Source organism: Schistocerca nitens, chromosome 4 (assembly GCF_023898315.1).
Source record: "Schistocerca nitens isolate TAMUIC-IGC-003100 chromosome 4, iqSchNite1.1, whole genome shotgun sequence".
NCBI lineage: Eukaryota > Metazoa > Arthropoda > Insecta > Orthoptera > Acrididae > Schistocerca > Schistocerca nitens.
Genome location: NC_064617.1, coordinates 903,264,199 through 903,777,687, shown reverse-complemented (window position 1 = coordinate 903,777,687; position 513,489 = coordinate 903,264,199). Strand labels below are relative to the sequence as shown.

General features: G+C 41.4%; 1 protein-coding gene across 1 annotated transcript; it reads right to left on the bottom strand.

Annotated features, from left to right (window-relative positions):
* Positions 1 to 167,209: 167,209 nt before the first annotated feature.
* Positions 167,210 to 513,258, bottom strand: LOC126253461 (protein ELYS). The gene is made up of 34 exons (XM_049954815.1): positions 513,104 to 513,258; positions 500,398 to 500,517; positions 499,142 to 499,461; positions 498,867 to 499,044; positions 484,382 to 484,565; positions 479,769 to 479,988; positions 477,422 to 477,572; positions 469,903 to 470,187; positions 459,448 to 459,641; positions 450,217 to 450,397; positions 443,428 to 443,568; positions 433,744 to 433,945; positions 400,111 to 400,341; positions 382,466 to 382,577; positions 381,590 to 381,753; positions 377,324 to 377,436; positions 365,372 to 365,516; positions 336,956 to 337,137; positions 309,379 to 309,574; positions 298,188 to 298,322; positions 295,105 to 295,252; positions 290,428 to 290,554; positions 266,078 to 266,150; positions 260,028 to 263,197; positions 247,774 to 248,646; positions 246,624 to 246,985; positions 245,259 to 245,371; positions 225,351 to 225,426; positions 217,055 to 217,115; positions 198,851 to 199,006; positions 194,062 to 194,168; positions 191,516 to 191,603; positions 175,163 to 175,316; positions 167,210 to 168,146 (listed from the first exon to the last, which is right to left on the bottom strand). The coding sequence occupies exons 2-34, from the start codon at positions 500,507 to 500,509 to the stop codon at positions 168,044 to 168,046; spliced, it is 9,057 nt and encodes a 3,018-aa protein (XP_049810772.1). The 5' UTR covers positions 500,510 to 500,517; positions 513,104 to 513,258; the 3' UTR covers positions 167,210 to 168,043.
* Between the last annotated feature and the right edge of the window lie 231 nt (positions 513,259 to 513,489).

Sequence of the window (513,489 nt, the reverse complement as noted above, 5' to 3'; positions counted from 1 at the left end):
TCCTCTCTACTTCGACCATCGTCAGTTATTTTTCTCCCCAAATAGCAAAACTCCTTTACTACTTAAAGTGTCTCATTTCCTAATCTAATTCCCTCAGCATCACCCGACTTATATCGACTACATTCCATTATCCTCGTTTTGCTTTTGTTGATGTTCATCTTATATCCTCCTTTCAAGACACTATCCATTCCGTTCAACTGCTCTTCCAAGTCCTTTGCTGTCTCTGATAGAATTACAATGTCATCGGCGAACCTCAAAGTTTTTATTTCTTCTCCATGGATTTTAATACCTACTCCGAATTTTTCTTTTGTTTCCTTTACTGCTTGTTCAATATACAGATTGAATAACATCGGGGAGAGGCTACAACCCTGTGTCACCCCCTTCCCAACCACTGCTTCCCTTTCATGCCCCTCGACTCTTATAACTGCCATCTGCTTTCTGTACAAATTGTAAATAGCCTTTCGCTCCCTGTATTTTACCCCTGCCACCTTTAGAACTTGAATGAGAGTATTCCAGTCAACATTGTCAAAAGCTTTCTATAAGTCTACAAATGCTAGAAACGTAGGTTTGCCTTTCCTTAATCTTTCTTCTAAGATAAGTCGTAAGGTCAGTATTGCCTCACGTGTTCCATTATTTCTACGGAATCCAAACTGATCTTCCCCGAGGTCGGCTTCTACCAGTTTTTCTATTCGTCTGTAAAGAATTCGTGTTAGTATTTTGCAGCTGTGACTTATTAAACTGATTGTTCGGTAATTTTCACATCTGTCAACACCTGCTTTCTTTGGGATTGGAATTATTATATTCTTCTTGAAGTCTGAGGGTATTTCACTTGTCTCATACATCTTGCTCGCCAGATGGTAGAGTTTTGTCAGGACTGGCTCTCCCAAGGTCGTCAGTAGTTCTAATGGAATGTTGTCTACTCCCGGGGCCTTGTTTCGACTCAGGTCTTTCAGTGCTCTGTCAAACTCTTCACGCAGTATCGTATCTTCCATTTCATACTATCACCACTGTGATAGAAATATTTCATCTGCAACAGTTAGCTACAGCGTCCAGCCACTGCTCTACATAGCCACCACTCCGACTTAGACATTTGTCGTAGCGTTGTACCAACCTTCCCATACCCTCGTCATAGAAGGCAGCCGCCCGTGCTCCCCGCCAATTCTCTACGCTATAGTTCGTTGTCTGTGCGAAAATGTTGTCTTCATATCCAGTAGTTAATGTGAGCAGAGATGAAACACAGAAGGAGCCAATTATGGGCTGTAGTCGGGTGATCAAACACTTCCCATCGAAAACGCTGCAGGAGCATTTTCACTGCCCCTGCAGATTGCGACCGAGAATTGTCACGAAGTAGGAACCGTAGGATAGTTCTGTAAAGTGTGCTGCATAACATCAGGCGAAATCTCTCACCAGGACCTCATACGTGACGGGAGACACTATTTTCCACGCATTTTCACGTTCTCACCATGTGCTCACAACTGAAAAGAGCGAAGTGATGCAGCAGACAGGCATACTGGGGACACTGTCGAACACATGTGTGCAAGGTTTTATTAAATTATCACAGTGGTTTTCATTTCTTGACCGATCGGAACTTACTTTCCGAATATCCCTCGTAATGCAAAGAAAGCGAAGGTAATGGCACATGGAGGAAATAACAAAGGATAAAAATTATGCTCAATAGAGACGTCTTAGAACAGCTCCAAATTTTTAAATACGTTAGAAACATGATAAAAACGGAGTGAAAGAGCAGCACAGAAATTAAAACCAGAATAGCGCCGGCCGGTGTGGCCAAGCGGTTCAAGGCGCTTCAGTCTGGAACCGCGCAACCGCTACGATCGAAGGTTCGAATCCTGCCTCGGGCATGGATATGTGTGATGTTCTTAGGTTAGTTCGGTTTAAGTAGTTCTAAGTTGTAGGGGACTCATGACCTCAGATGTTAAGTCCCATAGTGCTCAGAGCCATTTCAACCATTTTTGAACCAGAATAGCAATCGGGAAAGATGCATTTTATAGGAAAAGGAGAATTTTCTGCAGTAACATAAATTTAAGGAAATGGCTAATAAAATGTTTTTCATGGAGTGTCCCATTCATGGTGTGGAAAGTGGACACTGAAGAAGAAAAGATGAAATGTGGACATGGTCGGGGATGGAAAGAATAAGTTGGATTCATAGGGTGAAAATTGAAGAGGTACTGAGAAGAGTGACGGAGCAAAGACAATTATTGGATTAAAAAGAAGGAAACAGTACTGGACTGGACATGCATTAATTATGGAGGAGGTGTTCTAAGAACAGTCTTAGAACAGTGTACGCAAGGAGGTGAGGGAGGAAGAGATTTCAGATCATGGAGGATGTGATAGACGGCAGCACATACACCGGCAATAAGAAGGTAGCAACGGACCACATGAAATGGAAACTTTTAAGACCTGCTAATGTAGCAGGAAACTGATGACCATGAGATGACTAGATGTTTACTTTGCATTGATTTGTTACTTATCTGTCTCAGTCTTGTATTACATAAGAAAATGAATGAGGCTTGTCTATGGTGTAAAAAATTGGCCAAGCGCAAGCAGGACTCCCACACTGAGGGTTCCATATAAACTTAATTATGTATACGGACAGTTGATCCATCGTGGAAATTGAGAACTTTGACCTTTTTGCCCATTATTGATATCGATACTGGCGCGATATAGATCCTGGGAATTCCAAGACTGTATTTGAATATCTGTGGTAGTTTCTGAGACTACCTGGATACACAAAAAGACGCAAGCTGGGGACTTCTCTTAACTGTATATGGAATGAAGATATAATAAAACATTTTCTATTTACTTTATTTCTTTATTTATTGCTTGTTTAGCCTTACTGGTTCAAATGGCTCTGAGCACTATGGGACTTAACTTCTGAGGTCATCAGTCCCCTAGAACTTAGAACTATTAACCTAAGGACATCACACACATCCATGCCCGAGGCTGGATTCGAACCTGGGATCGTAGCGGTCGCGGGGTTCCAGACTGCAGCGCCTAGAACCGCTCGGCCACTCCGGCCGGCAAGCCTTACTGGATTAGGGCCTTAAGACCCTATCTTATATTTGACCAGGAATAACAGTCACAATAATAATAATTGGCATCATTAAGAAAGACAGCAACCGGCAATAATAATAATATTAACTCTATACTGATGACAAAATAATGGGGGGCACATAAGAAAATCAGTAATAATAATTTGCATTATTAATCATTTACAAAAATAATAATAGTAACACTAATAACAATGATAAAATAATAGAGGCTTTAAGAATGAAATTGATTAGTTTATAATTTTTCAAGCCTTGTTTGGTATTAGAAGAATTGGGGGAAGTGATAATGACAGAGGAAAAGACTGAAATTTAAAGTGACAATGCCTGCTGGGGAGAATTTGAATAGAGAACTCTGTTTGACAAGGAGCAGGAAAAATGGTGGGGGGCGGGTGGCTGACGAGAGTGGCCTGCAAGAGTAAGCAGCTATTGTGGTAGAAACAAGACCATTAGCTGTCTGTGGAAGTTTGAAAGACTTTTAATTTCTCTAATTTTTTGAGGAAAATTGGAAAGTCGGGCTCCTAATACAGAAAATGACTTAGAGAACATGTTAGTGTTGTGTAGTATTACAGAGAGGATTTTACTTTGGTGAGAACGAGTATTTCTGCAGTGTTCTTCTGGCGGTAGTGTAACGCTGAAGATAAACAGGAAGGAGTGCAATGATTGAGAAGACGATACAGCAAGTGCAAGGTACGATAATCTCTACGTTTATCGGCGCCTAACTACGCTAATTGTTCGTCGGCAGGAGTGATATAGTCGAAGTAGCGTACATCACCCACAAGCATTCAACGACAATTACAGCCGACATGATTTCTCATGCGGAAGTCCTTGGAGAATAGGATTACCAAAAACAAAGATGGGAATTATTAGTGACTCAACGAGTTTCTTTCTAGGCTCAATCGGCAACATATTTTTAGACTTCAGTAGTGAATGAAGTGATGCTGACACCTTCTTACAGACTCCAGTTGTGTGTTCAGTCCAGTATAGGTGATGATCCGGAATTATCCTTATATTCTTTGCAGAAGAAGAAAAGGTGATTTCTCTACTGTTTAGGGTGTAAGGTGTAAGAAATTATCTGAACTGAAGAGTAATGCACTGAGATGACAAATTGTATTGGATACCTCCTTTTCTTCTTCCGTATCCGGATGCACCAATTATATCTTCCCATCCCAGTAATTAGCAACGTAGGTTGCTTTGTCATTGACTTTCAAAATATCGTCTTTAGTGCATGTTATCGACATATCTGGGCAAATCAATAGGTGGTCCAAGTCCTGTACTGCTCCGCATTCACACCTATCGCTATCGCTGTAGCCCCATTTAAATAGGTTTGATTTGCACCCAGTTACTCCAGTGCGCAGCCGGTTTAATGACCTCCAAGTTGTAAAAGGTAGTTGAAGTCCTGCAGATCCCTCCTCAAGTAGTTCCATTATGGAGTGCGGCACCATTTCTTCCCAAAGAGATAGCCGCCTTGCGACGGTCTTGGTGGCGAGCTCTTCAGTAGTTTCAATGAAACTCCTGCGGGATTTCAGCCGGACACGTTGTTTTCGGTGCATATGCATCGGGTGTCGAGGATCATTCTTTTGTTTTATCTTTCCGTCTCGGCGGCTACTTGTCTGCGGATAGTGGGTGGTGCTATACCTATGATGGGATAAATTTTATCTTTGGGAGTTGGTTTGAGGCATCCTGTGGCAATACGTACAGTTTCGTTTACGGCGACGTCAATTTGCTTAGTGTGAGCAGAGTTCCTCCAAACTGGCGCCGCGTATTACGCTGCTGAGATACTCAGCGCCAGACCCGTGATGCGCAAAACGCGTGGTTGAGCTCTCCACGATGAACCTGTTAGCTTCCGCAGTATGTTGTTCGTGGCACAGACCTTTTTCTTGGTGCTGTGACAGTGCTGCTTAAAAGTACGCGCTCTGTCCAATGTTACTCCCAGGTATTTTGGGCTGTTTGTATGCTTCAGCTCTTCCCCTTGCCACATGACTCGGAGTTTGCGTTTGGCTTGTTTGTTCCTGAGATGGAAGGCGGATACCTGAGATTTACTAGGGTTTGGTTTGAGATTATTATAGATAGCAAGTTCTGTTAAGGCTCCTGTGAGATTCTCCTCCACTTGTTCAAAGGTTTTATCCTGTGTGGCCACTGCTGCATCATCGGCATAAATGAACATTCGTGTCTGATGGCTGATGGGAAGGTCATTCGTATAGATGTTAAATAGTATTGGAGCCAAGACACTACCCTGTGCAAGTCCATTTTTCTGTGCCCTCCATCGGCTGTTTTTAGATTGTAAGGTTACATAATAGCGCCGGCCGCGGTGGTCTCGCGGTTCTAGGCGCGCAGTCCGGAACCGTGCCACTGCTACTGTCGCAGGTTCGAATCCTGCCTCGGTCATGGATGTGTGTGATGTCCTTAGGTTAGTTAGGTTTAAGTAGTTCTAAGTTCTAGGGGACTGATAACTACAGCAGTTGAGTCCCATAGTGCTCAGAGCCATTTTTTACATAATAGCGTCTGTTCTGTAGCATGCATTGCACGAACATAGAAAGGGTGTAGTCCTTAGTGACATTATACACTTTCTGGGTAAGCAACTTATGGTTAACTGTGTCATATGCGGCACTGAGATCCAGGAATGCGACACCAGTTACTTCTCCAGGATACCTCCTAATATCGTGTTAAGCCTCCATTTGCCCATAGTAGTGCAGCAACTCGACGTGGCATGGACTCAACAAGTCATTGGAAGTCCTCTGCAGAAATACTGGGCCATGCTGCCTCTATAGCCGTCCATGATTGCGAAAATATTGTTGGTGCATGATTTCGTGCACTAAACTGACCTCTAGATTATGTCACATAAATGTTCCACATGAGTCATGTCGGGCGATCACGGTGGCCAAATCAATCGCTCGAATTATCCATAATGTCCTTCAAACCAATCGCGATCAGTCGTGGCCTGGTGACATGGCGCACTGTCATCCATACAAATTCCACGAATGGCTGCAAATGGTCTCCAAGTAGCAGAACACAAATATTTCCAGTCACTGACAGGTTAATTTGGACCAGACAACCCACATCATTATGGCATCACCACCAGCTTGCACAGTGCCTTACTGCCGGTCGCTGTGGCCGAGCGGTTCTAAGCGCGTCAGTCCGGAACCGCGCTGCCGCTACGGTCGCAGGTTCGAATCCTGCCTCGAAATCGATGTGTGTGATGTCCTTAGGTTAGTTTAAGTAGGTCTAAGTCTAGGTGACTGGTGACCTCAGATGTTAAGTCCCATAGTGCTTAGAGCCATTTGGACAGTGCCTTATTGACAACTTGGGTCCATGGCTTCGTGGGGTCTTACCAACTGAAATCGTGGCTCATCTGAACAGGTCACGGCTTTCCGTTCGTCTAGAGTCCAACGGATATGTCACGAGCTCAGGAGAGGCGCTGCAAGTGATGTCGTGCTGTTAGCAAAGGCACTCGCGTCATCCGTCTGCTGCCATAACCCATTAACGCGAAATTTCACCACACTGTCCTAACGGATACGTACGTCCTGCGTCCCACATTGATTTCTGCGGTTCACTCACGTAGTGTTGCTTGTCTGTCAGAACCGACAATCTACGCAAATGCCGCTTCTATCCGTCATTAAGTGAAGGCCGTCGGCCACTTAGTTGTCCGTGACGAGAAGTAGTGCCTGATATTCGGTATTCTCAGCACACTCTTCACACTGTGGATCTCGGGATGTTGAATTCCCTAGCGATTTCCGAAATGGAATGTCCTATGCATCTAGCTCCAATTGCCATCCCGTTTTCAAAGTCTGTTGATCGCGACGGAGACCTTTTCATATGAATCACCTGACAAGGGAACCTCCCCATCGCACCCCCCTCAGATTTAGTTATAAGTTGGCACCGTGGATAGGCCTTGAAAAACTGAACACAGATCAATCGAGAAAACAGGAAGAAGTTGCGTGGTACTATGAAAAAAAATAGTAGAATATACAAACTGAGTAGTCCATGCGCAAGATAGGCAACATCAAGGAGACTGGGAGTCAAGGAGCGCCGTTTTCCCGTGGTTAGCGAGAGCAGCTACGTAACTAGAGGTCCTAGGTTCAAGTCTTCCCTCGAGTGAAAAGTTTAATTTTTTATTTTCAGTTTATGTGACAAATTCTTATGTTTTCATCACTTTTTTGGGAGTGATTATCACATCCACAAGAAAACCTAAATCGGGCAAAGTAGAAGAATCTTTTTACCCATTCGCCAAGTGCACAAGTTAGATGGGTCGACAACATATTCCTGTCATGTGTCGGACATGCCGTCCCTGTGTCGTATAGAAAAAACAGACTTGTTTTCCTGTGGAGGAATCGGTTGACCTATGACCTTGCGATCAAATGTTTTCGGTTTTCATTGGAGAGGCACGTCCTTTCGTCTACTAATCGCACGGTTTTGCGGTGCGGTCGCAAAACACAGACACTAAACTTATTACAGTGAACAGAGACGTCAATGAACGAACGGACAGATCATAACTCTGCGAAAATAAAGAAAGTAAAATTTTCAGTCGAGGGAAAACTTGAACCAAGGACCTCTCATTCCGCAGATACTCACGCTAACCACGGGACCACGGCGCTCCTTAGCTCACGTTCTCCTGGGTGTTGCCTATCTTCGCATGGAATACTCAGTTTGTATATTTTACTAATTTTTTTCATAGTTCCAAACAACTTCTTTCTGTTTTCTCGATTGATCTGTATTCAGTTTTTCAAGGCCTATCCACTGTGCCAACTTACAACTAAATCTGAGGGGGGTGCGATGGGGAGGTTCCCTTGTGAGTACAGTCCGCCCCGATAGCTGAGTTGCTGTCCTACAGGGCCGGGTTCGATTCCCGCCTGGGTCGGACATTTTCTCCGCTCAGGGACTGGGTGCTGTGCTGTCTTCATCATCATTTCATCCCCATCCGGCGCACTGGTCGCCCACTGTGGCGTCGAATGTAATAAGACCTGCAACAAGGTGGCCGAACCTGCCACGCAAGGGGCCTCCTGGCCAATGACGTCAAGCGCTTATTTCCATTTTACCTGAGTACAAATGACAGTTCCACCGATGCAGGGTCCTTTTATACGTAGTGTAAACGACAGTACCGCCAACTGTATATGTGCACATCGCTATCCCGTAACTTTTGTCACCTCAGTGCAAATCTTTTGTGAACGAATAATGTTGCTTGCGTTTTAGATGGGTTATGTTTCAGTACCATGTTCTGGACCCTTTCTGGCAAAGCAAGTAAATCAGCATTTACGTTCTGCATGGCTGCACCCAGATTTGTTGGCCTTGCACTTACGTATAACTGAAGTTCGTCAGCGTATAAATGCTAGTTTCAAAGGGAGATAATAGTCGACACATCATTAACATACAATCAGAAAAGTAACGCACCCAATACTAACACTTGTTTGACCCCTGCTTACACTTATCCATTGTGACGTCTTTGTTCCGTTGACGGTATGAGTGGAACCATTGTACAACACTTGAAGAAAAGTTTTGACTTTTGAATTTAGCAAGTAGAATATCAAAGTCGACAATGCCGCCACTTGTTTGTCCAGAAATTGTTCCAGTTCGTCAGCAGCTTTAATAAGAGCAGTCGTCGCACTGCGATTTTTCCGGAAACCAGATTGGTATTCATCCAGGAGGGTGTTTGACGTTAACCAATTGGTAAACTGGTCCTTAACTCTGTATTCTAAAGTCTTAGATGTTGCTGGAGGAATGCAAATCTGCCTGTAGTCAGAGAGTTCTTTCAGAGATTCCTTTGTCGGTAGATATTTTATGAATCCCTTTTTCCTGCTCGCTGGAAGGTGCTGGAGGCTAACGAAAGGTTAAAAGTATCCGTGATTATGAACAATAATGGATCGACGAGAAAATTACTACTTACTGAAACGTAACTACAACTTATACCTTATGCTTGCATGCAGTAATACTTTACTATTATGCTTTTGACGGATGAAACAATATAAGTTCTAATGGCAAACAGATACTTTTCTGTTATTATTAGATCAGCAATTTTCGGGTTTTTTCCTTTACTTCGACTGTTAAGCCTTGCTTCTTGCCAAATTTCATGATTCTAGATCACGGGACGTATCCTTTAAGTTTTAATGAATGAGTTAACGAGGGTCCAAACATGTGACATAAATGGTCGTATCTTTTGACAACATTGACTTAAAAGCTTAAATTTTTCACATCGCCAAGGGACCGTAGACCTTAGCATGTAACATAAATTTGAACTCGGGGTTTTTGTCAGTCGGACAGACACACAGATATCGAAGCGATCCTATAAGGCTTCCATTTTTATGGACTGAGGTATAGAACCCAATAAAGAACTTGACTTATCCACACGTTTTTAAAATTATATGTACAGCACTCAGTCATCAACTAGTGACCCCGAAAAATGTGCATCTGACAGTAAAGTCAGTTCGTTTCGATTATTTTTGCACTTGACTCTGTTCTGCCAGTACCCTCATTCTGAATGGTGAAATAATGTGAACTGCCACCAGTCAGTCTGGCAATGTCCAAAACCGTGGATTTGACTCCACAGTTTCCTACTACTTTTTGTACGTGACACATTGTTTCCACATCCCACTCTAGCTTTGCTTAGGTGTCGTACCCAGTAATGTGTGTACCAAGTGTGATTGAAATTTCTGCCTGCGTTCCAGGGCTTCGCCTACATGTTTAAAACCCTCCCTCCCCCACCCACACCCCCGTATATAGAAGTGCTACGTATTTCTTGATATGACAGTATTTTTGTGTCAGATGGTAGTTACTACGTGCTCCAAATTGGGTTGAAATTATTCCAAGAGTTCCAGAATGGTGCTCTACATGCCTGTCATTCATAACGCCACCCTCACAGTTAGAGGTCAAATACCATTAAGGTTGAAACTTCCTAGCAGATTAAAGCTGTGTGCTGGGCATGGACTTCCACGAGTACTTGTCTCGCAATGTATGCAGGAGAAGATGGGAGATAAAGTACTGATGGAAGGGAAACTATGAGGGCGGTCGTGAATTGTGCTTTGATGGCTCAATCAGTGTCTGCCTTTGGCGGCAGAGCTGTGTGGGTGGAGTTGTTTGCATTCTTGCCGCGGCGCTTTCGAGGTGTTTACTTGCTTCAGAGGCTTTCGCGTGAGTAAGTGTCTTTCAAAGTAAGTGCCCAACTCCTATCAGAAATCGACTTGGAAAGTCAACTTCTCGAATAAATGCGCACGTCCCAAGGAGCTGGAAGTAAAAAGATTTCTTCGAGGCGATGTGAAGATCCCCTGTACTGATCTTCTTCGAATCCACCTCTCATTAGTGAGCAGCGCGGTTCGCAGTTTATGTTAAACCGGTAAGTGATGCTGCATGCAACGCGATTTTAGAGGAGACAAGTGACGGGCCCAAGTTCCGACATTCGGTCGGAAATGTTGGTCCAGTGACTGTAAATCATGTGGATCTAGGTCTTACGACGATCCTCATATTCTACCTCCTATCCGAAGAGCTTGTAGACGATGTGGTGTCTGTGCTCAAGCCCTACAAAACGATTCGTAACCACATCATGGGGAAGCGGCCACAATTCACCACCTACCGTGTATAGAATGGAATGCCAGAGGTAAACATTAACCTCAGTAAGAATGTTCCGTCCTATATATGACGGACAGCCAAAGAACTCCTGGGGCTGCAGAAAACAGAGCCACGTTCGATCAGAGTGTCTACAGTGCCGGATTACCCAGCGACGGCCTACGAATCTGATGCCTTCCATCTGCTTGACATCTTCACATCTCGCACATTTAGTGGTGCTCCAGACGGATCTCACAGGATTTTTCTCAAGTGATGATGTCAGGACGAGGAGGGGCGACCAACGTCTAACATGGTCCGCCCTCCCACTCTGCCAGCAATAGAAGGAAGTCAAGAGGCACCCCCTGGTGGGATGCAAGTTTATGCAATGGTTGTGCCCACGACCGGTATCAAACTTCAACTGCTGCGCAATATGCTCAGGGTGGCGGATGTGGATGTTGCACCACAGCAAGAAGTTCGGCTGGAGACCTTATCAGCCTTCCATAGGACCACTGTCACCGACTATATCAAGAGGCGTGCCACAATGATGCAGCCTTAGTAAGAGTCCCTCAGATTCTCACTGGCACACTTGATGATATGGTGTTGGCATCCTTTTTGGAGGAAATCACAAGATATGACGTTGCAGACGACTTTGCCAAGCGGCAGTTAATAAATCACCAGATCCAGATGGTTTCCTTTTGAATTCTATCAGACTTTTAAGAATCTCATGGCCCCACGCGTGAAGGAGATGTACCAAGAGATGCTGGAATCTTCAGGCGGAAGAGGCCGTAATATCCAGATGGTCCTTGGCGACTATCTAGATGTTATCTCCCTTGCATCCACCTAGTGACTGCTCAGTGCCCTGCTCTCCAAGTGGATCTTGATTGTGCATGAATTACACGGATAAAGGCGTCGGGGAAGACCGTATGATCCATCATGGCAGCCAGGATGGATCATATGGTTTTCCCTGGCGCCTTTCAAATGGTTCAAATGGCTCTGAGCACTATGGGACTTAACATTGGAGGTCATCAGTCCCATAGAACTTAGAACTACTTAAACCGAACTAAGCTAAGGACATCACACACATCCATGCCCGAGGCAGGATTCGAACCTGCGATCGTAGTGGTCGTGCGGTTCCAGACTGAAGCGCCTAGAACCGCTCGGCCTCAACGGCCGGCCCGACGCCTTTACCCGTGTAATTGTATTCATTCTCCATGGTGCCTCGTCGAGAGTGATGAATAATGGTAAGGTTTAAAGACACATCCCAGTGTTAAGTTTGGTCTGACAAGGTTCTCCCTTGTCAATGATCCTCTATGCAATAATGACAAAGTCACTTGTATGTGGACTGAAACGACATCTTTTGGAGATCATTCTGAGGGGACAGAATTTCCAGGAACTTGCTTCTGTGGATGATCTAACTTTTTGTGCATTCCGAAGAGGAGATTCTGGTGGCCCTAAGTGGATCGAATGGTATGGGAAAATGGCGGACAGCAACACGAACATCGCCAAGTCACGACTCATGGTAGAGGACTCCGACTGTAGAAAACAAATATATTTCGGTGTTTGAGCATCGTACGTCTGCCATATAACGGTGCTGAACTATAAACGCATTTCACAAGCTCCCCGCATGGGTATCCGAGACCACCTCCTCTGAGCATTAGATGTGGTCAAAGAGTCACCTTCATTAGCACTCACATGGCGTCCCAAATAGCACATTTGGCGACCGCTACGGTCGCACGTTCGAATCCTGCCTCGGGCATGGATGTGTGTGATGTCCTTAGGTTAGTTAGGTTTAAGTAGTTCTAAGTTCTAGGGGACTGATGACCTCAGAAGTTAACTCCCATAGTGCTCAGAGCCATTTGAACCATTTATTAATACCCAAGATGACTGCATAAACGATTTACAAGGTGCGTATGGTACCTCGGCGTGTGTTCAAGAACGTTGTGAGTGTTTAGCAGGAACCACCAGAAATCAAACTCCACTTTCTCCCCTTCGCCGAAAATGTAGTCGACTCTCATTCCCTTGAACCATGTAAGCGTACGACATTTGGTAAGCGGAAAGTAATAGTATCCAGACATAGAAGGGTCTGAGATTTAGTCAGGTCAGGTGTGACACAGAGGTAACAAGCTAGGACCTTCTGTGTCAGTCGCCAAACGCCAGACGACGACACGCACATGAAGCAATGTTCATCAATGTCCAGGAGGAGACAGTTGGGGCAAAATGGAGAGTCCGTTAATCCGATAACGTGGAGCTGATGTCTCATCGCATACTTTTATTGGTGACTTGATATCACTTCACGCGTATGGTGGTTGGTAGAAATGGTGGTGTATCGTTTTCCACACTCGTGTTCAATTGACAGCTGGAGACCTTGTTTCTGCCATGTTACGCAGAAATGCTCGCAGAAGGGTGGTATAAAAATCTTTCGCCCTCGGCGAGCGCGTTGTGGCGAGATCCGAGGCCACATAGCAGTATTCCAGAATGAATGTCGATACATGGGAGAGTGCGACGCGCGCCACCGACATTGGCGGGAAGTGAGAGATCAGCATCAGACCCTCCCACAGACGAGTCGTGAGGGAGGCCTGTTGACTGGTCCCTCGTTTCCACATATTGCTCATATAAAGGGCAGCTGCCGTGCATGGACGTTAAGGGGGGTAGGACGTCAAACAGGCCGACTTCGTGCAGGAGAGGCACCACAGGACATTTTAATTTGCACTACCTGTACTTGATAGAAGGTTGTATACATGGAAGAACCCTAGAGATACTAAAAGGTATCAGATAGATTATATAATGGTAAGACAGAGATTTAGGAACCAGGTTTTAAATTGTAGGACATTTCCAGGGGCAGATGTGGACTCTGACCACAATCTATTGGTTATGACCTGTAGATTAAAACTGAAGAAACTGCAAAAAGGTGGGAATTTAAGGAGATGGGACCTGGATAAACTGAAAGAACCAGAGGTTGTACAGAGTTTCAGGGAGAGCATAAGGGAACAATTGACAGGAATGGGGGAAAGAAATACAGTAGAAGAAGAATGGGTAGCTTTGAGGGATGAAGTAGTGAAGGCAGCAGAGGATCAAGTAGGTAAAAAGACGAGGGCTAGTAGAAATCCTTGGGTAACAAAAGAAATATTGAATTTAATTGATGAAAGGAGAAAATATAAAAATGCTGTAAATGAAGCAGGCAAAAAGGAATACAAACGTCTCAAAAATGAGATCGACAGGAAGTGCAAAATGGCTAAGCAGGGATGGCTAGAGGACAAATGTAAGGATGTAGAAGCTTATCTTACTAGGGGTAAGATAGATACTGCCTACAGGAAAATTAAAGAGACATTTGGAGATAAGAGAACCACTTGTATGAACATCAAGAGCTCAGATGGCAACCTAGTTCTAAGCAAAGAAGGGAAAGCAGAAAGGTGGAAGGAGTATATAGAGGGTCTATACAAGGGCGATGCACTTGAGGACAATATTATGGAAATGGAAGAGGATGTAGATGAAGATGAAATGGGAGATACGATACTGCGTGAAGAGTTTGACAGAGCACTGAAAGACCTAAGTCGAAACAAGGCCCCCGGAGTAGACAACATTCCATTGGAACTACTGACGGCCTTGGGAGAGCCAGTCATGACAAAACTCTACCATCTGGTGAGCAAGATGTATGAAACAGGCGAAATACCCTCAGACTTCAAGAAGAATATAATAATTCCAATCCCAAAGAAAGCAGGTGTTGACAGATGTAAAAATTACCGAACAATCAGTTTAATAAGCCACAGCTGCAAAATACTAACACGAATTCTTTACAGACGAATGGAAAAACTAGTAGAAGCCGACCTCGGGGAAGATCAGTTTGGATTCCGTAGAAATACTGACCTTACGACTTATCTTAGAGGAAAGATTAAGGAAAGGCAAACCTACGTTTCTAGCATTTGTAGACTTAGAGAAAGCGTTTGACAATGTTGACTGGAATACTCTCTTTCAAATTCTAAAGGTGGCAGGAGTAAAATACAGGGAGTGAAAGGCTATTTACAATTTGTACAGAAACCAGATGGCAGTTATAAGAGTCGAGGGACATGAAAGGGAAGCAGTGGTTGGGAAGGGAGTAAGACAGGGTTGTAGCCTCTCCCCGATGTTATTCAATCTGTATATTGAGCAAGCAGTGAAGGAAACAAAAGAAAAATTCGGAGTAGGCATTAAAATCCATGGAGGAGAAATAAAAACTTTGAGGTTCGCCGATGACATTTTAATTCTGTCACAGACAGCAAAGGACTTGGAAGAGTAGTTGAACGGAATGGATAGTGTCTTGAAAGGAGGATATAAGATGAACATCAACAAAAGCAAAACGAGGATGATGGAATGTAGTCGATATTAATCGGGTGATGCTGAGGGAATTAGATTAGGAAATGAGACACTTAAAGTAGTAAAGGAGGTTTACTATTTGGGGAGCAACTGATGATGGTCGAAGTAGAGAGGATATAAAATGTAGACAGGCAATGGCAAGGAAAGCGTTTCTGAAGAAGAGAAATTTGTTAACATCGAGTATAGATTTAAGTGTCAGGAAGTCATTTCTGAAAGTATTTGTATGGAGTGTAGCCATGTATGGAAGTGAAACATGGACGGTAAATAGTTTGGACAAGAAGAGAATAGAATCTTTCGAAATGTGGTGCTACAGAAGAATGCTGAAGATTAGATGGGTAGATCACATAACTAATGAGGAAGTATTGAATAGGATTGGGGAGAAGAGAAGTTTGTGGCACAACTTGACCAGAAGAAGGGATCGGTTGGTAGGACATGTTCTGAGGCATCAAGGGATCACCAATTTAGTATTGGAGGGCAGCGTGGAGGGTAAAAATCGTAGGGGGAGACCAAGAGATGAATACACTAAGCAGATTCAGAAGGATGTAGGTTGCAGTAGGTACTGGGAGATGAAGAAGCTTGCAGAGGATAGAGTAGCATGGAGAGCTGCATCAAACTAGTCTCAGGACTCAAGACCACAACAACAACAACAACACCTGTACTTTTACAAATAAATTCATAAAACTTTGCCAACATGACCAGGAAGGATTCAGGATTCACACTCATAGCAGTGGAAGTTCAAGAATATGACAAAATAATTTTGTTTCCATGTGAAATTTCATGATTTTTTTCACTTACTGTTGGCTGCATTTGTTGCTATAGGTACACTTTTCTTCATAAGTAAGAGAGATTCTTCGATGAATTTTGTGCAGCTTACAAACCACACTTACAGGTGTATGAAACTCTAGAATTTATTCAATCTATGAAAAAATGAATGGGCTGTTACATTTTAAACTTCGTGTTTAGAGAAAACTCGAATTTTATAGTTAATTATCTCAATTTTTACCACACTTTCAACAGATTTGGGAAATTTTAGAGTTTCATACACCTGCAAGTATGGTTTGTATGCTGTGCAAAATTCATCGAAGAATATCTCTTACTTATGAAGAAAAGTGTACCTACAGCAACAAATGCAGCCAATACCAAGTGAAAAAATGATGAAATTACACATGTAAAAAATTTGTTTTGTTAGGTTTTTGAACTTCCACTGCTATGAGTGTGAATCCTGAATCCTTCCTGGTCATGGTAACAAAGTTTTATGAATTTATTTGTAAAAGTATAGACAGTGCAAATTAAAATGTCCTGTGGTGCCTCTCCTGCTCCAAGTCGGCACGTTTCACGTCCTACCCTCCTTAACAAGTCCCAGCTCTCCATTGCGTAGGGGAAGGCCGAGAGTGTCGTAACTGTGGTATCCCGGTCCGTAGACAACAGCCGCTAGGCGGCGCCCCTGTAATTGCGAGCGCTGCTGTCGCCGCCACAGCACTGTGTGTGGGCCACGCCTGCCGCGACAGCCCATCGGCACTCATGGGATGCTACAAAGTAGGCGGTGCAGGGACTCAGAAGTCAGTCGTGCTCCGACTGCGCTCTTATGTTGCTCTTTGTTTGCATCGTTGTCAGTTCCTGATCTCGCTACGTCTAGGCTCTCGATCTGGTTTACTCTTCTGACGTGTATACTGCCGTATCCGTTTGTTCATGTTGTTATTGCCTTTGTTGATGTCCAAGCTGTCTTTCTGTAGGTTTTGGCGACTCATCGTCGAAGCCCTCGGCCGGTCGCCCTGCTTCTCCCCATCGTATCGGTTTCTGGTTACTAGAAATGGCGACGAGGTAAAAGGTTAACGCTGCATCACGGACGCGAAACCTGTACAGCTCATGGAACAGCAATATCAACATATACTCCTTCAGCAGCAAATGCAACAGCAGTTCCGTCAGCAAGTCCAGCAGTAAACGAACCTTTGCATCAGGAAATTCAGCTGCTGTCAGACCGATTACAGGTGCGAGGTTCACAAGCTACACCGACTGTGGTCACATTCCAGACATATTTCTGCCCACCCGGATTTCCGCCATTTAAGAATACCAACAAAATTTGGGACATGTATTTGCAGCGACTGAAACGGAAATTCACCGCTTTTTGGGTCTCTGATGACTCTCTCCAATGGTCGCTCTTCCTTTTTTGGGCCTCCCCAGACATACTTTCCTTACTTGAGAAGATGGATTCCCTCTCAAACCCGGCTGCGCTCACTTTCGAGGAAATGTGTTCCCAACGATTCCATGTGATCGCATCGTACCTCGAGTTCCGTAGGTACCACAAGCAAGCGGGCCAATCTTATCGACCGCGGGTGACGGATTTGCAAGGTCTCAGAAATCGTTGCGATTTTACCTATGCCAACCCGTCTTGCAAAACCTCATATGCCGATCCCTTGACCCGTGATGTAGTGGTCGAATTGGTTCCCGATCCAGAAGGTTGCACTGAGCCCTCAAGCTCGTAAATTCTTCCTTGGACGACATACTGAAATCGCGCACCCTTTTGAGATCGTGCAGGCAGCAAATGTCCCGGCCCCAGATCATTGCGGTCCAACCACCACCGCAGGGACGGAATTCTCGCCAGCCTTCTTCTCGACAACGGCGTCGTGATTCGTCACTTTCGGATGTGTCAGTGGCCTCTGAGCAGCCAGTCTATCCGCGTTGGTGCAGCCAGTGGGATCTGCCTTCTTGTCCTGACTGTTTTGTGAGGCACCGACTCCCCTGATCATTGGGTGCACTGCACCCGTTGTGGCAAGGATGGACACATCTAAACCGTCTACCGTCTGCCATCGGCCGTCGGGTCTATCTAACCTCTCTCCCAACTTGCGTCACAGGATGGAGTATCAGCTTCAGGTCATCGTTCCTCAGGCGATCCTTGCACCCCCAAGTTGTTTACTGACCTCACGATTGCTCGTCAGGACATTCATTTCCAAGTCGACGTGGGAGCGATGGTCATCCTGGTCAATCTCCCGACATACGCTCGTCTGGCTTACCCAGCGTTGGCCCCACTCTCTCGCAAGTTGGTTGCATATGGTGACACCTCTGTTCCCCTCAGAGGCCAATTCACCACTATGAACACATACAAAATAGTTACATGGCCACTAACGCTGTATGTTGTCAACAGTTCCACTGGCAAATTTTCGGCCTGGATACGCTATCGCTGTTTTGGTTCTCCATCACGGACGAAGTTCAGATCCCATCAGACATGGTACCGTTTCCTTCTTTCGAGTCTCTGAGCCTGGCTTGGGTTGCACCATCGATTTTGAGGCACAGATTTCCTTACATCCAGATGCAGTTCCCCTTTTCTGTCATGCATGTCGTCTTCGTCTCTCATTATAGACGGCCGTTAAGCTCGAACTCGATGGCCTTCACGACGCTGGACTCATAGGGCCGGTCAAAACTAATGCTTGGGCCACATTCCCAGTCATAGTCCAGAAGCCAAATCGTTCCCTCCAGCTTTGTGAAGACTTTAAGTCGACGATCAATTCCCAACCTCTGATGAAAGCCTACCTCATACCACATCAAGAGGACCTCCTCCCAAAGCTTGATGGAGGTGAATGTCTTTCGAAAATAGATGTTGCTGATGCTTACTTGCAGATTCCATTAGATGAGGAGTCGCAAAACGTTCTTCTCATCAATATGCCTTTTGGCTAATACAGATACAAGCGTTTGCCTTTTGGGATCTCTTCTGCTCCAGTGATCTTCCACAGATACCTGGAACAGCTAACCATGTCATCGCAGCTTGTACCAATTACCTGGATGACTTAATTGTTATGGATACTACGCGCCAAGACCACCTGCATAACCTATGTACTCTCCTTATTATGTTGCATGATGCATTGCTCAAGTGCCGTCTGCACAAATGCCAGTTTTTCCAGAAACAAATGGACTACTTGGGCCACTTTCTCACCAAAGACGGGATTCAGCGCACCAACCGTAATGTTTCTGCTGTTCACTCTGTCGATGTCCCCAAAACCTTCTGGAGATGTAGGCTTTTTTTTTAGCAAAGTCAATCATTATTCTAAGTTCCTTCTGCAGGCAACGCACATTATTTATCCCCTCAGCCAGTTGTGGAAGAAAGGCATTCCATTTCAGTGTGTCAGCGGCCTGTGATGAGGCCTTCACACAGCTGAAGTGCATGTTACGTTCTACACACTGCTATACCCCCTTTTCCCTGTCACGTCCCCTTGTTTTTGCTGTTGAAGCTTCTCCCTATGGCAATGGTTAAATGCTAGCAAACTGTAATGATGATGGTATGGACCAACCCATCACCTACGAATCCAAAGCACTGACGCCTGCCCAAAGCAATTACTCCCAGATCAAGAAAGAGGTGTTGCGATCATCTTTGCAATGAAGAAATTCCATGTGTACCTATTTGGATCCAGGTTCACTCTCACTACAAATCATGAACCACTCATAGCTCTCTTTGGGCCAAACTCTCAGCTTCCAGAGCAGACAGCCTAAAGGCTCCAGCATTGGGCTCTTTTCCTTAGCTCCTATAATTACACCATCAAGTACAAGCCTACTGCACAACATGTAAATGCAGATATCCTCTCACGTTTATCCTCAGGGCCAGACCCAACATTTTATCACCTGGAGCTCCTCTGTTTTCACATCGATATGGAATGAAACACACCTTGGATGGGTTTCCATTTACCACTACTCAGGTGGGAGCAGACATGCATCGTGACCCTTTCTTACAGCATGTCAAACACTATGTTCTCAATGGATGGCCCACTTATTTTTCGAAGTCAGCTGCTCCCAAACTCTGGCCCTAGGCTCGCCTATCTCATCGTTTGTCCGTTGTCTTCAACGTGCTCCTGTTGGTTGTGGAGGTGGGTACGCACTGTTGTCATCCCAACTACCTTAACACAATCGCATTTTTTAACTCATCCATCGTGGGCACTAGGGTATGTCTCAGATGAAAGCCATTCCCAGGAGACATGTCTACTGGCCAGAACTGACTACGGACATGCAGGCTATGATGCACCACTGTTCTGCCTATGGTCAGCATCAGGCTGCTCCAACTCAGTCTTTTGCTCCCTGTCCTGCTCCCCATCGCCCTTGGGATTGCATTCACATAGACTTTGCTGGTCTCTTCCTCAGCTGGATATGACTTATTGTTGTGGGCGCTTATTCAGTCTACCCCTACGTGACCAGCATGGCGTGCACCACCACAGTCGTCACACTCAATGCACTTCTGCAGATTCTCAGATTCTCGGCACTGAAAGACTTCCCCACACCATCATCACTGACAGGGGACCCCTATTCCATTCTACAACCTTCGAAAAGTGCTGCGCCGATAATGGCATCAAACACTTGTGTAGCCCTCCGTTTCACCCCTCCTCCAAAGGCGAAGTGGAGTGGATGGTGCCCACATTTAAGCAACAAATATTGAAAAGCCATGGGTGCATCCACCACAACAGCAATACTCATGATGGTTCAAATGGTTCTGAGCACTATGGGACTTCTGTGGTCATCAGTCCCCTAGAACTTAGAACTACTTAAACCTAACTAACCTAAGGACATCACACACATCCATGCGCAAGGCAGGATTCAAACCTGCGACCCTAGCAGTCGCGCGGTTCCGGACTGAGCGCCTTAACCGCGAGACCACTGCGGCCGGCACTCATGATGTTCCTGAGCACATACAGGTTCATCCCTGGTCGTGATCATAGCCCAGCAGAACTCCCTCATGGGTGGCAATCATGTACCATGCACCATCTTCTGGCACCCTAACCCAAGGAACCCCAGATCCAACATACTGGATGATACCCTCCTAATTCAGCTGTTTGGGTGCATTCCTTTTGGGCAAAATCCTCTTGGATGCCAGCTACAGTGATTGCCACTTATGAGCAGTGCCTTACGATGGTTCATACCCCAAGAGATTTGGAGTATCGGTACATGAACCAACTCCATCCTCATCTCCAGCTTACCCCTCCAGCAGTGGATCACTCTGAGTTGGAATTCCTGCCCTCATACGTTCCTCCACCCACGAATACTATTTGCACTCCATGACACTGTCAGCTGCTCCCATAGGCACAGGTATGGAGGTCACTGCCCCCATCTGCTCTGCACTGATCCACCACACTGCAGTTCCCCAGTGCAGTGCGCGACGTCCCCCACTCCTTCTCCCTGCTGGCAGCTTCCAATAATGGAACACCACCTCTTCATCTCCCAAGACATCAGCCAGGGCGCTTAGGCCCTAAGCGCCCATTTTGGGGGAGAGGGGACTGGTCTCCTGCTCCAACAATTTGGACAGCTTGCCAGAAGGCATGAATGTAGACGCCAGCCGCTAGGCAGTGCCCCTGTGGTCTCGCGGTTCTAGGCGCGCAGTCCGGAACCGTGCAACTGCTACGGTCGCAGGTTCGAATCCTGCCTCGGGCATGGATGTGTGTGATGTCCTTAGGTTAGTTAGGTTTAAGTAGTTCTAAGTTCTAGGGGACTGATGACCACAGCAGTTGAGTCCCATAGTGCTCAGAGCCATTTTTGAGCAGTGCCCCTATAACCTGTGAACCTGTGAGCATTGCTGTCACTGACACAGCACTATGCACAGACCACACCCGTCACGCCAGCCTGTCGGCACTGACGGGGTCCCCATAAAGCCGGCAGCACAGGAGCTCAGAAGTCAGTCATGTTCAGATTGTGCTCTTATGTTGTTCTTCGTATGCGTCGTTGTCAGTTCCTGATCTCACTACGTCTAGGCTCTCAATCTGGTTCAAATGGCTCTGAGCACTATGGGACTTAACATCTATGGTCATCAGTCCCCTAGAACTTAGAACTACTTAAACCTAATTAACCTAAGGACATCACACAACACCCAGTCATCACGAGGCAGAGAAAGCTCTCAATCTGGTTTACTCTAAGATTTGTTTACTGCTGTATCTGTTCGTGGCTGTTGTTGTTGTCTTTGTTGTTGTCCATAGCTGTCTGTCTATGAGTTTCGGCGAATAAAATAACGTTAAATATATTTCCTGTCGATAAAAAATAACCGAAGGCCGCCTGAAGTCTGCAACCCATCGCCACTGGTAGGGGGAGGACCTGTGCGATGTGACTGAATTTTGAAGCCATGTAGAGGTTCAGGTATCCCACACGTTCCAGGCAGTTTAGGTCCCGAAGCAGGTTCTGGTGCACCATCATGCGTTCAGTCTGTAGTAACCATCGATAGGTTGCCGCCGCCATTCTGGGCACATCCCTTCGTAAACGCGACTCCCAAATATCTCGGTTCAGTAACTGGTCGGGAGGGGAGTGACAGCATCCAGCCCGAGACCGCACCCGATGTCCAGCGCTGCCGACTTGTTGATGTACAGAAGACTACCTGCAGCCTGTCCATCTCGCTCGATCTAGTTTCCTACACTGCGGACTTCATCTGCGGAACAAACCAGCAGTAGCAGGTCGATGACATACACCATATAGCGAAAGATGATATCTAACAGGGTGATGCCAGATAGCCTGTGTTCGAAGCCCCGAAAGAGTAGCTCGAGCGCGATTGCATAAAGGTAGGTATAAATGGGGCAACCTTGTCGTAGAGACTTCTTGATGCGCATTGAGACTACCGTTCATCTGTCGAACTGGACATGAGAGGTGGCCGCTGCCAGAAGCTGCCACAGGGTGTCGATGAGCCTGGAGGAAAATCGCATACAGTCCATCACTTGTAGGAGCCAGTTATAGTGCTCTCTATCGAAGTCCCGATAGAAATCGATGGAGACGATCGCTGCTCGCAGGCGACACGCAGAGGCGATCGCTATTAAGTCCTTATAGTCGCCAGTTGCCATTTGTAAACTGGCTTCCCCCCCTTTGGTTACTGTTCTGGTGCGAGAATCACTGGCAAAGTCTTCTTAATATGGCCTGCCAAAAGCCTAGAGAAGATCTTTTAATCGGCTTTCAACACTGTAAGTGGTCGATAGTCATTGACCGATTGTGCTTCTGCTGGCTAGTGTACTGTTATGAGAAGTCTTTCAATGAAGGAAGGGTGTACTGTGCAGTCTGGGGACATGGGTTGTCAGGACGTTGTAACGCACCGGGGCATTGTTATGTCACGAAGGGACCGATAAAACTCGACTGGTAATCCATAGGGCCCTGGAAACTTTGTCCAAGGCGTTCTCCAACTCCTCAGCCGAGACTTCTTCCATTAATGCTGTCGCTGCGCCGTGTCGATAGTGTGTGTCACCTGTTGTAACGCTTCCGCAATGGCGTCGTCGTCTATGACTTTTTCCTCGTGAAATAAAAAATGAAATGATATTATGGCATTGTTGGCCGGGATGTCCCAGTCGGGTTCGGCCGCCAGGTGCAAGTCGTATTTCAGTCGGCGCCACATTGATAAAGATGACGGAAATGATCCTTCATGGTTTTGACTGTTGTTGCGACATGAGTGACTTCTTGCGTCGTAAGGCGTGTGATTAACTATCGGCGGTGTCGGCACATGTCCGCCACAATGTGGTTCATAGTGGGGTCCTCTGCAGCTGTTCAGTATTGTCATCGCGAGCTGAATACAGCGCCTTCTAAGCGGTGCTTCGTCAACGATAATATGTGAGCCTTGATTCGGTGTCGTTCACACCGTCTGTCCGGCGATGGGGGTAGAACGTCGAGTTCCCTGAGCTCTGCATAGTACAAGACTAGGGTCTGCCAGTGCCACGCAGCCGTGTCCTTGTCAAACTGCGTAAGTGTTGCGCGGATTGCCAGTTTGGGGCAGAGGAGTCACCACGCCAAGGTCGAGTGGTATCGGGAGTGACATCATTCTTAGTTGGCCCACGCTGCGGCTACTTGACGACCGCAGTCCGTGTCCTGAAGGTGTGTTACACTCATCTTCCAAAGGCTGTTAATATGTCAGACTTGTTTAGGGTTGCCTCTGATCAGAAAAGGCCAGAGACCAACTTTCAGGGGTTACTATGGAAGGCCTTGTGACACATATATACGATCCAGTCAGCTCGCCAAACGATTGGTGAAATACTTGTGTCCAGAGCTGTCGCCGTGTATCTTTTCCCACGTGTCACTCAAGTGGAGATCGTGAATCACCATACCCAGTTCCGGACAAGGCACGTAGTGCAGGATTTGGTCCTTGGGATGAAGGATGCAGTTAAAATCGCCAGCGAAGAAGCTGTGTTGGTAGCATCCTAGGAAAAGCGAGGCAATGTCAACGGAGTGGAACCTGGACCAGTGGTGCGCAACGGTGCTTAAACATTAATGAATCGGGTGTCAAGTGCGGTAACCGCTAATTCTCGAGTGGAGGGGAAATAAAATATGGGTGACTTTGATACCGTTACGCACTAAAATCGTCACTCTGATGTCTGTTGGACCACCAGACGTCAGGCACGTAAAAATTCGGAATGCAAAGTCGACTCCTGTGTTTCGTATTGCTTTTCTCAGAAGTTGGAGCTTGGCAGGAGAGCTGATATTCTACGTGGCCAGGTGGTAAGCCTGGCGATGTGGTAGTCGTGCGGGGTTATCCATGATGGAGGTGAGGAGAAGCAGATGTCACGAGTGACGTCATAGCCCTCCGACCGCGGCCATCCCGTTGTTGTTCAGATCTCAAAGGGTCCCGGATCGGGGTCCAGCTCTGTTTCGATGTCCTCGGCCCACGATGTGGGCGCGGAAGCCTGTTCATGTTCCGTAAGATCGTGGTGGTTGATAGGGATGGACCGAGCGGTTTTTCAGTCTGCATTTGATTCTTCCTGTCGATCACTGTTCGCCCCTGAGGACTGGCAGAAGGACTCCGCCCGTCCCATCTCCTTTCTGCAGAGGTGGAGCCAGTGGCAATGGAGTCCCTCATGTTCGGAGTCCTGTTGGATCACTTCTTCTTTCTCTTGTAAGTGGGAGCTGCCGTGTTCCGATGTACTCCTGTGGCGTCGCCTCTCGCGTTTCGGAGAACGCTGGTTTACGTTTGTGACCATTCATGTCGGACGACGACACTGACTCACGCCTCGCCAGCACAAAGGTATCGATTGCCATCCTGCTGCCGGTGGTGCGTGCAGTGTCAGGTGGTATCGATGGCGTTGGACGGAGTTCTGCTACTGGCCAGTCTGGCTAATTGGCCAGGCGTCGGTCTGAGGAGGATTGTTCTGACATCTTCTTTCGCTATAGGGTATACCAGCGACCTGCTACTGCTGGTTCGTTCCGCTGATGAAGTCCGCAGCGTACGAAACTAGATCGAGCGATATGGACAGGCTGCGGGTAGTCTTCTGAACATCAACAAGTCGGCGTCGTCTTCAGGCCCCAAAGTATGAATCACAATGAGAAAGACAAACAGAGTCACCAGATGGAAACAGTAAAACTTATTAAGCATGTTACACCAGCATGTCCGAGCTACGTCAGTTATCTAACAGGGGAAATGGGATCTACAGGTTAACGTGATATCCGAACAAGGCATTTCCGGAAACTCCTCACATCGATGAGACGTGAAGACTAGGTCAAAACGAAGAGTGGAAAATCCGTTACCCGACCAAGATGCGATCCCACTACCTCGCTGTTCCCAATCACGCGCTTTACCGATTTTTCTCTTGTTTCTAATCTCATTTTGTTCGTTATTGTTCTTTGCACTTGGTTGAGGCGGACGTCACATGTCACGCGTTCAAGTTCATCGTTGATCCATTCACTCCGTCTTGATTATAGAGGGCAGCCAGGCCTCTGACCGAACACGATGAGGTACCGTGTAAGCAACGCTAGACCACCAAGACCGACGGGTATAGAGACAGCTCGTGCACAGTTTTAGTGCACGAGTTTGTAAGTATCAAAATATGTGACATAAATGGCCGTTTCTTTTGAGTTCATTGACTTAGAAACTTAAACTTTTCACCCTGCCAAGAGACCGTGGGCTGTAGTATATGACATAAATTTCAACTTGACGTCTATACCCGTTCCCGTAAAAAAAGGGTCTTAACAGCAGCACATACAGACAGACACACTCACAAGGAAGTGATTCTATAAGAGTTCCGATTTTACTGATTGAGGTACGGAATCCTAAAAATAATACAGCCATTGTACTTGTCATTATTTCAGCGTTGTTTCTCTAGATTTTCATTATTGTTTTTGGGAGTATGGAAAACAGTCAAGTGAACTTTTACGGGAGTGGTTTAATTCATAACGTCACGAGGTGGAGCATGGGCAATTAGTTGATGCCAAAGACCAGTGCACAAATGAGAAAACATAATGGATGTTGTGCCAGTGATAGGATTGAACTGCACCAGGTGTCTGACGCAATGACTCTGAATAAAACGCGAAACGAAATCATGAGAGATCTGCCTGCAGAAAAGTACCGGACATGATGTCTTGCACCAAAGTATCCCGAGCAAGAGTATCACTCTCTCTTCTCTATCCCTGACACTTAACAAAATCCGCACAGAGCATATCCTTTTATTTGGCCATCTTCGACAATATAACTGAATTAATGTCAGAAAACTAGTTATTCTTGCATAATGCCCCCGTTTACTACACTAAAAGAAATACATTCTAAAAGTGTTCCACCATAAGACTTAGTTTGGAGAGTCAGAACCTGCAGACACCATGATTTGTTTAGTCGCAAATCTCGCAGGGACCCTTCGACTGGGTACTCCATTGTGCATTATCGTTGTGGACACGGGGGCGAACCCAGAGAAGATCCGTTTCACACATACAGTGGCTTGGGAAAACTCGCTTACAGTGTCGTCATATAGCAACATACTCTCCATTGATTTCTGGCCTATCTGATGCAGACACACTGCAACTGGTGCGGCCCTTTTGGCAGAGCATATCCCCCGTCATTATAGCAACAACAGAAACATGGTTCAAATGGCTCTGAGCACTATGGGACTTAACTTCTGAGGTCATCAGTCCCCTAGAACTTAGAACTACTTAAACCTAACTAACCTAAGGACATCACATACATCCATGTCCGAGGCAGGATTTGAACCTGCGACCGTGGCGGTCGCGCGGTTCCAGACTGTAGCGCCTAGAACCGCTCGGCCACTCCGGCCGGCTAGCAACAACATCCGAATGGTTCTTGTGGTATTGTGGATGGGTCCTATATTATTCATTTTTCCATAAACAGACGCAGAAGGCTTAAAACAATTTTAGAATATGTGTCCCATACCATCATGCTCAAAGTTGGTCTGTATGTCGCTGTCGGATATGCTCTGGTACTGATGCTTTCTTGGTCGATATGACAAAGTCGAACGACAACCATAGACGTCAAGGCAGAATGTGTTCGTATCAGTAAACATATCTAGCACAATTCATCCATATAGTCTTCATGGATATTAATAGGTGATTTCTAGTGATAAGTTTCGAAAAGATACAAAATACACCGTTCGAAACTTATAAGAGTTTTCTTCCAAATATAGGTCTAAAATACGACGACAGTCAAGTAGAAGATGGTGACACTGTTACTTTTCTTGGTTATAGCTTGATAATGAAATCAGCTGGGAGGAGCATAGCACAGAACTTCTGACATGAATAACAAAAGTTTATTTATGTAAAAGCTGGCATATTTCGCTTAGCTTCATTTCATAATGCCATCTGGGAATCCATTTAGGGGTAATTCATGAAAGCAAGCTGAAGTTTTGTGAGTCTGAAAGTGTGTTATACGACTTACTTGTAGAGTGAATTTGAAAACATCCTCTAGAGACCTGAAGAAGTGCAGATACTAACTATTGCTTACCAATATAATTATTCCTTAATGAAATTTTTCATTAAGAGTTAGTTACTTACTTATTCCATAGATCAAATTCACAATGAACGTCGTGATGTGGAACGTGTCAACGCGAAAAACAGAGAATACATACACACAACTAAATAAAAAATATATTTATCTGGCTGCATGCCAGCCACATGTAGGGTTTTTTAATGACTAGTTATATCTACTCAATAATTACCTGTAGTGTAGAACGAGTTGTTAAAGAGAAAGCTCTTTAAGCTACATTTGAAGAGACTTGTGCTATCGGCCAGACATTTTATTTCCACGGGTAGATTGTCAAACAGTTTTATAGCTATTTCACCCTTCTCTTTTTCAAACCCACATATCACTTCATGGAATCACTAGAGATAAGAAGAATCTACAATTCACTTTATCCAAAAAGGCGTCCTTTGTTCCAGACCACACATTTTCAATAATTTGCCAGCAGTGATAAAATGCTTAACTACGAATGAATATCAGTGTAAACTAAACCTATAGGACTTCTTGGTGGTCAACTTCTCATAATCCATGGACGAATTTCGTAGTATAAACGATTGATGTATAATTTGCTAATAATATATAATGTGAGTGTTAAAGTAAAATCTGACTTGTCATATCTCTTCAGTTCTGCAACGTAAATGTGTAAATTGGTATTTTACATTACTTTCCGTGTAGTGTTGCATGTCAACAACAATCTAAGAATAATGTTGTTCACTTCAGTATAACTGAATACATTTAGATGTTTATGACAAGTTTGGTATAAAAAAGCTATTTTTAAAAACAAGTTTTAGATTTTTTATTTATTCCACTTCCTTGAGGGCCATTTCCTTTGGAGTTACTAAGAACAAAGTAAAAATATATTTTATATAATTTGTTTTTACAACATGTTCTACACCCTCAGAAAACATCACTGTTGGCCTGTAGAACGAAAAGTATTTCTATATACACGCCAATCAGCCAAAACATTAAGACATCTGCCCATCCTGTGACTGAATGTTGCCCGGTGGCATTTAGGCACATGACCCAGTAAGAGAAATATACAAGCAGAGCGGAGACGAATGAGGAATCTCTCTAGAGTCGATGTGATCCACAAATGGGGAAATCCCCCAACAGCAGTGACTATGACAAAAGTCGGACTGTTATTGCTCGGCATCTCGGAAAGTGTGCAGCTGGACAGGTGTTCACGTGCTACTCTGTGTTGGAGTGTTGTGGTTCTTAGTTCATAGGAATGGCATGTTGGAAGTTGAAATCAACTGGTAGCGAGCCTAACCCTCAGTAAATCTCGCCACACAGGCCCACAGCCATACAGGGCAGACAGAGCAGCCCATAGTCGAGACAGGTCTCCAACAGGACAATGCCACTATACCTGCATTGGCGCCAGCCGATGGCTGGGCTGGGGCCGATGGACTGAAGGAATGCATCTACACAGTGAAGTCAAAAAACAGGAACTGTGAGTAAAGCCACGCATAATAAAAATTCACATGTTTTCGTGTTCACCGATACTGCAAATAGGCCTGTGACTCAATTCCGCCAGCCGCCTCGGTTGTGTAAGAAACTCTGGTGTCTGGGAAACGTTTAGAGACAGACTCTTTATTACAACTCATAGCTAGAACTAACTTGCTCCAAGGCACAGGCGATCTAGATAAAGATCTTTAAGATTGCATCTGTTCGCTTGTTGCCGCAGGAAGCGATGCGACTTTGGAGAAAAACATCTCCCTCCGCGAAAACTTAAAACAGCTGGTAATTGGCGGTTTCTTTTTTTTTCAGAGACGCAGGTTTCTTAATGCTTGCGCTGGTTCGACATGAGTTTGTGCTGTCGTGTAAGAGGGGAGATTTAACGCCTCTAAAGCCTTGTGATTGGCTCAAGATGGGGCGAAGGCGGTGTCGCTTGTGCACTTCGCGGAAAAACGGATTTTTTTTATCTGGAGAGGTGCAAGGCAGTTGGGTTCTGGACTTAGGTCTGGAAGCATTTTCTGGTCGAAACTCTAGCATGTGTGGTTGGTGCTCAGGACCTGTCCTGAGACTGACTTCACTTGCACGTAGTTAGACTGGAGATTGTGGTGAAGTTCTTACTGTACCGACAGTTGATTTTGGCGCCGCTGCACGCTGTTTTCTTGGTCGCACATGTTGGTGTAACATGCTTAATAAGTTGTACTGTTTCTATCTGGAGACTCCGTTGGTCTTTCTCATTGTGATTCATACTTTGATGGCATATTACGCTTGGGGCCTAAAGACGACGCTTTTTCGCGTCGAAACTAGTAGCATGTTTCGAATAAAAACGTTTGAATTATTATACAGCTGTTGGTTTCAACTTTCATTGTTCGAGTACTTCGTGTCCGGCTGCTGGCCCACTGTCCTCGATGGATTATCAGGGACTTATTAGTTTCATAGTTGCTATGTGAAGCGAAAAAGTTTCTGAGGATTTTTATCAAATAATAAAGAAAATGTACTGGACGTGACATTCCCATGCACTTTCAGAATTCAAGAGATCGTAGATGGTAATACGCAGAATAAGAACAGATCCAATGCTAGAAAGGAACGGACTTTGAATTTGAACCAAGCAAAGGGAAAACCTGGCTTGAGGAGTGGACACGGCTCAACGAACTGCAAAATGGAGCAGTGTGTATGAATTACGAACACACACAGGGTTCTTAGATTTCCAGACCTATTGGTCGAGTTTCAACAAAATCATTACTGCCAGTCAATGAGAAATATGTGTTTCTTTCATCCTACATGACCAAGTGTCACATGTAATTCGACCATGTCACAAACTATTCGTGAAGGTTTCAGAGGGAGTGTTCTGGTTCTGAAAACGGAAATAAATTATTACATCTGAAATATCTTCGTTTTACTGATGAGCCTTTACTGCTTGCCTCTAGTGCAGATAAACTTCAGCAACAAATGGAATAATTTAATAGATCAAGCTTGAAAGTAAGCACGAAAATCAGTTATATAAAAACTAAAATAACGTGTATTCAGTATTTTGAAAAGAAAACAGCACAAATTAACACTAATGTCTTAGAGCCAATTATTAATTTGCTGTATGTAGGGCAGCTGAAGACGACCACATACGCACTTAAAGAAATACACAGAGATATAAAAGTGACCTGGAGTACCTTTAGCAATCAGAATATCGTTTTAACAACTAAACATGCAACGTGTCTCAAACGCTAACCGATTTCACACTTCTTGGCAGAATAAAATTGTATGTCGCATTGGGACTCGACCTGGAATCTTGAGTTTTTCTGGCAGTGCTCTTGCCCATTAAGCCACGTGCCAAATCAAAAATCTAATGTGGAAACTTGCGTTTGTTTGGCAGTGCTCTTATCGACTGAGCTATCGAGGCACTGGGCCACAGCCGAGCTACAATCGAACCTGGAAACTTGCCTTTCTCCGGCAGTACTCTTACTGGCTGAGCTGCTGAAGCACTGGGCTACAGCCAAGTCAGAATCGAACCTGAAAACTTGCCTTTCCTGGTAGTGCTCTTACCGAGTGAGCAATTCAGGCACTGGTCCAATGCCAACTCAAAAACGAACATGGAATCTTGCGTTTCTCTGGTAGTGCTCTCGCCGACTGAAATATTCATGAACTGGGCCACAAGCCAAGTAAAAATCGAATCTGCAAACTTATATTTCTCTGACAGTGCCCTTAACAACTGTGCTCTCCTGCCGGCCGTGGTGGCCGTGCGGTTCTGGCGCTGCAGTCCGGAACCGCGGGACTGCTACGGTCGCAGGTTCGAATCCTGCCTCGGGCATGGGTGTGTGTGATATCCTTAGGTTAGTTAGGTTTAAGTAGTTCTACGTTCTAGGGGACTTATGACCTAAGATGTTGAGTCCCATAGTGCTCAGAGCCATTTGAACCATTTTTTGAACTGTGCTCTCCAGATACTGGGTCACATACCAAGTCAAAATTGAACCTAGAAACTTGCCGACTCAGCAGTTCAGGCCCTATGGCACACGCAAGTCAAAATCGAACCTCGAAACTGGGCTTTGGCCAGCAGTGCTCTCACCGGCTGAACTATCAAACAGTGGGACACATGTCAAGTCAAAATCGCACCTGGAATCTTGCGTTTTTCTGGCAGTGCTCTTATAGATTGAACTATTCAGGCATTAGGCTACATGCCAGGTCAAAATCGAACCCAGAAACTTGTCTGTCTCTGGTTATGCTCTCAACGACTGAGCTATTCATGAACTGGACCACACGCCACTTCAAAACACAACATGTAAACTTGCCTTTGTCTGGAAGCATTCTTACCGACTGACCTATCCAGGAACTGGGCCACATGCCATGTCAAATTCGAACCTGGAAACTTGCCTTTCTCTGTCCGTGCTCCTCCCGACTGAGCACCCAGACCCTGGGCCACATACCGTGTCAAAATCGAGCCTGGAAATTCGCCCTTCTGTGTGAATGCCCTTGCTGACTAAGCTAGCTGGGCACTGTATAAGTTAGTCAGTAAGACTACTGTTTGCGAAACGCAAGTCTCCAGGCACGCAGTTTTAGTCTGCCAGGAAGTTTCAAAACGGCATGCACTCCACTGCAGAATGGAAGGCTCATTCTGAAGTAATCGGCTTGTTAACAGTTTTGACATACGGCAGTGAGATAGGGACTCTTAATGCCAATTTTCAATTAAAACATGATGATCCCTATTAGGGACAATTAGGAGAGACAATAAAACACACAAGCAGATCGGAGAACAGACTGGCGCTGAAGACATCATTTTGATTGCACTGGTAATGAAGTGGTACTGGGTGCCACATGTAGCCAGAAGAACGGACAGTACATGGAGGAACGACGTTCTTTGCTGGATTCCAAGACATAAGAAAAGACAGAGACGACGATTTAATAGTAAGTGCATAGTGGACATTTTTGAACATGCCGGAGCAATACGAATGCTTATGGTCGAAGACTAATGCATTATGAAGTCTGCAGGAGATGTTATTTCGGCTCTTGATGTCAAATGTCTAATGATGGCTGAATTTGATGATGATGATGTCAAGCAATAAATGACAAGAAATCGTATAAACTATAAGTGTTTAACCGCAGACTTTTTCGTCAGAAACTGTGTTTAATGTAGGTTAATTCTTACAAAGAAGAAAACAGCAACCAGCCACTATTAATAGTGCTATTTATTTAGGTAAATAGCGCCGTTGCCGGTTTCGAACTGGCAAGTTTATCATCAGACGGCTGTTCACTTGATTTTCAAGATACACTGTACATAATCGTCCGTTTTCGATTTTTATTATTCCACTGTGGCGAAGTATTTTTGGTGTGTTGTTGCCCTACGGTAGAAAAACAGTGTTAGAAGCGCCGTATGTGATAATAACTAACCTCCAAACGATCAAATACAGCGTAAATAAATATGTGAGGTTAAGTGGTTATGGTACTTACCTCGCATATTCATTTACGCTGTATTTCATCGTTTGGAGGTTAGTTATTTTCACATAGAGCGCTTCTGTTTTTCTACCGTAGGGGAACAACACACCAAAAATGCTTCGCCACAGTGGGATAGTAAAAATCGAGAACGGACGATAATGTAAAGCGTATCTTGAAAATCATGTGAACAGCCGTCTGATGATAAACTTGCCAGTTCGAAACCGGTAACGGCGCTATTTACCTAAATAAATAGCACTATTAATAGTGGCTGGTTGCTGTTTTCTTCTTTGTAAGAATTAACCTACATTAATTGTACACAGCCACGGTCTAACCATGTCAGTTTTAGACAAAATGGCATATAAGTATTTAACCGCAGACTTTTGCATCTAAGTCAATTGCCGATTTTGATCACTGCAATCATCATCATGTTGCTCTACAAAGGACTGGAAGCGCATATTTATGGCTGAGAGCAGCATGTTAAGTTACAACGATATAAGTAGTGGCGTTGAGTCACATGACATGAGAAAGTTAAAGTTCTGCGGTCTGGCCCCAACCAACTGCAGTGGCATCCCCTGCCAATGGCGACACTGGATGCAGTATGGAGGGGCGTTTGCTTACCACACCGCACTCTCTGTCGCTGTCGGTTTTCTTGACAGTGGAGCCGCTAGTAGGCGGCCGAGTGGCTCCTTACCTGGCCTCACAAGAGGGCGTGCGCGTCCTCCGACCAAGGGAAAAACTCTGGCAGTACCGGGAATCGAACCTGACTCCCCTGCACGGAAGTCAGCCGCGCTCACAACACGTCTCCGGAGACGAACAGTAAAAAAAGTACAAATAAAATTTTTTGCCGTGACTGGCATCATCACAAGACGTTGGGTCATCTTTAGCATGCCGCGATTACAGCTGCAATGCAAATAGCTGAGTGGGCTCGGCCACTTGGTTTCGTCGACTGTAGCCACGGTTTACAATGGCGTGTTACAAAGCCAGAGATGGGATTATAAGAATCTATAAAAGCTGAAACAGGATGTGTTAAAAAGCTATTAAAATAAACCTGGAGCATAAAACTGAGTCCTCAGCTGCTTTTATTGCAGGTACATCACGGACCATGAATGTTCATCACAGTGTTATAATGTTTTCATAACTTGTGATGGTGTCAAACGTAGCTAACAATTTTATTTGCTTTTTTTTTCAAGTTTAAGGAGACAGGTATGTTATTTGACAGATGTTTCTCAAGTCAAGTGACTCAATGCTGCTACCTCTACCGTTGTAAACTTATCATAATGTTCTTACTCATAAATAATCATGTCCTTTCCTTTTTAGAGAATCTGTTGACTATCGTAATGATCTAAATGGGAAACTGAATTAAATAAGGAAATTTGCGGTCAAAGACTGTTTCAGTGTCAACCAATCTTAAACACTAGACCGCTGCAACCTTCAGGGTGATTATGACACCCGTCAGCAATAAATAACAGTAAAAAATTACCATGTTCATGAACAGACACTGAAGGCAAGCGTTGGAAGCGAATGCTGTTCTTTATAGTACTCATAAAGATCATATTATCAATTATTTGTGGCGATCAAGGAAAATGTATGTTGAGCGTACCATAACAGTCACCGACCGTATAAATAGGTGCACTATAGTCTAGAAAATGGGAGAATCGCATAGAATGAGTGCAGGAAGATCAAATTTGTCATGAGTTGTTCACCAGAGTTTCTATGCAGTGCTTGGAAGTGACCCGAATACCACGATAATGGATCAGGCGAAATGACGCGGCTACCCACGTTCGAGTGCATTCCCGGCGGGTCTTCAGCTTTCTCGCACATAAACATTATTTAATGGTGCCTCATGTATGATTTCGGGGACCGGACGACAGTTTTACTTTGATGGGCGCGCCTCAATCCTTCACACCTCATTCTCCGCCTCAAAACACTCGTGCGGCTCGCCTGCGGCTTGGCGACCACTGTTCGTCGCTCCTCGCGCCTTCTGAAACAGTTAAGTTTAGCCCTGCTGTCGCTTTTTTTCAATTTCTTGGCTACTCTCCACCTCGGCGTGCCACTAGCCCACTGTCTCAGTTCGGACTTTGGACTCCACACGCGTTTTGTGACGTTGCTGCTCCACATTCAAGTTACTGCTTCACATTCACGGTGTCACGATATGGGGAACGGTACTTCTGCATGTAGCCTCCGAAAGCCACCATAGATATGTGGCGGAGGGGCACAATGCGTCAGTATCACCCCTTGCCGCTCCCTCTCCCCATCCTATTCCATTCGCCGATGGTACAAGGAAACAAAGGTCGTCGGTACCTCTAAGAAGGCCCGAATTTCTCAATTTTGGCGCTGAAGTCATTACGAGAGGTACATGTTGCAAGAAGTATGTTTCTTCACTCTTCCTGAAACATGGGCTATTGGAATTTTATAAGTAAGGCGCTTCGTGATGCACAACGTGTTCCACGGTGAATTTCGAGGCGGTCAGACGTATTCGTATTAGGATGGTGTGTAAGTACGTAGCGTTCTTGCTTTGAATGTTGGTATTCCAGTTTCTATGGGTTTGCTTATAGATTGCCATTTTCATTTGCAGTACGCTCCTCCTCTTTCAGTTTATATGTTGTTATTTGGAGATAGTGAGCTCCTTTCAGAGTATGCAGACACAATAGCACCTTTCTTAGCAATCATATACAACGCTCACTTGACGAAAGGTCTGTTCCTAAAGACTGGAAAGTAGCACAGGTCACACCAATATTCAAGAAAGGAAATAGGAGTAACCCATTGAATTACAGACCCATATCACTGACCTCAATTTGCAGTAGGATTTTGGAGCATATACTGTACTCGAACATTGTGAATCACCTTGAAGAAAATGATTTATTGATACATAAACAACACGGATCCAGAAAATATCGTTCTTGTGCAACACAGCTAGCTCTTTATTCCCATGAAGTAATGAGCGCTGTCGACAAGGGATCTCAGATCGATTCCATATTCCTAGATTTCCAGAAGGCTTTTGATACCGTACCTCACAAGCGACTATTAATCTAATTGCTTTCATATGGAGTATTGTCTCAGTTGCGTGACTGGATTCGTGATTTCCTCTCAGATGCCACAGTTCGTAGCGATAGACGGTAAATCATCGAGTAGAACAGAAGTGATATCTGGCTTTCCGCGAGGTTGTGTCATAGGCCCTCTGCTGTTCCTGATTTACATAAATCTAGGTGATAATCTGAGCAGCCCCCTTCGATTGTTTGCAGATGACGCTGTAATTTACCGTCTAGTAAAATCATCAGACGATTAATTCCAATTACAAAATGATCTAGAGAGAATTTCTGTATTGTGCAAAAAGTGGCAATTAGCGCTAAACAAAGAAAAGTGCGAGGTCATCCACATGGGTACTAAAAGAAATCCGATAAATTTTGGGTATGCGATAAATGGAACAAATCTAAGGGCTGTCAATTCGACTAAATACTTAGGAATTACAATTACGAGCTATTTAAATTGGAAAGACCACATAGATAACATTGTGGGGAAGGCGAAACAAAGACTGCGCTTTGTTGGTAGAACACTTAGAAGATGCGACAAACTCACTAGAGAGACAGCCTACATTACACTTGTCCGTCCTCTGCTGGAATACCTTACCAGGTAGGATTGACGGAGGACATCGAAAAACTGCAAAGAAGGGCAGCTCGTTTCGTGTTATCGCGCAACAGGGGTGAGAGTGTCACTGATATGATACGCGAGTTAGGGTGGCAGTCACTAAAACAAAGGTGGGTTTTCTTTGCGGCGAGATCTATTTACGATATTACAATCACCAACTTTCTCTTCCGAAAGAGAAAATATTCTGTTGCCACACACCTACGTGGGGAGAAATAATCGTCATAATAAAATAAGAGAAATCAGAGCTCGAACGGAAAGATCTAGGTGTTCCTTTTTCCCACGCGCCATTCGAGAGAGGACTGGTAGAGAAGTACACTCCTGGAAATTGAAATAAGAACACCGTGAATTCATTGTCCCAGGAAGGGGAAACTTTATTGACACATTCCTGGGGTCAGATACATCACATGATCACACTGACAGAACCACAGGCACATAGACACAGGCAACAGAGCATGCACAATGTCGGCACTAGTACAGTGTATATCCACCTTTCGCAGCAATGCAGGCTGCTATTCTCCCATGGAGACGATCGTAGAGATGCTGGATGTAGTCCTGTGGAACGTCTTGCCATGCCATTTCCACCAGGCGCCTCAGTTGGACCAGCGTTCGTGCTGGACGTGCAGACCGCGTGAGACGACGCTTCATCCAGTCCCAAACATGCTCAATGGGGGACAGATCCGGAGATCATGCTGGCCAGGGTAGTTGACTTACACCTTCTAGAGCACGTTGGGTGGCACGGGATACATGCGGACGTGCATTGTCCTGTTGGAACAGCAAGTTCCCTTGCCGGTCTAGGAATGGTAGAACGATGGGTTCGATGACGGTTTGGATGTACCGTGCACTATTCAGTGTCCCCTCGACGATCACCAGTGGTGTACGGCCAGTGTAGGAGATCGCTCCCCACACCATGATGCCGGGTGTTGGCCCTGTGTGCCTCGGTCGTATGCAGTCCTGATTGTGGCGCTCACCTGCACGGCGCCAAACACGCATACGACCATCATTGGCACCAAGGCAGAAGCGACTCTCATCTCTGAAGACGACACGTCTCCATTCGTCCCTCCATTCACGCCTGTCGCGACACCACTGGAGGCGGGCTGCACGATGTTGGGGCGTGAGCGGAAGACGGCCTAACGGTGTGCGGGACCGTAGCCCAGCTTCATGGAGACGGTTGCGAATGGTCCTCGCCGATACCCCAGGAGCAACAGTGTCCCTAATTTGCTGGGAAGTGGCGGTGCGGTCCCCTACGGCACTGCGTAGGATCCTACGGTCTTGGCGTGCATCCGTGCGTCGCTGCGGTCCGGTCCCAGGTCGACGGGCACGTGCACCTTCCGCCGACCACTGGCGACAACATCGATGTACTGTGGAGACCTCACGCCCCACGTGTTGAGCAATTCGGCGGTACGTCCACCCGGCCTCCCGCATGCCCACTATACGCCCTCGCTCAAAGTCCGTCAACTGCACGTACGGTTCACGTCCACGCTGTCGCGGCATGCTACCAGTGTTAAAGACTGCGATGGAGCTCCGTATGCCACGGCAAACTGGCTGACACTGACGGCGGCGGTGCACAAATGCTGCGCAGCTAGCGCCATTCGACGGCCAACACCGCGGTTCCTGGTGTGTCCGCTGTGCCGTGCGTGTGATCATTGCTTGTACAGCCCTCTCGCAGTGTCCGGAGCAAGTATGGTGGGTCTGACACACCGGTGTCAATGTGTTCTTTTTTCCATTTCCAGGAGTGTAGTATGAAAATGGTTCGACGAACACTCTGCCAGGCACTCAAGTGTGAATTGCAGTGTAACCATATAGATGTAGATGTAGAAACATTTTTGCCATGTATCAGGATAATGCCATTGGACAGCGCAGGGCAAGAAAAGGTTTTCTCATTTTAAGGAGAATCGCTTGGACATTAGTGATTCACGTTCAGGAAGACATACTTGGAGTTTGATGAAGATCGTTTAAACCCACGTCAGTGTACTCGAGAACAAACAGATGTAATGAATTGTGGTCATTCTACTTTCGTGCGACTTTTGCATGCCACGTGGAACGTTATAAAATCGGGTGTATGGGTACCGGTTGCTCTAAACCAAAATCACAAAAATTAGCGGGCCATCATATGTGCATCTCTGCTTGTTCGTTATCAATTGGCTCTTTAACAACACCGACCAAGCCTGTCCCGTATCGTAACTGGTGACGAGAAATGGTGTCTAACGTAAGGATAAGAAAGGAATGGCTGAGCCTATAAAAGCAGCAATTCCTCGTACAGAGAACTATGTGCATGCACAAAAGATAATGTTATGCACCTGGCGGAATAACGATGATGTGGTTGTACTACGAACTGAGTCTCCGAGGTGTTTCATCCCAGCTGACATTTATTGTCAAAACTGAAATGTCTTCCAGGCGCAACCTTAGAATAACGACCAGAAGGACTGCGTGAAGTGATTCTACTCCACGATAACACCCGCCTGCATTCTGCTAGACTCACAGGAAACATTGTACAGGGCTGGGTTGGGAAGTAATTCTGCGCCCACGTTGTTCAACTGATTTAGCGCCCACAGATTATCACCTTTTCCGCTCTCTATCGAGTAATCGTCAAGGAACTTCCTTTTCTGACAAAAATGCGCTCCGACCATGGCTCGATGAGTTTTTCGCCTCAAACTACGTGATTTCTGTGGTCGTGGAATGGAAAAGTTACCCCAGCGTTGGCAAACCGTTGTAAATAGTGAAGGATAATATATTATTGGTGACTTAAGTCTCTGTTATGTGTATCTGGTGTTTATCAAACATGTGGGCAAATGCTACGAGCTTATGCACCAACCCAATACTTTGCACAATATTTGGACGACCGATGTCGAGTTCCTCAACTGCAGCGAGCTATGCTGTAGATTCGGCTTCTGGACTCCAACCAAGCTGAAGTACATGAATCGATCGGTTGTTGCAATATTGTGGGAAAATAGAAATATAAACTGGGCTGACCATCTGGATATGCGCCATTGACTAATGACCCCACGGATACGTTCGCTGGCTACGAAGCTTGTTCATCCTCACTCAGCACATTAGAAGACGCTATGGCTTGTAAAACAGACAATGAACACCAACATAACACAGTGTCCTCTGATACTGGAGTAATAGCTCGCGAAGTGCCACTGAAAGAAACTCGTCAAATCGAAGAAAACAATGAAGTCTATATACTAAAGTAGAAAATCATGTAGTCGCAGCAGTTTATGGACCAAAATAGTTTTCAAACTGCATATTGTACAAAGGGCGTTCAAAAAGTTTTGCACACTCGTCTCTAATTTTTTTTCATTTTTTGTGGACATACTTGGAACATAGTTGGTATACGAAAGTATTTTCTTTTATTTGCAGGTGAGCCATAATGGACCGTGAAGTAGATGTCAGGTTTCGACAACGGTCGGTGAAGGAGTTTCCCTTCAAGACCGGAGATGACTCTGCCACATCGATTCACAGGAAGTTGCTCCCTGTTTATGGGGAGGACACAGTGGATCGCAGCAGTATTCGGCGGTGGTTGCAGAGGTTTTAAGAAGGTGATTTCTCTCTACTGGACAATCCACGGTGCGGTAGACCATCAGTGTAGTGTCATTTTCATTGACTTTTTGGAACCTGGCTCCACAATTAACCGAGACCGTTACTGTTTGTCACTGGAGAAGCTGCGACGTGCCATCAAGACCCAACAGACGACAGCTTCAGGGTCAGCTCATCAGACTACAACACGACAATGCCAAACCCCATACAGCCATTATGACGCAGTAGGAAATCAGGAAAACTGCTTGGAAAATTGTTCCTCATCCTCCCTACAGTCCGTACTTGGATCCGTCTGATTTTTGCCTCTTTGGTCGTCTGAAGGCCCACCTGCGCGACAAAACATTTGAAGTGAGAAGGGCCTTATTTCCTGTGTTAACCGATGGTGTAAAAGTCAATCCCCAGAATTTTACCAAAGTACATTTGCATCATTGAAAGAACGTTGGGCTAGATGCACCACAGCTGATGGAGGCTACATTGAGTAGGCTCAGTGTATAGATAAATGTTCCAAGTATGTTCACAAAAAATTTCATTCTCCTCCTGAAACAACAAAAAAAAATTAGAGACGACTGTGCAAAACTTTTTGAACGCCCTTTGCAGTTTTTCTGTTGGAGGTGGCGAAGTGCCACAGAGACTAGGCGGGAGAAAGAAGTCCACCAGACAACGATGCCACGCGCGGGTCACCACAAACCACTAGCTGTAAGGTAGGGACCTATCGCATGTTTTGCTGCAGGATCAGCAATAACGCACAGTAGACAAGCCAGAGCAGAATAATATTTGTAACTCAGTAGGACTTGGAGTTTGCAGACGGCACAAAACGAAGCAGTATTCTGGGAAATTTTTAGATAGTAATGTTGTTGCGAACTGGGTGTTCATTTCAGTCTGGAAAAAAAGGGCGGTACACAACAATAACAAAAATTCCCAACAGAAAAATTCGATAGGCATGTCGAAAATTCCGAGTTCACCAATTACGTATACGGAAACGCCTAGGGCGAATCTTGCAGAACGCTAGGTTGGAGGGGAGAGATAGAGAGGGTCTCCTACAGGAATACTTAGTTGCCCGACATGATATGCGGCACTTGGATGTCTCCTTGGACAACGCGCAGTGCTTCGGTTATGAGTGAAAACAATGACTGTGAATGAGAGTCATTACTGGTAAATGCCTGGCCCTCTTCAATTCGGCTGCAACCATAACAATCGCTGCCGAAAAGTCCTCCCTATTCACACACGGAGACACTCGACACCAGCGTGTTGGTCAAATACTACAGCACTTCTTTAGAATTCCACCTGCCAATACGCCCGTTGCCTCAAAGTAATACCTTCTATCTAGGAAAGAGATACAGAAATAATTCAAATGGTTCAAATGGCTCTGAGCACTATGGGACTCAACTGCTGAGGTCATTAGTCCCCTAGAACTTAGAACTAGTTAAACCTAACTAACCTAAGGACATCACAAACATCCATGCCCGAGGCAGGATTCGAACCTGCGACCGTAGCGGTCTTGCGGTTCCAGACTGCAGCGCCTTTAACCGCACGGCCACTTCGGCCGGCTCAGAAATAATTATACAGGTAAATTCAGTGGAAACATTGCTGTTTCATTTTTAATATTAGTACACCATGAAAAAAAATTAATTGTTTCTAGATAAGTTTTGTATAGGTTAACTCTAATCATTTCAGTCATGGTCCCCGACATGATTAATTTTTTGTAAATGAAAGTAATTGTAATGCACTTTAATTACAGTTCTATAGCTGGCACGCCTAGCCCTCTTATTTGATATTGATTATGGATACTGCATATATGCGATCAACAACGTACATTAGCTTCTCAAGCTTGGTGGTGCAATAAAAACCATCAATACATAAGAATCTGTCCTACGCTATTAAATCACTATGACGTTTTTCTTTTTTTTCTGTGATCTTGTTGCCTCCTGTGCGTCAGGTATTTTATGCTAATCCAAACTACATAAATTTCTCAAAATGGTAAAGAACATCAGTCAGTCGTCGTTTCCGTTCTAGCTTTATTAGAGCAGATCCAGATTTCTTTCAGTAACTAACTCCAACAAAGCTAGAACGGAAATGACAACTGATTGCTGCTCGTTACCATTTTGAAATTCATATCTTAGTCGTGGAGCGCACTCCACTCTCCTAATGGAAGATAATTTGATGATGTAAATTTCTGACATGCTTATTTGCTACCAATAATATACGAAAGAAGTGACAGCTGTTACAAAAAATTACTGCAATCTCTCTGCAATTAGGAACAATTTACAGAAATGGGGACACATTCCTGTGCTTTGTGAAATGCTTTTACGTTGTAGTTTTATGTTTCCACTTACCAGCATAACCAACATAAAAGATATTTTTCAGCATACAGAATACAGGCCCAACTGTTGCTTTCATTTGCCAGACCATAACTGAAGATCACGTCTGTCGTTTCCTGTCGGAATAATAGACTTACACCATGCTGGTAAGTGCAGAGATAAAACTACAATGTAAAAGCATTTTACAGATTTGTCAGAACATAGACTGGTTACATCAGAACTAACCTGTGTGCTGCTCTTACCCACAACTGTGCGCACGGTTTACAGTAACAACACTAACAATTACAGAGTAATGTGTCATTTGTTTACTGCATTCTAAATTCATGGAAATAAAAACGAATGGAGGGTTATCAGTATTCCATTCCAACGTCATACAAGGATTTAAAAAATCTCACAAATATTAACTTCACAGATGGCGACTTTAATCTGCTTACCAAACCCTGAAATATAATTTAGAACCCAAATTACTCAACAATTCCATAAATCATGTAATAGCACTACGAAAGAAGCAACTGACATGGTAAGACTGTCAATCACAAAGCAAAATGAACTACAGCAAATATATATAGCAAATATAGCAAAAATTGTGGAAAAGGAATTATATAAAGTGAAAACATATAAAAACAAAAGACAGAACACATTGCCCTCAATGCCATAAATAAAAAATTACAAGCAAACAATGCAATTGCAGTAAAATCGCATAAAGGAAATTGTACCGTTATAAACAACCGCAATGACAAAGTAATTATGACATTTTTCGAAACTAACATTACAGAGCTACATCAAACCAGTCTCAGGACTGAAGACCACAACAACAACAACAACATTACAGAATAACCACATAACCAAACAAACAAATAAGCAGCACAACGAAAGAAAAATATTAAAAATTGCGATGCAATACTAATGGAACTTGTAAAGAAATCATTTATTATAATGTACCCACATACGCCAACATTACGTGCTCAACCAGAGATACATAAAATATCGACTCCGATCCGTCCAGTTGTGAATTGTGTCAATAGCGTTACATACTTGATAAGCAAAAATTTGAACAAACTACTAACAGAGCTGTATACATACTACAAGAAATATACCTCATGAAATTCAGGAACTTTATCAAAAGCATTAAGAGACATACAGATTACATCTAATGGCAAATTTGTCTATTTTGACATTAAAAACCTAGATACCAACATTTCAGTACAGGAAAAAATAAAAATTATAAAACGAAATCTTTTACAACACAGGAAAACTTATATAACAGGAACTTATGAAGTCATAGAGCCCCTTAAAACTACTTTATCACAAAATTATATTGAATTCAAATAAAAATCTTTGCACCCAAGCAGCTAGAGTAGCTATGAGAAACTGTGTAGTTGGCACAACTGCAGACATATTTCACAACACATTAGAATATAAATTTTTCAGTTCACATTGGCCATTACTTAATAAAATTATCTGCCTTACACGGTCATTTGTAACAAGTTAAGCCTTCTAATCCTCATACATCAGCTTATTTTGCTTTTGGTTTTGCCCAGTTTCTTTCTCTTTTTTCTTTTAGCTGTCCAGTATTCTTAGCCCTAAAGAGCCACGGTATTTAAGATGGTTCAGAATGGCTCCAAGCACTATGGAACATAACATCTGAGGTCATCAATCCCCTAGACTTAGAACTACTTAAACCCAACTAACCTAAGGACATCACACACATCTATGCCCGAGGCAGGATTCGAACCTGCGACCGTAGCAGCAGACGGTTCCGGACTGAAGCGCCTAGAACCGCTCGGCCACAGCGGACGGCTGTTTACGATGTGTGTTTTCATCTTCTTTCTTGCATGTTTGTGAAATCTAAAGGAATTTGCGCTGCTCAGCATAGGTGAATGTTACTATTATTGATGGTAGTTTCAGTTTCGAGGCTTCAGCTTCAAATTCCTTGATGCATGAATCAGTCGATATCCTGAAAATCTGTGCTGTGTTATACAAACCAGGGATACGATGGCCAGTCACAAGTATTTAATTATCACCTCGAAAATAATTATTTTTTTGTTTGAAGGCACATTTCAGCATTCCTGGGACACTTTGAACCCCCTTGCCCCAATATTGCAGCACTAGTGTTGCTGTTCTGGCCTTCGGTCCGAAGAATGGTTTGATGAACCTCTTCACACTGTCCTGTATAAGCCTCTTCAGCTCCGAGTAGCTACATCCATTTGAACCTAATTATTTTATTTATCGCTTAGTCTTCCACAATTTTCCCCGTCTCCCCTCCTCACACACACACAGACACACACACACTGATACATACACTATTTGCTCAAATACCAGACTGTCAATTCCATGCTGCCTCAGAATGTGTCCTATCCATCAATCTCTTCCTTTAGTCAAGTTGTGCATAAACTTCCTATCTTCCCGTTTAGATTCAGCAGCTCTTCATTAGATATGGGACGCACACATCTATCGTGCGCAACACTAGAGGAGCGGCACAACGAAATGGTAAAGAGGGGTAACTCATGCGATAATTCGTCTTTAGCCATCTGGATAACACAACACTTAACTTCACGAATACGTTGCGCCAGTTAGTTCTGACTCCTGCCGAGGGAGGTGGCGCAGTGGGTAGCACACTCGACGCGCATTCGGGAAGACGGTTCAAATCCGCGTCCTACCATCCTGATTTAGGTTTCCCTCCATTTCTCTAAATCGCTTCAGATAAATGCCAGGACGGTTCCTTTGAAAGGGCACAGCCGACTTCCTTCCCCATCCTTCCCTAATCTGATGGAACCGGTGACCTCACTGTTTGGTCCTCTCCCCCAGACCAACGAACCAATCACCTCGAATGAGAGTGTCCACACGTTCCAACAATGCATCTATCCTTGGGGACCATGCCCATTCTTACATCAATCTTGTTTTTCCTCAGCACTACTGAGCGAGGTGGCGCTGTGGCTAGCACACTGGACTCGCATTCGGGAGGACGACAAGTCAATCCCGCATCCAGTCATCCTGATTTAGGTTTTCCGTGATTTCTCTAAATCGCTTCAGATAAATACCGGGATGTTCCTTTGAAAGGGCACAGCCGACTTCCTTCCCCATCCTTTCCTAATCTGATGGAACCAGTGACCTCACTGTTTGGTCCTCTCCCCCAGACCAACCAACCAATCACCTCGAATGAGAGTGTCCACACGTTCCAACAATGCATCTATCCTTGGGGACCATGCCCATTCTTACATCCATCTTGTTTTTCCTCTGCACTACTGAGCGAGGTGGCGCTGTGGCTAGCACACTGGACTCGCATTCGGGAGGACGACAAGTCAATCCCGCATCCAGTCATCCTGATTTAGGTTTTCCGTGATTTCGCTAAATCGCTTCAGGCAAATGCAGGGACGGTTCCTTTGAAAGGGCACAGCCGACTTCCTTCCCCATCCTTCCCTAATCTGATGGAACAGGTGACCTCACTGTTTGGTCCTCTCCCCCAGACCAACCAACTAATCACCTCGAATGAGAGTGTCCACAGGTTCCAACAATGCATCTATCCTTGTGGACCATGCTCATTCTTGCATCCATCTTGTTTTTCCTCGGTAATATCGAGCGAGGTGGCGCTGTGGCTAGCACACTGGACTCGCATTCGGGAGGACGACGGTTCAATCCCACGTCCGACCATCCTGATTTAGGTTTTCCGTCATTTCCCTTGATCGCTTCAGGCAAATGCAGGGATGGTTCCTTTGAAAGGGCACGACCAACTTTGTTCCCCATCCTCCCCTAATCCGGTGGGACCAAAGACCTTGCTGTTTGCTCCACTTTCCCGAAATCAACCAACCAGTCTGACTCCCTCAGCGGCGGGCTACGGTTCTTCGGCACGGGGATTTCAGTGTGTACTAGGACAGCAGACATGTACATGTGAACAATTGAAAAATTAATCAGAAAAGTTTATTTTTCTATGTGATGATTAAAACCTTGTGGCCACTCCTCGTACCCTCCCGAGGTATGTACCAGCTTTACCTGAAGAACGATTTATCTACAAAAGTACTGGACGAGTCTCACTCTCAGACAGATGGCATGGCGATGCGACAGAAGGATTGAAACTTCGTGATGTACGTCTGAGATGGCAAGGACAAGTATAGAGTTAGCGAAGTCTAGGCGTATACAGTCCAAGCAGACGCTACATGACATTAAAACATCAGGCATCTACATAATAAAAGATTAATTTTCAGACCTGATGGCCTCAGAGCCCCAGTAAAATCGTATTGAAACATAGTTTGGATATTATAGTCTTCATGCAGCCGTTTTCTACACTTTTTATTCCTAATTAGCAAGGCAGACTATTTGATATATCAACCTATTGCACTACAGAACTGCACAGTCGTATCAGCAAGATGCAGCGCTGCAGGGAGTCACTGTAAAAATTATGGAGGTGGACATCAGTTCCACATAAATTTTGGTCAATAATCAGCGCAGCTCGAGCGCATGGATAAAATCGACGGGAATTGATTACTTGTTGCTTCAATACGGTGATAATATTAATTTTTCATTATCAGAGTAACGACAGAGGCTCCTAAAAAGGCTACAGTTGTGAAATAATAATTGCCTCTTTACTTTGTGGACTTACAACAACGTATCAGCACAACGGCTGTTAAAAAACGTTACTAAACTGTTAATACAAGAAGTCTTTAAGTATTTTGTGTGTAAATATAGAGTACTTAAAGGTGAAAAAGTTGTGCATGTACTCGCGGTACATCTAATATATATATTACCTTGCAGTTAGCACAGCATCTATGGAGCCTAGTTCATAATACCGTTTCCCCAGTCTCGAGATTTTGATAAGGTTAGTATACTCGTTATTAGAAAATGATAATGCGCCAAGGAATGACAGATTTTTGGTGTAATGTTGTCGTTTTGTAGGATGAATCATCACGCATTACACACATGTTCAAAATTTTCCTATGCGAGTATACTGAAGAATATATACGTCAGTGCTACACTTCCGTTAGACACAAGCGGTGTAATGACAAATTTAAAATCGAAAGAAGATTGAGACAAAAATATTCCATATCACCAAAAGCATTCGCATGAATCCTAAAGGAAGCTTTCAGGTCCTCGAGCTGACTTACGAAGGAGGAAAATGTGTTACACTTCAGCAATTAATGGACGAACTTAATCGAGCAATTTTGAATGGAGGGCTGAAAATAAATTGCAGTGAGACTAGAATAATGTATAACCAACCAATGGAAAAGAAAGTAGCAGAAATTTGGTGAACTGACAGAACCTGCGGATGAATTTTATACGTGGTGATTCAGCTGACTCTACCTAAGGATCTTACGCAACGGCAGCGCCTTCAAAAATCACGCGCGAGATTTTCATATTCTTTTGCTCGCCACGCACAGGCTATTAGCCCTAAAGAAAAAAATCGTGGGAATTTTGATGATCTTAATTTTGTACGGGGATATATTTACGCTGGAGGCTACGGTTTTCGAGTTATTCAAGAAAAACCCGTTTGATGGTCACTTTTGTATATTTTGTCTTGAATAATTGGAAAACTACGGACTCTACTGAAAAGTATCTCAGTACAAAATTTAACTACATTAAATTTCCTGCAAAAAAAAAAAATCATTTCTTCTGTGAGACTAGTAGTTTGCGCGTAGTGAGCGAGAGCATATGAAAATTTGCGCGTGATACGAGGCGTGTTTTTTAAATAAGTACCGTTTTGAAATTAAAAAAATACGTGCTAAGATATCTCAATAATTTTATTTTTACATGAAAGCCTGTACCATAATCTACGCACTGACGCTATTAGAGTCTGATTCTTCCTTGTTTACGTTGTGTACTGAGTGTTTTTAAGATGCCTCCGATAATCGTGAGTCCTACCGACTGTGAAGTACGGGCTGTTATAAGATTTCTTAGTGCTAAAGGCCTGAAAGCTATCGATAGTCATCGTGAGATCTGTGCAGTTTACGGAGAAAACATTATGAGTGATGGAATGGTAAGAAAGTGGGTGAGAGCATTTAAAGATGGCCGCACAAATGTGCATGATGAACAACGGAGTGGGCGTCCTTCGGTCGTTAATGAAGGTTTGGTGCAGGAAGTGGACAATAAGGTGAGAGAAAACAGACGCTTTACGATTTCCTCCTTGCGGGATGTCTTTCCTAACGTTTCTCGTAGTATTTTGTATGGCATTGTGACCGAGCACTTGAATTACCGAAAATTGTGCGCACGTTGGGTACCGAAAATGTTGACGGATGTGCACAAAACCAAACGTTAGACAGTGCACTGACTTTCCTTGAGCGGTACCACAATGACAGTGATGATTTCTTAAGCCAAATTGTTACGGGCGATGAAACATGGGTGGCCTACGTCACACCAGAATCAAAGCAACAGTCCATGGAAGTTGAGCAAGGACATCGTTTTGCTGCAAGACAATGCCCGTCCGCATGTGGCTAATCATCTTTTCGATGGGAAACTCTAGATCATCCTCCGTACAGCCCCGATCTTGCGCGCAGTGACTACCATCTGTTCCTGCACTTGAAGAAACACCTTGGCGGTCGGCGTCTTCAAGACGATTACGAAGTCAAAACAGTGGTGATGCAGTGGTTAACAAGTCAGGCGGCAGACTTCTATGAGGAGGGTATTCAAAAACTGGTACAACGTTATGACAAGTGCCTCAATATTGACGGACATTATGTAGAAAAGAAGATTAAGGTACAGGCTTCCATATAAAAATAAAATTATTGAGATATCTTAGCACGTCTTTTTTTAATTTCAAAACGGTACTTACTTATAAAACACGCCTCGTATTTGAAGACGTTGCGGGTTGCACAAAACTAATAGCTGAATAACCCTGTATTTAGGGACTTTGTGTTAGTTACCAGTTTCGACGTATGAAGTGACTCGTGAACTTTACGAGTAAATGTGAAAGCCAATTCAAAATTGAGATCAGTGGAGGGATTTATGCTGGGAATTACTAGGAGAGACCGGAAAAACAAAGAAATGCGTAGGGACTTGATAAAGAAAGCTGCACATGTCGTCCCAGGCTAAGATCATTGCCCAACAAGAATGGTGCACTTCCAGAAGAGAGTAAATGCTCCGGATTCTGATGCCGTAAGTGTAAAAGGTAAAATGGTGCGGCAACTGGAAACGAACTCCCAACTTGAAGCAAGTGGCACAGTACCATTCTTGTGGGCAAAATGTCTAAATTGCACACAGATTCACCGCGAATTTCTGGCAGTATATGAACCAAAGGCAGTGTAGCGTCCAGTCATAATGAAGTAGTTGCAACAGTTTGACAAAGGTGGCAATGATACAGGTGGTGTCGATCGGAAAGCCGAGACCCTGCACCAGGCGATTTCCACAGTTTCGGCAATGTGAAAGAACATCTAGTGGGGAAAGAGAATTTCGAAGATTGAGGACGTTCACACAGATGTTCTCGAGCGACTCCAGAACTAAAGAGCGGATTTCTGTCGCCGAGGTATTAAAAGACTGGTAGGGCGTTCCAGCCGTTGTCTGCAGATACTTGGTATCTGTGTTGACAAATATTGTCCTGTATCGGCGTCACTTTGAAGTGTAACGGAGTATTCAGTAGAAGTTACTTGACCGACCATAATAATGTGTAACTTAATTTTTGAAATCCCTTCGTAGATCAAGTGCACCCACGAGTGGAAGACGTAATTATGACTGTAACGAAAATGAAATGATGGTGCATGGGACATCTAGCCAGGTGAACAGATGACAGATAGTGAAAGACGTTCTATGCTGGACTCCACCTAATGGAAGCTGACATTCGAGATCATGCAAGGGCGAAAAGGAGGCGTATAGCCATAGAGCACGTAAAGGTCAAGAGGAGGCCGTCTTTGGCAGTGGATGTCAAATTCAGACTTCAAGAAGAATATAATAATTCCAATCCCTAAGAAAGCAGGTGCTGACAGATCTGAAAATTACCGAACTATCAGTTTAATAAGTCACGGATGCAGAATACTAACGCAAAATCTTTACAGACGAATGGAAAAACTGGTAGAAGCCGACCTCGGGGAAGATCAGTTTGAATTCCGTAGAAATATCGGAACACGTGAGGCAATACTGGCCCTACGACTTATCTTAGAAGCTAGATTAAGGAAAGGCAAACCTACTTTTCTAGCATTTGTAGACTTAGAGAAAGCTTTTGACAATGTTGACTGGAATACTCTCTTTCAAATTCTAAAAGTTGCAGGGGTAAAAGACAGGGAGCGAAAGGCTATTCACAAATTGTACAGAAACCAGATGGCAGTTATAAGAGTCGAGGGACATGAAAGGGAAGCAGTGGTTGGGAAGGGAGTGAGACACGGCTGTAGCCTCTCCCCGATGTTATTCAATCTGTATATATAGCGCCGGCCGAAGTGGCCGTGCGGTTAAAGGCGCTGCAGTCTGGAACCGCAAGACCGCTACGGTCGCAGGTTCGAATCCTGACACGGGCATGGATGTTTGTGATGTCCTTAGGTTAGTTAGGTTTAACTAGTTCTAAGTTCTAGGGGACTAATGACCTCAGAAGTTGAGTCCCATAGTGCTCAGAGCCATTTTTTTGTATATTGAGCAAGCAGTGAAGGAAACAAAAGAATAATTCGGAGTAGGCATTAAAATCCATGGAGGAGAAATAAAAACTTTGAGGTTCGCCGATGACATTTTAATTCTGTCACAGACAGCAAAGGACTTGGAAGAGTAGTTGAACGGAATGGATAGTGTCTTGAAAGGAGGATATAAGATGAACATCAACAAAAGCAAAACGAGGATGATGATATTAATCGGGTGATGCTGAGGGAATTAGATTAGGAAATGAGACACTTAAAGTAGTAAAGGAGTTTTGCTATTTGGGGAGCAACTGATGATGGTCGAAGTAGAGAGGATATAAAATGTAGACTGGCAATGGCAAGGAAAGCGTTTCTGAAGAAGAGAAATTTGTTAACATCGAGTATAGATTTAAGTGTCAGGAAGTCGTTTCTGAAAGTATTTGTATGGAGCGTAGTCATGTATGTAAGTGAAACATGGATGATAACTAGTTTGGACAAGAAGAGAATAGAAGCTTTCGAAATGTGGTGCTACAGAAGAATGCTGAAGATAAGGTGGGTAGATCACGTAACTAATGAGGAGGTATTGAATAGGATTGGGGAGAAGAGAAGTTGACTAGAAGAAGGGATCGGTTGGTAGGACATGTTCTGAGGCATCAAGGGATCACCAATTTAGTGTTGGAGGGATAGGATTGGGGAGAAGAGAAGTTGACTAGAAGAAGGGATCGGTTGGTAGGACATGAACTGAGGCATCAAGGGATCACCAATTTAGTGTTGGAGGGAAGCGTGGAGTGTAAAAATCGTAGAGGGAGACCAAGAGATGAATACACTAAACAGATTCAGAAGGATGTAGGTTCGAAAGCTGCATCAAACCAGTCTCAGGACTGAGTGCCACAACAACAACAATGACGTTGATGATGATTATGGTTATGATTACGATTATGACGATGACAGTGACGATACCATTTATTTTTACATCAGGACACCATCTGAGTACCGAAGACAGGTTTAGAACAAGAACCATAGTCACGTGAAACTAGTTGGTTAGGCATTCCTTCCACCGGTACCATGTGCTACGGCGCAGACGGATCGTGCTGAGCTGGAGACCATGTGGGAATCGGCGTGGACGGCCTTGGCTCTGGCTGTGTTGCAAGGCCGCGAAACGGGCATCGGGACACGCCACGCCCACCTCAGCCAGACAGCCAGCACTCGCAGAACCGGCTGGGTGACTTGGACTCAGCGTAACCATGCTGTTTACATCCGGTGAACCTGTCTCAGCTGCAGTTGTGCTCTATAAACAAAACAGCGCGTGGGCTGCGCGAGATCGGCCTTTAACGGTAACCGCAAACTCTAGTAACTGGTTAGCCACTACACACCAGAACATGTGGAAAAGAGGATTAGCCTAAATAGTTTTATTCAACTATCTTTTAAACACAAAATGCTCACCAAAATTCGCACATTACCATGTGGGTTCAGAGTTTTAAAACGCATACGATAAGGAACGCACAGAAGTAAATTCTTCGTGGTACCATACGAGGTGTGGCTGTAACATAACAGGATTATTGCTGTAAAACATTTTCTTTTGAAAATGTACACATGCAGTTATTGTTATTCTCTAAATACCGGGTGATCAAAAAGTCAGTATAAATTTGAAAACTGAATAAATCGAGGAATAATGTAGATAGAGAGGTACAAATTGACACACATGCTTGGAATGACATGGGGTTTTATTAGAACAAAAAAAAACGACAAAGGTTCAAAAATGTCCGACAGGTGGCGCTTCATCTGATCAGAATAGCAATAATTAGCATAACAAAGTAAGACAAAGCAAAGATGATGTTCTTTACAGCAAATGCTCAATATGTCCACCATCATTCCTCAACAATAGCTGTAGTCGAGGAATAATGTTGTAAACAGCACTGTAAAGCACGTCCGGAGTTATGGTGAGGCATTGCCGTCGGATGTTGTCTTTCAGCATCCCTAGGGATGTCGGTCGATCACGATACACTTGCGACGTCAGGTAACCCCAAAACCAATAATCGCACGGACTGAGGTCTGGGGACCTGGGAGGCCAAGCATGACGAAAGTGGCGGCCGAGCACACGATCATCGCCAAACGACGCGCGCAAGAGATCTTTCACGCGTCTAGCAATATGTGGTGTTTTTTTTTTCTTTTTTTTTTTTTTGTTCTAATAAAACCCCATGTCATTCCGAGCATGTGTGTCAATTTTTACCTCTCTATCTGCATTATTCCGTGGTTTATTAAGTTTTCAAATTTATACTGACTTTTTGATCACCCGGTACTTCCCTCCTCTGTGCCTACAACGCTCCAATCAATTTTCCGCCGATGGAAACAGTGCTGGAAGTTTTCGTCTGTGAACCCCTTGGTGACGCATGTCGCCTTTTCGCTGGCCACTGGGGCCGAGCGTTTCTAGGCGCTTCAGTCTGGAACCACGCTGCTGCTACGGTTGCAGGTTCGATTCCTGCCTCGGGCATGGATGTGTATGATGTCCTTAGGTTAGTTAGGTTTAAGTAGTTCTAAGTTCTAGGGGACTGGTGACCTCAGCTGTTAAGTCTCAGGGTGCTTAGAGCCATTTTTGTCGCCTTCTCTTTCACTGCTTGAACAAACTGCAATCTTGTTCTTTTTAATGCAGATTTGACCTTTGGGAATAGACAAAACTCACGTGGTGTTAGGTCAGGCGAATAAGGTGGGTTGTCTAACACTGGGACGCTGTATTTTGCTAGAAGCTTCTTAAAAGACAATGCGATATGAGCCGTTGTGTTGTCTCGAAGCAGAATCCACGATTTGTTCTTCCACAAGACGGGTATTTTCTATTCTTTATTTTCTCACGGAATTGAATAATAACCGCAACATAATAATGTTGAATAATAGTTTGATCTTCAAGAACCCAACGAAAGAACACAATTCCATGTATATAAAAAAAAATCGCCATCACTTTGAATCTTGATTTTCTGTATCGTGCTTTTTTCGATCTCGGTGAAGGTGTGCCCTTTTACTGCACGCATTGGCGCTTAGTTCCTGGGGCATTAAATGGTTCAAATGCCTCTGAGCACTATGCGACTTAACGTTAGGGCGATAGCTGATTAATCGGCTTCGGTCAGAACTCGACCATCGGTCAGACACTACTTAGAAATAGATATCCTCGGAGTAGTTAAGCAACTTAAATGACTTACTAAAAGCAAGTTTTCGGGTCCAGACTCTATATTAATTACATTCCTTTCAGACTATGCTGATGTAATAGCTCCATACTTAACAATCATATACAACCACTCGCTCGACGAAAGATCCGTACCAAAAGACCAGAAAGTTGCACAGGTCACACAAATATATCCAGGAAAGTCAGTAGCAGTAATCCACTAAATTACAGTCCCATATCATTAACGTCAATATGCAGCAGGATTTCGGAACATACAGTGTGATTCAAAAAGAATACCATAATTTTAAAAATGTGTATTTAATGAAAGAAACATAATATAACCTTCTGTTATACATCATTACAAAGAGTATTTAAAAAGGTTTTTTTTCACTCAAAAACAAGTTCAGAGATGTTCAATATGGCCCCCTCCAGACACACGAGCAATATCAACCCGATACTCCAACTCGTTCCACACTCTCTGTAGCATATCAGGCGTAACAGTTTGGATAGCTGCTGTTATTTCTCGTTTCAAATCATCAGTGGTGGCTGGGAGAGGTGGCCGAAACACCATATCCTTAACATACCCACATAAGAAAAAATCGCAGGGGGTAAGATCAGGGCTTCTTGGAGGCCAGTGATGAAGTGCTCTGTCACAGGCTGCCTGGCGGCCGATCCATCGCCTCGGGTAGTTGACGTAAACTGTTTATACCAACGTTTAATACACCACCTATCAGGAGGTTTAACACCATACTTCGTTCGAAATGCACGCTGAACAACTGTCGTCGATTCACTTCTGCCGTACTCAATAACACAAAAAGCTTTCTGTTGAGCGGTCGCCATCTTAGCATCAACTGACGCTGACGCCTAGTCAACAGCGCCTCAAGCGAACAAATGTACAACTAAATGAAACTTTATAGCTCCCTTAATTCGCCGACAGATAGTGCTTAGCTCTGCCTTTTGTCGTTGCAGAGTTTTAAATTCCTAAAGTTGTGGTATTCTTTTTGAATCACCCTGTATATGTATAGTGTTCGAACATTGTGAATTACCTCGAAGAGAACGGTCTATTGACACACATTCAAACACGGATTTAGAAAACATCTTCTCGTGAAACACAACTAGCTCTTTACTCACACGAACTTCTGAGTGCTATTGAAAAGGGATTTCAAATTGATTCCGTATTTTAGATTTCCAGAAGGCTTTTCACACTGTACCTCACAAGCGGCTTATAATGAAACTGCGTCCTTACCAAATATTGTCTCAGTTATGTGACTGAATTCGTGAATCCCTAGCAGAGAAGTCAGTGTCATAGTAATTGACGGGAAGTCGTCAAGCAAAACAGAAGTGATTTCTGGCGTTCCGCAAGGTAGTGTTATATATGCTGTTCTTTATCTATATAAAATATTTAGGAGACAGTCTGAGCAGCCGTCTTAGGTTGTTTGCAAATGATGCTGTCGTTCATCGTCTAGTAACGTCATCTGAAGATCAAAACAAATTACAAAACGATTTAGAAAAGATATCTGAATAGTGAGAAAAGTAGCAGTTGATCCTAAATAATGAAAAGTGTGTGGTCATCCGCATGAGTGCTGAAAGGAATTAGTTAAACTTCGGTTACACCATAAGTCAGTCAAATCTAAAGGCCGTAAATTCAATTAAATACCTAGGAATTATAATTACGAACAACTAAAATTGGAAATAACTCACAGAAAATGTTTTGGGGAAGACGAACCAATGACTGCCTTTTATTGGCAGAACACTTTAGAAGTTGCAACAGAACTACTAAGAGACTGCCTACGCTACGCTTGTTCGTTCTCGTTTAGAGTACTGCTGCGCGGTGTGGGGTCCGCTCCAGATAGGATTAGCGGAGTACGTCGAGAAAGTTCAATGACAGGCAGCACATTTTGTATTATCGAGAATTAGAGAAATAGGAGAGAGAGTATTACTGACAGTAGAATTTGGGGTGGAAGTCATTAAAAAAAGGCGTTTATCGTAGCGGCGGAATCTTCTTACGAAATTTCAATCACCAATTTTCTCGTCCGAATGCGAAAATATTTTGTTGACGCCTTCCTCCATAGGGAGAAACGATCCCGATAATGAAATAAGGAAAATCAGTCCTCGCACGGAAAGATACAGGTGTTCGTTTTTTCCTCGTGCTGTTCGAGATTGGAATAATAGAGAATTATTGTGAAGGTGGTTTGATGAACCCTGTGCCAGGCGCTTAAGTGTGATTTGCAGTGTATCCCTGTAGATGTAGATAAGTTTGCTCCTACGAAACCATAGTGTTAAGATGTTATATCGGTTACATGTTTAACGAAGTTCAGGAGTAAATACCACTTTGTGGATAAATGCCCTGTAAACATCAATTTAGTTCGTTAAGATGTTTCCCAATGTGCATACCAGCACGCTTTTCTTCTTCCTGTGATTATTAATCGCCGGGCGTTGTGGTCGAGCGTTTCTAGGCGCTTCAGTCTGGAACCGCGCTGCTGCTACTGTTGCAGGTTCGAATCCTGCCTCGGGCATGGATGTGTGTGATGTCCTCAGATTAGTTAGGTTTAAGTATTTCTAAGTTCTAGGGGACTGATGACCTCAGATGTTAAGTCCCATAGTGCTCAGAACCATTTGAACCAGACTGCAAGCTTGTTCTTTTTAATGCAGATTTGACCTTTGGGAATAGACAAAACTCACGTGGTGTTAGGTCAGGCGAATAAGGTGGGTTGTCTAACACTGGGACGCTGTATTTTGCTAGAAGCTTCTTAAAAGACAAAGCGATATGAGGCGTTGTGTTGTCTCGAAGCAGAATCCACGATTTGTTCTTCCACAAGTCGGGTCTTTTCTATTCTTTATTTTCTCACGGAGTTGAATAATAACCGCAACATAATAATGTTGAATAATAGTTTGATCTTCAGAACCCAACGAAAGAACACAATTCCATGTATATAAAAAAAATCGCCATCGCTTTGAATCTCCATTTTCTCACTCGTGCTTTTTTCGTTCTCGGTGAAGGTGTGCCCTTTTACTGCACGCATTGGCGCTTAGTCCCTGGGGCATTAAATGGTTCAAATGGCTCTGAGCACTATGCGACTTAACTTCTGAGGTCATCAGTCGCCTAGAACTCAGAACTAATTAAACCTAACTAACCTAAGGACATCACACACATCCATGCCCGAGGCAGGATTCGAACCTGCGACCGTAGCGGTCGCACGGCTCCAGACTGTAGCGCCTAGAACCGCACGGCCACTTCGACCAGCCCTGGGGCCACACCTCGTATGGTACCATGGTACTTCTGTGCGTTCCTTATCGTATGCCCTGGGGAATAACCTAGCTTCGCTACATATTATCACTCTTTCCAAAAAAAATTAGGTTCGTTTTCAGTGGTATCCAAAGTGTCACGACGAATATTTATATAAGCTGCCTTTTCTTTGATCGTGAGAGTTTTCGGCACTAGTTTCACACACACTTTTCTGGTGTTAAATTTCTTACTTTGTCAATTCCTAAAATTTCTTACTTTGTCAATTCCTACAGTTTCAACAATCGATCGAAAACTCAACCGACGGTCAGGTCGAATGAGGTTACCTACTTTTCCATCCGCTTTTGATGTTGAAGGGGCGTCCCGGTCGTAATTCATCTTCAGCGTGTTCCTGGCCGCCTTGGAAATGCTTGAACTTCTCAAAAACTCATGTACGTGATAAACAATCCTCACCACACACTTCCCTAGCAAAAGATAGGTTTCAATAGCAATTTTCACCAACTTCCACGTGGAACTTCAGGACAATTAGTTTCTCTATTAATATACATATCATTTTTCCAGCAATACGAAATAAAGGCTCTTGGACTGAAGAAGGCCACGGCCACACTGATTTGTCTGCAGACATCAGAGATGCCACTTTCGACTGAGAACACTTTACGCTTTAGAGCTTTTGCTCGTTCATCTCCGCTGCATGCTTACTTACTCTGCTACAGCATCAGTCTCGTTATTTTACAGCCACGCCTCGTATTATCGTACTAAGCAGTACCTGAGAAAATGATTTCGGCATAATCCGTGATGAGCATCTAACTGCCGGCCGGAGTGGCCGAGCGGCTCTAGGCGCTACAGTCTGGAACCGCGCGACCGCTACGGTCGCAGGTTCGAATCCTGCCTCGGGCATGGATGTGTGTGATGTTCTTAGGCTAGTTAGGTTTAAGTAGCTCTAAGCTCTAGGGGACTGATTACCTCAGAAGTTAAGTCCCATAGTGCTCAGAGCCACTTGAACCATTTTTGAGCATCTAACTGAGCAAAACTACACTTTTCAAAAAATTTAGTGCCTTGTATGCAGCCAAATTAAAATAACAACATGACCTGAATTCCATTCGCTCAAACGAAATGGAGTTAGCAGAGATGCAGCCAATAAAGAGGCAGTGACACATGCAGTTGGAGACCCTCTGGTAGTAGCGACACATTGTACCATAGGCTCTCGCACTCCTTTATCACCCTCGTTCGACTGAGACTTGAGTATTGATCCTCAGTAGGGGCCCTGGGATCCCTGACAGAAGAAATAAGGAAAATGCAAAGAAGAGCAGCGCCTTTCGTCACGGGTTGGTTTAGTAATCGTGAAAGGGTCACGGAGATTCTGCGTCAAGTCTATCGGCAGACGCTGCAAGAGAGGCATATTGTGTCACAGAACAAGTTTACTGTCGAAATAGCCAGAGCAGACGTTCCTAGTACAGTCAGCCAATATATTGCATCCTCCTACATAAATCTCGTAAATAGACTGTGAAGGTCAATTCAGAGATTCGTCCCCACATGTAGGCTTACCAACTATAGTTCTTGCCGCGCATCACTCGCGACTGTAACAGGAAAGTGGAAAGTAAATGTTGTACACATCGGCCACACAATGGAAGAGGGCTTGCGGTGCAAAAATGCGTATGTCGATGGAGGAACGTATTTACGAGGGTGAGTCAAATGAAAACCTTAAATATTTTTGTAAATATTATTTACTGTGAAGAAGTGGTACAAAGTTGTATCACTTTTCAACATAATCTCCCCCACGCTCAATGCAAGTCTTCCCGCGCTTACAAAGTGCATAAATTACTTTAGAAAGAAATTCTTTTGGTAGTCCGCGCAACCACTCATGCACCGCGTGGCGTATCTCTTCATCAAAATGGAACTTCTTTCCTCCCATTGCGTCTTTGAGTGGTCCAAACATATGGAAATCACTTGTGGCAGGGTCTGGTGCGTATGGTGGATGAGGAAGACACTCAAAATGTTGCAACTGTTCTAAGGGCAGTGTGGGGCCTTGCATTGTCATGTTGCAAAAGGACACCTGCTGACAGCAATCCACGTCGCTTTGATTTGATTGCAGGCCGCACATGATCTTTTCGGAGATCTGTGTATGATGCACCGGTGACAGTGGTCCCTCTAGGCATGTCATGCTCCAAAATTACACCTTTTTCGTCCCAGAAGAGAGTCAGCATAACCTTCCCTGCTGGTGGTTTTGTTCGAAACTTCTTTGGTTTTGGTGATGAGGAATGGCGCCATTCCTTGCTCGCTCTCTTCGTTTCCGGTTGGTAGAAGTGAACTCGTCCCCAGTAACGATTCTTGCCAGGAAGCCATCACCTTCTCGTTCAAAGCGCCGATGAAGCTCTTCACAAGCATCAACACGTCGTTCTCTCATTTCAGGAGTCAGCTGCCCCGGCACCCATCTTGCAGACACTTTGTGAAACTGGAGCACATCATGTACAATGTGGTGTGCTGACCCATGACTAATCTGTAAACGTGCTGCAGTGTCATTCAGTGTCACTCGGCGGTTTCCATTCACTATGTATTCAACTGCTGCAATGTTCTGTGGAGTCACGACTCGTTGTGTCTGACCTGGACGAGGAGCATCTTCCACTGAAGGCACACCATCTGCGAACTTCCTACTCCATTCCATCTTTATACTGATACTGCGACGGTATGTGTGCATCTGCACCATGCTGCCACCTACAGGCCATTCTGCACGCTGTTTAGCACGATTACCAACTTACAGGATAACGGCGCGAAATTTCGATTTGTTATTACGAATTTAAGGTTTTCATTTGACTCACCCTCGCACTTCGAAAGTGTCGATGTATCGATAGACAAGTAACACCACACTATTCTTGCAGCTCACATTTGAACAATGTTCAAATGTATGTGAATTCTTAAGGGACCAAACTACTGAGATAGTCGGTCCCTAGATTTATACATTACTTAAACTAACTTATGCTAAGAAGAACACACACACTCTTGCACGAGGGAGGAGTCGAACCTCCGGCGAGAGAGGCCGCGCAGTCCGTGACATGGGGCCTCGAACCACGCGGCCACTCCGCGCGGTTCACGTTTGAAGAGAGCGTTTATCTGCTGGTAACAAATGTGAACAATAATGGCTCTAATGTTCTCGTTCATCTCTCCAACCATTCGTGGTAACGTATTGAATTTACCCGTCGAAAAATATTTCCGAGTTCGCTACATACACTAACTAATCAAAAGTATCGTGACAGTCCAGGTAATGTGGAACTGCCAAGTAGAAAACGCAAGAAGCGGACCCGCCTCTACAAAGTCAATGGTCTGTGGACAATAACAGTTCTGAAATGGACTGTCCTGCCCAGAGTCTCGATCTGAACCCAAAGGAACACCTCCGTGATGAGTAATAACACCGACTTCACGCTATACACCAGAGCCCAATATCAGTATCTTCACTGGGTTCGGCTCTTGAGGAAGAATGAGATACCATTCCTTATTGAAATCTCTCCATCAGAACTCAAGCCACCATAAAGGCGAAGGATGGACACAGCTTACATTAATGTCCACTGATAGGTGTTCGGACGTTCAAGTAGTATATTTTAATAGATACTCTGTACACTTGTGCTGTAGGTTCATGTTGACATTTTCATGAAGCGTCGTCTGCCTTACAGAAGTCTTAGAGCATGGAATGGACCCGTTTTACTGTCATCGCTGAGAGCACGGTTTCACTTAGCAAATATCTCCAAATCCTTTGCTGGTACCCGGGGAAAAGCTTTTATAGCTTTTGATATGTCATCATATTAAAGCTTTGGATATGTCTAGAACTGCTGCAGTCAGAAATTAACCCTTTAATCCACTCACTATTTAGACTGACGGTATTAACTTCGTGGGGTAGTTTTCAACCCAAAACAAAACCCACTCGAAACTTATTTACCTCAATATTTCTCTAAACTGTTGTTGAAAAATCAGTAAAAGAAAGGCTACTCTTTATGAAAAATCAATATGTATCAAAAAAGAAAACATGATTAAATGTCTTACATTAACATTGGTCTCTTAAACAGAGTCTTTGGAATTAACTAAAAAATAAAGAAAATCTACTTCAACAATGCTCAGACATATGTTCTGAGATCAAATAATTATCAGTTAAGCAAATTATAAAGAAAAAAAATGTCTTTTAAGTAAACAAAATAACAGTAGGTATATGATCCAATGAACTAAGCACTTATTTTCGTTCATCACAAGCAATATACTTCTTCCTGACAATGAAATGCATTTTCACGTGTGTTTTTGACATTTAGAACATGTTTTTAGTGTCTATAAGGTCTGGACATATTGTGGCACCATGACACCTTGCACTTTTTTGGGTGACTCGGCCCCGCTTGGACTTGCACTGCAGATTCGTCGACCTTGCTACCATTTTCAAAATTTTTGCAAAGCACTGTCCATTGCAGTCTGCGAGTCCCTAGAAAAATTTGCGGAATTCATGTTCCTCCCTTTGATCTTTTATTTGATCATTGTCACGCCGAGTTGTTCTATAAAACAGCGATGCAACATATTGTTTCTCTTATTCATAGCGTTTTTTCCATAAAAACAGCCAGATTGTGTTCCTACTTCTCGGTTCTCTTCGCAAACGTCCTCTTCTTCTTCCTCTTTAGCGTCCTCCATTTCACTGTCACTTTTATGATACAATATTTCTGTTTCAATATCGCTAAACTCGGTTGTATCTTTTAAAAAATCTGTTTTATCCAACGGTTCAGCGGTCTCCACTAATTTGATCATCCTTCAAGCGTCGCTCCATTCTGTCTAAAATAATTAAAAACAATTTGTGACGAGAAACAATAACATTAACGTTTATAACTTCGTGGGGCAGATTTCGACCACAAACAGTACATACCTATCGAAATAATGATCTCTCGTTAGCACCCGCCTATACAGCGCAAAAGTACAGTCAGTAATAAGATTACATAGAAGCGGAGTGGTAAGGTTACTGTGGGAACGAAATTGTAAACAAATGAGTGACGCGTGGTTTAATAAATTACCCCACGTATGCAGGTGAGGGTTCATGAGAGTAGTCTATAATTTAACCCATATATTCATTTATCTTTTTACTCCCTTTGTCAATATCTTTGGATTTTTCGCCGAATGCAAGATCAGCTATAAATGTGAGCAAAGAAGCGGAATAATTCCGAAGCGACTCAGTGTAAATCTCGACGGAAATTCCCTGCGGCCTAGGTACATGGTCTGAACAGTTTCAATTGCCCTTTTATAACGAGAGTGGTTATTTCAGTGTTATCCGTTTGACAGATGTTGCGGCTATCGTAGTACGATCTTGCGGGAAAAAAAAAATTGTGAACGCAGAATGTAAGATTTCGGCTTACAGTTTGTCCTTCTGTATTTTTGTGTTCGACGTCGATTACGAGGTGACGTGGAGCGCAAGCTCTGATTGCTCAAGAATAGGGAAGGAAATCAGCCGTGGTATTTTCCACTGGAGTAATTCAGAAGAATGCGGAGGAAAACCTGCATGAAGATGGTCATATGAGACCCATTTTTTCAACATTTGTGATAAATCATTGTTTAAGTGGCACAGGCAGTGTCAGCCAAGGCTTGAATGGGCTGTGATCTACTCATGTAAGACACAACCACGAAAAACTGAAGAAGTACAGACTAATGGCACATTACCGTATCTGCAGCATAAGATACAAATGAAGATGTGTACATAGATTAGAAATTAAGTCACTGAAAAATTTTATTGAAGCTGAGAATCAATGAATAACGAGCAACAAAAAAATGGTTCAAATGGCTCTGAGCACTATGGGACTCAATTGCTATGGTCATTAGTCCCCTAGAACTTAGAACTACTTAAACCTAACTAACCTAAGGACATCACACACACCCATGCCCGAAGCAGGATTCGAACCTGCGACCGTAGCAGTCGCACGGTTCCGGACTGCGCGCCTAGAACCGCGAAACCACCGCGGCCGGCAACGAGCAACAATTACAGATTCTTGAATGGAGAAGAAATTATGATTCGAAGGAAATATAAATGACTGAAGATGCAGATATACTTTAGTATCATATAAGTTAGTATGCATACGGAATTATACCAATAACTTACATTTTGGAAATCTTTTTGAACTGATGGTGCACCATTCTATTAAAACAAATAATTCACTCATGACAGAGATCGCTCACAAACACTTCGTTCCACCAATTTTTGAGTATCTCGAACCCTTCTTTAGTTGGATTAATGGAAGATGAAGAGAAAATTCAAAGAATAACTGCGCGCTTTGTCACGGATTTTGTTTAGACAGTGCGAGAGCATGGCAAAAGTAATCAACAAGCTGTAGCACGTGACGCTTCAAGAACGATACTGTGCATCGCACAGAAAATTGCATTCAGAATTCCGAGAGCCAACGGTCCAATGCAAATCAAGAAATACAAAACTTTCTCCAGCTTACCACTTGTGTGATGACCGAGAGAGTAAAATTATATAAATCCTAGAAAATAATGAGAGGTACCATAATTTTTTTCCCTCGCACTTTTCGCAAAGAAACAGAAAAGCCGGTTAGTGATACTAGCTCTGCAAGTACCCTCCATGACATACTATATACTGACAAGGGAACCTCCCCATCGCACCCCCCTCACAGTTAGTTATAAGTTGGCACAGTGGATAGGCCTTGATAAACTGAACACAGATCAATTGAGAAAACAGGAAGAAGTTGTGTGGAACTGTGAAAAAATAAGCAAAATGTACAAACCGAGTAGTCCATGGGCCACATAGGTAACATCATGGACAATGTGAGTTCTAGAGCGCTGTGGTCCCGTGGTAGCGTGAGGAGCTGCAGAACGAGAGGTCTTTGGTTCAAGTCTTCCCTCGAGTGAAAGTTTTACTTTCTTTATTTTTGCATAGTTATTATCTGTCCGTTCGTTCATTGACGTCTCTGTTCACTGTAATAAGTTTAGTGTCTGTGTTTGCGACTGCATCGCAAAACCGTGCGATTAGTAGACGAAAGGACGTGCCTCTCCAATGGGAACCGAAAACATTTGATCGCAAGGTCATAGGTCAACCGATTCCTCCACAGGAAAACACATCTGATATATTCTATACGACACTGGTGACGGCATGTGCGTCACATGACAGGAATATGTTGTCGACCCACCTAACTTGTACACTTGGCGAATGGGTAAAAAGATTCTTCTACCTTGCCCGATTTAGGTTTTCTTGTGGATGTGATAATCACTCCCAAAAAAGTGATGAAAACATAAGAGTTTGTCACATAAACTGAAAATAAAAACATTAAATTTTGCACTATATGGAAGATTTGAACCAAGGACCTTTCGTTCCGCAGCTGCTCACGTTACCACGAGACCACGGCGCTCCTATGTTCCCAGTCTCCTTGATGTTGCCTATCTTCCCGTGAACTACTCAGTTTGTATATTTTGCTTATTTTTTTCACAGTTCCACACAACTTCTTCCTGTTTTCTCAATTGATCTGTGTTCAGTTTTTCAAGGCCTATCCACTGTGCCAACTTATAACTAAATCTGAGGGGGGTGCGATGGGGAGGTTCCCTTGTGAGGCAGGAGAAATATATGGAGATTACTTCCAAAAGGTACCAATTCCAACTGGGCAAATTCAAGAGTAGAGCAGAAAAATTCCTTGTAGTCACAGTAATTCTCGTACACAAACTTTAGTTGATATACAGTTTGCTTGGGACTCAGTGATAAGTCTTTTAGAAAAATGTAAGGTATTCCTCGTTATTTTTCTACAATTATTAGAAATTTAGTTTTGGAGTTGGTACTTTTTGTCATAAAAATTATTTTAAAAGTGTACAAATTGTATTTCATTAATGAATAACACTAGCAAAATAAATTCCACGTCCTATGCGTAGTTTATTCTGGAGGCAAGTATTTTCTTAATAGCATCTTTTCTTCTTCATCGGTGCTGTTCTCTGCATTTAAAACTTGTTATGTTAGCGATAATTTCAACGTACAGTTTCTTTGTATCATCACGCAGCCTTGCACCACCTCATGCTTCAAAAACTGCTGCCCCACTACTCAAAATGGCTCTGAGCACTATGGGACTTAACATCTATGGTCATCTGTCACCTATAACTTAGAACTACTTAAACCTAACTAAGCTAATGACAGCACACAACACCCAGTCATCACGAGGCAGAGAAAATCCCTGACCCCGCCGGGAATCGAACCCGGGCGCCTCACTACTCATTTTCTTATCTGCGTGCTCAACCTTCCTTCTCCCAACATTCAAAATACTTAGAAATGTAGATCTACAATAGGGACCTTTACCTGAAGAGTAGTTTATATCCTGTGGCTTATAGTTTTCTTTATACTTGAACATTCTTCCTTACTTTGATAAGGCCTTCTTCTTTTAGGGCAGTTCACATCAATATACCCCATTAATAAAGTTTCTCTGACTCACAACATCTGTAGCGTTCTAATATCTGTCATTTTCATCTATCATATCATCTTCTGATTCTCATAATGCTTTGCGGAAGTTATATTGTCTATTTGTGATTTGAGGTTGCAGAAGCTCCTTGTTTTTTGTGTTTCAAAACAGTCCCTTTCCACGTATTTACAGCTCTTTTACAGTTCCTTGGCTTTTCTGTAAATTCAGACACGTCGGCATATTCATGGGACATACCAGAATTCATTTTAAATGCTCACCATAAACAAATACAACAGAAAGAAGAAGAATATTACATTAAATAAACTAAAGTTGGTTGACTGCGTTTCTGACATCACAGCACTCGGCCAGCTCAGTGCAAGAGGATTTAATACGTCTTGCTATGAAAGTTCAAAGGGATTTGGTATGTTTTGGCGTAAAAAGCTGGATTTCACTACCTATATATAAGAGATTTTATATTTTCCAAGAAAATATTTACTTCTTAGTTCTAGCAAGTTATTCTTTTTCTGTGCTCTCATAAGAGATTACTTCTTGCAGCAAGTATCAAGAGGCTCAGTGCACCTACCTGTATTTAAATCAAGGCGCATCCTGTATTCACCACAGCCATGGATCATGGACCAGAATTCGCTTCTCTGTCTCGGTCCCCTACTCCCGCTCCCAAATACAGGGTTATTCTAAATGATGGGCCCATTTTCAAAATTTTATTCAAGTACAAATACAAAATGAAAAGCTGTATACCAATGAAAAGGGGAAGTTTCAAAGTTTTTTCATTGTGTTTGACATAAATTTAATTAGTTTAATAATTTGTACATAATTAGTTTTTAATAATTATTTAATAATTAGAAAAGTGATAAATGTATAAATGTTCAATGTGGCCACCGTTGGTAAACATCGACGCGGTAGCCCAACTCGTCCTGGACATGCGAAAGCATGTCTGCAGTTAATTGAGTGCAAGGCGGCAGTGATCCGGTTCCACAGATCGTTCAGAGTGGTTGCCGCATGTCCAGGTACATGATTCCCATTACAGTTCTATCCACAAAGAAAATTGGTCCATAAACGTTCGTATGGTATATAGCACAGAATACGTTGATCATTCAGTGAGTCTCTTTCGTGTTGCGATGGTGAATGTGGATTTTCCAAACCACATAAGCGAACGTTGTGTCGATTGATTTTCCCACTAAGATGGAACATCGCTTCGTCGCTAAAAATTACACGCTGCAGAAATATGTCATCCTCCATCTTTGCTAGCACATAACCACTTAATACGAAACGCTTCTCTTTGTCATTGGGGCTGAGAGCCTGCACTGCACAAATTGTATTCAGTAAGGCTTGTGTAGCAAACGCCATCCCAGAACTTTCCATACAGTTGGTTGGGGTATTCCAAGTTCTTGACTGGCTCTATTGGTAGATTCACTGGAACTGTGCACAAACCTTTCTTGAATGCGTCGGACATTATCCTCTGACACACACAATCGGCCTGTACTATTTCCTATTTCCTTCGCACACATTCCCAGTCTGTTTAAATTGCTTAATCCAACGTCTCATGCTTTTGCGAGTTGGTGTCTGAATACCGACTTTGGTACGAAATGCCCGCTACACTGCAATTTGCGACTCACTTTTGGCGAACTCAAGTACTCAGAAAACCTTGTGCTCCACATTCGCCATCTCACTCACGACTGACAGTGACACGGAATGACGGCACTATTGCTGCGCGAACTCTACCGGACGCTTCTGAAACCACAGTAGGCCCGCCGCCGCCCTCCAAAAACTTTGAAACTTCCTCTCTTCATAAGGCTTGTTCATTTTTGATTTGTACTTGAATACATAGGAAATTTTGAAAATGGGTCCATCATTTAGAATAACCCTGTACAACTTGCCGTCACCTCCACTTTTAACCTGCCACAGAATTGTACGATTTTAATAACAATAAAGTTTGTAAATTTTTAACTGTCACAATAATAATCTGTTTAGTTATCATAAAATATATATAATATTTTAACGTAATAATAATAATAGTAATAATAATTCGTTTACATTAGTGAACAGTTTACTGGTGTTGTATAACGGCCAAAAAATTGCAATTCAGAAAAACATAATCTTTGAATAGCATACGTCCGAAAATTTGAAAAGTACATGTACCACAGAATTAAGTTAAGAATTTATGCAGCAAAATGCTTCAGAACTTTGATAACGTCATAATTTACAAAATATGAAATAGAGGTCTGCACTCACAGTAATCAGTATTCAATTAGCACTACAACTGTAAACACTGTCCTGCGAACTAAGGCCGGTATTACACTATCAAATTTCTTTGTCAAATATCTTTGTCCAATATCTTTGTCAAAGATATTTGATGGTGTAATAGGGAACTTTGTCAAATGTCGACCAATATTTGATCAAATGTAGGGCCTCGCTGTAGATTTGATCAAAGAAGTCGCTTGTCTTCTGTTCACTGTAATGTGACATGTTACCACATGGAGCGCTAGCATCGCTGCATTCTGTTGTCTGTAGTGTTTTTATAAACATTGCCGGTAAATACAATTGGTGTGTGCCGACAACTACAAAATTAATAGAGATGTATGATGCTGATGAGGCGTTTTACAACGTGAGGCACTCTCAATACAAAAATAGATAACGAAGGTTGGAGACCTGACCTGACCTAACCTAACCTAACCTAACCTAACCCTCTCCTGTAGCAAGGAATCGGGAGTGTTACAGTGAGCCTGTCTTCTGCAGATGTAGCAGTTCTTAAGTGAATATTGTGCTTTGTGATATGAGGATACACTTCATTGAGCACATACAGAAACGTATGCTCATCCATTCTTAAGTAATTGATGTACGACTTGACGTCCTCCACTATAAGCTCACGTAACAAGTTTTGTTGAATGTTTTTATCATGTCGTCGTAAAACCCACGGCTTTACCCAGGTTTGTTTCCTTTTTTTTCCGCCGCTTCTCTTCCGCATATTCACACAGTGCAACTGTGGTACATGCAACTGCTGCGGTTAATAACAAGTTGTTGTTGTCAGCCATCTTGAACTTTGACGAAAAATTGGATGACAGTGTAATACCCCTTCTAGCGCTACGTCAAAGATCTTTGTCAAATATATTTCACGGAGTATTTGATCACATCTTTGATCAAATCTTTGACAAAGAAATTTGATAGTGTAATACCGGCCTAAGATATGAGAACGTGTAAATGAAACAGTGCTTGTCTTGTTGGCAACTTGCACGGTTCAAGTCTGTGAATGGGCTGTTTTTTGTGTCTGGAATGTTTTGTGTAGCTGGTAGGGCTGCAAGCCCAATCACACGGCCGAGCAACTGAAGGCTACGGTGTACCAGGCACAGCTTGTTAGTTCTTAAATGTCTAGCCACTTTCGAGATACTTAGGTTTCATGCTACATTAGTCTTCAAGACTTAGCTGGTAGTTGGGAAATTGATATGTAGTAAGTAAGTAAGATATGCACTCTGGCTGACAGAACAATCGGTCCCAACCAACCGCCGTGTCATCCTCTGACAATGGCGTCGTCGGATGCTGTATGGAGGGGCATGTGGTCAGGGCACTGTTCTCTCGGTCGTTGACGGGTTTCTTGACCTTGGAACCGCCACTAATCGGTCGAGTAGTTCCTCAGTTACTTGCATCAGACTGAGTGCACACCCCATACTAGACCTCTCGTGAAGGAGGTACCGGGAATCGAAACCAGGCCCTCGTATGGCAGTCAGCCGCGCGGATCCTTTCAGCTACGGAAGCGGACAAACTGATATATGTAAAAAGATAAACGCTTATACTAATATTTTTTGGGGGTGCGTGAATAGTACCACGACACCCCCCCCCCTCTCCCCTCCCCTTTGGTTCCGCATCTGATTTATCACTACCCTAAAAGCGGACTAACAAAAGCGTCTGAAAGTAAGTAATAGGTTTCTTGAAACGAGAAGTTTACAGACAACGACGACTGCAGTCACCAAACAAAGGAAAAAGTATGACGTCGTAAACAGGAAGACACATTCGACGCGCTACGCTGGATGAGTTGCCCTCCGATGCACAAGCATCTTCAGTGCGTGAATTTTGTTCTCTGCTGCGAAAACTTCTGTCTTTACGAAGAGACGCTACGTCAGAGCTTGCAGTCAGCAGTAACTAGAAGTGGGAGAGGGGGATCACGTTTGCAGTTCAGGGTTCCAGGTTCGAGTAACAGTTCTCAACAGGGAGTTAATGTGTGCCCAAGATACGAGGAGATACGAGGTGGAATGTCTTAGATTAGATTAGATTAATACTAGTTCCATGGATCATGAGTACGACACTTCGTAATGATGTGGAACGTGTCGGTTAATAAAAGATGTCTGTACAAGATATTACATTACACAAAATATTGCATGACACTAATGTTTAAAGTTTTTTTTTTTTTGCCCCCTTAATTGATATCTAAAAATTCAGAAACAATATACCAAGAAAACAATACATTACTCGCGTGTTCTGAATACAGTGTTTCAAACGCAAGTGAACTGAAAGTTCCCAACCAGCAGACAACCAGCTCTTACCTGAGTTCTAGATTTGTTTGTGTATGAGACTGTGAAGAGTTTTTAGTGTCTCCCCAACTAAAAGTGCGTCACTTGAATACTTTTCGTGTAGTTAAAATTGTGTGTAAAAATTGTGTCTGCAGTTGTTTCGTGGACAATATCTAAGACTGTATTCTCGTTTACTGTCGATAGACAGCCTATCACGCCATAATTTTCTTTCTGCACTTGTATAATTGTATGACCTAGAGGAAAGGTACACTAGGCTTAAGATAGCTTTGTCGACTGAGCGTTACATCCTAGTCCCCCTTCCTTCAGGCCTTTCTTTGAAAACGTATAAAATTAGGACAGATAAGCAACCAGCAATTTGAAACTGAGAAAAAAATAAAAATAATGAGTGTTCTAGACAGGGGGAAAATGTAGATAAAAATTATGCTTATCCATTACGGATATTTTAGAACCGTGACTATATTAATGTAAATAAATTATACACAACTGCAACCAGTCACTTTTTTCATTAATAATGCTTTATTACATTATCGACTTTAACACATGTAAAGAACAACAAATTTCATCTCTGTACAAAGTAGGCTTATGCCATATCTCTCTGTCAAGATCTTTGTTATAAGCAACAGTTGTAAAGCGCATGCAGGATGCTGGTGAAGTGTCACTGTTAAAGTGTGAACTAATATAGTTTGTGTGAAAGTGTTCTGGACTTCAAAATGGATGCAGACAGATACGAAAAAAGCCGCCTATACTGTCGCAGTAAGTAAAAACTAAATTCACACCCATATCGACAGATAATCTATAGTCATGGCGATACATTAAAGTGTGACCCATCTTTCTGCCATAGAACCAGCACCCAGCATTATGCTACTACCAATAATGATGTAGCTTCCCGGATTCTCCCGAAATCATCTGAAGATGAACCTGAAAGGGTTCGAAAACCGGTTAATGTAATAAAGCATTATTAATGAAAAAAGTGACTGGTTGCAGTTGTGTATAATTTATTTACATACGTAGATAAAAATATTTGAATGGGAAATATGTTTGAACAGATGGCCATCTTTCTTAGCAGATGATATAACTCTCAGTATTTTACTTTTCCCATCTTGAAAATACTGTAGACTGAAAAAAATTTCTCGCCCAGTGTGCCGCTTTTATCGGCAAACAAACCATAGTGGTTATACTACAAACGTATCAAACTGTGTTTACTTTTGATCTTTCGATTACTATAGTCTTAAAAACAGCATTGCGTAAGAATTACATTGTGTTAAGCGATATTTGAAGCGTTTATTGTTTCACTTGTTAGGACGTCAAATACTGTTTCTTCACCGTCAGAGACTGAAATACAACGTACCACTTACTGCACATTTACTGGTTAGTCCATCTCAGCTTTTACAAGTACAGAAACGTTTGGTACACTCTAATAGTTTCCGTGCGTATCGTGGTGAATTAACGCATCATGTTCTACGTGGTCAGTTTCCCATTACACCTCACTTTCAATAATAGCGCCATCTCCGAGAGTTTCGTTGAGGTCACCTAAACTAAACCACTGCTGCTAGTGGGAGCCTGAGCCAGTGCATTTCTGCAAACCGAGAATTTTATACTGAGGTCTGATACGCAGCCAACCCTAGCGGCATCAACTACCCACACCCCCTCTTTCCACCCGATGTTAATTAAGAATAAAAGCTGAAGTTTGTTCCACAGTTATCCGAGATATGCAGTAAGCGTCTTGCCATCAAACACTACTCGACAAAAGCAGACAGCAATGTGTTTCTCAAGTGTTGCGGAACGCGGTAAAAGACGCCCAGTGTTTCTTGGCTAATCAAAACGACTAAATAATGGTCGCTGATGTTTTGGTGAGACGACGTTTTGTCCGATAACAGGAACATTCCGCAGCCACGAGTTTGCTGTTGAATAAAAACATTACTTCACACTCCCTGCCTTGCCCTTAGCACTAAGTCGTCTGAAGTCATACAAACATTAACTGGATTTTGTACTGTGTCCCATCACCAATAAAATGGACAATACAAATTTAACCACCAGACTTCAAGTCGACCGAATAGGGACTGAACTCTAAAATAGCTTGCTAGTATCTGTTTCTTACAGGCTGCACGAGATTAGTAATCAAATGGTTCAAATGGCTCTGAGCACTAAGGGACTTAGCTACTGAGGTCATCAGTCCCCTAGAACTTAGAACTACTTAAACCTAACTAACCTAAGGACATCACACACATCCATGCCCGAGGCAGGATTCGAACCTGCGACCGTAGCAGCCGCGTGGTACCGGATTGAAGCACCTAGACCCGCTCGACCACAACGGCCGGTGATTAGTAATCACAGGAAGAAGAAAAGCATGCTGGTATGCACATTGGGAAACAGCTTAACGAACTAAATTGATGCCGGTTGGGGTGGCCGAGCGCTTCTAGGCGCTACAGTCTGGAACCGCGCGACCGCTACGGTCACAGGTTCGAATCCTGCCTCGAGCATGGATGTGTGTGATGTCCTTAGGTAAGTTAGGTTTAAGTAGTTCTACGTTCTAGGGGACTGATGACCTTGGAAGTTAAGTCCCACAGTGCTCAGAGCCATTTGAACCATTTGAACTAAATTGATGTTTACAGGGCATTTATCCACAAAGTGGTATTTACTCCTGAACTTCGTTAAACATGTAACCCATATAACATCTTAACACTATGGTTCTCTACATCTACATCTACATCCATACTCCGCAAGCCACCTGACGGTGTGTGGCGGAGGGTACCCTGAGTACCTCTATCGGTTCTCCCTTCTATTCCAGTCTCGTTCCGTAGGAGCAAACTTATCTACATCTACAGGGATACTCTGCAAATCACACTTAAGCGCTTGGCACAGGGTTCATCAAACCACCTTCACAATAATTCTCTATTATTCCAATCTCGAACAGCACGAGGAAATAACGAACACCTGTATCTTTCCGTGCGAGGACTGGTTTCCCTTATTTCATTATCGGGATCATTTCTCCCTATGTCGGAATGCGTCAACAAAATATTTTCGCATTCGGACGAGAAAATTGGTGATTGAAATTTCGTAAGAAGATTCCGCCGCTACGATAAACGCCTTTTTTTAATGACTTCCACCCCAAATTCTACTGTCAGTAACACTCTCTCCCCTATTTCTCTAATTCTCGATAATGCAAAATGTACTGCCTGTCATTGAACTTTCTCGACGTACTCCGTTAATCCTATCTGGAGCGGACCCCACACCGCGCAGCAGTACTCTAAACGAGAACGAACAAGCGTGGCGTAGGCAGTCTCTTAGTAGTTCTGTTGCAACTTCTAAAGTGTTCTGCCAACAAAAGGCAGTCATTGGTTCGTCTTCCCCAAAACATTTTCTGTGAGTTATTTCCAATTTTAGTTGTTCGTAATTATAATTCCTAGGTATTTAGTTGAATTTACGGCCTTTAGATTTGACTGACTTATGGTGTAACCGAAGTTTAACTAATTCCTTTCAGCACTCATGCGGATGACCTCACACTTTTCATTGTTTAGAATCAACTGCCACTTTTCTCACTATTCAGATATCTTTTCTAAATCGTTTTGTAATTTGTTTTGATCTTCTGATGACGTTACTAGACGATGAACGACAGCATCATCTGCAAACAACCCAAGACGGCTGCTCAGACTGTCTCCTAAATATTTTATATAGATAAAGAACAGCATATATAACACTACCTTGCGGAACGCCAGAAATCACTTCTGTTTTGCTTGACGACTTCCCGTCAATTACTATGACACTGACTTCTCTGCTAGGGATTCACGAATTCAGTCACATAACTGAGACAATATTTGGTAAGGACGCAGTTTCATTATAAGCCGCTTGTGAGGTACAGTGTGAAAAGCCTTCTGGAAATCTAAAATACGGAATCAATTTGAAATCCCTTTTCAATAGCACTCAGAAGTTCGTGTGAGTAAAGAGCTAGTTGTGTTTCACGAGAAGATGTTTTCTAAATCCGTGTTTGAATGTGTGTCAATAGACCGTTCTCTTCGAGGTAATTCACAATGATCGAAAACTATACATATATGTTCCGAAACCCTGCTGCATTTTGACGTTAATGATATGGGAGTGTAATTTAGTGGATTACTGCTACTGATTTTCCTGGATATATTTGTGTGACCTGTGCAACTTTCTGGTCTTTTGGTACGGATCTTTCGTCGAGCGAGAGGTTGTATATGATTGTTAAGTATGGAGCTATTACATCAGCATAGCCTGAAAGGAATGTAATTAATATAGAGTCTGGATCCGAAAACTTGCTTTTATTAAGTCATTTAAGTTGCTTAACTACTCCGAGCATATCTATTTCTAAGTAGTGTCTGACCGATGGTCGAGTTCTGACCGAAGCCGATTAATCGGCTATCGCCCTAACCTTCGGCCGACGCCGAAGGTTTAATAGGCACAAGAAATTCCGTGCAAGATTGGCAAATTGTGAATAAAATAATGAGTTTTTAAATGTATTATAAATAGTTAAGGAGATGATTAAAATTATCTTGCAACCTGTCAGAAATAACAACACTTTGAGATAAAAGCAATTGTAATATTTATTTACTTAATTGAACAATTACAATTGGAAAACACGTAGACTAACAATAGCCAAATGAATCTTAAATTTCCATCTGCGTTTTGATATCTATCAATGAAAAAGAATTAACAATGAAAGTTAAACAGTCTTATGTTGTAAGCTAAAAATAATAATTTGTCCACATTTTCCCAATCAGGTTAGATCGACTGTCCCCATATATGTGTCCCGCTGCGCTGAACAATTGTTCACTAGGAACACTAGTAGGAGGAGCAGATAACTATTTAAGTGCAGTTGGGCGTAGATAAGTAAATGGACTAGAAGCCCAATATTCATAATTGTTAGCATTCCTAAGAAACAAATGTTCTTTTTAAAATCATGTTAGATTTTCTTCAAAAGGAGGATAGTGCAAGTTTATCATGTGAATCCCATCAACCATCATTATTTTTTGAGGATACATTTTCGATATCTGCATCTGACGTTGCACATGAAGGGCCTCATCAACACCTGCGTCCATACGAGCTATTTGCCTTGACCGACACTCGTTCTGTCATAGAAACGATAATATTTTAGTCTTTGTGTTTTCCGTTTCATCGCGTGCCAAATACTTCTTTTTGAAACGGGGATCTGTTAGAGCTGCAATCAATAAATGCAGAGTGTTTCTTGCGTACGAAAATTTCCTGTTAGGAGACTCGCAGAATTGGGTCATAAGAAATTTTGCATTTTCAGGATCTTCATCTTTTGTGGTCAGTTTTGAGTTAAGCAAGATGATCAATGGTATTATTAAAGATACTGATGAAGAGTCGCCCGAAATGTCAAGTGTTGCTTGATGGAAGCCCTTAAACGCTGTTATACATTACCTTATTTCTACCCATTCATCTGCAGTTGGGACTGTTAACCCATCGCGTTCTGCCATGTATAAATTGATAGCAGTTTCTTGTTCAACGAGTCGTTTCAAAGTTATATAAATGCTGTTCTAGCGAGTTTCGACTGGATAAGTCGTATGTTTCTTGAAACTTGTTTAAATATCGGGGAGTTTTTTCACTTCTTTTAAACTGTCATACAATTTTGCGACATTTTTTATTATATTCATTAGAGCAGCATCTTAGATTATAACATCATGAATAATTAGCTCCAGCTTATGAGTTACAAGTGAATTTTCCGTAACGCATGGCTGCTAGCGTGTTAAAAGCATTGACGCTGATAGCCAGGTCGATTTTATTTGGTAAATTAAATTCGGTAGTAATTTGGTTGAGGTTCTCTGAAATATGCTGCCCTGTGTGATCTTATTGCAAGACAGTGGCTGCAAGTATAACTTTTTCCCGTTTGGGGCCTTTAATGAAGTGGACTTGTTCAACTCAGCAATGAGCACGTCTTTGGTAGATTACTCCGTATGTCATTGGTAAAGCAGCCCTTTCGAAAAGAAGTGCAACTTCTCCTTTTCCTTTTTCGTACCTCGCTGGCATTAAAGTCGTTCTAAAGTATTTCTCTGACTTTTTCCTGTGCCTGGATGGAGTGTCAGGGTCAGTCAAATTGAGGCTACGATGGCAACATGTCGACGATAGTGAGATCCATAATACACTACTGGCCATTAAAATTGCTAACCAAGAAGAAATGCAGATGCTAAACGGGTATTCATTGGACAAATATATTATACTAGAACTGACATGTGATTACATTTTCACGCAGTTTGGATGCGTAGATCCTGAGAAATCAGAACCCAGAACAACCACCTCTGGCCGTAATAACGGTCTTGATACGCCTGGGCATTGAGTCAAACAGAGCTTGGATGGCGTGTACAGGTACAGCTGCCCATGCAGCTTCAACACGATACCACAATTCATCAAGAGTAGTGACTGGCGTATTGTGACGAGCCAGTTGCTCGGCCACCATTCACCAGACGTTTTGAATTGGTGAGAGATCTGGAGAATGTGCTGTGCAGGGCAGCAGTCGAACATTTTCTGTATCCAGAAAGGCCCGTACAGGACCTGCAACATGCAGTCGTGCATTATCCTGCTGAAATGTATGGTTTCGCAGGGATCGAATGAAGGGTAGAGCCACGGGTCGTAACATATCTGAAATGTAACGTCCACTGTTCAAACGGCCGTCAATGCGGACAAGTGGTGACCGAGACGTGCAACCAATGGCACCCCATACCATCACGCCGGGTGATACGCCAGTATGGCGATGACGAATACACGCTTCCAATGTGCGTTCACCGCAATGTCGCCAAACACGGATGCGACCATCATGATGCTGTAAACAGAATCTGGATTCATCCGAAAAAATGACGTTTTGCCATTCGCGCACCCAGGTTCGTCGTTGAGTACACCATCGCAGGCGCTCCTGTCTGTGATACAGCGTCACGGGTAACCCCAGCCATGGTCTCCGATCTGATAGCTCATGCTGCTGCAAACGTCGTCGACCTGCTCGTGCTGACGGTTGTTGTCTTGCAAACGTCCAAATCCGTTGACCCAGGGATCGAGATGTGGCTGCACGATCTGTTACAGCCATGCGGATAAGATGCCTGTCATCTCGACTGCTAGTGATACGAGGCAGTTGGGATCCAGCATGGCATTCCGTATTACCCTCCTGAACCCACCGATTCCACATTCTGCTAACAGTCATTGGATCTCGACCAACGCGAGCAGCTATGCCGCGATACGATAAACCGCAATCGCGATAGGCTACAATCCGACCTTTATCAAAGTCGGAAACGTGATGGTACTCATTTCTCCTCCTTACACGAGGCAACAACGTTTCACCAGGCAACGCCGGTCAACTGCTGTTTGTGCATGAGAAATCGGTTGGAAACTTTCCTCATGTCAGTACGTTGTAGGTGTCGCCACCGCCGCCAACCTTGTGTGAATGCTCTGAAAAGCTAATCATTTGCATATCACAGCATCTTCTTTCTGTCGGTTAAATTTCGCGTCTGTAGCACGTCATCTTCGTGGTGTAGCAATTTTAATGGCCAGTAATGTACTTTTATCGATTCGCAACAATATCTGATGATTATAACACCTGCCGGCCGAAGTGGCAGTGCGGTTCTAGGTGCTGCAGTCTGGAACCGCGAGACCGCTACGGTCGCAGGTTAGAATCCTGCCTCGGGGATGGATGTGTGTGATGTCCTTAGGTTAGTTAGGTTTAACTAGTTCTAAGTTCTCGGGGACTAATGACCTGAGAAGTTGAGTCCCATAGTGCTCAGAGCCATTTGAACCATTTTGATTATAACACCACGACGGAGCTATGCTTTTCTCAATTATATTCGGTAAAGTAGGTTGTTGACTACCTTTTTGTCTTGCGAAGAATTGCACAATGGTGTTTTTCATTTGTCTTACAATAAGCTGTCCATTCATTTTTATGAAGTTTTGACTACCAAAAGACAGTGATTTACTACATACTCTACAAGTTGCTTTATGCCTGTTTTTCCAAAAATATTCCCAGATGGGATTTAGTATCACAGAAGCCATTATGTACCTGAATGAAAAGATAATAAACAAATAAATCTTTCAACAATCACACCGAACGTCTCTAGCCCCAAACTAAGCCATAGCTTGTACTATGGCGACTAGACAGCGTAATAAACACACTTAAATATATAGAAAAATCCATGCTATTGATATAAATGCTCGTGCTCATCACACCGACATTCATTCACGGGTTTTGAACCCGCAACCCCTCGGCTTAGTACTTCGGAACGCGAACCCCTAAACCATAGATGCTGCGAATATGAACTTCTAATTAATTTATAAAACTCTAGGCACGTATAAGGGTCGGTCACAGTGCAACCGACATTGATCTTCAGATATTTTCGACAGACGTCGACCGATATCGTCGGCCGATTGGGTGGTCACAGTGCCGCCGACCGCGTTGGTCGATTTCACGGGTTTCCGTACGCTCGCTTCGCATCAGTGACCGTGATCTACGAAACGAATATTCCACAACTTTTTTTAGCAAGTTTTACCCTGAAACACAGATTAATAAAGGCAAGGCAATTCGCAACGGCGAAGTTACTGTTAACTAGAACAAAAAGCAGAAAATCTTGTGCGCTGTTTCAAATTCTCCAAAATTCCAAATTTATTGGGGATTTGAAAAGTTAAGTTATTATTATTACTAATATCATTTTTTATTATTATTACTTTTCCGGACTGCCCGTTATGCCAGGAGGTGCCTTCATGTCTTGCGAATTTATTGTTCGTCCCAAAATTCTCACAAACAGCAGCCAACGATGTTGAATCAAAATACACATATTTTTTCTAATATGCGAGGCGAACACATACGCCATTTCACGTACTGCTCAAACGATCTGACTGAATAAAAGGGTGTAACATCCTAGCATCTACCGTCTTCACATATAAGTACGTAACAATGAAGAAAAACAGAACTTCATTTTTGGTTCTGCAAGTATACTGAGCAGTTGAATACGTAACACGACATGTATTTCTGAGATACAAGCCCTCTTCTAGCCAAATAAATGCTCTTCGGTTTAAAATTAACAGTTTCTTTCGTTAGTTTGCAGACGACATGTATTAGGACTTAAAAAAAATGGTTCAAATGGCTCTGAGCACTATGGGACTTAACATCTATGGTCATCAGTCCCCTAGAACTTAGAACTACTTAAACCTAACTAACCTAAGGACATCACACAACACCCAGTCATCACGAGGCAGAGAAAATCCCTGACCCCACCGGGAATCGAACCCGAGAACCCGGGCCCGGGAAGCGAGAACGCTACTGCACGACCACGAGCTGCGGACTAGGACTTAAAACTCTTCATTCCTAAAGATAACAATGATGTAAGACCCTATCCTTCCAATATGTAAATGAAAAGGGATAAAAGAAGCATATTTTGAGCAGCCTGTACATAGAAATGCATTTATTTTCAGAAATTAAATAGAACATAGTGCCTATGGCGATTGCAGAACAGTGATGAGCGTTTGTCGGAATATATCGAAAACTATGGTTCCAAAAATCGGTGAAAATCTTTATTTCTTGAGTTTCAGGGCCAACAGCAAGACGCAAATTTCTTTGACGTTAAATTGAAAGACAACTAACGAAAGAAGTGTAAATAAAAATGAGTAAGTGTGGGATTCTTGTGCGTCAGTACGTGCCCCTCTGCGTGCATATACGTATATCTCGAAGATCTGTGAATATCGATGGCGAACAACGACCACCGGCCACGCTGGAAGTCGTATCTTAGTATACTGATCTGTATACCTTCTGGTAGAGATTAGGCAGCGTCCTTTTTGAGATTAGTTCCATTAAAATTAAAAAAAAAGATGTCGCGCAAAATACTTGCATAATCTAACCTTACCGGCGCGAGGAACAAGCGGCAGCCATGTGAAAAAACGGAATAGTTTTACTAATATGTATTTCTTTCTCGTAAAGGTTAAACAGGTTGCTTTTTGAGATTTGTTTTCAAATAATCCCAAAAAGAAGACGCACACAGTCTTTCAAATATTGTTCCTTCTTTGGCATTGTTCTAGGTTAGAAGCGAATATTATGCGAGTTGAAGCAATCGAAATGCACAAGTCAAACTTCGAGATACATCGCACGCATATAAACGTAACAAATATACCTTGTAAAGTTTTCCTAGTTCCCTGAGCTGAGGAGGACACGCGGCTAAGGGTAGCGAAACTAAAAATTGCTTCATAACAAGAGAATGGCTTCCTCGCTGTATTACCAAAATGCCCGCCGTTTGCGTTCGACGTCCTCTCGTGCCGGCCGTGTAAACAACACGAAGTATTAAAACACACACACTCGCGCGCGCGCGCGGGCGCGCGCCCAGCTTTCGTGAAAGCGTTAACCATGTGGTTCATATTTATATCAATGAATATGAAATTTAGAAAAAAATAAATCCTGCTGAGACACAATTATTCGATAAGTGAGACACTGAAAATACTCAGAACGGGTATAATCGTTAACAAGTCAATCGCAATCAGTACATGTGCACTGTGCACTGATTGTCTGTTCATTACAGTGTTGCACACTGCAACAAATCGCGTTCGTTGGCTGAGCTGCGGAACGTTCCGGCTTATGCTAACGAGCTCCGAGTAGAACTGAGGGTGCTCACGGAACCAGAAAAACTTTACAAGGTATGGTGACACTTAACTCTAAAACAATACCATTAAGAACAGATATTAAAAAATAAATGAAGCTTGAAGTACTATTGAGAAGTAAATAACTTAATAAATATTGTAAAAGCAATACTTACGGTTTTGATTTTTTATGTGCTTTTCACAAACTCAATCTTCCCTTCTTCTCGGTCAGATTAAAAATTGACGCAGTCGTATGATCAAACACCAAAGCAGATATTCGAATTCGCGTACGAACTTGTATTTAATGGCGGTGGCGGCCGACAGACGCACTACAGTGTACTAGTCTGCGCCAAGTTTGTGAAAGCTAGGCGACTTTTGCAGTTTAATTTGTCGGGTGGCCACTGCGCATGCGCAGTTCTGACAGTTCAATTTTGGCGTTTGCTAGAAACCTTCTGCTTCGGCCAAAACTTCGGCATGTTTTGGCCGAAGCCAAAGGTTTAGTCGAAGGTGGCATTTTTGGCCGAAGGTGGCCGAAGCCGAATGTTCGGTCGGACACTACTTATAAGTTAATCATGTTGGCAGCTATTCCTGATTATAATTCTGGAATATACTGTATTAATCATCACAGTTCAGTGGGGATTAAGATGGCTCAGGGACCCAACATGGACGCATATATGCTCACACACAAAAACTCAAACATTCATATCATAACCTAAAATAATATTCACCAGTTTCTAGTGAAAGTTGAGTCGTCAGATCTAGGTTGTGCCTCACAGTGAAAAGAAAGGCGAAAAGCAGTCGGAAACACGAGGCAAGCAGCGAATTGTGACCGAGTAAGTAGCAGGCACTACCCTTTTATAAGTCTTCTAACAAATGACTTCAGATTACAGAAAGTTCCTAACTCGAAAAACCTGAGCTAACTCCTATCCAAAATCGGCGTCTAACTGTGCACAGAAGCGGCACATCACACCCACTCCATACCAGCTCAGCGGCTTGTCTAGGATTGATTAACCCTGTACAAAGTACAACCAGCCTCTCCTCCACGCACATAGACCGAAAAACTCGGCAGGATCGAACTGCCCAATCAAAATGTTCCATCAGTTCAATGTCCAAAATTTGACCAAATACATCCCTTCACGTGCATGAGCCTGAAAGAAAAACCCCACAGATCACATTCGGCTGAGTGGCGCCTCCAACCAAGTTTGAAAGTTCAGCTCAGCTACTATTCTCAGTCCTCTGCTGCAAAGCTGAAGCAAGAATGTCCACCTGAATTCACCTAGTTGCACGTGTCTGCAATTATATCCACATTTATTCAATCCAGCGATCGTACATGCTAATATAATATGATTACAAGTACATGGTCAGCTGAATACCAAATGTAATGAAAATTAAAATAAAACACTCAGTTTAGGTTCCCAGTGTGATTTTCGTCATTGGCATGAAAAAAATATGAGAAGGCACAGGGAGAGAGACGACACACTGCAGAACTTGATGAAACCACGAAATTATTTTAAAGGTGGACTGACTGACTCCTTTCATTACTTTCAACTAACTTAGAAAAATCATGCTGGCCCTATTAATACAATGTGATGAAATGGCCAAGTGATCTATTTTTTTCATATTTGTCGTCTTCCTAACGCCATCTAATTCTTAGTGCTGAGGCCACAGCGGGGAACCCTAAATTCTTGTGAACAGCATGAACATTTCCTTAATTACCCTCTACGCTGTGCAAATGCTATCAAAACTTGTAAATTTTCCCAAGTAATAATACAATTTTTCAACATTATTTACAAAAACACGAGAGATTCTAAAAAAAAAATATCAAGACCGGGCCTCATTCAGGCCACTCACGCAAATCACAGTTCACACATGACATTCTCCAATTTTTCTGAAGCACAAACTCAAGTGAGATGCTAAAATACCACAGACAAATGGAAATTAGGTATGCACACACATAGAGTAACTACAAAAATAAATCATATTACAAAATGGTTCAAATGGCTCTGAGCACAGGTCATCAGTCCCTAGAACTTAGAACTACTTAAACCTAACTAACCTAAGGACATCACACACATCCATGCCCGAGGCAGGATTCGAACCTGCGACCGTAGCGGTCGCGCGGTTCCAGACTGAAGCGCCTAGAACCGCTCGGCCACCAGCGGCCGGCAATCATTTCAAAAGATATCACAAAACGGTGTAACTTAACGAAGATGAAACACAGTAACGCTAATAACTAGATACATCAAATATCTACAAAAATAAATCCTGTTAAAATGTAGAAATGTTTTTGTTTTACAAGAATGGTGCGTGTCGCAAAATGGTGTCACTGGACAAAGATGCAAGATCACTAATAACTAGGTACATAAAACATGGTCCTTATTCATAAGACATGTGATATAAATAAATGTTCTTTCCTTGAAATACAAAATATATTACAAAATATGTTCTTCATTTGGACGATTAAATAGAACTATTTGCAAGTGTAATCATCATGTCCTGCGAAGAAAAGATAACAGGAAGAAACATTACGCATTGACACATGAGGTACTACACAATGTCCAGTCTAAATATTCGCTTCATTCTTTCAGAACACGCAAACACAGACTTGGATGGGGAGTGATAACAAGGTTTGACCAGGCCTGAGTGTTTCTCTCTGTGGAATCGGACTTTGACCAAGGACACGATGATAGGAGTAATGATGGGAGAGCGTCTCAAAGTTGTGTCCCTTACACAATCAACAAGAACCTCACGCCAAGGCCACCCGAAGCTTTAGCCACGCAATGTCAATAAATCCTTTGTTGTTTATTGTTCACAGGCCCTTCGATTCTGCAGCCCGCACGTGGGCCATTCCCTAACTTTTCTAAGAAATTTCTTTGGTGAGGAGAAGGAGCTCCTAACCGCTGATAATTTTTACATCATGTCCATGATTTCTACTAGCAAAATTATGCGTTAATTAGACTATTATCAATTAGCATTGCCCATAAAGTAAAAGTCATTAATGTCCAGTTCTGCTGAATCATTTTCCCCCTTCTTTACTGAATGGAGAGCGGGTGGCGAAAATGCCAACAGTAAATTAATTCCTGTCTCGCATTACAATCTTTGAATTACTCAATGGGCACAACAGAATCTCATTACAGTGAGTAATCTCTGGCGCACTCACAGTATACCCCGTATCAGCGCACAGGATAGTATGAATGGTTAGGTTTTCGGAAGTCCTAGTACAATTCATTCAGTCTTGAAACTTCATGGCAGATTAAAACTGTGTGCCGGACCGAGACTCGAACTCAGGACCATTGGCCTTCCGCAGGCAAGTGCTCTAGCAACTGAGCTACCCAAGCACGACTCACGCCCCATCCTCACAGCTTTACTTCTGCCAGTACCTCGTCTCCTACCTTCCAAACTTTACAGAAGCTGTCCTGCGAACCTTGCAGAACTAGCATTCCTGAAACAAAGGATATTGCGGAGGCATAACTTAGCCACAGCCTGCGGGATGTTTCCAGAATGAGAAGGTAGGAGACGAGTTACTGGCAGAAGTAAAGCAGGACGGGGCGTGAGTCGTGCTTGGGTAGCTCAGTTGGTAGGGCACTTGCCCGCGGAAGGCAAAGGTCCCGAGTTCGAGTCTCGGTCCGGCACATAGTTTTAATCTGCCAGGAAGTTTCATATCAGCGCACACTCCGCTGCGGAGTGAAAATCTCATTCCCATTCAGTCTTCAATCTTCACGTGGGTTACTGTTGTCGAGCTGGCTGCTTCGGCAGACGACACCCAGGGCATAACGGCGCCCTGGTGAGCAGTAAGTTTGGCGTCCGCTTCGTGGGGAGAACCAATTCACGTATAGTTGCCCCAGCTGATGGGAGCAGAGAAGGCGGCTGGCGCTGCCACACCTCTATCCGTTTATCTTGGCGTGTGGACCTCATGTAGCAACAAAATTCATTGTTCAGAAAACATCCACGTTTGTTCACACGTCACAGCTCATGATTCACAACAAACGGAAAAAAGCCATCCTGTATTACCTGACTACACTGACGTGATAAAAGGCATGGGTTGCCTGTTAATATCCTGTTGGACCTCCTTTTGCTCGGAGTAGTGCAGCAGCTCCACGTGGGATGGGCTCAACAAGTCGTTGGAAGTCTCCAGCAGAAATATTGAACCATGCTACCCCTATAGCTGTCCATAATTGCGGAAGTGTTCCTAGTGCAGGATTTTGTGCACGAACTAACCTCTCGAATACGTCCCGTAAATGTTCAACGGGAGTAATATTTGGCAATTTGGGTGGCCAGATCATTCACTCGAATTGTCCAGAATGTTCTCCAGACCAATCGCGAACAATTGTGGCCCGGAGACGTGGCGCTTTGTCACTCATAAAAATTCCATCTTGCTTAGGAAGCCAGCCGATGTGGCCGAGCGGTTCTAGGCGCTTCAGTCTGGAACCGCGCGACCGCTACGGTCGCAGGTTCGAATCCTGCCTCGGGCGTGGATGTGTGTGATGTCCTTAGGTTAGTTAGGTTTAAGTAGTTCTAAGTTCTAAGGGCTGATGACCTGAGACGTTAAGTCCCATAGTGCTCAGAGCCATTTGAACCATTTGCTTAGGAACATAAAGTCCATGAACGGCTACAAATTGTCTCCAAGTAGCTGAACATAACCATTTCCAGTGAATGATCTGTTCAGTTGAACCAGACTACCCAGTTCATTCCATGTAAACATAGCGTACACCATTATGGAGCCTCCATCAGCTTGCACACTGCCTTGTTGATAACTTGGTTCATGACTCCGTGGGGTCTACGCCGCAATCTAACCCTGCTATCAGCGCTCACCAACTGAAATCGGGACTCATCTGACCAGGCCATGGGTTTTCAAGTAGTCTAGAGTCCAACCGATATGGTTACGAGCCCAGGAGAGGCGTTGCAGGCGATGTCGTGCTGTCAGCAAAGGAACTCGCATCGGTCGTCTGCTGCCATAGCCCATTAATCCCAAATTTCGCCTCACTGTCCTCATGGATGCGTTTGTCGTACGACCCACATTGATTTCTGAGGTTATTTCACGCAGTGTTGCTTGTCTGTTAGCAGTGACAACTCTAGAAAAACGCCTTTGCTCTCGGTCGTTAAATGAAGGCCGTCGGCCACTGCGCTACTCGTGGTGAGAGGTGACGCCTGAAATTTGGCACACTCTTGGCACTGTGGATCTCCGAATATTGAATTCCCTAACGATTTCCGAAACTGAATGTGCCATGCGTCTAGCTCCAACTACCATTCCGCGTTCAAAGTCTGGTAATTCCCGTCGTGCGTCGATAATCACGTCGCAAGCATTTTCACAAGGTGATTACCTTGGTAGAAATGACAACTCCGCCAATGCACCGCCCTCTTATACCTTGTGTACGCGATACTGGCACCATCTGTATATGTGCAGATCGCTATACAATGACTTCTGTCACCTCAGTGTGTATCATACAACATCCTAATATACCCCTTAACAATACATTAAAATATTCATCGCAAGCACATAAGGAAGCAATTTTGGCGATCAACAACACATAGTTATTAAAAAAATAATTCATTTGCAGAAGAAACTGGATAATACATGTAGGGAAAAAATTTATCTCATCCTTAAACAATCTTCGACAGTGGAAAATCACTGTACACTCTGCTAATCAATATTAGTCTCCAAGAATACCAACTCCCTTTTCACATACCGCCACTTGTCTGGCAAAACTACATGGAAGCCTGTTTGCTGCCTCAGTATGTCTCATGAAATCTTAACACACAGAAAATGTGTCAGTTCCCACATTCGGGAAATCTATCTGAACACCTGACGTCTGCCTCATTAATATATACAAGAAATTATGAAACATGGAAAATCTGTTCAAAAAAGGCACATGAACTACCTGGCACATAAGAAACACACTGAAGCTGCCTAATTATCCAAAAATACTCAATTATCATATATTCACAGGATCATTACATAATCTACAGCGAATACACACGACATCAGAAAGAATGACACCTCCACATTTATTGACAGTGAAGCTTGTACTGGACGTGTCCGCAGCTCATGGTCTAGTGACGCCGGCACAGTGGCTCAGCGTATTCGGTCACAGGGATACCTGCCCTCTGTAATAAAGAAAAAAAAAAAAAAAAAACAGTCAGCTACAGTAATAATCTATTCAACTTCTACACAGCTCTCGTCTTCACGTCATTGGTTATTCGTTTCAGATTCCCTACAAAATTACCCCCTTCTTCACTTAATTTCCTCAATATCGGCTTTCAGTTTGGCATTATTTCCTTCAATCTTTTCGGTTAACTTAGTACTCTGTGCTTGCATTCCCATGCTGGACCGGTTATTATCTTACTTAACTCGGCGGTTTATGCTTGCAATTCACTTCTCAACTCAGTGCTCACATCATAATTTAGCGTGTTTCAATCATTGCTTTGCGCGTCGGATATCTGTTACGGAGCTTGAAATTGTTGCAGGATGAGATTTTGGAGCGCAACAAGATTAAAATCGGACAAAGGCTGTGTGTCTGCTAGCGGCACAGTTGTCATGCGTGTGTGTTCAGCAGTCTCCTCGCAAGGGTAGATCATAAACCGCATTAATACTGTCTGCTTCCGGGGAGTCCCTTATGGCCCCCGAAGTCGGCGCCTCCGATAAGCTCGGAAACAATGTTTCTGATCCCGTATCGGTTGAAACAATGTTTCTGATCCCGTATCTCTTGAGTACAGAACACTCGTTTTCCCTGGAACGTTTTCTGCTCACCTTCCGTGCCCATTATTTGGCGTGCTAACACTCTGTTTGCAAGTGAGTTCAAATAGCCTTTGAGTCTGCACTCTAATACATCTACGCATATCACCCTCCTCAGAGTAGAAACTGACAAATCTCATATGGATTTTAACGTCTTATACCCCTTGGTAAATGATCATAGATATCTGCTATTTCACTTGTATACACATATTAATCACGGATAAAATTACTACTCCTCCATAAAAGATGAAAATTTTGGAAAGAAAACGCTGTAGTTTATGATCTGTGATCTTATGTAACACAGAAGTTGCATTATTCCTGTAAGAATTCCTATCATCTAATGCTTCCCAAAAGATCCTGGCAGGTATCACAGATTAAAGACTCCCACTATTTCTTCGCTAATCAAAACGATAAATACCGGGTGGCTATAATTAAACTTTCCCTATTCAATACGTTATAACATGGAAACTAATTACCGTACGAGTACCAAACTTGGTAGCACTAATGTCAAGGACATGGGGAAGAGAAATAACGCAGAATCAGTACAGTTGAACCACTTTTGATGTGCTGTTACGGTACGTCGTACCATTACATACCGGTACCATTACTACTATGAAAGGGGCTCCATATGGTGCCCATCAGTGTTCAGAAGAGTCAGAAGGCGCAGGATTGCATTCTGCACAGCAGAACGAAGCATGTCCGTAGGTAATCTGGCTACCTCTCTTGATATGCTGCACTTCAGATCAGCACATGTGTGAATGTTCACCTGGTAAACCCTATCCTTCAGGTAGCCCCACTACCAGAAATCACAGGGAATGAGATCAGGTGATCGTGCCGGCCAAGCATTGGGATCGAATTATCAGCCGATAGTTTCCAAATGTGTTCCGGAGAAGCATGTGAACTTCATGACGAGCGATGTACGAAAGGGGGGGGGGGGCATCTTGCATGAAAACTGTTGAGTTCAATGCGTCTCTGCCCTGTAGGATAGGTGTGACATGCTGGCGAAGTATATCGCAGTAACGCTGGCTAGTCACACTGCACGTCTTTGGTCCTTGAGCACCAAACTGCTCAGAAAAGAATGGGCCAATGATGAATGTAGCAGTGAAACCACACCATACGATGACACGTTCGCCATACCGAGGAACTTCATGCACAGTGACTGGAGGTGAAGATCCCCACACTCGGCAATTCTGCGTGTTAGCCTCAACCTTCAGAGAAAAATGAGTTTCGTCTGTCGATAGGATGGTCCTAAAAATGGTTGAAATGGCTCTGAGCACTATGGGCCTCAACATCTGAGGTCATCAGTCCCCTAGAACTTAGAACTACTTAAACTTAACTAACATAAGGACATCACGCACATCCATGCCCGAGGCAGGATTCGAACATGCGACCGTAGCAGCAGCGCGGTTCCAGACTGAAGTGCCTAGTACCGCTCCGTCACAACGGCCGGCTAGGATGGTCATGGGCCAGCCCTCGTCAACTTCAGTCCTTGCGAGAAAGTGGAGAGCGAAGTCAACCAGTCGTTGTGCGTACTGTGGTGCAAGCTGTTGTGCGATATGGATCTTGTACGTGTACCGTCTGATAAAGGTGCGAAACACCTTCCGTATAGTGGACCAGGGGATGTTCAACTGTCGTGACGCAGCACGTGCATTGCCTGACGATCGAGAATTGGACGCAGCGTTGTTTGCCATAGCAACAGCGATTTCATCAACCACCTGTGGTGCAACCGGTCGTCGGCCTCTTCCGGGAGCGACGCCCAGTTCTCCAGTTGATTCGAACTTCTTCCTCATGCTTCGCACAGCCGGTGGAGAAAGAAAACCCTTCCGTCATCCTTTCAGCCGGCGATATTCTCGAAGTGCAGCTCCAGCATTACTGTTGTTTTGATAACAGAGCTTCACCAATAATACCCTGTCCCTTGCCGGCCGGAGTGGCCGAGCGGGTCTAGGCGCTACAGTCTGGAACCGCGCAACCGCTACGGTCGCAGGTTCGAATCCTGCCTCGGGCATGGATGTGTGTGATGTCCTTAGGTTAGTTAGGTTTAAGTAGTTCTAAGTTCTAGGGGACTGATGACCACAGCAGTTGAGCCCCATAGAGCTCAGAGCCATTTGAACCCTGTCCCTTTTGTCCAAGGTCATGTTGACACATCAACAAGTGGACTGCAACTCGTCAAGTGTGTGAGACTGTGAATCACGATGACTGATCACGGCACCTGGCGGTCATAGTTGGAACTAGACGGTGGCGCTGTGACTCATGGGAATCATGCACCCCATACTCTGGACATTTGTGCTACCAAATTTTGTACTCGTACGGTAATTAGTTTCCTTGTTATAACGTGTTAGAAAGAGAAAGTTTAATTATATCCACCCGCTATTGGTAGTTGATATTTTCGTAAGACGATCTTTTGACCTATAACAGGGACTAATCGCATCCACGAGTTTGCTGTTGCATAAATACATTGCTTAACATTTTCTGCCTTCCCATGAGTGCCAAATCGTCTGAAGTCCCAGAAATACACTCCTGGAAATGGAAAAAAGAACACATTGACACCAGTGTGTCAGACCCACCATACTTGCTCCGGACACTGCGAGAGGGCTGTACAAGCAATGATCACACGCACGGCACAGCGAACACACCAGGAACCGCGGTGTTGGCCGTCGAATGGCGCTAGCTGCGCAGCATTTGTGCACCGCCGCCGTCAGTGTCAGCCAGTTTGTCGTGGCATACGGAGCTCCATCGCAGTCTTTAACACTGGTAGCATGCCGCGACAGCGTGGACGTGAACCGTATGTGCAGTTGACGGACTTTGAGCGAGGGCGTATAGTGGGCATGCGGGAGGCCTGGTGGACGTACCGCCGAATTGCTCAATACGTGGGGCGTGAGGTCTCCACAATACATCGATGTTGTCGCCAGTGGTCGGCGGAAGGTGCACGTGCCCGTCGACCTGGGACCGGACCGCAGCGACGCACGGATGCACGCCAAGACCGTAGGATCCTACGCAGTGCCGTAGGGGACCGCACCGCCACTTCCCAGCAAATTAGGGACACTGTTGCTCCTGGGGTATCGGCGAGGACCATTCGCAACCGTCTCCATGAAGCTGGGCTACGGTCCCGCACACCGTTAGGCCGTCTTCCGCTCACGCCCCAACATCGTGCAGCCCGCCTCCAGTGGTGTCGCGACAGGCGTGAATGGAGGGACGAATGGAGACGTGTCGTCTTCAGCGATGAGAGTCGCTTCTGCCTTGGTGCCAATGATGGTCGTATGCGTGTTTGGCGCCGTGCAGGTGAGCGCCACAATCAGGACTGCATACGACCGAGGCACACAGGGCCAACACCCGGCATCATGGTGTGGGGAGCGATCTCCTACACTGGCCGTACACCACTGGTGATCGTCGAGGGGACACTGAATAGTGCACGGTACATCCAAACCGTCATCGAACCCATCGTTCTACCATTCCTAGACCGGCAAGGGAACTTGCTGTTCCAACAGGACAATGCACGTCCGCATGTATCCCGTGCCACCCAACGTGCTCTAGAAGGTGTAAGTCAACTACCCTGGCCAGCAAGATCTCCGGATCTGTCCCCCATTGAGCATGTTTGGGACTGGATGAAGTGTCGTCTCACGCGGTCTGCACGTCCAGCACGAACGCTGGTCCAACTGAGGCGCCAGGTGGAAATGGCATGGCAAGCCGTTCCACATGACTACATCCAGCATCTCTACGATCGTCTCCATGGGAGAATAGCAGCCTGCATTGCTGCGAAAGGTGGATATACACTGTACTAGTGCCGACATTGTGCATGCTCTGTTGCCTGTGTCTATGTGCCTGTGGTTCTGTCAGTGTGATCATGTGATGTATCTGACCCCAGGAATGTGTCAATAAAGTTTCCCCTTCCTGGGACAATGAATTCACGGTGTTCTTATTTCAATTTCCAGGAGTGTATTAACTGGATTTAACGCTGGGTCCTATTACCTAGTCTGCAGCTCGTGGTCGTGCGATAGCGTTCTCGCCTCCCGCGCCCGGGTTCCCGGGTTCGATTCCCGGCGGAGTCAGGGATTTTCTCTGCCTCGTGATGACTGGGTGTTGTGTGATGTCCTTAGGTTGGTTAGGTTTAAGTAGTTCTAAGTTGTAGGGGACTGATGACCATAGATGTTAAGTCCCATAGCGCTCAGAGCCATTTTATTACCAATAAAACACGCAAAAGAAATCTAAACACCGGAATTCAGATCGACTGATCAGTGTTTTAACTCTAATAAAAGCTTTCTAGTGTATGTCTCTTATAAGATGCATGAGGCTAATAATCACAGAAGGAAGGATAGCATGCTGGTATGCACACTGGGAAAAACTATAACGAACTAATTGATGTTTACGGGACATTTATTCACCAAATGGAGCATACTTCTGAGCTTCATCAAAGATGTAACTCATGTAACTTCTTAACTCTATGGTTCAACGAGGACGCATTCATGCTTACACGCAAATACTCAAATTTTCAGGAAATAGCTGAAAATAATATTCACTATTTTCTAGCCAAAGTTGAATTGTGCCTAGCAGCGGAAAAAATACGAATCTCAGTCGGAAACACGAGGCATGCAGTGAACTTTGACCGAGTAAGGAGTAAGTACTGCCCCATCGAATTCATAACCTTCTAACAAATGACCTTAAGATTACAGAAGGTTCCTAACTCGAAGAATCTGAGCTAACTCCCATACAAAGTCGTCGCCTGGCAAGGAGATTACCCAGAAATCGAATTTTTGTAATTTTTTTTATATTTATAGTATGTGAAGTTTAGAACCCAAATATCACTCTCCCAAATCCCCAAGAAAATCGACTGCGAAGTTTTCCGAAGAACTTCAGGATTTCATTGAACCCTCTGCCAGGCACTTTATTGTGAATAGCAGAGTAATCACGTAGATGTAGATGTAGAACTTTAATACTGTAAAATGAAGACAAGTTTCGCGATAGCCATCTTGGCACACTCGGTACCGTTGAAGAATGGCACTCACCTAGTCAAAGGATCACTGATTCGGATCTCGCTGAGCCTCATTTTCCCTCATTTTATTTATTTTGTTCAGTTCGAGTACCTACATCATTTGAAAATAAAATTCATCAAATATATGCTAAGGAACGCATATATAACTATTATTTTTTATAAAAAAAGTGGACGTCTTCTTGTTTGTAATTACATATCCCATCCAAAATTGCAGTTTTCATTGCAAAAATAAATTCTTAATTATCGATATTATATAAAAAATTATTACTAAAGATTGTTTAAGATAAAACGCAATATATATTTATTAACAATCTGTTATAAGACACCGATAACTAAGAAGTTATATTTGCAATACAAGTTGGAATCTTGAGTGTAGTATGTAATCTTAAACGAGCAGAGCATTTTTGATATAATATATGTTTTAATTAGCATATATTTGACGAATTGTTTATTCAAATGATGTAGCTATACGAAATGGACGAAAGAAGACAATAATGAGATTCGAACCAGCGATCTTTTGAGACACTGATTACCATTCTGCAACACTACCGTGTGAACCATGTTACCCGCCATGTAAACGGCCATCATTTTACAGAATTAAAGTTCATAAAGTTATTCTGAAAACGTCAAAGTCGATAGTTGCGTAATTTTTTGAGAGTTGCATAGAGCTGCTTTGGAGTATTGACAATTGAGTTTTTTACTTCACATACTATAAATACGAAAAATTACAAAAATCCGATTGCTGAGTGGTCTACTTGTGAGTGCGGGCAGGAGCAACACATCATACTTACCACAGGCTATCTCAGCGACTCTTCTACGACTGATTAACCCAGTACCAAATTCAACCAGCCTCGCAAAAACACGAATTTTCTGTGGTGCCAGGCGGCTCCTCCATTTGGGAGACAGGAGAGACAACGTCTGTTTCCTCGTACTCAAAATTTCCCTTCAGTGCTATATCTAAAATTTGAACAAATGTGCCCCTCGCGCCTTAGTTTGAAAGAGCCAGTAGCGAGGGCACCCGTGAAGAATACTCCGCGCAGATAACGTTCCACCGAAACGATGCCTCAATTCAGCTTTGAAAGTAAAAATTAGTTGCAAAGTTGAAGCAAGAAAGTACACTTGCATTCAATAAGTTGCATGCGTTTGCAATTACATCCATATTCATTCAATCCAGCGATCATTTATGCTTAGGATAGTTGGTTCCAGGTATATGGTGTGCTGAATATCATACGTAATGAAAAGGAAAATAAAACATACTTTCGGTTTCCAGCGTGATCTTCCTCCCTGGCATGAAAAAAAAATATATGAAGGCACAGGCAGAGAAAAGTCACAACATACTTCGCAGAAATTAATAGAACCACTAAATTACATAAAAGATGTATTGACTGACGCCTTTCTGTGTTAAGGAGTATTTTCTGAAATGTTTATTAGGAGTATAGGTGTATATGTACGTGAAACGTTGACGATAAGCTATACTACACTGTCGAGGGTTTACTCAGAGATTTACCACAGGCGCATTCTTCGCCTTCTGGAAGCCAAACACCTCTTCTCTGAGGAGCAGTTTGACTTCAAATGAAGACTTGCCACTACAACTTCACTCGTCAAGGAAGCAATGAAGTTTTGTGAACAACGGTAATACTTACAGGCGGTTCTTGACGTATCTCGTGCATTCGACTCACGAGGATCTCTTGTACAAACTAGTTGCACAAGCGCTGCAGATGTTTCTACTCAAAATCCTGCCTGGGAGGCAGGGCCCTCCATGTCCTCGGACCGCCCGATTAGCTACTCCGTCCCCTACTCTACTCACTCTGTACACTGACGACACGGTGTTACACACGCGCAGCGGAGACTGCAGGCCGCCTGCAACGATCTGGTGTTGTGGACTGAGAAATGGAAGTTGGCCTTCAATACTTTTTTTTTTTTTGGTCATCAGTCTTCTGTCTGGTTTGATGCTGTCCACCACAAATTCCTCTCTTGCACGAACATCTTCATCTCAAGTTGCACTTGCAACCTACGTCCTCACTTATTTGCTGGATGTAGTCCAATCTCTGTCTTCCTCTACAGTTTTCTCCCTCTACAGCTCCCTCTAGTACCATGAAGTCATGTCTTAACAGATGTCCTATCATCCTGTCCCTTCTCCTTGTCAGTGTTTTCCACATATTCCTTTCCTCTCCGATTCTGCGGAGAACGCCCTCATTCCTTACCTTATCAGTCCACCTAATTTTCAACATTCGTCTGTAGCACCACGTCGCTAATGCTTCGATTCTCTTCTGTTCCGGTTTCCCCGAAGTCCGTGTTTCACTACCATACAATGCTCTACTCCAGACGTACACTTGCTTCGTCCGTCATTGGTTATTTTACTTACTTGGTAGCAGAATTCCGTAACTTCATCTACTTCGTGACCATAAATCCTGATGTTAAGTTTCTCGCTGCTCTCATTTCTACTACTTCTCATTACCTTCGTCTTTCTTCGATTTACTCTCAAACCATCATCTGTCCTCATTAGACTGTTCATTCCGTTCAGCAGATCATGTCATTCTTCTTCACTTTCACTCAGGATAGCAATTTCATCAGCGAATCGTATCATTGATATCCTTTCAGTTTGAATTTTAATTCCATTCCTGAACCTTTCTTTTATTTCCATCATTGCTTCCTCGATGTACAGATTGAACAGTAGGGGCGAAAGGCCACACCCTTTTTACTACGAGCACTTCGTTCTTGGTCGTCCACTTTAAGCAACTTGGATGCATGAGCTGTTAAGCTGATTGCACGATAATTCTCGCACTTGTTAGCTTTTGCCGTCTTCGGAATTGTGTGGATGATACTTTTCCGAAAGTCAGATGGTATGTCGCCAGACTCATACACTCTACACACCAACAAGAATAGTCGTTTTGTTGCCACTTCTCCCAACGATTTTAGAAATTCTGATGGAATGTTATCTATCCCTTCTGCCTTATTTGATATTAAGTCCTCCAAAGCTCTTTTAAATTCTGATTCTAATACTGGATCCCCTATCTCTTCTAAATCGACTCCTTTTTCTTCTTCTATCACATCAGACAAATCTTCCCCCTCATAGAGGCTTTCAATATATTCTTTCTACCTATACGTTCTCTCCTCTGCATTTCACAGTGGAATTCCCTTGCACGCTTAATGTTATCACCTTTGCTTTTAATATCACCGAAGGATGTTTTGACTTTCCTGTGTGCTGAGTCTGTCCTTCCGACAATAACTTCTTTTTCGATGTCTTCACATTTTTCTTGCAGCCATTTCGTCTTAGCTTTCCCGCACTTCCTATTTATTTGATTCCTGAGCGACTTGTATTTCTGTATTCCTGAGTTTCCCGGAACATTTTTATACTTCTTGCTTCAATGCTACAAAGGACCAAGCACTCTTAGCGAGACGCCCAGTCCTCGTGAACTTTAGGTAGGGTGGAGCTGTTCAGTGGGAAAGCCAGGCAAAGAATGTGGGTGTGGCTCTCGACAAGCGCTTTTCGCAGTGCCAATAATTCGAAAAACTAAAGGGGAGAACGGGGTGAAGGGTGCACCAGCTCTACCCACTATTAAACATAACATTGCCCTTGCGCAGGCCTTGGAATTGTTCTATACTTGCAGCTACTGCGACCAGTTTTGGAGCTCGGTGTTTTCCGGGGAACGCTCCCTATACTTATATCGAACGCTTACAGGAGGTGTAAAATCGAACTCTCAGACTCGCTTTGCAACTACCTTGGATTTTTCCGTCAGGTCGCCAAAATATTTTATCTCCAAGAGAAGTTTAGGCGATAGGCATGTGAGTTCTGCTAAGAACGTAGGACGTGACAGAACCGATACATTCGCAACATGGGCACCAGTTGGCGACACCTTCTGGCAGAACAACATGTTCTTGGTAATATACTAATGTAACATTTCTGGTGTGTTTTGAATAGATACCAGAAAGGAAAGACGAAAAAGAAAAGAAAAGAAAACAGAAATGGACAACGAACGACTGCAGGAGCAACCCACAGAGTTTAAGCTTACACTGAAGATCGGGAGAAGAGTAGTTCCCGTAACGAAGATGGGACATCGAGTAACTAATGAAGAGGAATTGCATTGGAACGATGATATCCTTTACGCAGCGTCCTGGCCGCAGCACACCTTGTCAGAACCTGTATCTGTCCACGTTCCTACCAAAAACATATATCCTCATCGCCCCACTCTCCCCACACAGCCCTACTTCTCCTTCACGAATCCCGTCGCACATACCGCTCCTTCTTATGGACATGTGACCAGGGTGGACTCACACGCAGTTGACAATTTTTTGCTTGTGATTAAATTTCGGGCATGGTGTGAATAGGTAAATCAGAAATGTCACCTTTAAAAAACTTCCTGGCAGATTAAAAGTGTATGCTGGACCAAACCTCGAAGTCGAGACCTTTCCCTTTCGAGTGCAAGTGATGTACTAGCTGAGCTACCCAAACACAACTCAGGACATGTCCTCAACACTTTCCTGTTGCCAGTACCTCAGCCCATACCTTCCAAATTTCACACAAGTTCTCGGCGAAACTTGCACGACTAGCACTCCTGGAAGAGGAGATACTACGGAGACATGGCTTAGTCACAGCCCTGGGGAAATTGCCAGAATGAAATTTTCGCTCTGCGGCGGAATGTGCGCTGATATAAAACTTCCTGGCAGATTAAAACTGTGTGCCACACCGAGACTGTAACTCGGGACCTCTTCCCGAGTTCGAGTCTTGGTCCGGCACACAGTTTTAACCTGCCAGGAAGTTTCACATCAGTACACACCCGCTACAGAGTGGAAATTTCATCATGTCTACTTTACTTCTAACATGTTAGAGCTCATTTTATTACTTCTCTTCAAATCACATTAATCATGGAATGGAAACACACAGCAACAGAACGTACCAGCGTGACTTCAACACTTTGTTACAGGAAATATTCAAACTGTCCTCCGTTAGCGAGGATACATGCATCCACCCTCCGTCGCGCGCTGATGCAGCCCTGGAGAATGGCGTATTGTATCACAGCCGTCCACAATACGAACACGAAGAGTCTCTACATTTGGTACCGGGGTTGCGTAGACAAGAGCTTTCCAATGCCCCAATAAATGAAAGTCAAGAGTGTTGAGGTCAGGAGAACGTGGAGGCCATGGAATTGGTCCGCCTCTACCAATCCATCGGTCACCGAATCTGTTGTTGAGAAGCGTACGAAAACTTCGACTAAAATGTGCAGGAGCTCCATCGTGCATGAACCACATGTTGTGTCGTACTTGTAAAGACACATGTTCTAGCAGCACAGGTAGAGTATCCCGTATGAAATCATGATAACGTGCTCCATTGAGCGTAGGTGGAAGAACAAACTAAAATGAGCTCTAACATGGAAATTAAGCGTTTCCGGACACATGTCCACATAACATCTTTTCTTTATTTGTGTGTGAGGAATGTTTCCTGAAAGTTTGGCCGTACCTTTTTGTAACACCCTGTATATATTCTCTTCAAGCGATTAAGTATACAAAATAACCACGTGTTTTGGATGGGTAAATACAGTACAAACTGTGCTGACCAAGAATCATGTTAATGGAAGAAAGAGTGAGGGGGGAAGTGAAATGGTTGAAGAAGATAAAGGCTTGAATCTTATCTATAGCAACACTTATGGAGGTTTATGTAGTCATGCTGAGAAGATGAGACTTGCACAAGATAGAGAAGTGTTGATAGCTAAATCAGCCCAGTTTTCGGACTGAAAACAACAACAATAACAAAGAGACTAAACTTTATCAGGTGTTAATTGAGTAAACAAAATCTGAAGAACATTCCACGTTAACTGGTCACGACATTGCTAAAAAGATCGATGTAGGACATTACTTTCTTATAGCATCGAATTGGATGCCTGAGTATGGCGTGGTCAAAAACGATTCATCGTAGGTGTTTTGAGTAGCAGTGGTCTGCAGCACGAGGTGTAGTGTTATCAGTGTTAAGTGTTCCGCATATTGAACAAATCAAAGCTTCAGCGGCAGAGTGCTAAGTCGTTGGATGAAACAGTCGCCAGAGTTTTGCCTAACCTCGTCGGCAGCTGCAGTCAATAGGAACCCATCTTCATCAGACCGAGACGGGACCTGACTGCTAGATGAGTCTATAACAGCATTACGCTACGAGCAGAGATTTCTCAAGCTGTGCAACTGTGTCGCAAATAGTGACAGTCACTCGGTGGCACAAACGTTTCTAACACCATGTTTTGTTCATGTCATAAACTATTTAAAGGCGGGATAGCTACACCTTTTTCGTTAGGAAGCCGGCACTGCCTGGATATTACAACATTATCAGTGGAGCTGTGGCCTCAATGTAACAACACGTCCCCAATTCTCTCATCAGTCACTTCGTATGTACTATCTAAAATACGGAAAACATAGATCCGCATCTTCTCAACTCGCAAGGTCAGGGATGTACTGTTTCTCATGTACGGTGTCCATTATTAAAGTAAACAAAGCCTCGTTGACCGATGTTAGTTATTATTAAGAAACAAAAACAGAATATATGATTATCACGTACTACTAAATTTCCACAGAATCTCTTTGCGCTGTGAGGTATCTGTCAAATGGTTCAAATGGCTCTAAGCACTAACATCTGAGATCATCAGTCGCCTAGACTTAGAACTACGTAAACCTTACTAATCTAAGGACATCACACACATCCACGCCCGAGGCAGGATTCGAACCTGCGACCGTAGCAGCAGCGCGATTCCGGACTGAAGCGCCTAGAACCGCTCAGCCACAGCGGGCGGCAGGCATCTGTCCTACGTCAGCATCACTTTATGGAATCTCCATACCACTGCCATGTGATTCAAGCAGTATGTGATAGTGTCCTACCCGTCTTTTTCATTCATGTACCGTTTACTAGCACCTTGTTACATCATCTTCAGAATCGAATAATTCTCCACAAACACTAGACCTAAACTGTGTGGACGATGTGATGCCTATCTGTGTAATTCCAAGTTCTGGGGAGGTATCTGCCTGTATTGCCATTCGATGATCCTGTCTCTCCCTCTCATATTATTACTCCCTTCCACTACTGTTTCTTACTGTTATTTGTTATCGCAGTAGACGCTTTATTAGCCAAACTTCTTTTTACTTGTCATTATCTGCTTCCAAAGCATTGGCAGTCAGCTAAGACCTGGATGATATCCGGACTTCGATTCATTACACGATTAGAGCTTAAATCGACATTTCCTTAATATTTCAATTAAAGTTCATTGAGAAGGATTAAAGAAAATAATAAATAGAAGTCACTATTTCAGAGAAGTGCTCATCGCTATGTTACATGAACGGTACGAACGATCTTATAAAAATAGCTGCCTCCTGTACGGAGCACTTCAGCAAAACGTCCGAACTGTACCAAAAATGGAGCGCTAGAGAGTGAGTTATGAATGCAAGAGGCAGCTGAAAGGGAACAGCACCGTCAATTTCACTGCCCAGAGAGAATCAACTTACACGTTTTATCGCGGATTCTAAATGATCTGAATGAAATAAATACACTACTGGCCATTAAAGTTGCTACACCAAGAAGAAATGCATATGATAAACGGGTATTCATTGGACAAATATATTATACTAGAACTGACGTGTGATTACATTTTCACGCAATTTGGGTGCATAGATCCTGAGAAATTAGTACCTAGAACAACCACCTCTGGCTGCAATAAAGGCCTTGATACGCCTGGCCATTGAGTCACAGAGCTTGGATGGCGTGTACAGGTACAGCTGCCCATGCAGCTTCAACACCATACCACAGTTCATCAAGAGTAGTGACTGGCGTATTGTGACGAGCCAGTTGCTCGGCCACCACTGACCAGACGTTTTCAATTGGTGAGAGATCTGGGGAATATGCTGGCCAGAGCAGCAGTCGAACATTTTCTGTATCCAGAAAGGCCCGTACAGGACCTACAACATGCGGTCGTGCATTATCCTGCTGAAATGTATGGTTTCGCAGGGATCGAATGAAGGGTAGAGCCACGGGTCGTAACACATCTGAAATGTAACGTCCACTGTTCAAAGTGCCGTCAATGCGAACAAGAGGTGACCGAGACGTGTAACCAATGGCACCCCATACCATCACGCCGGGTGATACGCCGGTATGGCGATGACGAATACACGCTTCCAATGTGCGTTCATGGCGATGTCGCCAAACTCGGATGCGACGATCATGACGCTGTAAACAGAACCTGGATTCATCTTAAAAAATGACGTTTTGCCATTTTTGCACCCAGGTTCATCGTTGAGTACACCATCGCAGGCGCTCCTGTCTGTGATGCAGCGTCAAGGGTAACCGCAGCGATGGTCTCCGAGCTGATAGTCCACGCTGCTGCAAACGTCGTCGAACTGTTCGTGCAGATGGTTGTTGTCTTGCAAACGTCCCCATCTGTTGACTCAAGGATCGAGACGTGCTGCACGATTCGTTACAGCCATGCGGATAAGATGCCTGTCATCTCGACTGTTAGTGATACGAGGCCGTTGGGATCCAGCACGGCGTTCCGTATTACCCTCCTGAACCCACCCATTCCATATTCTGCTAACAGTCATTGGATCTCGATGAATGCGAGCAGCAATGTCGCGATACGATAAACAGCAATCGCGATACGCTAAAATCCGACCTTCATCAAAGTCGGAAACGTGATGGTACTCATTTCTCCTCCTTACACGAGGCATCACAACAACATTTCACCAGGCAACGCTGGTCAACTGCTGTATGAGAAATCGGCTGGAAACTTTCCTCATGTCAGCACGTTGTAGGTGTCGCCACCGGCGCCAACCTTGTGTGAATGCTCTGAAAAGCTAATCATTTGCATATCACAGCATCTTCTTCCTTTCGGTTATATTTCGAGTCTGTAGCACGTCATCTTCGTGGTGTAGCAATTTTAATGGCCAATAGTGTAATTAATAATAGAAATTACGTAGCCAAATGGAATGATTTCTATTCCTGAAGATGCAAGCCGTGCTAGATACAACACGTGTTTATTGTTGCGATCCACATTTTCTTAGCCAGCAGCTGTAGCCTAGCGGTTCTAGGAGCTTCAGTCCGGAACCGCGCTGCTGCTACGGTCGCAGGTTCGAATCCTGCCTCGGGCGTGGATGTGTGTGATGTCCTTAGGTTAGTTAGGTTTAAGTAGTTCTAGGTCTAGGGGACTGATCACCTCAGATGTTAAGTCCCATAGTGCTTAGAGCCATTTGAACCACATTTTCTTTCGGCGTCTTTTTCAGGAGTAAGGTTTGGACGACCTCTCAAAGTTATTAACAACCGTTCACTTAAACAGTAAAACCATTCCTCGACAGTGGTCCCATTTGGTTTACATTTTCATCCTTGACCTGAAACCTCCGTCTTCCACGTCAGACCATCAATATGCAACTTAGGTCTGTTTTAACATTTCAAAAAGACTACGAATAATCCTTCCAGAACCAGTTGTGGATACTTTTTTATAATTTTACTCACACAATCAATTCCACGGTATTCGGTCTCATTATCAAATGCTACGTGGATAATTATGTCGGAGGGCAAAAAATTAGACAATATGATACACTGCAGCTGAACGTGGTTTTTACGTACGTATTTTCCAGCGTGCTTCACTTCCGGAAAGAAGCCCTAAACACACCCAGCTGCCAAACTGCCGACTCACCAACCGCTGTAGTATTGCTACGTACGATAATTCTATCGTCTCCACCCACATCTTGGTGCCATCTAGTGAGGACAGAGAGGGTAAAATTTTGATTAGGAACTTGGGTCTGGAAGCATAATATTTTCGTACTACACACACGCAAACGATCTCTACTCATTAATATGGTCAAGTTTTTGTACGTCTTATTGACGAAATATAAAGGAAGAGCGATAGATTCGAGTGGGAAATGAGTCAAAGCTCGTGCGCTTTAGTTTCACATACGAAGTAAAAGACGTCCAGCTGTGGTTGAAAATATTCCAACTAGTGGAAAAAGTCGGCACAGGGTGACGCGGTACCTGGGGTATGTGATGTGATGGCTCTGTGCATATCTCTTGGACACGCACTGCCCACTGGGTTTTGAACAAAATCAAGTGGGGGAACACTTTCTGGCCACACAGAAATTGAGTCGTTTTGGTTCGTGATACACTGAACCCTCTGCTGAGTCACCGTGAATGCACAGCCTTCCCCAGCTTGGTCAGGTCGGTCCAATGCAGCACACCTTGTCCCATAGAGGAGTTTAAAGTCTTTTTAATTCGTTTCTTCTGTATTTAGGTATTACTTATATTTTCAAAGTAAATGACTAAGCAAATTACAAATTGGTTTCCCTTCCGAGAATCACGTGTCCAGTCACATGTCGCTCAGTCGACTGACTAGCTTAATTCGGTATCAGTTGTTGATCTATGAGTCTCTTGAGACCAATAGGGGCATTTTTCTCATAACTAAACGAAGCGACCACTTGCCCTAGCCTTTTAACGACTCTTAAGTAAACAAACCATGCATTTTATGATCCTAATGTAAAGAAACTGACCACTTGTACTTTTTGTTTTGTTTATTTAGGACTGAATTAACGACCAAATGCTTTTAGCTTAACGACCCTAATGTAAGCAAACCACTCACTGGCTGTGACTTCACATAGGAACAAAATGGGTGCCAGATTCCTTTAGCCAAATGTAAATAAACTGCTCACTTGTACTGTTTTGTCTAGCCAAATGTTACTTAAAGGCCAAATGCTCTTAGCCTAATCTTAATTACCAGAATTTCTGACGAAAAATGGCGGCCTCTCTGCTCCTACTCTGTTGTGCGATCTTATTGGTCCTCTATACCATCAGCACCCCCCACCCCCCGTCACTGCCTCCACGACCAACACTCTTTGGGTACTGAGCACCATGAGATGGACCTAACTCCCGTCTCTTTGGGGTCGATCAACAGCAGCAGTAGCAGCATATTCAGGTGACACTGGCGATTTCCCGCAAAGTATTGTGCGCAACAATATTTTCTGCAAGTATGCCAACGTTTCGGGGCTATGCGTTACAGTTCTGCCGATTTTCTCCAATTGTCCAAGAAGAGACACATAAATAGAGGACCTTAAAAATTTAACAATTACCACCACCATGTATGCCCCGGAACCCCTCCAATGTTTTAGTTTTGGAACAATTCGTTACAATTTGGCCGATATTCTCTCTCCTTTGCAGGAAGATACATGTAAATACGAGACTTTAACAGTTACCATCATTGTGTAACAGCTAAACAAATTACACTGACACCCCAATAGTTTAATGTTTAATAACAAGCACAGTGCAACAAATACACTGCTGCTACATGTTTTCACTGTTAAGGAACTTATCCCTGCATTATTAGTGTATGACGTCACTGTCAGGTCGCGAATGAGGAGTAAAATACTATAAGATTACTGCGGAATAGAGCCGGCCGCGGTGGCCGTGCGGTTCTAGGCGCTTCAGTCCGGAACCGCGAGACTGCTACGGTCGCAGGTTCGAATCCTGCCTCGGGCATGGATGTGTGTGATGTCCTTAGGTTAGTTAGGTTTAAGTAGTTCTAAGTTCTAGGGGACTGATGACCTCAGATGTTAAGCACTCACAATAACCGTCAATCGTTAATCGTGTATCACCCTCTCTTCTCCTTGCTTCCTGCCACAACTGTTTCTTGCTGTCACTTGTTATTGTAGTCGCTGCTTTATATGTCAAACATCTTTTTACTTGTCGTTAGTGGCTTCGAAAGCATTGGCAGTCGGCTAAGATCTGGATGAGACTTCAACTTTGATTCAGGACCTCCCCCGCAATGTATTCAAAGTGCGCCTTCCTACATTGTGCCAAACACAACAGTCCCCATTAGCTGCCACCATCGACTAGCCACTACAAAACATGTCGAAGTCTGGCGTTGGCACCACACATGGAGAAACATATTAAAAGCATAGGCCCTGGACTGTCAGAGCTATTTACCTCACCCCTCTCCCACACAACTCACAGTCGCAACAAAAACACATTTTATTACAAAAACTTATTCCAGCTGAGCGCATGTGCGACTTTGGTTTCCTCTTACTTGTTAAGTAGTACGATCTGCATACGTCATCCAACCAAAAATAAAAGTAAAAACTGGTCAGCTACACTGAGTTGCGCCACCTATAACTGAGACCCCACCGTCGCATACCTGTCCGTTACAGTGTTAATGTTGCTAGACGTGTTGAGCACATTTCTAAAAAATTAGAATCTCATATGTACCAGCACCTTCTATCGTGTGAATATTTTTAGCTTTGATTTGATGAAAGCACTGATACCACCGATACTGGAGAGCTGTATTTATTTCGTTAGTACGGTATTTCCCTATTTTATGGTTAAGGAGGAATTTTTAAGGTTCTCTCGCTTCAAGAACAAACGAGTACTAGGGGAAAAGACAAAAATTCTTTCTTATTAGTGTACTAGCTTAGCGCCCATTCGCGTAGACTATATGACCTGCAGAGATGTTTTTTGTTTTTATTTATTCGCATTTTTTATGTTGTTCATAAGCATGGTCTTCTCCGAAGTACTTTTGACCAAAAAGCCATTCTGGTAGCTGGAGTCCAAAGTTTTTGTTAGTCATTCCTTTTTGGTTCTTGTGGAGATATTTCCATAGCAACATTGGTCCCCTATTAAATATTTCTTTATATTTAACCGATAAGTGAAATACCAATTTTCATAAATTTAGCTTTATTTTTTTCAATGATACCAAATATTTTCTTAAAAGTTTTCAACCCATATTTTACTCCCTAAGTGGTTGAATTTCCAGAAACACTAAAACACGATTTTTTTAATTTCTAACCTAGAAGTCAAATACCAATTGTCATACATGTGGTCTTAAAAATCCTTTAGTAGTTCATTAGGAATTTTTTATTTTCAAAAACTTTCACTCACTATTTTACCCCCTCAGTGGTTGAATTTCCAAAAATACTGAAACACGATTTTTTTTAATTTTCTGATTGAGAGACCAAATACCAGTTTTCGTAGTTCTAGCTTCAAAATTCCCTTAATAGCGAAATATTTTCAAAAAGCCTTTCAACCCGTATTTCACTCCCTTAGGGGTGGAATTTCGTACAGTCCCTTGTGACACGATGCCTACAGTATAAGATCCGCACTCTCTCCAAACTTTAAGTTTGTATCCTTAGCGGCTGGGGCTGGGTGATGTCCACAGCTCGTGGTCGTGCGGTAGCGTTCTCGCTTCCCGCGCCCGGGTTCCTGGGTTCGATTCCCGGCGGGGTCAGGGATTTTCTCTGCCTCGTGATGACTGGGTGTTAGGTTTAAGTAGTTCTAAGTTCTAGGGGACTGATGACCATAGATGTTAAGTCCCATAGTGCTCAGAGCCATTTGAACCATTTTGGCTGGGCGATGATAAGTCAGTGCACGAGTCCGACGCTATTTCATCCCCTTTGTGGATGAATTTTCAAAAACAGCCTATCACGTATTTTTTCATCTCTAATCTAGAAGCCAAACACCAATTTTCGAAGACTTAGCTTTAAAAATACTTTCGCAATGAAAAATTTTCATAAAATGTTTTACCCCCTAGTTCACCCCCTTAGGGCTTGACTTACCAAAAACAGTGACAGAAGTGTGTTTTATTTCTAACAGAGAAGTCAAATACAAATTTTCATAGATTTAGCTTCAAAAGTGCTTGCACAAAGAAATATTTCCATAAAAACTTTCATCCCGCATTTCACAGCCTTGGGGGTTGATTTTCCAAAAATAGTGAAACACGTATTTTTTTATTTCTAACTGGGAAGCCAAATTTAAATTTTCATAGATTTAGCTTTAAAAATGCTTTCATAATAAATTATTTTCATAAAAAAAAGCCCATCTCCTATTTCACCCTGTTAGGGATTCAATTTCCAGAATAATGAAACACGTATTTTTTTTATTTGTAATCGAGGAGTCAAATACTAGTGTTCATAGATGTAGCTTTAAAAATACCTTAGTAGTTCTTTAATAATGATATATTTTCAAAAAAAGCTTTCACCCACTATTTCGTCCCCATAGGGTTAAATTTCCAAAAATGCTGAAATGATTCCTTATTTTTGACCGAGAAATCAAATATCAGTTCTCGTCGGTCTAGCCTTAAACTGGCCTTAATAGCGACATTTTTCATAAAAGCACTTAATCCCCTATTTCACTCCCGTAGAGTTGGAATTTCCAGAAATCCTTTTTTAAACGACGCCCACAGTATAAGATCCATACCTGCTCCAAATTTCAAGTTTCTATCCTTCACGGTTTGGGCTGGCGATGATTAGTCAGTCAGTCAACCAGTCAGGACATTGCCTTTTACATATAGCGATCATCCACCAGCAAGCTCAATGTACAAAGCTTTTGAAGTTTGACCATGTCATGAAAGTTGTAAGTCGTATAGAAAATTCCACATATTCATCTTCTACATGTCACCAGTTGTTCATAAATCTTTTGAATATATCCGATTCTGAGCATGGTGACGTAATTCTTCATGCAGGTGTAATGTGGCTCTGTAGCGGGAAAAATATGGTCCATTTCTGACGTCTGCTGGATGAGATGAAAGATTTTCTGAAGTCATCTACTGGGCAATATTGTCAAGAACTTGAAGATCTACCAAGGTTCCTAGATTCAGGTTTCTTGGCCGCTATCACCTCAAAATCAAACGAGCTAGATCTCCAAATCCAAGGAAAAAATCGCAACGCTTCAGCCATGATATGTACAGTAAATGCTTTTAAGAGGAAACTAAAATTGTGGTTTTCTGGTTTAAAAAGAAATTCTCTATCAAACTTTCCAGTGTTGAATACAGTTATAGAAGCCGAAAATGTCGGCGAATGTGACTATCTATCCTTTGCCAAGCACCTTGAAATACTAGTCACAAATTTTAATAACCGGTTTAACCAGTTTTCAGCACTAGACCCACTGATTATGTTTATCAGTACTCTATTCCAATCAAATGACATTTCTGAACGTGGAGGTGGGATATGTGAAATCTTCGGAAACTGTAATGTTGCAGAATTAGAAATGTGAATTTTAATTGTGAACAAGATATATCTTTGAAATCATGTTTTGCAAATGCAAGCAATTTATGGACTCTGGTCGACAGGAATAAATATACCATGATCGTTAGTGTTGCTCTGAAAACATATTCTTGTTTTGGCTCTACACATCTTTGCAAGATCACATTTTCACTATCCAGCTTGTCAGACTCAGATCCAGAAGACGCATTAAGAACAACTTGTTCCCGCTACACACCAAAATTTCTAAACTTAAGTAAACACACAGTGCCAATCTCCACATTCGCTATGCAAGCTGTAAATCCAAGCAGCTTTAACTATAACTTCGAAATAGTTTTACAACATTACAAGTTTATAATATTAGTAGTAACACTAAAAAAGTGATTGTGTTGGTGCTGGCGACCGCACCACCTTAGGCATAGGTTAAAAGTGCGTTAGCACGTGTGAAAGATGGACAGCACTGTTCTGGAAGAATGTTTCTAACGTTATTGTTGGCAGAGATCAGAAACAGAAGCTGCATTTACATGGGAACAGACGAACACTGAAGAGCCAAAGAAACTGATACAACTGCCTAATATCGTGTAGGACCCCGGCGAGCACTCAGAAGTGCCGCAGCACGACGTGGCAAGGATACGACTAGTGTCAGAAGTAGTGCTGGAGCGAATTGACACCATGAATCCTGCTGGGATGTGCACAAATCCGTAAGAGTACGAGCGGTTGGAGATCTCTTCCGGGTAGCACGTTGCAAGGCACCCCAGATATGGGGTTGGGTTGGGTTGCTTTGGGGAAGGAGACCAGACGGTGAGGTCATCGGTCTCATCGGATTAGGGAAAGAAGTCGGCCGTGCCCTTTCAAAGGAACCATCCCGGCATTTGCCTGGAGTGATTTAGGGAAATCACGGAAAACCTAAATTAGCATGGCCGGACGCGGGATTGAACCGTCGTCCTCCCGAATGCGAGTCCACATCCCAGATATGCTCAATAATGTTCATGCATGGGGAGTTTGGTAGCCAGCGGAAATGTTTAAACTCAGAAGAGTGTTCCTGGAGCCACTCTGTAGCAATTCTGGATGTATGGGGTGTCGCATTGTCCTGCCGGAATCGCCCAACCCCCTCGGAATACACAGTGGACACGTATGGATGCAGGTGGCCAAACAGGATGCTCACGTACGTGTCACCTGTCAGAGTCGTATCTATACGTATCAGGACTCCCACATCACTCCATCTGCACACGACCCATACCATTACAGGGCCGCCATCAGCTTGAACACTCTCTTGCTGAGATGCGCGGTCCACGGATTCATGAAGTTGTCTCCATAACCGTACACGTCCATCCGCTCGATACAATTTGAAATGAGACTCGTCCGACCAGTCAACATCTTTCCAATCATCAACAGTCCAACGGGCCCAGGCAAGGCGTAAAGCTTTATGTCGTACAGTCATCAAAGGTACGTGAGTGTGCTTTCAGCTCCGAAAGCCCATATCGATGATGTTTCGTTGAATGGTTCGCACGCTGACATTAGTTGATAGCCCAGTATTAAAATCTGCAGCAACATGCGGAAGAGTTGCACTTCCGACACGTTGAACGATTCTCTTCAGTCGTCGTTGGTCCCGTTCTTGCAGGATTTTTTTCCGGCCGCAGTGATGTCGGAGATTTAATGTTTTACCGAATTGCTGATATTTACGGTACACTCGCGAAATGGACGTACGGGAAAATCCCCACTTTATCGCTACCTCTGAGATGCTGTGTCCCATCGCTCGTGTGCCAACGATAACACCACGTTCAAACTCACTTAAACCTTGATAACCTGCCATTGTAGCAGCAGTAGCCGATCTAAAAATTGCACCAGACACTGGCTGTGTTATATAGGCGTGGCCGACCGCAGCGCCATATGCTGCCTGCTTACACATCTCTGTATTTGAATACGCATGCCTATGTCAGTTTCTTTGGAGCTTCAGTGTATTTGAAACATTAGTAGCATATGACACTTGGTTAGTTACTCCAATGAAAGTTTTTAGATTCCTTAATTACACACCAACCACATTATTTTTGTCTTATTTCTCATGCCGGGGAAACTGGAGGGCTCTTGTCCTGACATATCCACCTTCTCCTCTTTAGGGTATACTCTTGATTCACCCCTAACGACCGCAAACAAGTGGCTGATAGCATCCATCGGATTCTCCAACGTAGTTCCTGGAGAAGCTTGGAACTGTATCCTCATGTAGCCCCTAGACAGTCGATTGTGTCGATGTTAACGAACACTGCCGTCGAAATCGCCACTCCCTTCCCCATTTGCCTCACCATAAATAGTGAGGTTTGTCTCGATCGAGCGGAAATTCCAATGACACAGTTTCTTATAACCGTACTAAAAAAAAAACACAGTAATCATGCACTAAAAGGAAAACTATTAAATAACGTCGCACTCGGAAATACTGTCAAATATATTATATTTAAGGTTCAAATGGCTCTGAGCATTATAGGACTTAACTTCTAAGGTCATCAGTCCCCTAGAACTTAGAACTACTTAAACCTAACCAATCTAAGGACATCACACACATCCATGCCCGAGGCAGGATTCGAACCTGCGACCGTAGCGGTCGCGCGGTTCTAGACTGTAGCGCCTAGAACCGCTCGGCCACCCCGGCCGGCTATATTTAAGGAAAACATTTCGCAGCGCTCGTCTAGCTGTTACTAATGTCGTTGCAAACCAGAAATCATCTTCATCCCTGGTTTTCATGTGAGTCGGAGATGCATCGACAGTTGTTACTGGAGGAACAATACAAACAAGTTGTCAACAAACCATATCTGACACTTGTACATGGCCGACATGTCAAGCAAACAAACAGGCCCTGGAAATGTCCGTAAATGCCTTTCTTCGAAGAGAGCTTGCACATCCCTCCCAAAATGTCGCCATGCATTGTACCTCTGAAGTATGGTATGAGGAGGTGTCTCAAGAAGGGGTAGTACCTTGAACTCCTTAACATCCCAAGCGTAGCGGGTGCTATTCGGACTGCCCTAAGTACTTTTGGTGCCCCAAAACGTCGGGCATACAGTTTCCCAGTATCACAGTACAGGCTACTCCACTATGGCAAACAAGACAGAGTGCAATGCGCATGCAGAAATCACTATAGGATCCTTACCTTACTCTAAACAAGTACTGCGAATCATTCTGCCACCTGACTAATAGTAATCTGGCAGCACATCTACTGCGTAATAACCAGCTATTATCTGAGAAGCATAATAAATTCAACCTCTTCGACTCATACCTTAAAGATATCCTAATTATTTTGAATTATCCAAAATGCGACCGCTCCATGAACCCCTATATTCAGCAGCTCACCTTCCAACCACTGCTGCCATCTTTCAATACCAACACGAAATATTAAAAAAAACTAATTAAATAAGCCAATAAGCCAATTGCCCCCAGAAAAAAACACAGCGCCTGGTCTTGATTATTTCCTGCAGCCACCAGAAACTCCCTCCAAGCTTCTCAACAGTCCCTCCAGATTCACCTCAATAACTTCTCTTCGTGGCGTAGCCTCTGGTGCCCTGAAATCAGTGGTGTCAAAATCATAGGACACAATTCCAACGCTCCCTTCTCTCTGACTGCCACCTCAACATTCACGATCATTCCATCTGTCAAATTGACTCACTAAAATATCTTGGAGTAACCCTCGACAACCAACTAACCTCCTCTCCCCATCCCCATTCTGCTAAACATTGGGGAAAAGCCCGAAATAGACTAAAATTGCTAAAACCGCTCGGAGGCCATACATCAGGATGAAATCCTTTCGCGATCCTTTATATTTATAAAAGCCTTATCTGGATCTTTGTCAAAACAGCTTAAATGACCGCACCACCAAAATAATACCACTCTTTAGAGTACTGGAACGCCAGGTCTGTCGCCTCAACTTTCAATCCGTCGTCCCTCTCTCACATGCATGTCCTACTTGTTGATAAACCTCCTTCACTCCTCAAATAATTCTAACATCTTTGCAAGTATTTCACATCTCATAAAGTCAAAGAAATCGTCTCTCCAGTTCTTTCCAATTCCAGGTTGCTGGTTGCTGCTGATCGTATACCAACCCTCAGTATCGCATCACAACAGATATTGTTCTTGACATCTACCTATAATACGATCTGTAGCCCCATGCGACACATCATTCAATTAGCGGGGTTGGGGTTGTTGTGGGAAGAGAACAAACTGCGAGGTCATCGGTCTCATCGGATTAGGGAAAGACGGGGAAGGAAGCTGGCCGTGCCCTTTCAAAGGAACCATCCCGGCATTTGCCTGGAGCGATTTAGGGAAATCACGGAAAACCTAAATAGGATGGCCGGATGCGGGATTGAACCGTCGTCCTCCCGAATGCGAGTCCAGTGTGTTAACCACTGCGCCAGCTCGCTCGGTATTCAATTAGACCGAGGCTCCAATTCGCCTCACAGTCTTGTCAGTCCATCCTTCCCCAGCCCACATTCGTCCATCATATAGCCCATCCAAATTCATGTCACTTCCAGACATCAACTCCCCAGCTGCGAGATCTTGCGATCCCTCCATATGATCTTCCCGTCATCCCGCTATCCTCTTTACTGCTCTCACAGGACTTACTGAAAGCTGGCCCTAAAGGATTCTCCAGATAGCGGCATCCTCATCCACGTCTTAGCACCAAGCATCCTGGAAAAAATGCTGCAGAAAGAAGGCGGAAAGCTTAGATCAGAAGATTCTAGGAGAATAACGCGATATCAGTACTCAAGAACTTTTAACAGTATAAGAAAGCAGCGTTGCGTACGAGGCTCACTCCAAAAGAAATGCACACTATTTTTTTTTAATCGATCTTTTATTCTACATATTTGAAAGTTTTACAGTGTATAGATACATCCTTTAGGAACAGTACTTTCATTTCTCCACATAATTTCAATCCCTCTCAACTGCCTTACACCATCTTGGAACCAGCGCCTGTATACCCGCATGGTAAAATTCTGGACCAACCTGTTGGAGCCACTGTTTGGCAGCGTGGACAGGGGAGTCAAAAAATGGCTCTGAGCACTATGGGACTTAACATCTACGGTCATCAGTCCCCTAGAACTTAGAACTACTTAAACCTAACTAACCTAAGGACATCACCCAACACCCAGTCATCACGAGGCAGAGAAAATCCCTGACCCCGCCGGGAGTCGAACCCAGGAACACGGGCGCGGGAAGCAAGAACGCTACCGCACGGCCACGAGCTGCGGACTGGGGAGTCATCATCTTCAAACCTTGTTCCACGAAGAGTGTCTTTCAGTTTCCCAGAGAAATGATAGTCACATGGAGCCAGGTCAGGACTGTAAGGCAGGTGTTTCAGTGTTGTCCATCCGAGCTTTGTGATCGCTTCCATGGTTTTTTGACTGACATGTGGCCGTGCGTTGTGATGCAACAGCAAAACACCTGGCACAAACCTTTTTTAACGCCAACACTTTCAGTATTCTGCAAACACTTCATTCCCCTATCCCAACGTAGCGTGACAATTCGTTCACTGTGATGCGTCTGTCAGCAGTCACCAATTCGTTAACTCTCTGCACATTGTCTGGAGTGTGTGCAGTATGAGGCCTGCCGCTGCGAGGACATTCCTCAATATTGCCGGGCCCACTGTAACCTCCCCAAAGATAATTATATAATAACCTCCCAACAGTAAAATATATATATATATATATATATATATATATATATATATATATATATATATATATATATATATAATTCAGTGTAGCTGCCCAATAGATAAATTCCGTAACCTACCAATAATAAAAATGTGACTAACCTCCTAATTAAAATTGTGGCTCACTTATAACCTTTAAATAATTGATTGTGACTTTAAACTGGTAAATTTTGGACGTCAGCAGTGCTGCGTCATGGCCCTGAAAGATCATTCTCAATAAGGTCGCCGGATAACGCGTATATATCTGCCCCTATAAGAAATTTTTCTGGCACAGCTCAGTGTAACGCTGACCGATAGATTTGTCATGTATAAAGAGAACTGATTTTTTTTTTTGCTGTAATCGGGATGACCATGGATTGGAGAAATTAGTAAATTCTTTAAATTGATATGAATAATTGTCAAAAGTTAATTTTTTATAAGGAAGATTATTATTAAGAGATTTCTTTTTAAAACACTTACATGGGACTTAATATAACAATATTACTATGCACGAGGCTGCTTTTACCTTATACTACAACTCTCAGGCACCGCCATCGCTCCACCCGACCGGCCCAGCCAACTCGATGCACACGACTGCTAGCTATTACTACTACAACTGCTACACAGTTCCTACTGCATACAACACTGCTGTCTGGTCTGAGATTCTCTTATAGCTTACATATCACAGGCAGCGCGTGAGCAATCCATCGAAATTACATCTGCTCGACTGCGCTAGCAACAAATTCCTTAATCATGGACCTCTTTCACCGCTTTCATCACGTAACCTGCTTGCCGACCGACTAACTGTACTGCGACCGACAGCAGCATCTCCATACACCTTTTTCAACCTCTTGTGGATGTTTCCCACCGTCTCGTTTTCACAGCACAGGAATTCTATGACAGCACGTCGCTTCTGACGAACGTCGAGTGTAGCAGCCATCTTGAAGACATGCTGTGACGGCGCCACTCACGGGAACAGGTTGAACTAAGTTTGAAAACAAGCGGGAAGGATGTATCTACACACTGTAAAACTTTCACACATGCAGAATGAAAACTGTATTTTTACAAAAATAGTGTGCATTTCTTTTGGAGTGACCCACGTAAATTTCTCTGTTTTCACATCGCGCTTTACTACCAGGAGAGGTAGTGATCGTGGTCTCCCACTGTTTGGGCCGCGTGCGTGGTGCCCGGCCGGGAGACGTGAGGCGGCGGGGCCCTTCCCACGGCGCGGCACCGCCGGCTGTTGTGATAGGCCATTTCCGCGGCCTCCCTGTGTGCAGCCAGCCGCGCCGCCGGGAAGGTAATTGCTACTGGCTACTGGCCGCTGCCGCTGCCGCCGGCCGCTGATGGGATAATGACTGCGCCGTGCAAAGCGCCGCGAGTCGCACCCGCGGGACCTTCTGGAAGCTCCCGCCGGTGCGGCCGCACCCGCCGAGGGGCAGGGTGCCAGTCGCGCCAGCGGTACTTCGCAGAACTACTGCAGCCGTCTGTTTTCAGTGCAACAGAAAGCTTCCCATGGGCGTACCCAGCGAGGGGCAGAGCGGGGGGGGGGGGGGGGGGGGGGCACGTTACTGTCGGCAAATCCCAGAAGATTATTACTGAATTAAAAAGTAGTATTTTTAAACAAGTGCATTCTTATATTTAAAATGTTTATTGAAAGCAGGTTTTCACTAGTTTACTGTTTTATTTAATAAGAAGTGCTGTATGTTGTCTCAAGTCCTTGTTTCCTGAGACTAGTATGACCTGCCCCCCCCCCCCCCCCCCTAGTTCAGATCCTGGGTACGCCCTTGAATCTTCCCACCATTATGATCGCTGCGTGGTTGCGGATCAAATTGGAGGACTTCGTCCTGATATTCTAGGTGTACACCGTCTCATTAAAATTTTCTGCACACCACTTTGTAACGCGGAATCGAACGCCAGATGTCATCAAAGGTATACTGTGAGGCGAGGAATATTGTGTCGTCAGTAGAGGAACAGTGGCAGCTGGATGAGTTGGTCAAAAAAATATTCAAATGTGTGTGAAATCTTATGGGACTTAACTGCTAAGATCATCAGTCCCTAAGCTTACACACCACTTAACCTAAATTATCCTAAGGACAAACACACACACCCATGCCCGAGGGAGGACTCGAACCTACTCCGGGACCAGCCGCACTGATTGGTCAGTAGAGCTCAGTGACTTCGAACGCGGACTAGCCGTTGTACGTCACCTGAGTAATAAGTCCACCGGGGGTATTTAAACCCTTCTGAAGCTGCCCGAGTCGACTCTTGGTGACGTGGGTATGAAGTGGAAACGCTAAGTCCACAGCTAAGTCAAGACCACGCAGACGTTGTGTAGTGACGGACAGGGACCGAAGTACTGGGGAGGGTGGTTGTATAACATCACACGAAATCAGCGAAAGGAATCCCTTTTGAGCTCCAAAATGTTGTCAGCAACACAATGACTGAAACTTCCCGGCAGATTAAAACTGTGTGCCGGACCTAGACTCGAACTAGGGATCTTTGCCTTTCGTGGGCAAGTGCTCTACCGACTGAGCTACCGAAGTATGACTCACGACCCATCCTCACAGCCGACCGAGACCCGAACTCGGGACCTTTACCTTTCGCGGGCAAGTGCTCTACCGATTGAGCTACCCAAGTACGACTCACGGCTTCAGTTCCGCCTGTACCTCGACTCCTACCTTCCACACTTCACACAAGCTCTTCTGCGAACCTTGCAGAATTAGCACTCTCGGAAGAAAGGATATTGCGGAGACACGGCTTAGCCACAGCCTGGGGGATGTTTCCAGAATGAGAGTTTCACTCTGCGGCGGAGTGTGCGCTGATATGAAACTCTCTGGCAGATTAAAACTGTGTGCCGGACCGAGACTCGAACTCGGGAACTTTGCCTTTCGCGGGCAAGTGCTCTACCGACTGAGTTACCCAAGTATCACTCACGACCCATCCTCACAGCCTACCGAGACCCGAACTCGGGACCTTTACCTTTCGCGGGCAAGTGCTCTACCGATTGAGCTACCCAAGTACGACTCACGGCTTCAGTTCCGCCTGTACCTCGACTCCTACCTTCCACACTTCACACAAGCTCTTCTGCGAACCTTGCTGAATTAGCACTTCTGGAAGAAAGTATATTGCGGAGACATGGCTTAGCCAAAGCCTGGGGGATGTTTCCAGAATGAAAGTTTCACTCTGCGGCGGAGTGTGCGCTGATATGAAACTCTCTGGCAGATTAAAACTGTGTGCCGGACCGAGACTCGAACTCGGGAACTTTGCCTTTCGTGGGCAAGTGCTCTACCGACTGAGTTACCCAAGTATCACTCACGACCCATCCTCACAGCCTACCGAGACCCGAACTCGGGACCTTTACCTTTCGCGGGCAAGTGCTCTACCGATTGAGCTACCCAAGCACGACTCACGGCTTCAATTCCGCCTGTATCTCGACTCCTACCTTCCACACTTCACACAAGCTCTTCTGCGAACCTTGCAGAATTAGCACTCTCGGAAGAAAGGATATTGCGGAGACACGGCTTAGCCACAGCCTGGGGGATGTTTCCAGAATGAGAGTTTCACTCTGCAGCGGAGTGTGCACTGATATGAAACTCTCTGGCAGATTAAAACTGTGTGCCGGACCGAGACTCGAACTCGGGATCTTTGCCTTTCGCGGGCAAGTGCTCTACCGACTGAGCTACCCAAGTATGACTCACGACCCGTCCTCACAGGTTCTATTCTGCCAGTACCTCGTCTCCTACCTTCCAAACTTCATAGAAGCTCTTCTGCGAACCTGCCAGGAAGTTTCTTATCAGTGCACACACTGCTGCAGAGTGAAAATCTCATTCTGGAAACACAATGACTGTGAGTTGGGTGTTAAAAAGAACTAGGTAAAATGATCGAGCAGTTCCTCATAAGCCAAACATTTCCGCAACTGCTGCTAAGCAACGCTTGAGATGGTGTATAGAGCGACGCAGTTGGACTGTGGATGACTGGAAACGAATAATCTGTTCTGATGGATTTCGCTTTTTTTCTTTTTTTGAATCATCAGTCTTCTTTCTGACAGATTTTATCCGGCCCACTACGAATTTCTCTCCTGTGCCAACCTCTTTATCTCAGTACTTATATAGATATGATGTCTGTTCTTTCGGAAATGTGCGAAAGAACAGACACCATATCTATATAAGTACATAGTTCTGGCAATACCAGCCATGACCTTCTTCTGTGCGGATGCATACATATTTCCCAAACTCTTACAGGACTTGGTAAGAATGTCTTCCGCGAGTAATGAATGTGTTGGCTAGTGTGATAAACCTTTTGCGTTTCTTTTATGTTTTCGTCTTCTTTAAAGGCAGAGAGAAAAGATGAAGCGGTAGCCCATCATAGAGCCTATGCCTACCATCAGGTTGATTTTCAGTTGTTAAAAAAAAAACAGAGTAGTTTTTCTTGTACGGTACCAGTAGGAGGAAGGAAGGATTCGCGTTCAGCTAGTGAACGAGTGAGAAGCACGCCATTTTTAGTGAGTAATTGTAGACCGCCATTTTGGAGTCGCTATAAATAAGTGAGGAGTGTGTATTTCATATATTACATACAGTAATGTTTTATTAACAGAAAGGTCGTGTGAGTTGTTATTTTCAACATTTTACCATCATTTATTCCTTTATTTTATTATATTATAAAGTGGCGACCATGACAGGACGTTGTTCAGCCCCCCTACTGTGAACTGTCGGAAATAAGTCTCTTTATTTAGGGAGACAGTATAGTAGGGACACTGTGAATGTAGTGTGTGGACATATAAGGTGAGAATGTGGGTCTCGCGGGAGGCATGTGTGAGACAGTCCCTGCAGTCGCACTATCCTCTGCACCCTCGGTGACTCAGTTGCCGGCATGGTGACTAAGAGTGTTTGGTTAGAGGGTTTAGCTACCCTCTGTAATAAAAAACTGAGTGAACGAATCAACGAACAACCTGAACGAGTGTCATCGGACGTCCACCACGAACAAATTCAGCGAACAATATAGAACAAAATGAGATAAAAAAAAGATGGACAGAGCATCTGCCATGCAAGTAGGAGATCCCGGGTTCGAGTCCCAGTCGGGGCACACATTTTCACTTGTCCCCGTTGATATATATCCACGCCCATCAGTAGCTGAAGGTATTAATACACTCCTGGTAATTGAAATAATAACACCGTGAATTCATTGTCCCAGGAAGGGGAAACTTTATTGACACATTCCTGGGGTCAGATACATCACATGATCACACTGACAGAACCACAGGCACATAGACACAGGCAACAGAGCATGCACAATGTCGGCACTAGTACAGTGTATATCCACCTTTCGCAGCAATGCAGGCTGCTATTCTCCCATGGAGACGATCGTAGAGATGCTGGATGTAGTCCTGTGGAACGGCTTGCCATGCCATTTCCACCTGGCGCCTCAGTTGGACCAGCGTTCGTGCTGGACGTGCAGACCGCGTGAGACGACGCTTCATCCAGTCCCAAACGTGCTCAATGGGGGACAGATCCGGAGATCTTGCTGGCCAGGGTAGTTGACTTACACCTTCTAGAGCACGTTGGGTGGCACGGGATACATGCGGACGTGCATTGTCCTGTTGGAACAGCAAGTTCCCTTGCCGGTCTAGGAATGGTAGAACGATGGGTTCGATGACGGTTTGGATGTACCGTGCACTATTCAGTGTCCCCTCGACGATCACCAGTGGTGTACGGCCAGTGTAGGAGATCGCTCCCCACACCATGATACCGGGTGTTGGCCCTGTGTGCCTCGGTCGTATGCAGTCCTGATTGTGGCGCTCACCTGCACGGCGCCAAACACGCATACGACCATCATTGGCACCAAGGCAGAAGCGACTCTCATCGCTGAAGACGACACGTCTCCATTCGTCCCTCCATTCACGCCTGTCGCGACACCACTGGAGGCGGGCTGCACGATGTTGGGGCGTGAGCGGAAGACGGCCTAACGGTGTGCGGGACCGTAGCCCAGCTTCATGGAGACGGTTGCGAATGGTCCTCGCCGATACCCCAGGAGCAACAGTGTCCCTAATTTGCGGTGCGGTCCCCAACGGCACTGCGTAGGATCCTACGGTCTTGGCGTGCATCCGTGCGTCGCTGCGGTCCGGTCCCAGGTCGACGGGCACGTGCACCTTCCGCCGACCACTGGCGACAACATCGATGTACTGTGGAGACCTCACGCCCCACGTGTTGAGCAATTCGGCGGTACGTCCACCCGGCCTCCCGCATGCTCACTATACGCCCTCGCTCAAAGTCCGTCAACTGCACATACGGTTCACGTCCACGCTGTCGCGGCATGCTACCAGTGTTAAAGACTGCGATGGAGCTCCGTATGCCACGGCAAACTGGCTGACACTGACGGCGGCGGTGCACAAATGCTGCGCAGCTAGCGCCATTCGACGGCCAACACCGCGGTTCCTGGTGTGTCCGCTGTGCCGTGCGTGTGATCATTGCTTGTACAGCCCTCTCGCAGTGTCCGGAGCAAGTATGGTGGGTCTGACACACCGGTGTCAATGTGTTCTTTTTTCCATTTCCAGGAGTGTATATAATTCTAATTTCTTTGTCTCAGAGTGACATTTGCAGCCTAAGTCTTCAATTACTAGCAGAATATATTCCAGTCTCTTTCTTCCTCTACAGCATTTACCTTCTACAGCTCCCTCTAGTACCATGGAGGTTGTTCCGTCCCTGTCCCTTCTTCTTTTCAGTGTTTCCCATATAATGCTTTCCTCGCCGATTCTCCAGAGAACCTCCTCATTCTTTACCTTACCAGTCTAACTAATTTTCAACATTCTTCAGCAGCACAACATCTCAATTGCTTTGATTCTCTTTTCTAGTTTTTCCACAGTCCAAGTTTCACGACCATAAAATGCTGTGCTGCAGACGTACATTCTCTGAAATTTAGTCCTCAAATTAAGGGAGGAGGCAGAAAGGCAAGGGAAGGGACTATTGATATGGCTGCATCGAGGCTTTGTGTACCATCAGCAGCGACGAATGAAAATGTGTGGCAGACCGGGATTCTACATCTATACTCCGCGAGCCACCTTACGGTGTGTGGCGGAGGGTACTTATTGTACCACTATCTGATCCCCCCTTCCCTGTTCCATTCACGAATTGTGCGTGGGAAGAACGACTGCTTGTAAGTCTCCGTATTTGCTCTAATTTCTCGGATCTTTTCGTTGTGATCATTACGCGAGATATATGTGGGCGGTAGTAATATGTTGCCCATCTCTTCCCGGAATGTGCTCTCTCGTAATTTCGATAATAAACCTCTCCGTATTGCGTAACGCCTTTCTTGAAGTGTCCGCCACTGGAGCTTGTTCAGCATCTCCGTAACGCTCTCGCGCTGACTAAATGTCCCCATGACGAATCGCGCTGCTTTTCGCTGGATCATGTCTATCTCTTCTATTAATCCAACCTGGTAAGGGTCCCATACTGATGAGCAATACTCAAGAATCGGACGAACAAGCGTTTTGTAAGCTACTTCTTTCGTCGATGAGTCACATTTTCTTAGAATTCTTCCTATGAATCTCAACCTGGCGCCTGCTTTTCCCACTATTTGTTTTATGTGATCATTCCACTTCAGATCGCTCCGGATAGTAACTCCTAAGTATTTTACGGTCGTTACCGCTTCCAATGATTTACCACCTATGGCATAATCGTACTGGAATGGATTTCTGCCCCTATGTATGCGCATTATATTACATTTATCTACGTTTAGGGAAAGCTGCCAGCTGTCGCACCATTCATTAATCCTCTGCAGGTCTTCCTGGAGTACGTACGAGTCTTCTGATGTTGCTACTTTCTTGTAGACAACCGTGTCATCTGCAAATAGCCTCACGGAGCTACCGATGTTGTCAACTAAGTCATTTATGTATATTGTAAACAATAAAGGTCCTATCACGCTTCCTTGCGGTACTCCCGAAATTACCTCTACATCTGCAGATTTTGAACCGTTAAGAATGACATGTTGTGTTCTTTCTTCTAGGAAATCCTGAATCCAATCACAAACCTGGTCCGATATTCCGTAAGCTCGTATTTTTTTCACTAAACGTAAGTGCGGAACCGTATCAAATGCCTTCCTGAAGTCCAGGAATACGGCATCAATCTGCTCGCCAGTGTCTACGGCACTGTGAATTTCTTGGACAAATAGGGCGAGCTGAGTTTCACATGATCTCTGTTTGCGGAATCCATGTTGGTTATGATGAAGGAGATTTGTATTATCTAAGAACGTCATAATACGAGAACATAAAACATGTTCCATTATTCTACAACAGATTGACGTAAGCGAAATAGGCCTATAATTATTCGCATCTGATTTATGACCCTTCTTGAAAATGGGAACGACCTGCGAACATGGGATCTCCTGCTTAGTAGGCAGTTGCGTTAACCACTGTGACACAGCATTTATCGCTACTGCGCTGACTATCTCTGCGCGCATCCCTGCTGACCCGCATTCCCACCTAGTGCCACCAGTCCATAGTCCCTGTCCGCGTCCTCCACGCTTGCTACTTGAGATTCCCGCAGGAGGTCAGAGTGAGTGTGTATCAGCACTGAATGTGGTGGATTCATTGGCCATCGAGGCGAATCAGATACATCAATGCGTGGTGTCTGTTCTTTTTTACATGTCTGAAATGGTTCACAAATACTGCTGGATATCAATAACTATGAATGATTTGACGAAAATTATCTTGAATAAAGCGAAGCTGGCGACATCAGTAAATAAACTCATGAATCCTTTAAGCAAAATATATCTAATCCTGTCATAGAACTGATTTATGATTACAGAAAATATGCCATTGCGACCCAGTAAAGAAGGCTGGAGAAGGGGGTGTAGCAATGTGAACAGGACTGCCTTCATCTTGGAAACAGATGAGCACAAGACGTAGGAACAACGGCCACAGTTGTAATAAACATTTTCACAGCACATAAGTGGAAGGGCGCAAGATGTGTTAGGAGAAACAATCCCAAAACATCACAGAACTTGTTCGGTTCTCAAACTCACACCCCACACACTGTGGGTCAAATGGCCCACTGGACCTTCGGGGCACTCGTCACCTAACATCATTTTTAAAAGGACAAATCGAGACTCTTCTGTGAACACGCTACAGGTCTCACCTACGAACCAGTTTCTGTGTTCCTTTACCTATTAAATATACACCTGTGAGCAATGGTCTTCCACAGGCAACTCGATTCCAAACGACCAATGCATGCAGGTTCTTCCACACTGCTGCTGATTACAAGTTTAAGGAGAGTAAGGCCGGCCGCTGTGGCCGAGCGGTTCTAGGTTCTTCAGTCCGAAACCGTGCTGCTGCTACAGTCGAAGGTTCGAATCCTGCCTCGGGCATGGATGTGTGTGATGTCCTCAGGTTAGTTAGGTTTAAGTAGTTCTAAGTCTAGGGGACTGATGACCTCAGATGTGAAGTCCCATTGTGGTTGGAGCCATTTTTTTAAGGAGAGTAAACGTCTAAAGTTGCCGGTCTCCTTTCCAACCCTCCTCCCCCCCCCCCCCCCAGGATGGAATAAATGTGCCCCATCTGTCTAAGTCTAGGGCAATTTTTTTGTGCAACTCTGACAAACTTTTCTAAATGTTTACGTTGCGAGTCTGAGCTGGGACGTGGGTATCAGCCTGGGATTCACTTATTGGGATGTTGAAAACCGCCTAAAAACACCTCCAGGTTGGCAGCCACACCGGCTCTCGTCGTTAACCTGTCGGGTGAATTCGCACTGGGGCCAGTGCACTGCCCCCATCACACCCTTCCCCTTACACACGACTCCTCTGTGGAAGGGGTGTCTCCCTACACAATGTTCCTTACACAGTGTTCCCTCAGAAACTGGTTGAGATGCAATGACTTTAACTGACAGTAGCAAATGCAGCCAGGTTTGAGATCAATTGTCATTGATAGAATGTGACAATCGCCTACATCACATTACATTTATCGCTTTCCATGGATCCCTTGGAGAGGAGTCTCTGGGATGTGAAAAGAATTTTTTTACGAGCACTGTTCTTACGCCATACTGCATGGCTGTGAGTGGTACACCATTCCTTTTAAACACAGTGGGCAACCAGTGTTGATACACCATGAAACTGGGCAACTTAATTCATGATTCATGGCGTGGCAATTGGTGCATCCAGCGACTCAGAGTGCGGGACTATCATCTGCTCCCACAGCCGGCAGCGCCACATACTCGCAGCAAGCAGCGAGCGCACAGCAACAGGCAGGAGACACGCCCTTCTCTACCGCGTCGCGTCGTGCGATCCGACGGCCTCCAGTGCAGGATAAAGCTGTTCACACAGTGATCTCAAGGCATCGTCGTATTCAGCCTACATCCTTACAACACATGCGCCAGCTACCCACTTGTTGACGACTTATGTTGTGAGTTCGGACTATATTCGGCGTTTGACTCTAGCTGGATTTCTCACAGCAATACAAAGACTCCTGCTTTAATGCCGAACTTTCAGTAATTCACAGAGTTCATTCTTTCTTTAGCCTCAGATAACTAGAAGTTTCCCTTCTGTGTTTAACTCTCAACATTTTATCGAATTTATAAAGAGTATTTTTGTTTAAGTAAACGAAATGGATTTGGATTGTTTGGGGGAAGAGACCAGACAGCGAGGTCATCGGTCTCATCGGGTTAGGGAGGGACGGGGAAGGGAGTCGGCCGTGCCCTTTCAAAGGAACCATCCCGGCATTTGCCTGGAGCGATTTAGGGTAATTACGGAAAACCTAAATCAGGATGGCCGGACGCGGGATTGAACCGTCGTCCTCCCGAATGCGAGTCCAGTGTGCTAGCCACTGCGCCACCTCGCTCGGTACGAAATGGAAGCACTGTTCTAAAAGTAATACGCAAAATATTTCCTTAACATAATGGATACTCGCCACCAGCCTTTCGGCAAAATGTTGTCAATTCTCTTTCATCAGAACTTATTTTCAGTCTGTGGTCGCCACAGAATCCAAGAAACTGCAGTTACAACCCTGGCTTTTACATGACGATTTTTCAATTCAGGAAAATATTTCACAACCGAGTTTACTTATTATGACAAGTGCCGACTACTACGTTCGATGGACAACAAAAGAAATAGACACAAGAGCCGGTCGGGGTGGCCGTGCGGTTCTAAGCGCGTCAGTTTGGAACCGCGTGACCGCTACGGTCGCAGGTTCGAATCCTGCCTCGGGCATGGATGTGTGTGATGTCCTTAGGTTAGTTAGGTTTAAGTAGTTCTAAGTTCTAGGGGACTGATGACCTCAGAAGTTAAGTCCCATAGTGCTCAGAGCCATTTGAGCCAAATAGAGACAACACTAAAACTCCAGTTTTTGTGGCAAACTGAATAAAGTCTTCAGATCTAAGCTTCCAGTACAACTTAAGCTGGAAAGTCATAATCAGTATGATTTCTCAGTTTTGACTTACTGCATTGAGAGGAGGACTTTTTATGTGGAAACCTGAGGGCTGCTAGACTAACAACGGAGAGATGCATGTTGCTAATTACTAACCACTTTCAGTGATATAGAAGATGGGCGAACATGTAATGAGCCAAATGGGTGACGACGACCGATTAAAATTTCTTTACTTGAACAGATAAGAAAAGGCCGAGACGACATCTTAATGAAAGCTAACCAGAAGAGATCAGAAATCATGAAGAAGTAACGTGGATCACTGAAGATTGCAATGCAAGAAAACTCTAAAAACCTGTATCCAGTTGACGACGTCAAATGGCTGATGATTATGATCTAACAAGGGAACCTCCCCATCGCACCCCCCTCAGATTTAGTTATAAGTTGGCACAGTGGATAGGGCTTGAAAAACTGAACACAGATCAATCGAGAAAACAGGAAGAAGTTGTGTGGAACTATGAAAAAAATTAGTAAAATATACAAACTGAGTAGTCCATGCGCTAGATATGCCACATCAAGGTGACCGTGGATTCAGGAGCGCCGTGGTCCCGTGGTTAGCGTGAGTAGCTGGAGAGCGAGAGGTCCTAGGTTCAAGTCTTCCCTCGACTGAAAATTTTACTTTATTTTCGCAAAGTTATGATCTGTCCGTTTGTTCGTTGACGTCTCTGTTCACTGTAATAAGTTTAGTGTCTCTGTTTTGCGACCGCACCGCAAAACCGTGCGATTAGTAGACGAAAGGACGTGCCTCTCCAATGGGAACCGAAAACATTTGATCACAAGGTCATAGGTCAACCGATTCCTCCACAGGAAAACACGTCTGATATATTCTATACAACACTGGTGACGGCATGTGTGTCACATGACACGAATATGTTGTCGACCCACCTAACTTGTACACTTAGCGAATGGGTAAAAAGATTCTTCTACCTTGCCCGATTTAGGTTTTCTTGTGGATGTGATAATCACTCCCAAAAAAGTGATGAAAACATAAGAGTTTGTCACATAAACTGAAAATAAAAAATTAAAATTTTCTCTCGAGGGAAGACTTGAACCTAGGACCTCTCGTTCCGTAGCTGCTCTCGCTAACCAGGAGAACACGGCGCTCCTAGGCTCCCACTGTCCTTGCTGTTGCCTATCTTCGCATAAACTACTCCGTTTGTATATTTTATTAATTTTTTTCATAGTTTCACACAACTTCTTCCTGTTTTCTCGATTGATCTGTGTTCAGTTTTTCAAGGCCTATCCACTGTGCCAACTTATAACTAAATCTGAGGGGGGTGCGATGGGGAGGTTCCCTTGTAAGAAATATTAGATTCCTACGAAACAGAGGTGACACAGATTTTATTTTTTACGTAAGATATTGACCCAGGAATAAACTTGTTAGGGCACACTTTTTATTTTTATCCCTCACAAAATTTCATTTTTACCCCTGATGTGCTAATTACAGCAATCTTGGGAGCCACTGTTTCAGTTTATCTGGGTACTGATCAGCAATTCCTGGGTTAGACTACCTCGGATTTTACTGGGCTGGAAAGCCTTAGACGGTGTTCATTAAGTCTTATGATACCAAATACCTTGCAGTGTCCACAATACATAATCGACTCAGATCTTTGAAACTTGAATAAAGACAGTATGATTGGGACAGCGCAGATATGGGATTCCGAGTATGTAGTTCCTGGAAATCAAAGAGAGACTACAAATGATAATGCCATCCTAGTAGACGTATAGTTCTTTTTATGACAGGATACGGGTTATACCTCCAATAATAATTCCGTGTGGCTCAGTGGCCAAGTACAACTCTTTCAATTGGATGCCACTCTGACGACTTGCGTGTTCCTAATCTACCCAATTATTTAGCTAGACAAATGGTTCAAATGGCTCGGAGCACTATGGGACTTAACATCTATGGTCATCAGTCCCCTAGAACTTAGATCTACTTAAACCTAACTAACCTAAGGACATCACACAACACCCAGTCATCACGAGGCAGAGAAAATCCCTGACTCCGCCGGGAATCGAACCCGGAAACCCAGTCAGCTAGACAAAGGGGACCTATAGTGTAACGTGAAATCTTAGTGGCTTGCCTCATTGCTGAGAGCTGAAGGCTATATTAAAGGCAGACTAAGCATTTACGTGGCCCGACCAGGATTTGCTCCCACGACCTTTCGGTTTCCAGGCACGTGGTTCATCGCTTGACCGCCAGACACCCCAGAGCACCCAACATACACCCGATACCCGTATACTTACACAGAACAGGAAAGAGAATTCGAATCGAGAACAACTCCCAACACGAGTAAGGTAGAAGTAAATATCCTCGGAGTAGTGAAGCAACTTAAATCACTTAACAAAAGCAAGTCTTCTGGTCCAGACTGTATACCAGTTAGGTTCCTTTCGGAGTATGCTGATGCATTAGCTCCATACTTAACAATCATATACAACCGTTCGCTCGACGAAAGATCTGTACCCAAAGACTGGAAAGTTGCACGGGTCATACCAATATTCAAGAAAGGTAGTATGAGTAATCCACTAAATTACAGGCCCATATCGTTAACGTCGATTGTGTTCAAACATTATGCATTACCTCGAAGAAAACTGTCTATTGATGCACAGTCAACATGGGTTTAGAAAACATCGTTCCTGTGAAACACAGCGCCGGCCGCTGGTGGCCGAGCGTTTCTAGGCGCTGCAGTCTGGAACCGCGCGACCGCTACGGTCGCAGGTTCGAATCCTGCTTCGGGCATGGATGTGTGTGTTGTCCTTAGGTTAGTTAGGTTTAAGTAGTTCTAAGTTCTAGGGGACTTATGACCTCAGCAGTTGAGTCCCATAGTGCTCAGAGCCATTTGAACCATTTTTGTGAAACACAACTAGCTCTTTATTCACATGAAGTGCTGAGTGCTATTGAAAAGGGATTTCAGATCGATTTCGTATTTCTGGATTTCCGGAAGGCTTTTGACACTGTACCACACAAGCGGCACGTAGTGAAATTGACCGTGCTTATGGAATATCATCTCAATTATGTGACTGTATTTGTGATTTCCTGTCAGAGAGGTCACAGTTCGTAGTAATCGACGGAAAGTTAGAGAGTAAAACAGAAGTGATTTCTGACGTTTCCCAAGGTAGCGTTATAGGCCCTTTGCTGTTGCTTATCTACATGAACGATTTGGGAGACAATCTGAACAGCCGTCTTAGGTTGTTTGCAGATGACGCTGTCGTTTATCGACTAATAAAGTCATCAGAAGATCAAAACAAATTGGAAAACGATTTAGAAAAGATATCTGAATGGTGCGAAAATTGGCAGTTGATCCTAAATAATGAAAAGTGTGAGGTCATCCACATGAGTGCTAAAAGGAATTCGTTAAACTTCGGTTACACGATAAATCAGACTAATCTAAAAGCCGTAAATTCAACTAAATACCTAGGTATTACAATTACGAACTACTTAAATTGAATGGAACACATAGAAAATTTTGTGGGGAAGGCTAAACAAAGACTGCGTTTTATTGGCAGGACACTTAGAACAGATCTACTAAGGAGACTGCCTACACTACGCTAGTCCGCCCTCTTTTAGAATACTGCTGCGCGGTGTGGGATCCTTACCATATTGGACTGACAGAGCACATCGAAAAAGTTGAAAGAAGGGCAGCACGTTCTGTATTATCGCGAAATATGGGAGACAGTGTCTTAGAAATGATACAGGATTTGGGCCGGACATCATTAAAAGAAAGGCGTTTTTCGTTGCGACGGATTTTCTCACGAAATTCCGATCACCAACTTTCTGCTCCGAATGCGAAAATATTTTGTTGACACCGAACTACATAGGGAGAAACGATCACCACGATAAAATAAGGGAAATAAGAGCTTGTACGGAAAGATATAGGTGTTCGTTCTTTCCGCGTGCTATACGAGATTGAAATAATAGAGAATTGTAAAGGTAGTTCGATGAACGCTCTGCCAGGCACTTAAATGTGATTTGCAGAGTATCCATGTAGATGTAGATGTAGAGGTAATCATTGTAGTGTGAATGTAATAGCCTATGAACCCTAGAGAATGAAAGAGATACAGATCTGAGAGACGATGATGGAATAGAGTAGGTGAGTGATAACGTACATTATCTGATAAAAGTATCTGGACACATATTAATGGACATTAATATGGGGTGTGTCCACCCCACCTTTATGACGGCTTCAACTCTGCTGGGAAACTTTCAGGGAGTTGTCTGAAGGTTTATGGAGGAATGGAAGCTCATTCTTTCTGAAGAGTCGAAACAAGGGAAGGCAGTGGATGCTGGGGTATGGAGCGAAGCCAACGTTCTGTCTCATCCCAAACGTATTCCATTGGGTTCACGTCGGAACTCTCGTCAGGTCACTCCCTTTCAAGAATGTTGTTGTCCATAAAACATTGTCTCACAGATGCTGCTTTGTTACAGGGTGCATTGTCCTGTTGATAAATCAGTAGTCGTCTCCCAAACGTTCCTCTGCCGTACGCAGTACACAATACCGTAAAATGTGTTCATATCCTTCGGAATTTACCTTTTTCTGAAGCACAATAAGGGGACTGCACACTAACCACCAACAACACCCCCAAACCACAACACCAACTTCTCTGTACTTCACTGTCGGCACTACATCATGGCAGGCAGCATTCTCCAGGCATTCGCCAACCCAAATCCTTCCTTCGGGCTGATACAGTGAATAGCTTCATTCATCACCCAAAACACTCGTTTCCAATCATTGACTTTTCAGTGGTTTAGCTCGTTCAAGCGTCACCTGTCACTGAAAACAGAAATGTGTTGTTTATGAGGAGCTGCTTGATCATTAAACCCTATTCTTTTTAACTTCCTACTCACAGTCATTACGCTAGCAACACTGCTGTTAGCACTTTGGAACTCACGGTGAATCCTTCCGCTGATTTCATGCGGTTTTTAACAACCACCCAGCGTAATGCTCGACTATCCCTGTCCATGAGGTCTGCTGCTCTTGGTTCAGCTGGGGTCGTTCCTTCGCGTTACCACTTCACAGTCGCATCACCAACAGCCGACATGGGCAGCTTCAGACGGGTTGCAACGTCACTGATGGCTTTGTTGCACAGCTGGCATCCAATGGCTAGCCCGGGTTCGAAATCACCAAGCTCTTCTCACCGACCCACTCTGCTGTCGCTTGTTCTCTGCTGCCAATACAAAACCCATACCTCCTTTTAGTGGTCAGTTACGCATTACGTAGGGGTGACCGGATACTTTTGATCAGTTGGTGTAGGTGACAATAACGAGCAAGATGTGAGTAGACGGCATTAGTGCCTGTGATGATGGAGAATGTGTCATATGTGATATGCTAGTGACACTGATTACGAGTACTTGCATGAGTACAAGAAATAACACAAACACTGTGAGATCAGTAAAAAGTTGTGTGTGTTGTACGAACCACTCCATAGAGAAGCATACATGATTGTAATTTAGTTATAATAAATATATTACGAACTATTAATAAGGCAGGTTTCCAAATGAAGCTTCCACTCTGCAGCAGTGTGTGTGCTGAGTTGAAACCTCCTGGCGGGTTAAAATTGTGTTCTGGACCGGTAGTCGAATACAGAAACCCCGAGCGAGGTGGTGCATTGCTTAGCACACGGGACTCACATTTAGGCTTTTTATATTTTTTTAAAGAGAATCAACTGCCGGTACATGAAGTAAATTTCACTGATCGGACTACTGAAAAAATCTCAAATTATTTTAGGTGTCTGTCTCCGGGGTCAAAAAACTGTTTTGCTGGAACCCCAAAGCTTAAGAATTTCCTCAGGTGCGGGCATTAATGACAGGCATTTGTTTTTGAGTGAGGTGGAAGAGTTTGATGATTGACATTAACATAAAAGCAGAACTCTTCCAGCTTCTCTGTCCTTACCATGTATAATGAAAAATAATTATATATTTTCATGACGATTATTTCAACGTCGAGAGTTCAAACTCCAGCAGCGCTTGATATGGTATTGTGGAGAATATGGGCAAGGCATCCAATTCCTTGTACATTTCTTCCTAGAGCTTCTTTAATTTGTTGAATCAAGTTCCACTGGCCGCGCCGATGAAGCCCTGAGAAATTGGTATTGGTAAAAAAAGTTGCGGTTTTCGCTGTTGCAATCTATATGAGATTCTCGTCCATTTAGACTACAGTTTTAATAATTTTCGGTAATTTTAGGCGTTCGGGTGTCTCACAAATGTCGCGTATGTTCGAAACAGTATACGTAATGTAATGCAGCCTTCCCGAACGCATTTCGACGTAAAATTTCATTACCTTTCCAGTGACACAAACCGCAAGTTCGTATCTGCAGTAGTTTTCGATATAGACGCGTTTGAACAATGGGCTGCATTTTGAAAGTGCGTCCGGTATCCATAACTTGTGTAGTCACTTAAATGTCCATAACTACGAAACTATTAGACATAAAAAGTTGCGGTTTTCGATATTGCAATCTATATGAGATTCTCGTCCATTATTATTTTTAATAATTTTCGGTAATTTTTAGGCGTTCGGGTGTCTCACAAATGTCGCGTATCGCCAATTGGGGGGGGGGGGGGTGTTCTCGTAAATTTTATCGAAATTCGTTGTTTTCCTAGAATTGCGTTTCGTTGCATGCATTTTATAGTTCCCATCATGTAGATATTGGCCAGAGCTAAAAAAGGTCCATCTGCCAAATCCTACTATTTTTACTCTATTTTTGAAGTCGAAGCTTTATGCGCTTTTGCGTGTTCAAACGGGCATAGAAAGAGTCCAAATTGCCGCAGAGAGCTGCGGTTTGCAGGAAACATTCTGCTATTAGTATTTTTTCCATAAAAAGCTATCAGTTTATCTACTGGAATTTACAGTTCTCTTAAAGATTCTTGACAAAACTTCGCAGTTGTCTCCGATGTTTCGTTATTTAGCGAATAGAACTTCAACAGCTTCCGATAGATTCCGTCAGTTTCAGTAAAGTATTGAACAACTAAAGGAAAAATTTTTTCAGTCTTGTGGTTCGATGCGTCGGTACCTACGTCGTAAAATGAAACTTCTTGCAATTGTTTTATGCGTTCTGACACGGAGCGTGGTGCGAGAATATTTTTAACAATCGCTGTAAATTTGGTCCTAGCTGTAGACTGCTTTGAGGTGACTTTGGAATCAGGATTCATTGCGGCATTCAGTTATACGATACATTCACAAGAACTGAAGGATTGATGATGCTTGATAACTTTATAAGCTGTTGTTAGTTCTGCAACAGTAACGAGCAATTCTTCCTTGGTATCTTCTTTAACGATCAATGTAGAGTTAGGCTATGATGTCGATGCTACCCCGAATCTATTTGTATGATTCTTCGTAGAGATGTGATTTCTCACACCTGCCTTGCCTCCGTGAGTTACTGAGATGAAACAGCTGCAAATCTCACACAACGCTTCCTGATCCGTAAGTTCTTTCTAGATAAAAGGCCACTTTTTTGTGCAATCATCCGAGAAACGACACTTTCTCTTTCCATACTTTCGTAAGCTGTGATAAGTTTATTAGGTGGCAAACAGTCGACAATAACATTTTAGTCATCGAAGTACACGTCATTACACATTTTACGCCCTATATACCAGTAGTAAACACTTCAGACATTAGCTAACTTTCACTCTTGGTTCGTATTACGTTATTGTCTTGTCAGATTGCTATTCAAATGGGAACTACCCGATTCTTCCGCGTGACGCTGATTAAATAGTTCCAGTCCTGTACAACCGTACATCCTGTACATCATTCGAGAAAATAACAGTCTTCTCGACTGTTATTTTCTCGAATGATGGTGCTAGATATACATAGAAGGTACTAACATCGTCGATACAGAATACGCAACATGCAACGCCATCTGAGACGATGGTGTCAAAGTAAATTTTTTGACGTAAATAAAAGTACCTGAAGCTCAGCTGCTTGTTACGCTAAACAGATAGCGTTACTTTAGCACTTGAGCCGAGCTCGTAACAGTATTTTGCAAAATCGGGTCTTTTCGGGATGTCAGGACAAGAAAGTCCATAACGATGATGGACCCGACATATCGGGACGGAAGGCAATCCTAATTACACCGAAGAAATGAAACGAAAAGATTTACTGCGGTACAGAAGACAAAACGATAGCACAAGTATAAAGTAAAGATTATTTGTTAAATATAGCTAACAGTAATAAAAAATATATTACAAAAATAATTAAGATAAATAAATAACACTTTATTTTGATACAGTATACTTTTCCTTCTTACGTTTAACAACGAATATACTTTATTTGATAAAAATATGGTGGCAACACTAGCTGTATTGCAGAATGGCACCATCCCTAGTGTGGAAGTTTTTACGAAGTGTGGTAGCAATGAAGTACAATGCCCAGTTTGTTTCAAAAGATTAAAAACGGGAGCACGCACAACAAACTTGCATCATATAAGGAGAAAATATCCAAATGTTCCTTGGAAGAGAAGGTAAATTTGATTGCTGTATCTACAATTTTACTGACGTACTATGAACTTGTAATGATAACTGAACCGTTAATTTTCTGGTTGCTGGAGGATGAAAAAATTGAGACTGTCCAAAAATTACGACTCATCAATTTACGATCTTTCGCTCTCGCTGTCTCTGCTCCCGTCTCCTCCAGATTCACCAGCTTTGCTGGAGACAATGAGACCGATTTCAGCGACAGACTCATCCATATATAAATCGAGATCTCCCACTCCTTCAGCTTCATCAGAAGAACTCAATCTTTGTTCGAACTCTACGTTTATTACTAAAAACTATAGCAATACAAAAAAACAGGAAATCGGTTACTCTGAGCATTTTAACGGTCAAGTTAAACTGGAAACGAAAACAACCTGTATAACCGAAAACCGGTTGTTTCAGCGATAACATCCCTTCTATGGAGCTAGGTCTGCATCAGGGAATATGCCAATATTCCTTCGTGTCTGCGCCAGGGAAAATATAAGTGTTCCTTTGCACGATGCCATCCATATGGCTAAACCTGTCTCAATATTCCCAGATAAACCATGTAGTGGCCCATGTGCGATTGAGAGAGTGTCACCCCCAAATGAAAATGCTCCAGCCTCCACATCAGCCCTTTCCCGCCGCTTTCCTGCGGTTGCATCGTGTCCATAGGCTGCTAAGAGAGCAAGGTAACTGAATCTTACCCTTACTCATCGCTGGTCAAGGTAGATTTTCTCGGCGCTGTGAGCTGCGTTTCAGTTAAGAGGGCATTGTCGTGCTGGTTAACGTTAGGGCCCAAGTGCTGCATTAGGTAGTGCGCTGTTTCGGAAGGAGCCACGAGTTATTAGCGAAGAAGGAGGAAGATAAGAGTTTAACGTCCCGTCGACGACGAGGTCATTACAGACAGAACACAAGCTAGGACTGGAAAAGGATGAGGAAGAAAATCGGCTCTTTTCTTCCATAACAAGCAACCCAGCATTTGTCCTAAGTGAATAAGGCAAATTACGGAAAACCTAAATGCGGATTGTCAGACTCTGTGTGTTAGCAGTAGTCGAGTGAAGCAGCATAGCAGGAAGGATGAGCCACTATGCACCGTGAGTTTATCGTACTGTAAAGCAGTAACATAGGAAAGCCTGGTGTTACCAAGTGGAACAGCAGTGCATCGTGGTAATGCGCAGAAATATATACAAGAGGGGCGAGATTCTAACATTCCCGTTTCTGATGTAACTGATTTGGTGAGCTGAAGATGTGTCATGCCCCAAGAACTACATTTTATAGAAAGTTCACAAAACTTATCGTATCTCAAAGACGATACAACTGGATGTTTATTCAAAATTTTTCGAATTAGTTTTTTTGATACCTAAATGGTATGCATATTTTATTAGGGTAAGAAATACGCATCTTTTCACACTACTGACCATTAAAATTGCTACACCAAGAAAATGACGTGCTACAGACGCAAAATTTAACCGACAGGAAGAAGATGCTGTGATATGCAAATGATTAGCTTTTCAGAGCATTCACGCAAGGCTGGCGCCGGTGCAGACACCTACAACGTGCTGACATGAGGAAAGTTTCCAACCGATTTCTCATACACGAACAGCAGTTCACCGGCGTTGCCTGGTGAAACGTTGTTGTGATGCCTCGTGTAAGGAGGAGAAATGCGTACCATCAGGTTTCCGACTTTGATAAAGGTCGGATAGTAGCCTATCGCGATTGCGGTTTATCGTATCGCGACATTGCTGCTCGCGTTGGTCGAGATCCAATGACTGTTAGCAGAATATCGAATCGGTGGGTTCAGGAGGGTAATACGGAACGCCGTTCTGGATCCCAACGGCCTCGTATCACTAGCAGTCGAGATGACAGGCATCTTATCCGCATGGCTGTAGCGGATCGTGCAGCCACGTCTCGATCCCTGAGTCAACAGATGGGGACGTTTGCAAGACAACAACCATCTGCACGACGTTTGCAGCAGCATGGACTATTAGCTCGGAGACCATAGCTGCGGTTACCCTTGACGCTGCATCACAGACAGGAGCGCCTGCGATGGTGTACTCAACGACGAACCTGGGTGCACGAATGGCAAAACGTCATTTTTTTGAATGAATCCAGGTTCTATTTACAGCACCATGATGGTCGCATCCGTGTTTGGCGACATTGCGGTGAGCGCACATTGGAAGCGTGTATTCGTCATCTCCATACTGGCGTATCACCCGGCGTGATGATGTGGGGTGCCACTGGTTACACGTCTCAGTCACCTCTGGTTGCATTGACGGCACTTTGAACAGTGGACTTTACATTTCAGATGTGTGACGACCCGTGGCTCTATCCTTCATTCGATCCCTGCGAAACCCTACATTTCAGCAGGATAATGCACGACCGCATGTTGCAGGTCCTGTACGTGCCTTTCTGAATACAGAAAATGTTCGACTGCTGCCCTGGCCAGCACATTCTCCAGATCTCTCACCAATTGAAAACGTCTGGTCAATGGCGGCCGAGCAACTGGCTCGTCACAATACGCCAGTCACTACTCTTGATGAACTGTGGTATCGTGTTGAAGCTGCATGGGCAGCTGTACCTGTACACGCCATCCAAGCTCTGTTTCACTCAAAGCCCAGGCGTATCAAGGCCGTTATTACGGCCAGAGGTGGTTGTTCTGGGTAGTGATTTCTCAGGATCTATGCACCCAAATTGCGTGAAAATGTCAGTTCTAGTATAATATATTTGTCCAATGAATACCCGTTCATCATCTGCATTTCTTCTTGGTGTAGCAATTTTAATGGCCAGTAGTGTATTATTAGCATTAATGTGACCACGGCCTATGTTCGACGTTAACGACTAACAGACGGCAGATGGCAGCACTAGAAGTGGAGGGTATAATAAGCTTGTCCAGAGGATGCAGAAAACCGTGCAGCCGTTGTCGTCATGCGGAAACGGAGCGAATTATCGGACGTTCAAAAGAGCATGAACATTGGCTTTCGGTGAAAAGGCGGATGCATATCCGAAACGGCTAAGTTCGTAAACTGTTCGCGAGCTGCGGTCGTTAAAGTACACCACGCATGGAAAAATGGCACTATCCAAAACCAGCGCCGAGGCAAATGTAGTGCAGCATGGGCCACAGATGACGGAGGTGAACGACGGCTGCAGGGATGGTGCGGGTGAACTGTTGAGCAAATGACGGCCCAGATGAACCAAGGGGCTACCAACAGTGTCTCCTCAACGACCGTTCCGAAAACGTTGCTGCGGCCGGCCGGAGTGGCCGAGCGGTTAAAGGCGCTACAGTCTGGAACCGCACGACCGCTACCGTCGCAGGTTCGAATCCTGCCTCGGGCATGGATGTGTGTGATGTTCTTAGGTTAGTTAGGTTTAAGTAGTTCTAAGTTCTAGGGGACTTATGACCACAGCAGTTGAGTCCCATAGTGCTCAGAGCCATTTGAACCATTTTTGAAACGTTGCTGCGTATGGACCTCCACAGGTGGCACCTGGTTCATTCACCTTCGCTGACTCCTGGTCATCAGTAACGAACGCTGAGTGCCGGCAGATGGCCTTTTCAGATGAATCACGTTTTATGCTTCACCGACGTGAAACATCTGTGAGCAAACACGCTGCAGCAGTTGTCGGAAGGGTCCAGGCCAGAGTAGCGGGCGTTATGATCTAGATGTCCTCGTCATTCTGAAAGGCACAATTGATCAACCAAATATGCATCTACCCTTGGAGATCATGCTCATTTCCACCCCTGCATGCAGTTTGCTTTTTCTTGGCACGATGGCATCTACCATCAGGACAATGCAACGTGTCACACAGCTCGCAGTGTACGTGTGTGGTTCTAAGAGCACAAGCATGAGTTTACCGCACTGTCCTGGCCACCAAACCCCTCGGATTTAAACCCAGTCGAGAATGTGTGGGACTACCTCGACCGGGCTATTTGCGTCATGGATCCTCAACCGAGAAACCTACCGCAGCTGGTCAGGGCACTGTAGTTGGCATGGCCCCATATCCCATGACCCCATATCCCTGTCGGTACCTTCCAGAATCCCATTGTGTCTCTTCCGCACCTCTGGCAGTGGTCCGCACTACAAAAGGTTTGGACAAGTTGTCAGATTAATGTGTCTGGACAGTTCATTAACGTGAGAGTGGGTCTCATTTCTTGAGTTAAATTAACTGTATAACACCATTGCTCCACTCTTGTGCTATATTTTTTCTTCTTACAAAGATTCACATTTAATCGTCTTAATTCCTTGCTTTATTTTGATGGCCTCTGTTTTCTAATGTCATCTGCCATAATTAAAGCTCAACCAAAGGTGTTTTACAAGTTATATCTTTGAGTAGTTCGCGTAAAATTCATTCCAGGCCCAATAGGCGACTAAATGAATGCGGGACACCTCCAAAAACTACCACAAAGTTGATCCCATAAAAGCGATTCTTAACAGCCTGGGACTGGACTGAGACCGTATTTATTTCCTCGTCTCGATACCAGTTGATGCCGCTAAGCCGTCTATGATTGGTGTGGCGCTGTGTTGAACCCCAAAGAGATGGATATTTTTGAACTGCTGGAGAAGACACCTTTTCAACCTTGCAATTTCATAGCATTCTATATTTTCTAGTGAGAAAAACTACATTTTCTCTGTCTAGCTGTTGCATTTGGGTCCACAGATTAAGCATAGATGAGTACACCTACAGAATAAGACGCATGATCTGACCCTTAAGACCTTCAGAAGGCCGCAATACAGTGTGTGGCGTGGTGTGAACGGATGAGAGAAGAAAGACTCTTTGAGAGGTTGGTGCGAGCACGTCATCCGCTCGTTGCGTCGGTTGAACGGGGCGGCACTCAAGTAATTTAGAGGCTCGGACTGAGGCGGCAGTCATTCGCCGAGGGGGCAGGCCAGCTGCACGGACAGCCGAATCATCCGTGTCAGCAAACATTTGACTCAGGGTCACCCCACCGCTTCCAGGGAAGGTCACAGTGGGCGCGGTCTGCAAGAGGCAGGGCCCGCTCATGCGGTACTACATGTGACCATGGGGTGAGCCACTCCTCATCCCTGCTTCTCAGTCGGGCAGTAGCTGGACTGCTGGCGATAGAGCAGACAACACAAAACGTCCCACATATATTCAGGAGGTGACAACTGAGGGGTACTGAATGCAACGCATTGGTAGCCTCTGAAATACAGCATCCGTTATCAACGTTTGCGTTATTGTACGGAATATGTGCAATAGAAATGGTACAGAGTAAAGAAATAACCTTGGTGTGCAGAGATTCCTCCAGATACCACGTGGATTCTCCTTGATTGCATGAAAAAAATATTACAAAATACACTGCTGGGCGTTAACAATAAATATATAATAACGAAATTTTGTTTAGTTGGCCTTTAAACGTGACCAAAAGAGCCACATTAAGAAGGAATTATTCGGATGCGACGGAAATCAGCAGATATGATACACATCTGCAGACGAACAAATTATTACAATTTCAAAAAAATTGGATGATTTATTCAAGAGAAAGAGCTTCACAAATAGAGCAAGTCGTTAACGCATTGGTCCACCTCTAGCTCTTATGCAAGCAATTATTCGGCTTGACATTGATTGATAGAGTTGTTGGATGTCCTCTTGAGGGTTATCGTGCCAAATTCTCTCCAATTGGCGAGTTAGAACGTCAGAATCTCGAGGTTGTTGGAGGGCTCCGCCCATAATGCTGCAAACCTTCTCAAATGGGAAGAGAGCTGGTGACATTGCTGGCCTAGATAGGGTTTGGCAAGCATGAAGACCAGCAATAGAAATTCTCATTGTATGCGTCAGGCGTTATCTTGCTGAAATGCAAGAACAGGAAACCTTGCCATGAAGGGCAAAAAAAAAAAAAAAATAACAGGACGTACAGTATCGTCGACGTACCGCTGTGCTGTAAGGGTGTCGCAGATGATAACTAAAGGGCTCCTGCTATGAAATGAAATGACGCCCTAAACCATCACACCATATGGCGGGCGACAGTCAAGCTGGTATCCCACCGCTGTCCGAGAGGTCTCCAAACACGTCTTCGGCCTGGAATCTCATTGAATGGAGTAGAATTGTCTTCTGTGATGAGTCCCTCTTCGACTGAGCCCCAATGGCCTACGAAGGCAGTTCTGGGATACCAACCTGACTGTCGCCCGCTATGAGTATTGATCATTTGGTGACTCTACAAGGCGGTAGGAGACTGCATCGTCTGCAAACAATCTAAGAGCGCTGCTCAGACTGTCTCCTCTGTCGTTATGTAGATCAGGAACAACAGAGGGCCTATAACCCTTCCTTGGGGAACTCCACGCATTACTTCTGTTTCACTCGATGACGTTTCGTCAGTTACTACGAACTGTGACCGTTCTGATAGGAATTCACGATTGCAGTCACACAACTGAGGCGATATTCAATAGGCACACAATTTGATCAGTAGTCGCTTGTGCCGAAAGCCTTCTGAAAATCTAAAAATATGGAATCAATTAGACATCTCCTGTCGATAATACTCATTGTTTTATGAGAATAAAGAGCTAGTGTGTTTCACAAGAGAGGCATTTTCTGAATCCGTTCTCATTATTTGTCAATAAATCATTTTCTTCAAGGTGATTCATAATGTTCGAACAAAGTATATGTTCCAAAATCCTACTGCAAATCGACGTTAAAAAGTGACACGAACCAGTAATTCAGTGGATTACCCCTATTTTCTTTCTTGGCTATTGATGTGACTTGTGCAACTTACCAATCTTCAGTTACGGAGCTCTCGAAGAGCGAGCGGTTGTATATGATTGCTAAGTGTGGAGCTATTGTATCAGTATACTCTGAAAGAAAGTTGACTAGTGTACAAAAAAAATTGTTCAAATGGCTCTGAGCACTATGGGACTTAACATCTGAGGTCATCATTCCCCTATTAAAACCTAACTAATCTAAGGACATCACACACATCCATGCCAGAGGCAGGATTAGAACCTGCGACCGTAGCAGCAGCGCGGTTCCAGACTGAAGCGCCTAGAATCGCTCGGCCACAACGGCCGGCGACTGGTGTACAAACTGGACTAGAGGCTTGCCTTTATTAGGTGATTGAAGCTGCTTCGTTACACCGAGGATATCTGCTTCTAAGTTACTCATGTTGGCAGTTTTTCTAGATTCGAATTCTGATGTATTTTCTTCGTCGTCTTAGGTGAAAGAGTTTCGGAAAACCGTGTTCAGTAACTCTGCTTTAGTGGCACTGTCATCAGTCACATCACCCTTGTTATCGCGCATTGAAGGTATTGGCATGTGTATTTTACATGTGACCAGAATTTATTTGGGTCTCCTGCCAGATTTCGAGAATGAGTTTCGTTGTGGAAACTATTAAAAGCATCTCGCATTGAATTTCGTGCTATATTTCGAGATTCAGTAAAATCTTGAGGATTTTGTGTTCTTCTAAATTTGACATGCATTTTTCGTTGTTTTTGCTGAACCTTTTTATGTGTCACGAGAGATCAGTACTATCTCTTATTAATTTATGTGTCATAGATCTTTCAATTGCCATCTATGCTATTTCTTTGAATTCAAACCAAAGCTAATCTACGTTTACACAGTCAGATTGGGAGCAGCGCAAACTGTCTCTTACAAAGCAGTCAAGCGAATTTTTCTCTGCTTTTTTAAAAATTGATTTACTTTGCGTTTATTTTTGATAGCTTTCGACATTACAGTATTCAGTCTCGTCACAACTATCTTGTTGTCACTAATCCCTGTATCCATCATGATTATATGTACTTGATTGCATGTCACGATGGTTTGCAGCGGCGCCACCAGAACCAAATTCGTGCTCGTCCTTCGTCTCGTGATTCTGCTGCTTTTCTTCCCCAGATTCACAGCCTCACAGGATCGCGCAGCCTTCGCTGCCACCTGCTGGTTCCACCAGGGCACCCCAGGAGGAGCGGATGAACGATGCGCCCTCGTCCCCGCCATCCCCACTTGCTGGCCCGATGGAGCTGGAGCCGCCATCGCCGTCGCTGCCGCTGTCATCGCCTGGACGTGTGCCCTGGCAGCAGTTTTCCGGAAGATGTTCCTGTTGCCTCACAAGCCAGATGGCAAGGAACGGTCGGGAGTACGCCATCTCCACAGCTCCCGGCTCATCTCTAAGTCCAGTGTCCTGTCTCCCTCCCCATAGTCGTTTGCATCCCCCTATACAACAACGGTGCAGCATATGGGGGGGGGGGAGGAATGTGCTGGCATAAGCTGTCGCCATCACACCGGTCGGCAAAAATGTTGCAAGAAGATCGATAGCAGGCGCTGGATTAAGCGCACCTATCAGGAGAGAGGCCAAAGACAGACTTGCAAGCTACGCGCCGCCAACGCGGCGCAATTATTTATATCGCCGCCGCTGACTGGAGGGCTCAGTCTGTCTCAGTCTCACTCACTAGTGCAGCTGCTCAGTCACTAGCTCAGTCTCTGACACACCAATTCACACTCCAGTTGGCATCGTCATTCATCGCATAGAGGTACTTGTACTTCACCAGCAGTGAGGCTAACGTGTACTTTTACAGAAGAGCTTGCACCACAACATTTGGACTCTGCTAAATATAAAATTTTCTTAAAAAGCCGTAAGTACAATTTTGGATGAAGCTTTATGCCTACTACCTGTTATAAACATGTATTTTTTCCAACATATTGAGGCCAGATTGAAGTCAGCACCAACTATAGTTGTATGAGTGGGGTACCTATTTGAAACAACACAAGTTTTCTTTGAATTTTTCATCGACTGTATCAACTGAGTCAGGGGTTCAGTAAAACGAATCAATTATTAATTTATTCTAGTTGTCAAGTGTAGCCACTACCCATACTAACTCACCGGAACCACCTATTTCAATTTCACTACAACAGTTAGTCCCCTTACACTGCAGCACCAATCGCCCATTTGCATCGTCGCCCATCTGTCGATCATGCATTGTGGCCTCTCGCCGTATTGCATTGGAGCTGTGTTGTCGGTCACAAGCTTGGTCTAGGGCTATCACGGTGTTTCGAAGAGGATGTCAGAGACGCATCTTAGAGGAAACTCCATAATCTAGCGGCAAATTAACACGAGAAGACTTACGGAAGCAATGCCTTTTGTTTTGGTACCGACATATTTAATTTGTTCATTTCCCATATCATCTAAATCTGTTGCTGTACCATTTTTCGATTTCCTAACGACTTTTCAGGTTTTTCAAGTTATGTCTCCATGTTTATTTGTCATTCTGGTTTTGCTCTATTTGTGCGACCCCAAAATTATTCATTTGAATAAGAGCCAGTGAGCAATAGTAGCTGGACAAACATGAATACATGTCACAGAGCTATCTGGTGACTTATTGACTGGTTTGGGACATTTGGAACACTTCAAGGGTTTCCACCTAACCATTTCGTTTACGTAGCAGTGGTAAGCCTTTTCAAAATCTCTCTTCACCAATAGGGTTTAACTGAAATGGAGAATTGTATACAAATGACAGAATACTGCATTACGAGTAGGCTAATAATATTTGAGAAATTACAGCTTTTTTGGAGGGAAGACGGGGTTCAGATGGGATGTAAGGCGGTCTGATACTCTGTTATTCTTGTTTATCATCTTCGCAATAAGGTCAGCGTTTGCTGTGGAAAAAATTACCGTGTCCGTTGGAAGGTGTAACGTAGGGCACAATCCTGAGAATAACTAGGACATCATTTGTCTATGTTGTGTGTCGAGTAAATAAACGTAGATTCTCACACTGTTGGACCATTCTCTAAATGGTAGAAAGTAAGTGTGGGTTATAATCTGGCTTACAAGACCGCTGTTATAGAATGATGGTAGTCTGGCATAATCATTTAATATTACCTGGATATTTGCCATGCACTCCACCACCGACTCCAATCTGAATCCTACCATTCATCTTCCTTAACACAGCTGTGTGACGCTGGACGTAAATACCACTCTAAGCTACGACCTTTTCCTGTTGTTAATTTAAAGATACGGTATCAAAGATCCCTTCAGAGCGTCTCATTATTTTACTAATTACTTAATGCGGCACTCAGTTCTAGTAGTTACTACTCGGTGATGCTCAAATACACTGCCCTCCATAAGTTTGGGAACACCATGCTACGTATTACAACGGAGCAAGATGAAAGTGATCTATGTGAGTTATTGGTTGGAATGTGGAATAGCAAGCTCAAATGACTGTTAATAATGACAATTACAGTATTGTACACGTAATTATTGTACATATACATACATATTGAAACATCATAGTATTACTCCGTTTGTTGTAAATCGACGTTACCTGTCCAAGCAGTTCTACTAAACACGCCAGGTGGCGCGAGTAGACCGCATGGCTATGTAGAGGTACGATGTTTACATTTCTGTTCACTTGTAGTTGCATTTGCATAAAGGTATAACATGCCGCGAAAGTAATTGAAAATGGCCCCAAAGTTCCAGATTCCTTAGGAATCAGGGGTAATGATAATCACTTTGCACCAAGAAGGCAATAGTGTCCGACAAATAGCAAAGAAACTGATGATTTCCATCAGCGGAGTTGTCAAAACCCTACACCGGCATCGAGAAACAGGCTCCTATGGAGATCGTCTTCGCTCAGGAGAACCCAGGAAAATTTCAGAACTCCATGAAAAGTATTTGGTAGTGACCAGTAAACGTAACAGATTATAAACTATCCGTGAATTGCCTGCTGAACTAAACGCAACCAGGGATACACCGGCGAGTGAGTCAACGGTGAGATGACGCCTGGCAGACAACAACCTCCGAGGTTATGTAGCAACAAGGAAACCACTGTTGTGCCCTGTTAACAAGAAGAAAAGACTTCAGTGGGCTGAGACACACCAACATTGGACAGCGGGGGATTGGGAGAGAATCTTACTCACTGACGAATCCAAGTTAGAAATATTTGAAAGTAAACGCCGTCAATTTGTACGCCGTTTACCCCATGAACGCTTGAATCCTCAGTGCGTAATTCTAACTGTAAAGCATGGAGGGGGTTCTATGATGGTATGGGGATCCTTTGGAGGGAATAAAGTCAGAGATTTGGTGAAAATAGATGGAAAACTGGACCAAAAGGATTATCATGCCATTCTTTAGCGACATGCTAAGACATTTGGTTTGCGTCTGATTGGGAAAGGGTTTGTCTTGCAGCAAGACAATGACCCAAAACATACGTCTCGCTTGTGTCAGAACTATGTGAGGTCTCTAGAGGTTCGTAAAATATTGAAAAACATGGAATGGCCGCCCCAATCCCCTGATTGTAAGCCAATCGAGTTGCTAAGGGATGAATTGGACAGGAAGACTTGAAAACGGGAAATCATGAGTGGGTCACAATTGTGGGAGGTCCTGCAGCAAGAATGGAGATTAATTCCAACTGAAACCTCGGCAAAACTGACGCAGCGCATGCCGAGAGTGAGCAAGGCAATGGTGAAAGCAAAGGGTGGCTATTTTGAGGAATCTAAAATTTAATTGTTCCATCTTCCTGTGTATTATTTGAGCTTAATAAACATTTGGAGCCGTCCGGTGCGGCCGAGCGGTTCTAGGGGCGCTTCAGTCTGGAACCGCGCTATCGATACGGTCGCAGGTTCGAATCCTGCCTCGGGCATGGATGTGTGTGATGTCCTTAGGTTAGTTAGGTTTAAGTAGTTCTAAGTTCTAGGGGACTTATGGCCTAAGATGTTGAGTCCCATAGTGCTCAGAGCCATTTGAACCATTTGTCCTTAGGTTAGTTAGGTTTAAGTAGTTCTAAGTTCTAGGGGACTGATGACCTAAGATGTTAAGTCCCATAGTGCTCAGAGCCATTTGAACCATTTTTTGTAATGAATGAGCTTTTCAGTTTGCGGTACCCTTAAGACAGAAAAGCAATAACAGTTGTAACAGCTTTTGATTTATGATTTTCAGCTTGCATTCGTTGTATCTGAAACTTATTAGTATCTACACTTAAGCCACTAAATCAAGTTACAGAATAGAGAGTAAAAGTCAATGGCCTAAATTTTTGATATTTTGGTCCTGGGTCGTCTCGGCAGTGCATCTTTGAGATTTGATCAACGCTCCTCACTCCAAAACCCCTCATGTTAACCATCGGCTGTGCAAACGTGTTATTCCTGTGTCTAGTACAATTGGCAACATCCTGTCAAATGTTTGGCAACTCCGTGATCGTAAAGTTACTTGTTGGTGTAACACAGAATTATCCTGCTAAATTCACTTGAAATTATCTTTCATTTTCGTTACGTAATTTGAGTAATTTTCGCGTAAGGTTGAGTTATCAAATTTATGATTTTGAGTCAAGGAGGTCGTTCCAAGAAGAAAATGCAACTAATCTCGTCTGTTACGTCCCACAATAATCTGCATTAGCGATCACTGTGCCAATGACAGGGCAGTGAATACAACAGTGACTCCCCACGCCCGTGGTAATGTCACCGCTGTCTGTGGCGATGGCTGCGTCAGCTGTGGATTCCAAGTCGGGTGTAGGCATACCGTATTGCATCTGCGTTTTTCTTCCTCTTTAAACTTCCAGGCCAAAACTGGGCAAGGAAATGTTAAGGAAACCTCTGCACCGTAAGTCTTCTCAGTTCTTTGCTTTAACCAACGAAATACGCGTCGAAGACGTTTTCTCACTTTTGCAAATCTGGTCACGATGACGAACGTCAACGCAGTCCAGGTGCGTGAGGTGTGCAATGACTGCACGAGGCTGTTGATTCATTTTGGGAAAAATTTATCCGTGGATGCGGATCAGCTCCTAACACTTGAGTATTACCGTAATAGTTTAGTCATTAACCTCGCCTTTCCCACGTGACGAGGATAGAAACGCTATCAGCTCTGTTGCAACCTGACTATATTATGTCAAGTTCCAGATTCCTACCACTGAACTGGAAACATTCATTGGTACTGGTTTCCAGTTAACTGTCTCCACTTAACTTCCAGCTACAACACTGAAATGTCTCAAAAAATCTGAGAAAAGAAAAGTTCTCTAGACCTATGTTTGAAGCAAGAAAAATCCAGCAGTCACAGAACGTGAAGCTCATCATTTCAAACAAAAGTAATACAGTTAATTCTCCTTTTAAGAAGCCCCCAACTGCTAGATATTTGCGCTCTGTTGTGCCTCCGATTAACAACACCAGCTTGTTCTACACCTCCAGTTTCCAAGTCTACAAAATTTACGACTAGCCATCACTATTGGGAGCCGCCGCAATGTATAGCACCTCTGCAATGAAACACAACACTCCTTAAAGAAGGCGGAACTGCTGATGAATGTCTGCGCCCGCTTACGGGGACATTACTTACAGTGCTTTCAGTCCTTCCCTACTCGAAACATAGGTTGTTCAATCTCCATAGGTTCCAAATACCCATCTGGAGAGACCGATATGCTGCTCAGTACTGCGACACTCTAGATGCTAACACCTCTGAGCGTGCGTGAGTCTTTGTGTGTGTGTGTGAGAGAGAGAGAGAGAGAGAGAGAGAGACAGTTGCTAAGTGTCGGTGTAGTGTCTCTGTGTGTATGAGACAGAGGGGGGGGGGGGGAGGGAAGGGAGGGAGGAAAGAAGGGGAGGAGTAGGGAAGAGGGTAGACGTGCAAAACAAAAAAACTAAAAAGTAAGAAAATTTGGCCTTGTAGAAAAGTATGTCACAGCTCGTTTTATCGTAGGGGAGAGAGGAAAGGGATAAGATAAGAATATTTTCAGGAAGAAGAATGCGTAATAGAACAGGGGAGTTGAAGAAAATGTGTTTCATAGTTTTTGAGAGGAATGATGAGAAGGAAAACAAAAAAGGAGTGAAGCAGAGGGCTACATTAAAAGAAAAAGTAGAATTTTAACAACGCTGGTTGATTTGTTTATTAGTTTCGGGAGGACAGAGTAAACGGCAAGTAAGCAAGAGTATAAGAGAGATAGGTGGGACGGAAATAAATATTAAAAGAAACCTTTTACCCATTTTTGGGACTATACAGAGGACAACAATAGAGAGGAAGAGAGAGATGAAGCTGCAATAACAAAAAAAAACCTTAAAAACATCCCTCTTAATTTATTACTTTTTATGTATGTAGGCAGAGAGAAAAAGAAAGAGAAAAGTAATATTCAAAAATATATTTAAAAGATACTTATTTTAGTTAAAAATGTAACTTAAAGGGAAACTAACTCATATTTTATTATCTCGGATTCGATTGTTTTGTGTCGCCAGTGACCTTCCATTGTCTCTCACTGACAGAAAATTAAGCGCAAGAACAAGTAAAGAAAATAAAATGCTTTCAGTTCACTATCATCTTGTTCAGAAGCCTGAGTTATTTCTTACTTTAATCATGTGTCTCGGTACGGAATCTGTGAGGCATCGGATGTAATTACCAAAGGAGGCAACTTCCTTCCAGACTGCAGGAATGCACTCCCAAAGGGCTCGAGCTGTAGCCAGTTGGTTTCGTGGGCGGTTATCTGACAGTGTCCGTGCTACCTCAGTCCATGTGTTCTACACAGGATTCATATCAGCAGCTCGTGTTGGCCAGTCCATGTGTAGATGCCTGTTTCATACATTTCTCGCTGAACCAATGTGGACTTTAGCACAGGTGAATGATCTTTCTGTAACGTGAATTCTCCTTCACTGTATGACATTCACACTGAAGGTAGCATCACATTCTTCAATATTTAAGCTTAGTGCCTGCTATCAAGGTTCCCTATTTCTGTGAAGTACTCCAGGTTATCTCCCAGAAATCCAACGCCAGCAGGAAACCAATAGTTGCCCGCTTCTTCTTGTCATCGCTTTGTATCCTTCGCGATGTCTTGCGTCCCTCGCAGCCTGTAAACCACTCTTGGGACCGTCGTTGCCTGCAGAAAACACATTCTCATGAGTGAAAATTTTAGATGGAATTCCACCAGTGCCGCCCACTACAAGACATTTTTTTCGCTCAGTTCCTATTTCACAGCAAATGTTCATTTGTGCAGTCTTTTATGTTCATAGATTTGGTCACTAGTCTGTACTCCAGGTAGGTGACTGATGATTCTGCAGTTAGTTTGACAATGAAATTTGTTGTAGCCTCATCACAAAAAGTAAAGTTCTACAAAAGAAGAATAGTAACAGAAACTATCGTCCTTAATCATACGAAAACAAAATTGAAGTCCAAAGAAACCAGTGATGATCACTGCCGCACAACTACAGCATAGCGCCGGGTACCAGGAAGAGTGTTCATAGCAGCTGGGCAGCGTAGCGGAATGTGTCGCATGGTGCGGAGCCAGATGAAGCTCCAACAGTTGGGATGGGTTAGGCGAACCGCAAGAGTGGCCTCATGCAGAGCTGTGACTGCACCTGGCTACTGGTGGCTTAACTACCCCACACCGAAGGGATATCTGTGTGCTCCCGATGACCATGTGACTGACACATGCAAGCTAATCCCTGATATCAGGACCGCCATCGTCACTGTGTGCGCTCCTTGTGAATGATGGTAGTGGTCCATGGTGGCGTTTACTATCTGACCAAATCCAAACACAGAACGTGCTGGCGAGATATGTAAATTGCCTCCAAAGGAGGAGCGACTGTGGACAAGGGGCAGCAACATGCATGGCACAGATGTAGCGCCAGAAACGGAAGTGGCTGAGGATGAAAGGGCCCACCCCAGCATATACTAAACTCTCCCCCCACTCCCCAACCCTCGTGGGTTGCACAGCCTTCATACATACAGTGTCCTGCCAGGATGGAGGCAGACAGCGCAATAGTGGCTGCGGCAGAAGAAGAGATGACGGGTCGTTATCATGGAAGGGCAGATGTACCATCGAAGGCGGCTGGAGAGTCACGGATGAGACTTGCAATAGGACTTCCGCGAGGGCAGCGCTGGAAGCGCCAAAAGAAGCTGATGGTGCCCAATAGGAGGCAGCTGAGAACGCTGGTTGGGCTACAGTAGTGCAGGGCGAGCACCTGTGGGATATGCAGTGCATGCCAGAGGACTGCCTGTAGAACGAGAAAAGCTAAACATTACAGTGCAGATACCAGGGAACACAATGAAGACAGCGAGATCCCCAGCAGCACGTGTGCATGGGATGCAGTGATGGAGAGTGCAGAGTTGTGGGCCAGTGCATATGAGTGCGCACGTTTGTGCATGTAGGTCCTTGGAGACCAGTCACAGAGCCAGCAGCAGCGGTTGCGGAAAATAGCTGCTGTAGGAACAGCGCTGGCAGTGACAGCGCCAACATAACTGGGCTACAGATGCTATGTTGGTGGTTACAAGGCAGGTGGCAACCAGACTGACGTGGACAGAAGAACAGGCTGCAACAGAGGGCCATACTGGTGGAGCAGGTGGCGGCTGGTTCTGTGGAAGGAGCAAAAGGAGAACAAGATGAGGCATAGTTCAGAGGCAGGGGACTCAAAATGGTGGGTGTGCTTAAGAGAATGACAACAAGGCAGCACGGAAAGATGTTGAAAATGGAAGGTGCGAGGAGCACGCAGAGGAGACCAACTGCAGGCACACTTGGCCATGATGGGACTCAAAGGTGCATCAAAGCACATGTTAGAGTATGTGGGAGTGCAGAGGTACGTGGGAGAATCAGGCACAGAGGGTAATGAGGGGAGAGGGGAGCAATAAGTGGAAAACAATGACAGAAAAGAAGGAGAAATGGAAGCCAGTAGATGAAAAGCAGGAAAGTGAGGGCTGGCGGAACTAGGGAGGCAGGTGCCGCAGCGGTGGTGGCAGCCAGACCAGATGTAATGGGGCCAGTGATCACTGAAGAGAGGGTCGTACCAGTATCGTGAGGGCCAGAACGAGATAGGCTAATGTCGTGTGAGCCAGTGGCTGACAGCCTGCAGTGCTGGGGTAGTAGTGGAGGCTGCACTTCTTTTGACAGGAGAGAGTGACGCATTGGCATCATGAGGGCCAGCACTGGGTGGGCTCACCAAGAAGCTAGAGCCAGTGGCGTGAGAGCCAGTGGCAAGCCTTGGACCAAGGACGACTGCATGTGTATCACAGGAGCTTCTGCAGACTGAAGCGCAGGAGCTGGTGGTAATTAGGGAGCAGGAGCCGATGGAGACTGAGGTGTAGGAGCCAGCAGAGATAATGGAGTAAGAGTCAGCGGAGACCATAGTGCAGAAGCAGGGGGTGCCAGTTCCAGAAGAGGAACCTGCAACAAAGGTGCTTTGGGTGCCCAAGGAAGTAACGGTCCAGAGAGAAAGGACAAGTAGGCACATCCAGCTGGAAGCCCAGAGATGACAGAGAAGAAAACCTGGGAGAGAGAGTGTGTACATGAGCACAAGATCCGTTGTGGGCAGCGTGATGAGCAGTGAGCTAGTTCCACAAGTGAACATAGAAGAGGGGAAAAGTTAACCTCAGGATTGAGGGACACATGAAGCCAATAGGCTGAAGCACTCGATTGGCTGAGATGAAGAGCTCGTTTGCGAGAGTCTTCAGTGACGGAGAAAGCAACAAAAGACTGTTCCAGTCAGTCAAGGAAAGTCGACCATGGCTCCTCGGTGTTGTCGCAAAACCGGGAGCGTTATGTGCTGTAGCGTTGATGTTGGAGAAGGGGCCACAGCCAATCAATTGAGGTGTTTCAGGGAAAGAATGGCAATGGTCCGTAGCGTTGGCTTCTGTGATGCGGCCACGGCTGCTGGGTGTGCAGAGCGCAGAAAAAGTGTGGTATTATGGTGCATGGCCTCAGTGTTATGATGCACGGTTTGGAGCAGGGACGATGCCGCTGAGACAACGAAGGGCAGCTGTAGCATGACTGCAACAGTTCAAAGAACGCACGAAAACGGATGCGACACCCAGAAGCACTAAGGCAGCGCTGTGGAAAACAACGCAAAACTAATAACGTTCATCGTCACTTCTGTGCTCTTACATTTGGTCTCTAGGCTCCACTTCGCGCAGATGACTGATGACTCCACAGTTAGCTTGACAATGAACATTTATTGTAGCCTCATCACAAAAAGCAAAGTTTCACAAAAAAATAGTAACCGAAATGATAGTCCTTGATCATAGGAAGGTACAGAATCAAAGTCCAAAGAAACATCAATAATTATCAGTGCTGCACAACTTCACCATAGCACTGCATCCCAAGAAGAATGCTGACAGCTGCTGCTGGTTGGCGTAGCGGAGCGATGTGGTGTGGTGTTGAGTCAGCTGAAGCTCCAACAGATGGGACACCAGAGGTAGCTTCGGCCAAGCGGCCTGGTGTAGAGCTGCGATTGTAACTGGCTGCTAGTGGTTGTACCATGGCTTAAGTATACCAAAGCAGAAGGATACCTGCGGCTTCTTGAAGACCACATGATCCTCAGACGCAGGCTAACCCCCAATCACAGCGCCACCATTGTTACTGCGTGCTCTCCCTGTAAATTGTGGTAGCGATCCCTGGTGACGCCAGCTAGCATTAAGTCTGTAAACAGAATGCTGAGAATCAGCACGAAATGCAAACACACAATGTACTGGCGAGGCCCATAAACTGTCTCCAAAGGAGGAGCGCCTGTAGGCAAGGGCCAGCAGGAATCTGGGAACTTGGTCTCTCATCATACATCATTCTCACGTAGGAAAAGAAGCTGTTGGCTCTTACTCCCAAGCTCAATGTTGTTCTGGTATGCGTTCAGTCTCTTCCTACCTGAGCCAGGAATCCGCTGTTAGTTCCTCTTCCTACATAATTCTTCCACCATCTCATTGCAGTAGTAGCTGGCATGCCATACCTCCTACCAGCAACTCCAATTGGAAACTTGCCTTCTTCAATCAGAGCAATGACTGTGACTTACTAAACGCTATTAGTGAGCCATTCAAATTGACAGCCCGTGGTGTCATTTCTTCTTGTTGCTCTTTTCTGACGCCTGAGGAGGAAGTAAATGTAATACCGTCAAAAGGAGCAGTAATGGTGGCAAACTGTAGGAAGACAAAAAATGGTTCAAATGGCTCTGAGCACTATGGGACTTAACATCTGTGGTCATCAGTCCCCTAGAACTTAGAACTACTTAAACCTAACTAACCTAAGGACATCACACAACACCCAGTCATCACGAGGCAAAGAAAATCCCTGACCCCGCCGGGAATCGAACCCGGGAACCCGGGCGCGGGAAGCGAGAACGCTACCGCACGACCACGAGCTGCGGACCTGTAGGAAGACATATTCGTAACTTCCTGCCACTTTGTCTGCCTGTAAGCCACCGTGGCTTCAACCTGCGAAGGTAGTATGGCCCAAGACACTAAGATGCTTTTTGTAAATTGTGAATTGGAATCCTTACCCTGACAAGGACGATTTTGTCTTGAGTCTGTTTCCATCTCAGCAAGATTGTGTGTGTCCCTGAATAAATACACTCCTGGAAATGGAAAAAAGAACACATTGACACCGGTGTGTCAGACCCACCATACTTGCTCCGGACACTGCGAGAGGGCTGTACAAGCAATGATCACACGCACGGCACAGCGGACACACCAGGACCCGCGGTGTTGGCCGTCGAATGGCGCTAGCTGCGCAGCATTTGTGCACCGCCGCCGTCAGTGTCAGCCAGTTTGCCGTGGCATACGGAGCTCCATCGCAGTCTTTAACACTGGTAGCATGCCGCGACAGCGTGGACGTGAACCGTATGTGCAGTTGACGGACTTTGAGCGAGGGCGTATAGTGGGCATGCGGGAGGCCGGGTGGACGTACCGCCGAATTGCTCAACACGTGGGGCGTGAGGTCTCCACAGTACATCGATGTTGTCGCCAGTGGTCGGCGGAAGGTGCACATGCCCGTCGACCTGGGACCGGACCGCAGCGCCCCACGGATGCACGCCAAGACCGTAGGATCCTACGCAGTGCCGTAGGGGACCGCACCGCCACTTCCCAGCTAATTAGGGACACTGTTGCTCCTGGGGTATCGGCGAGGACCATTCGCAACCGTCTCCATGAAGCTGGGCTACGGTCCCGCACACCGTTGGGCCGTCTTCCGCTCACGCCCCAACATCGTGCAGCCCACCTCCAGTGGTGTCGCGACAGGCGTGAATGGAGGGACGAATGGAGACGTGTCGTCTTCAGCGATGAGAGTCGCTTCTGCCTTGGTGCCAATGATGGTCGTATGCGTGTTTGGCGCCGTGCAGGTGAGTGCCACAATCAGGACTGCATACGACCGAGGCACACAGGGCCAACACCCGGCATCATGGTGTGGGGAGCGATCTCCTACACTGGCCGTACACCACTGGTGATCGTCGAGGGGACACTGAATAGTGCACGGTACATCCAAACCGTCATCGAACCCATCGTTCTACCATTCCTAGACCGGCAAGGGAACTTGCTGTTCCAACAGGACAATGCACGTCCGCATGTATCCCGTGCCACCCAACGTGCTCTAGAAGGTGTAAGTCAACTACCCTGGCCAGCAAGATCTCCGGATCTGTCCCCCATTGAGCATGTTTGGGACTGGATGAAGCGTCGTCTCACGCGGTCTGCACGTCCAGCGCGAACGCTGGTCCAACTGAGGCGCCAGGTGGAAATGGCATGGCAAGCCATTCCACAGGACTACATCCAGCATCTCTACGATCGTCTCCATGGGAGAATAGCAGCCTGCATTGCTGCGAAAGGTGTATATACACTGTACTAGTGCCGACATTGTGCATGCTCTGTTGCCTGTGTCTATGTGCCTGTGGTTCTGTCAGTGTGATCATGTGATGTATCTGACCCCAGGAATGTGTCAATAAAGTTTCCCCTTCCTGGGACAATGAATTCACGGTGTTCTTATTTCAATTTCCAGGAGTGTATTTGTGAACTAGTTCTTAAGAAACTTTCTTGAATTTGAACAAACAATTGATATTTATGCTGTAAAGTTTCTAAGTGCCAATAGTTTGCATCTACAGCCGGGCTGTGCCCAGTGCTGGTTTCTTAAAAGCATATAAATCTAAATAAAGAGAAAAGGTCTGTCTGGCCGACTTCCTGTTGCAGATGGAGCTAAGACGGTAAGACGGAAGTCGCCAGTTATATTTGGTCCACGGTACAGTGATCTTTGTGTACTTAGTGAGTAATAATGAAAACGATAAAACAACGTGAATGGTTGTTTGGCCTAATTGTCGAATGCCAATTTCAGGAACACGAACCATTGTATTTCTCCAGTGTCGAATTCTTAAACAATAGGAAAAAGAATCGTGTTCTGGAAATAGCTACGACGACATATATTTAATGTATGTCAGGCTGTTGTTCATTTGTCCTGAATACCATACACGCATTGAGTCCTTAGCTCGATTCTAGGAATAGACCCTTGACATTCCGAACTTCCACCCATCACACAGAGGCATATTTAATCTAAAGTTCCCAAAACACAGGCAACTTCCATTTCTGCAGTAATTCTTGGGGTGAATTTGTATAGGTTTGACAACAAATGTTACTGCCTCTTAATAGTTGTCATGTGGATACAGGATACCTAAAAACTCATAAATATACCATATATATGTCATGCGTGGAAGACAAGTCACTTTATCTCCATCCTGCTGTGTTTGTTGATGCAGCTAGGCGAGGCGAACGTTGGAGAACAGGCCATCTGCCCATAGTTGCAGAAAATTGCTTTAAATGTCTTCTACATGATCAGCTTGACAAGAGAGAAAAATCTACATCAGATCAATACGCTATGTCTGTCATACGTCGTAAACGTCTTAGACAACACCACAGTTGCAGTCATGCACCCTCAAGCAACATCACGAGCAAATTGCTGTTAACCGGATGTCAACAATGAGTAATGACATCGAATGGTGTTTTAGCTTGTTTTCCTGTGTTTATTTATTATTTTTGTTAGTAGCAATTAGTGCGCCACTATTGTTCAAAGGCCACTCCCGACTTCTTCCACTGCTCTGTTTACCGTGTTGTTGTTGCCATGATCGTCCACCACATGGCTGCAGTTCATCTCGCCATCTTCTTCCTCGTTTCCCGCTTCTCAGTTCTCCCTTTGGGAGCTGTTAGTCTGTTGTTAACTTGTTTGTAAATAATGGCAGACGCAGCCACATGATACACAGTGTTCCAGAATTCGCGTCCAACACGTTAACTGTGTATGATTAAAACTTTAATTATACCTGAACTGATTCTATCTTTTAAGAATAGTTCACCAAAAATTGCTTTTGTGGATGAATATTTTCTCTTGTGTAATACACCATATCTTTTGTGACTTTAGCGACTTGAATTAAAATATCTGATTTACAGCGAAGCCAATATGAATAAGGCCAGCTATTCTGTTACTATAATCTTGATCATATTGAGTACCGTTGCTAGCACTAATGTCAGTAATTAATAAAAACACCCTCAACTGTATTATTACACATTTATTGTGTTATGGCCGATTTCATTCATTGAACATCTTTAGGTTTCCGAATTGTGCTAAAGTAATGACACAGATGATCTGGTTATTGTACATAATGATAAAGATCAAATCCAAAAACACTGATCATAAACATTCTACTGACCTACTGGCGGAATTATGGTGAGAAGACACAGCATGATGCGTACAGTAAACTGTGCATAGTCGTAACACAATAATACTGTGGTGGTTTTCAGTAATCATTGTTTTGTTACTCTCACACTCGACTTCAAATCTGGGTAAACATTGTCCAAAATTTCGCAGCTTCTTCTTTCCAGTGGATTCGTTGGTTGAAGCAATTAAAAATCGAAGAAGGTAGATTTAAACTCTGCACCTTCAGGTTATCACTCAACACTTTTAATCACTGCACCATGAGACACATACGTTAGTGCAGTCTCCGTGAACACATAAGGTCTCATGTTTTCATGGAAAGCAATTTTGTGATTTTAATTTTCCTTTCAAAAGGAATAAAGTTTTAATCCCACGTTAAAAAAGGACTAAAGTCAGCGATTTTACAAAAAAAACCTTGTAGAAAATTTCATTCTTAGTTATCGCACTAGTTACCTGCATGGTAGGTACAGAGCATTCAGTCACATTCATAATGTGTCACAGCCACCAAAGATCTGGAGTGACCTCTGCCAGCCAGTCAAATAAGCGATCCTTAGCGTATGAAGCGTAGGTGAATACAGAGTGAATGTTGGATATCTAGCAATTCCATTTCCTAAGTCAATGACCCACTTCCTCTGTCTGGTGTCACACCGTGGCCCAGTTTTTCTCTTGAGAGCAAAGTGTGGAAGTGGTGGGGAGGGTAGAGAATGGCAGGGGAAAGGAAGGGGGTGACCCGGAGTGTAACAGGGGCAATTACCTCAGGTGTGACTTGATACTCAAGGTCAAGGCCATCTTGTATACCCCTGCAGGCCCGCCCAGTTGGCCGTGCGGTCTAACGCAGGAAGAAGCGCCGGTTCACGGCACGATTCCACCCGGCGGATTTGTGTTGAGGTCCAGTGATCCAGTCACTCTATGGATGGTTTTTAGGCGGTTTTCCATCTGCCTCGGCGAATGTGGGCTGGTTCCCCTTATTCCGCCTCAGCTACACTATGTTGGCGATTGCTGCGCAAAAAAGTTCTCCGTGTACGCGTACACCACCATTACTCTACCACGCAAACAAAGGGGTTACACTCGTCTGGTGTGAGACGTTCACTCGGGGGTCCACTGGAGGCCAAACCGCACAATAACCCTGGGTTCAGTGTGGGGCAGCAGAGGGATGAAGTGGACTGCGGTAGTCATCATGGGGTTGCGGACCACTGCGGCTGCGGCAGGGACAGAGCCTCTCCATCGTTTCTAGGTCCCCGGTTAACATAACATAACATACCCCTGCTACCTTGCTTGGACAAGCCAGTGTTATCACTACAGTTGAAGAAAATATAAGAAGAATTAATCAGCTGAGGAGCCAATATTAAATTCATCAGCCCCATTTACGATGAAGAAGAATATTTAAAAGTCTATGAGTCTGAAGACAGTCATCAGCAGCCTCTGAGGGTTACAACACTAATGGCAGTACTTTGATGTCATCCTGAGGGTGGGAGGTTGGTGACAACTGTTCTGTCTCTGTCTCTGGCTCATCCCATCCAGCATTGGACGCTGCATCTATCCATTCACCTCCATCGATGCAGTTGCCTATCATACCCACATTGCTACTTGTTGACATCAAGATACAGAGATACGCTACCAGTTCAGTGAGCTATGTCTATACCAGTCTTTGTAAGAGATTGTTGTGTCATGTGTTTGTGGTGGTGTCATTTCAAAGGAAAATAATCAGAGTTGTTGACATTTGCAAATAGTGTTTTGTGTGCTGTGATAGTTGCTGATGTAGGCTAATTATAAGTTATTTTCTTTGCCACTGTCAGCCAGTCTGACAAGAGACACAGAGGCGAATATACCACAGTAGTTTAAAAGTTGTAGTGCGCAATTCAGGGTAATTTAAAGATCAATTTCAGTGCAGAATTAAGTATTAAAATAGATACAATAAATGCTGATTTAAGTACTGAGCTGGGCACTAATACTGCAAAGGCTGATTGAAGTACTAAGATGGGTACAAAATTAGATACTTCAGTCACAGAATTAAGTACTAAAGTACTCACAACAAATATCGACTTGGAGCAAATATATTTAAAAATCCTGTCTGAGAAACACAGAGACAATTCATAATTTGTCAGACGTGGAGAGAAGCTACATCCTGATGTGCTGTAACTAATCTGACTGACTCTAGTGCTCGTCTATTAACTAAAGAATTTGTTGAATTAAGTACCGAGTTAAATTAAACCTCAGACTCTGATACCAGTTTAAATATTTGGAAAAAAAGGTAGGATAAAGTGAGGTTAACTGGTCATGAAGGTTAACTGAACCACTCCATTAAAAATTAACAAGGAGGGAAATTTTAAACTAAGGAAAATTTTGTTATCTAAAGTTGGCAGCCCTCCATCACTTCATGTGATGTTTTGGCGCCTAAAACTGGTTACTGCAGTGTTATTAACCATAGTTGTGTTTTCAAGATTCAAGGTAAATATTTTGCTATTTGTGTTTTTCTTCTGCTTGCAGTCATTGAGTATCAAATAAGCTGGTGATGCTTTCATTTAAAAGTATGTTTTTAAAGGCTTCGTTACATATCTTATTTCCAATTGTTCTTTTGGTTGAGGTTATGCTGTTGCACAATATATTTCATGAGTGCATGTGGGGTTAAGTGCCCACACATTTTGGGATTGACTGGTCAGTGGTCCAGTTAACCCCACTGAAAACTTGCCTTATAATTAATTACCCTTATACTTACTACCGTATATAGGCAGAAGCATTATTAAGCATAATAATTACACATTCTGTGAATTTCAGCGTTCATAATGCCAAGAATTGGGCAGCGAACTACCAATCACAGAGATTATCCACCAGAACTACTGAAAGACGCATTCAATCAACATATCCATGAACAAGCGAAAATCAGGAAGAAGTCTGGGTATTCCTAGATCAACCCGTAAATGATTCATAGAAAAGGATGTTCATTTAGAAGTTGACAATATATATTTCAGGCAACCAAATTAACGTCTACGAATTTTCACAGAAGAGGAGGAAAAAACACTTGCCGACTATATTACTACTGCATGCAATATCCATTATGGCCTAAGCACAAAAACTGCAAGGATTCTGGCTTATGAATATGCTAAGAGGAATAGAAAATCTGTACCACAAACTGGAAAAGAGAGAAAATGGCAGGATTTGAATGGCTCAGGGCATTTATGAAACGAAACAGACTTTCATTACGAATGCCAGAACAGACAAGTATATCATGGGCCACTGGCTTCACAGAGGCAAATGTGAAAGTGTTCTTTGACAATCTGATTTGCCTTAAAGCAAAATACAGGTTTGAGCCACAAGACATATACAATCTGGATGAGACTGCTGCAACCACTGTGCAGAAACCACCTAAAGTATTGGCACAGACTGGGTGCACAACAGTTGGACAAAGCTACATCTGCTGAAAAAGGATCACTTGTTACAATGGTTGCAATAATCAGTGCTTCTGGAACAGCTGTACCACCATTCCTTGTGTTTGCTAGAGTGCATTTTAAAGATCACATGCTGCATAGTGCCCCACCAGGTTCTGAGGGTGGAGCCACTGTCTCATGCTGGATGAACAGTGAACTATTTTTACCAGTCCTGCAGCATGTTGTAAATCATGAAAGGCCTACAAAGAACATCCTAATCTCATGATTCTTGACAATCATGAAAGCCACACAAGCACAGCAACAATATCATATGCAAAAGATAATGGAATTATTTTGCTTACTTTGCCTCCTCGCACAAGCCATAAGATACAACCTCTGGATGTGGGAGTTTTTGCATCTTTCAAGAAGTTCTATAATACAGCATGTTGTGATCTTATGGCAGATACAGGAAGATTATCACAATCTATGATGTTGCTGAACTGGTTGGCAGACCTTTTCCCCTTGCATTCACTAGCCAAAATATATGCAGTGGTTTTATGGCATGTGGTATTTGACCACTAAACAGAGACATTTTTCGACCTGAAGACCATCTCCCAACTTATTTAACTAATCAGCCTTTGCCCGCTGAATTTAACCAGAGAAATGATATGCCATCTACTTCCACTGTTACTGTTTCTGACTAGACAGATTTAAATATTCCTCAGCCTTGTAAAGAAGTCAAGATGAATGGCAAAAGAACTGAACTAATCTCTCCAGAAGACATTCTGCCTCATCCCAAAGCCCCTCTTCCAAGAAGTAAACAAACCAAGAACTCAAAATCAATTATTCTGACAGACACGTCCATATTCTTGAAGATAAAGCTAGATTAACAGAAGAAAAATGGTCCTGGCTGTGCCTGTCACCACTGCGCCACAAAAACAAGACGGTGCAGTGCTTCAGGTACCAGGGCCTAAATCATATTGCCACACACTGCACCATGGCGGTAAGATGCAGAAAGTGCGCCGAGGCCCACGACATGAGGTCCTGTACACTAAAACACACAGACCCATGAATAAGGTTCGCCCTGTGTGGCAAAAACCACACAGTGGGGTTACCAAGGTTGTGAGGTCCACAAAAGACACTCACAGCAGGCAAAGGGCGCAAAGGCCGCCCCCCACACATGCAAACAAAACACCACCAACCCATCCGGTCACACAAAGAAACAAAACACTACAACACACACGGACAAGGCCTGGGTAAAACCAACACCAGACACACCAAGGGCAATATACGCATATGTGGTTTCTCCTTCGAGAAGCCATGAAAACATAGCCTCATCACCACAACACCGAACACAGCCACAAGAACAGCACCAGGAAACACACAACAATAATGACCAGGTCCACCAAGACAGAGGAAGCTCTAGGGAGCCCCACACTCAGTCCACACCCTCAGATCAGTTGTTAGGCATTATGGTGCAGACCATGAACCTCGTCGTAGAAATGATGAAGGAATTCAGGGAGGCCCAGAAGCAGAACACACAGATCCTGATTGCCCCTCAGGCAGCAGACCAGCAGTTGCTCTCCTCTGCAACTTCCTCAGTAGTTTCGAAATTCGAAACCCCATCATGGATAGACAACCAAATATCCAAGGCCTGACAATGTGCATCTTTAACGCAGATGGCATTGCTAATGAAGAGGTCGAGTTCAGAGAACTCGTGAAGGAGTTCTCCATCGACACATGCATGATGGGGGAAACCCACCTAAAACTGGGAATAAAAGAGACAGTTTCGAACTACGTTAGCCACTGTAAATACAGGCCAACCCAAGGCGAAGGAGTGGCCACATACATAAAAAGAGGGATCCCCCCACCACCAGGTATTCAAACCAGCTACCAATAAAATCGAAGCAGTGGCGGTAGAAGTAACCACTACCACGGAATCCCTAACAATTGTTGCAATTTACCGACCCCCACAAGACCAGATAGATGAGGGAGGCATAGCTGCTCTAGGGCAAATTGAAGGCAAACTCATAATAGGGGGCAACTTCAATGCCAAACACCCTGATTGGAATTCTAGAGTAACCTCCAGAGCAAACATCAAACTGCAAAAACTAGCACGCATCCACCACTTCGAAACATGGGGTCCAGTCGAGCCCACACATTTTCCAAAACACGGAGGCATGCGCGACGTGTTAGGCATAGCTCTCACTAGGAGGATCGGGGGGGTTTGTGGCAAGGATAATCAACAGAATGCCCTCCGACCACAACCCAATGATTCTAGAGGTTGATGTGTGAAAATGGGTAGCACTCCCACGGTACCAGACATTTTACAAACATAAAGACTGGGAGCGATACCGAGAAACTGTTGTCTCTGATATCGCTCGCGCTCCACCACTTACTGCCGAAACAGTAGAACAAGCGCTACAAGACCTAACAGGTACCATCTTGCAGGCAGCAGAAGAGGCCACCCTCCCCCCACCCCCCACAAAGGGATGGCCCGCCACTGCAGATACAGCTCCCAAAACACCTGCTAGATCAAATTCGCCATAAGAACAGAGTGGCAAAGGAGTGGAAGTTCACCATAAACCAGGCCACTAGGAGGCTGCTCAGTCTTCTACAGTGAGAGCTGAAGGTAGCGCTCAATGAGCACAGAAAACAGCAATGGCAAAATCGCCTCACAGCTCTCAAAGTAGACGATCAAACACTATGGCAAGCAACCAAGCAATTCTCAAAATGAGGTGCTAGGATGCTGCCACTGCATGGTGAGTGGGGAGTGACCTAGAGCCATGCCGGAAAGGCCAATGCCCTCACCAACTCCTTCGAGAAGCAGTTTCAAGTGGCAGAACCCCAGGATGAAGAGCATAAAGTAGTAGTCCGTCATCAACTGGCTCTCTTCCTCAACGCTGAGGAAGGCCTAGAAGACGAACCCACAATTTTCGCCTCCGAAGATGTGGCAAAAGTAATTAGGTCCCTCCCCACAAAACAGGCGCCAGGATATAACAGTGTCACCAATCAGTTAGTCAAAAACCTCCCACCCTCGGCGATCACACACCTCGCGAACGTCGTCAACGAGATTACTCGTTCCCGCAAGGTCCCACTTTGATAGAAACATGCGGAAGTGGTCGCAATACACATATCAGGAAAAGACCCTCTATTCCCGCAGCACTACAGGCCGGTTAACCTCTTGCCAGCTCTCAGCAAGATCTATGAGCGCCTCCTGCTAATACCCATACAGGAAAATAGTACCAGAGAGCAATTCTGCCGGACTTCCAATTCGGATTCCGGCAAAACCACTCTGCCCCACAACAGATCATGAGAGTGGTTGAAGCAGTCACAGAGGGCTTCAACCACAGAGGCTACTGCGGGATGGTAGCCAAAGCCTTCGACTCAGTATGGCGTAGAGAGCTACTCTACAAGTTAAACACACGAGGATTCCCCGGGAGCATAGTCGAGCAGATCAAAAGCTATCTCACTGGTAGAACTTTCTCTGTCAAAGCAGAAACTGCCACCTCCACCAAAAGGCATATTCGTGCTAGGGTGCCACAGGGATCAGTCCTGGTGCCCATTTTGTACAGTCTGTACACTGCGGACACACCAACGGCCCCCTGGTGCACACTGCACAGTACGCAGGCGACACAGCCTTCTACATGAGAAATGCGAACAAAGACCTTGTCATCTGTTGGCTACAAAGGGTTTTAGATGACACAGAAACTTGGGCCCGTAGCTGGCGCATCATCATCAACTCTGAAAAGACGCAGGCTATGTTGATTATCCAGAGGCTCAGAAGGCGCAAACCTCCTCAACGCCCCCCCTCCCCCCCCCCCCCTCTACCTTCACCTAAACGGAACCCAACTCCCCTGGCGCAGAACTGCCAAGTACCTTTGCGTAATCCTGGACTTTCGTCTTACATGAAAACCCCACACAGACAAGGTCCACAGGAAAGTCTGCGCCAGAATGTCCATCCTGTACCCAATCCTCAACTCAACCAGCTCCCTTCCCTGCTCTGTAGGAGTGAACGTGTATCAGGCCCTGATCCGGCCAGTAATGGAATATGCATGCCCTGTCTGGGGATACATGGTGAAGCAGCACCTGGACAAACTCCAGATGCTGCAGAACCGTGCCCTCGGAGGGCACTGCATCTACCCCTTGTCTTCCCTACCTATTATCTGCAAGCTGCAGCTGAAATCACACTCCTGAGAGAGCGATTCCAAGATGTGGCAAGGGCCTTCTATGAGGGAAACATCCCCTCGTAGACTCCCTAGGTCGGTATGACATGTCCCACGATAAGCACAAACGCCCAATGATGATCTTCAAGGATTAAGTCGAAGAGAAAATCCCAATATGCAATGCCTAATCCTGCTCCCTCCCACCAACTACCAATCATCACGCCAACCTCAGGCAAGTACCAGACACATACAGAACATTCATCACATTTCACAGACACCAAAAAAATCACACGCACAAGTACACAGAGGAGCAAAAGCCGAAAGACTACAAACTCCCCAACACACTTCCCCAAAGAGGGGAAAGTATAAGATGAGAGGTGGCAGGGGCCAAATACAGGGAGCGAAAGGCTATTTACAATTTGTACAGAAACCAGATGGCAGTTGTAAGAATCGAGGGGCATGAAGGGTTAGCAGTGGTTGGAAGGGAGTGAGACAGGGTTGTAGCCTATCCCCAATGTTATTCAATTTGTATATTGAGCAAGCAGTAAAGGAAATAAAAGAAAAATTCAGAGTAGGAATTAAAATCCATGGAGAAGAAATAAAAACTTTGAGGTTCGCCGATGACACTGAAATTCTGTCAGAGACAGCAAATGACCTGGAAGAGCAGCTGAACGGAATGGACAGTGTCTTGAAAGGCGGACATAACACGAACATCAACAAAAGAAAAATTAGGGTAATGGAATGTAGTTTAATTAAATTGGGTGATGCTGGGGGTATTAGATTAGGAAGTGAGACGCTTAAAGTAGTAAACGAGTTTTGCTATTTTGGGAGCAAAATAACTGATGATGGTCGAAGTAGAGAGGATATAAAATGTAGACTGGCAATGGCAAGGAAAGCGTTTCTGAAGAAGAGAAATTTGTTAACATCGAGTATAGATTTAAGTGTCAGGAAGTCGTTTCTGAAAGTATTTGTATGGAGTGTAGCCATGTATGGAAGTGAAACGTGGATGATAAATAGTTTGGACAAGAAGAGAATAGAAGCTTTCGAAGAGTGGTGCTACAGAAGAATGCTGAAGATTAGATGGGTAGATCACATAACTAGGTAATGAGGAGGTACTGAATAGAATTAGCGAGAAGAGAAATTTGTGGCACACCTTGACTAGAAGAAGGGATTGGTTGTTAGGACATGTTCTGAGGCATCAGGGGATCGCCAATTTAGTACTGGAGGGCAGTGTGGAGGGTAAAAATCGTCGAGGGAGACCAAGAGATGAATACACTCAGCAGATTCAGAAGGATGTAGGTTTCAGTAGGTGCTAGGAGATGATGAAGCTTGCACAGGATAGAGTAGCATGGAGAGCTGTATCAAACCAGTCTCTGGACTAAAGACCACCACCACAACAACAACAACCTCCACAGGGTGTCCAGAATGTTCAGCATCATTTGTGCCCATATGGCCACTCGGAAAATTTTGAAACCACTTATAAACTGTTCTAATCAAAGGGGCAGTCACTGTAATGTTTATCAAGCTTCTCTTAGACTCCTGAGGCGTTTTGCCTTTGATAAAGTAATGTTTAATCACCACACGAAATAATTCTTCATCCATTTCTTGACAATCACTCCACTTCCTTGATTCACACGAATGCCAAACACACAGAAATAGACCAATATGGCTGAAACTTGGTGTACATTCTTTCTAAAGATGCTACTAACTAAACATGATCTTGATACGTGCCGGCGGTGCCATTTCTCGGACTTCGCACTGACTTTCCAAATGCCTCTCATACTGTGCTCCATAGAACAGCGCACTCTGCACAACTGCATTTCCTGCACAGGCCTAACTGCTAAGGAGATTAAGTCCCGTAGAGAAGAAACATGATCTTGAGAGGGGAGGTAAAGTGCAAGAGAAGCCAATCCATAAATTCAGATCATACATAGTAGCATCTGAATTTATACATGAATTCCCTTTCAGATCTTGAAGAAACCTCTCAGTCTGCAGGCTGCACTGTTGTACTTGACCACAAACAGCACCTGTGCAAGTTCTCAATATATCACAATTGTCACTCGTAATTGTGAGTGTGTTACATCGGAGCTCAGTGCACATGAACATGGCCAAATTGTTGTTGCTTGTTTGGTGGATGCTTCTGTAACCAAGGCAGCCAAAGTGTTTGGTATTCAAGAGGTGCCTTAAGTCATAACACAGACGCAGATGAGTGTTGAGTGATCATGACAAGATGATCGCTTTGACTTTTGATGAGAAGTGAGTACGACAGCTGAAAAAGTCACCGAACTGAATGTTGCACTCAGCCATTCATGGACTGAATGAAACTTCCTGGCAGATCAAAACAGTGTGCCGGACCGAGACCCGAACTCTGGACCTTTGTCTTTCGCAGGCAAGCGCTCTGCCATCTGGGCTACCCAAGCACGACTCACGCCCCGTCCTCACAGCTTCACTTCTGCCAGTACCTCGTCTCCTACTTTCCAAACTTCATTCTGGTTTCATGGACTGAATGTCAGTACCAAAATACCATGTAGGGAGGTCCACAAGCTTGGTTACAGGGTGAGCTGGAATTCCAAAACATGTCTTTCTTTCTTATTAAAGTTCAACAACCTTTTTTTAAAATTAAAGATGGATCTGTCATCATCATTTGAAATTTGAGGAATTTTTTTCTTGCTATCTTTTTATCATTTAAACATTTCCAATTGTCCTAAACTGTAGTATGTGGTTGGCAAGTTATAAAGAAACTTGGACTACTATTTCTGAAATTTTCTTCATGTCTCACATATTCTGAGATTTGTGAGATTAGACTTATCGTATTTGTAGGTGTGTAAAACCTTTTTGCCATTTCCTTTTGGATAATGAAACACAGAAATTAATTAACAAAAGCTCATCAACATCTGTTTATATCTATTGTGTCTCTGAATTAGTACAGGGTCATGTGACTTACCGAATGAAAGTGCTGGCAGGTCGATAGAAACACAAACATACACACTAAATTCTAGCTTTCGCAACCAACGGTTGCTTCGTCAGGAAAGAGGGAAGGAGAGGGAAAGACGAAAGGATGTGGGTTTTAAGGGAGAGGGTAAGGAGTCATTCCAATCTCGGGAGCGGAAAGACTTACCTTAGGGGGAAAAAAGGACGGGTATACACTTGCACACACACACATCAGTACAGGGTCAATTTGATTGTGAGTAATTCCATTTGGGGAGACCCATGTAAGTGTATGAGCATTTTTGAGGGGAAAGCAAGTACTTCCAAATTTCTTAGTGCAACAGTCTATTACTCGGAGACCATTGTTGTTTGTTTCTGTGTGAGCCCTGTGTTTGCCAATGTTGGCATATGGTAGGACTTCTGTCCTATTTTTGCAATAGAGTGTCTACTAAGCATCTTACAACATTGAAGACTCGATATTTTTGTTTCAACTTACCACAGTGATCAGGTAATGTGTGCTGCCTGATTTGCATGCAGCTGACACACTGTAAACTAGTGGTCATCAAACTGCAGCTCGAATCAAGTACTTGTGCAGCCTGTATTTCTCAGCCCTATTTTATAATAATACACCTCTAGCAACTAACAGCAAGAACTTCTTAAGATGTAGTTTTCTAGCTCAGTAACAAACAAAAATACAGAGACTGTAATATTTTAAGATGGGCTTAATTTTATTTCTTGTGCCTTTGTTGTTCACATTGGCACTGAGTCAGCATGGCTATTAACAGATTTGACATGATAGCCAGATGCCTTCCTGTCACCACCCCATTACCAGACCATTTGGATACCAAAGTCTGAACCAGATAAAGAATTTTAGGTTTTCGGCTGCCTAGGATGGTTTCCTTTAGGAGGCCCATAAATAGAAGGGTAGACGAGTGTTTCCGGTGTGTGACCTTGGACCTGCTATGGATTCTTCTGTGTAAGTTCTCCTTAAAAGGAGTAGTAGTAGTAGTAGTAGTAGAAGTAGTAGTAGTAGTGGTAGTGGTAGTGGATGAATCATCTATACACAAAATAAGTTGGCAGGTTTGAAATTGGGAAGATAAAGGGAAAATTAGTGTTTCATGGCAAGCACGACAATGGACTACCTATGTTGACGTATAGAGAGGTAGTATCAACTGTGATAAGCAGGCAACTCAGTAGTCCCTTAATTTTATTCCATGAAGCATCAAAAATAAATACACAGTACTATCACCTCGAATTTTGAACACTGATTTTATTACAAAATCTGTTATAGAATAAAAATGGATGTTTGCACACATTATCTTACATAAATACAAGAGACAATATTTTCTGTCATATCTAATAGAATACATACACTTCAGTCACATTAAATAACATGGCAGGTTGGTTATTTGAAATCACAATATTCACAAAGGTTTTGAAAACTGAAACAATGCAGGCTATGCTCTTTTGTTTATAAGGACAAACTTTTTACTTGCACATCATTCCTTACACTGAATAACTCAGACACCCATGTAATGCTACAAATGTTGTGGTGTAAGCCATAGGAAGAATTTCTGTACAAGCTTCTCGTTTTATTTCTTGTAATGATATACATAAATGTGTGAAATTATCATCTCATATTTTAAAAAGGATTTATTTATTACAGAATGAGTGTAGCAGCATAAAATTGACTTTTGACACAATAAACAAATTGGAGAGGGCATTGTTTTTCTGTCACCTGTGGCAGAAAACAGGAAGGCAGTGATACAAAGTAGTAAGTGTCTTAATTACTCAAATTCACACTGTTTACATGTTCTTTGTAAATTAAAATCATGCAGGCTATGCCCTACCTGTCAAGAGATGAGAAACTTATTCCTACATGCATTTAACGCAGTAAATATTTATACAAATGCCTGTCCAATTTTTTAAATGTTTTTGTTAAATATAAACCGGAAATACCAGCAACTTGGCGGTGTCTGCTATAAATGGAAAAAAGTACTGTGTTACACTTGTCAATTTCTTTGATATTTCCATTTTCTTTTACAAAGAAAATTTTTTTCTTGCATAATGTTACCCTGAACAACAATTATTTCAGGAGACGACTGCGCAACCTCATTGCTTTTCTTGGTGATATCCTTGTAGATTCCTGCTTCTTATTTCTAGGCGATGTTTTCTTTGAAACTGGTGACCTGTGGGGGGGAAAAGAGACAAATAAATTTACTCAGCCTCATATATTAAACTGGACATACACACGGTATAGTTACCTTTTCAAGTTACAAGATGTAGTAACTAAAGTACATTAAAACAGGATATATATTAAGGCATGGGTGGGCAACTGGCAGCCCATGGGATGCATCGGGCCCACAATTAGTTTCAATCCGGCCCACGGAAGAAAGTACTATTCATATCAGTGTGTTACCCCGTACACATTAAAGTAATGGATCCTATAGTTTTAACTTTATGCACTAGGAGTGTTGCTGTTGTGTCATGATGATGCGGCCCACAAGCTTACGTAAGTATGTAAATCAGGACTGTGGGTCACCAAAGGGTGTCCATGCATGTAGATATAGCTCAGATCTTCATTACCCAGTATGATCTGATCCATGCGACAACAACATTTCACATACAATGGAGAACTTGTTCTCATTGGAATTCACTTTATGTCATGCTGGCTTATAACACAGCGAATTCCTATGAGAACAGTCTCCATCGTTGTCACATGGTTCAGATCATACTGGATAAAGAAGATATGAGAGCGTGATGACATAAAGAGAACTTTCCACATCAAATATATACCGAATACAAAATACGTGGCTTGTGAAAATGGGGAAAGCCGAAATCTAGTCAGCCAGTAAGTAATTAGGAGGTTGGGTGTAAATAATTAAAAACGTATTTTCTTCAGGATGTATATGATTGCAATTAGGAAACTTATCATTTTTGCTTTAGACATGACACTGAAATTATATTTTTGACCTGCTTACACATTAATTTCTTCAAATACCATTTACAGGAAAAAATTACCTTGCTTTGCTCTTGTGGAACTTTTTAACAAACTTCAATGCTGCTGTCTGAAACAATGTCACCATTTAGTAGTTCTATTTTACTACTATTATTTGACCTCAAAGTATCCCTCCTGTGTTCTTGTACAGACTTTATGTTATACAAATTGAATTCCACTTTGTTAGCAAATGTAAGATGTATCTTAGGCTGCATGAGCTATGATAAAACATACAAGAATTTCAGTAAGCATTTAGCACATACACCAAAAAAATAAAACAAGCACTTTTCAGCTGTCATTGCAAAAATCCTATTTTATGTCTATTCCTCATTTTCAATGAACTTTCATCAAACATCTTGAGGCATTGGGTGTTTTGTCAGATATCAGTGTCGCCCACGCACAATATTTTGACAATATGACTCAAGTCCTACCTGAGACTAGTAGTCAAGTGGAACGAGTCCAATATTTTTGTACCTCTTGTGTCCCACCTTCTTGGTTTGTTATGGATGTTTCGTCTGTGGCCCTTCCCACAAGAATCATCCTACGATGTTATATGTTCAGCTGGTGTGCCTGGTCACAAGCTGGTGTTTCATTTTTGACCTGGTGTGCATTCATTCACAGTCAATTCTACACACTCTATCTGCCATCCATTCCCACTAGAATTGTCCCGAGACATTCCGTCTTTGGTCCAGTGCATCTGATTCTACTCTTGGTATGGTGCACCTGTTACTCCGTCTGGGAATTTGTTCCGTATGTCCCAGTTCTCTCTCTCTCTCTCTTTCTCTCTCTCTCCCTTCCTTCCTTCCTGATGTGATTCTTGTCTATGGTGAAAATTGGTACATCATCTCCATCTTGACATGTTATCTGGAAGCTGAGAGGACTCAGCATTCTCCCTTTTCTTTGTCAGAACCTGTACATCTTCTTGATATTTTGGTAAATCTCTTCCATGTGCCTGTTGAGTTTCATGATTACAGTTTAATTAGTACTACCCATGCCACAGTGCCAACGAAGTGGTTCAACATCAGCAAACAGTCTGAATCAGATGTGGTATTCAAATACCAAGTTTAAATATTGTGAAGTACACTGAAATAGTGCACCAGACCAGCTCTCAAATCTTGAGCCTTCCTGTCCAAAGTAACAGTCTCATTAATTTAGTACTTTGGCACAACAGACAGCATCAACCTGCCACATCTCTTTCTTCTACTTTCACTGACATTCCTACCTGGCTTGGTCGACTACTACTGCCACACCAATGGAGTTCATGGAGAATAGTGAAGTCATAGTTATGGGTAGTTTCCAGAATAAATATTCACTCTGCAGCAGAGTGTACATTGTCCCTACATCTCCTGAAAACTCAAAATTGTGCAACAGTCTGGGACTCTAATCTGGGTCATTCCCCCCCCCCCCCACACACACACACACAAATTATGATCCTTCCTGCATCTCTCTATTCTACTTTCAGTATACAAGAAGATTATTAACGCAGGGGTCGTCAGTTTCTTTTCTTGGACACTTTTCTATTTGTAAAACTTGTAATCCTACATTGGCATCAAATTATTTTTCATATGCTGAAATGCAATAAATATTTTATGACCGGGGGGATTTAACATCTTTTGTCTGCACAGTATTACACACACACACACACACACACACACACACACACACACACACACACACACACACATACATATAATAACTGACAATATATGTAAGTCTCATCTGTACTCTGTAACCTTCCTTGGATTTTAATGGAAGGGGGTGTGGGGAAAGGGGGAAAGGGGGAAACAAGCCTTACCAAGCACACGGACTACCACGGATGAAAGAACAGTGAGGAAGCAACAAACTCTGCCTTTCTTGTGCAGTGCCACTGTATCTATGCTACATATCTTCTACTGTCACTGTGGATGTTCCAAGAAGGCGTTCTACACTGCAGTGACAATGGGATTGGAAACTGCTTTGTCATTCATTCCAGCATAAATAACTGAAATCCTAGTATAGCAAAATTAAACATTGCATTTTATGCTGGTTACCACAGTGCCATTGGATTCAGTGATAACACTGGCAGCCACCAGACAAAACGCTTGCAATCTGATTTTTTCAGATGTCCCCAGAGTTTCAGAACTCACGACAGCTCAGTGATGTACAATAAAGTTCCTGATGGTAAATTAATTATCTCACACACGTTTTACTTGCATGTATGATGTAAAGGGACACTGGTCCAAAATAGATACCTTACACACCAGTACCAGTTAACATTTTAACACAGACACCCCCTGTAAATAACAGATACAGAACCATATTACCTGACACAACCATGAACTCTAGTCTTGAAATGTACACAATGCACAGACTGACAAGTAATCTAGAATAAGAACTGTGCTTCCTGAAGTGCCAAATCACGAACCTTGTAGAGAATGTTTCTGCACTAACTAATGGCTTTCAATTAACAAAAACCTGCAGAAGCTATAATTTATGAAGAAAAATAATGGAAGTGGTGTGGAATGAAATGGATGAAAATTTCAAAGCAACAGAAGTTTACCAGAATGTGTACTGAACATCACATGTTCTGAGGATGAGGATGATGGTGACTTTTTCAGACCTCTGTACAGAATGGATGGAACTACACTATCACTACAAAAACAAACACAATTACTGCTTTCATTTTCTACAGAATACTTCCTCATATCACTGTACATCTTCTACTCATTATTATCCATTATGGTGTAACATGGGGAGTTTACAGAATGACATGTTCGTATTTTAATCACTTCGGTTGACGAAAGATGTTCATAAAAACTGAAAACTTAGTTTAAGGTAGTTGTTAAGCATGGAACATCCCAGTGTGTGTGGCCTCATTTGATGTATGTGCAGATGGTTGTAAAACGGAGCCAGCACATCAACAAAGCACAGCTGTGAATGTGCTTCTTCATCTGCTGTGGAAGCCCACTTATGCTTTGGTGTTTTGACTTGGGAGTGCCTTGGAGCTAAAAGCACTCTAGATAATGTACACACCAGGAAACAACTGAAGAATCATTATGAGAATTCTCATTTGGTTATATGCTGCCCTAAAATGTAAAAGAAGTACATGAATATACGTTATAATTTGTTATGAGCTATGAAGCGAGAGAGATCTGGTCACCCATCGTTATCACTGGAGCTGTACACAAAGACATTGCACATACAATATAGAAGATCTGCTGTAAAGCTGTTTATGTCATTTAGTAACGTTCACAGATAGGAGCTCTCTCACAATAACCGAGAAATTACCGATGTCACTAGTATGTGTCAGCTCCATGGACAACATCCTGTACTGACATATCTTATTGCCATACACTGATGATGGCCTCTTCTTGCAATATGGCAATTATGCACGAACACTGGAAGCTCAAAATGAATCTTTGAGCCATGCTAATAGACTAAACAGTGCACACGGAAGGCACATTGGGCCATTCACGGTTAGAGACATGACATGCTTTATTGCGAAAGGAGGTTGTATGTAATGATTTTCGCCGGCCGGGGTGGCCAAGCGGTTCTAGGCGCTACAGTCTGGAACCACACGACTGCTACGGTCACAGGTTCAAATAATACCTCAGGCATGGATGTGTGTGATGTCCTTAGGTTAGTTAGGTTTAAGTAGTTCTAAGTTCTAGGGGACTGATGACCTTAGAAGTTAAGTCCCATAGTGCTCAGAGCCATTTTTTAATGATTTTCAGTGGTCAAGAGAGTACTGAGAAAGAAGCTTCCAATAACATACAAACAAATTGAGCGTGAAACCTTAAACTGTTACAGCCATGCACTTTCTTTGATATTCATGGATGTTCCTTCACTCTAGTAGTTCTGTCTTTTGGTTCTTTTCACAGTGAGGCTGTAACACAGTGTTGTTTAACCTACTGTGTAGTAAACAGAGACACTAAAGTTCTTCCCACATTAAATGCCGTGTCTACAAATCCACACCTTCCACAACACTGTGCACATCGTAAAGGCGGTGCAAAACATTTGAGTAGCTTATAAACAGCACTTACACACTAATAACTCAACAAAGTGAAATTAGCCCAGTGAATGTGTCTAACAAGAAAACAATAAATTTTAACTGGACAGAGAGTATCTTTAGCTACTACTTGTATCTCAAATTTTGTTTAACTTGAAATGTTGAAATACGTGGTGGAAATATCAATGGATTCAACTACATGGTTATTAGTCCCTCGATCCTTCCTTTGTGTCTGAATATGTGGGTAAGAGCTTGCACTCCCCCCACCCCCTCCAAAAAACTTCCCCCCATTTCATAGTAATAAAACGACCATATGTTATGTACTAGGTACATGAATGGGTAACCAGCCTACTAAAATTCAACTGTAAAAAAATAACACTACAATCACACAACATAAAAGTTAAAATGGCAACCCTAGTGTATGCTGTCAGTCTCTTAAGTTGTGGTGTAACATATCACTTTGGTGAAGCAGTGTGTTCCACGCCTATAGCACTAATAACTGAAGAATGTCACCATGAAAATATTTTTTATTTATTTATTTTGAATAGTGAACTTAGACTTTTATACTGTTTGCGAATTATATCTTGTGTGTGCATAAAATCTGGAGCAGATGGATGCAACAATTCTGCAAAGTGGGATGACGACAGCTGCTTCACCCAATTTCGAAGTTTGGCATTTTATTTCATCCAGTCTCCTCTCAGCATGGAGATGTGCCACAGAATAATTAGTACCATGACATGAAACTTCCTGGCAAATTAAAACTGTGCGCCGGACCGAGACTTGAACTCAGGACCTTTGCAAAGGCAAAGGTCCCGAGTTCGTGTCTCGGTCCGGGACAAAGTTTTAATCTGCCAGGAAGTTTCATATCAGTACATACTCCGCTGCAGAGTGAAAATCTCATTCTGGAAACATCCCCCAGGTTGTGGCTAAGCCAAGTCTCCGCAATATCCTTTCTTTTAGGAGTGCCAGTTCTGCAAGGTTCACAGGAGAGCTTCTGTAAAGTTTGAACGGTAGGAGACGAGGTACTGGCAGAAGTAAAGCTGTGAGGACGGTGCGTGAGTCGTGCTTGGGTAGCTCAGTTGGTAGAGCACTTGCCCACATAAGGCAAAGGTCTCGAGCTCGAGTCTCGGTCCGGCACACACTTTTAATTTGCCAGGAAGTTTCATATCAGCGCACACTCCTCTGAAGAGTGAAAATCTTATTCTAGTACCATGACAGTTAGTATTACATCATGGAAAGAGGAGAGAAAGCTGAACTATCATTCCAAAGAGAACGAAGTTGTGTACTGAGGCCATGTAATAAACTCATATTGTATACAGTTACTGTATGAGAAGTTTAATTAAGTACTGTAACTGATGGAGCAATATAATTACAAATGAGAAGAAGTGCTTTCTATTAATTTAGTAGCATGTCTAAAATTACATTAGCACTTTCAGATTTTGAGCACAGGTACAGTTGCAACAGAGAAACCATCTATCAGAATAATTGCAAAGTTTAGATGGACAACAATTCACGACACATTAGACCAGAACTTATGGTTATCAGAAATAGTAATGAACTCATACAAATTTTCTTTATACGAAAATCCTCAATGTTCATAGTTGTAAATAGAGATTTTTTGTGTTCTTTGTTGTTGTTGTTGTTGTTGTTGTTATTGACATTCTGGTAAATTGCTGAAACAAGAAATACCGAACACCTAGAAATATAATGGATCAAAGTATGTCAGTGTTGTACCAGGAATGTTCTACAATGGAAGAGGATTTCTATTTTTTATAGCATTAGATAACAATGGATACAAAGTTGATCCTGTGTAGGAGCAGTACTCAACTGTTGTTCAAACTTGATTACAGGCATTTTCTTTGTGGGAGTCACCAATGCGCAAGTCACTTGATTGGTTTGAGAACTATGTTTCTTGCAGCGACTGTTCTGTATAACATCAACAGAAATTCCACTCATGATTTTCTAATAATGTCACCACTGAGCAGCCATATGCTAGTAATCAGTGCCTGTCCACTTCCCATTTGAAGATCCAATGCACAATTTACATATAATGACACCACAAACAAGCAGCTGCAGCAGCAGCGGAACATGAGATGAGCTAGCCTCCAAAAATGGACAATGCAATACACTGTGTGAGTGGTTGTGTGTTCTTAAGCCATAAAATAACAACTGAACACAAGACACACTACAAGCTGTATACAATAGTCTCTGTAAGTCACCTTGATGTATGCTTCCTCTTGCGCCGCTCAGTTGGGGCTGGCTGTTTGTTGTTCACATCAACAGAACTAGATGTGGACTCTTCTGGTATTGGCTGCAGAACTGACTGTGATGAATGTGGGCCAAGTCTTGCCACACTTCGTGTTACTCTCAGCTCTGGTGAAAGCAGAAGAATTGTAATATTATTAAAACTGCCATAATTATTCTAATAGTCCATCAAAATAATACTTCAGATAAAAGAATTATTAATAATTTACACAAAAAGCTGAAAACTGTGTTTCAGTATACAGTATTTACTGTTTCTGTAAACTTACGTTTGGAAAAGGAAATATATTAAATAGTAGAACAAAGTGTGAATAACCAAGATTTCCCTCTTCCGCTCACTGTCTCCTTGTCCCAGAAATGCCTGCCTCTGAACTGAATTCTGAGAAACAGTCAGTATTCTTCAATACCAAATGTAAAAAAATATACAACAGTCAAAGGAAGAACTGAAATGTTGCCACCCATGAACAGACTGATTTAGAATGAAATTTCGTCTGCTACTAGGCTATATGAGTTAACGAGCATTGCAATCTATGGCAGACCTAAGATCGGTCATAAAGGGAAACATTTATAAAAATTATTTAACTCTTTAGTAATTCAGGGAATTAAGCCACAGTTGTTTTAATCTACCATCCTTCACACATTTTCATGGTGTTCCCACTAAAACTTGAATACTGATCATATTTATAATAGTTTAGGATTTACTTGTAAAATGAGATTCGTAAGTTTCGTAACAAAGACCTGAATGCTGAAATCTGAACGCTTTAGTTGATCTTGAAGATCGAAATTTCATATAGAAGCGCATCATTAAAATGACAAATGTTGTAAATATCAACTCTGCAACTTCACTTGTTTAAAAGATATAATAATTTTAAATTATTAGTATTTTCAGTTAAGCACCAGATCATCATTTCCTCCACACAAAGCACACTGAACGATGACAGCATGACACCTTATTGAATCATTAGGTAATAGAATATTTGTTATAAAGTTTAGTGCATAATAGTTACTTTTGTTCTTTATTTATTTATCAGATAGCACATTGGAGCAAGGCTACTGGCTGTGACATTCAAAGTTAAGAAGGAAATTGTATTGGTTTTATGTAAAAGAATTTAGCAATGGATATTATTGTTACTTTATTTAGAAGGTGAAACTCGTCAAGCTCTGATTATTTAAATATGTTAAAATGTAAAATAATGTAGAATAAGCTATAGCCAATCAGATGGATGGCTTCAGGGAAGGGAACTGCACTAGTCAGTTAAGCGACGATGTTCGGCATGTCGGAAACGCGGCCGAGGACAGGCAGAGACAACAGTGCTGGTGGAGACACAAAAGCAGATGGTAGGTCTTAAGGCAATTAGGAAGTGAAGAGACTTAGAAAATTTTGCGTTGTATGGTATCGCGGGACTTAGTATCTGAGTAGTGAGCAGCCGCGCACCTGGTGTGAACTCTTAACTTTTTGTGAAGATAATGTGGTGGAATATTAGACTTGTATTTTGCGCTTAGACTGTGAGTGATCGAACTGTGTCAAATGGATACACGCTCGAGTGTAATAGTAATTCTAAATACGACCACTTTTGCTATTAGTTTGCTTTCTGAATAAACATTATTCTAACCAAATTGCAACTGTGTGGCCTAAATCATTTATGGATCATTAATTTAGTTCCCGATATTATTATTACTGTTATTAGCTGTTATATTAACTTCGTATTTCACAATCTTGCCATCAGCCAGACAGTTTATCAAAGGGTCACAAGTGACTAATTTAGGGCATATAATGCGATAGGTGCGGTTCAACCCCTAGATGAGTTTGAGCCAAGACATTTCGACGAAGAGGAACTGCATGTGAGCCCGAACATCTTTGGGACGTTAGCTCGCAACCACACAGCTAAATATTAGACAGTACTAATTACAAAGCGAACAAGACACTACTTTTGCAGAAGATACCATTCACCTCAACTTAACTTCAAATATCGCCAGATTTATTTCCAAGAAAATACCCTTACACTCTGTAACTAATGGCATTGCATTAGTTATAGTTTGATTAAGTTTGTGAGCGGCAGACTAAAGAGAGTAGTGGGAATGAATTGCCACCCAACCAAAACACCGTCAGAATGCACATGCTCACACACTTCTCTATCACAGAGAATGCTGCTTCCCCCATTCCCAGTTACTGACAAAGTTCTTTTAATGAAATTATATGCCGAATAGAGGTGCCAAGGACATCTGTGGCCTGTGGAGTAACGTGGTACCTACAGCAATGAACAATGCAAAATGTGGATGAAATGACAGTATGAAAAGGATACATTGCTGCTGCTGACAGGTGATATTGAAGTGCAGACAGGCAAAATAAATAAAAGACTGCTAGATGTTATTCAGTTATCAGATTTAATTCCTTCATCAGACAGAGAAGAAGGGGGAAAAAAAAAAAAAAAAAAAAAAAAAAAAAAAAAAAAAAAAAAAAACAACCAACCCACCTTGCTCAAGTGCACCATTACCAACGGAGATTTATGCAACTGGGCTCTCTGAATCGCTATTGGGATGGACATTGCTTATTTCAAGTTGTCTTCTACTTGTTTAAGCAGATTTAGGAGTGCAAGAAGTCACAAAACTATGAGCTTTACTTCAAGTAAATGTGTAGAGGAGATGCCATTAATTGGAGGCCAACAAAGATTAAGCTTGCTGTTATCCCCACACCTTCAGTGCCTAAAGCCAACTGGTCAGGTTTTGTGAAAGAACGGCGAGCAAACTGCACTTTATCATTTTGGGGTGAAAAAGAGTGTCTGTTGTGCAATCGATTAATGCTATGTCACATTCATGTGCAACAATCCCAGTGATAAGTATGAGTGGATTATTGTTTCTGCAGATTTATATCCGTCTTTGGGGACTTCCAGGCATATTATGACCAAAAATAAAAAAAAGGCTGTTTAATGGCAAAATCTTATAATCAATCTACCAAAACCTGGAAAAATAGGAAAGAATAATACTTTAACATTTTATTTGAAGTGGTTCCTAACCAGTTGCAGAAATGCATTGCTTTTGTTGGTCTTTTGGCCTGGACGTAATGATACCTTTGTCTGGAGGGCACCAAAAATGCTGTTGATGTAATTCAGATTTCATCCACCACAACCAATGTGACTCAATAAAGAATTTTTTTGACTGGAAAGTTTTTGTAAGCAAATTGTCAGACAATAAAATTTCCGATTACTCCATGTCATTTGAGATTTATCAGAAAAACAGTAATCTCAAATTTCAGTCGTTTCTGCATTTGCACATTTTACAATTGCTCTGTGTGCTTGGTAAGCAGTATAATAAATAGAGCAAAGGCCAGGGCCATTTCTCACTCCACCGCAATTATGTTTAAATAAAGCTAGTAATTACTGTGACATGTCTGAAAAGTTTTTTTCTTTAGTCAGATGTCCCTGGTGTAAGGAAAATGTTTGTTTTTATCATTCAAATGACACTTAATTTTACTGGGATGACTACGGGACACAAATAATGACCTCCTCTTTCATATTCAAAACTAATCACAAGAACTGTTCTATAGAAATTGTTATAAAATGGTGTATGTGTAAGAAATATTTCATTTCAATAAAAGTCACAAATGATAGTAGTTGTCCTCAATGTAACATGAAACACTGCCTTGATTTATTTTCCTCTGCTAGGCACCTTTGTACGAGGGTCGTTCAATAAATAATGCAGCACCTTTTTTTCTCATATAATTTTAGTTGAAAAAAATGCAGTATTTGTTGAGGGACATTGTGGAATATTCCTGCTTCAGCTCCTATAGCTTCACGAAGTTCGAATAGGTGGCAGCACTATACATAGCCTTCAAGACAGCGTCTGTAACAGAGGTACGTTCCAAGCAGAGAGCTGTCACCAATTTTCTTTTGGCGGAAAACCAAAGCATCACAGATATTCAAAGGCACTTGCAGAACATTTACAGAGACCTGGCGGAAAACAAAAGCACTGCGAGTCACTGAGTGAGGCATCTGTTTTCATTGCAAGAAGGTCGCACAAGCCTGTCTGATATTCCACATGCCCACCGGCCACAAACAGATGTGACTTCTGCCATGTACAAACATACGGACACACTCATCGACAAAACACAATGAAAACCTTGCTGCACAACTGGACGTCTCTGTTGGTAGGGCTTGTCCACCAATTGGGGTAATCACATGTGTGTGCATCCTGGGTCCCTCGTCACCTAACAAAAGACCATGGAGAGTAATGAAGAACATCACTGCAGAATTGCATGCACATTACGGGACTGATCATGACAAGTTTTTGAATATCATCTTCACAGGCTATGAAACATGGGCTTATCACTTCTAACAAGAAATAAAATGGCAATACATGGAATGATGTAATACCACATCTCCTCTGAGGTAGTAGTTCTGTTTGATGTCCTCCATCATGGTGTGACAATCAACTCTGAAGTGCATTGTGCTACCCACAGTAAACTGAAGAAACAATTTCAGTGTGTCCATAACCACAAAAATGGAAACAAACTTCTCCTTCTCTCTGACAAGGCAGGACCTCACGGCCTCACACTCGGCTGTGCACTTGAGAGGAGCTCACAAAACTTCAGAATAGCTCACTAAACTTCATTGGACTGTTCTTCCTCATCCATCCTATAGCCAGATCTTGCAGCTTCAGACTTCCATCTGTCTGTCCCAATGAAGGATGCACTCTGTGGGAAGCATTACATGGACAATGGGGAGGTAATTGATGCAGGAAGACAATGGCTCTGACATTGACCAGTAGAGTAGTACCATGCGGGCATATAGGCTCTCCTAGCAAGATGGTGCAAGGTTGTCGCATTGAACAGTTACGCTTAAAAGTAGTTTTGTAGCTAAAAGAGTGGAAAATAATATGGTTTAGTTCATTACTTATTGAAGTCCCTCAAATGAATTGCATACAGAACAATTTAGCTGTTGATGTGAATTGCTTCTTAATCAAAAAATTAATGATACATGACTTTTCTGTATGGTTTACATGCTTCAATTTTGCTTGTGTCACTCTGGATATTAGCACTATGTGGCACTACACTCTCACCACACCGATCGTCCACCAGACAGGAAGAGCAGTACAAACCCCCGTCAAAGCAGTTCTTCATGCGACAAAAAAAGAGTAACTTCAACAATTTTTAAAAACTACTTGCAGTGCATCTTCACAGCTAAAATTTTGACAGTGCCTTTCTTCCACTGTATTCTTCCTCGATAAAAAATGTCAGGGTGGAATTTAGCATGTCAGATTCTTAGTTAGTGCACTGACCTCACTTATGCACCATGACTGAAATTAGACTCGGAACGCTTAGAATGGGTGGTGTACGTTAATAGCATGCAAATTGCACCACAAGCGAATGATGCTGAGCACAGTGGTATACAGGTGTCTAGAATGACAATCTGGACAAGTGTGTTGTTTACTCAGCAATTTCTGCCATGTTATGAACAATAGAAAGAAATAACTTCGCAAAAACTTCACACAGCTTTTGTTGTGCAGAACTGGATTTCAAGGCTATACTTCATTCATCATAAGAATAAACCTAATGTAAACAAATACAAACACGATGACTGGTCAGCAGCTGTAGCTCTTGTATATTGGTGGTGTTCTGTTCTTCGAAGTAGGTCCAACATATGTATTAGAAATCTTATTACTATGTCACTGGAAATGAAGCTTTGAGACATTCTGATGTATTAACAGCCATCAATGTTTTTCTTAATCATATGTTAGCTACATAATTTTGATTTAAAAAATCATGTACAGTCACAGTCTCCATATGCTACTTGTGCTTTGATTGTCTAGCTGTTAACACATATTGTGAATATGGATGATAATGCTTCCTGCTTCGTAGAGAAACGCGCGCACAGAACACCGTTAATGGTGATAAACAAATTGTTCTCTATGTTTTTCACAAGATTACAAAGAAAGATGAGCTTTGGCATTTTTTGATAAACACTATGTAATAAATAAAAACTGTAATATAGTTACATGCACTTCGTAATCGGTAGTGTCTGAGACTGTAAATTGCATGAACTGTGGGGCAGCAGTTCGAATATCATAGTGCTCCATAATTTTCTTTTTTTTCTAGTTTGAAAACCTAAATTATTTAAATATGAAATTTATCAAATACACTATGCGATTAAAAGTATCCGGACACCTGGCTGAAAATGACTTACAAGTTCTTTGCACCCTCCATGTAATGCTGGAATTCAATATGGTGTCGGCCCACCCTTAGCCCTGATGGCAGCTTCCACTCGCACAGGCACACATTCAAACAGGTGCTGGAAGGTTTCTTGGGGAATGGCAGCCCAGTCTTCATGTTGTACTGCACTGAGGAGAGGTATTGATGTCGGTTGTGTGAGGCCTGGCACAAAGTTGGCATTCCAAAACATCCCAAAGGTGTTCTATAGGATTCAGGTCAGGACTCTGTGCAGGCCAGTCCATTACAGGAATGTTATTGTCATGTAACCACTCTGCCACAGGCCGTGCATTATGAACAGGTGCTCGATCATGTTGAAAGATGCAATCGCCATCCCTTAATTGCTCTTCAGCAGTGGGAAGCAAGAAGGTGCTTAAAACATCAATGTAGGCCTCTGCTGTGATAGTGCCATGCGAAGCAACAAGCTCCCTCCATGAAAAACACGACCCCACCATAACACCACCGCCTCCGAATTTTACTGTTGGCACTACACATGCTGGCAGATGACGTTCACCGGGCATTCGCCACAGCCACACCCTGCCATCAAATCGCCACATTGTGTACGTTTTTCGACTGTTCAATTGTCCAATGTTTATGCTCCTTACACCAAGTGAGGCATCATTTGGCATTTACCAGCATGATGTGTGGCTTATGAGGAGCCGCTTGACCATGAAATCCAAGTTTTCTCACCTCCCGCCTAACTGTCATAGTACTTGCAGTGGATACTGATGCAATTCAGAATTCCTGTATGATGGTCTGGATAGATGTCTGCCTATTACACATTACGAACCTCTTCAACTGTCAGCAGTCTCTGTCAGTCAACGGATGACGTCGGTTTGTATGCTTTTGTGCTGTGTGTGTCACTTCACGTTTCCACTTCACCATCACTTCAGAAACAGTGGACCTAGGGATGTTTATGAGTGCGGAAATCTCACATACAGATGTATGATCACAAGTGACACCCAATCACCTGACCACATTCGAAGTCCACGAGTTCTGCAGAGTGCACCATTCTGATCTCTCGAAGACTAATAATTACCGAGGTCACTGATAAGGAGTATCTGGCATCAGTTGGCAGTGCAATGCACCTAATATGAAAAATGTATGTTTTTGGGGGTGTCCAGATAATTTTGATCACACACTGTATATGTTAATTAACTCATACTTCACTATCATTTTTCAGGAAAAATGCATATCTTCTAGTTTCTAATTACATACTGTGTGCAAAATTCTGGTTTTCACAGCAAATATAAATTCTTAGTTATTGATATTTGTGAGTTAATGAACATTCCACTCCTACTCAAATATATGGCCGAAAGAGTCAGCCTTCAGGAATTGTGAAACGAACCCTGTTGTCTGGGACCGTGTGCCACAAAGAGCGCTAATTCCCCACGAGATGGGGAAATTAATAGGTGTCTGTTTTGCTGAATGAGACTTAAGTGCTGTAGTGTGCAAGTGAGACAGACAAGAACCTACGTCATAGTGAAAGCCCATAGAAGCTGTTTGTGGAAAGGGAGACATAGCAGTGTTAAATATGGCAGATCTAAGATCGGCCACAAAGAAAAACATTTATGAAAACTATTTACTTCTGTAATAATTCAGGGAACGAAGCCACAGTAATTTTATTCTACCATCCTTCATAAATTTTCATGGTGAACCCAATAAAACTTGAATATTACAAGTCTTGTAACCAAGACCTGAATGCTAAAATCTGAACGCTTTGGTCAATCTTAACAATTGATATTTCATATAGAGTGCATGATTAAAAATGACAAATGTTGTAAAATATCGACTCTGTAACTTTATTTGTTTAAACGATATAGTAAATTTAAATTATCAGTATTTTCAGTTAAGCATCACATCATCATTTCCTCCACACAAAACACATTGAACGATGACAGCATGACACCTTACTGAATCATTAGGTAACAGAATATTTGTTGTAAAGTTTAGTGCATAATAGCTACTTTTGTTCTTTATTTATGGCAAGGCTACTAGCCATCGCATTCAAAGCTAAGTAGAAATTGTATTGGTTTTATGTAAAAGAATTTAACATTTACTATGTAATGGATATTATTGTTACTTTATTTAGAACATGAAAGTGGTCCAGCTGTGATTATTTAAATATGTTAAAATGTAAAATAATGTAGAATAAGCTGTAGCCAATCAGATGGACAGCTTCAGGAAAGGTAATTGCCCTAGACAGTTGAGCGACAATGTTAGGTATGTGGGGGACAAGGCCAGAGACGGGTATAGGGACAGTTCTGGTCTAGACACGAAAGGGTACAGTGCTGGTGGAGAAGTGAAAGTGGATAGTCGATCTTTAGGTAGCTAGGAAGTGAAACAACTTAGAAAATTTCACGCTGTGTGGTATCCTGGGGCTTAAGTCTCTAAGGGGTTAGCAGCCACGTGCTTAACTTTTCGCGTAGTTAACGAGGTGGAGCACAGGACTGGTAATTCACAATGAGATTGTGAATGACTGAACTGTGTCAAATGGATATGTCCTCGAGTGTAATAGTAATTCTAAATATGACCACTTTCGCTATTAGTTTGCTATCTGAATATGCATTAGCCTAACCAAATCACAACTGTGTGGCCTACATCATTTATGGGTCATTAATTTAGCTCCCAATACTATTATTACTGTTGTTATACAGGGTGAAAAGTATTCAAACCGACAAACTCTGGGAGGTCGTAGGGGACATCAAAACAAATATTTTTCCCTAATGTCATTTTTTCCTATGAGGAGTATTTAAACTGGTGGAGGCCGTATTATGCTCTTCAGTTGTTAGAGGCCATATTACGCTTTTCAGTTGTAGGCAATTGCTGTCCACCAGTGTATTAGTGCAGTGTCTCTGTTTACTAATGGAGAGATACACCTGGACTGAGTACACGGATATGGTTGGTGCATACTATGTACAGCACCACAACGGACGAGCTGCACAGCGGGTTTATCAACAACAATATCCTAATCACCGTATCCTGCATCATACAACCTTTGCTGCTGTGTACCAATGTCTGCGTGAGACCAGGTCATTTAGCAGATTACCTGGACAGGGACGCCGATGCACAGTAAGAACGCTGCAATTTGAGGAAGCTGTCTTGCAGCATGTGGAGTGGGATCCTTCAATCAGCACTCGCGCAATTGCACATAACATGGAGATGAATCAGATGAATGTAAGAACAGTCTTTCGAGAGCGATTGTTACATCCACATCACTTACAGCGTGCCCACAACCTGGAACCAGTTTATTATCCACCCAGAGCACAGTTTTCACAGCGGTACCTGGAACAGTGTGAAATGCATCCTACATTTCCATCCTGTGTGTTGTTTACCGATGAAGCAACGTTCGGGCATGATGGAGTCTTCAACATGCACAATTCGCATGTTTGGAGTGAGGATAACCCACATGCCACAGTTACTATCACTCATTAAGTGCGGTTCTTCGTTAATGTGTGGGTTGGTGTTGTTGGGGTTTGTTTAATTGGGCCGTACCTGCTACCTAGGATATTAAATGGCAAGCACTATTACAATTTTCTCGCCAGAGCATTGCCAGAATTGCTGGAAGACGTCCCGCTCCCTACAAGACAACGCATGTGGTTCCAACACGACGCGGCGCCGGCACATTTCAGTCGTCGTGTGCGTCGATTCCTGGTCCAACAGTTCCCAGAAACGTGGACTGACAGAGGTGGTCTTGTACCATGGCTTGCCCAATCCCCAGATAAGTCCCCTCTGGACATTTTTGTGTGGGGAGGGATGCGCAACCTGTTGCATCAGAAGAGGATCTGGTTGCCCGGATAGTAGCAGCAGCAGGAACAATTCAGGATACTCATGGGGTTTTTGCCCGTGTCAGACAGAACATCATCAGACAGTGTAACCTTTGTTTACGTGTCAATGGAGGCATTTTTGAAAATCTACTGTAATTGAAATTGGGTTGTGTGAATATTTTTGTCTCTTGGTCATAAAAAAAAATTGAAAAGTGTTTAGTGGTTTAATTAATTTGCCGCCAGAGAAATCTTCCTCTACTGGTTTAAATACTCCTCATAGGAAAAAATTACATTAGGAAAAAATATTTGTTTTGATGTCCCCTACAACCTCCCACAGTTTGTCAGTTTAAATACTTTTCACCCTATATATTATACAAGGGTTGGAACTTTAATAGTGGCAACTATTTATTTACAGCTCATACAAAACAGATACATGTTTCAAAGTTTTACTGACCTTCAAAGTAGTCACCAGCATTGTGTATAACCCATTGCCAGTGATGTAGAAGTCGTAGAATACTCTTAGCAGTGCCAGTTGTGTTGACAGTTTGAGCGGCGTGGTCTATTGGCTGACAAATTTGTAGCAGTTCTGAAGCGAATGCCATGAATTGTTTCCTTCAGTTTAGATATCAAGTTGAACTAACGAGATCTTAAGTCAGGGGAGTGCAGTAGGTGGTATAGCACTTAGCAGCCCCATCAGTCAAACAAATCAGTAACAGCTTGCACTGTACGTGCTTGAGCATTGTCCTGCAAAATGATGGTCAGGTCCTGCTGAAAGTGTCATCACTTCTGTCTCTGTGCTGTACATTTTTTGGAACACAACCTACGACCAGCTTAGAGGCAGAAGTGATGACACTTTCTGCAGGACCTGACCATCATTTTGCAGGACAATGCTCAAGCACGTACAGTGCAAGCTGTTACTGATTTGTTTGACTGATGGGGCTGCTAAGTGCTGTACCACCTACTGCACTCCTTTCACTTAAGCCCTTGTGAGTTCAACTCGATTTCTAAACTGAAGGAAACACTTCATGGCATTCGCTTCAGAACTGCTATAAATATGTTGGGCAACAGACCGCACCGCTCGAACTGCCAACACAAATGGTACTGCTAAGAGTATCCTACGACTTCCACATCGCTGGCAATGGGTTATACACAATGCTGGTGACTACTCTCAAGGTCAGTAAATCTTTGAAATATGTATCTATTTGTACGAGCTGTAAATAAATAGTTGCCACTATTATTAAAGTTGTATGTTTCATACAACTTCACAAACTTACCATCAGCCAGACAATTTAACCAGAGGGTCACAAGTGTCTAATTTAGGGTGTGTAATGTGGCACGTGCAGTTCAACCCCTAGACAAGTTTGAGCCAAGACATTTAGACAAAGAGGGACCGCATGTGACCCGGAACATATTTTGGATGTTAGCTCGCATATTTTATAAAAGACTGTTGAAGTTAAGAAAACATTACACAATTAAATTCATGTTGTTGTTGTTGTGGTCTTCAGTCCTGAGACTGGTTTGATGCAGCTCTCCATGCTACTCTATCCTGTGCAAGCTTCTTCATCTCCCAGTACCTACTGCAACCTACATCCTTCTGAATCTGCTTAGTGTATTGATCTCTTGGTCTCCCTCTACGATTTTTACCTTCCACACTGCCCTCCAATGCTAAAGTTGTGATCCCTTGATGCCTCAAAACATGTCCTACCAACCGATCCCTTCTTTTAGTCAAGTTGTGCCACAAACTTCTCTTCTCCCCAATCCTATTCAATACCTCCTCATTAGTTACGTGATCTACCCACCTTATCTTCAGCATTCTTCTGTAGCACCACATTTCGAAAGCTTCTATTCTCTTCTTGTCCAAACTAGTTACCGTCCATGTTTCACTTCCATACATGGCTACACTCCATACAAATACTTTCAGAAACGACTTCCTGACACCTAAATCTATACTCGATGTTAACAAATTTCTCTTCTTCAGAAACGCTTTCCTTGCCATTGCCAGTCTACATTTTATATCCTCTCTACTTCGACCATCATCGGTTATTTTACTCCCTAAATAGCAAAACTCCTTTACTACTTTAAGTGTCTCATTTCCTAATCTAATTCCCTCAGCATCACCCGACTTAATTTGACTACATTCCATTATCCTCGTTTTGCTTTTGTTGATGTTCATCTTATATCCTCCTTTCAAGACACTGTCCATTCCGTTCAACTGCTCTTCCAAGTCCTTTGCTGTCTGACAGAATTACAATGTCATCGGCGAACCTCTAAGTTTTTACTTCTTCTCCATGAATTTTAATACCTACTCCGAACTTTTCTTTTGTTTCCTTTACTGCTTGCTCAATATACAGATTGAATAACATCGGGGAGAGGCTACAACCCTGTCTCACTCCTTTCCCAACCACTGCTTCCCTTTCATGCCCCTCGACTCTTATAACTGCCATCTGGTTTCTGTACAAATTGTAAATAGCCTTTCGCTCCCTGTATTTTACCCCTGCCACCTTCAGAATTTGAAAGAGAGTATTCCAGTCAACATTGTCAAAAGCTTTCTCTAAGTCTACAAATGCTAGAAACGTAGGTTTGCCTTTTCTTAATCTTTCTTCCAAGATAAGTCGTAAGGTTAGTATTGCCTCACGTGTTCCAACATTTCTACGGAATCCAAACTGATCTTCCCCGAGGTCGGCTTCTACCAGTTTTTCCATTCGTCTGTAAAGAATTAGCGTTAGTATTTTGCAGCTGTGACTTATTAAACTGATAGTTCGGTAATTTTCACATCTGTCAACACCTGCTTTCTTTGGGATTGGAATTATTATATTCTTCTTGAAGTCTGAGGGTATTTCACCTGTCTCATACATCGTGCTCACTAGATGGTAGAGTTTTGTCATGACTGGCTCTCCCGAGGCCATCAGTAGTTCTAGTGGAATGTTGTCTACTCCCGGGGCCTTGTTTCGACTCAGGTCTTTCAGTGCTCTGTCAAACTCTTCACGCAGTATCTTATCTCCCATTTCGTCTTCATCTACATCCTCTTCCATTTCCATAATATTGTCCTCGAGTACATCTCCCTTGTATAAACCCTCTATATACTCCTTCCACCTTTCTGCCTTCCCTTCTTTGCTTAGAACTGGGTTGCCATCTGAGCTCTTGATATTCATACAAGTGGTTCTCTTCTCTCCAAAGGTCTCTTTAATTTACCTGTAGGCAGTATCTATCTTACCCCTAGTGAGACAAGCCTCTACATCCTTACATTTGTCCTCTAGCCATCCCTGCTTAGCCATTTTGCACTTCCTGTCGATTTCATTTTTGAGACGTTTGTATTCCTTTTTGCCTGCTTCATTTACTGCATTTTTATATTTTCTCCTTTCATCAATTAAATTCAATATTTCTTCTGTTACCCAAGGATTTCTATTAGCCCTCGTCTTTTTACCTACTTGATCGTCTGTTGCCTTCACCACTTCATCCCTCAGAGCTACCCATTCTTCTTCTACTGTATTTCTTTCCCCCATTCCTGTCAATTGTCCCCTTATGCTCTCCCTGAAACTCTCTACAACCTCTGGTTCTTTCAGTTTATCCAGGTCCCATCTCCTTAAATTCCCACCTTTTTGCAGTTTCTTCAGTTTCAATCTGCAGTTCATAACCAATAGATTGTGGTCAGAATCCACATCTGCCCCAGGAAATGTCTTACAATTTAAAACCTGGTTCCTAAATCTCTGTCTTACCATTATATAATCTATCTGAAACCTGTCAGTATCTCCTGGCTTCTTCCATGTATACAGCCTCCTTTCATGATTCTTGAACCAAGTGTTAGCTATGATTAAGTTATGCTCTGTGCAAAATTCTACAAGGCGGCTTCCTCTTTCATTCCTTCCCCCCAATCCATATTCACCTACTATGTTTCCTTCTCTCCCTTTTCCTACTGACGAATTCCAGTCACCCATGACTATTAAATTTTCGTCTCCCTTCACTACCTGAATAATTTCTTTTATCTCGTCATACATTTCATCTATTTCTTCATCATATGCATAGCTAGTTGGCATATAAACTTGTACTACTGTAGTAGGCATGGGCTTTGTGTCTATCTTGGCCACAATAATGCGTTCACTATGCTGTTTGTAGTAGCTAACCCGCACTCCTATTTTTTTATTCATTATTAAACCTACTCCTGCATTACCCCTATTTGATTTTGTATTTATAACCCTGTAATCACCTGACCAAAAGTCTTGTTCCTCCTGCCACCGAACTTCACTAATTCCCACTATGTCTAACTTTAACCTATCCATTTCCCTTTTCAAATTTTCTAACCTACCTGCCCGATTAAGTGATCTGACATTCCACGCTCCGATCCGTAGAACGCCAGTTTTCTTTCTCCTGATAACGACATCCTCTTGAGTAGTCCCCGCCCGGAGATCCGAATGGGGGACTATTTTACCTCCGGAATATTTTACCCAAGAGGACGCCATCATCATTTAATCATACAGTAGAGCTGCATGTCCTCGGGAAAAATTACGGCTGTAGTTTCCCCTTGCTTTCAGCCGTTCGCAGTACCAGCACAGCAAGGCCGTTTTGGTTAATGTTACAAGGCCAGATCAGTCAATCATCCAGACTGTTGCCCCTGCAACTACTGAAAAGGCTGCTGCCCCTCTTCAGGAACCACATGTTTGTCTGGCCTCTCAACAGATACCCCTCCGTTGTGGTTGCACCTACGGTACGGCCATCTGTATCGCTGAGGCACGCAAGCCTCCCCACCAACGGCAAGGTCCATGGTTCATGGGGGGAGGATTAAATTCATGGACTTCGCAAAACAATGACGGAATTTTTATGGACGACAATGCGTCATGTCACTGGGCCACAAATGTTCGCCGCTTGTTTGAAGTATGTTCTGGACAATTCGAGTGCCCAACATAACTCCCATAAAACATTTATAAGACATAATCAAGAGGTCAGTTGGTGCACAAAATCCTGCACCAACTTTACTTTCACAATTATGGACAGCTATAGAGGTAGCATGTCTGAATATTGCTGCTGGGATCTTCCAACATCTTGTTGAGTCCACGCCATGTCAGGTTGTTGCAAAAGAAGGTACGACACAATAGTAGGAGGTATCCCATGACTTTCGTCACCTCAGTGTATGCTCGCATTGCAAAAGCAAGTCTAGTTTTTAAGTGGTTTAGAACATGGTCTTTCTAATGAAAACAGTTTAAAAGAGTTTGCACAAAACTCTTTTTTGTAAAAGTGGGCTAAAAATTACCATTCTTAGCACTTTTACAAAGATTGTCAAGTTTTCCTCAATTTGGGAGCTACTGGAAAGCAGTAGGAAAATGAAATTTTATATTTTAAGAGCTTGTGCTGACAAGTTATTATGTGAAAAGTTTCAGGTTTATCTCACAGTTACTTCCAGATATACAAAAAGCTAAACTTCATGGTTTTCAAGTGGCTATTTTTTTGACCCACTATGCTTCAGAATAGCTATATGAAAATTGCTCGATATTTTTTTTATCATACCACGTAAGAGTATGCAAAAAATGTACAAGATAGCCTAGTTTTTGTTTCAAGAAAATACTGCCAGAGACAATATGTCTCAAAGTTGCTGAAAACTCAGTTGTGCATTGTTGATAGCTGCACTGTGGGGTCAAACAAATGACTACATCTCTGCAAGTATTAGAATTGGCAAAATTAAAACTTTACCAATGTTCATTGGGAACATGTGTGAATATTTGCATAAAATTTCAGCAAACTCATTGATAGTAATTAGGAAACTATTTCTGAAATTAGATCCCTTGGCATGAACTATCACTTATGAGATTGAAGGAGTGTTTTGAATTTTTCATTCCAGGTTTATCAGTGGTGCAGCTATCTGAAATGAGCACGCTACATAAAATGCACCCCACTGCAATCACTATTTTTCATAGTAAACTTTTTGAACTTCACCCAGTGTCTTACGTAAAGGCAAAATATCACAAATCACAATAACTATAACTAACAATGAGATGATAGGCACTTCACTATGAAGCCGACACCCAAAACTATAAATAATGGTGTGTGTGTGTGTGTGTGTGTGTTTTTTTTTTTTCCAGAATAGTTTAAGTAAAATCATTTGAGAAAGACTGCAGCACATGCACCTCAATTCTGCCAGCACAGCCATGACCAATCGGCGGCGTCGTAAGTGGGCAAACTATGTCTCATAAATTCTGGGTATACACCAGTTGGTGCTGCCACCCAGCTGTCATTGTGTACTGCCTCAAAGGGTAACACGGGGATACTTTCTGTGCTATTTCAAGTTGCCTCGCACTGGCCTCCACTATACAGGTAACCCACTTTCTTTGTGTGTGCAGTCTTACACTCACCTTTGGCTTGAGACTCTTGCTTTGTCAAGTCTTCATGGGAAGTATTTGGTGATGATTTTCTCTTTGATGCATCCAAACTGGAATGACTCTGCAGAAGTAAGGGAAAAAATACACAAAATTGTTACAGAGAGAATAAAATGTAAATTAATACAGCATAATAAATAGTGACATGCAAAAGTCCACCAAAATTCTAAGTACTTAATTAAATTAGTGACAGAACTAGTGTAATGAAGTTAAGCTGAGTGTAAATGGGGAATGGGAGTTAGACACCAATTCTAGGCTTAAGAATCAAATTTTTGCTTGGTAAGAGAAGTATAATGTTTGGAGGAAATGAAGATTTCCATTGATTTAAATGAGAAAGTACACTGCCTCTTATTTGGTAAGTACCTGTCTTATCTGTTTCTGTTTTACCACAGCCTGACACTGCAAATCCTTATTCTTTGGCCAACAAAAGCTATTTAAATCACAATGTTTTTAAGCAACAGACATGGACAGACTTTTAGGTAAATTTTGTGGATAGTCATGTTCAATTCTGCATGTAGAGTTTTTTGTGAGGACCATAGCAGTTTATTGCCTACTGCAGCTGCACACTGTGTAATCCACAATGAATTTTAATAATGAGGAGAATACGGTAAGCTCTATAATCCCATTTCCCAGAAAATTCACTCAGTGGCAGAGGGATCAAAATATGCACACTTGTGTCTCTGCTCATCCTAGTTACTCTACCATTCTTGAGAAAATGATGGTCAAAGTTCTCAATGTACTTCAGAAGCCTTCTAGCATGTGATTCGTTCAACCAAAGCCGTGGCATGGTGGCTTCACACTTTTGTATCATCCGTTATATTTTATTCCTATATTAATTCTTATATTTTATTCCTATGTTCATTTTTCAGCAAGATTTGGTACATTCCCTTGGATGATACCAACCACAGAAACATTTGAAAACTAGTAATTTCTAACACCATGAGCACTATTTGTTGGTATGAATCTCACTTGGGATAGGAACATCATTAACATTGACAAATATTTCACATGTCGGCAATAATTTCATGACAAGCCATGCATAATGCATCATTTAAAAAAAAATTAATTAAAAAATACGGGTATTTTTACTGTGTCGTGCCTAGTTATGATATCCCTTCAGTGTGCAGTTAGCATACAGCAATTCTGTAACTTTTGGATTTAATGTTTTGTTTTCTGGTGAAAGTATTTGCCACAGGGTTGACACATTGCCGTACACTTCAGAGGAATTACTTTCAACAAACAGCTGGTATTCCATCCTCATCCATGACTTTTTGTCATAATGATGGATCATTCCGTCCAACCAATGGATCAACTATGGACAACAATGGCCCAGTTTTTAACACATGGTTGTGTAGCTTTGTCCAAGAACTGACCATACATTTCTTCCGTCAGTTTCCTGCATTTTGTGGCACCTGCATGCATGTTTGTATGTTGTTCCATTAGTTTTTTCACCTCTTGTTGCATTCAAGGACCAAATTTTTCTGCCGACTTCTTGAAAACAGGTGAAGATTATTGGCAGTTTTCAGAAAAGTGTTACACTGTACCGGGCAGCATATGAATGTGTCAAGTGATTTAATCGATCGAAATCTAGTTCCGTGCAATGTTCGTTTACCACTGATGTGATATTTGCACCTGGTTTGATTCATATTGCTTACAAAATGATGTTCGAAGTGAAGAATTATAGCAGACGTTTGATGTTGAAATGTCTCTCTGGTTTGCAATAATTCTTTGAATGTATGTTTTTCCTTTGTGCTGACATATTTGATAACCTGTTGCTGCGAACTCCTAGGCTTTGCCTTGGAGGAATCACACCATAATTGCGAAACTATAAATTCAAAATTGCAAGGAAGCCACTGTCACTGTTGTCCATTACCACAACAATCTGGGTTGTAACCAGATGTCCCTTCTTTCTGACTTCTTCGGAACAATCGTATACCCACAAATCTATCATTTTTGTGGTTTGTTCTACCCTTCTTAACTTCATTCTTCCATTATCATAATTTTTACTATTCTTTGGGTGTGCATGATTTCTGATTCAATTGTTTCCAGTGTCCATTTGAATGAAGTTTGGCACCTCTTACTGCCTTTAACTGAAATTAAAAATGAAAAATTGTTCTTTTATTTCACAAACTTGCTGCCTAAAATTTTAACACTATGTGAAAGTCTTATGTATATATTTACGAGAAAAATAGATTTCAATTTATAAAAAGAAGGCACAATTACTCAGAGAGGTTACTACCAGTGTCAGTTACGAGCTTACGTAAAACGAGGCATTACTTCTTAAATTCCAAATCATATTAACAAAGTTAAAATAAAAATTAACAACATTGGAGACCAATATTACCCACGGTCTTCTGGAGAAGTAAATCACATGTAGCCACCACCACCACCACCACCATGTAGTAGTAGCAGTAGTCGTTCTACAAAACTAATTCCCGAAGTTTTCAGTTTGATTGTCGTTTCCTCCAACTGAAAAACTCTCCTTATGTATATCTGATACTTCTGCACACTTGTCAACATACCTTTGTCCTCCTTGCAGGATGTAAGGCTGAAGCATCTTTCTGTAGTTCCTCGGAGACTTCACCACCTCTCTTCTTAACCTGCCGCAATCTTCCATGCCGTGATACAGCTAATACAAAAAATTGAAAAATTACAGCACTGTCAAAAAGAGTTCCAAATCTCAACCTATTCTACAATGAGTACACTGAGAAATAAATTATATTTCATTGGCACCCAAACGATGTTTTCAGCAATTGCCAGTATGCCGAGAGGCACCTAAAATGCCCTAAACTCTGGTATCAACTGAGATATTGAAACAAGTCCCCCCACCCCCAATGGAAGCATATACTTTTCGTAACCACATTCAGCACCTCTTGGAAAGACAATTACAGTGATACAGCTCTTCTCAATAATGATGTTAAAGCGCTTTGCAAAATAATTCCAGACAGGTACTAAAATTGGAAAGCAATGCGGCCAGAGTCAGTTATTACAATGTAAACAATGTCAAGCACAGCTCTCAAGCCAAGCTCTGTCGTTATATGCAGCAAGGCAGGCCTATGCTACCAAGATGATAACTCATTTCCTTTATGATATAAATACAGAGTTAGTATATTGAACTACAACATATGCTAGCGTCTGGTGCTTCAGATGGCATTTAGGAAAACTACTTAAAACGTGTGTATGTTTCCAGGTTTTTGTGGAAACAACTACCATTATGTCAGGCAGTTTTCAATTTAAACCCTACCTGCTGCCGCTTACTTGTAAAGGCCGAAGCCAAAATACAAACATTGGTCGTTCATATTTCATAATTATAAATGACCTTACTCGTGGAAAAAAAGAAACTACTGAATTAACTTCACCTAATTATAATTTCAGATTCAGGAAATATGCTTTAAATGAAATAAATATTTTATTCCAAATTAGTAATAACATGTCACCAATAAAATAAATACTTTTCTTAATGAAATTCAGTTTTACACTTAAGCATGTGTTCAACTTGTTTAACATTGACTGCAAGACACATTAGCAATTGCAGTTTGAAATAATAAATCAACAGATGAAGTTACACTAGCTCATATGTCTTTGGATGCAGTAGCGATTCAACAGTGCATATCAGCTAGTGAAGTTGGAACTTCATGCCAAACTGCAACTTTTAGTGCTTCCCATAGAAAGAAATCAAGAGAAGTCAAATTAGGGGACTTGGCCTGTCACTGTACTGCAGCATTCCATCTCTTTCAACAGTCAGGAAACTATTCATTCAGTATTTGTGTTGCAACACAGGATGAGTACACTGGGCAGTCGTCGTGGTGGAACCACACATTCTATCACTTTTCCAGTGGTACCTCGTCTAGAACAGATAGGTTGTTTGTAAGAACATGTTCCATTCACCACCCTTGGAATGAAGTATGATGCTACAATGGAATTTCCTATGATGCCGCACGATATGTTTATGCTACAGTCATTGCTTGATATGTTACACTTCACAGTCATTTGTGTTGTACGTGACAAAGCCAGCATGGGTTTTCCATTGGCCAGCAGCACATGTTACATAAATTTATGTTACCATGGTTTGCAAATATTGCTTCATCGGTGAAGAGCGCCTAGTAAAATAAGTGTTGCCTGCCAGTCACTACAGAGCAAACTGACAAAATTATAAGAACTTTTGAAATCACATCCTCCGAATTCTTGATGTACTGAGAGATGATAAAAGTGGAATTTATGTCAATGCAAGGTGCAGATGACATCCATTTGACTGATCTCACATTCCTTGGCGATATGTTTTGTGCCACCCTGTAGATTGATAAGCATCATAGCCAGCTTCTTCATGTGCTCTGTCAATTGAACTCTTAGTCCTCATCCTCTGATGTCAAAGCTAATAATTCGTGCCAGTGTCTGGCAATACAAACAGCAACAATCAGTATAAACATCCCTATACTGCCATAACATTTCAACACCACTGTTTTGACGTTCGCCATATAAAAGTCGGACATCTAACTTCTTGTTGGTGTGCATATCTGCATCCAAGGAATATTACAGCAGAAATGATATGCCAACAGATGACACAGTGCAGACAGTCAACAGGCTTGATACAATGATGCAGCCTGGCAAGAGCTTGTTTACATCACAAAAGCTGATTCTGGTCGACTTGCCTTCCAACTTGAGAATATTTTTTGGATCCTTCTGCACAGAGATTAAACCTCAAAATTAACAAGCATTATATTACTGCACTTGTGGATGCCATTAAAAAGTATATCTAGAGGCATTCCCGACAAACATTCAATCAGCCGTGAACTACGCCCGCGCACGAGCCTTTTTCCGGTGCGGATGGTCACACCATGATATCACCATCTGTCGATCAGGGCCGTCAATCACTCCAGAATCAGTGGAGAAAGACTGGATCCGCCATGTTAAATAGCCAGAAGAAAGGAAAGCAGGCATCTTTTGACCCGCCGTGGACTGCCGCCCAGAAGAGACTCCAACACAGCCAGAACGTCCAGGGGCCACTTCCTCGCTACGCCGGCCGACGACGCCAGACTCAGCGCCCATCTACTTCCTCGGCATCCGCCGGAAAGCGTCGAGAGAAAACCCGACAAAGGAACGTAAATTCAGTTCAGTTGTTAATATTTCAATTCAATAAGGTGGCATAATTCTTTGGCTTGTTATAAAATTTTGGCAGGAGAAGAAGCTTTTTGTTTCCGAAGGAAGTTTATCTTTTTGTAAAATTAAGCATTGGCCTTGCTCCACCTAATAAAAATTTTTTGTTCGCAAATGTGTGTTAATCTGTGGATATAACAGAAACATCATTGCATTTGCACATAGATGCACTCTTTAGTTTGCAATTTTATGCCCTTTCTCTTTCCAAACTGGGTTTCTCCTGATAATGTGCCACACCGTTAGCCTAAAATTGGGTACTCTTTAAATATTTATATGCAGAGAACAAAGGTATTTCAAACTTTGTAATAAAATAGTTTGTCTAGATACAATTCACTATGAAACAGAATTTATCATGTAAGGTTTCTGAGTCCCTGCCCATTAAAGAAACCCAATGCAAGCTAGATGCTCTTATTAACTTTCAAAACTAGTTAACACTTTTTACACAAACAATATAGCCCTTATGTCACATGGATGACATTCTGAAAGTACAAGTGACATAGGACCTACAGTGGCCATTTCTGAAATTTGTAAATGTATTCCAACTTTCGTCTTATGTCTGTCACCCGTATGAAGCTACTCTATGATGCTTAGAGTACTAGTAAAAAACACCGCAGATGGCAGCTCCAAACACCCATCTTGCCGAGAAAGGAATTCAGACAAATATCATTACTTGCTCTGCATTATTTCTGTTCACACTTTCATTTCGCAGGTGATACAATTTGCTGTCTGTAAAAGGAGATTCAATGGATGTCTATCTTTTGAAGACAAAACACAAAATGACTGCACTAAATGTCAGAACAGAACTAGGAATGATAGAGAAGATGAAACCTGACAGTGGGATTATAACCAAAACAAGGCTGGTGTGGATCTCAGTGAGCAACTAATGGGCTGCTACTCTTTTGAGGGGAATTGAAGGGATGAAAAAGTTTTTTCACATTTTCATAATGATGATTACAAATTTATATATTACACATAAAAAATGACGCCTACTGGCAAACATCTCCAATGCAGTGGTATTGGCAGAGGCTCTGGCAAACAAAGAAGGCAGTTGCTCAAAATTGTTCACTTGCAAACAGACTTGGTGGAAGACATTTTCCTACTTTGATGCCAGCTACAGAAATGTCAAAATGGCCTCAGTGGAGATGTAAGTTTTGGGGTGAAAGAAGCAAGGCAAGATCTGGGACGGTGGCAAGGAAAGGTACCTGGTACCACAGTGAAAAATGCAACGTAGTACTTTATTTTCCTAATTACTTTGAAATTTTTCATACTAAGGCAAATATAACTAAAAAATTAACTACCAACAAAAAGCCACATTTTGAAACAGTTTTACTTTTTAGTACAAAATAACTTACATCCTATTCCATTTAGGAGGTGAAAAACAAGAAAGAAATTTCTGTTGTTGTGAAAAGATCCTACTTTCATTTCAATATAATGAAATTATCACTGATGTAAGTCTATTTTTCTTTGCACCATTTTATAGAAAAAAGCAGTCTCTTTCAAAAGCAATTAACTGACTTAAGTTCTGCCAATGAGGAACTGCTACACAAAATTCACAAGAAAACTGTGAAAAAGAACGGTATCAGCCATCTGAACAATGTCCTAGCTGCCTAGTACTCTAAGTGTTAAACTAATTTTTTTACAGAAATAGGCCGGATAAAATTGTAGTCAGGCACTCAAGGTAACAAACAGGACACAAAAACCATTGTGTTTTTAGCAAAGTGTAAGATCATAAAAACCTAAATCACTGCTGTAGATGCTCCTTTCCTTTCCAGTTTTTTACAAAGCAGCTAAATGTTTACAGCTGTCTGTGTAAAGCAGAGAATTCTTGAGCAACTTTTTTTGCAATTTAGTTGATGCACAACCATTTTTGAACCATTTGTTAAATTATGTCTTATTTTTTTAAAAATTTTAGCTAACCTGGATGGAGCGACTTTTTGTGCTGTAAAGAAGTGGGATCATAACACCACGCATGAAGCTATCAACCTCAAATATTTAACTGAAGAGAAACAGCCACTGAGCTGACTAAATCAAAAACCAGAACAACTAATTTCCAAATGTCATATTTGACAGGTCTAGCAAAACCACTTCTGGCCTCGACATGTAAACACGATAACAAGAAACAGTTTGTCACAAGCAAACTAAATGTGTGGCAGATACCTGGTGCAACAGGCATCGAACAGACTGATGATGGTGAACGCACTGCTGTATTGTGATTCCGACGTGACGGTCGTCTGATGATACTTTCCGAACGAGCTGATCTAGGAGAGCGTTGCAGATAGCTGCTACTTGTCAATGAGCTTGACACTTCAGAACCTGAAAAATGCAATGGTTGTCTCAAATCAATAAGATAATCTTAAAATGAAAATATAGCTAACACAATTGAAAATATAACAACCATTAATAAAACTTAATCAATTTTATGTGATGCACTTTTGACAGGTTTCATATGTCTAAGTGGTTCAAGTTGCTGGAACCATGATTGCAGTTCTAAAATAGTTTTTCCATGTTTAAAATGATAACATTTGAAAACGCTCATGCATGCCCCCAATACAGTAATTTGGTGGTGTATCATATAATATCACACATTTTTCCAAAGGATAAGACAAGACATTAATTCAGTAAAAAATAATGTTACCATTTTTCACCAAAATATGCCGGGATTAAGGAATAAAATAGATGAGCTCCTGGTCTGTTTAGATGACACTGAATCTGATAACGTAATAGATATACTATGCCTATCTGAGCATTACATTGTGTCTGATATGGAAAAGGTAAATATCAGCGGTTATAAACTAGCTGCACATATGAGTAGAGAGAATAAGGTGAGAGGAAGAGTTGCCATATATGACAAAAGTTATCACTGTGTAAAAAGCTTAGATACAAAAAAGTTTTGTCTAGGGCAACATATAGAAGCATGTGCCTGTCAAGTTAAACTGAAGGAGGGCTCTTTTATAATTGTAACAGTATATAGGTCCTTTCATTTATTCCTGGAAAACTTGGATGCCTTGTTGTGCTATCTGTCAGATAGGGGAAAGCAAATTATTATTTGTGGGGTTTTCAATGTTGATTCACTGAAAGCGGGTAATAGGAAGAATGACCTGGAAGTCTTGCTCGGTTCTTTCAATTTGACATCTGTCATTAATTTTCCTACTCGGGTAGTAAAGGACAGCAGCACATTGATATATAACGCTTTTATAGACCAAGATAAGTTTAAAAACATAAATTCTTGTCCTGTTGGGAATGACCTTTCTGATCATGGTGCTCAGCTAGTTATAGTATATGACATAGCTCCATTCAGTAATTCAAAACTACCCTCAAAAGTTGTGTGTTCAATTAATGACTCAACAATTAGAAATTTCAGAGAAAATCTTCAGCAGTTAGACTGGGATAAGGTGTACAAGGAACCCAATGCTAATTTAAAATATAACTTATTTCATGATACACTTTTAAGAGAATCTGAAAACTGTTTCCCCAAGAAAGCAGTTAAATCTAATTATAAGAAACCATGCAAAAAACCTTGGCTTACTAAAGGAATAAAAATATCTTGTAACCACAAAAGGGAACTGTATCTAACAACAAGAAAGAGTAATGACCCAGAAATAGCCAAATATTATAAAAACTACTGTGCTACATTAAGAAAGGTTATAAAAAAGTCCAGAAGCATGTGCATCATGTCTGAGATTAATACCTCTGATAACAAAATCAAAACAATTTGGAATATTATTACAAGGGAGACAGGGCAGCCAAGAGTACAGGATGACGGCATTACCATCAAAGCGAATGGAAACTTGACAAACAACAAGCCAGAAGTCGAAAACATTTTGAATAATCATTTTTTAAATGTTGTAGAGAAAATAGGATCTAAATGTTCATTAGAAGAAGCAAGGCAGTTAATGGAAGAGGCCTTACCCACACCATCTGATACAACTGAAATTCCACCAACCTCTCCTTCTGAAATTAGGAAGATAATTAACTCTCTCAAGAATAAAAGCTCACATGGAATTGATGGCATTTCCAGCAGGATAATAAAAGCTTGTTCCCAAGAGATAAGTGGGATTCTTAGCCACATATGTAATAGCTCTCTGAAGTAGGGTATTTTCCCAGATAGACTGAAGAATGTCATTGTTAAACAACTGCATAAAAAAGGGGATACATCTGATGCCAACAACTACTGCCCAACCTCTCTTCTGACTGCCTTATCCAAAATTCTTGATAAAGTAATGTATTGTAGAGTAGCTTCACACCTTTGTAAAAATAGAGTTTTAACAAAATGTCAGTTAAGTTTCCAGAAAGGTTTTTCAACGGAAAATGCTATGTATACTTTCACTAATGAAATATTAAATGCTCTGAGTAACCAGAAGTTACCTGTTGGGATTTTTTGTGATCTCTCAAAGGCTTTTGATTGTGTAAATCATGGAATACTTCTAGGTAAGCTCAAGTACTGTGGTATGAATGGGACAGCACTCAAATGGTTAAAATCATACCTAACTGGAAGAGTGCAGAAAGTTGAAATAAGCAGTTCACATTTTGCCGATGATACAAGTATAGCTATCACACCCAACAGACAGACAAGAATTAACTAGTGAAATTGTAAACAATGTTTTTCAGAAAATCATTAAGTGGTTCTCTACAAATGGGCTCTCATTAAACTTTGACAAAACACAGTACATACAGTTCCACACAGTAAATAGACTTTGATCAGAAATCAGTAGCTAAGGTAGAATATTCAAAATGTCTAGGTGTATGCATTGATGAGAGGTTGAACTGGAAAAAAAACACACTGAAGATCTGCTGAAACGTTTGAGTTCAGCTACTTATGCTATTAGGGTCATTGCAAATTTTGGCGATATACATCTCAGTAAATTAGCTTACCACACCTATTTTCATTCTCTGCTTTCGTATGGCATCATATTCTGGGGTAACTCGTCAACGAGTAAAAGAGTGTTCATTACACAAAAGCATGTAATCAGAGTAACTGCTGGAGCTAATCCAAGATCATCCTGCAGACACTTCTTTAAAGAGCTAGGGATCTTCACTGAAGCCTCTATATATATATATATATTCGCTTATGAAATTTGTTATTAACAATCCGAATGAATGCAAATAATAGCAGTGTACATGGCTACAACACTAGGAGAAAGGATGGTCTTCACTACTCACGGTTGAATCTAACTTTGGCTCAGAAGGGGGTAAATTATGCTGTCACAAAAGTCTTTGGCCACTTTCCTAATAGCATCAAAAGTCTGACAGATAGTCATATAGCATTTAAAAGGAAATTAAAAGGATTTCTTAATGGCAATGAATATTTGGATATAGTTAGGGGGTAATTTCCCCAACCCCACCAAAAAAAATTTAAGAATATCAAGTGTCATGTAATATTTCGTGTAATGCAATATCTTGTATAGACACCTTTTATTAACCTGACAAGTTCCACATCATTATGAAGTGTCGGATTCATGATCTATGGAACACGTACTAATCTAATCTCAGTTTCTGTTACAATTCAACTTAATAGACAGGAGATATTCTCACAGTTAGCAACTACACTTTTCCATCACCATCTAGTTGTCCCAATATTTAAAACACAGTGGTGGTTAGCAGATTTGGTTGAAACACACACAGTACATATGCAAGAGTCTCTTGGTGCAAGACATGTCACATTCAATGATTAAGTACTTTGAATTGTGGAAAACAATAACATTGTTTCTGCCAATAAATCTCTGGTTACTAATGTTTTAATATTTCCCAGCACAATACAACCAGATTTGGTGGTTTAATAGTGCACATATTACTGGATACACTTAATTTTCAACCTCCAATGAGGTGTCAATGTAGTATATAAGCAAGGAAACAATAATTTCAGTTCAGTGAACTCTAGAGGAAGCCTTGTGCAAATCCTGAATTTTCCAGTCTGCACTGTCATTGGTATTTCACAAAACGAGCATGGATATTATTTCACTTGGTTACTGTCATACAGTCAAGGATGATGCTAGACTAATTCCCAACTCATTGCGGACATACTATTGGCAGTGTTCTGAATTTAAATCTACATCTGTAATCATTTTGCATCGGTACTTGTCAACTCTAATTGATGACGCACACTGGCTTCTACTTTCCAGAGTATGTGTAACAAACAATGTAATGGCTGCTCCATTGGAAGGAAAGGAAGTTGGGCATGTACAGGAAATCAAGTAGACGTTAAAGGAATATTTTGGAGAGTTACAAAAACCCCATGGGAAATATGGAAGAGGAAAATGAGTGGGGATGCTGAGGATGAAATGGAATCAACCTGGACAGAAGACCACAAAAAGAGGAATAGTGCACAAACTGCATGGAGGGGGAGAGGGAGGGGGAGAGAGGGGGGAGGAGGGGAGAGAGAGAGGGGGGAGGAGGGGGGAGAGAGGGGGGAGGAGGGAAGAGAGGAGGGGGAGAGGGGAGATAGGAGAGAGAGGAGGGGGAGAGGTGGGAGGGGGAGAGGGGGGAGGGGGAGAGGTTGAGGAAACCGGAAGACTAGAAAAGAGGAATAAGGGTGCCAATTTTTAACTCTTTAATTGATCTTAATCACTGTTTATTACTTTATTTAGTACCAACAATTGATTATAGTGGTAATAATGTATTCAAAATAGTTTCTCTGTTAAGCATGAATTTCTAAGGCAGAGGGATTCAGATATTAGTGAACAAGTGAGTAATGGTATGAATATTTACTGTTGGGCTTGGAGACACACTTCTTCAGAACTGGTTGCATGTTCTACTTGCATTTGTCACCTGTGGATTTACTCTTCTATCTTCAGATACAAGTGACAGTAAGTTAAATTCGCAGTTAACACTTCCTGTGTTATAAAGTGTAAAATCTATAAAAAATAGTTTGTAAGCAAATTTACAGTTACTTTTCATCTGTGTCATGAATTCCATTCACAGTTACATTCAATTTGTATGCTTGCATACTGCGAAATCTTCTTTTAATGATGAATGAACACTGTAGATAATACTGTTTTGCAAATTATCCTGAAACTCATAGCTACTGAGATACTATAGATACCTAAGAATAGTGTTCCAAAGGAGTGGGTACAAAGGTCAAATGAATGGGTGATGTAGCCAAAATCACGAGCACCTGAGAAAGGGCCGAGACAGACCAAAGAAGATAAGCCCAAAATGGCTTACCTGCCTTGTGCTGGCCCAATAAACATCCAGAAAGATCAGTGGACTCCTGCAGAAACATGGCAGCTAGTGTACTTAGCTCCTTCAACTAAGATAAAAAGTATTCTTTTTAATGTTTAAGACAATCTAGGTCTCCAACAGTAGGTGTATACCACATTCCAAGCGAATGTGGCATGTCTTATGTGGGGTAGGCTATCAGCACAGTCAGGAAGAGGCGCAAGGAACATCGGTGACTAAATCCACCGTGCAAATCACCTGTCCCTCAGCACTGTCTTTACTATAATCATAAAGTAAAGTATGGTGAAACCAGTACTGTGGTGCAAACGTGAAGATTCTGGGACAGCATATATACAAGGACTCTATTGAAACAAAGGTGTCAGAAGACCTAATAAACAGGGATGGTGGTTTCAATTGAAATAATACTTGGTGCCCAGAATTCAATTTACTAAAAACTTGTCAGCCATCACACCCACGAGGGGCGAAAAACATTAACAGAATTTTCATTTCAAGGAACATCAGTGGGAGCTCTGTTTCAGAGTCCACCAAGAGAGCATCGAAGGGTGTAAGGAACCTAGCTCCGATACAAATAGCGGCATGAGACCAACAACTGTTCACAGTCCGGTTGCAATCCAGGCAGCAAGTACACGCAACAGCAAAACTCGCAGTACCTGAAGGAGACAGCTGGGTCGGTTGTTGAAAAGCAATGCATAAAATGGAAACAACAATTCTGGAAACACCTGGAAGCAAATTATTAAAATAAATTTCAACGGTGTTATCTAAGTTCTGAAAACGTAAGATGAAAACAGGACGGGGCCAAATTTGGACTATATGGAAGATGACCGATGACAGTGAATTCAAGGTATCTTACTGTTGAAGATGTAACTGTACTCTTGTGTTGTCTGGTGCTGTCATGCTGAAAGAGAGAGTGCTCTGTGTGTGGACAAACTCTTCAAATTTGAAACACTATTACAATATGCTGAGTCTCAAGTAGCGTCATAGTTGTGTTACACACTGCAATGTTACATGTGACAATTCGGAACCCACTAATGGCAGAGGAAGCAAATATACAGACCTGAGGAATAAAGATTTAGAATGTTAATAATATGTTTTATTTAATAAGAGTTTTCACATAAAAAAATTGGAACATTTACTTTTCAACATACCTTCCTATTAACTTATTTTTGGTTTGTTTTTATACCTGAAGTGATCATACTGACATTCACGAATATTTCTTTTAAATCAATAATAATGACTTCAGAAGTGTCATGGTTCCATGGCAGATAAAGGTCTGGCTGACTGTGTAATGAAATGCTGAGAATAGATTACAAAAGAGCATCCAGAATACTCAGAATTTTGACGAGACTAATGTAGATGATGTAGCTGCTATTTCTACAGTTTCACACATTACTACAGTAACTGAAGGTAGCCTGGGTAACACAGTGTCAAGTGGACCAGTTGGTGAACATCTAGTACAGATGCAGCTGGTAAGGAGCTGTTTATGAAGCATTTTATGCCAATACTGAAGTGGGTGCACATGTGGATTTATATGCATGGTCTAAAGTTGGTTGTAAACGCCAATACTCTGGTAAATGTCTTTAACATGAGAGCATATGTTTACAAACTGAAGTTGACATTGCTCATTTCCTGCAGAACTGAGCAAATTTTTCAGCATAGATTTTGCCCTCCTAATTCATTGGTCTGAATATTTATCCCCCTACAACTAATGGTGTGGTTAGCCAACACATAAGAAATTGGGCAGTTTTATTGATTACTATTCCCAAAGAGCACATAATAACATGTCTTTCATTGTTATGCTGCATAAAATATTTTGTTATGTAAAGGGTTAGAAAGTGTTGCAGAACTATGTCTAGAGGAGTTACTTTGATGTGTCAGCCTGCAAAAGTATTTGGGAAACTAAAACAGTACAGAACATATAGGAGAAGGAAGAAGAAAAATGCATTAAGACCAAGAAGGTCAACAGTGGCTCTAACTTTTTGTGTAAGGCAGATTCATTAGAAACACTACTAGCATGGTAAGGATTCAGTAACAGTGTTCCTGCACAATGAGATGGCATATGACAGTGTGAAAAGAAGGAAAATTTGAAAACCCTTTAGAAAAAAATGGGACAATGGTAACGACTGAAAACTTTTAACGTGTCATGAACTACTGTCTATGCCAAATCTCAAGATACTCAATGGAAAGAGGTTAGCATCATTGTCATCATCATCATCATCATCATCATCATCATCATCATCATCATCAATCCTTTAACTACTTTTAACAAACATATCCGCACTGTATCTGTACATGACGAGTGCTAAAACTAAACAAAAACTATACCTGAACACACCTTGGAAGGCCCAGTGGTGCTGCTCTGTGTCATCCTCAGCCAATTGGCGTCACTGGATGTGGATTAGGAGGGGCATGTGACCAGGACACTGCTCTCCCAGCTGTTGTCAGTTTTTTTTGTGACCAGAGCCATTACTTCTCAATCAAGCAGCTTCTCAATTGACCTCACAAGGACTGCGCACAGCCCACATATGATCTGTGATAGTCACATTCATATTTAGTCATTGAGAATCAGCACACTATGACTTCTACAGAAGACACGTTTCCCACTTGGAGGGGTGCTGCGGGTCGAGTGTGCTACTGTGCCATCTGTTGATGTGGAATGACACAATGGGACCACACTTATACCGACATCAGCAATTTCATCCAAATTTGTGGTATACAATGGGCTTAGCCAGAAATTAAAGTAACAGAAGTGGGAGCTCCTTACGACCAAGCATTTAGGGAAAAAATAGCATTTTTGGTGCATGTCAAATGACAAGCCTTTTTTTTTATTTATTCAGTTTTTGTGTTATGTACACTGCAAATAAACTGAAGCAGTTATGTATATTAGTGCTTCCCCGTTTTTACAAAGAATGCCACTTGAGCATGTGTAGATCACCTACTGTACAACAATAAACATTTCTAATCTTATAAACAAATTTATCGCTTATGCCTTAAAATTGCTTCCTGAAAATTTATATACGATACCAAATTTCCCTTTACCATTCCTTTCTTTTTCATGCCTTTGATGAAAAAATATATAAATACATTATTTTAGTTTATTTGTAGCATAAGTGACACCTATGACCCTCTGTTCACTGTTCTATGCTCTTTCCACTGCACCAACCATTATCTGGTAACTACAGTTACAAAAATGGATGATGTATTGCCCAATCCATGCCAAAAAGGCTACTTTTTTTCTAAATGCATGGCCATCTGATCTCCCATCTCTGTCACTTTTATTTTTGGCCAAGTCATGCATGATGTAGGTTTTAGCATCCCACTTTGACAATGAATGAACATCATTTAGTTCAAATATGATGGACATATGGGAATTATGGGCAAAGTTTGCAATGATTGTGAATTGTGCTTTGAAAAAGTCTTTGCCAAGTAAGTGTATTGAGGGTGCAAAAGACTCAATGCTGTTTAACAACAGAATACTGCAAATGCTAAGGAGGGTGAGATTGTTACATTCTCAGTTCAAAAAATTTTACAGAAATTTCAACAGGTAAAAGTTAGTGCAAGTTTGTGTACTATCAAAAGATAGATGTGTGAAGCAGACAACTTCCACTGTCATGCGTTAATGAAACACTTTGATAAGAATCTGAAAAAATTCTGGTCCTACATAAAATCACTTAAGTAGGTCACAGGATTCTATGCAGCCACTTGTTGACCAGTCTAATGTGGCAATAAAAGACAGCAAAAGGACGGCGAAAGTTTTAAATTTCACATTTAAGAATGTCATTCACACAGGAGAATCATACAGACATATCATAATTTGATAATTGCGCAGCCTCCAATATGGAGCGCGTAAAAATATGCATTCCTGTTATTGAGAAGCAACTGAGAAAATTGAAATCAACTAGGTCACCAGCTCTAGACGGAATCCCAATTTGGTTTTACACAGGGTCTATTTGGCTTGCTTAGCTTCTATTTATCACGAGTCTCTTTCCCAGTGCAAAATCCCAAGTGACTAGAAGAAAACTTCACATGAATCATGTGTTAAAGAAGGGCAAAAGAATGGACCCGCAAAATTACAGATCAACAGTCTTAACAATTGTTTGTTGCAGAACTCTTGAGCTCTTGAGCATATTCTACATTCAAATATAATATATTTCCTTGAGGCATGAAAGATTCTGTCGACAATTCAGCAAGGATTTAGAAATCATCACTTCTGTGAAATTCTGCTTGCTATCTTCAAACATATCCTCCAAAGCACAAACAAAGGGCAGCAGGCAAATTCCATATTGCTACATTCCCATAAAGTGTTTGACACAGTGCCCCATTGCTGTCTTAACAAAGGTTCAAGCACAAGGAATAGGTTTCCAGATAAGTGAATGGCTTGATGACTTTTTATCCAGTACATTGTCCTGGATGGCAAGTGTTCATCAGAGAGAAGGGTACTGCCAGGAATGCCACAGAAAAATGGGACAGGACTGCTCCTATTCTCTATTATATGCAACAATCTGACAGATAAGGTGGGCAGCAATCTGCATCTGTTTGCTGATGATGCTGTAGTGCACAGGGAAAATGTAGTTGTTGAATGACTGCTGGAGGAAACAAGATGACAGACAGAACTTCTATTTCTTGTGAAGGAAGACTCTGAAACAATTCAGAGGCATGCTCTTGGATTCATTATCAGTAGGTTTGATAAACATATGAGCACTACAGAGAAGCTTCATGAACTCAAATGGGAATCCCTGCAGAGCATACAACATTCTTTTAATGAAAAAATATTGAGAAGATTTAGAAAACCAGCATTCGAATGATTCTACGAAGGAGTACCCGAAAGAAAATGAACTAATTTTTTGGTAGGCAGTGTGTTTGTAGTACTGCATTTTCCGCTAGGAGCACATAGTGCAAACATTCCAGTGTCAGTAAGCTGAGTACCGTTGATGAAGGAGGTCAGGAATAGGTTCGGCAAAGTCTGTAGGAATAACTGTATTGTGTGACTGTCATTTTTGCAATTGCCAATTTTAGTCAACAGTGTGCTTTTTGCTTTAAAAAAGGGGGAACAGAAATTCTTGAAATGTTAAGAACATGGTACAAGGGTGATGCTATGAGGAAACTCAAGTGTTTGAGCAGTTTTCCCCATTTCAAAAATGATAAAATGTCAATTGATGACATACCATGTTCTGGTCATCCTTCCATGGTCTGAACCCCTGAAAATGCTGAAAACATTCTTGCAATCATCAATGAAGGTCAACGATTGATGACTGAAGAAACTGTGGAGCTGTCAGAAGCGACTGAGTTCAGTGCAGTGAATTGTGACGAAGATTTGGAAATGGAAAGGTTGGCTGCCAAAGTGATGCTGCCAAAGTGATGCCACGACAGCTGACTGCTGAACAAAAACGAGGTCATATGGAAGCTTATTGTGCTCTGAAAGAAGAGTCCAGAAATGATCCAAACTTTTTTCAAAAATTGCAACAGATGATGAAGTTTGATGCTACACTTACAATCCTGCATCAAAGCAACAATCAAGCCAATGGAAGACTTCAAGTTTACCTCACCCCAGGAAAGCTCGTCAAGTGAAATAAAAAAAAAAAATTAGGACTATACTGATTTGCTTTTCCATGTGAGAGGAGTTATGCATTAAGAGTTTGTTCTGCAGGGTCAGGCAGTTAACCAGACTTTCTGCTTGGAAATTTTGGAAAGATTTTGCAACAGGGTGTGGCAGAAGCGGCATGATCTGGGCCAGTCTAGTGACTGGTTTTTCCATCTTGACAATGCCCCTGCTCACACAACCTCGTCTATACAACAATTCTTGACCATCATGGTACAATCCCTGTTCCTCACACCCTGTACTCGCCTGATGTTGCCCCCCTGCGACCTACTTTTTTTTTTCCTTTTCTTTTTATTCTCCCCCCCCCCCCCCTTCTTCTCAGAATGAAGACAAACATGAAAGGAAAGCTTTTTGCTGATGTCCCACTACTGCCAACGTACATTTCACATAAGGAGCACACAGTTAAGAGAAATTAGCACCCATACAGAGGTATGGACCATTTGCTTTTCCTCTCATTCCACTTGCCAGTGGAACAGGAAAGGAAATGCCTAGCAGCATATGGTGGCTTGCAGAGTATGTACCGTACGTCGGTGTAGTGGAGGAATGCCTTACAGACAAGTTTTCAATAACTGATGGATGTGCACACTTCATTTACTAGTAGTAGTAGTAGTAGTAGTAGCGTGTTGGTGGTGGTAGTACAATTATTTACTGGGCTAATATTCAGGACAGGATCAAAAATTACTCTCCATACTTAAATACAGTTTTTGCTAATACTAATTCTTTTAGTGATGCATCTTTTTTTCCTTTTATACTCGAAGCAACACTGGATGAAGAGAGAGATTTTCTCTTCATCTTGATCTGTTAGGGGGAAAGGAGGAAGAAGGGGTGATGGGGAGTGGGGGGGGGGGAGGTTAGAGGGGGGGAGGGGAGAGGGGGGGTTGGGGAGGGGGGAGAGAGAGAGAGAGAGAGAGAGAGAGAGAGAGAGAGAGAGAGAGAGATAGTCTTAAACTATATATTGTGACATTGGTGCCTGGAGCCATTGTCATTTTCAATGAAACCTTTCTCAGTATGTGACCCTCATGTTATGTACACTGATAATTTGGCCACTGGCGGAAGTGGCAAAACACTGCTCTATGCAGTGTGTCGCAAGATGAATAGACGAATGGTCAATGGATACGACAAGAACAATCATTCCGAGAAAAAAAAAAGGCCTAGTAAACATGGGTTCTAAAATGCATACTGTAAGATCTATGAGCACTTTTTCCATCTTCACTACACTGAAACATATCTCTTCTACTGTAGAAGTGCTCATAGCTGTGAGAGGTATGTATTTTAGAGTCCATGTTTACTAACCTTTTTTTGGTTCAAATGATAATTCCTGTGATATCTACTGAATATTCCCCCTGGAACACCCTGTATAACACTGTCACTAAGCAGTCAAATATTGAGGAAGTGTTACTCAATAAATTTATTACCAAACAACTTATTACTCCTGAGATTCAGAGGGGTGAAGGGGCAAATCGCTTGTGTTTTTGTTAACTTTGCTGCTCGATCAGAATGTTTTTTAATCTGTATATGTTCAAATAAATTACGTATTTTCTATTTATTGTGATTTCAAATACTATTAAGTTTACATAATGTGCTGAGAGAATACAACAGACCACAGTAAAAATTAGAAAAAAATGAAACATGGAAATGAATTAACTTTCTTCAAAAGAAGATAATGAACTCATCAAATATAGTACCAAAATTGCTGGCCTTTGCGATAACTTTCTGCCAGAAGCAGAAAACTTATGTTTGAACATTTCACTAGTAGTTACACTAAATTTTCTAAGAAGTTTTCAATTTTATCAATTCTCTTAAGGGGAGCCGGAGGTGCCTATGCTGCCCATGTTAAAATCACTAAGTTTGAGGAACATTTATGAATAAACTACCAAATAGAAAAATTTGAATTCTTTTTTACATATAGAGTGGTTTAGTATTGCAGTTATGACAGAGGGATTTTGGAGTATCTTTTCTAGTTTCCTTGCAATTATTTTTTTTATTAATGACCCAATTTTTTTTTTTTTTTTTACAAATAATTGCTTTACAATTAAACTGAAATGAAACTACTGAACATATTGCCAAATGGCTGTGTTACAATGTAAGTTTGACCACTAGGAGTGCTGTATAAAAATTTCATCTCTCTAGCTTGAGTGGATTTTGAGAAAATGTTCCTTATATTTGAAAAATTCTAATTTACAGGAAATGGCTATCAAAGTTTCTCAATACATTCCTGCATTATAGGATGGATTATCAGGGTCTTCTTCTTCATCCTCCAAAAGCTTCCTCTTCTATCTTCTTTTCTGGCCTGTTGTTCCATCATACTTCATATGCCTTTCTCTTCTTTCTGCTCCTCTTATCCTTTCTCTGTCAATATTTCTTAGTGCTCGTACAGTGTTCACCCCAGCTGTAAATCCTAATGCCTTCAGAACTTCACACTTCACACTGTTCCCTTGGTTGTAGGTTGCTATTGCGTCATAAATGCCAAAGTGCAGTGTTTTTATGCTTACAAACACCCTTTTAGGAATCACTTTCCAAATCAAATTGTTTATGCTCTCATTAGGATTCAGTGGAATGTCAGGTCTTAAATGGCTACACAGGACAATTGAAATGGCGTGGGAGTCGGGACAGGTTCCATCAGACTGGACAAAAGCAGTAATCACACCAATCTTTAAACATGGAAACAGAAAAGATTGTAACAACTACAGAGGTATCTCTTTAATCAGCGTTGTGGGTAAAATCTTCTCAGGTATTGTTGAAAGGAAAGTGCGAGTATTAGTTGAGGACCAATTGGATGAAAATCAGTGTGGGTTTAGGCCTCTTAGAGGTTGTCAGGACCAGATCTTTAGCTTACGGCAAATAATGGAAAAGTGTTATGAGTGGAACAGGGAATTGTATCTATGCTTTAAAGATCTAGAAAAGGCATATGACCGGGTTCCTAGGAGGAAGTTATTGTCTGTTCTACAAGATTATGGAATAGGAGGCAAACTTTTGCAAGCAATTAAAGGTCTTTACATGGATAGTCAGGCAGCAGTTAGAGTTGACGGTAAATTGAGTTCATGGTTCAGAGTAGCTTCAGGGGTAAGACAAGGCTGCAACCTGTCTCCGCTGTTGTTCATATTATTTATGGATCATATGTTGAAAACAATAGACTGGCTGGGTGAGATTAAGATATGTGAACACAAAATAAGCAGTCTCGCATATGCGGATGACTTAGTTGTGATGGCAGATTCGACTGAAAGTTTGCAAAGTAATATTTCAGAGCTAGATCAGAAATGTAAGGACTATGGTATGAAGATTAGCATCTCCAAAATGAAAGTAATGTCAGTGGGAAAGAAATATAAACGGATTGAGTGCCAAATAGGAGGAACAAAGTTAGAACAGGTGGACGGTTTCAAGTACTTAGGATGCATATTCTCACAGGATGGCAACATAGTGAAAGAACTGGAAGCGAGGTGTAGCAAAGCTAATGCAGTGAGTGCTCAGCTACGATCTACTCTCTTCTGCAAGAAGGAAGTCAGTACCAAGACTAAGTTATCTGTGCACCGTTCAATCTTTCGACCAACTTTGTTGTATGGGAGCGAAAGCTGGGTGGATTCAGGTTACCTTATCAACAAGGTTGAGGTTACGGATATGAAAGCAGCTAGGATGATTGCAGGTACTAGTAGATGGGAACAATGGCAGGAGGGTGTCCACAATGAGGAAATCAAAGAAAAACTGGGAATTAACTCTATAGATGTAGCAGTCAGGGCGAACAGGCTTAGATGGTGGGGTCATGTTACGCGCATGGGAGAAGCAAGGTTACCCACGAGACTCATGGATTCAGCAGTAGAGGGTAGGAGGAGTCGGGGCAGACCGAGGAGAAGGTACCTGGATTCGGTTAAGAATGATTTTGAAGTAATAGGTTTAACATCAGAAGAGGCACTAATGTTAGCACTGAAAAGGGGATCATGGAGGAACTGTATAAGGGGGGCTATGCTCCAGACTGAACGCAGAAAGGCATAATCAGTCTTAAATGATGATGATGATGATGATGGGATTCTGCGTCTTTCCGTGTAGACATTTGTGTAACAATTCTGGCTGTGTTAAGTCATGAAAAATTGGTTTTATTGCATTTATCACAGCTGCTGGCAAACCATGTTTGTGATAACAGTCCTTTTTTGCATTATATTTGCACCACGAATTTTTTGGACACAGGCTGTGTTGAGGGTATTCATTGGAAGAGGCAGTATGAAGGAACAATGCCCACACTGCTTTTCGCATGTCACTAACATTACTAGTATTTTGCCTTATAACATACCCATAGTATCTCTGTAGACGTTCAATCACCTCATCAATAAGCCTGCCTCTCCCTCCTATTGTCTTTCCATCACTGAGCTTACTTGAACCCAAAGTTTGTTTGAGCCTTCGAAGCCGTGCACCCATACACTTTTGCACATGCCCAATGCATTCAAACTTTTCAACTACAAATTCATTTCCATATGGTTTCAGTTCCTCTATAGTCTTGAAACCTTTGGAGTCACCATCCCCAAGGTAGTATTTGTACCTAACGTTGTATCTGGGAACTGAACGTTCAAAAATTTGTTTCACTCCATCCACTTTCATTGCTCCACTTGATCCACTAAAATTTGCCTCACAGGTTCCACTGTGCTCTCCTTTGATTTTATTTTTGCACCTACAATGTTTTGATAATATTGCAACATCTATCACTTTTGCACTATCACCACAAGTAGCAGTTACAACCCCATTCAGGGATTTATGACCCCTCTTTTGCCAGGAACCATCTAATGCCACTACCAAATCCCTAGAACACCGTACATTTCTACAGATTCCTCCACTGCTTCCTTCATGGTTTTCAAGGCCACATCTTCAACAGAGGATCCTACCAGCTCACAGTAGTACCCAAATTTGCTTGGAGGCGATGGCAAGTTCATAATACCACAAAACAGTTTACCAGCAGCAGACCCTTTTCCAATGGATCGAACACCATACACAAGTTGAACATTCACATCAAACACTCTAGATCGTCCATTTTCACCAAAGAGACTGGCATGTGAATTGTAGAAAGTCACTTGATACTTGCAACATGCACAGATTATCTTCATCTCACAAGCTAAACCAAAGTGCTTTGTTATCTCTAGTCCCACTCCTACACTTGAACACATTTTGCACAGAACACTTTCTTTCAGCACAGAAGATAATAATCCAATATTCAGTACTTCATTAATATCATCACTGTCACTAACATATTCACGGAATCTGTCACTTCCACCAGTCAGCTTCTTGCTAGAAGATGTCACAGGGCTATGGCCAGCCATGTGTTGCTTAGCAGAACAACACACTGTTTCAGTAATTGTAGTATCGCAACTTGGTATTAGTGTTAATTTTCTTTTCCCTATGTTCTTCCTCTTCTTATATATACGGTTACTAAAACGTGGCATCGTAACCAAAACAACGCTTTACACAAGAAGTATAATACTACCAACAACAGGCGCAACACTGAACTAATTCGAAAGGGTAAACAGCAAAGAGACGATGTTCCGCGCTCTTAGCACTCCATTTGTCACAGAAAACAATGTAGCCAACCCTTGCACACTCGCTGTATGCGTAACATAAGGCGCTGTATGCGTAACAGGTCGAGAAAATCCCAAGCAGTTCGCCAGAAAGTCACGAGAGGGTGTTAGATGCATTCAGCGGCCGCCCATTTCCTCTGCAGGCGTGGGGGAAAATGGTAATAACTCCACTTCTAGGGCGAGTAGAACAATAATTCAAAGTTTACATTAAAGAAGAATGTTCCAATTAATTTTCGGTAGAGGGAAAAAAAAAAAAAAAAAAAAACCTAATTTTTTTGATTTGACCACCTCTGGCTCTCCTTAAACATTCACGGTATCATGATGAAATCAATAGTATAGTAATATGTTGCTCAGCTAAATTTCTAATATTATGGGTTACTTAAGTAACTTATCTTTCCACAGTGGTACTTTTCCACACTGAATTTAACATGCTATTGTCAAACATTTCACAAAAAAGGAGAAAATATTACTCAGTAAATTAGTCATCCATCTCATTACTGTCAGCTTCTGAAAAATTTTTGAGAAAATCCTGTACAATAGATTTTATAAACACTCAATAGTGCCAGTAACGAGCAGTTTGGGTTTCAAAAATGACAGTCAACTGACAGATGATATATTAGAGTCAACAAACCAGAAGTTATAGCTCCGAGCATTATTTTGTGACTTGATTAATTGTGTGAGTCATGCTAACAAGGAAACATTAAAATATTACGGAATAACAGACAACAAATTCATACTTTATATAACAAGTGACTGTCAGAAAGCAAAGTATATCAGTTCCAAGTCGATTGGTAAACAACAGGCATTCAAAATCTGAAGTAATCAGCCACGATGTACCACATGGCTCTATTTTGGATCCTCTGTGGTTTTTAAGATACACAAATGGCCTCCCAACTGTAGCTTCAGAACATGGAATTTCTTTCCTTTTGCAGATAGAAGTATAGCAATACAAAGAAGTACCAGTCCCCTTATTGGAAATGCACATAATGAAAAATTTGAAATCATTAACAGATGGTTCAACGCACATAGGTCATCACTCAATTTTGACAAGACTCATTACACACAGTTCATAGAATGCTACAAGCACAGAAGTTGTCGTCTAAAACAATGAAATACGATATGTAGACAAAAGTTTTTCATACTAGATATGTATCACAACCTTAATGGGAAAACCCACAGCTTAGAATTAATTACCTAATTTCAGCCATGTTTGCAGTACTCACCATTACTACTATAGGTGATTTGAAAATGAAGGAATTATTTTTTATTGCCTACTTCCATTCACTCATGAGTTACAGGATCATTTTTCTGGTAAACTGAAAATCCAGATACTGTATTTTAAGAATACAGGAGTGTGCTGTAAGAATTACATTTGGTATTAAAACGTACCACAGAGATTTCTTGAAAAAATTTGCATTTTGACACCTACAGCAAAATATTTATATTTATTAACCTCCACTCTTTACTAATATTTTCCTTTCCTTAAAAATTAGTAAAAAGTGTGAATATAGCTTTAAGGGCAAAAACAATGTCTCCAAAGACTTTGAGGACCCAAGTGACTCAGAAATGTGGGTACACGTGTATTGAAAAACCTGCCAGGGCACATGGTTATATAAGAACATTCTTTTCAGCAGTTCCTTTTATTCCATGGTGGAGTTTCTTCATAGGAACTCTTGCTTGTACATTTTTAGGTTATTTTATAATTAGCACTGTAATACAATAATTTTTCATAGTACAGCATTTAAATTAAATTGAATTCATCTGTCTGACTTCTTTCCACATCACAGAGAGATCCAAAGGAGCCACCTGTGATGTAATATGTACACTTCTGAGCATAGTTACTGTGATAAGAGAACAATTTCTGTGACAGTCACTCAACCAAGAACATGTAGCTCTTTTTTTTGCCGTCACCACAAAATATATGGGTGCCAACATAAACTCAAAGGTCAAAAGCTCATTGATAGTATGCACAGACTAACACATTCCTAAGCATTGCAACAGTAGTAAGACATTTCACAAGAGAATTGGTTTTACCTTCAGACTGAGCAACTGAGACGTTGTCGGCATCTCCAGGAGAAGGCGTACAGTGACGATCCTGTGAAAGATGTAAGGGGCAATCAATGGAAAATTGTTATTGGACAATCTAAAGGGAAAAAAATTGCTGTAAAGAGGACACACACAACCGATGCACTCACATTAGCAACAGATTAAAATAACAACAACAACCAAATGTAAATGGCTGCACAAAAGCCTGCTGCTTTAGAAGCCCAAGTTTTGTGTGCGCGCGTGTGTGTGTGTAACAACTACACCAAAATACATCATCAGCAGGAGAGATATAATTACAATGTCTTAACCTAGGTGTGTTTTTCTTAAAACTTTGAACTATCTGTTTCCCCTAGAAAAATACAATAATAATTAGTACCTCAGTTGCTGACAACTTAATATTTTATGAAAGACACTACACCTGGTGTTGAAAAGTACATTCAAAAAGCATTAAAAATTATTCCAAAAACATCTATGTGATATGATCCATAAAATACAAGTGATGAATAAACTATTGCATTCAACATTTGTATTTTTTAATTATGGCATTTTGGTTACACAAGTAGATTCGATTAGAATTTTCTTATTTTACAAGCAATGTTCCATTATGAAATATTTCTGAAGAGATGCAGATCCTGGTAATTCAAGTGGCAATTAGTTAAGGAACTGGAATGAGATATGATTTCAAATTTTAAATGAATGTACAGAACATGCTTGTGAAAAATGATAACTGGAACTAAATCAGTTGCCAAGACTGATTGCTATATGGATGAAAGCCCCCTCAGATAGCTGATTGACAATGAGGAACAACAAGAAAACTAGTGACAGGTTGCATCAATTTTATGATAGCAGTTCTTCATAGCATCAATCAATAGTAACACAAGGCACACCAATCACTGCTTAATCGAAGCTGACGTCGTTAGTGATGAAATATCACAGTGAATTAGGATGAAACTGCGGGGAAGTTTGTGAATGATTTTGAATGGCCAAGTGAGTCAGTACAGGCCTCTACACAGAAAAACCTTGAAGCCTGACAGCGATACAAGATCACTTCACAGTAACCATACTGTATTTTAAAAAATAAGACAGTTTTTGAAATTTAAAACTGTATAAGCTACCTTTAAAACAGATTTAAACTTTACTTGTGCCCTGTTGCCATTTCATAGTTATCATCCCTATAAAAGGCAATAATCTGTCTGTTGACAACTGTATGCGAAATGATACTCCCCATTGATTTAAGACAGTGTGTTGAACTTGGCCCGTATAACTAATAAGCTGTCAGAGTATACTGAAATAGTACAATATTTTTCTCTGAGCGAAAATAATAACAAAATTAATTATCACTCTAAATCAGAAATTCGATTTTTTATCGCCTTACTTGTCCCCTATCAAGCAGGATGAAAAATCAAAAGATATCTTGCATGGCTCGGTGATACAGATAGCCATACCCCAAGTGCAACCACAACGGAGGGGCATCTGTTGAGATGCCAGACAACAGTGTGGTTCCTGAAGAGGGGCAGCAGACTTTTCAGTAGCTGCAAGGCAACAGTCTGGATGATTGACTGATCTGGCCCTGTAACATCAACCAAAACGGCCTTGCTGTGCTGCACTGAGAATGGCTGAAAGCAAGGAGAAACTACAGCCGTAATTTTTCCCAAGGGCATGCAGCTCTATTGTACGGCATCCTCTTGCGTAAAAATATTCTGGAGGTAAAATAGTGCCCCTTTTGGATCTTTGGGCAATGACTACTCAGGAGGATGTCATTATCAGGAGAAACAAAACTGGATTCTATGGACCGGAGTATGGAATGTCAGATCCCTTAATTGGGCATGTAGGTTAGAGAAGTGGATAGGTTAAAGTTAGATACAGTGGAAGTTAATAAAGTTCGGTGGCAGGAGGAACAAATATAAATACAAAATCGGACAGGGGTAATGCAGCAGTAGTTTTAACAACGAATAAAAAAATAGGAACGCGGATAAGGTATATGAACAGCAAGAGACCAACCTACGAGGTCATCGGTCCCTTGTTCCCAATAAAACAACGAAACAAGTGTGAGAATAAAACAGACAAGACATATAACACTAAACAGAAAGAAAGGAAAGACCACAAGAACGAAGGAAATGCAATGAACACTAAAAGGAACAAAAGATAAGAAAACAACAGAGAGATGCAAGAAACAGTTAGAGGAGAGTAAAACAAGGAAGCAGATTACAGGGGCTGGCCGGCCACGAAAATAAAAAGGAAAAGCCAGCCAACATGCAACACATTAAGACCTCCACCCTAAAAGCACTAGGGTGGAGGGCACAGAGGGACAAACAACACACGCTAGAGCTCAGATCAAATGGTAAAACCCACCATCACGCATGAAATGTAAAACCAAACCAGCCAATGAGGTGTCTGCTAAAATCAATGATAATGAGCCGGCAACCGAAGATGAAGTCACAGGGCAGCCAAAGAAGGAAAGGCAGAAGAATATGGGCCACTGTCAACCAGACGCCGCACTGACACTGAAGTGGGTCTTCACGGCACAGGAGGTAGCCGTGGTTCACCCAGCCATGGCCAATGCGGAGCCAGCAGAGAACCACGGAGTCCCTGCGAGAGGCCCTCATCGAGGACTTCCACATATTTGTGGTCCCCTTAATGGCTCACAGTTTATTGTGCGTACTGAGATTTTGCTTTCTGTCTCCCAAAGCTGAGAAACCTTGCGGCGTAATAACGAATGAAGGTCAGTTGCAGGGATGTCCATCTCCAGAAGTGGTTTCCGTGCAGCCTGTTTGGCCACGGCCGCGGTGGTCTCGCGGTTCTAGGCGCGCAGTCCGGAACTGTGCGACTGCTACGGTCGCAGGTTCGAATCCTGCCTCGGGCATGGATGTGTGTGATGTCCTTAGGTTAGTTAGGTTTAAGTAGTTCTAAGTTCTAGGGGACTGATGACCACAGCAGTTGAGTCCCATAGTGCTCAGAGCCATTTGAACCTGTTTGGCCAGCCTGTCAGCAAGTTCATCTCCTGGGATTCTGATGTGACCAGGATTCCAGATGAATACCACTGGACGACTGAAGCATTCCGGGGCATAGATAGACTCCTGGATGGATGCCAAAGAAGTGTGACGAGGGTAGCACTGGTTGATAGTTTTCAGACTGCTGAAGAAGACAGTGCATAAAAGAAAAAGACTCCCCAGGGCATGAACGGAGATACTGAAGTGCACAAGAAATGGCCACCAGCTCTGCAGTGAAATGCTGTTCAATATGGCCACCGTGAACGTAGGCAAAGCCAATGTGACGATCAGCCATCGAGCCGTCGGTGTAAACCAATTCAGAGCCCCAGCACACGTCAAGAATAGAGAGGAAGTGACAGCAGAGAGCTGTAGGGTTAATGGGAGTCCTTAGGGGCATGTGAAAGGTCCAGACAAAGCTGCGGCTGAGGCGTATGTGAATGGACCGCAAGTAGAGGGTGGTAAAGGGAAGGACTCCAGTTTGAAGAGAAGAGAGCACACGCGAACCACAATCGTTAGCCCCAAACTGGGCCACCGATGCGGGAGATGGACTGCTGCGGGCAGGAAAAGGAGACGGTAATTTGGATGCATAGGGGAACTATGAATTTGTGCTGCATAACTGGCAAGCAGTTGCGCACATCTGATCTGCAGTGGAGGGACCCCAGCCTCCACCAGTACGCTGGTGACCGGACTTGTCCTAAAAGCTCCTGTCACTAGTCCAACCCTGCAGTGGTGCACAGGGTCAAGTAAATGCAATGCTGAGGGTGCTGCCAAACCATAAACCACACTCCCATAGTCGATTCGGGATTGGACAAGGGCTCTGTAGAGCCGCAGTAGTGTAGAGTGATCTGCACCCCAATTGGTGTTGCTCAGGCAACGGAGGGCATTGAGGTGCTGCCAGCACTTCTGCTTAAGCTGATGAAGATAAGGAAGCCAAGTCAATCAAGCGTCGAAAACCAGTCCTAAGAATCGATAGGTCTCCACTACAGTGAGCGAATCGTCATTAAGGTAAAGTTCTGGTTCCAGACGAACAGTACAATGCTGACAGAATTGCATAACACATGACTTAGCGGCAGAAAGCTGGAAGCCGTGGGCTAGAGCCCATGACTGCGCCTTGTGGATGGCTCCCTGTAGGTAACGCTCAGCAACACCAGTACTGGAGCAGCAGTACGAAATGCAAAAGTCGTCTGCATACAGAGAAGGTGAGACAGAGGGCCTGAATGCTACTGCTAGACCATTAGTGGCCACTAAAAATAGAAAGACACTCAAGATAGAGCCCTGCAGGTCTCCATTCTCTTTGATATGGATGGAACTATGGGAGGCACCAACTTGGACATGGAAAGTATGGAGCGAAAGGAAGTTTTGGATAAAAATCGGGAGCAGACCCCGGAGACCCCACTTGCACAATGTGACAACGATATCATTTTGCCAGGTCATGTCACATGCTTTACGTAAGTCAAAAAAGACAGCAACCAGGTGTTGCCATTCGGAATAGGCTCTTTGAATGGCAGACTCGAGGGATTCAAGATAATCAGTGGTAGAGTGACCCTGGCGGAAGCCGCCCTGACATGGGGCCAGTAGGCCAGGTGACTCCAGGACCCAACCCAACTGCCAACATACCATACATTCCAGCAGCTTACAAACAACGTTGGTGAGGCAGATGGGCTGATAGCTATCCACATGAAGTGGGTTTTTACCGGGTTTGAGCACCGGAATGATGGTGCTCTCCCACTACTGCAATGGACAGATGCCATCACCCCAGATCCAGTTGAAGATGAGGAGGAGATGTCACTTGTAGTGAGATGAGAGATGCTTAATCATCTGGCTGTGGATCCGATCAGGCCCAGGAACTGTGTCGGGACAATGTGCAAGGGCACTGAGGAGCTCCCACTCTGTAAATGGGGCGTTATAGGATTCACTGTGGCGTATAGTGAATGAAAGGATGTTCCCTTCCAGCCGTTGTTTGAGAGTGCAAAAGGCTGGGAGGTAATTCTCCAACACAGAGGCTCAAGCAAAGTGCTCTGCAATCACATTTGCGTTGATAGAGAAAACGCCATTTATGGTAACTCCAGGAACACCTGTTGGGTTCTGGTACCTGAAAAGATTATTTGATGTTTCCCTGGACTTGGGAAGATAACGTATGGCACCCAAAGGTCGATACATATCTCTCCCAACACTCCTGCTTCCGTCGTATAAGAAGTTGGCGAACGCGGGCACGGAGCCATTTAAAGGCTATGAGGTGCTCCAGGGAAGGGTGCCACTTATGCCGCTGTAGAGCTTGCCAACACTCCTTAATTGCTTCAGCGACTTCCAGCGACCACCACGTTGACTGCTTTACACCTCCAGCACCTAAAGAGTGAGGGATCACGTTTTCTGCCGTAGAAACAATTATTGTAGTTACCTGCTCAACCATCACATCGATGTTACCGTGTGGAGGAGATTCAACGGCGGCAGCAGAGGTGAAAGTTTCCCCGTCTGCCTTGTATAAAAAAATTTAACACTCTTGAGGAACTGGAATTCAATAGTAGGAAAAGGAAGACAAGGAAAAGTAGTAGATGTTTATGTATTGGGGAAAATGAATGAAAGAGGAAGCCGCCTGGTAGAATTTTGCACAGAGCATAATTCAATAATATGCTAACACTTGGTTTAAGAATGATGACAGAAGCTTGCATATGTGGAAGAGACCTGGAGACATCACGAGGTTTCAGATTGATTTTATAAGGTTAAGACAGAGATTACAGAACCAGATTTTGAATTGTAAGACATTTCCAGGAGCAGATGTGGTCTCTGACCACAACTCATTGGTTATTAACTGCACACTACAACTGAAGGAACTGCAAAAAAAGGTAGGAATTTAAGGAGATGGGACCTTGATAAACTGTAAGAACCAGAAGCTGTTAAGACTTTCAGAGGGAGAATTAGGGGACAATTTACAAGAACAGGGGAAAGGAACATATTAGAAGAAGAATGGGTAGCTTTAAAAGATGAAAAAGTGAAGGCAGCAGAGAATCCATGTAGGTAAAAAGATTAGGGCTCATAGAAAGCCTTGGGTAATGCATGAGATATTGAATTTAATTGATGAAAGGAGAAAATATATGAATTAAATAAAGTAGGCAAAAGAGAATACCAACACCTCAAAAATGAGGCTGACAGCAAGTGCAAAATGGCTAAGCAGGAATGGTGAGGACAACTGTATGGATTTAGAAGCATATATCACTAGGGGAAAGATGGATGCCGCCTACAGTAAAAGTAAAGAGACCTTTGGGGAAAAGTTAACCACCTGTATGAACGTCAGGAGTTCAGATGGAAAACCAGTCCTCACCAAATAAGGGAAAGCATCCTAACCAAATAAGGGATAGCAGAAAAGTGGGAGGAGTATGTAGAGTGTCTATACAAGGGAGATTTATTTGAGGGCAGTATTATGGAAATGGTAGATGATGTAGATGAAGATGAGATGGGAGACACGATACTGCATGAAGAATCTGACAGAGCACTGAAAGACCTATGTCAAAACAAGGCCCTGGGAGTAGATAACATTAAGACAGAATTACTGATAACCCTGGGAGTACCAGCCATGACAAAACACCATCTGGTAAGCAAGATGTGTGACACAGGCAAAATACCACAGACTTCAAGAAGAATATGATTACAATCCCAAAGAAAGCAGGGGCTGACAGGTGTGAAAATCACCAAACTATCAGTTTAACAAGTGATGGTAGCATAAGAATGGAAAAACTGGTAGAAGCCAACCTTGGGGAAGATCACTTTGGATTTCAGAGAAATGCAGGAACACATGAGCCAATACTGACCTATGGCTTTTCATAGCAGATAAGTTAAGGAAAGGCAAACCTACATTTATAGCATTTGTGAACTTAGGGAGAGCTTTTGGCACTGTTGACTGGAATAGTCTTTCAAATTCCAAAGATGGCAGGGGTAAAACGCAGGGAATGAAAGGCTATGAGTGAGACAGGGTTGTTGCCTATCCCTGACATTATTAAATCTGTGTATTGACGAAGCAGTGAAGGGAACAAAAGAAAAATTTGGAGTAGGAATTGAAGTCCAGGCACAAGAAACAAAAACTTTGAGGTTTGCCAATGACACTATAATTCTGACAGAGACAGGAAAGGACTTGGAAGAGCAGCTGAACAGAATGGACAGTGTCTTGAGAGGACGATAATATGAACATCAAGAAAAGCACAATGAGGATAATGGAATGTAAATTAAATCAGGTGATGCTGAGGAAATTAGAGTAGGAAATGAGACACTTCAAGTTTTGCTATTTTGGCAGCAAAACAACTGACAATGGTTGAAATAGGAAGGACATAAAACGTAGACTGGCAATGGCAAGAAAAATGTTTCTGAAGAGAAGAAATTTGTTAACATCGAGTACAGTTTTGAGTGCCAGGAAGTCTTTTCTGAAAGTATTTGTATGGAATGTAGCACGAAACGAGAATATAAGCTTCTGAAATGTGAAGTTACAGGAGAATGCTGAAGATTAGGTCGGTAGATCACGTAACTAATGAGGAAGCACTGAACAGAATTGGCGAGAAAAGAAATTTGTGGCACAACCTGACTAGAAGGAGAGATCGTTTGGTAGGACACATTCTGAGGCATCGAGGGATCACCAATTTAATGCTTGAGGGATGTGTGGGGGGTAAAAGTTATAGAGTGAAACCAAGAGATGAATACAGTTAGCAGATTCAGAAAGATGTAGATCACAATAGTTACTCAGAGATGAAGAAGCTTGTACGGATAGCGAAGCACGAAGATTTGCATCAAACCAGTCTTTGGACTGAAGAACACAACAACATCTTATTCAATCTGCATTACTGGCAACATCCTTTGTTTACGGCAACATGTGGAAGCAATGAAAAAGCATCATCTTCAAATATGACTAATTAGACACATTTATGACTGACCGTCCCTACGCACAATCCCAGGACTGCATTGTAGCTACGAAACACTATACCAAACACTGAAATTGCTGTGCAGAGCAACCTGTCTGTAGGTGCATGACCACACACAGTGTGCAACGTGTGCAGTACATCAATAATTTATTTGTATCAGATCACTGCAGCAGGGTATCTATTTTTCATTTTCCAGTAGGTACAATGTATTGTACAGGACTCTCATACCAGTGCACACAGCCAAGAACAAAAAATTCTGTGCATTACTAAACTCTCTCCTGCGAAAAAAACTCTATTACCACACAATTGAATATTAACTTACTATTCTAATCTCTTGTATCTACGATAAATGGTTATTTATCCAGCTTATAGCTAACACAGCAAACTTACCGATGAGCGGAGTCGCACAGGACTTTGGGATGGTAAAGAGAAAGTTTTCAGGTCATGAGGTGGTGTGCTTCGCCCTCTACAAAAAAAATGAAAGAAAAATACCAAATGAAACAAACAATTTCATATACTCTACACAAAGAACAGCTATATATACATTGATAAGCCGAAACATTATGACCACTGCCCACCGCGATGTTGGATGATGCAGTAGCAAAAGGATATCAGCAGAGCAGACAAGGGCAGGGGAATCACCTTACCACAAATATGGGCTGCAAACTGGGAAATCAACTCAGATAAGTGACTTTTAACAAAGGGAGTAGTAGTATTACGCAGAGCCTGTGAATGAGTACCTCGAAAACAGTGAATCTGGTTAAATGTTCATGTGCTACTGTCCTGAGCATCTGCATAATGAGGTAGAAGATCAGTGAAGCCATCACTAGGTGGTAAATAGTTGGATGTCTACAACTCTTCACAGAATGTGGGGTACAGAGACTTGTCTGCTCTGTAAAGTAGGACAGATGGTGATCTTTCAGCAGAGATGCCACAGGGTACAATGCTAGTGTTTCGGAGCACATTGTTCATTGTACATTTTTGAACATGGAGCTCTACAGCAGACCATCTCTAAGTGTTCACATGTTGACCCACATCATCATCAATTACGATTGCAGTGGGCACAGGACCATCAGGATTTGACTGTTAATCAATGAAAATGTGTCAGTATTTTTGCTAACAAGGTCGATGGTCGCCTCCACAAATGTCGTCAATGCCTCAAAATGTGCAGCATGCCAAGGAAGCAAGCTGGTGGGAGTAGTATTATGCTATGGGAGACATTATCCTGCACTTCCATGGGACCTGTGGTAGTAATCTAAGACAGGCTGACAGCTACGAACCACCTACATCCCTTCAAGCTTGATGATTTCGCCGATGGCGACATCTCTTTCAGCAGTTTAACTGTCCATGTCTCAGAGCCAGAACTGTGCTACATTAGATTAAGAAGCCATATAGTGAACTCATGTTGCTATGATGAGCTGAGGTAGCGGAATGGAAAAGGTGTTGGTCTGCCAAGTGAAAGGTTTTAAGGGGTGTGACGTCATAAGCGCGTGACTGCATGTGAGATCGCTCTCTAAGTTTTCATCTATTTTTAGGTTTCAGATATATATTTTAACTGTTTTTGTGATAATATTTACTATATAAGTGACTTATTAGTGGTTTCTTCATTCACCTCTGCATTTCTTGTGTTGTGGCCTGATATTTGTGAGTGTTTCGTATCGAGCAACTTAACCTCTTACCCGTGTTTACATTCCGCGCTGACCAGTTGCAGCTGTAGCGGCGCATCGAAAGCTAAGTACTAATTAATTGTTTGTGTATAATAGTCTATTTAGGAACTTTAGTAGTCTTCAACCGGTGTTCTTGGTGTTTTCCGGTGAAATAACTTCAGAAGAAATTTTTGCGAACTACTTTCAGTTTCGTTACTGTCATTAGACGTTTGATTTTCTTTCTGTGTTAGTATTTTGTTATATTCTCATTTGTTGTTGATTAATACTGTCAATAATAGTAGTTACTTCCCTTGTAGAGCAAGTTTGTGATTATTGTAGTCAGTTTTTAACATCTTCTTATTGTAGTAGCGGAACTTAGATAAAGTTGTTTTCTTGTTTCAATAATTGTACAATTTTACCATGAGTGAGAAGTGTGGGCTTTGCCATAGGTTCGTGAGCAGTGGATTGCAGTGTGAGACTTGTTCGAAGTATTTTCACTGGGGGGAATGCAGTGGGGAAGCCAGTGGGCATTCTGGTGAGATCCTCTCCTGGAACTGCAGGTTATGTAGCAAGAGAGTTGATAGAGGAGCAGGAGCGTAAGATCTGTGCCCTTCAGGTGCAGTTGAAAAACGCACAGGAGGAGCTAGATAGGATGAGGAGGGAGAAGGGGATTGGGGAATGGGAGCTGGCTGTTGACAAGAGATCTGCTAGGAGAAGGAGATTTTCAGATAGTTTTACTATTGGTGTTTGTAATAGATATGACCAACTGTCAGAGTCTAGTGGAGAGGAATCTCTAGTAGATGTAGGAAGTATGCAGCAGACCTCAGCAGTTACGGTGGCTAGGACAGTTGCAAAGTCTAAGAGAAAGAAGAAGGTTCTGCTGTTAGGTAGTTCTCATGGTAGAGGTGTAGGCCAGCAGTTGCAGGAAGTTTTGGGGAGCGAGTACCAGGTCACCAGCATTGTGAAGCCTAATGCAGGATTGGCTCAGGTGGCTTTTAACATAGGGGGGTTATGTAGGGATTTTACTAAAGAGGATCAGGTAGTGATTGTGGGTGGGGCTGGTAATAGTATTGATAGGGATGGGGAGTATGACATAGATGGTGGCCTGGAAAAGATAGCCACTCAGACTGGCAACACGAATGTGCATTTCGTGGAACTGTTTCAGTGTCACGATCGGCCTCATCTTAATACAGCCGTCAGGCGTAATAACATGAGACTTGGGGGTGCGCTGATGACAGAAGGCATGAGTCACATTTCAGTGGTGTCGGTGGAGTCTATCAGCAGGACTGGTTTCACTAGACATGGCCTGCACCTCAACAGGTATGGGAAGGGGAGGTTGGCAAAACTTATAGGTGACAGCATAGGTGGGGGTGGTGGGACCACTCATGGGAAAATTCTGGTAGTTGTGGGTGTTAGAGCTGTACCTTTTTTAGATTGAAGTCAGCTGATAGGTATTCCTGCTTAAGGGAAGTCTCTCTAACAAAGAAACCACTTTCTACAAAGCTTGGGTATCCGATTAATGAGGGAATTAGTATATTTCATCAAAATATAAAAGGTATTAGAGATAAAGTTAGTGAACTGCTTATAGATGTTGACTCTGAAATTATTGGTATATCTGAACACTTATTAAATAAGGAGATAATTCAGAGGCTTCCTTTACCAGGATCCAGGTTGGCTGGCAGCTTTTCTAGGAGCTCTTTGCGGTGTGGGGGAGTAGCTATGTATGTGAAAAACGGTATCCCATTTGAGTCAATTGATGTTTCAAAGTACTGCACTGAAAAGGTGTTTGAATGTTGTGCAGGTGTGGTTAAATTTAGTGGAGCTAAACTTCTTACTGTTGTTATTTATAGATCCCCAGACTCCGATTTCACAACATTTTTGCTAAAGCTAGAGGAGGTTCTTGGTTCACTTTATAGGAAATACAAAAAGTTAGTTATATGTGGTGACTTCAATATTAATTGTATAAGTGATTGTGCAAGGAAAAGGATGCTGGTAGACCTCCTTAATTCATATAATCTTATGCAAACCGTATTCTTTCCAACGAGAGTGCAATGGAACAGTAGAACAACCATAGACAATATTTTTGTTCATTCGTCATTATTAGAAGGGCATTCTGTTAGCAAAAAGGTGAATGGCCTTTCAGATCATGATGCACAAATTTTAAGTCTAAAAGATTTTTGTGCTGCAACACATGTTAAATATAGTTACCAACTTTTTAGGAAAGCTGATCCAGTTGCTGTACAGACTTTTGTAAACCTTATCAAGGAACAAGAGTGGCAAGATGTTTATAGTGCTGATACAGTAGACGATAAATATAATGCTTTCCTCAAGACTTTTCTCGTGCTCTTTGAAAGTTGCTTTCCGTTAGAACGTTCAAAACAGGGTACTAGCACAAACTGGCAGCCTGGGTGGCTCACTAAAGGGATAAGAATATCTTGTAGAAAAAAGTGGCAATTATATCAAAACGTTAGAAACAGTCAAAATCTAAATGCAGCAGCCCATTACAAACAGTATTGTAAGGTGCTTAAAAATGTTATTAGGAAGTCAAAAAGTATGTGGTATGCAGATAGAATAGCTAAGTCTCAGGATAAAATTAAAACCATATGGTCAATCGTAAAGGAAGTGGCTGGTCTGCAGAGACAGATCGAGAATATAGAATCAGTGCGTAGTGGGGATGTCCGTGTTACTGATAAGTCGCATATATGTACAGTACTTAATAATCACTTTCTGAATATAGCAGGTGAACTAAATAGAAACCTAGTCCCAACAGGGAATCATATAGCGCTCTTAGAAAAAAGTGTTCCGAGACTGTTACCTGAAATGCTCCTCCATGATACTGACAAGAGGGAGATTGAGTTAATAATTAAATCACTAAAGACCAAGAACTCTCATGGATATGATGGGGTATCTAGCAGAATACTGAAGTATTGTTCCACATATGTTAGCTCAGTACTTAGCCATATCTGTAACTTTTCCTTTAGGAGTGGTCGGTTTCCTGACCGATTAAAGTACTCGGTAGTGAAGCCACTTTATAAAAAGGGAGACAGGGATAATGTTGACAATTATAGACCTATTTCTATGCCATCGGTGTTTGCTAAAGTTATCGAGAGGGTTGTATATACAAGGTTACTGCAGCATTTAAATTCACATAATTTGCTGTCAAATGTACAGTTTGGTTTTAGAAATGGCTTAACAACTGAAAATGCTATAGTCTCTTTTCTCTGTGAGGTTTTGGACGGATTAAATAAAAGGTTGCGAACGTTAGGTGTTTTCTTTGATTTAACGAAGGCTTTTGACTGTGTTGACCACAAAATATTACTGCAGAAGTTGGAACATTATGGAGTAAGGGGAGTAGCTTACAATTGGTTCGCCTCCTACTTTAAGAACAGAAAGCAGAAGGTAATCCTCCGCAATATTGAGAGTGGTAATGATGTTCAGTCCCAATGGGGCACTGTTAAATGGGGCGTTCCCCAAGGGTCAGTGCTGGGGCCACTGCTGTTTCTTATTTATATAAATGATATGCCTTCTAGTATTACAGGTGATTCAAAAATATTTCTGTTTGCTGATGACACCACCTTGGTAGTGAAGGATCTTGCGTGTAATATTGAAACATTATCAAATAATGTAGTTCATGATATAAGTTCGTGGCTTGTGGAAAATAATTTGATGCTAAATCACAGTAAGACTCAGTTTTTACAGTTTCTAACTCACAATTCAACAAGAACTGACATTTTAATCAGACAGAATGGGCATGTTATAAGCGAGACGGAACAGTTCAAGTTCCTAGGCGTATGGATAGATAGTAAGCTGTTGTGGAAAGCCAATGTTCAGGATCTTGTTCAGAAACTAAATGCCGCTTTATTTACCATTAGAACAGTATCTGAAATAAGTGACATTTCAACACGAAAAGTAGTATACTTCGCATATTTTCATACGCTTATGTCATATGGTATTATTTTTTTGGGGTAATTCTTCTGATTCAAAAAGGGTATTTTTGGCTCAAAAACGGGCTGTTCGAGCTATGTATGGTGTAAGTTCGAAAACCTCTTGTCGACCCCTATTCAATAGTCTGGGAATTTTGACATTGCCCTCACAGTATGTATTTTCTTTAATGTCGTTTGTTGTTAGCAATATTAGCTTATTCCCAAGAGTTAGCAGCTTTCACTCAGTTAATACTAGGAGAAATCAAATCTGCATGTGGAATGCACTTCCTTGACTCTTGTGCAGAAAGGAGTGCACTATTCTGCTGCATCCATTTTCAATAAGCTACCACAAGAACTCAAAAACCTTAGCAGTAGCCCAAGCACTTTTAAGTCTAAACTGAAGAGTTTCCTCATGGCTCACTCCTTCTATTCTGTCGAGGAGCTCCTGGAAGAGCTAAAAAATTAAGCAAATTCCAGTGTTACATTCTTGATTTTCTTTATTTAAACTAACGACTTGTCGCCTGAATATGTTTCTTATATTTCATTTCATCTGTTTCTACAATCGTGTTATAATTTCATGTATTGACTCGTTCCATGACCATGGAGACTTCTCCTAAATGTGGTCCCATGGAACAATAAATAAATAAATAAAATAAAATAAAATAAAAAAATATCTCAGCAAACAAATTCACCTGATGTAAATCCCATGAAACCTGTCTGGGTCACTGTCAGGCACCATCACTGCAGCCCGTTATTCACCCCAACTACATAACCTGTTCGTACAACTAATGCCACATACCTCCACAAACCTACCAACACCCTGTTGGGTCCCTGATATGCAGAATCAGTGATGCATTTCGTCAAAGATGGACAAATAAGCTATTAAGCCGGTGGTCATAATGTTTTGGCTCATAAATGTGTATTGTTTTGAATTTCCTTCGCAAAACAGGAAGGAACATTATGTGGAAAGAACAGAATTGAAATGTAGGAGGAGAGAGAGAGAGAGAGAGAGAGAGAGAGAGAGAGAGAGAGAGATCGAGTCCTCACAGCAAGAAAACCATCCCTTACATTTGTCTGTTGTCCGTTTTTATCACATTTGCACATTTTACAAAATCTCCACCTTCTGTAGGTTATTTACATTTTAGTTACATAAGATGTCAGGCAAAAGTGTCATCATGAAACCAATAAATACATAACTTTCTTCAATATTTCTTCCCACATTGAGACAAACTGTACCAGTTAATACACAGTATGTCTAGCCAGCCTGTCTACTCTTCAAGGAGTAGCGCTTCATATTATCCACTTCAGGCACACCCAAAACAAGTTTTGGTTACCTTCTAATTCTTTACTTTTGTTGACCTTTCCCCATAAAATTAGCAGCAGATTCCGAGTTTACTTCTGTTTCGTGCATCATCTGTTATAGATGAGAAAACTCAAGTTTTCTACCTGCTGTCTTTATATGTAACCTGTTGTGTTATATTTTAACTATGTACCTATCTACGTATTTACACCAGTAGTCAATGTATCAAACTTTATTAACTCTTCCTGCACTATCTGCTTATTTAGCATGCTGATATTTCAAACAGTTACTATTTTTGTCTTTAACTTCCTCTTGCTTTTAGAGATACAGTGAAACCCCTATTTTATGTTTCTGTGCAGTCCATGCTTAAAAAACACAAAACAAAAAAATGTAGAATCAAGGAAAATGTTAAAACATACATGCATTAATACTTGTTCTACCGATCATGAATACAACATTTTGTAATAATGCGGAATGTGTCACTTTACCATATGCTTTTTTTTCTTTTACACAAAATAATTTGTTTTCAAGTTACTACTTTATATCTAAAAATTCACCTATTGAGTAGAAGGAGTTGTCATTCAGAAATTCTGAATTTGTTTGTAAGTGTTGGTTGGCTATCTGTCAGAGTTTTAATGCTATTTGGCAAATGGTCAAAGATTTTTTGTGGCAGCATAATTCACCACTTTTTGTACCAAACTCAGATTTAACCCATGATAGTGAAGATCATCCTTTCTTCTATGTTGTAACTATGCATTTTTGTGTTATTTTTGAATTGGGATGGGTTATTAATAACAAATTTTGTAAGTGAATATATGTATTGCGAAGGTACTGTGAGTATCTGGAGCTCCTTAAATAAATGTCTGCAAGGTGATCTTGGGTGGGCTCCAGCTATTATTCTGATTACAGGCTTTTGTGAAATGAATACTTTTTCTCTTAATGTCAAATTACCCCAAAATACGATGCCATATGAAAGCTGTGAATGAAAATAGGAATAATAGGCTAATTTACTGCTATGTTTATCATCAAAATTTGCAATATCCCTAACAGCTTAAGTAGCTGAATTTAACAGTTTCAGCAGATCATCGATGTGTTTCTTCCAATTCAATCCCTCATCAATGCACACACCCATAATTTGGAATATTCTGCCTTAGCAACAGCTTTTGTTCATTGTCTATATTTATCTATGGTGTTATGCCATTTACTGTACAGAATTGTATATACTGTGTTTTCTCAAAATTTTGTGAGAGTCCATTTGCAGAGAACCACTTCATAATTTTCCGAAAGACATTATTCACAATTTCCACACCTGATTCTTGTTTGTTGGTTGCCATTACTATACTGGTATCATCAGCAAAAAGAACTAGCTTTGCATCCTCATGAAAATAGAGTGTCAAGTCATTAATATATATTAAGAACAGTAAGGAACCCAAGACTGAAACCTGTGGGTCACCATTCTTGATACCTCCCCAGTTAGAGGACTCTGCTCATTTTTTTAGACTATCTGTACGGTTAATTTCAACCTTCTGCATTCTTCCAGTTAAATATGAATTAAACTATTTGTGCACTGTCCCATTCATACCACAACACTTGAGCTTATCTACAGGAATTTCATGATTCACACAATCAAAAGCCTTTGAGAGATCACAAAATATCTCAATGGGTTATGTTCAGTTATTCAATGCATTTAATGTCTGATCAGTGAAGGTATATATAGCATTTTCTGTTGAAAAGCTTTTCTGAAAACTGAACTGATGTTTTGTTAGTGCTTTATTTTTACAAGTATGAGACGCTACTCTTGAATACATTACTTTCTCAAGAATTTTGGAAAAAGGCTGTCGCAAGTGAGATTGGCAGTTGTTAACATCAGACCTGTCCCCTTTTTTATGCTATGATTTAACAATAGTGTGTTTCAATCTATCTGAACAAATGCCTTGTTTCAGTGAACTACTACTTATCTGTTGGGAACAAGCTTTTAGTACTCTGTTGGGAATGTCATCAATTCCATGTGAGCTTTTACTTTTGAGTGAATTACTATTTTACTAATTTCATTAGGTGAGGTTGGTTTAATTTCAGTTTTATCAAATTTATATGTATTGCCTCCTCCATTTCTTGCCTCGCATTTTCTAATGAATAGTTGGATCCTATTTTCTCTACAACACTTAAAAAATGATTATTAAAAACGTTTTCTACTTCTGGCTTCTTTTTAACAGACTCTTAATTGAATTTGATAGAAATACAGTCTTCCTATGTGCTCAGTTGCCCTGATTCCCTTTTAACAATATTCCAAACTGTTTCAATTTTATTATCAGATGTGCTAATCTCAGGCATAATGCACATACTTCTGGACTTTTTGTTAACTTTTCTTAATGCAGTGCAGTAGTTAATGTTTCAATGTTTCTGGATCATTACTCCTCCTAGCTATAAGATACATTTCCCTTTTCTGTTTACTAGATATTTTTATTCCTTTAGTAAGCCATGGCTTTTTAGATGGTTTCTTACAATTATATTTCATTGTTTTCAAATATACTCAACAGAGGTACCACAAAATCAGTTAAATTTTAAATTAGCAACAGATTCCCTGTACAGTTCATTCCAGTCTAACTGTTGCAAGCTTTCCCTAAAATTTTGAATTGTTGAATCATTAACCAAATGCACTATTTTGGAGGACTATTTTGCATTACTGTATGGAGCTATGTCACGTACTGTAACTAGCTATGCTTCATTATCAGACAGACCATTCTTAACAGGAAAAGTTTTTCTTTGATTAAATTTATCTTGGTCTGTAAAAACATTATCTATCAGTGTGCTACTTTACTGTACCACCTGAGTACGAAAATCGATAACTGATGTCAAATTGAAAGACTCAAGTAATACTTCAAGCTCTTTCAGAAAATCTAGATTGAAATCCCCACAAACAATAATTTGCATCCCTCTGCCTTACATATAGCACTACAAAGAACCCAAGTTTTTCAAAAATAGCTGAAAATTTCCCAGTGGGGACCTACACACAGCTACAATTATAGAAGTACCATTATTTTGTTTAAGCTCACATGCACATTCTTCTATATGTTGCTCTACACAACATTTTTTGATTTCCAAATTTTTCACACTATGACAGATTTTAACATAAATGGCAACTCCTCCTCTCTCCATAGCATCTCTACTTACATAAGCTGAAAGTTTACATCCGCCTACATTTACCGTTTCCATACCTGTAATTACATAATGTTCAGACAGGCATAGTACAGTACATCTATTCCACCCTTAGTTTCTAAATCTTCTAAACCAACAAGAAGGTTTTTTTTTATTTATTTATTAATTTTTTTTTAAATATCCTGGTGCATTATACTAATATTATTTTTCACCGTGCTTTTATGAGAGTCTTTTAATGTTCTAACATTATTTTTCACTATACTGTTATGAGAATTTTGTGATATTTTAACATCTCTACTGCCTGCCTGTCTGAGCTTCTCATTAATCTAAGTTCAAATCAAAGTTGGATGACTGGACACTGATCTTAGCCTTTAAAAAAAAAAAAAAAAAAGAGGTACTCCCATGAGTTTCAGTGCGCCCCCCTTAAAGATTTTGCTATCATCCCAGCCAATTTACCTTTTCCTTTCCTATTGAGATGCAGGCCATGTCTTGTTAATTTCCACCTAGCAATACCATCAACAGGAACCAAACCTATGCCTGACAAAGTAACGTCTTCCTTCGTTAACTGAGGCAGCAAGGCAAATCTATGGTTTGGGCCAATGACGAATATGTCAGATATGGTCTTCTTTCTGTGACCCGTGTTCTTCGCTACCACATCCCACCTGCCCTCACCCTTCTCCCCCCTTAACCTCAACGACTCCTCTCTGGTACTAATCCAGTCTAGCCTTAAGGGCCCTAATCTTCCCTTCCTGTTCCCCAAACTACAAGCAGAAACATACGTAATTGTCAGGTGTCATTAAAAACCGTAATCCTCTCCAATAAATGCATAAAATCTGTGTAATTGAAAATTAAATGTACAATATAATGTTTATACAATAATTTGTGGTAATGAATTTCATCAGTTCTTAAAAACATCATGGATGTATAACAGCAAGTAAAACCTCATCAAAAAATTTTAACTGTTATCCGCATACAAGGTAATTGAGCTATTTTCTGACACACTACAACCACAAATTATATGTCAAAACACGAGTTTTTGATAAATCTTTGCTTTGCGTTCACCCAGAAAAAAAGCAAAAATTGATGAATATGGTGATTTCATCAGTTCTTAAAAACATCATGGATGTATAACAGCAAGTAAAACCTCATCAAAAAATTTTAACTGTTATCCGCATACAAGGTAATTGAGCTATTTTCTGACACACTACAACCACAAATTATATGTCAAAACACGAGTTTTTGATAAATCTTTGCTTTGCGTTCACCCAGAAAAAAAGCAAAAATTGATGAATATGGTGAATTAAACTGAAAACTGTTACATACAGTGATAGGTGTCGCAATCTAATATGTGGGGGTGTGCGATTTCCTTCTGTAGCCAATGGCAATCCAACATACTCTGGTGATGCGAGCATTTACCTTGTTCATTGTGGTGAAGAATCAAATAAGTTTCACACTACTTTTTCAAACAATGTAAAATCCATGATGGAATGTGTGGTTTCAATTGCCTGATACTGCAGTCGTATGTGTGAGTTGCGCGCGCGCGCGGGTGTGTGTGTGTGTGTGTGTGTGTGTGTGTGTGTGTGCGTGCGTGCGTGCGTGCGTGCGTGCGCCTATTGCTGACAAAGGCCATTGTCTGAAAGCTTTAAGTGTGAAAATCTTTTAGTTGTGCCTATCTGAGACTCAGAATCTTCGCTATATCATCACATTACTTTTAACAAAAGCTGACCTAATCATGATGTAGTGGCACTGCAAAGGCAACCAGAAATTGAGCTATTGATTTGTCGATTGCTATAGCACAGAGTTGATGTTTATGGAAGCGTTAGAGACAGGAGAAGCTCTATTGTAGCAAAAACTCTTTACCAGAATGTGTTTGTTGTTTTCCAACGCGTAAAATATTTGTGTCAAGGAAGAATATGAATGATATTGATCATAATTTCACTTGCAGCTATTTAAGCTGACCTCCTAGGTTCCCGCCTAACCACACTCTTGGAAATCATCACATATTCTGAAACGAAGAACCATATATTTGTGAGAAGGCAGAATATGAATTTCATTGCTACTTGTTTGTCTCAGGTATCAAAGATGTCCTCTTAGGTTCCTCCTAACTACACACTTCGAAATCACCACATGTTCGGAAATAGACAGGCAAATATTTATTTCATCCTTTGATCTCCAATCAAATGGAAATGTTAAATAATACTGAATACTGCAGAACATACAAATATTTAGCAGGATTAGAACCTAACATCTGTAACACATGAAACCACAACTTTATTCATCGTGCTACAGATTAATAATCTAATTTGTCCCTCTCATCTCATCTCAATTATCAAACCTCTTGAAGCCTTATACATTTGATGCTTTATTAACCAACATTTAATGATAAGGGTGATGTGTTAGTGATACAGTTTCAATGAGCGCTGCTTTAAAGCGGCACACTGTAGCACACACACTACAAAGGAAATAAATTATCGAAATGCACAGTTCACACTGGCGTCATTCACACGCACTCACAAAAATTGATAGTCGAAAGCCCACTAGTGACATCATGCGTGTGTGAAGCCTGCTCGACTCTAGTGGCCGAGTAGTCGAAGTGGAGCATTCTGCAGTATTGCCAACATGCGTCGTTTGCACTTTGAACTCATTGTTTGCTGCAGTGTAAACACAGGAGGTTTCATGAAATCACGTACAAACACCCTAGTTTTCCTTCACATGTTGTACTTATTATTATCAAGGAATACGAAATAAAGTTAAGCTTGCTGTTATTTCAGTACTTCTCTGTCCCAGCAATCTGTTACATTTAAAACAATCAGTCTGCTGTCACAATGCATCAAACATCATTGAGTACTGCAATAAAGACGAACAAGCCATCTTACAACTGTTCACTGAACATGCCCTGTTAACAGTCGTGACACATACAGCAAATCTAGTAGCCTATGTTGGCTGCAGTCTGTAGAGGCACAATACGTTCCAGATTCTGTCGGCAGGCTCCGAGCAGGACTACAGTAAGCAAAATTTACGCATGGTAGTGAAGAGCGTATGAAGTATAACTGTATAAATCAAACCTAAACGGAAGTCACAGTCACTCCATTTGCTATACACTGATCATATCAGCTGTACTTTAGAACAAGTCGCGAAGTGAGCTTGCTGTTTATCACTCTATATGCTAGGAGCCACTGCATTAGTGTGACGTCACCATGCTATACAGCTATTAGCTGCAGGTGGAAAATAAACATCCAAGATGAAGTAATCTGGTAGTTTTCATCATATTTCAGAGTTTTCCGTTTATTTCATCGTGTACGCTATAAACTTTTGCAATTTTTGAGGTGAATGTAAAACGAAAGAACCCTCAAAACTACACTTTCTGATATATAATTTGGGGCAGAAGTGTGTTGGAAAATTGCTGAATTACCTCATACATTATTAGCAGAAGTGATAAGACTTTTGAATTACATACCCTACAGCACTACTAGTGGCAAAACTCTCTCTCTCTCTCTCTCTCTCTCTCTCTCTCTCTCTCTCTCTCTCTCTCTCTCTCTCTCCTTCTTTTAAAAAAATAATAGGTCTATTATATGGTGCAAAATTATGAAATGTCTTTCTTGTATGTTTATGGAGTTGATATGGGTATGTCAGTTGATGTCATGAGTGTTGATAAAATTGCTACCTAGGAGGAGGAGAACGAAATTCTCGCACCAACTTTGATTTATAGCTTCTGTGCCTGTTTATTTATACTTTATAATACAATACTTTAGGGATTTTGAATGTTTTGTTGGCTATTACGTGTGTTAGTGTAGTGTGGTGCCTGCACTGGCTATTGGGTGATGCAACAAGTCACCAGCCAATAAGAGGTCAATAGCCAGAAATGACCATTTCTGACCAAGCATATGCTTTGACACTCAGGTTTGAACTTAGAAGACTGATGATCGATGCTGTTTCTGAATACGGTACATCCAAAAGACATGCAAAAAGATGAGACTAGGATATAAATGGCACAAGAGAAGGTGGCAGCTGGGCCCCCTCCAAAACACTACACATCGACTGTTCTGTTTTACCATTGCTGTGACAATCTAGCAGTAGTTGTGTCATAATTGTGCAGTGAAGCTAAACATTGCAAGTTGTGTAGGCAGTGTGGATTATGTCAGCATTTCCTCTTCACATCTCCCCTCTCTGTAACAGCCTAAAATATTACCTTAACTCCCCCACCACACCCGATGAAAACCGCCTGTATTTTGTGCCACTTATAACTTGTACAGTCACATCAAATGTCCATAGGAAGAAAACGGAACAAAGGCAAGAGAGACATCCAGTAAGAACACAGAATCGAGGTAAACCTTACTAGGGAGAAGTGTAAAATTATGGAATTTTTAGCTTTGATCTTATGGGTTTTTCACAGGAACTTCAAATTATTGGCATACAAGGGTCACTCCAAAAGAAATGCACACTATTTTTGTAAAAATACAGTTTTCTTTCTGCATATGTGAAAGTTTTACAGTGTGTAGATACATCCTTCCTGCTTGTTTTCAAACTTAGTTCAACCTGTTCCTATGAGTGGCACTGTCACAGCATGTATTCAAGATGGCTACTGCACTTGACGTTCGTCAGAAGCAATGTGCTGTCATAGAATTCCTGTGCTGGGAAAATGAGACAGTGGGGAACACCCACAAGAGCTTGAAAAAGGGGTATGGAGATGCTGCTGTCGATCGCAGTACAGTTAGTCAGTGGGCAAGCAGGTTACGTGATGAAAGTGGGCACAGCAATATTGAGGACTGTCCTCGCAGTGGCAGGCCTCGTACTGCACACATTCCAGACAATGTACAGAGAGTTAACGAATTGGTGACTGCTGACAGAATTGGTGACTGCTGACAGACGCATCACAGTGAAAGAATTGTCACGCTACATTGGGATAGGGGAAGGAAGAGTTTGTAGAATACTGAAAGTGTTGGCGTTAAAAAAGGTTTGTGCCAGGTGAGTTCCCAAGATGTTGATAGTGACTCACAAAGAAACAAGAAAAACGGTATGCAGCGAGCTTTTGGAACTGTACGAGAATGGTGGAGATGAATTTCTTGGAAGAATTGTGACAGGTGATGAAACATGGCTCCAACATTTTTCACCAGAGACGAAGAGGCAATCAATGGAGTGGCATCATGCAAATTCACCCACAAAAAAAATTCGAAACCACACCTTCTGCTGGAAAAGTTATGGCTACGGTGTTTTTCGATTCCAAAGGACTCTTGCTTGTGGACATCATGCTAAGTGGAACCACCATAAATTCTGATGCATATGTGACAACACTGAAGAAACTTCAAGCTCGACTGAGTCGTGTTCGACTACATCGGCAAAAGCAGGATTTTTTACTGTTGCACTACAATGCACGGCTACATGTCAGTCAAAAAATCATGGAAGCAATCACAAAACTCAGATGGACAACACTGAAACACCCGCCTTACAGTCCTGACCTGGCTCCATGTGACTATCATCTCTTTGGGAAACTGAAAGACACTCTTTGTGGAACAACGTTTGAAGATGATGACTCCCTTGTGCACGCTGCGAAACAGTGGCTCCAACATGTTGGTCCAGAATTTTACTGTGCGGGTATACAGGCGCTGGTTCCAAGATGGTGTTAGGCAGTTGAAAGGGATGGAAAGTATGTGGAGAAATGAAAATATTGTTCCTAAAAGATGTATCTACAGACTTCAAAACTTTCAAACATGTAGAATAAAAGATGGATTTAAAAAAAAAATAGTGTGCATTTATTTTGGAGTGACCCTCGTACAATCACAAAAAATGTAAAACTGAAGTTCCACTGTTGTTCTATTCAGAAAGCAAAAGAAAATGAATGAGTGTGAAATACTTTTGGAGGCTTCACACTATGATTATTCAAATGTTCCTACTGAGACTGAAGATCCAGATAACTGTGTGAATCGAGTCCTGAATGACCAAGTAAGCGAGCACAAAATACGAGATGGGGCAAGCACACCCTAACTGTATAGGCTGCCCACACTAGTTCTAGTGACCAAGCATAGAAGCCGTGACCGAATAGTTAGCACGTGTCATTATCCGTGTGAGACTGCAGCCAGTACAGGCTTCTCATTTGTGGTCTCTCTCTCTCTCTCTCTCTCTCTCTCTCTCTCTCTCTCTCTCTCTAATCATGCAGTGTGAGGAAGCCAGTGCAGTAAGACATAAGACTGAAACCAATGTTCACACACTGAAGAAACGGAAAGGTCTAAAAAGCCAAGTATGGAGTACATTTCTGTTGGTTGTAGACGAAAACAGCAAATCTACTGGGTACGTATCGTACATAAACTGCTCCACATTATTGTGTTTCCAGTCGAGAACCATTCATTTAAAGAAATACAGTTGCAAGAAACCTCACAAAGATACAGCTCCTTCAGGGATACTGGCAGTATAAAAAATAGTATTACAGCAAAGTGTGTTGCATTGTGTGCTAAAGATATGAGACCTTTTCATGCTATTTCCGGTTAAGGCTTCAGAGAACTAGGCCAAGAATTAATACATCTAGGTGTGCATTATTTAGAAGTTAACATGGCAGATGTCATGCCACATCCCTGTACTATAAGCAGACATGCCAAAGAACAAGCTGACGCAATACGAAACAGCATAATGCTTTCTGTTAGTGTGGAAGTTATTAATAAAACATGTGCTGTGGCAGTTGATACGTGGACTGATTCGCATAATCAGGCACACTATTTGATGCTTACAACACATTACATTAGCACAGATTGGTCTCTTGTGTACAATGTTTTATTTACAACAAAACTCCCAGATGTTAAGAAGACGGGAGTAAATATTATGAAAGGAATTGAAGAGAGAGTGGCTGATTGGGACATTTCGCCGGACATGTTGCACAGTTTTAATTTTGTCTCTGACCAGGGTGCCAATGTAATAAAGGCTTTGGAAAATCATGAAAGGATTCCTTGTGCTGCTCATTGTGTAAACACAGCACTTAGTCATACTTCGATGAAGATAACTTCTTGTTAAATCTTGCCAGAACATCGCATCAACAATAAATACTGCAAAATGCATTGTTAGGTATATTAAGAACAGTGGCCTTTGCTCGTCTTTGAAATCATCGTTGAAACAAGAGGTCTGCACACGCTGGAACAGCTTGTACACTATGCTAGAATCCTTACACACTCAGTATAACAAAGTTGCTGCTTTGCTGATGGAAAAGAACTCCGCTTACAGATTGCACGGATATGATAATTAGCTTGCAGGAAACACTGCGCATTTTCTGAGACCATTTAAAGAGGCCACAGATGAATTAGAAGGCGAAAAAGAACCGACAATCCAGTTAGTTAGTTCTTTGGTTTCACAAACTGCAACAAATTTGCAGTGTCAGTGACACTGACAGTCAGGTGGGTAATTATTGCAGTTAAAAGCACTGTTTCATTATGATACGCGATAGATTTATAATTAACTAGCGTAATTGATGTGTACTAACATATGTATTTTTTAACAGGATGTACAAAGGATTAAAAATCGAGCCTTGACTTTCGTTTGTGAGAAGATTGTGATCACTTCCAGACATAAAATTGCTCCGTTTCTTTGGCCGTACTTCCGTGATCTTAATATGCTTGAAATAAATGAAAAGAAGGAAATTCTTAGCAATGTGTGACAGATGTGTGCTACTAACACAGGTACAACATGCAATCATTAACATAATCGTTGGATAGTGTAATATAGAGAAATGGGAATGCTATAATTCGTATAATATTTCATTAACGTAAAACCCCTCATTTTTCGGGACCGTTTAGATGATTTTCACATCAGTTCTGTATTACTTGTCTCTTTTGCTTATTATCATAGATCTTTCAAGTACTGTGTCATCACCACCCAGAAAGAGGGATGGTTTCAAGGAATGGAGGAACGACAGATCATCCGCAGCAGATGAATGCATCTAAATGCACCCCGGAATGATGATGACATCTTAAAGTGGTGGAACAGACATTAAACAGATCTGCTGCCAGGTCTGGCTGCAGTTGCAAGACGTGTTTTATGTATCCCAGCAACAAGCGCACCTAGTGAAAGATGCTTTTGTAAAGCCAGCATGTTACTAACGAATCGCCGTAGCCAATTAAATCCCGAACGTGTTATTGTTGATCAGCAGTGAATCACTAACTATAATTATGTTTCTGTTGCAAACAAGTGGAAAGTATGACAAGTTACGTCTGTAAATGTTTAATGTTGTTTGTATGCTTTCTTTATGAAGATGGTTGTCTTCTAGATTACAGGGACAGCACTTATTTAATGTTTCCTATTAATGAAAGGGAAAATATATCTTCTGTTTGGAAATGAGACTCGTCTTCTATCCGCGATTGTATTGAAATATAATTTTAGTTTCCAAATACTTTATGAATTTAGCTGTGTCACGTGCCCATTCTTGGAAACATTACTTTTCTATTAAAAGAGAGAGAGAGAGAGAGAGACAGACAAATATGTTTTGTGTGTGTGTGTGTGTGTGTGTGTGTGTGTGCGCGCGCGCGCGCGCTGCACTCTATGTGAATGACTGTTTTTATGGTACTGGGGAGGATTTTGTTGACAATGACATAATTAAAACTGTAAAGAAGCGTGCAGTGCAGCATTTTCAAGTGACTCCGACAATAATGAAGAAGGTGACTCTGTTCTTATGAATTATTCATTTTGTCAAATGTTAACCCTTTTGAGACTGGAGCCACCTTGAATGTATAAATGTTCTCAAAACAATGACTTATCTTCTCTACTGTATATCTCTGTATTCACTACACTGTTTAATTCATCTATCGCCTAATAAGCTGAGACAGTGACAAGGTAAAATAATGGACTCTGACAGAAGCTGTCTTCCAATAACAATGTAACCACCCTGTTTTAGAATTTATGTGGTCGGTCTGAATCACTTCAACCAAACACCAGCACTGTGCCTTCCAACGACACAGTAGTCTCTCACCTGAATGGTTCTCTCAAAACATTTCTAAATGGAAAGGCTAATGGATGCTTATTGCTATCTTTTATATTCTGCAAATATCTCATATCACTTCACCCACCATATATGAGGGAAACAATACTGTGACAAAATTTCTGTTGTTGTTCAGGGATATATTCTGAGTATTTTGATATCACACACCTGTAGTCACTGGTGGCTTGTTACTGGGTATTCATGTCGTTTGATTTCCCCCCCCCCCCCCCCCCCCCATCTTTGTATCTGTATCACACTTGAAATATCTGCAAAACGCTGCAAATTCCGACAGCATGCACTGTGTATCTTTATCCATTCATTCATCGCACTCTTTGACATCAGAAAAGCCGACTTTATTCTTCGATCTCAATTTGCATTCCGTACTGCTGAGTTCTTCTTCTTCTTTTTTCTGTGGTTGCATTAGTTGTTCTTTAACAGCGATACACAGAAGTACAGATAGGTTTATCAATGGAAAGTTCGCCAAAATGCACCTCGTGTATGGTTTCACTGAACGCAATGGAAGAGGGGCACAACAATGACACTATCCCGAGATGTTAGACAACTGACGGTAACACCATTTCACAACTTTTGTATCTCAGATTTGTGCATTACTCTGTGTTTAGTGTTGTATGTTCTAGATTTTTCTTTAACTAAGGTATTTCCCCATAAAAAAGGTAACTGGGGCGACAAACTGAATAAATCATAATTACATCATTACTCTGTAACAAGGCACCATAGACCATGGTCCCTCGTACCAAAATACTAACATTCCAAAACAATCTATGAAATTTTGTCAATGGGGTTCTGTATATTTAAACAAATATCTAAAAATCTCTAACAATAATGTATTATTATCTGTCTGTTCAGTAAGCACACCCACCAAATCCTACATCACAGAAGTTCTGTGTTTACAGCTTCTTTTTCCGTCTCAGTTTTTTGTGTAAATTCAACGAAGGCTAGTCAAAAACTACATGGGTAATTTTTTGTTTGTTTTGAGGTACATGCCTGCAGTTCTTGCAAACATTGAAATTTCCAGTGCGGCAGTACTGTAACACTCCGAAATCAAAATGGCACAGCTCATCTTCACTATCAATGGACTGTGTCAATTTTCTTTCTTCTTCTTTCTCCCCCCCCCCCTCCCTCCCTCCCCCCTCTAGCGGCGTGCTATGGTACAGTGGTGTGAGGACTTCCTTATATACAATGGCTACAGGCACTTACCTGAAAAAAAAAAATTACATATATATTTTTTTGTTGCTGTGATAATTAAAACTATGTTCATTTCTTGTAGTCAGTACCACAAACAGTTCAAACGCAATTAACCTTCCAGCTGCCAAGTCAGCACTTCTTGCTAGTAGGGAGCGCTGATATCTTGTAAGGCGACGCTCCGTGGTATACTCCTCCATCCGTTGCTCATGCTCTGCACTTTGCACCTCCTTCAACATACAATGATACTTCTGAATGAGAGAATGTAAACATGTAACTCACAATAAACAGATGCCAAATTGCATGCAGATAGGCATATGCAAATGTATTCTCTAACATACATCTTATAATGTTACACAGTGTGTATGCAAATATAATTGTAACAATATGAAATGCGCACCTAGAAAGAGTGGAGGCACTGTTATTCTGTATATGTCCAATAATTCAGTGGCAGAAAATACAGAGAAAACATAGTCAATTCCAAGTTCCAAAGAACTAGAACACTGCTTTTACTAAAAAAAAAATTGAATGTTACTGAAACATTTTTTCACTGTTGAGATAATTACCATATAATCTCTTTCATCCTTATGTATGAGCACAAATTTTTGTAAGGAAAAAAGGTACCAAAAATTACGAAAGCTGGAATAACAAACTTAATGGAACTACTAACTGCTATAGCAAAATTTATCAGATTTTCGCAAACTTTCCTAAAAAAAACTATCAGGAGATAAAAGCTAGTAAAAGATACAAACTCTTAACAAAGGAGTAAATGTAACCATTTAATGTGTAGATGAGGTGCTGAGCTGTCAACAAGTACATAAAGTAAATGGAGAATGTTGCAGCACTTCCACAATGTGTCCCTGTATAGGGTTAAATAACAAGCCCCCACCACACACTCACACACAAACTATTGTGCCAGCCAACTACATTATCCACTCCCCCCCCCCCCCCCCACACACACACACACACAAAACTATTGTGCCAGCCAACTACATTATCCACTCCTCAACCCCCCCCCCCCCCCCCCCCAAATACACACACTAAACTATTGTGCCAGCCAACTACATTATATCTGCAATGCAGTTTGACTTCGCGAATATTCACTGTATTAATACATCATTTATTCATAAAAGAAGTACTGTGTTACATTAACACTTTTGCACAGTTGTGATGATTACAACTGAACTTCCTTATGGATTTGAAAATGGAAAGAAAAATGTATCAATGAATTATGAGGATGGGAATATGACATGAAAGTGGGCTAATTACAGTTACACAGCAATGTATCTGATTGAATTCAGAATCGCAATGATGCAGTCAGCCATGACAATGTCAGGTGTCAGGTGTGTGTGTGTGTGTGTGTGTGTGTGTGTGTGTGTGTGTGTGTACACATAATGCAAAATTTATATTTTAAACTTTGCAACCAAATTACTAGCGTAGTGTAAAGATAATCTAGAAATAGTATAACAAAAGCAAACTTACAGATCTTGCAGCTGTGGACTCCTGGTGCTGTGATGTGGATTTGCTGCCACGTTTCTTTGGAGAAGTTGACTCCATTATTACAGAACTGGTCTTTTTTCGCCTCGTTCGAGGGAGTGAAACTATATCAGACACATCATCCATCAGAGGTGGTTCACTTTGTATTGAGGACAACCTTCTGAATCCTGCCCTTGTGACAATCGGACTATTCATCCATTCTTGTATTGAGTTACGTATGTCGTCTGACACTGATTCATTAGGCAGCTCTGGTATGTCACTAATAATCTGCACTTTCCCAGCATTTGGAGAGTTGTCAATGTTGTTCTTATGACCCTTACTAGTTGTATGAGAATGGCCGGCCTCATCTGAAATATGCAAAATATCATGATGACAATGAATTCTCTTACTCCATACTATACTGAGTGTATGAGACAATTTAAAGTAGTGTGCTCAGTTTAGTTTAACTATGACTTGGCAGGTTAAAACCACAGGTTAAAACCAATCAATCTTTTTGCTGTTTGCTATTGTAAGTACAGTTTGCCTGTCTATAAAAGATTTAACAGCTGAAACAATGCAGTATGTCAAATTCATCTACTATCTATTAAAATCACATGTCAACAGCCTTAATTTTACACTCAACAAACATTTGCAGATGACAAAAAAAAAAGGTGGGCCTCACATGATTTGAAAGTGGACTGCAAAGGCTTGATAACTAATCAGTTACAAAAAAGGCAGCAAGTGAAATGTTTTGCTTTAAAGTCTGGTAATATTAGTCCAAAATGTATGGGACTAATCAAAAATAGACGAGAACAGCTAACACAACATTTTGGTAATTAAATAGACAATTCACGAACTTGTGCTTATCTCTAAATTTTGTTCCAATATGTTTCTTAATTACAGCAAATCTCAACTGTCAACTTTCCCTAAACCTTTTTAACGGAAAAATAAAAAATTATGCTAAGATCTACTGTATGCTGTGAATGTAAATGAATCTTTACACAATAGTGCCAACAATAAGCAAAGGTTACAGTGCCAGCTAGATTAGGCAAGAAACTTCACACGATAACCTACAGGCAAGATATGCAACTTCAGTGCTGTTATTTCAAACTATCTTTGGTTACCCCTCTCCCCCATATGCAACTAAATAAATTACCTTTAGACTGAGAAACTTTATCAGTATAAGTTTCAGTAACAACAGATAGGCCTGTTAAATTGTTAAGTGAATCAGTAGAACGTGTCTTCTTTGTCCTCAGTCTCCCTAACACCTCCACATTAGCTGGGGGCTCACTACTGCATCTTGAGAGTTTTCTTTCTTTCAGTCCCTTTCGGGACCTTTTCGTATTTGTGTTGTCACAATCAGCTGTTCCACTGATGTAAGGAGGTTCTACTGCACTAACAGGTTCTGAAACTTTGCAACCTCCAGTGGAAATGGACCGAATATCCACATATTCAGTTTCCTTTGCTTTTTCTGTCGCATCTGTGGAGCTATTATCTCTCAGTTTTGGATCAGTATCTGCAATGCTCTCATGTTCTGCTGACAGAGTTTGGTTCATTTCTGCTCCATCTCTGCAATCTTCACCAGAATGCTGAAGATCAACATTTTGACTTTCGGTGTCCAGGTCCTTCAGCAAGATAGTTGCCGTAACTACCTCTTCGGCAGTGTCACACTCAGGATCAAGTAGAGGATCAAAGTCCACACTTGACGTGCGGCTGTCACCGACATATTTCCTTTCATCTGCTGCTGTCTCACTGTCTGAATCACTGTTAGTTGAAGATGAAGAACTGCTGATGAGTACGATGGATGCCGAAGAGGAGGAGGCAGATTCTACATCAATAGCTGACACATCATCAGCTACCACTGGTTCATCATCTGCTTCATCAGAGTCCTCTTCCTCTTCAACGGCGCTGGCATGCCAGTCTTCATCGTCGTCGTCATCGTCAACATCATCAGCATCACTATCAGTTACAGGAGGACACTTTTCCTCTTTATCTTCAAGATCAGTGTGACATCGCCCTGAAATGCTTCCTGTAATAGATAAAAGTATGTCATCAATTTCTCTCGCAATGTTATCCCTAAAACTTCATTATTTCATTTACACTTTAATGCAGCTATACATCAATCAATCTCCTGCACATGTCACACATTTTTATAAAACTGATACATATATGAAATGTTTCATGGTATATAGTAACTATTTTGTAGTTTGTAGTATAGACGTTTGGCATGTTTCACTCAAATTAAACACATGCACAATTGTAACTGATTACAGAGAGAGATTTTCATTCCCATGTTGGTACTCCAGTTGCTATGTGTTTACCCACTGTCATTTTTGGTTTGAAGTTCAAGTTGTGAAGTTGTGTTTGTGTTTACACAGCCAAATGTTTCAATTGCAGTTCTGATTTGTTGGCCAGTTTTATGGTATTGTTTCAGCATGCTGCATCTCTTTAAAAATGGTGACAACACCAATTAGATACTGGTGTACAGATAACTCCGAGGCTACTGTCAGAGAGCACAGTAGAAAAGTTCGTAAGGTAGTACCTGAGGCAAGTGCATTAATTTTGTTATTTTCACTGATTTGAGTGAGATTGATACAGTGCCAAGAATTCATAGTTCATCAGAATGTGCAAGTAAAGTACGGATGAAGTAGAAGTCATTTAGTTGGGAGAATGTAGTCCAAAAAGCACAGGCAGAATATTTACAAGTGCGTGTTTCATGTACAATAATATGGGTGTAATTACTTATGCACAGCCTTTATCCATATCATTTACAATGGATTCAACATCTCTGAGGAGGAGATGAATGTAGACAATTGGAATTTTGTTGTTGGTTAATTGAAAATCATCAAGTAGCATCATTATTACTGTTTCATTCTGATGATGTCAGTAACACTTTTTACTTAAATCCATGGTCTAACAAAAGCCCACATGCCTTCATGGATACATTTTTAAGAATGTTTCCCCATAAATGTGTGCTGTGATATGATAGCCAATCATTTGATAGGGTCTGTCATGTTACTTCATTGCCTTACATGGATTGTTATCTAGCCATTCTTGCAACGAAGCTTCTAGCATTACTGGAAGAAGTTCCTTTGGTGAAAATGTTGGCTGTGTCCTTCCACATGGTGTGAGCGCTCTGCATTCTTAGCATTATGTGCAGTATTGCTCTCATAAAAGAACACCAATACAACATCTGAAGAGTTACACTGATGATGTGAAGAGAATTATAAAGTGTATTGATACTGGAGCTGGAACTGATGGCTGTCAACTCTGTAAACAATCATTTGCCTTTGCCTACAACCTTCTGAGAATATTTGTTTGGTTTATATTTGAACAGGCTTATGTTACCAATAAAATAGACACTTTATATGGAATGTGTTATTGAAACTGTCCTATTACCCCCTCCTAAACTGTTTACAATTCCTGCCAAGACATGATGTATATTAACACAATGAACATCAAAAGAATGAAAACTCATGTGCTGCACACCACCACCATGTTTTTGGTGGATACTCCACACATACAACTATTACTGAATTTCTCCAAGACCACAAAACAATTGCACCCTCTGGTATCAGTGAAGCACATCACAGTACATCATCATATACTTACGACACCAGGTCCACCACCAGTTTATGTGCATCCTAGATGTCTAATGCCGGAAAAATTAAAAATAATGAAGCAGGAATTCTGTGGCATGCTGACACAACGTATCTGACGAGCCTCTAGCAGCAGCTGGGCAGCCCAGGTACACGAAGAAGAAGAGAGGAATAATGGATAGCGCCCATGTGGTGATTACCACAAATTGAATGCAAGGATGATTCCTGATCAGCATCCAGTGCCACACACAGAAGACCATGCTTTCAACATACACAGTAGGAAAATACTCTCTAAACTGGCTCAGTGTAAGCATACTATTACATTCCTGTCAAACCAGAAGTCATAAATGAAACAGCTGTAACAATGCCCTTAAGACAGTGTAATGTGGCACAGACATTTCAATGCTTTATGGATGAAATTGCAATTGGCAGCACTAATGCCTGCCTGTAGCTATGTTTGTGTTACTAGTTAAAATAGACAATTAGCATAGAGTGAAGTGATTGTGTGAAATGTATTTTATACTCTAGTTCATTTCTAAGTATCTCCTTTATTTGAGGGTTTGTATTTAAATCGCCACATAAAATCTAATAACGCGTCATAGGCAGTATTTTGTTGATAGTAAACATTGTCTAATATCAAGTAATACTCATGATAAGTAGTAATTAAAGGTAACTTTTTATTGAGAATACATTAATTAACAGATACTGTGGCTTAAACGAGTACAGAGTTCTTTCTTTTAAGCAGAAATAATTAACTTTTTACATTATATCGCATACAGGTTAGCGTTTCAGGTTATATCGTACACCTGAAACGCTAACCTGTAGGCCTAATTTTTGCAGCTTGTAAATAATTAAAATTTGTGCAGTGTTAAGTGATTCAATTTTATTTTTATGCACTTAATCTTTGTTTCAATGAATGATAATTGGCATGTAGGGAGTGGTAGACATAGATTGTGGGTTGGAATTCCATTGGGGCGACTGTAGTGGGGTAACTCAAGGAGCCTCTCCCATAAAACTACAGGCTGTGGAGGAGGGAAAAAGGGGGGGGGGGGTAAAGGTAACAAGTAATGGGTGAAAGGGGGACAGCTGTTCAACTTAACCTACATTTGAGTTTACAGTCTCTAATTAATTTGAATTATTAGCAGGAGGAGAGGGGTGAGTGTGGGGGGGGGGGGGTGGGAAGAGGCTCATCCAGGTCACAGGAGGGTGCAGCAGACTTACATTAAAGAAATTCAGTTTAGGTCGGTACCAAAAAGGTACGAAGAACAGTGTCTTGTTGCTAGGTAGTAGCTATCTAAGGGGTGTGGCCAGATAGCACAGGACAAATTAGAAACAAGGTAACAGGTCACAAGTGTTGTGAAGCCAAGGTGACAGAGGACACAGGAAATTTTGTGTAAAGATTATGGGAAAGAGGGTCAGGTGGTGCAGGGAACAGCCTGGCTAAAGGCAGAAATTTAAGTACTAGAAGGGACCAGGAAAGAATAAGAGGAGCATCAACACACACACACACACACACACACACACACACACACACGAGAGTATTGTGGAGGTACAACAGTATCATGGGCAGCACTGGGTTAAAACTGCGGAGAGTCAAGTGAAAACAAATTGATTACGCTTCTGCTGACTGAAATAAAATCTTATGAGTGCAGTGCCTGTTGCTACAATAGGGAGATGGGGATGCATTAGACAAGCGCTTCATTTGATTAAGAAAAGGAAGATAGGTTGGCTGAGCTTCTTGCAGAAAATGTATGGGGAAGTTAGAACCACACAAAACAAGACATCTCTGGTTGTTGTTGTCAGAGAGTTACCTTTTTTTGGGTTAGAATCAGGAAGTTAAAATAACAGGCTGTCTTTCCTTTATTTTATATAATAATGAAAAATAGTTCACTGTTAATTGCATATAATAATGAAAAACAGTTCACTGTTAAATGTAACTGCCTATACTTCCCTACTAGGAAATTATGAACTGTTTATGAGGAACTCAGATTCCTAATTGTCAGACATCACTCATCTGTCCTCACCCCACTCTCCCAGCCCCCCTCCCTCTCTCCCTCCTAATCCTCTGTAGTGACTCCAAAGTAGAATTTCCATCAGAGGAAAATATTTGGAAAAAAAAACTTTCTGCCCTTCATCTCCAGGAGCAAAAACATTGCTTAGTGGTGTTAAAACACACCATCCCATTTAACTCCATAAGTAGTGACAAATGAGTAAATGACTAGTAATTTTAGTTGAGTTGATGGACTAGGGACACTAAATCATAATAGAAACAATGTTTTATTTGGAGATGATAAAGTAGTTTCTCAAACATTTTGACTTTTTCACAGAAGTACTCTACTAGTAGCCTGAAATGTAGACGTCACGTCAATATACTACTTTCCTGTGTGGCACATAATTTTATCAAGGAAAAGGTAGTTACATAGTTCACATCCTGCATAACTGTGGTTGTATCCAATGTAACCACATCATTAAAAGTTACATTCAACATCGATGAAGCTTAACTCTAAAGAAGAGAGAGTATTATGCATTAAACTGAAAACAACTTTATTAAGTGTAGCACAAGATTTAGAAATTAGTTGAAAGATTAGCACTTCACATTTTAACATGGTTTTTTCAAAAGAATGAGAAAGAGAGGGAAACTGATGGGAGATAAAAGTTACTCCAAACTACCATATGTAGATGGTGACGTAAAAACCAAATACAAAGATATATCCCTAAGCATGTGAAACTGAAAATGAGAAATGATACACAGCTCATGTAAAGAAGGCTCTGTATGTATTTCCTTTTTACATCTATATTTCTGATGGCCATATAATGAAATGCAATTTATTGTACATTTTTTAATGCCATATACATATATCAGACAGGCAAAATATCTTCAAACCCCAAGAAGAAAGTAATAATTCAACTTAAAAAGTAAATAAAAAAAGCAGGTGCTGAAAGATCTGAAAATTACCAAACTATAAGTTTAATAAATTGTTGTTGTGGTGGTCTTCAGTCCTGAGACTGGTTTGATGCAGCTCTCCATGCTACTCTATCCTGTGCAAGCTGCTTCATCTCCCAGTACCTACCGCAACCTACATCCTTCTGAATCTGCTTAGTGTATTCATCTCTTGGTCTCCCTCTACGATTTTTACCCTCCACGCTGCCCTCCACTGCTAAATTTGTGATCCCTTGATGCCTCAAAACATGTCCTACCAACCGATCCCTTCTTCTGGTCAAGTTGTGCCACAAACTCCTCTTCTCCCCAATCCTATTCAATACCTCCTCATTAGTTACGTGATCTACCCACCTTATCTTCAGCATTCTTCTGTAGCACCACATTTCGAAAGCTTCTATTCTCTTCTTGTCCAAACTAGTTACCGTCCATGTTTCACTTCCATACATGGCTACACTCCATACAAATACTTTCAGAAACGACTTCCTGACACTTAAATCTATACTCGATGTTAACAAATTTCTCTTCTTCAGAAACGCTTTCCTTGCCATTGCCAGTCTACCTTTTATATCCTCTCTACTTCGACCATCATCAGTTATTTTACTCCCTAAATAGCAAAACTCCTTTACTACTTTAAGTGTCTCATTTCCTAATCTAATTCCCTCAGCATCACCCGATTTAATTTACCTACATTCCATTGTCCTTGTTTTGCTTGTGTTGATGTTCATCTTATATCCTCCTTTCAAGACACTGTTCATTCCGTTCAACTGCTCTTCCAAGTCCTTTGCTGTCTCTGACAGAATTACAATGTCATCGGCGAACCTCAAGGTTTTTACTTCTTCTCCATGAATTTTAATACCTACTCCGAATTTTTCTTTTGTTTCCTTTACTGTTTGCTCAATATACAGATTGAATAACATCGGGGACAGGCTACAACCCTGTCTCACTCCTTTCCCAACCACTGCTTCCCTTTCATGTCCCTCGACTCTTATAACTGCCATCTGGTTTCTGTACAAATTGTAAATAGCCTTTCGCTCCCTGTATTTTACCCCTGCCACCTTCAGAATTTGAAAGAGAGTATTCCAGTTAACATTGTCAAAAGCTTTCTCTAAGTCTACAAATGCTAGAAACGTAGGTTTGCCTTTTCTTAATCTTTCTTCTAAGATAAGTCGTAAGGTTAGTATTGCCTCACGTGTTCCAACATTTCTACGGAATCCAAACTGATCTTCCCCGAGGTCCGCTTCTACCAGTTTTTCCATTCGTCTGTAAAGAATTCGCGTTAGTATTTTGCAGCTGTGACTTATTAAACTGATAGTTCGGTAATTTTCACATCTGTCAACACCTGCTTTCTTTGGGATTGGAATTATTATATTCTTCTTGAAGTCTGAGGGTATTTCGCCTGTCTCATACATCTTGCTCACCAGATGGTAGAGTTTTGTCATGACTGGCTCTCCCAAGGCCATAAGTAGTTTTAATGGAATGTTGTCTATTCCAGGGGCCTTGTTTCGACTCAGGTCTTTCAGTGCTCTGTCAAACTCTTCACGCAGTATCTTATCTCCCATTTCGTCTTCATCTACATCCTCTTCCATCTCCATAATATTGTCCTCAAGTACATCGCCCTTGTATAAACCCTCTATATACTCCTTCCACCTTTCTGCCTTCCCTTCTTTGCTTAGAACTGGGTTGCCATCTGAGCTCTTGATATTCATACAAGTGGTTCTCTTCTCTCCAAAGGTCTCTTTAATTTACCTGTAGGCAGTATCTATCTTACCCCTAGTGAGACAAGCCTCTACATCCTTACATTTGTCCTCTAGCCATCCCTGCTTTGCCATTTTGCACTTCCTGTCGATCTCATTTTTGAGACGTTTGTATTCCTTTTTGCCTGCTTCATTTACTGCATTTTTATATTTTCTCCTTTCATCAATTAAATTCAATATTTCTTCTGTTACCCAAGGATTTCTATTAGCCCTCGTCTTTTTACCTACTTGATCGTCTGCTGCCTTCACTACTTCATCCCTCAGAGCTACCCATTCTTCTTCCACTGTATTTCTTTCCCCCATTCCTGTCAATTGTTCCCTTATGCTCTCCCTGAAACTCTCTACAACCTCTGGTTCTTTCAGTTTATCCAGGTCCCATCTCCTTAAATTCCCACCTTTTTGCAGTTTCTTCAGTTTCAATCTGCAGTTCATAACCAATAGATTGTGGTCAGAATCCACATCTGCCCCTGGAAATGTATTACAATTTAAAACCTGGTTCCTAAATCTCTGTCTTACCATTATATAATCTATCTGATACCTTTTAGTATCTCCAGGATTCTTCCAGGTATACAACCTTCTTTTATGATTCTTGAACCAAGTGTTAGCTATGATTAAGTTATGCTCTGTGCAAAATTCTACAAGGCGGCTTCCTCTTTAATTTCTTCCCCCCCAATCCATATTCACCTACTATGTTTCCTTCTCTCCCTTTTCCTACTGACGAATTCCAGTCACCCATGACTATTAAATTTTCGTCTCCCTTCACTACCTGAATAATTTCTTTTATCTCGTCATGCATTTCATCAATTTCTTCATCATCTGCAGAGCTAGTTGGCATATAAACTTGTACTACTGTAGTAGGCATGGGCTTTGTGTCTATCTTGGCCACAATAATGCGTTCACTATGCTGTTTGCAGTAGCTTACCCGCACTCCTATTTTTTAATAAGTTATGGCTCCAAAAATACTGGCAATAATTATTTACAGAAGAATACAGAAGCTGTAGGCACCAACCTCGGAGGATATTCAGTTTGGATTCCAAAGAAATGTAGAAATACATGAGGCAACACTAAAACTACAATTTACCTTAGAAGATAGGTTGAAGACAGGGAAACCTACATTTGTTGTTGTTGTGGTCTTCAGTCCTGAGACTGGTTTGATGCAGCTCTCCATGCTACTCTATCCTGTGCAAGCTTCTTCATCTCCCAGTACCTACTGCAACCTACATCCTTCTGAATCTGCTTAGTGTATTCATCTCTTGGTCTCCCTCTACGATTTTTACCCTCCACGCTGTCCTCCAATGCTAAATTTGTGATCCCTTGATGCCTCAAAACATGTCCTACCAACCGATCCCTTCTTCTATTCAAGTTGTGCCACAAACTTCTCTTCTCCCCAATCCTATTCAATACCTCCTCATTAGTTACGTGATCTACCCACCTTATCTTCAGCATTCTTGTGTAGCAACACATTTCGAACCTACATTTGTAGATATAGAGAAATGTTTTTGACAATGCCGACAGAACTACATTCAAAATGTGGTAGAGATAAAACACAGGGAGTGAAAGGTTATCCACAACTTATAGAGAAACCAAACTGCAGTTACAAGAGGCGAAGGAAATGGAAGTAGTAGTTGAGGAGTGAGAGAGACATGGTTATGAACTACCCATGATGTTGCGAAATTTGTACATTGAGCAAACTGTGAAAGAAACCAAGGAGACATTTGAAAAGGTAATTAAAGACCATGGAGAAGAAATACAACAATTGAGGTTTGATTATGACATTGTACTTCTGTCAGAGATGGATTGTGGTCTTCAGTAAAGAGACGGGTTTGATGCATCTCTCCATGCTACTCTATCCTGTACAAGCTTTTACATCTCCCAGTACCTACTGCAACCTACATCCTTCTGGATCTGCTTAGTGTATTCACCTCTTGGTCCCTCTCTATGACTTTTACCCTCCAGTCTACCCTCCAATACTAAATTGGTGATCCCTTGATGCCTCAGAACATGTCCTACCAACCGATCCCTTTTCCTAGTCAAATTGTGCCATACATTTCTCTTCGCCCCAATTCTATTCAATACCTCTTCATTAGTTATGTGATCTACCCATCTAATCTACAGCATTCTCCTGTAGCACCACATTTCAAAAGCTTCTTTCTCTTCTTGTCCAAACTATTTATCATCCACATTTCACTTCCATACATGGCTACACTTCATACAAATACTTTCATAAACGACTTCCTGACACTTAAATCTATATTCGATGTTAACAAATTTCTCTTCTTCAGAAATGCTTTCCTTGCCATTGCCAGTCTACATGTGATAACCTCTCTACTTCGACCATCATCAGTTATTTTGATCCCCAAACAGCAAAACTCATTTACTACTTTAAGTGTCTCATTTCCTAATCTAATTCCCTCAGCATCACCTGATTTAATTCAACTACATTCCATTATCCTTGTTTTGCTTTTGTTGATGTTCACCTCATATCCTCCTTTCAAGACACTGTCCATTCCATTCAACCGGTCTTCCAGGTCCTTTGCTGTCTCTGACAGAATTACAATGTCATCGGCAAACCTCAAAGTTTTTATTTCTTCTCCATGGATTTTAATTCCTACTCCAAATTTTCCTTTTGTTTCCTTTACTGCTCGCTCAATATACAGATTGAATAACAATGGGGATAGGCTACAACCCTGTCTCAATCCCTTCCAACCACTGCTACCCTTTCATGCCCCTCACCTCTTTATAACTGCCATCTGTTTTCTGTACAAATTGTAAATAGCCTTTCGCTCCCAGTATTTTACCCCTGCCACCTACAGAATTTGAAAGAGAGTATTCCAGTCAACATTGTCAAACGCTTTCTCTGCGTCTACAAATGCTAGAAACGTAGGTATGTCTTTCCTTAATCTATTTTCTAAGTTAAGTCATAGGGTCAGTATTACCTCACGTGTTCCAACATTTCTACGGAATCCAAACCAGCTTCTGCCAGTTTTTCCATTCATCTGTAAAGAATTCGTGTTAGTATTTTGCAGCCGTGACTTATTAAATTGATAGTTTGGTAATTTTCACATCTGTCAAACCTGCTTTCTTTGGAATTGGAATTAATATGTTCTTCTTGAAGTCTGAGGGTATTTCGCTTGCCTCATACATGTTGCTCACCAGATGGTAGATTTTCGTCAAGGCTGGCTCTCCCAAAGCTATCAGTAGTTCTAATGGAATGTTGTCTACTCCTGGGGCCTTGTTTTGACTTAGGTCTTTCCGTGCTTTGTCAAACTCTTCACGCAGTATCGTATCTCCCATTTCATCTTCAGACAAGTAAATGACTACAATTCCATAAATATTGTGTGATTTATTTATGAGAAAGAGCTTCACAAATTGAGCATGTCAATAACTTGTTGGTCCATCTCTGGCCCTTATGCAAGCACTTATTCAGCTTGGAGTTGATTGGTAAAGTTGTCTGATGTCCTCTGAGAGATATCATGCTGAATTCTGGTCAATTGGTGTGTTAGAACATCAAAATCCCAAGCTGGTTGGAGGGTCCTGCCCATAATGTTCCAAACGTTCTCAACTGAGGAGAGCTCTGATGACCTTACTGGCCAAGGTGAGGTTTGGCAAACATGAAGACAAGCAGAAGAAACTCTTGCCCTGTGTGGGCAGATATTATCTTGCTGAAATGTAAGCCCGGGACAGCTTGCTGCAAAGGGCAACAAAATGGAACACAGAATACTGTTGACATACCGCTCTGCTGTAAGGATGCCACCAACAACAACCAAAGGGCTCCTGGGAGTAAATGAAATTGTGCCGCAGACCATCAGTCCTGGCTATCATGCCATATGGGGGACGGCAGACAGGCTGGTATCCAACCACTTTCTGGTGGTTGTAGAGCCTCAATTCAAAGCAGGACACATCACTGAAAACAATTTTACTGCACTCAATGAGATTCTAGGCCCCAATGACAGAATGTGGCACAATTTCCCACAGGAGGCAATCCAATAACTCTATCAATCAATCGCAAGCTAAAAAACTGCTTGTGTAAGGACCAGAGTGGATCAGCACATTATTAACTTGCTCAATTTGTGAAACTCTTCTCTTTAATAAACCGTCCAATTTTTCTGAAACAGTAATCAGTCTGAGCATGTTACATCAAATTAACCCATTTCTGTTTTGTTTTGCTTCTTCTTCTTCTTCAACAAAGAAGAATTTATCTTGAAGAGAGGCTGTAAGATGAATATCAACAAAATAAAACAAGGGTAATAGAATATAGTCTAATTAAATCAGGTGACACTGGGGTAATTAAAACAGGAAATGCAACACAAAGTAGTCGAGTCTTGTCATTTGGGCAGTAAAATAAATAATGTTGGCCAAAGCAGCAAGAAAAGCATACCTGAAGAAAAAGAATTTGTTAACAAAAAATATTGATGTTAGGTAGCCTTTCCTGAAGGTATTACTTAGAAATTTGGCACTATAGACGTTTGCTGAAGATTACATGGGTAAGTCAAATAATTCGAATCTACCAACTCGAATTGAAGAAAAAAGAAATTTATGGCACAACTTGACTGAAGGAAGGGATTGGTTGATAGACACATCTTGAAGCATCAAGGAATCATCAGTTTGATAATGGTGCGAAGTGTGTGCCTGATAGAAATTGTAGAGGGAGACCAAGGCTCAAATACAGTAACCAGGTGCAAATGGATTCCCTTAGCAAAACCATACAATTTAGTGTCACAGGCACTTGGATATCAGTATGACTGTATAGAACACCCAGTATATTTCATACACTGGTAGCAGGATGACATGAGGTATGTCAGCATACAGATGAAGTACATCACTTATCTGCTATTAAAATTATCAGTTTCGTTTATAAGGTGGCACGTGTTACAACATAATGTTGACTGTCAGCATACCCAATACGCTAGATGTTATGTATGATTGTGTTTCTAGCAAGTACCTATGACGTCAATGATTTCAGTATCTGTCTACTAGTGGCTGCAATGAAGGAGTTCAGCATGCGCCGTGCTCCACACACACACACACACACACACACGCACACACACACACGCACACACACACACACACACACACACACACACACACACACACACACACACACACACTTACTTACTTTTGTCAGCAGACTTTCCACTTCCCTGCGGTTCACTGTCAAGCCGATTTTCCAACACATCTTTCTCAACAGGGCTGTTGTAACTCGTGTCATCAGGAAGATATCTAGAAGCATTTTTGCTGTCTGTCAACAAAGTAGGGTTTTCTTCCATTTCTAAGCTGTCTTCTATGGTCACAGTAGCATTTTGACTATTTTCTTGTTCACGGAGTGGCGAGATTATTTCGCTGGCCGATAGCTTGCCATCAAATGAATGACTTGGGCTATTCCAAGTAGTGGTATCCGGCAGGAAGCTCGGCACAGGATTACTGCAAATCCCCTGGGGCATGGAACTAACATTGCCTCCTGTCTTGACACCTACTAAGGACGTAGATTTGTCAGTTTCCAATGTTTCTTCCAAAGTCACCAAAACACTTCTTTCACTCATTTTGGTATTATCTACTGAGCCTGGTTCATTTTCACAATGTCTGGTGCATGCTGAATTTGTGGGGGTGTTCCAAATGGTGTTATCTGGTAGGAATCTGGTAGTATCTGGTAACAAGCTAGAAATAGTTTCCTTAGGTGTGGAACTGACATTACCTCCTGTCTCAGCTCTGATTTTTGTCAGTGGAGTCGATGATTTGTCACTAGCATTGCCTCCCACTGCAAAGGTATCTAGCAATGAAGGAGATGATTTGTCAGTTTCCAATGTCTCTTCCATAGTCACAACACTCCTTTCACTCTCTTTGGTGTTATTTAGGTCCTCTGGTTCATTATCAGAAAGTTTGGTGCTTGATGTGTTACTGGGCATATTCCATACAGTGTTATCTGGTAAATATCTGGTGGTATCTGGCAGAAATGTAGAAACAGAAGTGCTCAATGTTTTCTTGGGTGTAGAACTAATAGCACCACATGTCTCAGCTCTGATTCTTGTCGGTGAAGCTGACCATTGTTTACTGATGTTGCCTCCCATCTCAGCACTGGTACCTATCAATGCAGTAGATGAATTGTCAGTTTCCAATGTACCTTCCATAGTCATATTAACACTCTTTTTGGTATTATCTACAGACTCTGATCCATTATCAGAGTGTCTGGTGCATGAAGAATTACTGGGGGTATTCCAAATACTGTTGTCTGGCAGAAATCTGGTAGTATCTGACAGAAAGTTAGATACAGGTGTGTTGCATGTTTTCTTAGGTGTGAAGCTAACATTACCTTCTGCCTCAACTACAATATCTATCACTGAAGCTGATGATTTGTCAGTCTTCAGTGTGTCTTCTGGAGTCAATGCAACATTATTTTCATATGTGCTGCTATCATTTACAGATTTCTGTAAGTCTTCTGACTGCCTGCTGCATGGTGTGCTAACAGGACTATCATAAACTGTGCTGTGAGGAAGAAATGATAGAACAGAACCAGTGCTATCCCTATCAGGTGTTGGTCTGGTAAAGCATTCTGGACCAGTTTCGCTTGCGGACAATGCCTTAGATAATTGTTTAACCTCTGGTGTGTCTTCTCCACTCTTTTGAATTTCTTCTGCACTGCCTGTGACCCTTACTTCAACAGCTGATTGTTCACTGAAGGACAAGACACCGGGCCTGTCATAATTGCTGCTGTGTGGGAGAAATGATGAGCTCAGCCTATTACTACATTCCTTCTGGGCAGAATTCTCATCATCTACAGCCCCAGATTCAATGCCGGCCAACGTCTCCGATGATCTGCCCAACTTCGGACTACCTCTGGCGTTGAAAGAAACACATTTCTGATTTTCTTTTGCCATGCCTGCAGAGCTTACATCTCCGCCCAACTGCTCACTGTCAACTATTTTACCATGTCTGCTTTGAATGGTTGCATCAGGAAGAATAAATCTGGATGAGCTGTATTGGCTTCTCTCAGATGTTAAACTGGTACTATCTTCTGTCTTTGTCCCGATTCCCATCAAAGATGTTTTCTCAGATGCTAATACATCTTCAATGGGTGTCAAAACAGTTCTTTCAGTCTGTTTTGAATCACTCAGAGATTCTCTCCTTTCATCAGTCTGCCTAGTGGAAGTATTCCCAGGAACAATGCGCACAGTGTTGTCAGGTAGGAATGATGCAGAAGACTTACTGCCATCTTTGTCTGTTTTGTTACTGGTGTTAACTACTCCCTTAACTGTATTATGTGACAACAAAGAATATGATTCCAAATGAGAGGTGGCTCCTTGAGTAATGCGACCATCATCCTCACATTTCTGTCCAGCAGCAGACAGTGCTTCATCTGATCTTCTACTGAGAACTGAAGTATAAGAGACATTATGAGTTATACTACTACGAGAAAATGACAGGATACTCTTTCCGTTTGTTGTAGTGGTACTGGTTGGAGATTCTGTCTCAATACTGACACATGCAAATGAAGTAGATGATTTTTCAGTATTTGGTATGCCATCTGCTGTCTGAAGAGAACAGCTATTAACAGCCCGCCTAGAATCATCAAACTTCACTGAATGCTTTGAGGGACTGTTCAGCAGTTTACTACCTCCAATGCCATGCATTGTATGATCAGTCAGGAAAGAAACATTACTCTTCCTATAAGATTCCCTCTTTGTAATTCTGGGCGAAATGATCGTCACACGAGGAGGGTCATCTGTCTTGACACACTTTTCTCTGAGATTACGATCATCCACTGACTGCACACTGTCCTCAAGTTTGAGGTACTCCACTATATTCGTTGATGATGAAATATTTTGCTTCAAATCTTTTGAGACAGATTCAGCTAACACAGATGAAAGAATTGCATCTCCAGAAGCGTCTTCAGTATTTGAATCTATATCACTGGTAGCAGACACAAAACTGTCTTCTTGGTTTTCTTCAGAATCATCATCTACTTTAGATTTAGGTGGGAAAAAATATTTCCCTTTAATAGAAGCTACTCTGCTAGCTACTCTTTCTTCACTGTTAACACTGTCTCGCTTCCGAGGAGAAGGAGAAAATGATAAACTGCGTTCAGCTTTCTTCGCTGTACAAACTGTTTTAGATACTGAAGCTTCTGTGTCCCGAGTGCCACTTGAAGGCTTAGGGAAAAAGCATAAGGGACGTGCCATGTCTCCTGGCCTCCTTCCTCCCACCTGGGTATCTCTTGTGTGCGCAACATTTCCTTCATACAGAGCCTTCCTAGGGCTGGCACCCATGACACTTTTCTTTCTGTCTAGGTTGCTGGAAGAAAAGAAAAAAAAGTTGAGGTGACACAAAATTAAACACTTCTTGAATATTTACTAAAATAAGTAAATAAAAAATTAAACTTACATAAAGAGAGTATATGCCAGCAAAAATGTTGCAAACAGTGTGTTCTACAAGATAACAAGTCATTAAAGCTATACACTTCTTCAACAAGAAAGAGGAATTGAGGGGAAAAGGGGAAGAAAATTTTATTGCTGACTACCAATATTAAAATTTTTTGATGTAAAAGATGTAATTATTATCAATAAAATTTTGTTTCTGTTATTGTGGGAGATGTTGCACAACACCATAAACCACGAGTCTACTTGATCTATGGTATAGCTTTGTTAAACAGCTTTTCAAAGAATTGATGTTCTGTACATTTTGATTGACTGGGTAATTTGAAATATGGTGACATTGCAAAAATACACCCCCCCCCCCCCCCCCCACACACACACACACACAAGAAATTCGTCATTTGTTTTCAACAGCCAAGAAATGAGTAACTGATTTCAAATCGGGCTTTATTTCTCTCATTCCACTTGAATACATTTATAAGTGTCGATGATACTGGAAGAGAGGCTAGCTGATACCACGGGAAGTTTAAATGTAATAAGAAAGAAGGGGAAATTGAACCACAAGTGAAAATTTAAACATCAGCAAGAAGCACACAAACAATATGGAGTCTACCATATGCCCACACTACAAAAAATATTATGAGTGTGTCTCCTAAGAAATATAAGCAACTTGATCTGATGTTTTTGACACTATTTTCAGTTTTGTTCTTGACATGTCTACAAGACATTCGCTGTTCATGAGGCATTTCTGCATTATCCTGTGTCAATGAATCTCACTTTTTCTTACTAATGAAAACCAATGTTGTCACTGAATATCACAATAGCCTCTTTCCAAATGTGTTTGGTGTAGATGACGTACACAAACGAAGAATTGTAACATTATTTTTAAAAAATACAATGTAGTCCAAAGTGAATAATTACAGCAAAAATTAAAATATTTAGAACATTACACACATCAAATTCATAGGAGAATACTCTAAGCCATTCCCCATAAAAGCAGGTTTAAAATAAGAGAATGTTTGTCACTATTTCTCTTCAACTGTATGTCGTAATATAATGACAGTGGTGCAAGGTTAACCCAAAGAACATCAAACTTTGAAAACCCATGCACAACAAAAAATTTATGTGCCTGTGATACAGTGATGACCAGGTTATCTGATCCACAACTCATAAACAAACCCATGATAGAAGAACAGGAAATCAAAATCTTACGTATTTTGGAGAAATAACATTTAACCAGAACAAAAACCTATGCTGCACAATAGAAGCAGCACTGTATACAACAAAGTGAAATTATTTTCCATAGTTTGACAGTATATACCAAGAATGCTAACATCAAAAAAGGCTTCTCAACAACCATAAAACCAAAAACCTTACAAATTGCAACTGAAACCATTTTCGAAACAATTAATACTGTAGAAATAGAATACGAATAACAGAAGAATAATCAGAACATGCATGACCAAAAATATGAACAAAGCAGACACTAGAGATCAGCTTCTAATGAAACAGTCTACAAGGAAATGAAATCAGTAATTAACATTCCTATACAGAAATCCATTTTGTTCTTCAGATAACTAAGCAGGACACCAGGCAATAGAATCAGGAGATCAACAGAGAGAGCATGACACAGTAAGAACAACATTAGATGGATTATGGAAATGAAGGAAGATATGAGGGAACTATAAATTACACTAACAGATTTACAAACAAAACAGAAATGAACTAGAAACCATGATCAACAAACACTGGGTAAGGTAACTTTAGATGAAGAAAGAAAGCTGAGCTCTGAGAGACTGAAGAAGTACTGGGCCAATAGGAAACTGAAAAATCTTTTTTATATAAGGGTTAGCCAGATGAAAAGGAGGCATGTGGAAAAAAGTAAGTGAACTCTTTACGACTTCAAAAGTAATAACTATAACTGTAACTACATTTAGCCCACTGTAAGACAAAATGGTCAGTGCCTTCATGGAAGAATGTTTGTGGTTGCTTATGGAACTATGATCGTACTAAGTGTATACCTCTTCATCCAAAGCAAATCAACAGCCACAAATGTCTCTTCAGGGCTCCAAAAATGTGTAAATTGCACGAGGAGAGACTGGGACTGTATAGAGGATATTTAAGTGCTTTCCAGCAAAACTTCAGCAGAATACATCCACCCATATGTTGTCAAGGTTGTTTCTACTATACTGCAGAAGTTTCGCTGGGTAGCTCTTACAAATTCTCCAAATAGTCCCCATCTATCCCTAGTGATTTCCACATTGTTGGAGACCTGAAGAAAGAAATTCATGGGTGTTAATTCACTCTGGATGAAAAGATGCACACCCTCGTACAATATGGTTCCACAGGCAATCACAAACATTTTTCTCTGAAGTTACTGACCATCTTGTTTCACAGTGGTATGAAGTATTGACAGTTATGGCATTTACTTTTCATGTAATGAACACATTACTCACCTGTCTTCCATCTGCCTCATTTTCATTTGACTGCCCCTTACAAAATTGATTTAAGTGGTCCAATATGAACAAAATAATAACATTATTATTATTATTGTGGTAAGCAGTTTTGATATTGGGGTCAGCAAAGCTGTTCCAATCATCATCATCATCATCTTAATAATAATAATCATCATCATCATCATCTTAATAATAATAATCATCATCATCATCATCATCATCATCATCATCATCATCATCCAGATGGTGTTTTATGTGAAGATGGCCTACTACTAGAGGTCGAAACCAGTCGTATTTTTAATAAAGAACTATACCATTTTTTACTAATTTTAATAAACACATACCTCTCTTTTGGTAATGCAAAACGGATCTGTCGGCTTGCTGACAGCACTCCTGTTTCGGATTCCTTTTTCTCCTCTAAAAAGAAAACAATATTTGTCAACAACAGTGTAATTATATTAGATACAAACAAATATGAAATTGGAAACTAATAAATGAAAGAATGAAACTTTACTAATTATAAAAGAAGGGTGTTACACGACCACTTAAGGAAAATACGATGAACACAATGAAGAGGAAGTTTCAAGCTCCAGTTTCAAAGTAGGTTTGTGAGAAATATGCGAAATTACTGTTAGTCTCACTTTTCACACCAAATGATAAACTTGATTCTAAAAAAAAAAAAAAACACTTGGTCACACTTAGTATTTAATTGACAGAAAAGTAATGAATACAACAAAGTTACAACTATGTAAGTTGAGTACTGCTAATAATTATGTCAGTTTCAAGAACCAAAACTTCCTTTTCCAGTGGCAGATAGTTTTCAAGTTGGCTTGGCCATTATCATTCGCAAGTTCAAATTTTAGCTTCCCTTCTGATACAATTTCTATTCACTTTATTATTTATCAGTAGGCAGAAGTCTAATATGTCATCACTAGATAAAGACCGTATTGCAGAGGTAACTAAATGAATTCTCCATATCCTAAATCTCACCACCAATTTCTTCCCTTGTTTTTAGACCATAGGGTGAAACTGATGGCAAGAAGAAAGGAAATTTCATTGTGTGGTTGGACAGAAACACTAGAAAATATTGCGCTTGGTACCACTGTTGCTACAGAGAAGACACTGTGATGTCTGCACACAAGCATTGCCATGGTACTCCACTGCTCAAGGTGCTGACTTTTTACTAACCTTACTGGGGGCACAAACAGTGAGGTAACTCATTTCTCCGAAAGATACAATGAAATCTGCAATAAATACCACCCAGTTCTTTTCAGTGCAAATTATTAAAGTTGGCAAATTTGGTAGCCAGCTTCCCAAAAAGTATTCCATTTAATGCCCAATACCAACCAAGAAGTGGAATAAAATTGGATCAGAGCTTGGGAAGAACCCCAGTTTATATGCTAGTATTATAATCATTTAACATATTTCAAAGAGTTAGCAAATGAAGATAGTAGCATTCAGTCTTGCAAACAGCGATTACAAAAAACACACACACAAAATTACTTAACTGTGAAGAGATGGCTGATATTTGAGCTCAGTTTTAATTAAGTGTGTTTAGAAAATAGGGAGAGAATGACAGGTTTGTAGAAGAAAAATTAAGTTACCACAAAGCAAATTATCATGGAGATAACAATCAAACTTACTAAAGCAACCTACTGCAAGTATCTTGATGGACTGATAGGTCTGGTAAAAATCACAATACCTACCTCTAAAAGTAAAAATTTATTTCTCAATACAAAACTGAGCTCATTATATCTAGTTAACTGAATTTCCCGGAACAAACTTTTAGCTGACTCTGCACAATGAATTTATACAGCATAGATAACCTCTATATTCAAAATAATGGTATGGAGTAGTTCAGTGTATCTTGAAGTTAGGAAATTTATAATAATTTTGCCATCATAATGGCCATTATTTGAGCACATGTCTTGTCCCAATGCAAGAGGCCTTTTCTGTGTGCTAACCTTAGTCACTTTTGGGTTGATGCACTTGCACACAAATTAAATAATGTTGACTAATGACAGCTAACACAATATTTCATCCTTTATTCAAATAAACAATCATGATGATACCCTATGAACCCAAGAACACAGTTGACACCACTTTTGCCACTTTACTTCAGGGTATTAACGACTAGACAATCCTTAGTTTTGACAACAGATTTTTATTTGAGAATGGTAGAACTATGTCTCATCAGTACCCACAGCAATACCAGAAGTACTTCAAATTATTCTTCTACTTATCCAAATATTTTGAAATGTCCAACAAATTTGGTATCCTCTGTGCATCCATCTTCTTCATACACAGAACTTCCTTCAGGAAACTACATACTTGCTCAAAGCTGGTGCCTACCATCTCAACCATTCACAACTCTTAACTTGATGGTCTTCTAACACTATACAAAGAACTTTATTGACCAGTCTTTCAGGAGAATTCTCAATCAAGTGTCCAGAAAGTGGCAAATCTGCAGCATTCATATGACCACTTCCAATACATTTAAACCTATGGTTCAGCGGCAGAGTTTTGGATTTAAATACAGTGGCATGGTGCTCATGTACCACTTCTTACTCCTTTGGGAAGTACTCGCTAATGTGAAAAATGTCAGGTTGCACCATGGTTTACCATCCATGACGAATGGTAGGTACCCACTCAAAGGTCAGAGGACCATACCTAAGCACCATGATGCTAAAAACTTCCATTTTGTACCTGGATCTGGACCAAATACAGAGAAATGTTTAATCACTGCACAACAATCGCCTCTAGTGCTTTCTGCAAAACTGTGTGACACTTCAGCTGCCAACAATTGTGTTTTGCATTCATTCCAAAACATGGGTAAAAAAATTATGATTATCATGCTTACAATTGTCATGAGGCTTAACAATATTTCCAGGTATTTTAGTAAAATTTACCAGATTTTTCAATACACCTTTTGTGCTTTTCACACAAGACTTTGCTTCTTCCAGCAGAATCTAGTAAATACACTTACAAAATGTAAAACTATTTTCCTCCAAGGCTGCATTAATGTTAGTTAAATTGATTGTTAAATGGCCAGCATTCAGATTAACTAAATTAATAGTTTAGACACTACTGTTTACAGTTTCATAGTCACAGCTGTTTAAATTTGGTGTCTTTACAGCTACAACAATATTAGCATATCTGTATCTAGGAAATAATGTGCGAGACAGTAATAAAATAAGTCACGACAATGTTTTACAACAATGCTAAGTTTTAGTGTGAATGTGGTAAGACAAATTCTGACAGAATGTAAATGATTTAATAGTAAAGGAGATGACACACCAAATAACAGAAGTGTCACATCATTAACAGACACACAATAAAGGAACGATTGTGAATGCCTATATATGTGCTCTATCGTAAAGGATATGTCCAAAAGTTGTCTGCCTGCTTAGCTGAGTGGTAACGTGCTTGCCTCCCATGCAGCAGGCCGGGGTTCAATACCCAGCCAGGTTGGAGATTTTCTCCACTCGTGGACTGGAGTTGTGTTGTCCTCATCATCATTTCATCATCATCATCACCGGCACGCGAGTCACCCAATGTGTTGTCGACTGAAATAAGACTCACACTCGGCGGCCGAACTTCCCCAGATTGGGCCTCCCGGCCAGCAGTGCCATACTATCATTTCATATTTCTTTTCGTCCAAAAGTTAGAAAGTTTTATTTCCATTTTGTGCCTTTCAAATGATGGAAACTCCAGGTAGGAATACCAACAATGTATGGAAAGATAGACTGCTATCTACCATTAAAAGAAAAAAGAAGAAAAACAAAATAGTTGCAGTCAGGATTTCCACTTCCTCTGTTCTATTATCTCCCTGTTCTCATCTCCCATGCTCTTTGTTTGCCACCCTCTGCCAATGTAACTGCCCATCTTTCCCCACTCCTCTCGTTCTCCGTTCCTTTTTTCCCCACCTCCCTGCCCCACAACCTCCTGATGCTGCGCTTGTTGTCATTGTAGCCCTGCACACTCCACCAGACAGCATTTGTCTCTCTTCCCCAACCTGTACATTACTATCCTTTCTCCTTTCCTGCGCCCCTCCAGATTGCTGCTTGCACCCCTTGCAATAGTTGCATTTTGGCCCAAGATGCTGGAGCTGGCAGTTACGTGTGAATGAGGTGTGCTGTCTTGTGTGTATGAATGGTTTGTTTTTCTCTTTTGCTGATGAAGGCTGCAACCAAAAGCTTTATGTAAGTGTCTTTTAATTGTGCCTGTCTGCAACTTAACGTTTCTTCTTTAACATTGTAAGTAGCAATCTGTCTGTTCCTACATGGTTGATATATCGTGCATTTGATGACTCAGTGCTTCCACTATATGGTGAATTGTTTTCTTTACCCCTAAAGTATTAAATAAGTTTAGTTTTTAATTTTACAAAAATATCAGTAAATTTGTACAGTTACTAAGTCTTGTACAGCTCCAGGTCTTAAAAAAACTATTACCTGAAAGTAATCTCTCAAATTACTATTCTTTTCTCAATTTACTGTCACCAAGACCGATGTAATGTCCATTTCAGTCGCAGTAAACGTTTGTCTCCATCGCAAAATCTTCAGTAATCAAAACTTAAAAGAAATTGCTCTTGGAAACTGCATGAAAGTGGTGTGCGTACTGTAAGACCTTCGGTACACACACCATCAGATTATTTGACTTGTCGCTCTAACGATGTAGGCGAGTGTCAGCAATATGTCTCGTGGTCTTATTGTGGTGTGTTTATCTTCTGCCGTTAGGTCAGACAATAGACATGCCACTTGCACGCTTAGAGTAGCAGATTGACGGTGACCAACTTTAAACAGAACTTGATTAATTTTCACACACATTTGTTGTTGTTGTTGTTGTTGTTGTGGTCTTCAGTCCTGAGACTGGTTTGATGCAGCTCTCCATGCTACTCTATCCTGTGCAAGCTTCTTCATCTCCCAGTACCTACCGCAACCTACATCCTTCTGAATCTGCTTAGTGTATTCATCTCTTGGTCTCCCTCTACAATTTTTACCCTCCACACTGCCCTCCAATACTAAATTGGTGATCCCTTGATGCCTCAGAACATGTCCTACCAACCGATCCCTTCTTCTAGTCAAGTTATGCCACAAACTTCTCTTCTCCCCAATCCTATTCAGTACTTCCTCATTAGTTATGTGATCTACCCATCTAATCTTCAGCATTCTTCTGTAGCGCCACATTTCAAAAGCTTATATTCTCTTCTTGGCTAAACTATTTATCGTCCATGTTTCACTTCCATACAGCAAAGGACTTGGAAGAGCAGTTGAACAGAATGGATAGTGTCTTGAAAGGAGGATATAAGATGAACATCAACAAAAGCAAAACGAGGATAATGGAATGTAGTCGAATTAAGTTGGGTGATGCTGAGGGAATCAGATTAGGAAATGAGACACTTAAAGTAGTAAAGGAGTTTTGCTATTTGGGGAGCAAAATAACTGATGATGGTCGAAGTAGAGAGGATATAAAATGTATACTGGCAATAGCAAGGAAAGCGTTTCTGAAGAAAAGAAATTTGTTAACATCGAGTATAGATTTAAGTGTCAGGAAGTCATTTCTGAAAGTATTTGTATGGAGTGTAGCCATGTATGGAAAATAATAAAAAGCGTAGACATTACGTAACTTGATTCTGGACGCTGTTTACAATTGACAATCTGAAGTTCCTTCGGTATTGGTACGTTAATCTTATTCTCACATATCTCTGATACTTGACAAAGTGTCTATACATTTATCTTCATGGCTATGTGCAGGAATATGGTAATCTTATTAGGTGCAGATTGAAACTTGACTGTAGACTGGTACAGACTAATGCAGACTGGTACAGACTGGTGCAGACAAGTGCAGACTGACTAGTCGGAGGTCTGTACACTCGTTATAATACCTCACGCGTTCAGGTATCACTGCACGAGTGTGAACCACGAGGAGAAAAGGTTCTACGTTAGCAGCAATCTCATTGGCTGCGTTACATATTAATACGCAGATCGGTGGAAGCAGAATTTGGTCCATCTCTAAGGCAGCACCATCTTGTAGCGCGGAGACGGATGAGTGCTGTGCTTAGCGGGGCGCGCTCTAGTGGGAATGTTCTGTATGCACTGACTCCGCGGAACTATGTACACAACAGTGAACATAATCTTTCGTAAATAATTTTGATTCTCTTTCATAAACAAAGGTATCTTTCACGAATAAGTTTAGTTAGTTGGTTGTTAGGTAGGGTTTAGGTGACTAAACAGCAAAGTCACAGTCTCTTGATTCAAGGGTAGTTCATCCATAATTAGCAATGTCGGCCAAAAACATATTCAGATGATGGAAGTATGTAAAAGGTAGAACCCAAGTTTTGAAGGCAATATTGATGCCAGAGCTGAGAGAAACTAGAGAGAAGTATATGGACTGAGAAAGTACACAAGTCAGAGCAGAGGATGAGTCACCCAGGTGGTGATGTGGGACAGGCAAATGCCCAGTGGACAGAACATTTATAAATGAGCATTTTCTCAGGAATTTGCCCAAAGCAGTTTTAAATGCTCAAAATCTGGGCATTTATAAAAAAAAGTACTTTTTAAAGTTTTTTCTGTTAGAATGTATAATTTACCAATCAAAATAAGGGATGGGACGATACTCTCAATGTTAGAAGCTAGTAAATGTTTATATGTAAACATACGTATGCCATTCATTGCCCTTTTTTACTAAGCACGAAAAGAAAGAAAAGAGAGACAAGCCCTCTGTTTTTTACTAGCATTCCAAGGAATGGCACATGTTAGTGACAGCTGATTGTCAGTTGCAATGTCCTTTTTTTACTTTTACAATTTTTGCTCTTTTGTCTCTCTATCTAACAATAACACATACCATGTTGAAAAGCTGTGTAGTGACAACCCAGTTTTTTTTTTATATAAAAAAAAAACATTGTTCTTTGATGATCGCTTTGTACTCTAACCCACCTTATAAACCATGTCAAATCTCTGAATATTGCTGAAGAATGATTATTGATGGAAAAATTATTACTGATCATATTAAACAGCTGGCATGTGTTTCTTGACAATAACTGTATTCTTAAATGATAAACTGTTTTCAGTGGGGGGAATTGGTTTATTGACGGATGTAGTGACATTTGAGAGACACTGTAGTTCTTTATTCTCCTCCTTTCTACTTTCATATGACTGCACTGTTATGAAGATAAAATGAGATCACTAACATCAAAAAGATTTAATAACAAAGAATCGATGCCAAAGATGTTGGAATTGATTGATTCCGATACTAGTCAATTGCTAGAGAATCTGCAATTCTTGGACTTGAGGAATCTAAATTGGCACACGACTCATCCCTAATTAAAATCATTATGGATAAACTTTTTTACTCAAACATTTTTGGAGTAGAATAGTAAAAGTACAACACTACTTACTTAACATAAACTAGACTTTATTTCAAGAATTACTTTTCAACTTGAGTTTCATTTTCTTTTTTAATTATGCACTACCCAAAGAATTAACCTCATTAAAATGTATAATTATGGTTACAGTCCAGTTTACTTCCCTTAATAACTCTTCCCCAGCTCTAAAGCAGCTTTTTAAACTTGGTTACCCAACCAAGTGTTGCAAAACATCTTTTCCAATACAAAGTATCAGTTTGGAATTTTCTCATAACTACTGCTTATAAATTAATCTTTAAAATGCATGGGCATTTATGAATTGTTGACATTTATCCTGGGCATTAGCCCTAACATATAAATAACCAGGTATCTTACATCACTAACTACAGGTCTCATCCATGGTGAGAGAAACCCACCCAGCACCCGACTGCCATAAAACTGATGAACGGTGAAGACAGTAAAGAGCAAAGAATGACTTCGAGTTGGCACATTCAAAAGATTAAAGTTGAGAAGACTAAATATGTAATGGAAATCAGCTTGATCGTTAACAACAAAAACAAGAGATACATAGGTAAAACAGCATGTGGCTGTCCCCAGGGCTCTGCATGCGACGGTTGTCATCTCACCCACATCTGCCGCACTGCTACTCTGGTATACTGTACCCCTGCTGTGGTAAAGTCAAGGTATTAAAGAGCCCTAACTATTCAACAGAGTGCCACCCCTAAAACAGAAAATCGGATTTTGCAGAAAAGGACACAAACCGCATCTACAGAAATTAAAACAGTAAAAGGGGGATGAAAGAGTGAGTAAGTCAAGGATGTAGAGTTGCGTTTCTCACCAGACCCAGCACATTCGTGAATCACCCACCAATATCAAAGGCAAAGAATTCTGAAGGCAACGTTTACTAATGGAGGCCAGAGGGACCCAGCATTCCTCCTTGATATGAGTTACTGTCTGTAATGCTCCTATCACAATGTAGGGGTGGCTTATTACATAAAGTAAAACTATGATTTAGCCTGGTATGACGAATGCTGAGGTGATATAGGACAGTGGATTCCTTCAAGAGGAATTAATAGAGAGTGCCTTGCAGCAGTAGTCTCTCCAATAGTGTGGAGCTTATTAGAGGGAGCAATATCCCCACCAAATGTCACTCCACCTTTGAGAGAGTGAAGGACTTACTTGCAGCAGCAAATTCGCACCTGTGATCGTAAAAGAGAATTGGGTGGTTGGGTGGGTGGGGGTGGGGGGTGTAACACTCCCTTATAATTTGGTGTATCCGCTCATTCGCGGATCTGAATAGCAGCCCACATAAGTATTAATTAATATGACCGTGTACCTAATGGGGCTGGCAATCGGATTGGACTGCTTCGGAGTTGTTACATTCCATTCTGTCCTTCTCAAATGCTGTAATAATGAACTGTCTGTTGGCAATAAGAACAACAAACACAGCTTCACTAGTCAAGACCTATATTCATTCCAAAAACACAAAATAAGGAGACAGCCACTGCCTTCGTCAATACACTGTTAATAACGGCTAATCTCAGCACAGGCTTCCTCGCTATTCATAATCGTCACACGCAAAATACAATCACTGTAATCCAACACTGTAATCCAAATAATGCCGGCGCGGTAGACGCGGAATCTCAATAACGGCACATAAATATCACTGAATCACTCTGTTAATGAAACTTCTTCACTTTCCCGTATAATACTAACACAAAGGGGTTAAACCGCGGCGATGGCCACTCCCTTTGTCGGTAATTTCTATCAATTGCTGGCTTCTGCTCAGCTCCGCCCACCTCGTGGGAACCTACCCAACACAGCACTGACTCAACTCTCCTCTCGCTCTCGCGACCTGACACACTAATCGATAGTTGCCCTGTCGACCTGTGCTGATGCAAACTTAGTAGTAAGGGCCTGTGGACCCCTTACATCCCTGCCCTCGAAAACTTCTTTAGAGCCGCAGGCGAAAAAGAATCGGCAAGGGAAATGAAACATTGCTACAATTGAACAAAACATACAATACGAATAATTAATGAAATTACAATTCACTAAATAATCCCTCGACTCCGGTAGTGGGCTGCCTCCACAATAATTTTACAAAAGGTTATTACATCACATAAACATGGCATTGTCCAAATTACAATTTTTATATCAACCAGCAATAGTCCTCTCTAGTCCAATATTGAATTGAAACACACAACATATACACTCAAAAATTATTACTTAAACACAGGACATATGAATTACTATACTACAAATGAGTTATTACAGGTTTTATACTCATTCTTAGATAATCTTTGACATGAAATATGCAATTCTAATTGTAACACATCACAAAACACAATGTAAATAAACCCTTCCCTCTTTCAAATGTCCATTTCACAGCTAAATGTTCTAACCTTGTCCTACGCCACTACTTCAAGGAGCTTGAACGCTCTCAGTTCAGACATTGGCCCTAATCGAGTTCCTCTTCCTCATCTGGGTTATTTCTGCTCTCGTGTGAGTAGTACCTTTTTATGTTTTCCACATGCTCCTTACCATGCACTCTCTTTGTCCGTGCATATTCCAACTCCACAGTGTTAGGATGACCAATTTTTGTAATCCTGTACGGTCCCTTATACACGTGGTTAAACTTATGTATTTCAGAGTTTATTTTCTTTGATCTAGCATGAACCTTTACTAATACCAGGTCTCCCACTCGGTAAGTTATCGGTTTCACTAGCTTGTCGTGTCTTTCCTGTCTTTTCCTAGCCTTCTCCTTCATACTTAATTCCACCAGCTCCAATTTCCTTTCCCAGGTCAATGAACTTCCTGGTGGGTAGACTACCAACTCACGAAAAATACTATCGGGTTCTTGATTGAGCAATACTTCACATGGGGCAAACCCTGTAGAATCATGTGGGAGGTGATTCCTAACCCGCTCAAATTCTTCCAGATATTCTTTCCATGAACCATGCTTCCTATGACAGTAGGTTCGGCATAAACGGTTCAATTCCTTCATCGTTCGTTCCGCTGGGTTGGAAGCTGGCCTATACCTGGAAATGGCAATTTGCTCTATTCCGTGCTCATTTAGCATCCCTGTCCACTCCTTTGATCTGAACTGTGACCCATTATCACTCAAAATTCGCTTAGGAATACACACCTTTTGAAAATAGTCTTTCTCAAAATGGTTAATGACGGCTCTACTAGTAGCTTTCTTCAAGGGATAAAATTTTATGTACTTGGAAACCAGCTCTTCCACTACTAAGATTTGTGTGTAATTCCCTCGTGAGGCAGGAAGTGGCCCAAAGAGATCCACTGCAACTATGTCCTTAATTGCTGTTGGTACAATTGGATGCATATATCCTTTGTGCTGTACTGTAGTCGTTTTAGATTTCTGACAGGTGTCACATGTACTCAGTATTTTACGTATACGCCTTCCCATGTTGTTGAAAGCACAATCCAACTTTAACTTTTCCAGACACTTCTTCGGTCCATAATGCGCATTACTATAGTGCGTATACCAAATTAATTTTTCTACCACATGTTCAGGCACACAGAGTTTCCAGTTCTCCTCACTCTCCCTGTTTCTTTTATAAAGTATCCCATTGTGAATATAATAAAATGTGCGAATTCTCTCCTCTCCTGCACACCTGTATTTGTTTTTAATTGTCTTTAATTCTCATCCTCGTTCTGTTCCCTACGCACATTCTTTAGGAACTTCCTTATGAATTCTTCATACTGTACTCCCCTCATCAGGTTAATTCTAACTCCTTCTCCTTCCGGCCTGTCCACCAACATTCCTCTTGAGTCAGCTGGTAATCTTGACAAAGCATCAGGTATTATATGTGTTGCTCCTGGTTCATAAAGTATCTCGAAGTCATAGTCTTGTAATGCTAGGGCCCATCGCGTTAGTCTGCTATGCCTCAGTTTGCTTGTAGTCAGAAATGTAAGGGCCTTATGGTCAGTCACGACTTTCACATGCCTCCCGGCCAAATAATACCGGAAACGCTTAAACCCCCACACAATTGCCAATGCTTCCCTTTCAGTAATCGAATATTTTCTCTCCCAAGCATTTAAACTTCTGCTACAGAATGCTATTGTTCTTACACTCTCACCATTTCCGCTCCTCTCTACTTGGTATAAATGTATTCCTAGTCCGTAGTCAGAGCTGTCTGCTCCTAAATAAAAATCCTTGGAAAAATCCGGGTGGTACAATATATCTGCATTATATAGTGCTTGCTTGATATTCTCAAACTCGGTTTGGCACTCTGCACTCCAATGCCACGGCATCCTCGCCTTGGTCAATTCCCTCATACTCGGGGCATTAAGCACCGATCCTTTGACAAATTTTCTATAAAACTCGCAAACCCCAAAGAATGCTCGCAACTGTTTCTTACTATGGGGGGTCGGAAAATTTCTAATAGCCTCCATTTTACTAGGATCAGGATAGATACCCTCCTCGGATATTATATGGCTCAGAAATTTTATCTTTGATTTGCCAAATTCCGACTTGTCCAGGTTTACAGTTACCCCTGCGGTTTCAAAAGCTGCCAAGATTGCATCCAGTCTATTTAAATGTTCTTCCCATGATTCGCTTGCTATCAAGAGGTCATCCACGTAGACGGTGACCCTCTTAAGTAACACCTCGCCTAGTATTTTATCCATCGGCCTTATAAATTCAGACACTGACACATTTAGCCCAAATGGCAACACTCTAAATTGATAGCACCTTCCTCCATAAGTAAATGCCGTATACTGGCGAGACTATGTGGCCAATGGTATCTGCCAGTAACCAGCAGTCAAATCGATACTACTAAGCACCTTTGCTCCTCGGAATTTTTGAATTAGTTCTTCTATAGTCTCTGGTTTGTCCCGCTCCGGTTCGATGATTTTGTTCACTGTTCGTGCATCCAAAACTATCCTCACCTTTCCATCCTTCTTATCAACGACAAATAGGGGGTTGTTGTATTGACTATTGGCCCTTTCTATAACACCAAGGTCCATCATCCTCTGTATTTCTTCATCTACTGCTCTTCGTTTCGCCTGGGGAATGGAATACTGTTTTATATTGAACGGTTTATGGTTCTTTATCTTTAGCTTACACTCCACCCCTTTCATGATACCTGGCCGTTGAGAAAATACTTTACAACGCCTGTATAATACTGTGGCTAACTTCTTCTTAGTCCTCTCATCTAGGTGTGTCATCTCCTCCAACTTTTTTCTGATCTTATCCTCTTTATGTCTATCCTCTCGTGCTAGTCCCTCAAGGTATATCAACACTTCTTCTCCTAGTTCCTCTTCCGCGTATCCCGTGGTGGGTTCCTCTTCATGACACAAATTTACTCTTCTGAATTCTTCCTCTTCTTCGATTGCATTCCCCTCAGCAAACTTTAACCTCTTCTCTTCTCCCTTTCTTCCTTTGACCTTGATAGTACCTTCATCAAAACTCACTATAGCATCAACTTCATTCAACCAATCTATCCCTAAAATAATTGATGTGTTCAATCCGGCCACCACCAAAAATGTTGCTTCGTATTCTTCTCCCTCTATCTCGAAGGTAATCAACACTTGTTCTTTAATAGGTTTACTCCTTGCACCCAACGCGTTCACAATTCTCACTCCACTCACTGGGAAACTAGGCAAGCTAACATTTGCTTTTAGTATCTGTTCATATAACCTTTTGGATATTGCACTCGCTTCACTTCCTGTATCGATTAATGCCTCGATATTCAGTCCACATAACTTGATCCCTATCATGGGTAGCATGGGTTCTTTGGGAATCCCACTTCTTTCCTCCAGTAGGTCTTCTCTTAGGTCTCCACCATTGTCGTGTCTTAGTAGGTTTACCCTGGTCCTCGTAGCTCTCACTCCCGATCGGACCTCATCTGGAGTGTCATTCAGTTTTCCAGTCTCTCCCCCTCTTCCATATGCATCGTGTCATTCATTCGCCTATCCCATCTTCTCTCATGATCTCTTGGTTCTTCACTCCTTCTCCAATCATTTCTCCATTGACGTTCACCACCATGGTTCCTGTACCTATGACCACCACCTCTTCCTCTATAATTAGACGAATTACCAAAATGATTCCTTGGGTCATTATTTCCCCCTCGGTTTTGATCATTAGGTTGATTGTGTCCCTGTGATCGAACAGATTCCAACTGTTCCAGTATTTTCATCAAGGCCTCCCTATCTTCAATTAGGCTCCCGGATACAGTTTCTTGCATTCTCTGGCTCATTCTTCTTTTTATCGCTGATATCATTACGTCATCACTCAGGGGTTGTTCCAAGGTCTCGTTCAATTCCCACAAATGTTCGGCAAATTCTCTCAACGTTCCTCTCCATGTACTAAGTGACTTGCGATGGAGTAGGTCCTCAATTGCTGCACATTGATGGCTTTTGGACCAGTATTTCTTCAAGAATTCCTCTTCAAACTGATCATAACTAGTAGTCCCTTCCTTCTTCCTGACTACCCAAGTGAAGGCCTCACCTTCCATTCTATCTATTGCAAATTGAATCTTGTCTGAGTCCTTAAGATGTGCTGGGAAAACTCCTTTTAGCCATTTCATAAATATCATTGGGTGTAACCCTCCTTTCGGTCTAAATTTCTGCCCTGTATTACTTTGGATGCACCGATTATCACTGCTCATTAATGTAACGACCTTACCTCCCCCAATGGCTAAGGTGGCATTGCTAATTCGTTTATCAATTTCTTCTGTCTTGCTCTCCAATTGCTGCACTCCCTGTTGTAACTGCCTGACCTCCAGTTCAACCCTCTTGTTATCCTCTTCTCATTGCACGGCTATAGCATTTCTCAGATTGACAGCTAGTTGGTTTTGCCTATCTCCTATCCCCTTAACCGCATCATTGCATTGTTTCTGCATCTGCGCCACCTCGGCGATTCGATGATTGCAATTTGTTCCCACTTCGTTGATTCTTTCTCCCAATTCGGCTTTCGTTTCTTCAATATCGTCTTCTATCTTCTTTGTTAACTTTCCTTCCACCTTCTCCACGTCTCCCTGGACTTGGTCTATGCTCTTCTGCAGCTTATTCTCTCTCTCGTTGATATCCATTTTCAACTGTTCTTGTAGCTCTTGCATTTCCTTCTTCAGATTACATTCCATCTTCATCTGCGATGTTTTGATCTCTTGTGCTATAGTTTCTTGCAAATCTTCCTTTAATGATTTGTGAAATATTTCTTCCCTTTCTCGAGGTTCTTGTGAACTCTTCTCTAACGATGCGTTAGTTTCTTGTAAACCCTTCTCTAGTGATTCTCTGAGACCTTTCTCTAATAATTCTCGGGATATTCTTCCCTCTTCTCTAGTTTCTTGTAAACCCTTCTCTAATGATTTGGTCCCCTTTAGCAACTCTGCTAACATCCACCGCATATCTGCATCCTCTGAAATCGGCTTCTCTCTCGTCGTTTGTCTCGGTGTCTCGGGATAATTAGTTGAATGTGCTGATGGGCTTCCTAATGACAATCCACAATCACTGATTCCCGAATCATCTCTGTCTTCCTGTCCTATCCCTTTCCTTTCAACTACTGCCTCACAGACCTGCTTATCTTCAGTAGACATGTTTGGTTTATTTTTAATGCACAGCCAAGTAATACAAAATAACCTCTAGTAACCCAAAACACTCCTAATTACCATGAAACTAATCAAACAGTACCTGCAGTATTTTTAGTTAATCCCCAAATGATACAACATGCATGAGTACTGAACATAACAACTCCCAAAACCTAACAAGTTCAAACATCAATTTTCACATACACAGTTTATGAAAAAAATGTTCTAAAGAAGATAAATCACAACACTCATAAAATCTATAAATGTAAAATCCCCAAAAACAATGAGCCTATCTGTATAATTACCATTTAGGCAGTGCAGTGTGCGTAAATAAGTATGCTATACTTCAGAGTATGCTTCGCAACTTTTCGGAAATTACTGTAATTGGGCACTTTTCCTAACGTGAAATTCAGTTAAAAACTGTTTATTTATCGCGAAGACTGCACACTGCGATTTAATGTTATGTCAATCAGTCGTCTTCACTCACCAACCGACGTTACCGCGAGTCGCGATGTTTTGACGTTTGAGGTGGGCGTGGCGCTGTACCACAGTCTAACATAACAGTCGCGACACTTCGCCTCGATTTTGTTGCCTACAGCGCCAGCAGTGCCCCAAGCGGCCGGTGGGTTGAACTGTGAGTTCGGCGCGATCGTGAAAGCGAATATTGTTTATTTTGATTTTCGTCAGGATTCAATTGCAAACTATGCATGTATCAATGATGGATATTTCGTTTTAGGAGCGGAAAATGGCTAGTTAATAGCAGACGAGAAGACCTTATGAAGAAAGGCCCAGTTTACCTATATAATAATATAGTTCATGAACGCAGACAATAACAAACTCGTGTGGAATGCAGTACCCACGCTGTTTGACAATCCAAATAAGCCACCTCATCTGACGATGAAGAGGAAACTGCCACAAAGATTCGACAGTCAATGTAAAGCTGTAAAACAGTCCCATGACACAGAAGCAGCCAGTTCAACTCTCCATGTATCAGTGTCAGATTCGTGTGAATCATCAACACAGACATGCTTTGACGATGAAGTGGTTAGCATAAGTGCAGCTGTTCGTTGTTTGAAAATTATTCAAATATTTGGTTTTTCGTGAAATGTAATGTAGTCAGCTCATTATAATATTTTCAGCATATTTCTCCCACTATTTGACAGTTGCTTGTCCCACTTATAATAATATAAAGATGAAGGTCATACTTGTGGCAACAGGCGACAATGACAAACACAATAGGCCTACAGAACGATAAACGAGCTGTTGATCACTTTTGCATGTAGTGGTACATGTCTGTGCTTCTTACATGTGAATACATGTGTTTATATGCTTTTGATATCAAGGTGATAAGCTGCAATTCTGTCCAATGTCACAAGTGTTTCTTCACGAGTGTGTCGTAGCTTGCCACTCTATTCATGGTTTTTGTCCATACTTGCGCTTATTTTAGAATCATTTTTAGAAACATATATGCCTTCTGATACTACACAAACTCTTGGAGGCAAGAAAATAACTCGAATAATTCGGAAATAACGTAGGAAATGGATGCAAACAAACATTATGCTTACGACGCGTCTGACGTTCACCTTACCTGCCGCTTGGAGCGCTAGTGTCGCTCCATCTGTCAAACGGCAACAACTTTTACAGCAGTGAGTGTCGCGACTGTTATGTTAGACTGTGGCTGTACTGCTGCTGGAGCTGCGTGAAGTTGAAGATCTGCGGAAAGACGACGTAGTTCTCCGTCGGCCGCTCCGTGGCGCTGCAGGCGGGCGTAGTTTGTAGTTCGGCCGCTAGATGCCGGTACTGCGCTCGGTGTCTCGAAGTCGCGTCGCTCAGCCAGCCGCTCCGTGGTGGGGTGTCGTGTGAAATCACCTCGCGGATCGAAGCTCTTTGGTGCAACTGCTACACGGGTCTGCGTGACGTCACTCAATAATTGCGTCGCCACAATACATTGTCGTCCGCATAACAGTTTATGGGTCCACACGAAGCTGTCCGATTTTCACTATTCAAACGGCAATTTCAGTCAAAATACTACCACTAAACACTTTTTTAACAACTTTTGTGACGAATTCTCAGTTCGTTTTGCTATTTTAATGTTCACACGTGTCTCTCTTTAGTGTTCACTTTCCACAGTTTTTCGCGCGGATTCACGCATTTGCACATTATACCACAGTTTATTGACACTATTGTTCTATTTAATACGGCAAGAAAAACAGTTTAGTCACAATCGTAAGATATTATTACTTCGTATTGTTCAAAAAATGCACTGCTCCTTGTCGCGATTTTAAAGTTTATGCACTGTCCCGATTCCACATTGAAAAATATTTTCTTGCGTTAAGCACGGTAAAATTACCTATTGTTCATTACGATTAATCCGAAAATTGCACTTGTCCTTTTACGGTAAGCCAAGGGTGTAACACTCCCTTATAATTTTGTGTATCCGCTCGTTCGCGGATCTGAATAGCAGCCCACATAAGTATTAATTAATATGACCGTGTACCTAATGGGGCTGGCAATCGGATTGGACTGCTTCGGAGTTGTTACATTCCATTCTGTCCTCCTCAAATGCTGTAATAATGAACTGTCTGTTGGCAATAAGAACAACAAACACAGCTTCAGTAGTCAAACCTATATTCATACCAAAAACACAAAATAAGGAGACAGCCACTGCCTTCGTCAATACACTGTTAATAACGGCTAATCTCAGCACAGGCTTCCTCGCTATTCATAATCGTCACACGCAAAATACAATCACTGTAATCCAACACTGTAATCCAAATAATGCCGGCACGGTAGACGCGGAATCTCAATAACGGCACATAAATATCACTGAATCACTCTGTTAATGAAACTTCTTCACTTTCCCGTATAATACTAACACAAAGGGGTTAAACCGCGGCGATGGCCACTCCCTTTGTCGGTAATTTCTATCAATTGCTGGCTTCTGCTCAGCTCCGCCCGCCTCGGGGGAACCTACCCAACACAGCACTGACTCAACTCTCCTCTCGCTCTCGCGACCTGACACACTAATCGATAGTTGCCCTGTCGACCTGTGCTGATGCAAACTTAGTAGTAAGGGCCTGCGGACCCCTTACAGGGGGTAAGGCAGTGGCAAGTAATCGCTTCCCTAACCAAGCAATCAACCAATTTTTTCTCTGGAATATCCACAGAACTTGAGACCCAGAGAAAGGCAACTAATTAGGGAGTATGACTAAGGTCAATGAGAAGGTCACGAACATCAGTTAGAGGTGGCTCGCTTAACGAAACTGTACTCAAGGCTATCACCTCTGCCATAAAAATACTACAGGTACCTGGCAAGTGACTGGCTGGAGATTTAAAAGCATATCCCGTGTTATATCTGGTATTAAAGCTGTCAGTGTAAAATAGGGTAGCGCCCTGAAACTTCTGAAAACTGAAAGGGGGAGGAGGGGGGGGGGGTGCCCAAGAAAGCAACCGGAGCACATTCCTTGGAGAAGAAATGGAGTTTCTGGCAGTGGGCTGCAAGGTGCATTCCACCTGGTAATCCCACTCAAAAGTATGTGTCAGGAGGTCGATGCCTCTTGTATTTTAAAAAGACATGTTGGATGATCAGTGAGTTGTCGAATGGTGATCGCACAGAGGATGAAGGGTTGGTGCCATCCAAAATTATGTGGCAAGCTCCCTGCTTCAGCAAGGAGAATGTCTAGAGGACTAGTTAATTGACACTAGTGTCCAGTCACATGCTACAATGATGAACTGGATCTAACATTTTCAAAGGTGAAGTTGCTACTGAGTCATAAACCTAGCAAGCATAGTCCAGTCAGAATGTGATCAGGTCTCAGTAAATATGGATAAGAGTAGCACAATCAGCACCCCAAGAGGTGTGCGCAAAGAAACAGAGTGTTAAGCTTCCATATGCAGCTAGTCTTTATCTGAACAATAGGGGCAGCCAAGTCAGTTCTGGCCTTGATACAAATTTCCATTCGTTGCTTCAGTCTGCATATATACATCATAGATGTCCGAGACTTGAATAGGTCTCTGGAACCATATAATTTTTATCGGAAAGGAGACCTCAAAGACCAGACTGTGTAACAATGTCCACGCACTGGGTACCCAAGTCGAGTTCTGGGCCAGGACAAATCATGATATGACACACAAATTCATGACCCATGTTTCTGCAGGAGAGAATTGGAAAACAAGCAGAGGCCTCGAATGGCACTTTGGGGATGCTACTGAGTAGGAGCTGTATCAAATGCAAAAATTGCCGACTTACATTGCAGAGGTGACCAGCAGCCTGACAAACGTCACTAGTACATTGATGGCAAGAAGTAAGAGACTGGCACTTAATATAAAGCCCTGTGGGACACGATTCTCTTGGAACTGTAGAGAGCTGAGTGAAGTATCACCTCTAACCGTAAACAACTCTGGAGAAATAAAAACTGACAAATAAAAATTGATAGGTAGCCTCGAAAGCCCGTCTTGGAGGATAAATAAAAATGCAATGACATGTATCAAAAAAAGACTCAGTGCTGGCATTGAAAAAGCCTGTCAGACTGCTGTTTCCCACCCAACCAGATGGTTGATTGTGGAATTTTCCTCCCAGAAACCACATTGGTAGGGGGACAATAGATCCTAAGAATAGAGAACCCAGCATAATCTGCAGACAACCATTCTTACAAGCACTTTGCAGAGCATGTCAGCAACATTAATTGGTTGATAGCTGTTTAGAGACTGAGTTTTTGTCTGGCTCAAGGATTTTGAAGGTGATATTTTCTCGCCACAGCTAAGGGAGGAAACTTCATGGTAAACATTGTTGACCACCTTGTATAGTCTTTTGTGAATAATTTCAATTTTGCCTCATAAATAAATTTCACTAAAAGGAGAGTTTAAGCTTAAAAACTGCATTTACATTACATAAAGCAACTGTACTAATTAATTCTTATTTTCAAACAATATTATCAAGAAATCGATTTAATAAATCCTTCATGTAATATCTTTCTTTGAACAAAGTTTTTTTAGATTAGATTAGATTAGATTAGATTAGATTAATACTAGCTCCATGGATCAAGACTACGATATTTCGTAATGATGTGGAACGAGTCAAATTTTCCAATACATGACATAATTAAGTTAATTTAACAACATACTTAAGTTAATATAAGAACTTTTTCATTTTTTGTGTTTTTTTATTTTTATTTTTTTAATATTTTTTTATTTATATCTAAAAATTCCTCTATGGAGTAGAAGGAGTTGTCATTCAGAAATTCTTTTAATTTCTTCTTAAATACTTGTTGGTTATCTGTCAGACTTTTGATACTATTTGGTAAGTGACCAAAGACTTTAGTGCCAGTATAATTCACCCCTTTCTGTGCCAAAGTTAGATTTAATCTTGAATAGTGAGATCATCCTTTCTCCTAGTATTGTAGTTATGCACACTGCTATTACTTTTGAATTGGGTTTGGTTGTTAATAACAAATTTCATAAGAGAGTATATATACTGAGAAGCTACTGTGAATATCCCTAGATCCTTAAATAAATGTCTGCAGGATGATCTTGGGTGGACTCCAGCTATTATTCTGATTACACGCTTTTGTGCAATAAATACTTTATCCCTCAGTGATGAATTACCCCAAAATAAGATGCCATATGAAAGCAACGAGTGAAAATAGGCGTAGTAAGCTAATTTACTAAGATGTTTATCACCAAAATTTGCAATGACCCTTATTGCATAAGTAGCTGAACTCAAACGTTTCAGCAGATCTCAATGTGTTTCTTCCAATTTAATCTCTCATCAATGGACACACCTAAAAATTTGGAATATTCTACCTTAGCTATATGCTTCTGATTAAGGTCTATATTTATTAATGGCGTCATACCATTCACTGTACGGAACTGTATGTACTGTGTCTTATCAAAATTCAGTGAGAGTCCGTTTACAAGGAACCACTTAGTAATTTTCTGAAAGACAGTATTGACAATTTCATCAGTTAATTCTTGTTTGTCAGGTGTGATTACTATATTTGTATCATCAGCAAAGAGAATTAACTTTGCCTCTTCATGAATATAGAATGGCAAGTCATTTATATATATTAAGAACAACAAAGGAACCTAGACTGACCCTTGTGGAACCCCATACTTGATAGTTCCCCAGTTTGAGGAATTTGCTGATCTTTGCATATTATGAGAACTACTTATTTCAACTTTCTGCACTCTTCCAGTTAGGTACGAATTAAACCATTTGTGCACTCATAACGCCGGAAATGCATATCCTCCTATTTCCATCTATTGTACTATAAATTTGTTCCTTATTTTGTTACCTGAAGATATAACATTTCTGTGTCTTTGTATATTGTAATTGTTTTACTATTTGTATATATATGCATTTATGTCGATGTACAATTGGTTTGTTTGGTGAATATTATTTGTATTTATACGCTGGGTCTGGCCTAGGGAAAACTACACTATCGAACGAATACATCGATAGGTCGTGTGGAGAAGCAAAATGTTTAGGATCTTTGGTAGTGTTAACTCGGCCGCGTGGAGCGCGGGCAGAGGAGAGGGAGTCTGGCTGGAGTAGTGCAGTAGAGCAGGTGTGTTGTGTGACACTCCCGCGAGTTGCCGCGCGTTCGGGGTTGGGCAGCATGTAATTGCGCTCGACTGGCTATAATAGTTTCTAGCACGGTGTCGCGGGCGGGAAGCATTAGCTGGCACACATCAAGAGCCCGTTTCGCCTGGTGACCGTGTCGAGAAGAAGGCGCGCCAGCATCCAGCTTCTGCAACAGCGACAGCCGACAATGAGTGACTGTCGCCACCTCCTCGATCGACGACTTCAAACCTTCAATCAACCAACAAGGAAGACTAAAAGCACATAAAGTTTGAGAACTGTATGGCAGACCTCAGCTTTTAAAATTGTTGCATCACAAAATTACAGCAACTTAGCATGAACCTTTGTTGCTCATTGTCCCATTTGCACTGCCAAGCAGGGTCCCTTCCTTTTCCGAAATGAACCCGAGTGTCGTTGAAATTCCAACGCCAGCATTAAAATAATATAATTCAATTTCACTGCTTTAATTTCAAAGTTCAGTTAAAGTATTAATAGCTCGCTACAGTATTTAGATTACGCAAGCACAAATTAAGAGTGCGAGTTTTGTTACCATATTTTAGCTTACCTGTGACTGCAGATCGGCTTGGTACGTACTAAATGTTACTATTGTTAATTGTTCAGAATCATTTAATTCAAGTTCAAAGTTAAATCTCTTATTTCTAAATTGCGTAGATTCAAGTAGCTTTTGAAATGATTGTTGAGGTAGCCCAAGACTAACCTTATTTTACTGAATTTCAGACTTTCAATTTTCCGGGTTTTATTAATTCTTTTGCTAAATTAAGTCAGAGTGTAGCGAAATTCATTACTTCTGGCAAACTTTCAGTTTTCACACAACACGTGTCAACCTTCAGTTGCCACGCTTTTGGTGCTAATTATATGTGCAAAAAACTTTCTTTTTCAGTTATTATGATAGTCGTCCATAGGACTGGTGACCGTAATTTTCCACAAATCTCAAATATCTAATTAACGCCAATTAATTGTTAACGTGACGACCGCACATTTACTTTCTTCATTAATTTTACCCTTTCCTCAAAATTAATTTCCACCAATTTCATTTGCATTTTTCCTTTCATTTAGATGTAACCCTTTCCTCCCTCTTTACCGACAGATTAACTTCGGTGACGATTGCTTTTCCCAAATTTCCATTAGGTACATGCGGTTTAATTTTTCACTGTCATTAAGGTCGATAAGTGAGGGGGAGGTTACACACTGTCCCACTCATGCCACAATACTTGAGCTTGTCTAGCAGAATTTCATGATTTACACAATCAAAAGCCTTTGAGAGATCACAAAAAATCCCAATGGGTGGTGTTCGGTTATTCAGATCATTCAAAATTTGATCGGTGAAAGCATATATGGCATTTTCTGTTGAAAAACCTTTCTGGAAACCAAACAGACATTTTGTTAGTACTTCATTGTTACAGATATGTGAAGCTACTCTTGAATACATTACTTTCTCAAAAGTTTTGGATAAAGCTGTTAGAAGGGAGATTGGACGGTAATTGTTGACATCAGATCTATCCCCCTTTTTATGCAAAGGTATAACAATAGCATATTTCAGTCTATCAGGGAAAATGCCCTGTTCCAGAGAGCTATTACACAGGTGGCTGAGAATCTTACTTATCTGTTGAGATACTGTTTTTACACTGAATACCTTGACTGTTGTGATGGACTATGGCGACAGAATTGACATTGTGAAATATGCCAGCTGAGTGTGGAATGTTGTAATGCAATGTACACCACAGTACTGAGGAAAGAGCAGCTCTGGAAGTAGTGCTAGACTAGTTCACAATTTTGTGAGCTGCAGCATGCAGTAGTAAAGCTGGAGCTAGAATAGAAGGTTCCTACATTGGTGAAAAGGTCAAGGAAACAATGCAAGCCTGATACCTTCAGACTCTCTCTGTCAGCTTCACTGGATCAGAGACTAAGGAGAAAAACCTTCACACAACCCAAGAATTCAGTAGAAATCAGACAGTACAGGACATAAGGTGCACACTAAGGAAGAAAAGTTTTAAGACGACCAAGAAAGGCTTCCTACTGGGCAGTGGTCATTAGAGGGGATCTCTGAAATGATACAGAACTCTCTGGGAAGTGATTATTGGGTAACTAGTACTTTTCAGCTAAGTGCAGAGCTCAGCATTGTCATTTGTGACTGACTCTTTGGGGAAGGATCTTGGAAAAGTTCATTAATAGACCCAATGAACTGCAGTGATGTAAATGTAATGCTAGTCAGTGGTATATCTGAGGATGATGGTCCAGTGTTAACAATAAAATAAACTGACCAGTTAGGTACAGACAGAAGAAATGTGTTGTTTTGCAGACTCAAAAACAATGACTCTATGAAACTGTAATGAGTAATTGTACAAAGAATACTGGAGAATAATTTATAAAGCAGATTGCTGACAAAAATTAACTGGCCATCAGTCAATAAGTACTTCCTCTCAGGGGCACTAACATAGCAACCACAAATAAGCAACCAAATACAGATGCATCAGATTTACTTGTGCAGGCACTGCACACTCCACCAACAAACATTACTTTCAAAAATACAACCCATAAGGTGATAACAAAATCTATCTGATCACTGTAAGTATAAAAGTAGTAATTCAGCTAACTAAGAAGGTGTTTCTACAACCTTATTCAAGAATAAAACAGCCTAGATGGGATAGTTTTCTTCTTTGGAAGATATTTAGAGGCTGAAGAAGCTGAGAAAATTAGCAGAAAGAAGCTAGATGGCACTGTTTTTGTTTATGTTTGCCAAGGAGAGTGCTTATTCACCCACAGGAACAGGAACGAAAACACACACACACACACACACACACACACACACTCTCTCTCTCTCTCTCTCTCTCTCTCTCTCTCTCTCTCTCTCCCTCTCCCTCTCCCTCCCCCCCCCCTCCCTCCCTCCACATTGTCATAAACAACTACAATGTTTAGCATTTTGTAACAAGTAACATGATCTGTGAATTAACCGGACATTTATTTGAAGTGTGTGGGGTAAGGGGGGGGGGGTGGGACACTTGCAACACTGTTGCTATCATTCCATACAATATAAAAGCCTAATGATTTAGTTTATTTATTCTGCAGAGAAAGGATATTCTTTTAACAAAATAAAATAGTAATAAAAGACCCTACTGCTTAATTTATGACAATAAAAATAGTTATATCACTGTTTGTACTATTCTCTAACTGCTATTTTACCTGTCTTTTTACCATCAGTGTTCATCTCTGTCCCATGGTCTTTTGATGCAGCCCCTCTTGTTGTTCTGCTTATATCTTCACTAACCGAATCTTCAGGTGACAATGATTTTTTTGAAACTGAATGTACCTGTAGCAAAATTAATCCATTCAAGTATTCTCCAGAAAGCTCACAACTAGAAGTCTTTGAATCTATTATTAATCTCTGGATTTATGTTAATGTTACAGTTCTATTGGAAAATACCTTCAGTGTCTAAGCCTCTAAGTTCAGATGTCTGATGTCTACTTGCCAGTGTAGATGACAAAGTGAGTTTACATTCTTTCCCAGGTTCTGAATGACTGACTAGTATCTTGATTGTGAATGTGAGTCAAAATTCTGTGCCTAAATGTGTGTGACATCAGATGTACACCAGACATTTCAACAGTTGCATGGAAAATTTTAAAACATGTGTATCTGAACAAAAATGGAGAGTGAATTAATTTACAACAATTTAAAAAAGTTGCATCCCAATATCAGCAATGTATTTCTTTGTTGTAAACCACTTCTTTTTATTTGCTTCTTTTCAACTTTTATTTGCACAAAACTAAACTGTTGTTTTGTAATGTCACTAGTTCTTGAACTGATGATTACAGTTGAACTCTACTTGATGTACGATATTTCAACAGTCAGAAATGAACTAAGTTCATAGTCATATGATGAGAGATTAAGATGTGTTCAACACAGATTTTGGGGTTCAGGTTAATAAGAGTTAATTTTCTGTGTTATAAGACAAACTGCTTTATACAATTGGCCCTAAAAGGTGACTGAAAATCCATAGTTGAATATATGAATTGCTGTGAGGATAGATACATACTCACTGTAGTTAATCTAATAAGTTGATTTTAAAAAAATATCCTCCTGCGGATATCTTCAAAGCATTAATAGATTTTTAATTGAGTTTTATCACTTTTCAGTATTCATAGTAAAGCACTAGATGAGCACTAGTTAAGATCAACCAGACAACAACAAAAATTGGCCAGAACCAGAATTTGAACTGTTTTGTTCCCACAAACCATTCATGTAACAAAGTGTATAGTTTTGTGTATGAAAATGTTCAGTGTTCGGTTATTGTATGTATGGTTGGAAGTAGTTGCACCTTCGTGACACACTAAGGGAAATATGCAGTCTGAAAATATGATAAAAACTCAACTATGCAGCTTTGTAAGCTGGTCATCAGCTGGACTGGACAATTAGATTTGAATGTCACTTTGAGTGGCCTTCTTATGTTACCTTGTTTGTTTATTTTATTAGTGGGGTAAATGGAACTTAGAGCAGATAAACATAATTTTTAATAAAATATTTAATGCTGATAGAAGAAAACATTAGCGTGTCAGTCTTGAGGTTCTGAAAGGGTAATTGAAGTATGCAAATTTTTTACTCTAGTATGAAGACTTACCACAGATAAAGACCTTCCTTGAAGAGCTAAACAGGTCCCGTTGAAAACTTTCCTTCTGTCCATCATATCCTATTGTAGAGAGCTGCATTGTAACCAAGAGAGACAAATGTCAACTAGTAGCTTGTGAAATTAAATTCCTTAGGAGGTTTTCTTTACAAAAGACGAGGAGAGTCAAGATCAGGGCGAGTGGAAGTTGCCACAGAAGAAAGGAAGTGGTTGGTCAGGTGAAACAGATGTAGTCCAACCGAATTCCCTGTATGTACTTGGAAATGAACACCAGAATGAAGTCCACTTTGAAAGGAAAGAGATTTGGGGCGCTGTGGTGATGGAGGAAAGCTACCAAGACAGAAAGAGATGGAGGAGGATTGTTTCAAAACATTCCACCTGACTTCCTGGAATGATTCACTGACAGTAAGAAATGGTGGCATTAATAACTTGTCCAAAGAGCATCGGTATCAAGGAATATTGGTTCCTTATGAGAGAATCATTGATATTTGCACTAAATTGCTTATTTTCTGTCACACCCACTAAGGCAACCAGGACAGCGAAGAGCCTTTCATGTGAAGCAGTTGATTAGATGTTGATCAAGAACTTGAAAACAATCATAAGAGAACAAAAAAGTTAAAATAAAAGGGTGCTGACAATTCAGTGGAATTATATCATAGTTTAAGCTGTCACATCACGCTCCTCTGTATCAGCTTGTGGTTAGTGTCTTACAGTCGTCAAGCTTGATTGCGGACAGATGTCTATTTGCTGCATAGTGTGTGCACCTATTTTGCAAACATCTCTTGATGCAACGGTTGCTCTTCGTTTTTGGGTGAAACTGACAGAGCCAGGAATTATTCAGTAACACATTTCTGTATGATAGTACTAAAGAGTTGCAACACGTTCTATGAGAAACATGTTTATATAGCTACACCATCAGCTAGTGTCAGGAATTTGATTAATTTGTTGTTAGTTTTGACCAATACAGTGTCCATCTGGTGCTGGTAAAAAAATGGGTACTGAATTTTTCTGTCTGGTTCACTGCATACAGGTGCCTTAATATTAAGTTAAATAGGCACACTAGCACAGAAAAAGTGCAGCAAATTTATTGATTACGTGTAATAACAACTTAGAAGAAGAAGAAGAAGAAGAAGAAGAAGAAGAAGAAGAAGAATTTTTGGAACTAATTTGTAGTCAAATCAGTTCAAAGTAATGACATCCAATGGGTAATTTTGATGTGCATGTATGATGTGCATGTATGATGTGCATGTATTTTTTATCTGTTAGGTTAGATTAAGGTACGTGTGGGCTATGTACGAAAGTAACAAGTGCAGATAATTGATCTCAAAACAATTCTTGGAGGCAACTCATAATTGATGTGCTAGTTTAAAAGCATTTTGATAGACACTTGGTGAATATAAGAAAGGGAAGTTTGAAGTTTTTGCAGTGAACAATGAAATCTGCGGAGTTCACCAGCAGCCAGTAATGAGTGAACACTTCTTACAAAAATGGTCTCTCGGTTTGAATTGCAGTAACTACACAATTTGTGCTAAAAATTTAACTATTGAATTCACACTTAAACTGTTATGATAACTGTGCATGTGTTGAGGAACAGAAATAGCAATAAGAATACACAAGTTAATCAGCAAAGTGATACTTATCAGCCAGTGCTCAATTTATTTTTTTGGAGCTCAGTGGTTGCACTCTGGATTACTGTTCAGAATATTTCAAGTAAAATCTCAGGTCACTTCTCTAAAATTATTTTTTCACTTTTAACTTTTTCATCTTTGGCAGTGTCTGTTACTGTGAAAAATACCAAGTTGTTTATGTTTAGGTCTCAGAGTAATATTTATCCCTGAGGCATTTATGGTTGCAGAAGTGGTGATGCATGATATACCTGTTAGTGCATCAGAGGAGCAGCCTGAACTTTGTAGTACTGGCTCACGGAGCATTCTATAAAAGTGTTACGAGAGACTTAGTGAAGAAAAAGTACACAGACAGAAATGAGAACAGCCTTCAACTTCGGATGACTAGAAACAATTAAGTGGAAAGTTACACATTAGGAACAAGCTATCTGGGAACAAGCATAAGGATTATGTAGCATGTTCACACAGAAAAAAGAAAGGTGACAGGTGTGAAACTATATTATTGCAAAAAATGCACTTGAAATCCAGCTCTCCGCCATGAAGAGTGTCTTTAAAAATTTCACACAATGGAAAGTTGTGTGTTGCAATGGTTATGTAAATGTATTTGAATGAATGCACACTTTCCATTTTACTATACACCCTAATTGTTGTCAGTGACCCAATTGTTTCCACAAAGAAACTATTACAACTCTCTGTGGCATGCTCACTGTCCAAGTGATGGCAATTTAAATAACAGTGCACTTTTTGCACAGAGGCACTCCGTGCTTGCAATACAGAGTGTGATTATTTAACACTATTGTTCTTATCGGCTGAACATGAACACTCTCTCTCATCTTAACTTTCATTGCCATTAAAAATGACAATATTGCCAGCTGAGGTTACAGTTGCCTCCTGGTTTACTGACACTTAATAAACAGCAACCTTCAGTGTTTTTTCGTTATATTCTTTCTCAATGAAGACTTAAAATATTGTGAACTACTCTTATGCAGCAAATTCATCTCAAAAAATTAATCCAAGCCTATCAAAATGTATAGAAACAGTATAAAAACCACCAATAGGACTTGCAGGTGAAAATCTGAAGTATCATCATAGCAACTGGCTATAGGAATTGTCAGCCATAGTAGCTATCACTCCCCCCCAAATTGTGTCTTTATAATGGACCCAATACAATTTTCAGCAATAAATCTTTTTTTTTTACTGTAGCAAAGTTTGCTAACTGTCCATCTTTACAACATGATGCCTTCCATAATAATTGCTTTATATCTACAACACACAATTAATATCTTATGTCTAAGTGCAATAATCATCATGTTAACAGCCACTTTTAACCATATTGTCAGAAGTATTTCATGTTAATTTAGGTCAACACTGAACTGTTCAACTGATCAAAAATTTCCTAAACTGCGGACAGTTTCCAAACTAGGGTCAGAATTGATCCTTGTCACAGATGTTTATCTAATTGGTCCTTATAGTTTTACAAAATAAAAATAGAAGTCTATAATTATCTAAATTTCAATTGTGCAGCTTTTGTTTGAAAATAATAATTTAATAAAACAGTTAGAGATCAAATTTCTGATAATGTATCTTGTGTAAAAGGTATCATCGAAACAGACCTTAAGGATAGAATGATGAGTTGACGTTTCTCTGACAGGTGTGCCAGAAAATGAGGCATTTGCAGTTGCTCTTAGTTCAGACAGCCTCTTTATTCTTGGCGTGTCTAACAGCAGTGACACATCAACTTCTCGAGGCTCATGAGGTTCCCTAGAAAAACAATAATAATATAGAATCCGCAATATAGTCCTGTATAAAATATAAAAGGGGTTAACAAAAGGGAAAAAGAACATTTTCCCAAAAAAACCTGAAAACTAAGTCACAACAAGTCAGATCTGTCTGATATGCATGCAATGATACAAAGAAAATGAGAAGTCAGTTTCTTATAGATGTGGTTGACAAACACTTCAGTATTTTAAAACAACACTTGTGAAATATTTGTGCAAGTACTTCGATGGCACTTTTTTCTGCACATTAAGAAGTTGTGTAAAGACAGGAGTTGGAATATCTGGAATATTAATCACCTTGGCCCAGGATTAAATTCAGTCTAAAGTTTAATTGAAGAATGTGGTTCAGTTTCTCATCTTCCCCTTACCTACCAACTCTTTACTTGTCACTCTTATTTGAAGCTGTGGAACTAGGAGCTGATGCCACATCAACTGGCATTTGAAAAAGGATTGATTTGGAAGTTCTAATTAAAATTCAATGTAGCACACAACCTTGCTAACCTTAAATTAGTATGAAATGCCAGGATAACGTACATACATAAATCAAGAAATCTGAGCAACAACGACTGTTTACTAATTATCACTTTACCTTAAAAAAAAAAAAATAAAAAATAAAAAAAAAACCACAATAAATACATTGTGTTATTCTGAGGACTTTTTTCATTATCATTCATTTCAAGTAACTCAGTCTTTTTGAATTTCAACAATTTGTTTTCAATTATGCATCTGAACAACAAGAAATTTTTAACTATTGTTTAGCTTCAATTCCTTGTTTTTCATTATTGATTTTTGTTGACTTACGTGCTTTCTGCACCCTCTGGACAAAACAGAAAAGAAGCCTACCAAATACTTGATGGTGCTAGGTGCTCCCAGGCCCTGAAGCCAAGTAATTTTTATTATTAAAATTTTACAAAGAGGCAGCCTTTTTGTCCATCATCATTCTGCCGACGTGACAACAATCACTGGTTCAGATTATAGCAATTCGAGCTGCTCATGCTTTGTGTCCTAACACCACCAACTTAACAATAGCTCTACTGTAAGTAGTGGAGTTAGTTGGTGTGTTACTGAATGAAGTGTTGGGTTGGAAGAAAACTTCAGAAACAGAACAAAAGTTGCCAATTATAAATAAGAGCTATGGTAGTGCCTCTTCCAGGTAATATAAGAACCACTTTCAAGCTGTCACAGACATGCCTTTTGAAGAAAGTGTGAACTACATCAGAACTGTTGATATATAAGGGGGAGGCGGCGGGGGGGGGGGGGGGGGGGGGATTGAATGTTAACTTCGATTTGCCAGGGAAGTCAATCATCTTTCAAGTTTTTTAAGAGTATATATCTATTCCAAAGTGTAACGAAATCGTGTATGGCATTTATTGGACGGGATATCCCCTTCATGGTTCGGCCACGGTATTGCAAGTCTTTTTAGTTCACACCCCTTTGGCAGCTTGCATGTCAATGACGATGAAAAGTGGATGGATATCAAAGCCCAAACAATTTAAATACAATCATAAATGTCACACACTTTTGCTACTTTTTTTTAATACATACCAATTTCTGAGGTGTTGATTAGAAGGCAGCCTGGAAGCACCACTAAAATTTAACTGCACATTCTGCTGTATATTACATCCTAGACTTATATTCAATTATGTCGCCACGTATGTACATGCAGTTAACAATGTGACAACATTTAAAGAATGTAATTGTGTCATTGGCTCCGCCATACTACATAAAGAGTCAATATCACCTGCTGCCTAATGCTTTCTTGTATTTTGCATATTTTATTACAATATTTTTAGTGTACAGAATAACAAGTTTTATAATTTGACATTAGATATATGAGGGTAATCCTAAAAGTAAGGTCTCCTATTTTTTTGTAAGTACATACACCTGTTTATTTCTACAATGGTTTACATCAGTTTACAGCTTGAACATTTAGCTATTTTTCAACATAATCACCATTTCCTTCGATGCATTTTTGCAGATGCTGTGGCAGTTTTTGTATGCCCATGTCATACCAGCTCGCCGCCATGCTGTTCAGAAAGTTATGAACCTCTTCTTTCACCTGAATCGCTTTCCGGCCAAATGTTCTTTTAACCTAGGGAACATGTAACAGTCACTGGGCACCAAATCAGGACTACAGGGTGGGTGGGTGATTATGTTCCACTGAAACTGTTGCAGGAGAGCAACGGTTTGCCTAGTGATGTGCGGGCGAGCATTGTCATGGAGAATGTGTACGTTTTTGCTCAACATTCCTCTTGTCCAGTTCTGAATTGCCCGTTTTAGTTTTTTCAGAGGCTCACAGTACCTGTCAGTGTTAACTGTGGTCCCAGTGATTCAGCTCTGACAACAAGGTGAAAGAAGAGGTTCATAACTTTCTAAACAGCATGGCGGCGAGCTGGTATGACATGGGCATACAAAACCTACCACAGCGTCTTCAAAAATGCATCAACAGAAATGGTGATTATGTTGAAAAATAGCTAAATGTTCAAGCTGCAAACTGATGTAAATCATTGTAGAAATAAACAAGTCTATGAACTTATAAAAAAATAGGAGACCTTACTTTTGGGATTACCCAGGTACTTATTGCCTAAAGTCAGATATTGTGTACACGTTATGTAGCAAATGTCCACATGATTTAAAATTGGCTTTGGATTTGTACTGATTTTTTAACTAGAAAACTATAAAAATTCACCAGAAGAAATTCAAAAAGAAACTATAATTCTGAATTTTTTCATCAAAAAGTATAAACTACCAATGTGTTAACAAAATCTAAAACTTATGTATGTGCTTAAAAAGTAATTTCCCACCATTTACATTTTCCCCTCAAGTATTCACAAAAGACTAAAACTGGTGTTTTACTGTACAGACATAATTTCTGCAAAACTTGAAACAAAATCTGGCAGTACTATGTAAATGCTCACTCTATGGTACTGCTGTTATTAACAGGTCTCAAATCTTCTGTTCGGCGACGTTTGGGAGGTGTTCCTTCTTTCTCTTCATCCTGTCTACCACGCTTCTTTTCTGTTACACAAACAGCTCGAGTTGAATTGTAATGCCTGAGGAGACAAAAGTGTACACTTTAAGAACGTCAGTATCCCATATAAGGAAGATAGTTGAATACAAACAATCCCACATAAAAATACACAATATCTAGAAGATAGCTACCACAAAAGACTGTAACTGATAATGGAAGGAGTGGACAAAAGTAGCAACTAAAAAAATTAATACTAATTTCCAACTCCATCAGTGAGCTGAAAACACTGAACGTTCACTTGTTTCCAGATACAATAAAATCTCTTAAGTCTCGATCACTACATTCACAATCCACAACCTACTGAACAATTTATTGCCACATATTAATGAACTATTTATTGCAGAAGCAACCTGTTGTTATTGTCATTCAATGCATGTATCTCTTCTACTCCACATACAGATATTATAAGAAAAGGAGAACTTCCCATTTACAACCATGGAGGTCTTTATTTTGCGACCAAGGCCTTTGGAGACCTGCACCCAATTCAGTAGTATGCTTGTGTAGAGACACTTAAACTGGAGGTAATGTATTTCAGTTAGTGATGGAGTAACAGTTTCATCGCCAGTGTTCGACAAATGGGTATGCTAGGAGAGATTCTGAAAGTCAAGTACTACCCATCCCATGAATATCTCCTCTAGATGAAGTATAGGTTCTATCACCTCTCTTCTACTTTGCTCAGAGTGGAGTGCCTGTAGTAGGTCTACAGGTCTTGCACAAGGAAGGAAGCAATCAGGGAGAACTCACGGTATTAAACCCATCCCCTTAACCAGCAAGTTTGTAGTGCTGTCTTCCACTGTAACTGAGTTGCAGGACTCACTTCACCTATGGGGAAGCTTGCTGCATGCCACGTAAAGGGTAAGCAAGTGCAAAAGAATACAGGTCTCTTAATCTTCAACAGCTAGAACACGTGGTGTGAATAATAATACCCTTGGGGAAATGTAAGCAATGGATGAGAACAATCACCATGGACACTCTGTATCCCTACAGGTCTCACTGAACATGTTGAAAGGGATGTTCTGGCTAACACTAAGGGAACAGGATGCAACCAACCACAGATTGTGGCACATGTTAAAACAATACTTGTCACTTGGGCTCCAATGCTATACTTGGTTCATTCCAATGGTTAACAGAGAAAGCTGCTCACATGAGTTTCAACAAAGATGACACACTGCAGCATTGTTCCCAGACCTGATCATAGTTCCTTAGTTAAGAGCCAAGTGGAAGGCTTGAACCAGATAATTCTGTGAGAATTTAAGGTGTGACTTCCTGGACTTGCACCACAGTGATTTAGACCTCATGAATGGGTCCAAGTGTACTACACATCAGAGACTATTATCCAAGTGGCTGTCTGAGCATGAAGTGCACAGAAGAGTTATTTAGCTAGGTGACTCTCCATCCAATCCAGATAATGAGGCGGCCCTGAATTATTAGTGTAAGATCCAAAGAAACATTCCACCCCACTTCCACAATCAAATGAAGTTATTAAAATCCTAGTGATCAAGAATTCACAACTCAGTTCCAGAGTCTGAAGTAGTCAAAAAAGCAGTGCAGTTCATATAATATAAAGGTACAGAAAGCCGGCTAAAACCCAAAATTGTCAGCAAAGAGATTTTTGGGGCAAATCTAAATGCATACTGGAAGGACAGGCTAGTGGGAGACACAGGTGGTTTACTCTTCACAGTAAACAAGAATCTAAAAGCCAATGTGACAGTAACTGAAGCTGTCTGTGAGACTGGGCAAAACTCTGTTATGGGTTGGTGTAAACTTTCAATTGGGTCTTCTGTTGACCGCCAGATTCATCCAGAAATGTAACCAAAAACTTTAGAAAAAAACCTGAGCTCATTAGTACATATGTTCCCCAATTAGACTGTCATTAATGAAGGAAACTTTAACGATCCAGCAACCAAATGACAAAATTACAGTTTTGTAATGGCATACGCGACAAGGTATCCTGCAACATAATACTAAATGCTTTCTCTAAAAACTACTGTGAACAAATATTTCTGAGCCCTACACATGATGTAAATCAGATCCAATGGCAATAAATAGGCATGGCTGCTTTAAGGATGTGCCTATTGATACTGGCATTCACTGACCATAAGGCAGTTGTAGCAATAATAATTATGATGGGTAGAAAACGGCAACTGAAAGTAGTGAAAAAATTTACATATTCTATGTAAAGAGGTAGCCATTTCATGTCACTTACTTACCTCTGGGCAGAATAATGTTAACGAACTGTGGCTCAGTTTTAAAACAGCAACTGAAAAAGCTAGTGGTAGTTAATGCTGAGAGAAGACCTCAGGGGTATACTAGCTCTGAAGAAACTTTAAGAAACAACAACTAATGCATATTAGGTGTACAATTATGCGTAAGGATACTGATATAGAGATGTTGAATCCAATGAGTTTGGCTGTCGAAAGAGTAATGCATGTTGCCTTCAATGAGTACTGTAAGAGAACCTTATGGAAATATCTGTCACACATCTCAAAGAAATTCTAGTCATATGTAAAAGTCCAACATTCCTACCACTTCCACACCCATTAATGACAGAAAAACCAACACTCAGAGTAGCATAATAAAAACAGAAATGCTATACTTCATTTTCATATGTTCCTTTACAAAGGAAGACACAGAACCCTTGCAAACATAAGTGATACATGTAATAGTGACAGTGGTATTGAGAAGCGGTTAAAATTCAAGCTTCTATGGCCCAATGGTATCCATGTCAGATTCTATACATAATTTACAGCCGATTTAGCTTCTATTTTAACCACATTATATCGTATATCCCTCTAATAAAAAAAGTGTGCCCAGCAGTTGGGAGAAGACACTGGTCACACCTGTCTACAAGAAGTGAAGCAGAATTGAGCAATACAATTGCTGTCCAAGCTTACTGATATCCATCTGTTGTAAAATCCTACAACATACTCCAATTCAAGCATAATTAGGTACCTTGAATGGAATGACCTACTGCATGAGAACCAGCATGGATTCTAAAAACATCAGTCATGTTAAGCCTAACTCACACTTTCCTCACATGAGATTTCGGACACTACACTACCACAAGCATTTATTACACAGTTACAATTGCGTGCTTTGTTGTAAATCAATAGTTGTGAGTGGATTGAGGATTCCTTGGTAAAGAGGTGGTGGCACATTATCTTGGATGGACAGTCACTGACAGATGAAGTAACATCAGATGCACCCCATGGAAGTGTACTGGAAGCCTTGTTGATCATTTAGTATATTAATAACCTGACAGACAGTATTAATAGTAACCTCAGACACATGCAGATGATGCACTTATCTACAATGAACAGCTATCTTCAAAAAGCTGAATAATTTGTTCGGATGCAGACTCTCTACAGCAATACACCACCATTCTCACCTAAGCCTTCACTGCATGTAATTACCACACCATCCTAGTTAAAACACAAATTTCCCGGGCCATCACATCCAATACTGGTACTGTTGATCCCCCCATGAAACAGCTTCAGGGCACACCACTGGTGACTTAGTATTATCATGGTCTAGAATGTGTTAATCAGCTACTTCAAAAGGGCCACTACTTCCTAAAATCACGCCCTGAAATGAAATCCATTCTGTGTGACATTTTGCCCACCACACCTAGAATAGCTTTCCGTCGCCCTCCCAATCTCCGGAATATTCTTGTCAGATCCTATGCTCCTTCCGCACCCACCTCCCTACCCTACACTACTCTCCTACCACCACCTGTAATAGCCTTATAACTTGCAAAACATATACTATCAAAGGGAGAGCCACCTATGAAACGATACGTCATATACCAGCTATTATGTAAACACTGTACAGCCTTCTACATTGGCATGACTACCACGAAATTATCAATTAGGATGAATGGGCATACACAGAGGGTATATAGTAGCAACTCGCAATATCCTGTTGCAGAACATGCTCTATAACACAGCATTTGTGACCTCGGCACCTGTTTCACCACACGCGCCATTTGGATTCTTCCCCCAGACACCAGTTTCTCAGAACTCCGCAGGTGGGGATTAACACTACAACATGTCCTTGGTTCTTGCCACCCACTTGGCCTTCATTTATGTTAATTTCTTCCAGCTTTTTTTCATTGTAACTAATCTTTGTTTCACTTCGTTTTAATTTTTTACATCTTTCATTGTCTTTCCCGCCTATTTTTCACTGCCCTCTCCAACCTTTGTTACGTACAATGCACTTAGCTTCTCACTCTTTATTAACTCATGCACAATGATTTAGTAGTGATCTCTGTCTTGCATATTACCCTGTCTTCCACCTTTAAGCTCTCAGGTTTTCAAAGCTCGTCCACTGCAATCCCCAACAGTCAGTCTCTCCTTCTCATCCAATATGGTAAGTCTCCCCTGACCCGCAGTTCTGGGTGACCTTCCTAAATTCTACCCCTTTTCCTAGACCTCTCCAGTCCTTTTCCTTCACCCTTCTTCCTTCCCCTTCAAACCTTCTGCCTGAAGAAGGAGCCACTGGCTCCAAAATCTTGCCAGTCACAACAGTCTTATGTGCGTGCCACCGCTTGGTGAGTAGATTTTTATACCATCCAATTAAATAATTTTACGAATAAATATTTGGTCTGATGTAGGCAACATTTCAATTTGGTGGAAAGATTGGTAACTTGCTTTAAATGTAAAGAAATGTAAAAAGTGAAAAGTAGTATCCTGTGACTACAAATCATTAATTAACAATATGAATCAGTCAGATTCATACAAACACCTGTGTTTAAGAATTTGTAGATGGTATAAGTACACTCAGGTGTAAGTAAAGCTGGCATCACACTTCAGTCCATTGGCAGAAAACTTGAAAGATGCTATCAGCCTAAGAAAAGCGTGTGCATCTCATCTTAAAACATTTCTCAGGTGTTCAGGACCCACATCAAAGAACATATCCGAAGAAGGCCAACCCAAATAGTCACATGCTCGACTCGCTGAAGAGCATCATGGAAGTGTTGAAAAACCTGAATTAGCAGACACCTGAAGATAAAGACATTAACTATCTTCGAAGAGCCTATTTTAAAAAGTTTCAAGAAGTAGTATTAAGTGAAAAATCCAGAAACACTTCAGCCTCCTATGTATCACTCCCATAGACCATGAAGAAAGATTAGACTAATTACAGTACGAACAGAGCCATTTAACTGTCTGGAGTATACGGTATAATGCAAAGTACCTTCTGCCATGCATTTTACATAGACCTACAGTATATGTATGTACGTGCAACTCACACAATTTGCATCTATTACTCAGCACAAAAGGAGAATTAATTCCTTACAACATACCACGAAATGAGACTGGCAGCAAAAAACAAACTTCCTGTAGCTCCCAACTGACTATTCACCAAGCTCTTGTGATATACCTACTCATGTCTATAAAAAAGCTACTGGCTCTGGCTCAAGACTGTCAGAAAAAAAAAAAAAAAAAAAAAAGACCTTCTGTTGCTCCCAACTGCTTCCTACTGACCATTCACCACGCTCCTGTGAAATATCTACTCATGTCTATAAAAAACTGCTGGCTCTTGCTCATGAGTGCAATGCACTCTATGGTCTCCCCTACATGACCACCCAGTATCACATGCTCCAGTCCCATTATGGGCAAACCGCATACTGTCCAGGAAAAGTAGATTTAAAACAGAACAAGCTTTTCTGACGGTAGAGTTTGATCCAACATTTTGTCCTGGGATCACCACCACAATGTTACTGGTCAGAAGGAAAGGTCACAAAGGCAACTCCCAAATGCTGTGTTATTCAGCATAACAACTTAACAGCAGGGAGCTGAGTAACTGTTTCAGCACTCAGTTCCTCTTAGCAAGCAAATGTGCCTCCGCATTCAGGAAGTGGCTATGTGGCACACCAATCTCTTAATTCATTCCATCTTAATGTCTGCTTGTGTCTGTGTATGTGTGGATGGATATGTGTGTGTGTGCGCGCGCGCGAGTGTATACCTGTCCTTTTTCCCCCTAAGGTAAGTCTTTCCGCTCCCGGGATTGGAATGACTCCTTACCCTCTCCCTTAAAACCCACATCCTTTCGTCTTTCCCTCTCCTTCCCTCTTTCCTGATGACGCAACCGTTGGTTGCGAAAGCTTGAATTTTGTGTGTATGTTTGTGTTTGTTTGTGTGTCTATCGACCTGCCAGCACTCTCACTATATATGGAAACATTCCACGCAGGAAAAATATATCTAAAAACAAAGATGATGTGACTTACCATACGAAAGCACTGGCAGGTCGATAGACACACAAACAAACACAATCATACACACAAAATTGAAGCTTTCGCAACCAACGGTTGCTTCATCAGGAAAGAGGGAAGGAGAGGGAAAGACGAAAGGATGTGGGTTTTAAGGGAGAGGGTAAGGAGTCATTACAATCCCGGGAGTGGAAAGACTTACCTTAGGGGGGAAAAAGGGACAGGTATACACTCGCGCGCGCACACACACACACACACACACACACACACACACACACACACACATCCATCTGCACATACACAGACACAAACAGACATTTGTAAAGGCAAAGAGTTTGGGCAGAGATGTCAGTCGAGGCAGAAGTACAGAGGCAAAGATGTTGTTGAAAGACAGGTGAGGTATGAGTGGCGGCAACTTGAAATTAGCGGAGGTTGAGGCCTGGCGGATAATGAGAAGAGAGGATATACTGAAGGGCAAGTTCCCATCTCCGGAGTTCTGACAGGTTGGTGTTAGTGGGAAGTATCCAGATAACCCGGACAGGGTAACACTGTGCCAAGATGTGCTGGCCGCGCAACAAGGCATGTTTAGCCACAGGGTGATCCTCATTACCAACAAACACTGTCTGCCTGTGTCCATTCATGCGAATGGACAGTTTGTTGCTGGTCATTCCCACATAGAAAGCTTCACAGTGTAGGCAGGTCAGTTGGTAAATCACGTGGGTGCTGCTCCCAACATCACCACTGCTGAAGCCCAAGCTATCCGTGATCTGAAGGCTGACAGATCCATCGTCATTCTTCCGGCGGACAAGGGTTCCACGACCGTGGTACTTGATCGTCGGGAGTATGTGGCTGAGGGACTGCGTCAGCTTTCAGACAACACTACATACAAAGTTTGCCAAGTTAATCCCATTCCTGATGTCCAGGCGGATATCAAGGAATCCTCAGAACCTTAGGCCCCCTACAAAACCTTTCACCTGACTCCATCAACCTCCTGACCCCCACCGACACCCCGCACACCCTACCTTCTACCTAAAATTCACAATCCCAATCATCCCGGCCGCCCCATTGTAGATGGTTACCAAGCCCCCACAGAACGTATCTCTGCCTACGTAGATCAACACCTTCAACCCATTACATGCAGTCTCCCATCCTTCATCAAAGACACCAACCACTTTCTCGAACGCCTGGAATCCTTACCCAATCTGTTACCCCCGGAAACCATCCTTGTAACGATTGATGCCACTTCCTTATAGACAAATATTCTGCGCGTCCAGGGCATCGCTGCGATGGAGCACTTCCTTTCATGACGATCACCAGCCACCCTACCTAAAACCTCTTTCCTCATTACCTTAGCCAGCTTCATCCTGACCCACAACTTATTCACTTTTGAAGGCCAGACATACCAACAATTAATGGGAACAGCCATGGGTACCAGGATGGCCCCCTCGTACGCCAACCTATTTATGGGTCGCTTAGTGGAAGCCTTCTTGGTTACCCAGGCCAGCCAACCCAAAGTTTGGTACAGATTTATCGATGACATCTTCATGATCAGGACTCACAGTGAAGAACTCCAGAATTTCCTCTCCAACCTCAACTCCTTTGGTTCCATCACATTCACCTGGTCCTACTCCAAATCCTATGCCACTTTCCTTGACGTTGACCTCCATCTGCCCAATGGCCAGCTTCACACGGCCGTCCACATCAAACCCACCAACAAGCAACAGTACCTCCATTATGACAGCTGCCACCCATTCCACATCAAACGGTCCCTTCCCTAGAGCCTAGGTCTTCGTGGCAAACGAATCTGCTCCAGTCCAGAATCCCTGAACCATTACACCAACAACCTGAAAACAGCCTCCGCATCCCGCAACTACCCTCCCGACCTGGTACAGAAGCAAATAACCAGAGCCACTTCCTCATCCCCTCAAACCCAGAACCTCCCACAGAAGAACCACAAAAGTGCCCCACTTGTGACAGGATACTTTTCGGGACTGGATCAGACTCTGAATGTGGCTCTCCAGCAGGGATACGACTTCCTCAAATCCTGCCCTGAAATGAGATCCAGCCTTCATGAAATCCTCCCCACTCCACCCAGAGTGTCTTTCCGCCGCCCACCTAACCTTCGTAACCTCTTAGTTCATCCCTATGAAATCCCCAAACCACCTTCCCTACCCTCTGGCTCCTACCCTTGTAACCGCCCCCGGTAAAACCTGTCCCATGCACCCTCTCACCACCACCTACTCCAGTCCTGTAACCCGGAAGGTGTACACAATCAAAGGCAGAGCCACGTGTGAAAGCACCCACGTGATTTACCAACTGACCTGCCTACACTGTGAAGCTTTCTATGTGGGAATGACCAGCAACAAACTGTCCATTCGCATGAATGGACACAGGCAGACAGTGTTTGTTGGTAATGAGGATCACCCTGTGGCTAAACATGCCTTGGTGCACTGCCAGCACAATTTGGCACAGTGTTACCCTGTCCGGGTTATCTGGATACTTCCCACTAACACCAACCTGTCAGAACTCCATAGATGGGAACTTGCCCTTCAGTATATCCTCTCTTCTCATTATCCGCCAGGCCTCAATCTCCGCTAATTTCAATTTGCCGCCGCTCATACCTCACCTGTCTTTCAACATCTTTGCCTCTGTACTTCTGCCTCGACTGACATCTCTGCCCAAACTCTTTGCCTTTACAAATGTCTGCTTGGTCTGTGTATGTGTGGATGGATATGTGTGTGTGTGTGTGTGTGTGTGTGTGTGTGTGTGTGTGTGTGTGTGCGCGCGCGCGTGTATACCCGTCCTTTTTTCCCCCTAAGGTAAGTCTTTCCGCAGCCGGGGTTCGAATGACTCCTTACCCTCTCCCTTACAAACCACATCCTTTCATCTTTCCCTCTCCTTCCCTCTTTCCTGACGAAGCAATCGTTGGTTGCAAAAGCTAGTATTTCGTGTGTATGTTTGTGTTTGTTTGTGTGTCTATCGACGTGCCAGCGCTTTCGTTGCTGGCACGTCGATAGACACACACAAACATACACACAAAATTCATGCTTTCGCAACAAACTGTTGCCTCATCAGGAAAGAGGGAAGGAGAGGGAAAGACGAAAGGATGTGGGTTTTAAGGGAGAGGGTAAGGAGTCATTCCAATCCCGGGAGCGGAAAGACTTACCTTAGAGGGGGAAAAAGGACTGTTATACACTCGCACACACACACATATCCATCCACACATATACAGACACAAGCAGACATATTTAAAGACATCTGCTTGTGTCTGTATATGTGTGGATGGATATGTGTGTGTGTGCGCGAGTGTATACCTGTCCTTTTTTCCCCCCAAGGTAAGTCTTTTCGCTCCCGGGATTGGAATGACTCCTTACCCTCTCCCTTAAAACCCACATCCTTTCGTCTTTCCCTCTCCTTCCCTCTTTCCTGATGAGGCAACAGTTTGTTGCGAAAGCTTGAATTTTGTGTGTGTGTTTGTGTGTCTATCGACCTGCCAGCGCTTTCGTTCGGTAAATCACATCATCTTTGTTTTTATATATATAGTTGTTTCTTCTTTGCTGATGATACATAGACTGACTTCTTCTGCTTTAGGTAATGTTAATGTTTACTTCTGGATTACATTTCTGGTTACAATCTATCCCTACACATAGAGACATCTGACTGTGAGAGGGTAAGGGGGGCGGGGGGGGGGGGGGGGAGGGGGATCGGAAAGGGGGGGTAGGGGTGAGGCCTGGACATGCATGCATGTGCATGGGGAAGGGCATGATGTTATGCACTAGTACAACTCTGCAACACCAGGTGGTAAGATACCCCTAAGCCCCCAATTAGGAATGAACATGGAAAAATGTGGGAAACTAGGAGAAATTCCAAACAAACCTGGTACGTATGACTTAACTAGAAAAACTGCTGTGGGGATATGATACCTGAGCCCCCTAAGGTTGGTGTGTAGGTCCAAAGGGGTAGTAGATGTAGCACTATGAATCATCTCCTACGTATACGGCAGAATATTTGGTGAACCACTACCTATGAATAGTAAGCGGTTCTGTGAATGTCGATCTCCCAGGATATTTCTTCTAAATGCCACACAAAGTGTGTAGATGTAACTGTGTTCCAATCTTGCAAGACTAGAGAAACTATTTTCTTAACTGCTTACTATATTACTGCAGTAAGTATCATCATCATCATCATCATCATCATCATCCCAGCCGCCCAAATAATCCTAGCGAAGTCCTGCATGCAATGAACGTTCACTGTGCTACATTTGAAAATGTTTTTGTACCCAATTTTTATCTGTCATGAGTACAACAGCCTTATACATTTTATATTATTGAAGACAGTGGAACAGAAATTAATAACTGTTAAATAATATGATGAAAACGAAACACAAAACATCATTATTTATCAGCTGACAAATTTATTAAAAATTCTTAGTTCTTATCCAGTTCTACTTACCAAGAACTAAGAGAGATTGGGAAGTTGTTGAAGGAATGTAAGCCAGTTAGGACTTCTTACACAGGGAGACTAGGAAAGTATGGGGCAAGAGGAAAGTAGGGTTGATGCTCAACAGAAATGGGTTTCCCGATAAAAGGATGCTGCAAATGGGTAGAAACAGTTTCTGCAGTGCAGGACTGTCAGTTATCATTTAAAACAAGAAACTAAAAACAGGAATGATGGGTGCTAATGGGAAACAGAAAAAAACTTATTTAAAACACAATGAATACAAACAGAATGGACAAAATTAAAAATACAATGAATACAACAAGAATGTATCAAATCTATTCACAGTGCGAAACTGAAAGCTGTATCTCTTAAAAGGAAAATTAATGCCAGCACATACAATTACATTTAAAAGAGAAAGACACTTAGATACCTGTTCAGCTGGAAGTGAAAAGGAGAGAAAAGAAATGGAGTTTTTTGCACTAATGAATCTGCATCATTCACTAACTCAGGTACCCATGTCTCTTTTATTTTCCTCAGAATTGTCTCTATGCCTGTAGATTTATCCCAAAGAGGATCTGACGATTTGTGGCGATAGAGTGTCATCGACAGAGGTTCGGGAATAGTACCTGAAAGCAGAAGAAAAAAAAAACCATCACAAAAATTTCTTTATGGAAGGAGGTGTGACTGGATGGGATTTTTTGTAAAAAGAAAGCTGGAAGAAAAAATTACCCTCTAACTTCATTTTGGCAACAAACTTTCCCATCTTCACCTTCTTTTCCTGTTTCGTCTGTCTTAGCTGTATGCATTTTCATAACATCTACAACAGTTAAAACTACTGCTTCAATTTCAGTCATACCATTTGTAGTGCGACAAACTGCAAAACAGTAATTTAGAAATACTTACCAAATAACAGAAATATCAGCTTTCTGGATTAATATTACTTTGGGAGAAAGTAACACTGATCATTTTTGTGCTGAGGTTTTCACTTACAACCAGAGAAAAAGAAGATAGTTCACCTAAACATGATAGCCAGTGTTATGTTAGCACCAATGCAATTCAATACACAAAATGGAGGACACCTTTAATTTTAAGCAGGGGTAGAGTATCTGATCACCATTAGCACCTGTAAGTGTGCCTGATTGCTGAGAGAGCCTCTGGTGACACAACAGCCAAGACAATATAATGTGGACTGGCAAGTGTAAAAGATTAGAACAGCACATTGCAAGGAAAGAAGGTTAGGAGTTTAATGTTCTCGTATTGTCAAGATCATTACAGAGCTAAGCTGGACAATGATGGAGACAGAAATAGGCCATAGCCTTGTTGAAGGACCAGTTGCAGCATCTGCCTGATCTGATTAAGGGAAACAATGGAAATCTACACTTGGCAGTCTAGAAGGGGACTTGAAATCCACTCATCTTGAATATGAGCCAAATCTCTCAGCCTCTGTGCTACCCTGCTCAGTATGGAAAACTGTTGCAGGCCATTCAGAAATACCGAATACCGTCCTCCTCATTGGAGTTCTTGGTCTATTTAATTTAATTACCATGATACAGAATATTAGACACATTGCATTTGCAAAATTTCTGAATTTAGTCATGAGTTTGGTTTGGTTTTGTTTTGTTTTGCTTTGCTTTAGAGTGCAAAACACAACTGGGGTCATACACGCCCAAGTCAAAACTATAGAATATGAAGACAGAGAGGAGTTAAAAAACAACTGTACGTCAGCCCCAACTGACGTAATGGAAGACAGCTAAAAACAGGAACTTGAAAAAAGGGCTAAGAAAGATACCATATAGAAATGGAGGTACAAAACTAAAAATTAAATGGCCTTTGCCATATTGCTTTGGTAGATAAAAAGTAAAATGCAGTCGACAGCCCAAGTTTAATTTGCTACCACGGCCGATGAATAAGACGGCAAACCCAAGCGGGAGCATAAACGGTTTAAAAATGGGCATTCCAGCAGGAAGTGGCGGACAGTTAAAACTTTGGCGCAATGTCTACAAAGTGGTGGGGTAGTTCCACTTAGCAAATGAAAATGGCTAAAAAGTCATTGCCCAATACGCAGACTAGTTAAAATTACCTCCGGTGGGCGGGCCAAGAGAACGTCCTCCAACTTGCTGGGAGAGGCGTTGGTTGGTTGATTGGGGTTTAAGGGACCAAACAGCAAGGTCATCAGTCCTTTGTGTCAAAGGTGGTCTATTCAGATGGATTTACATCTCAGAAGAGTCATAATGATAAAAGGTAAAAGGCAAAAAGATGTAAAAGTGCAGTCATGTGCTGGGAGAGGCTTAATAACCCGGAGATTATTCCCGTGAAGGGAGGACCATTGGCGATGCCAAAGGGACACCACCTCTTGACAGATGGCAACACAGAGATCAGAGGGAACATAGGTATTCACGGGCTGAGGTACAAGGACTGTAGCCTTGGCAGCAGACTCTTTTCCTGGCAGACCTACATATCAGGAACCCACAGAAACATCACACTGGCTCCACCAAGAGTGAGCATGTGACAGATTTTCTGGACCCACTGCACTAAAGGGTGGGTAGTGTACAGGGCCCATAGACTTTGAAGGACACTGAGTGAGTCTGAACAGAGGACACAATTGAAAAGACTGTGTCACTGGATGTGCTTCGTGGCCTAATACAAGTCGAAGAGTTTGGCTGTAAATACTGAGCAGTGTGCTGGAAGCAGATATCGAAAGACACGGGTGCCAATGACGAAGGCACATCCAACCCCACGGTCAGTCCGAGAGCCATCAGTATATACAAAGGCACTATCGCGAAGTTCCACACAAAGGTCATGAAACTGAAGGCGATAGACTGAGGCTGGAGTAGTGTACTTAGGAAGCGAATGAAGACCAATGTTAAAATGGGTCGCTTCACGAAGCCAAGGTGGTGAAGGGTTCACACCCAATAAGAAAGTTGCAGGTAGTGTAAAGTTAAACTGCCGTAGCAAGTACCGAAAGCGGACTCCAAGACATAACAGAGAAGAGGGACGTGGCATCATCAAAGAAGGCGGCATCAGATGGGTGGCCAGCATGGCAGACAAACAGCACGCATACCTGCCGAGGAGGAAGTCACGGCGGTGGGTCAGTGGTAGTTCAGCAGCTTCAGCATTCAGACTCTCAACTGGGGTAGTGTGAAAGGGGCCCGTGACCATACAGATGCCATGATGGTGGATAATGTTGAGATGGCATAAGAGGGATGGGCGTGTAGATGCATAAAGCACCCATAGTCGAGTTTCAGACAGACAAGGGACTAGTACAAATGGAGGAGGGTGGTTCAATCGGCACCCCAGGAAGTACCATTAAGGACACGTAGGACATTGAGGAACTGCATACAGTGGGCTACCAGGTAAGACATATGGGAAGACCAAGAGTGTTTCCTATCAAGTATGAGCCCCAGGAATTTCATAGTTTCAACGAACGGAAAGGCAACAGGGCCAAAATGTAAAGATGGTGGGAGAAACCACTTGTGTCGCCAGAAATTCATACAAATGGTTTTGTCAGTGGAAAGTGAAAGCCATTGTTGATTCTCCAGGAGTAAAGACGATCAAGACATCGCTGAAAACACCGCTCAGTGAGACAGGTCAGTGAAGAACTGCAATAGATGACAAAATCAATCAACAGAAAGGGAGCCGAAGATGCCCGGCGGGAGACAGGCCATAATAGGATTAATGATGATAGCAAAGAGGACGACACTCAGGACAAACCCACACGCACCTTGAAAACTTGATCCTTTAAAAATTCCTGAAGGAAACAGAAGGTGGCCAAGCCCCACGTGTAAAGAGTATGGAGGATGCCAGTTCTCCAGCAGGTGTTGTAGGCTTTCTCCAAATCGAAAAACACAGCCACAGTCTGAGATTTCAGCAGAAAACCATTCATGACATGGGTGGACAAAGTAACGAAATGGTCAAATGCAGAACGCCGTGCTTGAATTCCACACTGTGCATTTGTCAGTAAACTGCGATACTCAAGCCCATACCAGCCAGGTATGAATCATACGTTCAATCACCTAGCAAACACAGCTGGTAAGAGAGATGGCGCAGTAGCTAGAAGAAAGTTTTTTGTTCTTACCGGGCTTAGGTATGGGTATGATGCCAGCATCTGGGAAATGTGCCCTCTGCCCAGATGCGGTTGTATGTGTTAAGCAGAAAATGCTTTCCCACAAGAGAAAGGTGCTGCAACATCTGAATGTGGATGGTGTCTGGCCCTGGGGCAGAAGATCGGGATGAACTGAGAGCAGGATCTAGCTCCCTCATAGTAAAGGTGGCATTGTAGCACTCACGATTTGGAGAAGAGAAGGATATCGCCCAAGCCTCCTCCGTTTGTATCCGATGGAGGAAGGCAGAGCGATAGTGGGAAGAGCTCGAAACTTCCGCAAAATGGTGGCCCAAGGTGTTGAAGATAGTAATGGGGTCCATGATAACATCGTTTGCTATTGTCAGGCCGGAAATTGGCGAATGGATCTTGGTCCCAGAGAGCTGTCGGTGGTTGGCCCACACAACAGAGGAAGGAGTGGAACTGTTAAAAGAACTAGTGAATGAAATCCAGCTAGCTCTTTTGCTATCTCGAAGAACGTGACAACATTTTGCATACATCTGTTTATAATGAATGCACTTTGTGATCGTAGAATAATGGTTAAAAACACGGACAGCATGTCTCCGTGTGCAAACTGCATCGCAGCAGGCCTCAGTCTACCAAGGGACTGGGACACGGCGTGGTAAAGAGGAAACGCAAGGAATGGAACGTTCTGCAGCAGTAAGGATAACATTTATGAGATATTCCACCTGGTCATCACAATTGGGGAAATCTTGTTCTTTGAAGGTCGCCAGGGAGGAGTAAAGCTGCTAGTCAGCCTTAATAAGCTGCCATTTGGGCGTGCACGTGGATGGGGTAGAAGAGGATAAGTTGGTTAAGGAGGTCAGCCAAGCGGGTGCCTCTCTGACAGGTCCCCAAAGGGCATGATGCGATTTAAAGTCACCAAGTAGCAAAAAATGGGAGAGGTAGCTGCCTAATAAGCTGAAGGAAGTCTGCCCTGTTGACATCGAATGACAGAGGGGCATAAATGGTACAGAGGGAAAAAGTCAGCTGGGGAAGGAAAAGACGAACTGCAACAGCTCAAAAGTCGGTAGTAAGGGAGATGGGTTGACTGTGAAAGTCATTGCGTATGAGCAGCATGACACCCCCACAAGATGGAATGCTGACCTCATGGGGGAAGGTCAAGTAATGTGAAAGCTCAAAGCAGTTGTGAGGGCACAATTACATTACCTGAAGGCGGAGTACAAGGGGATGCCGCAATACTGAAAGCAGCCGTAAATTCTCTTTTGGGACGAAGGATGCAAACGTTCCATTGGAGGACAGTGATGATGAGGAAGAACTGCAGGGGTGTCACCTCCATGGCTGCCGAATGACAGCCTGTGAAGAGTCTCTGCTAAAAGGCTCAGACGCAGGAGGATCCTGCTCAATGGACTCCACAGAAGCATTGGCTTGTTTGTGCAGCCTGTCTGCGGAGTCCAACGCTGAAAACCAGTTGGTGGTGCGCACAGGGGATACGGAGGCCGCCCGGACTAAGGTACCACCTGGCGACACTGTCAAAGAGGATCTTTGAGGTGCCGAAGTAGAACACCGTTTGCCTTTGGTGGACTTCTTCAAGCCTTTCTGGTTAGAACAAGACTCGAGTGAGGTTTGGCTGGAGGGATAGAGGAAGTTTACACGGGAGTACTACTCCTGTCCTTTCCAGCCTACTAATTGAGTAACTGGTGGCTTCGCCCCTTGAGGTGAGAGTTTGACGGTTTGTTGTACAGCTGGACGGGGGGATGGCGATGTTACCTTAAGAATGGACGATTTCACAAACTGAATTTGACGTCATATATCTGCGTGGCCATGTCCTTCATGGGGCGAGGGGTAACAAGAACAGAACTACAGGTGCCAGATGGGAGAACACAGGGTTTGCGACTAGCCAGTAACTTGCGAACGACTGGGTAAGGCACTCTTTTCTTTACCCGGATCTCTTGGACAGCCCAGTCATCAAGATACACAGGACAATCCCGAGAGTAGGCGGCATGGCTGCCATTGCAGTTGATACAGTGGGGAGGAGGAGGCAGACAATCACCCTCGTGTATATCCCTACTATAGGTTACACATTTGGCAGGGTGTCGACAAGATGTTCTAGTGTGGTTGAAACGATGACTCTGGTAGCAGCGCATCGGGTTCAGAATATATGGCCGGACAATGATAATTTTGTAGCCTGCATTGATCTTGGACGACAGCGCCACTGTATCACAGGTGAGGAACAGAGTGGGGGTGGGCACTAAGAAGGAATCTACCTTTTTCATTACACGATGGATGGCAATGACACCCTGATCAGAGAGGTAAGACTGGATTTTGGCCTCAGTTAGACCGTCGAGCAGCCTGGTGTAAATTACACCACGGAACGAATTCAACGTTCTATGGACCTCGACACAAACAGGGTAGCTATGGAGAAGCGAGGCAGCAAGCAGTTGTCATGCTTGAGAATCAGAATTAGTCTCCAAAAGCAAAGTGCCATTCCATAAATGAGAGCAGGATTTCAGAGGGCCAGCAATTGCATCAACACCTTTCTGGATATTAAATGGACTTACTGTGGCAAAGGACTGTCCGGCTTCAGTACGTGAGATTACAAGGAAGCATGGTGGAGCAGGAAGGATCTTGGAATCTTTAGCTTCATTACGTTTACGTTTTGTAGAAGTTGATTGGGAAGACGATTGACTCATTGCGAGGAAATTCCCATGATTGCCACTGTCTCTGATGGCGCTCTCCTTTTAACTGGGGCCTCCCTTCACAAGGGGCACACCTGCCTTAGATGATTGTTCACACCCCAGGTCACACCTCCCAAACAACAGACCAATCAGCAATTTGGAAAGGTTGCAGCTCAGGCAGTCTTCCTTCCCTGGGCCTGGCTTGTACCAGGGGGTACATGCAAACCCTAGCTGCTGACCCATAGCTGGAAATTACGTGTTATCCAATCACCTGTTACACATCAGATGAGTGGGCTGGCCTTCAGGAGCACACAGGGAGCAAGAAGAAAAGAGTAACCTCAAATGCCAAAGGGAAACAAAGAAAGGAAAAGCGGAAACAAAGAAAGGAAAAGGGGAAACAAAGAAAGGAAAAGCGGAAACAAAGAAAGGAAAAGGGGAAACAAAGAAAGGAAAAGGGGAAACAAAGAAAGGAAAAGGGGAAACAAAGAAAGGAAAAGGGGAAACAAAGAAAGGAAAAGGGGAAACAAAGAAAGGAAAAGGGGAAACAAAGAAAGGAAAAGGGGAAACAAAGAAAGGAAAGGGGGAAACAAAGAAAGGAAAAGGGGAAACAAAGAAAGGAAAGGGGGAAACAAAGAAAGGAAAAGGGGAAACAAAGAAAGGAAAAGGGAGCGAAAAACAAAGGTGAGATTCTTCTCACTTCAGCAACAGACAATGCTGAACATTCACAATAACATTCCCCTAGGGAGGGGAAAAAGAATAGCAAGAGGATAGACATGCAGCACGGAAGGGAAAAAATGCTGCAAAGGCTGGGGCCTCATGGTAGCCAAGCACAAACCCACCAAAGAGTGGCGATCCCCCTGGGGTTCCAGTCATGAGTGTTCTACTTTATCAAAACAATTACCACTATGGTCAAATACTCTTTTCATCATGCAAAATCACTTTTTGCATGTATATTCTAGCAAGTCAACATATGAAATGTTCTACGTTACAGCAACTCATTTTCTGTGGACATCATCGTGAATTTCAATGAGGCCACACATACACAAAACATCACATAGCTCTGTGAGCGTAATGAATAAATTTGTATTTGAACAGTCATATGAGATTGTATTATTACCCATGAAATAGGAAGTTGCTGAGGAGCAGACAAGTACACTGGAAAATGGACAATAACAATTGTGTGTGTATTTGGACAGCAATAACAGTAACTATATGACATACCATTAAGCATGCCAGAAAATAAATTCTGTTATGACCGAATTACATGTTAACCTATAAATATATGAAACTGTGAATAAAATCCACAACTTACCTAAAAAAGGGATATTTCATTTTGTTCTGTTACTTGAAGCAGAATTCACAACCTAACATATTACAGTATGGAACTGTCAACTACTAACACAACTAATGCTATTCTTATTGAGGAAATTCTAACTGGCTAATATGTTTTAATCTCTGCAGACGCAACATCCGAAGAATAAAATATGCCTTGCAAGTAATTATATAAGTATTTTTAATCAACATATTTTTATTAATTATATTCCTTTTCCATTTATGATTTTTAGAATTTTACGCTGAGATTTATTTTCTAATAAGATTTTGTTGTTCAGGGACTACATTGATGTTTGACACGGTCTCACTGACAATCAAATTTGTCTTCCCCTTCAAGGCATTTATGAAGAAGAATATTAAAAAATCGGTGGAAGGAGAAGCATATGCATCAGAAGACGTAACCACAGTAGAAATATGTCTCAACACAATCAGAACCAAAAGCATGTGATCTAGAAGTAAAGTGTAATTCTGAAAGTGTTTACTACTTTGTGATTAAAAACAGAAGAACATTTTAGTATAAATGTCCACCAATAAGCAAGATTCGTATGACTAAGAAACAATGTATAATTATTATCTGGTCTAAAGACGTGTTTATAAAACATTACTGACAAAACAGTTTTTGCTAATAATGCTACTGAAAATACAGTTGTCCAAATTTGGAGAATGTTGAAAAGTCTTATCTCTATCTTTGATGAAACCGTACCTTGAACAAGGAACTGAACTGAATTAGTTGCCTTCAGAGCCTCTATTTTTCCTAAGGGAATACAAAAGACAATCAGACGAATGGAAAGAGCTACCAACCAAAACATAATGAAAGTGTTTCTGTTGTTGGAGACATGATCTGAATGACAACTACTATGTGCAGTACATGAAACAGATTAGTATACAAAGAAAATGAATTTACAGAAATCACTTATCCAAGGTGCAACACACATCATAGTGAAGATACATAGTAAGTTTTATTAATCAACTTAAGTAGTTGATGGCATATGCATATATGAACAAGTGTTTTTCAGGGTCTGTTTATTTGCATTTGATTTTAGAGATGGAATTTAGAGTCTAATATGTGCATAGTACCTGTTCAAGATAGTTTGCTGTATTTGGTCATTTTCTTATCATTCTAGTGACTTTTGGTCACTTTGCAGTGTTCTGTAAACTGGATGCATATATTTAGAAGCATTATAACTTACTAACCTTTTCTGTATGCCCTCATTTCATTGAATAACTTTTTCCACCCTACTTTTTCTGGATTATTAGCAACAGTGCACAACTGTAAGCTATCTGTTCACAACAAAAAAGGGTAATTTTTACTTTATTCATATTGTTCTTAAGCACCTTAGAAGATCAGCTTGTCACTCATTAACTATTTCAGTTTAATGTCACAGCTCAGTAAGCCACACAAGCTATTATTAGCCACATCAAAATTCACAACAGTCAACATAACTACATATCATCATGACTATCAGCTAAGTTTGACTGACACTGAATATTACATCATAATTATTAAACTTTGCCTGATGGATGACACACCAACTGTGCTGATTGAAAACTTGTAAACACCTGACAACTGCTTTGTTTGTGATGCCTATATACAGATGCGACTAGTACATAAATGGTAAAATATTACATGACTACAGTTTAGATGTTAACATAAAAAGAGACAAAATGAAAGTTTCAATGATACAATACACAGCAAACTAAATTTGTTTAACCAATAACCATATAATAAGAAACTGACAAAATAAGAGGTACTATTTTACTAGAGGGAAGTTTCAATGTGCATAGGATTTCCCAGAGTTTGCCACACATTTTCTGTAAAGTGAAATTTCCTAATTCGAATACTGAATCAACTAACAGGTTATTTTAGAGAGAGAGAGAGAGAGAGAGAGAGAGAGAGAGAGAGAGAGAGAGAGGAAAAAAAAAAAAACATTCATTTTTGGCAACAGAAAAATTAGGTCTACAAAATTAAAACACTGGTTCTTATAAATAATTACTACTTAAGATTAGAACATTCTGGGACATGAAAACTTTGAATACGAATAACTTCTGAAATATTAAGTTTTCAGAAAAAGGAAAATGTCTGCTTCAAAGAGGAGAATAGGGCTATCAAATAAGTTATGTTAATCCCAAAACTAACAATTTTTAGAAGGAAAGAATTTTGACTGTTGTTGAAGAGTATGAAAAGGTTGAAATACAGGGAACCTCTTGCTTCTGAGTCAAAATCACAGTTCTAGACTGTGGATGTGACAAAGGGTACAGTACACAGAGAATACTGTGGCCAGTAGATGCACAGACAGCAGAGCACACATGGGGAGAGTGGTAGTGGTGGGGGCTGCAGGTAGGTGCTGTTAGGGAAATGCCGAGTACTGGCGGGGGAGTGCCATGCTCAACTGAACTCTACACTCACATTTTTTGTAAATATTGAGTGAAGCTCCTCCACGCCCATACTTGCACAGTGACCATTCAAAAAGATCTGTCGCTTCTGCATTGGTTAGTATCTAAAAAGAATTCTGCCAAAAATGCAGTGATTTATTTTCACCTGGCTTGTTAACCATTTGTAACTTTCACAGAAGTGTCACAACTGGCAAATTTTGAATAAAACCTACACATTTCTCTTGTTGCCATGTTAAAATTTGCTTCTTTTTCCACAATGTAGCGGAGTTTACACAGTCTCATCTCACTAACATGTTGTGCAGACACAACTGCGAGAGAACTCTGAAACAGCCGTTTATTAAATTTATTAAGTGAGGAATTGAGGAAAAGTACGGTCAGTACCTTATGAAACAGCAATTCCTCAGTACGAAATGAATGTTTAATGTCTTCACTTATATTGCTCCAAAATCCTTAGCATTCCTTGTTTTACCAGGTATCAATGGCCCTTAAAAATTACATACTTTCATCGAACAAGTCTGTAGTTAGTGGAATAACATGGCAAATAATGAAGTTTTGGATAATAACCATGCAGTAAAATAATCTCCTCTTTCCGTGTTATCATTTGCCAAAAATTCATTTTGATATCTCGAAAGGTTTATGAAATATGAGGAACGTTGTGAATATTTCGCTCTGGTTTTACTGCTGGCGTTGCGCAATCATAAATGAGTGTGCTATGTCAGATCAATTTTCTGGAGACGTGACAGAGACCTCAAACCCAAGTCTAAAGAAAAATTCAATATTCTACCTACATTTCATACGCAGTAACACATTATAATATGCACCAAACACAAAATCATAGTGACCCTTATTTTTCCTTGCAAAACTTTTTCAAATTTCGCATGTCTTACTTCCATGTAAATATCAAAATGACTATGACCATTAATGAAATGGTAGGCACATCATAATGAATAAGTAAACTGCCAGCTTCTCCAAGATTTACGTTCATAGGACATCATTGTGAAATACTTCAAGTTTCAGAAAATTTTCATCAAAGTCCCATGTGCGAATATACTCAGGATTTTATTACTGGTGATCTTCAAAATTTTGTAACTTATTATTTTTAGTTTCAAAAGTTATCTTTATATGTCTATAAGTTATGTCATTCATTATAGGATTTTTCATTAATAAAAACATATTACTTTGTGGAACATAATTTGAAAAAAATCAGTATGTTCAGGGCTTAATGTTGAGGTCTCACTTCTGCTAGCAGCCATGGAGTTGATGTGCGAGTGTCCCACAATGTCACGAGATTTGATCAGCATGCAGCATCTTATAGAGTAGTGCTTCCAGTGCCATAAATGGCCAGACTATGGCTAAAGTGGCAACACTCCAAACGAGCTGTAGCTACTGTGCCCAAAGTAAAAAATGCATAGCCCTTAAACCCCCTTTACACTGGAGCAAAATGAAATGAACATTAACAAATGCACATTCACAGACAATTTACCAGTGTACATTACCATTCTCTTGTCACTGAACAAGTGACTGCAATTACGAAAATGGATGAGAACACAAAATCATGAACAAAGCCCATGAACGCTGCATTGGTCTTTTGGGACTAATAACCGACACGTAGGATACTACACTTTATAGTTAGGGCCACAATGAATGTCTCAATTTGTACATAAGCATGAATTGTGTGGGTTAGTGCTCTTAACACTGAATTGCAGCTCCAGCTTTCCTTAGCATTAGTAGAAACCTTTTCATACGTCTGCTGAGACGTTTTGCTGGCTTCTAATCACAGCTGAGGAGGAAATCTGTGATACATCAGCCATGTTATTAGAAACACCATCAAACTAAGCACAAGAATGATCAATGCTCCGTATTTTTAATTTTAATCAGCATTATAGATACATATTCATAGTTTTTATTTTAAAGGAAATTTATTGTGATTTTCCTCTTTAATAAAAAAGGAATTATGAAAGTTTGTGCTTACCCATTTCACTCCCACCCCCTAAAGAATTTATTGTCTTTCTCACATCCCCATAGGATCTTAGAGTGCTTGAGCAATTTTCCACCAATCATATTTCTTTTTCTTTGGCATTTGTGAAATGGATCTCTTGGATCCCAAAAGAATGTATGATATTTGTATTCTTATACCAGCAACATTATATTCTCTTCGGACCACTCCATCATTCGCCCAACTCATGTCAGGAACAACAAAAGTAGGTAAGATAGCAGATGACAGCTTTGTGTACTGCTAGCACTGATGTGGAGAGGATCCAAACTTCTTTCGATGGTTTGCTAAAACCAAATACAAGTGAATGCGAACCAAACATAATGGAATCCATTTGCAACGCACACCTAACATTTACACCAGAGCGAATATTCTTTCATTGTTGTACATTCATTTGTGTTTTCTTTACTGTAAAGCGGGGTTTAATCACTTCAGGGGCCATTGAAATTGATGCTCCCTTGTTGATGATAGAAGATATGTCCCAGCAGCCTGAGGGAGGCATCCGAAGGCAAGTTTCATCACCAGTACCACACATCTGAAGGTGAGTGTGATTTAGTAGAGGGGCACTTTATTTTATGGTGGCACTTCAGTACTGATAGGTGATCGGGAGTTTTGTTTTTTCCGAGTACTTAGGAGGTATTATTAAACAAATGTAGCTTTATAGAGTAGGTAACTATTCGTGGGAATAATAGTTGTCACGAGGCTTGTTAAAATGGAAATTAACAATGTATTTTTGAATGAACTGCTTTTGTTTAGCTGAAATTTCTGATTACACTGCAAGATGTTAGTTGGACCAGCATCTTAAATAAATAGTATATCAAGTCCACTGCATATGTGGTCAAGTGTACATATGAACTACAGAACGAAAAAGTAATACCTGCCTAAGCAACACCAGAAGAATTGTCGCCTGGGCAACAAGGATTTATCAACACTACCAGATCAAGGACAGGCACCAGGCAACCAATGAACTGGTTTCTCCACTACTATGGTTTTATCAAGATGCAATCATTACTATGCTATCATTACAGATGTCATAGAAATTCAGAAGCACAAAAATGATTAACAGTAAGGGAGAACTGAAATTAGACACACTGACAGCTTACTGTTAAATAAAGCAAACAGCCCAACTCTATCCCACTACAAGCTCCAAAATACACGTAGGTGCAACTCCACAATCTGATTATGTCACAAACCGACTGTTGTGTGGATACATATGAACATTTCTGTTTGCTGCGCTTGTTTAGTTTTGTACTGCCATTGAAGTATTTACAACACTGAATGTTTATAGTACTGGAAGACAAAAATTTTGGCAGAGAAATATGCTGTGGACCACAACCTAAAGTAGATAAAACAAAAAAAAAAAAAAAAAAAAAAAACACAAAGGACATGAATTCCAGCCATGAAAGCCTGCATCATCTTAAGATTTGTTTAAAACATATCGTTCTGTGATCACAGTCTGTTATTAACCAAACAAAGTAGTAATTAGTTTGTTGTTTATCTACCTTAAGTCAACCAGTGAAACAATTTAAGAAACACACAAGTCAATGTTTGCTTCAATACCTGATAACAATTCAATGTAGTTTACTTTACTACGCATACGCAAAGTCTATCTATTCAGTACCTCCTCATTAGTTATGTGATCTACCCATCTAATCTTCAGAATTCTTCCATAGCACCACATTTCAAAACTTTCGATTTTCTTCTTGTCTAAACTGTTGATCATTTATGTTTCACTTCCATACATTGCTACACTCCACACAAATACTTATAGAAAAGACTTCCCGACACTTAAATCTATACTCGACTCAAGTTAACAAATTTCTGTTCTACTGAAACACTTTCCTTGCCACAGCCTGTCTACATTTTATATCCTCTCTACTTCTACCATCATCAGTTATTTTGTTCCCCAAATAGCAAAACTCCTTTACTACTTTAAGTGTCTCATTTCCTAATCTAATTCCCTCAGCATCACCTGATTTAATTTTACTAAATCCCATTGTCCTCATTTTGCTTTTGCTGGTGTTCATCTTATATCCTCCTTTCAAGACACTGTCCATTCCGTTCAATTGCTCTTCCAGGTCCTTTGCTGTCTCTGGCAGAATTAGAATGTCATCGGCAAACCTCAAAGTTTTTATTTCTTCTCCGTGGATTTTAATACCTACTCCAAATTTTGCTTTTGTTTCATTTACTGCTTGCAGAATATACAGATTGAAAAAAAAATTAGGGAAAGGCTACAACCCTGTCTCACTCCCTTCTCAACCACTGCTTCCCTTTAATGCCACCTCAACTCTTATAAGTGCTGTCTGGTTTCTGTACAAACTGTAAATAGCCTTTCACTCCCTATATTTTACTTCTTTCACCTTTAGAATTTGAAAGAGAGTATTCCAATCGACATTACCAAAAGCTTTCTCTAAGTCTAAAAATGCTATAAGCATTGTTTAGCCTTTCCTTAACCTATCTTCTGTGAGAAATCTTAGGTCCAGTATTTCCTCGCGTGTTCTTACATTTCTCTGGAATTCAAAGTTATCTTTCCCAAGGTTAGCTTGGTTCTGAGCACTATGGGACTTAACATCTGTGGTCATCAGTCCCCTAGAACTTAGAACTACTTAAACCTAACTAACCTAAGGACATCACACACATCCATGCCCGAGGCAGGATTCGAACCTGCGACCATAGCAGTCGCGCGGTTCCGGACTGCGCGCCTAGAACCGCTAGACCACCGCGGCCGGCCCAATCTTCTGTAAAGGGTTAACATTGGTATTTTGCAACTGTGACTTACTAAACTGATAGTTCAACATTTTTCACAACTGTGAGCACCTGGTTTCTTTGGAATTGGAATTATTATATTCTTCTTGAATCTGAGCGTATTTCGCCGGTCTCATACATCTTGCTCACCAGATGGAAGAATTTTGTCATCGCTGGCTCTCTTAAGGCCATCAGTAGCTCTAACGGAATGTTGTCTACTCCCAAGACCTTGTTTCAAATTAAGTCTTTCAGTGCTTTGTCAAATTCTTCACACAGTATCATATCATATCTCCCTTCTCCATCTACGTCCTCTTCCATTTCCATAATACTGCCCTCAATTAGAGCTCTTGATATTCATACAGCTGCTCCTAATTTCTCCAAAGTCTCTTTAATTTTCCTGTAGGCAGCATCTATCTTACCCCTAGTGATATATACTCTCTACATCCTTACATTTGTCCTTTAGCCATTCCTACTTAGCCATTCTGCAGTTGCTGTCAATCTCATTTTTTAGACGTTTATATTCCTTTTCATCTGCTTCATTTACTTCATTTTATTTCCTCCTTTCATTAATTAAATAAAATAAATATTTGAATAAAATCTAGGTTTTCCAGCCACATCAATTCGAATAAAATACTCCAGCTTTCGATAGCTCTCTCTGCCATTGTCGTATGGAGTAAAAACCACTGATTGATGGGGCTGATACGGTTTTCTGCTTATATAGCCATGATTGCAGCCTCTGGTACCAATCAGAGAACGCCAAACCGATGTGTGTATGGAAGGAGAGTTGGGCTGCTATATTGGCATCTCACTGGATCCTGGCTCAGAGGTAAGCACAACTGCAGAGAAATTATTTCAAGAACTCAATAATCATGAAACTACACCAATTTTTCTGGGAAATGGACACACAACTGTAGCCACAGTTGGGAATAGAAGGAAGCCAAACAGAATGGCAACATACACTGAAGAGCCAAAGAAATTAGTACACCTGCCTAATATGTTGTATAGTCCCCTTGAGCACACAGAAGTGGCGCAACACAATGTGACATGGATTTGGCTAATATCTGAAGTAGTGCTGGAGGGAACTGACACCATGAATCCTGGACTGTCCATAAATATGAATGGTGGAATCATCTTCAGTACCAATGGATGACAAACATACACTGAAACACCAAAGAAACTGGTATACGCATACGTATTTCAATACAGAGTTATGTAAACAGGTAGAATATGGCACTGTGGTTGGCAATGCCTATATAAGACAGCAAGTGTTTGGCACATTTGTTCAACTGGTTACTGCTACTACAATGACAGGTTATCAAGATTTAAGTGAGTCTGAATGTGGTGTTACAGTCGGTGCACGAGTGAGATAGCAATGAAGTGGGGATTTTCCCATAAGACCATTTCACGAGTGTGCCACGAATATCAGGAATCCGGTAAAACATAAAACCTTCAACATTGCCGCAGCCACAAAAAGATCTTGCAAGAATGGGACCAACAAGAACTGAAGAGAATGTTTCAATGTGACAGAAGTGCGACCTTTCTGCAAACTGTTGCAGATTTCAATGTTGGGCCACCAAGAATATCAGCGTATTAACCATTCACCGAAACAACATCGTTACGGGCTTTAGGAGCCAGAGGCCCACTCATGTTACTTTGTTGACTGCACGACAAAAGGATTTACGCTTTGCCAGGGCCTGTCAATGTTGACATTGGACTGTTGAGGACTGGAAACATGTACCCCGGTAGGACAAGTCTCGTTTCAAATTGTATCGAGCAGATGGATGTATGCCTGTATGGAGACAACCTCATGAATCAATGGACCCAGCATGTCAGCATGGGACTGTTCAAGCTGGTGGAGACACAGTAATGGTGTGTGGCGTGTGCAGTTGGAGTGATATGGGACTCCTGATGCATCTAGATATGACTCTGACAGATGAAACATACTTAAGCATACTGTCTGATTACCTGCGTCCATTCACATCCATTGTGCATTTCGACGGCCTTGGGCAATTTCAGCAGAACAATGCGCCACCCCACACATCCGGAATTGCTACAGAGTGGCTCCAGGAATACTCTTCTGAGTTCGAAGACTTCCGCTGGCCACCAACCTCCTCAGACGTGAACATTATTGAGTGTATCTGGGATAACTTGCAATGTGCTGTTAAGAAGATATCTCCACCTCATTGTACTCTTACAGATGTATGGACAGCCCAGGATTCATGGCGTCAATTCCCTCCAGCACTACTTCAGACATGAGTCAAATCCGCGTCACATCATGTTGCGGCACTTCTGCATGCTCGAGGAGGCTATACAAGATATTATGCAGGTATACTAGTTTCGTGGGCTCTTCAGTGTATGTTGCTAATTAGATTTTGTAGAAAGATATGCTTACATAAAGAATACGAAAGAGAAGAAGAAGATTTGCTTCAAACGAATTGTAGGTGAAGATTGTGAGTGTGCTGCAGTCACAAACTTTCGTTTTGTCAGCATGAAAGATGGGGGAGGAAGATGCCACTCCACTATTTCGCGTGGAAGATAGCAAAGTGAAGTCACAGAATGATATAAATGATGATGCTGGTACTATTCAAAACAAAACTAAATAAATTAACGTAACTTCCTGAGTATGGATGGAAAGAGTTGAGAGAAATACTATCGCTCCCCTAAGATTTTCTTCTCAGCCCAGAATAATGAGAGAACATGTTCAATTAAAAGTGAAATCATAAGAACCATTTTGTATGAACTCTTACGCTATTCCATCAGCTAAGAAACCTGCAGCTGGCTAATAAATTAAGTGTTGTGCCGTATACAGGGTGTATACATGGACAAGAAAAAAAAAATTTCCCAGGTTTTCCCGGATCTCCCAGAAAACAACACACTTTTTCCGCAAATGAAAATACACTTCTTACAAGGTGAAAATACATTTTTCCCAAGATAAGTGACAGTGTACTTTTCCTCGCAGCTGTAAAAACATCAATCCTTTGAATGGTAAAGTTTTTATGTGCCAGCGAGAACTTCCCTGCACTTTAAAAAACGAAACTCGGCGGGGGAGGGGGTTAGTTTCCAAAGCATTGAAACAGAGATTGCAACATGCAATTGTAAGTAAATCATAGCAGATATTCAGAGCATAGGACATGTGATGTAGTCAGCCAACAGCAACATCACTGTTAAGTAGCATGAATGCACAAATAGGAAAATTTAATGGTTTAAATTAATGTACACAGTGTAGCTACAAGAAAAGCTAAGCCTTCACTTATAATACTGGTCTTGAAGATTCACATATAACATTGGTCTTTTTAGCGTGTTACACTTTAGAATAAATCACACAAATGTGCCAGTAAAATTTTAAACAATGACATTAATGTCTGGTCTTCTGGGCTCAAAATTGCTCTAAGTGGCTGGTCCTAAAAGTTTTAAGTTTTAAATTTGAGTTAAATGCTCTGTTATTTAAGAAATTCATTGCACATGGTCACACATAACATAGTCCATCTTGCTTAAAAGAAAATTTCCTTTGAAAATAATGCTTTTCGAAGAACCATACGCAATATTTTCCCGCGACCTCTTAGACATGGGTTCGTTTCAGCAGCACCGGGAAACACATTACTGCATGTGGGCAGCTACGATGACGTAGGAAGCCCATACGTTCATACACATATAGCATTAAGAGATCCCTACATGATGTCATAAAAGAAATAGGACATAAGAGGATACTCCACGAGCATAGGAATTTCGTAAACCACACTAAAATGCATAGTTCGGCTTAAATTATGCATTCATATGTCCAGATTCACAATGAAGTAGGCCCCAACCTGATATTAAGCTTTTCAGTGTGCTTTCCAGGATGCAAATTTTATTGGAGTGCCAATACTATATTGTCTCATGTTTGATTCTTTATTATGGCATAATGACATATGTGCCAGAAGATGAAAATGTGCACTTGAAATTCAGTGAACACTTTAAACTAGCCAATGGTGGGGAATGAAACACTTCGTTTCTTATAAATTGACTGCATCTGCGGAAAAGATTACTTAATGCCACATTCACTTAGCAAACTGACAAAAATAACTTCATTGTTGTGTAAGGCTAATAATGTTTGACTGCCAAAAACGTGGTAATAAAATAAAATCAGAAAAACTAATAACAGCCTTCCGTAATTATGTGAATGTATTTTAATTCACTTGATAGCTCCCGACCACAGAAGTCAGTTTTGTTTTCATTTGACGCGTGAACTGTACACGAAGAGGAAATAGGACATCAGGAAACAGCAAAATCACTAACAAGGGGAGGCCACCAATTGTGAAATTCAGATTCGATTCATACTGCGCATAATAAAAGCTCTTGGCCAGAGGTGTAATGTGGCAAAGCACCAAGATGCACTTCTCAGCTGTTGTCGAGAAAATCGACAGTTAAAAGAAACCGTTGCGGTGAAATACTCTCTACGATAAAGAATTTTCTACAGGGTCGTGGCGCAGCGGTAAGCGATAGGGTTCGTAATCCGAAGGTCGCCGGATCTAATCTCGCGCCATGAAATTTCTTTTTTTTTTTTTAGTATTTGTTTTTTGTAATTCAAATATATTATTCCCGGCAATCAGTTGCAACAATTATGCATATAATAAGTTGTTCAAAGTCGTTTGCCGTGGAAAAACTAGCGACTTCGGACATCATTATGTTTTCCGCAAACAAAGTTGTATTTCACAAATGTTATTAATTTTCTTCATAATGTTAACCACGTATAGTTGACGAAAGACGTAGAAACGGTATTCCGAAACGAATACGTATAGCGTAAGTCAAATATTCGAATTAGGATCGAGACCCCACGAACACAAACTTGCTGCGGCAGGTATGAAATATAAACTCCGTTACTAGCTCGTTACACTTGAAGGACAGATGTTGAATGGGCCGAAACGAGCTGCCGCATAACAGCATAGTTGCCTGCTAACTTCGAAACAAGGTAGATGCGGTCCCTAGCGCAACTTATAACATCATCGAAAATCAGTGCGGACGGGAGAGCTTTGGTACACCCTGTTAAAAAAACGGAATAATGGAGGCGGTACAATTGGAAAGCGATTCGCCTTCACCAACATGCATAAGCAATTCATTAATAGTTTATATATATATAAAAACAAAGATGATGTGACTTACCAAATGAAAGTGCTGGCAGGTCGACAGACACACAAACATACGCACAAAATTCAAGCTTTCGCAACAAACTGTTGCCTCATCAGGAAAGAGGGAAGGAGAGGGAAAGACGAAAGGATGTGGGTTTTAAGGGAGAGGGTAAGGAGTCATTCCAATCCCGGGAGCGGAAAGACTTGCCTTGGGGGAAAAAAGGACAGGTATACACTCGCACACACACACATATCCATCCACACATATACAGACACAAGCAGATGTCTTTAAATATGTCTGCTTGTGTCTGTATATGTGTGGATGGATATGTGTGTGTGTGCGCGCGCGAGTGTATACCCGTCCTTTTTTTCCCCCCTAAGGTAAGTCTTTCCGCTCCCGGGATTGGAATGACTCCTTACCCTCTCCCTTAAAACCCACATCCTTTCGTCTTTCCCTCTCCTTCCCTCTTTCCTGATGAGGCAACAGTTTGTTGCGAAAGCTTGAATTTTGTGTGTATGTTTGCGTTCGTTTGTGTGTCTGTCGACCTGCCAGCACTTTCATTTGGTAAGTCACATCATCTTTGTTTTTAGATTTATTTTTCCTACGTGGAATGTTTCCCTCTATTATAACCATATCATTAATTTGAACCCAACAAATACGTTTGTTATTGTCGCTGTTGCATTTCGAAATCTTTCCTGTCGTCTTATTTTCTCTTTATTTTCTCTTTCTGTTTTTACCAGTAGTCTCACTTTGTATTCACATTCCCCGTTTTACCGTAATACAATTTTATCCCGCCTATATATACTCAATAATACGTAACCCACTTCCAAACCATAACCGAAAAATTTTTTTTTTCCGCTTTCAACACTACTGCTGCTATAAAATCCACCGTTTCTAGTTCAATAACAGCTGCTTTCACGTATTAAACAACCATTTCGACTAGTTCTAATAACTTTCACTTTATTTCCACTTCCGTTTTTCGCACATCACTGATCATTTTTAGCCGCTCCCCACAGGTTTTAACGTCATTATTACAATTGTTAGCCCCATTTTCGTAATCTTTCACCACAACACCACTCCTTTAATACATTTACACGTTTTTTCGAAATTTTCCCGAATTTCTCCGTCCTTTAACGTGTTTTAGCGGCAACACAACCACCTAACCTTCATGCACATCGCTGTCCACCAACCCAAGTTCACCACAGGATCAACATAACCAACACTTTTTTACCTTTTTTATACCAGATCTCCAGTTACTTTCTAGTTCACCCTTATCTCTCCCCATATATTTTTATCTTTCATTTTCATTTCAACCTCACACTTTCCACCTTCTAATACCATGTCACCCTCACAACACCCCCACAACGACCCCATTAAGTTTTATTTACATTCCCTCCGCAAACATGCCTTCACTCTAGCCAGATTACGCTCGCATATTTTATTTTCTCAGGCTTGTCTGACATTTGGCATAACCCCCAAAGGCCTCACACTTAAAGTTCCCATCTCTGGCTGCAACCCTTCTTTCCATCAGTCCCTATACCAGTTCCAAACTGAACAATCCATTGCCCTCACCCACCTAATCCTTCACCTACACATCAACTCAGCCAATGAACACACCCGTCAACTCCTATCCTTAATAAAAGTCCTCAATCTTTCCTCTCCCACATCCACACCGGCTATTCAGAGCATCCTCCTACAGGCCAACCGCAAATTAGAACAGCATGCCACACTTCACCTCAAAAAACTATCCAATCTCCTGGTTTCCCACCTCCGGAAAGGCAACTCACTCACCCTTCACAACCTTTCCAGCAAACCTAAACCATCTCTCATTGCACACAAACCCAGTCTCTCCCATCTACTCAGTCTCCCACTTCCAGCTCCACTCCCTCCAAAACCTCAAAATTCCAATCAACACAATCTGGCACCACAACATCCTAATTCAGTAGTTAACCTTTCCTCCAAACCTCTCTCCCAATCCGAAACCTCTGTCCTATCCAAAGGCCTCACCTTCAGCCCCACTCCCAGATTCAACCAAACAGCCCTCATCAAAGATTTACTGTCCTACACTCGTACTCTCTGCTGGAAGTATCACTTTGCCACGAAGAAAAATGATCCTAATCCTACCCCTAATGATCCAACTCCCCAAGACACTATCCAAATTGAACCCTGCCTGGAACAGTTCCGTCCTCCGTCACAGCGGGACCCACCTCCTCTTCCTCAAAATCACCCTCTCCAAACCTTCCAGGAATTTCTGACTTCCAGCCTTGCCTCACAATCCTTCTTAAAAAACCTTAATCCTACTCCCAACATCACCACTGCTGAAGCCCAGGCTATCCGTGATCTGAAGGCTGACCGGTCCATCGTCATTCTTCCGGCGGACAAGGGTTCCACGACCGTGGTATTTGATTGTCGGGAGTATGTGGCTGAGGGACTGCGTCAGCATTCAGACAACACCACATACAAAGTTTGCCAAGGTAATCCCATTCCTGATGTCCAGGCGGAGCTTCAAGGAATGCTCAGAACCTTAGGCCCCCTACAAAACCTTTCACCTGACTCCATCAACCTCCTGACCCCACCGACACCCAGCAACCCTACCTTCTACCTTCTTCCTAAAATTCACAAACCCAATCATCCCGGCCGCCCCATTGTAGCTGGTTACCAAGCCCCCACAGAACGTATCTCTGCCTCCGTAGATCAACACCTTCAACTCATTACGTGCAGTCTCCCATCCTTCATCAAAGACACCAACCACTTTCTCGAACGCCTGGAATCCTTACCCAATCCGTTACCCCCAGAAACCATCCTTGTAACCATTGATGCCACTTCCTTATACACAAATATTCCGCACGTCCAGGGCCTCGCTGCGATGGAGCACTTCCTTTCACGCCGATCACCTGCCACCTGCCACCCTACCTAAAACCTCTTTCCTCATTACCTTAGCCAGCTTCATCCTGACCCACAACTTCTTCACTTTTGAAGGCCAGACATACCAACAATTAAAGGGAACAGCCATGGGTACCAGGATGGCCCCTTCAATTCATGGGTCGCTTAGAGGAAGCCTTCTTGGTTACCCAGGCCTGCCAACCCAAAGTTTGGTACAGATTTATTGATGACATCTTCATGATCTGGACTCACAGTAAAGAAGAACTCCAGAATTTCCTCTCCAATCTCAACTCCTTTGGTTCCATCACATTCACCTGGTCCTACTCCAAATCCCATGCCACTTTCCTTGATGTTGACCTCCACCTGTCCAATGGCCAGCTTCACACGTCCGTCCACATCAAACCCACCAACAAGCAACAGTACCTCCATTACGACAGCTGCCACCCATTCCACATCAAACGGTCCCTTCCCTACAACCTAGGTCTTCGTGGCAAACGAATCTGCTCCAGTCCGGAATCCCTGAAGCATTACACCAACAACCTGACAACAGCTTTCGCATCCCGCAACTACCCCTCCCAACCTGGTAGAGAAACAAATAACCAGAGCCACTTCCTCATCCCCTCAAACCCAGAACCTCCCACAGAAGAACCACAAAAGTGCCCCACTTGTGACAGGATACTTTCCGGGACTAGATCAGATTCTGAATGTGGCTCTCCAGCAGGGATACGACTTCCTCAAATCCTTCCCTGAAATGAGATCCATCCTTCATGAAATCCTCCCCACTCCACCAAGAGTGTCTTTCCGCCGTCCACCTAACCTTCGTAACCTCTTAGTTCATCCCTATGAAATCCCCAAACCACCTTCCCTACCCTCTGGCTCCTACCCTTGTAACCGCCCCCGGTGTAAAACCTGTCCCATGCACCCTCCCACCACCACCTACTCCAGTCCTGTAACCCGGAAGGTGTACACGATCAAAGGCAGAGCCACGTGTGAAAGCACCCACGTGATCAACCAACTGACCTGCCTACACTGTGACGCATTCTATGTGGGAATGACCAGCAACAAACTGTCCATTCACATGAATGGTCACAGGCAGACAGTATTTGTTGGTAATGAGGATCACCCTGTGGCTAAACATGCCTTGGTGCACGGCCAGCACATCTTGGCACAGTGTTACACCGTCCGGGTTATCTGGGTACTTCCCACTAACACCAACATATCCGAACTCTGGAGATGGGAACTTGCTCTTCAATATATCCTCTCTTCCCGTTATCCACCAGGCCTCAATCTCCGCTAATTTCAAGTTGCCGCCACTCACACCTCACCTGTCATTCAACAACATCTTTGCCTCTGCACTTCTGCCTCGACTGACATCTCTGCCCAAACTCTTTGTCTTTAAATATGTCTGCTTGTGTCTGTATATGTATGAATGAATATGTGTGTGTGTGCGCGCGCGAGTGTATACCCGTCCTTTTTTCCCCCTAAGGTAAGTCTTTCCGCTCCCGGGATTGGAATGACTCCTTACCCTCTCCCTTAAAACCCACATCCTTTCGTCTTTCCATCTCCTTCCCTCTTTCCTGATGAGGCAACAGTTTGTTGCGAAAGCTTGAATTTTGTGTGTATGTTTGTGTTTGTTTGTGTGTCTGTCGACCTGCCAGCACTTTCATTTGGTAAGCCACATCATCTTTGTTTTTAGATATATTTTTCCTACATGGAATGTTTCCCTCTATTAATGAATTACAAAAAACTAATAATAAAAAAAAATTGCATGGCACGAGATTCGATCCGGCGACCTTCGGATTACGAACCCTAACGCTTACCGCTGCGCCACGACGCTGTAGTAAATAATTAATCGTAGAGAGTATTTCACCGCAACAGTTTCTTTTAACTGTCGATTTTCTCGACAACGGCTGAGAAGTGCATCTTGGTGCTTTGCCACATTACACCTCTGGCCATGAGCTTTTATTATGCGCAGTATGAATCGAATCTGAATTTCACAATTGGCGGCCTCCCCTTGTAAGTGTAAACTCAGGTGACTGTCCCCCTCCCCACTAAAATCCAGACTTCTCGCACATGCACAGATCTAGCAGCTTGGGTGAGCCAGGAAAATTTTTCTGTGTAGCATGACTGCTTCTTGCTACTGCTGCAGTTACACTTCAAGTAGCCAGAACTGGGAGAAGGCACTGCACATATGGATCTCAACTGCGCATGTGCATGAGCCCGATGGCAACTGCTCAACAGTTGTGACATCATGCTCATCAGAAGCAGTTTGCTGTTATTAAGTTTTCCACAGTGTTTGTCCTAATGCCTATGACAAATTTTACTGTTTATCAGTTGTTACCAGTCAAAATTACAAAATTTAACTGAAGACTAAAACAATGAAAAATTCCTGGAATTCTAGAATATTCCCAGGTTTTTCCCAGTTTTCTCCCAGGTAAAAGAATTCCTGGATTTCCCGGTTGTCCCAGAGCGTATACTGTTTTTACTAGTGGAAAGCACGTACGTGTTAAAATTAATGACTACCTTGTGATCCAGGTGCAGTAACCTCCCCACATGCTCAGCGTGATTGTTCTGTTGCCACATAGCTAATGTTGTCAAAATGTGATAGTCATGACACTGAGGCTGCGACATGTTCACCCCCAGTTTGTGGGCGCATGTGTATGCACATGAGCTGCAAGAACTGTGATGCCTGATGGGAGCAGGGCTACCACACTGCCACCTGCTGCTAACCACTAGCACTTCTGGGCAAGGAAGTTGTGTAAGCTGCTGCTTCGAAGCCCACCACTTTATTTCCCTGTGGCACGGTTGTCAGGAGTGTGTGCCAGTTAAATAACGTACTGTGCCCACCACTTCAACGGTGGCCGAGTGCGTTACGATGGACCATGCATGTCCCAACGCATTCCCGTACCTGTACTGCATCTTGTCATCTTTTCTACGATACCCTTATGCTACAACCATCTACAGTGAAGTGTTTAAAAGTAGATCACAGTGAAATAGTGAATTATACAGTGCATTATGGAAGCACTTTGATATAGAAAGAGAATTTGCAATTGCTGAAGTTGTTTTTAAAACATATTCTAATTTTATTATGAACTTAATGATGCCAATTTTAGCATTCTTTTTTGTGATTTGACAATCTTATTTAAATAATGCATATTGCTGCATGGTGTTTTCTATGCCTTTGATCACTCTTACACATAATTCACTTAAAATAATAATAATAATAATAAATCTCGAAAATTTCTGGCAAATATTTGAAACTCAATTATTGTGTCGAAGAACTGCACCGATTGATTTGAGTCATGAGCCAGCAAACCTAACAAAGCTTTCAAAAGACTGAATGCTTACATAGCAATAATTTACTGGGTTTACACAGAAGTGGCCTTTGTTTACTAATTACTATCTTTACAAGTGCTTATCTTTGTGATTATTTGATTGTGGCCACAGCTTTGAAGTCAGATTCAGTTCCTTATTTTTTCTTCTCTGGCTGTCTTCCATGGACTAGTTTTCTACATATATGTATTCTATCTCTCTACTGACATTATATGTCTTTCTACTAATGAAAGTTATATTAAGTACATAATATGTACATCAGTTACAAGCATGCCACCATGTTAATGATTGATTGATCTTTCCAGAATGAAGTTACAAGGGTAAGAGATGAGGTACTGGCAGAAGTAAAGCTGTGAGGACAGGTTGTGCTTCGATAGGTCAATCGATATAGCACTTTCCCATGAAAGTCTCAGTCCAGCACACAGTTTTTATCTTCCAGGAGGACTGACTGATCTTTCCTGTTACACGCACTCTTTCTTGGACGACTTAAATGTTTCATTCACGGTTTGTTTTGAATTTCTTCCCTTTGATTTCACATGTGCATGATGAATCCAAAATCAAAAATTTAAGAGTTCCAGAGATTTAAGGTTATCACTGCTGTGCCTCTTTCATCAGGAGAAAATATACTGCCTCTGTGAGCTGCAACAATGTGTGGCTAAACCTCTCTGGTTACAACAGTCAGATAACATGCTGCTCATTTTGGGCGCACAGTGCAGCAGCTGGTTGTTAAGAGAAAGGTGCCGTAATATGCGTGTGGATGTGAGCACAAATAATGTTTAGTGACAGCTTTAGTATAGGGAATGACATCCCAAAATGAACCATTTCGGAACGTAAGGTTCTGTTAGAACCTCATGGCCTGATTTCGTTATTCTGATTTCATAACTGTCAATTACAAAGGCATTACTAAATGAATATTTGCATCTTAGTCTGTTGTATTTTCTGAAATTCATTCACCAGTAACTAAAGAATACTAATTAGGCAATAAGTTATTGTTGAAAAGTAGATGCATTATTGGCAATTAAGTGAGGAGGAGGGTGTCTCAGAAATTTTAGAGTAGTCATGCAGGTGTGTGTGTGTGTGTGTGTGTGTGTGTGTGTGTGTGTGTGTGTTTGAATTTGAATTCGTAAGGGACCAAACTGCTGAGGTCATCGGTCCCTAAACTTACATACTACTTAAACTAACTTATTCTAAGAACAAAACGCGCACACACACACACACACACACACACACACACACACACACACACGTCTGAGGGAGGACTCGAACCTCTGGAAGGAGTGGCCGCACAATCCGTGACATGGTGCCTCAAACCACACGGCCACTCCATGTGACAGAAGCATATGTACATACTTCTGGCTTCCAATAAGTTTTGGATTGATGAAAAGTGCAGAGACAATTTCAAATGCACAGATTCCGAAGACTATACTTCATGTAAATTATAAAACACCACTCTAACATTATTTTGCAAACACTTTTACTTTACCTGTATTACAGGAAGGTGCTTTCGCAGATCTGTAGACATCTGCTGTTTTACGTGTTATCTCTGGCAGCCCTTCAACAGATTTTGCAACATACTTGTATGGAAGGCTCCGAAGAGACTCATTGAAGTAATTTTCGTTGTATCTGCGTTCCAAGATATCAACAGTCTCAAATGCCTCAATGATTCTGAAAAATTTAAATCATGAAGTGTGATAAGTATACCACCAAACAGATAATATCCTGAAACAACAACGTCAACATCAACTTACAAACCCCTGGGCATGTAAATAATGAAAGAAAGCAGTCTTTACATGAAGTATACATCAATGTCGGTCACACTACAACTCAAAGCTGAAAATTAAAGGTGGTATTTAGTGATATCAGGTGCAATTTAAGTTACAAAAGCTTCTGTAACCACATAATGACTGGTGGAAGAAAGAGTAGAGTGGATAAAAGTGAGAAAGCAAGCCATAAGTTTTTAGGTTAAGTTGTTGTTGTTGTGGTCTTCAGTCCTGAGACTGGTTTGATGCAGCTCTCCATGCTACTCTATCCTGTGCAAGCTTCTTCATCTCCCAGTACCTACTGCAACCTACATCCTTCTGAATCTGCTTACTGTATTCATATCTTGGTCTCCCTCTACGATTTTTACCCTCCACGCTGCCCTCCAATGCTAAATTTGTGATCCCTTGATGCCTCAAAACATGTCCTACCAACCGATCCCTTCTTCTAGTCAAGTTGTGCCACAAACTTCTCTTCTCCCCAATCCTATTCAATACCTCCACATTAGTTACGTGATCTACCCACCTTATCTTCAGCATTCTTCTGTAGCACCACATTTCGAAAGCTTCTATTCTCTTCTTGTCCAAACTAGTTATCGTCCATGTTTCACTTCCATACATGGCTACACTCCATACAAATACTTTCAGAAACGACTTCCTGACACTTAAATCTATACTCGATGTTACCAAATTTCTCTTCTTGAGAAACGTTTTCCTTGCCATTGCCAGTCTACATTTTATATCCACTCTACTTCGACCGTCATCAGTTATTTTGCTCCCCAAATAGCAAAACTCCTTTACTACTTTAAGTGTCTCATTTCCTAATCTAATTCCCTCAGCATCACCCGATTTAATTCGACTACATGCCATTATCCTCGTTTTGCTTTTGTTGATGTTCATCTTATATCCTCCTTTCAAGACACTGTCCATTCCGTTCAACTGCTCTTCCAAGTCCTTTGCTGTCTCTGCCAGAAATACAATGTCATCGGCGAACCTCAAAGTTTTTACTTCTTCTCCATGAATTTTAATACCTACTCCGAATTTTTCTTTTGTTACCTTTATTGCTTGCTCAATATACAGATTGAATAACATCGGGGACAGGCTACAACCCTGTCTCACTCCTTTCCCAACCACTGCTTCCCTTTCATGCCCCTCGACTCTTATAACTGCCATCTGGTTTCTGTACAAATTGTAAATAGCCTTTCGCTCCCTGTATTTTACCCCTGCCACCTTCAGAATTTGAAAGAGAGTATTCCAGTTAACATTGTCAAAAGCTTTCTCTAAGTCTACAAATGCTAGAAATGTAGGTTTGCCTTTTCTTAATCTTTCTTCTAAGATAAGTCGTAAGGTCAGTATTGCCTCACAGGTTCCAACATTTCTACGGAATCCAAACTGATCTTCCCCGAGGTCCGCTTCTACCAGTTTTTCCATTTGTCTGTAAAGAATTCGCATTAGTATTTTGCAGCTGTGACTTATTAAACTGATAGTTCGGTAATTTTCACATCTGTCAACACCTGCTTTCTTTGGGATTGGAATTATTATATTCTTCTTGAAGTCTGAGGGTATTTCGCCTGTCTCATACATCGTGCTTACCAGATGGTAGAGTTTTGTCATGACTGGCTCTCCCAAGGCCATCAGTAGTTCTAATGGAATGTTGTCTATTCCCGGGGCCTTGTTTCGACTCAGGTCTTTCAGTGCTCTGTCAAACTCTTCACGCAGTATCTTATCTCCCATTTCATCTTCATCTACATCCTCTTCCATTTCCATAATATTGTCCTCAAGTACATCGCCCTTGTATAGACCCTCTATATACTCCTTCCACTTTTCTGCTTTCCCTTCTTTGCTTAGAACTGGGTTTCCATCTGAGCTGTTGATATCCATGAAAGTGGTTCTCTTATCTCCAAAGGTCTCTTTAATTTTCCTGTAGGCAGTATCTATCTTACCCCTAGTGAGATAAGCCTCTACATCCTTACATTTGTCCTCTAGCCATGCCTGCTTAGCCATTTTGCACTTCCTGTCGATCTCATTTTTGAGACGTTTGTATTGCTTTTTGCCTACTTCATTTACTGCATTTTTGTATTTTCTCCTTTCATCAATTAAATTCAATATTTCTTCTGTTACCCAAGGATTTCTATTAGCCCTCATCTTTTTACCTACTTGATCATCTGCTGCCTTCACTACTTCATCCCTCAGAGCTACCCATTCTTCTTCTACTGTATTTCTTTCCCCCATTCCTGTCAATTGTTCCCTTATGCTCTCCCTCAAAACTCTCTACAACCTCTGGTTCTGTCAGTTTATCCAGGTCCCATCTCCTTAAATTTCCACCTTTTTGCAGTTTCTTCAGTTTTAATCTACAGTTCATAACCAATAGATTGCGGTCAGAGTCCACATCTGCTCCTGGAAATCCCTTACAATTTAAAACCTGGTTCCTAAATCTCTGTCTTACCATTATATAATCTATATGAAACCTGTCAGTATCTCCAGGCTTCTTCCATGCATACAACCTTCTCTTATGATTCTTGAACCAGGTGTTAGCTATAATATCTAATCACTAGCTTACCTAAAATGTTAGACTTCAGTTCTCATGATTTTCCATACCAGGGCAGTGAATAAATAAATTTTACAAATATTCAGTGTGAGGGTAAATTAGGCATACACAATGGGTGAAGACGTATTAATTTTTCCTTTCAGGTTCAATTACTACTATTGAATTAAAAAAAAAAAAAAAAAAAAAACCTGCAAAATATCACAAGATACATAAATTTAGGCCATGGCCCCACCAGTCAAGTAGCCCAATCACTCTGACCTCCAGGCAAGATACTGTGACAGCGCCACAGAAAAAAGAAATACTACTTGTGGCAGAGATTCAAGAAGCCGTCTGTAACAGACTAAGATAGGTCATAAGCAAGTGGCAACAGAATGGGTCAAATTCAATTACAGACATGTATAACAAGACAAAGATTTATCAGATTTTGGATATCTAAGAAGATCTAGGGCGGGAACAGACACAAGCATTAGCGAGTGTGGCTACGTGGCAACCAGTCACACAAACAACTACCAGGCATTAATGACACAACAGTGCAAGTGTAATGCGATGATTGAACAGTGTGGATAAATAAACTGGGCAGGCCATTATTTCAAGCGCAACATAGAGCTCAGAGCCACCTGCAAACCAACACACATACCCAACCCATGCTCGAAATTGAAAATTTATGGCAAACTTTAGAATAAAATACCCAAATTCACTCTTGCCATTCAGAAAGCAACACTGTAATATAAAACAACCATAGCTCTGCTAAGAATTCATCATGCATGAGACACATTGAAATGTACGTGAACAGTAACCACTCTTCATTTACCCAACAGTCTTTAATTGCGAAACATACCCTCACTCGTGTTGCCTACCCTGACCCTTTTATAATGGCTACAAATTTTAATTCGTTCATAGGATAGCCACCCTCCCCCCCATCAACCATGGACCTTGCCGTTGCTGGGGAGGCTTGCGTGCCTCAGCGATACAGATAGCCGTACCGTAGGTGCAACCACAACGGAGGGGTATCTCTTGAGAGGCCAGACAAACGTGTGGTTCCTGAAGAGGGGCAGCAGCCTTTTCAGTAGTTGCAGGGGCAACAGTCTGGATGATTGACTGATCTGGCCTTGTAACACTAACCAAAACGGCCTTGCTGTGCTGGTACTGCGAACGGCTGAAAGCAAGGGGAAACTACATCCGTATTTTTTCCCGAGGGCATGCAGCTTTACTGTATGGTTAAATGATGATGGCGTCCTCCTGGGTAAAATATTCCGGAGGTAAAATAGTCCCCCATTCGGATCTCCGGGCAGGGACTACTCAAGAGGATGTCGTTATCAGGAGAAATAAAACTGGCGTTCTACTGATCGGAGCGTGGAATGTCAGATCCCTTAATCGGGCAGGTAGCTTAGAAAATTTGAAAAGGGGAAATGGATAGGTTAAAGTTAGATATAGTGGGAATTAGTGAAGTTCGGTGGCAAGAGGAACAAGACTTTTGGTAAGGCAAATACAGGGTTATAAATACAAAATCAAATAGGGGTAATGCAGGGGTAGGTTTAATAATGATTAGGAAAATAGTAGTGCGAGTAAGCTACTACAAACAGCATAGTGAACGCATTATTGCGGCCAAGATAGACACGAAGCCCACGCCTACTACAGTAGCACAAGTTTATATGCCAACTAGCTCTGCAGATGACGAACAAAATTGAAGAAATGTATGATGAAATCAAAGAAATTATTCAGATAGTGAAGGGAGATGAAAATTTAATAGTGATGGGTGACTGGAATTCGGTAGTAGGAAAAGGGAGAGAAGGAAACGTAGTAGGTGAATATGGATTGGGGCTAAGGAATGAAAGAGGAAGTTGCTTGGTAGAATTTTGCACAGAGCACAACTTAATCATAGCTAACACTTGGTTCAAGAATCATAAGAGAAGGTTGTATGCATGGAAGAAGCCTGGAGATACTGACAGGTTTCATATAGATTATATAATGGTAAGACAGAGATTAAGGAACCAGGTTTTAAATTGTAAGGGATTTCCAGGAGCAGATGTGGACTCTGACCGCAATCTATTGGTTATGAACTGTAGATTAAAACTGAAGAAACTGCAAAAAGGTGGAAATTTAAGGAGATGGGACCTGGATAAACTGACAGAACCAGAGGTTGTAGAGAGTTTTGAGGGAGAGCATAAGGGAACAATTGACAGGAATGGGGGAAAGAAATACAGTAGAAGAAGAATGGGTAGCTCTGAGGGATGAAGTAGTGAAGGCAGCAGACGATCAAGTAGGTAAAAAGATGAGGGCTAATAGAAATCCTTGGGTAACAGAAGAAATATTGAATTTAATTGATGAAAGGAGAAAATACAAAAATGCAGTAAATGAAGTAGGCAAAAAGCAATACAAACGTCTCAAAAATGAGATCGACAGGAAGTGCAAAATGGCTAAGCAGGCATGGCTAGAGGACAAATGTAAGGATGTAGAGGCTTATCTCACTAGGGGTAAGATAGATACTGCCTACAGGAAAATTAAAGAGACCTTTGGAGATAAGAGAACCACTTTCATGGATATCAACAGCTCAGATGGAAACCCAGTTCTAAGCAAAGAAGGGAAAGCAGAAAAGTGGAAGGAGTATATAGAGGGTCTATACAAGGGCGATGTACTTGAGGACAATATTATGGAAATGGAAGAGGATGTAGATGAAGATGAAATGGGAGATACGATACTGCGTGAAGAGTTTGACAGAGCACTGAAAGACCTAAGTTGAAACAAGGCCCTGGGAGTAGACAACATTCCATTAGAAGTACTGATAGCCTTGGGAGAGCCAGTCCTGACAAAACTCTACCATCTGGTGAGCAAGATGTATCACACAGGCAAAATACCCTCAGACTTCAAGAAGAATATAATAATTCCAGTCCCAAAGAAAGCAGGGGTTGACAGATGTGAAAATTACCGAACTATCAGTTTAATAAGCCACGGCTTAAAATTTTAACATGAATTCTTTACAGATGAATGGAAAAACTGGTAACCTAGGGGAAGATCAGTTTGGATTCCGTAGAAATACTGGAACACGTGAGGCAATACTGACTCTATGACTTAACTTAGAAAATAGATTAAGGAAAGACATACCTACGCTTCTAGCATTTGTAGACGTAGAGAAAGCGTTTGACAATGTTGATTGGAATACTCTCTTTCAAATTCTGAAGGTGGCAGGGGTAAAATACAGGGAGCGAAAGGCTATTTACAATTTGTACAGAAACCAGATGGCAGTTCTAAGAGTCGAGGGGCATGAAAGGGAAGCAGTGGTTGGGAAAGGAGTGAGACAGGGTTATAGCCTGTCCCCGATGTTATTCAATCTGTATATTGAGCAAGCAGTGAAGGAAACAAAAGAAAAATTCAGAGTAGGTATTAAAATCCATGGAGAAGAAGTAAAAACTTTGAGGTTCGCCGATGACATTGTAATTCTGTCAGAGACAGCAAAGGACCTGAAAGAGAAGTTGAAAGGAATGGATAGTGTTTTGAAAGGAGGATATAAGATGAACATCAACAAAAGAAAAACGAGGATAATGGAATGTAGTCGAATTAAGTTGGGTGATGCTGTGGGAATTAGATTAGGAAATGAGACACTGAAAGTAGTAAAGGAGTTTTGCTATTTGGGGAGCAAAATAACTGATGATGGTCGAAGTAGAGAGGATATAAAATGTAGACTGGCAATGGCAAAGAAAGTATTTCTGAAGAAGAGAAATTTGTTAACATCGAGTATAGATTTAAGTGTCAGGAAGCCTTTTCTGAAAGTATTTGTATGGAGTGTAGCCATGTATGGAAGTGAAACATGGACGATAAATAGTTTGGACAAGAAGACAATAGAAGCTTTCGAAATGTGGTGTTACAGAAGAATGCTGAAGATTAGATGGGTAGATCACGTAACTAATGAGGAGGTATTGAATAGAATTGGAGAGAAGAGAAATTTGTGGCAAACCTTGACTAGAAGAAAAGATCGGTTGGTAGGACATATTCTGAGGCATCAAGGGATCATCAATTTAGTATTGGAGGGCAGCTCAGAGGGTAAAAATCGAAGAGGGAGACCAAGAGATGAATACACTAAACAGATTCAGAAGGATATAGGTTGCAGTAGGTACTGGAAGATGAAGAGGCTTGCACAGGATAGAGTAGCATGAAGAACTGCATCAAACCGGTCTTCGGACTGAAAACCACAACAACAACAGTGATTAGATTCATTTTAGACACAATAGTAGTTTGCCTTTGAGATTGGCTGCTTCTAGTGTTAACATTTGTTAATTATTGTATTATTTCTGTATTTCTACTTCAGGTAAATTTTGAAGAAGATGCATTTAACTGCATTGCAGGAGCAAAACTGTTTTTAAAATGATCTTCTATAACTTGGTCATGGGCATGGGGAAATTATAACAATAGAATAATTAAATACACCTAAATAGTGGGGCTAAATTGTTGGTATCATACATTTGTTTTTAAATTTTTAGAGGACTTTTATGAATTTTATTTGTACAGTGATAGCATTTATTATTTGAGCCCCTGTGGTTAAGTGCAGTCTCATCATGACTATGGCTTGCCCATAAATTTTTGTTACGATCTGAATCCAATATTGTCCACGAGATGCAATGTTACAGTAATTTTGGCATAAAGGGGCTGAGTATCAGTGTTTACTTTCCTGAGGGATGATCTCAGTTGTTGAAATTCTCGTTGTTCCCTATTTGAAATTTGTTGTTTATTGAAATTATTTCAACCAGTTATGCTGAGTGATTGTTAATGAAGTTCTGATCTAACTTAATGAGTGTTTAACTATGAATGCTGCTGCCCCTGTATTGATTTGAGTTCCCCCTTCCACTGCACAGCCACTTGTGCTGCACCTTGTGTTGTTTTAGCTCAGAAAGACATATAAAGTGTTATCTTACCCCTTCAATGGTATGGGTGTATACAGGATTTCTTCCAATTGCTGCCCAGTAAAATACATTAGTCAAAAGGGAAAAGTTCTAAAGTCAGAACAGTCTGACACAACAAACTCACAAATTGCCTTTGGCACCCCCCTTCATGATGAGGGAATATTTTATTACAAATGTTTCCAAAAATCTAAAAATTCTACATAATGAGCCCCATGGCATTCTGCTTAACATTTAAGAAGAGGTGGAAATACTGAGATGCATCAAAACTATTCCTGAGTTTATCGTTATTGGTCAGGCAGAATTACCTCACCATTCTGTTTTAGTAAATTTTGAATCACATGGGGAGGGGGAGGGTGACACATTACAATTATATTCGCCCTCAACCTAAGCCTTTTCATGAAACTGTTTGTATCTGCTTTCTGTGGCTTACCCTACAACCTGTTTTGTGATACTGCATCACTTTGCTTTAATGCTTCTTGGTAACTGTAATGATGTCAACATCTATCATGTGTTTTGGTTTGTAAAGGGGTTTCCCTATCTTCCAATGCTTACCCGCATGTGCATATGTGTTTGCTTTGGTACTTTGCTGCTGCTTCTCATGTCACCTGGCTTGCTATGCCAGTTCTCCTGGTTTCTGCACGTGTGCTCTGTTCAGTCTTGCTGGGGTGGAGCTAGCTTATTCTGTCTCAGATACTGGTGTAGCTGGTCACTGCCTGTGAATTCGTCCCACGTATGTCTGATAAGTCTGTTTTGGGTTGTGCGTTGGTGCATGTTTAGGATGACACCTCTTACTCAACTATTCTTATTTCTAAGGTGACACCTTTCTCATGTTATTTTATTCATGGCAGTTGCATACTTTTGGCACCAGTTTCCAGCTGGAAGGTAGGGGAATTCTATTCTTTACCCTTATACTGTTTTAAGGACAGTACATGTTGAAAAATCTGTATACATCATGTCAGAATTTTATCAATTTGGTGTTTTGTTATACAGTGGATCTAATTACCATTCTTTAGGTCAAGAGTTTTTTTACCTGAAGAGGTGACTTAAACTAGTTGTGATTAATAAATCATTTTGACTTAGCTGTCGCGGTTTTCATCACACAAAATATGGGTGAAATGAACACTGTTGCTGAATTAAATAATGGCTGTGTAATACATTTTTTGTTATTTACTACAAAGAATGTTCTTAACAGCTCATCAACAGTAGTAGTCAAGAGGCTGTTGTCTGACAGCAATAATACATAAAGAACACATTACGAATAAATTAGCAATGAAGTGAGAGAATCAGGTGACAGTTCTCGCAAGCATGTCAGAGAAAATATTAAATCACCATCTTAAAACAGCACATTTTAGAGTGCTGCAGATGGTGGCATGAAACTAGTTCAGTATGAGTGGTTGAACTGGAGACCTGACAGAACAGCAGAAATGAGCTGTTGTGTTTGGATATACAAATGATCAGACCATGAATGAAGTTGGTCAATTTGTTGGTGTATCAATATGGACTGTCCCCAGTGTCTACAAGGAATGGTCTACCACTCAGCCATGTGAGCACAGTGATTAGAGAAAAAGAAAAAAAAAGAAATACTAAGCAACAGGGACCAGAGATGAGCGTTACGCCTTGTCAGGGACAAATGTTTTCAAATGCATCAGGGACTGTTGCTGTCTGTGAATCTAGGACAATCTCAGAAAGTTTCCCAGTGAAAACTGTGAGGGAAACTACATGCAATGGACATTTGGATCTGGGTATATTGTACAAGGCCACTGCCACAGTGGCACATGAAATAGTGTGTCTTCAATGGGACAAAGAACATAGAAAACGGACATTAGCTCACTGAAGACATGTAATGTTGTCCAATGAGTCTCAATTTTGCCTCTTTTCAAACCACGCAAGATGTTGAGTGCAATGACGACCCAAAGAAGCGGTTAACACCCAGTGTCTGGAGGGTGTGTTTCAGGCTGGAGTTGGTTCTATTAGGTCTTCGTATCATGACATAGGCCCACTCATTCATGTTACCATGAACATTAACCAGGATGTTCATTGCAATATTCTCAGTGAACTAGGCTTGATGTTTTTCCACATCTCCCACATCTTCTACATACTCCTGGGGGCAAAGAATTTCTTGTCTGGGGCATTTATTTAGGGTAGTTAAAGGCAACTGTCAAATGGAATGGTGAAAAATAAACACCAGAATAAAAAGAGCCGCAGTGTTTTTAGTAAAGCAAAGTTTCCAAAAATAAGTTTATAATGGGACTAAAACACACTTTACGACCTATGTTTATAAATACTTTTTGTTGTATAGACGTTGACTTTTAAAATAAATTATTTAATACAAAAATTTCAAACTGAAGAGCAATTGTAAACCTTAGAGATGCATGATGGGCATTACAAGGAGATATATAATTTTTAAAAAATACACATTATAATGAAAATTAAATACAGGTGTGCAGGAAAGGTAGCCAAGCAAATGGAAGGTAAAAAGGCAAAGGATGTTCTTTGCTGGATTCCAAGAGACATGAAAGTAAAAAGGCTATGACCAAATGGAGGGAGAGTATATGGCATTAGAAAACATGTAGGACTAATATGGATGCATACAGCTGAAGTCCGTAAAGCTAAGTGGGTTCAATATTGCTTGATAAGCTTTTTCCCCAATTGCATTTCATGTTAATTTTACAGTAGATAGTGTCTTGCAAATACGAAAAGGACTAAGTAGCAGCATAGTAGAGGTTCCACTTCAAACTGTGGATCATGATGTGTATAAATAGCTCGTTGAGCCAGTTTCCAGATCTGAGGAAGCCACCTGCGTACCATTTCTAACAGGATACCATTTGGCCATGCAATGTGGTGCTGAAACAACCGACTGGTTCATATAACACATGTTCAAGTAACATGTGCAATCTGATTCCTGCACATATATTGCAAATACCATGTTTACCTGAGTCAAACAATGGAAAGTCCAAGTCAGAATATCAACAATTATGAAAAGAATAGAGTGGTACTCACCATAAAAATGACATGCTGAGTTGCTGAGAGGCACATACCAACAATTTACATACTGAGCTTTTGGCCAAAGCCTTCTTCAAAAAGTGTATTTACCTGAATATAAGCTGTGACCCCCTCCGCCCCACCCCTCTTTTAAGAGGCTCCTCAAGTATAATTTATTTTTAACATATTCTGACTAATCAAAATTACAAACTGTTTTACAGACAAAGTCTCTGCCTGAAACATGAACATTATACCTATTCTAAACTTAAGTCATTTATTGATTGTCTACATTTTGATGATTTGGGGGAAATAAAATAAAGAAATGGTTTACATTAACTTTCATCTTCACTACTAAGCATGTTGTCTGTGCTATAACTGTTTTTAATTATCACCGTCATTCTAATAGCACAATTGTGAAATTTATCTCTCTTTTGTCATTAATGTTTGGTTGTTTCTTCTGAATACATCGTGATTTCTGAGGTCATGGTCGTATCTGAGAACACACGTTTTTTGTCTGATACATTGCCAATTTTGATTCTGTACTGACATGAAAATTTAACAATGTTTCTTTCTTTCAAATACAGTGCGACCTTGCATAGCAAGCATAATTCATTCCAGAATCTTACTCGTAACGTGAAACACTTGTTAAGCGAATCAATTTATCCCATATAAATCACTGTAAAATACAATACTGCGTTCCATGCAGAAAAGGTACTAAATGTTTTATCTTATTCATGCCATTTATTATACATACATAGAGTATTATGTACTTTATCAGAGTCACATTCGACAACGCACTCCAGTCAAAGCTTCTTCCAAGCAAAAGTGATAGTTCTCTTGGTAATCTCTTCCCATGCCTTTTCGATCATCTTGTTGCATGCAACGATGTTGAAGTGACATTTCCAAAACTCTCTGAAAGTGAAATTGGTAGCTTCAGTCAACTCAAAGCAATGTTCCAAGAGTGCTTTAGTGTAGAGCTTCTTAAAGTTAGAAATAATCTGTTGGTCCATAGGCTGGAGTAACGGAGTGGTGTTTGGAGGCATAAATTAGATCTTGATGAATTGAAATTCTGCAATGAGGTAGTCTTGTAGGCCTGGAGAATGGGCAAAGAGAGTTGTCAATAACAAGCAAGACACTGAGTGGCAGATTCATGTCAAGCAAATATTTTTTTTTACTGAAGGACCAAACACTTCATTGATCCAATCACGAAAAGGATCATGTGTCACCCATGCCCTGTTGTCAGATATCACGTTTAACCTGCACTTCTGGACTTTACACTTCTTGAAGACTCGTGCAGTTTCTGAAAGGTAAACAATCAGCAGTTTAATTTTCAAATCTTCCATTGGCACACAATAGCAGTGTGAGATGGTCTTTCATTGGCTTATGACTGGGCTACGCGTTCTCTGCTGTTACAACAGAGGTACACCTCAGCATCTTTTTCCAGAATAGCCCCTCTCATCAAAATTAAAAACCTGTAGCAGCAGATAACCTTCAGAATCAACAAGCATCTTTAAGCTGCTGATGTTCTATGCTCCCTTTGTTTTGGAGGTGGCTGCTTCGCCATGCCTCGTGCTATGGATGCTGGTTGTTCTCTTAACCTTCTTGAACCACCCACAACTTCCCTTAAACACTTCATCAGTCGCTGATTATCCTGGCGTCTTCTTAACGAGGTCGGCGAAAATCATTCTCACGATTTCACAAAAAAGTTCACGTTAATAGTGTCACCTTGCAATTGCTTTTCAGTTATCCATATAAGAAGCAAACTTACTTCGACATCGTCCAGAACCCGAAACCGTTTTTTAGATACTCTTGCCATCCCCTTTGAAGCATCTATCTCCTTAATCTTTTATTGTTCTTGAGGATAATAGTTGTAGACCAATTGTATGTGCGTGCTAAAACAGCAATGCTCACACCACGTTCACTTTTTTCAATGATTTTACACTTCAGTTCTAAGCCCATTTTCTTTCTCTTATGGTCGTCTTCTTGCGGCTTAATCTACGGGGACATTTCTAAGAAGTTTATTAAAATTGCACACCAAACAACACTGTGTAAAGGCAAGTTTTAAAAAAAATGTCTGATCACAATCTGCACTTAAATGGTAGAAGAGAAAGCACTAAACCCACACTGCAATAAGTGCTAAAGACATCATTCATATGCCGCTGCTGACAGTAAAAGGTGTTCATACTGTTGATGGTTTCTCCCACCACACATGAACGTCACACTAAATCATTGTCACTCATTATGCAAAACGTCACTTGTAAAGCGAGTCATTTTTTTTTACAATTTGTTTTGCTCACTATGGAAATTGCGCCTTATGGAAGATGCTTGTTAAGCCTTTGACTGCTGGTGTGTGTTACTCGTCATACCTCACCCTCCATTTGGCACCCCCAACGTGTTTAAGCGCGGCCCTCGGGTTTTTCCTATAGCACTAAGGACATGTTGACACGTATTGAGCCACCAACCTTTTCACCGATAGGGACGAGTTTATGCACGCTGAGTCACAGCTACCTGAGCGTGACAGACATGTAAAAACGTAGAGCTGTCTTTCCGTGCTGCTCTTCCAGTAGCTGCTCAGTGGTTTGACTGTACAGTTCGAGAGTGCATATATGTTTGTTGCGGTGTTCGCTCTTTGCAGAATTCAACTTTGCTTCCCATGTTTTTGCCGGTCATCTTGTTTTCTACAGGTGAAATGCCACATCGTCGTGGTTGCACAGATAAAGACATCCTGGATATGCTCACTAGGAGTGACTATAAGTGTGAATTATCCGTTGTTGCTAGCAGTGATGAGTCTTTAACAGAACCTCGAAGCTGTGGTCCTCAGCCCTTTACATCAGAGGGGAGAGCAATAATTACAGTCAGCAGTTCCTCTGAATCCGAGGAATCAGAAAGTGTCAGTGAAACGGTTCACAAAAGAGCGCGCTTAAGTGACACATTTGACTGGAAAGAAACTAATTTCCAGCCATTAAACCATTACTTTGATGACGAGTTCAGGTCACAAATGTCAACTAGATACTGACCCAAACATTCTTCCATTTTTTATGATATTTGTGTCTCAGGAATTTTTGCAATTTATTGCGGACAAAAAGAATCATTTTTATGTTTACATCAGAGAAAATGCTACAGAATCTGTGAATTCTTGACTGTCAAAGTGGAAAGACACTGGATTTGAGGAAATGTATTCTTTTGCTGCTATTTGCCTTCTAATGACACACGTTAAGAAGTTAAAATTAGGTAATTATTGGTCCAGAGATACACTTTTGAACACACCAGTTTTCAGCGAAATTATGTCCTGAGACTGTTTCTGTCTGCTTCTGAGAATGCTACACTTCACTTCAGTGATAACTCTGCGAGTACTGGAGGCGACAGTCTAATCAAAATTAGGATGATTGTTGACAAAGTTCATACCACGTTTTGTAATTCATTTTCTCCACATCATAAGCTTTGGATGAAAGTCTCTTGCTGTTCAAAGGATGATTATCTTTTAAGCAACTTATTTCAACCAAATGAAGTAGCTTCAGAAGAAAAACATTTGTACTGTGTGACTGTCAGAGTGGGTATAATTTGGATTTTATTGTATATACATGCACAACAACAGAAATTGGGCTCCATAATTTAATGAAAAGTGATGACATAGTGGCAACTCTTATGGGGACGTATTTGGAACAGAGTCATATTCTTTATGTCGATAATTGGTACTCCAGCCCGGATCTGTTCTTCTGTCTTCACAATCACGGAACAGCCATATGTGGCAATGTTCGTAAGTATAGGCGCAACATGACAAAACTGCAGAAGAAATTAAACGAGTAGAAACCGAGTTTAAGTCCACTGACAAGATCCTTGCTATCAAGTGGTGTGATAAGAAAAAGGTGTGCATGTTGACCACAAGTCACACAACACAAAAGATTGAAACAGAGAAGTCTGACAGAAATACTGGTGAAAAAATAAAGAAACTGCAATGTATTGTAGATTAAAATTAAAGTATGGGTGCAGTTGACTGTTCTCACATGTTACTGAGCTCAGCAGGAACCGAGCATAAGGCTGTGAAATGGTACAACAACAAAAAAAATTTTTTTTCACATTCTGGATTTGTGCACTCTAAATCATTGTCTATCCACCAATTGGTAACAGGGCAAAACATGGCACTCGCAGTGTTTCACCTTTCTCTCGTAAGTGAGACTGTAGAAAAATATGCTACAGAATGGAAAAAAGCTGGTAGGGGAATGTGCTACAACAACGAGAATCCTCTGGGATTCAAGGGCTGCTATTGAGAGTGAACATTTGCAGAAAAGTAAGCTAACGTGCAGATGCATGGTTTGCACGAAACAGGAAGTGCACCAAGAAACTAGATACCAATACAAAATTTGCAACATTCCATTACGTGTTGTACCCAGCTTTGAGACTTGTCACTCAAAGACACATTACTAATCATTGGGAACTAAATCTGAGAAGATTTATTGACACTTCAGAGTGAATTATTTTAAAAAAGGCAAAATATGTTAAAAATTATAAATCTATGTTTAACTTCATCAGAACTGATCTAAAGCCTGGATCGAAAAGAAGAATGGGAAATAGACGCAACAGGTGTAAAATTATTAAAACAATGCCTGCCTTCTTCATATGTAGTAGTCTGATTGCAAATGAATGGACTTGGTATTGAGATGGCACAATATCTGTACTGTGGCAAATGTAATTACACTGAGTACATTGCGCCTGTATAACAAAACCCATATATTAATTGACACACGGCACATTTAAATTATTAATATACAACATAGACAATTATATTCTTTTATCCTTAGTAGTACAAATAAAGATCACATTCGGTCTACTTGTACAAAACCTGTTTACCAAAACTGATTTCAAACACCTCTGATCGACAAGAAATAACATGCCATAGTTACAACTCTGTTCTCAGTGCAATTTTTCTTGCTACTTTGCCTCTGTTGTTAGCCAAAGTTGGAAATTAAACTCATTGTCTGGGGAGGGTGGGACACTCAAAATTGGTTGTTCGAATAAGACTGGCTTTAAAGCTTTAACAGAAAACGGTATTTGCAAAAGAAGTATCGAATATACCCTGCTTTCATCTTTTCATAAAAATCACATCTTTTCAACTAATTTGTAGATTACTGGAAAATAGTACGGGAATAAAAATTTTTATTCCATATCTTTGTGCTATCAATCTACTGCACTCTAAATTTCATTTTCATCATGCGTTCACTATACTACATATGCAAATCTGAAGTTTACATTGTTTCCAGGCCTCATTTTAACATCCAGCTTTCATTCCAATTATACAGTTTGGAGTGTTCTATAGAACAGTCTTTTAGCAAAATCAGAACAAAAATACCACATTTTTGACGTTTTTACAAAATCTTCGATTTTGTGCTTAATTCATTCAGTACTGGAAAGTGCTATGCAAAATGAAACTTTATATTTGAGAACCTTGTTTTGTTAGGTTACTACATACCAAGTTTCACATTCGGCATAGCATTAGTCCAGGACATGAAGAAGCTGAACTTCAAAAATTTTTTGGCCAATTTTACCTGTAATTCCCTGGCTCAATATGGCTCATAAAATTCTTTTCATTATTATTCTCAAGAGAAGACAAAGTAGTACAACAAGGCCAAATTTCATATCTTTACAAAAGCTATTGGCCGAGATATTACAGCTCAAAGTTGCCAAAAATTCACACTGGCTCTGCACAAGTTGTAATTAGTCCAGAAGTATTCAGCACAGTGTGGGTCGGGCAGCACAGGCAACTCAGGTCCCGGTGGCAGCTCTGGGGGCAGCCACTTAGTGCAAGCAACCAGATTACACCGCAGGCCGCGGTGTCTCAGCCCATCAAGCAGATGGTATGTCTCCAGCAATCAAGGGGTTAAGTGAGGTTCCACTGCATATCTTCCGCCTGCCACTCGCTCATTGGCTGTGTAGAGCCAGTAGCCGACATATCCCCTTTTGTTCCCATCGTATCTCAAGGTGAGCATTGACATCACTGCACGTAACACAAAAGTACGTCACTGGTCCTTACCTAAATTTTTACAGTCTCCTGCAGAAATGTAGTATGGTTGCGCCTGTTAGTTCAAATGGATTCACACATACTGATTAGAACATGGTAGCTGTTAATAAAAAACCAAAGTACACAGATAAATTCCCTTGGTTGGCAGTATGACGACATTTTCTGCCCATCCACCACTCCCCTCCCCCCACTCACCCTAGTTCTCACTGAACAACTGTGGAACACTGACTGCAGTATCTTCTAGGACGCTCGTCACATGTAACACCAAATAATATATAAATAAAAGATCACTATTGCAATTCATCCAATTCTGGAACTTTCACTCGTTCCACGATCTAGGAACTTCTGTAGATATCACTCTACGACGAGTCTTGCCACTGTCATTTATTCTTACAATATCAATTACAGTCAGTTTAGTATGATTTATTTCATTTTTTAGACATTTAACTCTGGATTAATTTTTTCATGTTTCATTTAAGTGTCACTATCTTGTTCTAAAGCTGATCAAAAGCTGGTAATATTTTTACTATGTATTCTAATATGTTAACAGTGGCCTATCTCTCATTTGCAACCCCACTTGGTAAACCATTACAATCTCTCACAAGAACATAAAATACTGACTTGAGTTCAGAATCAAGCAATGTTTTTTGAAGGTTTTCGCCTTTCAATGTCACTTTTACTTAAAAGGAGCGTAAATGTTTGTATATGGTATCCATATATTTATGCCTTCCTCCACTCTGGAAATTGGCCCACAAGTTATTTATACACTTTTAAGGAAATCTAAAGTTTAAATCTATACTATGATGCCATTTGTGTTTGACAGTCTTGCATCTTGGAATCACCACAATTAATACTATGGCATTTCATTGTCCACTACACAGCTTGGCTCCAAAATTCATAATTTACAGAGCTATATTTTTTTTTTTGGGTATTAGATTTGATGTCTAACATACAGGTGAGTGTTGACTTTGTTTTGCGATCATTATTGTTTTAGCACTGTACGGTCTCCCCCATGTGAAGAAGGTTGATATTTCACCTATACATACTGATATTTATAAATAATTATAGTTACGTAAATATTACATATAACCAGGCCAATGTTATCAGAGGCACACACATTGCATGCTCACAGTTCTCTCATTGGTAACTTACAGCATTCAACTGATACGCTCACTTGAATTCTCATCACACCCCACAGTGAATGCTGCCTACGTTGCTCTGCTGAACATTTAACAGTATTGTCCCTGATCTACACTCTCGTCCCCATGAACTATAGGTTTATGGAAAATTATGAAGTGAAGTTAACTGTAGATAATTCAGGAAATGTCTGAAGTATTCTGTTTGTTTACAATTTTTTCCTCTTCAAACCATGTGTTTCTTCAGGATCTAGTGCATACATTTTCCTTGCTAGTAATATCTTCTCTAGCAACTTTATTTTTCTTTTCTTCTTTAACTTACAGAGAAGGAATCTTTCATTCTGGAGGTTTGAGAACCAAGTTGTACATTTTTTAGTTCTGTTTGCTTTATTAAAACTGACCCTCCTGAGTGAAGCACTCTTCTGTTAAAATACTTTATGAAGGTACCTGACCATGCAAAATTTGATACAAATGTAAAGTGGAAAATTATCTTGTTGACAGCTGTTTCAACTATTACAAGGGTCATCCACATCATCAGTTCTGAAGAGGTGTAAAAAATACAAAAACAGCAATAACAACAGGTCTACTGCAAGTGCATGACCACATGTTTCATTACTTTTCTACAGTGATGATTCTATTATTGACACATTTAGGTCTTGAGTAGTAGCTTTTGCATACTCTAGTCATAGAAATACACCAAATAGGACAAAAATTTATTTCACATCAAGCAATGAATCATTTAAGGCACAGGTGGTGACCATTGGGAGCCAATTCAGGACCGTAAAGAGGGTAAGGAAATGGTCCAGCCAGAAGAATAATGATGGCAGTTATGCCACATCATTTACTGCAGATTGTCTTGTTACTATCAATTCCGACATTTGATCTTTAATCATACCAAGGTGGAGGTGGCTCCACTTGCTAAAATCCTATTTCTTAACCTTCCATCGGGCACAGCTGTTCCAATTGATACACGTCGATATTTGCTGTAAATTATTTTTCATCAACTGCCAATTGCTCCTAGTGAGAATGCGCCAGTGTTGACAGCACTGACGCCTTCTCGCTAGTAGCTTCCCTTCTCCGAACACTTTCCATTGTGTGCTTCAGTACCAATGCAACTGCTCTGTTGTCAAGATATTTGCTGATTTACATTTCAACAGTTAATTTCTTTGATTATCAACGTAACTTAGTAAGTAGTAGAAAGCTCATTTAGAATGTAAAATGCTCTTATATTCTTTTTGGAGCATTTAGTTGTCTTTTGCAGTTTTCTGAATATCAAGTATCAAATTGCTACTTCGTGCCCAATTGCATTTTTATAGAAATTTATGATTTTAGGTGGGATATACTTAATGATGGCAGGCTACAGTAAGACATATAACCTCCTCGACACAAATCATGTTGCAAAAATTCAAAAGATGTTATTCGAAGAGGATAATAATGAATTTCAAGAGGATTTTGAAGATGAAGTGGACAGATTGTGATGACATAGTTAAAGTCCAGCCAGAAGATTCAGAAACAGAGGAAGACAACAGTGAATATGACGAGGAAGTACTTGAGGAAAACGGCCATTACTATATTGGAAGGGGCAAAGAGACAAAATGGAATAAAGTTCCACCACCACAGAGAGTATGATTCAGGGCCCACAATACTAATCGGAAGTTACCTGGGTCTATAGGTGTGGCAAAAGCAGCAAGAACGCCATTGGAATGCTGGAATTGACTCATGGATGACGAAATTTTGTCTATTATAGTTTTGTGTACAAATCGGTACACTGAGAGCAACAAAGCTTCATTCCAGCATGAGAGAGACATAAAACAAATAGACATTATTGAATTGAAAGCCTTCATCAGTCTCTTATTTTCAGCTGCAGTAAAAAAAAGTAACAGACAAAGGTTAGATGGGAATGGCACTGACAAATTTCACATTGTAATGAACATAAAACATTCTAATTCATTATGCAGTGTCTAATTCATTATGCGGTATCTTAGATTTGACAATCGTGCAACTTGCGATGAAAGGAGACGATTGCACAAGATAACAGCAATTTGGGAAATATTTTCTATATTTGTACAGAACTGCCAAAAATCCTATACTCTCGAAGAAAATGTTACAGTACATGATAAACTGAAAGGATTCTGTGGAAGGTGCAGTTTTCGCCAATATATACCTAGCAAGCCAAACAAATATGGGATTAAGATATACGCTCTTGTGGATTCCCAAGTATTTTACCTGTATAATTTGGAAATTTATGCTGGGTTGCAATGAGAAGATTTATATCACATAAGCAATAAACCTTCCAATGTTCTGCAAATGTGTGAACGTATTTATCAGCCAGGTTGAAATGTGGCCGCAGACAACTCGTTTACTAGTATTGGCTTGATAGAAGAGTTACGAATGAAAAATCTTTCTTTTGTTGGAACTATGAAGAAAAACAAGTGTGAGGTTTCTCTGGAGTGTGCTACCAATAAAGGAAGGGCTGCCAACAGTTCACTTTTTGGCTTCAAGAAAGGATGTACTCTAGTTTCCTATGTTCCTAAGAAGGGGGAAGTGTGTGATCCTAGCATCAAGTTTGCATGATGATATTTCAATAGATGCTGACAGTGGAGATAAACTGAAACCATCGATTGTAACATTTTATAATAGCACCAAAGGTGGAGCCGACACTACAGATAAGTTGACCTGTTCCCACAATGTTGCAAGAAACGTGTGACATTGGCCCATGGTTATATTTTTCACAGTGATCAATATGAGTGGAATCAATGCACAAGTAATTTATTGGGGGCAACAATGGGAATTGCATAAGAAGAAAAGGGTTCCTGAAACAACTACCTCATGCATTAGTGCTACCTCACTTGGTTCAAAGAAGTTTGGACACCACAAGAGTTCACAGGGATCATCAACTGATGCTACAACATTATAGGCCAAGATGTGAAGATGAAGCAGAAGACTAAAGCAGAAAAGAAGAAAAATCAACTGCAAGCAAGAGAAAAAAGTGTAATTAGTGCACTGTAAAGAAAAGACTGACAAAATATTATTGCAAAATGTGTCAAACGCCAATCTGTTTGCTGCACACTGATCCTTTTTGTTCTGACTGTGGTAAAATTCCTCATATGTTACCCTAGTCCAAAAGTGACGATGATATAACTGAATAAGTAATGTTGCCATTGTTATTGGGCTGCAATGTCATGTTCGCCTTTCTGTAAAGATATTTGTCATTTCTAATGAGTTTAATTAGTGGAATGTAATAAAGATGCAAGTGGAAAAAAAAGGCAGTGTTATCATTTGTTACCACAATCGATGAAAGAAATCTGAATGAATATTATTTATATTCCTGTTGTGCTCTTATGTCTTCTTTGTATTTCTTTAAAGATATTTTTTAATTTGTTGTGTGTTTTGTTAATGAAATTTAATAAACAATCACGTGAATAAGCGATATGATAGATTTGATACAACGCGCCCAATCTTGTTGCGAAAAACACCACATCCGACAGAAGGTTAATGACATAATTTTTTTCTGTTACGTACATAATACATATGTCACAACTGTGGGAAATGACTAATTTCATATTTGACTCAATACTAACAAAACCATATAGTTCACAAGTACTTCCACGATTTTCTACTACAGAGGCATAATTATTGTGGCCACGGGAGTGTGCCTTTAGGTGTCTGTGGGTTCATGTGTGTACCTCTGCTAGAAAGAGCTTGTGCTCAGAAGCTATGTGAATGCTGTTTTCTGTTATGTGTTTCTGTGTTCCACACAATGATTTGCTATAGGCAAGTTGTTGCTTTTACCTTATATTATGTACTGCTCTATCCAGAAATTTCCATTATTGTTATCTGAAAACAATTTATTTAAGGGTATTTATAATATACAATACCTACAGAATATATGGAGTTGAGATTTCCAGTGAGCAACTAGCTAATTGATTGAAAAATTCTGAACCTCAGTCAAAAGCCCTTTAGATACTCTTTCTGGTAAACTACTTATCTTCCCCGAAAACCTATACACAAAATTATTTGAAATAGTGAATTACACCTCCAAAAAGTAACTTTTGCTATTTCAGCCTTCAAGCTCGCTTAATTCCATGAACTGATGTCCTAAATTTGTTGCCCTATGCCTCTTGAACTAGAGAATATATTTGATTACCTGAAAGAGATAGTAATTAAGACTGAGTAAATTAGGAAAATTATGAACCTTTACATTTTACATGAAACTGGGGTATGTTGAATCACTAAAATAGTGTGTTTAATTTTATTACTTCTAACACACAGTTAAGTAAAACTGTTACTTCACCTAATAAAATAACACCTTGTGTTAGGACTTAAGCTGGTTTACCTATACGGGTATAAGTTTTATTTTTCTCTATCTATTTTTATCCATTAATTCGTCTAAGTAGTAAATGGCAAAGATGAAAATGCGGTACACCCATAGCAATCAAGCTTGTGGAGATAGTGAGAACAAAAAATGAAGAAAATTAATTTTTTTATGTTTTATAAGAACTCCCATCAGATGTTTCATTGATCTTGTACTGTCTGTCTTTTCCTGTCCACCATAGAGAGAAGAAGTGAATTTCTGTTCAGTTCACTAATAATGTGAAACATATTAATTCTTATAATAATAAACCAATGTCGTTTATTACTTCATTTCGCCTGATCTATCTGTGTCAACAGTAGCTGTAATAATTCAGAGAAGAAAGAAATTTACGCAGAGCAAGCCGGATCTGTAACATTGTCTTTAAAGAAAAAGAGGTGGTAAATAACATCAGGGCTAGAAGAAATATCTAAGAAATATCTAATAATCTAACATTATATGTTACAGATTTTTTTGTGTACACGAATTGTCTGTACTGTGCAACCATGTATGTAAATTAACTGAGGCACATGCTCCCGAATGAACTCACTATTGTTGCGCCTTTTGTATGGTACCAACAAATTTCCATCATAATTATTATTCTTAAAATTATTAATTAATCAGCAGAATCTCTACTAAATTTGATTGTTGAATCATTATAAAGTAAGATGTAATTTGAGATTTCACTTGTGGTTCCTGTGCATGTCTGCAAATACCTGTGGGAGCCCACAATTCAGTCGGCCGGCATCTAATAACTAAAGTAGTAACACCTGTATGTCAGCACTAGGGTAAATATCTTTGAAAAGCGTTTTTTGTTTGTTTTCTTTTTCCTTCCTAAAACTGAGGTTGCAGTGCCCATGTCTTAATCTCAGAACACCAATAAGTGAAAGGAATTAAAAGTCACTATACACTAAGCCAACTGACACAAAGACAGAGAGCTAAAAACAAGGACTTCCCCTTGGAGAAAGGTAAACAGAATACGTAGAGACAGCAGAGGTCCCAAACTGAAGACTAAATGTCCTTCGCTGTACTGATATGACGGATAAAAGTTAATATGTGATCAACACCTCAAGCGCTGTTTGCTAAAATAGCTGATAATTCAGATGGCAAAATACACTAACACATAAGCAGTTAAAAAAACGGAATTGGGTCAGGAAATGAGGATCCAGCAAAGGTTAATGACAATGAGCACAAAGTGGTAGAGGATCACGACTTAACTAACAGCAATGGCTGAAAATATAGTGCTCAATATGCAACATAGCTAAAATGATCTCCTTGCAACAAGAGAACTGAGAGGAGATCGACCAAGCCACTGGGAAAGATTTAATTCTCCGGAGCTTGTACCTGTGAACAGCGGACCAGTGGAGATGCCAAAGTGACACCACCTGCAACAAACGGCAACAAATATATCATCCATAGGAATTAAAGAGCCAGCAGACCGAGGTAGGACTACTACAGCCTTGGAAGTAGTGTTAGCAGCCTCATTTCTCGGTAGACCAATGTGACCAGGAACCCACACGAAAATCACAGTGGCTCCCTCAACAGCGAGCAAGTGGAAGCTTTCTTGGCCCCGTTGCTCTAAGGGATGGACCGTATACAGCACACAAAGGCTCTGAACAACACTGAGACAATTGGAATATATGACAATTTAAAAGCCTTTGTTGCTGCAAGTACTGTGTGGCTTGACAAGCTTGAAGAGCTCTGCTGTAAAAATCGAGCAGTGTTCCGGGACCTGATATCGAAAATGGTTGGAACCAACGATGAAAGCACAACATGATCGGTCCTAGACCCATCAGTGTATGTGAAGGTGCTGTCGCTAAGTTGTGTGCAAAGGTCGAGAAACTTCCAGCGACAAATCACAGCCAGAGTAGTGTCTTCGGGAAGCAAATGAGATCCGAGATTAACGCCGGCTGCAGCACAAAGCCAACCCTTCAGTGTTCACACCCTTCGGAAATGTGGCAGTTATCGTGACGTTACGCTGCCAGAGCAGTAGCCAAAAGTGAACTACAGGAAGTAACAGAGAAGTGTGCACCCCATACTGGCTGTCAAGAGAGTGATAGAGAAAAGAGGATGGGTGGCCGGGAATGGAAGACAGATGGTATGCGTACAATGAGAAGGACATCGTGCCACTTTAACACTGGTAGTTTGGAAAAGCTCCACGAGTAAAGATGATCAAGACATCACTGAAGATGCAACTCAAGGAGATAACTCCATGGAGAACTGTAACAGATCACAATGGCATCGATGGAAAGGGAGCAGGACATGCTTGCGGGAGACAGCTCATAATAGGGTTAATGGCTATAGCAAAGAGGACGATGCTCAGAACAGAGCCTTGAGGCACCCCGTTTTCCTGGATAAGGGTGTCTGACAAAGCTGAACCCACATCTACCTTGAAAACTCTGTGTCTGAAAAATTCCTGAAGGAAATGGGGCAGATGGCCACAGAAGCCCCACATGTAGAGTGTACAGGTGACACTAGTCCTCCAGCAGATGTCATACTCTTTCTCCAAATCAAAAAAAACACGGCCACAGTCTCTTATTTCTGCAGAAAAGTATTCATGACATAGGTTGACAAAGTAATGAGATGGTTAACTGCAGAATGGCATGCATGAAAACCACATTGTGCAGTGGTTAGTAGATTCCGAGATCAAGCCATGAATCATACATTCCATCACCTTACAAAGACAGATGGTGAGGGAAATGAAGCGTAGCTAGAAGGAAGGTGTTTGTCGTTACTGGGCTTAGATACGGATATGACAGTGGCTTCACAACAGCATCTGGGAAATGCATCATCTGCCCAAATGCGATTGTATTTATGAAGAAAAAAGTACTTGCCGCAGGGGGGAGGGGGGGGGGGGATCAGGATGAGGTGAGAGCATGGCCAGGCTCCCTCATAGTAAAGGCAGCACTGCGGCACTGTAGCATTCATGATTCTGAGAAGTATATCCCACTCATTTCCGAGGGAGGAAGGTGGTGTGATAGTGGGTGGAGTTCAAAACCTCTGCTAAATAGCGACCCAAGGTGTTGAGCATAGACATCATCTGCTACAGTCAGGTTAGAAATTGCAGAATAGATCTTGGTCCCAGAGAAACAACAGATGTTGCCCCACACAATGGAAGTTGGAGTGAAACTGTTAAAAGAACTAGTACATGAAATCTAGCTAGCTTTTTTGCTATCCTGAAGAATGTGACGACATTGTGCATGCAACTGTTCATAACGAGTACAGTTCACCAGCGTACGACGATGGTTAAAAATGTGGAGAGCATGACTCCTCTTGCGAAACGTCATGCAACGCACCTCTGGGCACCAGGGGATCGGGACATGGCATGTTAAAGAAGTAGTATGAGGTATGGAACATTTTGTGGCAGTAAGGATTAATGTTCATAACAACTGGGGAAATGATGTTTGTCAAAGGTCACCAGGGAAGATCAAACCTTCCAGTCAGCCTCGGAAAGCTGCCAATTGGGTTTGCACATAGATAGCATAGGAATCAGCAAACAGATACTGCATGGTAAATGGTCGCTTTGCTCGAGTAAATGTCGGAGAGAATGGACCAGACGAGATGACGGGCAAGCTGGGTAATGCAGAACAAGATGAAGAATGAAGAAAAAAACATGAAGGATAGTTCCAATGTCAGGCCACAGTAACTTCAGAATACATTGCCAAAAATACACAAGACGTGTTCTCCAAGGGAGAGGAAAGAGAATAGCAGGAGGATAGCTGTGAAGCATGGGAAGAGAAGACCAAGCATGAATTCACCAAAGAGCAGTGAGCCCCCTAGGGGTACAAGTTCTTTCAGTCTGCTGGAGATATTTATTTCAACAACATTATGGTGTCACTGGGTGTTAGTAAAAACAGAAGTCTTGTGAAAGTGCACTGTGAAAATATCACCTCTGTCAGTACACTTCATTGTTTATTGGAAGTGCTTATCTGTATGTAACATTGTATATGAAATGTTATATACGAGTTGAACGAGTTTATGAATAAGAAATATCAATAGGTAACACACTAACTAATGTTGTGTTATGTACATCATTTTATAACTTGATATGAAACTGGATTACATCCGACAACCACATGGGCAATCAACAACTAACTACTGAGACACTTCGAACACAGGTAATCCAAATTCAAATCTCCTGCTCTAATTCACACTTTAAAGGCTTACGAGTTCTGTTCGCATTTACAGACACCTATCACCCATTAAACACCTCTGTGTAGATTCTTAGCCAAAATGTTGCAGCTTGCTCAACTACTTTTTCTGTCTACCCAGCCAGAAGCTGCAACTGAGTTCCAGCAGTGACTAAGCATTGACAACACACTGGCATACACACCAGTGACTGTACAACCATTTCAGTACCACATAAGTCACTCACCGTTACAGAAAGAAGCTGACAATCAACAAAGGAGCAAGCTCACATCCCATCAATACAGCCACCAGGCTGGCCAGAACAAACACTTGTTGAAAAAAATGTTCAAATGTGTGTGAAATCTTATGGGACTTAACTGCTAAGGTCATCAGTCCCTAAGCTTACACACTATTTAACCTAAATTATCCTAAGGACAAACACGCACACCCATGCCCGAGGGAGGACTCGAACCTCCGCCGGGATCAGCCGCACAGTCCATGACTGCAGCGCCTAAGACTGCTCGGCTAATCCTGCGCGGCAAAACACTTGTTGAAGCTTGTTCCCTGGAACATTGTCTCTCTATTTCTAGAGGAACTGATTTAGTTCCCAGCACATGCCTGTCTAATGTCTTTTGGTACGCCTCGTGACACTCCAACAAGAAGCATGCTACATAAACAACAACCTCAGGAAATTCCAGTCAGGAATATCAACAATGTAGGAAAAGACAGATTGCTACTTACCCTAAAGAAGGCACTTGCAGACTTACATAAAGCTTTCAGTCACAGCCTTCATCACACACAATTCATACACAAAAGCAAGCAAATCTCATGCACACATGACCGCCAACTCCAGCATCTTGGGCTGGAATGCAACTATCGCATGGGATACGAGCAGCAATCTGGAGGGAGTGGGGAAGGAGAAGGGATAGTAGTGTAAGGGGTCGGGTGAGGAAGAGAGAGGAAGAGGAAGAGGAAGAGGAAGAGAGAGAGAGAGAGAGAGAGAGAGAGAGAGAGAGAGAGAGAGAGAGAGACTGTCTGATCAAGTGTGCAGGAACTACTAGACTGCCAACAGGCGCAACATCAGGAGGTCTCGGGGCAGGGATGTGGGGAACAAAGCAACGATTGCAGCAGAGATGGTAAATGACACCTGCTGTAATCATGTGTCATCAGGTGTCATTTGCCAGCTCTGCTGCAATCATTGCACAGTCTTTTATATTGGTATGACTATCAACGAACAGCTGTCCACCAGGATGAACAACCACCAACAAACAGTGGCCGAGAGCAAAGCAGACCACCCCATTGCACAACACAGAGCTGAACATAACACACTTGATTTCAATGGCTGCTTCACTACCCGAGCCATTTGTATCCTTCTCTCCACTAAAAGTTTTTCTGAACTGTGCAGACAGACCTTATCCTTGCAATACATTCTCCACTCCCGTAATTATCCTGGCCACAACCTACAGTAACATACTGACCCCACACCCTCCATCCAACAGTTTCCACCCTCAACGTCCTACAATCGCCTTCCCATTCTCCTCTCCCACTCTGTTTATTTGCAGCCCTCTGCCAACACATCCGCCCATCTCTCCCTGTTCCTCTCCTTTTTTGGTCCTTTTTCCCCACCTCACAACCTCCTGATGCTGCACCTGTTGGCAGTCTCGTACCTGCACACTCAACCAGACAGTGTTCGTCTCTCTTCCCATCCATACACTACTATGCCTTCCCCTTCCCTGCCCCCTTCAGACTGCTGCTTGCATCCCATGTGATAGCTGCATTCTGGCTTGAGATGCTGGAGTTGGCAGTCATGTGTGCGTGAACAGTGTTTGTGAATAGTGTGTCTTCTCTTTTACTGATGAAGGGTGTGGCCGAAAGCTTTATGTAAGTGTTTTAATTGTGCTTGTCTGCAACTTGACGTGTCTTCTTTACATTAAGTAGCAATCTGCCTTTTTCTACATTGTTGATAACAAGCTCTGTAAGATCCACACCAATACAGCAGCTACACCACAGGACTCACTGATGACATTTCTTGTCTTATTGATCAAATGTCTCATCTGCAGTATATGCAAAAAGAAGACTGACATACCTGCATTGCTGCAAGTAGTATATTAACTTGGTTCCACCACCTCCATGAACTAAGGACTTCTCCAGAAACTGGAAAAAGCTCTTCTCCTCCATAGGTGTCAATGTTAGGTAAAATATCTGATCCATGAGCTCAGCTCGGTGTAACTCTGTAAAATAAAGAGTGTAAGTATATTTATTTAAAGTTGTCAAAATGATTATCTTTACTTACAGAAGTTAATACTGCTAGTATGGTAAGAAATTCTCATAATGTAAACATAAATAAAAAATGGATGGGGATTGCAAAAATAATTTATCTACGAGGGCAGTTCAATAAGTAATGCAACACATTTTTTTTCTCGGCCAATTTTGGTTGAAAAAACCGGAAATTTCTTGTGGAATATTTTCAAACATTCCCGCTTCGTCTCGTATAGTTTCATTGACTTCCGACAGGTGGCAGCGCTGTACGGAGCTGTTAAAATGGCGTCTGTAACGGATGTGCGTTGCAAACAACGGGCAGTGATCGAGTTTCTTTTGGCGGAAAACCAGGGCATCTCAGATATTCATAGGCACTTGCAGAATGTCTACGGTGATCTGGCAGTGGACAAAAGCACGGTGAGTCGTTGGGCAAAGCGTGTGTCATCATCGCCGCAAGGTCAAGCAAGACTGTCTGATCTCCCGCGTGCGGGCCGGCCGTGCACAGCTGTGACTCCTGCAATGGCGGAGCGTGCGAACACACTCATTCGAGATGATCAACGGATCACCATCAAACAACTCAGTGCTCAACTTGACATCTCTGTTGGTAGTGCTGTCACAATTGTTCACCAGTTGGGATATTCAAAGGTTTGTTCCCGCTGGGTCCCTCGTTGTCTAACCGAACACCATAAAGAGCAAAGGAGAACCATCTGTGCGGAATTGCTTGCTCGTCATGTGGCTGAGGGTGACAATTTCTTGTCAAAGATTGTTACAGGCGATGAAACATGGGTTCATCACTTCGAACCTGAAACAAAACGGCAATCAGTGGAGTGGCGCCACACCCACTCCCCTACCAAGAAAAAGTTTAAAGCCATACCCTCAGCCGGTAAAGTCATGGTTACAGTCTTCTGGGACGCTGAAGGGGTTATTCTGTTCGATGTCCTTCCCCATGGTCAAACGATCAACTCTGAAGTGTTGTGAAGAAACGACTTCAGCGTGTTCGTAGGCACAAAAATCTGAACGAACTTCTCCTTCTTCATGACAACGCAAGACCTCACACAAGTCTTCGCACCCGAGAGGAGCTCACAAAACTTCAGTGGACTGTTCTTCCTCTTGCACCCTACAGCCCCGATCTCGCACCGTCGGATTTCCATATGTTTGGCCCAATGAAGGACGCAATCCGTGGGAGGCACTACGCAGATGATGAAGAAGTTATTGATGCAGTACGACGTTGGCTCCGACATCGACCAGTGGAATGGTACCGTGCAGGCATACAGGCCCTCATTTCAAGGTGGCGTAAGGCTGTAGCATTGAATGGAGATTACGTTGAAAAATAGTGTTGTGTAGCTAAAAGATTGGGGAATAACCTGGTGTATTTCAATGCTGAATAAAACAACCCCTGTTTCAGAAAAAAAATGTGTTGCATTACTTATTGAACTGCCCTCGTATTTAGAAAGGTTGCTTACACAAATAGGACCTGAATCAACATCAATGTTGATTAGACAAAATATTTTAGATGGAATGGTTTAATGGGTTAATGCTACCATGAACTTACTACTTTAAAAAAAATTGCATGATTTTCTTTACATGGGGAACCTTACCTCTAAATTTATTAAAATGTAAAAAATCATTGTTTTTGCCTCAGCTGTTTATTACTTTAACTGCAACATTTTATTCAATGCATATACAAGACTGCCAGTTGGTATTCATTTACTTCCAGTTTTTCATTGAATACAATGCCTCCACATTTCTTTTTAGTGCCTGTTAAGTTATTAATTTTGTGATCTTAATTTAAATGTTGTTTCTTTTGATGTTCATGAATCCATCAATCTCACTGTGAGCCCCCCCTTAACCTGTTATCTGAAGTGAGCTATAACCAATATAAAACGCAAATCACTATAGCTCTTCCACAGAACTTGTGGCTTTTGTCATTCTCCAGGTGCCATGTAATTGCTGCACCCATGCAGAAGCACAAAGCCATGTGAATATCAAAAACGAAGACTGGCCATCATGACCTTTCTCAGTTTAACCTATTGCAACTACATGGGTTGTATAAAATAAACAGCTATCTTCAGCATCCAAAACAGTCTGAACCATCTGAGGCTAGATGGAGACAAGTTTTGAAAGTGAGAAAGGAATTTTAAACCATTCTTCAAGACAAAAAAGGACATAACTGACTGCTAAAACTGAAATATTACAATAGTGGAAGCAGGTAATATTTATTTCAATCCTGGCTTATCATGAAGATTCAATTACCAGCTGGGAACACAGCCCACATCACTGGATGATAATGGACATCTAAATTGATTTTGTTACAATTTTAACTTAACTTTTATGTCAAGAAAGACTAAGGACCACTGAAAACCATTACAGTAGAATCTCCATTATCCAACATTTGATTAAGCAACTTTTCAGATTATCTGATCACATATCCGACCATTTGTCTGCACTCCACGCCAAACAGTGTGCTGTTGTTATCAATCGGTTTTACTGCTGTCATGACAAGATGTCCATCTGAGACATACTTCTCACGCATGCTTAGTTAACAGACTGCTGTACTGCTAGACTGTTTACTTTACTGTACCCATTAACCTTCTATTTATCTGTGCAGTTTTTGAGTATAGTACTACATTCCTTTTAACTTTTAAGTTGCTGCGTAGTTTTATAAAGTTTATGAAGTTGTGATTAAGAAGTTTAAGGAATTCTGAAAGTCTAAAAATGGCTATAAAACAGTAAAGGAAACTTGTTGAGTACACAACTGAACAGAAACTAAGTGTTCTCCAAAGACTTGATAAAGTTGTGTCAGTTGCTAAGATCTTTAAGCTTTTTCATTAACTGTAGATAGTGAAAAAGTTTTAAAAACTAGAAAAGCCTTGAAAAAGGCAACTAGAAAAGCACTGAAAAAAGAAAAAATCAAAGCAAGTGAAGGTTGGCATCATCAGTGTTGGAAAAATAGTTATTGCATTAGGCAAGTTGCTGTTTCAGGTGAAAAACTTTCTGCTGATGGTAATGCAGGTAAGCAGTTTTTGGAAAACTTGGGAACATAGTCTCAAAAAATTACACTAGGGGCTGGTCAGTTATACATCATCAATGAAATGGGGCAGAACTATAAGAAGCTATCTCAAAACAAAATAACCTTGCCTCATAGACAGCAACCCAAGTCATTACCATAAATTGCTATTGTTTGTAATCAGCAAAACTAACAAAACAAAGAGCCTGCAAAACCAAACACATTAGCACTTCCTGTCTATTACAAAGTTTGAAAATGTTCTCTGATGAATAGTAATTTATTTCAAGAATGGTTTTTTGGTGCATTTGTTCTAGCAGTTAAGAAATACTTGAAATCAAAAACCTACCACACCACGCAAATGTAATGCCAGACAATGCTCCAACCCAAGCCTCTCAGTCTAAACTTCAAACTGACATAAAAACTATTTTTTTTCTCCCCACCCCCCTTTCTACACGGCTACAATAATTCAGCCAGTAGTCCAGGGTGTTACTGAGTGGATATAAGGACATTACAGGAGGAGAAATGTCAGCATTTCAATACAGAAAACAGAAGAGCGTTGTGATCTTTTTGATTCACTGAAAATCCTAAACATGAAAGAAGTAATTCACAGTTCCTCACACTTGGGAAGAACTTAAGAAATGTTGTTGTGGTCTTCAGTCATCAGACTGGTTTGATGCAACTCTTCATGCTACTCTATCCTGTGCAAGCTTCTTCATCTCCCAGTACCTACTGCAGCCTACATCCTTCTGAATCTGCTTAGTGTATTCATCTCTTGGTTCTCCCTCTATGATCTTTACCCTCCATGCTGCCCTCCAATACTAAATTGGTGATCCCTCGGTGTCTCAGAACATGTCCTACCAACTGATCCCTTCTTCTAGTCAAGTTGTGCCACAAGCTCCTCTTCTCCCCAATTCTATTCCTCATCATCTTTAGTTATGTTATCTACCCATCTAATCTTCAGCATTCTTCTGTAACACCACATTTCAAAAGCTTCTATTCTCTTCTTGTCTAAACTATTTATCGTCCACGTTTGACTTCCATACATGGCTACACTCCATACAAATACTTTCAGAAACGACTTCCTGACATTTAAATCTATACTCGATGTTAACAAATTTTTCTTCTTCAGAAACGCTTTCCTTGCCATTGCCAGTCTACATTTTATATCCTCTCTACTTCGACCATCATCAGTTATTTTGCTCCCCAAATAGCAAAACTCCTTTACTACTTTAAGCGTCTCCTTTCCTAATCTAATTCCCTCAGCATCACCTGATTTAATTCGACTACATTCCATTATCCTCGTTTTGTTTTTGTTCATGTTCATCTTATATCATCCTTTGAAGACACTGTCCATTCCGTTCAACTGCTCTTCCAAGTCCTTTGCTGTATCTGACAGAATTACAATGTCATTGGCGAACCTCAAAGTTTTTATTTCTTCTCTACGGATTTTAATACCTACACCAAGTTTTTCTTTTGTTTCCTTTACTGCTTGCTCAATATACAGATTGAATAACATCGAGGGAGAGGCTACAACCCTGTCTCACTCCCTTCCCAACCGCTGCTTCCCTTTCATGCCCCTCGACTCTTCTAACTGCCATCTGCTTTCTGTACAAATTGTAAATAGCCTTTCGCTCCCTGTATTTTACCCCTGCCACCTTCAGAATTTGAAAGAAAGTATTCCAATCAACATTGTCAAAAGCTTTCTCTAAGTCTACAAATGCTAGAAACGTAGGTTTGCCTTTCCTTAATCTTTCTTCTAGGATAAGTTGTAGGATCAGTATTGCCTCACGTGTTCCAACATTTCTACAGAATCCAAACCAATCTTCCCCGAGGTCAGCTTCTATCAGTTTTTCCATTTGTCTGTAAAGCATTCGCGTTAGTATTTTGCAGAACTTAAGAAAACCACTCTACAAAAATCATGAAAGAAGGTTTGTCCTAGCCTAAACCAAGAGAACAAATGTCCAGAAACTAATGAGTCAGACACTGAAGATTTAGTCAATGATTTATGAACTCTTCAGAATGATATCCAGCATGCTGATTTAGAGGAACAGTGAAAGGAAAATGACGTCGCTGCTGTTACCAACTAAGAACACTGTTATGATCAGATCATCGATCTTGTATTGCAACCGTACTATGTCGATCGACAGGAATCAGATCATGAAAAAGAAGAAGAGAAAAAGATCAGCCACTCTGCAGCAGAGGTGTTCCCTCAAATATTTGGAAAAGCCGCCAACCATTACAGCCATGGACATATAATGGGGAACGAAGCAGCCTGATGCAGCCGCAAAGTCAAGGTTTAGGAAATTTAAACAAAAAACTTTTACACTTTTTAAAATACATTCTGAGTGCTTAAATTTTCTGTTTTCTTTTCTCTTTATTAGAATTTTATTTACTTAATTTTTATTTTTTTACACAGTTTTGAGTTCTGTAAATGACCTGTTTCATTCTCCTCTGATTATCCGAGGTTTTTTGCATTCGAACTACCCGCTAGTAGCAAAAGAGACAGTTAATTGAGGTTCTACTGTACATGTTCTTCCAAACTATTACATTAGCCTGCACCCATGTTCAAAAATTCAATGAAGACTCATATGGTCGCATCCTGTGATAAAGAATAATGGAACAGGACAGTTGCTGGACTACATTACCACAGTGGCCAGTAATGCAGGTTCCTTGAACTGCTCTTCTGAATCACCTGGTGTACAAAAGGTTTCCCCAACAGCAACTCTACCAAGAATGTTTTGTTAATAGACTTTCCATCACACTGGTTCCAACTACAACATGTCCTCCACATCTCTATTAATCTTTGCAATCAAGCAATGGAAACTCCAGGTACGAATATCAAGAATGTAGGGAAAAATAGACTGCTATTTACTGTACGGAAGACACGTCAAGTTGCAGATAGGCATGATTAAAAGACACTCACATGTAGCTTTCACCCACATCCTTCGTCAGTCAAGACACACACAAGCACATGCGCAAGCGCATACACGCACACGCGCGCGCGCGCACACACACACACACACACACACACACACACACACACACACACACACACACGACTGCCAACTCCAGCACCTCAGGCCGAAATGCAACGTCACGTGGGATGCGGGATGCAAGCAGAAATCTGGAGGGGGTGGGAAAGGGGAAGAGAGACAAACATTGTCTGGTGGGGTGCGCAGGGACTAGTCTCCAACAGATGAAGCGTTGTGCGGTAGAGAGGTGGGAAAAGAGGAGTGGGGAAATATGGGCGAATGTGTTGGCAGAGGGTTGCAAATAAGCAGGGTGGGAGAAGAGAATGGGGAGGAGATGATAGGGCATCGGGGGTGGAAACTGTTCGGTGGAGGGTATGGGGACAGTATGTTACTGTACATTGAGGGCAGGCTAATTATGGGAGCAGAGAAAGTGTTGTATGGGTAACTCCCATCTGTGCTGTTCAGAAAAGCTGGTGATGGAGAAAAGTAGTCAAATGGCTTGGGTAGTGAAGCAGCCATTGAAATGAAGTGTGTTATGTTCAGTTGCATGTTGTGTCTCAGGGTGGTTTACTTTGGCAGTGGCCGTTCATCTTGGTGGACAGCTGGTTGGTATTCTTACCAATATAAAAAGCTGTGCAATAATTGCAGCAGAGCTTGTAAATGGCATGGCTCCTTTCAATGTGACTCGGCCCCTGATGAGGTAGGGTAAACCTGTGACAGGACTAAAGTACGAAATGCTAGGTGGGTGGATTGGGCAGGTTTTGCACCTGGGTCTTCAACAGGGGGATAATCCTTGTGGCAAGAAGTTGGGATTGGGAGTGGCATAGGGATGGACTAAGAGGTTGTGGAGGTTGGGTGGGTGACGTAACATTACTTTAGGAGGATGGGAAGTATCTTGGATTGGATGTGTCTCCTTTCAGAGCACAAAGACAGGTAATTAAAGCCCTGGCAAAGGATGTGGTTGAGTTGTTGAAGTCCGGAGTGGTACTGGGTGATGTAGGGACACATTTTTGTGGCTGGTTTTTGGGAATGGTGAGAGGATTGGGGTTGCGAGGGAAACAGTATAGGAGATCTAGTTGCGGACTATGTCTAGGTGATAGTGCCTGTCTGTCAAGGCCTTAGTGAGACCTTCAGTATATGGCGCAAGTGAGTTTTTGTCACTGCAGATACGCCGTCCCCGGGTAGCCAGTCTATACCGCAGGGATTTTTTGGTGTGAAAGGAATGACACCTGTCAAAATGCAGGTACTGTTGGTGGCTGGCAGGTCTAATGTGGACAGAGGTGCAGATGGAGACATCAGAGAGGAGATGGTCAACATTTAGGAAGGTGGCACGCTGGTTTGAGGAGGACCACAAGAAGCCAGTGGGAGAGAAAATGTTGAAATTGTGAAGGAACGAAGATATAGGGTCTTGAGTCCAGATCATGGATATCATCAAGGAACCTGAACCAGACTAGGGGTTTGGTGTTTTGGGAGGCTAGGAAGGTCTCCCTCTAGATGACACATTAAAAGGTTGGCATAGAAAGGTGCCATGCAGGTGTTCATGGCTGTGCCGCAGTTTTGTTTATATACCTTTCTGCAAATGAGAAGTAGTTGTGGGTTAGGATAAAGTTAGTAAAGTGTATGAGGAATGAGGTAGTGGCTTTGGAGTCTGAAGGACATTGGGAAAGGTAGTGTTCAATAGCAGTAAGGCCATGGGCCTCAGGGATGTTTGTGTGTACGGAGGTGGCATCAACAGTGATGAGTAGGGATCCATGGGGTAAAGGGGTGGGGATGGTGGAGGTGGAGGTAGCATCAACAGTGGTGAGTAGGGATCTAGGAGATAAAGGGGTGTGGATGATGGAGAGTTGGTTGGTATCTTTGATGTGGGAAGCTAGATTATGGCCAATTGGTTGGAGGTGTTGGTCAACAAGTGCCGAAATTCTTTCAGTGGGGGCACAATAACCGCCACATAGGGGTGTCCAGGATTGTTGGGTTTGTGGATTTTGGGGAGCATGAATAAGGTGGGTGTGCAGGGTGTCTTAGGGGTGAGGAGGGAAATGGACTTAAGGGAGATGTTTTGGGAAGGGCTTAAGGCTTTAAGCAGGGACTGAAGTTTGAATTGGACTTCTGGGATGGGACCACAGTGACAAAGTTTATAGGTGGAGGAGCCACATAATTGGCAGAGGCCTTCTGCGAGGTAGTTACTGAAATTCATCACAATAGTGATGGAACCTTTGTCTGCAGGTACAATGATTAGGTCTGGATTTGTTTTGGGGTTGAGTATGGCTGATCTTTCTTCTACTGAAAGGGGGCGAGGAAGGGACATGGGGAAGGATGGTGAGGCTAAGTTGGAGATAAGGAATTCCTGGAAGGTGACCAATGGGTGGTTAGGTAGGTGTGTGTGTGTGTGTGTGTGTGTGTGTGTGTGTGTGTGTGTGTGTGTGTGTGTGTGTGTGTGTGGAGGGGGGAACACAAGTGGATGGTGGTACGAATGCGGGTTCAGTGTTGGAATAAGGGTGGTTTTGGTTGGAAGGATTGGCGGTGCTTCCATTGCAGGGATTGGGAGAAGGAGAGGAGGTCTTTAAAATCCAGCCTAGTTAAATTTGGGTGTAGGGCTAACGGTGAGGCCTTCAGATAGGGCTGAAACTTCTGCGGAGCTGATAGTTTTGGAGGAAAGGATAACGACAGTGTTACGGGAATGTTTTGACTCCGGTTTTGGTGGAAGGATAGTAGGGAGTTTTGGGGGATGTGGCAAATTGAAAAGGTCAGCTAGGCAGGGTTTAGCTGCTATGAGGGGTAGACAAGAACACTTTGGGTATGATAGGGATTGGATAGTGGTGCCCTGAAGTGGCAGTAGGGTCAGCAGGTAGAGTAATTTATGGACATGGTGTCTGGAATGCCCCTCCAGGTGCTGGAGAGCAAGGGATTCAATTTAGGAGATGTGATGTGTAGAGTAGGGATTGCAGAGTAGAATAATCTTGTGGAGGGAGGAGAGGTAGTACTGGGATGCCTGTGCCATGGAGATGTATTTTTACAGTACCACTTTTGTGAGGGCCAGGGATTGGCGGAATCTGAAAAGATATAGGTCATTGTAAAAAGAAGGGTGGATCCAGATAAAGGAATCTTCACAGCTAGGCTGTTTGGGGGGACTCCAAGGTTTATGCAGCAGTTGAGAAACAGGATGTGGGACTGGGTTTTAGCCAGGGAAAGGGATACTTTTCTAAACGGGTGCAGAAAGAAGGAGCAAGGGTATATTGTGGCAGGAGTGACGCAAAGGAAATGGGAATGACATAGAAATGGGCAAAATAGGTGTTGGTGGTTGGGAGAAGAGCTGGAAGCACTTTAAGTCAATTCTGCAACTTGGCTATTAGAGAGAATAATTTTGTTTACTGTCTGTCAATATCTTTAATATTATTTTTTCCTGCCACTATTGCCTTTTGTACATCCATTTCTATCACAAAACACGTATGTTTTCATAGTACTAGATACACCAGGTCTGAAATATATCTAGCAGATTCACAACTTATCACTGGTGCACCTCGAATGGGCAAGAATTGACAATTTGCCCTAGCTGCAACCCTTGAGATATAATGAGACAGAAAAAGAAAGAAAGAAAGGGAGGAGGAGGAAGAAGGGGCAACTCAAATCACTTCCAAAGATGCCAATATAGGTCCCTTTACAGATATCATAGAAAACAATCTCTAAAGATGAGGCATTTGTAACAGGGTGACATGGTATATAGTCCTACTCTTGTACATTAACCTGACAGAGTAGCCTAGGACCGAAGTTCCAAGTCTAACGGCTGCAGATTCTGATTAAATGCTTACATTACTCCATCTTGCGGCAATGCAGTTACACTGTAATACACTGAAGCACCACAGGAACTGGAATCGGCATGCGTATTCAAACACAGAGACATGTAATCAGGCAGAATACTGCGCCGTGGTTGGCAATGCCTATATAAGACAACAAGTGTCTGGCACAGTTGTTAGATATCAGTTACTGCTGCTACAAAGGCAGGTTATCAAGACTTAAGTGAGTTTGATTGGTTGGTTGGTTGGTTGGTTTCGGGGAAGGAGACCAGACAGCGAGGTCATCGGTCTCATCGGATTAGGGAAGGATGAGGAAGGAATTCGGCCGTGCCCTTTCAGAGGAACCATCCCGGCATTTGCCTGGAGTGATTTAGGGAAATCACGGAAAACCTAAATCAGGATGGCCGGACGCGGGATTGAACCGTCGTCCTCCCGAATGCGAGTCCAGTGTCTAACCACCTCGCTCGGTAAAGTGAGTTTGAATGTGGTGTTATAGATGGCGCACAAGCGATGGAACACTCCATCTCCGAGGCAGCCATGAAGTGGGGATTTTCCTACGCTATCATTTCACGAGTATACCGTGAATATCAGGAATCCAGTAAAACATCAAATCTCCGACATCGCTAGAGCCGGAAAAAGTTCCTGCAAGAACGGATCCAATGAAGAGTGACGAGCGTAGTTCAACATGACAGAAGCGCAACCCTTCCACAAATTGCTGCAGATTTCAATACTGGGCCATCTACAAACATGTGAACCATTCAACTGAACATCATTGATATGGACTTTCGGAGTCAAAAGCCCACTCGTATGCCCTTGATGACTCCACGACACAAAGCTTTATGCCTCGCCTGGTCCCATCAACACTGACATTGGACTGATGATGACTGGAAACATGCTGCCTGGTCGGACGAGTATCGTTTCAAACTGTATCGAGCGGATGGGCATGTACGGGTATGGAGGCAACCTCATGAATCCATGGACCCTGCATGTCAGCAGTGGACTGGTCAAGCTGGTGGGGGCTCTGTAATTGTGTGGGGCATGTGCAGTTGGAGGGGCATGGGACCCCTGATACATCTAAATACGACACTGACAGGTGACACATACGTAAGCATCCTGTCTGATCACTGTATCCATTCATGTACATTGTGCATTCTGATGGAGATGGGCAAATCTAGCAGGACAATGCAACACCCCACATGACAGTGTTTAAACACTTCTGTTGGCCACCAAACCCCTCAGACATGAACATTACTCAGCATATCCGGGATGCCTCGCAATGTGCTGTTCAGGAAAGATCTCTGCCCCCTTGTACTATTACAGATTTATGGAAAGCCCTTCAGGATTCATGGTGTCCGTTCCCTCCAGCACTTCTTCAGATAGGAGTCGAGTCCACGCCACGTTGTGTTGCAGCACTTCTGCATGTTTGGGGGGCCCTACAGGATATTAGGCAGGTGTACCAGTTCCTCTGGCTCTTTAGTGTCTCCTACATATAATTTAAAACAAGCAAAGGAAACAAGCACAGTTTTCACCGAGTACAATAACAACCTTCAACAGCTTGATCAGGGTTCAGCTTCGTAATACTATAACATAAACAAGTTTGTACAAAAATAATTTAAATGAAGCAAAATAAAGTGCTATCGAAGGGTCTGAGGTTCGGCTTCCAGTTGGTCAAAGGACTTTCCTTTTCTGTCCTGTATAACCTCTTTCAGTAACTAATGCATGAAATGTATGTTGCACTGTGGTTTAGAGTTCACATTAAACTGTACACAATCCTGTAACTGGCTAATTAAGTCAGTTCAAAAGCAGAGGAAAGCAAGAACACACCTCCAGTATGACAACAATGTGTATTCAAATCAACCTTCAAAATGAGAGCTTTGTTTATTACTAGGCAGATAACTTCAGTGTAGCAGGATAATTTATTATTTGTGCAATATTGTTATGAACTATCTCAAATATACTTATAATGCATGCAGAAAGAGTAAAACAAAGAGTAAAGATTAACACATTACCACGAAGAAAAAACTCCATCAACTCTTGGTTGCTTTCTCCAATTGAGTACATGCTCTGGCATTCATAAGCCTCCAAAACTTTCTTATTTTCAATTAAAATTGAGATTTTTAATCTGAAATAAAATTAATAACATTTACCAGTGTGTGTTCTTCTGACAAAGCCTATATTTCAATAAGAAAGAATACTGAAAAAGTATTGTCTAATTTTTTAAATATAATATTTATTGCACTATACATAAAATGTGTGTGGCTTACGCAGAGAAAACAATGTGTATGGCTTACGCTGATAAAACAGTATGTGTCAGCTTAAACATCCACAGTTTGTTTCAGTCTTCAAACAATTCAAGGAATTTCTCTGTTCTTACTGTTTTTTTCACCACTGACAGTGATTTGCCAATTTGAAAAATGTAACTGCACCATGGTTCAGAACCTTGTTAAACTGTTGGTCCCTTGTAACTGACTAGGCAAGTCAATTTGAAGATCTGATAGTAGAATTATGCCTAATAAACCAGTGCAGTGTGCAACCAGCCGCGTTAAGGGCAGTCTTGCCTTTAAGCAAATTGTTTACATAACTGTTGTGATATTTAGAAGTATTGTTTAGGTGCATATGGAAAAATATGACGACAAGAGACAAAACACGTGTTTGGTGGCTTTATTCATACATGACACCTTGCACACAATAGATGCAGGTGTACAGGTAGATTCGGTTTCCCTAGACTCCTGGCAGGCAGTATGCACTGTAAGACATAATTGACTACCAAGGAACAATCATATGGTGTATCTTTGCAAATATGTGATAGTAACAATATGATGAGAAGGAAAGTATAGCGGAGATGCTGTGTCGCGTCTCCGCTATATGGTGTGTAGCAACTTTCCTTCTCATAATGTTGTTACATTCAATCCTGGATTTTCCAATTATGTGACTGGCTTGATGAATTTATATTACTGAACGATCATCCTGAAACACAGGGCATGGTACTCACACCCGTTTGCAGTTCTCATATCTAATAGCTTCCAGGGTACACAAAAATTTGATTTTCAATATTTTGCATAACTAATGACTAAATTTAAAAAGCTGACATAATCTACTCATTAACAGGTATGATCTCATATTAAAAGTGTAACACAATAAGACAAGTAGTACAGTTAGAAACTGTGTGTTTTGTCTCAAGGCAACATATCTGACAATATGCAAATGCTCAGATTTCATTCATCCAGTATTTGAGAATGAGAACACTTAGCGACTTCCAGCAAACTTTACACAATTTCAAACCCTTCTGAAACTTTTTTACTAAATGTTAATGGTTGTGTATATTAGTTGAAAGTTATTTCAAAGACAAGAAAAATAATAATATATGGAAACTAAAGTTACTTCATGAATATCTCACAACTCTGCCACCCAGCAGACCCTTTCAGAAGGGAAATGGAAAATTTAAAATTTGTTGGAAGTGCTGCAGGAAAATGAAATGCATTTGTAAAAGAAATCACAAAGAATAAGCTAGTGTGAACAATTCTAGAGTGTTGTTCCAGTGTCTGAAGTCCTTATCTATAAAGCACAATGCGCAGAAATTCAGGGACACACACCTAGGATTGTAACATATTGGTATTGCCATTCAAGGTTGTAACAGAAATGCTGAGGGAACTTTCATGTGAATCTTTGGAATAAAGAAGACAATCATGAGAACAGAAGAAAAGATTATTGGGAATACAGAGGTATATAGACAGTCATTTTTTTCCTCCCTCAATATACAACTGCAGTAGGAAATATTGATACGATGTACCGTCTGCTATGAACTGTACAGTTGCACACAAGAGTATATAAGAAGTCATAAATTTCAGTGAATAACATGAAATGGAAGACTAAACATACAGGTATGAGAAGTACTGGAAGTGTGATGTGTATTGTCACTGTTGAATTGAATGACCTTCAATATGAATCTCAATTAAAGATGCAAGGAGCTTTGTGTGTGTGTGTGTGTGTGTGTGTGTGTGTGTGTGTGTGTATGTATATATATATATATATATATATATATATATATATATATATCACTTTTAGAGAGATCTTTGAAAGATTAGATACGTATCACCCTTCTCCATGCAGCAGTCTGCTATTCGATGCCTTTTCCACTAAAAAAGATGTGCTCTAGCCTTGTATAAAAATATTTCCATTATGATTTTTGTCATGTGCACTTGCAATATGAGAGAAGTATCATAATTTACTGCCAGAAAAGTTAAAAACCAATGATGATTCGAAAAACAGATGTGTAATATACTTGTTAAATAATTCAAATATTTCATTGTGTGGGGAGAAATTGAAAAGGGTGTTCCAGAACATTTGACAACAGAACCATTCCCATTCTTGCTGTGCATAAAATATCTCTGTTAAATTTGGAACAATTACACCAAGCGAAGAAATGACAAATATTTAAGTGATGTTTTTGAGAAGCCCTTTCAATAGTTTTCCAAATCTTCTCATTTCAAAATTAGAAAAGACAAGGGATTCTGTTTTGCAATCTGATAAATGTACTATTATCAAAAATTATACACTAATCACCCTGAACACGTTCAAAGATCTAGCAAGTTGAGAGGCCAGCACAAAAAATTTGAACATGCCATTGTGTTCCTCGAACCAATCTGTCACAGTGCCGGTCTTGTGACATGGCACATTATCTTACTGAAAAATACCACTGCTATTGGGAAACACGAGTGTTCATGAAAGTGTTTACGTGGTCTGCAACCGATGTACAACACCCTTGGCCATCACAGTGCCTTGCATGAGAACCACTGGACCCATGGGCGCCTACGTGAATGTTCCCCAGAGCATAAAGGAGTTGCTGCCAGCACGTCTACTCACACAGTAGATGGTATTAACAAGCTGTTCCCCAGAAAGATGGCGGATTCCTGCCCTCCCATCAGTATGGTGATGAAGGTATCAGGATTCATCAGACCATGCAATGCTCTGCCAGTGCACCAATATCTAGTGCCAATGATCAGTGCCCGTTTCAGTCACAGTTGCAGATGTCGTGGTGTTAACATTGGCACACGGGTAGATCGTTGGCAGCGGAAGGCCATCATTAGGAGTGTTTGGTGCAATGTGTGTTCAGACACAGCCCAGCATTAAAGTTTCATTTAGTTCCGCCACAGTTTGCCGGCTGTCCTGTTTTACCAGTCTGCCAAGCCTACGACATGTGGCACGTAATGAGGAGCAGTCGCCCAACGCCATGATGTCTGGACGTGGTTTCACCTTGATTTCGTCACTTGTTGAAGACACTCATCACAGCACTCCTCAAACACCCCGCAAGTCAAGCAGTCCAAAATGCTTGTGTCAAGCCTTCAGGTCATCACAATCTGCCTTTGGTCAATCTCAGATAGACCACTCACCTTCCTCATTCTACACAAAGACAGCACACTCCCTGATACTACATGCATTGTTCCCGTTTCTGACTAGCAGTTATTCCTCGTCCGTGGGCACTGCTATCGCCTGGATGGATTTATATCGATAGTAGGTAGGTGGTCATTATGTTCTGGCTGATCAGTATATATAAAATAGGTAACTGTAACGAAGGTAGCAGTTTCTCAGGGTAAAATTTAAGCAAAAATAACTTGTAAAAGTAATATTGCACATCAGTTAAAGTGAACAGATACAACAACTTTTCCAAAAAGAATAGTTGCCAACTTCAGGGACATTGAAATAATGTCTCAATAAATTTTGTATCTTTAAATTCACTGAAGTTTATATAATATTTCAACTTTACACTTAGGTAAAAATATTAATTGCCGAAGAGGAAGTCAATTATAATTATGAGGTACAAATTTGTAGTTATAAGTAGTAGCTGGGAATACAAAATGGTATGCAATGTGCTTATGATATGATAACATTTGGTGTCAAAAATCCTTTCGAGAATGAAAACAACATCGATATTCACAAAAACAATATTAAGAGGAAAACTCTTCTAGTGTAAGTCCTCCAGTATAACAAGGATATATAATGAGCATGTGCATGCATACACATACACACATGCACAATTGTATACAAAGAACACAGCACTTTGCTGTCTCATCTCAATGATTATAGTGGTCATCATCCACAAAGCATGTAAGTGACTTAATTCTCAAGGTGTCAATCTGATAGTAGCACACTGATAAAAATAATGTGGAAATTACTGAAAATTGGTCAGGTTACTTTGTGGGCTCACTTGCCAAATACAAAAAAGGAAAAGTTTCATACTGTTATTACATACTAGGATATAGTATATTTATACATACTTTATATCTTCAAATGTGTCTAGTGGGACATTCCGACACACTATGTAGTCCAAAGCAAGGTCCGCTTTCCCTTGCTTGAGAAATGCAAGTGCAATGGCACGATGCTGCCACTGTTCCAGATCTATAGGTCTGATCATGGGATCCAGCAGCATTCGAAGTGCTTCCTGAAAACAAGCATAACTTTGCTACACCACAGCTGACTTTATAAGATACCACAAATTTCTAAAGGTACAGTATCATTCACTTCATTCTTTAATTAACAGTGGAAACTTTTTTTGTTTAATTCTTTCCTCATATTTTCCATTCAATGGTGGTTCAAATGTTATCACTGGTACATGAGAACTATGACTTGTTTACTCACTATTTTTTGGTTAACGAACTACTTGCAGACAGAAGATAAGAGAATATAAAACTGTAAATTTCTAAAGAAAATTAAAACCTTTGTATCAGAACTGCAAAATGCAAACAGGCCGCTGTTCTCAGTGTTCAGATGAATGACATTACTTGACTATCATCAGTGTTCTCAAGCAAATACCAAGCAATACCAGATAAATAGTAGCTGCTTACATTAATGGGGAATGCAGCAGTTTTCTATTCTTTCAAAAATAGCTAATATTATTAAGCTGCTTTACAGCTTATGTAAGCATAAAAAGTCTATTGATTTTTAATTGCAGTTAGTTAGTTAATGTTTTTTAATGGCTAGAAATCATATCCACAGCTGCTGCAAAATAATACTGCTGATCACAAATATCTTATACATCACATACCTATAGCTCAACACTATGAGACAGCAAATAATTTCTTCTTATAATAATCTGAAAGGCAAGAAGCTATTTACACATAGGTGATGACATAGTTTATTAATATCAGACTCACCTCAAAGTCTTTATGATCAAGCAGCCACATTGCTTGAGTTATTTTAATAATGCTTGGTCTCATGTAGAATGCAGCTGGAAACTTTATTAGATAGTTAATTGCACCTGCATACCTGAAAATACATCAAATGTTGCAATTACCTCATCATCTTGGAAATTCAATTGTAGCATCACATGAAAATTAGATACACAAATGCAACTCTCACACACGACTGCAGTCTCAGGCAACAAACCACACAGCGAGCAGCAGCACCAGTGCATGATGGGAGTGGCGACTGGGTGGGGGTAAGGAGGAGGCTGGGACAGGGAGAGGAAGGGATAGTATGGTGGGGGTGGCAGACAGTGAATTGCTGCAGGTTAAACGGAGGGCAGGGGAGAGGCAGAGAGAGGAGGGCTGGGGCAATAGCAGGAAAGGAGGGAAGTAAAAAGGCTGGGTGAGGTGGTGGAGTGGCGGCTGTGTAGTGCTGGACTGGGAACAGGGAAGGGGCTCAGTGGGTGACGACAGTGACTAATGAAGGTTGAGGCCAGGAGGGTTACGGGAACATAGGATGTACTGCAGGAAAAGTTCCCACCTGCATGATTCAGAAAAGCTTGTGTTGGTGGGGAGGCTCCATATGGCACAGGCTGTGAATCAGTCATCAAAATGAAGGATATCATGTTTGGCAGCGTGTTAAACAACAGGGTGGTTCACTTGTTTCTTGGGCACAGTTTGTCAGTGGCCATTCCAGCAGACAGACAGCTTGTTGGATGTCATGCCCTCATAGAATGCAGCACAATGGTTGCAGCTTAGCTTGTAGACATGACCGGTTTCACAGGTCTTTGATGGGATAGGTGATGTTAGTGACCAGACTGTAGTAGGGGGTACTGGGAGGATGGACGAGACAAGTCTTGGATCTAGGTCTACTTCATGGCTCACGGCCCTGTATAGACCTAAACACAAGACCTGTCCCATATATCCTCCCACCACCACCTACTCCAGTCCAGTCACTAACATCACCTATCCCACCAAAGACAGGGCTACCTGTGAAATCAGTCATGTGGTCTACAAACTAAGCTGCAACCATTGTGCTGCATTCTATGAGGGTATGACAACCAACAAGCTGTCTGTCCGCTGGAATGGCCACTGACAAACTGTGCCCAAGAAACAACCGTTGTTAAACACTCTGCCAAACATGATATCCTTCATTTCGATAACTGCATCACAGCCTGTACCATATGGATCCTCCCCACCAGCACAAGCTTTTCTGAATTGCGCAGGTGGTAACTTTACCTGCAATGCATCCTATGTTCCCGTAACCCTCCTGGCCTCAACCTTCATTAGTCACTGTCCTCACCCACTGAGCCCTTCCCTGTTCCCAGTCCAGCACTGCACAGCTGTCATTCCACCACCACACCCAGTCTTTCATTTCTCTCCTTTTCCACTGATCCCCCCCCCCCTCTCCCCTGCCCTCCATCTAACCTGCAACACTTCACTGTTCACCACCCCTACCACACTATAGCTCCCCCTCCCTGCCCCAGCATCCTCCTTACACCCACCCAGTCACCACTCCCATCATGCACTGGTGCTGCTGCTTACATTGTGGTTTTAGTTGCCCAAGACTGCAGTCGTGTGTGTGAGTTGCATTTGCGTGAGTATGTGTGCATTTGTGTGTCTATTGTTGATGAAAGCCTTAATTGCTGAAAGCTATAATTGTGAGAGTCTTTTTGATGGCCTATCTGTGACTCAGCATCTCTGCTATATGGTAATTAGCAACTTCCCTTCTCATAATATTGTTACACTCCATCCTGGATTTTCCATTGTTTGAGCTCATGTAAAAAAGCATTTTGAAAAATATACGGAATAGCTGGATTGTTCAGACAGATCAGCCACAGCCTTATCTATAGCACCTGATTAGGTCACTGCTTGTAAATATAAGAAACTATCTCCGCACAGTACATGTTGACTCAGTAGTTACAGCTGGACGGTTTGAGCTGTTTGTCCCAAAGCCTTGATAGTATACCACATGGAGAAACGAGAGTTCTGTGCTGGAGCGTACACCACAAAGATACTTATGTGAAATGCACTGGATGAAAAGACCGTACAACTATAATGAACAAACTCAATCATCACAGTGGGTCTGTGCTGGAGCCCACTCATAATAATTGAGTTTAACAGTGAGGTGGTTGTTGAAGGCAAATCTTAAGAATCTCACCAAAAGTACAAAGTTTTCAAGACAAAGTATCCAACATAGCTCAACTTATACAAAAACTGGGTGGGAATGATTAATAGGATCTACAAGCATTAGAGCTGGACCTGAAGAAAATGTTCCTTCTCTACGGTATCTGTATTTCTTCTTTGTTCTTATCACACTTTCTCATATTTTATTATATTCTGATCACGAACTAAAAATTTTCTTCTTCTTAAACTCTTTGAGACTGCACTTTTTTTAAAAAAAATTAACTTCACACAGATCTTGCAATCCAAATGAAAGAGAAAAATGCTCATTCTGTATCACATAATATTTTGTTACTTAAGAACTAACAGTTGTTCAGATTGGATTATTGAAAAACTAGGACTCTTAACATCTAGTCACTGTGTTTGCTGTATTAAGAGCAATAAATAAGAGGGGAGGTATTTATGGAGTTTTATTAGACATCTATGTGTACTAATTGTAGAAGTGGCCATATTTAGATGATTTGTTTCGCATATCCATATTTGAAAGGACTACTGGTGCAATCAGTCCTATCACTTCAATACATCAACCACACTAATCTGGACGTTGGTCCACACGACTAGCACACACAAAGAAATCTCATGGGACCAATCCCACAGATAATGATGTAGGTCTGAAGAGAGCGCCAGGGGTTGAGCCTTTTGGGATTCCTCCATAAACGCTACAATCTATCTTGTGATCCCTACGTGAAATATACAAAGGGTGCTATAGGACTGTTGCACAGTGTAGCTCAAATACCATTCACTAAATTTGTGAAACTCTTCCAAACATTTCCATTTATGTGACAAGGATATCACTGTTATATTTTCATGTGGGTTATACAAAGCTGTTATGAATTTGATAGCACTATGAATTCCTTCAACATTGGCTGTCAGCTCTACATGACAAGATTCCAAACACTGGAGCAGTATTTTCAACTAGGTCACGCAAGCCAACTTTTAAGTGGTTTCCCTAACAGATGCATCATGCCTCCCTAGAACCGAACCTAAGCCTTCCGTTCACCTTCCCTACATGTAGTTGTACATTTTCTTGCTTTCCATTTCATTTCATTTCATTGTGCTTATTAATGTTTTTCCTAGTTCTTTTAAAATATGTAGCAGGTTCCAAGAAGTTGACTAATAATCTTGACATACTTTTACTTAGTGACATGACCTTTCACTTAATGACATTTAGAGTAAGCTCCCTTCAGTACACAAAGCAGAAATACAGCTTAAATAAGTTTTCATTTTCTTATACATTCATTCTCTTATACTTATTCAGAAATGAGACTTTCACACAGACAACAGCATTTCCAATGAAGAATCTGACTGTGTTGACAACACTAACAAATCTTTCACATATTGATAACATCAGCCATGTTATTACACTTCCTTGGACCACACTACATTTCCTTTATTTGCTGCTCAGTTGTCATTGAGTTCTACCAGCAGATACATTTTAGGACAGTGAAGATACTGGGATCACACTTTGGTTATGTAATTTTCTGGCATATCTTGGTAAGCATTAGAACACTGAAGTGTGCATTCTTCCTGCAGGGGGTTCATTCTGCTGCAGTGTATATATATATGTGTAAACATTCCACGTGGAAAAAATATATCTAAAAAGAAAGAAAGTGATGAGACTTACCAAACAAAAGCGCTGGCAGGTCGATAGACACACAAACAAACACAAACATACACACAAAATTCTAGCTTTCGCAACAAACGGTTGCTTTGTCAGGAAAGAGGGAAGGAGAGGGAAAGATGAAAGGAAGTGGGTTTTAAGGGAGAGGGTAAGGAGTCATTCCAATCCCGGGAGCGGAAAGACTTACCTTAGGGGGAAAAAAGGACGGGTATACACTCGCACACACACACATATCCATCCGCATATATCTAAAAAGATATATATTTTTTCATGTTTGCGGAGGGAATGTAAATAAAACTTAATGGGGTCGTCGTGGAGGTGTCTGCTTGTGTCTGTGTATATGCGGATGGATATGTGTGTGTGTGCGAGTGTATACCCGTCCTTTTTTCCCCCTAAGGTAAGTCTTTCCGCTCCCGGGATTGGAATGACTCCTTACCCTCTCCCTTGAAACCCACTTCCTTTCATCTTTCCCTCTCCTTCCCTCTTTCCTGACGAAGCAATCGTTTGTTGTGAAAGCTAGAATTTTGTGTGTATGTTTGTGTGTCTATCGACCTGCCAGCGCTTTTGTTTGGTAAGTCTCATCACTTTCTTTCTTTATATATATATATATATATATATATATATATATATATATATATATATATATATATATATATCTGTGTGTGTGTGTGTGTGTGTGTGTGTGTGTGTGTGTGTGTGTGTGTGAGTGAGTGAGAGTGAGAGCTTTGTACAGCTTGCCTGACATTGCCAAATATTACTAATTCTACCTCGCCTAATGACACAGTTGCTTGCATGGTTTGCATAGCTGCTTGGATAGCACATGGATGTACATAGGTCACAAAGCTGCAATGTGAAGCAGCACAATGCTCTTCTGCAGGCCTTCCTTTGGGTTGCGACAAGACTAGTCTCAATGCTTCTTAGCTACACAGAATGGGAGGCGCACCTGTTTGGCCACAATCTGTGAGTGCTTGCCTGCTCTGAAAACAAGTGATGCCGTGCCACGTGGATGGAGAATGAGTGCTACGAACTCAGCTTTGCAGGACAGATGCAGTGGACAAGTAAACATACAGGTTTCTTTTGAATGTAGCAGAATGACACATAATGTCCATGTATCAGGCAGCACTACAAATGCAACTTCTGGTTTTTGTCTTCATAATGACAGAATGAGAATTTCTTTTCCCCACATCTTAACCAACCATAGTTGTTCACAGAATCTCATACGCAAAATGAAGTCTCAGCACACACATCAACTGAGCTCCGACTGTATAAAAATTACTGACTGGAGGTCACTTTTGATTTTAGTTCAATGCCTGAACATTGTTCAGGACAAAGGTCTACTGTGTAATACTAAATTTTGATTCACCAAAGAAAGTTCAGTGTTGATCTGAGTTAGCACAAAGCATGTTTAGCAACGTGCTAAAATTGGCTATCAACACAAATGTCATGCTTCGACATTACATATTAATCATACATTGTAGAAAGACATTATTTATTTTTGAGGATGTTTAGTCAAAGATGGAGAAAAGTAAACAGAAAAAAGGAGTGATCTTTAGATTTCTCTGCATACAAAAATGATTTGTTGCTTGAAATAGTCTTGGGTCCACATAAGGACACAACAGAATACCAAAAATTGAAATTACTATAGCTAACAATTTCCGGGAACCTACCCTTCCATATAAAAGATACCAACCACTTCCTCCCCTGACTCGCAGCAGTTCCTGTCCCTTTACCACATGGTGCCCTGCTCATCACTACTGACGCCACCTCCCTTTACACTAACGTCCCTAATGCCCATGGCCTTACCGCTGTTCAACACTACCTTTCCTAATGCCCAACGGATTCCAAACCAACAACTTTCTTCCTAGTCACCTTGACCAACTATATCCTCACCCACAATTACTTCTCCTTTGAAGCCATTACCTGCAAACAAATTCGGGGTACGGCTATGGGCACCCACACTGCACCATCCTATGCCAACCTATTCACGAGTCATCTAGAGGAATCCTTCCTAAAAACCCAGAATCCTAAACCCCTCACCTGGTTCAGATACACTGATGACATCTTTGCGATCTCGAATGGGGGTGCGGAAACCCTATTCACATTCCTCCAGAACCTCAACAACATCTCCCCCTTTTGCTTCTCCTGGTCCTACTCAACCCAACAAGCCACCGTCCTAGATGTTGACCTCAACCTCAAAGATGGCTACACCAATACCTCTGTCCATATAAAACCTACTAACCACCAGCAACAACTCCACTTTGACAGCTGCCACCTATTCCATACCACAAAGTCCCTTCCATAGCCTAGCGACCAATGGTCATCACATCTGCAGTGATCAGCAGACACTCTCACAATATGCCGAGGGTCTCATTGAAGCCTTCACAAACCATAATTATCCTCCCACCCTTGTACAAAAACAAATCTCCCGTGACTTATCTTTCCAGTCTCCCACACCCCGCAAAGTCCCACCATCTGGCCACAGAGGAGTATTCCCCTCGTAACTCGGTACCACCCAGGACTGGAGCAACTGAATTACATTCTCTGCCACAATTCCAAATACCTCTCATCGTGCCCTGAAATGAGAAATGTCCTGCCCACTATTCTTCCTACCCCTCCCACAGCAGTATTCCGCCGTCCACCGCACCTACACAATATATTCGTCCATCCTTATAAAACCCGTGCTCCCAACGCCTTACTTCATTGTCGACAAACTATGGCCAAGAAACTACTGGACCACCCTGTTGCTGAGCATTTCAATGATTGCTTCACGGCCTGTACCATATGAATCCTTCCCACCAACACCAGCTTTTCTGAACTGAGCAGGAGGGAGCTCTCCCTGGAATACATCATATGTTCCTGTAACCCTCCTGGCCTCAACCTTCATTAGTCATTTTTCTCACCCATCCAGCCACTTCCGTATTTCCAGTCCATCCAGCACTACACAGCCATCATTCCAATGCACCCATTCTCTATACTTCTCTCCTTTGCCGCAACCTCCCCTCCCCCTCCCCACCTATCCCCTGCCCTCCATCTAACCTCCCAACTGCACCTAGCTGCCCTACCCTCTCTCCACCTCATCCTTGCACACTCCCCAGCAGCACTTCATTGTCCCCTACCCCCACCCTGCTATCCCTCCCCCTCCCTGCCCCAGCCCCGTCCTTGCCCCACCCAGATGCCACTACCATCATGCACTGCTGCTGTTACTCATAGTGTGGATTCAGCTACCAGAGGCTGCAGTTGTGTGTGTGTGTGTGTGTGTGTGTGTGTGTGTGTGTGTGTGTGTGGGAGGGAGGGGGGGGTCTATTTTCAATAAAGTCCTTGTTGGTCAAAATCTTATATTGTGACAGTCTTTTTTTGCGCCTGTCAGCGATTCAACATGTCTGCTATATGGTGAGCAGCAAACTTCCTCTTTGTAATATTGTTACAAAAAAATTGTAGCTATTTTATGGAAATACAATGTTAGTAAGCTCCACACTAATTGCATTGTGGCTCTTACGAACTTTATTTTCTGTTGGCACTGGAATTTCTTCGTAGAATTTTCATCCCAAAGTTATTTTTGATGTTTTGTGTATGTTTTAATACACCCTGATTAAGCTTAGCATCTGAGACGGGTTGAAAGTTTAACAAAAACCACCCATGATCATTCCTAAATACCTCTGTACTTTTGCCACCAGGAGATTTCTGGGGTTATGGGTGGAGTTAATAGTGCTTAAATCACCAGGAAAACACACTATTTGATAAAAATTACACTGAATTTTCCTCAGTTCATTTTCTTGTGCAGGCATTTTGATGACTTCTTTCTTCAGTGCATCAATGAAGGCCAGTGTACCTTATGGACAGCTCTGCAAGCTATTGCTAAATGTATTTTAAACAAATCGTCAACAACCATCTGAAAATTTTCTGAGCAATAAAAAAATGTGAGAATTAGCATGCGCATTCGATCAGTGGCTCGTTTCTTTTGGATGGTTTCAGCACATGCTCTCTCAACTTTAGTTGTAACTGCTGCACACTATTTTTGTCCATGTGAAACTTCAGCTTAAATAATTTATCATTTAATTCTGAGAATGGATTCGTCCTTTGCCATCATCAGTATACACACTGGAATAATCAGATACCTATACAGTTAAACGAAAGGAAAGAACATCGTATAAATCATATAAGGTTCTTGGAGACGGGATGCTGCCCACCACTGTGGCCCAGAACATTCAAAAAATTAAAAATATTGTATGGTTTCAAAATGTAGTGTTATAATTATCATTATGACCACTACAACAGAGAAAGTAATATCGAATGGAAAAAAAATTCGGAGAACTAACCCAAGTTTGAACCTGAGGTCCTCTGCACTGTGTGCCGGAATGCAACCTCTGAGCTACCACTACAATCATATCAGCAGAGGCTGTTAAACATCACTTTGCTAAATGACTTACTTATACTTCCTTGTTTTATTCATCAATGCACAAGCAGTTGTCATAGCAGCTTAAGCATGTGTTCTGTAGTTAAAAAATTAATGTGCATTGCACAGGTACTGATACTCAAGCCCAGACAGCACATTTATATTAGATGTTCAATTATTATTGGCAGTTGTCAAAATCTACACTTAATTGTCCACAGCAAATATTTAAATTTTCTTTTCATACTATGCCAGTAAGTGCCTATAAAATGCATTTAAACTAATAAAATAAATAAGACATCTCTAAGAATTGTTATGACATCTAATTTTTGCATTCATTAAGTAAATTGTTCATTGATTTCCTTAACCTAATCTTACTGACAAAAATGCAGATTTCAGTGTTAAGCTTGATCTGAGGTCATTTCCTGTGTTAATCTAAGGCAAATACTTTATACAATCAGCCCAAGTGTTTTAATTGCTAGAATGTTAAATGCAAGAATGCGAATGTGCATGCATCGTGTTACACAGCTGCTGGTTGTCAGTATGCGGGATGGAGTTTGTTCCATGCCCATTGCACTTCTTTGGTCAATATAGCGGCAGTTAATGCCGTATGTGGATGACACTGGAGTTGTCATCCGACGATATCCCGTGTATGCTCAACTGTTGGCAGATCTGGTGATCAAGCAGGCCAAAGCAAAATGTTGACACATAGTAGAACACATTGTGTTACAACAGCAGTATGTAGGTGGGCGTTACCCTGTTGGATGACACTCCCCGGAACACTGTTCATGAATGGCAGCAGCACAGGTCAAATCACCAGACAGACATACAAATTTGCAGTCAGGCTGTGTGGGATAACCACTTGGGTGTTCATGCCATCATATGAAACCACACCCCAGACGATTACTCCGGGTGTAGTCCAGTGTGTCTAGCACACAGACAGGTTGACTGCAGGCTCTCAACTGGCCTCCTAACCAACACACAGCTATCACCGGCACCAAGACATACCCAGCTTTCCCCATGAAGTCACAAATGGCAGTGGTTTGAGATCAGTGAAATTCATGCTGCACGGCATTTGGCTCGGAACTGTCCTTGAAGTAAACAATTTTAACAGTTCGTTGCGCCACTGTGAAGCCAACTGCTTCTTAAATCACTACAGCAGATGCAGTACGATGCACTAGAATCATACATCGAACACAATGGCCTTCCCTCTCGGCAATGCCAGGTGACTGTCTGGAGCTCGGTCTTCTTCCAACCGTATATTCTAGTGACCACCACTGCCAGCAATCATGTACAGAGGCTACATTCCTGCCAAGTCTTTTTGCAATATTGCAGAAGGAACATCCAGCTTCTCATAACCCAATTACATGACTTTGTTCACAATCAGTGAAGTGTTGAGAATGGAGTCTTTGTAGCCTTAAGGGCATTGTCAGCAACGTCAACTCACCATGTCCAACCTTTAAGGTAACTAACGCTCATGTTCATTACAGTGTGTATTGCATGCTGATTTGCATGCTAAGAGACAATACTAGCACCGCTCTTATGCGACTGGCATGAAATCTAAATAGATATCATCTTTCATATGTAGGAACGTGCCTACCAACTTTAGTTTATGTCGCACTACTCCTTCTTGGTGCTGCGATTTCTTTTTCTGTCAGTGTATTTTATAGGCCTATATTGCAGATGTCAATCAGTTGAAGAATTAGGGAGCACATTTTACATTCACAAATTATGATTCCGCAAATTAAAACATCATCTATAAGAAACAACTTTGACAGTGTAAACAGAGATCTCACTGAACAGCTTGCTCTGGTTAGCCATGAAATCCAGAATCTCATACAATAGCACCTGGATTTATGATGTTTTCCTTGACTTCCAGTATCCTTTCAATACAGTTCTATCATAAATATGAACATAATATGAACTTCTTAGATCTGAGACTGCATTCAGAACAATTTAACATGTAATGGGGTAAAATAATGGTGGTGGTGGTGGTAGTAAACAAACAGATTCAGCTACGTGGTTATCAGCTCCTCAATCCTTTCAAGGCATAAAAAGGCACAGGTAAGAGCCTTTTTCCCTCTTTACTTACTAGTAATGAAACTACTATATGTTTGTATTAGTTGCACAAAATGGGTAAATAGAATATTAAAACTGAACTGCCAAATATAAAAATTAGATCACCGTGCAAAAGGTAAAATGGCAGCCTAGTTTATGTAGTTAATATCTTATGTTCAGGGATTTTGTTGTACATGTCAGATTCATGTGCAAAGAATGGACTGGCTGGCACCTTGGGGCTGAATGGTAGAGGGAGCCCAACTTCCTACCACTGCCCTATAAGCCGACACATAACAGTGTTATCTTTAAATGTTGTTGTAATACCCACTCCTTTGTGGGTAGTGTAGAGAATGAGTTGTTGCTGTTTCATCATCCGCTAAAATTTCCAATAAATAGTGTTCTAGGTTCATCTGATGTCACAAGTCTTGGGTAGTCTTACATCTTTAAGGATGTGGTGAATGGTTAATGTTTCTCCATAGTAGTGTGGTGGGTTTGTTCTCGTCGCAGTAGAAATTCACGAGTTATTTTGGCATGTCCAATTATAAGAATGCATAACGCAACACCTTCCCTTCTTGAGCTTCACAGAAAAATCTGCCCGATCTTAGAAGTGTGTTTGATGGTCTGCAGTTTATTGGACAGAGTACTATCCTTGCCATGTGCCTTTCCATTTCTTCAGTATGTGGTACCTACTGTGTGTCTAAGTCAGTGCTCTGAATGCCTGGTTTAAGTGTTTCAAATCTCACTGCTTCTTCGACTAGTTTGTGAGCCAGCTCATTACCTGGAACAGACGTGACTCAGTATTCAGAGAAGGATGTTGAAATCCCTGTACTACCAAGGTTATGAATGGCAGAGGCCAATGAGTGTTTTGGATAGTACTTTATTGTCTCCCGTACACTCAAAAATTCTGTGTGTATGATAAAATTCTCCGTGTATGATGAAATTCTGTTGAGGGAAAGTAATTAAGTTTTGTAGTGCTCTATGTAGGCTATTAACTCTGTAGTATAATTACTGCATTCTTTTCATATAGAATGTTGTTCTCAGTTCCATTTGTGTACATACGCATAACCAACTCATTCATTATCTCTTGATCCGATGGTTTAAAGGAGAATAAATGTTGGTTCTCTTGGATGATGGAATAAAAGGCACAGTAATAAGAGTTTGAGAACTAAATTGTCTTTGGTGTCGTACCAAAGGCCCATCCCTACTAATGGTTGGGGAACACACCACACAGGTGTTTGTGACAGGCTGCATTGTATACAGGTGATCAGAGAAAGTTGAAATTTTCTATGGAGGTCATCCAGTCTTATTGCTGCCACCGTACTGTTCTATGGCAGTTCATGAATAACAAGGTTGTTCAACTGTGAAAGAAAATGGGATGAAAGGGGTCATTTGACAGATTAGTAATCATGATTACATAGTCAAATAAAGTCTATTAGAATTTATTTTAAATGGTGGTATTCCTGGCTATTGACTGGGCTCATTCGGAAAGCTCCAGTTGCTAAACTAACTCCATTCTTATGTACAAGGAACTTTGTCCACAAAATTTTGCTATGCTTACCTTTTACTCATTGTGCATGGTCTCCTTCAAAATACCCTCCTCCACAACTGACACACTGCTCCCAACACTGCTTCCACTTCTGGAAGCATTCCTTGTACACCACTTGTTGGATCATGTGAAGAGCCATCAGTGAATTTTCTTTTATCTCATCTATCATTGCAAATCTCTGTCCTTTCACCTTTCACCAGGGCTTTCAACTTTGGAGGGGGAAAAAAAAAAAAAAAAAAGGGTGGGGGTCATCTTTAACTTCTGTCCGGCCATTTTTTAAACCTTGTGAACAATTCATAACAGCTAGTACCGCTTAAGCACTCATCACCTTAGGCTTCCTGCATCATTTGGTGTGTCTCTGTAAAGGTTTTCTTGCGTTTAACGCAACACTTAATGCAAATGCATTGCTCCTCTAACTCTGCCACGTCGAAATTCGCAAACTGTGTGACATAACATTCTACTCAATACAGCACTGACCAATAACTAACGGATGTACAACAATGAAACTTCCAGCAGTTACACACTGAACACAGGTATCTGCAGGGATATCAACCGCATTTAACTCCAACACATCATTGGAACAAAATTATGAATGTTCCAAAATTTTTTGAATGGATCTCATATTTCTAGGATGCTTGGTGCTGCTGACCCAAAAGCATTACTCCCTTAGTCCAAATGGAATAAAATGAGAGGTTTATAAAATTTTAATAAAACTGTTAACAAGGAAACTGAATGGTGACTTTCCTCATACAGAAAGTCTCGAGTTGTCTTACATGTTATAATCTGTAGTGGAACAAAATCAGTAGATTTAAATTAAATTTGCAAAACCCTAAGGGAGAGTTATGGGACTATTACTGTTTAGTGTCTACATCAATTGTCTGATGGATAACGTCAGAAGCTACACGATGAGACATTCGCAGGGAATGTTCTGGTCTATTGGAAAGTTGATACGTCTCAAGACTCTAGTGAAATGCACGTAGCAGAAGTATCCACCACAAACTGTATAGTGTCTTACATAGTACATATGTAGAGGTTATTGAATGGAAGTGCAGGGAAGCTCGTATGATACACAATTGAGGAGCCTTTTTTCAAAACTCTATACATGCAAAACATTTCAAAACTGAGTTAGGTGTGGTGATGGCATAATGTTGTGCTTTTACATCAACCCCTGAACCAAGTTTTAGCAAAATCAACCCCTTAAACAAGTTTTAGTAATAGTCAACTACTGCTGTGTATATGAACACTCTAAATAATAAGGTAATCGTAAAACACCATATACAAATTCTTATAGTTATAGCAAAAGATGACAAATGCAATATAATTACTCTCTCATGTCTCGGCTCTCTTTCCGCAGCAAGCAGATAATAATAATGGAGTATACTTGTTGCTGTAAGCAATGGTACTCATTGTTGTAATATTATTTACTGGGAGGAACAGTGTTGCAGTCAGACTTCATTGTCATTGGAACACCCACAGCTTCCTTTTAAACAAATATTCACTGACACTCACATGTAGATCTACAAGGAAATATTGCAAGCAGAAGCAGGATGGATGATGATTCCTGTGATTCTGAAAATGGCATAAAGGTCAAAGAATGTACCGATGGGAGAAAATCCCAATTCAAGAACAGCTTACATCGACCTGAATGCAAAGTAAGAAGTGTAAAAATGAACCTATCATAAAATGCAACTATGGACTTAAGGCTTCACATTAAAAAGCTACAGGAACAAAAAAATGCAAAGCTGCTGAACTCTGATAAGATTTTTCCACTTTCATCATCACTTGACATTAAATAAAATACATCAAGATAAGTTCTTTTAAATTAACCTCAGTGCAGAGTAGTGGTCACCCAGAAAGCAAAAAGGAAGAAAACAGTACAATACAGTATACCATTAGAAAAAGGAATGGTGGACTGGCGCCTGTTTGTGCCAACATTTTCCTAGGAGTATCTGGCATGACAGAAGACGGGTTATCCTATCTAGCAAGCTGGTTCTATGAAAGATGGAGGTTACCAAAGGAGTCAACAGAACAGGAAAGGATCATAAGGAGCTAACTATTGACATTAAAAATGATAAAATGATACAAAAAATATAAATGGGGGGGGGGGGGGGGAGAGAGAGAGAGAGAGAGAGAGAGAGAGAGAGAGAGAGAGAGAGAGAGAGAGAGAGCGCATGGAAGGGGGACGTCTATGAGAGGTTATTTGCCTTCAGATCTCATAGTCAATATAATGTTCAGGAAATTCTGTGAAGAAAGAAAAAAAATTTGAACTGAAACAATGTTTCTTATCAAAATACCAGCAAATATTTTACAAATACTTCAATCTAACATTCAGAACAGCCCATACGATACCTGCTCCACTTGCCTGCAGAGTAGAAATGAAGTATAAGCTTGACACAGATTACATGAAGTTTGTGCAAAGTGGTTTTATGATATTGTAGTGTCTATATAATATCAGTATAAATTCTAGAGACACTTGGCTCTCCACTGTCTCGAACACCCGAATTTTAATGATAAGGGTGACAGAGCCTTTTTACTACACCACACATCTGTGTGTGCAGGAAGGACAGATGTCACGAGGAGCCAGGAGCTGTGTCAGACAAGTGGCCCCGACAAGTGGTTACAAGCAGCACCCTAGAAGTTATATCAAAAAGTCAAAGAGTATTTGGATAATGTTCCATGGTGTGTGGTGTCATGAGGATTGTTACAGAGACAGATGAAGCGTGTGTTATATAGAGACTTTCACTCTATGTCTTAGCTCTGCATGAAGCAGAACATACGTAACTGTATGAATGTTTTGTAGATTCTGACATACATCTTGGAACCAGTTGGCTTGCTGGAGTTTGTACAGAATAATTGTTACTTTGGGATGAGAGTCGAAAATATATTGTTGTTGAACTGACAAGAGCCTACAAGTAAATAATTTATTTCAAGAATATAGAGCTGGTTAATAATATTCCCCTTAACCTGATACAGTCTTTGGAGATGAATTAAACAGTGAGAGCAACATAGCTGATAACCCAAAGAAGAGGATCGGCTGCACGCACAATGTGTTAAGTCAACTGGTAGAGACGGGTGAGTCGTGCAACCCAACACCGCACTGTCTCTTGTCATCCAGGAAAGCGTTAAAAGTATAAAGAAGGAAGATAATCCTACTGTCATTAAGATTTGCTTTGACATGCAACAAAACCAGCCTATTCCTAAAATTAGTAGTCAGTGAGGTTTTCTGTGCTAGACAAGTATGGTTATTCAAACGTGCATCATGATTCATACTAAGGAGCAAAAAAGGGAAGACATCATTTTCTACACCTGGTTGGAGACAGAATCTTCAAGATGATACCACCAAATTGCTTTGGCTTTGCTGAAGTTACTTTCTGACTTCCATAAAGAACAACCAGATGATGGCACCAATTCTAAACATCTACGAGGGCCGTTCAGAAAGTAACCTCCAGTTGATTTAAAAAAATACACCAAGTTAAATAAAAATATTTTAATATATACATCTTACAACTACATCTTTGCACTATTTTTCTACATAGTCTCCATAGCGATTGAGGCACTTATCGTATCTCTCCACAAGCTTTGAAATTCCTTCTGCATAAAAATCACCCGCTTGTGCCTGGAGCCAGCCTGTGACCGCATCTTTGAGCTCTTCGTCGTCATCAAACCGCTCAAGAGAGTCTTAGAAATCTGTGGAAAACCAGTAGACAATTCCGACATTGAGAAACGTCGATTTTCACGAACTTTTGCATCAACTGTCTGAACGAGTTTGTCAGTCACCAATGATGGTCTACCACTCCTCTCTTCATCATGAACGTTTTCTCGTCCACTTTAAATAAACGTACCCACTCACGGACAACTCCTTCACTCATAACTCTTGGTCCGTACACGGCACAAAGCTCACGATGAATAGCTGCTGCAGAACATCCTTTGGCTGTAAAAAACCTTATGACAACACGCACTTCACATTTGGCGGGGTTTTCTATTGCAGCACACATTTCAAACTGCCACAAAAACTAAACTAGCGTAGGTACGACGTTCACTCGACCACGGCTTGATGCCGACTGACCTGTTGAGTGCGTGAACGCACAGATGGCGTCGCTACTCCCCCCACAACCCGCACTGTGACCAATCGGAGGTTACTTTCTGAACCGCCCTCTTATTCTCAGATTCCTGCAGCAGCCAAAATAAAAAAACGTTGATATGACGGTGATGCTCACCACATTCTTGGAAAAAGAGCACAAAATTCAATAATATTAGCCACTTCTTCCCAGTTAGTGTCCATAGCTACATGCCTCCAGACCAGGTGTTGGTAGAATGATATGTCATACAGAAAAAAAAGAAAGCATCTTGTCTCCTAAAGAATATTACGATATTTTAGAAAAACATGATACTCTCAAACTTCTAAACACAGACTGGAGTGTTAAATATCTAAAAGACAGTGCTCAGAAACTACTAAAATCAAAGCTACTATTCAAAATGAACAGCCAGCATGTCATCTCATACAAGAAAACAAAGGAAATTGTTAATGTGTCAGTAAGTGATACATACTCTGCAGATCCAATACAAGTTGACAATCTGAGACGAAAGAAACCATACCACCAAATAGTACGAACATCCACTCTTTTACCAACACAAAATAAAGTAAGCAAAGGAAAGAAGAAAAATGTTTCGGTCTTGCTGAAGTCTTCTGAAATTCCAGAGTGTGCAAAGGAGTTTTACACATGTCCTAGACGAATACTGTGCAGATGTATGAGGATAAACTTTACAATAACAATGTGATTGCAAAATTCAATACTTTTTGCGTTATTAATTTTATACTTCATGAAGTATTGACAATATAAGCTAAACAATTATGATAAAACAGTTATCACTGTCATTACAATATTCTGTATAGGAAAGGTGCTACTCACCATATAGCAGAAATGCTGAGTCGCAGATAGGCACAACAAAAAGACTGTCACAAGTACAGCTTTCGGCCAGTAAGGTCTGCATCAAAATTAGATATCACACACACACACACACACACACACACACACACACACTCACTGCAGTCGTGTGTGTGATGCGTTTGCGTGTGCGCAATTTTTTTTTATGAAGGCCTTACTGTCCAAAAGCTTTATTTGTGACAGTATTTTTGTTGTGCCTATCTGTGACTCAGCATCTCCACTATATGGTGAGCAGCAACTTTCCTTTTCATTATATTATTGCATTCCATACTGGTTTTTCCATTGTTTATCACCGCTATTATTGTATTATGCCACTGTATTTCCATTATTATTGTTTGTGCTCTCAATAAAGTCGAAAACTATAAAGTAAAAAATGCTGTATACAATAACATGTGCAAAATTATGTATTTTACAACAATGCAGGCATATAATAAACACTACAGACATAAAAATATTAACTGTGGAAAAACATGTGGAATTAAATGAGGCAATGTAAATGATACCAGCAATAATTATAAGCATTTATTGACTTTTGAAAAAGACTGGAAAAATCACATCTTAATACACTGTTGTAAAAATTAAATTTTAACATGTTTCATTACAACATTTTACTAATGTAAGTGAGATCTACTAGTCTTTGAAAATTCAAGTGCTCAAATATTAAACCTAGGTGAAAACAGAAAAACTCATTTTATGGAAAACTGTATCTGTTGCATTTATCTAGTTTCGAAAAAACACTCCTCAATTAGTGTAATTAATGTGTGAAATGGAATGTCTAACAGCTAATCCCATCTGCTCCAGTCTCCTACCAAAAACTGAGCCCACGACCATAACTGCTTTCACTGAAAATTTGTTTTACTTGAATCTTACCTGTCATCTAGTGTTTCAGCAAGATCAAGGAATACATATATCACAAAGCGATGTTTGGCAGTTGTGTCCAAAACATCGATTAGGTAAGTCTGGAGCAGTGCTTGGAGAGAGGGAGGAGGATAGAAACCAGATCCACCATCCTGGACCCATAGTTCCTTTAGCTTGAGTGACTTGTCCTGTTCTAGCAACAGGTCAACAAAGAGAGGAACTTCATCCTTCAAGTCAGCCCTCCTGCAACAGCACACAGCTACATTTAGAACAAGCAACATTACATTTCATTTACAGATTCGTAGAGCTTATGAACAGACATACACTGAGGTGACAATCTGCACATATAGAGATGGTGGTAGTATCGCGTACACATGGTACAAAGAGGCAGTGCATTAGCGGAGCTGTCATTTGTACTCACGAGGAAAGATTTCTGACATGATTATGGCCGAAATATGGGAATTAACAGACTATGAAGGTGGAATGGTAGTTCGATACAGACGTACATGACATTCCATTTTAGAAATCATGATGGAATTCAATATTCCAAGATCCACAGTGACAAGAGTACCAAATTTAAGACATTACCTCTCACCTTGGTCAGAGTAGTCACTGTGGCCTTCACTTGATGACTAGGGGCAGTGGCATTTGCATAGATTTGTCAGTGTTAACAAACAAGCAACACTACGTGAAATAAACACAGAAATCAAGTGGGAGGTATGACAAATGTATCCATTAGGACAGTGTGGTAAAATTTGGCATTAATGGGTTATGGCAGCAGATAACCAGTGCAAGTGCCCTTCCTAACAGCATGACATTACCTACAGTACCTCTCCTGGGCTCGTGACCATATCTGTTGGACCACAGACGACTGGAAAACCATGGCCTGAGCAAATGAGTCCCTATTTCAGTTGGTAAGAGCTGATGAAGGGTTCAAGTGTGGCACAGACCCCGTGAAGCCACGGACCCAAGTTGTCAACAAGGGACTGTGCAATCTGGTGCTGGCTACATTGAACCGATCATTGACTGGAGATTGTTATGTTCAGCTACTTGGAGACCACTTGCAGCCATTCATGGACTTCATGTTCGCAAACAATGAGAGAAATTTTATGAAAATGTGTTGCGTCACTGGGCCACAACTGTTGGCGATTGGTTTGATGAAAATTCTGGACAATTCAAGTGAATGATTTGGCCACCCAGATAGCCTGACAAGAATCCCATGAAACACTTATGGGACATATGAGGGCGATTTGAAAAGTTTTCCAAATCAACACAAGAGGTCAGCGTTAGCGCAACGAGTTGTTCATGTGATATTCATTGGACTGTTGCCTGTAGATATTCATTGGACTGTTGCCTGTAAACACGTGCCACATTGGTGCTCTTGAGAGAGAGCTATGGCAGTGATGTGGCTCTGTTGTTCCCAAGTAGTGATTTGTGAAGATGAGAAAAAAAAAGTTTTGGGCAGTGATTAAGTACTTCCTAAAGAGAGGTATGAAAGCAAAGGACATTCATGCTGATTTCCAGAATACACTGGAGGACACTGCTCCTTCATATTCAGCTGTTGTCAAATGGACAAATGAATTTAAATTTGGTCAGGAGAGCTTAGATGATGATCCACGCACTGGTCGGCCAAGATGTGTCACTACCCCAGAAATCATTGCAAAAGTGCACAAAATGGTCATGGAGGATCGCTGATTGAAAGTGTGTGAAATTGCCAGATGTTATCTGAAAGGGTATATCGCATTTTAACTGAAGAATTAGAAATGAAAAAATTATCTGCAAGATGAGGGCCTCGACTCCTGATGCTGGATCAAAAACGCATGAAACTGGACATATCGGAACAATGTTTGGCCCATTTAAGGAGAAACAAACAATATTTTTTGCACCAGTTTGTGACCACAGATGAAACTTGGCTGCACTATTATATCCCCACAGACAAAACAACAGTCAAAGCAGTGGAAATATGCTGATTCTTCGCCACCAAAGAAAGCAAAGACAATTCCTTCGGCGAGAAAAGTCATGGTATCAGTGTTCTGAGATGTGAAGGGGATTCTGTTTGTAGGTTATCTCCCCACTAGGTAAACAATTGCTAGAGAATACTATGATAACCTCCTGGGCAAATTGTAACAAAAGATACGTGAAAAAAAAGATCAGGTTTAACAAGGAAGAAAGTCATCTTCCATGAAGTGCGCCCACACACGTGCCATCTCACCATGGCAAAATTACACGAACTAAGGTATGAATTGTTGCCACACCTGCCTTATTCACCTATGGCTCAGTCAGACTCCCATCTCTTCCCAAAACTAGCAATTTTTCTTAGTGGACAAAGATTCAATTGAAACACAGAATTGATAGCTGGAGTGAGAACTATTTTTCAAGCCTGGAGGAAACTCATTTTCGAGCTGGGACCAAGGCACTGGAACATCGATGGACCAAGTGCACATTAATCTACAAGGAGACTACATTGAAAAATAAAATGTTTCAGTGATGTAAGTACTTTTTTTCTATTCCATTCTGAGAACTTTTCAAACAATCCTCGTAACTGAGAGGTTATGTTTGTGCACAAAGTCCTGCACTGGCAACACTTTCATAACTATGGAGGGCTATAGAGGCAGCATGGCTCAATATTTCTGCAAGAGCCTTGCAACAACTTATTGAGTCCATGCCAGTCTGAATTGCCGCACTACACTGAGCAAAAGGAGGTCCAATATCATATTAGGAGGTATCACAAAGCTTTTGTCATCTCAGTGTATAACAAACATACATTAATCATAACATGGAACATCAAGAAAATGAAAGCAAGCAGATTTACACTTGAGAAATGGTATGGATATATTGCTTTATATTGTTTCCTATTGGATTTTACATGTAACCTCAGTTTCAAAAACATCCTGACATGTTAAGTCTAAGAGCAACAACAACAATATTACAAATTTAGCACAAACTTTTGTTACACGTTTAGGACCACAACTTTAGAAAAGATTTTTATTAACAGCTATATGTGAAGGAAAACAATTGTTGCACTAAAACTTAAATCTACAGATTTTAGCAGCACTTTTAATGAAGTTTCCACAAATACAAATAAAATAGGTACCCCACAACTAAGTCTATAACAAATTCCCACTTCACCTCTCCCTATCAATCAAGAGTAGCAGTTACTCTAAAGTGGCTTTTTTTCATGAAAGATATGTTTCCATGGCTGTTGCTGACCATATCAGAAGTTCTTGGGATTTGGTATTGGGGCATACTTCTGATCTGACACTTTGGGCTTTTCACTAAGGGCTTCCGCAAGAAGACTGAAATGTCTGATCTCAAGAATCTGGAAAGAATGATACAATACCAAAACACAAGACACTTTAAACTTCACAACAGCATCTCCAACCATAGATATGTGGGTACTTGAGGACACAACACAAACAACATGAAGCAAAAAAGGAGGGAAAGGGAAATCTACATTGTTCTTAAATGGTTATGCTGTAATGATATCTTTTTTCCTTATTGAAGCAATGATGAAAATACTGATGGAAGGAAAATTATTCAATTTCTGTTCTGTATTAAATATACGTAACAATATATGAACAACCAAATCTACAAATAACAAATGTTAGTTGTTGACTTCAGAGGATCCATGGATCCATCAAAATATCAAAAGAAAGCAAAGGTTTAGAGAAAATATTCTAAATTCAAACCAGAAAGTTACCTGGAGCATGGGTCAAAGAATGGAAAGATGAACAGGATAAGACAATCACCAAAGTGGTCTGGAAACTTAAAAAGTTATAACTGACAGTGAAGGCAATAAACAACCATTGATGAAGAGCAGTTACAGCATAGGAGCATAAGAGACCAAAATCTACAACAAAACAGAAAGGAAAGACTGAAGTAGTGTAGAAAATATACTGAATAAAACAACAGAAATTCCAATATAAAAAGTATAATATTATGAAAAGAATAGATTGCTACTTACTCTATAGAAGAGATGTTGAGTCGCTGACAGGCACAACAAAAAGACTACTTAACACATAAGCTTTCGGCCAGAACGCCTTCTTCCGAAATAGACAAAACACACATATCCTTTTCATAATATTGTCATTATTCAATCTTAGATTTTCAATTGTTTGAATATATAAAGTGCAGTACTGGTTGGGAAGTAAAAATATGAGACCAAATCTCTTAACACCTCATGAATATGACTATATAAGCTACAGAACTATTGATATAGTATCTATCGTCTACTAAGGCACCTCAGAATCAGAATACTTAATTTGTTCCCACGAATATGAACATCGAAAGTATTTACCGTAAATCTTTTGCAAAGAAGCGGCAAATATTACATATATATAAAAACAAAGATGATGTGACTTACCAAACGAAAGCACTGGCACGTCAATAGACACACAAACAAACACAAACATACACACAAAATTCAAGCTTTCGCAACCAGCGGTTGCCTCATCAGGAAAGAGGGAAGGAGAGGGAAGACGAAAGGATGTGGGTTTTAAGGGAGAGGGTAAGGAGTCATTCCAATCCCGGGAGCGGAAAGACTTACCTTAGGGGCAAAAAGGACACGTATACACTCGAATACACACACATATCCATCCGCACATACACAGACACATGCAGACATTTGTAAAGGCAAAGAGTCTGAGCAGAGATGTCAGCCGAGGCGGAAGTACAAAGGCAAAGATGTTGTTGAAAGACAGGTGAGGTATGAGTGGCGGCAACTTGAAATTAGCGGAGGTTGAGGCCTGGGGGGTAACGAGAAGAGAGGATATACTGAAGGGCAAGTTCCCATCTCCGGAGTTCTGACAGTTTGGTGTTAGTGGGAAGTATCCAGATAACCCGGACAGTGTAACACTGTGCCAAGATGTGCTGGCCGTGCACCAAGGTATGTTTAGCCACAGGGTGCTTCTCATTACCAACAAACACTGTCTGCCTGTGTCCATTCATGCGAAATGGACAGTTTCTTACTGGTCATTCCCACATAGAAAGCTTCACAGTGTAGGCAGGTCAGTTGATAAATCACGTGGGTGATTTCACACGTGGCTCTGCCTTTGATCGTGTACACCTTCCGGGTTACAGGACTGGAGTAGGTGGTGGTGGGAGGGTGCATGGGACAGGTTTTACACCGGGGGCGGTTACAAGGGTAGGAGCCAGAGGGTAGGGAAGGTGGTTTGGGGATTTCATAGGGATGAACTAACAGGTTACGAAGGTTAGGTGGACGGCGGAAAGACACTCTTGGTGGAGTGGGGAGGAGTTCATGAAGGATGGATCTCATTTCAGGGAAGGATTTGAGGAAGTCGTATCCCTGCTGGAGAGCCACATTCAGAGTCTGATCCAGTCCTGGAAAGTATCCTGTCACAAGTGGGGCACTTTTGTGGTTCTTCTGTGGGAGGTTCTGGGTTTGAGGGGATGAGGAAGTGGCTCTGGTTATTTGCTTCTGTACAAGGTCGGGAGGGTAGTTGCGGGATGCGAAAGCTGTTTTCAGGTTGTTGGTGTAATGGTTCAGGGATTCCGGACTGGAGCAGATTCGTTTGCCACGAAGACCTAGGCTGTAGGGAAGGGACCGTTTGATGTGGAATGGGTGGCAGCTGTCATAATGGAGGTACTGTTGTTTGTTGGTGGGTTTGATGTGGGCGGACGTGTGAAGCTGGCCATTGGACAGATGGATGTCAACGTCAAGGAAAGTGGCATGGGATTTGGAGTAGGACCAGGTGAATGTGATGGAACCAAAGGACTTGAGGTTGGAGAGGAAATTCTGGAGTTGTTCTTCACTGTGAATCCAGATCATGAAGATGTCATCAATAAATCTGTACCAAACTTTGGGTTGGCAGGCCTGGGTAACCAAGAAGGCTTCCTCTAAGCGACCCATAAATAGATTGGCGTACGAGGGGGCCATCCTGGTACCCATGGCTGTTCCCTTTAATTGTTGGTATGTCTGGCATTCGAAAGTGAATAAGTTGTGGGTCAGGATGAAGCTGGCTAAGGTAATGAGGAAAGAGGTTTTAGGTAGGGTGGCAGGTGGCAGTGCTCCATCGCAGCGAGGCCCTGGAAGTGCGGAATATTTGTGTATAAGGAAGTGGCATCAATCGTTACAAGGGTGGTTTCCGGGGGTAACAGATTGGGTAAGGATTCCAGGCGTTCGAGAAAGTGGTTGGTGTCTTTGATGAAGGATGGGAGACTGCATGTAATGGGTTGAAGGTTTTGATCTACGTAGGCAGAGATACGTTCTGTGGGGGCTTGATAACCAGCTACAATGGTGCGGCCGGGATGATTTGGTTTGTGAATTTTAGGGAGAAGGTAGGGGTGCGGGGTGTCGATGGGGTCAGGAGGTTGATGGAGTCAGGTGAAAGGTTTTGTAGGGGGCCTAAGGTTCTGAGGATTCCTTGAAGCTCTGCCTGGACATCAGGAATGGGATTACCTTGGCAAACTTTGTATGTAGTGTTGTCTGAAAGCGGACGCAGTCCCTCAGCCACATACTCCAGACGATCAAGTACCACGATCGTGGAACCCTTGTCCGCCGGAAGAATGACGATGGATCGGTCAGCCTTCAGATCACGGATAGCCTGGGCTTCAGCAGTGGTGATGTTGGGAGTAGGATTAAGGTTTTTTAAGAAGGATTGAGAGGCAAGGCTGGAAGTCAGAAATTCCTGGAAGGTTTGGAGAGGGTGATATTGAGGAAGGGGTGGTGGGTCCCGCTGTGACGGAGGACGGAACTGTTCCAGGCAGGGTTCAATTTGGATAGTGTCTTGGGGAGTTGGATCATTAGGAGTAGGATTAGGATCATTTTTCTTCGTGGCAAAGTGATATTTCCAGCAGAGAGTACGAGTGTAGGACAGTAAATCTTTGACGAGGGCTGTTTGGTTGAATCTGGGAGTGGGGCTGAAGGTGAGGCCTTTGGATAGGACAGAGGTTTCGGATTGGGAGAGAGGTTTGGAGGAAAGGTTAACTACTGAATTAGGGTGTTGTGGTTCCAGATTGTGTTGATTCGAATTTTGAGGTTTTGGGGGGAGTGGAGTTGGACTAGGGAGATTGAGTAGATGGGAGAGACTGGGTCTGTGTGCAATGAGAGGAGGTTGAGGTTTGCTGGAAAGGTTGTGAAGGGTGAGTGAGTTGCCTTTCCGGAGGTGGGAAACCAGGAGATTGGATAGTTTTTGAGGTGGAGGGTGGCATGCTGTTCTAATTTGCGGTTGGCCTGAAGGAAGATGCTCTGAACAGCCGGTGAGGATGTGGGAGAGGAAAGATTGAGGACTTTTATTAAGGATAGGAGTTGACGGGTGTGTTCATTGGCTGAGTTGTGTAGGTGAAGGATTAGGTGGGTGAGGGCAATGGATTGTTCAGTTTGAAACTGGTATAGGGACTGATGGAAAGAAGGGTTACAGCCAGAGATGGGAACTTTAAGTGTGAGGCCTTTGGGGGTAATGCCAAATGTCAGACAGGCCTGGGAAAATAAAATATGGGAGCATAATCTGGCTAGGGGGAAGGCATGTTTGCGGAGGGAATGTAAATAAAACTTAATGGGATTGTTGTGGGGATGTTATGAGGGTGATCATTAGAAGGTGGAAAGTGACATGAGGCTGAAACGAAAATGAAAATAATAATATATGGGGAGAGGTAAAGGTGAACTGGAAAGCAACTGGAGATCTGGTGTGGAAAAAGGCAAAAAAGTGTTGGTAAAAGCTGAGCTATGTTTATCCTGTGGTGAACTTGGGTTGGTAAACTACGATGTGCACAAAGGTTAGGTGGTTGTGTTGCCTCCAAAACACGTTAAAGGATGGAGAAATTCGGGAAAATTTCGAAAAAAACTGTGTGCAAATGTATTAAAAGGAGTGGTTTTGTGGTGGCAGATTATGAAAATGAGGCTAACAATTGTCTGACGAAGAAATAATGACGTTAAAACCTGTGGGAAGTGGTTAAAAATGATCAGTGATGTGGGAAAAACGGAAATGGAAATAAAGCGAAAGTTATTAGAACTGGCCAAAATGGTTGTTTAATAGGAGAAAGGAACTGTTTGTGAACCGGAAACGGTGGATTTTATAGCAGTCTTTCCGCTCCCGGGATTGGAATGACTCCTTACCCTCTCCCTTAAAACCCACATCCTTTCGTCTTTCCCTCTCCTTCCCTCTTTCCTGATGAAGCAACCGTTGGTTGTTTTTTGATATATAAAAACAAAGATGATGTGACTTACCAAATGAAAGTGCTGGCAGGTCGACAGACACACAAACATACACACAAAATTCAAGCTTTCGCAACAAACTGTTGCCTCATCAGGAAAGAGGGAAGGAGAGAGAAAGACGAAAGGATGTGCGTTTTAAGGGAGAGGGTAAGGAGTCATTCCAATCCCGGGAGTGGAAAGACTTACCTTAGGGGGAAAAAAGGACGGGTACACATTCGCGCGCGCACACACACACACACACACACACACACACACACACACACACACATCCATCCACACATATACAGACACAAGCAGACATATTTAAATATGTAGGAAAAATATATCTAAAAACAAAGATGATGCGACCCACCAAACGAAAGCGCTGGCAGGTCGACAGACACACAAACAAACACAAACACACACACAATATTCAAGCCCCCGCAACAAACCGTCGCCCCATCAGGAAAGAGGGAAGGAGAGGGAAAGACGAAAGGATGCGGGCCCTAAGGGAGAGGGCAAGGAGTCATTCCAATCCCGGGAGTGGAAAGACCCACCTTAGGGGGAAAAAAGGACGGGTACACATTCGCGCGCACACACACACACACACACACACACACATCCATCCACACATACACAGACACAAGCAGACATATTTAAAGACAAAGAGTTTGGGCAGAGATGTCAATCGAGGCAGAAGTGCAGAGGCAAAGATGTTGTTGAATGACAGGTGAGGTATGAGTGGCGGCAACTTGAAATTAGCGGAGATTGAGTCCTGGTGGATAACAGGAAGAGAGGATATATTGAAGAGCAAGTTCCCATCTCCGGAGTTCGGATAGGTTGGTGTTAGTGGGAAGTATACAGATAACGCGGACGGTGTAACACTGTGCCAAGATGTGCTGGCCGTGCACCAAGGCATGTTTAGCCACAGGGTGATCCTCATTACCAACAAACACTGTCTGCCTGTGTCCATTCATGCGAATGGACAGTTTGTTGCTGGTCATTCCCGCATAGAATGCGTCACAGTGTAGGCAGGTCAGTTGGTAGATCACGTGGGTGCTTTCACACGTGGCTCTGCCTTTGATCGTGTACACCTTCCGGGTTACAGGACTGGAGTAGGTGGTGGTGGGAGGGTGCATGGGACAGGTTTTACACCGGGGGCGGTTACAAGGGTAGGAGCCAGAGGGTAGGGAAGGTGGTTTGGGGATCTCATAGGGATGAACTAACAGGTTACGAAGGTTAGGTGGACGGCGGAAAGACACTCTTGGTGGAGTGGTGAGGATTTCATGAAGGATGGATCTCATTTCAGGGCAGGATTTGAGGAAGTCGTATCCCTGCTGGGGAGCCACATTCAGAATCTGATACAGTCCCGGAAAGTATCCTGTCACAAGTGGGGCACTTTTGTGTTTCTTCTGTGGGAGGTACTGGGTTTGAGAGGATGAGGAAGTAGCTCTGGTTATTTGCTTCTGTACCAGGTCGTTGCCTCTCAATCCTTCTTAAAAAACCTTAATCCTACTCCCAACATCACCACTGCTGAAGCCCAGGCTATCCGTGATCTGAAGGCTGACCGGTCCATCGCCATTCTTCCGGCGGACAAGGGTTCCATGACCGTGGTACTTGATCGTCGGGAGTATGTGGCTGAGGGACTGCGTCAGCTTTCAGACAACACCACATACAAAGTTTGCCAAGGTAATCCCATTCCTGATGTCCAGGCAGAGCTTCAAGGAATCCTCAGAACCTTAGGCCCCCTACAAAACCTTTCACCTGACTCCATCAACCTCCTGACCCCACCGACACCCCGCACCCCTACCTTCTACCTTCTTCCTAAAATTCACAAACCCAATCATCCCGGCCGCCCCATTGTAGCTGGTTACCAAGCCCCCACAGAACGTATCTCTGCCTACGTAGATCAACACCTTCAACCCATTACATGCAGTCTCCCATCCTTCATCAAAGACACCAACCACTTTCTCGAACGCCTGGAGTCCTTACCCAATCCGTTACCACCAGAAACCATCCTTGTAACTATTGATGCCACTTCCTTATACACAAATATCCCACACGTCCAGGGCCTCGCTGCGATGGAGCACTTCCTTTCACGCCGATCACCTGCCACCCTACCTAAAACCCTCTTTCCTCATTACCTTAGCTAGCTTCATCCTGACCCACAACTTCTTCACTTTTGAAGACCAGACATACCAACAGTTAAAGGTAACAGCCATGGGTACCAGGATGGCCCCTTCGTACGCCAGCCAACCTATTCATGGGTCGCTTAGAGGAAGCCTTCTTGGTTACCCAGGCCTGCCAACCCAAAGTTTGGTACAGATTTATTGATGACATCTTCATGATCTGGACTCACAGTGAAGAAGGGCTCCAGAATTTCCTCTCCAATCTCAACTCCTTTGGTTCCATCACATTCACCTGGTCCTACTCCAAATCCCATGCCACTTTCCTTGATGTTGACCTCCACCTGTCCAATGGCCAGCTTCACACGTCCGTCCACATCAAACCCACCAACAAGCAACAGTACCTCCATTACGACAGCTGCCACCCATTCCACGTCAAACGGTCCCTTCCCTACAGACTAAGTCTTCGTGGCAAACGAATCTGCTCCAGTCCGGAATCCCTGAACCATTACACCAACAACCTGACAACAGCTTTCGCATCCCGCAACTACCCTCCCGACCTGGTACAGAAGCAAATAACCAGAGCCACTTCCTCATCCTCTCAAACCCAGAACCTCCCACAGAAGAAACACAAAAGTGCCCCACTTCTGACAGGATACTTTCCGGGACTGGATCAGATTCTGAATGTGGCTCTCCAGCAGGGATACGACTTCATCAAATCCTGCCTTGAAATGAGATCCATCCTTCATGAAATCCTCACCACTCCACCAAGAGTGTCTTTCCGCCGTCCACCTAACCTTCGTAACCTGTTAGTTCATCCCTATGAGATCCCCAAACCACCTTCCCTACCCTCTGGCTCCTACCCTTGTAACCGCCCCCGGTGTAAAACCTGTCCCATGCACCCTCCCACCACCACCTACTGCAGTCCTGTAACCCGGAAGGTGTACACTATCAAAGGCAGAGCCACGTGTGAAAGCACCCACGTGATCTACCAACTGACCTGCCTACACTGTGAAGCTTTCTATGTGGGAATGACCAGCAACAAACTGTCCATTCGCATGAATGGACACAGGCAGACAGTGTTTGTTGGTAATGAGGATCACCCTGTGGCTAAACATGCCTTGGTGCACGGCCAGCACATCTTGGCACAGTGTTACACCGTCCGGGTTATCTGGATACTTCCCACTAACACCAACCTATCTGAACTCCGGAGATGGGAACTTGCTCTTCAATATATCCTCTCTTCCTGTTATCCACCAGGACTCAATCTCCGCTAATTTCAAGTTGCCGCCACTCATACCTCACCTGTCATTCAACAACATCTTTGCCTCTGCACTTCTGCCTCGATTGACATCTCTGCCCAAACTCTTTGTCTTTAAATATGTCTGCTTGTGTCTGTGTATGTGTGGATGGATGTGTGTGTGTGTGCGCGCGAGTGTGCACCCGTCCTTTTTTCCCCCTAAGGTGGGTCTTTCCGCTCCCGGGATTGGAGTGACTCCTTGCCCTCTCCCTTAGGGCCCGCATCCTTTCGTCTTTCCCTCTCCTTCCCTCTTTCCTGATGGGGCGACGGTTTGTTGCGGGGGCTTGAATATTGTGTGTGTGTTTGTGTTTGTTTGCGTGTCTGTCGACCTGCCAGCGCTTTCGTTTGGTGGGTCGCATCATCTTTGTTTTTAGATATATTTTTCCTACATATTTAAATATGTCTGCTTGTGTCTGTATATGTGTGGATGGATATGTGTGTGTGTGTGTGCGCGCGCGAGTGTATACCCGTCCTTTTTTCCCCCTAAGGTAAGTCTTTCCACTCCCAGGACTGGAATGACTCCTTACCCTCTCCCTTAAAACCCACATCCTTTCGTCTTTCTCTCTCCTTCCCTCTTTCCTGATGAGGCAACAGTTTGTTGCGAAAGCTTGAATTTTGTGTGTATGTTTGTGTGTCTGTCGACCTGCCAGCACTTTCATTTGGTAAGTCACATCATATATATATATATATATATATATATATATATATATATATATATATATGGTGGCCCACAGTACATTTTCAATTAGCCACACAGCTAAGATGTAGATGTGCTCAGAGCATCTACCGCATATAATCAGACCGACATACGAGGGGTACCCAAAGAAAAACTAAAATAATTTTTTTTAAGCTATTTATTTTCAAATTGTTTACAAAACAAACTTATCCCCTTCAAAATACTCTCCATTACAACTAATACATATGTCCCACCTGTGCTCCCACTGTTCGTAACATTTTTTGTAGTCACATTTAGAAATGGCTGACAGCTAACTCAGTTTTTTCTCCATTGCTTCAGTGTTGTCGAATCAGTGTACTTTCGTGCCCCTTTTCGTGTGTGGAAATAAGAAAAAGTAGTAAGGAGCCAGCTCAGGTGAATAAGGTATGTGGGGCAGTGGAACCACACCATTTTTAGCCAAAAATGTCTAATATAGATGGCTGTGTGTACAGGTGCACTGTCATGGTGGAAGAACTGGTCTCCTGTTTACCCAAATCTTCCATTAAAATTCTCTGAACCAAACTCCAAGATAAACCACTAATCTCTGACAGTTGATCAATTGTCTGTTGATGGTCTGGGAGAAAAAGCTCTCCAATTTTTTTCAATATTTCTGCACAATGTTACTGGATGGAATTAACCAGGTCGACATATTTCTGACTTTTTTTATACATTGAACCTAAAGACAGTAAAATGAAAACATACTGCATCTCCTGCGCAGCGGAGAGGAGGGCAGCGGAGGGGAGGGTACACTCCTGAGTCACGGCGACAGTCCTGAGTCATCACAACGTAAAGTCTTGTGGGACACTGAAGGGGTTACTCTGATGTCCTTCCTCATGGTGATAACAATCAACTCTGAAATGTACTGTGCTACTCTCTGGAAATTGAAGAAACAGCTTCAGTGTGTTCATCCCCACAAAAATGCAAAGAAACTTCTCCTTCCCCAGGACAATGCAAGGCCTCACACAAGTCTGCACACCCGAGAGCAGCTCACAAAACTTCATTGGGCTGTTCTTCCTCATTCACCCCACAGCCTGGACCATGCTGCTCCTGAATTTTATTTATTTGGCCCAATGAAGGATGTATTCCAGGGAAAGCAGTACATGGATGAAGGGGAGGTTACTGATGCAAGAAGGTGTTGACCAGTACAGTGGTGCTAACAGACATATACAGGGGATAGGCAATATAATGTGAACAGTGGTAGAAATGGGATGGTTGTATTTGATGGTCAACAATACAGGTAAGGCACATGTCACACTGGACTGTGCATGTTCAGCATGGACTAGGCATCAGTGCAGGTTGTTCACGAGTAGTGCACACTTTGTATTTGCATTTAGAGGCCGAGGTCGACGTGCACTGAAAGACGTAGTAGTGTTCCAAAGAGTGCAGATTGTGGGGGCCCAATTAGCTGTCACATCAGTAACCAAGAAAGCCAACTTACTAAATGTTTCAAGAGCAACTGTTTCAACGGTCACATCAGCCTACACAAAGCATGGGAAGAAATCATCATGTAAATGTAACAGCAGGTGCAAATCAAAACTAAATGACAGAGATTGTTGTATGCTAACACAAATTGTGTCAAAACAGAAAACTATGGTGACTAAATTGACAGCAGAGCTCAACAGCCATCTTTGAGACCAAATATCTTTCAATCGTGTTTGCCGAGGACTCCATAAAGCTAGCATTCATGGGCGAGCTGCTATACTGAAACCATTAGTGACAACAACCAACACAAAGAAGCGTAAAACATGGCATCAGGAGCATAAATCTTGGACGGCTGATCAGTGGAAACACACATCATATGGCCTGACAAGTCAATGTTTCCATTATTTCCAACATCGGGCCGGGTTTACATCTGGAGAATGCCAAAAGAAGCCTACAATTCTGATTGCTTGATTCCAACAGTTAAGCACAGAGGTGAAAGTGTGATGGTGTGGGCAGCTATATCATGGTATTCTGCTGGTCCCACCATTACCACCCAAGGGTCGTGTTACAGCCAATGAGCATGTGAATATTTTAGGTGATCAGGACACTCCATGATTCAAATGATGTTCTCAACAATGATGCCATATTTTAGGATGATAATGTACCCATTCACACAGCCAGGACAGTACAATCATGGTAAGATGGCCAGCACAGTCGCCGGACTCTTAACATTATCAAACCCCTGTGGGCTACTGGAGCGCAGTCTCTGGAACAGATTTCCGCCTCCCTCATCACTGCAAGTTTTAGAAGACGTTCTGATCAAAGAGTGGCACGACATTCCACTGAAGACTATACAATCATTATATGCCAGTATTCCATATACAATCATTATATGCCAGTATTCCACGAAGAATCACAGCTGTATTACAGGCAAATGGGGTCCACCCCTTATTAATAAACCATTCCCAACTACGTGCAGGTGTTCACATTATTTTGCCTATCCCCTGCAGGCCATCCTAGTATTAAAAACAGGGTTCTGTAGTCAAAAGAGTGGGGAATAATATGATGCATCGGAATCTTGTACAAAACCAACACACTTTTCAAAAAGAAATGTGTTGCATTACTTATTGAAACCTCTCATATTTTTTGCCAGCTGGTCCAGTAAACTTATCATTTTTGGCAGACAATTTTTTATCCTTTGTAAGAAGAAAAAGATCGACAATCCTTTTGCATCCCTTAGAACACTGTCCATAACCTTCCAAGTAAAAGAATACAACTGCTGTTTAAAAGTGTAGGGTGTACTTTAACAGACCAAGATTCGACAAATGAATGATACAGCACACACCTTTAAGCTTTTGACTGTCAGAGACTTGATACCTGCATTCAGTGCCACGAGCAGCTCATTGTCACTGTACTGCTTGCCGAACGCTGCTGCCTGTGCTGAGGGAAGGCATTCCAGCGGCTATGAAACAGTTTGTCATCCAATTTTAAGAAAACTATTCAGTGAAAAAATAAATAAATAATTTTTACACTTCTTACGTCTGATAGCTTAGCACAATAAGGAAGAATTTCTTTTTGCTGTTCATCATAGATAATGTGCTGCATCAAATTAGGTAATAAAGCCATTGCATGAAGTTTTAGAGTTTGTGGAGCTAGAAATGCTTTGTATAAAATTTGCATATGGTTGATATTAGCTCAAACATGGCTGCCTATTAAAAGTAGACATGATAACAAACTTTTACTTAAAGCTGAGAACAGAAAGTTCTTATTTCATTCTCGAGTTATTGATTTTTATATCCAGCAGATGGTCGCGCGAGACGTACCCATTTCCATGCCCGTGAATCAGGAATCATTAGGCCATAACAATCATCATATTACATAAACGGTACAAGATATCGAAATGAGGTTCCTTATGAATCACAGCATGAGAAGTGACACATACATTGTTTGTAAAATGCTCCAAACTTTTTTTATACACCGGATTCAGAAATAACTTGTCCACAGTAGTGAGAGGGTCAGTAGAACAGAACATGTAAAGACTTCAATACAACTTGAGGAAAACCCAGGGCCGACATTTTAAACACACCCTCAGCACCTGGGGAGCAGCAGAGCATGATAAATTTGTCCACACATCATGACACACTTCAGTATTTTATTTTTCATAGCTGATCTTTCAATATGTTGCTAATCTTGCAACATTTTGTTTCACGGTATTACATTAGTGCTCTGCAGTTGTGCTCATTTTTCTGCAATTTTTCCTTTATTTACATTCATTATTCTATAGATGAATTAATAAAAGGGATATGGATATGAAGACACTGAATTGTTAATGTTACATAATTTATACAATTTTCATAAAAACAGGCATCAAGTTCAAAAAATTATGATTATTGGAGGCATGTTAGAACTAATTCTTATTCTGGTTCTCACAGGCAGTGCCAAAACCCAAACTCAATAGGAAAAAGTGTTGAAATATGTTATATGTGAACTCTTCTGTAATTCTACAAAAAGAAATAGAAGTTGGTATGAAATCAACACAGTAATCACATAGATTTAAATGTTATATGTTAAATGTCATTAATGTGGATCTTTAATTGGAATCATTCGGATTATGAAACTGAAATTACACCTAAAGTCTTAATAAAGAAGTGAACAGTCTGTACAGTGTAAAGACGTTATAAAAGGGATCACTGCTGCAACCATGGAAAGTCAGTGGATCATTCAGTAGAAATGTTGTTGATTTGTGCAAATAAATCTATACTTAAAAAAAAAGAAGAACAGTTGTTTCAAGACTTTTCCTTTAGCAAAATCTTCAAAATAAGGTGAGGGTATGAAAAAATTAACAAGTAATCTCAGAACTTCTAGGACTTCTGCATAAAATATAAATATATTTGAACAGAAGCACTCTTCATCACCTTCCAGTTCAACAAGGTAGATAAGTACTTACATAATGCTTCCTTGATCTAAGTCTATCATTTTACTAGAACTATGATATTACAATATACACTGTGCTATTATATAAAAGGATCACTTTCTTGAAACCCTGTAATTGTGTCCCATTATAACACACAAGTTTGAAATTTGGCTCAAAGGTGCCTACAACCTTCCTCTGTAATGATGCAAAAGCTTGGCACTCTGTGACGTCACAATTGGGCTCAGCATTGCTTCAGACAGAAAGAGCAACAGTTCAGAAGTTCATGTGAGCTGTACAGTGGTTTAACGATGTCACATTGGCACCAAATTTCACCACAATTCCACCCAATACCACTGTGGATGCATCCCACAATGAGAAGGTCGACACAGCCCCTCTTACCCACATTTCACCCTTTCTTTCAATGTCTCTGTGAGGGAGGTAATACCCATGACACCCAGCATTGAGATCATGTTGTTTTCTTATGGGTAGCCAAGGAAATCATTTCAGACACACCACTGACAAAATCAACACAAAAAGGCCTCAGGGGGGATGCATAAAGGGCATCAATGAAACCACCCATTTCTTTGGCATTGATTCCCCAGTCATTTCGCATTTGAAAACAACAGTTCGCAGTGCGATGAGCTATAAGGTGTTCTTGACAGTCTTTGACACTGCTTACACCCTTGTACGTTTCATCTCTTCTCTAAGGACATTGCGAGGCTACATCTCCACTGAATGTTATCACACCCCTTTGTAGTGCAGCATAACCATTTTTGATCCCATGTGCAGGTTGGAAACACTTAGTACTGGTCAAAACCATTCAAAAAAATATGAATGTCATACAAAGCAGCAAAGGCTACTTATGCTATTTTAGCCCACATGTCTTCTCCTCTCCTGGGTGTGATTAAGGGAGAGTGTAGCATTAATATGGGCACAAATAAAATGGAAAATGGGGCCTCCAAGACCCCCTCCTACCTCCTGTTCAGCAACATCCTCGATGTCAATCGCATACCATTTCTGGTCACATTACAAATTTACCTGCCAGAAACATCAACAACTCATTCAGCCTAGCAGCTGATTTAGTGCCTGATGGTTAGCAAACCTCTTCAATACACCTTGGGTGGGGTTTGTATACCTTCAGGCACTACAGCAGCCAGCAGCCTAAATTGGCTGAAAGGTACATTTGCAACATGCTCCAAAGTTGTATGGGTGGCACCAAGGGTGTTGCTGAGATGAGGGGTTTTAGAGGCACCTTTACCATTTTAATTACAAGCAGGTTAATGTTGCACTCACCAATGATCATGCCTCAGGATGGTAGGAAAAGTATAAGCACCCTTTCTTGCTTGGGTTCATGTTCAGATTTAGTCGAATATTTCTGAACATTCCCTGGTGGTTATAACCTGTAAACGAGAGCAAAAACTCCAGTCACACTGCACTCCAAAGGGGTGTGATCACATTCAGTGGGGATGCAGCCCAAAATGTTCTTAGATAAGGGTTGAAATGTCCAAGGGTGTCGGCAATGTTAAAGATAGAACATCTTCCTGTTGTTCATTGCACTGAGAACTGACATTTTCGACCACAAAATGTACAGCATTCAATGCTCAAGGGAAAGGGGTGGTTTCATTGACACCCTTTATGCTTTTTGTGTCAATTCTGAGAGGTGAGGTGCCTGAAATGTTTTCCTCAGCCATCCACAAGTAAACTACACGATTTCAGCACTGGATTTGCGTTTCCACTCTCCATTGCGAAGGCATCAAAAGAAGGGGTAAAATGGGTAATAGGGGCTGTTAGAAATTTCTCATTGCTTTAATGTTCACGGTGGCACTGGGCAGAATCACGATGAAATTTGGTGCCAACATTCCATCATTAACCCACATTACAGCTCACATGAAGTTTTGAGCTATGGCCCTCCTTTTTGCGTTACTGACACTTTGCTGTTTGAAGCATTTCGAGCGTGAGGGTTACAATAGTAATCCATTTTTGCCCACTGCTCTGACTGCCATCTCATGTTTGGCATAAGTGGTGGACTTCACTTCTCGTGCACACAAAATCAGTTGGTTTCTTTTTACTGCACCCCCAAAATAGGTGTGAATTTCAAATATATATTTTCTTTTGCCAGCATTTGTCAGCACTTATCTTGCATACAGTTTTCCCCGAGTTAATTTTTATACCACACACTTTCTTCTTGCATGGTTATGCCATCAAGTACTTTGTGTACCGTTAACTGGTAACAGTCCAGTACCATATTATACAGTTTACTGTTGTTGTGGTTGCAGTTTTGCAGCATCCTTCTTATACATCATCAACAGTACTACAGGCACATTTGATTCAGTACCTCATTTCTTAGCTTCTAAAAATGAAAGAACAGGTTCCTTATATGCCTTCACCACAATGAGATGAATTTCTGTTGATAAACCATTCAAAATAATATACAGCATTGTGTTTCAGCTTTCCTAACTGAATAAAACACATGACATGACCACAAAAACAAACCTGTTCTGCATTTTAATTGAGGCTTGGCTTACACTACTGCACAACATGTACCACCATAATAAAAACAATTTCATCACTATCAAATGACGTATTACGTTTTCGTGTGGTCCGCACTTAAAAAGACACAAAATTGAGGAAAATTCTAAAAACTCCCAAAAATATGTGCAAAAACACATGTTATTGGCATGTGTGATTGAAAGTTGCAATCTTCCCCAATACTTCGTATACCAGCTGTCTAAGTTGAAGGAAATTAAATCTAAAATACAATGTTTGTACCATAATTTGTGGTAACGAATTTCATCAGTTCTTAAAGTATCAAAGATGTGTAACAGCAAGTAAAAACTCAACAAAAAATTGAAGCTGGTACACTATGTGATAAAAAGTATCTGGACACCCCAAAAAACACACATTTTTTTTCATATTAGGTGCACTGTGCTACCATCTACTGCCATATATTCCACATCAGCGACCTAAGTAGTCATTAGACATCGTGAGAGAGCAGAATGGGGCACTCCGCGGAACTCACGGACTTCAAACATGGTCAGGGAATTGGGTGTCACTTGTGTCATACATCTGTATGCAATATTTCCACACCCCTAAACATCCCTAGGTCCACTGCTTCCAATGTGATAGTGAAGTGGAAAAAGTGAAGGGACATGTACAGCACAAAAGTGTACCGGCCGACCTAATCTGTTGACTGAAAGAGACTGCTAACAGTTGAAGAGGGTTGTAATGTGTAATAGGCAGACATCTATCCAGACCATCATACGGGAATTCCAAACTACATCAGGATCCACTGCAAGTACTATGACAGTTTGGCGGGAGGTGAGAAAACTTGGATTTCATGGTTGAGCAGCTGCTCATAAGCCACACATCACACTGGTAAATGCCAAACGACACCTCACTTGGTGTAAGGAGCGTAAACATTGGCCAACTGAGCATTGGAAAAACGTTGTGTGGAGTGACGAATCACAGTACACAATGTGGCGATCCGACACCAGGGTGTAGGTATGGCGAATGCCCACTAACATCATCTGCCAGCGTGTGTAACGCCAACAGTAAAATTCGGAGGTGGCGTGGCTATGGTGTGGTCGTGTTTTTCATGGAGGGAGCTTGCACCCCTTGTTGTTTTGTATGGCACTATCACAGCAGATGCCTACATTGACGTTTTAAGCACCTTCTTGCTTCTCACTGTTGAAGAGCAATTCGGGGATGCGATTGCATCTTTCAACACGATTGAGCACCTGTTCATAATGCACGGCCTGTGGCGGAGTGGTTACATGACAATAACTTCCCCGTAATGGACTGGCCTGCACAGAGTCCTGACCTGGATCTTATAGAACACCTTTGGGATGTTTTGGAATGCCAACTTCATGCCAGACCTCACCAACCTACATCGATATCTCTCCTCAGTGCAACACTCCATGAAGAATGGGCTGCCATTCCCCAAGAAACCTTCCAGCACCTGATTGAACGTATGCCTGCGAGAGTGGAAGCTGTCATCAAGGCTAAGAGTGGGCCAACACCATATTGACTTCCAGCATTAGCGATGGAGGGCGCCACGAACTTTTAAGTCACCTTCAGCCAGGTGTCCGGATCCTTTTGATCACATAGTGTATCTGGGTACACAAGGCAATAGAGCTGTTTTCTGAGATGTTAAAACAACAATTTATATGTTCAATACAAGCGTTTTTGAGAGCGCATCCTTTGTGTTCACCCAGAAAAAAGCAAAAATTGATTAACATGTTGAATTAAACGAAAAACATCACAGCAGCTACATGGTTAAACCACATGTGAACATGTGTTTAATGACATACTTTGTCACCATTGCTGTTATTGTTTAATGCTTTTCTTATGAGCCACAATTCATATGTTTACCACCATTAAAGCACTGTTTTAGGCCTGATGAAAGAAAAAGACTTGAAAAACTGAGTTTACTTCCCTAATTGACATCACAAGCTTATTAAATGATGGCTTACTGCATTTCTGTACACTGTATAAAATGTAAATTTGAAAGAAAGCTCAGGTGCTACAGTTTTGCTCTGTCCTCAATCACTGCTACCAATCTTCAGGATCTAGAGTGTGTGGTGCAACGTATGTAGATGTTGTAGATGTTCCAGCTGTATCATGTCAGATTTGAACACATAAGTCTTTACAATGTACTATCGCAAAACCCTTGTTCTATCTCCGTGTGACATCTCTGTCATAGCACATCGTCTGCATGAAAAGTATATTTTCAGCACTTCACAAAATGTTTTCATCCATACCAGCACTCCTGTTGCTGAAGGGCCACTTCCCCTCTCCACACACCCAGTAAGTGAGCTCACGGTACGAATATTAGTATGGTGTGGTGTCTGCACTGGCTATTGGGCAACTTAGCAAGTTACCCACCAGTAAGAGTCTACTAACCAGAAATGGGCGACGTTTCCTCAATTATGACTGAGCATATTCTTCGAGACTCAGTTTTTTAATTAAAAAAGTTGATGATTGATATTGTTGGTGAATACCGTACATCAGAAATCATGCAAAAAGATGAGACTGAGTTATATGTAGCACAAGAAGAGGTGGTCACATATTGGCTCAGTCCGGAACACTTCACGTCAACTGTTTTGTTTTTGTATTACCTCTGCAACCTAGCAGTAGTTGTATCATAACTGCACGGTGAAGCTAAGTATTGGCAACATAGATTGTGGATAACATCAGCATTTCCTCTCTCCCATCTCCCCTCATCACAACAGCCTAAAATATTGCCTTAATTCCACCACCACCATCTGGGGCGGAAACCACCTGTCTTTCGAGCCACTTTTAACTTGTTCAAACAGATCAAATGCAGTAGGAAGAAAACGGGACGACGTGAAGCAAGACGTCGAGTAAGAACTTCGAATTGAGGCAAACCTTATGAGGAATAAATATAAAACTGAGGAATTTTTAGCATTGATCTTACGAGCTTTTCACACAGCCTACAAATGCATGATGTGGAATCGTGAAAAATGTAAAATCGGAGAACGTAAAATTGAAGTTTCATTGTATCAAGCTTGGTTACAGATAGGCACAACAAAAAGACTGTCACGCAATAAGCTTCATGCTGACAAGGTCGTAGTGAGAAATAGACAACAGCCTGGCTTCAGCTGCCAGAGACGACCGTGGTTATAAGTGTGTGTGTGTGTGTGTGTGTGTGTGTGTGTGTGTGTGTGTGTGTGTGTGTGTTGGGGGGGGTCTTCCTTCTTCCTTCTTACCCATGTGTCTGTTGTCTATTTTTAACACGCGCCTTGGTGGCTGGGAGCTTACTCTGTGGCAGTAAGCCAATAAAATTTATACCTGACACAAACTGCCGGCATACGGACTGACACAGACAGTTTCACAAATTTTTGTCACTCAGGTTACCACGTAATCTGGACTTATTTTCTTTCACAATCGATAAAAGCCTATCACGCACATCTGATGATAGAAATACTGATCACACATTTGCAACATTATCACAGAGATGTGGCAACTCTTCACAAAGAAAATGAAGTAGAACTCCCAGACAAGTTTTAACCTAAGATAATTTGTCTTAACAAATTGTAAGCCATGCCCGAGCATAGCTCAGGCCACAACTTCGTGTTACAATGACCGCACATGAATGTTAAGTGGAGCCACGATTTTCTTGAGCGTGAACCATCTATCACTTGAAAACTGGGCTAACTGCATATCAGAACAACGTAATGACGTCTCATTAGCTGTCCTTTGACGGGTGCTACCTTCTATTATCAATATCTAGAGCTATTTCAAGGGGCCAATATGATCACATTAACGTAATTTCCTGCTTGTATTCGTTAGGTTTCGCATTTTGCTGTAACTCTGCTACAAATATAAGGGGCGTTCGAGAAGAAACGAGCTGGAGGCACAATTACAGAAACCAGTACCTGCATGTTGGAAGTACTGGCCCTGGCTGTTGAGACACTTGTCTCACTGTGACACAAGGCAGTGAATGGCTGTCTCATAAAATTCCCGGAGCTGCAATGTTAACCAGTTGTGTACGTACAGCTGGACGTCGTCGTCCACACAAGTGCAGGAAAGGTTGTGCTGATGCAGTAAGTGTACCCCAGCTGTCTGCGTGTAGTGTAAACCACAAAATAGTGTGAACGTGTTTCACATGTCTGCAAGTCGTGTAACTGAGGCAGAATGTGGGGACCAGCCCAGTATTCACCTAGTGGGATGTGGAAAACTGCCTAAAAACCACATCCAGGCTGGCCGGCACACCGGCCCATGTCATTAATCCACCAGGCAGATTCGATCGAAGGCCAACACGCCTACCCGAGTACAGGAAGCAGTGCATTAGTGCTCTCAGCTAACCTGGCGGGCTGAGTAATCAAAGACCACAAACATAAATTTGAAGTCTATCCACATAAAACATTTTCTGTCATGTCACATCATATTCCATGGGCAAAGTGAGAGGCAGTAACAGAAGAGATCAATCATATGATTAAATGGTGAATTATACACAACCTTCATTCTCACCTTATTGTAGTCCTATATTACCAGTAAGTAAACCAGACAGGTCTGCAAGGTTTGTTCTCAATGCTAGAGGTATCAATAAGATTTTAGTACCAGTATGCATAACAGCAGACAACTTGGACGATCATCATCTAAAGTTTTACAATACAAAATATTTCACTCGATCTCACGGAATCCTACTGGAAAATAAAGCTCCACGAAGGAAGTCGAAAATATACAGCATTTATTTGTGATGGCAGAAGTTATGAATTCCATGTTCTACCTTTTGGACTGAACATTAGCAGAGGCGTGTTTATATCTCACTGTACAAAGTTTTAGGACCAGAACTGCTTAGCAAAGTCACTGTTCATGTAGATGTGCTAATAGCTACACCCACTTGCTTATAGCATATCAGGCTGATTGAACAGGTACTTCAACGATTTGAAGACTACAGAGTAACAGCCAATTTAAAAATGTCTTGTTTTGGTAAGGAGCAAGTCAAATTTTTAGGACATGCTGTGTCAGAACAAGTTATATTACCTGACCCAAAAAGCTTTATGCCGTACGCAATTGTCCAGTTCCAAGGAATAAAAAACAACTAAAAGCTTTTTTAGGACTAGTATCCTTTTTTCGTAAATTTTTACCACACCAACTGATGAACAGTGATGCATTATTCAACTTGTTACGAAAAAATAGATCATGGTTATCGGATATTAAGTGTCAGGAGGACTTTAATAACATTTAGCAACCATTCTTAGCCACCCCCACATGTCGAATGATTTTTGCCTATGCAGAGATACCTCATCTCAGGGACTGGGGGCATGCTTGTTCCAGATGCGAGAAGAAGAAGGTAAAGAGTTACCCAAGATCATCCGTTTTGTTAGTTACACATTATCAAAAGCAGAAAGATATTACTCTGTGTCAGAATTGGAAAGTTTAGCTATAATATGGGTATTTAAAACGTTTGAATATTTTTTGTGGGAGCAAGAATACCAAAGTTTACTGTGACCTTTAGTCACTGTCATTTCATTTAATATGTAAACTATTGCACCATAGATCAGCTAGGTGGTGTCTATATTTACAAGAATTCAATTTCGAGATCATTTACATTCAAGGAAGTCAGAATATTATTGTAGATACCTTGTCTAGGTTACAACAAGGTTTAGAGGAATTTAGTGAATTAACAGAGCGAGATGCAGAAATCAAAACATAATTAATGCAAGGTACAACACAACAGTCTGATTACTGTAAGTTTTGCAAGCAAATTAACATTATACAACAGTAAGATCACAGGTGGAGTAAAGTCATGCAAAACCTTAAGCAAGATGAAGGTGGAAAGGTAAGTAAATGGTATCAGGAGTACAACGGAATTTTGTTTCACAGGAAACATGAAAAATCTGATCAATGGTGTGTGTGTGTATTCCCGAGGATAGTATCGACGAATTTATAAGACACATACATGAAGTATGGGGACATTATGGAGTAGGCAAAAGAACTGAAAAAAAAAAAAAAAAAAAAATTGCAATACTTTTGTTATGTTCCAAATTTGAGAATGCGAGTCCTACAGGTATTAAGAAAATGTGCAATATGTCAAAAATAAAAACAGTCCTATGTGTCAAAATATACTGAGCTACACCCCATACTCTCAAAAAACCCTCCAGCTATAGTATCCCTGGACATAGCTGATCCACATCTAAGTAGTAAAGGAGGAGTAAGATTACTAGCACTGTACGATATTTTCTCAAAACGTATGCCATTAAAAATGAAGACTTACCAAACAAAAGTGCTGGCAGGTCGATAGACACACAAACAAACACAAATATACACACAAAATTCAAGCTTTCGCAACAAACTGTTGCCTCATCAGGAAAGAGGGAAGGAGAGGGAAAGACGAAAGGATGTGGGTTTTAAGGGAGAGGGTAAGGAGTCATTCCAATCCCGGGAGCGGAAAGACTTACCTTAGGGGGAAAAAAGGACAGGTATACACTCGCACACACACACATATCCATCCACACATACAGACACAAGCAGACATATTTAAAGACCAATATGTCTGCTTGTGTCTGTATGTGTGGATGGATATGTGTGTGTGTGCGAGTGTATACCTGTCCTTTTTTCCCCCTAAGGTAAGTCTTTCCGCTCCCGGGATTGGAATGACTCCTTACCCTCTCCCTTAAAACCCACATCCTTTCGTCTTTCCCTCTCCTTCCCTCTTTCCTGATGAGGCAACAGTTTGTTGCGAAAGCTTGAATTTTGTGTGTATATTTGTGTTTGTTTGTGTGTCTATCGACCTGCCAGCGCTTTTGTTTGGTAAGTCTCATCATCTTTCTTTTTAGATATATTTTTTCCACGTGGAATGTTTCCCTCTGTTATATATATATATATATATATATATATATATATATATATATATATATATATATATATATATATATAATCATTCCAATCCCGGGAGCGGAAAGACTTACCTTAGGGGGAAAAAAGGACGGGTATACACTCGCGCACACACACACATACATACATAGGTCTTCGTGGCAAACGAATCTGCTCCAGTCCAGACTCCCTGAACCATTACACCCACAACCTGACAACAGCTTTCGCATCTCGCAACTACCCTCCCGACCTGGTACAGAAGCAAATAACCAGAGCCACCTCCTCATCCCCTCAAACCCAGAATCCCCCACAGAAGAACCACAAAAGTGCCCCACTTCTGACAGGATACTTTCCGGGACTGGACCAGACTCTGAATGTGGCTCTCCAGCAGGGATACGACTTCCTCAAATCCTGCCCTGAAATGAGATCAATCCTTCATGAAATCCTCACCACTCCACCAAGAGTGTCTTTCCGCCGTCCACCTAACCTTCGTAACCTGTTAGTTCATCCCTATGAGATCCCCAAACCACCTTCCCTACCCTCTGGCTCCTACCCTTGTAACCGCCCCCGGTGTAAAACCTGTCCCATGCACCCTCCCACCACCACCTACTCCAGTCCTGTAACCCGGAAGGTGTACACGATCAAAGGCAGAGCCACATGTGAAAGCACCCACGTGATTTACCAACTGACCTGCCTACACTGTGATGCATTCTATGTGGGAATGACCAGCAACAAACTGTCCATTCGCATGAATGGACACAGGCAGACAGTGTTTGTTGGTAATGAGGATCACCCTGTGGCTAAACATGCCTTGGTGCACGGCCAGCACATCTTGGCACAGTGTTACACCGTCCGGGTTATCTGGATACTTCCCACCAACACCAACCTATCCGAACTCCGGAGATGGGAACTTGCTCTTCAATATATCCTCTCTTCCCGTTACCCACCAGGCCTCAATCTCCGCTAATTTCAAGTTGCCGCCACTCATGTCTCACCTGTCATTCAACATCATCTTTGCCTCTTCACTTCTGCCTCGACTGACATCTCTGCCCAAACTCTTTGTCTTTAAATATGTCTGCTTATGAGATGCCTGCTTGTGTCTGCATATGTGTGGATGGATATGTGTGTGTGTGCGCGAGTGTATACCCGTCCTTTTTTCCCCCTAAGGTAAGTCTTTCCGCTCCCGGGATTGGAATGACTCCTTACCCTCTCCCCTAAAACCCACATCCTTTCGTCTTCCCCTCTCCTTCCCTCTTTCCTGATGAGGCAACAGTTTGTTATCATCTTTGTTATATATATATTACTGGCGTTCTAAGGATCAGAGCGTGGAATGTCAGATCCCTTAATCGGGCAGGTAGGTTAGAAAATTTAAAAAGGGAAATGGATAGTTAGATATAGTGGGAATTAGTGAAGTTCGGTGGCAGGAGGAACAAGACTTTTGGTCAGGTGATTACAGGGTTATAAATACAAAATCAAATAGGGGTAATGCAGGAGTAGGTTTAATAATGAATAAAAAAAATAGGAGTGCATGTAAGCTACTACAAACAGCATAGTGAACGCATTATTGTGGCCAAGATAGACACAAAGCCCATGCCTACTACAGTAGTACAAGTTTATATGCCAACTAGCTCTGCAGATGATGAAGAAATTGATGAAATGTATGACGAGATAAAAGAAATTATTCAGGTCGTGAAGGGAGACGAAAATTTAATAGTCATGGGTGACTGGAATTCGTCAGTAGGAAAAGGGAGAGAAGGAAACATAGTAGGTGAATATGGATTGGGGGGAAGAAATGAAAGAGGAAGCCGCCTTGTAGAATTTTGCACAGAGCATAACTTAATCATAGCTAACACTTGGTTCAAGAATCATAAAAGAAGGTTGTATACCTGGAAGAATCCTGGAGATACTAAAAAGTATCAGATAGATTATATAATTGTAAGACAGAGATTTAGGAACCAGGTTTTAAATTGTAAGACATTTCCAGGGGCAGATGTGGATTCTGACCACAATCTATTGGTTATGAACTGCAGATTGAAACTGAAGAAACTGCAAAAAGGTGGGAATTTAAGGAGATGGGACCTGGATAAACTGAAAGAACCAGAGGTTGTAGAGACTTTGAGGGAGAGCATAAGGAAACAATTGACAGGAATGGGGGGAAAGAAATACAGTAGAAGAAGAATAGGTAACTCTGAGGGATGAAGTAGTGAAGGCAGCATACGATCAAGTTGGTAAAAAGACGAGGGCTAGTAGAAATCCTTGGGTAACAGAAGAAATATTGAATTTATTTGATGAAAGGAGAAAATATAAAAACGCAGTAAATGAAGCAGGCAAAAAGGAATACAAACGTCTCAAAAATGAGATCGACAGGAAGTGCAAAATGGCTAAGCAGGGATGGCTAGAGGACAAATGTAAGGATGTAGAGGCTCGTCTCACTAGGGGTAAGATAGATACTGCCTACAGGAAAATTAAAGAGACCTTTGGAGAGAAGAGAACCACTTGTATGAATATCAAGAGCTCAGATGGCAACCCAGTTCTAAGCAAAGAAGGGAAGGCAGAAAGGTGGAAGGAGTATATAGAGGGTTTATACAAGGGCGATGTACTTGAGGACAATATTATGGAAATGGAAGAGGATGTAGATGAAGATGAAATGGGAGATAAGATACTGCGTGAAGAGTTTGACAGAGCACTGAAAGACCTGAGTCGAAACAAGGCCCCGGGAATAGACAACATTCCATTAGAACTACTGATGGCCTTGGGAGAGCCAGTCATGACAAAACTCTACCATCTGGTGAGCAAGATGTATGAGACAGGCGAAATACCCTCCGACTTCAAGAAGAATATAATAATTCCAATCCCAAAGAAAGCAGGTGTTGACAGATGTGAAAATTACCGAACTATCAGTTTAATAAGTCACAACTGCAAAATACTAACGCGAATTCTTTACAGACGAATGGAAAAACTGGTAGAAGCGGACCTCGGGGAAGATCAGTTTGGATTCCGTAGAAATGTTGGAACACGTGAGGCAATACTAACCTTACGACTTACCTTAGAAGAAAGATTAAGAAAAGGCAAACCTACGTTTCTAGCATTTGTAGACTTAGAGAAAGCTTTTGACAATGTTAACTGGAATACTCTCTTTCAAATTCTGAAGGTGGCAGGGGTAAAATACAGGGAGCGAAAGGCTATTTACAATTTGTACAGAAACCAATTGGCAGTTATAAGAGTCGAGGGGCATGAAAGGGAAGCAGTGGTTGGGAAAGGAGTGAGACAGGGTTGTAGCCTGTCCCCGATGTTATTCAATCCAACATCAACAAAAGCAAAACAAGGATAATGGAATGTAGTCAAATTAAATCGGGTGATGCTGAGGGAATTAGATTAGGAAATGAGACACTTAAAGTAGTAAAGGAGTTTTGCTATTTAGGGAGTAAAATAACTGATTATGGTCGAAGTAGAGAGGATATAAAATGTAGACTGGCAATGGCAAGGAAATCGTTTCTGAAGAAGAGAAATTTGTTAACATCGAGTATAGATTTAACTGTCAGGAAGTCGTTTCTGAAAGTATTTGTATGGAGTGTAGCCATGTATGGAAGTGAAACATGGACGATAACTAGTTTGGACAAGAAGAGAATAGAAGCTTTCGAAATGTGGTGCTACAGAAGAATGCTGAAGATAAGGTGGGTAGATCACGTAACTAATGAGGAGGTATTGAATAGGATTGGGGAGAAGAGAAGTTTGTGGCACAACTTGACTAGAAGAAGGGATCGGTTGGTAGGACATGTTTTGAGGCATCAAGGGATCACAAATTTAGCATTGGAGGGCAGCGTGGAGGGTAAAAATCGTAGAGGGAGACCAAGAGGTGAATACACTAAGCAGATTCAGAAGGATGTAGGTTGCAGTAGGTACTGGGAGATGAAGAAGCTTGCACAGGATAGAGTAGCATGGAGAGCTGCATCAACCCAGTCTCAAGACTGAAGACCACAGCAGCATATATTTAAAAAAAGAATTGAGGGAGACTATTTGAGACGAGTAGGTAAACCAAAGGTACTACTAACTGATAATGCTTCATATTTCTTTGGGCAAAAGTGGAAACAATTTATGACCTCACAGGGCATAAAATATGTATTAGTAAGTTTTTTTCACCCAGACGCAAGCCCAGTAGAACGAGCCTTTAAAGAATTTAACCAGTTTATTACCCCCTCACAAACACACCTGATGGGTAGAATATGTAACTCCCTTCATGCAAGTTGTCAATAAGTTTCCACATTCTTCAACAGATTTCACACCTAATAAGTTGATGTTCCAGACAAACCACACGAATGGGTGGGAGTTGCCCATACCAAAAGTACCCACTACAGAAATGACACTACACAACAAAATTAAACAAGTCACGATTATACTAGAAAACGGGGCCGAGTATAGAAAGAAAATTTATAATAAGAAACTGAAATGTATTACACAATTTTCTGAAGGGCAAAGAGTCTTCTTACAGACGCACCCTAAATTGACAGAATTTGGCAAACTGAATAAGTGACAACTGCTCTATTCAGGATCATATACAATTTCCAAAATACCATACCTTGGGACATACAGATTAACCCATGAGAAAACAGGAAGAGAGAAGTGTCTCCACCCTCACAAAGTTATAAAAGCTTTTATAGAATGATGAAGCTAGGTAGCGGTTCTTATTTCTATCACAAGATAATTGTACATAGTGTACAAAACTCTTAGTATAATTTTTTCTTCTGGAGTGTATTTTAAGATAAAGTAATGTGTATAGGCATAAGTAATTCTTTTGATTTGTACATGTAAGCATAAAATCAACAGTAATAAGAAGTAGAAACAAAATTAACTTATGGCTCAGCTGTCTGCGCTCAACAAAACGCGCTCAGCAATACATGCTGACATCAGAAGTAGGGGGGAGGCACTGACCTGTGCACAGTTGTGACAGACTGGCGGATAGCGCAACCAAATAGGAACGCAACATGTACATGAACCTAACTTAAATACAAAGTAAATGGAAATACTACGCAATTACATCTACTGCCTTAAGAACTAAGAAACCTATTGATGTATGTACACAGAGATTTAATTAAATACCAAATACAATGTATTTACAAGTAAAAGCAAGCATTATGAAAAAATATAGGAGACGTATAAGCTAAGGCGAAACTACAAAATACCGTAAGGAATGTCAAATAATTTTCTTTGCAGGGTAAATGATCATAATAGGTAACAAAATAAATGAATGTCTATGAATTTAAACAAAGTACTGAAATATCTGCGGACGGATGTAATGACTAATTGTATCAGTGGCCACCAAGCTACGTAATTTAATTAGTTTTACGTTTTTTTCTTTCAATGACCAGTGCATCATCACAGCGCAGAAGAAGAGAATTACATCGAGAGTAGCAGGTACCAAATGAAGAAACAGGCTGCACCTCGAGTAAACAATTTAGTTATAAGGATATTTATACAAAGGTCGTAAGGCAACGAAAAATAAAAATATGCATTGTCGCAGTATATCTCCACAACATTTATCAGTACCTATTCACTGCAGAGTGCACATAAACATTTAAGCAAGTGATTTTCCAAAAACCAATTAATTTTTATCGAGTCACTTGAAAGCTTGGATAATGACATTCCAGGTACTCAAGAAAGATAAGTCTACAATGGTTGAAGCTTCTTCATATGTCACACTAAGTTAAATGTGAATTGAAGTATACAGCACTAGCTCATGAAGAAACATGATACTACGTGAATGATTAGTCAGTACACACTATTTCCGAGAAATGAAAGTTCCTTGGAAACCAGTCCATGATTGTACAATTATCATTTCCTTATAAATCCTTGAACCAGTAGATGAGTATTTCCTTTCTTCCCTCCCAAACAAAGGAGGCAGCACCAAGCTTAGTTAGGCCAGCAATGTGTAATGTTTTAGTCCTATTTTGAATGTTTTTTTCTACCTCCTCTACCTAAGGAAAAAATAAGCTCCCAGAAGTAATAAAAGCCTATCTATAAAATGAAGTACAAATATATCAAATGCTTGTATTGTACCCTAACAGTGTGCTATGTATTTTTTTTTTTTTGTATATTTGATGTGAACGGAGATAAGTTGAAACTAACAAACAAACTGTAGTAACAGAACCCAGTTAATGAAAAAATTTATGATGTTTTAAACTTAAGAAATTTATGTTCGTAATATAAGCGATTGGCTGGAATGTCAGCCATACGTATAAGCTATCATGTTACGTATATTGTTGGAACTCAATACTTGTGTGATTTTCACTGGAAACCAAACAAGCAATTTATACAATGTTTTGGACAACTCTGTGTGTCTTTCAACAAGTGGACGGTCAAGTGTGGTGACATTAACATGTGTGGGCAACGAAATAATTTCTGAGTGTCGTGGCTCACAATGTTTGATACATTAATAATGAACTATACTTATTCGAGCAAGTACTTACCTCATCCATGGATGCTGTTAGCCAGGGTTCTCTCCGCTGAAAATGTGAGTACGACAGGTAATAATGACACCCAGGCCATAAAAATGGAGATCTTCTGTCGCAGCATTGGATTTTGAACAAAAAGCACTCACCCACTGCACCAGAAATAAGACAAATGCCACGGCAATTCTTTAATACGTAATACTCAGGTGAAAGTGTGACACTCAATGTGAAATCAACACTAAGAAAATGAGTGCACACACTTGTGATGCTAGCAACTAACATGTTGACCGTTAGCGACTAGTTCTTAGCTGAAAAATATGCTAGCGCGCAAGCGCGAAACCCAGCAGCGAGGCCGAAGCAAACTTAACATTACTGTCAAGGCAATAAATTCAAACATGTAATGGACTACCATATTATGTATAAAATCTTTCAATTTCTTGTATAACTTGAACATGCATAGGATAAGCTGGCATATCCATTCCATTAAATAAAAGAGAAGCCAACAAACAAAGGTCATCCACCCCTATTGGGAAATGTACATATGGGGAAAAAAAAAAAAAAAAAAAAAAAAAAAAAAAAAAAAAAACCACTTTACATCTCCATACCGTGTCAATGTACAGTGTGCGGGCAATTGTGTAGGTACATGGTGAAATACCCCCAGGGTATTGTAAAGTTAAAATTTATTAAAAACAAAAAAATGAAACCCCAATCGACCATAAATGTTGGCAAAGACATTAATTATGAATGTGCAGTAAGGTGCAGACGAATGAAAAAACCAACACTAATTTTTCTTTGTACATGATTTTGTTTTTTACACACTCTAGTATGCAGAAGGACAGTAAACATGTACGGCTAAAGTATGATGTATTATGAGTTAGGAAGTCCAAAAAGCCTAAATTTGTACAAACAGAACATTTCTAATAATGCAATTCCACTATACTTTAAATTAATTTTTTCCATTTTTTTATTAATATAACACAACTGTTCTAGTAATCATTCCTAAAGTAAGAAGATAGGACATCAGATTTTCTGCTATGATCATTCAGCTTAATGTTCACTTTTCCCAAAGAACACTTTGTTGCCTATGCAACGGGTTTGTAATGTCAAATGAAATATCTAAAGTTAAAGAACTTAAAATAATGTGATTATGGTAATAGAATGTTCTTGGTGGATTTTAAATAATGTAAACAGTTAAGGCACTACATCGGCTACTTCAATATTTATTCACCTGTCCTCGTAGAACTTCTTAATTACAGATGCAGGATATGGCAGAAGTTTGTGGTGATCTTCCATCAGTAGATCTCCTCCATATGACACACCATCATCTGGAAACTCTGGGAGTAATCCTGCATTCATGAACCATTGAACAACTTCAAAATATAGTGAAATCATTTCAAGGGCCTTTGCCTGCTTTTCAACGGAATCTGGAACTTAAAAAAAAAAAAAATAATAATAATAATAATAATAATAATAATAAATAAATGATCCATTAGGCAGTTTCCCCCCCCCCCCCCCGTGTGTGTGTGTGTGTGTGTGTGTGTGTGTGTGTGTGAGAGAGAGAGAGAGAGGGGGGGGGGGTGAGGTGAGGTGAATATATTTTTTCAACCATATCTTTGACATTTCACATTTTCACTGTGTCGACCAACTTGGCTTAATGTATCAGACTATTAGTTTCCCAATGCAGCAAAAATATTTTTCAGTACTTGTGTCATTGCTAGTGCTGTCACAGAAGTATGGCTATGTCCTGAAAAAACATGTGTTTTGATTAATTTGATACTGGAAAGTTGGAAACTATAATTAACATACATAATTTTACTGCTGAGCACGAGAATGGAGACGAAAAAGGTGGTGATATTTTTCATGTACTGTGATTCTTATCCTGAACCGATTCACACCTGGCAGCACATAAAGTGAGTTTTTTGTGTATTGTGATTGCACTTTAATCAATGAATGAAAAATTGAGTTGATTTGTTCGGTCCCCCCCCCCCCCCAACCACTGTCATTACAAACCCCCAAAATAAAGTAATAAATTAATGAAAAACACGAAGTACTTTCTATTGTCTGAATAAAAAATTATACAGAATAATACACAATTTGATATTTTTTTTATTCACTTAAATGTCAGTGTACTTCTGTTTGTAGGGAAACAAAAAACTTCTTCTTACGTCTTTGACATTTACCCTTTATTATGATAAGTCAGAGAATTTAGTGAAGATTTACAAAATTTATTAATGTCCAGCTTATATCAGAGCTCTATGGCCAGGGAACTTAACTATGTTTTCGGAGAGGGCATTATCAAGTTGTCCTAATCTCTCTGAAATTTTATTGAGTTTTCACAATCAATACTGTCTACTGTGCACTCAACTGCACCAGAATCCCATTCAGGGTTGCGTTCAACTTCCCATTTATAAAGACAACCTTCCATCTTGCACACCTAGCTCTTATGTGGCTCCTGACTTCTCTGCTGCTACATGCCATAAAGTGGTACAGTTAGGCCAATCTGACACGCCAAGTCTTGTCTGACTAACCGAGTCCATTTAGTTCTCCAGCACTTCATTAAATGACAACACACATTCTGTAGACAGAGCATGTTTCATTTCTAATACCAATTCTAAAGCAGGACTTAACAACATGCAGATTTCGAGCATGAGCACTCGTGCCCACTCACTTTCTTACTTTCAAGCCGAGCAGTTGCGCCATGGAGGGGAGTGGGGGAAATGCACAAGCACCATATGTCCACGGCAACATGGGAGAAGTGCCACACATGAAATGTGATAGTGTCGGTTTTGACAGCAGTGCCACCTAATAGCACCAATAGCGAGAAACCACTACGTAACACTGAGAAAGTCTTCATATCTCAGTCCCCTGTGCGAGGATTCTTACCTTTTCACACAAAATGATAGGTACGGAAAACAGCAGTGGGTAAAAGGAAATCTTGCTCATTTCTCTAAATTATCGGCTGTGCAAGATGCTGTTGTTAAAAAACCCTTTCAACATTAATCACAATTTTAGTATCCCGTAAGGGACAATTTGAGCAATGTTTTAAAGTCTGAGGGCATCAGAAAGTGATTTTGATCTGTTCTCCTATCCATATTCAGTGAATATTGAAGAAATCTGTTCTGAACAACAACTAGAAATTATTGACGTGCAGTGTAACAGACAATACAAAGACAAATGTCAGTACAAGAAAAGCATCTAGGAAATTCTACAGAGAAGTCCATCAGGATGGATTTTCTCGATTGCACAAACAGGCTGCTACGAAAATAATTAATGTTTGGTGTGCTGTTTGCTTCTGGACAACTGTGCATTGCAACAAAAAGACAATGCGCCTGAGCATACGGCAGTCACATCAAAATCCAAAATTGCATCTAAATTGCACAACAATAATTACTCCTACCACAGAAGCAATTGCTAAGGGGAAAGTGAAAGAACTGAAAATCTCACACTTCAACAATTTCAGTTTTGTATAACAACTCACAAAGTAAATTAAGAAAAATGTATAAGTACATGTTATATAATAGAGGGAAACATTCCACGTGGGAAAAATATATCTAAAAACACAGATGTTGTGACTTACCGAACGAAAGTGCTGGCAGGTCGATAGACACACAAACAAACACAAACATACACACAGAATTCAAGCTTTCGCAACAAACTGTTGCCTCATCAGGAAAGAGGGAAGGAGATGGAAAGACGAAAGGATGTGGGTTTTAAGGCAGAGGGTAAGGAGTCATTCCAATCCCGGGAGCGGAAAGACTTGCCTTAGGGGGAAAAAAGGACAGGTATACACTCGCGCGCGCACACACACACATATCCATCCGCACATACACAGACACAAGCAGACATTTGTAAAGGCAAAGAGTTTGGGCAGAGATGTCAGTCGAGGCGATAGTACAGAGGCAAAGATGTTGAAAGACAGGTGAGGTATGAGCGGCGGCAAATTGAAATTAGCGGAGATTGAGGCCTGGCGGATAACGAGAAGAGAGGATATACTGAAGGGCAAGTTCCCATCTCCGGAGTTCTGACAGGTTGGTGTTAGTGGGAAGTATCCAGATAACCCGGACAGTGTAACACTGTGCCAAAATGTGCTGGCCGTGCAACAAGGCATGTTTAGCCACAGGGTGATCCTCATTACCAACAAACACTGTCTGCCTGTCTTCATTCATGCGAATGGACAGTTTGTTGCTGGTCATTCCCACATAGAAAGCTTCACAGTGTAGGCAGGTCAGTTGGTAAATCACGTGGGTGCTTTCACACGTGGCTCTGCCTTTGATCGTGTACACCTTCCGGGTTACAGGACTGGAGTAGGTGGTGGTGGGAGGGTGCATGGGACAGGTTTTACACCGGGGGCGGTTACAAGGGTAGGAACAAGAGGGTTGGGAAGGTGGTTTGGGGATTTCATAGGGATGAACTAAGAGGTTACGTGGCTGAGGGACTGCGTCAGCTTTCAGGCAACACCACATACAAAGTTTGCCAAGGCAATCCCATTCCTGATGTCCAGGCGGAGCTTCAAGGAATCCTCAAAACCTTAGGCCCCCTACAAAACCTTTCACCTGACTCCATCAACCTCCTGACCCCACCAACACCCCGCACCCTTACCTTCTACCTTCTTCCTAAAATTCACAAACCCAATCATCCTGGACGTCCCATTGTAGCTGGCTACCAAGCCCCCACAGAACGTATCTCTGCCTACGTAGATCAACACCTTCAACCCATTACATGCAGTCTCCCATCCTTCATCAAAGACACCAACCACTTTCTCGAACGCCTGGAATCCCTACCCAGTCTGTTACCCCCAGAAACCATCCTTGTAACCATTGATGCCACTTCCTTATACACAAATATTCCGCACGTCCAGGGCCTCGCTGCGGTGGAGCACTTCCTTTCACGCCGGTCACCTGCCACCCTACCTAAAACCTCTTTCCTCTTTACCTTAGCCAGCTTCATCCTGACCCACAACTTATTCACTTTCGAACGCCAGACATACCAACAATTAAAGGGAACAGCCATGGGCACCAGGATGGCCCCCTCGTGCGCCCACCTATTCATGGGTCGCTTAGGGGAGGCCTTCTTGATTACCCAGGCCTGCCAACCCAAAGTTTGGTACAGATTTATTGATGACATCTTCATGATCTGGACTCACTGTGAAGAAGAACTCCAGAATTTCCTCTCCAACCTCAACTCCTTTGGTTCCATCACATTCACCTGGTCCTACTCCAAATCCCACGCCACTTTCCTTGACGTTGACCTCCACCTGTCCAATGGCCAGCTTCACACGTCCGTCCACATCAAACCCACCAACAAGCAACAGTACCTCCATTATGACAGCTGCCACCCTTCCCTACAGCCCAGGTCACGTGGCAAACGAATCTGCTCCAGTCCGGAATCCCTGAACCATTACACCAACAACCTGAAAACAGCTTTCGCATCCCGCAACTACCCTCCCGACCTGGTACAGAAGCAAATAACCAGAGCCACTTCCTCATCTCCTCAAACCCAGAACCTCCCACAGAAGAACCACAAAAGTGCCCCACTTGTGACAGGATACTTTCCAGGACTGCATCAGACTCTGAATGTGGCTCTCCAGCAGGGATACGACTTCCTCAAATCCTGCCCTGAAATGAGATCCATCCTTCATGAAATCCTCACCATTCCACCAAGAGTGTCTTTCCGCCGTCCACCTAACCTTCGTAACCTCCTAGTTCACCCCTATGAAATCCCCAAACCACCTTCCCAACCCTCTGGCTCCTACCCTTGTAACCGCCCCCGGTGTAAAACCTGTCCCATGCACCCTCCCACCACCACCTGCTCCAGTCCTGTAACCCGGAAGGTGTACACGATCAAAGGCAGAGCCACGTGTGAAAGCACCCACGTGATTTACCAACTGACCTGCCTACACTGTGAAGCTTTCTATGTGGGAATGACCAGTAAGAAACTGTCCATTCGCATGAATGGACACAGGCAGACAGTGTTTGTTGGTAATGAGGATCACACTGTAGCTAAACATGCCTTGGTGCACGGCCAGCACATCTTGGCACAGTATTACACCGTCCGGGTTATCTGGATACTTCCCACTAACACCAACCTGTCAGAACTCCGGAGATGGGAACTTGCCCTTCAGTATATCCTCTCTTCTCGTTATCCGCCAGGCCTCAATCTCCGCTAATTTCAATTTGCCGCCGCTCATACCTCACCTGTCTTTCAACAACATCTTTGCCTCTGTATTCCGCCTCGACTGACATCTCTGCCCAAACTCTTTGCCTTTACAAATGTCTGCTTGTGTGCGTGTGTGTGTGTGTGTGTGTGTGTGTGTGTGCGCGAGTGTATACCTGTCCTTTTTTCCCCCTAAGGTAAGTCTTTCCGCTCCCGGGATTGGAATGACTCCTTACCCTCTCCCTTAAAACCCACATCCTTTCGTCTTTCCCTATCCTTCCCTCTTTCCTGATGAGGCAACAGTTTGTTGCGAAAGCTTGAATTTCGTGTGTATGTTTGTGTGTCTATCGACCTGCCAGAACTTTCGTTCGGTAAGTCACAACATCTGTGTTTTTAGATATATGAGTACATGTTAATAAGATAACAGTTTGTAGCAATAACATTTCATGTAATGATTTCTATGTAGCTGATCACAGATTTAAACTGACTGACAAAAATGTGTCGGCAGCTGTTATGTCCTTCACTCGACTCTCAATTCAGCTCCCCATTCTCTGTTCCTTGCAGATAGTGGGAGTCCTGTGCTTGCTGCACTCTGTGCTCACAGCTTGCTCCAAGGGCACATTTGGTGTAAAAACCTGATCTAAAGGCTTTCATACAATGTGAAACAAGTCTCACTTGCTTCAAATGTATTTTCGAGACCCTTCTTGTTGTTACAAGTCAGCAATTACACACGCAGGTACATGCACATTGTCCTTTTACATAAAAATATTTAATTGTATGAATATAATAGAGGGAAACATTCCACAAGCGAAAAATATATCTAAAAACAAAGATGATGTAATTTACCAAACGAAAGCATTGGTATGTTGATAGACACACAAACAAACACAGACACACAGAATTCAAGCTTTCGCAACCCACGGTTGCTTCATCAGGAAAGAGGGAAGGAAAGGGAAAGACGAAAGGATGTGGGTTTTAAGGGAGAGGGTAAGGATCCATTCCAATCCCGGGAGCGGAAGACTTACCTTAGGGGGAAAAAAGGACAGGTATACACTCGCGCACACACACACACATATCCCTCTTTCCTGATGAAGCAACCGTGGGATGCGAAAGCTTGAATTCTGTGTGTGTGTTTGTGTTTGTTTGTCTGTCTATCAACATAACAAAATATTTAATTGGGTAGATAAAAAATCTACTCATCAAGCGGTGGCAGAACACACACGTAAAAGACAGCTGTAATTGGCAAGCTTTCGGAGCCAGTGGTTCCTACTTTAGGCAGCAGAGTTGAAGGGAAAAGAAGAGGACAGGATAAGAAGGAAAAACTGATTGCTGGGAACTGCATCAGATGAGATTTGAAAACCTGAGAGCTTAAAGTTCCCAGGTACACGACATAGGCCCTCAGAAGGCCAAGCAACTGTGTGTTTCTCTGCATGTGACAGGCATCAAGCTTGTTGCAACAGCAACAGAACTCTCAGTGTACAAACACTTTAACATACTGTAAGTAGGCTGTTTAGGTTTTTTTATTGGTAATGCCACCTCTGTATAAGAAAAAATCACTGGCTGTGCTGTGTGCAGTCTGTGGCTGCTTTGCATTGTTGTAATACTCAACCATTGTAGTGTTAGGCAGCTGGCTGTGAACAGCGCGTAGCGTTGCGCAGTTGGAGGTGAGCCGCCAGCAGTGGTGGATGTGGGGAGAGAGATGGCGGAGTTTTGAAATTTGTCATGAACTGCTATATTTATATATGATGATATCAAGGTAAATACATTGTTTGTTCTCTATTAATATCTTTCATTTGCTAACTATCCCTATCAGTAGTTAGTGCCTTCAGTAGTTTGAATCTTTTATTTAGCTGGCAGTAGTGGCGCTCGCTGTATTGCAGTAGCTTGAAGAAGCGAAGATTTTTGTGAGGTAAGTGATTTGTGAAAGGTATAGTTTAATGTTAGTCAGGGCCATTCTTTTGTAGGGAATTTTGAAAGTCAGATTGCGTTGTGCTAAAAAATATTGTGTGTCAGGTTAAGCACAGTCCTGTAAAATTGTTCTAAAGGGGACGTTTCAATACTTCAACATGCAGGACAAGACACTGGCAACTGGAACAGCAGGAGACATTGGATGAAATCAGATCTTTTTCAGTCCAGTCCAGGAGTCTATCCCAACCATCACAACTTCCTTAGACATCAACAGTGACTTTGCTGTGTTACAATGCATCCAATGCTGGACGCCTGATCGTATTTCGCCAAAGGTTACTGGCTGAAGTGAGGGGAGAGCCAATGATTAAATGTATGTTTGATTCTCAGACGATTTAGCTGCAGAGAATGATTTCACAGATGTTGAGAGAAACTATTGTAAGGTAGTCACAAATTATGTTCACACTAATGAGGTCTAGAAGAGAAAGGTACCAGTGGGTGTTAGTGCGTCTTAACAGGAGGTACCACGATTAATCGTGCATGCAAATGGTCCTACAGGATGCATAGCAAAATTCTAGTGTGGACTCCATGAAATATCAGTATGCAGAAATCCCATATTGAGCTTTTGTACAGTTTCAGTTTGTAATGAGAAAGAAAGAGCAGATGCACATCATAAGGAAGTAGTCATAATTGGAATAAGAAGCTAAGAGTGACACAGTGACAATGGCTCAGTGTAACTAAAATTTAAAGTTGCTTTTTTGCAACAACAGTGAATAAGTGGACTGCCTCCACAGCTGAATGGTTAGCATTGCTGCCTTTAATGCAGAAAGATCCAGGTTCAAATCCCTATACCTGCTCAGAATTTTTGTGAGGTAGGGAGGTCCAGTATGGGGTCCATTCAGCCTTTGTGAGGCCAAATGATGAGCTGCTTGAATAAAGAAGCAACAGCATCATCACGATTCATCTACTAGCATAATGGCTGGAAGGATTGACATCATGCCAATGGCTGGAGGGATTGACATCATGCTGATCACATATTCCACAATGTGAGTGGTGTTTATAAAATAAAGTGTGAATTGCCACCTATGTTACAGCAGGAGGCTGTGTTTGGTATTTAATATCAAAATCTGTAGCTGCTAATGATAATCATTACCAGAATTCGCAAGTGACAATACAAGAATTCTATAAAATAAACCTGCTGACTTATTCTTTTTCACTACTGCCCCATGAACATCACTCCTTTGATTTTATGCTGGCCATAGAAATGTTCAGCTTTCAAAAAAAAAAAAAAAAAAAAAAATTGGAATCCCCATAACCATTATGAGGAAGTAATGGAAATGAACAAAAATTAAAGGTGATCCAGTGGAAGGAGATAGTCTGGGTCAGCAGCACGATTGAATTTTAAAGTGGTGCCTTGTCATAAAAATGAAACAGACATAGCACATGGAAGAAACAATGCTCAGTGAAAAGTTACGTTGGTAAAACATTAGCATCAGAAAAAGTACTAACATTTACGATTCTTTGCAAAGATTAAAAAATTTTAAAATGCAGTGAAAGTAAGATAACATGCAGCCAAAGTTAAGATAACATGCTGTCATGACTTTCTGAACAGTAGCAACGAGACAGAAGCATATTTGTTATTTCAGCAGTTTTTAAAACTTTAAGAAAAAATAACCATTATTTTAAGCATCTTTTCTTGAGCACTGATCAAAGTCATGAATAACTTCTTGAAAAACAAGATTTTTGCCTTTGATGCATTAGCTACATTTTCAATCACAATAGGCCCATTTTCAGCTGGAAAAAATTAACTAAGAGTGTATAAATTCGTATGAAACTTAGATTATAATAGCACATAATATTAAACACAGGACACATTTAAATTTCTTGTCTAGGTGTATGATAAATTTGTATAGCTATCGTATATGACACAAAGTGTATCCGCTCTTTTTTTAAAATGATAAATCTTAATTAAATTACAAACTTAATGTACTCTTACACAATAAATGTAAATAATTTGTCACAGATTTGATATTACATGCCATGGTAATCTAAATTTCATATTGGTTCTGATCAATAGTTTGTGTTACGTACACACTCTACCCCATCAGTCAAAAAAGTTTTGAGACTACATCACCAATAAGTAGAGAAATGTTGGGGTGTGGTTTTAACGCTACTAATGCTCTACATCGTCTCCTCCCTCCTTGCCCCCCCCCCCTCCTCTTCAATTTAGTACAATACACAGATAGTCACTGCAACCATGTGAAAATGTCAGTTGCATTTCAATTAAGTCGCGCCAGATATCTATGCGTCATTTTTGTTCGAAAGTCAAAATATGCAGGACAAACTTTGCACACTCTTTTCCCTTCTTCAAAATATTTTGGAGAATGTCAAATACTTTATTTAGAGACATGTTGCTCCACTATGATTTGTAGCATAGCAACATGGACACACTATGGCTCTACAGCCACTACTTAACACTACCTGCTAACAACTGATGCGTTGAATGCACATCTATTGTTTACAGGTATTAGTTCAAGCCACCATCATAGTTAATGTGCTGGTACTGCTTATACACCATAAATAAGAGGAGTCTCAGAACTTGTAGGACAAATAGTGTAATCCATAATTTACACTTGAAAATGACTCTTCCGTCAAAACTGCATTCATGGTGACTGAAAAGGCTGCTAGCCAAAGGCAAAAAGAGTTCAAAAACACATTTAAACAATTTTCCAGATTTGATAAAGCATCAAGGCACAATCATATCACCCCTAATTATAATAACAAAACAAGAAGGTTTACTAAGGGTTAATAGAACTATCCCTGTAATTCAATGACATCTACACTGTTTACGTACCATAAATTTTTGGAATCTTGGGTGATGTTAACACACCGCTGAAGAGTTTTGCCAAATGGCCAAGCTGGTTACGGTACATGCTTAGCATACGCCGGCCAGCACGGTCCAGTTTTGTGCCGGAGTGATCAAAAAGTGGTGCACCTAAAATATGAACCATTTGTTACACTAGTAATAATGAACAAAAACATTACACATGCTTTTCTAACGTTTTGAAAAATATTTATTTCACCACATTTGGTTTCTTAAGCCATCAGCAGGTGACAACTGACTGGCACAACCACATGTAAAGTGACAGGCGACGTAAAATATAACTGATACAGGATGTACATTAAATAGTGAGGTAGAAAGTTTTTACAAAGGGACATATTACTTTTTTACTATGCATTAATTACTACATTTAACAAAAGTTAAAAATAAAGGTTTTTTTTTCAGAAATCTACATTTAAAAATAGATTAAAAATAAAGTTGAACTTACTACTGAAATTTAACATTTGCGTAACTAACTAAATTTCACAGAGAAGAAAACACGTTGTGTTTGGTCATATAAAAGTGAACTGGCATTTTGTATCATTTATTTCAAATACTCCCAGTATCATATTTTTGCTCTCATAACAGCACGTAAAATGTCACACCCTACATTGTATGGGTGGTTCCCTGTTAAAACACGTTTCCCATAGTTTGAATTGGTCCCTTTTTGTCCCCAACTTCTCTCAGGCACCAACATTTTTTTGACCGCAGCTTCCCTCACATGCTAACATTGCAACTGCCACACCTCTGCCTGACTGACCAACATAATTTCACACAGTGCTTGCATGCGATTTTACACATGCTACTCCGTGCCGAATGTTTCTCTTGCCTTTACTATTCAGTAACAATTCCCTATACGACTGATATTGGAAAATGCCGGTTTGTGGTCTTGAGACTTTTTGCAAGGTAAAATGAAATTTTGCCAACGTAGGACTACTTATGGGTTCCTGTTAGCCAGCAGCAACTTAATTTTACACACTATTCTTTTTGTAGAATGTTATGGATCATGTCAGAGTTACAGCTGTTAGTGAAAATTATAAGTTTGACAGTCTGTTATCCAGTCTGAAAGGCAGATTCAGGTAATGGATCTGGTATGAAGTACTGCACCACAAAATGGGAAAAATGAGTGTTTGTGACTTCCTTGGTGATGCGAGCTTGAAGGTATTACAGCATCAGTAGCTGTTTTTCGGTAAGTGCTTTGCTAGTATTTCTTTATGTGCAATACGCTTATTAAAAAGCCTCCCAGTTTCATTGGGAATAGTAATATTTTTCTTCTGTTTGCAGCAGCACAACAGGCCTGTAAGCTCTCACACAGAAGTTGTTTCATATTTATATGGTTGTTAGAAAATGTTCAGGCCAATAGTGTTATGCACACGGCTGGGAAGTACGTAACTTCTTTAAATGCATTAACCCATTTAGATTTCAAAATTTAAGACTTAATTATTTAACACTGCCTTCATTTCTTACTGTTACAAATATGACACCCCAGAGCATGTAAGAAACAGTGACTGTACGCTTACTCGGGCAGGTAACCGTCGTCAGAGCACGGCCACCTGGTGGCAACAGCATCACACCCTTACTTGTGGCATCAACCACTAGAAGATACTCAATTCGGTAAAATTTGTGGCAACCCCCCCCCCCCAAAGATGTAAACAACCATGCATGAGCGACGCAGGAATGAGGTACACAGCTCATGTTGTCTGTAGTTCAACCATGCCTAGATGGTCAATACCACGGTTCGATTAAGTCTGCATTGTTACTTGTTACTTCGTGCCAGAAAGGACTCTCAACAAGGGAAGTGTCCAAGCGTGTCGGAGTGAACCAAAGTGGTGCCAACTCTACAAACATCATTTTTGATAATCCTCGCACATGTTTCAACCTTTAACAACATGGGTTGTAGGTATGATGTAAACTTTTGATAGTGAGACAGGATTATTTTGCTCACTGTTTCTGACAAAGCAAGCAAAACGATGTAGCAGAGTAAGTAGGTAGCTAGGTGTCAATTTGTTCATAAGCATGAAACGCTTGGAGGTAATGCAATTTATACTGGACTGCAGCTCCAGCCTTCTTTCAGTATTATTCCAAAACTTTGCACATATGTCAGTCAACACCAATTGCTAGCTCTCCATTACACTTGAGGAAATTTAAAACCAGGGCATTAACTAACAACAATCAATATAAAGCAGTTCACATGCAAAACAGTAGGCAAATACTCTCTGTGATGCCAGTGCCAAATTGGAGACGACACGACGCGAGCTTCCTCCGATGCTTTGCAGAAAGACTGACAACTAGATGTACATGAGAGAGCACCAACAAATGCACACCAAACATGACCGAATGTTTTCTAGCACTTGCCCACCAACAAACCCGTCTCTGTTGTAAATCAGAGTACTCTCATCTGCCGATGCACATTCGCCTGTGTTTGCTCCAGTGGATACTTTTATTGCCTGTTGCAATGATCTTTTTAACTTGTTATTGATCAGTTTAATTTTTGTTTGATGCAGAGAAATGTGTATGTTTTGTTGCACATATTCATTTCAATGCCAGGCAGGAGCAGTCGGATGGGAGAAACAGAGCGGGGAAGGAAAAAACAGTAAGTACAATAATAGTGTTTGTGTATATACTTGTGTTCATCCATAAGTAGTGAGGCAATGCAGCTCATAGGTAACTGATTCCATTCGGGCAACTTCATCCTTACTGCTGCTAGCACCTGATAAGCAGGATCAAAGAAGATGAAAAGAATTTGGATACTTCCGAGTGTTATATCTGTATGCGGAAATTTTTATATCACCGTAACCCATTTCAAACGAGCTGCTATAAGCGTCGTTTTTAATACATTTCATTTATTTATTCCACACATTATTTCAACAAGTATTGCAGAAGTAGAAACGAATTATGATTTTACAATTATGGGAGTTAATCTGCAACCTTCAGCTACTGTTGGCTATGGTGTGAAAGCACTTGGCATACAACGCCCTAGCCTTGTGTTAATTGGCAAACCCACGTCATGGTTGAACCATTATTGCCAATTCCATTACACATATAGGTCAATTAGCATCGTGGCTTTGCCTAGAACATTTTCTGTATGCCAGAAAAACAATTGTTGCAGTTGCCTGTTCTGTCATAAGGACAGGCAATCAGTTTCTTACATGATCCATGATGACACCACCTGGTTTGCACCATGTTAAAATAAAGATTTGTATTTCATACCAATCTACTATGCTACCAACACTGCAATGAAAGAGCAGCATAACGATGCTATGGGAGTTGTTCTACATCTACACTCTACAAACAACCGTGAGGTGCATGGCAGAGGGTATGTCCTATTGTACCAGTTATAATTATTTCTTCGTGTTCCATTCACGTATAGTACAGGAAGAGTTACTATTTGAATGCCAGTGTGCCTGCAGTATTATTCTAATCTTTCCCTCACAATTCATTTCTGAGGGATACGTGGGGGGTTGTAGTACATTCCTAGAGTACCCATTTAAAGCTGGTTCTTGAAACTTTGTTAACAAGCTTTCTCAGGATAGTTTAAGTTTGTGTTCAAGAGTCTGCTAGTTCAATTTCTTCAGTATCTCCGTGACACCCTCCCATGGATTAAACAAACCTGTGATCATTCATGCTGCCCTTCTCTATATATATTCAGTATACCCTATTAGTCTTATCTGTTACAGGTCCCACACATTTGAGCAACATTTCAGAACTGGTCACGATTGATTTGAAAGCAATCTCCTTTGTAGACTGATTGCATTTCCCCAGTATTCCAACAATAAACCTATGTCTACCATCTGCTTTACCCAGAACTGAACCACTGTGATCACTCCATTTCATATCCCTAGAAAGTATCCCCAGACACTTGTACAAGTTGGCTGATTCCAACAGTGACTCACTGATATTATAGCCATACATTACTACATTTTTTTTTTTTTTTTCGTTCTGTGAAGTGCACAATTTTACATTTCTCAACATTTACAGCAAGCTGCCAATCTTTGCACCACAATGAAACCTTGTCAAGTTCTGAATGAATATTTAAGCAGCTTCTTTCAGATAGTAGTTCATCATAGATAACTGCATCATCTGGAAAAAGCCTGTTGTCTGCAAGGTTATCAATATACAACACGAACAGCAAGATAATGTGCTGTGTCTTCCCTACCAAACAGTCCTCAATCCAGTCACAAAATTCACCTGGCTGCTTTCAGTACATCATGTGAAGAAATTGCCAGTTGGGTTTTGCATGATCAATGTCTTCTAAATCCGTGCAAGTTGGCACTGACGTGGTCATTCTGTTCAAGCTTCCTCATTATGTTTGAGCTCAGAGTATGTTCTAAGCTTCTACAACAAATCAATGTCAAGTACATTGGACGGTAGTTCTGTGGATCACTTCTACTACCCTTCCTGTAGACAGATGTGCCCTGTGCCTTTTTCCAAGAACTGGGGACAGCGTTTTGTTCAAGGGATCTGTACTAGATAATAGTTAGAAGAGGAGCTAAGTCTGCCTCAAATAGAATCTGACAGGGATTCCACATGGGGGGCTGGAGCTTTGTTCAGTTTTAACGATTTCAGCTGTTTCTCAGTACCACACACACTTGTGTCATTAATCTTTTCAGTGGTATAAGTTTTAAATTGGGGCAATTCTCTAGGGTTTTTCTTTGTAAAGGAACATTTGAAAACTGAGTTAAGCACTAAAGTTTTTGCTTTGCTACCCTCAATTTCAGTTCCTGTCTCATTCGCTAGGAACTGGACACTAACTTAGTGCCACTGACAGCCTTTACCTACAACCACAATTTCTTTGGGTTCTGTGAAAGATTGCTTGGTAGTATTCTGCTACAGTAGACACTGAAAACATCACGCATTGCTGTCTCGACAGCCAAACACATTTCATTCAACATCTCTCTATCTACAGCCCTATGCTTTGTTTTACGCCTGTTATGTAGTAAACTGTTTCTTTAGGTGTTTCTTTACGGTGGCTGTATACCTTGCAGGTTGCCTTCCATTCTGAACTGTTCTGGGTATGTATGTATCCAGGGCATAGTCAACTATTCTTTTAAACTTGAACGATAGTTCCTCTACATGCTCCTGTCCTGTGCTGAACATTTCAAGTTCCTCATTGAGATACGACACTATTGATTTTTTATCGAATTTACTGAACAACTATATCTTTCTGCTTGTTTTAGTTGTCCTCTGTACTTTGGTAATCACTTCTGCCACAACAGCACTGCGGTCACTGATGGCAGTTTCGACGTGGCATCCTAAAAGCGGTCAGATCTATTTGTTGCCGTTAGATAGATCCAGTAGATTTCCATCATGAGTGGCGGTCCTAACTATCTGTTCTAGGTAGTTTTCAGAGAAGGCATTTTGTAAAGTTTCACAAGATGCAGCAACATCACGTATATCACAACAATGAACAGAACAGAGTTGTGAAATTATCCATGGCACAGTCTCAGATCACACGAGAGTGACATACAGTATTTTTCAGTTACACAGCCACATGACCTAATGGCATCAAAATTAACAACATTTACTATAAAAAGTAATGTTTGTGCCAAGAAAGATTACATGCAAGCTGACACGTTTTACACATTATCTGTTGAGTATATCACCACCTATAGAACATAAGTGTGTGTACATATTAAATCACTGAAAGGTAAATGAATTCATTTAAATTATACTAGTAGTCATTGCATTGGAGAAGTTAAACGGCAGAGAGAACCACGAAGGAAATTTATCTACGAAATGCAGTGGAATAACATTAAGTAACAATAGACTTTAATGAACTGACATGAGCCTGAACAATAGGGGACTGACATACTAGGACATGTATTGAAACTCTGAAATACTGCCTTGATAATGGCTAGTTACTAGCCAAAATCTAGATTTGCTTTAATAAAGCCTGAAAGGAAAGGACGACTGATTGCTGTGCTTCATCATTTTAGAAGTCTTATCACAGTCACTGAGTGCATCCCACATTCCTAATGGAAGGTAACTTGACTTCAAGAACACTATGTGAGATCCAATGATTAAATTTCATTACTTTACAAATTGGGTAACTTAATTGTGTATTCGTGAACTATTTCTGTTCAAAACTGATAGGTATATAGCAATAGTGCCAAGACTGTAATTGCATAAAACAAAATAAAACTACAAATCAATTGTGTAATTAAGTGAAAATATTTCACTAATTTAACTATACTGAGCAGAACTGCAGTATGTACATAGTAAATTACTTCAGCATAAATATTTTTCTGCGTGGCTATCTGGGTTTGGTGTAAGTTGCAATGAAAGAGCAGAAAAAGTACCTGATATCCGTCAGATGCAACATTAAGCCAAATATAGGCCCTCACTTTGAATATGTGTAACCTCCTACCCATTTCAGTTTATTTTCTAACAGTAACCTTTAATTTGAGTTAGGGTTTTTAGAGTTACTGTTAAATGTGGCAGAATAACAAAACAGCACCCACATTTACTTTCAGATTGACACAGCGTACTGAGAAAGAATACAATTTAAAGCATCAAAGTGTTGTGAAGTTTTAATACAGTCATTTCATCTATGTATCACACAGCCATTTAACAGAGTTATTCAGATCTGGGAACATCTGCCTCTACAAATCATAACAATGCACTATATTCAATTTGCTTGTAATGTACTTGTTTCTATTAAAAACACAGTCCCATTCCAATGCACAATTTTTACTTTTCTGATGAAAGTGAAGAAATACCTCAAACCCACGTATGCGGATATGAACAATGGGATGAACTTACAAAGTTTGCTTGCTTCGTCCTTGACAGCCAGAGCAAACTCCCAGCCCCAGGTGAGGAGCACTGGTAATGAACACCCAGCAACACTTTGGGATCCACTGGCCCATTCAACAGCACATGAATGTAAGAACCCAGACATCTGCCACTCGAGAGCAAGAGCTAGAAGAAACCTGCGCTGCTGATCCTGCAGAATATCAAAACTAGAATAAATTTATGACACACACAAAAGGTTAAGACATCAAAATACAACAATAAGCTACACTTTCAAATGAAAAATTTAATATTTCCAAAACCTCACACCAAAAAATATTTTACAATGATTTCAACAGTCATTGCTTACTACAATGGCGTTGCTACTGCTGCTGCTGCTGTTGTTGTTGCTGCTGTATGTAGGCTGAGATAGCCAAAAATTTATTTTCATAGACCAATTTTACTTTCAGTCCTTCTTTCAAAAGAAAGTTTGGGGAACAAACACATATTTTAGGATTAAGGGAGACCATTCGCCAAAAAGTAGCAGTGCTGAGTTGTCGATAGGCACACAACTTTTTTGTGTGTGTTTCTAACAACAACTCAATGCTTATGAATTTCTGTAAGTGGTGTGAGGGGTTGCGCCATATGTATACTGTATACATGTTCCAGATTTGTAGTTGAATTGTCATGCTCCTTTATGACATGGTGCTGGTTAAAAGTTATGATTTGTCATGTACAGCACCTGATTTCGATGCTGCATTATACCTGAGGATGATCCGTTTGTGATCAAAACTGGCTGTGTGCAGACCATGAGTTTCCAAAAACACCTAGAAGGTGTAAATAATTTGGAATAAAGTATACCAGGTGGATACAGAGACAAACTGAAAATATCAAGATGTTATTCATGGATACTCTGAATGTTTTGAAAGAAACAACCCACACAGTTCTATGGCTCATTAGCAGCCACAGCATTCCATGCATTACTTTTAACAAACAAAATGCAACAATCAAGTCACAGTATTCATTGTCACTAACAAAGCCCAGTGTCCACCTCCCATTGTACCCTCAAATTTGGACCCTTTAGCCCCATCTTGGATTTTGTTTACAAACTGTGTACAGTACATATGGTTTTGTGCACAAAAAACTCACCAAGATACACTGCCTGTATGATTCCACAAGATGTGATGAAAGAGTGGCATGCTGGTGTTATAAAAAGGAGATTGGTTTTATTTATTTTACATGTTAGTTCCATAAGACCAAACTCAGGACCAAATCTTCAAGTTCATGGACTGTGTCAGGACATGAAATTACAACATAAAAGTAATAACAGATAAACTAGAATGTTTATGAACTCAAAAAACAACAAGCCATAAGTTTACATAAACACTATCAACAATGTAACACTGGAATCAGCTTATTTTTTCAAGGAACTCCTCAACAGAATAGAAGTAGTGACCCATGAGTAAACTCTTCAGTTCAGACTTGAAAGTGCATGGATTACTGCTAAAATTTTTGAATTCTTGTGATAGCTTATTGGAGATGGATTCAGCTGTACACTGCATGCCTTTCTGCACAAGAGTCAAGGAAGTGCAATCCAAATGTGGATTGGATTACTGTCTACTATTAACTGAATGAAAGCTGCTAATTCTTGGAAATAAGCTTCTATTGTTAGCAAAAAGTGATATATATGGTGACCACATACAACTAATTTTGCCACTTTCTATAAGTAAAGTGAACCAAGAACCCTAAAGCTCAAGCAGAAATGCTCTGAAATCAGAGTTAGGGGGCCTATAAATAACAATAATTAGAAGTTTAGTTTCACTACATTCAACTGCCTAGCACAGCATTCAAATACCTGTTCAGTGCAGTGCTTTGATACGTCTACAGACTCGAAGACTCGAATTGAATACTGATTTTTTTTTTTTTTTTTACGTACATGGCCACTGCCCCGTTCCGCAAAGAACTCACTGAAAAACAGCCAGCTAATCTGTATCCTGTTAAAGGAAGCCTCTGAATTGCCAAGTTATTTAAGTGGCACTCTGATATACCAATAATGTCAGAGTTATTTTCTATAAGCAGTTCACTAACTTTATCTCTAATATCTCTTCTATTTTGATGAAATATGCTAAATCCTTCACTACTTGGATTATTGAAATCCTCTGAAGTTGGTTCGTTTGTTAGACTTCGTTTAAGATGGGATAGTTATCTGCTGACTTCTATCTAAAAAAGGTGCAGCTGTGATCTACAGCAATCTTTACCATGTTGCAATATGCTTTTCAGACAGTAAGTCAGGAGATTTAGGGCAAACAGCATATTGTCAGCCACAAACGTTTGCAGTCAAGCATGAATAGCCTTGGCTCCATTGCCCACTTTTTTCAGATTTACATGAGAACTGTTATTTATGATATGGTGATATCTGCTATTATAAATAGAAATCTTCCAACCATTTTTCTTGCTTATTATTCAATGGATGAGGCAGTTTGTATGAAATTTTCATTCAGAATAGCAAAATTAATAGATTACAGTAAAATTTATTTATCCTTTTTTTCACTTATATGTTTTTCTCACTTATACTTTTTTTTCATGTCCCAGTGAAATATCCATAGTGTGCACAAGTTATGGTGCAGTGTTTCAGAGTGGGTTGCTGGGAAGGGGATTGGTATGGCCGTATAATAAAATTTAATAGTGTAATAAGGAACTTTGTGAAAGTTAGGCATTGGTCAAATTTTCTTCGATCAAATCTAGCGCCTCGCCTTCGATTTGATCAAAGGAAACATTCGTCTTACATTTACTACATGGGGAAATCAACCACCTGGAGTGCTATCATCACTGCAGTTGTCTGACACACACAATGTTAATCAATATGACTGCCAAATTTACATAGTTCGTCGCATATATAATGAAACTGATAGAAATATTCGAGGCAGATGAACGACTGTGTAGCTTAAAACATCCTGAATGCAAAAACAGAATAAAAAGTGAGAGCTATTAAAAAATTACAGACACTATTAGCCGTGAAGTAGGCCAGGATATACCTCCCGAGAATATAGAGAAAATCTACAACTTCTGTGGAAATAATTTTTCACATCTGCAGTATATATTAAATTTATTTGCCTTCACATATTCCTCCTTCAAAGCATTATAAATAGCTTCAAATGTTTCTGGTATTATTTTCGTCAATGCGCACTGCAGCATTAGAGTGCTATAACAGTACTGTACACTAGATTAGCTAGAAATCGCAGTATTATGGTAAGTCTGTCTTTTGCGGATGTAGCACTTCTGAGGACAATGTTCAGCATCATAATATGAGAAGCCAGTTTCTTGAGCACATATTGAAATGTACTCTCATCTATTCCCAAAAGGATTTTCATGTGATTTTACGTCCTCGACTTGCAGCTCCCATAGCAAATTTTGTTGTATATTTTTCGCATCTTGCCGTGAAGTACATGGCTTCACCTAAGTATGTTTCCTTTTCTTCTGCTTCTCTTGCAAGTGCAATGACAATCCAACTGCAGTGCACACAACTGCAGATCAGGTATAATTTTACTTACACCGTCGGTGGCGTAGCATGTTGATGTTGGCAATGACCCTTCATTGCTGGGAATTCATTTCACCACGAAGGAAATAATTAAATCTGTTCTTGCTCTATGGTTGGCAGATTCTTCTATGTACCCTTTTCCATTCAGTAAATTGGTTAAACTCGTAAAATGAACATTTCATAACAAAACATTTGCATTATATGAAGATGATGTTGCCAACATCAGCACACTACACCGCTGATGCCACAAGTAATACTGAACTACAGAGAATAGTATTAAGTCATTGTTGGCCATTATGAAGGAACTTTGCTGAAATGTTTGGTGACATTGCCAACTAGAAAATCACTTTGTTGTGAGCATCCAAATCCAACTAACACTTAATTTTTAATGTGACAGACTTGAGATTGTTTTATAGATTGACAGACATGCAAAAACAGTATAACCTGCAATAACAGAGTCGTCACAAAAACCAGGTATTATACAGAGACTGTACAGTATTGGAAAGTACGGTATAATGTATGAAGCTTTCTATTACGGCAGTGGTGATAGCCATAGGGAAGGTTGATAGTAGGTGTAGCACTCATTTGTTTCCCTGAAATTACACGACTTCTGCCGAACTAGGGCACAACTGGACAAGAATCGTTGCATGTTACTCGGAAATTCCGAAACACATCACACCTCATACTGTATAGGCTATAGTACCGTATTACTGTATTTCTAATTATTTTGAGGACTGGTTACATGAGCGGAAGAAACTAGGTAAGCATTACTATTGCTGAAAAGCTACAAATTTTGAGAGTTGTGAAAGAAAACAGTAATCGAAAGCGACTGGATATTGCCAAGGAATTAGGAATTTCTGCGTCTACTTTAAATTATATAGTAGCAAAGGCAAAGGAAATTGAAGATAGTGCATGTGTGTTCGGAATTTCTACTAGTAAGCAGACATGCATTCAGGGCAGGAAATATGGAAACGTGGAAGATTGTTTGTTGCAGTGGTTCAGGCAACATAGAGCAGAAGGCATTCCTATTAGCGTCCCAATGCTTTGTGAAAAAGCAAATGAATCTGCAATTTGAGTCGGTGTGGAAAATTTCAGTGCTACATCAGGTTGGCTGTACAAATTTAAGGTAAGACTTGGTATCAGCTGTCAGAATGTATGTGGCAAAAGCAAAAGTGTCAATCCCGAGACAGTGTGACATTGGAAGGAAACCCATTTGAAAGAACCGACATCCCGATATGCTCCTAAAAACATTTTCAATTCGGATGAGACAGTCTTGTTTTACAATGTAATGCCTGGCCACACAATAGAATTCAAAAGCGAGAACTGCCATGGAGGGGAAAAAAAAGTAAACAACGTGTAACAGTGCTGTTATGTGCTAAAAGTGATGGTAGTGAGAAGCTACCAACACTTACGATCGGGAAAATTGCCAAGCCCCATTGTTTTAAGAACATTGTCACTTTTCCCACAAAATATGCTAGTAACAAGAAATCGTGGATGACGACAAAAGTTTTCGAAAGCTGCCTTCAAAGTGTTGATGGGAAAATGGGTGCAGCAGGTCAGAAGATTTTATTGTTCGTAGACAGGTGTGCAGCACATCCTCCCCTTAGTTTCTATTTGAGAAATGTGACCGTGGAATTCTTTCTAGCGAATTGCACGAATGAACTCCAGCCACTTTACATTGGAGTGATACATAATTTCAACTTGCATTATCGCAAAATGCTCATGCAGCATGCCATCAAGTGTGTGAACATCGAAAAAAGGAAGAAATGAAAACAAACATTTTACAGGCAAAATTTTTACTTGCCATTTATTCCATGTTGTGCAACCGGAGCCAAAGAACACTTCGAGAAATAATTAATAAATTTGTTTCTTCTTATAGGCATTGCACTACATTGCAACTTCATGGCACAGAGTTTCAGATGATACCATTCAGAACTGTTTCCAAAAAACTGGATTTGGAAATGAAGTCCATGATCAGGTGTGAAATGATCATACTGACCATATTTCACCTCATGGTGAAGAATGGAATCAACTTTAAGAGCAAGCATCATTTGAGGATTACGTGAACATTGATGAAAACCTAATCACTACAGAACCCATGAGTAGTTCAATGTGCATCACGGGACCTGGACGAGGAAGAAACTGACAATGAGGATGATATAGACGAGCCTCAGCATTCCTCCGTGATGTTTAACGATGCAGTAAATGCGTTAGAAATAATTAAACAATTTGTGACATACCACAATGTTTCTGGTGAAATAATGACAGAGTTATCCCGTTTTGAGGGTACAGTGTACACTATTGCCACATCAAAGAAAAAGCAAGCAAAAATTACGGACTTTTTTTACAAAGCAACATTTTCTTCTCTGTATAGGTTTACATTTTTCTTTATATCTTTGTTGAGTACAGTACCTAGTAAGCCTATATAACGTTCTGTAGAATGTAACTTTTTATTTACTGGATTTTTCATTTGTGTTTACCAATTAATTTGGTAGTATGGTGCTATATTTCATATATGCATTTTTCACGCTATGTTTTTTTTCTGTTATCCGTTGGAAAACACATAAATTAAGTTTTACTGTAATTGTAAAATTTTTGAGCTGGTAATAAAAATTATGTTTCTGACCTGATCTTATATAATTTGCAGTAAGCTGAATAATAAAACCTACAAAATGTTCCTCAGAAATACAGCACCAATTGTTGAAAACTGATAAGATTATGTAATTTTAATGTAATAGGACAATGGCATGCCTTGCACACAATGTTATGAACCATCTCCATGTATAGTTTATTCACCAACAGATTTGTCAAGGTAGTACTGTCCCTCATCTAGCTCAGTCATGGGATATGATATGATTGGATTACTAATTCTGCAGTCAAGTAAAGACACCAGTTTATGACATTATAGCTAACACTTGCACAGACTGTGTATGGCTACTGAAATTTTAGCCTACAGGGTACCTAAGAAGTACCTGCACCCATTGAAATTGTACAACTGGGGAAATCAAGTTTGTTTTAGTGGTATTGCTCCTTTGAAACAGACAAAAAGCCTTGTTGTCAATATTTTTTATTTTGTCTCAGTATTTCATTGTTTCACATACTCAGTTATACTGTTGAGGAGATACTGATGGTGTGTATGTGGGTGCCTAAACTTCCAAATACAGCACAAACAATGACAGGGATAACTGAATGTGTTTACAGATCACTTTGGCAAGGTCCTGCCTCAGAAAGCAGTCCTACGAGGGTCACTCCAAAAGAAATGCACACAATTTTTTTTACATACATCTTTTATTCCACATGTTTGAAAGTTTTACAGTGTGTAGATACATTCTTTAGGAACAATATTTTCATTTCTCCACATAATTTCCATCCCTCTCAACTGCCTTACGCCATCATGGAACCAGCGCCTGTATACCCACACGGTAAAATTCTGGACCAACCTGTTGGAGCCACTGTTTGGCAGCGTGCACAAGGGAGTCATCATCTTCAAACCTTGTTCCACAAAGAGTGTCTTTCAGTTTCTCAAAGAGATGATAGTCACATGGAGCCAGGTCAGGACTGTAAGGCAGTTGTTTCAGTGTTGTCCATCCAAGTATTGTGATCGCTTCCATGGTTTTTTGACTGACATGTAGGCCGTGCATTGTCGTGCAACAGTAAAACATCCTACTTTTGCCGATGTGGTCGAACACGACTCAGTCAAGCTTGAAGTTTCTTCAGTGTCATCACATATGCATAAGTATTTATGGTGGTTCCACTTGGCATGATGTCCACAAGCAAGAGTCCTTCAAAATAGAAAAAACACCGTAGCCATAGCTTTTCCAGCAGAAGGTGTGGTTTTGAATTTGCATGATGCCACTCCATTGATTGCCTCTTTGTCTCTGGTGAAAAATGATGGAGCCATGTTTCATCACCTGTCACAATTCCTCCTAGAAATTCATCTCCACCATTCTCATACTGTTCCAAAAGTTCGCTGCATACCGTTTTTCTTGGTTCTTTGTGAGCCACTGTCAAGATCCTGGGAACCCAACTGGCACAAACCCTTATTAGCACCACCAACACTTTCAGTATTCTGCAAACAGTTCCTTCCCCTATCCCAACGTAGCATAACAATTGGTTCACTGTGATGCGTCTGTCAGCAGTCACCAATTTTTTAACACTCTGCACTTTGTCTGGAGTGCCCGCTTTCATCATGTAACCTGCTTGCCCACCGACTAACTGTACTGTGATCAACAGCAGCATCTCCATACACGTTTTTCAACCTCTTGTGGATGTTTCTCACTGCCTCATTTTCACAGTACAGGAATTCTAGGGCAGCACGTTGCCTCTGATGAACGCCAAGTGTAGCAGCCATCTTTAAGACACGCTGTGACGGCGCCACTCACGGGAACAGGGTTAACTAAGTTTGGAAACAAGTGGGAAGGATGTATCTACACACTGCAAAACTTTCACACATGTAGAAAGAAAACTGTATTTTTACAAAGAGACTTGAAAATGAGGAGGATACCGACTACTGTGAATGAATTATCCGTCAACATGCAGCAGCAAGTTGCAGCCTGATGTGCCTTGCTTGTGCAATTTCCAAATTTCGTGCCATGCTAAAGGGTGTACAATATGTCACAGTTCACACAGGAGAAACGTGGTTCTTTGGTCTACAGAAAATCCCCATTACACGTAAAAGTTAGAAGAAACCAGCCTCATGTTATGATTCAGACTAGAATGTCATCATGATATTTGTTCGAACTATGTCTTTTCGAAGGGTGCATGAATGGAAATTTGTATCTGGACCTGTCGTAAAGACAAGGGAATTACGTATTATCACTTACATGTGGTTGCAGAAGGAAACGGCTCCAGTGCACTTTATTATTCAGGTGCATTAGTTTCTTGATGAACAATTTTAAGGCCGCTGACGAAGCATGGTTTAGCAGTGTCTCCAGCCGCTTTCAAGCATGGACCTTATCATGCAAGATAACTCATTACCGGGAATAATGAAGTCCTACATGGCTCAATGTCTGTACAAGGCTAATAAAGAATTGTGCTAAAAGCATTGAGAAATTCTTTCAGCACGTAACTCCAAACGTTCCACAAGACGTACGGGAAGTCATGGAGATGTAGAGAACTCTGTGTAAGCCACAATGTTACATTTTCAGATCCACCGGATACACAGTTTTCATACACAACAGTCACCACAGTATAACATGTGGGTAATGACTAACCAAAAAATTGTTTTACCTTGGGCTAAGATAAGTTAAAATGCCCATTCTTTACCAACATCCCACTACATAGTAGTGGTTCCCTACATTAATTACTCAAAGCCTCTGAAAGCCTGCTTAATTAACTTATCTCCAACATGTACAACTAGTTACTAGAAAAAAAAGACTCCAATTAAAAGCTAAAAATTAGTCCAACACACATGAGATAGAGCTCTAGGAACAAATTACACTAAGGAAACCAAACTTCATCAAATATAAAAGTATATGTATTATTTAATAAATGATAGAAAGTGAACATGAACAATGAATCACTTTTTTTCTATTTTATAAGTAGTTTATCAAACTTTGAGAAAGTAAACTGAGAAAATATGAAAATTTAAATGTATGTCTAATGTCAATTATTACTATGCACGACTGCTGCAGTCCTGAATACACTCACAGGATGAGGAAACATTTCACACTGTATCCATCATTTTGAAAACTTTCTGCTTGAAAATAAAAGATTCAAGTACATACCAAAGATACTTCACTTGACGGACTTGTGATATCAAAAAGTGCTGGTCGTAATCCAATGCTGAGACAATGCTTGTATAGCTGAGCAGGGTGCAGCAGAGCAAGAGGACCACTTTTGTCAAGATGTGAGAGCAAAAACTGCTGTTCACCGGGGTGACTGATTTCCACCAACTCATCTTCAAAGAGTATCTGTGAAACTGAAACAGACCAAACAAACATTCTCTTAACCAATACACATACACAGTAAAAGTGAGGTTAAATTCTTGTCTAATACGCTGACTGCCTACAGTATGTTAACTTCACACACTTTCAATATGCCAATGCAGCTGTGTTAGACCATTATTTTGTGTTGTTCTGGATGTACAACCAAGTAGTTTTCATTTTATGCATGATATTTCGACAATGTCCCATAATTCTTCAGGTACTGTTAATTATGCTGTTTTGAACACACACTGCCCGAATTCCACCAACATAGCTGCTGGTGAGTTTGACTCCCAACATCCACTATTCCCTTTGATGCTCTTTTGTTGTTCAGAGCCCCTACTGATAATCTGTAGAATGCACATTCACTCAACATTTCCTAGCTCTGGTGGATGTGATAGTTGGCGTGATCTTAGCATAGGGTTGTCTGTAAAATAAGGCTCCCAAGGACCTGCAGTCACGAGGAACGCAGTTACGCAGGATCCGGAAGCTCCAGCCTGTAGCTCGGTTCTCCCTCTCCTATTACCTGCCCCAGCGAGCTATCTGTGACACGCAGTCTTTGCTTGGCAGCTGTTAGAAATTGAGCTAACATTCACTTCTCAAATTATGTGTGAATTACAGTCTGTGATTTGTTTTTTGTGTGCAAAACAGATTACGTCAGTGGACATCCAGTCCCGTTGTTGTTGTTGTTGTTGTGGTCTTCAGTCCTGAGACTGGTTTGATGCAGCTCTCCATGCTACTCTATCCTGTGCAAGCTTCTTCATCTCCCAGTACCTACTGCAACCTACATCCTTCTGAATCTGCTTAGTGTATTCATCTCTTGGTCTCCCTCTACGATTTTTACCCTCCACGCTGCCCTCCAATGCTAAATTTGTGATCCCTTGATGTCTCAAAACATGTCCTACCAACCGATTCCTTCTTCTAGTCAAGTTGTGCCTTAAACTTCTCTTCTCCCCAATCCTATTCAATACCTCCTCATTAGTTACGTGATCTACCCACCTTATCTTCAGCATTCTTCTGTAGCACCACATTTCGAAAGCTTCTATTCTCTTCTTGTCCAAACTGGTTATCGTCCATGTTTCACTTCCATACATGGCTACACTCCATACAAATACTTTCAGAAACGACTTCCTGACACTTAAATCTATACTCGATGTTAACAAATTTTTCTTCTTCACAAACGATTTCCTTGCCATTGCCAGTCTACATTTTATATCCTCTCTACTTCGACCATCATCAGTTATTTTACTTCCTAAATAGCAAAACTCCTTTACTACTTTAAGTGTCTCATTTCCTAATCTAATCCCCTCAGCATCACCCGATTTAATTTGACTACATTCCATTATCCTCGTTTTGCTTTTGTTGATGTTCAACTTATATCCTCCTTTCAAGACACTGTCCATTCCGTTCAACTGCTCTTCCAAATCCTTTGCTGTCTCTGACAGAATTACAATGTCATCGGCGAACCTCAAAGTTTTTACTTCTTCTCCATGAATTTTAATACCTACTCCGAATTTTTCTTTTGTTTCCTTTACTGCTTGCTCAATATACAGATTGAATAACATCGGGGAGAGGCTACAACCCTGTCTCACTCCTTTCCCAACCAGTCCACTGTGTGGACGGCAGGGCAGGTGTGTGACAGTATCCCATCAAAATTTGTTAATGAAATTGGTTGTGACATGGGCAATGTGCAGGTGAGCACTGTTCTGATGGAAACTCACTCGCTTCATGAGCATGCCTCTCCTCTTATTTTGGATTGCGCAGCAAAGGTTTTTCAACATTTCACAGTAGTGGTCCACATTGATTGTTGTACTGGCAGGCAGGAATATTCTCAATGATAATCTGTTCCTGTCTCAAAACATACTACTTCCCATCACTTTGCTGGCAGACTAAACTTCTGCGGCTTTGGCGACACAGGATGTTTCCACTGACAGTCCCAATTGTTGTTAACTCTACAAAGGAACTTGTATGAGTGTACAACATGTGCACAAATGGTGCAAACAATTCATAGACTGAAGTACAGACGTCCATGACTAACAGCATTCTGGATGCCCATCGGTTTCGGAGGAAACGATTGCGAAAGTGGAAGACGCAATGGCTGAAAGGTCAAAAGTTGATGGTTTGGAGTCTGCAAGATGAGCTCTAAAGTCAGTAAGATCAGCACTGATAAAATTTTGACAGACCATTTAGGGTATGCCAAGATATGTGCAAGGCGAGTCCCGAGAATGCTTACAGAAGCCCACAAGCAGACACATGTGGAAGTGGCCCATGAATTACTTCAGACCCACACAACTGATAATGAGGAATTCTTGAACTCTGTTGTCACTGGGGACGAGACCTGGATCCACTACACAACATTGGAAATGAAAAAACAATCCTGTCAGTGGAAACATCCTGTGTCGCCAAAGCCGCAGAAGTTTAGTCTGCCAGCAAAGTGATGGGAAGTAGTATGTTTTGAGACAGGAACAGATTATCATTGAGAATATTCCTGCCTGCCAGTACAACAATCAATGTGGACCACTACTGTGAAATGTTGGAAAACCTTTGCTGCGCAATCCAAAATAAGAGGAGAGGCATGCTCATGAAGCGAGTGAGTTTCCATCAGAACAGTGCTCACCTGCACATTGCCCATGTCACAACCAATTTCATTAACAAATTTTGATGGGATACTGTCACACACCTGCCCTGCAGTCCACACATACCCCGAGTGACTTCCATCTCTTCCCTGAATTGAAGAAACACCTGGATGGGGCGCATTTCACAACCGGAGAGGAGCTGAAGAAGGGGTTTTACACTAACATCGTGATGCGGCTGGAGAGTTCTACAATGCAGGCATACAGAAGATGGTACACTGAATGCAAAAATGCATTGATCTCAACAGTGATTATGTAAAAAATGGGTAAAAGTCTAAGCTTTCCACACATGAATTATTCAATGCCAATAAACATGTTTTTCATTGAGAAAAATAAGTGGAAACCTTATTTTCTGGACAATGTTCCAGACCCAGAGCATTGTTTATACTAAAACCTATGTCCTTGTTTATTGGGTTTTCAGACAACTTTATTCCTTAGAGTGTGTCACGAAAAAAAAACTAAAAAATAGTACTGGATGTCAGAGTCAAACACAATCATCTGTAAATAGTGACACGAAACCAACAATAGTTCACAGTCTACTTGCAGCCCAAGCAGAGAGTATGTAAAATGGCACGACTTGCAGCATCTTGAAGAAAATGGCTGAGTCACTCATTAAAATAATTAGCATAAAATGGAAACACCACTTTCTATGCTTACTAAACATAGAAAACAATGATCAGTTCTATGCTAAGAAGCATGTGACTTTTGTATACAAGAGAAAAACAAAATGTTTATAATAAATTGTATGTTGTGTCAGTCTGCCATCAGTTGAACGATAAAAATAGTGCTCCAATGTTGCCACTGGGTGGTTAACAGAATTAATGTAGATGAGTAAGAATAACAAACCCATACTGTTCGGATATAGTGTCACTAATATCCTGCTTGACACAGTCAGGTTGTTTAAATATCTAGGTGTATTGTTCGAAGAAATACAAAATGGAATGAGCATGTGAGAACTTTGGTAGGGAAGGCCGATAGTCGATTTCAGTTTAGTGAAAGAATTTTAGGAGAGGGTGGTTCACCTGTCTAAGAGACAGCATAAAGGACACTGATGCGAACTATTCTTGAGTACTGCTTGAGTGTTTGGGATCCGTACCAAGTCGGATTGAAGGAAGACATCGCAGCTATTCAGAGGCAGACTGTTAGATTTATTACCAGTAAGTTCAAACAACGTGTTACGGAGATGCTTAGGGAACTCAAATGGGAATGCCTGGAGGGAAGGCAAAGTTCTTTTTGAGAAACCTGTAGAGAAATATACAGAAATGACATTTGAAGCTGACTCCCACATGATTCTACTGCTGCAAACATACACTGCACGGAAGGACCAAGAAGATAAGATACGAGAAATCAGGGCTATACAGAGGCATATAGACAGTTTTTTTTATCCTCGCTCTATTTGCGAGTGGACAAGGGAAGGAAATGACTATAATCCATTCATCATAAGAATAAACTTGATGTAAACAAACACAAATGTGGTGCTTCATCAGAAGTGGTAGCACATGTACATCGGTGTTGTTACTCTCTTGGAAGTAGGTCCTACTTATGTATTAGATATCTTATTACTAAGTTATGTTAAATGAAACTGTAAGATATTCAAATGTATTAACAACCATCAACATTTTTCTTAATCATGCTGTAGCTACACAGTTTTTATTTCAAAAATCGTGTACAGTCACAGCCTCTGCAGCACTGTGCTCCGATTGCCACACTGTTAATGGGCAGAAAAAGAATGGCTGAGGCTGCTTTCTGTTCCGTAGTGAAACATGTGCATGGAACATGGTTAAAAAGTGCCAAGAAATAAGCTGGTCTTAATGTTTTTCATAAATTTATGGAGATAATCGGCTTTGAAGTTTTTCCAGTGTTGTATATAATGTAGTTAGTAAAGGAATCCGTATTGAACACGTAGTGCCGACAGAAGCATAATGGTATATGAACAGATACGGTTATTCGTGCGTTGGTTTAAATCTCCCCAGAATTTCTTTTTTTCTATTTCCCTTCATTCAATCTGAAATGCCTACAGCTCATAGTTATAAAACTCATCATCATATCTTATGAATAATGCACATCTTCCTGTTTCTAATTGCATAATGGATGCAAAATTTCTGTTTCCATTTCAAATAAAAATTCTTAATTATAGATGTCTTATGAAAGACTGTTCATAAAAGTTGTTTAAATTAAGAGAAAATAACAATTTAATTTTTAAGGCAAAAATGAAAAACCAAATCCTCTTTATTTGGACTGTGTCCATTGTTTTATATCACGGAGGTAGAAAAGTATCGTAGAAACGAAAAACAATCATTTTCACTGCATCGAGCACATCATACAAATGCTGCAGTTTTACATTTGCTACTGTACCATTACAGTATGCACACTACAGAACTGATCTGGAGCCAAGCTGTGGGATTTGGCCTGAGAAGTAACAAAGCTGTTAAGTTGCCAGATGTACTGGAACTAACACATGCAGGTTTTTCACATGTCACTGCCGAACGCTGGTGGGATATAGAATGGCTTGTCATAAAAGAAGAAGAGAAAATGCTGTACCCGGTTGTCTTCACGGATTCTGTTGTTGATAGGCTCATTATCAATGTAGCAGGTGACACTTCCAGAACTAAAATGTATTTCTCAGATTCGGATAAGAAAGGAACTAAGAGATCACCAGACGACTGACTGTAAGTAATACCTTCAGTGGCTTCAATATTTAACTATACAGTGAAATCCTTCAATAATCTCTTACATTACATACAGCTTATGCAGCAAAATTACCCTGCCTTTAAGTCAGGAATTATCATCATTCTTGTTTTTAATAGCTAAACGATAACATGTAGCGGTTTTTGTCAGTTGTCTAAGGAGTGTGTTGTGGGAGATTTGCAGTGTATTATTTCATTCTGCTAAATTAAATACCATTCAAGTTGTAATGCTCCTCTGCCTGTCTCTTTTTTAAGTGTGATCTGCAGCTGGCCACGCCACTGAAGGCTAGCTGTACCATCTGGCTGGCCAGTGCTGTCCAATTTAAATGTTCCGGTAAAGCTGTCCCATATTATTGCTAAGTCGATGTGCGCGTAACACACAGCACAAAATGTACCCTTATTATCATACTTGACAGTACTCAAGACAGCTTAGCTACAGTCCCACATGAAACAGAAACCCAATGAAGTTCCAGCAAACGTGGAAGAATACATAGTGCAATGTTTACATCAGGTTTATTCTTATGATGAACGGATTATAGTAGTGGTACAGGGTACCCTCTGCCACGCACCGTATGGTGGCTTGTGTAGTATCTATGTAGATGTAGATCAAAGATAGGACTCCAAGCCAGTGGGATCTAATTGTGGACAAGTGTATCTGTAAAAGCAGTGTAATACCAGACCTGGGCACCACCCACCACTCCAACTCGTTACTCCTGTCAGAATGGTTGGTGAATGACAGCATTAGCTTCAACCATTGATGAAAATTGTAATCATGATGTAACCTCTAAAGATTTCATACATCATATATAATTTTCAGATATTCTGGTGCCACAGCTCTTATGTACTTGGAGTGACTAGAGTGATGGATTTCTGAATTTTTTTAGAATACTTCAGTTTGAACAATCAGTGCTAATGATATACATTCTAGAGGGAAATTTTACAGAAATATAATGCACAAAACACTTCTTCATTCTTTGATTATGGATAATGTAACTGCCCTCAAAGATGCAACAAAAATGATTAACACGTCAGGAAAGTACTTTTGTAGCAGTTTCAGAGTGCCTATATACTACACCTACACACTGATGATTATGTTGGTGTCACCACATTGGTAGAATTCTTACACAATCATTTAATTAAGGTTAGTGCTGTATGGTAGCCAGACTGCTCTTGTTGCCACAGAAACTAAAATAGTTTGGCATGTCATATGACTAGGATGTGGCAAGATGTCCTAATTTCACACATTTGATCATGGCCCGATTGTGGTGCTTAATACTTGGAATCTTCATCTCCAGGGTCATGCAAGTACTAGAATTATGACATACTACACTACTAGCCATTAAAATTGCTACACCACGAAGATGACGTGCTACAGACGCGAAATTTAACCAACAGGAATAAGATGCTGTGATATGCAAATGATTAGCTTTTCAGAGCATTCACACAAGGTTGGCGCCAGTGGCGATACCTACAACATGCTGACATGACGAAAGTTTCCAACCGATTTCTCATAAACAGCAGTTGGCCGGCGTTGCCAGGTGAAACGTCGTCGTGATGTCTTGTGTGAGGAGGAGAAATGAGTACCATCTCGTTTCCAACTTTGATAAAGGTCGGATTGTAGCCTATCGTGATTGTGGTTTATCATATCGCAACATTGGTGCTCGCATTGGTCGAGATCCAATGACTGTTAGCAGAATATGGAATCGGTGGGTTCAGGAGGGTAATACGGAACGCCGTGCTGGATCCCAATGGCCTCGTATCACTAGCAATTGAGATGACAGGCATCTTATCCACATGGCTGTAACGGATCATGCAGCCACGTCTCAATCCCTGAGTCAACAGATGGGGACGTTTGCAAGACAACAACCATCAGCACGAACAGTTTGACGACGTTTGCAGCAGCACGGACTATCAGCTCGGAGACCATGGCTGCGGTTACCCTTGACGCTGCATCACAGATAGGAGCACCTGTGATGGTGTACTCAATGACGAACCTGGGTGCACGAATGGCAAAACGTCATTTTTTCGGATGAATTCGGGTTCTGTTTATAGCATCATGATGGTCACATCCGTGTTTGGCGACATCGCAGTGAACACACATTGGAAGCGTCTATTTCATCGCCATACTGGCATATCACCCGGCGTGATGGTATGGGGTGCCATTGGTTACACGTCTCTGTCACCCCATGTTCGCATTGACGGCACTTTGAACAGTGGAAGTTACATTTCAGATGTGTTACGACTCGTGGCTCTACCCTTCATTCGATCCCTGCGAAACCCCACATTTCAGCAGGATAATGCACAACCACATGTTGCAGGTCCTGTATGGGCCTTTCTGGATACAGAAAATGTTCAACTGCTGCCCTGGTCAGCACATTCTCCAGATCTCTCACCAATTGAAAACGTCTGGTCAATGGTGGCCGAGCATCTGGCTCGTCACAATACGCCAGTCACCACTCTTCACGAACTGTGGTATCGTATTGAAGCTGCATGGTCAGCTGTACCTGTACACGCCATCCAAGCTCTGACTCAATACCCAGGCATATCAAGGCCGTTATTATGGCCAGAGGTGGTTGTTCTGGGTACTGATTTCTCCGGATCTATGCACCCAAATTGCATGAAAATGTAATCACATGTCAGTTCTAGTATAATATATTTGTCCAATGAATACCCGTTTATCATCTGCATTTCTTCTTGGCGTAGCAACTTTAATGGCCAGTAGTGTATATGTCAAGGGTGTATTCAGAGTACATCGATTCAGGGAAAACCACCACTGCCATGAGCAACCACGTGTGGTTGACAGGCATCATAACCAAGGACAACAACACTAACAGAAAGACTACAGAGTAACATCATTCACCAATTCATTGCTGGGCAACATCACCATTGCGAACGACTTCCCCTACTGCTCACCCACGTAATGGACAGCAACAATTGGCCAAGGTATATAATTATGTGCATTGGACAACTAAGCCTGGAAAACATCACATGGACTAACATGCACAGCTAAAAGTTTGTGAACTGATAATTAACATTATGTGTTAGTATGTGTCATCTGTATGGTTCAAGTACTTCATAAGTCAGCCAAGTCCATTCACATTGCTTGTTTACAGGACAGCATTCAGCAAGGTGCAAAGATATTCTCATGTGGAGGATTTTTACAAAGGATAAGATGGAGCCCTCAACAAGTGTGCCATCATCTCTCACCGGTAAATGACACAGACACCTACTGACTGATCGCGTGCCTCCATTCGTTCACTTATTGCACCCCAGTGGCAGCCTGTGATGTCGGACAATATACATAAACTCCGGCACAATGGTTTAACAAACATTCTGCAGGTATGACTGCTTCTGTGGCCTCCCTGGTCACCTGTCCTCCAGCCAACAGAGCACGTCTTGCTGCAACTGTGTGAGAGGTGTTTGCTTTGGACTCAATTTCCATCATTCTCTGAAGGTAGTGGGTGGCAGTTGTTCTTCGTTCAATATATGCCATGACACTGACTATGGTTAAATGCACTAGAATGAGATTATTTTTTTAAAAAAGTGGTAAATGTGCTTACTTAAAAAATACTACATGTTGCGAAAAAAGTGGAACATATGATGAAAATGTAAGCTTTCTGCACACTGATATGCTATCATGACACAGTATATAAAAATTGAGAAGATAGAAAACTTTGATGATACTGATACTGAATTGTTCAGATTCTTGTTTATGTGCCTATCAACCCCCTGTGATGAACATTAGTTTTACTCAATCCATTACTTGCGTTCAATTCAGGACTTTCCATTACGTTTTTTGGCAAACATCTTTACAAGTGGGTATTCTGTGTTACTTTTAAGTTACATAAATCACTAATAATCAGGATGGCTCACACTTTTGTGCCTCCTATACTACATATTCAAATCACACCTGGAAGCTGGGAATTTAAACAAAAAACTATTGTGTATTTTTCTTTGTTATTCAACTTGGTCCTGAACTAGATAAAGCAGATAACTAAAACTGATCTGTATTCTATCTCTGCAATTAAATAATACTAGCATCCATACCATTGTTGCTGAACATAGCACATTGTAGTACTGCACTTTCAGATTTTTTGCTTTCAAAATGTGTGTATGTGTGTATGTGTATGTGTGTGTGTGTGTGTGTGTGTGTATGGAGTAATTCTCCCCATTCTCAAAGGATACATCATCATACGACATAAGCGAATGAAAATAAGCAGACGACAAGTGTTGGACGATCACTTACTCCAGATGCCATTCGAATAGTAAAAATGGCATCATTAAGTCTTTGAACAAGATCCTGAACATGGGCTTTCCCTGACAGTTTACTATCTATCTCAACACCTAGAAATTTGAACTGTTCAGTTTCACTAATCATATGCCCATTCAGTGAAATTAAAATGTCAAGTTTCCTTGAATTATATGTTACAAACTGTAAAAATTGGTCTTACTCTGATTTAGCAATTTTTTTTTTTTTTTTTTTTAATCCTTGAGTCACTTATTTGCCAACCAAGACTTTTCTCTTCAACAGTGAGGCAATAGCAGCCAAGTGGATAATATGTGGTAGCATCTACATATCTATATCTACACATTTTTGTTGTAAATGTCCCTCAATTCTATTTGCTCATTTCCTTTGATTACTACAACAAAATGACATTTACTTCCCTTGCCATAGTAGTGCAGGTAGATGTCTCTTATGTTGAGTACTATTTTGTCTGCTAAGTTTTAGTGTCAGAAAGCTGTTTGTCAGAGCTCCCTTTGAGACTGAAATCTAAATATATTGTCAAGGGAAAAAATAAGCAGCCAAAATTGTTACCATGCTTGGGTCATTCCAGGTAAGTAACTAAGGTTTGATGCTGACGAGAGCACTGTAAAAGATAAGGGTACGTAATTTAATAGAAGTACATATAGCTTCCATCAAAATAAGATAACCTCACCAAAAGATAAAGCAGATGGTCTGTAGTACTCTTCATGTCCTGTATCTGAGCGGTAGGGCTGGAGTGAACTCTCATCAACAACCACATCAAGGACAGGATTGGTAGATGAGTGCAGTGTGTCTTCAAGATGGAAAACTACTATGTAACTTCCAGTTCCAGACTGTGGCATCTCTTCCTTGTACCATCGATCAAGATCAAATAATGCAACACGTAACATGCTCTTACAGTCTGTATCCATACTTTGCCAAGCGAAGAGGCATAAGCTTAGTTCACCTTCATTGACACCTGAAACAATACAATGGCACATACACAAATTATAAAAAATTTTGCAACCTAAATAAACTGAAGAATTAAATAAAGATTTAAGCATTACGCATCTTGTTAATCTGTTCTGTTTGCAACCGCACGTCTGTGTCACTGTTCTTTTTCAGATCCCATGATGGCTCTAAAGCTGAAACCGGTAACCTGAATAAATAAAATAAATGAGTCCATAATGAGATTTTCACTCTGCAGCGGAGTGAGCACTGATATGAAACTTCCTGGCATATTAAAACTGTGTGCCCGACCGAGACTCGAACTCAGGACCTTTGCCTTTCGCGGGCAAGTTTGGAAGGTAGGAGACAAGATACTGGCAGAAGTATAGCTGTGAGGACCGGGCGAGAGTCGTGTTTCGGTAGCTCTGATGGTAGAGCACCTGCCCGCGAAAGGCAAAGGTCCCGAGTTCGAGTCTCAGTCGGGCACACAGTTTTAATATGCCAGGAAGTTTCAAATAAATGTGACCACGACTGTTTATTCCTCAGCTCAATAAGAAAGTAAGGACACCAGCCTCCTGTAAACAACCAAGTGACATCACTTCAATGAGTCTGTAACCACTTGCTGAAAACTAAATCTAATTATGGAGTGGCCTTACTGAACAGACCTCCAGGTTTCAACACTGACTGACTGGAGTCAACTTTCTACTTGACATTGATGGACTAAATTTTATCTCCACTCTTTGTAAGTCCATCCTTGTAACTAACCCCATAACTTTTCAACTTTCATGTCCATCGCCTTGCCAATGGCCAAACGTCACCTCTTTCATCATCCAGGTGACTCCAAACCCACCACCTCATTCTGATCAATAACTAATTCTCCTTTATAGTGAATATTTACACAAACATACACGACACGAACATTGGTACTTACATCACCTCCATATGTGAAACCATTTACCTTACTAGCCACCCAATATCTTAACCCCTTTTGCTTCAGTGTCATTGAATAACTGGGATGTCAAATTTAAGTTATTTTGGTTTGGAGTGCACAGACTATTTTCATGCCAATTTTCCACTCAGCTGTGTTTACTTCATTCGGAATTAATTTTAAGCCTTTTTCTGTCTTCATCTTATGGCACCTTCCTCTCCCTCACGAACCAGCTGCAAAGGAGCATACCCATAATACACTTTCATTAAATTAACTGTTACTGACAGATATTGGTGGTGGGGAGCAGAGCTCTCAGCTCATACACAACATACCAAGTGCTCATTCTACTGCACGCTATGCCTGCACCAAACAAGCATTTAACCCATGTGGCCTGCCTCACTGGGCAGAACAGGCAACACAGCAAATCTGTTGTGCTGTAGAAACAGCTGTGACAGTCTGACACATAGTCACTGCCATTCAACTCACTGAAATGTCATTCACAAGGTTATTTTAGTCAAAGTATACCCAGTATCACCATTGATTGGAATAAGTTCAACATGTCCTTCACCACAGCTTCACCTAACAAATTACCGAGTGATAAAAACACTACCTACAAACTGTAACACCTCTCCAAAAAAGAAGTACTTCATCACATAAATAATTCACGAAACATCCCGGTTTCTTCTTACACCGTACTTACTCCCAACTCCCTGGCTCACAGATCATGTTCCTATGGATAACCCACACACAAGACCTGTAAAACACACTCATTCAAAGCAGGCATTTATGTCTTATAGCAACCCCACTGTAACTCTTGCACAATCTTTTATGTAAGCATGACCACAAACCAATTGTCTAATTGAATGGATGGTTACTGCCAAACTGACAGAGCAAGTTAACCACTTTCAACATTTCCAGTTTTGTTTACATTTCTATCAAATGCTGAACACCATTACTGTGCCGTGAGTGGTTACCTTTACTCCTTCCATTAATATAATGTATCAGGAAAATCTTGTATTCAGACAGTAGCAACATCATCATTCTTCATTGAACATTTTGGCTCTTTTGCATAGGAGTTGAATACACTGTATTTGTTTCTAAACTCCAAGAAAACAATGCAATCATCACAATTACCTTCAATGTAACAGAAGTTGTGGAGAAGCAAGTATGGTGGATAGCTGCCAACAGGTGTGAGTTAACTCAGAGAGAGAGTGGAATTACCCCACCCCTCCCTCCCCTGAGCACATAGCCATACTCTTGTACAAAAGCCTACTGAAAATGTTGGAACTTTTCTTAATGGTTCAGAAACTTTTAAATGTAATTAATCCTATGTTTGAATCTTCTCATTTTCAATAGTTTCAACAAAAATCTATGTTTTGAACAAGTTTCATGTCTGCTGAAATCTTAAAGACACAAAGCTTAAACTTTTAATAGCATATGTAGTATAGTACAAAACCACTGTATAGAAGTACCTGTAGAGTTACGTTGAGTATTCATCAAGTTACTGATGGTCTTTTGGGATTTCACATCTGCTGGAAACTTTAATAGTAGGGGTGTTTCAGCACAAAAACATCCTACAAGTACAGTTATAAATTTCGCATTTAAAAGTCTATCTCTTAGGAGAATCATTCAAACCATCGTTCAACCATCGCACAGACGTCCGCACGGAGGACATAGTAATCGGTATCCCTGGTGTAGATAAACAACTGAAACACTTGAAAACAAGTAAGTCCCAATTAGGTTTCACAAAGAGTACCCTTTGGCACTGGCCCCTTACTTATCTTGCATTTACCGCGAATCTCTCACCCAGTACAAGCCCAAGTGACTGGAAAAAAGCACAGGTGACTTCTATATATAAGAAGGGTAAAAGCCCAAGACACAGTTGCTAAGATGATCACAAGCAATACATTGTGAGATTCCAGCAGACAGACACTCACTCTCTCCCTGACCGACTTCCTAATTCTTTTGTACAATAGCAATCTGCAGCCATTTGCTGATGATGCTGTGATGCACGGGAAGGTCATGGCATTGTGTGACTATTGGATGATACAAGATGACATACACAATTTCTAGTTGGTGTGATGAATGACAGTTGGCTCTAAATGTAGGAAAATGAAGATGAGTACGAGAGAGAATCCTACAATGTTCTAATACAGCATTTGTAGGGTGCAGCTTGACACAGTCACAATGATTAAACATCTAGGAATAATGTTGCAGAGTGATATGCAACAGCATAAGTAGGTAAAGATTGTAGCAGGGAGAATTTTAATGAAGTGATTCATCTGTGAAGCAGACCACACACAGGACACTTATGCGACCCATTATTCAGTACTGTCTCAACTGTTTGGGATACACACCAGGTTGGATTAAAGGAAGACAACGAATCAATTCAGAGGTGGGCTGCTATATTTGTTACCGGTACGTTCGAACAACATGCAAGTATTACAGAGATGCTTCAGGAACTCAAATGGGAATCCCTGGAGGGAACAAGACATATTTGAGTAAATTTAGAGAATCGGCATTTGAAGCTGACTGCAGAATGACTGAACTACTGGCAACATACATTTTGCCTACAGACCATTAAGATAAGACAAATTAGGGCTTGTATCGAGGTATATAGATAGTTGTTTTCCCTCACTATATTTGTGAGTGGAAAAGGACAGGAAATGACTAACAGTGCTGCAGCATACCCTCCTCATGCATCATATGGTAACTTGCAATGTATGTATGGTAGAATATAAATAATATAGGAGCAAAGCAGACCACTCACTGGTGAGTGGTCCCCTTTACTTCTAAATTATTTACAATCGTCATATACACATTTTTATAATGTTACATTCAACACTTTCAAAGTTCTTACAAAAATGCTGGATTTTGGTAGATAATGTCTAAGATATTATCTACTCTTTATCATTACGTTATTATCTAGATACTATAGCACCATTTCTGGCTATATACCAACAAAGATGTACCCAATGTCAAGTAAATTATGTTATTATTATAGGGTACAGAGCACAACATCATCATAGCTAACACTTGGTTTAAGAATCATGAAAGAAGGTTGTATACATGGAAGAACCCTGGAGATACTAAAAGGTATCAGATAGATCATATAATGGTAAGACAGAGATTTAGGAACCAGGTTTTAAATTGTAAGACATTTCCAGGGGCAGATGTGGACTCTGACCACAATCTATTGGTTATGACCTGTAGATTAAAGCTGAAGAAACTGCAAAAAGGTGGGAATTTAAGGAGATGGGACCTGGATAAACTGAAAGAACCAGAGGTTGTACAGAGTTTCAGGGAGAGCATAAGGGAACAATTGACAGGAATGGGGGAAAGAAATACAGTAGAAGAAGAATGGGTAGCTTTGAGGGATGAAGTAGTGAAGGCAGCACAGAATCAAGTAGGTAAAAAGACGAGGGCTAGTAGAAATCCTTGGGTAACAGAAGAAATATTGAATTTAACTGATGAAAGGAGAAAATATAAAAATGCAGTAAATGAAGCAGGCAAAAAGGAATACAAACGTCTCAAAAATGAGATCAACAGGAAGTGCAAAATGGCTAAGCAGGGATGGCTAGAGGACAAATGTAAGGATGTAGAGGCTTATCTCACTAGGGGTAAGATAGATACTGCCTACAGGAAAATTAAAGAGACCTTTGGAGATAAGAGAACGACTTGTATGAATATCAAGAGCTCAGATGGAAACCCAGTTCTAAGCAAAGAACGGAAAGCTGTAAGGTGGAAGGAGTATATAGAGGGTCTATACAAGGGCGATGTACTTGAGGACAATATTATGGAAATGGAAGAGGATGTAGATGAAGATGAAATGGGAGATACGATACTGCGTGAAGAGTTTGACAGAGCACTGAAAGACCTGAGTCGAAACAAGGCCCCCGGAGTAGACAACATTCCATTGGAACTACTGACGGCCTTGGGAGAGCCAGTCCTGACAAAACTCTACCATCTGGTGAGCAAGATGTATGAAACAGGCGAAATACCCTCAGACTTCAAGAAGAATATAATAATCCCAATCCCAAAGAAAGCAGGTGTTGACAGATGTGAAAATTACCGAACTATCAGTTTAATAAGTCACAGCTGCAAAATACTAACACGAATTCTTTACAGACGAATGGAAAAACTAGTAGAAGCCAACCTTGGGGAAGATCAGTTTGGATCCCGTAGAAACACTGGAACCCGTGAGGCAATACTGACCTTACGACTTATCTTAGAAGAAAGATTAAGGAAAGGCAAACCTACGTTTCTAGCATTTGTAGACTTAGAGAAAGCTTTTGACAATGTTGACTGGAATACTCTCTTTCAAATTCTAAAGGTGGCAGGGGTAAAATACAGGGAGCGAAAGGCTATTTACAATTTGTACAGAAACCAATTGGCAGTTATAAGAGTTGAGGGACATGAAAGGGAAGCAGTGGTTGGGAAGGGAGTAAGACAGGATTGTAGCCTCTCCCCGATGTTGTTGAATCTGTATATTGAGCAAGCAGTAAAGGAAACAAAAGAAAAATTCGGAGTAGGTATTAAAATCCATGGAGAAGAAGTAAAAACTTTGAGGTTCGCCGATGACATTGTAATTCTGTCAGAGACAGCAAAGGACTTGGAAGAGCAGTTGAATGGAATGGACAGTGTCTTGAAAGGAGGATATAAGATGAACATCAACAACAGCAAAAGGAGGATAATGGAATGTAGTCGAATTAAGTCGGGTGATGCTGAGGGAATTAGATTAGGAAATGAGACACTTAAAGTAGTAAAGGAGTTTTGCTACTTGGGGAGCAAAATAACTGATGATGGTCGAAGTAGAGAGGATATAAAATGTAGACTGGCAATGGCAAGGAAAGCGTTTCTGAAGAAGAGAACTTTGTTAACATCGAGTATAGATTTAAGTGTCAGGAAGTCATTTCTGAAAGTATTTGTATGGAGTGTAGCCATGTATGGAAGTGAAACATGGACGATAAATAGTTTGGACAAGAAGAGAATAGAAGCTTTCGAAATGTGGTGCTACAGAAGAATGCTGAAGATTAGATGGGTAGATCATATAACTAATGAGGAAGTATTGAATAGGATTGAGGAGAAGAGAAGTTTGTGGCACAACTTGACCAGAAGACGGGATCGGTTGGTAGGACATGTTCTGAGGCATCAAGGGATCACCAGTTTAGTATTGGAGGGCAGCGTGGAGGGTAAAAATCGTAGAGGGAGACCAAGAGATGAATACACTAAGCAGATTCAGAGGGATGTAGGTTGCAGTAGGTACTGGGAGATGAAGCAGCTTGCACAGGATAGAGTAGCATGGAGAGCTGCATCAAACCAGTCTCAGGACTGAAGACCACAACAACAACAACAACATATAGGGTACAGTGACAACAGAAAGCTCTGTTCAGAGGACAGCGATTAAGTTCTACTTAAAAAATTGTACAGGCTTTATTTACTGGAACAGAACGTCAAAACTTAAATGGCAAATTCTATAAATGTTTATCTACTGTACAAAAGAATTAGGAAGTCAGTCAGGGAGGGAGGGAGGGTGTGTGTGTGTGTGTCTGCTGGAGTCTCACAATGTATTGCTTGTGATCATCTGAGCAACTGTGTTTTGGGCTTTGAATGACTATATGTGATGGAGCTTAGCATTATTGTGAGAGAACATGATTGCATTTGATTCACATTGTTCAGATTGCTTTTGATTCACATTGTACAGAACTGGACTTTTATGTGACTGTTACACAAATATTTGCTTCACCTGCAATGGCTTAGTGAATCTGTGAGTGTCATTTGTATTAAGATCCACATGGTGAGTTGACCATTCATCTTTCCACTTTTACGGCAAGCTAAACTATCTTTGACTACACCAGCTGATTTTTTTATAGACACAGAATTTGTAAAACTGTGAACAGCATTTTGATTCTAAACTGTGCTAGGTGGATAGGAAAGAATGCAATCTGTGCATGTTATAAAAATGAACTTTGAATGTAATGATTTTTCCACGAGATATGGTTCATGTGGTATCAGCAGCAATTTCCTTCTTGCCTTACAGTATCAAATAAGTGTTTCTTTTCAACTACGGAGAGATGGAGATATGGACATGTGGAATGAAGGTTATGGGTGACTCTTGTGACTATTTTTAGGTTATTTACTTCAGTAGTTTAGAGATCCTTGATGTGTGGTGGGCAATAACAATTAGGATAAAACTGAGACAGATGAAAAATGGAAATTAACTAAATCATATAATCAAACCAATAGTCCTGTTGCAAAGTGTACAACTACCATATACAAGAGCTAAAACAAACAATTCATATTATTAGGAATTAATGAAGTTTACATGCTGACTTACTGTCATCAAAATCATCAGGCCCGAGGGATCGATGCTGTCTTGAGACAGCCGTTCCGATGGCCTGGCAGGTGAGGCTGTTCCCTCCAAGTGTTTCCTTGTTCTCATATGCCTTCATTTCAAAGAAGTAATGCTGGCTACATCCTTTAAAGCCCTAAGAAACAATAAAACAGCAAGCCTTGAAAAACTTCTTACTCTTTTTCCCTCTCCCGCATTGTTATTAGGGGAGCTGCATTGGACTCGCTAGATGTCAATGCAGTCTAACATAAGATAGTACAATGTGTAAGAGACAGGGTATGTGACATCAACCCTCTTCATTCGCTTTTTCATTCCACTGAAAGATGTTGCAAAAAATGTATACACATATACAGGGTTATTACAAATGATTGAAGCGATTTCACAGCTCTACAATAACTTTATTATTTGAGATATTTTCACAATGCTTTGCACACACATACAAAAACTCAAAAAGTTTTTTTAGGCATTCACAAATGTTCGATATGTGCCCTTTTAGTGATTCGGCAGACATAAAGCCGGTAATAAAGTTCCTCCCACACTCGGCGCAGCATGTCCCCATCAATGAGTTCGAAAGCATTGTTGATGCGAGCTCGCAGTTCTGGCACGTTTCTTCGTAGAGGAGGTTTAAACACTGAATCTTTCACATAACCCCACAGAAAGAAATCGCATGGGGTTAAGTCGGGAGAGTGTGGAGGCCATGACATGAATTGCTGATCATGATCTCCACCACGACCGACCCATCGGTTTTCCAATCTCCTGTTTAAGAAATGCCGAACATCATAATCGAAGTGCGGTGGAGCACCATCCTGTTGAAAGATGAAGTTGGCGCTGTCGGTCTCCAGTTGTGGCATGAGCCAATTTTCCAGCATGTCCAGATACACGTGTCCTGTAACGTTTTTTTCGCAGAAGAAAAAGCGGCCGTAAACTTTAAACCGTGAGATTGCACAAAACACGTTAACTTTTGGTGAATTGCGAATTTGCTGCACGAATGCGTGAGGATTCTCTACCGCCCAGATTCGCACATTGTGTCTGTTCACTTCACCATTAAGAAAAAATGTTGCTTCATCACTGAAAACAAGTTTTGCACTGAACGCATCCTCTTCCATGAGCTGTTGCAACCGTGCCGAAAATTCAAAGCGTTTGACTTTGTCATCGGGTGTCAGGGCTTGTAGCAATTGTAAACGGTAAGGCTTCTGCTTTAGCCTTTTCCGTAAGATTTTCCAAAGCGTCGGCTGTGGTACGTTTAGCTCCCTGCTTGCTTTATTCGTCGACTTCCACGGGCTACGCGTGAAACTTACCCGCACGCGTTCAACCGTTTCTTCCCGTTGATTTCCCCTTACAGAGGCATCCTTAAGTTTTAAACTGCGCATACCATCGCCGAATGGAGTTAGCAGTTGGTGGATCTTTGTTGAACTTCGTCCTGAAGTGTCGTTGCACTGTTATGACTGACTGATGTGAGTGCATTTCCAGCACGACATACGCTTTCTAGACTCCTGTCGCCATTTTGTCTCACTGCGCCCTCGAGCGCTCTGGCGGCAGAAATGAAGTGCAGCTTCAGCCGAACAAAACTTTATGAGTTTTTCTACGTATCTGTAGCATGTCGTGACCATATGTCAATGAATGGAGCTACAGTGAATTTATGAAATCGCTTCAATCATTTGTAATAGCCCTGTACTTAAATTAAATTATGATAAGAGTCTAAAATTTTTATGACATCTCTGTGCAATATTTATGTAAGCCTGGTGGCTATTGGAGGTAGAATGGTGATTTGGAGGGGGGGGGGGGTGGAGGGATTAACAAGTTACAATCTTCAACAAAATTCTCATCATGCCGTTCACATGATACACAATGCCTACTTGTAGTGTATCCCAACCAAGGAGTTACATAAATATTGAAATGCTTTTAATTTCATCAAAAAATAACCAATATCGAATTGTGCAATATTTCTTTCAGCCTTCTCCAGGAAGTTCTGTATCTTTTGCAATTCAAGTTTAAGCACAGAGGAGAAGATACAGTGTAAAATATGTACATTAAAAGAAAAAAATATGGTACGCAACACTTCCACAATGAAAACCAATAGCTGATGAATGGAGGCAAGAGTTCCTCATTATCTGAATGAAAATTCCGTAAAGAAACTATATGAAGTGCACAGGGGAAGAGATAAAAGGACTGAAGAGGGACATAGGAATGCTGCCTATACAAAACTGCAATTTTCCATTTCAAGCTTTCGAAGAAATTTATGTAACAACCTATTTATCATAGAATAAAAAAAAAAAAAAAAAAAAAAAAAGAAGAAGAAGAAGAAGAAGAAGAAGAAGAAGAAGCAACAAACCTCATAGATATATCCACAGCCATCAATCCATTCTTTCCACTGGTAGCAAAGAGCATACATGAATGCTACTGGGTGGCAAGAGTCACTACTGTTATCACTTATCTCACCACTGGGACTGTGCACAGTCCACACATAGCAGAAGTTGCGTGGATCATCCGATGGCTCCTGGAATGCGATGTGAGCTACTGGAATTGTCTGCTCCATCACTGGACTCACATACCTAAGGCATAAAAATACTTACTGAGAACATGAAATGAAATAAGTTTAATACTTTTATTTATTTAGGAATGAACAAAACACTATTGATGTAAAATTGTACTTGTTATAAATTGCACAACGGCTCTGAACACCACAATAACAAGTTACCAACTACATTCTAATTCCTGGCAATTTCTCAGTAAATTTGATATTCAATCAGTGTTTGGAAAAGAGTCCAAGTCATCAGTAATTCTTTTGCCCAGATACTGTTAAGGTGTGTATCACCAATTCAACCTTGGCTAGGACTGCAGGTTTGTGACTAACATACTGGAGAAAAATTTACGGTGATTCACCTGCATGCCTTAAAGAAAGAGGGCTTAGTATTACAAGGATAACAGTTTGGTCATAAGTAAGAAATATGTGCACAACGATATTATACTTTTTTTAAATCAATTGAGAATCCAGGACGGACTGTAACAAAATTATAGAATGGATAGTTGCTACTCACCATGTAGCGGAGATGCTGAGTTGCATGTCACAAAATGAGCTTTCGGTCAACTAGGCCATCGACAAAAAACACACTCTCTCTCTCTCTCTCTCTCTCTCTCGCGCGCGCGCGCACGCACACACACACACACACACACACACACACACACACACACACACACAGAGAGAGAGAGAGAGAGAGAGAGAGAGAGAGAGAGAGAGAGAGAGAGAGGCAGGCATGAGCACAGTCTCTGGCATCTGTGTGTGTGTGTGTGTGTGTGTGTGTGTGTGTGTGTGTGTGTGTGTGTGTGCGCGCGTGCGTGCGTGCGTGCGTGTGTGTAATTTTGACGAGGGCCTTGTTGGCAGAAAGCTCATTTTTTGACAGGGTTTTTGTTGTGCCTATCTGTGAATCAGCATCACCGCTTTCTGGTGAGTAGCAACTATCCTTTTCATAATATTGTCACATTTTTTTGAAAATTGTGATGAATTCTAGCGACCAAACATCTTATGAACAAGCCAAAACCATCAAGTATGGAAAGCATTTGTCCTGAGAAATTAAGAGCAGGAGGAGGAGGAGAGGAGGAAGACAGGAGATTAGTGTTTAACGTCCCATTGATAACAAGGTCAATAGAGAGGGAGTGCAAGCTCGGATTACAGATGGATGAGGAAGGAAACTGGCCGTGCCCTTTCAGAGAAACCATCCCGGTATCTGCCTGAAGTGATTTAGGGAAATCATGGAAAACCTGAATCAGGATGGCCAGATGTAAGTTTGATCCGTCGTCTTCCCAACAGCAAATCCAGTGTGCTAAGCACCGCTCCACCTAACTCAGTGAGAAATTAATGGTAGAATTATGAAACAACACCAGTCATTGAAAAGAAACTGCCTGACAGATTTGTCAGAGGAATCCTAAAGTATAATGAAAGTACACAGTCACTTACATCATAGTCACTTACAGACTCCTCATGTGTATTGTTTGTCAGCCTCAGATCTTCACAAAGCTGAACTGAATAGAGAAGATTCGCAGGAAGATTATGCTATTCATCATGGGTTTGTTTAGACCATGCTGTAGCATAACTAAACCACTCAAAAAACTAGTTCAAGATATTACAAGGAAAGTACTAAGCATCATACACGTTATTAAGAAAATTTAATTTCACTGGAATGAATAAATTACCATTTGATAGTCCTATGAATACTCTGTATATATATATATATATATATAGCACCCTCCCACCACCACCTACTCCAGTCCTGTAACCCGGAAGGTGTACACGATCAAAGGCAGAGCCACGTGTGAAAGCACCCACGTGATTTACCAACTGACCTGCCTACACTGTGATGCATTCTATGTGGGAATGACCAGCAACAAACTGTCCATTCGCATGAATGGACACAGGCAGACAGTGTTTGTTGGTAATGAGGATCACCCTGTGGCTAAACATGCCTTGGTGCACAGCCAGCACATCTTGGCACAGTGTTACACCGTCCGGGTTATCTGGATACTTCCCACCAACACCAACCTATCCGAACTCCGGAGATGGGAACTTGCCCTTCAGTATATCCTCTCTTCTCGTTATCCGCCAGGCCTCAATCTCCGCTAATTTCCAGTTGCCGCCACTCATACCTCACCTGTCTCTCAACTTCTTTGCCTCTACTCTTCCACCTCGACTGACATCTCTGCCCAAACTCTTTGTCTTTAAATATGTCTGCTTGTGTCTGTATATGTGTGGATGGATATGTGTGTGTGTGCACGAGTGTATACCCGTCCTTTTTTCCCCCTAAGGTAAGTCTTTCCGCTCCCGGGATTGGAATGACTCCTTACCCTCTCCCTTAAAACCCACATCCTTTCGTCTTTCCCTCTCCTTCCCTCTTTCCTGATGAGGCAACAGTTTGTTGCGAAAGCTTGAATTTTGTGTGTATATTTGTGTTTGTTTGTGTGTCTATCGACCTGCCAGCGCTTTTGTTTGGTAAGTCTCATCATCTTTCTTTATATATATATATATATATATATATATATATATATATATATATATATATATATATATATATATATATATAAAATAGAGGGAAACATTCCACGTAGGAAAAATATATCTAAAAACAAAGATGATGTGACTTACCAAATGAAAGTGCTGGCAGGTCGACAGACACACAAACGAACACAAACATACACACAAAATTCAAGCTTTCGCAACAAACTGTTGCCTCATCACGAAAGAGGGAAGGAGAGGGAAAGACGAAAGGATATGGGTTTTAAGGGAGAAGGTAAGGAGTCATTCCAATCCCGGGAGCGGAAAGACTTACCTTAGGGGGAAAAAAGGACGGGTATACACTCGCACACACACACATATCCATCCACACATATACAGACACAAGCAGACCATTGTGTCTGTATATGTGTGGATGGATATGTGTGTGTGTGCGCGAGTGTATACCCGTCCTTTTTTCCCCCTAAGGTAAGTCTTTCCGCTCCCGGGATTGGAATGACTCCTTACCCTCTCCCCTAAAACCCATATCCTTTCGTCTTTCCCTCTCCTTCCCTCTTTCCTGATGAGGCAACAGTTTGTTGCGAAAGCTTGAATTTTGTGTGTGTGTGTTTGTGTGTCTATCGACCTGCCAGCGCTTTCGTTCGGTAAGTCACATCATCTTTGTTTTTGGATATATTTTTCCCATGTGGAATGAGTCTCCAAAAGACAAAAATTGCCACAACAATTAATGTCAACCCCAACAGTAAAATTAAGAAGGAACGAAGGAAGAATACAGTATAATGTACCATCAAAAAAGTTAGACACTGAGTACAAGTTGGATTGAACAAAGACGGGAAATTAAGCATCTAGCAAAATCACAGAAAATCTAAATATGCACCCCACTCTGCCTGCATGCAAGTCAAGTGTCCGAATCATCTGATCACCTAACTTGCGTTAAAAAAAGAAAAAAAAAAAAGCTTATACTGTGGGGCAACTCAATCTTTCTTCTCACATGCAACTGCTAAATGGAACAGAAATTAGGTTACACCATATACCAAATGTTATACACTGTATAGTGGTGAGTAGTGCACAAATGTAGCTGTAGCACCCTTTATGAAACTGTCTAAACATTAGGTATTTCAAGTCAGCAGCAGCCGTAAAGTTTACCACGACACTGGATAAGTCTGGTATAGAGCAAAAAAACTACCCCCTCTCCAGTCCCTGTTACATACCCAATACAGCATCCCTCAACATAATTTTGAGCGCCTGTGGTTACTGATCCTGGTCACAAATGTTGATATAGCATGAGGAGACGATTAGAGTGGTGTGAAGAAGATGTATGAATGATTTAATTACTACTTTTTACATTACTAAATGCTACAAAATGATGAAACATTGTATAAGAATGTATAAGCTGAAACATCTGCCTTACTAAAACCACTAGTAGATATTAGTTGTACTAGTTGTGAATGAAGAGTTGAGTATTACCTAAACTATAAAATGAACTCATGAATAAGCACAGCATTAACTAAATTGCAGAGAGCTTTATTGCCACATATGTTTACTTTTTGAATACTGAGAGGTGACATGTTTCCTATGCGAAATTATTGATTTCTTTGAAATAAATCTCTAAAAATACTCTGAAAAATATCAGTTGACACATCAAAAGTAAAGTAACCAATAGGAATAACAAAGCACTCTGTATAACAGAAGTACACATGGTTATTTACAAGTTTCTTTTATATTCTTGACATTTATATTCTTTTATATTCTTGACATAATATTTTATCATTAAGCTGATACCTACAAATTTTCATAATAAATGTAAAAAAATTGTAAATTATGCAAGAACTAGGCACTGTTAAATTTGTGTACCTACTTTGTGAGAATAAGTTTTTATTAACAAGGAAAAACAAATGTATTCTTAAAACATCACATATATGAAAAGTGAAGTATCTCACCTAATTTTCTGCTCCCGCAAGTCCCATATCTCAAAACATCCAAAGTTATATCCTACAAGAAGGCTTGTTATACATGGCACATACTGCACACAAGTCACATCCACCTTGTATGAAGGAAGGTAACATCGTACTTTACCGTCTGAACCCTTCAGAGCGAACTTCCTTGGTACCTTAAACGACTCTTCTGGAAAAGGAAAAGAGAAAACATCTTCACAAATCTGTCTAAAAGAAGGTAAGAATTACTAAATTCTATAGAGGGTGTTTCAAGACCTTGCTGAAACTATGAGGAATGATAGCTTACCAAAAAAGAATCTTTTTTATTAATAAACCACAGCCTAAAACACATCCTTAAAGTTATAATAGTGAATAACTGCAATTGCACAAAACTTATCATTCATTACTGTTAGGCATGTTCTGGCAGTAACTTATATGAACGACTGACAACCCACCCTCCATCTCAATATATGCAGCGCACCTTCATATTAATTCATTACTTCCTTTGGGGACAAGTCAGGTGAACGCACTGGCCACACAACACGTCCTCTTAATCCTAACCCACATTCCCCAAAATTGACAGCTTGCACATCTGCACTTAAGTAGGGTGGGGCTCCATCATGCTGGAACCAGAGGCCTCCTTGTACAGTAGGCAGTAGATCGTCCAGCAGTTCCAGGAGTATGGTCTGCAGAAACTATAAGCTGCTCCAGTTAAGCTACATCACATCATTACAGGTCCCTGAACATGATTATTCGTAATTTCCACCAACACATTTACGGAGAGCTTTTGTTGGCACGATCTAACAGCAACAGCCTGCAAGTTCTCATAGTCCCTGATGTGAATGTTCATGCTGTTAAAATACTCATCAAATATAAAGACCTGATTTGTAAGTAAACTGTGTGTGTAAGGCAAGATCATTCACTCTTTGATGTATGGATCACTGCACAAACCACATACGATGTAGGTAATCAGCTGGTACTAAAACTTGCACCATTTGAAAATAGTATGTGTGTAGGTTGTACCTCTGCAACACCCTCCAAATGAATCACCCTGTATAAACAAGGATTTAACTGTAGGTCACATACTCACTAACAAATGATAATCCAAGGAAAGAACTGATCATAATCACTATTAAGCAAACAGTTACACACAAGTGCCTATGGTTAACAGTTCTTCCTAAAGTTCTCACATTATGGAATCTCATTCTGCATTAAAATTTCTCAAATTACTGTTAGAAAATATCATTTAACGGCCAAATTTCAAGGGCACATTGTTATTAAAATTTCACATATAGGTCTATTGCATGGCTAGATGTTTTACTTAATCAACAATGAAGTTGCCATTACATTCTTTCCCAGAGCAAGAAAGATCATAGTGATAGTAACGTAACAGCTTCTGTGTTAAGGCAACTCTAAGAAAAATTATCACAAAAATACAATTTCAATCATGTACCAACAGAGTAATGGCTAGTAGGTAAGTGGCAGCAACCACCTTATATGCACAAGCGAATAGTAGCTTCCGTAAGTAAGAAGGGATGCCTTTATACAATAGAACAGGGGAAATAATGTGAGGAATTTAGACATTTAGGAACGAACCATTCCATGCCAAGTGGTCTAATTTCGGAAAAAGTTGCCACATGACCATCACAGACTTTCATGAAACGTTGTGTGAACATTCGCACACATTCCCAATTAATACTGTAAAGTTCTACTTTTATCAGTTTAATACTTGGAGACAGAGTTATTTGTTTGACCTTATAATGCACCTATCAACAGTGCGTCCGAGTTTTTGGCAACGTTGAGGTATAGTATCACCAGTAAGATTTTCTCAAAACAAACAAAACTAGGTCATCATCTACAACTTTTTGTGCTCTCTTAAAGAAAATAATTTTAAAAGGTATGTCCTGAGCAATTTGCAAAAGGATAATCTGAAGAAAAGTCAGCCAAATAGAAAAACACTGGAAAAAATGTTTAAATGTAGTAAATGTAGACCTACTGCATTTACCAAACACTCCCAATAGTCGTGAATCTTTCCTCTGCAAGCCTTAGCCTACAGAAGTATCAGTTCTTTCCAGAGGACTCAGCTTTTGCTCCACTCTCAAATTGAATCAAGCTTGACTTGGTCAAGACCTTCTCTCCTTCTCCTGGTCCTTACAATGGAAAAACTTTTCGCCACCAACCCTACCAATCAGACTCAACCATAGAGCACTGTTGAATCCTGCCCGACTCAGTTCACTTCTCCATCCAACCATGATCCACCCCCACTGCCCCCAAATCACCCCGTTAACTTTCCAGAATTTCTTAACCTCAAACCTGGCCTCACCATCATTCCCCAAATCGCTCAACCATGCAAACTAACCTTACACCCACAGAAAGAACTGCTGCCCACCTCCTACAGACCGATCCTGGCATTATAAGCCTACCTGCAGACAAAGGGTTCAACATTGTTGTTTTGAACCACAAGGATTACCTGGCAGAAGGACTCAGCCAGCTGTCAGGCACATCCAACTACAAACCTTTCCACAGTGACCCTATTCCAGAAATCCAGCAGGATCTCTAGTCTCTCCTCGAATCCTTAGGCCCATTCCTGAACCTCCCCCCAAGAGTCCACTTCTCCCTTCGCCCCTACCACCCCCCGCACTCCCTACCTTCTACATGCTTCCTCAAGTTCATAAACCTAACTACCCAGAATGCCCCATTGTGGCCATTTACTGTGCCCCCACTGAGAGAATCTCTGCTCTTGAAGACCAACACCTTCATCCTGTTACCCAGAACCTACTCTCCTATATAAAAGATACCAACCATTTCCTCCACCGACTCTCTACAGTTCCTGTTCCTTTCTCACACAGCGCCTTGTTCATCAATACTGATGCCACCTCCCTTTACACTAACATCCCTAATTCCCATGGCCTTACCGCTATTGAACACTACCTTTCCCCAATGCCTCACGGATTCAAAACCAACAACCTCCTCCATAGACGCCATGACCAACTACATCCTCACCCAGAATTACTTCTCCTTTCAAGGCACTACCTACAAACAAATCCGGGGTACGTCTATGGGCATCTGCATGGCACCATCCTGTTCCAACCTATTCATGAGCAATCTAGAGGAATTTTTCCTAAAAACCCAGAATCCTAAACTCCTCACCTGGTTCAAATTCACTGATGACAACTTTGTGATCTGGATCAGGGGTGAGGACACCCTATCCACATTCCTCAACAACTTCTCCCCCATTCGCTTCAAATGATCCTTCTCAACCCAACAAACCATCTTCCTCTTCACTTAAAGACAGGTACATCAGTACCTCTGTCCATATCAAGCCTACTAACCACCAGCAAGACCTCCACTTCGATAGTGCCACCCATTCCATACCAAGAAGTATCTTCCGTACAGCCTAGCCACGAATGGCTGTCGCATCCCTCTCAAAATATACTGAGGGTCTCACTGAGGTCTTTACGGACCGCAATTATCTTCCCAAACCTGTACAAGAACAAATCTCCCATGCCTCGTCTCTCCAATCACCCACTATTCCCAAAGTCTCACCATCCAGCCACAGATGAGCATTTCCCTCATAACTTAGTCCCACCCAGGACTGGAGCAACTGAATTACTTTCTCCGCCAGGATTTTGACTACCTCTCGTCGTGCCCTGAAACGAGAAATGTCCTGCCCACCTCTCCTATAGTGGTATTCTGCCATCCACTGAACCTACACAACTCCTGCTCCCAACCGTTTACCTCGTGGCTTATATCCCTGTAATAGACCTAGATGCAAGACTTGTTCCATACATCCTCCCACCACCACCACCTACTCCAGCTGTTCACAAACATCACCTATCCCATCAAAGGCAGGGATACCTGTGAAACCAATCATGTGATCTACAAGCTAAGCTGCAACCTTTGTGCTGCATTCTATGTGGGCATGCAACCAACAAGCTGTCTGTCCGCATGAATGACCACCAACAAACCATGGCCGAGAAACAAATGAACCACGCATGCTGCCCAACATGACATTTTTCATTTCAATGACTGCTTCACAGCCTGTGCCATATGTATCCTTCCCACCAACTCCAGCTTTACTGAACTGAGCAAGTGGGAACCCCCCCCCCCCCCCCAATGGTATATCCTACACTCCCGTAACCCTTCTGGCCTTAACCTTTATTAGTCAATATCCTCACCCATCTAGCCCCTTCCCCATTACCATTCCAGCACTACACAGCCCTCTATTCCACCAACGCACCCAATCTTTTTACTTCTCCCCTTTTCCACCATCCCCCCCTCCCCCACCCACCATCTAACCTCCCAACTGCGCCTAGCTGCCCAACCCTCTCTCCACTTCATCCCTGCATGCTCCCCAGCAGCAATTCCACAGCCAGTCCAATCGGGGCGAAGGGGGGAGCAAAACGGCCTGCTATCCCCTCCACCCACCGATAAGGTTGAAGGTCCATCCCTTAAATAAATCAATTAAAAAACCCCATCATGAAGAAACCGTAAAACGAGATCAGCTGCTGAGGCATTGTCAGCTAACACCAGCGGTAGTGAGTCAAGAAAGCTAAGAGTCCGTCGCAGGGCAGATAAGTTGGTACAGTCAAGTAGGAGATGAACCACAGTCAACATTGATCCACAGCGACAGAGAGGGGGGGTCCTCACGAGGGAGGAGATAACCGTGAGTCAGCCAAGTATGGCCGACGCAGAGCTGGCAAAGGACGACAGAGGCCTTACAAGAAGCCCCTAAGGAGGACTGCCACACAGCTGTAGAATCCTTTATCGCCCTGAGCTTGTTCAGCGAAGAAAGAGTGTGCCATTCGGCACTCCAAAGTCCCAAAACCTGATGACGTAAAGCCAAGCGAAGGTCTATTTCTGGAATGCCAATAGCAAGAGATGGCCTGTTAGTAGCCAATTTAGCCAGTCTATCGGCAAGTTTTTTGCCAGGGATCCCAACATGTCCTGGGGTCCAAATGAAAACCACTGAGCATCCATGTTGATCAAGGAGAGAAAGGGAGTCCTAGATAGCCATGACCAATGGGTGGCAAGGGAAGCACTGGTAGATACCTTGCAAACTGCTCAAGGATTCACTGCAGATAGTGTAGGACAGTCCTGAGCAGAAGTGGACATGGTCCAGTTTGCGCAAAATGGCTACCAATTCGGCAGTAAAAACACTAAAGCCATCTGGCAAGGAACGAAGTTCTGCGTGTCTCACATAGGTGAAAGCATAATTAATGTGACCAGCAACCATGGAGACAACAGTATAAATCACTTCTCAATGTTGGAATGAACTGAGAAGGCAGTAGAATTGGTGGTGAAGGGCCTCTGGAGGGACAGAATCCTTTTAACTGATGGAGAGATTAAGACAGAGCTGTGGGTGCAGCGAATGCGGAGCGTATAAGGTATCAGCTGTTGTTGGCGCAAAACTCGCAGCGGTGGAATACCCGCCACTGCGAGAAGGCTAATCACGGGGCTAGTCTGGAAGGCACCAGTCGCAAGTCGTACCCCACAATGGTGGATGGGGTCTAGTATCTGCAATGTCGAAGGTGATGCAGAACCATAGACAGGACTCCTGTAGTCCAAACGAGACTGGACCAGCGCTTTGTACAATCGCAGTAGAATATAGCGGTATGCACCCCAGGTGGTATTGCACAGACATCTAAGAACATTGAGATGTAACCAGCACGTCCTCTTCAGTTGGTGAAGATGAGGGGGCCATGTCAACCGGGCATCGAATACCAGACCCAAGAAGTGATGGGGTGTCCACCACCTCGAAGGATTGGCCATTGAGTAACAGGTCAGGATGGAGATGGAATGTACGGCAACAGCAGAAATGCACGACACGTGACATGGCCACCGAAAATTGAAAACCGTGGGAGAGAGCCCAAGATTGCGCCCGGTAGATTGCCCCCCGTAAATGACGTTCTGCAGCGCCCATGACGGAGGAAGCAACGTAGATACAAAGATCGTAGGCATAAAAAGAGGGGGACACTGTCGGCCCAGCAGCCGCCACCAGTCCATTAATGGCTATGAGAAAGAGAGGGACACTCAACACGGAATCCTGTGGAAACCCATTTTCTTGCCGATGGGAAGTGCTGTAGGAGGAACCAACTGGGTCACGGAAAGAGCAAGAAAGTTACGGATAAAAACTGGTGAGCGCCACGAAGGCCCCATTCGTGAAGGGTGGTGAGGATGTGGTGGCGCCAGGTGGTGTCATAGGCTTTATGCAGGTCACAGAAGACTGCAATGAGGTGTTGCTGATGGGCAAAAGCCGACCACATAGCAGACTCCAGGTGGACCAAGTTATCCACCATAGACTGGCCACAGCGAAAACCACCTTGAGTCGATGACAAAACGTCACAGGATTCAAGGATCCCCAACAACCACCGTCTCACCAGGTGTTCAAGAAGCTTGCAGAGGGTGTTGGTAAAGCTAATTGGACAGTAGCTATCCAACTGAAGAGGTGGCTTCCCAGGCTTCAACACCGGAATAACAATGTTTTCCTGCCACTGGGTAGGAAATACCCCCTCATGGTTGAAAAGGGTCAGTATACGACGGTGGCTAGCCACCGATAAATGTTGGAGCATTTGGTTATGTATCGGATCTGGTCCAGGAGCCATGTTGCGACAAAGGTCGAGGGCACTGGTAAATTCCCACTCACTAAATGGGGCTTTATAAGGCTTCAAGCAGCAAGAAGTGAAAGACAAAGGCAGTCATTCCGAGTGCTCTTTCAGGAGGAGGAACGTGGGCAGAGACTGAGTCGATGCAGAGACTTGGGCAAAGTGTTGAGCGAAATGCTCTGTGACGAAGTCCGGATGAGTAAGGACAACACCACGCACAGAAATTCCTGCAACGCCGGTGGGAGGACGATGGCCCAAAATTCGCATGAGTTTCACTCAGACTTGTGAAGAGGGGGTGTGCGGTCCTATGGTAGCCACATATCGTTCCAGCAAATCAGTCTCTGAAATTTGATTAGGTAACAGGCCCAAGAGCAGAATCGTTTAAAGACCAGAAGGAGAGCAGTAGAAGGGTGCCACTTGAAGTGTTGAAGAGCACGGCGGTGGTCTTTTATGACCGCAGCAATTTCCGGAGTCCACCAAGGGACCATCTTCCGACGGAGGGAACCCGAGGAAGAAGGGATGGCTGAAACAGCTGCGGAAAAAATGGCAGCAGTCAAAGTCTGTGTAGACTCATCAATACTGCTGTGTGGTAGTACAGGGGGGGATGGTAGCACAATAAGGCATCCTAATCAGCTTTAGAGAAGGCCCACCTGGGAGGGTGATGGAGCGAGATATGCTGAAGGAAGGTCAAAACAACTGGGTAATGATCGCTGTCACATAAGTCATCGTTGACACCCATTGAATGGAGGGACGAAAGCCGGGACTGCAGATGGAGAGGTCAATGGCAGAGAAAGTTCCGTGTGCCACACTAAAGTGTGTGGGAGCGCCGTGTTTAGTAGACGGAGGTCAAGTCCTGCCAGAACAGCTTCAACTGTCCTGCCCAGGGCAGTAGTGTAACTACCCCAAAGAGGGTTGTGGGCATTAAAGTCCCCTAAAAGCAAGAAGGGAGAAAGGAGTTGTTGAAGAAGGGTGGTTAGGGCAAGGGATGTGGGCAGCCTGTCAGGTGGGAGGTAGAGATTACAGATTGTGATTGGAGTGGCCAGATGGACCCTGACAGCAATTTCTTCCAGAGTGGTATGGAGGGGAACCCATTTACTAACAATGTCCTTGCAGACCAAGGTGCAAACACCACCAGAAGCCCACAAGAGGCCAATTCGGTTCCGACAGAAAGCGTGGAACCCACGAAGGGTGGGTGAGAGAGAACTGACAGAAAGGGTCTCCTGGAGAGCAATGCAAGCAGCAGAGTAGGAGGAAAGAAGGGGCTGCAACCCTGGGAGGTGACACAAATATCCATTGCAATTCCATAGAGGATTGTCAAGCTGGAGTCCAAATGGGAAGCGAACGGACCAGAGCCGGTCACGCCGCCGAGTCGTCATCCATCACCAATAAGGATGGGGTAATGTCCATACAGGTGTGGTCAGACTCTGTTGGTTCATTGGCTGGAGGAGGGGAAGGCGGCAGCTCGGAGTACCGGAGGGGCCTTGCCCTTGTTCTTGCGTTTCTGCTTTTTCTCTTGTGAAGAAAGAGAAGGGCAGACTGCAGCATGGTCGGGCACGGAATTACATCTGGCGATCTTGGCACCCACTGGCCGTGGATCACGCTGCCAATGTGGAGCTGCAGATCGCCTTTCAGTGAGGTGCCGGGAAGAGGAGACCTGGGAGGTAGCTCCAGCACTGGCGGCTGCCGAAGAAGGGGAACACTTCTCTGGTGGGGGGAGGGGGAGCAGCACCCGAAGGGGTGGGGAAGGGGAGTGGGAGAGGGAGGATGAGGAGGAACGTGTGGGGCGGAGGAGGTGGGGCTAGGAAGAGGAGGGGGTAGGAGGGGGAATAGACGTAACTGAAGCAAAAGTGGAAGTTATAGGCACGGGATGGAGCCATCATACTTTCAACAAGCCTCAGTGTAGGTAAGTCGACTGAAGGTCTTGTACTTCTGAATCTGTCGTCCTTTCACATACACCGGGCATGCTGGCGAGTGTGGAGGATACTGCGCATTACAATTTATACAAACTGGCGGGGGAGCAGAGGAACTCCCCTCACGGAAGGGGCACCCACAGTCACCGCAGAGGGGGTCATGGGTGCAGCGGGAAGACTTGTCCAAACCGTACACATTTAAAGCATCTCATCCGTGGTGGAATGTATGGTTTTACATCACACCGATACACCATCACCTTGACCTTCTCTGGGACGGTATCCCCTCGAAGGCCAGGATAAAGGCACCTGTATCGGTGTGATTGTTTTTAGGGCCTCATTCTACATGGTGGACAAATCGAACTCCTCACCACTCAAGGTTTGCGAGGAGCTCCTCGTCAGTTTGGAGTAGAAGATCCCGGTGGAAAATGATGCCCTGTACAGAGTTCAAAGATTGGTGGGGTGCGGCAGAGGCTGGGATGTCACCGAGATGGTAACAAACCCGCAGGGCTTCAGATTGGGCAGCAAAAGATGTCTTTATGAGCGAAGAACCAGACTGCATTTTACTCAAGAATTCCGCTTCGCCGTACTTATTTTCAATCGTCTCCACGAAAATCAAAGGCTTGGTCGTGGCAAAACTTTCGCCATCCTTCCTGGTACAAACCAGGTACTGAGGGAAAGGTTTCACCTCAAGCCGGCGAGCTTGACCCTCTTCCCAGGGGGTGGCCGGGGAGGGGAAGGCCAAATGATCAGAAGAAGGAGTGTCACGTCTTCTATTACTCTTACAGATGGCCACAGAATGGCCAGGATGTTGACCCACTCCGACCAGGGGCTCACCCCATGGGCACCACCCAGCCACAGCAAGGGCTGTCTGGTATGGCGAACATTGCCGGGAGTTCTGATGCCCCAAAGTGATGAGCACTGACTCCTTGACATACATGAGGCGTTAACATCTCAGGCAGGTACTAGCAGTGTGATCCCTGTGTCGTTAGGGGGCTCAGCCAAGTCGATACTTAACAGCCCCACCACACGGACTGGCTACCATGCTGGCGACCTAGCAGGAAGGGGGCCAGGGTGCAAGGGGAAAAAGGAGGGGAGGGGAGGGGAGGAGCCTGCACCATGGAAACTAGGTTGGGAGTTCATCCCCAAATGGCTCACACTGAACGGAAAACTTTGGACATGGAGGTCAAACCCAAGGGGACCAAAAACACCGAAAAGCAGATGGAAACAGCATACTATACAATAGCACATACCAAAAACAAAGCCGGGAGGATAGCCAGGTCGATATAAAGAAGTCTAGCAAGAGGGAAAGGAGGGGGCAAGGAGAAAGGAGCAAGGGCAGGGAAGAAGAGGAACAGGGACAGTAATGCAGTGTGGAGAAAGGAAGGAGACTGCAATAGCTCGGGGCCCCGTGCACACCACACACATACCCACAAAAGGGACTGTGGGCCCCCTGGGGGGATGTGATCCTGGGGACTACTGAAGATGAGAATAATGACCTGAAGCAGGTCCAATCCAATGCTGAGGCAGTTCGGCATTAAGGTAAGTACAAAGTCCAAAGGAAAGTGTGGTGGGGCATGTCTTGTTGCAAACTGAAGTCCCTACTGTCTTGCTATAATTATGGCATACAACACTGCTTCAGCAAGTCCAGGTACACAATACAAGTCCTGGTTTTCTCCACAAAGAAAAATGGTCTACAATTTTTTCATAACCACATGGCACAAAAGACATCAACTTTAGGTGAATTAGAAATGATTACCACAATCTTGGGTGGATGCTCTGTGCCCCAAACACATACATTATGACGCTTCAGACATCTGAAATATGGCTTTGTCAATGAAAACCAACTTCTGTGAAAAACTGTCTTCCTGCAGTAGAAATCGACAGTCACTGCAAAAGTCACAAGGAAGTTCACTGTCTCCAGTACCCAGTTCATTCAACAACTGCAACCAGTATAGTTTTACACACAGATATTTGCATGGAAAATGCCAGACAGTTGACTACAGGATCTGCAGTTGTCTGCTTGCACACATTGTCCACTTTTTTGGGCTCATGAGAATGATTCTCAGGCTTACTCTGCCTTCTGTGCCAACAGTAGCAGCCCCGTTTTCTTCAGACCACACAAGCAGACAGCCTCACAAAATGTTTTGTACCACCCTTGGATTTTTCATCTGTGTGAGTTTTTACCTGATATCTGGTACGTGACCATCACTGAACTGTCACAAGTGACTCATATTTAGCAAATTCAAGGAGACAAAACACATGCATCACTCCATAATACGTCGTGGTATCATATTCCTGCCTATAATGATGTGCTCTGCAACCACGTCATGACAAGTATTATGAATAACCAAAACTTGGAGAAATGCCATATCCACTAACAAGTGGATTTTTCTGTATGTTCTGTACTTTCTGAGTAACCATCTTCTATAACCCCAGAGATAATTGTTCATAACGCTGTCATAACCTCAGTTTTGTTACTAAGTGAAACGGACATACTCTTAGCATTTTCCAACTCTGACTGATGAGATGGCCGGTAATATCTTAATAAATTGCATACTGCAACTGAAGTCTGGCTTACATTGAAAGTTCTGTCCTGGTTTATCAGTTTTTTCCCCAACATCTTTATTATGTTGTCATGTATGGATTAGTACAAGACGATTTTCGGCAATTATGAGAAATATAGATTGCTACTCACCATAAAAATGACACACTGAGTTGCAGATAGTTATAAGGAAGAGACTGTTACACATTACGCTTTCAACCAAAGCCTTCTTCATGAAAGAAAGGAAAACACGTTCACACATGCTGGTGCACCTCACGAACATGACTACTATGTCCAGTTGATTTTGCCAGTACCAGTCATTTTGTTGTGTCTGTTTACAATTCTGTGTGTCATCTTTACAGTGAGTAGCACTCTTATCCTTTTCATAATAGTTCATATGCCAACCTGGATATCTATGATAACACGATTTTCAACTTTTTGAAACACATTGCCTACAAACAGATAGATGTAAATCCTACGCAAGAGGAAGAAGTTCACTTTTCTCAGCGCATCAGACTTGTCATGTAGTGTCATTAATGATCTTAGAATACAAGCCACCATGACTACATGGGCTTTTAAAGGTATGCAAGGAAGGCATTCCTCCGAGATCTATAGTTAATAACACTGACACATGTATGTACCAGCTGTCATATTCCCTTAAATGCATTCTCAGTGAATATGTAGGGAAGTGAGAACACTAAATTTGTAATTCTAATTATTCTGTAAGCTGTCTGACAATAACAGCTTCTAGATATCGATATTATAGTCAATTTTGATGTGGTCTCCTGTACTACAGAGCCACTTTCTGAATTCTTAAAGCTAATTGTGAAAAAGTTTGATGACTGTTTCCCTGAACTTTAAATCACACTCTCATATCAACTTATTTCCAATATGATGGAAAATATTCTCAACATGCTGTAGTGGTTATCCACTCCTAGGCTGGAAACCCTTACTGTTTGTCAGGATGAAGGACCTTGTACAGCATCGCCATATGCAATAAAACGGGATTAAATATTACTTCCTTTATTTCTCTAAATAAATCTCGTCACCATATTTTTGGTGGTGGCTGCTAGCACCATAGCAAAGCCGGTGAGGAATCTGCTGAACCCAGCGGTTGGCTCAGGCTACCGTATCTTGCTGTATCAGCCCTGTGCTAAGGCCACTCACTTCTAGTAAGCCTATTGCCATGCACGGTGTGCAAGATGCGCCCCTTCAGAAGTTCTGCTCGGAGATGGCAATGCCCATGGAGTACTCTGTCCCTCTCAGGTCACTGTCTGTGTTGTCGCATCAAACAGACCATAATGTCGGGTACTGTGAGGTCATGTTAAATGCTGATCCTGGCCAGCTGATTGAGTAGGCCATCTAATCCAAGTGGTGTTGGAGTTTAAGAGTACTTTGTGCCCCAGGCTTCAATGGTGTCGGTAGGCCCTAGACTACCAAAAACCGGAGGCTGGTAATGGAGGCTCACTTCGATCCCCTGTGGTTGTCGAATGGTGGTCATTTCTTAAGGCAGCAGGAATATGACCGGTACTGAAACAATCTTATACGCGAGATGTTAAAAAACAATAATCAGAGAAACGAGTGCAAACAACATTAACACCATCAATCCTGCTGACTGACTGCCTCTAGCTTATCAAGTTGAAGTATTTATGGTGCCGAGAAGAGGCTCTGTTTTTTTATGTGGTCTTCCTTTCTGCTACAACTGCTTCATCAATTTGTTTCAGTGTCTGAACTGCTTTGTCAAACACCTGGTGGTTGTTGCTGCTATTGGGTATTGCTGCTGTCGTCCTTAGCATTTCTTACAGAATGTTACAAGAGTAACAGAGAAAGATTGGTTTGCACTCATTTAACCCTCTACATTGAGCTTGTTCACACCCACACAGAAGAGTTGATGTTGCACTCTTGGTGACCAACTAATCTTGTCAAAATGTTTATATGCCTGAGCAATGACACTCTGTTCGGACTTTGAAAATTTCACTTTCCCCGTTTTGTTACTTTCTTGACGCATAACAATACAAATGGTGTAGCAATGGGTTATCCATTATCCCTTACTGAAGCAAACCTATACAATGAAGACTTAGGCAAATACACAAGAATCAGCCAAGTTCAAGCAAATGGGTTTCTATCAATACTTGGATGATGAATTTGTGGTGTGATAACATGGAATGAAATAGCACAAAGAGTTTCTGGAACATTTAAAATACATGAAACACGTGATGGGACTTGAAAAAGAGGGCCCACTACCTTTCTTGGACTTGTTAGTTAAGCGAACAACGAACAAATTCCTGGGTCACACTGTAAATAGAAAATACAATCCCCATCTGTCAGCAACATTCACAAAGAAATTCTGTGCTAAGACTAGGCCATAAAATTGTAACACTTCGCTGAAGAATTAAACTATTCTTGAGCAAATGGTAGACCAAAAAGGAAAAAGCAAAGCCAAGAATCACTCGTCTGCCATGGGCTGGCCCAGTCTTCAGACAGATTGGTAGGCTCCTATAAAAGCAGAGCATCCAATGTATGTAAATGGTAAGAGATCATCTTTTTAATGTTAAAGATGATCTAGATCTCCACAAACTAGGTATGTACTGCATTACATGTGAATATGGCATGTCTTATATGAGGGAAGACAACTAGAACATTTGAGAAGAGGTGCAAGGACGATATGCGACAAACTCTACTAAAATTTCCAAGCAAATCAGCTGTTGCTGAGCACTGCCTCAAGTATAATCTTGAACTAAAGTACAACTAGTTCAGTCTTGTCATGGAAATGTCAAATTTCTGGAACAGCTTAGTTAAGGTGACTGCTGAAATAAAGATGTCAGAAAGGTAATAAAACAGAAAGGACTGGAATTCAGCACAAGTTATTACAATTTTGCTGACTATCCCAGCCATTAGAATCCAAAATCATCTACAGAATGTGGATTTCACATAACAACAATGCCTTCTCTGATAAACAAACATCGAAGAGGGTAGCGGTTGCCAGCAGTCAAATTAGGTGGTTACAAATTGTGGTGCATCACCACTGCCTGTTCGAAAACCAGGCAATGAGTGTGAATTACGCAGCCCACAGCACCTAAAAACGTTGACAGAGTCGGTTGTTAAAATATTGTGCAAGAACTCGGCCAAACACCCAAAAGCAAACCACTAAAAAGTACTGTCAACTGTTCCATTCATTCTAGCAAACTAGAATCACACAATATAACATAGTTAACCTGAAGTAATCCTGCGGTGAAGACAGATCTGCCAAGAGAAAATCATTCAATGTGTTTAAATACACAGTTTGGCACAAACGGACTGCACTTAATGTGCCATCTTTATAGTAAACAGGAATCTACCTTTCCTATATTGTCAAAATTATAGACTGTAATTCAGGATATTTCTCAATTATTTCAACCACTGCAAATTTTATTAGAGAGTTCACAGGCATTTACCATTGAGAAGAATGGCAGTGTGAGGGCCATCTGGATCGTGCCGCCGCAAATCAACTAACATTACATATCCACATCCTGTAAGGCCCACAGCAGCCACCCCACACATGTTCGTGATGGCTGGGGAAAGAAGTCTGCTTGCAGGACTTGCTCCTCCATCAATAACTGACAATGATGAGACCTTTTGACAAAAAAAAAAAAAAGGTACAATGAAGAAGTTCTATGAAACTCTCTGAAAAAGTTTAATTTAAAATTAAATTTCCAGGTAGAAATCTTACCGGGTGTAAGACGTTGATAGTTGTAACTACAGACCCAGACGAGCTGTCACAAATACATACAGCACCACCACGACTGGGCCCACAGTCTAGTCCTACAAGAAGCTGAGGAGCAGTAGAACCAGTGACTGCTCCCCGTGGTGGCAACTCGCACACACAGGTCACATGTGGCACACGGTACCCAATATGCTCCTGTCCAATTTCTGCAACACTCTCAGACTGGGAAACATCTGCTCCAAACCTCCATGTGGCAATTTTGTTTCCTACTGACATGCGGAAGAGCCGTAGTTCTGTCTTAAAAGAAGTCCATGCATATTTGCAGTCTGCAACAGGAAGAGATACTGATCAGACTGTGTGTACAGACTCATCCAAAACATAAATGCAACACCAAATTTGGGCTGAAATAGATCACTTGCATATTCCTGTTGTACAGTGTGTTCAGAAAGTCACTGTGCACTGGCCTACAGATGTAAATTATGTTAGAAGTTCAAAGAAAAGTTGGAATTCGTTCTACTGTTGTGTAACATTTAACAGCTTACTTCAGTCATGAAAGCTACTGAATGCAATGTGTAATGTTTGGATGTCCAATTTGTTTTTAAATTATGGTGCTTTCAACTAACTAATCTATTTTTCTTACTGAAGATGCATTTCAGCAAGGTGCTAAATACACAGATTTAGAGCAGGAAGCATGTGTTGGATGTCTGATGAACTGGAAAATCAACTAAACAAACAGAAGTTGCTGGACATTTCTGCTTCTATGCGGCAGAGCCCAGCAAAATCATTGTGCATGGTAGCACAAGAAAAGGGCATCAGGCTTGCAACTGTGGTTAGGCAAACAATGAAATTATTCCCATATAAAGTGACTGCAGTGCACGAAGTTGAAGGAAGCAGATCATGAAAAGTGAATCCTTTACCACAAATGGTTTACGTTTTTTATTGAGAGGAATACCATTGATACTCTGCATGTCATCTTCTATATAGATTTTTTCCTTGGGGGAACAGTGAAGTCTGTAGTATATCACAATAGCCCATACACACCTTGTGACTTTAATAACTGAAATACCTGCATACATGATAGGCATATCACAATCATATCTGCAGAAATGTTTCCCAATAAAATTAAGTGGTTTCAGACTTGTCTAGCTATTGATGGACATCATTTTCAACATGCTGGAAATGCACAGCAAATTTCCGAACACACTGTATAGAAATACATTTTTTTCAAAATGGGATATAATGCCAAAGTAATGCAATCTTACCTTTGAACACACCACCCTTCACTTCCAACATTCCATTTTCTGAGGCATTGTATTTACCATTACTTAGTTTCAAATTTCTTGATACGTTGCAAGGGGCTTTTGTGCCATCCATGGTCACTGCTGAAAATAAGATTAGATAACATTATGGATAGAGTTACACAAAAAAATATTTTGTTGTTTAAATTTACAGAAAAGGGACAGGAAAAGCTTATTTCTTTTAGGACAAACAGAACAGTAATCAATAACAAATTACACTGAAACAAGGTACAATTATTAGGTCAATGGTAATTCTAAAAAGTAAATGTAAATAGACATCAGTCAGAACGTAGGTAGATCAATAGCTCATTTAGAGTTGTATATGGGAAGCAATCACTAAACACAAACCAGCTAACAGGATACAATATTCTACATTTTTGTGGCACATATAAAACAAACTGAGAACAATAACACTGCAGATTTTCTAAAATAAATATCGAGGTTCAGCAAATTTTACAGGATGTATAGGTATATGTCCTAATAAAAATACTCTAATGAATCACTACATAATGTGACTTCTTGATGTCAAAAGCATAAATATCCAAAAATGTGGTAATTAGGACTGTATCTTTGGTGCAAACAGGTACATTTTCTAAGTAACTGCCTGAATAATTAGGATTTTATGAAATTTGTTATCAAAAATACAGCCCAGAGTATGTTTGTTCACTGACCAATGCGCAAAGCTAAAAGAAAGGAAGTATTGTCATTATCCTCTGGTGAAGATAACTATACCTCAGAAATAAGTGACTTACAGAGCCACCAAAGAACCTTTTCGTAAAACTTCTTGCCTGACCAACTATGGGCCAGGCCAGAACTGAAACACAGCAACTTACTTTTTGAAGTAAATGCTTCCACCAACTGAGCTAACCAGGCACAACTCAGGCCCATAGTTTCAATTTTGGCAGTTCCTAGAACTCTCTGGTAAACTATCTAAAACACATTTGAATACAAGTGAAATTGTTTTACTTTTATTTTCCACCACACTTCCAATGTAACTTATTAAATGGCTGGAATAATTTTAAAATTAAATGGTCAACATTTACCCATGGACAACCCCCAACACATGGTAAGAATGTTCAGAGACTATAATGTCAGCTAATGACACAAACAAAATTAAGAGCCCAATTCAATCATGACAGTTACATCCAAAATGGCACAAACAATCCAACAACTAGTCCACAGTGAATTGTTTTAAGTTTTGATCTCACAAAGAGTCACGTTCTGAAACTACAAAGTAAAGCAAAATCACCAGCCAATAACACAGACAATGTTATCATGCTACAGGGTGACTCTACCGAAAACTAGGAGTAGAGCCCTTAGCTAGAGAGAATTAAGGGAATCAACAATGGTAGATTAAAATGCCTGTTCCAGATGTAATGGGTGGTTATAATTAAAGTGCAGCTACCAAGTAGGTCCAGTGTGAGCTGTAATATCATATGGCAGTGAAGCTTGGTAGATATGCCAACACGTTAACGCAGAACTGATTTATGGTGGAAAAAATTTTAGTTCATAATTTGGCCACTAGACGCAAATCTGGCACTACACACTGTATGACAGCATGACAACGGTGGTTAATAATAAAATCAGCATTGCCTTTCTCACTTGTCTGAGCTTTCTTTACCTGCATCCTGTTTCTAATCCATTACATCTAACTGTCTTTCTTGCATTCATGGTGCCAGATTTACACCTGGTGGCCAACATTGGAACTAATTTTTTTCCAGCATAAATTTGTTCCCACATTGACACATTAGAATATCTACCAAGTTTCTCTCTCACATGACAATTGCAGCATACACTAGACTTATCTGAGTAGCTGCACTTTAATTATAGCCACTGGTACATGTCATTCAGGAGTTAGTAATCGTGAGGAACCATTTTTGATAGAGCTGTTGATGGGTAACATACATTGATGGGCTGCTTCACCAGTACTATAGTACAGATAGCATCGTTAGTCAATCTGCTGCTCTCTAGATTACAGGGAGCGTCAGAAAGTAATGCGCTGCAATTTTTTGTGATGCAACTACATGCCACACAGCAGTTGGACCAGTTGGGGAGGATGGGTGGGTGGGGGTAGAGAATGGGAGGAACTCTTAGGGTGGCAAGAACCAAACTAATATAATTAGTATATTACTTCTGTAGTAATATACTCTTAATAATTCTTGAAGAGCTCAATTTATATTTACCTTTTTAATTGTAACTAAAGTAGTAACGCCCTTTTACTAAAGAAGTAAGCCATTTCTGCACACTGCTGGCACATTTATTACTTTCCCTCTTGGAAAATATTGATTGTTGGCAGACATTATTTTATCACCTCTTGCGTAACTTATGTTCATTGCTACTGTTTTAGAAGTAAGAAAGGATTATTAAACTGAATCATTAAAATTGGAAAATCTAAACGCTATTTTTGATTAATGAAAAGATCTGTGTTTTATGAAAAAGAAAATTGCTGTTAATGCATGAATCTATTGTTAACCTCGCCACCTAATGAGCTAGCAGCAACACGGACCTATCCAAGAAACAATCAAAAAACATACCAGAAAATGAAAGAGAGTGATTTGCTGGAATAATGAAAAAGTACATAACTACTATTGAATCTAAAAAGTATAGCAACATGCTAAAAAGGAAAAAGGATGCTTGCGAAAAAAATACACGTTGAATACAACGCAGAAGCTCTTACTCGAAGATCAATAGAGCAGCTTAAAGTAACTTGGAAGGACATGAAAGCGAAAGCAAAGAAAATGAAAGCTAAATGTAATCGAGAACAATTTCAAACTGGCGGTGGAGTAGGTGAGATGAAAATCGACAATATAAGCCAAATGGTTGTTGATATGATCCCACAAGTTTTCGAGGGGATAGCTGGAGTTAATGACAATGACATATCTGAAGATAATAGTATACTTTCAAGCAACTTTGATAATAACTGCTCTGAAGCTAGCAATGGAATTGCTAAAGGTGGAACTTTATCCCACAGTCATGAACCTTGGCCTACATTCTCTGGCAGGAGCTTTTCAGAAAATGCACCCAGCAAAAGAGGGAGAGAACATGGGATTATAGTGAAGAACCGAGAGTTGTTGAGAAAGCAGACGAGCTTCATTCCTTAAAAATCCATTTAATACAAGAGGAAAGCATAACCTCAAAATGGAAATTATGAATAAGTTCAAGAAAGTAATGGAGCAAACTTCAGGTTCCAGTTCTTCAGCCAATGTGCTCGAGAAATTTGAGTTTTTGTAAATGAATAAGAAAATATTCATATGTATGAAACACCTTTTATTTCCTTGATATTTTTTCAAATGGTTAATATGTTCTTGTTTCTTGTATGGCATAATATTTGTGTTTATCATTTCAGCATCAGAGCTAATTTTTGTTAATGCCACATTCTATCTAATATTTGCGTGAATTTGCAATATTATAAAATAAGTCTTTTTTTAGAAATAATCAAAACATTGTATGACTTTGTATACTCAATTAAGAAATAAAAGGAGAATGTTAATCCCCCAGCAAAAAAATGTACAAAAGAAAGAAAAAAGAACATAAAAAATTATGCATAAATAAAATGAGTCACTTTTCACTGCAGTAGTGACAATCCAGTGGCTTATTTATTCATTTAAGAAGGAAAAGTCTTTACACTAACTTCTAATTTTACCAGCAAACTAGGTACAATTTTATTTAAAGTATTGAAGTATAATAAACCTTCTGATGACTTGGCCTGCGGCATCTGCTTCTGGCTGAAATGCATATTGCTCGATGTCATTCACCTCCACAGCATCCAAGTGAAACACACCTCTAACTCCAACTCCAAAGTTGTGTCGAACTGCATCAGCCACAATAACATTCCCGCACTCGTTTGGTTTAAATTGCATTATTGTAGAGAGAATTTGGAAACATTTCTTTCAAACACCGAACGCTCGCTCTATTACACATCCGGTAGCAATATGGGCTCTATTGTAGCGCCGTTCGCCTCGTACGTGGGCTCAGAACATAGACGCCATAAGATGTTTGGAGAGATCATATCCACTATCTCCAACGATCAACCCTTCATACTGTCCATTTTCAAATTCTGCAGCAACTCTACTATTGTCCCAAATATGTGCATCGTGCGTGGAGCCCAACCAACAGTTTACCACATTCAAATTCTTCATATTGGCATCACAGATGATTCATATATTGATAGAAAAGAAATTCTTGCAATTTCTGTATAGTTCCGCTTGTGCTCCAGAAGGACAAAGTATGGGTATATGTACACAATCTATGGCCCCTATGACATTTGGGAATCCACCAGTTCGATAGAATTCCCTTTTGTTCTTTGACATATTTTCTTGGCTCTGTGGCATGGACACATACAGTGGCTTTAAGGCAATTAAACTGTTTATCACACTGTTCAAATCTCTCCCAGCAGCAGTACAGTGGATATTAATGAGATGATCTGCTACAATTTTATAAGTACCCGTGCAAAAGATTCGCAGTCCACAAAAAAGTTGCAGCCTAGGAGACAAAGCATGGCTCCTGTCAGAATTATGCTGCAGTAATGGCTCCAGCAACTCAAAAGACTCCAAACTGCTCTTTGAAATCACTTTCGCTATACATCACAAATGGGTCTCTTCTCTCCATTACAACCCTCATTCTTGGGATATTCACCTCTTCCTCCATCTCCATATATTCCTTGTAGTACAGATAATCCATAGAATTCACTATTACTGCCTAGGAATATTTCCTCATTAAGTTACTAACATAGTGGCGTACTCTTCAATGGTGCTCTCCGCCTGTAATGGAGTAAATAAATTTACTTTGGAAGTAAATGAAAAATTTACTCCTGGAGTAATTTAGTGTCAACTGGAAGTCGCCGATTTCCTTCTCTCTTAGGAACAGTTTCAGCCACTCATAGTTGGTGCTCGCCACCCTTAGTTTTCAAACGGCAGATTGCTCAATACCTTCTGTGCTCCTGGAGAGGTAGGACAGCTCTTGTGAATCCATACACTGCATTAGCGTGGAACTAATGATGGAAAAATCTTTGTGTGTAGCTCAACAAGACACCGCTAGGAACTTTTGGAATGCTTAAGGAAGACTTCAGGGACAATCACCTTTCTAGATCATAGTCAAACAGGTGGCTCAAGATGCTTAGGAATGTCAGGAGGAGATCACACTCTCAGACTAACGTGTGACTCATGTACGTCAGTAACTGAATTCAGACAATCGAATGGGTGTTCGCTTGACATTGGAAATATTGGATTTGCTCTGTTTAAAGGCAGTGTTCCAGAGACTAAACCACTGGGTCACCCATGTCCAAAAGGAGTTCCGCGCATCATGGAGACAGCACCACGCCAACATAACTGTTACACTGCCTTTTTAGTCACAGCTTACTTGACTCATATTGGTGTGACAACAGTGCCGGAGCCGCCCTACAGTTCCAACCTGGCCCCAGCGGTATTTTTTTGTTTGGTCGGTTGAGAAGGAATCTCTAAGGAAAACCTCTTATGTCGATGGACACTGTGCAAGCTACTTCAATGGCTTCCCTGAAGAGCATCCCAATTGAGAAGTTCCAGAAAGCCTACAATGCATGAAAATACGCTGGCAAAAATGTGCCGATGCAGAAGGATCATACATCGAAGAATTTTAAGTTGTTGAACCTATCTGAACAATAAATTATCAAAAAAGAGAGACTCATTACTTTCCGGACAAATCTCGGAAACGTACTAAAGTCAATAAAAATAAGTGTCTATTAATGACAATATTGGTTTGTAGTATTTGTTGGCACATGACCACTGCAAGCAAGAATTAGTTGTGTTGATCCGAGTACTGAATTTCTGAAGCACTCAAGAGCTGCTTTGAGCTTGTGGCGAGACTGTTCTGGCAAAGTTTAGTGCTGTCCACAAGTTTCACTCAAGTCTTTAAGCCTGGTCAAAAGAAAAAGAAGATGATGATGATTGCTCTGCGAACAATGGAGAGATGGATGTTGTTAACTGGTACAGACAGGAAATCAAACTTAAGAATCAGAGAATGGACTGATGGACTGGAATGGAGTGGAGGGCATCATTAAGACCGCAATGAAAATGAAATGGAAGGGGAAGGAGGTACATTCAGTTGAATAGATGGCAGACAGATCCAAAAAGGCAAGAAAAGACAGGTGAATAATTCAGTGGAAGGTGGGTAGGTGACTTGACAAAACATGACAAGCCAACACTGAAGTGTAAAAGTGATGACCGTGATACAAATAGAAGTCTGAAGCAGACTTATTTGGGTCCAGTGGCCAATGCAAGCCATCAGCATAATCCTTGAAGTGTGAAGTTATATTTTGCTGGAATGACATCTCCAATGTTATTAACTATATGTTTCCATTGTAGATGTCATTTGTGTGTTTTGTTTACAATATGTCATCTAGCTTTTGTGGTCGTTGGTTCAATCCATGGTGTCTACCAGATGCAGATTGGTCTCCTGGAGACAGGAAGAATATGAAAGACTGTAAAACTATCATTCTGCTTTGACCAAAGAAAAGACTGTTGAAAATTTTTAATGCTGGCTGTGATGCAAACTGATCTGTATTGCAGCCAAGGCCCAAGTTAAGGTATTCAGTCACAGTCTGACAGTAAGTTTTTTAAAGTCAACAAATGTTTCATGACAATTTTTTTATATACCATATGTAGCTCCCATAGGTATGTAACATCACACGCATATTTGAATGCAACATTGTGTCAAAATGTTAAAGTAATCGATGGAGAACTTTCAGAGATCTCTGATGTTATACCAACATACATTCACATCTATACAAATAAAAATGTAGATTGCTACTCACCATGTAGCAAAGATGTTGATTCACGCACAATAAAAATACTATTAAACTTCTACACTTTCAGCTAGATGGCCTTCTGAAATAGATCACACACACACACACACACACACACACACACACACACACACACGACAGTCTGGCAGACTGTCAGGCTGCGAGGAACTGCACATGATGGGAGAAGCAATCTGGGTGATTGGGATCAGGAGCAGGCTGGGTTGTGGAAGGGGAGGGAAACAGGGTATGAGTGGAGGATGATTAAGTGCTGTTTTTGGGAGCATACAGGGATGAGGTGGAGAGAGGGTAGGGATGCTAAATGGAGTCAAGAGGTTAGAGAAGGGCAGGGTTGCCTGAAATGGAGAGACATAAAAAACAGTTGGTGCGCTTGTTGAAAAGAAAGCTGTGTAGTGCTAGATTGAGAACAAGGAAGGCAATAGTTTGGTAAAGGACGATGACGAACAAAAGTTGAGGCCAGGAGGGTTACAGGAACATAGGATATGTTGCATGGAGAGTTCCCACCTGTGCAAATCAGAAAAAAAAAACTGGTGTTGGTAGGAAGGAGCCATATGGCACAGGCTGTGAAGTAGTCATCAAAATGAAGAATGTCGTTTCGGGCAATGTGCTCAGTAACTGGGTGGTCCAGCTGTTTATTGGCCACATTTTGTCTGTGGCCATTCACATGGACCGACAGCTTGTTGACCATCATGCCCACATAGAATGGAGCACAGTGGTAGCAGCTTAGCTTGTAGATCACATAACTGCTTTCACAGATAGCCTTGCCTCTGATGGGACACTTGATGTTTGTGACTGGATTGGAGTGGGTGGTGGTGGGAGGATGTATGATACAGATCTTCCATCTAGGTCTATTATAAGGATATGAGCCATGAGGCAAGGGGTTGTGAGCCGGGTCTGCATAATGATGGGCGAGGATTTGTGTAGGTTTGGTGGGTGGCGGAATACCATTGTGGGAGGGATGGGGAGGATAGTGGGCAGGACATTCCTCATTTCAAGGCTTCATGAGAAGTAGCTGAAACCCTGGAGGGGAATGTAATTCAGTTGCTCCAGTCCTAGGTGGTACTGAGTCATAAGGAGAGTACTCCTCTGTGGGTGGATGGTGGGACTGGATGGTGGTGGGTGACTGGAGAGATAAGACACAGGAGATTTGTTTCTGCACAAGGTTGGGAGAGTAATTACGGTCTGTGAATGCCTCTGTAACCTCCTTGGTATATTTCAAGAAGGACTACTTGTCACTGCAGATGTGACGGCCATGCGTGGCTGGACTGTATGGAAGGCACTTCTTTGTGTGGAATGGGTGGCAGCTGTTTAAGTGTAGGTACTTCTGATGGTTGGTAGGTTTGATATGGACACATATACTGACGAAGACATCTTTGAGGTGGAAGTCAACATCAAGGAAGGAGGCTTGTCGGGTTGAGGAGGACCTGTTGACTTGAATGGGGGAGACGGATGAATCTGAAGCAAGGAAGGGGTTTTGGAACCTTGATTGTTATGAGGATTTCACAGCTCCCACTGACAACAGGATTGCAGGAGCTCAAACATTCAGAAGTGTGCTGGGAATATAACTCACTCATCCCAAAAAGGATAAGCCATTCATGTGTAAAACTGTACATTTTACCGCGAGAAACATTTGAATGAGCACCTAATTTAAGGGTTAAGAGTGGAACTTTGGTAACATGAGTAAACAAAATATCAACATAAGGGGACAGATAACAAATATATTTCAATGTCATGACACACTGCTATAATTCCTCCTGCTTCAAATAACTACATTACCTAACAACAAATTTTTTCTACTGACTATAGCTATTCAGCCTTCAAAGTGTGGGTGTGGGAGTTAAATGAAGCAGTCAAAATAAAAGCGAAGCAAATCAGTGTTCAATCTGACTGAAGCCACTTTTTCACATTCAACGTAACTTAGGCATTCAGATATTGGTATGTATAATCTGTATTTTGCCAGCGCATGGTGATAGTCTTGAACATCAGCGCAGCACAGAGTGAAGTCAGATAAAGATATAACAATCACGTAGCTTTCCTTGTGGTTTTTCACACTGTAACTGTAGTCTTACAAAATCAATTATCCGATAAGATGATACGTGGAGCTGCGGAAGCGAGCAAACATCTCACGCACACATTACCAATAACTCCAGCTACTCTCGCCAGAATGCAATGGTGTAACAATGAAAGTAAGCAGCAATCTAGAGTGAGGTGGGGCAGTGGGCGGAAGGAGAGGAGTTAGTGCTGCCTGGCAGAGTGTGCAGGGACTAGATATTAGCAATGAAAGGCTGCCAGTTGCAGTGTCAGGTCACTGTGGGGGAGATAAGATTGATGGTACTAGAGAAGAGCAGAGAAGGGGAAAAGACTTGTGGATGTGTTGGCAGACATTGGAACACAATGGGAGTGAAAGGACATGAATTGGGAGAAGGTTATAGGACAGAGGGAGTGGAAAGTGGCACGTGGATGGTGTGGGGACATTTTTTTATGGTGCCAGGAAAAATCAGACTCGATTGACCCCTCTTGAGATGGGCCTCTTGAAGATGAGCCAAAACTGACTAATAAAATTTTTGAGTAGACTTTTAACTTGGGTAACTCATTATTTGAGCACTGAAGATGCCACTTGCAGAGTTTTTTGATACGCCGACAAGCTGGAGATGACTGAAGAATCAGCTTCACAAAGTTATTCTTTCAGTAGATACTGGCTGACTAGACACCACACATAACTTCACTAACATGAATATGATCCTCACTACCCAAGCAGCAGTAATGTCCATCATAAAATCTTTAAAATCATAACATTCTAGTGGTTATGATAAAATATCAAAAATGTTAATGAAAGAGTGTACTTCCGAGTTTAGTAACATATTAAGCTATATGTGCAACCAGTCGTTTATCAGTGGAACATTTCCTGAATGGTTGAATTATGCTGAAGTTAACTCATAATTTAAGACAGGACACAACAATACCATCAATTTCCATCCAATTTCACTTCTACAAGCATTCTCCAAAACTTTAGAAAAGATACTCATAATATACAGCCAGATTCTTAATCATCTGACAACAAATAACAAATTGCTCAAGCAAAAGTTCAGACTTCTAAACGGTTCTGATATTGAGAAGGATATCTACATACACAACGACAACATACTTTGTGTCATTAGACAAATTAAAGGCTACTGGTATATTTTGTGATCTGGCCATGGCATCTGACTGTGTAAATCACAATATACTATTAAGTAAATTAGAATATTACAGTGTAACAAGATATGCTGCAAAATGCTTCAATTCCTATACCTCTGACACGAAACAAAATATGTCATTAGGAAAGAAACATGAATTTGCCTATCAAGCATCATCCAAATGATAACTAGGGAACTAATTACATGTGGCGTCCCACAAGGTGCCATCTTAGGTCCCTTGCTTTTTTCGTGTGTGTGTGTGTGTGTGTGTGTGTGTGTGTGTGTGTGTGTGTGTGTGTGTATAAAAATTACATATTGGCTCATGAAATTTTCACGAACAATAATAAGTGACTCCCAGCCAATTCTTTGTGGTGGCAAAAATATACAATACACTATATTCAATTCAGAATTTCTAAGAGGTTTCCCACCAGTATATGGCTAGAATACAATGACAAACAGATAGAAGAATTGGACTGTTAAATTCTTGGCATTACAGTTTGATAATAAATTCAACTGGGAAGAGCACACCACAAAACTGCTGACGCACTAGACAACTCTCTATTTGCAATGCAAATACTACCAGGCACAGAAGATATAAAAAAGAAAAAGCTGACATAATATGCTTACTTTCATTCCATAATATATGGGCTCATTTTTTAAGTAGTTCATTAAGCCAAGCTAAAGTTTTCTGGATACAGTAATGTGTAATGAGAATTATTTGTGGTGCAGGTCAAGAACATCCTGCAGGGACCTATTTAGGGAACTAGGAATATTAACTACAGCTTCCCAATTTATTTATTCCTTAATGACACTTGTCATTAACAATATATCTCTTTTTCAAGCAGTTAAGTTCATGGAATCACTACAAAGGCCATCAGTCCCTCGGAGAATTATTCCGCTTGGGATGTATGGAAGGTACATTTGCATACTCTTGTTTGATTTTTCACTGTAAATATTTTTGTGCATTCTTGTTCTGGCCTGTTCTACATTCTGGAGGACCCCCTCACAATGGATCAATTGGAACAAAAAGCATATCTAAGCTAAACTAGTCCAGATGTGTTACAATAAGATTTATGAGCCACTCTGATGGCATATTATGATAAATTTAACATAATTTGAGCTTTTGTTCTCCAAATAAACTACTGTACACAAAATGTTGAGCAGGATAACTAAGTTTCAGCACAACAGGTCCCTTAAATCATGAGCAGTGACAAAACAAATTAGATGATTTATTCATTTAAGTCGCAATGTAAAAAAAATCATGAAAACATTGCTACTAGCCCAACCACACTACTTATGGAGCTGTTATTTGGGAAGGGTTGATGCAAGTCCTATATGTGTATCCTGTAAAAAAAAAATTAATCACAATTTAAGATGGGTGAGTAGGAAGCTTATCTACATTTAAGCCACTTAACATGGAATGACTCTCCTGTAAAAAGTTGATGAAAACTGGATAGTGATGGGTGGAGACCTTTAAATTTAGGCCCCTTAACATGGAATGACCCATTTGCTGGTGCAAGTCACTGTCAAATAGTGCTAGCAAACAAGAGCTACGCTTAGCATGTGAATTGCGCATACCACTTTTTATTTTTAAATTTTTCGTTACTACATGTCCCTTGCCTCATGTGGGCAGAGGGCTGGGGTGGGGGCAGGGGACTGGCAGTGTAACAATCAACTCACTCTTCAGACAGTAGACATTATCGTCAAACTTAGATGCTAAACACAAAACAAGGAGACAATTCATCATGAATCTACAATTATTTTAAAATGTGATATTAATGGGAGAATGTAAGAAATAATGTCTTCATGAATAGTTTTAAAACAGTGATACAAAATGTCAACAGGTAGTACATTTAAAAACACTGAACACAACAGAAGACACAGTAACCATTAAAAACGGGGCACTGTACACTGTACACCTGCCTGGGATGGATAAGGTGAAGTGGACTCACAAGTTGGTAGGGTGGGTGTCAGGGCAGAGTTCCTGATCCTGGACAGTGAGACGGTGGAAATTTCTTTGGGGAAAAGACATGGAGGGTGTGCAGGTGGTGAGCTGGTGGCGTCTGTAGGTAGAGGCAAGGCAACACACTAAGACTGGACAGGAGAGGGGACATACCACTGTTTTTGGAATTCTGAGCGAATTAATAAACGCATTACGTGCGGTTCTGAGCGTCTGACATCATGCACTTCCCTTTTAATTCAAAATAAGTTTAATACATCTGTGACTTAAGCCCACAGAATCCTCAAAGAGACCAAACTCAACTTCCCAACACAGAAAAATAAAACGCAGTTTCATTTGCATCAATATAATAGACAGTACTATATATACATATATATATATATATATATATATATATATATATATATATATATACTACTGTTTCACGGTAATCTGATGCTATTTTAAAAAGCTAAGTCTCAAGTATGTACACATAACACAGAGAAACGTTGAAATACGATAATATACGGTGTTCCACTCATAAATATGGATATTTTCTGAAATGATATTAAAATATAGAACCAAACGGTTTACCCAAAGGGGCAATGATACTGTCGCACATAATAATCAAATGGCTATGCGCATATAACATTGACGAATGTTTTGGTTTTATACACTCTCGCACAAGATAATCTTACAACACAGCACCTATAAAATTCATTTCTAGTTAACAAGAAGACATCGATAATTTGTACTTACAGACGCAGTTATCCGGTGTCAATTAATATAATAGGTATGACTGACTAGCAGAAAACAACGTTTCAAAAAACGGTATTTTCGTTAATTTACAGCAAATTAAGTCATGTCATTTGTTACATATTTACATGCCACTTCACAATACAATAACACAAATGCACTTTGTCCACATGTGTGCAATGTCTGCAGAATCAGTCATAAGATTCGCCATAACCTAACAACCACAACATAATTCTATGGCGCCTGTTTCGTATTAACCACAAAACTTCCAAACACCAAAGATGGCATGCCGAATAAAACCATTAATACATTGTATAGTATCGATCTTTACTTGTGTCGAAAACTGTCCGAATTGTACTCGTAGCACAGCATGTTCAGTATCGAGAGTT

Bases quoted from the DNA above. Each gene is read 5' to 3' on its own strand.
- LOC126253461 (XM_049954815.1), bottom strand. From the start codon at position 500,509: ATGGATGGCACAAAAGCCCCTTGCAACGTATCAAGAAATTTGAAACTA. The intron at 248,647-260,027 runs GTAAGTAAGTGT...TATCTATTACAG, and splicing joins TGGAAAGTCTGCTGACAAAA to GAAGCATTTCAGGGCGATGT. The intron at 245,372-246,623 runs GTAAGTTTGCTT...TGTATGTTGAAG, and splicing joins AGTCCACAGCTGCAAGATCT to GAGGTGCAAAGTGCAGAGCA.